General features: G+C 31.2%; 30 protein-coding genes across 47 annotated transcripts; 15 read left to right on the top strand and 15 right to left on the bottom strand.

Moving 5' to 3' along the window:
- Positions 1–27,015: 27,015 nt before the first annotated feature.
- Positions 27,016–55,159, bottom strand: LOC103580133 (DNA-binding protein D-ETS-4). The gene is made up of 6 exons (XM_008561784.2): positions 54,659–55,159; positions 34,948–35,345; positions 34,159–34,865; positions 32,797–32,951; positions 29,979–30,180; positions 27,016–29,875 (listed from the first exon to the last, which is right to left on the bottom strand). Exons 1-6 carry the CDS (start codon positions 54,689–54,691, stop codon positions 29,535–29,537), a joined length of 1,836 nt encoding a protein of 611 aa, XP_008560006.1. The 5' UTR covers positions 54,692–55,159; the 3' UTR covers positions 27,016–29,534.
- A 9,991-nt stretch (positions 55,160–65,150) lies between these two features.
- LOC103580132 (mucin-5AC) lies at positions 65,151–89,114 on the bottom strand. 5 transcript variants are annotated; one of them, XM_053737240.1, is made up of 18 exons: positions 89,013–89,114; positions 87,915–88,005; positions 80,845–82,132; positions 80,302–80,777; positions 79,974–80,027; positions 79,519–79,647; positions 76,410–77,858; positions 75,858–76,001; positions 71,259–72,308; positions 70,583–70,741; positions 70,381–70,464; positions 70,143–70,310; positions 69,313–69,906; positions 69,140–69,220; positions 66,351–67,200; positions 66,045–66,253; positions 65,703–65,975; positions 65,151–65,596 (listed from the first exon to the last, which is right to left on the bottom strand). In XM_053737240.1, the coding sequence occupies exons 2-18, from the start codon at positions 88,002–88,004 to the stop codon at positions 65,525–65,527; spliced, it is 7,170 nt and encodes a 2,389-aa protein (XP_053593215.1). In that variant the 5' UTR covers position 88,005; positions 89,013–89,114; the 3' UTR covers positions 65,151–65,524. The 5 variants fall into 5 exon arrangements, with proteins under 5 accessions (XP_053593215.1, XP_053593212.1, XP_053593209.1 ...); XM_053737237.1 differs by having other exon boundaries at positions 71,643–74,168; XM_053737234.1 differs by having other exon boundaries at positions 70,408–70,464; positions 71,259–74,168.
- A 3,726-nt stretch (positions 89,115–92,840) lies between these two features.
- LOC103580130 (phospholipase D1) lies at positions 92,841–97,661 on the top strand. Its single transcript, XM_008561781.2, has 4 exons — positions 92,841–93,475; positions 93,791–94,417; positions 94,504–95,048; positions 95,108–97,661. Exons 2-4 carry the CDS (start codon positions 93,828–93,830, stop codon positions 97,456–97,458), a joined length of 3,486 nt encoding a protein of 1,161 aa, XP_008560003.1. The 5' UTR covers positions 92,841–93,475; positions 93,791–93,827; the 3' UTR covers positions 97,459–97,661.
- Positions 97,662–99,203: 1,542 nt separating this feature from the next.
- LOC103580129 (ubiquitin-conjugating enzyme E2 L3) lies at positions 99,204–101,002 on the top strand. The gene is made up of 4 exons (XM_008561780.2): positions 99,204–99,683; positions 99,904–99,999; positions 100,074–100,260; positions 100,563–101,002. The coding sequence occupies exons 1-4, from the start codon at positions 99,657–99,659 to the stop codon at positions 100,727–100,729; spliced, it is 477 nt and encodes a 158-aa protein (XP_008560002.1). The 5' UTR covers positions 99,204–99,656; the 3' UTR covers positions 100,730–101,002.
- A 334-nt stretch (positions 101,003–101,336) lies between these two features.
- Positions 101,337–116,630, bottom strand: LOC103580128 (DNA replication ATP-dependent helicase/nuclease DNA2). 5 transcript variants are annotated; one of them, XM_053742729.1, is made up of 7 exons: positions 116,571–116,630; positions 105,079–106,014; positions 103,065–105,003; positions 102,800–102,993; positions 102,698–102,709; positions 102,441–102,627; positions 101,337–102,038 (listed from the first exon to the last, which is right to left on the bottom strand). In XM_053742729.1, the coding sequence occupies exons 2-7, from the start codon at positions 105,987–105,989 to the stop codon at positions 101,439–101,441; spliced, it is 3,843 nt and encodes a 1,280-aa protein (XP_053598704.1). In that variant the 5' UTR covers positions 105,990–106,014; positions 116,571–116,630; the 3' UTR covers positions 101,337–101,438. The 5 variants fall into 5 exon arrangements, with proteins under 5 accessions (XP_053598704.1, XP_008559999.1, XP_053598702.1 ...); XM_008561777.3 differs by lacking the exon at positions 116,571–116,630 and adding an exon at positions 106,622–106,738; XM_053742727.1 differs by lacking the exon at positions 116,571–116,630 and adding an exon at positions 106,517–106,738.
- LOC103580127 (integrator complex subunit 1) lies at positions 106,757–114,013 on the top strand. 2 transcript variants are annotated; one of them, XM_008561776.2, is made up of 4 exons: positions 106,757–106,873; positions 106,939–112,810; positions 112,886–113,158; positions 113,777–114,013. In XM_008561776.2, the coding sequence occupies exons 2-4, from the start codon at positions 106,972–106,974 to the stop codon at positions 113,890–113,892; spliced, it is 6,228 nt and encodes a 2,075-aa protein (XP_008559998.1). In that variant the 5' UTR covers positions 106,757–106,873; positions 106,939–106,971; the 3' UTR covers positions 113,893–114,013. The 2 variants fall into 2 exon arrangements, with proteins under 2 accessions (XP_008559998.1, XP_053598701.1); XM_053742726.1 differs by having other exon boundaries at positions 106,942–112,810.
- LOC103580126 (nuclear RNA export factor 2) lies at positions 113,935–115,744 on the bottom strand. Its single transcript, XM_008561773.3, has one exon. The coding sequence runs from the start codon at positions 115,742–115,744 to the stop codon at positions 114,035–114,037; it is 1,710 nt and encodes a 569-aa protein (XP_008559995.1). The 3' UTR covers positions 113,935–114,034.
- LOC103580125 (tRNA N6-adenosine threonylcarbamoyltransferase, mitochondrial) lies at positions 115,960–118,540 on the top strand. Its single transcript, XM_008561772.3, has 5 exons — positions 115,960–116,178; positions 116,903–117,161; positions 117,522–117,650; positions 117,729–118,085; positions 118,153–118,540. The coding sequence occupies exons 1-5, from the start codon at positions 115,985–115,987 to the stop codon at positions 118,450–118,452; spliced, it is 1,239 nt and encodes a 412-aa protein (XP_008559994.1). The 5' UTR covers positions 115,960–115,984; the 3' UTR covers positions 118,453–118,540.
- On the bottom strand, positions 118,492–120,802 carry LOC103580124 (GTP-binding protein 10 homolog). Its single transcript, XM_008561771.3, has 4 exons — positions 120,122–120,802; positions 119,719–120,025; positions 119,419–119,637; positions 118,492–119,191 (listed from the first exon to the last, which is right to left on the bottom strand). Exons 1-4 carry the CDS (start codon positions 120,155–120,157, stop codon positions 118,584–118,586), a joined length of 1,170 nt encoding a protein of 389 aa, XP_008559993.1. The 5' UTR covers positions 120,158–120,802; the 3' UTR covers positions 118,492–118,583.
- Positions 120,803–120,893: 91 nt separating this feature from the next.
- LOC103580122 (probable NADH dehydrogenase [ubiquinone] 1 alpha subcomplex subunit 12) lies at positions 120,894–122,333 on the top strand. Its single transcript, XM_008561770.3, has 3 exons — positions 120,894–121,089; positions 121,247–121,329; positions 121,954–122,333. The coding sequence occupies exons 1-3, from the start codon at positions 120,989–120,991 to the stop codon at positions 122,193–122,195; spliced, it is 426 nt and encodes a 141-aa protein (XP_008559992.1). The 5' UTR covers positions 120,894–120,988; the 3' UTR covers positions 122,196–122,333.
- A 62-nt stretch (positions 122,334–122,395) lies between these two features.
- LOC103580121 (protein bric-a-brac 1) lies at positions 122,396–124,763 on the bottom strand. Of its 2 annotated transcripts, XM_053742732.1 has the most exons (7): positions 124,675–124,763; positions 124,157–124,287; positions 123,822–124,039; positions 123,558–123,737; positions 123,262–123,475; positions 123,070–123,162; positions 122,396–122,808 (listed from the first exon to the last, which is right to left on the bottom strand). In XM_053742732.1, exons 3-7 carry the CDS (start codon positions 124,026–124,028, stop codon positions 122,549–122,551), a joined length of 954 nt encoding a protein of 317 aa, XP_053598707.1. In that variant the 5' UTR covers positions 124,029–124,039; positions 124,157–124,287; positions 124,675–124,763; the 3' UTR covers positions 122,396–122,548. The 2 variants fall into 2 exon arrangements, with proteins under 2 accessions (XP_053598707.1, XP_053598706.1); XM_053742731.1 differs by lacking the exon at positions 124,675–124,763 and having other exon boundaries at positions 124,157–124,604.
- A 56-nt stretch (positions 124,764–124,819) lies between these two features.
- LOC103580120 (uncharacterized) lies at positions 124,820–134,974 on the top strand. 2 transcript variants are annotated; one of them, XM_008561767.3, is made up of 6 exons: positions 124,820–125,039; positions 125,459–125,722; positions 126,322–126,525; positions 126,885–132,066; positions 132,138–132,371; positions 132,436–134,974. In XM_008561767.3, exons 2-6 carry the CDS (start codon positions 125,490–125,492, stop codon positions 133,504–133,506), a joined length of 6,924 nt encoding a protein of 2,307 aa, XP_008559989.1. In that variant the 5' UTR covers positions 124,820–125,039; positions 125,459–125,489; the 3' UTR covers positions 133,507–134,974. The 2 variants fall into 2 exon arrangements, with proteins under 2 accessions (XP_008559989.1, XP_008559990.1); XM_008561768.3 differs by lacking the exon at positions 126,322–126,525.
- On the bottom strand, positions 134,959–137,324 carry LOC103580119 (STING ER exit protein). The gene is made up of 4 exons (XM_008561766.3): positions 137,073–137,324; positions 135,955–136,111; positions 135,622–135,850; positions 134,959–135,294 (listed from the first exon to the last, which is right to left on the bottom strand). The coding sequence occupies exons 1-4, from the start codon at positions 137,191–137,193 to the stop codon at positions 135,145–135,147; spliced, it is 657 nt and encodes a 218-aa protein (XP_008559988.1). The 5' UTR covers positions 137,194–137,324; the 3' UTR covers positions 134,959–135,144.
- Positions 137,325–137,439: 115 nt separating this feature from the next.
- LOC103580118 (WASH complex subunit 2) lies at positions 137,440–144,772 on the top strand. 2 transcript variants are annotated; one of them, XM_008561764.3, is made up of 9 exons: positions 137,440–137,576; positions 137,714–137,848; positions 137,922–138,786; positions 138,859–139,050; positions 139,120–139,436; positions 139,737–140,107; positions 140,621–142,194; positions 142,287–142,399; positions 142,456–144,772. In XM_008561764.3, the coding sequence occupies exons 1-9, from the start codon at positions 137,574–137,576 to the stop codon at positions 143,899–143,901; spliced, it is 5,016 nt and encodes a 1,671-aa protein (XP_008559986.1). In that variant the 5' UTR covers positions 137,440–137,573; the 3' UTR covers positions 143,902–144,772. The 2 variants fall into 2 exon arrangements, with proteins under 2 accessions (XP_008559986.1, XP_008559987.1); XM_008561765.3 differs by having other exon boundaries at positions 140,624–142,194.
- A 1,222-nt stretch (positions 144,773–145,994) lies between these two features.
- LOC103580117 (fatty acyl-CoA reductase wat) lies at positions 145,995–149,985 on the top strand. The gene is made up of 8 exons (XM_008561763.2): positions 145,995–146,489; positions 146,971–147,061; positions 147,132–147,377; positions 147,787–147,932; positions 148,017–148,319; positions 148,492–148,812; positions 148,905–149,162; positions 149,765–149,985. Exons 1-8 carry the CDS (start codon positions 146,323–146,325, stop codon positions 149,862–149,864), a joined length of 1,632 nt encoding a protein of 543 aa, XP_008559985.1. The 5' UTR covers positions 145,995–146,322; the 3' UTR covers positions 149,865–149,985.
- A 627-nt stretch (positions 149,986–150,612) lies between these two features.
- Positions 150,613–344,152, top strand: LOC103580116 (Krueppel-like factor 3). Of its 3 annotated transcripts, XM_008561759.3 has the most exons (9): positions 150,613–150,696; positions 153,125–153,386; positions 167,775–168,396; positions 213,757–213,792; positions 224,794–224,883; positions 239,188–239,356; positions 327,031–327,289; positions 330,848–331,068; positions 339,753–344,152. In XM_008561759.3, the coding sequence occupies exons 3-9, from the start codon at positions 168,385–168,387 to the stop codon at positions 339,923–339,925; spliced, it is 960 nt and encodes a 319-aa protein (XP_008559981.1). In that variant the 5' UTR covers positions 150,613–150,696; positions 153,125–153,386; positions 167,775–168,384; the 3' UTR covers positions 339,926–344,152. The 3 variants fall into 3 exon arrangements, with proteins under 3 accessions (XP_008559981.1, XP_008559983.1, XP_008559982.1); XM_008561760.3 differs by lacking the exons at positions 150,613–150,696; positions 153,125–153,386 and adding an exon at positions 160,871–160,950; XM_008561761.3 differs by lacking the exons at positions 150,613–150,696; positions 213,757–213,792 and having other exon boundaries at positions 151,466–153,386.
- On the bottom strand, positions 258,531–260,088 carry LOC103580114 (protein eyes shut homolog). The gene is made up of 4 exons (XM_008561757.2): positions 259,635–260,088; positions 259,062–259,310; positions 258,740–258,988; positions 258,531–258,652 (listed from the first exon to the last, which is right to left on the bottom strand). Exons 1-4 carry the CDS (start codon positions 259,975–259,977, stop codon positions 258,621–258,623), a joined length of 873 nt encoding a protein of 290 aa, XP_008559979.1. The 5' UTR covers positions 259,978–260,088; the 3' UTR covers positions 258,531–258,620.
- A 10,020-nt stretch (positions 344,153–354,172) lies between the features above and the next one.
- LOC103580113 (uncharacterized) lies at positions 354,173–356,194 on the top strand. The gene is made up of 5 exons (XM_008561756.3): positions 354,173–354,274; positions 354,568–354,711; positions 355,658–355,764; positions 355,844–355,955; positions 356,026–356,194. The coding sequence occupies exons 1-5, from the start codon at positions 354,226–354,228 to the stop codon at positions 356,103–356,105; spliced, it is 492 nt and encodes a 163-aa protein (XP_008559978.1). The 5' UTR covers positions 354,173–354,225; the 3' UTR covers positions 356,106–356,194.
- An 858-nt stretch (positions 356,195–357,052) lies between these two features.
- LOC103580112 (kanadaptin) lies at positions 357,053–359,837 on the bottom strand. The gene is made up of 2 exons (XM_014440740.2): positions 359,662–359,837; positions 357,053–359,593 (listed from the first exon to the last, which is right to left on the bottom strand). Exons 1-2 carry the CDS (start codon positions 359,662–359,664, stop codon positions 357,335–357,337), a joined length of 2,262 nt encoding a protein of 753 aa, XP_014296226.1. The 5' UTR covers positions 359,665–359,837; the 3' UTR covers positions 357,053–357,334.
- A 1,677-nt stretch (positions 359,838–361,514) lies between these two features.
- Positions 361,515–364,050, top strand: LOC103580111 (uncharacterized). Its single transcript, XM_008561753.3, has 2 exons — positions 361,515–361,858; positions 363,050–364,050. Exons 1-2 carry the CDS (start codon positions 361,700–361,702, stop codon positions 363,845–363,847), a joined length of 957 nt encoding a protein of 318 aa, XP_008559975.1. The 5' UTR covers positions 361,515–361,699; the 3' UTR covers positions 363,848–364,050.
- A 90-nt stretch (positions 364,051–364,140) lies between these two features.
- On the bottom strand, positions 364,141–366,393 carry LOC103580110 (protein SGT1 homolog). The gene is made up of 5 exons (XM_008561752.2): positions 366,165–366,393; positions 365,909–366,019; positions 364,787–364,988; positions 364,515–364,711; positions 364,141–364,434 (listed from the first exon to the last, which is right to left on the bottom strand). The coding sequence occupies exons 1-5, from the start codon at positions 366,195–366,197 to the stop codon at positions 364,330–364,332; spliced, it is 648 nt and encodes a 215-aa protein (XP_008559974.1). The 5' UTR covers positions 366,198–366,393; the 3' UTR covers positions 364,141–364,329.
- A 6,278-nt stretch (positions 366,394–372,671) lies between these two features.
- Positions 372,672–380,654, bottom strand: LOC103580109 (uncharacterized). Of its 2 annotated transcripts, none has more exons than XM_008561751.3 (7): positions 380,301–380,654; positions 378,554–378,859; positions 377,038–377,313; positions 375,733–375,965; positions 375,321–375,587; positions 374,024–374,279; positions 372,672–372,911 (listed from the first exon to the last, which is right to left on the bottom strand). In XM_008561751.3, the coding sequence occupies exons 2-7, from the start codon at positions 378,810–378,812 to the stop codon at positions 372,739–372,741; spliced, it is 1,464 nt and encodes a 487-aa protein (XP_008559973.1). In that variant the 5' UTR covers positions 378,813–378,859; positions 380,301–380,654; the 3' UTR covers positions 372,672–372,738. The 2 variants fall into 2 exon arrangements, with proteins under 2 accessions (XP_008559973.1, XP_053595230.1); XM_053739255.1 differs by lacking the exon at positions 380,301–380,654 and adding an exon at positions 379,181–379,250.
- Positions 380,655–384,656: 4,002 nt separating this feature from the next.
- On the top strand, positions 384,657–454,606 carry LOC103580107 (adenylate cyclase type 6). The gene is made up of 20 exons (XM_053742699.1): positions 384,657–384,853; positions 396,198–396,420; positions 402,676–402,936; positions 403,043–403,207; positions 408,915–409,125; positions 410,102–410,514; positions 424,913–425,062; positions 436,348–436,469; positions 437,760–437,852; positions 446,011–446,157; positions 448,408–448,566; positions 448,645–448,893; positions 448,978–449,140; positions 450,098–450,195; positions 450,915–450,999; positions 451,362–451,478; positions 452,144–452,269; positions 452,434–452,814; positions 452,954–453,173; positions 454,042–454,606. Exons 2-20 carry the CDS (start codon positions 396,343–396,345, stop codon positions 454,536–454,538), a joined length of 3,735 nt encoding a protein of 1,244 aa, XP_053598674.1. The 5' UTR covers positions 384,657–384,853; positions 396,198–396,342; the 3' UTR covers positions 454,539–454,606.
- Positions 427,082–429,891, bottom strand: LOC103580103 (uncharacterized protein DDB_G0290685). The gene is made up of 3 exons (XM_008561746.3): positions 427,937–429,891; positions 427,669–427,836; positions 427,082–427,597 (listed from the first exon to the last, which is right to left on the bottom strand). The coding sequence occupies exons 1-3, from the start codon at positions 429,887–429,889 to the stop codon at positions 427,403–427,405; spliced, it is 2,316 nt and encodes a 771-aa protein (XP_008559968.3). The 5' UTR covers positions 429,890–429,891; the 3' UTR covers positions 427,082–427,402.
- LOC103580105 (uncharacterized) lies at positions 431,377–432,623 on the bottom strand. Its single transcript, XM_008561747.2, has 4 exons — positions 432,524–432,623; positions 431,987–432,241; positions 431,744–431,911; positions 431,377–431,642 (listed from the first exon to the last, which is right to left on the bottom strand). Exons 1-4 carry the CDS (start codon positions 432,575–432,577, stop codon positions 431,445–431,447), a joined length of 675 nt encoding a protein of 224 aa, XP_008559969.1. The 5' UTR covers positions 432,578–432,623; the 3' UTR covers positions 431,377–431,444.
- Positions 440,619–459,336, bottom strand: LOC103580106 (membrane-associated protein Hem). 2 transcript variants are annotated; one of them, XM_053742710.1, is made up of 2 exons: positions 459,247–459,336; positions 440,619–444,227 (listed from the first exon to the last, which is right to left on the bottom strand). In XM_053742710.1, the coding sequence occupies exon 2, from the start codon at positions 444,135–444,137 to the stop codon at positions 440,766–440,768; it is 3,372 nt and encodes a 1,123-aa protein (XP_053598685.1). In that variant the 5' UTR covers positions 444,138–444,227; positions 459,247–459,336; the 3' UTR covers positions 440,619–440,765. The 2 variants fall into 2 exon arrangements, with proteins under 2 accessions (XP_053598685.1, XP_008559970.1); XM_008561748.2 differs by lacking the exon at positions 459,247–459,336 and adding an exon at positions 444,306–444,579.
- Positions 458,562–462,896, top strand: LOC106693369 (proton-coupled folate transporter). The gene is made up of 9 exons (XM_014440706.2): positions 458,562–458,695; positions 459,077–459,251; positions 459,369–459,599; positions 460,639–460,990; positions 461,049–461,444; positions 461,508–461,645; positions 461,735–461,818; positions 462,521–462,677; positions 462,771–462,896. Exons 2-9 carry the CDS (start codon positions 459,228–459,230, stop codon positions 462,886–462,888), a joined length of 1,500 nt encoding a protein of 499 aa, XP_014296192.1. The 5' UTR covers positions 458,562–458,695; positions 459,077–459,227; the 3' UTR covers positions 462,889–462,896.
- A 5,331-nt stretch (positions 462,897–468,227) lies between these two features.
- Positions 468,228–473,799, top strand: LOC103580102 (uncharacterized). The gene is made up of 6 exons (XM_053737743.1): positions 468,228–468,670; positions 470,983–471,048; positions 471,147–471,212; positions 471,306–471,468; positions 472,999–473,350; positions 473,444–473,799. The coding sequence occupies exons 1-6, from the start codon at positions 468,511–468,513 to the stop codon at positions 473,624–473,626; spliced, it is 990 nt and encodes a 329-aa protein (XP_053593718.1). The 5' UTR covers positions 468,228–468,510; the 3' UTR covers positions 473,627–473,799.
- Positions 473,800–476,678: 2,879 nt separating this feature from the next.
- LOC103580101 (parathyroid hormone/parathyroid hormone-related peptide receptor) lies at positions 476,679–498,454 on the top strand. The gene is made up of 13 exons (XM_014440657.2): positions 476,679–477,499; positions 485,702–485,780; positions 488,899–488,986; positions 492,969–493,075; positions 493,155–493,313; positions 494,793–494,887; positions 495,351–495,682; positions 495,765–495,895; positions 496,418–496,503; positions 496,579–496,723; positions 497,090–497,357; positions 497,548–497,714; positions 497,787–498,454. The coding sequence occupies exons 2-13, from the start codon at positions 485,769–485,771 to the stop codon at positions 497,910–497,912; spliced, it is 1,716 nt and encodes a 571-aa protein (XP_014296143.1). The 5' UTR covers positions 476,679–477,499; positions 485,702–485,768; the 3' UTR covers positions 497,913–498,454.
- Positions 498,455–505,372: 6,918 nt separating this feature from the next.
- On the bottom strand, positions 505,373–513,755 carry LOC103580100 (dual specificity protein phosphatase Mpk3). Of its 2 annotated transcripts, XM_053737439.1 has the most exons (5): positions 513,148–513,754; positions 511,797–513,059; positions 510,343–510,528; positions 509,500–509,745; positions 505,374–507,622 (listed from the first exon to the last, which is right to left on the bottom strand). In XM_053737439.1, exons 2-5 carry the CDS (start codon positions 512,191–512,193, stop codon positions 507,252–507,254), a joined length of 1,200 nt encoding a protein of 399 aa, XP_053593414.1. In that variant the 5' UTR covers positions 512,194–513,059; positions 513,148–513,754; the 3' UTR covers positions 505,374–507,251. The 2 variants fall into 2 exon arrangements, with proteins under 2 accessions (XP_008559965.1, XP_053593414.1); XM_008561743.3 differs by having other exon boundaries at positions 505,373–507,622; positions 509,500–509,742; positions 511,797–513,755.
- Positions 513,756–516,576: the final 2,821 nt, after the last annotated feature.

Here is a 516,576-nt window from a genome sequence, read left to right on the forward strand (position 1 = left end):
CTTGAGCTTTTAAATTGGACTTTTTTTTTTTGTAAATTTAAATTCAAATTCAAATTTTCGAATTTCGGTTACGAGCACGACGAAAAAATAATTTCATGTCAGTTACCGAGGATACTATTAATTTTTTTTTTTTTTTTAAATCTCTATCGTTTTTGAATTTTTCATATTTATGTCAAATAATATGACAGAAAATATTTTTAAAAAAAAATTACTTTCTATTATTAATTAAAGTTAAGTAAAAAGTCAGTAGAAATATCCGCGCTTGGTCATACGTTACTAAATTATTTTAACTGTTAATTTAACGTTAAAAAAAAAGTAAAGTTAGAAATTGTTGTGATTAAACAATTATTTGGTGATGATTAAATATCAATAGTTAGATAACACGAGGATGATCAGAATATGTTGAAAAAAAAAATTGAAAATTAAAATGTTAAAATGTATGGATAATCATAACTATAATTAATTAATAATAACATATAACAAAACTAATAATAATAAATAATAGTCGAAAAAAAAAAATTTATCAATTTACTAATAAGACTTAACAATAAATATTAATCTGCATGTAATTTCTATAGTGTTTGTATATGTATTTTTTCATTGACTGCGTTTTGCTCATGTTGGAAAAATTTGACGGGGGTTACGCGTTGTTGAATTTAATACCGAGAGCATGCAAGACGAGTTATTATTATTATTTTTTTTTCTCTAAAGCCAAAATAAAATAATATCCGAGCGTAAAATAAAAAAACATATTTAAAATAATAATAATAATAATAACAGTCATGTTAACTACTGAGAGTATTTTATTTTTTTTATTTGGTAGATGTGAAAGCAATCGATTGCGTTTATTGTCGCGCTGATTTTATGACGGATATCGAAGGCCAAAATGTTGAAAAAAAAATAAATAAATATCAAATGTACAAGTACATTTGGTAAAAGTGATTTTAAAATTAAATTTTAAAAATAAAGTCGTACCGCATGCACTCATTGTTACGCAACGGACTGTGATCTTCGCAATCGCTTTCTATCATCCTCCTCTGGCTAAAAAAAAAAAAATAATTTATTAACTCATACTCAGTTGCACTAAACACCCGCTAATTTATGATCCTGAAGTTAACAGACGATTAACAATTTTTGAATTTTTTTTCAACAAATAAATGACAAAAAAAAAGAAACTAAAAATATACACATGTAGGAAATTAAAAAAACTGATGGTGCAATTTTTAAAAATATTTTTTTTTCTTCATAGTATGGGTTGAAAAAAAAACAAAAAATTTTTAAACGTTGGCTGACTTCAGTATCATGATAATTTAACGTCAGCAAAATCAATAATTATTTAAATTAAAGTTAATAAACTATTTGATTGCAGTAGAGTCCAAAAAAAAATAAAGACGTTTAGAGATGGTAATTGCTGAGTATATGAAAAGCTAAATAAATTAAAAGGGGAGGATTAATGAGGGAAAAAAAATGAATAAAAAATAAATTATGAAATATATAAAATGTTTATCGAGGTTCAATATTGTTAAACTCTAGTCTTCTGACGCCGTGATTTAATTTTATTTTTATTAAAATATCAATTGTAATTTTTCATAATCGCGTTATTTATCACAATTAAGAAAGCACACGTAAAATAAATAATAATAATAATGATAATTGATAAGTTAACGTGAGAAGTGTTTTAGAGCTCACAGTACGATTTTAGAATGGATAATGCTAAAAAATAATTTAAAATTGCCAATGGATGTGAATACAATGGAAGAAATTTAAAAAATAAAATAATTATAATTTTTAAAAAAATATATATATCTACAAAATATGTTACGGTGTAATTAATTGAGCAGTTACTCATAAATTACGATGATCAAAGCCCCAATTGAATTATATATATTTATTTTATCTATTAATTAATTAATTAGTACATTATGTAATTGCATACTTTAATTTGAGAATACAGAAAAAATTAGAAAAAAAAACGTATATAAGTGGTAGAATTATTATAATTTAATTTGGTAAATATTATTAGGATAGGCTGCGAGCACGAATAATGCGAGTGTCTTTATAACAATTCAAAATAATAAATATTTAAAATAAAACGAATGTGAACTGTAATTGAACACCAAAACTGTAACGATATAATTCTCAAAATTCTCATTTGACTCAATAAATTGATCACTGAGAGTCCATAATTTATAAAAAAATTGATTTTTAAAAATAGATAAAAATTTCATAAACATTATAATTAAATGCTAATTTTAAAAATAATAATTAAAAAATATTTAAGGTTAATGAAGGAACAATTCCGTTATTACCGAGAATCAAATTCCGTCTTTGTGCTTTTACAAAGCGTCGGTTCTTTCTCTCTGCTAACATCTAATCTCATGCTTAATAATCAATAATTAATTAATTATTAATAATTTATACGTCAAAATATTAAATTATAAAAAAAACATTTATGAAAATTTGTTTTTTTTTTTAAATAAAAAAATAAATTGCACCGACCAATTTTTCACTTACGTAAATTAAGCTAAATAAAGTATTTGTTTATTGACAACTTTAATGTATTTTTTAATTGCCGGAAAATTTTTAACTTTAATCAAAAATAATAGTACTAATAATTAATAATAATAATTATTAAAAAAATAAAACTGAACCAGACGAGTCAATTGTTTAAGCATACGCCTTCAATAGACATTTTTTTAAACAATATTTAATACAAAAAAAGAAAAAAATTAAAAAAAATATGTAAATTTATTAATCAACATACTCACACGCTTTTATGCATGATACACACTTATATACATGTATATAGCTATTATAAAATTAAAAAAAAAAAAATTAAAAAAAAAATAACATTCGTATAAAAATGTCCATGTAGTTGCTTTAGTGTTAATTATTAATTAATAAATTGTTTCATTTGTATAATTATATAAAGTTATACTTTAGTCATTAGCAAGTGTTAAAGTGTCGGTTAAATATTTCTGAGTGTTTTCACCAAAGTACTCAGTCAGGAGTAGTCATAAAAAATTTTAAGTGTCGGTTAGATTAAATTACGTACAATAAACTAACTCTTATACAACAATAGTAAAAATAAAAACAATATAACTTGTTTTTCAAAAATCGGATACGGAGTTTCATATTTTTTTTCCTAAGTCAACTTTGATATATTTTTTTGCTTACGTAACATTTGAATTTATCTGCACATGTCAATAGATCGATTTAAACTATCAAGCACAAGTGCTTGTTTGACGTTTGCGTGTAACTTTACTACGATAACGATAACGTCATATATATATGTGAATGTTTATACTCGGTAGATATTCTATATATTTTTTAGTTCAATATTTTTTAACTTTTTTTTTTATCGTCTTGTTTCCATGTCTCGAGTTTTCTACTGTAGTTTCAATCCACCCTATCAGTTGGCATTCGTGTCACTCCCTTTTATCTCACCAAACCACTCGGTCGTTTCGTCTTCGATCCGCCAATTATCCCTGCTTCAATGTTCACTTGACTTTTATGATGATAAAAAATAATGCCACCGTACAAAAAATAATAAAAATATCCTGAAAAATAAAATCACCGATAAAGAAAAGTAACATACGATAATTGGAAAATTGTAACGACTTTTTGACACTTGGATAAATGGCTAAAAATAATAATAATAATAATAACAATAATATTAATAATAATGATAATAATAAAGTAATAATAAAATTAAAATTAAGAGAGAGACAACAGTGAAAGATGTTTTTTGCTGATCTGTTATCGATAGGGTATTAAATAAAATCAACCCTTGGTATAATAATTTTATTTTTTCTATGAACGCTTCTGTGTACACTGTGCCAGTACTCTCTCGTTAATAAAACTAATTAACCCTTTAAATATATCATTAGAATATATAACTAGTCTTGTATGGTATCAAAAAATAAATGATACTTTTGTAGCAATTAATCAAAGTTATTGTCTACTTAAATTCAATTATTTTTAATTAATAAACTAGTGAGTAAATGAATTTTTAAAAAAAAGTTAAAAAAAATCGGCTAATTTATAAAATTTATTTCATCGTCGGTAGATCGAAAAACCGGTAGGCAATCCCGCGATGACGTGTGTAGCTTAGCAATAGTGGACGTAGGTTATAATTCGATCCCTAATCGAAGCCACCCCGAAACCCACATTCCCTTTCGTGCGCTTAATTAAGCGATAATCATTTTTTTTTTTTTTTTTTTTCGTTTCAATGCACAATTGTCTATTTTTTTTTAAACGCTACATACTCTAATTACTCCCCCACGCATCTGAATACACAAATACACATACACATTCATAAACATATATCTTTTAAATTACACTTAACATAAAAAATGCAAGTGTCTCTGCAATGTCTTGTATTAATAATCATTTGCACATACACATAAAAAATATATCGCACTCAATTATTTATTTTTAATAATAAATATAAATATGTACGCACATTTGCACGATAATTATTATTATATTTATTAATTAATAATATTTATAATAAAAGAAATTATACAAAATAATTAATCAATCATTAATTAATAATCATTAATATAAGTTGTTATTAATAATACACGTATTTTTGTGTCTTTTATTCATAAGAATTTCACGTATTTAAATTTTAATTGTTTACAATCCATAAAGTTATAATTGTTGCAGTTGGGGCGTCATTTGTACTTAAAGTAAAAAAAAAAACAAAAGTAATAAATAAGGTTAAAGTTACGTTGGATAATTAATTTATCCTCGGCTTGGCAGATTAACTTCCACTTCCGTGTCCTGCGATTCAATAATCGCGGAGTCTATTTATCTTTAAATCAAGCGAATTCAAAATTACATACCCGGGTAGAAAAATTTGATCTGATTTTAATCTAACTTGACTGTATTCCAACTAGATCTGTCTTTAGATTTTTAATTTAACTTTTGAACTGATTTTTGATCTAAAGACGATCAAAAACAGACTTATAATAATTGAAAACAAGTTTGAAAATATTCTGAATTGAATTTCACATGTTATTTGAAAAGGAATAACTTAAATTTTTTATTTGATTTAAAACAGATTAAATTTTTCAATCTGGGTAAGTAAACGTATTACATAAATTTATTGTGAGTAAATAATAAAGACTAGATGCCCTCTCTATAAATATATCAAAATTGACACCATGACTTGCGAGAAGCGCCGCTAGTGACGCCATCTAACAGAGTTGCTAAGTAGCCTTCAAAAAAATATATCCATATATTTTTAAATATTACGTTAATATGAAAATTAGTTAACAAAAACTTCTCCGTTAATAAGTTTTGGTAATTAACAACTAACGCTTTACCTAAAAAAAAAAAAAAGGAAAATTTGCGAAAGCTAAAGACTATACAATTTATGAAAACATGAAGGAGAATAGAAATAAGAGCATAATTAAAAATATGTAATGAGTAAAATAGAAAAAAAAGGATAAATAGAAGCAAAAGATTTTTAGAATGAGAGCGAGAAGTGGACTTTTTATTATAAAAATAAAAAAGTTAAAAAAAAAATTTCCTATCCCCTTCTCCACACCCTCTTAAGACTGACTGTTTTTTCTTGTACTAAACTTGTAACTAAAACTTCCAAATCACCCACACTATTCTGCCATACGTCTTAAATAAATAATAAAAATCACATGTAAGTGTTGAAATAAAATTTAGTCGATAAAATGTAATTAATAAATTTATTTATTGATATAAAAAAAAAAAAAAAAATTAAGTAAAACAATCACATTTACAAAAAAAAAAAATACAGTTAACACATTCACAAGACGCACATCGACGCACCGAGCAAGCAGGAACGATAATTAAGTAACGAATCGTAAAAAAAATAATCTGTTAAAGAAAAAGTTTTTTATCACGTTGAAGCATATAAACAAATAATCAAGTGTTGAAAAAATTCAAAATACAATATTCATATAAAAAAAAATAATAATAATAAATATTAAAATAGTAGAGTAAAATAGACGTAAAAAAAGACAATGGAGTTGATTTTTATATTTAATTAAAAAATCTAAGTACTTATAAGCGAATATAAGATCGATTAATAATGTGTGTATACGTATATACATATATAATATATATATATATACTGTAATGTCGCGTTAGTATGTGGGGATTATAACGGAATCGGTAAACGAGCTCGATAACAATCTGATTAGAGCGATAAAACTTTAGGGGAGGATTAAGGAGCAACATCATTTCGAGCTTAGAATCGAAAAAAATAATAATTATAATAATGGTTATTGAGAAAAAAAAATCTAATCGATGTAATTATAAGATAATTAATTATTAATGAATAATAATTACTAATTAATTAATTAATAAATAATAATAATAATAATAATAATAATAAAGTATGTACATTTCAAAATGAGACTTAGACATTCCAGTAATTATTAATAATTGTCGATTATAATATGACAAAAATGATTAAGTCTACACTATTCTATCTCTATTCTTCTACCGATTATATTTTTCTATTATATTTGTACGTTGAATTGTAAACTCTAATTGACCAAGCGACGTTCGTGCTTGTTCGTACTTGATAATTACGAACATAAATTTAAAGAAAAAAAAAATAAAAATAAAATAATAAAATAATAAAGTAAACAAAAAAGAAAAATATATAAAGTAAAAAATAATAGATGTGAATGAGTTTATTACGAAATAATAAAAGATGTAATGAATTTAAAATTGATTCAGTCACGGGCGTTTTGGGGCTTGGTTACATGTTTCGAAATTTACGCTTTTGTTGCCCGATTTTTCTACTAACTTATATTTAGCCATAGTCGTTATCATCTATTATTAATAAAGTAATAAAATAAAGTTAAATATAAAATAAAAATATATATGAAAAAAAAAAAAAAAAAAAAAAAGAAAAAAAGAAAAAAAAAGTTTTTTTTTAAATTATAAATCTCGATCTTAAATCCACTGGTGGTGCGAGCGCGTTATTTATAAACACAATTGTTAATTAAATGCACAAAAAATGTGAGAGTGAATTTACATTAAAAAAAAAAAAAAACGTTTAATTTATATTTTATTTATTTATTATATTATTAATTAGTATATAAATTATTATAATAATAATAATCGATTAACTATTAATTGCTATTTATATGAAAAATAATCTAAATTAATAAAAATATACAAACAATTTACTTTCATTATTTTTTTTTTACACTTTTTTTTCACATCCAGATTTTAGTTTTTACCGGACAAAAAAAATCCTTTATTATCACGTCCATTATATCCTCGCCATTATTTTTTAATCATACATACAGGCTAGGAGGAAGAAATTAAATAACAATAATGATAATAATAATAATAATAAAGAAAAAAAAAAAACAAAAGTAAATGAAATGTTCACGAGGGCATTCCATCGTCAATACGAATCGATCAGTCTCTTAATGGACGTACACTAAAATATCGCACGCCAAGCACGTCTTTCAACTACATTCCATACCGGTCACGTTCGATGATAAAAAACGATCGTGACGTCATTTAAACATCCACAAATACAGGTAATATCATTGACATTAAATATATGTATAAATAAATAAAACACAATAAATAAATAAAATAGTAGGTGACACTGAGACACTAACGTGACACTAAACATCAGAGTGACATTATAAGCGACCTATTTAACATCAAAATATAAATACACTGTAAAAATAGTGGTGTTAAAAATTAACTCTATTTCACACCGGTCTAGGCTGTGTTAAAATACCGGTGTTAAATCGGTGTAAAAAAAAAAATATAAAAATTTAATGAATTTTATCTGGAGAAAATTTCAATTTTGCTATGTAGGGGAAGGGGGGGGGCAAAATGGGCACCTAAAATGTTGGGGGCCTATTTTAACACCCCCCTTTCCCTATTTATTTAAATAATTATTTGTCATATGTAATTTATTCGAAAATTACACAATTTTACCCCCACTTTTTCAATTACCAATAATTCAATTAATAAATACATTAATTAACTGATCGAGTAAGTAAAAATATTTACAATGTTAAATATTTTAACACCAGGAATTTTTTTTAACACCGATAAAGAATATTTACACTGCTGGTGTTGAAATTTAACACCTACACCGCCTAGACTTACCCTTGTTATTTTTTTACAGTGTATATATTATAAATATAGTTACTAATTATAATTTATTTATTAATTATTAATTGCTATTACTATTATTAATTAAATTATCAGTAAGTTGAAAAAAAAAAATTGAGTGAAAATGGATGAATAAAAATAAAAAAAATTGTAAAAGAGAGTTAAAAATTTGAGTATTTAGATGATAAAAAAATATATATGTTAAGTGATAAGTCGTTAAGAATGCAAGTTAATAATAATTAAGCATATCGGGGGTTGTTGGAAAAATAACAATAATAATAATAATAATAATGATAATAATAAAAGTGGTTGTTTTGTTAATAATAATAATAAATAAAAATTTTGTTCAAGTTGACCAGTCGTTTGTGCACTTTTAAAATATATTTATTTTATAATATTGACTAATTTGTTTATTTATTTTTTGTAATATGTATATACAATGTATGTATGATAATTAATATTTAAAAGTAAATAAATGTATATTGATATTAAATTTTAAAAATACCAATTGAAATATCGTTAAATATTTCTGTAGGTGGTTTTGGTATAAAAAGTAAAAAAAAAAAAAAAAAAAATAAAATAAAGACATCACCATCAACCTCCGATCGTCAAATTAACGTTTGTTTGGTTTTAATTGTCAGAAGTTTCTATTTTTCCATAATTATTATAGAAATACGATAATATATTAACTACTTATTCATTATGACTAATAATTAATCGATAATTAATAATTAAAATAAATAAATGAGAGAATGAAGACAAGGTGACAAACAATTGAAAAACATTTTTTAAAATCGACTAATAACGTTTTTAAAAAAATAACGTTATAATTATATTTAAGTAATTTATATTATTAAGACTCTTAATTACATTACCTATTTATTTAGCGAGTAATGTTAACAACAAATATTATTATCTAAGGTAATTACAAAAAAAAAAAAAATCAATACGCAGACTCTTACATGCAGACACATTAAATTAAATGTAATTACACTCAAGGTGCGGCCGTAATTAAAAAGTCAACAATAAAAAATTATTACGTGAATATAAATTAATTTTTTTTTGTTTTCAACTGCGTGCCTAGTCAATAGATACTATCTGGTCAATTTAAAAGAATTGTATTGTTTTAAATCACTACTGTACTAGTCGATGGCAGTAAAAAAAAAACCATAGAATAAAGTTAACAATAAAATTATAATTATTATACAATAATTGTGCTGTGTACTACGAAATGTATGGCCTGTGACTATGTTAGCATACATATATATATATATATATATATATATATATATATATATGTATGTATACATACGTACATAGATATGTGTAATATTATGTAAGTAAATTATTTCGAGCTAAATATATCTCGATATAAAAAATATATCTAGTCACGAACAAGTGTCGAATAAGTGTCTAATTAGTGCTCGATTGATGATGGAATTCTCGTAATTTATCGACAACTATTTTTTTTTTATTAAAATAATTTTAAGTACAGAAAAAAATTAATTTGTTAATTTATTTTTTTTAAGTGGAGTAAAAATAATGAATAAGTATGTCGATTAATTGGAGAATACCTTCTTCCTCCCCCTTCCGAGAGAGAGCAAAAGAAAATATTTCTCCAAGTAAAATAAATAATAATAAAGTTTAAGTAAAAATCTGGAACGTGAAAATAAACGATCCGGGAAAATTGAAAATTATTTTTTCTATCGAAACTCACTAACCGCCCGACGTCCCCCATAACAAAAATATTATTAATGATAAATAAATAATAATAATAATAATATTAATGATAATTATACCACTTTTACCCCTGTTATACGTGAATAAATTGCATGTCGTTACTATTGGCTTGTTCAAATGAGAGAGCACGTGTGTGAGCGCAAATAAAATTTTAAAAAATAATTAAAATAAGAATGTGAGAATTAATGGATCGAGCGATTGTCATATCAAGGTTGGTTATATATTATTATATATATATAAATATTGGAGCGAGGCTATTTATTTAGAATATACTAAATATAGTCTGTTTTAATGTGTCACGGGCTACACGTACTGTACTATAATAATAATATTAATAATAATAATGATATCTAACAATAAAATATTTTGTTTGCTTCCGTAGTTGAGTTATTTTTTCAAATCTCACCTTTTTTTTTTTAGCTACTACCGCCAGGGGGTGAAATGCGTTATCTGATAACTTCTATTTTAAAATAATTTCCAATTCTTCTTTGTATCCTTTTTCATAATCGAATAATTTTTTAAAAATTTTTTTTCAACCCTTCATTTTGTCAAACAAGAGAAAAAAAATTTTTCCATGACAATTAGAAATTTGTCTTTTATTTAAATCCAAGAAAAAAGTACAAGATACAGAAAAAAGTGAATTTTCCTCTGCAATAAAAATTTAACTAGATTTGATCTAATAACCTTTTAAATAAATAAAATAAAAATAAATTTCTAGTTGCCATGGTCTCTCGGCTTATCGTCCGGCCGATTTGCTAGCAAATGATCAATATCAATCTTGCATCTCTCATCTACTGTTGGGTCACCCTCATATTAACACTGACATCCGTTTCTAAGCGACTACTCCCAGCTAAACATTATTATTATTATTACTATTATTGTTATTATTATTATGATAGAGATATATAGCTGTAACATAAAGACGATTGATTATAGCACGTCGAGGAAGGTCCACAGTGAGTTTAATGTTGGATTTACTAGTTGGAGGTCGTCAGCACCACTCAAGTCCAGAGAGCAGTGCCTTCAATCAGCCAGTTTCAATAGCCAGTTGGTGGTGCTTACAACCAGTAGCCCGGACGTCCGAGTAGACGATTCAACCCTCGGATTTTTATATCAAAAATGCCAACACCAACTACTGCCGTCGGGCAACTGAACCTGCTATTCACCGTCTATCACTCGCTTACTTCCTCACCCTCACATTTATTTTCTTTCTTTTTATCTCTTTTTCTCTCCCTCTATCTGACTCTCTCTTACTCCCTCTGTTTACTTTTTCATTTCTTTTTGCGTAGACTTGCGAAACGTTGGAACATAGAAACTAAACTTGAAACCATTTGATTTACTGTGACTGCTGCTGTAGAACGTTGCTTTTTATCACGCAATCATTTTTTTTCCCATTTTAGTTTTTTTTTTCACTTACCACCATTGCGGTTTTAAAATAAACCCGCCATAACTCTCAACTTATATGAAGAATAACATAAATTTCATTCTTATACATTTAACTTTTTTGTCATTTCTACCAACAATAAAATCACCAAACAAAATAAAAAAAAAAACTTATGAAATATAATTCATATTCATACAGGACTACCCTTAGGGGGAGGAGGTCAAGATGAGCCTGATAAAATTAAATTTTTAAAAATAAAATGGGCTCCCAATAATTTTTATTAAAAAATTTACACCAGTACAAATTTGGAAACTTCCAGTCAGCTCTCGAAAATTTCAACAATGAAATCATTTTTTAAATTTGAAAAAAAAAAATTTTATATTTTTTTGAGCAATGGCTGAATGAACATTGAGACTGACTACCAGTTTACCAGAGACTGACTTATTCACCAGTTTAAACAAAAGTAAAAATAGCAAAAAAAAAAAAAAAACAAAAACATCAATATTTCCTTTGGGGCTCATTTACTTCTCTTTATCTTATTTATTTATTTTACAACATAAATTTACGTAGTCAGAGCATGTGTTTAAAATTTAAAACAAATATTTACTCATTAATTCGAATACTCATTCAACTTTCATATTGACAAACGTCAATATCACACTGGAAAATACAAAAGTTGCTAAAAAAAGTATATGTGAATGAATAAATGAAAATAAATCTATATCTATGAATCCGCGGAAAGAAAAAAAAACATCAAAGCTTTTTCCCACGTATTTTTCACATCAAAGACCATCCGATATTACACTCTCAACAATATCACTGCACAACAACCGATATACGTATTACCGCGATTGTTCCTCTGTAATCGGCTTACCAAGTTTAGTTCTCCATCTATCTATAAATACATATATAGATATATACAACACACATCTATACTGCGTATTTGTACATTCGACAAAACCCACTACACTACGACCGAGTTCACTCTATTACATTTTGCTTTGCTTTTGCTTTACTTCCAATTCTACTCATTGCTCATCTATCTATAGGCCTATTGTACAACAATGTTAGGTGAATTATTCTCTTTTTCACTGTCAATAAGCTCCATGTAAACTTTTAGTTACCCATTTGTCAATAAAAAAAATTTTATATCTCTAAATAAATAACAAAACCAAGAAACGACTTAAGGCTGACCATAACGCCTCCACTACTACTTAAAAAAAAGCCATCTGGTCTTAACGGAATGAAAAGGTAAATTTCTCATATTTATATACAAAAATTTGTTGAACATAAAAAATGAACTACTCATTTAAAAATATGCTACAGTTGTGTAATTAATATAAGTGTGAATATAGGAGACATGAGACAATTTATAAATTTTAAAAAATGCGCGTACGGATTTTTCATTTTTCTAAATATGCATTTTTTAATTTTTGCTCTAATTACATTTTATTCATTTACTCTAACATTTAAAAAATTACCAATTGTCAGCTACATTTACACTCATTAATTAATACTTATTTTGTAAGTTACATTATATTATGTCTTATCATTCAGAAGTTATTAGAGGACTCAGCTACAAAAATAACTTTTTTTGAATTTTCTGTAAAATCTTCGAGATCATCAAATTGTTAGAAAAGATCTTTAAAAAAACAAGTAATATAGTGGAAATTGAAAATTATCTAACCTTTAAGATAAATTTTACAGAATTAAGTTATCACTTTTGGTTCGAAAATTATTTAAGGGTAAAGCGAGAAAATTCACTTTTATGGAAATCGAAAAAAAAATTTAAAACGACCACAACTTCTTAATTAATTGACCGATTAGGCTCATCTTTGATCTTGATCAAGGTAATTGTCCAATGAAAAAGTGCATGAAATTTCATGAAGATCTGTTAAAAATTACGGGCGCTATCGCGATGACAAGGCGTATTATATCACATATATATATGGTACTCTGACAGTACCTCTTTTCTATGCTTGTTTCAATATATAAATTTTCCAATATGTAACTTCTAACACGGCATCTTAGGTGAGGTATTCGATAGACACACCTAACTGATGAGTCTTAGCTATCGTATACTTATACGAAACGTCTTTCGACCCAATTCCTTTTTCCATTTCTCTTCTTCACATTCACTCACCTGTACAAAAATCCTATTCACTCATACCTAGAACGTTTTCACTCTTTGGTATGAAGACTTAGGCAGTGATTGTTTCAATCTAATCCTAAAGAATCGTTGCTAAATATGCATAAACTTTTAAGTGGATTATATTTTTTGACTACTAGGTAAAATAAGACATAAAGTGGCAAAATTCTCTGATAATTCCATCATGAGATCCATGAAAATATTCCGGTTTCTGAAGAAATCTACCTAAAAATCCTTTACAAGGGTTTGAGAAATAAAAAAGGGTTAATTATTTTCCAGCAGCTTGTAGACTGACGTCAGCTTACTCAGCGAGCCGTTAAGCTGATTAACGGCAATAAAACACCTGTCCCTGGAAAATAAATTAAAAATAATCCCAAAATCCTCAAGAAGATTGCAATAAAATGGGTGAAAAATCTTAAAAGCTGTGACAATTTTAACTAGAGTATGCAACAGGCTGTTTCATAACCCGGCCGACTGTCCCGACGTTACTTTCGTAGTACCTGGTCTCCACAAATATTTTATCGAGCTAAATTCCAATATTTCAGACACTCTGCCTGTTAGGTTGATGAAAAGTCAATGGCGCATGCGACGTTACTAGACTGATGATAACAACAGGTACATATATAATATACACACCCGCCCGTTCATTATCCACCCATCTATATATATTTTTAATTAGATCGATTATTCTACAGGTGGAATCTAAGACTACTCAATCACTTAAAAAAAAAAAAAACTGCTTGTTTATACTTCGTTAATGAAATCAATAAATTATAAACTAATTAACTTAAATTTAATTTTTATTAGATGATGCATGTCAATTAATAATCAATGTCACGCCTATGGCATTATAACATCTGCTAAGATGTTTATAAGTAAGACAAAAATGTATCAATGTCGGTATTAGTGTCAGTAGTAATATATGATATGAATACAGTACTAAGAGACTAACGTTAATATAAATTAAATGGACAAACAGAATGAGGAGATGGCGGCCGGACGACCGACGCGACTCGAACGGCGATCGATGAAGCGTCGCCCGTACCTATTATTGCGGTGTCGTGAGGGCGGTGAGTAACTCTCTGTCGTCGAGTAAGTTAAAGGGGTGAGGGCGAGGGTGGACGAGAATGAGGATAAGGGTAAGAGAGAGAGAGAGAGAGGGGATATAACGAGGGAGATTGTCATAGTACGTCAAGGAAGTCCGTTACGATCTCCTAAGCTTATAACGGTATCGCGTCTGATGACAATTAGACTATAATATTATTTGGTCTGCAGGTCTGTGGTCTTTGGCATGGATATTAATACAATAGGAAATAGCGATATATTGTATACATGTTAACATATATGTGTGTATATATATAATTGTTGGTGAATGTTGCTAGTACAGATGGTATTAGAGAGCAGTATGCCAACTAAACACGTCAGCGATAATTCTACGGCATAAGTCAAGCCAGAGCGAGCTGCTAGAGGCCTTCCCTTTGAGATATGTCGCGTGAGATTTACTAGGATATATAGAGTTGGATACGCGTTTAACGCTTAATCTGTTGATTAATTGCGTGGTATATTAAGGGTTAAAGTAGTCTTGCTAATAGTTAATGGTTAAGTTTTTAACCAACCGGTTATTAGTTTTAAAGTAACAATTAAGAGCTTGCTATTACAGTCGGCTGCCCGTTATAAGCCTAATCTAGAGGATGTGGGAAAATTTTTCTTGTAATTTCAGTCGTTTCATTACCGTACGTTTAGTTTTGTTCTCGACGACCCGTTATAAATTTAAATTGTTTAGGTTTAAATGAAAAATTATTTTTGGGAGAGATTTTTAGTGTTAGTTAATTTAGTATTTATTATATGTAAAGATAAAATGATTTTAAGTTGAATAGAGGGAAAGAAGTAAATTTTTAGCACGTCTATTATTCCGACGTAATTCTGTGCAAGGGGTATGGAGCATGAGTCACGGGTTTTACGCGCTGTTACCCTCAGCAAGATCGATTCATCAGACAAAGGTTCGCTACGACGTAGTTTTCCTGGCATTTATTTTTTTAGGGATGGTCAGATAACTTAATTAGTATACTTTTTTATCATGCCAATAAATTACATGATTAAATTTTACATAAATGATTTTTAGTGTTTACAATAACAGCCGATAATTATAAAACAAATATAATTGCTGGAAATAAAGTTTTTTCGAGTAAAAACTGAATATGTATGTTTTGGTTGGTATGAAATAGTGAATGATTGTAAGTGCTCTCATCGAGATTGAAGTTAACGTTGAGAAGAAGTTGCAAGTGTGCTTGTGAGAGTGTAAAAGTCTGGAGAAAGGAAAAGCTGGAAAAAAGTGAGCGAAGGTGGTGGAAACTGTTGGGGAGTCAAGAGTTAAAGTCTAGTGTGTTGAGGAACAAAGAGCTGTAGAGAGCAGTGACTGAGCATGAGTGAGAGGAGTGAGAGGATAGAAAAATAAATGATAAAAAGGGAGAGCATTGCCCGTTGGAGCGAACAATCCACGAATTTCCTCGCCCAGGGAAATCAAAACTACGATGGATTTTTTATTTTTCTTCCGATAACGTACATATGTTTTATCAACAATTTTTAGTTTGTTTTTTTTTCCTTTACCCCAAACAAAGACTAAACACCGGAAATCACTCACTACCTCGAATCATTCACTTCCGTTTTACTATGTGAATAACAAAATTCAAATTGTCGAGGGTTGTAATTCCTGGAAAAATAGAACCTTTGGATTTTATTTTATTATTATTATTTTTTTTTTTTTTTTTACGTATTTTTGTCTTTGCAAGTTAATTGCCGTTTTTTTAAAATTTCCTTTTATCAACAAAAATTTTCATCTACTACCCTGATAGCTACATTCTAAATACAATTGCTTAGCTAGTTCTGCAGTGAAAAATTTTCGCCTAATTTAACGACAAATTTCTGGTAAGCCTCGGCTAGATAATATTTGCGTGCAAGTTGATGCAAATCTACGGCTGTCATCTCTGAATGTAATTTAACAGAAGAATTTGCCGTCAATTTGAAGTGAAACTTTCAATCAACTTAACGTCATTGTCTGACAGTAAGACTTCTAGTCAAATTTAATTCAAGTTTACAGACAATTTACTATCAACTTAAAGGTAACTACTTGCTCTCCAATAATTTACTTTAAGTTGACTTCAGAATGACTGTAGCTTGAAGTTAACTTACGGTTAGGTTGGCTATCGGGATAAGTACTTAGAAATTTATATTACCAACTGTAAGTAAATTCCCAGTTAATATTTTCACATGTTGTTAATCTTCCGTGACCCCTACTTTATCGATAACAAAAATAAACAACACCCTGATGGCCAAGTTGGCCGCAACCTGTCGCCAAATTGCTAACAAGTTGGTTGCAACTCATGTGCACCAACTTTCTGATCAGAAACTCTGGCTATTAAGGACAGGTCATTGAATCTTGTCATTTACACCTTCATTGAATAGAAGAAATTTTGAAATCGCAAAGTCGATTGCATTTTACCAACCAGTGTGCCAGCCAATCGTGATAAAAATCAGTGACCTGCAATTCATTTTTATTATCAGTCAATAACATAGGGGTCACGAAAAATTAACAGTAAGCGAAAATATCCCAAGTAATCACGAGTTCCTGGAATTAAGTCGCAGAGAGAAACGGTTTCGGTCATATGTGCTGTCAAGTTGAAAGTAAAATTCGAATATTCAACCATTGGCGACAAGTTGCCTTCAATTTTCCCAAAAAATTAGTGACAGGTTTTGGCAGAAAAGAGTTGCCAAGATTCTTGGGAAATTGGCAGCAATTTGTAGTTAACAGTTACAAAGGCTGAAGTTGTCATTAACTTGATGGCAACTAATTGGCCCTGATTTTCTCACCAGAAAGTCTGGATATTGAGGGAATGTTGGCGTCAAGTTTTAGCAACAAGTTTACGTCAAGTTGTAAAAGAAATCTCGTAATTAAGTAGTCGATTGTTTGCGAAAACGGATGATATTCATCATAGCAATATTATCTTAGTTTACAGCAGGCAACTAATTCTGGAGATTTAGCCATAAGAAAAAAATAATAAAAATGAAACTATAGGGCGCGTTCGGGACGACCCCCTGCACAATAAAAATGATTACAGCAATTGAGGGAAGCCGTGAAGTCTGAGCAAGGGAGCTATTGGCCTTAAAAATGGACAAAAATGAGCCGAAATTCCGATTCCGGCCACATTATCCTTAGAAAAAATAGTAAAAATGAAGTTATATGGCTACTACTGCTCAGGTGCGTTTAATTCACTCCTCTGTTCTAGAACAATTATATTAGCAAGTAAGGAAAGCCGTTGAGTCTTAGCAGCAAAGCTGTTGCCGTCGACAATGAGGACATATGCTAATTTGCTACCGTAAGTAATTGTAGCTTATGAGTACAAAAATTTTGTCAGTGCTCCAAATTCTCTTATTAATTTAATAAAACAATTTTTTCACTGTAATACAACAGTTTTTTCGCAATTTCAAATTATGGCTAAGTGCAACAAACAATTTTTCTACACTGAAAAATTTCCAACAAATTTTACTATGGGCGCATTGCAACACCGGACCATAAGAAAACTGGTACAAAATTTCTAAGTGTCCCATAGTAAACGTATGCGCATAGGTCCCAATTGTGTCGTCTGCGCATACCGTTTACTATGGGACACTTGTAAATTTTGTACCAGTTTCCTTATGGTCCGGGGTTACAATGCACCCACAGTAAAATTTAATAGAAATTTTTCACAGTGTAGAGTTTTAAAATCATCGTTATCATAACGAATCGTTCATTATTCATATATTAAGACAGAAGTTTGTTACCGTGAGTTCTCTTATCTTCAGGTTACGATAAGTTTTTTTCCATGAAGGCTCTGATGAATAAATTTAATATACGTTAGAATAGTAAATTATAAGCAACAAAAAGGTGCAAAATTATTGAAAATTTCAATATACTAACTATGAAATATTGATGCGTTCCACAGGCACAGCTTTAGAGATCAAGTCCGAAGTTATCCATATAGAGCTGCAAATATTCGATCTATTCTCATTTCTGGGCATACTTACCCAGCATACAGCATTGTATTATATTTATATTTATAATAATATACAGGTGGATACGATTGTATTGACAGTCTCACATACGATTTAAAATCTCTTCTAAAGGTGTTACGGTGGAAAGTCATGAAAATACTCTCAGAGATACATCCGATCGATCTGTGCGGTTGTTCGCAAGCGATATGTTGCCGCTAATTTGGATTTATGTTCGCATTCGTATGTCGAGAATCCCTGGCAGCTGCACGATGATACCGATCCCACTCTGTTTAACATTATAGAAAACTATTTTTGTCGCCCTTTTATAGACAATTTAAACTCAACACTTATTATCTTCAACGCGTGCCAGATAAAAATAACAACAATAATAACAATTTATTTGTTGGTCGTGAATCATTGCTATTTCATGCATAGTACTATTTACATATCTAATATATATTTAGAACAGTAATTACATGATTTAATGTAAGTTTTCAACAATCTCTTGAAACCCTGGAGTGTTTCTTCTAATCTGATTGTATTAGACAATTCATTATACTATTGAAAGCCTCTGTACGTTTGTTCTTTTTTTAGTAAATGTGTTCGAGTGCGATTAATTTTTATCATTGATTCATTCCATGTATAATAACTATTGATCTCAACATTAAATTTTATATGATTTTATAGATACATTGGCGTGAGTTTATTTATTACCATAAATTAATACTAATCTAATATATTTTAGACTTTGTCTGATGGACATTCAGCGTAGTGTCTCTTCCTATGATTAAACAAAACGATTTACTCAATAATGAATATATATACATATATATATATATATATATATATGGTATTAAAATTAATTGGTTTTGTATTGTTTTGAATCATTTTTAGTCGTTTCAAATCGTTTCTTTTAATTAGTGCTTACATTAAATGAATCGTTTATTTGAGAAACCCCATAAGTCAAGAAAACAAAATGTCTCAGGAAACACAAAAAAAATTTTATTTGGAAAAACTTGCCATTGAAATAATAAATAAATAATTGGAGAGAATAATATTACCGTCTCTGAAAAATATTCAAACAAGAAAAATTCAATTTTTTTAATTGAAACTACTTAAAAAAATTATTTCAAGTTGTTTGATTTATAGGGTTTCTCAACCAAACGGAAGAAAAAGTTATAAAATCATTGTTTCTTTTATTTTTTCCACTTAATTAATTTATTAGACTGATAAAATGGAGTATATAATAAGTATTTAAACTCTGAAACTCAGAAATTACAAAAAACAAAAATTAATTTAAGTACTTTAATTAGTCATATTATTTTTTATTCTCCAAAAAAAGCGCGAATTTTAAATAAAAAAGAAAAAATTATTTCCATGGGGGACATCCAAAGAACCAAAAAATGCAAAAAACCCAATTTCGAAAAAACATGACTTATGGGGTTTCTCAATGAAATGAAATTCCTGTCACCCCATTAATTGTTTTTTAAACAATTATTTGATGGATACTTTTATTAATTTCTATGGGGGGACATTCAAAGAACCAAAAAATGCAAAAAACCCAATTTCGAAAAAACATGGCTTATGGGGTTTCTCAGATAAACGATTCAAATCGACTCTCGTATATTTGTTCAGCCGTGATGGCTGATTTTTTCATGAAAGAGATAATCTAGAGTTTGGTATTCGGCAGATAAACTTTTTTCGAGTTTAAAGTTTCAACGCTTGTTTTCAACAGAGCGAAGGATTACCTAGTATACTATATATAGGGCTCCTATAGACCAAAATTTAAGGTATGTACGTATGTTAATATTCCAATAGTATTCTTTATTGTATCTACGATAAACGAGTTAAATGGTCTGTTCTGAAATTAGTGTGAAGAAAAATAAATCTCCAGTTAACTTAAGTTAACCAAAGGATAACTTCAATCGTAAGATAACCACAAGTTAAAAAAATCGGGCAGAAGGCTACTCACATTTCACGGTTTTGTAATTTTTGAAATATGTCTATGTGATTTTGAGTATAATTTATCATCAATCATCACTGTTCTGCAATATTCATAACGCGGAGCTTGTTATTGTTTTGTATATTATAATAATAATAATAATAATAATAATAATAATAATAATAATAATAATAATAATAATAATAATAACAATAAATTTGAATAAAATAATCTCTGAATAAGAGCATATGGATAAAATAAGTATATAACTTAAACAAAATTAACGGTCATGAGTTATCCGGTTGAATCGGTGATTTAACAAGACGATAGATATTTTAATCTCGTTTTAACAATGTAAAGAAACAAGAGAAGGATATATATGAGTAGATATGAAATAGTAGTATATATTATCAGTGAAAAATGATAAAACTACCAGCAAATGAGGGATTTGATAGGTAAAGATATAAAAGAAAGAGCATCATTACTGGCCATTATCCACGGCGGTCGTGTCCCAACCACTGTAATTTCAATTTCATTTTCTCCACTATGCTATTTTTTTTTATAAATAATATTTTTATTAACTTTATTTATCTCCTTTCTTACCATTCGCGGAAAATACTTGCTGCACTGACTATAGTCTTGAGGACCGATAGATTACAACGTTTGTACCCAAGCGGCACCGCAGGCCGCGTCAATCGACCCCCGACTCTGTTTACTACGTTTTATAAAAATATTTTTAAAAACACTAAATTCTCAGATCCTTTGCACCTCAATATTTTATCCACTTTCATATTATATATACCGACAACGCCTTAAGCTACTTTTAATAATTTTTAATATCAAATTTCGCTCAACAAATATTATTTTCATTTTTAATTATATTTTTTAAATTATCATCCCGAAGTCAGTAGACAATTAATAATTTTCGGATTTATTTCAACAACTTAATTAAAAAAAAAAAAAAATGCAGATGTATAAAATTTAAAAAACTATCAGTGCAATTTTTTAAAATATTTTTTTTTGTAATTTATCCTTTTGAAAAAAATAAAAAAATTATTAGACGTCGACTAACTTCAGTATCATTTAAAATTTTACTTTTTTTTTAACTTTACTTAATTATTTACTCGCTGTAAATAAAGGGTTTCTGGCATTAATTTAATTGGGAATCTTTAACGAATTAGCCGCAATTGATAATGAAAGTTAATAAATAACACATTATATCCAGGACACCATTAAGGTTCATTCTGTTTTTAGCACAAAGACTTAGCAATAAATTCCATCTCTGTGTGTTCAATATATATATACATATATACTTATATGTATTTACAAATGTGTGTATACTATATATTTACTTGGCAATTAGTTTTGCAGAGAATGTTGTTGTCCTTGGTCCAACAGGCGAGCACGCGCGATCATTCTTGCGGGGGTGCCTTTACTTGTTTTCCGTAGTTGTACCGTAGACAATACCTACACCTATACCTGTACCAACCGAGTTAAGCCAAACGCAAGCAACGAGTAGACCACAGCCAGTAGACAGAAAAATTTCTCTCCAATCAACTGCGCACACAAAATGTGATAAAGTTCTCGCGTATTTATTTTTTATCATTTTTACTAAAACTTCACCCTTTCCCGTATCGTCCAATCGATTGTTTATAAGGTTGCTAATTAATTTAATCGCTTGTACCCCGTTCATTTTTATTTGCATCATTGTCTGAGATTAAAAGTTGAGTATCAACTTGGGTAACGTCGTCTTGGACGATTAGGCGACATCACTTAATTAGAGTAATCGGTTAAATAACGGCGGGTTGTATTGATGGGGGTAATAATGTCTGATAAAAATTCAAAGGATTTATCGTGTGTGCAAAGTGGGGAAGGTTCAGCATCGGTATAGTCCTGGTCGTTGCTTAAGCCCCCGGCGATTACCTTTTATCTTTGGTTTCCATAATTCGAGCGTACCCGTTAACCTTCGGATTTATATCGGCAACTTCAGGGCCGGCTTCGCGCGTATACCCGCCGACGACGGTATTCGCGCCTCGCCTCGCCCTTTATCCGTATCATTAATGACTCGACCTTTCGACTCTACCTTTCCATGTACTCATATATATATACACGATCTTTCTCTTCTCCTTACTTATATTACTCCTAGCTTTTATTACCACTATTATTCTCTTTTATATACATATATATGTATATAGAAATATATTCATACATTAATTTTTATTATTCTCATAATAGACTTATAGTAGTTTCTAATTTTAAAAATACTATTGCTAACAAATATATAAATATATATATATATATATATATATATATATATATATATATATATTCGTTTCATAACTTAATTGAAACATTTAAAAATTAAAATGTGATAACTATGAATTAATATATATTTTTTATATATTTATAAATAATGTACCTGAAGATCGGAACATTTTTCGCGGAACAAAAATAAAAAATGAAATGAATATTAAAAAATCTATTGGATCTAGATTTTTAAAATCTTTCATACAGCGGAAAATTGTAGGCCACCCCTGATTACCCTTAAAGTCGAGTTTTAAAGTCAAAATACATAAATTTTTTTCATTTTCGTTGCGATAAAAATTTTCCAACCTTTAGGTACATCATAAATAAATATTACAAAGAAAGTTTTATATCTATTTCCATGTTTAAAAAAAAGGCGCAATTTACCAGAGGTTTGTTGTGAAGAACGGCATAACAAAATATAATAACAAATGATCTATAATACGGCATCCATGAGTTATCCGATGAAATGAGCGAAATGAACTACTCGAGGTATAATATAATAATCGACAGAGGGTCTGTATATATATCTTCAGTCATCCATAACTTGAGACTTTACTACTCTTCATCACAATGTATATCCATCCATGCACATACATATACATATATAAAAGTATTTATCCCTTCGGATAAACCGTCTCCATTTTTATCCAGCTCATTATCATTTTTATATTTCATTTTATCATCTCCACTTGGTTTACTTCACGGTCGAGGTGTTGTTGCAACAAGGTGTTAGATTAATTGTACGATTAAAACCTCGTAAATCAGTGAAGAGCCGCCCACAACTCAAGTTATAGACTCTCGTGCAAATCAACCGGTCCCTTGCAATGATCTTTACTCTTTACTCCTTATAAACTCCGCCATATAAATATAAATATATATTAAATATTAAACTCATCCCTTGTTGCCCGACGAACCACAAACCTCACAGTCCATTCCGCATCCTCAAGTAGAAATCTGATTCAAAAGGGTTTATCCAATGTCCATAAGCGCATTGTATCTATAATAAAGCGCCCTCTATCCCAAGCGTCTCTCAATCACAATCAGTATCTCTATCTCTTGCACCAAACCCTTTTTGGCTATCGACTTGGCTCAGCTTAACCAACAAAAACAATAAAAGTTAATAAATATTTATCATATCGTCTCGCTCTATTCCTTCACCTCAAATTGCAATGCCGCCGAGAGCCTTCACTACGCGATTTTTCCTCCCGATCGCGACCCGCTACTTTTAATTTACGACCCGTCTACCCATGTACTCTTTCCCTTTATCTTTTCTCCTTTGTACATATCCACTCACAAACAAAACTTTATTGTTACCTAAAGTTAACTTGTGAGCGCATGAATAAGAACTTTTATTTTCTATGTATATACATATATATATGTTTACATCTGAGCATTTATACAGGCAACATTAAACCTATTGTTAAAAATATAAACTTGGATTACGCGATACCAAGAGACAATAAACGTACGCAAATCCTTCCATCTACTTTACGAAAGAGAGCATGACAACATTTTTAACGTAAAAGTCTAATCACACACGTGTTTTGTAAGTTTCTATTACTTGTGTGTAATGGCTTGGAGAATATAAATGTATGATTCATTTTAATTTATCTGGAATAATGTTGAAAAAAGGAGAAAGAGAGAGATTAAACCAACTTTCACTTACAGACTCTATTACCAACTATTTTATTCTTAAGTTAATTGTCATCCACTTGGTAAAAACGTTTAGGATTCAGGGAAGGGATTTATTATTTAAATTTTAATGTATATAAATAAAAAATAATAATAATTTATACAATTTTTATTTTTTACTTTACTTTTAAAAATACGCTCGTTTTTTTTTTCTTTTTTTTATAGTTGACAAAATAATTATTTTACATTCTTATGTTTACATATTTAACATTATTTTTATTATTACACATAATAAACTGTAATTGTAAATTGTATTAAATTGTAGTATTATATTTTACACTCTTACCAATTATTATAAATCTGTAAATTTACACTAGTTGATTAATATTTGTCATGACTGCGCAATTTATTTTATTAAGTAGACTTACTTTGGAATCTTATTATTTTTAATCTAAAAGATAAAATATATATTTTTTTTTTTGATCTCATTTCGAATAAAAAAAAATTTATTTTTTCTTTCAGAAACTTAAAGTAAAAAAAAATTAAAAAAAAAAAAATAAACTTTGAATTAATTTAAAAAAATTATTTTTTTGCTCAATTAATATTTATTATAATTTTTAGTGTTAATATAAATACATAGTTAATAATAATAAATACATAAATACAGGCAAGTATTTGCTGATTGTGACCTTGATATTGAGCAAGTAACCATACGTAATTAACTCTGTTATGTTTTAAGTACATGTACTAGTTATTTGTGTCTGCGCATTTTACATGACCACCATAAATGTTAATGGACACTTTGCCACGAATTTGTAGTACCTTTTAAATTATTAGCTCTCTTAGATCTCAAGCACCATAAAAAAAAAACAATAATAAATAAATAAATAAATAAAACAATATTTTATTAATTGACATAATTAATTTTTTTATTAATAAGATGATACCTCTATTAAAAATCAATTAAAATGATCTTATTTTATGCCTTTAATCGCTTCAATTCTTTGTATATAATTGTTAATTCAATAAGTTCTCAAAATACTTTTAAACAAATTCAAATTTCGCGCGGGAAGACAATTATTTTTCTTATTGATATTCAAAAATTACCTACAAAATTTTTTCAACAATAATTGATTAAATACTGATTTTTCTATTGTCAATTAGAGATAAGAAACTTTTAGTAAATCCTAAAAATTTTTTTCATAATTACATGTACAGTATATTTAATAATTTTAATCACACTCTGGAACATCATGTAGGAATAACTGGTGGTTGCTTGTTATTTATATACAGGCGAATCGCGTTATGTCCGGCTTGTATCTTTTTTTTTTTAACCAGACTCGCGTTAATATGAGAGAGACACTAAGCGGACTTATAACGCGACTCGATTGTATTTATTTGAGATTTTAATGAACGAGATAAAAGAAAAAAGGGATTTCTAGAAGTTTGAGACTGTATAAATTTGTTTCAGACCGCGCCCGTGATTAAACTATGAGTTGTAAAGATAGAAAATATATATATATATATATATATACGGATAATGGGATGGGTAAACATTACATTACCCATCTTCTACATACATATATATATATACATAATATAAGTACAATAAGTACTACATATTCTAGCTCGGTCAGTTTACGATGCCATTATGTGAACGCGTTGATTCAGTCGCAAATCGTTTTAGTTAAGAGAGTTTTAGTACTGAACAATATATACCTTTATGAAACTGTATGGCTCTCACTACTTAACTCACAATTCTAATTAATTATATGAACAAATTGTCAATTAATACGTTTATTTATTCATTTATTTATTTAAATTTATTAATTAATTACAATTTGGCATTTTAGTCGAAATTTTTATCGTTATTTTTATTTAACATTTAAAACTTATGTTTTTCGATGATTTTTTGTTACAATTCTTAAGATTTTTAAAATTATTTTTAGCAAAAAATACTCGCGACAAAATAGACATTGCTTTAGAAAAACAAATTTTTATTTTTTTATTGTTTGTTTATGGTAAAAAAAAAAATCTGGGCAATGGGGACTTAATTTTTAATAAAAAAAAAACATTCTGGACAAAACTGTGGGGTAAAATGAACTACTATAGAAAAAAAAAAAAACAATTTTTTTATTAAATTTTTTGCTGTCAAGCTCGAACTGGTCATATTACCCCAATGTTTTGCCGTTTCATTGTATTTAGAATAAAAAAAAATTTATAAATTTATTTTAGCCCGCGTTTTCTTAAACAAAAATTTCAAAATTTATTGCAACAAAAAATCATCAAATATTTATTTATTTAAAAATATATTTAAAAAAATAAATAGATTATTAGTAATGTAATTACTATACATTTATTTTAAATTCAGGCACTCGATTATTTTCAATTTTCCCTTGAGCGTTTTCAATTTTTATAATACATAATATAGCTTTATTATCATTATCATTATTATCATTTTTTTTCTTTTACTATCATAGAAAAAAAAAAAAGAACAAATAATAAATTATAGAAATATATAAATAATTGTAAATAATAATTTATCTTGCACTGTGAGAAATATTTAACGGTGTGAATTAATCAGCAGTAATTACAATATTTGTGTGGTTACATGCAAAAAAAAAAAAAAAATAAATAAATAAAAAAAGTTATTTAAGAATTTTAATTCATAAACTTTACATGATTAAACAAAGAATACGATTGCGACCTTTTAAAATTCTCATAAATCTACTGTCAAGCCGTATATATATCTACATGTATGTATATACACGGAATTCGACATTTTCATTGGGTTTAACATGGATATAGAGCCTGTTTTTCGTTGGTACATCGTGAATCACGCGCTTAAAACAGGTCACGTATTGCCAATGCAAAATGATACACACGTATATACATATATATATACATATATATATGCAAATTTTCTCACAGTGCATGAGATCTTTATCATGGTAATTATTAAACACGTAAAATATACGTATAAATGTTTATTTAAAGTAAACATAGATCCCAACTCTATATACAAACTAATAATTATTTTAAAATGTCAATTACGATAAAAGTAGGCATGAAAATTGAAACTGAAGAAATAGCTTATATCTATAACTTTTATTTAAAGCATATAAATAAATTAAATTGCAATTTTTAAAATCTAAATTCCATGTAAGGGAGACCGGGGCACAACGAAGCCTCTCAAAAATTTTCAAAAAAAAAATTTTTTTCTGCCACTGTCATATTTTCATGAGATTGATATATTTACCAAGTTTTCAAGCGATACGAAATACCTGGGGCACGACAGACCCCCCTAACAATTAAAAAAAAATTACATAATAACTGAGGATGCGGCGACTTGGCCTTTAAAGGCCAATTTTCTATAATAATTATTGCTTCGAAAATAATTGAGGAGTCATGTCTCAGAAAAAGGGCAAAATCGGGTACCTGACATTTTTGTGCATTGCTACGAAAATACCACGGGCCCGATTCCGGAGATATGACTGCCCAATTATTGATTAAAACACTTTAATTATTATAAAAAATATAATAATTTAAGAAATTCACTGACAGTCATCAGGAAGTAAAATTCCAATAATTTATTTATGCATCAGACATATGATTGCAGACTTAGATCTAGTCAGATTCTCTGAGTTTCTTTTACTGTTATTTCATCATTTTTTAAAGGGGACCCGTCGTTGCTCCTAAGAATTTTTTTTTTTTAATTATGATGAATTCTTCGAGGTAGATCACAAAAATTTGGACCCGATGTTCAAAAGCTACAGAAAATTATTAGCGGCTTAGGGCGACCGTCGTGCCCCGATCTCCCCTATTTATTGTTATATATATATTTATTTATTTATATTAATGGATGTACCAAAATCCCGAGTGTCGCTGGTTAAAGCGGCAAATGATTAATAATAAATAATAATATTTTATTTTTATAAGTAAATAACTCACCTGAGTTATTTGAGTTTATTTATTATCCCTAGGATTTTTTTACTTTATAAATAATAAATCCGTAAAAAATTATAGAAGTGAGACTAAAAATCGCTGTTTGACATATGTAGGGAAGCGGAGCATGGAGTACCTGGGTTTTAATTATTTTTGTAGACTTTAATTGCCGTACACATTTTGATTTTATTTATTTTGAAAAAATTTCCTATTATTTTTTAAAAATAATTTTTAATGAAAAAAAAATAAAACTCTGGCTAAAAAATTCTATCGTAATTACACAGAAAAAAAATAATTTCTTGGCGCGAAAATTCTTACTCGTCCTAAAAAATTTTTTTGCATCAAAAATTGAGAACGAAAGATTTCCGAAGCAAGAAAAATTTTATTGGAGCCAGAAAAAATTTTCGCGCCAAAAAATTTTTTCTAGTCTTAGGAAAATTTTTGTCTTTCAAAATATTTCCACGTGCTCACATACTCTATTCTTCCCTACATCATGGCAATGACAATCACTCCGCTCTTTTTAGTCATCTTGAGTATTTTGTTACCGTCTTTTTTAGTACACTGTACACAAAAAAAATTAGCATCGAGTTTAAAGTTGGCAAGGTCCAGCAAACAGATAAAATAATTTGCAAGTAAGTGCAAAAAAGTTTCTTAAGATAACGGAAAAATATTATAAAATAAAGACGAATAAAAGAAATAATTCTATCTTTTTTTTTTGTTCTTTTTTTTTATATAAATAAAATTATAAGTATATTTATATACAAACTTGCCTCGTTTTATACTAATAACTAATATTATTCAATCGCGAAAAATTAAGTAACACGTAATGATTTATAATATTTGAAATAATAATAAGGATATGGTTTAAAATTACTCATCTGTGATCACTCATATTTCAGTTAATTATTTAATAAATAAATATATTACGTAACCACAGCAGATTCATTATTAAATGTTAGTAATAAAAATAAAAAGGACGTAAAACTTTTAAAATTTATAAAATTAAAAATATTAGTAATATTAGTCGATAAAATTTATAAAAATCATTGATACAATTGACGTTATATTATTATTATTATATTACAATCACACAATTTTCTTACGAGGTCCTTTCTTATTTAAGAAAAAACCGGAAGCCCTTTTATATTTGCCGATTTCTCGATCACAGTTCCCCCGCTCGAATTAATTTATAAAAAAAAACCATTTAAAAATATTTAAATACGGAACAACAATCGAGCATTTAATTTAACAAGGAATTAAAAATAAATTTATAAACTGTAGGGATGACAGAACTGGTAAACTAACCTCTGGCTGCGTTCTGTTTTCTTCATTATACCTTTTTTGTAGTACTGCCGGATACTACGGCTGAGCTTGTCGTAGTTCATGGCCGGTCTATTTTTACGTTTACCCCACAATCGCGCCACACGCACCGAGTCCTCGATCTTGAAAACACCTTTCGTACGATCCAGCCAGCGTATACACGATCCATGTAAGCCAGGACTCTGGAGTAATTCTTTTAAAAACTGCCACAAATGAATGTGCGATCCTCCATTACGTATTTTTCCTCCTTCATTAACTGGCGTTACCGCGGCAACATCATCGTCTTCGTCTGTAATCAAACATAAAAAAAAACAACTCAAAATTAAAGATTTTTTTTACCAACAAACAGACAGAAATTATTATCTATCAGCAGTTAAATTCAAAATAATTACCATCTGTCAAATCCATGTTGCAAGAAGAGGCCGAAGAAGAGGAAGCATCGGGCGGACTTAGTGATGAATTAGAATCACTGGTACTCACTGGAGATGGCTGGACAGCACCAGCAGGACTCCAGGAAGCTGCAAGAGTATTTCTCGGTGACTCCTCGACAGCAGCCTTCCAAATTTCTAATTGCGCGTGCAACATACTTCCACACTTGAAATTAAAAAAAAAATGCACACCTTTTTATTTTAGATAAATACAATAAGGGAGGGAGGGTAAGACGGGGAAAATATTAAATTTTTGGGAACTCAAATACGTTAATTTTTTTTTTTTTTAAATATTCAAAGTCAATAAAAAAGAATTTTTCAGCTGCCGTTAAAACTAAAATTTTCATTTTTGGCGGGTAAAATGGAGTACTTTCTAAAAAAAGTGAAAAAATTTCTGAAAATTAAATAAAATTTTCTTATAAGTAATTTACATAAAGAAAAATTATATTTCACATAATTGAATGCAATCACTAACGTTTTTTGACTGAAACTTTCAATTTTTTAAAAAAGTTCAACAAAAAAAAAATTCAAAATAATCCTCAATCATCTTTACAAAATTAATTTTGAAATGTTCAAAAAACATTTAAAAAAAAAAACTTTTTTTATAGAACTTTGGGGATACCCCATTGTGTCCCTCTCTCCCCTATTTACAGTCTGATGCAATTACGGCTAGAATTAAAATTTTTTATCTTCTTCATTCTTTCTTCTTTCCTTTTTTTTTATTATTATTATTATTATTTAATTTTTTTATTTAATTCTCGGGCATCAAGTATGAGGCTCACACCGCAAAGTAAAGAGAAAGCGGCGACGCAACAGTCGATGGCTATGGTGTAGTGAGTGACCTACTTGGTTGGCATAGTCAACAACTAAACGGCTGGCATAAAATGTTCGAGACCTGGTCAGTACATACATACAATACCAGCAACAATAACAATAACAACAGTACAAGCGAATCGAACCTCACGTGCCGTCGACAATGATGACGCACGTCTTGCTCTTACTGTTTAACATTCAATGTATGGTCTTAGAGATCACCAGCAGCAGCAGTACCACATACTGATAGAGTTTTAACGCACCTCGATTCATCCCAGCAATGCATAATAACATTTATTTCAAATTCCCATCTGCAGGAACATTTCAGCATGTGACGCCATGGAGCTGAATTTTATTTAATACCACACGCTTTTACATTGACGTGATGATCATCATCATAGATTCTAAGCCACTCGACTAATATTAACAACCGAACATTACAAGTAACATCTTGTGTCTTGTATATTTCGAAATGCTATTAGTCCATAATAGTATATAAAAATATATATATAAATATATACTGCATAAGTTCGATCGTGATCGCGCAACTAGATCAATTGATCGCGCAACTCGCGGCTGTTGTTATTGTAAAACAACTTTAGTTTAGAGTATAAGTTTTAGTTCCAAGTCACTCGATCCTATCCGATGGATTGTACTACAGGGAGAATAAAATAATAATTTTTTAATGTACTAAACCGAGAAAGATATCTTCTGTAAGTTAAAGTTAATGTTACAGAGCATTGAAATTAGCCAGTCATGTGTTGTACATCCAGCATTTGCGAAATAATCCATCGTAGTGTGATGGATGACTCAAGATGAGGATTAAAGATAAATCACGTCTATCGCTTTAATTTATATTTATTAAATTTTTCATTATTTATATATCTATTTAGTTATTTTAAACCTCTATATATTTTAATTTATAAATATATATATATATATATATATATATACATTTAATAATATTTGTTGTTATTATTTACATTGGCGGTTTATTAAGTAAACGTTTAGTCGTGGAATCGTGGGCAATTAATTTTATTATTTATTTAAGAAAATAGATTTAAGTACTAAAAATAATTTATAATCCTAAATATATATACTTGTTTATTATTATTAAAACGCCCGAGGTTAAGAGTATGAAATGATAATAATTATAATTATTTTTATTACAGGCAGTGAGTAAAAAAAAATATAAAAATTAATAATTAAAAAAATAAATGATTGAAGTCTACTATATATATTGAGTTACAACTACTATTGATCAAGGTCAAAGTAACAATTCGCTTTCATTAAGTATATACCGCTATCGTGGGTTTAATCTGTAATCGACTAGTGATTGTACAACGCTACTATACTGCCAATTGTAAGTCTGTATGTTACTGTCTGATGTGATGGTAAATTCTCGGTTAAATTCCAACGCCTCCGCTCAGTATTTAAAACTCGAGATTTAAAACCCTGCTCTCTATTCGTACAATATACTGTATGCAACTTTTAACACGTATATCACTTTATATATATATATAAAAAATAATATGACGAAGTAAATGTTTTACGAGGAAAGATACCAAAGTAACGACGCACGTGGATTTCTCAGAAATTCACTTTCACCGCGGACTTTCCTTTCCACCCGAATCGCGCAATCGTCAGAGACCACGTACGCTTGTATTATACATACATACATTTATGTATGTATATATATAAATGAATGTATGTATTTGAATGTAGCTGATGCTGGCCCTGCCCGAGACCGCGGCGACCAAGAGGATCCGTTAGGTTCCGCAATAATCTCGTGGTATGGCGCCACGACAAGAATGAAAAAGAAAAAAAATAAAAAAAGCGGAAAAGGAATGAAATAAATACTGTGATTCAATTGAAACGTCATCAGATTTAAAAAGTATTTTTATAAGAGCAATAATAATGAAAAAAAATTAAAGTTTGTGGTTTACGAGTTAAATGGACGGATATTTACCTGAGGCGCACGATGGCAAAAATCTTCTTCCGTTAGAGATGCAAGTGTTTCGCCGTCGATGTTGAAGCTGTCCAACGGGACTGATGGCAGTTGTAATTGTCTTCGGGCCCATTGGACCCACGCAGCAACATCTGCTGCACTCCAGCGACGTGGTTCTGAAAAATATTATTTTATTTTTATTATCATCAGAGAGAAATTTAATCCCAGTTTTGATAATTATTCACGTTTATTGGAGACCGGAGAGAGTAAACTGATGACTAAACTAAAAAATTTCCAATGTGTAACAAGAAAATTAATTTTTATAGAAATTGAGAGAGAAAAATTCGATTGATCTTTTGAGCCTTAATATAAAAAAGTAAACAGGCGAAATTATGTTTATATATAGATGTGGTGGTACATTAGATACCGGAAAAAAATCTAGTATGCCGAATAGCAGGGCCACTTAACGACCTTGGGACGAGGCAACATCGAGGTTTCGTAACTGCCTGGCAAGACACATGCCTCTGATGCCTCCATAACTTATTCCTCGGCGTGACATCATGCAAGTTGTGTGTATAGTTGTTGTATATAATATAATAGTATAGACGAATAGTGAGAAACCGGTCGTGTCGGCAGCCGAGTACCAGCGACAACTGGCCTACGGCCGTACCGAGCCAGCTTACGTGTCGATTAAAATGGATCGAGTACGTCGTGTACAGATAGATTAAAGGTAAAAGAAGAAAATGACTAGGAAATATAATATATTATATTCTGTACTGTTTTATTGCATTGTCTGCATATATATTCATATATATATATATATATATATATATATATATATATATATATATATATATAAGAGACTCAACTGCTGATTAGATGGAATCCAAGAGAATAAGCTCTAAGACAACGGGACAAAATAATACTCGACAACAAATCGTGACTTGGTAAAATTTTTTTGATTTTTGAATCCATTATAAACTGAACTAGACTGACCACTTAATTCGTATCAACAAAATAATTAATTGACTGCCCATTAGGATTCTAGACGTAAAAAAAATTTTATAATTTTTCTAGATCTTAAACATTTTGACCTTTCTCTGCTCGACTGATCATTATAATGAGGTCAACGATTTGTCTTTTTTTTCCTTCGGTTTTTGCCTGCCAATTATCTACTTGACTATTTTTTACTTGACATCCGACAAATTATTATAAAATATCTTACACTGTAAAAAATTTTTGGAATGGATGCGGGTTAAATCCGGAGTGGATAACTGCTTATTTACTCAAAAGGAGAGTTTATTTTAATATTGAAACTCCGAATTGGGGTGAATCTTTAGTGTATAATTTAAATAACCGTGGTAATTAAATATTAAAACTTACCGGGATGAATTCCAAGTGCGACGCAGGTATTGTCGAAATCTTTCTGTAACTGTTGGATGGCGAGACTGAGTACTGGTTCAATCTGTTCGCGAGCGAGATCACCAACGCACTCGCCATTTTCCATGTCTTCAACAAAACCCGTACCCACGTTTCCCAAATCTACCGGTCTCAGATTATATTTCCTCTGGAAACTCGTGTCTCTTAAAACTTCGCGCAATAATTGATGGTCGCTTTTTTGATCCTTGAAAATTTCATCCTCGCGATTGAGCGGACTCGCGGTTATTTTTTGACTCGTGAAAGTCTCCTCGTCAGTAATTTCAGTAATTTCTATCTTGGGTATTATTAGACCGGTTTTATGCCGGTTGTCATTGCTGCTGCTGTTATCTCTGATAGCAGAGTCTTGTTTGTTATTCGACGGAAATAAAAGACTACGGAGAGATGAATTTTCATTTTCGACAGGCGATGGTCCCGGTGATAACTGTGAACTAATTGATGACTGATGACTAATTGAAGACTGAGGAGAATTTACTGACGTTGGTTCTTCTTTAAATAAAATTTCTTTCAACAATGGATTGCTCGTTTCCTCGCGTTTTGGAAAGAAATCGGTATCCAGAGAGTTGTAAATATCTTCTTCAGACCTTGGTGGTGTACAAGGTACCGTGCAGTCTGTGGAATCTTCTTTGTAACCAAGACTTTCCGCTAAAAGTCTGAAATAATTACTTGGCCATTAATTTAAAATCCTTCTATTTATTTTATTTTTTATTTAAATAATAAAATAAATTAAATTACCTGGATTCCTGTAGAATGGTAAGCAAATCGATGCTTTTTTCCCGTTTAACAGGTGGCTTGGTGGCTGTTGGTTCCGGACTTGTGGGGTACAAATGTGCGCTCTGCGGACTCTGAGGTACATAGTAGGGACTACTGGGATAACCGGGTGATGCTTCGCGTGAGTAATTTGGTGACAATGCACCAGTTAAACCGGGATAAGGAGGACTGGGATATGTCGTAGGTGATCCAGGTCTCGGTGACAAAACTTCCTGTTTTATTTGGATGGGTTTCAATGTCATTTGATTGTGAGTATTATTGGGGGAGTTGTAGTCATCTGGTAGCAATGACAAGTCAAATTGAAATGCTGTGTATTCAAATGAAGGTGAGAATCCAACGGCTGTTGGTACTGTCTGTGGCATCTGTAAAATTAAATAAATATATTTATTAAATCTTGAGAAATAATAATTATATTATTAATATTTTGTTGATGTGTAAAGCATTGGAAAGTAAAATGCGTTAACAATATCTGTCATCATTAAAATCAACCCTAGATTTCTCTGTAGCAAAGCATCCCCGTGGGCAATAGCTGATGCTCAGTACATTTTCACCAGGTTTCGAGATGAGTAAGCAGGAGAGAGAGAGAGAGCGAAAAAGAGATTATATAAAAGCAGTTTATCTTGGCGCGTGTGTTTATTGCCCGTCGTCTGCTTGACCTCGCATCAGTTTGTTACGCTTTGTAAGCCCATTACAACGTTCCCAAGTGCATCTTGGCTACGCTGAGGCGGGGTCGTGCTCTGACAACTTGACGTAGTGCATATCCCAGAGCTCGGCAAGCGAAATAAACGATTATGCCCTTCTTTATTTATCCCTCGTTCTTTTTCTTACGTCTCTCTTTTATTATTATTTTTTATTTTTCATAATTCTCTCGGTCGAACAACTTTAAAAGCTAACAAGCCTCGCCGCAAAACACCCTTCGATTATCATCAAATTGAGAGATCTAAATTCTTAAGTGACGTTCTATACAGATATAATAAAATAAAAATTTTAAATTATGCTGTGATAGTTTATGTATATAAATAAATAAATAAATAAATCTTATGTACATTTATTTATTTATTTATTGTATAATAAATAATATATATTACATTTTAAGCTTGTCTCCATTTTACGAGCGAAAGGCCAAGTCTGGTCAAAAGATCATGTGTCCAGTTGACTTTAGTGCCAACAAACGAAATCATAAAAAGTAAAAGGAAAATTTTAAAAGAAAGAAAGGGGGAATTGATTGACCAGGTGGTAAAAGTTTGCGGTTGCAGCTAAAATCAGTGCATGTGTCCGCATATAAAGAAATATATGTACATATGTGTATGTGAATTTGCAGATCGATAGATAGATAAATAGGGGCTCAACTTGTGAGGAGAATATATCACTCAAGTGTTACATAGAGGGTACGGTGTGCTGTTGGCTTGGCACAGAGGTTCGCGTACAGTACATTGATGGGAATTCACGGTGCTATAGAGCTATAATACTCTGATGTACACACTAAAGACACAGCACACCATGACATCCCGTGGGATTCGTTCACGGGGCGATATCGGCTGATAAAAATTAACGCTACAAATTTAACCGATCGGTCAATCATTCTGAGTCTAACACATTTTATTGCTGACATGACAATAGAAAAAGCTCAAGGATAAGAACGAGAAGACATTTTAAATGATATAATAAAAAATATTGTAGACGATATTGTGAAATCGATAAATTAAATAAAATAATAAAACGGCATTGTGTGGGTGTGAATAATCGTTAAATTGTTAAATCCCGAGGATCGAGACGATGTTGAGACAAATATATAAAGAGAGAAAACGGAATCTGGATATACGTATCGCAAGAAAGTGGATAAGAAACTAACGGCGGCGGATGTGATGTAGGCAATTGAGAGATAGGATCCAGTGCTAAACTTGTATAACTAGACCGATCCAAAATGGCCGTTTTATATGTGTGGTACGTTCAAGTATATGTGGAAACAGATATAGATACTGATACAGATAAATGTATGTACATATATATGTACACAGATTTGTGTATGTGTGCTCACACGTCATTTGCTCAAGAGTATATGGAGGACACTAATGTCCTGAGACAGGGTTCATTGAACTCGACGAGCATTCGAGTTCAAGGATCATGAGTTTGCTGATTTATATAAGCTCGCGGGGAAATACGTCCGCTAATACCATGTGTCACTTTTCCCAATTGTCCGTGACGTCACAATTATCGCAATAGTTAGACTTTCATTTGCAATTAATTATGCATAATTACTTTTTTATTCCAGCTTTAAATAAAACTCTTTGAAAATCTAATAAAAAAAAAATTTTTCAATTTCCAAAATTAAATTCTACCCTCTGTTAAACTTTATTCGCGCCATCAACAGTAACAGAAAAATGCAAGTACATATATATATATATATATATTTATATTTACACAATAAGAGAGTAAGAGTGTACATGTCACGAAAGCGTGAAGCGATGACTAAACTTATCGGCCGTTCTGCTGGAATGTTAAGCCGTGTTTCATGACGTGCCACGTCGTCTTCAAGGTCCTAAACGATTTCGCGAGTTAGCTCAGTGTTATTGTTTTCTCGCGGCTCTTTTTCCTCGGGTCACCGACAACACCAACAATAAAATTGAATTATTTTAAAAATAAAACTTGAATATACATTGTGACTTGAAACAAAAGATGAACAAAAACAAAGGTCAGAGATCAACAAAGTGTCATGCTTGATTTTCGATTAATATCAACCACCATAAACGTGAGAAAATATACAACTTAAATGCTACACACTTTTTTTTTTATCTTAAACAAACGGCTTTTTTTTTGCCTCCCAATCGCCAAGTAATGATCGACTTTTTGCGAGACATCTTATCAATATCAAAGTAACTACAGTTAATTTCATGACATTTCATATAATTTTTTATTTTTTTCTAATCAACTCTTACTTTTCTTGTACTTTATTACTTTTAAACGACCAGTACATCAAGTTCTTCCGGACTTGGCCGAAGCAAACTCGCACTTCTTCAGCACTGATTTTTTTTACAATCTTCACTAACGTACGCAAAGTTGTTACAACCGCGGAACACGATCACTCGCATATTATACGATCCGTTACATTGATCAACGCCGTAAAACGACTACTCCAGCGATTACTATCAACAAGATTTACACGACCAACGGATTGTCCTGTGCTATATTTTCTCGGTGCATACCTTGATCTCGATTACCAATATCGATATATTAAACTGACTATTAATTTTAAGTATTTAACAGCTGCGTAATTACATCCACATTTAACTACAAAATAACAATAGTAATTAAAATATATATTTAAATTAAACTTCCAAAGAAATTTATTATTTTTTTTTTTTCAGAGGTCAATTCATCTATAAAATTAAAATAAAATTTTTTATTATTTATAGGTCTCGACGTTTAATTTTATCTCGTTTTTTACGAGTGTAAATATAGCAGACAGACGAATTTAAAATTATAAATAAATAGAGTAAACAATTAAAAAATAATATTTATAAAAAATGCACTTATTAATTTTTAAATTTTTTAAATGCGCATTTTTTTAAAATTTATTTTATTAATTATTTACTCTATTTATTTATAATTTTAAATTTGTCTGATGTCTGTTAAATTCATACTCATCCGTTTTTGCATAAATATATTTTTCAGTTTATTTATAGATAAAGAAACTTTGGGACTACTTGACGACGGGTCCCCGTTTGTCACCACAAAAGACTTGATGGAAATTAATTTTTATTTTTTATGCAATTACTTTTTTAACCAGACGAAAATAAATAACTGGGATATTTAAATAAAATACTGTTAGCATTGTAATTAAATTTTTCTTCTTTTTAATTATTTATTAAGTATCTAAAAAAAATAAAAATAAAAGTAAAGTTTAATAATACATAGAAGATAATGTGCATTAAGAGTGCACCGTGTCCATGAAATGTCACGAAGAGTTTCGTCATTCACTAGATTAATAAGACGATAAATAATTTGATATATGAGTTGTATGAGTATTAAAGTAAAATAGCAACCAGGCTGAGTTTTATACTCTTCTAAAGTTATATACCGTATGTACATATGTATAGAAATATACACAGTACACTAGAGAATATAGATAATAGGTTGACATTGCAATAGCAATCGTAAGGATAACTTTACTGCCGTGCGTTTATTTTATAAATATATAGACCGAAGCATGCACATATGCTTTTATTATTTCCAAAGGTTCACTATACCATGTGTGGGCGATCGACGCTCCTGCGACACACCATTTGGCCTCTCCACCTATTCCTCGCTCTCTTATTTTATATTAACCAAATAAAATATAAAACCTCATTCTTTATTAAATATTCAGCTGCTCCTCCATCTACAACTATTTTTTCAATGCTTCTTAAAGTGCAAAAGTGCACTTACAACTCGGTGAAATTTAAAAAAAAATTTAAATACCCCATCTATTAGTCCAACGTTACTTTAGCCTGCATTGATATTGCATGACAATGTACCCGATTTTACAGTAACTACCGTAGTTACTGTGGATTCTTTGTTATTTTTATCAGCATATTTTATTATCGAGCATTAAAATATTATTTTTATCGAGTTTATGTGTAAAAATAATTATTTTAGTATAAAGGAATAAAATTGCATTGACATTTAACTTCCGCGTTTATTCTAATCGCGAATGGGTGAGGCAACTAGTACCTACGTTCCTTGTATATATTTATAATAATGCATACGTCTGTACGTTATCCAGTAGCTCACCCGTTGGTATCTTGTGTTGCGTGCGTGTATAATGTAGAACATGACGTTGAGGCTGAGAGACAATACAACATGGATTAGAGGAGTCGAAAGACGTGTCGTATCTTGCGCCACTTATCCTGGCTCTATAATAACCGACGCCGATCGTAAAGTCTCTCATTTTGTCTCTCCGTATATGTACTATTGTATTATATACTATATCTATATAGAATAGTCTTCAGTATATATATATATATATATATTTTTTTTATGTAGTCGATAGAACGCGGACTCAAACGCGTTTCATACTCTACGCGTGTGGGCGATCGCCGCTCCTCACTTTGCTGCTTGATACAACTTACATTATTATATACCATATATATATATATATAGATATATAGTACAGAACAACTTGCACAGTTCGATTGAAAGCAATTTGAAACGCGTATGGGTGCGCAAATGATTGTTGTATGCACTAGTAAAATTATTATTTTATGGATGAACTCGGCAATGTCGCATAATTGTATTTTACTCCAGTCATTAATAATAATTATATATTTATGAAAAAAAAAACTATATAAGATCTATATCTTATTTTTTAAATTAAAAAATAATTATAAATACATTTATTAAAAATAGAAAATTTTTTTTACCGTGAACTTGATTGATTTTTAATGTTAATGAACTCACGTGCAAGCATACATTTATTTATATAATATGTATTTAAAATATGTTTAAGTATAAAAAAAAAGTAATGGTAATTGACGACAGCTATTAATTTTCTAGACCATTAAAAATTGTTATTTAATAATTATTTCAGTAAGCGAGTAATTAAAATTAAAGTCTACAGAATGAAATATAGCACATGTGGTCTTTAAAAATTTTATAATTTAGATTACATGCGAATAAATTATGGTCTCTATAGTGCTTAAGAATTAGACTAGAACATTTGTTTGTTTTTTTTTCTTTATTTATTAAATAATTATAAAACGCGGAAAATAGAACACTGAAATTGTAAACTAGTAAACCGGGCTGACAATTACGTGACTGTATCTACTGCCAGCGAAATTACACGCGTTTGCTCAAGTAGATAAAATATCTCATTTGTCAGACTGACGTTATTTTACATATTTACATATATTATATATTTTTTTTTTAATTTAAAATTTTAATTATGATTTTTAAAAAAATTTAATTAATTTTTTTTATTTGTAAATCTTTAGCAATTAAAAAAAAATCACGCGAACATTCTCATACATTATTTATTAATTTTTATTGATTTTTAATGGATAGTTTAAGATAAGAAATATATGATAGCAATCGTAAATTAAGTATCACAATTTATGTTATATAAATAGATAAGTACGTTACAATAAATTATTATTGTTAATGTTATTATTATTTAATTAAAATAATTTGCTGAAAAGATAAAATGAGCAAGAAAAAGTAAATGATAAAAAAAAAATTGTAAATAAATAAATAAATAAATGTATGAGTAGGTAAGAGTAATGTCCCGCTGAGAGACGAGTGGAAGGCGAGCAAGACAAATAAATAGGCAGTTACGATAGCGCAAATAGTAACATAATACTACATAATGGGGGCATAACGTGCCACGGTAATGACCCACGTGCATCACCACGTCGAGTTACATTGAGCCTTTGTCCGGCAGACGAAAAATCTTTGGGCTCGGTTGTTTTATTTCCTCTACTGTTCTTTTCTGCTTGTGCTTTTTGCTGATGCTGTTATATGCCCACCGCGGACATTGTTAAATGCTTTATGGACTCGTGTACACACTACTGGGCGTTATCCTTCGTCTTTTCACGAGAACAATGAAGTCGGAAGTTCGAGAGGTCAGAATCGCAGGATTACATTTTGATTTGCTCCCATATATTTATTTATACATTTTTTTAAACTTAATATTCATGACATGAGAATTTATACTGCTGGAAAATATTTAATTATTTTTTTTTTATTTATTATTTTTAGAATTTTAATCAACTATTTATTTTTACTTCAATTCAGTTTTTTTAATACCTAATAAATAATTTACAATAGAAACCGTAATAAAATTTTTGTTTTTTCAAATCGTTGTCAAAAAGTAATTTGTGATCATACTCATTAAAAGTATTTTTTAGTCTCTATTCAGTTTTTATTTAATGATCAGTAATTTGGGACAAAATGGGCCTCATTTCTTAAATAACAAAATTTTTTAAATTTATTCTTAAAATAAAATTTCATTTTTTCCACTTGATAAAAATAATCCTCACATGAAATTTATATAAATCCCAAATCCTATTAAGTTCATTTTTATCTTTAATTTTACATTGTCAAAATTTGAATTAAATCACTCACCGAAATTTGTTAAAAATCTTTGAACGATTTTTGGATGGCTAAAATTACCTATTAGTGCCTACTTCACCCCTACATACATCCTAAAAAAATTCTTGCAACCCATTTTACCCCCTTTCCTCTAAAACTTCTTTACCGACAAAAAATTTTTCATAAATAAATTCCCATTAGAATTTAATAATCCCATAAAAGTTCATGTTACTTCCCCCGACTCTAATAATATTTAAAAATAAATTTAAAAATGTAAAATTAATTACTCGTAAATGAATCGTTTTGTCAACGAGGATTGTATTCTATACAAAGAGATATTATTTCCCAGCTATTAATAGTCATGGTAACGAGCACTCAACTTAACCATTGTCGTTGTTTACTTTACTCGGTTTTCTTCGCTTGTACGTAGAGTACAAGAAGAGAAGGCTCTATACCCCAAAACACAATTACGATATGCTATACATACATATATATATATATGTATATACTATATACATACATATATATATATATGTATATATACTATAGTGACCAGCAGAAATGTGGAGGCGTTAAGGCCGAGTAGCTTTGCATAATCGAACGATTCAATTCTCCCTACGATCTGTTAATTTCTCACCCACAAATTTGTCACTCGTCACTTTATTATTTTTTATCAATTACATATTTTAGTATTTATTATTTATCAATATATATATATATTAATACGAAGGCTATTTTTAAATTTATCACTTGTACCGAGTAATAAATGTTACAATTACTGTTAATGTTTATGTTTTCCAGTTATAAATTAGCATTACAAATACTGTTAATTTCAAAGAATTACAAGAGGAACTAATGATTTATTTATCAATTTGTAGACTTATTTTAATCGTCGTGTACACGATCGGCGATGATTTATTATTTAAATTAATTGTTTATAACTGTTAAACATTTATTAACCTGTGATTGTAGGTCGAGACACTCGTTGGAGTAATTATTCAATAATTGATTTATAATAACATAAATATATACTGTATTCATGAATAAAATATTTTAATAATTGATTGAGTATTTTATCTATCGATTTATTTATAGTTTTTTTTTTTTTTTTTCAATGAGAAAATACATCCGCAATAAAATTATTGAGGGAATAAAAATTTAAAAACAATTACTAATAAAATAAAATAATAATAGATCATTGTTAATTTGTAAATTGTCGGGTAGCTTTTACCGCGACAAAAAATAAATTCAAATAAATAAATCACTGTCTGTTGTATGACAAAAAAAAAATCGTTATTTCAATCAATCTGAATTTTTATATTTTTTTTTTATTATGTCAGTGATTTATTGATACAAGAATAAAGTTGATTATTATCTGGATAAAAAAAAAATTCTTTTCATTTGTTATTGTAATGAATTTTTTTTTTTCTTAGCAGAAAAAAAAATATTTTAAACGCTATTAAAAGTATTTATAAAACATTAATGCGAGTATCATAAGTATTGAAAGTAATATGGATAAAAAATGCAATAAATTTATTTGAGTAGACAGATGTCTTTAAACTTTTTTTATTTTTCATGAAATTTTATTTAATATATTTTTGTTTTTTGGTTTTATTAACGGCAGACAAGTGTTAGACAAAGATCGAGGTAGGAAATTGCCGACCGCGATTTGGAAAACCCGTCAGGTCGGCCTTGAAGGTTGTTAGTAACTCGTGGCCAATGCCCAGTTGTTGTAGTTAATATATATTTGTATATATATATATATATATATATATATATATATATATATATACGTATAGGTATATGATTAAGTGAGAAAAGGAGTGACGTTTAAAGAGAGAGTGACTGAAGAATTTCAATGTAACGAAAACATAATGGAAGGTGAGAAAGGTAATATGTATAAATTCTATTTCGGGCTTCGAATAAAAGTAAAAAAAGGTATAGAAAAAAAAATATTTAAAAAAAATTGAAAGGTAGAGAAAGGAGAAAAGACATGATAAAAATAAACCAGACTCCAGTTACTCGATGAGTCGACTGGACGACCAATATATATATAAATATATAAAGAATGATAAATAAAAAAATATTGAGATCTCTTTAAGTATATAGGTATTGACAGTTAGTTATACATGTACTTATTGAATAGTAAAAAAAAATTTTTTTTTTTATTCAATGCATAATATTTAATAATTCAATCCACTTTCGAATGTTTAATTTATTTTTTTCAACTTCATTTTTATGATTGAGCACTTTTATAACACTTGATCCATAATACAAGCTTATGATATTTTATCATTTTATTCTATCCGATTAAATATGTTGTATATCTATATATAAATACATATATAACTTGTTTTTTAAAATATTTTATTTAACTTTATTTTTTCATGTAGAGTAACATTAAAACGCCGTCGGCATATTTTATTCCTCGACTTATGTATAATTCAGCGGTACATCGTGGTACTGTATCTTGCATACGCGAGCGCAAGTATGTACAAGTGAGATTAAGTGCAGATTGTCAAAGAAAAAAAAAATATTTATGTATACAAATAAAATATATTTTAAACAATTGTTTGACTAAAAATTGAATCGTTTGGTTTCCAAAATATAAAACACCCGGCAATTTAAAAAAAAAATACAAGAATTTTTTAAATTTACAGGCACTGAATGTTAAAAACAAAATATTTAAAGTTATCGATTTGAATACTTGAGCTTTAAAAAGTATTCTAAGATATATCTGATGGGATCGGATATTATAATGGATTCAAACTAAGGGGTTTGTATTGAGATATCAGTATGGAGCCAGGTACCAGTAATGGCCTCTTGCTTCTGAGAAGACTCTTCCCCTCGTAACACTACATATATATATATATAGATATATATAACGAAACGTAAACATAGATATGCACATTGGTGTTGTCTCAGTATGTGGATCGGGGTGGTCATGGACTCTATTTACTCTCTTTTACCCTCGTACCCTGGTTCCTGTACGGGGTCTCCGGGTACAGGGTCTCAGTTTTATTTTCTACCAATCCCCGTACACTATTCTCGAATAAGACTGCTTACTTTACTTACATATATGTATATATATATATATATATATAGATGTATATATCGACTAGCCAATACCCACATACCTATATACCCAATACCCAAGACAAGGCATTTGAATTTATGTCCTGGCATGCGCGATTCTCTTGAATACAACCACAACAACAATAACAACAACAATAATAACAACAATAAAAATAATAATGATAATAAAAATAACAGCAACAGCAACAACACTAACTCGAGTGCATTCAGTGCAAAGAAAATAAAATATAAAATTCATAAGCCACCGGTTGGGGTCGATCGTATCCGGAATATTTGTATAGATCGAAATATCAATATTTAAATTTGTTTATACCGTATATGTATACTTTTAGTTTTATTTTGTTCATTGTCATTGTCATTGTCACATATAAATTTATTTGATATCTTTATTTCGTTGATGTTAAATTTTATTTATTTAAATTAAAATAAAAATAATAGAGGCTTCGAGGTGTCAAAGTTATTTAGATAACAATGTAAGGGAAGAATTTAAAAAAACAGAGATATAGAAATGCGAAAGAGAGGAAGTCACGCGCGACAAGTTTACCTCGGTGAATACTGTAAATCACAATCGCCCTATTCTATTCAAATGAAATTCACTCGCGATATCGTTTTATCCCTTTTTTAAATGCCCTTTTCCCGATTGTCTCCTTGACTCTTCAACTGGACGTCTTATAAATAAATTTTTTTTAAATTTCGTATTCTCGTACTTTACATCAAGGCTCTGCTCTATCGTGATGTAAAAAAAAAATTTAATAACTATTCTCCATGTAAATATATATTTTGTTTAAGTCTTTTTTTTTTTTATTTAAATTTATTTATTTATTTTCTCAGTACCTACAAGGCAGAAGGTTTTTTAGTAGCGGATAATGTTAGCTCAGACGTGGTTAAATGGCGATAATAAAGTCGCGGAGATTATCACGACGAGAGTGCAGACGACAGAGGCACGTCTGATAAGCAAGAGCAAGTAAAGAGCTGCCTCTCACCGGTATTATAGTCTGCTGGTAAGTGTACTTTAGCTTTGGATACTCATATACTATATACTCCATACTATATATGTTGAAGAGACAGAAGAGATATCAACATCGTCTTCTGACGAGAAGTATATATTCGACACGCAGAGACAATAACGACGCCGTGAAAACGGCTTCCGCGAACACTCCTCACATGATAAATACTTTTTTTTTATTATTATTCACTTATTTTATCTATAGGTATTTATAAAACCATAAAATAAATTTAGAATTTTACATGGAGAAAAATAATAGCTTGAAGACTACTAATTTTTATTATACTGTCGACGAAATTTGAAACAGGAAGTGAAGCATCCGAAAAATTATTATGCCGCATCACAATTATTATAATGTATGAAAGTAATCGTTACTGAAGCTTATGGATAAGTTTTTTGTGCGTAGTAAGTATTGTGATACAACACAATAATTTTTCTGTAAAAAATTTGCGGAGTGAATTCGGAGTAAATGCGGAGCGGATGTCTATTTATTTATTTACTTCTCTCAGAGTGAAGTTTACTCCAAAGAGGAGTTTATTTTAATATTAAAATCCGTAATCACTCCGAATTAACTCCTGATTTTTTACAGTGTACGAGGCTAAAAAATTTATAAATTTAATTAATGAAAAAAAATTTATATTTTTAAAAAATAATTACATTTACTGTTAACTTTAAAGTTTTAATACTTGAAATATTCTTGTTGACATTCTCAAAATATTTTTATCATAATTTATATCAATAAAAAAAAATTCTATTTTATTTTATTATGCAAGAATTTTTTTTTTTTATTGAATAATAAATAAAATTGAGGAGAAAAATAAAATCCACAAGATTGAAGAATTAAAAAAAAAAAAAGTTATCATGCTTAGATGCTGAGTTATATAATGGAAAAAAATAATAAATGGTAATAAAATAATAAATATATAAAAATAAATATAATGCAATTATTTACGGCAATTATGAAAATTACGTGGCAATAAATTTAGCCGACAACATCTCTCTTTTTTTTTTTTTCATTATTAGATTGCTTTACTACTCAATTTAAAATTTATTCGCATAGCAATGATCTGGGTAGTTTTGCCCGTGAAAACCTGTCCGTCAGTGTCTACCAACATATATATACTTTACGTAGGTATGTCTCGTGCAATGATCAAATAAATAAACCGAATAAAGAAATAAATAAAGACGGAAAAACACGTAAAAGAGGTAAAGGAGAAGTCATAAGTGTACTTATACATACATATATATTTATATATTTTATATATGTAGGCGAACAGACACGTTCATAGTTGGTAGACATGAGAAGAAGTCGGGGATAAAGAGCCTAGGTAAGAGGCGACGTAGACTAACGGTAAAAGCCGCGTTACAACCATAATATGTATAAAAAAAAAAAAACTAATATAAGAAATCCGAGTCGTTGAGTTGTTACTGCGTACACGCATTTAACTACTGAATAAAATTAATGCTCCAAGTACACCGTGAATTTATAAACGCAAATGAAATGTTTTATTTTTGACTCCTAATTTTACGATAAATAAAATTTATTTTATTTATTTTGTGTAATTTTACAATAGTGGAACAATAAGGCGTTTGTTTAACTGTAAATGCATTAAATATATAAAATAGTAATGTGATAAACACGATAGGAATGTGAATTTATGTATGTAAAGAGTGTAGAGTGTAATGTATATGTATGAATGAATGTATATGTATGTATGTATGTATATATAAGTAATGCCCACTCGAATAGATGCCACGAGAAGTAAAGGAGGTAAAGGAGCACACGCGCCTGCACGTGCCGACGCATAAACCGCCAGAAGGAAATTTCATGAAATAATTTAATGGACTCTCAAACTCGACCGTCAATTTTGCACGAAAATTTATTTGTACCACAATAAATATCGTCTTTGTAATATAAGAGACATTTAATATTGTATAAAAATAACTGACCTAAATAAGTTTTTTTTTTTTCATGCAATTACGTCAATTGTCAGCCAGCAAACAATAAAATAATTTAAGAAATCTTATTGTCAATTACAATAATGAATTAACAATTATCTAATTCAGGACTCGGTGTTTAATTAAAATAATTAATTAACAAAAGAAATAAATTGCAATGCGTGTAATAAAAGTAGTATAAGTAATACGGAGTGTTGCTCTTAATGGAACAGAAATTAGTAAAAAAAAATAAGAGAGTAGTGACGTAAATGTGACTTATTTGCCGGTTGAGATTTTCACTCGGCATGAATGGAAGACTCACATGTCTTGAGGATGCACTTCACCTCCTACTTTGTACATCGTGTGTTGTACTTAACTTATTTTTATACACACTCACATTTATGTGGATATATTTATATAGCTGTGGAGATTGTGCGTGTGCAGACTGCACGCTGGTTGCGTACCCGAGTCAACAAATAAAACGTCCATTGCCACGGACCTTCGCATAATTGGAACGTGCTTGATACATAACCCACCGTTTATATTTTATCATCAATCTTCGTTTTATCTAATCTACTTTTAAGTCATTAATTCATTATTAATCAATATTAATAACTTTAATAGTATGTAGATTAAAGTAAAGTATAATTTAATGGAGAAATAAAAAATGTATATAATTTTTGAAGGAATTTCTTTGAAGATGCCAAAGATATGTGAGTAAGTAAGTGCCCGTATGAAATGTGTAATATGTAGTTGGATGTAACAGTTATAATGTTAAGGATTAGAGTATACTCTTAGCAAGCAAGTAAAAAAAAAGTAAAGAGATAGACAACGTAAGAGGTTAATGCATCTGGTTGGTCGCGCGTCCTGCGATAAGTAATAGCAGCATGTCTGACAACGATATAGAGGAAAGAGCTAATGCTAGCACTTTCTGGCGGGTTTAAGTCTCAAGAACGTCCTTTCTCATTGGATTGCATATGTATCTGCACCATGTGCAGTTTAGTTTACCGAGGATAGGACAGGGACGAGCTGGAGAGGAGAAAAGAGTAGACGATCCAGTGGTTGTTGATCGAAAGGATCGGGAGCTTGAGAGGGCGAGAGGCATCTGTGAGATACCTAGTTGTTGTTGTTGTTATGGTTGTTTTAGTGCAGAGGTATAGTAGTATAGGTAATATAGGTACAAAGAAGTATAAAGAAGATTGAGAAGGAAGGTTCAGAAGATGGAGGAGTAAAAGAAGAGAGGTAAATCGTTTTGCAAGAGCGAATAGTCGACCTCGCGCTGAGGTGAACGTTGTTGTGTGTACTCTCTCTGTAGTGTTACTATATATATTTAAAGATCTATGTAAGTCAAACCATGGATATGATGTGCTGAGTTATTTTCCCTATAGGCTGTTGTACTAACCTCTACACTGACCCTACTTATATATATATATATACATATGTGTAACTATTTATTACTGTTATTATTGTTTTATTAAATTTAGTTGCCATTAATTTTTATTATATATAAATTAATAATTTACTTGAATGAATAAATAAAAAAAAAAAAAATTCTCTGGTCAATATTAGTTTGAAAAGTAAAATACGCATTGCAGATAAACGGCCAAGATTTGGGGCCGGTTAGATCTTGTAATGGCGTCACGGCGTCGTTACTCTGAGGGCAACCGGTCGAGCATTCGCTTAAGATAAAGTTGCATGTATGCATGTATGTGTATATAGATATATATTTATATAAAAAAAAAGTGAGTAGAAAATTCTAGGTTACATATGTAGTCTAAATGTCTATTGGATTAGATATAAGGCATTACAAAAGAGATTATAAAAAAGTTTATTAAAAAAGATTAATCACTGGGATAAAGTTAAGATAAGTAGAGTGCGTTCTGTTATAAATTTAATAGAGTTGGGGTGTTGCGTTTTTTCGATTGCGTGGTTAAGTAAAGTCTGAGTATTGAAGGGGGCGGTTGTTATTATATAGTAAATAGTTGTGCAACGAAAGTTGTAGCTGTGTGTTTATGCCCTGTGCGATCCACATCGGCGCCTTTTACCCAGCTCCGCAGAAGCAGTTGCGACACCGCCGAGACAAAGACGCGGACGGGGACCTCCCGCGAGGAACGCGCCGCCGGCCCTGACCGTTCGCCCCCGTCTTGTCGAGCCGTAGCTTTGCTTCGCGGAAAAAGACCCAACAAGCGTATAAGCTTCGAGATAAAAATAATATATATATTTTTTTTTAAATAATAAAACAATTGACAACTATAAAAACAAGTTCCTCCAAAGGATATGACTTCTGTTACAATTCATTTTTTTTTTTTTTTTTTTTCAAAGCTGACTCGGAGTTGGAAAAAAAAGCAATGAAATATAAATAAAAAAGATAATGTTGGTTGAATAGGTAAGTAAAGAAAAATAATTGGAATTTATGTTGATGCCTCAGGATGGTAAGAGGGGGTTGAAAATTCCAATGTATAGTCTGTTCAGTATGTAAAGTTGTTGACGGTCAGACTCTCGCTAATGCGTGAGTCACTACCCAGGGATAACGACCTTAATGAGCTTGAACGCGTAATTAAGCGGGTGACCATTTGCACTTTACGCGAATATCTCAAGCCAATCGTTATACGCTATGTATATATATGTGTATGTATGTATGTATATAGTGACTCGACGAAGTTTGAGATTTATCATTAACAGCGAAAAATAAGCGCCACTAAATCGTAACTAAAAGAAAGTATATAGACAGAAAAAAAGTTGTCTTGAGTTAAGAAGATATTTTGGAAGACAAAGGTTTTCGAAAACCAAGTCAAGATTTTCTTGAGCAGAAGAAGATTTGTCTTGATCAGAGAAAATTTCTACATCCAATAAAATTGAGGTTTTAAAAAAAAATTTCTTGAATCAGGAATATTTATCTTCAGTCGAGATTTTTTTTCTGTGTAAAAAAATTTGAATAAAAGTTCGTGTTAGTAATAAAAGTAATTTTTATTAGGTACTGTATCTGAAAATGTAAGCGTAAGTATAGATAAAACAATCGCACGTGTAGCAGCCGAACGCAAATAATAACCACGCCCTCGCTAATGCAAGAGCAACTACGGGAGGGACAGGATTCGAATTGACGTAGCAAGGACATCGACTAACTCAGACTCAGGCCACAAAAGAGATAGTGCAGTACGCAAATATATATTTTTATATTTTTTTTTAGAAACGTTTATTACACTACCCCGTTTTAAATAAGTCCTGAATAACTGATATGAGTAAGTTCCAATTACCTGAGTCATTTGTATAAATGTAACTGTGGGTTATGTTTATTGTATATGTTGTTGTCTGCACGCATACGCGGACTATCCACTTGTCGTTTTTAATATCCGATATAAAATCACCGAACGCCTATTAAACGATTTATTACTTTTTCGTTGATGTAAATTAATTTGAAAAGAAAAGTTTGTTTTTATTAAAAGTAAAAGAGTCATTATTTATAGATATATATTTATATAAACATGAATATGAATATAAATATTAATGAGAAAAATTATGAATATTTAAATGGATAGAAAAGTTAAACGGAAATGATAGTAAAAAATTTAAGGAATTTTGATGATCAAGTGGAAGAACAAGTTATTGATTGGATAAAATAATTATGCTAAATATAAAATATATAAGTAAAAATATATTTTATGAGAATCAAGTGACCCACAGAACTCAACAGACGATAAAGATATTATCGAATGTATATTTAATGATCACATTTAACATTCGACCTTGAATAATGATAAAAAAAAAGGAAGCAGTAGTTTGTAGCTAGTAGCTGGTGTGTAAATTTTTTTCCTTATTTTTTTTTTATTTCGTTTTGTATGTTTTATTGGATAAAAGAAGGATGGGATAAAGTTAGCGGAGCTACCGTGAGTCTATCCTTAAGGAGATTCCACGGCGTGACCGGCACTGCCCGGCTAATTGGGCAGTACTGCCGCCGATTCGCGGGCTCTTGAAGCCGCACGCACATGAAGATGTGGTAGAATTTATCCCTTTACTCAACCCCGGGCTAAAATCCATGCGAATCGTGTGAACACTGGCACGAAGACTTTCCGAGAAATTGTTGTTCTCTTTAATCTTATCTCCAGCTTACTCCTTTTACGTTAAAGCTCTTTAATTATACTCTTTTTCATTTTTAATCCATATTCAATTACAATTTTTTTTTTTTGCCTACACTGAAATTCAAACTCTTATAAAAATTTTTAAATATTTTCCCAACTTATTTTATTCAAAATTTGTGCTCTTAAAACTTCAGACTCCGTTTTTTTCCGACTCGTAAAATAAATTATTAACTTTCTCATATTGCGAAGGTCAGTAACATAACGGTGAACTACGTGATAATTTTTTTTCTATATTATTATATTTATTATCACTTTGAAAAAAAAATTAAGCGAATTATGATTATAAGTTTTATTTTAAAATATGAACAAAGTCCGAGATGATTTAATACAGTGAGATAATTATCGTAATTTATAAATATACATCTATATATGTATACATGTATATATTTATATATTTATATTAAAATTTTGAAAGTGTTTACTAACAAAGAATACGATAAAATTGCTATGAAAATACAAAGATCATTTTTTTTGTTATTTCTTTGTTGATGCTGTGATTTTTTTATTATTGTGGAAGACAAAAAATTTTCCATCACGTAAGTGTCGAGTGAATTTCTCGTCAACATAAGAAGAGGAGGAGGAGTAGAGTAGATTCGAAAGTTAGCCTTCCTCGCGGCCAAACAACTCGCGTATTCGATCGTTGTCATGTCTGTCGTACAGTAAATATACTCCGTTTTCCCCCTACCCCAAATGATAAAAGTGATAGAAAAATGTAATATATATATATTATAGCATACGACAATCAAAAGACACCAGCACGCTAGCTTATGACATGACATGCAAGGACGCCGCGAATAATTATAATTAATTCCCTATTTTATCGGTATTTATTTTCATTACGAATAATAATTAATTATTATTTTCATCATTTATATTCATTTAATTAGTGTAATTATTGTAATCACTGTGATATATGTATTTATCGATCAAGATCATTTGACAGCTAAAAAAGAATTTTTTTTTATTTCATTTATATTAAATTTGTTTTGCGAATCAGACTAATTAGCGGATCTTTTTTAAATTTTTAATTAATTGACAAATAAAAAATTATTTTTTTGGATTATGAGTCACGATGTCTGCCGACGGCTCATATCAACATCATTGTTGTTTGTTACTTTATAAAAAAAATATTAATTAAATAAAATATTAATTTTAGCATAATATTGTGATTAAATTAAAAATTTAAAAATGCCTACAAATTTTTACATTTAATTTTTTGCCTTAATTACTAAAAAATTAATTATTATTATTATTACTAGACTGTTAATTAAAATATACAATTATTCATTGTAGTAATTAAAAAAATAATTAATTTAAAATTGAAGGTTTGGTAATGAATAATTTTAATTGTTATTTTGTTAAATAACAGATAAAAATTATGATACTGAAGTTAGCAGACGTCTAATAATTTTTGAATTTTTTTTCAACAATGAATTTAAGAAAAAAAAAAATATTTAAAAAAATTGCACTTATAGTTTTTAAAATTTTCTACAAGTGCATATTTTTAGTTTTCATTTTTTTGTGATTGATAAGTTGAAAAAAAATATAAAAACTATTAATTGCTTATTAACTTCAGGACCATTAAAAATTATAAATAATTATTTGTGATAATAAACTAAAAAAAAAAAATTATAGCCTCCCTAAATTACACGGTTTAGCGATCGCTTTCACGAAGAAACTGTGATACGTCATTATGATCGTCTCTTCCTCACTCATTGCATTTTTAGTTCTCGCAAAAAGAAAAACAATTAAATATTATTCGCATGTCAGAATAAAAAAAATTCTTAAATTTTTTTTTTTCAATAATTATTATATTGTTAGTTAAATAAAAAATAATGATCTATAAAATAAAATATAAAACGTCACCTAAAGTAAACACTGAATTATAAAAATTGGTTCAATTCCTAGCTTTCGAGAGCGATTTCTCTAGTTGTCGCGTGCGCGCGCGCAGACGTTAAGTCGTCGCGACTTGTACATATCGCGACTGGGTCAACCGCGTGCGAAGAAACGCGCGCCAAATGGAATTACGCGACTGTTGACTGTCAATGCCAGACTATACTCACATACATATATACATACAAATACTTTGTACTCCACTATTCTCATTACACTACATACAATAATAATAATAATAATTTTTTCAATTATTTTACGATAATGATAACAATGATAATGTCCCGACCTACTATTTCTAATTTATTTATCCCACAAATCAATCTAACAATCCATTATTTTATTACCAAGCACATTTATATATTTATTTATTTTATTGACGTCCACTGTAGACATCCATAAATATATATATTTGATTTAATATTTAAACTTTCACCGGTTAAAAAATAAATCGAATAATATTTTAAAACTGTTAAAAGAAGTTAATAAATTTAAAATGCAAAATATTAAATGTGTGAGTAATAAAAAATAAAAAACTTACCGTCTCCATGTTGAAATTGCCACCGTACACCATTTTATCCTCGAAGAAAAATAAAACAGGATTTATTTATCCTGATAATGTCAAAATAATAATAAATATTCGCCACTTTTTATAATATTTTTAAACCACAATGTTTTATGACAGACACCGATGGTGTGCACAGGCGCGATAGTCGCGCGTAAATTTGAAAATTCAAATTTACTAAAAATATCTAGTGTTTTGCCATGCGCGTCAGTTTTAAAAATTCAAATTTAAAGTCCACTTGTAACACGTCCATTAATTTTTAAAAAAAATCATTAAGTTTTTGATTCACATTCACAGGTCACAGATAATTAATTATTTAAAAATGATTTGATTAAGTGCAAATTAATAGGGAAAGTAATTAGAGGCACACATGGGCCTCGTAAATAAATAAAAGCCCGGCTTATTGTTGCGAGCGACTACTCAGTCTGGCCGCGTCTTGTGGAAGCCTACGTACGACTGAGAGACAACGCAGTTCGAATGCCACCACGATGCCCTGGTCTGGCTTGACTCTGGCTAGAGCTCCTGCTGTTGCTGTTAGTGCTGGTGGTGCTGCTGCTGGCATCGCGAGTCAGTTCGCGCGAGTGCCGACCTACTAAACACCAACCGATCCGCGCATGCGCTCTTTCACCACCCACCGATACTCACTCGGAATAATCTTTTAAAAAGAGTCAAGTCCTATCCAGAGTCACCACTTCTTACTTTTCTTCTTGTACTTTTTATCAATTTTTTATTATTCATCTAATCTACACAAACCTCATAAGAGACATTGTCGACACTTTAATTTAATGTACTTCTTATCCGCCATATTTATTTAGTAATTATTTAACTATTACATTTATACTGAAAATTTTAAATTTATTATTTTTATAAATTATTTAAACTGGTTTAGTTTTATAATTTATTATCTTAAAGTTTATTTTTTTTTTTTATAAACATAAAATTAAATATTAATAAACATAAACTTTTTTTTAATTTTATAATCGATAGATTTTATCTTAAATTTATTTACCGTTGATATTTAAATTCCACGAATAAAATATATGAAATAGTAATTATATGTTTATGGATATTTAATATTTAATATAAAATAATTATAATGCTTTAAATAAATGAAGTTTTTTAAAAATTTAAATAATTGATATAATAAATAGACATATAAATAAAGGTAAAAAATTACAGGTAAACATCATTGCGAAGTGTACGTGCGTCATAGAAATTAGATCACGGCCTGCAAATCCGGGGTAAGTGACACGGGTATAATAAAGAACTCATAAGCATTCGCTTGTTGCTCTTGTCTGTTGGCATAAATAATTGTTACATTTTTTTAAATTAAACTAATTAACATTTAACGTTTTTTATTTTCATTCATATCAATTTAATAACGCGATAAAAAAAAACATTCTTGAAATGATTACATAATTAATTTATAATCTTATCATTTATCATTTGTCGGTGTAATTAATAGTGACGATTGAATTGTTATATATTTAATTGTTTATATTAATTAGTATGATTTTTTTTAGATGGATAAAAGAGTTGGCGCAATTGTGAGTATTGGAGAAAAGTATTTCCATTATAAAATGTGGGCGAGATATATACAGATCGAGTAATCGAATCCATGGTGTTATTGAACAAGAATAAAACAAGACAATGGTCCATTGTAGCTGACGAGGATACACTAAGTTCAGTCACACGTAACAGACTACGCACGTATATGCTCGAGAATTGATTGTGAAACAGATTCCAGGACACTTTACCGGACATTAAAACAACTTTTAATGTTTTATGATATATAATACAATAAGTGTTATCGAAGGCTATTTATAAATTAATATTTTATAATATACATATAGATATTTATCACTACATTGTTAAACATGTTTTTAAATTTATAAGATTGATAGACAATTGCATGAAAAAATTCATTATTTTTTATTTCGGTTCCTTTGAAAAATTCATTATCTAATTTTTAGATTTTCGTAATTAAACTATAAATAGAATTTGAGAAAAGTTAGCTGGCTTTCAAATAAATTTCATTTAAATTCAAATGTGTCCGCATCGAAAATTTATTTTATTTTATCTTTAATAATCAAAATCTGTAACTAAACAATACTAGAATTAATGTTGCGCACGTGTCACTTGTCATATATATTTATACTAATGTGTATTTTGTATGCTGTCTTTAGAGGATCAGGTGTTTGAAAAAGAGACATACATTCTATCGCCTTTTTATTACGGGATACTTGAGGAAAAAAATTTGTAATCCTAGATCCTTCTCAGAAGCTATTATGCATCTCCTTTGTGTCAATCGATTAATTTCTTGTCATTCTATCTACTGATTACCATTTCGTGTTAATTTGCAGCTTCTTCAATGTAAATAATAGAAAGACGGAAGGAAAAAAATTTTTGGAGTCCTAGGACATTTACAGAAAAAAGTGTCTGGACATATACTCTGTGTATCTATCAGCTAATTTTTTTTCATTCTGCCCGCTGATCATCATTCCACATTATTTTTGAGGCTCTTTCAATGCAAAATAATAAAAAACTAGCAACCATGTATCGGACGCAAGCCCGCGCGTGTTGCTTTTTATATATTTATTCATTGTATTATAAACTGTGTATATTTTTTATGTTGTTTTAGACCTGCACAGAAAAATTCATGATTTTCTAATATTTTGTAAATAAAACTGAAATATTCGAATCTGTAAAATTGCCATTAAAAACAAGGACAATATTAACCGGAAGTATCTACTAATTTTTCGAGCTGTAATTTCTAACAACATGGAAAAACTTTTCAAACTTATAAAGTTTTTTAATGTAATTTTTGTAAAAAATTTTTTTCTGTTTTATGACGGACACACCTACACCCATTATATCGAAAAATTCATCTGAAATAATTTTATTTAAATTATTATAGTCAATGTAACAGTAGAGATCATAAACAAGTAAGCGTGATTTAAAAAGTGATCTAATAAGGAAATATCAAAGTAAATATTTAGCGTGAGACAATAACAAGAGACGTGAGTTGTGGGTTGTCGCCTAGAGGCTATGGAAAATTCGTTCCGCGATGACAATCACACACCCGTTTATCCTTGTTTCAGGAGTTGAGGTTGTTCCTTTAAAATTAACATTTACGATCTAACGTCGCTATGTTTATTTTACTCGACCGAGGACTTTATTTAATGCCACAGGCGTTCATTGGATCCGCATGTGTAATTGTCAGAACTAACTTGTTTATCTATTTATTCAATGTTTCATTTTATCTACACCTTCAGCATCTATACAAACTATCATTTCCCATATTTTACATAAGACCTACACTATACCCAACAAACACAACTATCAAATAAAATAAATCCTCAATTATCCCAAGTACTTTTGCCAAGTAAACTCCGTTGACTTTGAAAAAATAAAATTATAAAAATTTTAGGCTCCCACATATTTGGATCCGCAGATAGATAATTTAGTAGAGTGAAAAAGAAAGGAAGTGAGGGAAAAAAAATAAGTTTGTACGTCAGAGAAACAGAAACTGAGAAACCAACAGGGTTTACTTACAGCAACATTTATATTATAGGGTATAAGTCTGTTTTGCACATATATATGTATATGTATATGTCTCCCGGGGCGACAAAATCGTGAGAGTCCGATGGAAAAATAAAGCTCGGGCCAGCGTGATGACGTTGGTAACGCGACTTGCAAGTGGAACTAAAATAAAAAAACGTTGAGACAAAAATTTAAGTTACGGAAAAAAATGATAAAATATAAGAGCAAAAAAAAAGAAATAAGACGATTTATCCCAGTTGTTAAACGGTTCAACGCTTTTTGGTTACATGTGCCAACAGATGCGTTTTTCGGCATACCAACTGTCAGATTTAATTTAAACGTATTTTTATTACGGCTCTAAATGTATAGTATTAATAATTTAAAATCAATTAAATTTATAATTAATGACCACGAAAAATAAAAAAGAAAATATTTTTTTATTTGACTGTTTATTCTATATTAAAATGATAATTTAAAAATTGAATAAAATTGAATATAATTAAATAAGTATTGAAAATATGCAATAACAAGGTTTATCGTGGGACATTAGCGATTGAAAAAATAATTGTTAATAAGGTATATAAGTTTAGTTTATGCAATATCTAAAGAAGTACTGTATTATTAAGCCCTTCCTCTATAGCCACTAATGCTTGGTTGATAAAGTGGAATCACTATCGTCGTTGAGAGATTGTTATTAACTCACTCTTATCTTCATCAACTAACAATAAACGGTTTATTTTTCCCTTACTCCCACTCTCTTTTTTGCTCTCAAGTACGTACGTACAAGTTACAAGTATACTTTCTGAAGCAACATTGAAACAATATTAAATCCTTATCCCTGTACTGGCGGATGAAAAAAACAAAAGGAAAGTAAAGTATAAAAAATAAAATGTAAAGTAGAATCAGGCTTGCCAGTAATTCGGTTTTAATAATTGCAAAGTCCCACAAGATATAATTCCCATTGTTTCGCGAGAGTGAGCGGGGATCAACTGATCAGATTTTTTATCTCAACACACATTGGGTCCAGTGGTTATGCTCGCGTATCGCGACCACCCCGTGATATTTCACATGATTTCTACTTTAAAAGTACGTACACATTTATTGTTAATTTTTTTAAAATTTAATTATTTATTTTTCTAACGAAAAGAATTTAAAAAATAATAATTATTATTTTAATCGAGTGTAAAATTACGGTAATAATCTATTGAAGTTGAAAAAAAAAATTACGATAGATATTATGCATTGAGAGGAATATAATGAGGAATGTTATGACGTTGGTTTTATATAAGTAGTATATATATGTTTGTATGTATGTATGTATGAAGGAGTATGGATGCGAAAAAGCAAAACTTATTGAGCAGCCCCCGCTCTCATTCCTCACTCATGCACACATTTAGCTCTTTTTACAGAGATCGTCTTCAGGGTGCTCTTACCGTGCGTAAATATAGGGCACCATGTAGCGATCCACCGTAGAGGGCTGACCCTGATGACCCGGGCAGTACCCGCGAGGCTCTGTAGTTCTTGAGAGTGTGTATATATAGTAGATATAGAGGAAGAAGGAACCCAGAGCAGCGAATAAAATTCAACGGGGATAAGACCAAAGAAAAAGAAGATGAAGAAGAACTGAAGAATAAGGAGTAGAAGATGATCAAGAAGAAGAAGAAGAAGTTTAAGAAGACAAAGAAGTCTGCGGAACAAGTCGCGAGCGAATGCCAGGCAGCCGACGAAGGCGAAAAATCAAGAAAAAGAGATGGGGAAACGGAGATGAAAAATAATAGCTGAGTAGAGAACATAAGAGAGATAGCTGGGTTTTAGCATCTCTGTGAGGGTGAAGCAGAAAGAGGGAGAGTTAAAGGAGTAAAGGAGAAGATAAAAGTACGCTAAAGAGACGTACGTTCCCACACGAACCTCCCAAGATGCGTCCCGGCGTTGGACTTGGGACCCCCGATGCCCAGAAGCTGATAAAAACAGCTACAAAACTGCCTACCGGTGTTTTGCTGCCTTTTGCTCCTGCGTTACTCTTTCTATATACATATATACGTCCAATCCCTCTACTCGAATCCTTTATTTATACTCTTTTATTCTTATACACTCTAGTATACTAAATAATACGCGTCGCCACATTATCCTTCTCATTCTTCCGTTCTCTCAACACACCAGAGGGCGTCCTCATGTCTTTCTTCTCGCCTCAAGTATTGCCCTGCGTGAGATGATATACTAGGATCGGACTTGCGCTCATCTTTTTGTCTTGACTCATCGACCTCAACCTCGACAAAATAAACCCCGTGCGGTGGACTTCTTTAGTAAATCATACATCGGACACGCGTTCCTCTACAGACGATTAAGATATCTCACTTTTCATCTCCACTATATATATATACATATATGTATATACAGACACAAACAACTCAAGGTATTGTTTATGCTCAAGCCATTCAATTATACCGCGTAAAATTGTGTTAATTTTAATAGCGACGTTAAATCCATAGCGAGATCAAGTTGTCGGTTGGTTCTTCAACACCAACACTGACTAAAAAAATAGTAGTAATAATAATAATTATTATTATTATTTATTGTAAATAAACGTAAAGTTATAAGAATCGAATGGTATAAATAATTCAGAGAGACGAGTTTTATGGACGGTGTGGTAATTAAATGGCGTGGCAAACGAGAGTGTTAATGTGAAGTTGAAGCTAAAATCGAGCTATAACCATTTGCCAGACTCATCTTTACTTTAATGGCTGAGGATTACACTGTTGTGTGTGAGACTGTGGATTAAGCAAATGATACAATGTGCGACCTTGAGTATCTCGTAAAATTCTGTAGAATCTCAGACACATTCTTTACTCGCTTTTCATTATTATTATTATTATAATTATTATTTTATTTTTTAATTCTAAATGTTAAGTATTCTTTGTCGCCCTTATCCGATGATTAACACACCTGCGGCAACTTTTCGACATTAATGACGCTATTTTATTTTTAAAAATCTTTTATTACTGTCGTACACGGCTAGTTTATTATTCAAAATATCCAAACAAGTCATAGATTTAAATAAAGACTTTGTTGATTTATTTTTAAGCTTTTACTGATTATTCGTTGCGATTACAGTTAAATTAACTACTTATAAAATTAATTAAAATAAATATTCATTGTGTTAAATTAATTTGTAATAATTTCCATTGTTTTTAAAAATGCATTTTTTTAACAAAGAGGATAAATTATTTAAATAGAGAGATATAAATTTTTTTATCATATAAATCTGGGTAGAAATTTAAAGAATAATTGCAACTCGATCAAAGTGCGCGTGTAGAATAATTTAAGTGGCATTGTTGCAATTGCGACATCGGTATACCGTGGGAATGTATCCTAGAGGGAACGAGAGCTCTCATGAAGATCTTCAATACAACATAACAACGTTACGGTGTGTACATGCAGTATAGATATCATATATATATTTATGTACTATGTATGTTCATATATATATACATATATACCTATAAAGTTGAGTTTGCTGCAGGCATCAACACAGGCTCTGATTCACGCGCTTACGCTACTCATCAAAACCGATACTATATGATACCTATGATATATATTTTTGATCCAGGTAATATCTATATAAATTCTTAATTATTTACCAATCGTACAGAGATGTAATGACGTTGATTCACTGTCAATTAAATTCCAGTATCACATTTATCATTTTTTTCAATAAACAGTCGAGTAAAAAAAAAAAAATAAAGTTGACATCAATTTGCTTTTTAAAAAAAAATGTAAGATAATTTTTTTTTTAACTGAAGTTGAAAATAAAAAAATGCAATTTGTTTTAACACATCTGATTTAAATGTATGTATAAAATAAATCAATGTGAAAAGATAGTTAGTGGTGAGATCACGAGTAAAGACGTATGTATATAATAAAACAGTATAAGACAGTTGAATTTATCACGATGCAAGATGATGAGCAAATATATTTTTTAGTATCTTGATTCATCTTTTTCGCAAGAACAATATCTATACTTGCAAGTTACAACTGTAAGACGCGGATTTTTAAAATCTGTAGAATAAATAAAATAGAGATAAAAAAAAATAATGAAAATTAAAAAAATAAAGTTTTATAAAATAAAAAGAATGAGTTTGTTCATACGTGTTTACTACCAGGATGATTATTATCACGTGATACCTCACGTGGACCCTGGATATCTTACCTAATTAATCTGATCGAGTACAACGAAGAAAGACTATTAAGGTCTTAGAGAGTGAGAAACCCAAATGAAATAAGAAAAAAAGTAAAATAGGGGGGCTAAGACATAAACAAAGACAAAGACTGGGGATGAAGATGAGGATGAAGAAGAAAGATTAACTTATTGGGGATTCGAATCGCCAGAGATCTATAATCTGAAGCCCCACGCACGCGATACACCAGATTTATATTTATACATATTGTATCTTTGGATGTTTTTACTCTATCTCTATCTTCACTCTTGTTAAAACATGCCCGAGATAACTCTAAAACAATCGATTATCTCGAGTTTCAGAGATTCTTTTATTATTTTACATAATACACTTGTCTGAGAATTCCATTTAACCCACATTTTTTCAGTTTACCGCGAGCCAATTCGATAATTAAATATTTCACTTTAAATAATAAATAAAAAATAAATAATAGCAATCGCGGTCTTTGGAAAAACCGCTTATTACTTAATAATTTTATACGTATAATTGGGCTCGTTATTCCGACGTGTTAACTGTCTGACTGGATTTTATAAGTGTATGCTTGTACAATAATAGACTTGAATTTATATTCATATTGACTCGGGGATTTCCGAAGCAAGTAACGTAATGTAATATACAGATATATATGTATAAATATATATTGTAAGAGAAGAAGAAAAGTATGCGAATTTACAATAAGTAACAAGTGACTCTTGAGTGTGAGGTAACGATAATAATAATAGGCATTACAATAAGTGATAAGTATAAACAGACTCTTAATATTTATACCCATAAATTTGATACCCAAGGGCTTATAATAATACTTATTTAAATCCACCGATTTTATAATACAGTAAAAAAAATAAATTAAATTATATTATATTTTAATAGTGTACAGTAAATTTTCCACGAGCAAATGAATATTCATCCTCGAAAGCGATGTACCCAACGCGATTCGCGCTCGGTTGAACGTCTCAATTCTCCCCGATACTGTTGCCAATTCTTGATGGTATCTTCAGTAAGTCCTCGTGGTTCTTCCTCATACAAGCTCACTGCAGCTTCACACACATACACTTTCTCTCTTTCGACAAAGAAAAAGAGAGTGAGAGAAAGAGAGAAAGAGAGAGATCAGGAGAGCGTTGTAGCTCGAATGCTGCCAACACAAGATAATGGTATCTGCTTAAGGATTCAACCGATAAATTAAATATCGACGGTAAAAAGTTGTATGTGTGTGTTGCTGCTGTTATATATATATATACATATATTTATCTCTCTTGTTAATATATCACTCTCTCTTTTATTCTTCTCTTAATACTAAAGAGTGTACAATGGATACATACACGAGTGCTCGCGCTTATTCACAGCAACTGCCATTAGCCGTAATTATCGTAAGAAAAAATAACCGCGAAACATGGCACGCTGCTGTGGCATCAGGGACGCGTGGGTGTTCCTCCCTCTAACCCTCTTGGCAAAGATGATACTCCAGCAGCTCTTCTCTCTAAATATCCTTAAAGACTATCCGCCACCCTTACCTCTCATCCTTATAATTCTTCTTCATCCTTTTCCTTTTACTTTACTCTTTATTCCTCTTTCTTTATTTATCCCAACCACCCGCTGATCAGCCTTTGTCTCTCAGTAGTCTCTACCGTTGAACTAAAGGTCCGCGTTAATTTATTTAAATTACCCCAAGCCAATGGCATCTCACCGATTCGCCATTGTCAGCGATTTAGTTATTTATTGTTTTGACTTTAAACGCCTTTCGGGCCACGGTTTTAACTATTTTTATTATCATTATCATTATTATTGTTATTTATTTCTTATACTTCTCTGCTTATATCCTCAGGTACATAAGCAAATACATATACTCATGTTACTTTTAAACTCTTAAAACATCTGGACATGCCAACGGAACGCGAAGGACTGGACCTTACCATTTTTTATCCATCACTTAAATTCTTTCATTTATATTTTCTTTGTCTTCAATATTTTTTCAACATCGATATTATTTATTTTAAATTTAATTCAATTAAATTATAATATATATTATTTATGTCGGGTATTTTACATACATATTCACAGTACAAGATCACCGGATGATTATTATTGTTGTTGTTGTTGTTGTATTGTCAATAGTAAGATTTAAAGGACATACTTTATTCTTATGACAGTTGCTGTAACTCAACTGACAGTACGACATCACTAGTGTCGATGTTGCTCTAATGAATACTTAATACATCATTATGGATGATTAATAACCATAGTAAAAAGCATTAGTTAAGAAAATAAAAATAAATTGTGACGGGAAAAAAAAATTTTTTTTTGACACATGAAAAAAAAATTTAAAAGGAGAGACCCGTGGAAAAATGTGTCTTAGTGTCTTATTACCATGTTAGTATAACAAAAAATATGTTCTCCCACACTTTGGTTGGACGATGACGTTTGTCGAGATGATGGAAGTGCATCATGGTCATGATCATGAGAAAGTAATAATATTTTAGACATTTTTTTGCAAAAAAAAATTTACAGGAGAGGTATTTTAATGGATTTGATTGAGGTGTCAGACGTATTAAAATGTCAAACTTTTTTATTATACAAAACACAACACACTACAATATCATAGATTACATATACACAAAAAAACTATACAATAATACAATAATAATAATTATTATTATTAATTTAACGGTTGTTAAAATTAAATAAAAATTTTTTAGAATTTTAGGTACAAAAAAATTTTTTTTTATCATATAAAATATTTTATTTATTAAGACGTTGCAAATGTTTCACGAGTACTTTTTCAAAAATGAAATGTTACCCTAGAAACGTTTGCAAATCGTCGAAAAATATTAAACTTAAAAAACAATAATAATTTTTCATCTGGTTAAATGTTAAAAATTAACTAACGAGAAACAAATAGTCATATTATTTAAATGTAAAATTAAAACGATCACGCCTCGGTAGAGTAGTCTCGGTAGTTACAAGTAATCGTCAGATCATATCTAATTGATTTGTTGATTTATTTTATTTAAAAAAAAAACTTTTTTTATTTCACAATTGGCGCCGGATTCCATGATCAGGATGCAGACTAACCGCCGACGGCTCCTGTGACGTACTTAGTACTGTTTCTCACGAAAGACTGCAACTGATGTGCAGCTCCCTGATAAAAGTATTAGTATATTTAAATATGCGTGTATGTGCACTTACCTCTTAAAAAATTTAAAAAGAAAAAAAGAATTTAAAAAATTTTTAAATTATCTTCATACCGTTATTGCGGCACCGAGAAATTGACTAAAAACTCTGGTAGCTCCAATGGCAGCATTCAATACTTGATTCCTAACTCCTCCCCCACCAGAACTATTATCATCATAATCACTTTCACCCCTTGGAAATCCAAAATTAAAATTGCTAAATAGAGGCGGCGGGTAAGTGGAACTCGGCTGCCAATCAGAAGGCCTTGGCCTGGTTACTGATTTTTTTGTCGTCGCGATAACTCTAGTCGTAGATTGTATTGTTGGCATTGGAGTTACTTTAATACCCTAAATATATTTTTAAATCCCAATTTATTATGCTGTTAATATTTAACTATTTTTAATTACAAAACCAACCTGAAGTTGTTCTTGCAGGCGATTTACGGGAGTTGATGGTTCAATACCCTGGACTTTCAAAAGTTCAGCAAGTAACGCAGCATTATTGGAACCTGAATTCCCGGAAACTGAGGAAGGCGTACGGACTTTAGCCTGACCACTGAGAATCGATCGAAGAAATGTTTCATCATCTTGCGAAAGAACACTCGGTCCCTTCACGCCTTTTTTAGCTTAACAGAATCATACAATACAAAAAATTTTAACATCTTAATTTCCTAGAAATATTTTGGAAATAAAAAGAAAATATATCAAGTCCTAATTGTTTACCATTTTTTTGAGTATCATCCAAAAGTTCGAGTAAAAATTTAGCGTCATCTTCTGGTGAAAAAGTCGACGAACTGACTTTGCCGTCTTTTAATAAAGAATTTAAAAATCTGACATCATCTACATGCTGAGAAGCCGCTTGAACTTGATTCCGAATAGCCGGTGTTGGAATAACTAATTCCGTGATTTGTACGGGTCTGGAGGTTGTTGTCACTATAGGTTTCTTGGTAGTCTGCGGGGGCCTTCTGATTATAGGTCGTTGCGTTGTTGCTGGGGCAAAAATATTTCGTCCAAATATCGCCTGCAGTAAACTAGCTCCCAGTCCCAATGGTGCTGGAGTCGTTGACTTGGGTCTATTTATTGAATTTCCCGTAGTTGTTTTTACATAAGTTTGTTTTTTAGTAACAGGAATACTTTCTACAGATTTTAAAGTAGGTGGATGCGTTGGAAATGGTTTCCACGTAACTTGGGTAGAAGGTGTTACAGTTGTTGATGATGTGCTGGTGGTACTTGTAGTTGTACTTAGAGGAGTTGTTGTACTGGTACTGGTACTGGTACTGGTACTGGTAGTTGAAGTTGATATGGTAGGTTTCGAACTGGTTGTTTTGCTCGTTGGTGTTGTTGAAGTGACGTCAGTCACCGGTTTCCAAGTGAATGGTTCTGAAGTCGTGATTCTCGCTACTGGTTTTTTTGATGTCGGCTGCAGTAAATCGATTATTATCGGCGGCGACGACGAGTGACCGAAACTTGCCCGAGGAAATGCCTCCAATGAATTCGGCGAAATATTTGATGGTTGAATGGCTTTGGGTGAACGTGTTGGTCCGGCTGCTTTACTAAGCGCTAATGATAAAATCTATACCAAAATATTTATTTATTTTGTATTTATCATCATTAGTATAAATTAATAAATCCATTCATAGTATTTATATAATTTATATTTAAATTTTAAATTCAATTTAATTGAATAATCTGATGTTAGCACAAAGGATTAAAGGAGCTGAAGAATTAGTAAGTAATATAAGGAAACGGAGAAGAGAAGGAAGACTGACGTCATTCTTGTTACCTCGTTCAGTGCCAATGGCGCGTAAAACGTTAATTATCGTAGCAATCTGCCACAGAACGATTCACATAATTGCCGCATGAAAGACCAAGACGTTTAAAAAATAACCAGATAAAATAAGTAAAATAAAATAAAAGGAAACGAGTAAATTCTTTGGTGGAGTACACGCACGCGACCACACGTCGCGATAGATCGATAGACACGAAAATATATAGGGAAGAAAAAATAATAAGTGAGAAAAACAAGTTAAGGATGCCTCAGGGGCACGATTTGCCACAGTACCGAGAGGTCGAATCAGTTGGCAGGTGACCTCGCAACGATCGTGCAATTTTCTAACAACTTATGTCCATGTACGTGTCAATATACATATATAAACATATGTATGTAAGTATTTACGTCTCGGTACATTACGTTTATTCACTTTAAAAGAATGATTAAGTGTAATAACAAATCACGGAAAAACAAACGTGTCATTTTTTATATTTTTATTCCACAAACTACTCATGATCATGAGGGATGCGATTGGTAATTGATCTTGTTGATTTCTATCTCCCGTTACTTGTCTTGTCGTCAACATTCTTTTGTATGATTACATCTACTTATTTATTTATTTATTTATTTTTAAATTTCTTATTACAACTAATGTTCAAGAATAATTAAATAAAAAAAATAATAAATAAACGATTGAATTTTAAACACTTAGTCATTGATGTGTTTTACGACTCAACAATTAAATGAAAATTTTTCCACTAAACATTTTCATTATTCAAACATTATTTTTATTTTTAAATACCAATAATGATTAGCATTTAATTAATTAATTAACAGTCAGTTAATTAATTGATTGATTGATTAATTAATTAAAAATATATAGTTTACGCAAGCGCAATATTTTAAACTATATGATTAATCGTTTGATTCGAGATTAATCTTTAGAGTTAAAAGCTATTGGCAATATCTTAGCTGATAATTTTTCTCTGGTTCAATAATGACAAACGACTATTAGCTGATTATTTATTAAGTAAAAATATAAATAATAAAAAAAGGTTATAATAATAAGAAATTATAAAATCAGTGAATGTCCGAGTTGCCCCAACGTCTCGACGTCATCGGATGAAGGCCGACGGCAAGGACGTAACCGTACGTTCACCGTGACTAGCCGCTAAAGACGATAATAGTATACCCGCTACCGCTGTATCTAACCACCAGTTTATAGCTTTTAATCATATATATATATATATATATATATATATATATATATATATATATGTAGATGGATTGCGTTGGCGTTTCGAAATAAGAATTGACTCCGAGTAGTGACCCACGACAGAAAGACCCCCGTCTATATAAGTAAAACATATAAACAGCATTTGCGTTACAAACTATCAATTGATCTCAGCCCACCACCTGGTTCTCTATAATAAAAAACTATACCAACTCACTATATTTGACTCATACGGACGATTATTTTTTTATTTTATTTTTAACTTCTCGCTCGAACGCTCTCGCTATTGAGTTTACACAGCCGCGTACTCTTGGACTGTAAATAGCCGATTAAATAATAATAATAATAGTAAGCAATAGCAACAGCAACGGTAACCCTAAATGACGGGATATAGATTATGGAGTTGAGAAATACACTTGGATTAGATAAAGTGAGAGTGCAGCGACCAATTCTATTTCTATTTGATTATCTCGATAACAAGAATCCTCGTATGTTTAAGTAACTTACCTTGTTTGCTAACTGCCGCTCGACCTCGGTCAACGTCTTTGGAGTAGATCCTATTGAATTTAAATTGTCATGGGACTGGAGCTGGAATAAAGATTATGTTTTTTTTTTATTAGTCATTGAGATATTTGGCATTTAGCTTTTAATGAATGATATGAGTGTAGGAAGATAATTACCAGCGAGTTAAGGAAAGCTAGATCATCAAAGGTAGTTCCGAATGCCGTTTGACGAGGGATGTCTATTGTCGTCACTGGTGGCAGTGTTGATTCACTGATTGTGTTGGTCGTCGGTGGTGATGATGAGGATGCCGGTGAAGAAGTAGTTGGTGCGAATGTGGTAGTTGTCGAGGTGGTCGTTGGTCTACTGGTTGTAGTAGACGTCGGGGGTATTGTCGACGTAGTGGTTGTCGTTGTGGTAGACGGTGTTGTCGACGATGTTGTTGTTGGAGCAGCAGTAGTAGTAGTAGTAGTTGAAGTAGTAGTTGTTGGTGTTGTAGTAGTAGTAGAAGTAGTAGTTGTTGGTGTTGTAGTAGTAGTAGAAGTAGTAGTTGTTGGTGTTGTTGTTGTAGTTGAAGTAGTAGTTGTTGGTATTGTTGTAGTAGTAGAAGTAGAAGTACTACTGCTGGTGGTGCTGCTAGTGATGGTATTGGTAGTTGCATCAGTGATCGTGATCGAAGTGTCTCGAGCCAACTGGTTGGCGTCCAACACGGGGGTGAAGACCTCCGAGAGTGGATTTATGGGACGCGCCGTGATCGCCGATCTCGACTCGTCCTGTGTAACATAATTATGTGAGCGACGTTGATAATATCTACTACATTGGAATAATCGAGACCTGGACCTTTCTAGGACCAAACTTCATTCGCTAATGTGTATAAGAATATATATATATATATATATATATATATATATATATATATATATATATATATATATATATATATATATATATATATATATATATATATATATATATATATATATAAATATACTGTACTTAAGGTACTTACTGGAGTGTTAGATGGAACGGATGGTCTAGTTGTTATACCAAAGATCTGATCCAAGGGATCTTTCCACCGATAATTTGCCTGATCAATACCTTGCCCTTGAATATTATTATTGGTAAGAATATCCAGTGATGGCAGTAAACTAGTACCTGGACCTTCATTTGATGCGCTCTAAAAAAAATGCAATATTATTTAAAAATTAGTCATCAATATCAAAATTAGTAAGGGATGGGATACATACAGAAATAGAGTTTATTTCAACACTCACGATACGTGAATTATTTGACGGGAGAGAATCGTTGGTCCAGTAGTTGATAAACTTCTCCTGAAACAGCAAAGCGCCACCGCAGTGGTCGATTCACCAATGCCAATAGATTCCCATCGAGCATAAATCACCCACTGTCTTTTATCTTTTATTTCTCTATCTCTGTCTCTCTACTTACCTGTCCAATGTACACGGTACTGCGTTGACCTCCGGCCTCTTTAGTCCTGCTGGCCTTGTCCCTCTCAATGTCCTGAATAATACGACCACCCTGCGAATTTACGCTCGAGGGTGTCAAGCCCAAAGGTGGTCCAGCTGTTCGCGACGACGCGTCTGTTATCTATACCACACAATTATTTCATTAACATATTTTTTTTTTTAACAACTGCCCATTTATTTATTTTATCCCAAAATATATATAAATTATAAAGTAATAAAAGCCTTATTGACGTGCATTCAAGTGGAAAATTTATAACATGTGCGCTTCGAGTGCATAAAATATTTACAATTATACAAAAAAAATTTTATGTATACATATTTTTTTTTTTAATGTATGTATGTACAAGAATGAAATAAAAATATATGAGAAATATATCGTATTTCAAAGTATTAAGTCCCTGAAAATTAAGGCAAGCTCATTTATGTAAACTAAAGTCAAATAAGTTAGAGTAATTTGATATTTTAATAATAAAATACCGAGTGAATAAATATTTAAAAGTAATAAATAAATGAAAGGAAAGCGTTAAAATGCATTGCCATGAAATAAAATAAGTAATTAATGAATTTAAAAAAAAAAGTAATAAAGTAGTAAATAAATAATGAGATGCCGGTAATATTAAAAAAAACGATAGAGGTACCATTGTCGTAGTGGTGGGCTGGGTATTGAAGTTACTGATGCTGGGTATCAAAGTAGGGTCGGCAAACTGATTAGGGTCTTCATCAGCTCCAGTGGGATTGATAGAATTATCGGATAGTCCGAGATTAATCTGGCTACGGTAACCATCATTCATCTGGTCTCCACTAATATTGGTGAGTAGAGTCATGTTTGCCGGGCGATTATTAGAGGTCGCGGTGGCGTTACCATTGTTATTATTCATTTGCTGATTAACGATATTAGCCTGGTTGTTATTTATATTATTTTCAAGTAGAACCTGGGTCTGGGGCGTGGGCCTGTTAGTGGTTGTGCTTGTGCTAAGCGAAAAGACAACTTCTACCGGGTTGCTCGGCGGGTCCGGTATTACCGTTCCATTCGGGAACTTGCGCACCAGCTTGCCGTCTGGATATATCCCAAAGATGACGTACGGGCTGTCGATGTTTCGGGCGTCTATTAAATTATCCTCCGGCCGTTTTCGGACGATCGTTTTGTTCGGATAAATTCCGTAGACGTGGTAGTCTCGCAGAGGAGTTTTTGTCGATGAACTTGAACTCCAACGAGGTGCTGGAGTCATTCTAGAACCTCCAAAACGACCGGCGTATGCAGTTGTTGGTAGTGTTGTTGATGTTGTTGTTGTTGTTGTTGTTGTTGATAACGGAGTTGTTACTGACAACGATTCTGATGAATTGGCATCCGTGCTCTGGATTTCTGATGATGATGCTGTCGTCATTGTCTCAGGTAAAGCTGTTGTTGTAGTCTGCATAGTTGATGATGATGGTAATGATGATGATGATGATGGTGATGTCAATGATTGGGTGGTGGTAGGAATAGTTGTAGATTCTTCAGTTGATGGAGAATCAGTTGTAGTAGGAATTGAAAGAGTAGAGTCTGTGGATGAGGGAAGATTTGTTGTAGAAGGAATGGATGTTGTTATTGATTCTGATGAAGGAGAACTAGGTGTTGATGGAGGGAGTTGAGTCGTAGTAGATTGTTGAAAACTTGCCGTCGTTTGGGCAGTTGATGTGATTTCGTCCTGTAAAGTCGTAACAGAATTAGGATCCTCCGTGCCGACGGTAGTGGTTTCAGGGGCACGGGTTGTGATGGTTGTTGATGGATTAGTCGTTACTTCACTATCCCCTGGACTAGTTGATACAATATCTAATGTTTCTATGTTAGGAGTTGGTTCTATTACTTCTGGCTCTAATGTTGTAGTTATTATTTCGTAATTTAAGTTAGTCGTTACATTAGTATCGTCAGCTAATTCTGAGTAAGCTACTGTTGTAGTTATTTCTGAGTTAAGATTAGTCATTAAATTGTTATTGTTATTGTTGTTATTATTATTATTATTAATATCATTATTAGTAGTAACGTCAGTTGATGAGTATGTCGTGCTAGTTAGTGTCATATCTACTTCATTAATTTCTTGCTGAGGGTTTGATGTTACTATTTCTAAATTTGACATTGTCGTAATTTTATTATTTACAGAATCTGTTTGAGTACTCGATTGAGTAGTTTGTGGTTCTACCGAAGAAAAAATTTCATTTAATAACTCGGGGCTTTGTACAGTGGGTGAACTATTTTCAATTAAATTATCTAACATTGTGGTCGAGCCTTCTAGCAAATTTTTGGTAACTCCTACATCATTATCAATGTCTGTTAAATTTCTATTGTCTATAAACCCGCCTAACATTCGCGGGTCAGTGTCATTACTTGTCTGAGATATGTCTTTCAAAAGTGTTGTTTTTTCGTCTAATGAGAAAATTTCCATCAGTCGTTTCATCATTAACGACAATAATTCGTCGTTTATTGAATCAGGAGCATCAGTCACCGTTGCTTCGGATGTTTCATTGAAATCATTTGAGGATAATGTAGTTTCAACTGGAGACGTTGTTTGGTCAATTTCAAACGATTCACTGGAACTAGAAGTTTCGGTGGTTGCCATCGAAGTTTGATTCATTGTTACCGCACTCTCGGTACTGAGTGCTTCGCCCAACTGCGATCTAACTTCCAGTGAATCAGGTAACACTTTAGTAGTATCTAAAGCATCAGTAATTATTTCAGTTGTTGAAGTGACTTCCGCAGATTCTGTAGTAGAAATTGACACATCGGTTGTTGAAAAAGTTGTTGATATTATATCTGATGTAGCTGTAACTGCAGTACTTTCTGTAACTAAAGCTGTAGTGCTTTCTGTAACTGAAGTTTTATTTTCCAAACTCGCCATGATAATTTCCATAGCCGCTTGCGTGCTAGTAGATACCGTTGAAGTTTCATCAGATGTTGAAATAATTTCTTGGATACTCGTAATTACATCTGCTTCGGAAGTCATACTAACTTCAGTACTCATTTCAGTGGTAATTAAATTATCGTTTGTTGAAGTTACGAGTATCGGTGTAGTATTAAAAGAGTCAGGAATTCCTTCAGTGCTAGAATTATTAACAAACTGAGGGTCAAAAGGGCTTGGGTTTATCTCAGTGGTCTCAGGAGGACTCGTGCTGATATCCATGGCCTGTGTGCTAATGGTAGAACTACTGGTAGTTGTATAAGTACTCGTGGTTATTTCTGGCTGAACTGTTGTATCTAAAGATGGGGAATCCATTACCACTGTTAAATTATCGTTATCATTATCACTATCATTGTTATTATTATCATCCTTAATAATAGTAACTACTGGCTCTACGGTCGTCACTATTGTTTCAGTAGTAAAGTTATAAGCGTTATTCGAATCGTTAGAGTATCTATCAATGACGATCGCGTTGGCATCTACCTTGCCAACTCCACCTAGATGCTGCTCTATTTCATTATTTATGTTGACTGTCTCCAGGGCTTGGTAATAAGTTAGTACTTTGGGCTCGCCCGGGCTCGAAATCGAGACCGGTATCGATGGCTTCTTGGCCTGTAAACAAAAACGCGGTGCCAGGGTGCTGTACATTTTTTTTTTTTGCTAAAGTGCTTTAAGTGGAATGTTTAATTTACATTTAAGTACAAACTTTACACTACTTTACGCAAAAATTTAAACTAACTTCTATTTATAATTTGTGTATTCATGATTAATGATTAATGATTAATAATTAGTGATTAATGATTAATAATTAATAATTTAATAATAATTGGTGAATAAAATGTCTGTTAAAAATTTAGCAAGATTTACACATTACACCTGCTCATGTTTAAACAACGTTTGAGCATAAGATCGTTATTGTAGTTGTCTAGCAATTTAAAGTTCTGAGAGCAGCTACTATCACGCTTGACTTGACTTCTTTATCGTCGATATATTTCATCCACCTACACTGCTCCAGATCTCACGGTCCCAGCTCTCAGCAAGCGGGTGTGTTATGTAGTTTGTATTATTAAATTTTTTTATTATACAACTATTTTTTTATTTAAATTTATTTATTTGTTTTTATGTTTTATGTACTTATATTTAGATTTATTTATACAAGCGCTCTGTTTGTATTATGAGGGCAATAAGAAAGTGACTGTGTAGTAATGTTAAATAAAGTAACGTCGCAAATCGATTTACTTTCTCTGCAGATAACTGTTATGTACAAAAAGACCTTTTTGATAATTTTCAAGTAATAAAAAAATAAATTATGAAAATTATCTGAGTGACGAATCAAATAGAAATATTAGGGGCGGCGAATAGTTCGAACTTACGAATTATTTGTATCAGATCGAATTGAACTATGAATCGAATAATTCAAACTTGAATAGTTCCAAAGCTTTCGAATATTCAAAATTTTTTTTTCAATGACTTGAAATTGTAATAGTTTTGTCCATTAATTTAATTTTTTGTCGAAGATAAGTAGGGATCAGACACGAATCTACGCAAAAATCATTTTTGGTTACTTTAAAAACCAAGCTCTCCATTAAATAAAAATTTTGTATTTGAAAGCTGACCAGATTTTTCTCGATTTGAATCGAGTAATTTAAAAAGTCACAAACAATTCAAAAACTTTCGGATGTTCCTAAAACTGACGAATTATTCGAAAAGTTTCGATTAATTCGGAAATTCGGATTTTAAATCAAATGGTTACATTCGATTCGATTCAAATCCGATTTACACAGCCCTAATAAAAATACTAAGCCATTGTGAAAGATGGAGTTGATATATACTGTCAGAATGTAAAAAAAAATATGATTAAAGTGTATGATGTTTAAATTGTAATTTTTTTTTTGTCAAAGATGTATAGGTATTGTAAAAAATTTATTTCCGAGAACTGTTTCAAAGCTACGAGCTATAGTTTGAAACATAAAATATCGCACCACGACGATCGTAACTTGAACAAACTGAACACTACTCTTCTATTTTGCAATATTTTACAGTGACAGTAAAAAGAGAGCTGTGCTTGTTGCTGCTTTCGCTTGACAATATCTATCGCACATTTATTATTACAATGGTGCAATAACACTTTACTAAATCGTGACGATAACTTTTAGTTTTAATAAAATTATCAAGAAAAATAAAAATATATTTTTGATATTTTTTCAATAATTAACTCAATAATTATCTGAAGTATACAAAACATGCATGTTCTATTGTTTGTTTAAATAATTGTCAATAATCGTAATAAATAAATCATACCTGATTATCTGAAAGTGGAGTAGTTGAAGTAACTCCCGTTGAATTAGTACCACTAGGTTTCCGAACAAAGAATTCAACTCCACGATATTTCGCGCTAAATCTCGGAGGAGAACCACTTGGTGTCACTCTGGGAACTGATAAACTCTGAAAATTATATTTAACAATTAAAAAAAAAATTTTTCTTTGTTACAACAGATCATTTACTGTAAAAAATTTTTCGACTTGGTGTAGTGTAAATTACTCGGTGTAAAAATCACGTGGTGTTAAATTGAGTCCATTTTTAACACTGTTATTTTCACAGTGTAATTATTGATTGAGTAGTTAAAAATTTTCAATGCTCATTTGTTGCTCACTAATCAAAATTATAACGATGAGTAACACGGAATGGTGTAAAAGAAGTAAATTACACCGTGTCAAAATTACACGTGTGGATAATTTACACCGAGGATTTTTTACACCGCTATTTCACACTACCCGGCCGTATAAAGTTCTCGGGAGCAATTTTTACACTAAAATTTTTTACAGTATTCGAATGATAGCAATATATCTTACCGCGTTGTTAACATTGCTGTAAGCAGCAGCAAACTCTGGAGTTTTAGCTCCCAAAACACTCAACAACGGTGCAACAGTACTTCTAAGCTGCTCTAACAAACTAATATTAGAGCTGATCAAATAAGTGCTCTTTGTCGGATTAAATATATTAGAATCAGAATTACCGCTGCTGCCTCGACTTATCGAGGATATACCAGTCGAGTTAAGTGATCCTTCAGAATCAATTTTACTCTCGGTTGTATTTGAAAGTTTTAAACTCAGCGCGGGTTCTTGTTTTACCGACCGCTGTGTCGTGTTTTCAGTTTTAATCGACGCGTGGTATCGCGGTGTTATGGCAACACTCGCGAACTCTTTCTTTTCTGCCGGCTCAGGTTTAACTATTTGAATTTTCTCGCGTTTATTAACTTCAGCTTTCCATTCTTCAGACGTCTTGATATCTCTAGTTATCTCTTGCGAATTTATTGACACAGGTGACACAAGATGACGACGGTATGTTGCTGTTCTCGATCGAAAATCACGTCTCCGTAATTTATCTTCGACTTTCAAAGACTTTTCCGTTGTCTGCTGAAATTTTTCAGTACTAGAACCCACCGAGTATTTGTTAGCTTTCTTTTCAAATTTATTTGACGAAATTCCGGCTGTGATTTCGGTATTATTGTCAAGTTTCCTGGACGGTTCTTGCCAATTTTTGTCAACGTGAGCGGCATTCCAGTGCCTGGGTCTTTTGGTTGCTTTCAATGAAGAACTAATAGAACTTTGTGTGGTTTTTTCTGCATTAGTTGACTTAGAAGTTGGTTCTTGCCAATTTTTATCAATATAAGCGGCATTCCAGTGTCTAGGTTTTTGAGTTGGTTTCGATGAAGAACTAATAGGATTTTCTGTGGTTATTTTATCAGCACTTGTTAATTTTGTTGTTGGTTCCTGCCAATTCTTATCAATGTGAACAGCATTCCATGCTCGTGATCGTTTGGTTGTAGTCGATGGTTTCTCTGTCGTTGCTATTGAATCGTTATTACGTACAGTAGAAGTTGATTTAATAAATGCTTTTATATTTTCAGTTACTCTCTCTACTTTATTGTAAATAACTGGTTTAGTTGTAGGCGTTACTTCTTTACGATACTGTCGAACTCGAGTAGTTTCTCCGACTCTAGTGTTTCCTCGTTCAACGCTTTTGCTGGTACGTGAAAAACTTCCGTCAACTTTAGTAGCTGTTACAGTAACAATTGATTCTGGAGTCGTTGATGTTGTTGATGATGCTGTTAATCTTGAGTTACTGTATCTTTTAGGAGCGCGCTGTTTTTTTGAATCGCTGACGTCAACTGAAGCTGCTGATGTTGATGAATTCTCCAGAGATTCTGACTCCGGGTTGACTTGTCGCCGTGCATTTGCCAATTTTTCCCTTGACCTCACAACGAAACTCGGGTTCCCTGCCTCTAGATTCTTTGGACCCTGAAAATTCTTGAGTTCGTCTCTAAAGTCAACTCAATAGGCCACTTAATAAAAGTCAACACTAAATAGGCCACTTAAGAGAAAGAAAAAAGTCCAAGCATTTATCACGTGCATTTTTTAATTAAAATATTTATTTTTTCTTGCATTATAACCCGCAAGCTAAAATAAATTTAAATCCGTTGCCGGTTTTTGCGCTACATGCATTTATCACAGTGTTATAAAAACTGTTTTTTTTTTTTTATTGTATTTTTAACACAGCTGCAATTAAAAACAAGCAAGCGACCATTGTCCTCGTTTTTTTTTTTTTATTATTTATTTTTTTTTAATAAAATCATTCACTCTAAAGCACTCGGGATTAATGATTGCAAAATAATAATTGCAGAGTAATTTTATTTGATAAATTAAAAACTAATAATTAATGTTTATAATTAATAAAAAAAAAAAAATAATAGTATTTTAGTTTATTGTCTTTTTTAGCTAAAAAAAAAAAAATTTGTTGCTCAATAAATTTGTTGCAGAGAGAAATTTAATTAGGGTAGACGAGGTCACGAAAGGGCTCACCACGAAAATATGAAGACATCCACGATAAAAACGGCTGCGCGAAGACAGACCACATTGTGATGAATGACGATACCAACTGTAAATAGTTTTAATCTATTTTTTATTTTATTTTTTAATTATTAATATTTTTATTTAGTAAACCACAAGTAATAACTATTTTAGCCATCAACTTAATTGGTTTAAAAGTTGAGAAAAAAAAAATATATAAATTTTAAAGGATTGTGTAATTAATAAATAGTTTTAAAAATTATAAATGAGCAACGACATTTTAAAATCGCGAGTAGAAAAAAATAATAAAATATTTAAGTGAAATAATTTAATTACGCAATATTTTTCTCTGAGATCGAGAGCGAGAGCTCTCGCGATCAGACCGAATCGCGTTCACCTCGTTGTCCACCTCCATTAACTACAATCTACTTCGTTACTTTCTCCATCAGCAATAGAAAGAGAGAAATATAAACATAATAAAGTAAATAATAATGATAATCATAACAAAACAAAAAAAAACAGATACGAGACTGGGGCGACTCCGGATATACCGCAAGGTTCAGACAGTTTTTGCTCTTGGCCGAATTTCACACACACACTTGTTCGTTCTCACTTTCAGGGTTTTTGTGGGTAATAAATAATAATAAAAGGAAATAACATAAATTGAATTCATACTACAACAAAGTTGTACAATTACACAAAACAAATTCCCTTCATTAACCAATTTTTTATTATCCTTTTGTTTTTATGTCACCTTGAAGCTTTTATCGCCACCTGTTTCTCTCAGTATCAAGAAAAGACCTCAATTAACTAATTCTAATTTATTAAATTTTTAATTAATCTGACCAAAATTTATAAAAATTCAAATATTTTTGACTGAATTTTCAAAATACCAACGAAGTCTTTTCTTGTAGAACAAAAAAAAATTATCTATTCTGTAGACACGCTTGTAGGCAAAAAAAAACAGCTGGATGTACCCAAGCAAAAAAAACAGTAATTGCCCATCTTCAATTGATGATAATTGATGCCTACAATAAAGCTCACAAAAAATCTGTCTATATAATCTACAAAACAAAAAATAAATCATCACTCTTGAGTAAGAACATCTTACTTCATTTGCCTCGTAATTTTCCAGGATCGCCGAGGAAATAGAACCTGCCGAAGACTCATTGACATCAGTATGTTTGCCCAGTGGGTCTGTGGGCTTGATCGAGCGCGTTTGACGAGAGATAGTCAGATCCTATCGATGAACGTATCAAGGATGATTTTAAAATTAATCATACTGTTATATTTTCTATTATCAAACCCTTTAAAAGCTTCACTCTACTATTCTATTGGTTTTCTTTTTTCATTTTCTTTTCCATTTCCTTTTCTTTTATTTAAAATATATTATTGCCACACCGAAGCATTAAACGTAATGCATTTGGGATTAAAAGACTCCAGTTAAATTTAAAATGAATTAATTTTATAATGATTAAACATTCATGCTGACGAATGCAATTAATTACATGCAATGAAGGAGGTATATAATTGGAGTGATAAAGTTCAAGAGAAAGTTTGCGTTACCTTGATGACCCTTGAAGAAGACTCGGACCCAGATTCTTTCACGCTATTATTTTTCTGAAACATAAATGAGTATACTATTAATTTACAATTGATTTAAAGTCATCTGGGATTTCATAAAGAGCAAATATATTATAAAATATCGTAATGTCAGTAGCGTAATTTAGCAAATACATATTTATGTTTATAAAACTTTTAAAGACATTAAAATAATAGCAGCTTGTCAATACGTCCAATTCTTTTAACTCGATTACAGATAAATATCTATCAATTATTACTCATAACATTAAAGACTAGACACGAAATCAAGTGCTTAGCATGTAAAGATTACCAATTGCGCAAGTTTAGCCTTGAATTCCGGGGGATAATTATCGCTCTCTTCAATCTCTCGGTTGACTTTTAGAATAACTGAAGCTTTATTAAAAACTTTGTTCCCTCGGTGCCGTGGATTTATTGTCGTTGATGGAGGATCAGATGAAATTTCGTTGCTGATAGTCGTAGCTGATGGTGTTGTTGGGTTGGTGGTTGTGGCTGATGGTTCTGTTTTATTATTTTTTAAATATGGACGTCGGTTAAAAGTCCATGCAGGTGTTACGCGAGCTGTAGGCGTTGAACTGGGACTAGCTAGGCTCGTTGAAGTCGTAGGTAAAGTTGGTGGTGAGGGTGCGACAAATTTTCTGCCGCGAAAACCCAGACCGCGGTTGAAAAAATCTTCCTTTGGCAAAGTTTTTATTGCTAACTTTGATGCCCGACGATTACTCGGAAATTCTGTTGACGGTTGCAATGTCGAAGGAAATAAAGTTGTTGCTGTAACACAGTAATTAAATTAAATAAAATGAAATAATTTGGTCAGAAATAATGAAACTTTAAGTACCTTCTTCGAGTAATGTTGTTGAAGTAGCAAACTCTGTGGAAGATTCTGTTGTTGATAAAACAGATTGTTTAGTTTGTGATCTAGAACGAGATCTCGGTGACCCAGTACCGAGATTATTTGATTTCACAAGTTTTATTTTATCGGGTACCCTTCCGCGTCGATCTAATTTATTTTTATCTGACGCAATATCTCGAGATCGAGCTTCGATTTTAAACTTTTCAGACGTTTCACTTCTCGGCTCTAAACTTCGCCCGCGACTTCGTCTGCTTGACGTAACATGTGCGGAAGTCGATTCTGAACTTTTAAAAGACTTTCGAGATTTAGTTTCTTCTGGGTTACGCTTCGTATTCGATTCCTCAGATTCATCAAGTGAATTACCGTCAATTCTGTCGACTGTCTTCGAAGAAATTCTTTTACTACCACGTGCAGAAGTTAAAGAACTATCACTTTTATCGGTCGCGACATTTCGTGATCTTCCTAGAGCTTTTCTACTTCTCGAAGGAACACTCGGAGCAGTTGAGCCATCAGTGGAAAAAGAAACTCCGACATTAACTTGATTCGAATTTGATAAATCACTATCATGTCTTCTTGAATTTCTTTCAGTGCTACGTCTTACGTCACTTTTAATTACTCTATCTGGTCGTTCAGATGACGTTGACGAACTTTCAGCAGTTCGTAAAGAAACTCTTGAAGAAAATCTACTAGACTCTTTAAAATTTGCCGTAGGCGTCGTCTGGATTTTTCTTCCGCTTCTGAATCTAGACTTTTCAGTAACGTCATCAACTAAATCAACTGGATCAACGGAATCACTTCGTCTCTGAAATTCAGTTCGCGAATTTCGAGACGGAAAATTTCGTTGACTTCTACTGTTTGTACGAGAAACATCAGGAGCTTTAAGATTTATTTCTTCATCTCTATTCTTATTATTATTATTATTCCTATTGTTATTAATATTTCTATTAGCAGTAGGCTCTGGCAAATATCGTCGATCCTCACTAGCAGCTCTAGTTAAATCGTCGCGATTAACTTCACTTCTCGGAGTCTGACGTCTCCCTAAATATTGCGTAACTGTTTTAGAAATTGGAGTATTTTTTTCAGTTGTTTCAATCTTCGGATCATTCGATCGTTGATAAATAGACGTGTTTGCACGATTTGTTATTTTGGTACCCCGACGTGTTGACCTAGATGTACTGGTGAAAGGCTCGGGGGTGGTCTCGAGTCCTTTTGCGGCCTTGGTACTGAATCGAGAAACTCCACGGCTTCGTACAGTCGTATCTCGAATTTCATCCTAAAAAATTATTTTAAAAAGTATATTAAATTTATTTATTCTGAATAAATCAGTCTTATATTGACAATTACAGTAATGGGATAACGAGTTTATGCTAATATTAAATTATTTTTTAAAATTAATAATGGGTTGGCTTGATGTCTGGAAAAATTATGTCCCAGAAACATATTTTACTGAATTGAAACAATGAAACCTGTCATTGGGACGATGATTGAACTATCTAATCAAACTATCTTCTTAGTGTCAAAGGCTTCAAGACCCTATGATCTATGCAAATTCGTAACAGAAGAAATATTGTTCCCATTAATTATATACGAATCGTAAAAAAAAATTTATGTTTCTTGAGACGCAATCGTGCACGACAAAAATTATTGAAGCATTAATTAACTTTCTGACCAATATAACAACGAAAAACAACACGAGGAAGAAGAAGAAAAACGATGAGAAGGAAGTTAACTCCAGTCTTGCTACACTAACCTGTAATTTCTTAATAACTAAACCAAACAAAGTAACCGATAAATTGACAACAGCTATTTAATTTTTTAAATAAGTGAGTAATGGAATCTTTTGTAACATTTTTCTTCAATTGTTGATCTACTGTTTTATTTCACACGATATTAATTCTCGATTTTCGATAAAATTCTTCTATCATAATATTTTTATTTTATCTGAAACGGATTTAACCAGTAAATTGTGTTTTAAATTCTTTGTAATTAAAGATAGTAATCAATAAAAATAAATATGAAAATTATCTTTTGCTAAAAAAATCATCAGCCATGAACTCATGAGAGATATTATTTTTTTCTTTTGTTTAAATAATAAAATTAATTTTAAATATTTCGTAATATGTTTCGTGATCATTAAATACTTATAAATTGCAATAGAATACTAAGACGAGTCATGTAATTATCACGAACAACTTGTATAGTTTTCCAAGGATCAAATGAAGATTCTAATTACCCCTTGTTTGAGAGCTTCGTGATAGATTTAATTAGATGCATATCAATACTCAAGGAGCGTGTGATGTATAGAGTAAATTATTTTAAACAAAGCGTGTGAAAAATATATATAATAAATAATTATTACACTCTAAAAAATCGGGAGTGATTACGGATCTTATTTCAATCCGGATTCACTCCATCACTAGGAGTTGGGGAATTTTTTTTAAAAAATCACTCTGCATACGGGGTAAATAGGGAGTTTGTTTTTTCATCGGAGTGATTTTGAATTTATTTAAATCCGCATTCAATATGATTTGAAATTTTAGTATTAAGATAAACTTCCCTTCGGAGTAAATTTCGAATCCAGGAAAAATGGCGCAAAAATTTTTTTCTCGCTCTAAAAAAATTTTCAATTTATAACGCAAAAAATTTCTTAGGTCAGGCAAAAATTTTTCGTGCCAAAAAATCATTTTTTTTTTTTATGTATACTTAAAATGTACAAAAAATTTTATATTTGTGTCAATTTATTATACAACTTTTTTTTTCTTTTTATTACAAATTGACTTATCAGTTAACTGTTAATATATATATTTTTCAGTTAAATACGGTATTTAATATGTGTTATTAACAGTCTTTTAATAAAATATTTAAAGAAACAGTAAATTGCAAAATATAAAAGAACACTAAAGAGTAAGTGTGACTTGAAAAGTTGTTCGAGGCCCCAATAACGAAGGCGTGGCCATGCTAAAATAAGAGAAAAGGTCCTTTCACGTATAAACACACATGACGATGGGTGATATACCATACCGTAATTTATACACGCAAATATACTTAATAAAAATGTTATACAATCTCATTTTGTTTAGTACGTAAGTTAATTATACTGCGAAAAAAAAATTTTAATGTAAACATATATAAAAAAAAAAGTTAATTTCATGATAACATTTCTTAACAGAATTAATGTCGCTTGAGTTTCACAACTCGATCTCCAACTGTCCATCAGTGTTATGAAAAAAAACAAATCCATAAAAAAATAATAATGTTCTTTGGACTCGAGATCATCGACCGTCCTCATATTGATCCTTTCGATTTCTAAAGAATCACCTTCATCACTCACTGTTCACTCTCATATCAACTCTACATAAATTAATTTACATGAGGTATCTCATGTTAATTTAATAATTTATATACTAAAATTTATCTTTACTTTCTAATCAAAATAATTTCATAAGTTTTTTATTTTAATTACAAAACACTTTTTTCAATAAAAAAATGATCATAATAATTATTAAATCTCGGATATTTATGTCATATATTCTATATATATTTTTTTAATGATTATGATAATTATTATTTGTTTTCTCAGTTAATGCAAATTTTTTTTCATTTTTTATCAAGTGAAATCTATGCCCGTTTCACTTTTAAACCAGTCCATCAATTTTCCATTCCGCCACCCTTGATCGATAATTATTAACGGAAGTTATCCGATGCTCGGCTAAACTTCCGTAGCTTAAATTATTGTCGTAATTGACAATCGAATATAATAATTAAATTAACACTTATCATTTATATTAATACCGAGTCAATTATGTGTATCAAGTCTACTACTATTATCTATAATAACAGTTTTCGCGATTAATAAGTAATAGAAATGCGAAAACGCAAGTAACTAAAAAAATAAAAAAAAAAAAACACGAACAAAATAACCGGTTAAAATAATCACGTGACGTTGAATTTATTCATCAAAAGAGGAATTGGCATACATGTAAGTATATTACTGTTGGGTTTATTTAACATGCTCTCGGCGCACTTAACCCGTTAAAAAAATAATATGCAAGCATTATCCTCATATATTAGCTATGCTTGTTTGCTATACTCAAGTGAGCACAGGTGAGCATACGTCAGAGCATACTGCACTTGCTACGCGTCTTTACAGACAAAGTGCCTGCGAAATAATTGCGTCTTACTGATTAATATCTACATAAGTTAATCCATATGTTTATCATAACATATATAAAATATTTAATACATATACATATGAATGTATGTGTAAAAATATATTGAGAAATTATAGAAGAGTAGGACAAAAGAGATTTCGCAAATAACAGTGGCATCTAGTGCAAAAACTGCAATAACCATCAATTATTATCAGTCTTGTTCTTTATTAAATGATGAAAAGTACTTTGTACTTTTTTATTCTCTACTTGTCGATTTTTTTACTCATGTCAATGTTTACGCATCGGTGATGTGCAATATAAACTATTTGAAAGTTGTGCCTCCGTTTTAATTTTTTATCATTATCGCATTTAATGTAAATTACAAATAAAAATAAGATTTAGCACTTTAATTAAATGTACTTGTAATAATAATTGCAATTAATGAATTTCAGAGATCAAACGAGCGCGTTATTATACAACTTAATTTCTCACGGAAGATAAACCATTTAATTAAATAATTAATAAATTAATGAAAATAAAAAAAAATCAAACGTGATCTGAAGTAAATTTTTTTACAACTTTTTATAAATATGTATGAAGTTTTAAAAAATTTTTTCAATGTTATGAAAGTACAGTTTTCTTTAATAACATTTAATTACTTCTGATTTATTATTCTTGTTACTTTGTAATTAGATTACTATGACTGTGAATTAAAAAAAAAGTTAATAATTTTCTAATAAATTCAAAGATTTAAATTAAATTAAAAAAAATATATAGATATATATATTTATTATAAATATATCGTCCTTGCACTGGTTAGACAGTAGTATTTACGAGGACAGCAAGTATCTGAACTCTATAATACATTACTTCGATCCTTCATCGTTTAGTTTACCACAACATGAGTTGTAAAAGAGAGAGGATTTATTTTTTATTATGCAAATTTTTTTTTTATTGTTATAAATTATAATACAACATAACATTTTGATTGTAGATATTTGAATTGTTGCACATTGCAATGCACTTAATAGTATTAATAAAAATACTAAAATTGAGTAAATGGTCATCATGTCATGCTCGCAATTTTATGTTTAAGTATTTCAATATAATATATATATATATATATATATATATATATATATATATATATATATATATATATATATATATATATACATCTGTCTCTATAGATGATAAAGTTAAAAAAAAAAAAAAATAATAATAATAATAATAATAATAATAATAATAATAATAATAATAAATCAAAAACGGAACGTAAGAAATAATCAATTATAATTACGCAAGATAATGAAGAAGAAATTTATAAATAAGGAAGTTATTTTTTTGAAAAAAAGTATTGCATATATTAATAATTATATTATATGAGTTGTGAGATGTACAAGAGATGGTAAATATTTAATAATATAATATATGATGGATATTTTAAATGAAATGTAAGAAATGTAATCCTGTATCAGGATATACGGTTAACACAAAAGTGATACGATAAACTCGCGGAAAACCTGCTCTGTAATGTTCTCGTTTGTGTGTAATGTATAACAAGCGGCACGCTGGATTGCTCGAATCGGTAGTATGTAGCATACGGCATAGTCTACTTAACTTTCCACACAGATTAATAAACTCAAATAGACAATTCCTTCAACAGTAATACGTCATTTATGTGAGTGAAACATTTTCACGCTTTATGAAAGTCATTTTTTTATTTTTATTTATTACTATATATTTTTATTATTTATTTATTTATTTTTACTAAGTAAAAGATACTAAAATACTTTATTAATAAACTAATGAATCTATTCATTCGCGTTTATAATCTATTATTTCCCGTTCCTTATTACACGAGTATAAGTAAATAAGAGGTATTATAGCGTGCACGTGCCGAAAGGTTGTGTCCTGATTATACAATAATATATATTGTCACGTGTTATGATTTCTGCAATATTCGCAGCTTTATATTTCATTAAATGATTTATCATTAATCTATTAAACCGATATTTTATCAAAAATTTTTTCCGTATTTATATTTTAAATTATTCAAATAAATATAATAAAATATTTTATTTATATTAATTCAGAACAAAAAAATTTACGACACAGATAAAAATTGCAGGGAAATTTTATTACACCATACAGAAATCGCGGTCAAGATGTTAGAGAGATAAATTGAAAGAACTTTAAAAAATAATAATGTGTAAATGTAAACAGTAATAAGATAAAAAAAAATAATTCATATGAATAAAAAATGAAATAGAGAAAGCTATTGACTTTTGACAATTTAAATCAAATAGTTGATAGCTCGATAATCAACCGGAAAATGACAGTTCAAAGATGGCACATAGAATGCACCCATACATATATATATATATATATATATATGGTTCAATAAATTGCATGGTGATTGGTGATTATGATGATGATGATGTACAGATAGGATATCTATCTGTCAAGAGAAAGCGACTACTTGACAATAACACACATACTGTATTTACAAATATATATAAATAATAAAAATATATTTATAATAATTTAAAATTATTTTTCTCAAATAATAATCATCTGTCTGCTTATCCAAGCATACTTATATTGCTTCCGTTCCTTTAATTAGACGCACGCATCTTATATTATGCAATTTCTAAAAATATATTAGTTTCCGGTATTCAATGTTTTTTACTATTAAGTAATAAAAAACAATAATAACGACAATTTTAACAACAAAAATATAATTACGAGTTATAAAAAAAGTATGTGCTATTGAAATGTTTTAAGATAAATTTAAATTTAATTACCGGGTTTTGCAATGCGCCTACGGAATTAATTTAAAATATCGTTTAATTAAATGTTATTAAATTTTAACATAAGATTTAAGTAAATATAAGTACTTACACGAGTGGCAGGTCCACGCAAGCAGTGACTCGTGACAAATAGCAGAGCCAACACGAGGGCTACCGCAAACCACGAAGACCTCCTCGCCATTCTATAAAATTATAAACATCAAACAAATGTCACTTTCGAAATAAATGAGGCCAAAATAATTATTAACGAGTTGTAATTATTTTTTTTTGTTAATTACACTCATAAATAAATATATTATTGAATATAAATATTTCTTAAATATTTTTTTTTAAATTGAAAGACCTTGGACTTGAGATTAAATTTATTAATAACAAGATATTCGTGACTTGTTTTGAAGTATAGATTGTTCAAGAGAAAGGATTAAGATGTGCGGATAATAGAATACACCAGAAACCGTTAGAGATTACAGTAATAGATTTTAATTCAATGATTCACTTCATTCAACATCAATCTGATACATTTTTTTTAATTTTCAATAATTATTATTATTATTTTATTTAAATTAAATATTTGTTTAGCTTTTGTTTAAATATTTAAATTAAATTTTTAATAATAAAATTAATTAAGCATAAAGGACTGATAGCTACAAGTGAAAATATACTTTCACACTATTCAAATTATTTTATAAATACACAATTGCAATAATTAAAAATAGTCATTTAAATTTAGTATTGTCATGTGTTGATATAATAAAAATGAAAATGAAATAAGAATTTTAAAAAATGAATTCTTTACGTAAGTTATTAAAAAGTACATCTGGTGGAATAAGTCATATAGTCGTGAAAGTGGACTAGTGAGACCAATGAACGAACATGCGGTCAGTTAATCCCATTTATTCGTTTAATATTCCACAAGCCTGTGCTCGGTCTTGCCAACTATCAACGTGGGACTTTTGAATTATTTAAATCAGGATTTTAAATTATTTTTATTTATACTTTTAACTGAAAAATTTCCTGCAGCCTGTGTAGCTTGAAAGTAATCATAAGAATTTATTATTTATGGACAATAACTTGAAATGCCCACTGGCGTTTCTTCTAATCAACATGTAAATTACTGATAAAATAATAATAATAATTTTTCATAACACTTTTAAAAAAAAACTGTAATTTAAATTTACAAATTTATTACCTTTTACCGAATAAATTTAATCCAACTTCAACATATCACAGCTCGCGGATTTTGACTTAAAGTAATAAATAAATACACAGCACTAATAAAAATAAAATATTAAGTAAAAATTTTTTTTAATCACATTGAATTGTTTAATTTAAAAAAAAAAAAAAAGTTAATTAAATTTTTTTTGTTTATTTAAATTGTGTGAATGACTTGTGAAATCCTTTGATGAGGACAAAATAAAAAAATGATGAGACACTTGTCTTAGATCATTTTAGCCGGTTCGGAGTACAAGAGTACGTAGAACAACAGTAAGTACGACAGTCTATGGTGTAGTGTCGAAGACAAATGGAACTCGATCGAATGGCCATGTCAAAAAACCGGGGCTGGGGCAGGAGCAACAGGCGAGGGAAAAGACAGAGACAAAGACAAAAACAAAAAGAGAGAGAGAGAGTGTAAGCAAGTAAGTAAGCGAGTGGATAGGAGAAAAAGTTAAAATAAAAAAAAAGTACGAGTGTGCCAAGAGACTGTGGCATTTTCCCTTTCGCTCGTATATATCGTACCGTATATTGGACTTTAGTTGCTGCCCTACTACTGGAGATTGCTGGAGTGGAGACCAACTGAGTGGCCCCTTCCATTGGCGATCCTTAAGAGCTTTGGAGGACTGGGGGTTTCGGGTGGGGTTTTTTCAAGCCCAACCAAAGACCCAATACTCCCCGTACTGGAGTTTAAGAGTATCTGAGTATCACTTTGCCTAGCTTTTAGCCGCTGGTCATTCTTGATATTAACACGTAGATTAGCCCACACACCGTCCAGCACTCAACTTACGCCAACAAAATAAAACGATTGACTCAAATAGTGAATAAAACGGAGAGTTCTTAACTGATGGATAACTCAATCACTCGAGCGTGTCGATCCTTGACGTTAGAATGATCATTTTTAAATTTGCTATTTCATATTTTACTAATAAATTTCTAATATTCTCTTGAAAATATTCTGTCGAAATTATGTTTTATTTTTTTAAGAATTATATTGGTTTGTTAACGGATGTTATTTAATTTTTTTTTTTTTTTTAAGGATAATATTCAGCTAAATTAATAAATATTTATTCATTGCCAATATAATGGCAATATTATTTTTTAATAATTATTGTAAATCTTTTAAATTTAAAAAGTGACAGGATGTATGCGACTGGACGTTACGCGTCGCTAACACATAGCTTTCCCTTGACATTCTCAGTTATAAGTAATAAGGTAAGAAATATACGTAATTGCAGACAAAAAAACTCGGTCAGATAATATAAAAATGTGGCGTTATTGTAATTAAGAATGAAAAATATATATTAAGAAGATATCAAGATGCTTTCATGTATATTAATCAGATGTATTGACGTGTCTGACTTGTGATGACTGTTTCCACTTGCGACACGGAGACATCTTCATTCTACTTATTATTGATGATAATAAAGGGGCGGTATTGGCATAAGCTTTGATAAGTAGTTTAGTACAAAATATTTAAATTGAAGGAAAATTAGTAAGTGTTTTTGTAATCCTGGAATTAAAAGTTACGTCTACTAGGTCGTTTATAATTTTGTCCTTTTACTTCTGAATTAATTTGAAACACAAAATTTTATTTTGCATCTAAACGGATTAATATAGATTTGAATTTTTAAAATTTAAGATCTATACATTAATCTCTCAAGATGTTTGTAGATCTAGTCAGATTAATAAATCTTGGATTTTTAATTGTTTCTGAATTTTTTTTTAATTTAATATTTTTTTAAATTGAAATTTTTAATTTTTTGTTTGATTTTGGCTCTTTTTGAATTTTAATTTACGTAAATTCAATTTTTTATATTACTTGATCTGTGAAGGTCTAAATAAATTACGGAATTTAGGTCTCTGTAAATCGAAGAATACATAAAAATAAAATCAATCGACTGACATTAACTTGAGATCGCTCCAAAATTACCATCAATTTTTTTTCAAAGCAGGGAATTATTTTTCCTGGATAGAAATCATTGAGATCTAATGGAATTTATATAAATCCAATTTTTAAAAATTTTTAAAGATCTACTAAGATATATAAAGTTTTTCTAAGATAGAAAAAAATTTTTTCTAGGTTCCGAAATTTGTTTTACAATCAAATTTTTTTATAAATTTTACATTTTGATAATTTGCCATTTTAAGATTCGGTTGCAAAACTTAGGCTTTAAAAATTTGAATTATTTTTTCCACTATAGTTAACGTCTATTTAAATCTCGTCATATAATATAATAACAAGTCTTTTAATAATTATTTTCATTTAATTACCATCTTAATTTCGCTATAAAAATTTGAAGTAGTAAACAAAATACAATAAAAATTAAAAATATTCTCATTACAACGTTCCGTAAATTTATGTCTATATTTTTATACTATAAGTATTTCAAGTATACACTTTCAGTATATTTTCCAGTCCATTATCGAAGAATAAAGTCAAAGTATGTACTTGTGATTTAGAACAAAATATGAATCCGTTAAAATAATTGTATTCACCAATTAGAATAAATTTTATCCATGTTGAAATTACTAACTATCGAAACAACTTTTTGCATGAACGATTGAGTAAAAAATAAAAAACAAAACTACAAATTATTAGAGCTCAAATATACATAATTTAGAGGATGCTTTCGATAGTGACCTCAAAAAATTGAACAGGTGTCTTTTAAAATGTCAGACTAAAAATAACACACGTCAACTAAATGACGTTGGTATATTATTTTTGCCGACGTCAATTATCCCACACGCAGAGAAAAATATTGAAGTTTCTAGTATATTCGACTCGTAATTATTGTATACAATCGCAAAATTTTTAACTGTAACTATCTTAATATATTAACAATTACAGTACGGATGGTGATTCCTATCATGTGAGATGGTAACCGTTACCATCTTGCGTTAGTAATATCAACAATCTGACGCAACTGCGACTCGCCGTTTTTAATATCAACTAAAATAGTAGAGGTTACGCTCTTAATAGTAAAACTTACTATATAGCATAGAAAAGCCTATTACATTCACATAATAATTTTTATAATACTAACAAATAGTAGATATTATGCTGCGATAGTGAATATTACAATTTTTTCCTCTCCGTACATCCAAATATAAATTTCTTTGTATATAAAGTAACTATACACAAAATATGTCACGTCACTAAATCCAAAAGGACTTATACATATTTTTATACGCCCTTTTTGTTTTAAATTTGGTGACCAAAGCCAAAAGGGTGTATAAAAATATAAGTCCTTTTAAAATTAATGACGCGATATAAAAATAACAGATAACTGAACTTAAGGAGTAAAGCTCTTTCGAATTGTATTTTTAAGTTAATATAAAAATTTTCATATCGATTTCCCCATCAGCAAATCTTCATACGAAGAAATATATATATACCCGGGTCGAAAAATTTGTTTTGATTTTAGTCTAACTAGATTGTATTTGGACTAATTGGTCTATCTTTAAATTTTTATAAAAATTTCAAGCTGCTTTTGATCTACAGAAGATCAAAAACAGACCCATAAAAATAATAGGCAATAAAAATCTGATTTTTATCGAAGTGAACAAAACCAAACTAAAAATTATTGTAAAAAAGTCTGAAAATAGCCTAAATAAAGAATAGCACAGGCAAAACTTGATTAAATTTCAAATGTTAATTGAATACAAATAAAAAGTAAGGTTCAATTTTTCGAGCCTGGTAATCATGTCAGAATTATTTGTAAGACTTTTTTCTCACTATTATTAGTATTTCTGTTTTTTTATTTAAATCCTATATAAAATTAGTGGGGATGATTAAAGTCAACCGAAACTCTGTTTTTAAATTTGGTGACAGTAGAGCACTACCTCTCCGCTTCGCGTTAGATCCAAAAAATTTCTAGTTGTTAATTAATTGATTGTTCAAAATACCCTTGATCATTTCTTATCGTTCCCTTCTACAATGTTCTTCATGTTCGTCACTCAGATATCCTAAGCAAAATACAAATTTGAACAATCTCTATCTTATCAACATCTGTCTTAAAAATCGTGATACTTCGTATTTCTTCGAGCAATGTCGTGATTAAATACCCGTGAGTAAACTCGTACATGTGTCTGTCAGTAACTCAGTACCTGTAGCCTGTAGTCTGTACCGTAGAATGTCAGAATGTCACAGACTAATGTCAGGTTATTAGTACAGTTAAAACTTAACCATTTAATTAAATTTATCACCAAAAGCACTTAAATTTCTCAGCCAGATAATTACACCTATAAACAACCTGATCAAGATAACAAGTTAATGACTTTAATAATATCATGCTGACTAATATTAACAATTGTCTTATTATTTTACTTTCCATTATTGCCTCCAATAGAGTAATACTTATTTATAACCTCATACAAATATAATTTTATACTATTTGGATATTTATTTATTTTGTTTATTACCACATCTGTGATTCTGTAAGTACTAATTATTTTAATTTTAATTTTAATTTTAACTAATTTATTTAATTTAAAATTTTAAAAAGAACAAGTAATTAATCATTATTATTATTAACATGATTTGTAAACATAAAGAGTACATATAATTATAAATATTAAATTGACCTAAATTTCAAGGCCAAAAAAAGAGAGTTTCTTTGTTCATGCTTTATAATTTTATCGATTATATTTTTTATTCATTAATTTTAATCTAAGTAAAAATAAAATTAACATTTTTTATATTATTATCATTATTATTATTGTTATTGTAATAATTATTTTTTGTTATTACAGATAATAATTATCAGTGTATATATTTTTCATAAAGAAAATGGTTAAAAATGGTCAGCATGAAACAGATAAATCAAGCGGAGATTACGACCATGAAGATCTCGGAATGTCTCATGATTCTGAATACGATGATGATCTCGGAGTACCAGACTCCCTGGAGATTACAGTCGCAGACAACGAACGTCAGCAAACTGATGATAATAAATTTGGAAATAAAGATAATGATGATGATGATGATGAAAGTAACGAGAGAAATAAAGAAGGAATAGGACAAATAAATGTACTGCCGTTCAATGCAATTCATGCACCGGCGGTTAAATTTAAATCGCAGAAACATAACATATTTATACCGGGGGAAGACATACACGTGAGGATAATCGATAATGAACGGAGCGTAACCACGCATTTATTAAATCCGAATTTGTATACTATTGAGTTTCGACATGGACCCTTTGTTTGGACTGTTAAAAAACGTTACAAGCATATACAAAATTTGCACAATCAATTGAAAATATTTCGCGCCAGTTTAACTATTCCGTTTCCTACGAAAAGCCACAGGAGCAGAAGAAATAGTTTGAAGAATATGGATGACAGTAAAATTAAAAATAAACCCAGAGGTGCATTACCGAGGTTTTTATTCGTTACTTTTTTTTTTATTTATTTTTATTTTATTTATTTATTTTATGTTTGATTTATTTAATTATTTAATGCGACAGATTCCCTAATAAACCGGACGGTCTAGTGCCTTACGAGTATCTTGAGCACCGAATGAAAGTACTGGAAGACTACCTGAGTAATTTGTTGAAAATAGAAATTTATAAACGTCATCCAGAGACGATAAGTTTTATGGAATTATCGCATCTTTCGTTTATTGGTGATCTGGGTGATAAGGGCAAAGAGTCAATAATATTAAAACGTACGGGTTCGAGTTCAAAAGCCGGTTGTAATTTTTGTGGTCTTTTAAAAAGTATAAGTTGTATTCACTGCAGTCATTTTTGTACATCACTCTGCGGTAAATGGCATTCACGTCATTTTGTTGTTAAAGATACATTTATCGCTTACATAAGACCTAAAGACGGTAGAATACACTCTGTAATTTTGATGGATAATTGTTTTGAAGTTAGTTCTGGATTGTATGCCACTGGCTCACGAAATGGTTTGCAAATTATTAACTCGAGTCGGCATATTGTTATTGAGTGTTGGACAAGGAGAAAAGCCAAAGAGTGGCTCGAGTTTATTCAAAATGTTGCTAATAATCAGGGTAAATATTTTTTTTATTTTGCAATAGATATTCAATTAATTAATTAATAATATTTTTAGGGAAATGTTTTATTCAACAAAATCCTCACCGATCTTTCGCGCCGTACCGTTCACCAACACCAGCCGCCTGGTTTATCGACGGTTCCAGTTACATGTCAGCGGTTGCGGACGCGTTAGAAAGTGCAAGTGAAGAAATTTTTATCGCTGACTGGTGGATATCACCGGAAATTTATATGAAGAGACCGATGATTGACGGTGATTATTGGCGATTAGATAAAATTTTACAACGTAAAGCCATGGCTGGTATTAAAATATTTGTGATGATTTACAAAGAAGTTGAACTAGCGTTAGGAATAAATAGTTATTACAGTAAGCAACGTTTAGTTTCTTTGTGTCCAGAAAATATTAAAGTATTTAGGCACCCAGACCATGCGAGAGTTGGAGTATTTTTGTGGGCTCATCATGAAAAAATAGTTGTAGTGGACCAAAAGCTGGCATTTATTGGTGGAATTGATCTTTGTTACGGACGATGGGATACTAACGAGCACAGATTAACAGACCTGGGTTCAGTTCATCAGTCAAGTATCTACATACCCACTAAAGGGAGAGTGACAACCACCAGCAGCAAACGCACCGTTGAAATCAAAGCTAATAAGCATGTTGTACTTCCTCTAGCAATAGCTACCAACACAATAGCAATGGCCATTACCGGATTTCTTCCGATAATTCCAAGGCCCAGTAAAACTCTTTCATCCCCACGAACTCCTCAGAGTACAGCAGCTATCAATCCGACATTTTTATCTCCGCCAGAGGATTCAAACACTGAGAGATTCAAATGCAATACACCCGACCTACAGAAAAAAAATATACTGGACATGGCCAAGACGACAGTGGATCGAGTCAAGCAAAATGTTAAAATAAAACGACAGGAATTAATTAATATGGTCTATAATCCACATGAATTAGATGGTAGCAGTGATGATGATGATGGAGATCAGGTCGACAATGCGGTAATTCCCGAACCCGTTGACTTGGAGGGAGTTTTGAAAAATAATGCGGACATACTATCGGGTCTTCCGGGCGCAGCTAAATTGTGGCTTGGCAAAGACTACACTAATTTTATTGTCAAAGACTTTGATAATCTCGAAAGCCCGTACCAAGATCTCGTTGACAGGAGCACGACTCCGCGTATGCCTTGGCATGATATAGGAGTTATGGTTCAAGGCGCGTCTGCACGTGATATCGCACGTCACTTTATTCAACGTTGGAATGCTATTAAATTAGAAAAAGCTAAATTTAATTCAACTTACCCATTTTTACTGCCAAAATCCTACAAAGACTGCTCCAGTAATGCTCCTTTTATTCCTGACGGCTTGATACACAATGTGAAGTGTCAAGTGTTGCGATCCGTGAGCTCTTGGTCCGCTGGATTCCTCGAGTCGGACACTGTGGAACAGAGCATTCATGAAGCTTACATCGAAGCAATAACAAATTCCGAAAAATTTATTTACATAGAAAATCAATTTTTTATAACTCTCGCGACTATGGATAAATACGTGGTAAGAAATAGGATAGGCGAGACATTACTAAAGAGAATTTTACGTGCACACAGAGAGGGTGCGGTTTTTAGAGTATTTGTAGTGATGCCTCTACTGCCGGGATTTGAAGGTGAAGTTGGTGGTCCAACTGGCACAGCATTGCATGCAATAACTCACTGGAATTATGCCTCAATATCACGAGGAAATGATGCCATAATTAATAGATTAATTGCAGCGGGTGTTGATAATCCCAGTGACTATATTACTTTTCATGGATTAAGAACACACTCATTACTCAATGGTACGATGGTAACAGAATTAATTTACGTACACAGTAAACTGATGATTGTTGATGATAAAACGGTAATTTGTGGATCAGCAAATATAAATGATCGTAGTATGATTGCGCGGAGAGACAGCGAAATAGCTGTCATCATTCATGATTTAGAATTCCAAGAGGGAAAAATGAATTCATCGCCTTATCCATGCGGGAAATTTTCAGGTTCACTGCGTAAACAACTTTTCCGTGAACATTTAGGGTTGCTCTGGTCATCTGAAAATATAAATGTCGATGACATTATCAAGAAATCTTTTTACTCAGAAATTTGGAAAAAAATAAGCTCAGAAAATACAGAAATATTCGAACAAGTATTTCGTTGTATTCCTTCTAATGAAGTTACTGATTTTAAAACATTGAATTTTTATCTACAACAAGTGCCTCTGAGTACTTCTGATCCTATGACAGCACAAGAAATGTTAATGAACGTACGCGGACAGTTAGTTGATTTACCATTAGATTTTTTGAAAGACGAAACATTAACTCCAGCTGCTAATACAGTTGAAGGAATAATGCCTACGTCTTTGTGGACTTGATTTATATTAATTATTATTTTTTTTTTTTACTACAGTATTATGTAAATTTTTTTAAAAAACTGAAACCAGTGGTTGCATTTTTTAAATATACGACTGGGATGCATATTTTGCATTGTTTTTTTTTTTTTAATATTCAATGTCCTGTTATTTTATATGAAACATATACAATTGTACAAAGATATACATATTTATATGAATTTGAAGCTACTGATGATTACTAAGTAGTTAAATTGTTAAATAAATGTATTTATTTTTGGAGAAATAATTTATTGAATAATATAATCTTGTTTTTGTAATTTGTTACTAAAAAATAAAACTCAACTGTTATATAATTTATACCAAATACCATTTTTTTCATTTGATTTATTCACTGATTTAATTATTTTAATACAAACTACTTTCGTAACAAAATTTATTGACCTAATAAAGTTTTAGCTGCTGTTATTAATTTCTGACATTATTTATTGTATATACATATAGCTTGGTTATCAAGAATTTACCATGATTTATCATGAACAAAAAATATTTTTAAGAAGTATTTAAATAAAAATATAAATACTTAACTTGTATTTCCGTATTAATGAGGCAGAGGAAGAAATTTTGTGAGGAAATTTTTTTAATTTATTAAAAATAAAAAATATCTATACTTAATTTGACTTCTTATTTATGAAAGTAAAGGAAAAATAGATTTTTCAAAACTAATTTTAAAAGTGATTGACATTTCAAATAAATTATGATACTGATAATAGCAGATATCTTTCAATTTTTGTTTATTTTCTAGAGAAATTACATTTTATTGCAAAAATATTTGAAAGTATGTGCAAAAAAATTTCAAAATCTCCATATGATTTTTATGAATTATTTTTTATTATGATTTAGTCTATATTTTATTTTAAAATATTAAAATTGTCAGTTGTCTGCTAATTTAAGTCATAATAAATTAGGGCAAACTACACAATTGTAAATAATGTTGACAGTGTCATTAAACAAATTTATTTATTAAAAATAAGTAAAGTAAATTGGCAGGCGATAATTTTAAAAAATGTATGTGAAAAATTTTCAGGTACTGAAGCTAGCCGACTAATAAATTTCGTTGTTTTCAGAAGCGATAAATTATTAAAAAAAAAAAAAAAAGTTATTTAAAGAAATAGCACTTATAGTTTTTAAAATTTTCTACAAATCTTTTCTTTCAGCGTCATCAATAGTAACACAAGCAATACGAACCATTGTCATCATACTGTTCGTCGAAACACATTTTGAATTATTTCTCTATTAAATTCTTACAATATCAGAATAAATTATTTAAAATAACTTCTCTACATTAATTGTTAAGTGAACTTCATTTTTTTATCAGTAAAAAATTTAGCCGACATCTCAAGACAGCTCCCAAGTAAAACTGATCCAATTTAAAAAGCTAATGCGCAGCGAAATTTAAATTTACTACGCACTCAAGATGGCGCAAAATTTAAATTAACGCTCCCTCGCGACACCAATTGTTGGCGACACTGAGAACTTCAGTAAATTTGTTAATAATTAATTATTCCAATACTACAATCAATAAAACGATAGTATCAATTATTGAACACCAGCTAAATAACTGAATAAATTAAAAATAAATATCAGTAATTAAATTACCAAAGTTTTAATTAATCAAAACTGAAGAAAAAAAAATTTATTTATCTAGTGTTAAAAATTCGTCATACCAAATTAACAACAAAAAAATAATTCAGTGGTTATTTATAAATACACACACGTCCATGATGGTGTCGTGATCGGGAAAACGCTAGATATTATTATAATTTGTTCCTCATTCATTTATGTAGCCTACATACTTACATTTTAGTGAATAATATAAATAGTGTGGCTGCATTACACTGAATTAAATCGTTATAAATAATAAAACCAGACAATTGTTGCCGTTATTCTATACTTTGAATTATAATATAAGTAATTATATTTGTCATAATATATATATACATATAAATATATAGATGATATTATTGAGGATTGAATTCTTAATCCTGTAATAATATAGTTGGTCATCGTACGGAAGATCCAAAAAGACAAGAGTCTATCGGAAGTTTAACTTAACGACAATTGCGGCTGTAGATTATATGCTTTATTTTTTTTATATCACTATTTATTGCGATACTTACTGTAATAATTAATAGTTATAAGAGTTACTTTTTTTATTCAAAATGGCAGCTACCAGAAGATTGCAAAAGGTAAATTCAAAAAATTATTATTTTGTAAATTTATAAATTATCATTATCACAGGCCTTCAATATATATTTATTCATGTCATTGTAATTTATGTGTGTCATTAACATTTAATTGTACAAAAAAAAAAGTATGAAGTCATTGAACTCAAGGATAAATCCTTTTGTATCAAATGAATGTTTTTTTTTTATTACCAGTTCAATTTATTATTTTAAAAATTTTTAGGAGCTGAATGATTTGAGAGCATCGGCAATGAAAAACTTTACGAACATTCAAGTTGATGAATCCAATATTCTTAATTGGCAAGGATTAATTTTACCGGTGAATATATAAATATATGAGGAACATAATTTAATTATTAATAAATGATTTTTCTGGGTTACATTTAATTCTAGGATAACCCGCCGTATAATAAAGGAGCGTTTCGTATTGAAATAAATTTCCCTGCAGAGTATCCATTTAAACCACCGAGGATAACATTTAAGACTAAAATATATCATCCAAATGTTGATGAGAAAGGTCAAGTATGTTTACCAATAATTACTGCTGAAAATTGGAAACCAGCGACAAAAACTGATCAAGGTAAATTTTATTTTAAACTTTTAAATCAATATAACATTTAATATGTAAGGTAAGAGACCTAGTACTCGATCAGGGAACTAGTACCCGATCACTTATATATTTATTACTATATTCTAATAAATATAGATATATAAATACTTGAAGTCATAGGGTACTAGGTCTCTTACCTTATCTCCACTATTTTATTTTAGTCTGTAAATGTATAAATGTCTAAAATTGTTATTTATATTCTAGAAAACTTCTAGATAATTTATGATTCAAAATATAATTTGTATGATAAAAAGTAAGTTATTAAATTACAGTGATTCAAGCGTTAATTGCATTAGTAAATGATCCGGAACCCGAGCACCCGCTGAGGGCGGATTTGGCCGAGGAGTTTCTTAAAGACAAAAAGAAATATTTAAAAAACGCTGAAGAATTTACAAAGAAGCATGCGGAGAAAAGACGAGAGCCATCATCTGCGGAATAACGTTGATTAGTCGTCGTATCTCACCTCGATGCCTAAAATATATAAATACCGCAAGGAGAAAATTTTGTTTTTTATTTTTTTCTATTTCTATTTTTATTTTTAAATTCAATCCAGTTCAGTTTTCTTTTCTTTAAATTTAATCGAATAGTTATCTATCCCTCCCTCTCCTCGCTTCCCGTGTACAGTATTGGTTAATCGACGATGAGCACATGCTAATTATAATATTTATAAGATGAAGAAATAAAAAAATAAACTCTTAAGAGTATCATTATATTTAAAGAATAAAACGCATACTTTATAAATAATAATTATTATAATAAATCAAATATCGATAACCATAAAAAATTTTCTGTATTCTGGCGCATGATTCAAAATTTAAACTATACTGCATTTAAATTATTATTTAATTCCATTATTTTATTTTTAAATTATCTCTATACTAAATATTTTTTTGTCACATCGAGTTTGATAACTCCTGTAGATGCCAAAAGGTCAATAAAAATAATCTATTATACTTTAATACTAAAATATATTAAATATTTAAATTAATAATTACTGTGATGCGATGACTGGAGTAGGATAATAATTAATTTAAAACTCATGGATATAAAAAGTTTTGAAAAAATTTTATTGCTGATAAATAAAGAAAAAAAAATGTAATTTTTGAATTTTATGTTTAAATATCGTACATTTAATCTCGAAATGCAATTTACGGTTTAGTAACCAACTTACTCAATTTATCCCAAGCAAAATTATCGCAACCAGGTTTTAAAACGATCACTTCGTCTTTAAGTATATCAAATAATTTTTTAAAAGGTGTAAATCTTACGAGACTCTGTCTATCACCAATAATAATAAGCTTGTGCTTAGCACGAGTAAGCGCAACATTTATTCTGGTATGATCATTTAAAATTTCATAATCTGTTACTTGTTTTTTCGACTCACGTCTATCACTTCTCGTACACGAGAGAATAATGACACGCTTATCACGCCCCTGATACTGATCCACGGTATTTATTTCTATTTTATTTTCAATTAAACGTTTAAGAAGAGAAACTTGAGCTGTGAATGGTGCAATCACACCTATTTCTGATGATTCAATACCCGCTTCTCCCAATACATTTAATAGTTTTATAATAACAGCGGCTTCACAGTAATTAACGCAACGAGATACTTCGTTATCAAGTACATGCGATGATTTTATTTCAACACGTAGATTGTAAGTATCTTCAGTATCTAGCATAATCACAGCATCTTTTAAATCGCAAGATAGACATTTTCTTACCCAACCTTCACTGGATTCCACGACCTGATAAATTAAAAAGTTATTAATTAATAATAAATAAACTACTCTAAGGCCATTCTCGGATAGTGTTCACTTTTTAAAAATTTTCAATAACTCAACTGTCTTAAAAAAAATGTACTTACAGTTGATATCAATTAGGAATTAAACAAAATTTGTTACATAAATTTCAGTAAAATTTTCATGTCGGTTTTACAATTTGAATTTTCAAATTTAACTCCTAATTGATAGCAACTGTAAGTAATTTTTAAAAAATTCTATATCTCGACGAAATTGTCGTTTTTTTAATTAATTAATAAAATTTAAATACGCTTATGACAGTTGAAAGTCATTGCATATTTTTAAAAAGTGGGAGAGGGGACACTATCTGAGAATGCCCTGAATCGAATTTAAAAAAAATTTTATTACTTTTTTATTAACGAACTGTAACGTAGCATTGGCTATTTTCTGATTGCCCGCCAAAAGTTCTCCATTGTAAGTCAATTTATTAGCAAGATCCATAATTGGTTTGTTCATTCGATATTGTTGCTTCAAAATACGTGTATTATTAACACTATCTAATCTAGTAAACATGTCTTCATTCATACCTAGTTTTCTAAAAAACATATATTTATTTAAATAATTGTAAAAATAAAGTTAAGTATTTTTTTGACAAGTCTACATACGACATCATTGTCCTTGGTGCATAAAAACAGATAACAAAATTGGTTCATGTAAAAGAAAAAAAAAATATTTATTCAATTAACGCTTATACAATTAATTCTCACCTAGCTTCATTGAATCTAATTACAGCTGGTAGCTGTTCTGGATCGCCAACTAGTACAAATTTAGTGGCATTGTATAATGGACGGAGTAATACTGGTTGCAATGCTTGCGTACACTCGTCCACTAAACAATAATCGAAAATACGTCGTGATAAAAGTGTGTGACTTGCACCTAGACATGTAACTGCAACAATACGCTAAAAAAACAATACCAAATTATTCAATTTTATTGATTACTTTAAAATAATAAATTAAAAAATAAAAATGCCTTTTTACGAAATGCTGCATCCAATTTTTCTACAGTATCACACTGACTGAGAAATACTTCATCAATCTTATGATGTAAACTCGGATGAACTCTGTTCTTCGTACCTAAACGTAAAAAGTCAACATTTTTCTCATGTAATTTCATCAAAATATTATCAACCGCCACATGAGTATGGGCTGTTATCAATACTGAGTTTCCTAGATGAACTAAAATTTGAATTAACGCAACAAGTGTTTGTGTTTTTCCAGTACCCGGCATTCCTTTTATTAAAACATAGTCATTTGTACATACAGCAGCTTTCAAAGCTTCCTGCTGATACTTATTAAGTGTATTAAGTATTCTAGCCGGCTCTCCGTAAGTCAGTCTTGTAAGCGATTCATCACCAAACGATGCCGGTTGTTTATCAATAATTATTTTTCGTAATTTCCTTGTAATGTCATTGTCAACAAGAAGAGTTGCAAGAGTTCCAAGTACTTTGTACGGAGTCATAGCCGAAGCAACGACATCAAGGTGATAAAATTTAGCAGTACTCCATTTAGTGATGTCTTTCTCCACAGAAACTGATACTGAATTTTTACTGACATCGACTACGTACCCAGTAATAATATTTATTCTCATACAAGTATTTACCATGACATATCCATCTTTGTCAAATACTTCATTAAAATTTTTAACTGGTAATTTAATACTGTCGTCTTTTAATTCCCCGCGCACGAATGTAAGAATAAAAGTATCTTCATCTTCTTTAACAACCGGTTTCACAATTGTTAAATAACTCAAACACATGCGTTGTGTTTCTCTTTCAGTGGGTGTCTGTGACCATATTGAACGATTACCAGCAGCACTACGATTATACGACTCCTCCATCTGTAGCATTGATACCCAAGCCATTATATATCGCATATGATCATCAGTCAAGTGCTGAAGCAGAGTTGAAGTGAGTTTCCTATGTGGGTGTGACTCAGAAAGCTCAGAATTAGGATCTTGTTTAACAAATAAACAACAGGCTGTATTATAAGTACACTTTTTACAAGCCGTAACAAAGTTTATAGGCTCTGGTAATTCAGGTAGCAGCCAATTTTTAATAATCTCTTGGTTTTCATCTTCAGTTTCTGTAACAACCGGTTGTCGTGATAAATAGTAAGCGATGCTGTTTCTCAATAAAATTAAATCACGTTGTTCGTGACGTGTGCTTGCTATTTCTTGCATTCTATTCTCTTTGATATAGAGCAGTAGTCCTGAATTAACATCATAACCCAATGACTTCAACATCATTGTATACAAATATAATTGTCCTTTATGTTCAGCAGAATAAGATGCGCGGCCTGTTTTTATTTCCAGCGGCATAATTTTACGCTTTTTATCGATACTTACCTCAACAGTGACGTCTATTTTACCTTTGACACCCAAGGAAGGCAACCAAACATTTTCCTCAACGTCTTTTACACAAGAAATCGTACCAGGAAAGTCATTGTCACCGTGCTCGGGTGTATTACCAATAATGTAACGATCCATAAATTGATTTATCATGTACACATACTCATCTAGGAGTTCTTTTATTTCCTTTGTCGTCAATTCAGACCCGTAAACCAACTGAACAATGTGCGGTTGCTTTAAAATATTATTCAGCAATGCCCGTATTCCTGGTAGATCATAAATCTCGCGCTTAAGTGCAGTCTGTAGTAACTCGTGTACAATAGTTCCGCAAGACATTGACGCATCATTTGCTGGAATATTTGGTAGACAATTGATACCATTAAATTTTTGAGCTAAAATTCCTTGACGCTCGCAAAATATTCCTTGGACTACTGATGTTCCGGATACAAGAGTATCTGCTTGTGTAACAAACATTCCACTCTCGTTATTGACAACCCATTCATCAAAATATTTAACAGCTTTCACCATCACCGGTTCGCCGATTACAAATTGTGTATTTTGCCTGGATAAAAAACAAGAAAAATTAAACAGATTATTCTGAATAGTTTATCAGCTTTCAAATTTTAAAAATAATTACCAATTTTCAGAACACAAAACTTCAGCACGTTTACCAGACTCCAAGTCTTCGACTAAGACACGTGTGCATCGCATTTGACGACTAACTTCAATAACTTCGCAACGTCTGAACTGTGTAAGATCCAACGCGGAATGTTCGCCATCATCATCCCACTCACCAAAGAAATCGCCAAGACCGTCTTCAATAATCAGTTCAGAATCCTGGCTGATTAAATTATTTTTTTTATCATTCAATGAATTTGTTGGGAGACTCAGGCTAGACACTGTCTGATCTGTCAGTGCAAGACTGGCACCACGTCCAGAATCAATAAAAGACGAATCATCATCATTGTCGGAAAACTGTGACAATAATTTATTCACCAGCGCACTGTCACCAACATCTATGTGATGATCTTTCTTACTAGATTTATTTTCTACATTCTTATCATCATTATTATCATCATCAGAACTGGACTCATCTAACAGAGCAGTAAATTTAGTATATTCATCTTTGGCTTTATTATTTTTTACTGAAGAAATTGTTTTGCTAGATGACACTGAGTTTTGATTATTTGATTTGCTCTCTACATCATTGTTATCATCAGAACTTGATTCATCCAACAAAGCAGTAAATTTATTAAATTCATTTTTATCATTACTGTCATTTGCTACTGAATTTTTACTAGACACTGGATGTTGATTGTCAGATTTATTTCCTACATTGTTACTATCCTCATCAGAACTGGAGGCATCCAACAATGCAGTAAAATTACTGTACTTATCTTTATCATTGTCATTTGAATTGTCATCTGTCAAATCAAAAAAACAACTGTCTTGTGTATCGCTATTTATTATTTTACGTTGCTTGCTAACTTTATTACGATCATCATCATAATCCTCCATTTCTCTTTGCCTTTTATTCATTCTTATCATTTATATTTTTTACACCAGCTCTCTTCTAAAAAAAAAAAATTTATTATTATTATTAATAACAAGTTCGCAGACGATCAACAATTTTTGGATTTTTTTTTCAACAATTTAATATGAAAAAAAAAAAATTTGTAAATTATGCACTTTTAGAAAATTAGAAAAACTATAGGTGCAATTTTCTGAAATATTTTTCTTTTTAAATTTGTCGTTTTTAAAAAAATCCAAAATTATTAGACGGCTTATGTCAGTATCATAAAAATAAGTGTGAATGTAACTGACAAGTAGGAATATTTTTAATTTTTGAATAAATAAATAAAATGTACGTCGGGTAAAAATTAAAAAATGTATCTTATTTATATTTAAATCAATGAAAAATCAGTGCGCGCATTTTTTTGAATTTAGTTATTTAAAATTTATAAATTGTCTCATGTCTGCTACATTCACACTCACAAAAAAATGTATCAAGCTATAATTAAATTAAAATTAAAAATAAAATAATGATTAATTATGAAAATAATATAACGAATTGCCTTTTTAAACTTTGAATCTGTAGTTTTTATTTAAAATAAAATATAAATTATTTATTTATTAAAAATAAAATAAATAAAACCAATAATAATATTAAAATAACCCACGTGAATTTATAACAACAAAGAGAATAAAGGAGGGAAAAATGGACGTTGAAGCAGCTAAATATTACAAAACAAAAATAATAATAAGTGATTGTAGAAATTTTACAGATGCAACGGACAGCTGTCAAAGTTGGCCATTTTTGTTAATCAGCAGCGCTTCCTGGTGGATGTACTAAATCGTAACATAAACAAACGAGATAAACAGAGCAGCCCATAACCATAACGTCTCTTGAAGTGTCAGCATGGTAATACTGGGTAAGAAATCCTAACCTAATATAGTAAATTAAGTTTATAAATAAATTAATGACATAAAAATTAAGCAGCAGGATCGTAAAGGAGATATAAAATAAAATATGGAGCGAAATAAACCAGCGATAATCAGCCGAGCCAAGAGCAAAATAGCTCAGCATCCACCAGATTTGTTTGCACTGGGTTCTAAAAGCGGAAGAGATGTGCTGGAATCTAAAAGACCTGGAGTTATACACAGCAAGCCGAGCACGTCATCAACTTCGTCAACGGCGTCGAGTTCAGAGCGAAAGAAAGAAGCACCTGCTGGCTCATTGCCGTCTTATATAGCACCGAAGAAAGCTAAACTAAGTCATGCTAGCAGTCATCCACGTCCGCCGATGTCCAGTGCTGAGGCCTGGGAAGTCGTGGCCATTGATTGCGAATCCCCGGACCTGGTACCCATGGTACTGGAAGCCAGTGACAATGACGAGGGTGATAAAGTTATTGGTTTAATTTGTGGTGCCATTAAAACACTTAAAAATCAGCGATGGAAACCTGATGCTCTGCTTTACATGGGTCTTATGTATTTAGCAAAAATAAGACCATCAATATTTTCAAATGATTGTATATTACATGCACTATCCTCGCTATTAAAACGCGATCAGGCTCATAATTTTAAGAGCAAAGGCAATCCCTTGGTACCTGTACTAGCTGCTAATCTACTGATGCGCGGATTTCATGACAAAAAAGCCTGGCCAGATATTTTTATAAAGTTGTACATTGAAGACGCGCTGGGTGAACGTGTCTGGGTTGATCATGACGAATGTAAAGGTTTTACAGACAATATTTTAACAGGTTTCTGTACGAGAATACCTCCCAAGAGTGCACTCCAGCATGAGCTATCGGTATTAGCACCTCGTGATTGTCACAGCCCGTCGACAATGGAAGATGAAGACTCGGTAACATCAACAATACAACTTGGTGACAAAGATAAGTCGGAATTTACTGTGAGTCTGAGATACGCACACTGTCCTGAGACTGTCGAAACAATAGTACTAGATGCTGTTAAGGAACAATTGAACCGTCGTCAACCAGAGTCAATAACAAAAAATGTTTTGAAATTACTTTCGTCAGCATGCGGTCTCGTTGAGATACGTAATCTAGTGTTACCACGTATTGAAGTGTGGCTACACAATCCCAAACTCATGAAACCAGCTCAGGAATTATTGATTTATATCTGCTACAACTGTACGACTCACACACAACGTGATGTCGAGGTAATAAGTCAGCTGGTGAAGCTGAGACTGAAAACAAAAGCAGTTGTTAATTTGTATTTAAATGGAATCAAAGAATTAATAGGATTACACCCGGAAAATTTGTCTACCATGTTGAAGCACACAATTTACAATGAATTATCTAACGCCAGGAATTCAAACAACATGCCAATGTTGGCAGTTATGTTTCAAGCAGCACCAGAAGCATCTGCAAAATTATTAGCAGAAATATTCCAAGATCTCTTAATGAATCGTGAAGACTTTTTACGTCCCCTAAGAGCACTTTTCCGTGAAATAATACGCGTTTGTCGTCATGATATAAATATGATGACACTCGCACGAGCACTGATGAAAGAGCGGCCGCAAATATTGCAGCAGCTTGCGGCATTTGAATTTAAAGAACGCATGTTTGCATCAATAATTGATCTACTCTGTCTTTGTATGTTTTTAGCAATAAGCCCTCAAGTAAAAGAAATTGTTCTGATGACACAACGGGGTGAGAAAAAAGATATTGCGCCTCTACAACAATTTCAAAAGTTGGTATCGACGATTCAGTATGACACGACAGCCTGGCTACAAACCTCAGCTCAGGCAGTTTATGGAGTTGGTAAAGTTGAATTATTGAAGGCTATTCAAAAAATTATGCTGTTGGATTCTCCTGAGCATTATTACAAGTTAGATAATTGGCCACCGGAAACAGACCGTGTACTATTTATGCGCATTGTCTGCGAGGTTCCTCTATTACAGACTACTGTACTGCGAATAATGATGATGGGAATGTCCAAAGAAATAGGAAACTCTCAGCTAGAAATATTGGACGTCGTTGACCAGTTGGTAAGACGAGCGGCTGGAAATTCAACAGAAACATTCCCGATGTTACAAGCAGATAAGCAAGATATCATTGATTTAATATTTCATTTATGTGTGTACCAACCTCCTGGATCAATAAACATACCGTCCGGTTACACTCCTCCGAATCTTGCGATATCTAATAATTACTGGAAAGGCTGGACTATATTATTGATACTAGCAGCGCACAATCCCACAACTATTGGTGCTACTGGCTGGAATCGTTATCCAATTCTGCGCACACTTATGGAGATGTGCATAACAAATCATTTTTCATATCCACCACCGACTCTAGCACTTCCAGAAATAATTGAACAAGAGCGTGCTAAAGAAATGCAAAGAGAGGCACGGGAAAAATTAGAAATACTTGAGTACGAGTCGCACTTGGCTGCTGCGTCGACAAAAGTCCAAATTTCTGAGTCAAACAGTCTATTATTGTCACAACTAATTACTATGGATCCAAGTGGAATAGCAAGAAGACCACCGCCAGCAGTACTAGAGCATATTCAATCGCTAAATGTTTCTCACAGACTTGGACATTTACTTTGCCGTTCACGTAAGCCTGATTTTTTGCTGGACATCATACAAAGACAGCAACAGAGCTCATCTCAAAGTATGCCGTGGTTGGCTGATCTTGTGCAAAACAGCGAAAGTTCTCTCAGTCAACTGCCAGTCCAGTGTCTCTGTGAATTTTTGCTATCAACAACCGCCCAAGCTGTGGACAAACAACCTCGCCAGCAACAACTACTTGGGCATCTTCAAAAACTTCTGACAGACCCTAGTGAAAATCAACAACACGCTTACGAAGTATTGGAGTACTTTTTACGAAGACTAAGCAGCCAACAGAGTAACAGTCGTATTCAAGCGATAACAGGACTAAAATTAGTTTTAGATTCAATTCCTCTTGAAGACGAGAGTATGGAAGTTGACGGTAGCAGCGACAGCGAAGTCTGGCTGCTGCGAAAGCTTCCCTCCATACCCCATTTTTCAGCAGTACGGACACTGGTCTCTGTTGCACTACGTGGCGCTTGTCAAGTTGAAAATAATCCAGAGTTAGTACGTGCTTATATTGCTTATCTAGCTGAACACACTGTGGATGACGACCTACCGGAATTTACAGATTTAGCGAACGAAATATCCCAGTTGGTTGTTGAGCGAAGCACAATAACAGCAGCAATACTACCAGAACCTGACAGCGACTGTCCTCAAACGAAACAAACTCTTCAAGCTTTCAAAACAATATTTTGTAATTATTTGAGAAAAGCACGCTCACCAAGTGGCGAAGGCTACACATGGTCCGAAAGCCAGGATCAGATACTCGTACAGTGGAGCAGCGGCGAAGAATGTACAATGCATATCCTCGTTGTCCATGCGATGATTATTCTTTTGACGTATGACGTTATTGACGAACGTGGACTGTCAAATGATTTATTGGAGACTTGGTTCCCTGAAGACAGTGATCCTCCAAAGGCTTATCTTGTTGATACTAGTGAAGAAGCGTTGCTGATTCCTGACTGGTTAAAATTACGAATGATACGGAGCAATGTGCCTAGACTAGTTGACGCTGCTCTAAAAGATCTTGAGCCTCAACAACTGGTTCTTTTTATCCAGAGTTTTGGAATACCAGTTTCCTCAATGAGTAAATTGCTGCATACACTAGATCTCGCTGTGCAAATTGACCCGGGCTCTGTTGGTGAAGCTGTACTTGACAAAGCTTACATGGCGCAATTGGTAAAGGTGCAACATCATCGTGGTGCAACTGGTGGTCTGGTATTTGTTCAAGTACTTCAATTAGTCGAGCCACAGTTACTCGAGGCAGCAGTAGTTAGTACAGAAAAATTACAAGAGCCATTGCCTCAAAGCGCGATGATTAAAAATCAATCGGTTATACAGTATCCGGTTAAAACGGAAGTACCTCATTTGATAAATAAATTGTTTATTGAAAATATTCCATTGGTGCAGAAAGCGGAAGCCTACAGACGATTACACAAAACACTGGCTAAAGATTTGCAAAAGTCAACAAAAGAAAGCGGTGCTATTATTTTAGCAATCCAACATATATGCAGTGTGTTGAGTTCAATGCAAGTTGAACAATTTCTCTCATCACTTGTCCACATGCCTCAGTACTCTTGCACACTAATGAGAATTATTTTATTGCCGTTAAAAAAACCTGGAACGCCAATGAACTTGATTGATCTGGGTAGAAGTATGTGTTTGAATTTAATTTCACTTATCGGTGATGTCAAAGCGCCAATTTTGTCTATTCTACGTAACTTTGCTGATGTCCAAAAAACTAAAACAGCCCGACGCAATGACCTGGTGGCATTGACTAAAACACGTGAACCTTCGGAAATTTTAGAAAACACGGACCCAGTTAATTTAGAGAGTGTGGGACGAACTCTACTAGATATTCTCTTGAAAAACGCTAATAATAATATTTTAGTTAACGCAATGGCGCAATCATTGGTGTCAGACAGTGATGAAGGTTTGATTAAGCCCAGAACAGGTCTTTTGATTGACTGGTTGGCGTCGATTGAACCTGAGCTCATTGGAGTCTGTCCTATTCTACAAATGAAACTTCTCTTTGGTAAATCAAAACTACATGTGAAGATTGATGAGAGTATCGTTAACTCTCATGCTTATCGTCCTTATTTGCTGACTCTGCTGACTCATCGCGCAAGCTGGGCGACTCTGTACAAGTGTGTTGGACACCTGCTAGCTAAGTGCGATGAAGAATACGATCCAACCGCCGTTCTGGATTTTCTATGGGCCCTAACGTGCAATCCAAAGTTATGGCAAGGTCGTGATAAATTTACTCCCAAGCATTACGTTCCAGAGGACATTTTACTGCTCACTCAACAGCAGCTTCTAACTCTGGTAGCTTACGTCGTGGCCGAAGCCATTGTCGTTCACGGTCGCCAGGGAAAAAATGCTGCGTTGACGCAAATGGAGTTACGGCTCGACTTACTCCAGCATTGCCTGTCTACTAAAGAAAAATTAACGTCTGAAGTCGTAAAGTATCTAGCAGATCGTATGATAAACAACACAAATATCATTGAATCAGAAATGGCTCATCAGTTTCTTCTGCACATGTACATGAAAATACCAAAAGTGATTTGCTTTTTAAATCAATTTCAAGCTAAAAAATTTGTCGCTGGTGCCAAGATTACCGAGTGGACTGGATCAGTATTGGACTGTATGAGTCATTCATTGCTGACCGCACTAGCAGCGACTCCAAGACAAAAATCATGGATCTCAAAGTCTCAAGAGTTTGAATTGTGTGCTAGGAAAATGGCAGCGGTACATCCAATTCTAGTTCTCCGGCAATTACCGATGCTCGCGTCATCACTTACGGGCAGATCGCACCTAGACATGATTGACTTCCGTACAGGAAATCACTTAAATTTATTTATTCAAGTTATGGGACTTTTGGAACTTCTCCAGCCGTATTTATTCAACGAAGAGCATCAAACTGCTTTGGAAAATACACTGGAAAATTATTTCCAGTGTTTCCAAAACTACGGAACTTACAAAGAACATCACACTTTGTTGACACTGTTAAATAGATTTGTCGCGTTATTACAATCTTACATTTCACATGACGCTCAACGTGCTCTCAAGTATCTTCACAATCATGTCCACGTGTTACGTGAACTCCAGTCATACTATTCCGGAGTAATCAGTTTGAGGTCATTAATTGCCACGATACCGGGACCCAGAGAAGGAACTAATGGAGAAGAAATATTTTTAGCTGGTCCACCACCAATCAATCATCAAGACACCGGGTTACCTCAGCACTGGCACCTTCTTGTTGGAGCTCTGGGAAAAATTCAAGGCGAAGGTAAACAGCTTTTCAGTATCAACTCTTCTAAAATAATTATGAAACCTTTTTATTTATGATTATAAATTTTACTAGATGTCTTGTCGGCTCTACAAGAAATTGATCACCTGTCATCCCGCAAGCCTTTGATATTTGAATATGTCACTGACAGTCTAACTGAGTTATTGGTATCACCCCAAGGAAATATTAGAAGTCTAGCTCATTCATTGCTCGCGAAGGCGCTGAAACATCGGCCGACACTTAATCTTACTATATTATCAGCATTCCAACGTTGCCTTGATAGTCCTAGGTCCGATGTTTTAATGTCTGCACTTGATAGACTTCCTGATGTTGTTCTCTGTATGCAAGGTAATTTTTAATTTTCTACAAGTATCCGTAATATTTTTGACTATCACTAAGGGCTTCGCAACTATGTTGTCTTTATTTTAATTAATTCTTTAATTTTTTTTTTTAATTAATTGATAAAATTTTGATCCACTTTTAACAGTTGAGTTATTGAAAATTTTTTTTAATTGGGAGGGGGGGGGGCATGTGTTTGGCTGCGTGATCTGGTCTACTCGGAGAGAGCCCAAAAAATTTTAAAAGTGAACGAAATTTTCCCAACACTACAGATTTATATAATGTAAAGTTGCAATTTGAATAATATACCAATTGACATATTTATCAAATTCATAAATTGTTTAGTTAAATATTGAATATTTTTTAGTGAATTAATTTAAAAAACAAAAAATTAGATAACAATGACTTGAAATGATATATTTTTTAACATTACATATAAATTAATGAAAAATTTCCTCATTCAAAAATTAATTTTCAGAGTAAAATAATTTTCAATTTATAAATTGACATCAGATTCTTTCGGTATCAATCGGTTCTGCTCCATGGACCCCAGAGCAAGCAGGCGAACATAAAACTTTATAAATTTTTAAATTTGATTAATTAAATCATTTAATATTTTATTTACAGAACATGCATTGCCGTTGTTACAAAAAGTATTTGAATTAGGAGTCAATTCAAATGTCAACACGATTCCTCACATAACTAAAAGTATAATGCTACTAAATATACAGCAAGGATGTTGATAACAATCAGTATAAAATGATTACAAATATAAAAAATAATTATTCATTTGTTTGTTTATTTAAATAAGAATTTATATTTACATGTATATTGTATTTAAAAAAAAACTATTATTATTATCAATTGATTACAATGATTTTTAGATTAGTACTTTGATTCAAAAGCTTGTGGCGGTATGTCATTTACTGAATAAGATTTCATGAATTTACTGATAGCGTCGCGCAAATTCCAGTCAGATTGTTCGAGAAACTCCCGACAAAAATTCATTTTCATCGTACTGACATTTGACAAGAATTTGACTAGATCATTTTTCTCGCCCTCGCCCAAGTAAGTGGGAGTGAAGTCGGGCACAACATCCAATGCAGCACTTGCATTACTATTCTCAATCATCGTGGCATTCCCACTCCGTATGTGATACTGGTCATTGACTATTCTAAATTCCCGGTCTTCTTTCTCGACGATAATAAATGTGCGACTAAAGAAGAGCGATATTGGAAACTCACGGTAGAAAAATGGTCCCTGGATGTTAATTGCCAGGTGTTTATTACCCTGATGAAGAATATCAATTGAAAAAGTCTTGTAATTATGAAACGTAGGCGGTAACTTTCTTAAAGAATCAATTATTTCACCAGCTCCATTCAACAAATACTTGTAACATCTCGAGTAATCAACAACTTTCAATAAATTTCTATTAATATTAAGTATTTTAGTCAATTGTCTGTGACGTGGATTAGCGATATCTCCAAATGTCGCTGAGAAAAATGCATTAGACTCGTAGAGTCCATTCAAATCGGTCCGATCTTTTTGATCGAATAGAGTAAAATAATGCTGGACAAATTGACGCACAAGATTCATTCGTGATCCGTCAGCCAAATAATACTTTTGGCTAAGAGGCACATGCTGGCGTTTAACGTCAATTATAACACCATCAAGTTTCTGTAGGTTTGGAAACACATATTTAACAGCTTCGATATAATCTTCCGGTTTATTGAACTGTTCGCAAAATGGATTACCATCAAGCCACAGTTCTGTCACTTTGAATTCAGAAAAATAACGCAAGTAGTCAATGTTTGAAATTTTATTATGCCTCAAATCCAGCTTAGTTAGATTGAATCCAAACAATTTTTCATACAACAGTATACCAAATAATCGATTATTACGTAAATTTAATTCACGTATCGGTAATTTATTGTCCCGCGTATTTCCCACACGCATTTTGCAACACTTTAATACCAGGATAAAAACTCCAGATGATGATAATGGACAGTAAAGTGGCCCAAGCTGTTTGTCATGATGAAAGTCCTCGAGATTGAGGATTTTTTTGGCGCCGTCCCACCGCGAATTTAAAACATCAGCAATAATACGGTGTAAGTTTATTTGTAAATCCTGCATGTTTATAAAACCTAAGACTATGTCCATCTTTAAAATATGATCCTCAGGCAGTCTTATCATCAGTCCTTGTTTCACAAACGTATCTATAGCAGCGATAGTACATTTAGCAAGAAAAGTCGCTTTGTTGGAATCATCAACTTGGTACTGGACTGGCAGAATAACCTCTGGTTGACATGCTGATAAAATAGAGTCCAGAATAGTTTCCATACTGAACCCGCCGACGTCAAATATTATAAATTTATGCCATAGATCTTGTCTAGCAGCTAAAGCTAATTCATGATTATTGAATGATGGTTTAATGTGAGTTATTCTCAATGGTTCGCAGGTTGTATTTACTGGAGCTGCTGACATGGTCTGAGATGTTGTCACTGCATTTGCGACTGCATTTGCTGTTGCCAGGGCTATGGTTGCTGACTTTATTTGAACTGATGCCGTTGGCATTCTATTTCTTCTTTTTCTCATTGATTATTTATTTTAATTATTTAAATAAACCGGAAATGGATATTTTTTAAGCACACTGATGAAATGTTTACACTGATAATGAAAGTAAGGATCGAAATCAACAGGAGTTGGCGCAGTAACCAATCAGTTGATAGACAAAGACCGTCAGTGTAACGAAGACAGAAAATTATCACGTGTTTACAGAAAAAACATATATGTTTAGTGTTTATTTAAATTTCTATGACGAATTTTTAGATAAAAATGAAATTTGTAAAATATAATAACTTGTATAATAAATTTATGATTAATTTTGATAGAAAATTATCAAATAATAATAGAGTTATTAAAATTTTGGGTATTGAAACAAGTTGTGATGATACGGGTGTTGCTATTGTTGATAGCAATGGGAATATTCTAGGTGATGCTTTACATTCGCAACTTGATGTTCATTTGAAGTAAATTGTTATTTTATTTATATTTATTTATTTATTTGTGATACTGAGGGTAGCAGGCATCAGACAATTTTATAATTTTTATATACAGGTTACTTATAAGTAAAGTATTTTTGAATTCATGGACAAACTGATTTTTTAAAGTTTTTTATATGCAATTTTCAAAAATTTTTTCTATAAGTATTTTATTTGTTTATTTAAAAATAAATAAATTTTAATGTCTGCGACTTTCAGTATAACGTTTATTTATAAGAGTGTAAATGTAGCAGACATCAGACAATTTTTAAATTTAAAATGAATAAATAAATAAATTAAAATAATGAAATTTAAAAAAAACGCGTGCACTAATTTTTCATTGATCTAAAAACGCATTTTAAAATTTTAATTCTACTTACATTTTATTTATTTATTCAAAAATTTAAAAAATTCCCACTTGTCAGTTACACTCACACTCATATATGATACTCAAGTAAGCTGACGTCTAATAATTTTTGAATTTTTTTAGAAACGAATTATAAAAAAAAAAAATATTTTCAAAAATTGTGCCTATAGTTTTCTTAAATTTTCTACTCATGCATATTGTTAGTTTTTTTTTTTTTTTTTTTTTTTTTATTGGTTTCTTAGAAAAACAAAATAAAACAATTATTAATTGTTGGCTAACTTCAGGATCATGATTTATTTATACATTTAAAATAATAAATTATTGTTTTATTTATTTATTTAAAAGATACGGAGGAATAATTCCACCGGTAGCTAGACAATTGCACAGAGAAAATATAACAGATGTATGTGAAAAAGCTTTGCGGTCAGCTGGGTTAAGATTACGAGATGTTGATGCAATAGCCACGACCCTTAAACCAGGTCTGGCTTTGTCACTGATGATTGGTAGGAATTTTGGTAAATATTTGTCGAGAGTAGGCAATAAACCATTTATTCCTATTCATCATATGGAAGCACATGCTTTGACCGCAAGAATGATTGAAAAGGTATTTTTTTTTATTCTTTGATTACAATTTAAATAAATGGGCTTTAATGTAGCAGATATGAGACAATTTTAGATAAATAAATTAATTAGATTGAAAAAAATGCGCGTACTGATTTTTCAATTATTTAAATACGAGTTTTTAAATTATTATTCTGCTTACATTTCATTTATTCACTCAAAAACTTAAGAAAAAAAATTGACAATTGTCAGCTACGTCACATTCATTTAAATAATTGATGAATGTAATGTTTTATATGTCACGGAAATTATCCAGCGATATGTACAATACTAGATGGTTACTTACTAAAACCAGTGAAACTCTACTTTTCTATGAATAAAAATTAATTAATTTTGAATTTAGGTTGATTTTCCGTTTCTGGTTCTATTAATATCAGGAGGTCACTGTTTACTGGCACTTGTAAAAAACATCAGTGAATTTTATATTCTTGGTAAATCAATTGATGATGCTCCTGGTGAAGCATTTGATAAGGTATCTATTTAAATAAATAAATAATTAAATAGTTGTCACCATTTAAAATTATCAATTAGAATTTTTTAAACTTTTCAGACAGCGCGTAGATTAAAAATGATTAATCTACCAGAATATTGGGGTAAAAATGGTGGGCAGGCAATAGAGTTAGCGGCAAGTAAAGCAACGAATCCAGAACAATTTGAATTCCCATTTTGCATGACGCATTATCGTGACTGCAACTTTAGTTTTGCTGGACTAAAAAACAGCGTAATGTCTCATATTAAACGCCAAGAATTGAAGTCAAAAGTAATAGGTGATGAAATTATTCCAGACATTGAAAATCTCTGTGCTGGATTCCAATTAGCTATTGCTAAACAAATATCTCTTAAAACAAAACGAGCTATGGCGTTTTTGGATATGAAAAATTTAATTCCTCATGATCAGCGTACTCTGGTATATTAATTTTATTTATTTTAAATTATCAAGTTAGAAGTTTAATGATATATAATTTTACTTGCAGATTGTATCAGGAGGAGTTGCGTGTAATAATTTTATTGCAAAAGCATTAGGAATAGTCTGCAATGAGACGGGTTATCGTTTAGTACGTCCTCCACCCCAACTGTGTATGGACAATGGTATAATGATTGCTTGGAATGGAATTGAACGATGGAATGCTGATGCTGGAGTACTTAGAGATCCAGTTGAAATTGAAAAAGTTAATTCAGAGGCTAGAGCGCCGCTTGGTGAAGACTGGACGCAATTAATTAAAGACGAAGATATTAAATCCAGCAACATAAAAACTAGAGATTTATACCCTTGATTAAATAATTAATTAATTTTAAATGTAAATAGTGTAAATAGTTTGTTTTTTTTAAATAGCAATTACTAAAAAATTATTTAATAAGAATAATTATTTACATATATAAAATAAAGTTTATACATATATAAAAATTAAACCATCGTCGGAGCATGTGTCCGTGATTCGGATTTAAGTTTTTCGTAGAGTTCTACTTCAACATTTTTATCTTCACGTTCTTTAACTTCTTCTATGGCTATTTTGTCTAGATGATGACGAATTCGGTCTTTAATCATCTGTATTTCGTCTTTATTTTTGCTAATCAATGATGTCTTTATAATTTCGTCAAACTCAATCAATCTCTCGGGTTGTATTTCATCAGGAATTTTACGCACTACTGTACTGAGATCACGTAACATTGACTCTATTTCTTTGAACTTAACATCAGCATCCGGAGTATCCATTTTATTCACCAAAAGAATTGCGTGCATGTCCAACAAGTCTGGGTTATAAAGTTCCAATTCTTTGTTCAGCAGAATAACTGTCTCGAGACAGTCGCGGTAACTGTGCTGTTGTGATAAACGGAAACCCTGAATGTCTACAATGAAAACAAGCAGTTTTGTTCTGTCTAAATGCTTAAGAAATTTGTGGCCCATGCCAATATTGACATGAGCTCCTTCAATAAGTCCTGGTAAATCGGCAACCGTAATTCTTCGGAGATCTGGGTAATTTATTATTCCTAAATTAGGACGAATTGTCGTAACTGAAAACAAATAAAAAATTTATTTAAATTAATTATTCATTCGTAGGAAAATAAATGAATTGAATGTTTCGTCATTTATTTATGACTTCCTCAGCAGCTAAAAATTAAAACGCCTAATTTATTTAAATTAATTCATTTATTCTCCTAGTCCTATTCTCTACGAATAAATTATTATGAAGTATAGACACTAAGTGATCAGTAAATGATAATTAATTAGTTAGACTTACAAGGATAATCAGCAACTCGTGGCTTGGCATTTGATATCGATCTTAACAGAGTACTTTTACCAGCATTAGGAAATCCTACTAAAGCAACGTCGGCAATTAATTTTAAATCGAGAGTTATAACATGATTTTGGCCTTTCTGTCCACTGAAACCGTTCTCAGGACAACCACCGATCCCACCACGAGCTACGACTAGCTTCGAATTTGGCTGATCTACTTCACCTGGAGCAAATAAATTTTTTTTATCAACTTCTAATACTTTGTGACAAATCTTATCATGCGAGATATATTTTATTTATTTACCAATGACAACTTTATTCGAATCATAGATGGTAACTCCTCGAGGTACTTGGATTTCGACATTTTCACCAGGTTGACCAATGATACCTCTTTTCTCGCTGTCGTTGCCGTGGCCGGCTATAATTTTTCGGTCACGATATTTTGCAGCTATATGATGTAATGACAATCCTTCAGTAGCTACAATAACTACATCTCCACCTCGACCACCAACTCCACCGTATCGTGCTAAACCCATGCCACCGGTACCTGCCTTAACTCGTAAATTTAGACTGTCAAGAAAACCGGCTCGTAAAAATTTTCTTGGAATTTTCTGAGGTACAATAATAAAAATTATATTAATTACAATTATTATTTTTAAAAATAATTATGTGTTTGTAAATAAATAAGAATTATTCACAAAAATTACCTTGGGGAGACACAAGAAACGTGTCAAGAAAACCATCTTTATATTTTTATGATTTAAAAGTCAAGAATGATTTTAAAATTTTTTATTTTATTAATTTTAATAATTGATAATAATACTAGCACTTTTTAAAAATTTTATATTCATTTGCTTATCATAATAAACAAAATTGCCGATTGTTAAAAAGTACGATTCAGAATCGATTATTAATGCAATCGATTTTCTACTGTATTTACATTTTTAATCGATTATTTTAACTCGAACGATTCGAGACTGATATTTTTTATGATACTGAAGTAAGCTGACGTCTAATAATATTTGGATTTTTTTTTTTCAATAATTTAAAAAACAAAAAATATTGGAAAAAATTGTACCTATAGTTTTTTGAATTTTCAACATGTGCATATTTTTAGTTTTTTTTTTTTCTTTTTTTATTTGTAATTGACTTGTTCAAAAAACAATACGAAACTTAATAACAAAAATTTGTTTAATTTTTTAAAAATAAACAATTATCGGACAAATAAAAAATTATATCGGACATTGACGGACATTGGACAGACAACTAATTTGTTTATAACAAAATTAAAAAAATTAATTTTGAGGTGCCAAGTTAAGGGAGCTCATTTTCGCCGACCCGGCTATTAATTCCACGATCATTGTTTGAATTTTTTTAAATTCCCGCCAGATGACGCGCGATTCGTTACTCGTCTGTCAGTAAGAATAAATTTGATATTTATTGATATTATTGACATTATCAATAGTCGCTCATATCAAGACTCTTTTATTGACCATAAAAATAATAATAACCTAAAATTTTTATCCATTGTCTACCTGATGTTTGTCGTATTTACATAATCGTGAAAAACAACAATGAGTTTTTTAAAAGGTCATATAGACCAATTAATTAGATTAGCAAAAATAATTCGTCAGAATGGACCTAATCCTTTAAAAGTATTAGGAACACTCTACAGGTATTTATTTTACAATTATCCATTGCAACCTTTTTACTACTTTTTGTCACTCATCTTCAGTATCAACTATAAACTTATTCGTTCAATTTACTCCCACCAGTAAATTTATCAATCAATTAAATCTACTAATTAATAATGATAATTATTATTATTACAGAACAGATAATTTGAAATTTGGTAAACACGTTGGTACTGATAAATACGGCAACCGTTACTTTCAAAATGATTTCTACTTTTATGGTAAATATTTATTTAATTTAAATTTCATGGAATAGTATATTGTATGACAAGGGATGAAACAAAACAATTGCAGACCAGGTCGAAGTTGGCTGATATCACCCGCAGTTTAAAATCGCGTTTTATCCTGAGTTACTCACATATAAAGTTTCATTGTCAGCAGCCCGTCAGAAAAAAATTAATTTAACACCAAGGTTGTCTCTGATTAAGAAAAATGATTTAATCCATGCTAAGTGTATATCAATCAGTCTATTCAAATTTTTTAAAATCATTTCAAATTCATTATTGCCAATAATTTTTATAAAACTTAATCACAAAGTCAGAACTGTAATTTACGTAAATAAAACTAATGCTCTGAAATTACTATTAAATAAATGACAAATATCAGAGTTTAAATTATGAGTCTTCAGTCAGTGGGCAGAAACATTATTTGTTTTTTTCCCAAGGGATGAAACAAGTTTATTTCTGCCCACTGACTGAAGACATTCATAATTTACGCGTTTGCTAACATTCATTTGCGGCATTGGACTGAAATTAGTTTGTTTCGACTGGCTGTAGAGGCACTGAAACTTCAAGTTCGATGCTGATATCATAAAAATAATATTAATTATTATTATTTAAAAATAGGTACAAATCGTTGGGTAATTTACGCTGATCACGTTAATATGGATTATGATGCATCCCAAGTACCACCCGAATGGTTTGGATGGTTGCATTACAAAACAGATTTGCTACCACATGAGGATCCATCAAGACCCAAGTACAAGTGGATGATCGATCACAGGGAAAATGTGTCGGGTACTAAAGAAGCTTACATGCCTTACAGTACAACACGACCCAAAATTGAAGCTTGGAAACCTCCGCAGTAATATTAATTATCTTACTTTAAACAAAAAAAAAAAAAAAAAGATAAATATGTAGACGTAATATCCAACATGCGATACTTGATAGCGCAGATTTAATTGAATAAAAATTAGTGTAAATAAAAAATTAATATAAGAAATTTATTTAATTATTCTTCATTTATTATTAATTAACAATTAAAAATTATTTACTCTTATCTTAGTCAATTAAAATTAAAGTACATTGGTAAAAATCTCTTGGTGTCTGTTATTAAATATTCAAGTAACATGTAAATTACTTAACTATGGAATGTTTGAGTTAAAAAAATTCTGATACAGATGTATCTGAGTACCCGTAATTTTTAAGTTTAAAGTATTTTTTAATCGTCGCATAACTTTTTCTTGCGATAATCCTCTTCAGAGAGATAACCGGGAGAATGATTGTGGTCTTTAACTCCTGTTGGCATAAATCTCTCAGCGATTACCGCACATTTGCCACGACAGCCACGATGCTGCTCGGCACAGCGGTAATGCGAGCGGTTCAATACTTCTGAACGCGATGTCAAGTTATAAACAAATCCTTCGTACACTAATTGGGGTCGTCCTCGGGCAGATAGTCTGTATGTCACTGGTCCGATATCTAATTTAAGTTAATCAGAAAATTAGTCATGCGCACATACTAAGAAAAAAAATTACTTAACTCCAACTAAATGTAAGATTATTATAAGTACTAAGTAATTAATTCATTACGTTGAATTAATTAATTCTATGAGAATAAATCAATGATTTATAATTGATTGCTAGCAAGAACTTTTAGAAATAATTTTGATTGCAAGTTTTAAGTTAAAATTTGAATTTATTGATTGTCTTAATTAAATTATAAAAAAATTAATTGATTTACTTGGTTCTACTGGGATGTTATCAGTCATATCATCAGTCAATAGATCATCATCATTTAAATCATCACACTCTTTGATCAAATCTACAGATTTACCTGGAAAAATATTTAATTAGCAATTTAAATAAAACTAACAACCAGCAGTTCTTACATAGCTTTTAATTTTCCTTAATCTCTTAATAAAAAATTAATTACCATTATTTGGTTCATCAGCTGAATCTATTAAATTTTCACCACAATCTTTATCGTCCTCAGAGTCAGTTTTTAAAGTTTTAAGTGAATCGCGAGATCTCTTAGGATTTTTACTCGATTGAATATCTTGTGCTCTTTTTTTATTTTTCTCTTGTTTAACTTTCAAATTTTTAACTTCGTACTCTTCTTGGCCATTTGTTGGAAGTTCGTCTGATTCCTACAAATAAAATAAAATGACTTATTGCTGAAAGTTAAAATAAATTAACTAATAAAAAAAAAAAAAATAATAAAATACAGACTATTCTATCGGTTTCTAAAGTAAGACCTTTAACTTTAAGTACTTCTGCGACTTTTAGAAAATTACCGAGCTCTTCTTGCTTGACATTAACTTCTCCTTGGTACATAAATTTAACCAGAGCTTCAACATGATTGTACTTCATGTCTTTAAGTATTACTACCGGGTGCTGACATGGATTCACCTAAACAATTAATTGACGATGATTTAAAATATGATTTAGTTATACTTCTAATTAAATATAATAAAAATATATACATATATATACCTTGAATATTTCTTGAAAGTATGTACTGCAAACCGATAAAATCAACTTATGCGCTTGTAATAATTTTCCTTCAATAGCTAAAGTAACATCAACTAGATCTTTATTATTTAAATGCGCCGAAAAACCATGCGATAAATTATTTGAAAAATCATTCCAACGTAACGCGAATTGCTCTGAAGTAAAATCATTATCGTCAGTCAATGCCATGGTCCTAAAATCTATTAATTAATTGATTAATAAACTAAAAACTAAATAAAATTGATTGATTATTAAAATAATATTCTTCACTTTATTGAACTAATTAAATATAATAATTAAATATGTAATGAGTGTACCTTAAAATAAAATGGAATACCGAAGACAATTATTAAAATATCTCGTAGGTAAACGTGATAAAAATTTGAACAAATTATTTAGTTAAGTTATGATAGACCATGACATAAATCCTGGAATCATCATCTACCATCTAAAAAATCCAGTATCTTCATATAAATGTATATACATATACTAGTACATATGTTTACATGTATTTCAACATGTGCCATGTGGAAAATAAAACGCAGTAAATAATGACATTTTTTTTTTTATTTTATTTCTTTGTTTTTGTTTTTTTACACATTTTTAGAGGTTAGAGTTTTTTTTTTATTGGCGTCGTTGTCGCTTGTCTTTTTTTTTAATTATTCCAGTAATTTTTTTTATTTTTACTCATAAAAATACAAAGTTATTGAAAACAACTCCAATTATAAATTTTTGAGATAAAAATCTTATTTAAATTTGAATTAAAAAAAAAAAAAATCAGGCGGCAATTCCAATTTAAAATTCAAACGCAGTTAAAAAATAACAATTTTATTACCAATTTATTAAAAATGATAACATAGTAATGAATGACAATAATTAAAAAAAATATGTATGTATGTAGATATAGATATTTTTAATAATAACAATTAAACTATCGACTACTCGTGGTTGATATTCAACGCCCTCTACAAAAGTTCAGTTGGTCTCGATTCCAGTGAGTGTGAAGATGGATTAAGTGATAAACTGGACAAAAAAAATTATTTAAAAAAAAAACAATATTCAAATGTATTTATAAATGATGATTAATTATTAATTATAGGATAATTAATTATCTGTATGATAAATAAGTAAAGTTTTGTACGTAGTGTGTAATTTAAGTTTTATTTGGTGCAAGTGTGCTAGGGCGGCGTGAAAACGCAGGTATTGCGATCAATAAATTATTGGAATTAAAATTACACATTTAAATTTATAAATAATAAATTACTAACGCCCACGCTTACTCGGTCGTCATAAATTTATTGGGTTAAAAGAAAAAAAAAATTAAAAAAAACTGTTTTGCATTTTTTAAATTTATAAATATATTTCGTAACCTAGTCCATTAATTCATGGTCACTCTATTCTATTATTATTTTTTTTTAAAGCCTAAAATTAAAGAAAGCTTTTAAAAAATATTTAATGGACTGTATGATTAATTAGATGTTAAAATGTTTAATGTGTCGTGCTAAGGCTTTTGTTATTTTATTCAGTATTTAAAATTAAAAATATAAATGAGTAATACTAAGATTAACATACTTAATTGTTGATAAATATAAAATGAAATGTTTACGTATATTTTCAAGGTGAATAAATATGGAAGAGTAGATCCAACTCATGGCTGAAAGGACTGGCATTGAAAGGAGGCAAGGAAGTTTGAATAAAGTACGAGTGTGGTCATGTTCACATCAACATCTGCTAAAATATCAATATCAACATCATCAGACAATTTGTAATTATTATCAAGCTGGTGTAATACAACCGAGTCAACTTTTCAAACGGAAGAAATATATTGAGTATAGAGACACCTGTGAAAAAGCTATAGCTACTTTGCAAAAAAATATATTTAGGTGAGCAATTTAGAGTTTTAAGATTCAAATATCTATGAGATAATTTTTAGGTAACTTAAAAAAATTATTTTTCAAGTATCAAGTCGTCGTGAACGTTGGGTTCAATTATATACGAAAGTTTCTTTACTCACATCTCCATATATTTCTATTGGTTTTTGTTTTTGTTGACATCTTTTATTTTAACCGGAAGTAGTGGAAGTACAGTATGCAAGTATGTGGAAAAAAAATGCATAAGAAGAAAAAAAAGTAGATATGTAGAACTTTTAACTTTAAAAAAGTACAAAACTTTTAATGGAACTTTTAAAAGTTTTTCTCAAATAATTTTTGATATTTATTTTGAGATTAAATATTTTGTTTGTTCAAATTAAAGACTGATATACCCTAAAAACGTTATCAGTTTTATTTTGTCTTGTTGAGATATAAAAAAAAAAATAAATTAATATTTACAAGTTTATTTTACGTTAATATCAAATAAATTTGATTTTGTTGATTTTTTCAAGTACTCCGTAATTATAAAAGTATAAAAATCAAAAAGTTTTATGAAAAATTTTGTTAATTTGAATGTAGTTAATGTTTTTGAACTCTTGGATATGTTGTAGAATATTCGACAAGTCTCTTCATACGGATCTTTATATAATACACGAGTCCAGTGTCCTAGAGATAAACAGTTGCATCTTCAATGCAAGATCACCGCACCTGTATAATCTATTGAAAGATAAATATTTCAAAAATGCTAACGCGAGTCCAATTAAATGCTATCTCTACTCTTCAGAAATATTTCATCAAATCAATGGCTTTGTGAGGTATTAGCTCTTATCACATTTATATAATTTTCATTATTTATCTAGGACACTAATTACTTTATCTACTAATAAGTGATATAAAAATTAATAATGAGAAATTGAATTTTTATTTATTTTTATTTTATGATTTTTTAAAAGTTTAAATCTATAAATTGTAACTGATTATTTAAAAGCCATTAATAGTTTGATGTTTCAATTATCGATAAATTAAATTAAAGCTTACAGCAGACGAAATTTAAAAAAATTATTTTTACTTTTATGATTTAAAGTTGAATTATTGATACTTTGATTTAAAAATATATTTACTATCAGTTAAAATTATAAAAAATAAATGATGTGATGTAATAAATTATTTCCAGACTTTTATACTGCAACTTGGATATAAAAGAACAGGAGCAACGTTTGGTAGAGTATATTTTATACATTGAAGATAAAATATTGCCGTTAAGTGGACCAGTAGATATCATAAATATATCTTTTGAAACTAGCGATGCGGTTGATTTAACTGTAAGCTCATCAGAAATGGCTGATTCCGGTCTAGAAACCGGATCCGCAAGCCCTCATGAGAACACTGAGTCTGAAAACTCATGCACAGACTTTGAAGAGTCACATGTTACTGATTACGTCTCGACAGACGAGGATTTTATTAGAGTGTCGCTCAGTGGGGATGTAGAAAAATCACACCCGAATAAAAATACAACATCGAGTCATCAGAGTTGCTGGTGCAGTAGTGGTAGTGACCGAGACCCCATAAACAACCAAGGAACTATTTCGAGCGACGTCTGTGCATGTGGCGCCAATAAACCATCGGCTAGACAGCAGAACCAACCGCCAGCTCCAAAAGCTAATTCTTATCACAAAAAGTCCAGTGACGAAGCAACAAGTCCAGAAGAAGCTAAAAGATACCGTGAGGACGATCCAGTTGATGATGTTACGCGTTACGAGAACGAGGTACTGAACGATCCCTTCTACGAATCCGATAATGATAATGATAATGAACAAAGTGGCTCTGGATCTTTTGTTCCTACCGGGTCATTTGAATTCATTGAACCGGGAAATTTATCTCCTACCGGCAACGCTATTCGACGAGAGTTATCAAATGACTCGCCGGAAGAAAAATCAATTGGTGATTCTAAGTCGCGTAGTATGACTGCTGAAGCATTTAATAACACGTCGTCTTCGTCTTCATTGTTACTACACGCAAAAGATGATTTAAGTTTAAAGAAAAGTTCTTCGAGTGTAAACAGTTATTACTTTATCGACGCGTCGAGTCTTAATGATGATAATGAAATAACTACGAGTAATTTAACCAGAGACAGAGTTTCCTCCGGAGCTTCCTCAGTTCCTATTTCCGGTGTTAGTTTGCCTACTTATTTAAAAGAAACTGTCAGCTACATTCCTTCAAAATCACACGACCAAGACCAACACTACGGCTTGGAGTTACGCAGCAATAATAATAATATTAATAATAATAATAACAACAGTAACATTAACAATAACGATGATGATGATGATGACAACAGACTGTCTGCGAGAAAATCTTCAACGACCGGGCAAGAAACAACCGCAGAGTTTGAACGCGAATTAAAACTTACAGAGTATTTAATTCCGGTGGCTAATGATGAATCGCAAACTCGTAAAGTGAGAAACGTTGATTTGATAAGCGAGGAAAAATTTCAGGTCAAGACTGTTGAGAAGGAGTTATTGGTTGTGGAGATTAAAGAAGCAGACAGTGGGGAAAGTAATCATCCATCGCCTTGTATTGATAATAATAAAAAAGCGCAGTGTAATAATAGTGTCGGTGGTGGTGGTGGTGATGAGGGTGATGGTGATGGTGGCAATGAAGACAAAGAAAGTATTATATTGATCAATGACAATGTATCTGATAATAATTCTTCATGTGATTCACAGCCATTATCGTTAGTACGCGGCAACACATTCGAGTTGGAGTCGGGGGATGAGAAATTATCGCACTTGAGACAAGAGTACGAACGTCGCCAGGGAAATCTTGTATTTAAAAATTCTATCCCGCAGTACTCTGGTCATCGTGTGGATGATGATTTAACGTCACTTAACAGCACAAACTACTCGTCATTGTCCTCGTACTTTTCCGAACCAGCGCGTGAGAATAAAAATGTTGACAATGTGACTAAAAAATATGTTACGCGGCAAAATAATAATTATTCGTTCCTAGACACATCGAGGTCTTTTAATAATATAAATATTAGCAGCAATAATAATGAGACTGTAAATTGTCAGTTTGATGGAACGAATGGACTCTATCCGCTGGCTAAAAGTGCGAGTGATAAATTTATCGGTACTGGTTCGGAAACAGACGACAGCTCAATAACAGATTGCAATAGTTTGCCGACGACTTTCGATCATCCGTTGGCATCTTCAAGTCAGTCGGGCACCATGAGAAGAACAAAGCGAGATGAAATGACGCCGATTGTTTCGGGCGGTGTCAGTAGTGCTGATTACTCTCGACCAACTGACAGCCCCTCTGTCCGCCGTAAAACCGAATCTACGCCGATAGTATCTGGCGGCTCGGTTATTACTAATTTTCCTAGTGAGCGCGTGCGTTCGGGGCGCATGTCTTCCTCGATGACTACATGGGTTGTTGACATGAGTAATTCTGGGAAAAATACTGCCAGCAATAACAACAATAATCATAGTACAAAGTCTACCAATGGCTCATCTTCAAGCAGCATGTCCCATAGTTACTCATACACGGAAACGAGTCCCAAAAGTTATAGCAGAGCTAAAGCTGCTGAGAAACAGAACAGCACGGGCTTCTTTGTTAATCTGAAAGACATCAACTGTACGAAAAATAATTCAACGACTGGCGTCAAGCAACCAGAGACTTCTAAAGATGGTGGTGGAACTTTTGGTGTAACTCCTGCTGGTGCAAGCGCTACCAAGTCTTGTGAATTTTTCATTGATATGTCAGCGCAGCCGGATAAAATAATAAAAAGTAGTTGCAAGAAAGATTTATCACCGAAAAATAAACCGGGCGTGGCTGATAATGTTGAGAAAAAAAATATATTTTCGATGTTTATCGATTTGAGCGAACCGAGCACGAAGAAAAGTGAAGATGAAGTTACTTGTAGAGATAAAAAGTCAAATAAATTGTTTAATCGCATGACAGACAGCGCCAAGAGTTCAAGTAACGAGTCGCCGAGTGAACTGTCACGATCGCGAGATAAAAAACCTAGTGTGTTTATGTTTATTGAGTCGGATTCCCCGGTTGTGAGACGACGTACGCTCTCAACATCGCGGTCCGCTTTTCAAAGGCACTCGTGGAATGTCGCTGATAAATCACAGAGTCCGGGCAACGGTATCATCGCCAAAGGTAGCGATGAAGCTACAGGTTTTTACCGTCAACATAAACGGGCACACAGTGTTTCCATTGAACCGGGTACCGATAAATTACTGCAAGTTAAGCCAAGTGGTTCTAGTGTCTCGTTGAATCAACTGGAACGCGGGTCTTCGCTTCCAGCTGCTCCGACGGCCCAAGAAAAACCTCCAAGTATTACCACGTCTTTCGAGGGTTTTGACAATGGGATTCGCGATACGCCGCCAAATTCTCACGTTGAGATTTTAAACGACGGTCTACGCGGATGTGTCAAACGTCAGGAGTACAAAGATCTGATGCGCAGTAGCATGTGTTCGAGTGCTGGAGCGTCAGTTGATCCCAAGATCTTTGATGACGATCAATCGGAGGTGTCGGTGTGGGAAAAAACAGGAACTGAGAGTACCACTGGGACTGAAGGCCACACGAGGAAGAGTGAGACCTTCGACATCAGCAGTGGAAGTGCCAGTGGACCATCACCGGGCAGCGACAACCATGAGTTTGAACTCGGTGAGTACAGAAATGGCTCGGCGGGTTTCAATGAAAGGCGGCAGGTTGAAGTCCCCAGCAAAATTGCTGAAACTCATAAATCTTTGACTGAAACAATTAAGAAAATTGAGTGCGAGTTTAACAAACCAGAGTACGGTCAGCCAGATGCAAAAAAATCGGAGAGTAAAGACACTAAGGAAGCAGTTGGTTCGGGTTTCGTTCGTTTATCAGATCTCGATAAAGTTGCACCGAAAACAGGAGCCGCTGATCAAGAGCTGACTACTGGAACTCGTAACATTCCTTATAGGATGAGTAGTAGCATTCCAGAGATGTCTTGGGTCGAGAGCAAATTAGCCATAAACCGCACGAATGGGCCGTGTCAAGTCCGGACTTTGTCTTCACGTAAATTTACCTCAATAATGAGCACCTCGCTGCCAGCGAAACACAATAAATCACCGATAGAAGAGTTTGCCAACGAGTATGAAGTCGAGGGAATTGTTTCCGAGTCTGATCTCAGTAGTATGCAAAGCAGCATGGGACGTTCTGGAGCAGATGTAAGTACTGAAGAAACAGAAACGTCTAGTTTTGCAAATACTAAACCCTATAATAGACTCGGTGAAGATCTTTTGCGGATGTTCTTGGAAGAAATAAATCCAGATGTGACAATAGACGTAAGCGGGAGACGTATACGAGCCCATAAGTGCATTTTAAGCTCACGTTGCCAGTATTTTGCGGCTATTCTCAGCGGTGGTTGGATTGAAAGCGCTGGTAATGTTATATCATTGCAAGGATACTCTTATAGCTCGGTACACTTTGCACTTTGTCATATCTATAGTGGGGAAAGTAATATACCGGATTCAATAAGTATCGTCGAGTTAGCAACACTAGCGGATATGCTTTGTCTTGAAGGTCTTAAAGAAGTTATCGGATATACTATTAAAGTTAAGTACTGTCATTTGTTTCACAAGCCATGTCAGCTTTGTGCTGTGGGAGTCTTAGAATGTTTACCTCTGGCGGCAGCCTATGGACTCGATGAAGTCTACAGAAAATCGCTGCGCTGGATAACCCGACACTTTGTAAGAATATGGCCCTGCAAAGCCTTTGCGGCACTACCGCGTGAGCTTATTGACAAGTGCTACCATCAACACATTGTCCACATGTCAGCTGATAATATTCTTCAGACAATTATGGACTGCGATAAACTGCTGGCTACTTTGCCAAATGTAAGATGGGCGGAACCGGTCTTCAGAATGGTCTCAAATCTTCTAGAGACGGCGCTTAAATTTTTGTCGGAAAATTTCTCAAGTGTTTTGAGCAATGACAGCTTCCAAGCCCTGGGTCGCGATCTTACGTGGAACATCAGTAGACTGGAGGACAGCGTTCTGGCCGCGGCGGACCGTTTGCCTCCTGATCAAGCCTGCAAGAGTTATGCCAAGTTGGCTAAAATGCTGGCAGCTGTCAAGCCAGAGGATTCGCCGACTAATAAACCGCAGTGGGGTGTATTGTTTGTTGACTTTCTGGGCAAAATCCAGGGCCGGGTTGAAAAGTGTTTGGTTAAAGAAGCTTCCCGCGCGTCTAGAACCACTACTTGGATGAAAATGGATCTTGAGTTACGACGCAGGATCCAAGAACTTGCTTGTCTTGTCATTCTTCCTCATGAAGCGCTCAAGAGACCTTCTAGACACTCTAATTTTCTTAAGGTTTGTGTCTATTTTATTTTTGTTCGACCTGTTGGTGAAAAATGAATTTGAAATTTTTTATTTTTTCTTAGGATACTAAGACACCACCGAGCAGAACTTCTGCCAGCAGAAGCTTAGACTTAAGACGAGTTAAGATGACAATTTCCGAAGCCAATAAAACGGCATCCAAGCCAACAGTCATCGCGCAGACGAAAAAAGTGTTACCGAAACCGAAGAGTGATCCTCTGGAGCGTAAAATGCAGGACAGTAAATTGCTAGCTGCTGAATCAACTATTCGACCTAAATCATGGCCGAATAAAATAGAGGTAAATATAAATTATTTGCTTTGATAAATAAGTAATTAATTAATTAATATTGTTATTATTTCAGGTGAAATCAAGATACTTGGAACCAAGGAATAAATCTGCATCAAAAGACACAGCTCAACAGTTACCAGAACGTGTAACTGTTCAACAAAGACGTAAAATAATGATCTCTTCATCAGACTCTTCAAGAACATCAAGTCCGGCAATGAAACGCGCCGTTGATAAAAAACCAATAGCTAAAATAAAAGCAGCAGTTAAAAAAGACATGAGAGCGCTTTCGTCGGACAGTTTGACGGACACAAGTACAAAGCCATCAGCAAAACGTGATAATTTAAGTAAAAGTTGTGGTATCACTAGACCCGAGTCACCGTCACTTGAACCTAAAGACGTAGAGATCGGACTGTCTGTTGATTCACTAGCGGAATCCAAAAAGAAACCTTTGACAGTTAAAAAAGTTGAGAAAATGGATACTTCCATGTCTGCGGACAGTCTGATGACTGAAGTCACAGCGACTCCAAAATCTGTAGTCTCCAACAAAGTGTCGCCTACTCTAGGAAGACCGACTGCTAAAAGTCTGGCGATGGAGCGCGCCAAAAAGTCGTCACCGCCTGTTCAGCACAAGAGTCCGCTCGGCGTGACAAGGCGCCCTGTTAGATCCGTCGAAAGCTCGACAGCCGCAAGTCGGAACCGCGTCGCGGCTATCAGTGCTTACCATGGATCACCAAACTTACGTAGAAACCTCTTGGATGCCGCCAAGACTCCTGATGTCCCCAACAAATTGGTTAATGGTAGCGCATCTAAAGTAACTACTCGGCAGAGCATGCCCTCGACTAGTACTCCCCCCGCCTTAAAGAGAGACAAAAAAGATTCAAATCCTTCTAGCAGTGACAGCCCCAGCAAGAGATCTCCTAAATCAAATGGTAGCGGTAGTGCCGGTATCAATAGAGTTAATCGCAATTTGCAAGCAGCTAAAAAAAATATTGTAAAAGGCACTGAAGAAAAAAATAAACTCAAGTGCCATAATGCCGATGCTTCAAAACAACTCACCGTTGGATCTAGATCTGGCACTTTTTTGAAAGACGAACCCACGATTCTAAAAAAATCTGACATGAAAACCACACAAGTAACATCTTAAATTATTTAAATAAAATATATATATAAATATTTTTTTTTCTTTTACACAAATTGCTTTACAATTATAAAAAAGTAGAAAAATAATTGAGTGAGATCCGCATTAATTCGTTTTGTTTAAATTTAATTATTAATACTTATTAAAATAATATATAAATCGCGAGATTGATCGTGTAAAGTGATATTACTTCCACCGGAGGAATAATAAATATTAAATAATTTATCTGTAAATCGTATATTGAGTACTGAGTTCGGATAAGAGTGATTTGCAGTCTTTTGAAACTTGAAAAAAAAAAAAAAGATAAAATAAATAATATGAAGCATTTATTGTATTGTATGTAATGTGTTATGATCATGAGAAAGTGTCCTATTGATTTGTTTATATTTATGATTATTAATATCCACTTAAGCTGCGTAGAATTTTGCAAGACTCAATAATTAATCTCGTAGAGTAAATATAATTTTCCATTAATTTAAAGTCTGAATTTTTAAAAATAATTAAAATTTTTCTCTGCACGGTTTAATTTTTCTGGATTTATTTTTAAACTTTCGCGCTTTTTTTTATTCTTAATAATTTACTTATTTGGGATAAGAAAGTATTAGAAATAGATTCAGAGAAAATTAAAAAACATTTATTGTTGTAATTTTTTTTTTTTTTAATTAATAAACTTAATTACCGCGAATAAAGTCAGTGATGCAATTAAATTTTCAAGAACCGTAATTATATATGACTAAATTTTTAAAAATGAAATATTATTATATAATAATTATTAATTACGGCCAGTTTGTTGATAATAGATGATAAGAATAAATTATTCTCACCACTCGTTAATGTAAACAAAGAGAGCCATATCATAAAATATTAATGCTCGGTTAAATATAATTTTCTTTCTCACAAATGTTGCCATCTAAAAAATTTAATTAACCATTAATATTATAAATAAAACATATATAGATATATATTTATATTTTTTTAGTGACATTTTGTTTACTGAGTTAATAATTAATTTCTATTTTGTATTGTATATTTTATATTTATTTTTTTGATATATTTGTTTGGTGGACATGAGGGCTCGAACAATAAATAACGTTGGTTTAATGTATATTTATATTTTGCCAATCGCAGTATTTAAATTAAAATAAATAATGATGATATATCATGCGGGCATGTTTCGAAGGATTGGCAGTTTTCCAGTTTATTTAAAATTATAAATAAAATTAAAATAGAATAAAATAAATAATTTAGTAATCAAGTAAGAGGGAATGAATGATTTGTCTTGTATCCTATTATATATGTATGTAGTTCTTATGTTTATTTAATTAATCATTAATGAATTTATATATTTTTTGCAATGTACATTTTTATGCAATATTTGTATCTAGTCATTTATATATTTTAAATATTTATGTTAATGTAACGTTAATAAAGGTATTTAAATACAATATTCAAATAAAGTATAATTCAAAAATAATTTATTTTTGTTTTATTATTTACACTTCATTTTTATTTTTTTTTAATTAATTACAAATACAATCTGATAATTATTAATTAATAATTTTACTTTTAAACAGAAAAAATTAAATAATTTTTTTTTATGTTACTGGTAATATTTAAAATAATTAAAAAAATATGAATAATTTATTAAACATCTAATAAAGTTCCTCGTGGTCTAGTTCTTTTGATACGATCCGTATCAGGTACTGGGACAGCTTTTCTTTTAGTCATTCCTTTTCTTTCTAATTGTTTCTCAATGATACGGGCATTATTTGCATAAGAATCAGCAACTTCGCGCTAAAAAATTTTAAATAAATAATTATCACATAAGTTATAAACGACTTGTTTATGCAAATGACTTTTGTAACACGGAAAAAATACAAATTTTCTATGATTCCAAGGGCTAACATTTGTACGTCTTATTTATGCAAAAAAAAAAAAAGTGAATTTGAGACAAAATAAAATTTGTCTAGTTCTTTTTAAGATCTTATAGTTGTCACTGTGTTACTTGGGTAGATATAAATTTTTTGAATAATTATTGAGAAAAAAAAAGTCACGTAACTGACTTTTAGCACAGACTGATTGTAAGAACATTTATTACAATAATTGAATGAAAATACTTACAGCTTCAATTTCATCTTCTTCTTCATCAATTGTTGAAACAGTAACAGAACTAAATTTACCCATATTTTTAGTGTGTTTGGTAACCATTATTTTTTTAGGTTTTTCAACTTCTACTTGATTATAAATATCAGTCATCGGACCTTCACCAGAACTCTTTATCACGGAGCCTTTTACGATAAAGACAATATTTGCTGTCGGGTCATGTTTGTAATACAGCAAGAGCCCGCATCTATAAAAAAATAAACAAATAAATAAATTAAGCTAATGATTGATAACATTCATTTACAAATAAATAATAAATTTGAGCATAAATATATAAATAAACTAACATACTTTTTACACTTTTGTCTGTGTTGTTTTTCAATACCTTCAGACCGTTTCAAAAATACAGTTTCATCAAGTTCACTTATCATTTTATGAGCATGTTTACTTCCATCAATAACACGAGCTCCGTCACGTTTGCGCAGCGGTAATTTTTCGATCGCACAATCTGAATTATAAAATTAATAAATTATTTTATTTTTTTATTTGATTATTTAAAGTCGCATCTACCTCGTGGGTTATTAGCTACTACGAAACTTTTGCTATTAAGTTTAAATCTTTTAACAATTATATATATTTTATTTTATAAGTGTGAAGGTAACTGACAAGTGAGAATTTTTTTAATTTTTGAATGAATAAATAAAACGTAGATAGAGTAAAAATTTTAAAATGTGTATTTAGATCAACGAAAAATTAATACGTGCGTTTTTTAAAATTTTATTATTTTAATTTATTATTCATGTAATTCAAATTTATAAACTGTCTCATATGTCTGTTACATTCACACTCATTTTTATTTTAACAGATCTTTATATTGTTTTGAATTTAATGAATATGAATGTAGCAGACAATTTTTTAAATTTTAGAATAAATGAATAAAATGTAAGTAGGGTAAAAATTAAAAAATGCATATATAGATGAATGAAAAATCCGTATGCGCATTTTTTTAAATTTCATTATTTTAATTAATTTATTTATTTAATTCAAATTTATAAATTGTCTCATATCTGCTACATTCACACTCATTGAATTTATATTATGAATTTATGATTCTGAAGTTAACAGACAATCAGCAATTTTTGAATTTAATTTTTAATGTCGATTACAAAAAAAAAAAAAAAAACTAAAATAAAAATACGCACAAGTAGAAAATTTAAAAAACTATGAGTGCAATTTTTTAAAATATTTTTTTTTTTTTTTATAATTTACCGATTTAAAAAAAATCTAAAAATTATCAGTCATCAGCTAGCTTCAGTATTATTATGAATTTAAAATTATTTATATCATTAATAATTTTATTGTTGTTTAAAATATTCCAGGGATTCTTTGGTCAACGTGCTTTTTTATGATATTTAATTTTGCGACAATTTAATTAACAATAAATAAATATTTAAAAAATAATATTTTACCTAAAATTAGTGTCATTTGTCCACATAAACAATAATAAGTCAACAATGGTTTTTCTTCCCCATACTCTTCTTGATCTTTAGTGTCCGAACATATTATACTTCTTGATACAACTTTCGGCATTTTAATTTAATATTTATATATAAATAAATATCACTATTATAATAAATAAACGTCTAGAAAACGTTCAATGTTTATAACCTACAAAATAGCAGCTGATTTTCTGATGAAATCCACCTCCACTTCACTGTCATGTTCATAAACATAAAATCAAATAAAATCCAAGATCAAGATCCAAGACTGAAAATCCAGTTCAAAAACATTGACCCATTGTGTAAAACTACTGCCACCTAAATTATTCCAGTGTTTAGATCTTGTCATTTGACTCACTAGGGTTTCGATTGATAGGCGTAACATTAATTATCAGTAATGATTAAAGTATATAAAAAATTATAATCATTCCAATGTGATGTTCCTGTGCCTTTGGATTAAAAATAATAAAAATGGTAATTTATTTATTATAGTTTTTAAGGAGATCAATGACAGCTGAACCTTAAAGTCTAGTTTTTTATTTATTAAATTAAATAATAATAGCAATAAAATTATTTAATAATAATAATTATAATTAATAATTAATATTTAGAATTTATCAACATCAGAAGAGCCCGAAAAATCATGGGATCATCCCTGGACAACCGATGAAATGAGATTGAAACAGGGAGAATGGAGTTTGGCTGGTGATGTTGGATTACTAAGACATCTTCAAGAATTTTCTGAAGTATTTATTAATTATTTAATATTTATTAATTATTATTGATTAACTTTAATGAGTTTATGTAATTTATCAACAGACATTGACATCTAGGGTCAAATGTACGGAAAAAAATCTCGATTTACTGTGCGGTGATTTAAATGAAACAACTGTGCTGATAGATAATGTCACAAATGCATCTCTTGCACTGGCCAATACTCAGTTTATAGAGAGTCGGGTCCACGATGATGATCCAGCTCTTGAACAGCAGGAGCGGAGCAAAAAGACTGAAGGTATTGATGCACAGAAGGAATTAAGTGAAGCTGAGATGATCGCTGCCGTGAGCGATAACATTCAAAGGGGCTTGCAGATAATGGACGACAAGTACGACAGGCTAGAAGTTGTCGCGAGCGATGATAGTGAGGATGACAATCAAGTGTCGGTACCGAGTTTTATATTGAGGCCAAAAGATCCTTACAGAGATCGACCGCTGCCTTACGTCATTGGCTCGGATAAATGGAAAGCTTCAAATAAAATAGGGTTGGAGTCAAGCAGCGAGTCTGAAGCACCTGATGACAATGAAGATGAAGATGATGAGGATGAGGATGAAAGCACTGAGGGTGATAAAATAACACATATCTTTAATTCAAACCAGCGTAATAATTTATTGGCAGCTAGATCTTCGTTGTCGTCAAGTGAATCCAGTGATTTTAATGATAAAAGTAATAATACAAATAAACTGGCCAGTGGTCCTAGTTCGACGACTGATAAAATGTACACGAGAAGTCAGGATACTCTCAATTCAACTTCGGAAATAGACACACCTATTGAAGTTAGAAGTAAGAGTTCTGGTCGAGATGCTCCTGGTTTTGCTGAAGAACTTGCCAAGAGATTAGGAAGTGTCTTGCCTGCTAGCAAACCTGATAACTCAAAAGCTGACCGCTCGTCTATCAATCGCTCTAGTGGTATTTTTAAATTAATTATTTATTTTATTTAAAATTAAAATATTTATCTGACAGTTTATTTTATAATTTAAGATGATTTGTTTGCTAATGAAGAGAAGAATGATGAAGATGTCTTCAATAATAAGAAAGACGACTTGTTTAGTGACGGTGGACTCTTTGATGACGATGTGCCGAACAGTTTATGGAACAACAAGCCCTTGAGACGTCAGCAATCGAATATCATTCCTGCTAGTATTGATTTACCACCTCCTATGAATTCTGTTGGTACGTATCAGCTCTTTTGTTAGTCCTCGTGACAGGAAATTTATTTTAAAATGTTAAATTTATTTGTAGAAGCTAAACCCAAGTCTTCAATTGACGACTTATTTGGCGACGTCGATTCTGATGATTCCGACGATATATTTGCGCCTAAAAGCTCCACCAAGAGTTCAGTTACTAAAGATGCTGATGGGACGAGTGATAAACCAAAGAATAAGTTTGCTGCTGGACACGCGACTGCTGAAAAAGTAGCGACGAGTACGCCGGAAATAAACAACAGCGTTCCTAATTTGTTTGATGACGACGAGGATGAGGACGACAGTTTATTCAGTTCTGCTAGAAATTCAGCGGTAGTCAAATCACCAGAGACTACAAAAAGTTCACCTAGAAACGTAAGTATTTTAATTTCTAGTATACCGACAACTTGATAAATTAATTGATCAATAAAATAAAATAACACTGAATTTAGCCGTCTAATAATTGTTGGATTTTTTTCAAAACGATAAATTATAAAAAAAAAATATTTGAAAAAATTACACCTACAGTTAATTAAATTTTCTACGTGTGCATATTTTTAGATTTTTTTTATTGTAATAAATCAGTTGAAAAAAAATTCAAAAATTGACAATTGTCTGCCATCTCCAGGATCATGATAAAATGAATTCTATAAAGTCTATTTTTTTTTTATTTAGCGTCCACGAGGAGTATTGATAAGTAAAGCAGATCTTCTGTCATCAAGTTTAGGTAGCAAAATATTCCAGCGTGCACGTCTGGATTCGTCTGAGTCATCTGAAAATGAGGAGAGTGTTAGATTTAAAGAAGAAGGAGATAAAATTGTATCAACAGTTAGTGCTAGCGGGAGTCGCAATAGTAGTAGTATAAATATAAGTAACAAAAGTAATGCTACTCAGTCGGGTGAAAATGATAAAAGTGCATCGACGTCCAGTGCGAGCACGACTATCGCAGGAAATCGGATTCATGTCAGAGAAAGTAGTGACAGCAGCGGAATTTCAGTCCCGCCACAAAGTATCAGCAGTAATCTGTCCACTAGTCTAGGTCTTGAGTAAGTTTTTTTTTTATTTAATTATAATCATAAATAATTTTTTAAATTACACACTTATTTATTTAACAATTAGTTTGTAAACGCTATCGCACAGTTATGGTTTAAAAAATTACATGCATTTTATTGTTAGAGTATTAATTTAACTCAGGAATTTATTTATAATTCTATATAATAACTACGATCCGTTATAATAAATATGACAAAGACAATCTCGTTAGCCATGAACAATCAACATCGATCCATTGCTTTGCTATGACGATCACGATATTATGCGGGACTATTCGAATACTTTTGTTTAGTTATATTAGTTGTGTATTTATGACTCACTCGGTTGCTCGCTCACTTACTTGCTTACTCAATTCAATACTTGTTAATAACTTTCAATAATACATTAAAACTCGCTGGACTGAAACCAACGATTCCATTAATTACAGTCAATCATAATTATTTATTTATTTAAATAATTTAGAGTTTACAGTTAATTGTAATTAAATTATTTAAAAATATTTCTAGAAGACCTCAGATGGAATCAACTCGTTTGACTTCCGAAGAATTATCCCGCGAAAGATTGACGAGCGATAGTCTTTTGAACCAACGAACGCGTCAGCGAGCTGATGCTGTTGCTGTTAATTCTGGACGTGATGTAATTATCAGTAATCCAGCGCCAGGAGTTAGTGTACAGGAAAATTTAAGTAGTAGAAGTAAAAATAATATTAATAGTAGCAGCAAAGAAGTGAATTTATTTGATGATGACGTATTTAGTCCACCGCCGTTATCTAAAAATGATATCAAGTCCAAGTCCAAAGTAATGTCACTTTTTGATGACTCTGATTCGGGAGAGGATCTATTTTCGAATACAAGCTCTGGCTCGCGTTCGCAAAAGAGTGCGGATATATTGGGTAATAGCAATAATTATTTAATAAACCAGAAACAAGAAGCCCAGGAAGTTAAATCGAAAGTGATAAAGCAAAAAAATAATTTGTTTGATGATCAGAAGACTGACGGTGACATCTTTGGTAGCGTAAACGTTCCGGACATTGACATTTTCGCGGGACAAAAATCTAAATCAAATTCACCAGCAGTGTCATCCGATCTACTGTCTAATAAGGCTGCAAGTGTAAATATCAGTGAGGAAATAGCACAGGTAAAATCACTGCCATCATTGCTGGGAAAAAAGTCTAGTAATGTCGGTAAAACTCTGAGTATTTTTGATGATAGTGATGAGGAAGACGACGACTTGTTTAGCACTAATACGAAAATAACGAAGAAACCTTCAAATATGTTTGATGGCGGTGGTGGAGGTGGTAAAGCTCATGGTGATGATGATGATCTTTTCCGAAAGTTAATTCAAAATAAAGACAGAGAGGAGGAGGCAGTTGAAGAGGCGGCGAGGCCGAAAAAAGATTCCGCGGCCGTGACGAGTGTGGAGGGAGAGAAGAAAAGTAAAGTGAAACTAGATGAGAAACAGAACAACAGTGACCAAGTACCGCCGTCAGTTGATGTTACTAAAGTAGATGGTAATTTACAGTCCCAGACCCGTAGACTTTTTGATGACTTTGCTGGCGAAGACAGCGACGACGAGGACAGTTTGTTTGGGAAAAAACCTGTTAAGTCTTCCGTTGTGTCAGGAGGTTTTGATATTTTGAAAGATAGTGTTGTAAATATTAAAGAAACTAAGATAACAAGTGTACAAAGTGCTGAGATAGATAAATATTGTGAAGATACTGATAGTGTTTCTACGACAGATGGTGGTATAATGTCGAGGATTAATCATAGCAAAGATACCGCGACCACGGGACCACCGAAAAGTTTGAAAATAAAATTGCCTATCCCTACTGGTATTGTTGATGATGACAATGACAATGACTCGGTGTCACCACCGCGTCGTGCGGTTTCGGGAAAAATAAAAGACCTTATGGGCAAAATGGGGGATTTAAAAATTTTATCCCCCACTGACACTCCTCTTGTGTGGAGGAAAGCTGCTGGTGATAAACAAGACTCGGAAAATGATAACACACCGGATCGTGATAGTGAAGATGGAAGTTCTATTAGTATACCGAGTACCAAATCACCAACAGTTGTGTCTGGTAAGAATTTAATTTTTTTTTTTTTTTTTTTTTTTTTTTTTTTAAATGAAAATAAAAAATAAAAATGTCTAAATTTTTATTTATTCTTTTAGATGAAAATATTTATAAAAAAGATGTGTCGCTGTCTCCGTCGATTGAGACAGAAACTGCAGTGAGTTTCGATGTTCCAGCGCAAGCGGAAACTCTTACAATTAAAGGTTCAAAGGTAAAAAAAATTTATTTAATTATTTAATTTAAATTTAAAATTGTTATAAATTACAGATTTTACAAAACCGTGCTCGAATTCCTGTGAAACGAAGACCTCAGAGTAGGCAAGCCCGTCAAACGGCACTCAGAACAAGTGGCCTAGATTTCGAAACAACTGATACGACTGATTCGTCCGGTGCATTTGATTCAAGCGATTTATCGAGTTCTAAGGCAGACACTAAAAACGATCGGGTGACAACGATACATACAAACGATGATAGTCGTGACGAAACTGTTGTAAAAAATAAGCACCAGTATCTCAATTTAACGGGAGACGATCGCTCAGAAATAAGTATCAGCAAAGACGGTTCGATAAGTACAACTAAAAATACATTACTGTCGCCATCAACTGACGAAGAGGATCTATTTGACGTACCACCTGATTTACCAGAAGATCCACCCAAAGAAGACAGTCTATTTGACGAGGCGCCCATTCTCTCGCCTGTTCAAGTACGCAGGTCGAAAAATCACTTTGAAAACCGTTATAAAGACGGCACTGCCACTTATGATAAATTAAAAGGTTCTATAAATAAATCTACGGAAAATCAACACCGGGATAGTGAAGAGTCTAGGAAGAGGGACAGAGAGACCGTTGATAAAGAAGATCGAGTACCGGTAGATCCACTGCATGATGATAATCACGATCCTCTGAAAGATCCGAGTCAACTGTTTGCATTCGTCACTAAAACTCCTTCACCGGAGAGAGGTCAGGGTTTGTTATTTGATGAAGATGACAGTTTATTTAGTACAACTGGTAAAAAAGAACCGTCAGTGACTAGTTCAACTACGACGACTTCTGGTGAGTCAACTAAAAAATCTGCATTGGATTTATTTGAAGATGACTCAGCGAGTGATTTATTTTCTGGTCCTTTTACAAAACCAGTTAAAAAACCGGTTAAAAGTGTTGGTGTTAAGAGCAGTTTGTTTAATGACTTAGACAGCGAGGATGACGAGACAGATGATTTATTTGCTTCTGCGTCTAGTAGGAAAAGTAATTTGAGTAAATCCGAGCTATCGGACACTGACATAAGCGCCGCGGGTACTGCATCAAAACACGACGGAATCGAGGATGATGATGAAGAAGAATTATTTTTTGATGCCAGTGAAAAACCTGACTCGAGCAAAGATCAGCCGTCAGCGGTGACGACACCAGCAGCAGCCACCGATGCTAAAAAAACAAAAAATAAATTAGGTGATATTTTTGGTGAGCAATCCAGCGGCGAAGATGATATTTTTTTTACCAAAAAGCCTATCGCTGTAAGTAAAGTCGGTTCCCTTTTTTCAAATGAAGGTGAAAGTGACGATGATTTGTTTTCAATAAAAAAACAACCGGCGCCAAGTGGAAGTGCGTCGCAGTCTGGAGAAAATTTAGCGCCGGTTAAAAAATCCGTTACGAGAGATTTAAAAAAAACAGCTGAAACTATTGTTGAAGATCCGCTCAGTATGCTTCACGATGATTGAATTGTTTGTGAACATGTTACAAACCCACACACTTAAATATATATATATATATAAAGTATCAGGTGTATTGTAAAAAAAATTACTTCTACCAGCATTGACATTGAATATTCATTTAAAATACTCTAACAATTGTTTTTTTTTTAAACATTATTTTTATTGTTATAATTATTTTGAAGCTTTAATTAAATTATATGCAAATACCTTTGAAATGAATTTAAATATAATATAAATAAATATAAGTATATACATATGTAAAAATAAATTTTATTTTTCAAGTTTAATCAATTCAGTCTCACTTGGTAAACTGTAATTACTTATACATTATGTATTTAAATAACAATTTTTATCATTGTTACCGTTAATTGGACGGTTACAAATAAATCATGTGCAAAATTGTTTTATTTGTAATTATAAGTAATTGTGCCATGTTATTGAGACCTGTTGTATGTATATAGACAATCTTTAATTGAAATAAAAATAACAACTTTAACAAACTTTTATATAAACTATTAATTCATTTTAAAATTGTCTGTCTTCATTTTTTAAAACTGTTTATTTTGTGTCATAGAAAAAAGTTCTAGAAGAGAACAGGTCACGGGCAATTCTTTCATAAGTTGCAATTTGAATGTACGGTTGTAATGAATATAAACATTCGAACTTAACATTGTAATGTTTTAGTTTTCAAGGCGGGAAATCTAAAATCAAAAATATGCTGGCTATTTTTCACTTCCCTTTTAATTTATTAACCTTTCGTTACTCACGTACCCTTTTTGCGAATGGCTAGTTGTTTACTGTAAATTATGATGATGGAATTAGTCGCGTAATGACAGATCGAGGGAATCGCTGCAGCTTTATGATTCATTCTAATTAATATTTATTTGTTTATGAAAATTAAAATAATTATGATTTTAAAGTGAAAGAGTTTATTGAAAACTTTTTTCTGTGATTATTTTTTTTTTAAGTTCTGAGTAAAAATTTCGGTCTAAGTTTTCAAATTTATACCGAGCCCTACCGATCAAGCTCAATTTTTTTCAGCTGCTAGATATTGACAAGCCGCGTCGAATGACACTTTGAGATCAAAATCGGTTCATCCGTTCAAAAGTTATAGTAATTCATTGTAATTCATAGTAATTCAAAAGTTATAGAAATTCGATTTTCGAAAATCGGACTGAAACCAATAACTTCCCGAATTTTTGAAAATTTTCAATTTTTTTAGCGGGAAGTTAAAAATATTTAGAAAAATATAATGAGTAACAATTAAAATTATTAAATTTTTTATTGGTAATAAAATAGTAATACATATTAAAAGTGAACTATTGGCCAGTGGTTTGTTTTGGTTTCCGGCAAGAATGAAAATTTTTAATTCTAATTCGATTCGACTTTAACTATCCAACAAGCTATTGTAACTTTTAATCGTTATAAATGCTTTAGTCATCGAAGGGTGATCGCGATATTGACCCCTGTATACTGTATACATAACAAAATTTATTCAATTCAAACTATATATATTTCTGTATACGTATATAATATGTATATATATATATTTAAACCGTTTATTGAACTTAGTAATAATATTCTATTATGGTTCACGTATTATAAACATTTTAAATAAATAAATTATTTAAATTTAAAAAAAAAATAGTAATATTCATAGACCGTAAAAATTGGAAGTGAATTCGGAGTGCAATTTCTCAATTGGAGAAGTCAATTAATTGATAATTGTCATGAATATATTTTTGTCATTTGATCTATTTGTATTCGTAAAAATAAATGTAAATTTTTTTTTATAATAAATTTTTCTTGTGTGAAATATCTAATTAATGAATTAAAAATAATTATCGGGTGAAGAAATTTTTTTGTAAGCAATAATTATTATTTTTATCATTGTATGAGTATGAGTATACGATGGAAAATTTACTCTAGTCTATTATTTGAATTGATTAATAATTAGTTCATAAGGTAGGTCTTGATGAAAGCGTTTCGTAGATATCGTGGAGTGGGGAATTAATTAAAAAATTAAGTGTTTAATATTTGAGTAATTGAATGGAAAATAGATCCTATAAATAATATTGGTTAATAAAAAGTTGTTAAATATATGATACAAATGTATTAATATGTATGGTTGATATTATGACCTTCAATATTTCGGATCATATCTACTGTTGAATGAGAATAATTAATAAGAACTATTAATACCGAGTCACAGTCTTCATTCGCACGTTGAACAAGACACTTCGGCCGCCTATAGTTCAGGCGAAACTGTTTTATTTTTTAAATAAATTATTGGATTTATTGGTCTTTAGTAATTAATAATATTACCTCAACAAAAATTAATTATTATTAGAGGTTTAATATAAGAAAGGGTACAAGTGGGGAGCTATTTGCTGATAAATTGTCATTTTTTTTATTTTTTAAATAACAATGTCAGCGGGTACTAGAGATAAATTAAATAATTTTGTTAGTGATACAACTAATGAAAAAAATTCAGATGATAAAAGTGAAATTACTGAATTTTTTGACGGTTGCAATGTACTTGTTACTGGAGGTTCGGGTTTCGTTGGTAAACTTCTTGTTGAAAAATTATTACGGTAAGTATTTAATTGTTAGTAAACATTTAAAATTTGATTAAGCTTTATTAATTTAAAAAAAAAATGATTAGAAATAAATAAATGATGATTTTTTTTATTGAAATTGGACAAAAAACGTGAGAATTAAAATTGTCAATCAAAGGGTAAAATAATAGTATAAGAATATTAAGGTGGCTTAAATAAATTAATATATTAGACGTAACTTATATAAGAATAGTTGTAATTAAAATTCGTTATTAGCTTTAGAACAATATATACAATCAAATGAGATGCATTATTCATAAAAATAGTTCATGCCTATGGATTTGTCTTGTTCGAGGCCTTGTTTTACGTCGCCGGAAATCACCCGTTGAATAGTGCAAAGACATATATTTACATGTCAAATATATATGTTTTCATATAATTGTATTGTTGTCATTAGCTAATAAGTGAAAAAATTTTGCGTTGTGGATTTGATTAAATAAATATTAATTTTTTTCAGATCCTGTAATGTCGCTAAAGTTTATCTTCTAATGAGAGCAAAAAAAGGAAAATCTTCGGAGCAACGTTACAAGGAACACTTTGAGGATGTTGTAAGTATTTTATTTTAAAATGGACTATAATAATAAAATAGATGAATTTATAATAATTATTTAAATTCAGGTGTACGATAGATTAAGAAAAGAAAAACCAGATTTTGCAAGCAAAGTTGTTATGGTTGAAGGTGGATTAGAAGATAGTGGACTAATATTATCGTCTGAAAGTCGTGATTTGCTGAGAGACTCACACGTTATTTTTCATGGGGCTGCAACTGTACGTTTTGATGATAAGTTAAGATTTGCTGTCAATATAAATGTTCGAGGAACTAAAGAAATTTTATTGTATGCCAGAGAAATGCCTAATCTCAAGGTAATTATTAAGTATTAAATAGGGGTGTGCAAGCAGTTCTAACTTACGAATTATTCGTATCAAATCGAATCGAATGATTCGAGAATTTACTAAGTATTTGTAAATTTACGTATCATTCAAAACTTTTTGAGTTATTCGTAATTTCTTTAAAATTTTCTTTTAAATGACTTAAAATTGTAATATTTTTCTTAATAATTCAAATTTTTGTCAGAGGTAAATAGAGCTCAGACACGAGCCTATGTAAATTTTCAAATTATTCGATTTGAATACTCACTGATTTGCAGCACTTTTCACTGATTTATTTTAAGAGAGTATATTTTATTCAATTTAATTTGTACACGATTCGCACATAGCTAGTATCTAATTATTTATTAATAATTAAATGAAATTAAATGAAAATCGTATGTAGGCAATTGTTCATATTGGAACGGCATTTTCGAATTGTGTGAAAAAATTTATCGATGAAGTATATTATGATTGTCCTATTGAAAGTGATAAATTATTGACATTGATCGACATACTCGACGACGAAGCGCTGGAATATGTAACTCCAAAGTATATGTTACTTATTACATTGTTTGTTTGTTTTATTTTAAATATTGATATTATTAACGTTAACTTTATTATTTGTTTATACAGGATCATAGGAAAATGGCCAAACACATACGCGTTTACAAAAACTTTGGCTGAAGATGTTGTGCTAAAATGCGGTAAAGGATTACCTATTTGTATTGTTCGTCCTTCGATAATGATTGGAACGTACAAAGAGCCTGTTGAGGGGTGGATTAATAATCTTTATGGTCCCACTGGAGTTGTTGTTGGTGCTGGTATGGGCTTATTACGTTCATTGCATTGTGAGCATTCGAATATAGCTGATATGATACCTGCTGATTATGTTATTAATAATATCATCGCTGCCGCATGGGATATTGGAACAACAAAGTAAATGTTTAATTATTTAAATATTCATTTTTAAACTCGAAAAATCCTAGTAAATATTCAAACATAATTTGTTTATTTTTTCTGTGCATGAGAGCGAAATTCATAAAATTTTTGCGTTTGAGCAAAGTCTGTATAATAATGCACTTAAATAATAAAATTAAATGATTATTAGAACGCGAAAATCGGTGAAAGCTTTGACACCTGGTAAAACTGATGGAAACGAGTCGGACTTAAATAAAAATAGTGATGAAGATGATGAGAACCCGCCGATATATAATTGTGTTTCTTCAGTACAAAACCCAACAACGTGGGGCGAGTTTATGAAGTATACTGAAACATATGGTACAAAAATTCCGTCTAAAAAAGTCCTCTGGTACTACGGCCTCACTCTCAACAGCAATCTTTGGATACACAATATTTATATATATCTATTTCATTTATTTCCCGCTGTGATTATTGACATCGTTGCAAGATTAGCTGGCCGTAAACCAATGTATTAAAAATTATCTTACTAAGTTTTATGAAAATAATTCATTAATATTTTTTCTTAATCATATCATTTTCTTTTTTTTTATATTCAACCAGATTATTGAATGCGTATAAAAAAATTCATAAATTCAGTGGAGTTATATCGTATTTCTGTACTCAGCAATGGAAATTCCGTAACGACAATGTGATTAAATTGTGGAATAAATTAAATCCAACCGACCGTAAGATTTTTTATTTCCATGTCGGTGAATTTAGCTGGGAAGATGTTTTGAGTAAAAATATTATGGGGGTAAGATTATTTTTACTCAACGATCCAATCGATACTATCGAAGACAGTAAAAAAAGATATGTCGCGTAAGTTCGATTATTTTATATATAAATTTAATCTGAGTAACTTTCGCCTGTCAGAGCACTATTCTGCTTTAACAAAATAATACTAAAGGCTATTCTCATACAGTGCCCCCACTTTTTAAAAATTTTCGAAGACTTTCAATTGTTAAAAGCGTATAAAAATTTTATCAATTGATTAAAAAAAAAGTTAAAGTATTAATTGAAAGAAAAGGAACTTAGTAGTAATTTTGCCGAAATTGGGAGAATTTAAAAATTTTGTAGGCTACAATTTACTTAACAAATTTTGTTTAACTCCTAATTGATGTTAACTGTAATTAATTTTTTAGAAAGGTGAATACAGTTATAACAGTTGAAAGTCATTGCATATCTTTAAAGGGAGGCAATCTAAGAATATCCTTAAATATAACAGATACTTTTTTTTTTCCAATACGCGTAATAAATAATTTTTTAATCCGAAGATTCATGATTTTATGATACAAAGTAAGTTTTAATATTTTTCTATAGGTTCAAAATTATTTTGATATGACCAAAGTTACTCAGGGTGACAGTGATAAAAATAGTAATTACATTAATATTTAAAATTTTTATATTGTTTTTTATTACAGGTTAAAAGTTGCTCATTATACTGTTGTAACGATGGTACTTTTATTATTGTTATGGCTAACGTGGACATTCCTTAGTATAATCTATTCAATGGTATTTTGATTTTTAAAATTCATACTAATTATTACAACAATTCATCAACAATTAATTAATTACATTTACATCTGTTTATTTTCATAATAATTGTTTTTATTCATATTGAATTTAATAAATTATTGTTTAAAATTTTACAAAATTAATTATTATCTATCACTACAAATTATAACTTTCAAATTTTTTGCTACTAAAAATGTCGGGCGTCTGATAATTTATAAATTAATAACAAACTATATCTTTTTAAAAAAAAACTATTATACAAAATGATACTAAAGTTAGCTGACGTTTGATAATTTTTGGATTTTTTTAAAAACGATACATTTAAAAAAATAATTTTTGGCACCTGTAGTTTTTTAAATTTTCTACAGGTGCATTTTTGCTTTTTTTTTTTTTTTTTTTTGGTAATTAATTTGTTGATAAAAAATAAAAAATGAAAATGTTTAATTGTCTGCTAACTTCAGGATCATCGACTTCAGAATCATTAATACAAATACGTACGTAAAAATATTTAAAAGTCCTTGGTATAAATTTATCATAAATATTTTAAATTTAATTCATTTATTTTAAAAATAAATAAAATAAAATTTCTTCTCAAGTCTCTACGCTGCTATTTATCATGAGAAATTACCGACCGCGCATTTTAAAAATAAAAGTTTCCACCGCTGCCGGGAGGTGGCGCCAAAAGTATGCGTAGAGATTTGAATATCCACTAGCGTCAGTGTTCAACGGACGCCTGAATGATGTAGACGAACCCGACAATTCACCCATTAATCTTTTCATTTATTATCAATATTAATTAATTTATTAAATCAGTCGATCAATCATAATAATACTACTGGTAAGAAATAAAATGTTTGTTGAATAATTAATTAATAAATATAATTTATCAAGTGACTTTAATTGAATTTAAAGTTTACACTTGCAAATTTTTCTACCGCAGCCATTTTTTTAAGCTTTTGTTCATGAGCTTTTGCTGATTACTTTTTAAATTTTAAAATGGCGGCTCAAAAAAAAATTAATATTGCGTTAATTTATTCATAAATAATTTTTAATACCTAGCAATTATTTATATAAATCAATAAAATAAAATTAATTATTATTATTTTTAAAGACAACACAATTTAAAATTTTTAATTAAAAATTTGTGCGTTGTCATTAAGTAAAAATCGCAGGAAAAATATTTGAATTTGAATTTATAGAAACCGGAGGTTCAGATTGACGAGGTTAAGGACAATTGATTAGTTGAGATGATAAAGGGAAGTAATAATGATATGAATTAATTTTTAAGGTAAATAGGGAGGGGGAAAGAGGGGGGGGGTTAATAGGAGGAAGTGGCGCTTAAATTTTTAAATAAAATAGACATGTATGTACTAGAGTAATTCAAGTTAGGAGATAGAACAGCTTGTGATTCGAAGTGAAGGACTGAGAGAGGCGGATAAGCTCGATCGTGTGGGCTGCGCTTGTATCACGAGCTCGATACGAGTAGTGTACGAGTGGAGTAGCTTGAGTGGTGGTTCTACTCGCATCGGCGCGAGGAGAGAACCCGCAACCCGCGGTTTCAACAACTCGGTGTCTCAGAGTCTCTGCGAGCCAGTGTACGCCCGGCTGCCGACACGAGCGGATGGTGCACATGTTCTTTCTATTTAAAAAACATTCCCAGTACGATTTTCCCAATACTATAAAACCTCCTGCTCGTCGTTATCATTTAAATTATTTACTTTTTAGTACACCGATAAACTACAGTAGTGTCAGCAAGAACAGTTTTTGAAAAAGGGTGGACAGAAATTTTTTTTTAGTTCAATTTATTTTAAATCACGCGGTGGCATTTTGAATACACAATATAATTTTTTAAATTTTTATATTATTTGTATATTAAAATTTAAATAGTATTTTTAAAAAATTTTTAGGATTTGAATGACGTGAGCCGGCTACTGAGACGCCTGTCTTGGTTGTGATTGTAAAGAGCGGGAGTGAGATTTAAATTTGAACGTCAGTGAGCTTTAAAAAAAATATATATACACATAGATATATAATAAAAGTAAAGAAGTAATTAGACATTGTGATCGTTGTACTGGCAAACTTACGTCATGGTCCTTTTAACGCGGCACCCTGGAGCGCGAAACGTCCACCGGTTGCCATAGTACCGCGTGGCTTCGATCAGCTGATCGTAACTTTGCCGCAGTTTATTCTTCTACTGCTCCAATTTGTCTGAGCACAACAGACAGTCAGTTTATCACGTGAGGTTATTTTAACTCAGTGTTTGTGTCTACAGTCATAGAGCATTTTTAAATTCTATTAATAGATAAATAGACGGAATAATTGATACAGACTATTAAGATAATTGAGAGAAATAAACTTTATGGGCAGATGACATTGTGAGTGCTTATGGGGATTTAAATATTTAAAAATAAACATTGCCTTGATTGGTTGTTTTACTTTTATTATCAGTGTAGAGTTTATTGTTTTATATTGATATTGATACTGATACTAATATTAATATTAATATTGTAATTCCAATTATGAAAATGATCTGTCGACACATATGACAATTAAGCGTAATCTATTCGCGTCGTCTGCGTCGCACGTGATCGCGAGTGAGTGACCTCTGAATTTATCAAGTGGAGAATTTCATCGGGCTGTTGAGAGTTCATCGATCGCTCTCAACTCACTCATACATTTGTCATATTATTATTTTCTATCTATTTATTATTAATTATTTAATTCCGCTCTTTTTATCTTTCGCTATTTTCCTCCCCCTCTCAGTCACAATTTGTCGCTTTATTTTTCGTACCGCGTTATCGAGCCCGCAGCTTCCAGTTAATCCCCGGAAATGTATTTTACTTTGGTGACAACCGCAGACAATAATACTATTCGCGGATTAAATATTTACTCACCAAACAAATCGATTTGATCGGTTATGTATTTAACGATAAAATGTTTCATTAAATTATTGATGATAAAATGCAAAAGAACTATGATCGATACTCGGACAATCGCAAAAGCTCTATGACAAAGCATTTTTTTTTCTGTTATTTTATATTTTTTAATTGCTGTTACTATTAGTATTATTATTGATATAATAACTCATTAAAATATTTTATAATCAATGACATTTATTTATCCAACATCGCGATAATTAACAACGTGACTAAAATCGCGGCGAACTATTTAACAAAACGCGAGTGAGTTAATAAATAAATACTATTTAAATTGTGTAATTAAATGTTACTTTAGTGTTACTATTAATTATTAATTTAAATTAACAGTAAAATAATAATAAATGAACATGTTGATATTAGTAGTGGAGGCTTACCGAATTAGTGGTTTTAAAATTTTCTTGGTAATATAAAGTGCCGCGTGGTTTTATTACTTTGTGCAGAATAAACCCGGGGTTTATTTACCGTACGTACTCATCCGCGAAATAATACTGTGATAGGAGTTTTATTGTACGTCAATGAGGATCTGAGTTGTCAAGCTGATGGATTAGTTTGACAGATCACGGAGCTTTTTATTTCAAGTCTACTTTGAGTAAGTTTTTTTTTATTCTATTATTTATTTATGTGTGTAAATGTAGCAGACATACGGTAATTTTTTAATGATATATAAAAAAATTAAATAATTAAAACAATAAAATTTTTAAAAAATGCATGTACTGAAATTTGAATTTTCTAAACATGCATTTTTTTATTTTTAGTTTCTAAACATTTTAATTCATCACTTCAAAGTTTTAAGAATTGTCAGATGTCCGCTAACTTTACTATCGTTATTTATTATATTTATAATATCGGCGAAAAGTGATAGTTGATGATAAATATTATCACGTATTTGATATCATTTGCATGATAAATTTATGTTTATTAATATTAATGATGCGTTTTAATTTTTTTGCTGATCGTACGTGTGTACAGAGTGTGTGGGGTACGTAAGTAGTAATGACGATAAAACGATAAACGTGCAATTGCTTGGACGTAAACACGTGCAGGGTATTGATGCATCAAGTGTCGCGCGCCACTAACCGCAATCGATAATAAACAAACGAGTTTTACATGTACTCATATATATTTCAATGTATGGGTTGTAGATTATGATTTATGTGTGATATCATTAAGCCTGCATGATAAAAATCGGACATGAGAAAATTTTGTCTAAGTTGTAAAACTAGTTTTGGTGTTACGCCTACATTTCATCGAATTAACATTTTCCGTGACATTTTAAGGCGTGGTTATTTTACATATATTTTTTATAAAATTAATGTGTCCTTAATGTAAAGTTTATATGATTGAATGGAGCAGAGATCAGACAAATTTAAAATTATAAATAAATAGAGTAAATAATTTTAAAAATAATATTTGAAAAAAATGCACTTATTTTATTTCAAAATTTTTTAAAAATTTGTTTCATTAATTATTTACGCTATTTATTAATTATTTTAAATTCATTTAATATCTGCTGTATTCACACTCATGAAATTTATGAGATTGCTAGAATGTCTCTTTTGAATTTTTTAGTAAAGTTTTAGTTCATTATATTGTTTAAAAAAGGGTCAAACGGAAGAAAATCGCGAGTCTACTGTAATAAAATTAAATGTCAAGTATCATATTAAAGTTTATAATAGATAGTCTTGTAATATTTTTTTATAACGCGGTTTTGTTGATTATTTTTTTTTTTTTTTTATAAAAATACATTTAAAAAAAACTAAGTACAGAATTAGTTATAAATAAATGTATTAAAAAATAGTTAGAAAAATTCTGAACATAAATTTTATTGGTAAAATTTTTTGTTAATGAAATTATTTTAAAAATAAAAAATTTATTTAAATTGGATTTGAATATACGGCTCTTAGTTAATCAATTACTCATACACGAAGTGAAAAATAATATTGTCGTATTGAATGTTAAAGCGAAGAGATAAATTACAAATGAATGACCGTAAATTTTTTTTAATCAATTGAATTTTTGCAAGTAATAATAATGTCTCAAGTCAAAATGAAAAAATGCCAGTCATTTGTTACCGTGACAGTAATAATTTAAATCCATCAGAGAAAATAAATTTTTTAATTGATTATAAAATACAGAGCGTGCGTATATATTTATCAACACCGTATAATATTGTACACCTTGAACACGAAGCGGAGAGGTTGAGCTTTATTATCAAATTTTTTAAATCACGCGCTTCATTCACATTGTCGTGTTTTTTTTTACATCGTACTAATACGTTATGGAAAGCACATTAATAGAAAGAGGAAACACTAATACGTATTATTACTATAAAAAAAAAGTCCAATAAAAAAATCATATTGTGGACGTCCTCTGTTCTATGGTTCATAAATTATCTATGAACAAGATATATAAAGAACTACTTAATGAAACGACCCAAGTTTTTTTTTATAACAGTCTCTTATTTGAATTAAAAAAAAATCACCTGCATTATTTAACACTTATGTCAGAAGACCGACTTCCACTTCCGTAGATCTTAATTTCGTAACCATAGATTCTACTCATTTTGATCGATTCATACATAGAAAAAAAATATTTCTTGGCGCAAGAAAAATTTTCCCTATGAAATGAAAATACACATTTTCTCAGATCTAGAAAAAATTTCTTGGCGAAAAAAATTTTTTCTCGTCTCAAGAAAATTTCCGTTCTCAATTCATAATGCGAAAAATTGCTTAAGGCAAGTAAAAATTTTCTTGGGGAGAATAAAATTTATTGCGCCAAGAAATCTTTTTTTTTTCTGTGTATATTTTGTATATGAGTAAATTATCTCTATGAGTGACATATCACAGTGCTGAGATCTATAGATTAAACTATTGTAACTAAATCTCAATTTAAAAATTTATTTCCCTTTAGTCTCTCCTCTGAAAACCAAAGCAATATAAAAATGACACATGGGTTCATATTGCGAGTGATAACCCGCTTGCGTTGCTGAAAGTTTATAGTCAGAGGAAAGAGTTATGACATTCAATACTCTAAAGAAGGCAGTATGTACCTTTTAAATAATTTTTTTCTCGTCACGTGTAGGCACGTTGTTGCCGAAACTCGTTTAGTTTACTATCGACGCAACTCGAGACTTAACTCAAGATTATAAACTTTATTACGTATACACATCAACACTTTTACGACAGCATTATATTTTTAAAATAATCAGAGTAAATATACACAGATTGTCCGTCTTGTTTTCATAAGATCTGATACTTAAACTCGTAAATATTTATTCTCGCTTATTGTAGCTTTAGACAGAGGGCAGAGTAAAAGTTTCACCTGAGGTGCATCAGTCACTTAGTCTTATGTGTGCTATGGTATGTGTGACTTAGTATTCTCTTTACATTTTAATTTAGCGACTTGTTAGCTGTCGGATTGACTCAGTGATACGTTTAATGGGATTATTTATCCCACCAAAGGAGCTTAAATGGGCACCTGCCATTGGCATATCATAATATCTACCCAACACCCGGTACATAATGATGTTGGCATGGATCGGAAGACAATATTTGTACTGTGACGATCCACATTTTTTTTCAACTTTTTAAAAATCGTTCGAGAAAAAATCGAGGGAGTAGAGCGTTCGATGTTTGTTGCAATAAGGGTCCACTGTATTTTTTTTTTAATCATGAAAAAGAAAAAGTGTGTTAATCCGCGCAATTTACTGTTAACGCGTGCGTAGGATTAATTTAATTTTATAATATAAATCAATTAAATGACTAAACACACAAATCATGATAATGTAGTTATTATTGTAACTTGTTTATCGTGATTTTATTACCAAAGTCATATGTTTTTGCGGGTAATTATTTATAATTTTGACATAAAAGTCCACGTGTTAAAATAAATTTTTTGCTGGTCAGTTGTTATCTAGTCTAGACTATTGAGGTAAAGTAAATTAGCGCTGGTTATTTCTTAAGGCTACATTTTATTCAATGGTTTGTAAATATGTTCTCCTTCGTATGTGTGAGTATCTGTGTTGAGTAGAATGCATTGCATATAAGATATTATATATGTAGTGTACAGTACTGGTATTAGATATTTAAAAAGACATGAATGTTGACAAGAGTAGTCACAGGAGTAGTCTCTGAGCGTACGTAATAACAACGACAACAAACTGTATAGTAGACGACGGTGGGCTCCGGGGCGTTTCCGTATCGATCACAATAATGTCGCATGGCAATCGACTCGCGCAAATGCGGTCGACCATGCGGGCAACGTCACGAATTGAGTTCTCATCCGGGAATATAATTTCATCGTTACGAAACACATTATAATCCACTGTCATTCGTATCATCTTTTTAAAATACTTTAACTATTTTTAAGTCCACTAGTTTTTTAATTTCCCGCTAGATGGCGAACTCACTCAAATCTTCTCGTAACAAATTTTACATCCAACTTTCATGATATTTCTATTCATACCACTCATTATTCTGCACTAATATAATGACATCTACTTTTTGTGCAATTAAAATATTTTATGTCGGTAATTAATCTACGCAAAAATTTTTTAATGAATATCCATGGATTGGGAAATATATATAAAAAATATAAAACTATTTCTTCTTAAAACTAACTCATTTTTATTGATCATTCCACTCCAATAGCTTAAAAAAATATACTTTCCTATATATATATATATATATATATATATATATACAAAATTACATGGCACTTTCAATAATGAAAAGGTCACACCTCATAACTCGCTGTATTCATAAATTATTTTTAATACTTTATTATATTTATTTATTATTATTATTATTTTTCTTAACAATATTTTGACATCAATATTTATAATTAACCCGACATGTCTGGCATTAATGATTTTTTATTGAGTTGAATACTATATTAAAGAAAGTTAAATAACTGTGCGTATTAATAAAATCATCTTCAGCATATATATATTTACATATATAAATGTACGTATGTATGTATGAGTATCAAAATTCCTGAATAACAAGTGGCGCTGTTGATAAATTTGTTATATTCCTCCGTATCAATATATTCATACGAACCCATCAATCGGACCGTAACATATGAATTTGCTCATCTTCCCTGAAAAATTTAATTGTTGACTTTTCGCTATCTCTACGATAGCCATAACGTGTAATTAGTAAAACTTATTATTGAAGAAATTACCGTCGATAGTTGAATCCTCTATTCGCGTATTATATGATTATAATGTATACTTAATGAATATGATGTTGACTATGACGACAATAACAATAGCAAGACCAAGACCAAGACTCAGACGTCTGCGATACGAAGAAGACCGAGAGTTAGACTAAGACCAAGACCAAGACGACGCCGCCTACGAAATACCGCTATTTCGTCTTTGGTTACGTGGCTGGTACGCCTCGACGACTCTTGATAAATATAATTATGCCTAGAGGCAAGAAGATGCTTTAGTAGGTGAAGACTTGAGGATATAATTTATTATTATAAAAGTCCTTGATGAAATTTTGATTCTAAATTTTTTTATTTCACAATTTTAAATTGTTCGAAAAATAATAAAATGAGGTCATCAAATAAATATACATTTTTTCCGTCACTATATCTATATATATAGTGGTAGTGGATAATAATGAGGTATATATCAAGGTGTCTAGGAGTGACTTATGCCTTTTATCAGATTAAAGATCTCACTATCGTCCATTAGAATCCATCAATAACATTTGGATGTGCGATTATCCGTGATAATCGTGACGCAATATCGATAGGACAGAGTTGTGTGTGACGGTTGAGTTATCGAGTTTGCGAATCGCTCGTGGGAGGCGTGAAGAAGAAGTTCCGCTTGGATAAGATAGCTGCACGAGCTAAGAAAACGTTAAATGATTAAGCTATTAATCAGCGCAGAAACTCTGGCTAGCACGCGACTACCGTTGCCTATTCGCGAAACAACTTCGGCCCACGTCCCTATATACATATATACACACCAGCTACTCCTGTGAGTGTGTAGATGAGTATTCTCTATTGTCTCTGTATATGTTATACAGCTACTGCATGGCGTATTGCTCCTGCTGTCTGATAATGTCACAAGTCTCGGCACTTTTAGTTTTATTTATCTGCTAAAAAGATAACTTGTGTTCATTTTATTGTATTTACCAGCATCCAGCTGTTGCATTTAGTTTATATATTGTTGTTATTATTATTATTATTATTATTATTATTATTTATATGAGAACCTTTGCACTCTAAAGCAATATACTTACGTGCTTTGTCGATCTACACGTGACAATCGATCATTAGCATACAATGCGAGCTAATGGGATCGCGGTTGACGGCTACCGGCTCTAAACTTTAGATCTGGAGTTTATAGTCAATAAAAAATATTTTTTAAATAATATTTAATTACCATTTACGTAAAAATTTTTTAAAAATACTTTTTAATATTTATGAAAAAAAAAAAAGAAAGAAAAGAGTAGACATTTAAATTTGAAAAATGTTTCGGATCATGAATAATAAAAAGGGTTATTTGTTAATAAAAAAATATAAATGTTGGTTGTCAATTTAAAAAGGCAAATTATCATTAGCCGTAATGTGCACTCGTTACTCATAATTTAGTATTGAATGTTTATTATTAATATTAATCCGTACCGAGTCGGATGTATATCAAAGGCGCTCGGTGTGTATTGACATTGACGAATCGAGCTAAGAGGATCACACTACACGTTGTCCTGATTTCGCAGTGTGTCGAAAATGCAAGAGGCGTTGCCTTTTTCATACCATATGTATATGTACATATATATACATCTATACATATACATGTACATATATACAGACGAAGAATGAAAAAAAAAAACAAAACAAAAAATAATAAAAGATATGAAAGACGAGTGGGCCATTCTCCATGACCAGTTCGGCATTCTCTCAACTCTGTTTTTAATGTATATGCATCATTCGCGACAGTGATAAAAGAAGGTTTGGGATGGCAACGGACGCGAGCGCGGCAATCTTTTTTTATCTCTTTTTCTCCTCTTAAAATTACAGTAATATACAGATGACACATGGGTTCGTGTTGCGAGTGATAACCCGCTTGCGTTGCTGAAAGTTAATAGTCGGAGGAAAGAGTCTTGACATTTAATACTTTAAAGAAGGCAGTATGTACCTTTTAAATCATTTTTTTCTTGTCACGTGTAGGCACGTCGTTGCCGAAACTCGTTTACTATCGACGCAACTCGAGACCCGAGATTCAAAATTTTATCATGCACACACACATACACATCATCTCGTACTACTACAGGATTCTATTTTATAAATAACCCTGTACATGCACAGTGTACACCAGATTGTATGTACATGAGTGAATCGTGATGTTCTGTTGCTCGTGTTACCAATGTCCTCCTTGTTTCCCCTCTTCCCTCAACTCATAAACGTTTACACTCGCTTATTGTATTAGGCAGAGGCTTATGATTGCTTCCTAGGTCACACCAAAGTGCAATCTCCGGTCTTCAACACGAGGATGGACGGATGGACACCCGAGAGCTTTATCGTACCGTGCGATAAGAGCCATCGTTGATGTTGTTTAACGACAATGTCGACAACGCCACTCTCTGATACATATAACCACTAACTTAACGATCTCATTTTATTTTTTTTTTTTATTTCTGCTGAATAGTATATCGCGTATACGAATATATATACATGCATAAATGGATTTGTACATGTGTATACCTTTTACATGTGCGTATGCAGTATACTATATATAGCATGACAACGACATAAAGCGTACGAGAAATGCAAGCGCGATAAGGAAAAAGCCTTGAGCCATAAGCAAGTTAAGCCGCGAGCGGCACTAAGCTATGAACAGAACGGACCGACGATGGAAAATATACGCGGCTCCATATTTAGTGTGAAGGATTCTTGGATTTCCACTCGGTGCTATATAGAAACCGAAGCAATACGATGGGAAATGTGGTGACTCCCGTTTATATTGCCAGACACTACGGAAATTGTCATATCGATTGATTAAGTGTAATTTTGTTTTAAAAATATCTCGTAGTTAGGTGAAAAAAAAAATTCTATAATGTTTAAATGCATCGTTTGTTATTATTGCATTTAAATATTTTATCAAGTACTATAATACCGAGAGCGGGCATGAAACTGCGGTGAGTGAAGAAATATTTTTCGTTGTAAAAAAAGACAATTCCCTGCGGTTGATGCTCTTGCGCGAAATTGACGAGTGTTTAACTACGCGGTTTCGTTCAAACAGGCTGCGATTACGGACCATTATTCTTTAGTTTGTGATACTAACGTATCCAAGAGCGTTCCCTGGCTAGTCAGTGGTTGTATTTCCAGATATTACAATTTAACAGCATATCAGGATGACTACTTCTCATATGGATACATACATAAATATATATATGTGTGTGCGTGTATGTGTTAAATAGCATACGAACGCTTGGGAAAACTTGAATGTCCCTGGGAGGCAAGGAAAAACGTTTCTGGGTGTGGTTTCCTTGCAAAACTTATCCATACTGCACAGAAAATACCAGCCGGTCGCTCTCTTACTGAGTCTGTATCTCTTTCCAGTACACAATCTCCAACCAATGTTTCTTTTACTTGACAAATTATTTTGCAAGATTAAAAATTACACTGTAAATTAAATTTAATACTAATTATTATCTTTATTCACATTGATATTAAATAAATAACATAATTTTTCATTGCATTCGCAGAGATTACCATTATTTAAATTATTATATTATATATATTTTCAATATATATATCTGTTAAAGATTTAACGACTTAACATCATTGTAATGATCATTATTATCATCATCATCATCATCGTGATTTCTAGTATTGGAATCAGCATAACACTGAACCGAACAACCGCCACTTAAAGAGCATTAAACTCGCGTTGAACTATAAATGTTTACGCCTACATTACTGCCTTGTGGTTCAGAGAATATTAATTTCATATGTTGGAATACCTCGAAAATTTATGACCAACACATTTGATTTGTTTTTAAAACTACCATTTAAAAATTACTCATCAAATTATTATTTATTCAATAGCTTATTGTGATGTCATGCAAATATATTTTTATTCATCACTTTCACATTTCATTTAAATCCGGTATCACTTCAAAGAAAGTCGAGCCAACCCAGAGTTAAAAATTAAAGTTGATAACATTGTATGCTGCTATTTTTTTTCGGCTCAACTGAGAATAGCAGCATATATTTTAAGAGTCCGGTGATAGTGAATGTGTTTTGCAATTTCTCGATCGACGACAGTATACAGAACGAGAATTCTCAACGTGTCACTAGGTTACTACATTTTCCAACAGCGACAAACTTAAAATGCGTATATATTTATTTTTTATTTATTTAGTTTACCAATAGCAGCTGACTTACGACCGTTGCTTATAGTATTAGTGCAGTGTGTGGACACAAATACTCTTCTAGATTTACTATAAACTTAGTAAGTACAATTTCATTGATCCAAATGCTGGTAAAAGTGTGTACAAATCGTTACTAAATCGTGCGACAAATTTCACACTAAACACTTACGGTGACATATTTTTTTTTTCACCTTTCCCTAAAGAGTTTTCATTAATCCCAGAGTAAATGAATTTGCCTAGTGATCGATTCTCGTGAAAGTTTATTCATTTAGATTTATTTATTTTTTTTCTTTCATTAGTATGAAGTAATTAGCTATATACCACTTGGATCAGATTCTTCCGTATATTCCAGTATATTTACTCCAGTTATTTGGACTCAACGTCTTCAACTTGTTTTTTTTTTTCGAAGAAGTTTGTATTTGAAGTATAGTTGATAAATATTTCTTAACCAAATATGGTAATTATAAAATTGAAAAGTTCTTGAAGAATTTACTTGGTTAGGATGAAAATTTTAATGACTGGTACATTACGAAATTATTCAATATAATTTAAATGGAGTTTTAATTAGCTAATTAATTCATCAATTATCGTTTATACCAAATAAAATATATTGTAGAAAACTGTTATATATGTAATGTCTCAATCATAAATAATGTTGTAGTTAAAACTTATTGAATCTGTTTGTCGTTACCGTAATTGTTGATTTTTATTTCGCAAGTATGATATTTATTTATGTCAGCTGAGACAAAACGCGAAAATATTAACATCTATAACTTAATATGATAGCTAAAGTTTTCAAGGTCAAGTATATTTATATTATACGGTAAGACAGTCGAGTGAGAAACCAACAGCAGATAAGGTAATACATATTTCCAGTAGTAAATGCGCTTGAGTTCTCACGTAGATCAACCCGCGATCTACCACTTACGATCATTATCTATCTAGCCTCTGTACAATCCACTTATTTACATCTAGATTGTGTCTAACAATACTATTCAAATATCCCAATTGTCTTTTTCAATATTATTTTATTTATTTATCTATTTTCATCAATAAATCTGCATATATTTTTATAGATTTTTACGTTTTAAATTATTTTCGACTTATTGAAAATTTAATATTTCAACATAGGCTGTGTTACACTCTACAGTACAAAATTTGGGTAATATGAGAAGTAAATTCAACACTTTTTAAATATCTGGCGACACAAAAAAAATGTTTACTTTTACACTTTATTTTTGTACCATATTCAGTAAAGGGGCCGTTCATAAAATACGTCACGCAAAATTTTACTTCTTTAGACTCTTCCCCCCCTTCGTCACGCTGTCACATTTTCTGCGATCCCCCTATCAACATTGCGACACAAATGAAAGATTCCCCCGCCCCCCATTAAGACGGAAATATATGCATGGAAATATTTATATATTAATAAATATGAAACGATCGACTTTCTATCGTAGCAAAAAAAAAAAACTGAGAAAAAAATTGCAAAATTGTTTGATGAGTTGCGAGCGTCACGTTTTCTTGACCCCTGACCCCCCTTGTCAGAGTAAGCGACACCCCTTCCTTCTCCATATGTGCAAACGTATTTTGTAAATGGCCTCAAACATAATTTATATACATCATTTTGACGCTATCAATAGTGACCACAATTATTATTTAACATTGAACTATTCTTTGATAGTAAACAATCTTTTTTTTAGAATCAAGATTAAAAAATAATCACGTAATGTTTAATACCTGTTGTAAATAGTAAATTAATTAATTTAAAAAAAAATACATGTTTATTAGTATAATAAACATTTCAACTATTAGTGAATGATAAATTTAATTTATTAATAATCAAAATTATTAAGTTAAATTGACATTTATAAAATGTCGACTTCACTTTCATTTTCCTAGTAGTTCTTCCGTGACTTTTTAACATAAATTTTGTATTAATTTTAAAGTAACACTTTTTAAATGTTAAACAGTAGACCGAGTTCAAATTTTCAAATAACAGTGAAGTGTATTAATTTAACACAGATACACAAAATTTTTTACTGTGTAGGAGTCGGTTAAAAGATTTGAAAATTTCTTAAATAATTTAATTTACTAAAAAAAAATTTAATAAGCATAAACATATATCCCGACTGAATATAACTGGTTATTTATGTCTAGTCGACAATATTTTTTTTTTTAGTTGAGTAGTTTATAGCCTTTGATGCAATAGGTCATAAAAATACAAATAAGTCAACATCATCTTTTAAAATTAATTAATTTTTTATTTAACGATTTATTTTTATGACAAATCAAGTTTTTAATTTTTGATAATTTTTTAAAATGATTTTTTTTAAATCCATAAAACTATATCAAAGTTGTATAAGAACTAGTCACCTGCAGTTCTCATATTTGTCCGAGTATCAAAAAAAAATTTTTTATTCTCTCAATGATATAATTTTTCTAAAGAATTAAACAATAATAATAATAATAATTACAATAATTAAAAATAATTTGTGATAGCACGTGTATAAAGTTTAATAGCAGACAGGTCACTTTTCCAAGACAGTTGTTGATTGTGGAGCTCGTGCTCTACTCCGTTCCAGTCGTCGCACACGCGTGCTACCTCATTCATAAAGATCCAAGTAAGCTCTCGGGTACACACGTCAGCAAGACGAGACACAAGTATTGACATATATAACTATATTTTGCTGCAAAGATTCATATTATGCATGCATATACATTACATATATATATATATAGATGTATATAAATACCACAACACCAGATATAAATAGGATCCGACAGTTGCAAATGTAAATATAACGTAAGACAGACTCGAGAAACCAAAAGTCTGAGCCATAATTTGGTCTGGTCGTTGTTTGTGTTAGGGATCGAGGAAAACCGCTGGTCACTCTGCATCCTGCTTGGTTGGGTTCCGTCCCAAGACCCATCCAACCATAGCAATATTGTATCGTCATGCTAATTTAGATGTAACTTATACTTGTTTTCCTTCATAATTAAATTATATTTGCCCCGACTCATAGAAAAAAATTTATCACTAATCACTTAAACGAAAGTAAACTCATCAATTTAATGCATTTCGTTTATTAACTTAAAAAATAATCTCTTACTATACGATAGTGCCAGAAAACTGCGGTGGTGGTTTTGTTGAAGCCATAACTTATTACAAGTTGCGCACACTTGTTACAGTTATGCTGGTACGGGTTGAGATAAAACATAAATGCAAGCAAAGACTTCGTCATGCTTGAGCTCACTACACCGAGTAAAGTCGTTTTGGAAAAAGACACGTGTGACACGAACAACCTCGAGTATAATGAACCTCGACACCCAAAGTCGACAACAAATAAAACACAAGTCACATTCTCCTGGATCTCTGAATGGCCGAGGTGTATGACCACTGGAATTTACTAACCTATACTTTGAGTAATCCATCAAAGAAAGTGATCAATAAAAAAAAAAGGATATTCACATATGCGATATCCGGAGTATGTTTATCAGCGTATAGCAGACTAATTGAATACTTTTAATTGATTTTAAATTAAGATACAGGTATATATTTAATATACATAAATGGAACAACGGTTTTTTTATGAACAGTGCATGCAAGTTTGAAAAAAAAAAATAAATGCGTAAATCAATTGAGCGTAACACAGACATTCTTAGCATGTGACTAATTAAAAAAACAGTATGTATTACAGTACCGGTGTAACTGTTGTAGTTGTAAGTATGTTTATATCTTCGATTCAATTGACCAAAGTCGCGATACAGTGAAGGGGCGCGAAACCATTTACGAGTTTCGATTAAAAAATTCTTCGACTTATAATTTCGTCACTGCAATAAAGTCGATTGCAAGTGCCTCGGGACATTTAAATCGATCATTTAATACTATTTTAATTACGACAGTTTCTCGTTACTCTTGATACTTTGTACGTTTGAGTATTTTATTATTGCTCATATAAATATATACTCATAAATAGAGAGGTTCCTCGGATAAATTGACGGCTGTAGTCAGTAGTTATTTTGTTTGCATTTTATTATTTATGGCCTTGCGTTATATTTATTATTAATTTGTTCCGGAAGAATAATAATTTTTTTTTTTTTTTTTTTTTTTTTTTTTTTTTTATTACAATTGAGTAACTAAATTCCAACTTAAACGTATTATTTAACATTTAAATTATACGGGGATTTATTAACGTTTATGCTTAACAATAATGTTAACTTTGAGGTTTTAAATTATATTACGATTCTTGTTGGTTATTTCACAATGAATTTATTTGGTAAGAAGGTCATTATAAATTCAAAACTCATTTATTATATGTATATATTTTTAGTACCCACTGATGTCAATTTAATATTCTGCATTAAATTATTTATCCATTTCATTAGTCGTATTCTCGATAATGTAATTTACATTTCATTAAGCTATTTTATTTTATTTTTAATTCATCGATTTGAGAGAATAATATTTAATTGGAAAAGCCAATTTTATTGGCGGGACTAGATATATTTAAAGTAATTTATTCAATCTCATTTAGTCTAAGAGCTAGTAAATTCAATTGTAGACACACTAAATCCTTCATTTCCTGGATATTAATCATTATTTTCCTCTCGAATCTCTAAATTTGTCAAATTAAAAAACAGATAATAAAATAATTTTATTATAAAAGGATAAAAAAATGATATGAATAAAAATAAAAGTAGAACATTGGGGATTGAATTCGATGATCGAAAGAGCAATGTTAATCGATTGTGACGTGCCGGATCGAATGATTTAAATAAAGAACAGGCTTGTCATGGGCCCGGCTAAACGACCGCGCCCTCTCAATCGTTTTTCAATTGTATTATAAATTGTCGTTCCATCCAATAATTTTATTTAGCTCAACTCTTACAATAGCAGCTTTCATAAAAAAAAAAATCCGTCTCCGTCTCCATCTCCATCTTCATTGCATCCATTATTTTTATTACTACTTTTTATTTCGCGCACAGCCTCCAGAACGTGACGAAATTTCCCCATCATGCTCTGCTACTGTATCTAATATTCCCATCTACAGGATCAGAGAGTCATTAGGCCTTCTCTTTTCTACCCGTAACATCAATTTATCTTACTGAAGTCAGAAGCCAGTGCTTCTGCTGTACGGCACGCCAACAGATACCAGATGTCGAGATCTCGAGCGACACTCTTCCTATCTATATCTTTTTTTTTATTATTATTATTTTTATCTTTTCTTTTCTTACTTATTTTTTTCCACACCCAGTGTGTGCCGTGTCCACAGCCGGCTTCTGGTTTATTTCATATCAGATACAGCCCGTATTATCTAGACCGATTTATCGATAAAGATGGGAATGGGCGTGTTTGGGAATTACTTGCCAACCCAATGTGACATTTTGCCTGAGGTTAACAAAAAAAATTATACTAAAAAGATATATCGATAAGATGGCTTAGGATTTTATCCAGTCTAACTTGTCAACACTTTTTATTTCCAATTACATTGTATACTATTACTATCATTATTATTATTATTATTATTATTATTATTTTATTTACACAGCCAATATTTATCGTTATTTTTTTATCATTGCAGATATCATAAGCCAAACGGGCCAGTATTTATGCCAGTATGCCAATATATCCAAGTTGCCAGTAGCCAGCAGCCCAGTAATAAACTTATCAGATTTAAGTTCCTGTAATAAACTTAAATCTAAATAATTAATCTCTAAGCAATGCATTTACATAAAATATCACTATAATAACGTTCATTAAACATATCTTAGTTATTTCAACTATTAGTACTCTATAAATAAATATAATTATTTATAAAACCGCTATTACAGTGAACTAACATCGGTTTTCTCTGCAATAATTTATTTGCTACACTACTTTTATTCTCAATCGCGAGGGTTAATATCTAAGTAGTGGACATCTAGCCTTCGTGAGTGTAACGAACCCGACGAATCCAAGTTTACTTACTTCAGTATATATGTATATATATATACAAGGAAAAAGCTATAGCTAAATAATAGAAACTCGGTTTACGAACAGTCGTATTAAAGGATTATAAATAAATAAAGAGTGATATATATAAAACGAAAAAAAAGTTGTGAAGGAAAAGGGTGAAAAAGTACTCAAGACACGCAAGCCGGTGGCTGGAAACGCTGACTTACATCGGGAACGCCAACCTGCAATCAAGGTTCATGGTTTTCATGGTGAGTCATACTCTTATCATTTATTCTTCTATTATTACCGCATGTTATATATTACAGAGACTGAGTATTTTATTTCTCCTCTGGCGTCTAGACTCTGTTGTACCACGACTTAATAACATGTATTCAAATAATCTCTTAATTATATACATATATGAATACTAAGTGGTAACAAGTGTCTGATTTAATAAAAAAATATTACGATTAAATTATATGATAACTTCAAACGTCTTAATACCAAATACTTGATACATTTAATATCTATACTGTATATACAGTTGAATGTTATTAAATTAGCATAATTAAAACAGTTAAATCTATAACATCCAGAAAATGGATCCCACCTGCGATTAATCCGCGAGTAGTTTCTTAGGATCTGAGAGTGCCAGGACTTTTACCACTACGTCCACGTGGGGAATTATCTTTATTTGCAAGCCCGGTTGTCTCCAGTGTGGTTGGTTGGTTAACTTGGTTACAGTATATATATTTATATATAAGAAGAAGGCTTGATGCATCTCGCTTCTTGCTTTTTATTTTTTACTTGTACTTCTTATTTCTTATATGTACTCACTTTTAAGACTTGTTTGTGTACACACTGGCTGCTTGTGCACGAGTTACGTACACACTCTCGCATTCAGTGTATCCAACTCGATTCGCTGTCTCGTAAGTCTTTGGGGAGTGTATCGAAGTACTATACGCGGGAGTTGTAACAAAATACTGGTCAACATAAATTGCCCGTAAAGTTCTCCAGGTCGAAGGTGGTGGGACTACTGCAGTGAAAATAAAGAGTCTGGTTTTTATTTTAACTTTTTTTTTTTTTTTTTTTCGAGTGGCTTGTATCTTGTGTGTAAGGTCTTTTGCGGTTTGTCGGACAGTTTATGTGGTAGCGGGTTACACAAATTAGCCGGGCCAATAATGTTTGTTACAATAACAATATGCTCAGTATCACGGTATTGGTCTTGGTCTCGATTTTGTTCTTGGTCTTACTCTTGGTAATGTTAAGTTTTAATTAACGTTAGTCATTTAGAGTTGTGTAGACAAAACTTGGTCATTAATGTTTTATTCTGGTCGTGTACTAATATTTGGTCTGCATTTGTGGTGGTGGCGGTTGGGAAAACACCCTCGAGTATGTTTTGCGATGTTACGAACTTCTGGATGTGGGTTTCTGTGAACTGTTAACTGTTAACGCCTAGTTCTCAAGTATCTCCAGTCATTTAGTTCAAAGGTCAACCACGCTGAGGCATTAATAATCCTTAGCAATCTTTTGGGACGGGGTGTGGCAAAGTCCATTAACCCTCCAAGGATTTTCTTATCCGTGAATAAGAGGAATCTTGTATCTTACCCGCACAGACGTCAAGTATAATACTATTGGTCTTCTTAGCTTTGATATAAGGTGTAGATGGTAGAGAAGAGTCAGTTATACTCTGTGACTGCTGGACACTTGAAAAGATCCTGTAAAAAAGAAGCGTATAAACCAGTCGTGTGCGGCTGAGCCTAAAAAAAATGATAAAAAGGCTTGAAAAAAAAAAAAATTACTGGGATAAACTGGTGGTTGAAGGATGAGCGGGATTTCATTTATTGCGTGAATTCTCTTATTTTCAAATGCAAATCGTGTCTTTCCGTTATTCCTTGTCCTTGATGTAATAAATAACTAATTTGTCTTACGAGCATTAAAGAAAATTAAAAATTACAAATAACTTTAATTTTTTTTTTCTTTTACAATTTATTTATATAAAACTTGAATTTATTACAAAATTAATGTCAAGAATTAATTGGCGATTCGCGCAGTAATAAAATCTGGGATATTAAATTAAAATATTATAAAATAATTGAAATAATACTTGAGTATTTTTAGTCGGATTATAAATTAAATTTATAATAAATTGATGTTAAAAAAAAGTTAAGGAATGCAAGCACGACAATATGAGGTCTTCATGTAATGTGCGTATATATATATATATATATATATATATATATATATATTTAAACTCTCTCTTGCATGCAATGTGACAACGCGACGTGTAAGGAGAGACATGTCGATTCGAGGGAGTGAAACATAATTTTCATGAAACGCCTACGCCCATTCGGTTACATATATGTATATGTATATGCATACTGCTGATACTGAGGATGAATAATAAAAATAAATGAAACGAAAAAACAAAAAAAGAAAAATTGATAGCTCATCGTGCGCGTTGAACAGTGTAAGTAAATAAGTAAGTGAGTAGAGGTGCCACGCACTACTGAGACCGGTTAATTGTTTTGGATAGATTTAATGTCCGTGGTAGTCGAAATAAATGAGTGTTGATTTCGCGAGGGTGCGGCTCTCCCATGCGTGCAGGACAATCCGCACGTACGTGATTTTGCGGTATCGTGCTGAGTAAAAAAATAACACACAGATACACAAATTACCTAAGTATTTATATTAATGACAATATCAGAGGACACAAATACTGTAAATGTATGCAACGCCCACTCATTTACTCATTTTATTTATTTATTTATTTATACATTTTTATTACACTGTCTCTTCAATTGGACAAGTAATAATGACAGCCGAACTTGTCACGAAACAGACGGCTTTCTCTTGTGTCCCTGCCGGTAAAAAACAAAAAAAAATTATCGGGAACCAAACGACGCAGTAGTACTGGGTACTGTGTCCAGTGTCGCATGACAAAGTGCGAGCAACGGTTCGAAAAAGATGAGATAGAGAATGGACCGACAACTTCTTTTTCTTCTTCGTCTCCTTTTCCTTAACTTATTTACTTCTTATTCTTCTTTTCATCTCCGGTGATGTCGTTGTCTTGTTGTTCTTCTTGGTCCTCAACCCACACTACACACTGGGACAGACTTTGAAAGCGCAAAATGGCGCCTTTTAATTTACGAATCGTTAATGTCACCTTACTGCCGGTATTATATTAAACCGCGGTGTGTAGTGGCTGAAAAATTTTAAAACCGTGTGTAAATTTAGTCTAGGTTAAAGAGGTGCCAAATTTAAAAATCGATTCGAACCAAAAGTTTGTGATATTATGTTGCATTCAAATAACTTTTTTTATTTGCTGTATGGTATAATATCTAAAGGAACCAAGAGATTGGATTGGATGATGGCGAAATTGGTTATTTTCGGATTGATGCTCGGAGCATTATTCACGCTCGGAGGTCTCCTACACAAAAGATATCGTATATCATTGGTATAGACCATAAGACCATTATCATATTTCTTTAATAAAAAAATATGTATCCACAAAAATATATACCATATAATAAAAGTTATCCTTTGTACACAATGTGTCTCGCGATATAAAATAATTTTTTTCACAATAAATAAAATTTTATTATATTAATCTCGACAATAAAAATTGATAAATGTTTTTCTCAGTAGTAGTAAAATAATTTTTCCTTAAATTTTAAATGGAGCGTTAAAAGCAGTTCTAAAGTGTCAAAAATCGGGTGTTTAACCGTCCAAATCGAATGTAGAATAATTGCAATTTTTAAAGCTTTACCGTGTTGTCAAACAGGACGTTCGAATTCCAGTGTAACGTATCCCAAGGATTTTATGACCCACTCAAAGTTGTTCTCTCTTAAATATATAAGCTCATTTCGAGTTCCAAGAGCTCGTTTCAAAACGTTAAAGCCGTGTCACCGCCGACACACTCAACACTAAATACAGCACGCTGCAAGTTTCACTAAGTGCCTATATTATCCTCAAATATCGCCAATAAATATTATTATCCTGTGGTAGCGGTTCACTTTTACTCGTAAACTCGGTATCACTATTATAAACACTAAAACTCCTATCCGGCAGCATCCCTCGGCTCGTCATTTACAAATTCATGTTATGATGTTATATGCACATATAAAACCTCGTCATCGCAGTTATGCTATCAGCTGACTGTACATTGTACGATAAACTGTTTTTTTTTTTTTTTTTAATAATATCGTGGGACTGAAATTGTTTGACATTGACATTAAATTCAACTTTCGAGTAATTTCCGAAATCTCTCGACACTACATTAATGATATCCACGTACATTAAATTCAAATTACTGTATCCTTGGTGATTTAACTAAAACTCCGATCCTCTGTATATACATTGAGAAAGTGGTTTTTCGTTTATTTTTAGGCGTTTGTTATTTTTTACTGCGGCATTAAAGATACAGGAAAAATAATAACTCAGATTTATGTAATGGGGAGTAAATATAAAACAATTGAATGGCGATATAAGTGTTTTTTGGTTATTACGCGACATTGAAAAGTTTATATCAATGGCTTTCAGCCGTGACCTCGTACGTGACTTTTTATAGATTTGAGTATATAATTAAATTTGTGATTCATTCGTACTTCGGATGTGCTGTCAGCAGTAAACAAATTTTAATTATTAATCATTCGTCGAAATTCAAACTCTTATGATGAAAATCCATATTTTTTTTATCAATAAGAAAACATAAACTTGAAATTTTTCAAAAAATCCAAAACGAATTGACTATTTTTATATTTTCCAAATAATTTTAATTTTCCAATCAATTAAAAAAAAAAAAAAACAATTTCGTACCGTAATTAGTCAATTTCTTACTATCTAATGTAACAAATGCCTGCAAACTCATATTTCGCAATAATTAAATTAATTACTACGTTATTTTCTTTTTTTTTTAAGTTGTAGTAAAAAAAACGAGGTCGCGATGAAAAGCTATCAGATATTTATGTACTCAGGTAAAAAAAAAAAAATTAAAAATAGAGACGGTTTGTTATGAAGTTTAATCTAGATGATAACTAAAGTGTCAGAATGTCTAGTGCTGGACGATGATTCTGGGTCCAGAGCGTGCTCTGGCGTCAGAATACGGGGTCAGAATCCGAGAGAATATTGTCGTGAGCGATCCCGCGGTGAGGACCATGTCCACCAAGGAAAAGCCACTGTTTTTTGCTCAACAACGCGTATATGTACCTCGATCGTTCACTGTGTCTTTGGCCTTTACCATCAGCTTTATAGTACCATATACCCGTTGTTAGATATCGTTGTTGTTAACTCCATACAGCTGTACTAGGATCACCAATATTTATTAGCGCTGCACTTCATGTACTCTGTTCTATGGAAATGTTTGCTCGTAAAGTTTTCAAGCCATGCACATAAACCAATCAAACTACTGTCCTATCCACTGCTTTATTGCATTTTTATTTTGTTAATAATTACTTATTATAAAGTTACTTACTAGAACTCGCGCCTTATTGCTATTGCTCAATATATAAATTTAATTAAAAAATTAACTCTATCGAGTTATTCACATTTGCATAATTATTTTATTAATTAACGTTACGACGCTGATTAAATTTCATAACAAAAACTATTAAATGATAAATAAATATCCCTAAAATTCCAATTGATAATTTTGAAAATGTCACCAATGTAATTGCTGATAAAAAGATAAAAAAACCCCCCGGTAGATCTTTTAAACTCAAAAAATATCTCTTGCGTGCGAGCTTGATTAATTTGAATTATATCTTATCTTTGAATCGGATCCATGTTAATCATCATAAGTCACTGGCTTCTTATTTTATTTCGTTTATTTTAAACTCACTGATTGATAGTTTTGAGTCGGATATCTTGTGTACATTTAATTAAACTTGCAGGTATTTAATTAAATTATGATACATATAAAATTAAGCCTGACAGATTTTTATAAAATAATTTTAGTAAACATATGATGACTAATGAAAATGAGAACAAGAATAACTTTTATTTTTACAGTAGCATTTATTTATAAATCAATTAAGTAGATAACGTGTGTCATCGACTAGTCGTAACACTTGACCAAGTGAAAGACCGTTAGAGACATTAGAAATAAAATTTGTTATGCGTGTTAAGTGTTTATGTCTGTGTCTAATTGAGAAACAATAAGCGAGAGATTGTAACGGAAAATTTTTGATTTGTTGCTGGTAATAGTATATACCAGTATTTCCATCATAAATGTTTTTTTTTTTTTTTACGGTTACTTTTAATAGTTGACGTAATAATTGGTTTTAGATATTAAAGTGCGTTGGTTTATGTTACTTGAGATTTTAATTGAACATAAATATATTTTAAATGTTAATGGTAGCTTTCATAAATGAATATATATTTATATTCATTAAAATAATATTTTCTAAATAGATTTATCACTATTGAATGCAGCGTCATGACACTCATGTACGTCAAGGAGTCTGGATTTATAAAGATATATGTTTGTCGATTTATTATAACTGTTTATTACCAGAAAACTGATGTTACAACTCAGTGTGATTGAGTGTAAGCATCATACATCGCAATGAAAATTTAACGTAAATAAAAAAAAAACGAAAAAAGAAAAAAAAAAATACAACAAACACTACAACAAAAATGAGAGTCTGTGAGAGAGCTCGTGTCGGTTTGTTGCAGTGACGGAAAAAATTCATGGAACCGGTTGCACCACCAAAACCGGAAAGATTTCTTCCGTGCATCGTTGCCCAAAACGGACAAATAGGACAAGGCAGTAGTTTGAGTGAGTGAGTTGGTCATAAAGACACATAGAAAACGAATGAAATGAACATAAATGAAAACTACATCACTAGCAAAAACTATATTATTTAAATCGTCATCAAAAGATGGATAAAAAAAAAGAAAGTTGGAATTTTTATTATCTGAAAAACAGTTTCTTTATATTATACATTAGCGATATATATATTTATATATCTATACATATATGTTTGTTTAATACAATAAATAATAAAATTAAACAATAATAGACAGCACGCAGACTTTTGACATTTACCGGGCATTGAAATAAGAGAAAAGTATTAAAAATTGTTTACCGAGAGCATCATTTATAACATCCTCGGCCTCACAAGAAGTCCTTTTTTTATTTCAATATTGTTATTACTCTGTTTTTATTCTCAGGGAAAAAAAAATAATAATAATAATAATTCTCTTAATGTTTCGGTAATTAAAAAAATATCATTAAGCAAGTACTTTTTTTATTTTTTATTCCTTTAAACAACAACAACAACGGTCGTCCAAACTATCCGTCAAAGTGTCTGTATTTTGATGTGAATAAATGATCTCTTATTGTCGTGGCACACGAGTGAAAGAATATTAACGTTCTTTCATTTGCTCTATTCGGATAGTTAAGACAGCTAAATTCAAAATTGAATGCAGCTACGGACGAATTATTAAATCCACCATTACGTATTGAGAGAGTGTAAACTTTTATCGGTCTAGTCGTAGTGCCCGTGACTAAGCATGTCTATCAACCCGTTAAAGAGACCTTCGAGTGTGTATGAACATCAACAAAGAAAATATATAGATATACACATACCTATACATATATATTTATATAAATAAATTAAATAAATAAAAAAAGACTGAAAATAATACAATGAAAGATATGAAACACAATAAGTACATGGGCCGTCTTCAATGTATTTTATATATAAATTATATGTATAATAGTTCACCACACTATATATGTGTTAACGTGCTTTCTCTCACATCAGACATTAGACTTCACCCAACCAACTCACTACTCAGACATTTCACCTGTGCTGATCTATTGGTTGCCCACAATCCCAGAACTCCATCATGTAGCTCGCGTCTTTAGGTCACAGGTCACTATGCTCTTTTACAAAGATTGTTTTTTTATTTTGTCTTACATCAGTATAACTTGCCATCATCATTATTACACACCCAATCAATCAGTCATATCGTATATCATATACATCATATTGAAAACAAGTTCCATCTGATCACTACATAACTTCCGAACGGTTTTTTCAGAGCATCAATTTTCGATGCTGGACCACGAGCTGCAGCAGACAGCTCGTAGGTCTTTTGTTCTCTACATGTATACATTTTTCAATATTCAGCAGAGTTTGCACTGAAAACTATAAGCAGGTCTGGGTTTACAGGAGCCATACAATCGTATTTACAATTATTTTTCTTGGACCGAATCCTTCGGGCTGTGAGTCTTCAATACATAAGGCTGCTCTAGTGTCTAAATAGAGTATTATAGCATTTGTTTGTAAAAAATGAGGATTACGCGTATGTAATTATTTAAGCTCACTAATTCTAGTTCGAATTGGAAGGAAGTTGTAATTGCAAAATAGGTAATGACAGTAACGGCAGCTAGAACTACCACCGGCATAACAGAAGCAGTAGGCGGTTATGCATATTTACTTAGCAGGGTATGTACGCGTGACTTTAAGATATATCGTGAGCAGTCACGATACACGACAAACAACAACCAAGTATCGCTTTTATTTACCTGGTGTATTTATCTGTACATATTTATTATAAGAATTCGTAATTTAATTCCACAATTGGTTGAAGCTTTGATCGATTTATTTATCAAGTGCATATCAAGCTTTTTATGTATGTTCAGTAATATCTTAATCGCTAAGGCGTCAGACAATTACAGTACTCATTAATTTATTTAATATGATAATTGATAAAGATTGCGGAAGCTGGAAGTTTATTAATGTCTAATAGACTGTACTGTACTCGTCAACGTTAAATATATCACTCTAACTAGCAGCTAAATAGTGTAATGTTGCTCGTTAATGCCTGGAAACATTAGCACCGATACATCTGTCAGTGATCGGATACGTGTCGGTCACTTTGTACTTATGACGCACTCAATTCACCCGTTATCTTTTATACTTTTGTCTCTTTATTGGGTTACACTTTTTTACTTGGTAAAAGAGACGATTAATGAGTGAAGGAAGACTGAAAACGACACCAATAACAACAGCAATTGCAACATCAACAACAACAACAACAAGTGGAAAAGGGTAATAACAATAACTTAAGTTTGCTGTAGAAGACTGTCTTCATAGCATGACCGAATGCTGTCGGGTGTAACAGCAAGACTTGCGAGGAAATGCTTACACATGAGACCAGAAGCAATCGCATGGACTACGGACCGGTCATCGACCTGTAGTTTGTTTTGCAGACATTAGTTGCTCAACGTCCTCATCGACAACCGTGACATTGTATCTACTCATATCCAATCACACGCTTGGAATTATCATACATATTTATTTATATGTATCATGTCATATCATATAATATGTGACTGACATGTCTCTCATATTTACATTCATAGTATTCAGGAACTGGGAATGGGCAGGCTACTGCTCGATAACTAAAGTGGATTAAGACTCAATATCTTTTTATCCATCGATGTAATGAAATATTATGTATGATTGATATTTATCTTTGATGTTTTATCTTGGAACCAATTCAACAGGTTTTGGATCCGTCAATATTATTGGATGTTTCTCGTCCTCATATCCTCATAACTCGACGATATAAATTTGGCCATACTTGTCTCGGCATTCTCGATCTTGACAATAATTTTTATGCGAATAAACAACTTAGCCAAAAAGAAGACTCTGAGGAAATTAATCCTCGACGTTCTGGCAGACCCGACAGATGCCAGAAGTTGAGACCGGCCAGTCGCGGCTAGTTTTTTATTTGTTTATGTTATACAAAGAACGCGACATGCGCCGGCATTTTGCCATTTCATAATATCTATAACGACGTTATGCACTTTTTGTTCGAGAGCCTCGTTACGGCGCCGTCTCTTCCAGAGTGTTGGTTTCCGGTTAATAAAGAAACTCGAGAAATGACTCTATTCAATGAGTTATATGTTTATATTACTTCTTATACATATATATTGTTTCACATCAATATATACGTATATGTTGATATATTTTTTTGAAATGACTTCTGACAAAGATGAGAATCCAGCTTAACTTCCTGTGTCTTCAGTCAAGGCCGCAGCAATCGCAAGTAACCTTGACAAGTAAATTCCGTCGTCCACAGATACTCATACATTTAAGTTGAGACAATAATAAAACCTGTCTAATAAGTATTATGTCGTCTGTGTACATATATCAACACATATATGTATAAAGAGTCTATAAATGTATTAACGGCACTACCAGACTTATTCTATTCTATTCTTTGCGACAAGCATATATAAATGAGTCCGCCCACGTATCTCGATGACAAACATCACAAGAGACGACATATCTTCACGTTATACAATGCGCTCTTGAACTTAATGTTGTATTTTTGTTATTATCATTATTGTTGTTGTTGTCATTAAAATGCCACTTTAACTTCATAAATGATTACACTCTGGTCGTAAATTAAAACCGGAAACTGTGTTACCGAGATTTGTTGGCATCTCTTATTCTCTTTACAATACAAAATAAAGGCGGTTTTGCTTCAGGTAATTATGCAGTGCGACGTCTTTGGCGAAAACAATTGCAACATTTGTTAAGGATTTTTTTTTTTTCAATGGCTTTGAGTTTTCAAGCAAGACCGAATTTTCAAAAATCTTAGCGGGCTGACACGCCTATCGCGATTGTACTCGGCTTGCTGGTGCTAGAGTTGATTGTAGAATAACATAACACACATTACAGGGGAGTCCACGCTCTGACGGTCCGAGATATAGGTAGGCGTACTGCCGGATATGCTTCGCCGGAAGTAGGGGGACCCCTGCCGTCGACACGCTCCATGCTCCTCGGCTCTCTCTGCCGCCACTGCTTGCCGCGGTGAAGCATCGGGAGATCCCCTCATGTGTATATACATTTATCCATCTATATATATATAGCAGTATGATAGGTATTTAGTGGGACTGTGGTAGTAGTAAACTACTTAAACTCTCTCACTAACATCGACTCAATCTCATTGAAATTGCATCTCGATCGGAAGTCCCGATGAATCTTCCTCGATTTTTATCCACGTCAATTATTTCGCTTGCTACAAACTCTGTCAATTGTTTTAAATAATTTATATAAACAATAATAATTATACAGCTAAAAATATAAACACCTAAATTGACTATAAATATTTTTTTTTTTTTTTTCTATAAAAAAAAATCTATCTCATCTTAACTGCAGTCGCTTTCGCCCACGGTTAAAATATATTTTAATCAGATTCTTAATCTAAAAAGTCCTAGCAAGTTTAGTTAATAAGCAGCAGCCCCGACAATCCCAATATATGTGAGTAAATTTTCTATGCACGAGAACGTTCTGAAATCACGCACGACTTTTATATTTTCTTATCTGTTTATTTATTTCAATTACTGCATATCAACCAAGCGATTATTGTAACAGATATAATAATAACCTCACTTCCCTAGTTTTAATAAAAAAAAAAAAAAATAATTAATACAAGTAAACAATAATTAAATGTTAAAATGCTTCCGTGTGAAACTTGATACAATGTGGGAACAAGTGTACTCTTTCACCTGTCTTTTAATTTAAAAAAAAAAAAAAAAAAAAAAAAAAATTTCATCCACCCAACTAGAAATTTTTTTTTCTTCCAGCATCTAGAGATCCCGACACTCTAGATAATTTTATGTCGGCAAAGTATTGAGCAAGCGAAAAAAAGCGACCTACTACTATACACATTGCAACTGCACACATCTCGTGCTCAAACATCCTTTTGTATTTATTGCTTGCGTCGTCAAATTTCACTCCAGGGGACTTTACTTGGGGGGCTCTTGGTATCTGCACACCACTCTAGTATTATATATATATATATATATATATATATATATATATATATATATATATATATATATATATATATATATATACATACATACATACATATATATGTATAAACATACACACATGGAGTGCAGAGTGCACATATACTGCAGTCTACCATTTAATACTGACTGAAACGAAACTTGCACGTTAACATTAACGTACAGCGAGTTTGTCAAGTATTTGCGTATGTCGTACGCGTAATGCCTCGTTGCTCTACTCGGTACACACACGATTATAGCGCGTGCAACAAACTGCGCAGTTGAACGACAGAGGCACGCCCTTCTCGTACACGTCGCACGATACGTCGCGTGGTTTAGTTACTACTCTACTACATACTACATGGCATTAAATATACCGGGTGTCTCTCCAAGTAAACCAAACATTTTTCACTTATCCCTTTATTAACACACATCACTCATATATTTATCCATTTATCCATTACACATTCCCTCATTTGCATTAATTATTCATCAATCAATCTGTTAACGTATTATTACGCTCATTATCCCTATCACCCATATTATTTATAACTCTTAATACCGATTTACGGCTTCTGTAAATCTATATCGATATAAACTTATCATTATCATTATCATTATTAATATAATCAATATTAGTTTTCACATATATTTATATTACTAATAAAAAAAAATGATAATAATAATAAATCACCCGAGCATAAGATAAATGTCGCTATTAGAGGGCAGTTATCTTAAAACTGAAAGCAACTCATAAATGAAATAAATTACGCGTAATTGATGTATAAATTTAAATACTCCAATTATTAATTTAGAACTATCTAGAGTATTTTTTTTTAATCATCAACGCAGTCGTCTAAATTTATTTAAAACGAAAGTAATAAAAGTAAATTTAATTTTTAAAATTTCGTATAAATAAATTGTCTTTATAAATTCAACTCAACGGTTGACGTTACGTGACATTTTGTTGTCCGATACGACCAGTAGACTCTCTCTGCATATATATATATATATATATATATATATATATATATATATATATATATATATATGTACATGCAAAATAAAAATGAAAAATAAAACTATGGTAATAAAACGGCGAGACCTTGTATTGTGTCGTGTCCACAATCGAAACTGTATTCCACGTGCACACCCACTGCGTTATGCAATAACGCAACCAGCAGTCGTTATCATCATTGTCGTCAGCGAGTACAGAGGTTTATTTTTAAAATAAATAATATTATTTAATCAGCAAATACAGGGAACATATATATATATATATATATATATATATATATATATATATATATACAATAGAGAAGTCGGCTGATACGAGCTTATTAGAGATACTCGTAACTCTAACACAACAAACAATAACCCGGCACAAGTAATTTGTGTTATAAAACATGAGCATCTTTTAGTATACACTAGCATGATCATGTTCATGAGTATACTATTATCATCATCAGCGAGTTAAATGTTGATAGTTAGTGGTGTATATACTACTCTGGCAGTATACCGAGCTGTATTGAGAGTTACACAGTTGTTTTATCGTCGATATCGTGGTGGTTATACATTATTACCAGATAGATTGTGACTTTGAATCCGCCACAGGCGTCACAATCTACATTTAACAGCCTTCACCTCGTTCTACACCGCACACCGGTGTACGGTCTACCGTCTACGGTACGGTCTATGGTATACATTGGTATACTATACAGTATACATACACTACATTTAATACTACACGGGCGTTTCCGTCGTGTGCTAACTAAACCAAACCGAATAGAGCGTTTAGAGGTGCTTTGCATTACGATAATTGTGTTTAATTCATCAACACCGCCTGTGAATCAATAAAGCACACCAATTCGCGTTAATGTTACCCTCAATCATATTATTGGTCTCTTTCTCTTGCTCTCTCTTATTTAACACTCACTCGATACTAGCAGAGTGTCGAGATGTTAAAAGTCAATTACTCTGAATAGAATAGAGGAGGAAAATTGGACGCCTGATGTGTGGATACCAAAGCATGTCATGGGACGTTGTGTGCACACTATGAAATATTATACCAACGGGTTAACATACTTGTGCATGTAATGTCTTGAAAGAAAGACTGAGAAAGATAAGAGAGAGAAACATGTGTGCCACGCCCGTATGTACTCAAACGATTCGCCTGCAATCGTTTCTGTTGGGTTACTACAAACGCTTTGGCTTTAAACTTTAATATGCTGAGTGTATAGTAAGTAGTGAGTAGTAGTTAGTTTATGTAAGTGAGGGGAGGGCTTTTTTACTCGTGTCTGCAAGACTGCCGATGCAGGAGACCAGACACCATGGATTGGAGAAAGACCCTGAGAACTTGGAGAGAACCACCAACGATACGATGTAATCGTTACCACGCCGCTTCGAATCTTCCAAGGAACAAAGACCTTGTGCACTTTACACAAGTACCGAGCACGGATGGCCCACCACTACTTCTAGCTGCGAATTGTCTTCAAGAGACTATTAGAGTTGCTGCTGACTAATTAATTTCGACTGTTGGAATTACTGATGATGATGAGGATTATTATTCATAATAGAGAGGGATTCATTTATTTTAGGGACGAGCATTATATTGCTAGATGGAGTCTACTGTTGTGTAGGATCAGCAAGGCAACGGATGTTTAAAAGCTTAAAAAAAATAAACCTAGTATACAAAATAAAATAAAAAATAAGTGGAGAGTCACAAACGACCTTAGCCGGCTTCTCTGGTTTCTCGCGATTATTCCGATACAATTTGTCCAAACTGGTTTAGGATTCTGGTATTCTTTCGTGGCGGTTTAGTTGGGACTTGTCTTGTCTTTCAAAGTCGTCTACACACTATTGCGGCGATTCTCTTTATAGCAGCAGCAGTCAGCAGCAACAACAGCGGCAGAGGATCGCAAACAAGGCGGGAGTAGTTGATACAGAGTAGAGGAAGAATGGAGTAGAGAACCGCCGGCGTTCGTGCGAATACTCAAGACTCTGTTCCCCGACTTAACTTCTATTCAGCTTCACTTGTATTGCTCTTTGGTATATTCAACACCACTGCTACAGACGTACGTTACGTCCGACGTCCTTCCTGTGCTCTGCTGTACTCTTCTGTGCTGAGCTGGAACCCAAGTTGAAGGTGAATGGCGGGCGTGGCACGCCACAAGAGTTAAGAGCGAGGGAACGAGCCGGAATAAGTGGTGTGAGGGACGAGAGGACACATCCTGCTGCACCGACGAGTTGATCACTGTCTTCCTTCCACCAACGCCTTTTAGTTATCATCATCATGTGTGATCTCCAGCTTTGTTCTTATTACTACTCTCTCAATACGACTCTGTGTAATTTCTCTAGACTCTTTTGTCTCTGGTTGATGTTGACCGCTTGTAATAATACGTAGACTCTCATTGCTCTCTATTTACTTTCATTTCACTTGCCTGGACTCATCCTCAGAGTACAAACACATAAATCCTCACTGGTCGTGTACTTTTTCTCAGAGACTCTTCACTGTCTGAGAAACTATTACCCGAGATAAGAGTAGGAGTGACCGACTAGCTCTCGGTAAACATTCAATTTTTAAACACGAGAGATCTGGCGCGCGTTCTGTCGGACTAAAAAGAGCCCCAAGGCGCGACATCATCTTCCACCACCTCCACAGCAGCCTCATTTGTCTCTCGGTCTGCACCTCTCTCCGCCTCCTCTTCCGTCACCTTTTCAACCCATCTTAGTACTTTTTTTACTTTTTTTAATCCCATCCCACTTTGCCTTTCTCCGCCGACACTAAACATGTCCGCGGCGATGAGTCTCACGCCGCGTCGTCTACAAACTTACTGTACCAACATATACACGTAAAAAAAATAATGGTATATTTATATACATGTATGCTAAAACCAAGTATACAAGTAATCAAGGTCAAGCTCGTTGTTGAACGTCTGAACAAAAGTCCTCAGTGTAAAGTACAGCAGAAGCGTGTATAAACCAATTCTCTTTTGTACTTTGTCCCTCGCTGGATCCGGTTATCAGCATCCACACGTCTAGCCTCTTGATTTCTTCAAGAAATAATCTTTTCACTTTAAAACTCATCCTCCTTTCCCCGCCGTCACTTTACTGACGTGTACTCATAACTGCGGATTTTTTTTTATCTCTGCCGCAAAAATAACTACCATTTCTAAAGCATAATCCCCACTATTTTTATCTATACATATATATATATATATATATATATATATATATATATATATGCATAAAAAATATAATTCGACCTCGATGTTAACGAGCACGAGCGAAAAGTCACACGCAATTTATTGTAAATCGCGTCAAGATGTCGTGAGACGCGCGATGTATAATCCAATCGTGATGACAAATCAGCTTCTTCACTCTCTTCTATAATAACAACAACAACAACAATAATAATAATAATAATAAATAATAAAAAAAGACTGAGTTATTTCAGCATAATTTAATAATTCGTCTTAACGCGAGAGAGCTAGTAGATTTACGATGAAAGGACGTGATCTCACAGAAAATATTATTCTGACATGAGCAAGAGCACGGCTCCTCTGGATATGCCTCATCGTCGTCTCAATAATATAACAAGGGAGGCGGAGAACATGCTGAAGGATATAAGATTTCTCTCGGGCGCTCCAGCATATATATGTATATATATATATATATATATATATATATATATATATATATATATTCAGCACGAGCTGAGTAGTCAAGAAGAATGTTTTATTTAATTTCTTCCTTGAATATAATCGTCAAACCGCGCTTACACAGTCGGGCCACTTGCCGTTGGATATTACACATATATAATACATATAATATATGAATTTTATTTGACTGTCTTAATATATAACCCAGAGTTAACTCATTACACCGTTTATTACATCAATGGTTATTTTAATTGTAGCAAACGCCGATCATTTAAATCAATCTCACATTTTAGTCATGATTAGTCTGGATTATTGTGATCTCTATCTCTCTCATACACCCATAAATATATTGTAAACACGTCATGAGGCATATTCATAAATTGGCTGCTCTAATTTCTCACGCCATCAATCTATATATTTTTCCGGGATCGATTGCGTAACGAGCTGGCTGCCGTCTATCAGTTCAGCATAGGAGCGACTTTCAATTTAATAATATCCGCTAATTGACGCAGATGAGAATGAGCCGCGTATTATTTATTATATCGTGTATTATATTACACAGCGCACTGATATATACGTCCAGGCAACAGCTTGCCAGAATTTAATTCGTAGAGTTTAGTTCAGTTGAGGTACCACTGATTGTAAGTTAAGGATAGACCTGACAAGAATATAAACCGTGCACGAATAACCCGTTAAATCTCTCAGCAGTAATTATAAATGTTGTTGCTGTTGCTGTGAGGTCACTACTAAATATATGTGTACATGTACACTTTGATCTTAGAGATATTAAATCTCGATTCAGGGCAATCCTCAGAATCTTTTATCCTCTGTTGTGAGTTTAGTTATTTTACCTACACGATTGCTGGGTCTCTGCGGGTTTTTATGTATAAAAAAGGGGCTCACGGTGAGAGGTACTAATTTAATAATCTTCATTAACGAAGGATCGGGACTTGTAAGATTGTCGATTCTATACTTCATCAGTCTCTGAGGCGGACTGCTGTTGGGTGGTAGTGCCCGTCGGTATTGTATTCTTACGAGTATAAAATAATATAAGAGAGACTGATGCCTCACAAATGCTGCTTTGCTGGGAGAATAAGAGAGAAAGGGTGGAACGTTACGGGTAGAGACGGAATGTTTGCTCATTAGACCGGATAATTGCCGGTGGGTTCGGACTCACCTCGTCTCGCTTATTCTCCTTCTCTGGTTCCCCTTTTAAAAACTCCTCAGCCCGTATTACAAACTACAATCTGCTTCATTTCCCACCTGCATTTTTTATTTAGATTTTTTTACCTCGAGTCCATGCGAAACCGTTTAAGAAAGCGAACAAATCTCCGATATTTTTTATTAACTTACCACATTTTTATCGTTCGATAAATTTTTACACTAATTTATAGCTTAAAATGCTGTATAAATTGACTTGTATACGGTAATTGATGATGACGATTGAAGTTTTTATTAAATTAGATAATCTGCCGGGAAAATAGATAAAATATAATTAATAAACCCGTTTAAGGATAAGCGTATAATTTATATAATAATATTATTGATGATATTATTTCATTCGACTTTTTATTTTATTTATATGAATGTCGATAGTAGAAATATCTATGCCAGCTGTCATACTGAGTCTTTGGAATCTTTTCCTACAGCGCTGTTTATTTATCTTCGGCTAAAACTCATATTTGTATCAAGTGAGACGCTACCAGCTTGTGTACTTTATTTTTCGCCTAATAGGATTTAAGGATCGATGATATCTGAAACATGAGCTGGGATTTGTATAATATAGTGTAGAGTTAACTCATACTGTACCGGCTTACAAGTAGACGAACAGCTTCAAGGCAAATCTTAATTTATTCATATAATTTAATTAATTAATTTTATATAAGTTCATGTTTACGTGTAGTTGAGTGTCAAATCTTAATTCTATTGACTCGTATAGGTGGGAGGAGGGGCAAAACGGGGTACCCCCAAAATTTAGTAAAAAAAAAAAATTATTTTTTAAATATTTTTTAAACATTTCAAAATACTTTTGTAAATATAACTGAGCATTGTTTTGAATTTTTTTTTTACTGAACTTTTTCAAAATTCGATTTCCGTTAAAAAATATTGATGACTTTAGTTTTATGATAAAAACTATTGATAAATTATTTTTATTCATGTAAATTACTTGCAAAAAAATTTAACTTAATCATATTCATTTAAAATCCAGGAATTTTTTTTTTACTTTTTTTAGGGGGTGCCCCGTTTTTGTCCGCAAAAATGAAAAATTTTTTTTTTTACTTTGAACATCATTAAAAAAAAAAAATTTAGCGTATTTGAGTCCTCGAAAACTTGATATTTCTTTGAGTACCCCGTTTTGCCCCTCCCTCCCTTAATTAAACAAAAAAAAAATGTCGCAGCCTAAACTCGATTTAAAAAAAATCAAATCATTACTTCGTGGTTAATATTTAAAAAAACTATTATCTATATATATATATATATATATATATATATATATATATTTTTTTTTTTTACTTATCTCATAATAATAATTATAATATCTCCTAAATAATTTTAAATGTTAGTTGGGCTGTCAGCTTAGCGCTCGCGGATATTCATATAAGATTTAAATAAACTATTTTGGTCTGTATTTAGACATTCTAAAGTGCTTTCACAAAGCTAATAAATCGTCGATTAATATTTTTAAAGTCAGATAAAAAAAATTCAATAAACAAGCAGATTAATAGTTAACTTAGTTGAGTGTTATGTAGCTTAGCTAAACCGCAGAATATCTGGCTCGCTCGTAGAGAAGTTAATTAATTTAAATATATAACTTACTAATAATATACGAGCCTTAGGGTTACTAAGTAACCTGCGTACACATATAAAAAAGTAGCATATGTATTTATAAAAGCCAGTCGTACACCCAAGTGGTTGAGTGTAAATAAATATACATATATATATATATACTGCTGAGTGAGACTAGGATCGATTGCAAGTATAACACCCCGATAAGGTTATATATCTCGATACTAGTAAACTTCAGTACTTGTGCGTACATATGGTATTCTACATATATATATTTTTGTATATACATAGAGTGTGTAAAACGAAGGTATAGTCGCAACAGCATCAACTGGAGATGTTTTTTGCATGTAATCGATTGGTGCTACGTGATTACGTCTGGTCATAAGAAAATTTAATTAAATCTCGTGGCATTAATTAACATTCGTCACGTGTTTGATGTGCACCATAGTAAAGTTAGCCTAGTTGAAGCACAAGCAAGAGCAAGAGATAAAGCTAAAGAATAAATACAAGAGTATGTCCCACATGGACCTAGAGATATCTAATGTAATAAATGTAAGGTGGGCGCTCATTGGCGTGCTGTGTGTTCGACGATCTATCGATCGATAGATCGGTAATCAAAAAGTAAATGGATATGGGTAGGGTACAACTCTTGGTATAATATATGTTTATATAGATATAAATGTTATGTTCAAGCCTTGGTTTTATTTCGTATATAAATGTGTACGTACATTTATAGAGAGGGAGAGAGGAAGAGAGGGAGATAAAGATTGAATTTAGAGAGACGCGACGCGTAAACGCAACTCAGCTATCGATTGAAACTCGATATACAGAGCAACCAATCGCCTGATCGAAAGGACATTTTAATTGCTATTTTATTCAATTTCCCAGTCGAGCTGTTACGACCTCAAACAACTTTTATTTAATATTTATTTGTGTTCGTATTTAAAAATATTTTTTATTTTTTGACGTATTGCGAAAATGATTATCCCGAATGTAAAATAAGTTCTCATGGGAATTCGCGGTCAAATAACTCGTCAGCGAGAATGAGAAGAAAAATTTTTTTTTTACATGAGCTGAGACTTAACAAACAACACGTGTTTGAGAGGTGAAACAGCCAGTCTAGTTACTAGTGTATTGTGTACACATACAAGTATATAGCAATCGATAATTATAATGATTGTTACTGGAGCCAGAGTCATGCTGTGGGCACGAAAGGGTGCAGGCCAATGCTAAACGTAATTGACATTGCGGAAGTCCGGGGTAATGAGAGAAAAAGGATTTTTAAAAATAGTTAACGAGGGTGTGAGTAAGAAAGAGAGAAAGAGGGAAAGAGAGGGAGAGAAAGGAGTGACTCAAAGGAAGAAGAAGATGAAGAATAATGAATAGAAGTGGAAGTGAGTGATTCGTTTCGGCTAGATAAGACGCCTTCCCACGATGGATAAACAATCTTTTGTTGTTATTATTCACATTAACTACATCACATTCAGCTCAATTAATATCCACGTGAAAATAAATTAAATGTAAACCAACATGCCGCACATGTCTTTTATATTGTTACTGAAAATTACTCAGCAAATAAAAGTGACAACTTAAATTGCAATTAGTCGAATTGTTAGTTAGCTATTTGTCAATCGGGAAATGGTGATTGATAAACTTTAATATGATTTTATATTTATATATATAAATATCATGTATGATTATAAATATATTATATATACTAAGGTGCCAGAGATGGGAGTGATGGAAATAACAAATGCGTGGGTATAAACAGGAGTGTATATATATAATATGAAGATGCGCACACCAAGTAAAGAGTAAAGAGTAAAGAAATATAAACAGAGAGGGAGCGGCTCTCTGACCCTACCCATGATTCTCCTGAATGCCGGAACGTTTTCAAATATCGCTTAAGTTAGAAAGAGAAAGAAATATTAAATACTAATATGTATAAGACGCCTGTACCCGGGATACTATCATATGGTTTCTAGGCATAGAGCAGCGTCATTTACTTGTTGAGTCTCTTCCGCGGAGGAGGTCTCGCATCAAACACGAATCCTGGTGCTCAGACTCATTATCTTGTGTGCATACATGTTCGTACCCTTGTTTCATGCTCAGCTATTTCCCAGTGACCTCTTGTACCTCACTTGATTTTTCCAACTTTTGAGATTTTAAAATAATCGACGAACCTCAAACTGCAGGCTAGACTCGGGTCATTACCTTACATGCGGCATTAAATATTCGTAGACTGACACGCACGCGACTTGGAGTTGTAATCGCGCGATCGTCTATTCATTACATCGAAAATGGTTAATTGCGCGGGAGTAGCTTTGCTTGTGATGCTGATGTTGATGGAATAAATAAATACGAATAGGAGGTATGGGTGTGGGAGCTTGAGCTCCAGCATTCGTGACTATCTGGGGATCATTACATTGAGATCACGTGTGCATCTTTACTCTAGTGTCTACAGGCTATAGTCTAAAGCTAGTCCACTGCAGAACTGCTCTGATGTCAAGTAGGTGTATCCTGCGTGGGCTGATCGATTCGATGGTCATTTATTTCCGCAAACGAGAAACGCGATGAGAAGAGAGATTTCATGATTATGTTCGTCTTCAAGCTTAAGCTGTTACCGCTTAATGTTGATTTCATCTTGTCTTCCGTAACACCTAACATCTATTATTATTATTATTATTATTATTATTATTTTTATGATTACTATTGTATTTATTATTATTGTGATGGTAATAAACAATAAATAATGAATAGTTATTGGAAATAGGGAAAAATATTAGACGAAACGTATCCGTGGTGAGGTTGGAGGAAAAAAAAATTTTATTGACTCATTGATGATCGTGACACGAAGGATTTTATAATTAAACGCAAGTAATGCCCGTGATGCGCCGAGATAAAGATTTCTTATATGAGCAATCGCGAAACCATACAAGGTATAATCGTATTTTCTACAATAATGTCGAGGTCCGTGTCTGAATCCGTGATTATTTTTTTTCACTATTTCATTTAATTTATTATGATGAGTGTACCGAGCACATGAATTGTCGTTATTAATGTTATTATGCAGTGAGATTTTTATCTGAGTATTAAATAATATAATGTATAGTATAATTTGATATTTATAGATTGGACATAACTCAGCGGTTGTCTGCGCGACAGCGATATGTGATTGATCGTGCCGCTGATTAGTTTAATTATGATTCTGTTCATTGTAGAGTCCGCGACACCGCGTCGACTGCTTTACTTATTTACAACTTTACTCTACACTACTGTCAACACCGTATTCACATACATACATACATACATACATAAATAACATATACATAACATACATATTTAATACAGCGCATGAGGTTTTCTTAGCGATATACGCAATGAAATGCTAAGAGCGTAAATCAGGCATTATTTTTTGCTTAATAATACCAAGCATGGTGTATTTCTACAATAGAACTTGAATCGACGGGGGAGAGGGCTAGGGGAAGTAAGAAAAGTCTTTTCAGTAGTAGCATGCGCGGTGTAACGGTACATGTACGTGTACTTTGTCTTTTTTATAAAACTCGCGCCTTTTCCTTCTTGTAACGAGAAGTATTTTACTGCACTATGACTACGCATGCCAAGCTATTTATTTATTTATTATTATTAGTATATTGTTTTTTTTAACATATATATTATATAGGCTAAGGACCACGCACGTAATGAAATTTTATATGTATGCAAATTGCGATAAAATCATATATATATATTTAATAACAATCAGCGTGTTGAGTCCTACTCGGAAGTGTTTTATTCGTAGCTGGATAATATTAAAAGTGAATAGAAAAGAAAAAGGCATCATAGAGTTGTTAATGATTTCTGTGTCACGTCTCGGGTGTGAGAGTTGCCGAGTGTTAAACTGAATATGAAACTGAAACCAAGAAGCTATTATAAATTTACTGGTGTGTGTTATAAAGTGTGAGTAATATCAGAATATAATGAAACTGAATGCAAGAGTTGAGTTAATAAATATTTAATAAAAAAAGTCAATAAATAATGTAAGGAAAGTTGAGGAGAGAATACCAGGCGTCGGTACGTAAATCATTTTTTGTTAGCTTTGAGGAGTTGAGAGCTTAACCAGAAGCACCGGTGGGAGTTTAATGAGTGGTGGTTGCAAAGAGGTCAGAAAAAGATGTAGTAAAATAATAATAGATAGAGTTGAGAGCAGCCGGCGATATATCGAAGATCAATTAGTTTAGCGCGATAATTAGCGGACGCTATACGCGAGCCAACAATGCGTTATATCCCCAGCGGAGAACTAATCGTACTCGGCTTGCATCCACAACTTTTTACAATTATTTACTTACACTACTACTTGGCTACTACGGCTAGTGATGCCGATACAACAATATATCTGTAATACTGCAGGATACGAGGGCAGCTTCCGGATGAGAGCGCCGGCAAGTCCACCGCGCCTTTTATCAACAAACAACCTACTGAAAGAGCGAGTGAGCAGCAGCATAAACAGTAGTAGTTTTCATTAATTTTATTGCCTCGTAAACTTGTCGTCCACGTATACGAGTGCTCAGAGAGCAGAGAGTCCGTTCTGTTCTATGCTGTGTCTTTCTTTAAATCTGTCTTTGTTTATTTACTCGGGCTCTTTCTCTTACTCTTTTGAGCCATTCGATACTTGGCTATCTACTTACACATACATACATTCATACATATATATATAAGTATTTATATGTATATACACAAGACAGCCCACTCTCATTGGAGATCTTTGGTCGTCGGTGATCGATAGCGCGCGGATGCCGACAGTGCACCACCACTCGGTTGGCTTCTTTTTCGCTATTCCCTCGGGGGTCATGGTGCTACTGGCACTACTGTGTCGGCCTTAAGAGAGACGGCACACCAGCTATGGAATTGAACCGAGGGATAATGTATACGCTATATTATACTCTTCAACACTGATAAATTATTGTCCGATCCATCTATTTACTCGTGATTCATGATAAACCTGCTTTAACGCACTATCTATTAGCATTAAAAATTACCTTTGTGTCATTAGTGCCTTTTTTTACCCGCATTACTTCCCTCTGTCAATACCCATGTATATTTAAATTTCAAGGACTCACTTGACTCGTTAAATTACCGCTGGTATTATATAGCTTTGAATAAAGTTTCATGTAAAAAATTCATTTATTATGATAAAAGGAAAAAAAAATATAAAACATTAGATTGCCTAATAAAGTGTACCAGTCTACCGTGCTCTCCAATCAACTCAGTGTTGATGCATTGACGTTTCACGTAATTAATTATCCTCAAGGGAGACGTTTACCAATCGGGTGTCCAGCTAAATTCTTTCTTATCCTTTCTCTTTCTCTTTTTTTTTTTTTTTTTTTTTTTTAATTTACTTACAACTTTTTTTTGCACTGCAAGTGAGCTGCTTTTAATCCGGACAGGTACTTTTGATTTCGCTTGCAATTTCATGCGCCCGAATAATCAATTTGTATGACCGCAAAAGATAAAACTACTACTCAGCTAATAATAAATGCCGCTGGACTGTACATAATACATTTACACGCAATTCCAACAGGGCCGAAACCAATTTTATTTTCACTCCCAATGTTTATTTCTTTTTATCATTAAATTTTACTCTACTTTTATTATCTTTCGGACAATTTTATCACCCGTAATGTTAATCTCGTTTATTTTACCATTTCACACGAAACTTCCGGGCGATTTTTTATTCCATTTACTATTTTTTATTTTTATAACAGCCAATGAATCTGCAGTGTAAGGATAATGATAAGCAAAAGTACATAGCCCGGCACCCGCATTTCCGGATCGCCAGACGACCCACGTGGCCTTGAAACTTTCGGTCACGAGAATACTGAAGGCGTAGGTGTGACCCGAGTTCTTTAACGACCGGGCTTTTTATTTTCTTCAAGCATATATTCTCTTATTCTCCATTTTCGCTCTACCCTTTTCATTCTTATTCGTGTTATCGCCGCAGTACACACACTTGAACCCTCGAATAAAAAAATCCCGTTGTGGTTATAAATAAACGCGTATATATATACACGTTTAACCTCAACTTCCGGGGTGAAGTCTCCGTGGCTCGACCTTGCCGGTTATTTTTCACCTTGAAGTGTCTTGGCTGTCTCACTCTGACGAGTACCGTCGCCATTATCATATACACAGTCTACACTACCTACTGTGCGTCAATAATATATTCTTAATAACAGTGCGTACATATTCCCGAGCTCCAAGCAAAACTCATCTATGTCCAGCATTAATTCCACTCGAGAGTATTCCAGGTGCAGCAGAGATCTCGAGTGTTTGACTGGTCAATATTACAACTTGTGTATCTCCAGCACTTGAGCACGCTTTCTACCTGTCCTGGCTGCATCAAACCACTCGGTGACAATCGGATCAGAAATTTTACCGTACTGGACATTAACCTCAAACCCACTATCTATTTTTTCCTCTAATACCATTAATTAAAATTAAAACTCAGCGTCTCTCGAATTCCACAAATAACTCGCGATTTCCGGCAAGATGCCGATTGTAAAAACATGTTTTACAAGAGTATCTTTGCCCCCGAATTAAAGGCCAACAATTTCCCCATTTTATTTAAATCTGTTGATAATAATTTATCTGGTTTTTTGGTAAGAAAGTCGTGAAATAAAACTCAACTTGGTAGTTTTCTTAACTTCTCAAGCGATCCTCGGTTTTGTTTACTGCTGTTGAATGGAATTTAAACGACAATCCACTTAAAACACTTAGCAATGTACGTGCATTTGTAGTCCGATGCAAATTATGGTACACGCACATACTCAATCCTCAGACTTTTTCTTTTAATTTCATTAGCACTTTCTCGAACTCGTTTGAATTAACATGACAGAAATCCTGTTAAAACATTTAAAACCAACGTAAAATCCTTTTTAAATTCATTATCACATGTAAACATTATCAGTTAATCAATATAACATCTGCTCACTTGGACTTGTATATACAATTAGAAAATAATCCGCCGAATAAAGTACAAGTATTATTGGTTTTTGATCATTTTTTTTTTTTTGCATTTTTTATTAAAAAAAAAAAACGAAAAGAGGTTAAAAGACAGAAGACTGGCCATGTTGAAGCGGTTATGTACAAGAAAATCCTCAGAAAGCTAATTATGCATGTCGATACGTAGCTAATGACTGTGCAATTTAATGCTTACCGGCGGCACACGGCGTTACATCGTGGATATTAATTTATCGGTGGACGACTCCGACGATGAGGACGGCACAGTTTCCATGCCGGTACGTGATTCCTCAGAGAGATATTATTTTATAGGATGTATAGTGCAGTAGTACAGTAACAGGAGCAGTTAAATATCACACACGTAGCACCAGAAGTGCGACCGGAGCGATCGATGATCATAACATGTCTCATCATCGCATGTGGCCACCGGCCAACTTCTCTTCTTTTTCGTGCCCCTTATTATTACCCCGAAAACCCAACTATACAACCATCAATTATATAGTAATTGAACCTTATTTAATATACTTATACTCATGCGATCCGAAAAAATTTATTCGTTAATTTTATTCACAGAAATAAAAATAATGTCTGGAGTATCATGAGTCATGATAATAAAATTACCAAATTAGAATTAAATTGATACGCTGAATTTTAATTTTTTCACACATTAAGTGTTTGATGTATATGGTTCTTCGCAGCATTTAATTCTACGGGGAATCGAAATTTTTTTTTATGTCTGTGCGTCCGTGTGCGCGTTATATTTATATTTGTACGCGGGTATCAGTCAGCGAATTGCGTAAAAAATAAACGTGTGCAATATTGAGTACGTAAGGAGCTGATGAAAATGGTCCGATAAGTGTTTGGTCGACGGGTTTCGGAAATTGATTGTAAGTTTGTCGATGCCGTAATTTGTATTCCAAAGACGAGTCGTTTCGCTCGTGGTAATCGCAGTTAATAGCAGCCAATAAAACCAGTCTTTATATTAATATACACTTTGAAGTCATGTTTAACGTTGTGAAGAAAAAGTTATCCGTGAAAAAGGTAAAAATGCCATCATCTGGCATCCGGTTCAGAAGCTCTTCTCTCTCGAGTGAGAGAATCCATCATGTTTAAATAATAATAAACATAAAAAAACCCTCTCTTAAGATGACGACAAAAAATTTTTTAATTCTTATTCATTAGAAGCATGTCGTGAAATCATTTTTATATCCCTTGCAAATGGTAAATAAATAATTTAAACATCTACTTCTATTGAAATCGAGACTTGTTTTTCTTGAAATTTTGCTATTATTATTATCAGTTGAATAAATTGTTTATCTATATGAGATACAGACGCAACATGATGTGCAAGTGTGTCATGTTATTGCTCAGATCTGGTACTCAGCCGAAAGCTACCCGCGAAGGCGAGACCACACGCTGTCTGCAATACGTGATCCGAATGATATCTCCCAGCCTTCGACGCCGTCCTGCGATCGATGACTAATTGCTTCCTGTACATCTCTCACATTCAAAAGAATCAATGAATTTAAAAAAGGAGCAAAAAATTTTAATAATTCCATCACCAATTCGGTTATTTAATTATTTGTCTCAAATACATTATTTTTTTATTCTTTCAACTCTTTCGTTGCTTCTTGGGCACGCAGAAAAAAAATTTATCTTGAGTCAAGAAAATATTTTGGAAGACAAATGTTTTCTTGAGCCAAGAAAATTTTTCTTGGTTACAGAAGATTTCTACTTTGTTTGAGAAAATTTAGATTTCCAAAAAGGTTTCTTGGATCAAGAATATTTACACGCTGAAAAAAAGTAGTAATATTTGCCATCTTAATGAAGTAACAATTCCGATCACTACCGAAAATAGTACGCATTCGTATCTAGATAGTAATCATTTCTATCCGTAATGATAACCATTACTATTTTAGAAGGTAAAATTAAAAATTTTTCAGACATAAGAAATATTACGATCTAGATGGTAACTATTGCTATCGGCAATAGTAATTGTTACTATACGAGAAATGAATAGTTAACATGAACGCATGATAATAATTATCACATACACGATGGTAATCATTCCCTATCGCAAGAAGGTAATAGTTAGCACTTTTTTTCAGCGTGTACCTTCAGTCGAGAATTTTTTTTTCTGTACATAAGCCACAGATCCGCTGGTTTTCGTTTCATAAATTTGATTGGATTGGATTTGTTAATAAATCGATTCCCGTATAGATTAAGTCCAATGATGATAAATTTACAACTTTGCGATTAAATACTTTGACTACTGATATATAGCGTCGAGTATAGTTTTCAAGCAAAATATTTAATTTCATTTGCATCCGAGTAATAGTGTGTAGGGCAAAGTTGGCTTAGTACCTTGGTGCTGGTGGTTAACAGCAACTGCACTAATACACTATCGCAAGTAAAGTATAATAGAATAGAATAGGTGGTAAGCAGAAAACTATCGCTCATTCGAGCCTCGCCCGCAGTAGCTGGCAGTTCTGGCAGTCAAGTATATAATTAAGTGTGAGTATTTACGTGTGTATAAGAGAAATGTGCTCTGGGTTCTAACACCACGTGGGTGTACTCGATTTATTTATTGTAAGTAAATACAATTATATCAATTTAAATGGTGTGATGTGTTTTTTTAAAATATATTATTTATTGGGTATTGGTTTAAGTGCCTACCTACATATATTTGTATGGATCTGTAATGTATTATATAATTTATATACATATACATATACATACATATTTATATAGTCGGATATTTTACCTCTTTACAGAGATGGTTGTATTATACAAATTATTTAATGAGGAATTAAGATATTTATAATGATACCACTGTGAGATTTAATCCACAGTAATTAATTATTGTGTTGAATTATATACGAATTTTATATTTTTTGTACATTTAAAATATTTCTAGTCACTCAACCGAAATTTAACGAGAACCCGTTATTTCGACAGTTCGGGCATCGAACCGAGAATCCGGTTAAAATAGCCAAGTTTTTCGGTTCGATTGAGTGCCTCAAATATTATATATATATATATGAGCTCGGGTACCTCAAAAAAATAAAAACAAAAAGATCAAGACAAAGATGAGGATGAAAAAGAAAAGAAAAATATATGAAGAGATACTTTTAGTGAAGCTGCGGCAGTAAGCACTATTACGTACACTTGAGAACGTAATTAGAGAGTCAATGCCACTGTGCTAACTGAAAGAGTTCATACACTTTCTTCATAATCTTTTTAAAATACGCTATAATTAGATTTATATTTGCGTAACATTAGTTTTAAAATTTTTATAAATAATTAATCAGCTTAATTTACCTCGGAAAATAATTTAAATAATAAAACCATTGATTAAAGTAGTATAACTTTAATATTTTAAACAGTTACATAAAATGTAAATAAGAGTTGATAATTAACATAAGCCTGATGCATTAAAACATTATTTTATGTTATGAAGAAAGTGAATCAGCGGGTTTAATTTATTTTCAATAAATGGCGGTCGTGGTTGATGTTAACATTAGTATTGACAATTTCATAGTCAAGGCAATGGTTGTAAACGATATTATTTATTTTTAAACAATTACTAAGAACGGGTAATAATAATCAAAGATAAAATAACCGCGGATAGATAAAACATGGTTGGTTTTATATTCCTCTGATTCCCAGAGCCGCTTGCGATTGTAACACAGGAGCGTCGAAAAATGGTAATTGGATCGAGTACGAGCGCGTTGTACGAGTAATTACGCGTAAGTGCCCTTACCTGCCGCCGCGATCTTGGTGTCCGTACATACGTACATACGTACATACGTACAACATACTAAGATATTGTATATAATACGAGAGTTGCGTAGAGTAGGTACCAATACGTCCATAATGCGGGAGCGCTTATTACGGCATGTGCGAGTGTAATGTAAGTGAACGCACCACAATTGTATCAAGTCCTCTGTTTATGTTATGTTATATTACATATATTTATATATTATAAAACCTGATATGAGTGTAGAGTAAAGTCTAGAGTGTGGGGAACAGCCAAAGCAGAGTCGTGTAGGCCTCAGGCACGCGCGTTCTTACCTACTCGGTAATGGGTTATTTCCTTGTTTGTCAATCCCTGGATAGTCTTACCGGCGCTCTGCTCGTATGTTTAGTCCTCCGCTGTATTGTCATTGTTTAACGACCGATATATTTCATAATGCTACCGACCCTTCCAAGGGCTTCCGATTTACTGGTTAAGTACTTGCCGATTTATTACTGATACAAGATCTATGTACTCATGTCTCAAGCACCAACACTTTTAAGCTTTACTTTTACTCTATATCTGTATTTTATTCTCTGTTTTATGTATAGTAAAAGGTATAATGCAATAAAACCAACATATAGGTTTATTATTGTTATTATATGCCGGTAGGTAGAGCTGTAATATGCTGCGTAACCTACGACAACACTAAAATATTTACTCAACGTTTTTCTTAACAAGATTTTGCCCTCTTTGTGGTATTCAAGATAATGAGCTCGGTTCGAGAGCGCACGAGTTTGTAAGGGTAATGAGACCTTGCCGGTCGCTCAGATACTGAAATGCTGGATATTTTTTCTAGCAGTTGATTCTGATGTCCCTGTGTGCACTGAGAATTCCGTTTTATTGCTATGTGTGTCGCGCGAATTCTTCCCCATATGTATGTATGCGTGTGTACATGTGTGGTAAAGGCGTGCCTTTAAAAGAGAAAACAAATTTAATCTTTCGCGTACTATGCGGTCAGCGCGAATTGTCATTTTTTTTTCTTATTGAGTTTAGCTAAATAAAATACGTGATGAAAAAAATTCTTGTGGATGTAATTCTCAAAAAATGCTAGGTTTTAATACTACTACTACTCTACTATATTTGTAGAAGCATGATAATTACTAGGCAATCTAAAGTAACACGTGCTTCAAGAATGACACAACTGCAAGACAGTCAATTATTATGTTCTCATGAGACAAATAAAGTTACTGAATAAAAAAAATAAAAAATGGGCATGAAAAAAAAAGACAACAGAAAAATCTCCCGGAAGTGCTCGGGATTTTATTACCGTCTGTTTGATGTCGGTTTATAAATAAAAAAAAAAAAAAGGGAAATAACCTCGAGGTGTTATCTAAAATTACAAGTGCCTTTGGGTCATGACGGTATGAAGCTGGGCAAGTAAACAGAAGGATTTGCCTCGAGCAACTGACAGACTATATAAATGTAAATTTTGAGTACTTCGTGCAATTGTTACTGCCGTAGTACTGAGCTTTAAATAAAATATTCAAGTGTCAGAGAAAATCAACTTGTGAAATAAAATTTAAATCGTTTTCTTGAATTATTGTGATTGTTATCAATATTTAAAAAAAAAAAGAAAAAAAAACAAGATTTATTTATCTAATATATATAAATCAAAGGCGTTTACCACTTACACGCCCACTAGTTTGCTAACCGAGTTCTGCTGGTTCTAGAAGTCTATTAGTTAGTCTAATTGTCCGTTTAAAATAAAAGTTTCATTTGGTTACAGTCGATTAGATCAGTAGATCGGCAATGAATTGCTGCCGACTTGTACCTTTATCTCCTCGATCAGTTTATTAAAACTTTCAAATGCGTTACGCACTTCCCGTTTAAAGAAACTTTTTTTTTTTTTTTTATCAGAACAAAAAAAAAGTTAAAAAAACATTAAAACTTATTCATGCAACGCGGATTTAATTCAATGCCGTTAATATTCAGTAATATAGCTAAAATGATAATATCTAGCTAATGTCCTTTTGTTTACTACCGTTTATGAAAAATCACTTAGACTAGACCTGTGAGAGCTTGAGAAAACACACCGGCGGCACCTTTAGGACTTGTCGCAGCCAATAGTCCCGCCATTGTCTATTCATCTCTACCTATTCAGATATTTATCTGCAGATAAAGCTCCATTGAATGATCGTTGGTCGGATGAATCGTTAATTACCATTTCCTCTATTCGGTTTCTTACTGTACGTTCCACTGCAAGTGTACGTCTCGATACAAGAAATAGAAAAAAAAATATCTCAAAAATTTCTAAACTTAAACCAGCAGGCGATTGCTTCAGCATTTAAAATGTCTCATCACAATATTCAATGTGTTACGTAAAGTAAAAATGTCAATGAGGATTTCCAGTGTGTAGAAAGAGTAAATTAGAGCCGGAACCGATTAAATGATCATGCAGGCACACGTCGTGGGCCTCGAGGCTCTCTCTTCTATCTAGCGTCGCTAACAAAGTTGTCAGCGTCTCGGTTCGGATAAAACTACTTACTAGCAGGTATACATATAAATATATATGTATATGAAGTGATTCAGATATGTGTACAGCCGGTGTTGACCGTCACGTCGAGAATATCTCTGTCACACACAGAGAAGTAGCAAAAGGGACTGTTCAGTATTATGTGCTGCTCGGGAGGTAACTTCGGATGGTTGGATGCACACCAACCAGCTCGTTAGTGACTGCTACTTTGCTAGATGTGTCATACTTCTACCGAGAAGAGAAGCCTTTTCTGCTTAACCATTTGCAATCTCAGTTTTAGTTAACTTGATTTACTTGTTTATCTATCATTTATGGACTGAATGTTATTAACTTTATTTAATATTCATTTGAAAATTTAAAAAACTATGGAAACTTGTATTTTATTCTCAACATTTTATTCAATATGGGAATTAAATATTTACATTATTGGAAATTTTAAAAAAAATTAGAGCTTGACAGCATTGCAATTGCAGCAATTTTTTACTCAACAGCGGAACAAAAAGTTTTGAATTGACGATTTAAGGTTAAATTAGTTTTACAACAATTTTTTTTAAAATTGGTACAATGATTTTTTGTCGAAGGTTCAACGTTTCCCGTAATAAATATAAAACTGCGGAACTTTCGAATCGGTCGAGCGCCCACGCCTGTAGAGTTTTATCGTGCGTTTATATACTCTACTCTACTCCAACTTTGCTCTACTCTGGACGTTATATTTTAGTTAGGACAGTACTCCTTTTTCCAGTCCACTCGGTCTACTCGTTAGTCACCTGGCTTGTCACCTGTGCTGTCCTTAGGTCTCGCGTTCCATGTCTCGCTCTCACTCCTGTCCAGCCAGCGCCGCAAGAAAACTATTGCTTGATTTTATAACATCCGGATTACATTTTTTTTTCTTAACTTTTTGCCCACTAGTCACCTTATATATACATATATATAATTATATATCTACATATTTACACGTATGAAACAGCGACCATTACTTGTCTAAGTATATTGAGCTGTAAGTCCACAGTAGCAGGGGGTTGTCTACTCGAGTGTCTATACTAGTCCAAGTAAAGCTCCAGCCGTCATTTCCGTCTGCTATTATTTTATGTCCATACACTTAAACTTTAATTAGGTGTCATAAATGAAACCTAAACATTTATATATTTTTTTATCAACTTATCTATACACAATCACGTACATTACTTAATAAAATTATTGGTTATTATTTTTTATTCGCCGCAACAAAAAATATAATAAATTACAGCCACTTTATAACGATCTCGAGGCCTATGAAGTTTCGAATTAAATGCTACGGCTACAAATGATGATATCCTTTCATTGATTTCATTTAGTAGATTCCCGACAGCAAAAAGTTTGAAACAATTTTTCTTCTTCTTCTTTTTTTTTTTTTTTATTATTGTTATTATTTTATTCAGAGTATGTAAGAGCTGATCTTCGGAACCGTCTGGAGCAGATTCACACGGAGGAAGGAACATAATTACGGAGGATATCCAGGCCAGACCAAATCGATCATGGGCGTCGAACGGTCGTGTTGTGGGTTCCCAGAGCTCTGTTGAGTAGAGTAGAGTACACTATATACTCACAGTATATAAAATATTGTATACTATATAGCATAGATACGATCATTAGTTATTCTCTGAAAGCCTCGGATTTTTAAAGTCCATATAATTAGCAATTATATATTTAAAATTATTTTAAACATCCGGTTCATGTTATCAGTTATTCAATTGACTAAAATTCAAACTTTAGTCGTATCAAAGTTTAGTCTGCGATAAATGAAACTTTGACACCACTTTGATGTCTCGAGTTATCGAGTTCAGCATTACGAGTAGAGGTTCATTTTATCAAATTGCGGAGTTGCGGCCGTAAATTGCGGTCCCGCGAGCATAAATAAGGTCATGGATTTATTCACAAGAATATTAAAATAATAAATCACAAAAATAGTTACAGAAACCGTTGATCAAAGGCAGCTCTCAAAAATGTCCTTTTAAAGATTTTATTACTTTTTTTTTTTTTTTTTTTTTTTTTTTTATATTTAACATTGGGAAAGTATTTTAAAATGTGAATTTAAAACTGTCAAGTCTATAAACCAAAGAGCAAGTTGTTTATAACTATGAAGATTCTCTCATGAGATCGGCATTCGCTTAATGCCAAATTGGGATCAACGTGAACTTAAATTCCTAATTGCTCTGAAGAGTGTAAGCATCTTGAAGTACATTACATATATTACCAAGTTCCGTAGGATTACACTCTTATTCGTATAGGCCATTATATTATACATGGATGCTAATTTTTCAGATAAAAATAAAATACAAAACCCGTACAATACAACAGTAGGGGGTCGTTTTGTTGTAATCCGTACCACAAGAGGATGCACGTTTGACTCTGGGGTATATATTTACAGTGTTAGTACTTGCTTAGTTGTAGCTGTAGCCGTTTCTGTGCAAACATTAACTGCTAAGTACAAAGTGTCGTTGGTAAAGTCTATACAGTATTATCATGACCATGACACGCCTGATGTTTTCGATTGTTTGTTTGTTTGTTTGTTTTGCTTTTCCAACCATACGGGGCAATGTAATTTGCGCGATACGAGTGAGCCTCGTTCGTTGCATGCTAGCACTCATGTGCGTCCATGTGTGCGGGTTTGTTACAGCATACAATCGTGATTCTGCTCCATTGTCCCAAAATTAGTGCGATAAATTGTTGCGTTCGTATGCTGGCTGCAAGTATGCGGTCTCTTCTATCGACAAAGTGGAACTATGAGTGAACAAAATTGCAATTTCAAACAAAAAATATACAGCTGATAAAAAAAAAACACTTTTAACACGACAAAGCTCAGTTCAAAAGAAACCAACTTGAGACTACACAAAGTGAAAAAATTATGACGTTGGATGCAAATTGTTTTAGTTTATTTTTAAGTGGACTGTAAAAGCAAATGAAACTAAACTGTTTAGCTGCCGTATCACGAGGACTAAACTCTCGGCAGCTTTTCTCCGCTGTATGTTACATCAAGTCGTTTATGAGTGCGTGACTAATCCACTGAGTTCTTCTCGACATAATATAAAAATTGTCTCTGTTGAATACCACAGTAATGGTCGTTAGAACAAAATAAATAACTGGGTAAAACTCATGCCATTATATTTAACGCTTATGTTATTTGTTTATAATAAGTATACTATACACATTTTTAAATACTGTCGAGTATTTTATCGCGTGCAATGTTCGTGTCGATTTACAGCAGGATAACTGTTGTATTAGAGTAAGTGAATAATTATTGACACATTTAATAATTTTTTATATCTAATAATACTAGTAATTGCGATGAAACTGGGAGCTAAGGACGTGTTTAGGAAAATAATTAATAAAATTATAATTTCATGTCTTGATGAGTTGATAATTATATAATTCAGTATTGCTCAGTGTATTTATTTTTCAATAATTATCCACATATTATTAGTTATTAATTACTAGTTGTTGCTACAGATGATTTCATAATGAACGTAAATTAACGTATGGATATAATTTTTACATGAAATTTATATTTAAATAAAATAAAGTAAGCAGACGTATAAAGAAAAAAAAATTTATATAAAAAGATAGAGAGCGAGGAATAAACTTGGTTGAAGTCGGAATGTAATCACTGGAGAACCGAGCGCAAATCGAGAAGAATACTCAAAGTAAATACGACAGGTGTGTCCTTGAAGTACATTACCCATCAGCATTAACTCTGTCGTTGTTCTGGTGTGCTTTTGAGTTCTTCTGTTCCTCGTCCGATGCCATGCAGTGTCACTGGCCCCTTATCCACATGATGATTTTAATGAGAAAAAAAAAATTAGTAAAAGAATAAAAATTATTATTACACCAACTGAAGCTATCTTCTTAACAGTGAATCCTGGTAGTCGTGTCTCTTGCATTCTCTCTTTTCTGGGCTGGTGCAATCGTTATTTTTAATTGGCCCGAAATACCGCGCCCTGATATACTAAAGGTACTCTGGTTGGACCACCGTTTCTTTCATCATTAAACGCCACATGATAAACTAGTCGAAAGATAAAATTGAATAATCATTATCATCATCATCATTTTTATTACATCACAAAAAAAAAATCATAAGTATGACAATCACGTACTTCCCCAATATCTAAAAAGTATTTGCCCGATCTCGAATTTTCCCATCCCACAAATTACATCACGATCGGTTGTAGAAAAAATCGGGTTACCCGCACTGGCATGGACGATTTGAAAAAGTTCCCACGCGAGTCGAACGTCTTTCACGGTGTCTCCCACCAACGTAATATAAATCTAATACTTTTAAGCGGACAATCGCGTCCCCGCGATATTTCGTCAACATTCTTGCTGCATTGTTTATATTTATATTATCGGTTTGCGGTCGGCTCTGTTCTATCTCATCTACTCAATGCAAACAAACAAATCTACTCTCGTAGCATAAACCAACTAAACCGCTTAAAGTATTTGTATATTAAGCATTAACAGACAGCTGTTTATGTAGACTCTAGCCTTGGAGTATTAGAACGTCTTTATCATTTCCCAATGTCCTCATCACTTGCGCGATGGCTTTCACGAGCCCTTATGTATACGTATTTCACTATTGTGCGCTCAGCTCGCTTATTGGTCCAGAGTATTGTGTTACGTTCATATAGCAACCGAACGGGTTGGTTTTTAAATCGAACCCGAGCAGTACAGAACTATGTGGCCATTACGACTATCGGCGATCCGAGCTTCACGACACACAGCCGTGTCGACTCAAATTACTATTCCGTGTCGATCGTTCGGCAACGCCCATGGCGATAAAACACCGCGGGGTAGACTGAGACCCAGCTAAACTATGGATCGGTTTGTTTTATATTCAATTTTCAGCTTTAGTCTTAACTCAACGGAATAGAAATATATATATACATATATGTATATGTATGTGTAATATATTAAGAACCATAGATCTATTATAGGTGTACAGTTTCATTATTTCGTGCTCGGATAATATTAAAAATAAATAACGTTTAGACGTCTTTGTCCAAGGACGTATGAATAAAATAAATAAACACGACATCGATACTAATGCGACTTCTGTTTCTATCAATACAATCTACGGATTAGAATATACAATACCCAGCTACAGAAGCATACAACGATACAGCCACACAACAAAAGACATTACACACAAGTAAAGTATAATAAGAACACACGTTAACGATCAACCGAGCTCGTTATGTACATATCTACCGAATGTCTCTCTTTGTCGTCGATATTCTGAATCGGGTCCCTTTAATAGTAGACTCAGCACTGCTAGACTACACGGAACACAGAACAGAAGAGACTATGGTCTGCTCTACTCGTATCCTATCGGGGTTTAGTTTACTTGTCGAGTAGTGTGTATCGGCTGCTGCATAGCACACGGCAAACGTGACTCTTGCCCACTTCTTGCCAATGAGCAACGACTCAATTAAATCAAACCCACCTTGCTACTTTTACTTTATCGGCATTTAATCCACCGAGCATTAAAACATTCAAATATATCCTTTAATACACTACGTGTTCACCTGGACGTTAATTTAACATTTACTACCAAAACCGACATAACTAATATTTCATTCACTTTTTTTGTTTTTCATTTCGACTTTTATTATTTCATTTTTTTTTTTTTTTTTTTTTTTTCGTAACCTCGCGGACTTACATTAGTCCGATCGACATTATTATTGTCTAGACGGTGTGCTAAGCATCGTGTTTCCCAGAAACCGATTAAAGTCATGGTTGGGCAAGTCAGGTATATATATACAGAAACAGATATAGTTTATTCAGGTAAGGTGGATAGTAGAAGATATACATATAAACGCGAGAAACAAACTCGCGGGAACTAGTTTTAGAGATCAAATCAGCAACGAACGGGTTGATATTTGCTAATCACTTTGGGATTTGATGTGCTCACGGGAAAACATGGCATTGATCTTATTATTCTTAAATTTACCGGTTTAAAAGTATCGCATACAATAATCACGCACGCAACACACTTAACTCTATTCAGCTTTACTTCTCGTGATATCGCTCCTGTGAGATCATCGATATACACACGATCATGTGGGAAGATTAACGTTCTACTTATAATGAGTATATCTCTGTATGTTGCATCCTGCGTCTACGTCTCCATGTGAGCATACGTATGTGTCTTCTTCAACTTTATTTTTTTTTTCTTTTTTTTTCTTAACTTCCGCTTTAATTTAACAAGTTTAGAACAATGGCTAATATTTGTAGGCGTAAACTTCTCAACGTTATTTGCGATAACTTTATGATTTCTCTTTCACACTCTCTTTTTATTTTTAGCCACAATTCACAATAATTACTTACGAAAATCCCGTTATTTTTTTTTTTTTTAAATCACCGATTTATTTTCTATCCATTTTTTTTTTTACGGGATGTTTATTTATTATCATTATTGTTTTTAAAATTTTAAAAATTTTATTGACGTTTAAATAGAATATAAATTTAGTAATATTCATGAACCAGACGTCAGTTGGAATGATGGATTGAAAGTTTTCACGAAAATAAGGTATTCTGCTTTCTCATGGTTAAATTTAATGGGCAAATAAAATAAATGCGTTTTAGAAATATTAACCATGGGTGGCATAATTATATTGGTGATTTGTGTGCAATGTAAGTCATCCAGTGGGTAATCTTTATGAGGTGAAAAGATTGTGGTGGTAATTTCTAACGGAATTTAACGAGCTCTCCACACCCCTTTACTCTCTCCATACCGTAATATAAATACATACAGCCATATATATTAAATAAATATATGTATACAACTTAAGTTTTTTTTTTCTGGCAACTTGCTGAGTCTCATCAGTTGTACGGCAATCGACGGGATTCGAAATTTCTCAAGTAGATAATATTTACACAAATTTACGTGCAAATGGACAGGATAATTAACTTTACACGCGGATTAGTATCTATATATTATGTTCATACTGACCATTTTAAAATAATTTAAAATTTTTTTATTACGTAAACGCCATATTTATTTATTCATTTATGATAATAATTAACGACATGTGAGAATAGATAAATAAATAAATAGCTGCAGTTTATTTGCCGAGAAAAATATCAACAACCCCGTCACATCATATTCCACATGTGCAACATGATCCTTAGAAACTCTCATGATATAAAGACTACTTGATCATCAATTTCGAGGAATCGAGATACAGAAGAAACAGGTATATAAAGGTGTGGTCAATTCCAAGAAAGTATCTCTCTTTATTAAAATGATAATTTATTCCCTACATATCAGGATTAATCAAGTGTGTTACTCAATAAATATTTAATGCCAAATGAGTACTTTTCGTTGAATAACATATATTGATAATTAATATGCAGGACAATAGATTAGAGGGATACTTAAACACTTGCGTTTAGGTTCAGAGCAGTCGGTTTTATTTCATTTTACTTTTTTTCCTTTTTGAAAAATAAATAAAAAGATTGTTGATCTAGACTTAACGACTGGTGTGATTGTCTTGGTGTTGGTGTAGCACCATCAGACTGTAACTTGTGAGTAGACCCTGACTTTCGCTTAGTTCCTCTTCAAGGTCAAATGAGGGCAGGACCGAAGAACCTGCACTGTTTAACCGCTCGCACGGACCCAACCAAACAACAACTCGTCGTCGTAATTTAGCTGGGTTGATTTCCGTATGTGTGTGTGCTGTAGTTCAGATGTATGTGCGCTCTGTGTACCACGGAAGGGAAGTGCACGCCCACGTGGAACACAGGATTTATCGTGTATTCCGTATCTGGACGGTTAAATCACGCCCGAACGTTTTTTCAAGACCGAATGCGTTGTTATTAAATTTATCATTTTTATTTTTGATATTTAAACACGATATTTAATATATTTAATGACAAAACAATTTATTTATAGAGTATAATTTTATATTTTTATTCAAGAATTTTTTTTTTTTTTTTTTTTTCGTTACCGGTGAAGATGACGGGAGTCATTAATTCGTTTCATTAACCAAAGTACCGTGTTTTAAGTTTAATATACACTTAAGTTTAGTGCCGCAAATATATACGCTTAGGAAAATTATCTGTCACATAATTTAAGGTAATTGAGCCAGTTTAGCTAATTGTTATTATCATCGGAGTATTCACCAGCTAGCCAGGAAAATAAGAAGAGAGAGCATCTTAGCAGACGGCTGGTCTAGCGTGTAATCGCCCGGTAGCACGTACACCCCACCCAGCTCCATTTATAAATGATTTATCTTTGGTTTATGACACCAGGAATTTTCGAACTATCATTAAATTATCTGTACAAACATTAAATTCTTAACGAACCCAAGTAATGCCACCACTTCACACGTTTATTGGCCTCAGCTGCTTCTGCTTCGCTATTTTTTTTATCGGATTTTCCTTACACTAAGAGATAGAAACTTCTCATGTACTACTTCTGGGTACACACTTGCTGGAATTTCTTCGGCATTTTAAATTCCACGGATACAAATTATCTGTACTATTGCACCGCTAATTTTAACCGGTGAATAACCATTTATTTATTTTAAATTCATATTTATTTATTTAATCTCAATAATAAAACCCACTCAGTGACTTAAAATCATTGGGTTTAAAATTTAAATAAATAAATATATAGAATAGAATAAAATAAAATAGTAATTTTAATGTATAGATAAAATAAAAAGTTGACGTCGGAAGGGATAAATATATACGAGTGTAAATAAATGTATAAAAAAAGTGATTTTATTTAGCTTGTTGTTTTTATATTGCTAATTTGTACAGGATTATAACAGAATACTGTAAACAACTCTTTGTTTTCTTGGGCGCGTTTGTCCCCAGTGTATAATACTTAGCACAAGTCCTTAAACGGTTTCCTCGAAGAAATATTTCTTCCTTACTCGACATCGGAATTTTTAAGTTTTATCGAATTAGCTATAGGCATTAAAGTCCTAATGAAGCGCAGAGGGTGGACAAGAGTGTCTGGCTCTTTGCGCGAATGCCGCCATAAACGGCACGACTTTACGGATCTGTCTTTTATTCTTTCGTTATCGTTTATTTCTCTTTGTCTTAGTCTCGATCTCAAACTCTCACTGGTTATCCTCGTCCTTGTTCCATATGAACATGTATGCGTAGAATCCCCCATAGGAATACCTGGCACCTTGTGTCGCTCACAAATTGCCAGGGCTGGTTTTTCCATCGTGTTAAGGATTCGTCCAAGTCGCGTTCCAACAGCACCTAAACACATACCAACTAACAACAGACTAAAGAGTTGAAGCTGAGGCTAAGGCGCCCCAAGAGAATATTTCTTGCGCGGGGGCGGATTCCCATACTTATGTGCTTCTATATTCTTCGCGATTTGCTCTCGATCTATAGATGCTAAAATACCTTAACCAGTTTTTTCATCGAACAAACAAACTCACATAATTTAATACCGGATTAATGCGGCTGTATATTTCATACAAATAAATTAAATTGTAAATTGTCTTACATTTATCGGTATCCAAATTATTTGTTAATGAAATTGTTCCTAACAAATTATTTGAGAGTGAAAACACATGAGAAATTTTATGCTGAATTTTTATCATCATGAAATATTTATTATATCTGTCGTGGATAGTAAGCATGACTTTTTCTTCTCTCTACAACTGGTAATTAAATACGTGGAGCAGTTAAAAATAAATTTTTTCCAGTTATATTTGATTTATGAGGACATTTGTAAGTATTGCTAAACAATTGTTGTTTTAAAAATCAAAGTCTGTTAGTTTGTTCCATCAACGGCATCAACAGTTCTGCCGGCACCATCAACGATAATATGCATGAAGGCAAACTTTTTCTCTGACTGTGTACAAGAGTATATAAACGTTGTCTACGTGCTGAGATCGTTTGATGAATTACCAGCAAAAAGTCACGCAGTTACATTTATCCTCATTGCAAAAGCGTGACGAGGCGCCGTCGTGTTTACTTCAGGCTTTCCACATGATTGTGTAAAAGCACACTATATACTGACAGCCACCCTACTCTCTTTACCTCTAACCTGTTGGTATTATTTATTCACTATTTTTATTTTTATATTTCGTCATTACCACATTCGTTCTTAGTGACAGTCAAGTGTCTATCATCGTATGTTAATGTCAATGTGTTCCCTCAATTTTTTTTAAAAACTGTGTCTATTACTAGCTACAAAGTAGACTTTTATCCATCATGTTTCTCTCTAAACAGACAAACTTTTTTTTTAATTGATTAATTTTTCAGAGTTTTCTTATTCAGAACCTCGATCATATTTTGGAAAATTTTTTCTAACAAAATTGTTTAAAAATTTTCAAATGTCATTATTGCTTTTTCGATCGATGAAAAAATATGACGTTTATATAGACTGCTGTTTTATTAAAAAAGATAAAGCAGAGACTGAGTGTAAAAGTTGTCGGTGGCATTAATATAAAATGTATGTAAATAAATAAGAACAGGAGGTATTTGTTCTGCCCCGCTTTAAAGAGTCAAGCAAACTTTTATTTCTTTATATAGTGACACAGTTATACAGACATGAAATAGAGTTTTAGAAAATAAACCAGTACACTGTAAAAAATTTTCGGATGACTGTTTATTTATTTCATCCCCTCGGAGTGAAATTTACTGCTACGGGCAATTTATTTTAATATATAAACTCGAAATCGGAGTGAATGCGGATCAAAATAAAATCCAGACCACTCCGAAATCACTCCCGATTTTTTACAGTGCATTTAAAGTATTGTACTTATGGTTAAGTTTAAAGTTGAGATAAATATTGTGAAGAAGCTTTTTAATCTCTTGGGAAAATTTCTATTGTAATTAACAGTATTAGCAAGAAATTTAAATGTAATCATAGTCCCAATACTTTTAATATGATGACTGTAGTATTTATGGTTCATATTTCACTTCTATGAGTTTGCTCTATAAATTTAATATCAAGATTACCATTGATTTTGATGATTAAAAAAAAAGGAATGATAATTTTAGAAAGCTAACAAAATTTTATCCGTAGAGTTTGTGAGATATAAAAATAAAATTCTTTGTGAAATGAATTTTTTCATTTGAATTTGGTATTGTCATTATGTTCTCTGATGTAGTCTTATGAAAGTGAAGCATTAAATATTCAGCAAAGAACATTGTGCTTTCCCTTCTGTGAATTTTAGATACGACAGTACCCTAATAAAAGACAACGCGCGTCAGAATAAAAAAAACGTAAAAAGGTAAATTGACAAACAACTTTTACGAAAAGAGAACAAAGAGCACGGGGAATTGTTTCCGAGGGTGGAACATGCTAATTTAACAAATTGAAATTTTTAACAAATTACTGAATTACTGAATATTTGAATACAATAACAAACTGAAATTTTCAGTTATTTTTTTATCGTCAGAAAATGTACATCAGTCTATATAAATGTATAATTTTCCTTTTTCATGCCTTGTATGTAATGTATAAGTATATATATATATATATATATATATGCATAAGTATATATACATTGAATAACCCTTCAGAATAAACTTCCCTTTGAAATAAATAATTTACTTCTACACCCTCTTTTGCTGGTGCTCTAGACTGCCATTTATCTTGAGACAATTTACTTTTTCCTCAACCACTGCAAGGAGAATAAAATTGATTGGCTAAAGTACAACAGTATACTCTTGTACACTCTTGTACAAGAAAAGCCTTAGAAAGAAAATCGAAAAAGAAAAAAAAAAGTAAACCAGTATTTTAGCATCAAAATGAGAAGCCAGCGTCGTAGCCATTGGTAGCTTTTAAGTGTCTTACATACATATATAACTATCTATAAAGTTAGCAGTGGTATATATTTCCACCGTGGCGTACATAGGGTGGATGAAATGTGAAGCACGTTCAAGTGCCGCCCGACGGGTGGCCAATCGTACTGGTGCACGTGCAGCAAGTTAAAAGAGTCACGAATAATATAGTTCACGGTGGTTTCATCTCGAGTTAGAGTAGGTCTCAATATGGTATCGGTTGGATCACATCAAAGGGACCTGGATGCAGCCAATGCTTGCATTCACACACTTGCCACCATCGTTGCTGATGATGCACTTCTGCTGTTGCCAGAGGAGATCTTCGCAATCATTCAAGTGCCATCATTTCGTTAACTGATGCCGTGGAATACTGTCCTGTACTGATGATTCCACTGCATACAGTGGATGCAAGCACAAGCACACGTCTGTATCTGGTGGGTTAACGAGTATCGACGTTGTTGGCGTGCACAAGCTGTCTCTCTACTTAACTCGTTGTCGGCCGGCATGTTTCTTTATTCCGCGCCCTTCTCGCGGCTTTACTTATATATATTCATACATACATATATATATATATATATATATATATATATATATATATATATATATATATATATATATATATATATATATATATATATATATATATATATATATATATATATATATATATGTAGTTTATAATACATAGTCTTAGCCTCAGCTCGAGTCTACTCTCGACTCAACTCATGTATTACAAGTACTGGTATAAATACCAGAGTTTGTGTGTTGGTACGATATTTATATTTGTGTACCAACAAGTTATACCAGGGGAACAAGACGGGGGTTGACGGATGCGGACGATTGCACGTGGGAATAGCCTGGGAAAAGCCACTTGCTCGTATATACCTCACACCCTCTCCTTTTACTTGACTTGTTATTCATCTCCATCTCCATCTTCTTCTCTTTCCTTTCTTTTTTCCTTATTCTACTCTATCTCGCTCGTATTTCTCGAGACTACCGATACGAGTAGCATAGAGGTGTTTGTTACAACCCGCGGTCGAGTGAGCTGGCTCTCTTCGTCCATCTTACACATATCTAACTCGGCAGCCGCGTGGGTTTAACGAGGGAATCCTCAGCATCTGTTTTCTTCTGTATTGTGATACTGTACCGTTCAATAGATATCGATATCACTGGCACTTATAAGGTTATTTATGTTATTATGGATATTTTTCCCACAAGTAAAACAACTTTAACAAATTAATTTGATCACTTAACTAATTATTTTTTTTATTTTTGTTACAGGTGAGTGCATTTAAAGAGTCCCGGGTTCGCAAATTGGTAATTATATATTGAATATATATTTTTTTATAATACAAATATATAAAATAAATCTAGTATATATTTGGCAAAGAATTTATGTTTAAACATCGATAAACTCAATTTCACGGGTCATTCGGTGTGTAACGCGTTCGTATGTTTCTTGGTCTATTGGATAGAGAGTATTCCAACCGAGAATATGTACAAAAGCAATGAGGTTCTCAGTGCCAAACGTGGGTGTTCCACGGGCAATAAACTCTCCGATTACCCGAAGATAATCCACGATCGAAGATACTCGCCCGTCTTCAGTCCCATCATCCAGCTCTTACCGTCCTCTAAATTTAATTTATATGAAGTCATTGCCAGCTGATGAGAAAATCGAATAATAAACAATAAAATGCCTCCGCATCCTTGTTATCGCACCTGGAGAATTTAACGGGACAACCAATCGATTGGCGACTAAAAAAAAAAAAAAAAATGAATGAATAGTCCATACATCTTAATCAAAAATTACAAATAAAATAAATACTTGGATTATTATCGCGCAAGATAGATAGTATTGCTTATAGTTTACATTTTTTATGTATACATAATATGCCAAGAATTTAAACTACGAACAATAGGCCATAGGCGACACTGAATATATCATCGGCATGCATAGTTATATACTACTGCAAAACTGTGTACTGTTCACTAGTCCAGCAGCAACATAACAGAATATATCCTACCGTAACTTATATACGCATGAATATAATATGGGCATTAATAAATCCAAGCCAAGTATTAATGCGACTAATGCATGTGCGCTGGGTATTTGTTGCCCGTCGTATTGATATTTTTTTTATTAAAAATTTATATCCCCACTTAAAATCCGAGGGGTTAAAAGATAAGTTGTTGCTTTTAACCACAATGGTCACTGCATATACATATATACTAGTCCCTGAAGGCTTTAGAGGCCTGAAGATGTAAGTCTGGTTTTATTTGTGAGCATAACAAAATGCCAGTGGCTTCCTCTTTCAATAATCGATTAGCGGCTATTTGTTATACGATGATTGCTATCTTAAAAGGGTATGAAGTTTCTTATTTAACCCCCAACTGTTAACAGATTATTTGAATTAAAATATTTAACAAATAATAATTATCAATAATAAATTATCTGTTGTGCAGATCCATTGTCGGTTTGGATGAGTCACGTCACATAAAGTGTGAACTTATATGTTAGTAGATCTAGAATCACAGTAGGCTATTAGTAAGCCGCGAAACGCGTGAGGTGATGAAATGAATTGGCGTGATTTATTGGCCAGTTGTGGACTATTACCATTACAATGGTTTACAACGGTGTATCATCAGAGACAAGATCTGGCGAGTGTAATTCTCCCCAAGACAACTGCCAGGAGAATGAGGAGGAGAGGTATAAATAGTTTAGCAGTTGGCACTACTCTATGTGCGGAACGCGTCTGTTATATTACACGGCACGATGTGTCGAGTCGGGCTAAGACTACCAGGACAACCATTGTCGCGCCAACACCTCTAGACTTTAGACGTAGGACAGGACCGGAGACCGGAGACCGGAGCATACATATAACACACATGCATTATGCATCTGATGTTAGTTACATGAGAATGACTGTGAGGCGCTAAAAGTCGATTTAGAATCTCCCCATGTCTACCTGTCACCTTTTAAGCTGATCCACTTGATATTTTCATATTTACATTTTATTTTATTTCTTTTCTCTTTTTTTTTTTTATTGTTGCCGACAATTTATTTCACTCGCGGATTAAATATATAGCAGTGCTCTAGTTTATACGGCAATAAAATAATTCAGTCGTTGAGATTTAGTTTGTCATATTTGCTTCACGTAAGATAACAACCGAGAAGTAGTACGAGCCACACCTTTATTTAAACGCTGAGATTATTGATAAGCCAAACATTTATTCTTCACTCTGGCATAATCTTTATTGCCATTGCATCAGTTACATCAACTTGTTGTTGCTCTTGTTGAAACACTGATTTTACTTTGCATCAACTTTATCATGACTTGCCTACGCTTCATATCCCATTCATAATTGTCATACTGACCGGTAATTTACGGGCCTACTGGCGTTAATAATAATAATAATAATCATTTTTTTTCTTGCTACTAGTATATTTAAGTAAAAAAAAAAAAATTTTATTAAATTATTGCACTGAAAAAAAAAACTGAGGTAAGTCCAGGAGGTGTAAGTGTTAAAATTTTCGGTGTTAAATTTTAACACCCAAAGCGGTGTTAAAATGATACTGCCGTCGATGTAAATATTCTTTACCGGTGTTGAAAAAATTTCCTGGTGTTAAAATATTTTTTTTTCTAATTTCTATATGTGGAATTTTTTTTTACAACGATTTAACACCGGAATTTTAACACTGCCAAATTTTCACCACCTATAGCGGTGTTATTTAATTTTAATACCACGCGATGTGAAATTGAATCCATTTTTAACACCGCGCTTCTTTACAGTGTATTATATTTAATTAAAAAAAAAAAAAAATCATTAAATTATTATAATTAAATTTTTGCTCTTATAATGAGTTAGCATTAACGGACCACCTGGTCTGTAGTCAATCAGATTACACACAGTTTAATGCTAAAATATCATTAAGTTGCATTTCAAGTGGATGGAAACGTAGTCGATAATAGAAGTAGTCGAGTGGATGAGTAAAATATGAATGTGAATGTAAATGTAAACATAAATATAAATATTAAAGATAAACAAGATGAAGATTAAGATGATAATCACGCGTGTGTTGTGCAATCAGCGGTTTTTATGAAGCATAGATGCCGTCGTCAGGTTGAGGCAACAGACTGGGAGCGTCCCGGCTCAACGAGAGAATAAAAAAAATTATTAAGATAGAGAGAGAGAAATGTGATTAGCTACGTTAGTTCAAGGCGCGGATGTCACGGATTTATTAAATTAATGACCGAGTTATAAATGTAGAGAAAATTCACCACTCAGTGATATTTATACTTTTAAATAATAACCATTTTTTTGACTGTTAAAAATACTCTGGGTAAAAATTTTATTTTGTATGCAATTATTGCCAGTAATAATTTCTATTTGAAGTAAACTCGCAAAATTATAGATTTTTGTTGAGTAATCAGCTATTAAATAACCACAATTTACAGTGGTTACTAAAATAGAAGTTTGCATACATCGTTCTCTTGATACTCATATATTTTTCATATAACACAGGTGCGTGTTATTTCACACACTTCCCTGCCACAAACAGCTGGCGTTCTTCACTTGCACATAAGTACTATCTATATTTTTAAAAGTACTTTAATAACTATCATATAGAATACAACTAATATGTATTTTTTTTTTTTTTTTTTTTTTTTTTCATAATCACGTCACAATAAATCTTTTCAGGCTGGTATTAAAAATGTCTAAGCCTTAAAATATTTTCTTGATTGAGAGCCTAGAATTTTTATCCTCGCTAAATACCTTGCAATTATTGTATTGACAAAAAAAAGTACAATAGTAAATTATCTGAGGCTTTTAGTGCCGAGTATGTTCGGTTCTTAGACAAAGCCGCGGAGGCAATTACGAGGAGTTGATGAACTCACTTCATTACGCGGGGACGCGTAAATCTTGGTGGGTCTTTGTAGAGTTTATCTCCCTCGGACGGCTATAGACCAATGGATATGCAATATATTATTCCATAGTTATAGTCGGACGCGGTGAGTTTAGTCCAGAGGCTTAATCGCATCAGCGACTCACTTGACTAGTGACCAGAGTCCAGATGAACGGAGTCTTTAGTAGAGTCAGTGAAGATAGTCTCTACAGACGATTGTACTTTGTGAGCTAGCTCGAGTGTGTTATACTGCATGAGAAGACTATATGCTAGAAGTTGAGGGTCAACAGCTCGCGCAAGAAATCGCCCATGGCGATTTCCAGTCCGGGAGATTCTCTATGCTGTCGAGCTGCGGTTCGATTGATGTACCGCCTTGCAGTTGAGACTCTTGCCGTGATGCTGCTCACCCAGCCTAGTATATACAAGTTGAGGTTCTCCAGTAAACGCGTTGAATTTTTATTTACCGCCACCGATCGAGTTTCCACTTGTAGACGAGGACGCTTACCGATCCTGCCGCACTTGTTTCTTGTCTTCATTCATATATTTTGTTTTACATCAATCTTATTATTATTATTATTATTATTTTTTGAAAACAGTATTTACATTATTTACTTAAGGCTGTATCTCGACGTATACTTAAACATAAATAAACGATCGTATACTCAACCGTGATACGTTTGTTCTCACGATTTTAATCTATACATTTATACGCGACGTTATTTAAATAAATACCCATTTAAGTATTCCACATAACATAATGCTCGTACCCAATACAACAGGAATATCAACGGAAACAGAAACAGAAACAGTGATAATGTAATGTAATGTGGTGTTAGTTCTCTGGTGGTATGTAACAAGTATAGAGTGGAGCCTGGAGTTTAGCTCGGAGTATTGATCGAGTGCTGGATGGGATACATTATAAGAGGAGTGAATTATTAAATCAAGACGTGTTCAACTTAAAGCAGCACCCGATTCCATTGACGAACGGGATAAGATTCTAAGAAGACGAATGGCCAGCCAACGGCGAGAGAATCGCATAATTTTATTGGCGCCTCGTTATTATAGACTCTTTGATCGTTGGTTTATAAACATAAATGGAGGAACAACTTTTTTTTATTGATTTTTATTGTCATTAAATACGCGATGCGAATCTTATTTTAACGGGCAGATCACTCTCAGTATAATAAAAGTACTAAATGATTGTAGTTCGTTAGCCGCTGAATCTTATTACGAGAGGTGCATAAATAAAATATGGATACAAAAAATATAAATATATAAATATATCAGCTTCATTAATTTACATTTTTCGTGTTAAACATTAAGCAGCGTAGTTGTTTGTCGCTGAATATATATTTATTTATTTCATTTAATTGTGTGTAAGTGTGTATGAGCAAAAGTGCAAGACGAGGAGAATAGTATTTGAATAATCCAGGCGTCTGGAACGGGCCGAGGCCAAGGTAATTGCATTGTACGCGCTTATCCTTTCAAACGCCAATCACCGGCGACAAAACGCTCGTCGCCGCGGCGAATCGTTCTCGTCTCTTCTTGTGTTTAGTTCAGTTCTCTGTACCACATCCTCAATCCTTTTATTTGCAATACAACTCACCACTATAAATACCTATAATATATACACACATTAGTTGATCCATCTACTTTGCTGGTATATTATACCAATCGATATTTAAAACCTATTTTTATTCTTATTCCTACTCTGTTCTCTCACTATATCAAGGATTCTTTTTTGTTCCGGCCATTTTGTTATTCCGCATGAGTAGGGTACCTCGTATATTTGAGTGGTCTGCGATATCTATTATATGGTTTGTATGATAAACTGTGTGATGTATATTTATATAAACTCATACACATGTGATCTCAGAGATTACATTTGGATCTCAAGTACTGCTACCACACGATAGCGGTTGGTCCCACTGTCCCAAGTCACTGCAGCATCTTCCAACTACACACACACACACATATATATGTACACTTGGATGCACAAAATGAAACATGTGTGCTCTTCTGTACTGTCTAACCGATAGGTGGAGAAGCAAAGAGTTTCTACCGCAAGAAAATTTTCCGCGTACATTATAATATAGGAGAGAAGGTAAGGCGAATGGCCCGTGCGCACACACTGAGGTCCATGCTATAAATCGAGGGGACGTTAGGTCAAAAGCGTGGAAGATATGCTGATGTGGAGATAGTCTCTGCTTACGATGCGAAACGTCGTTGTTGTCGTTGTTGTTGTTGCTGTTATATACACTATCACTAAGAGTAGATGGTTCTATGTGTCGTTATACTGCTAGTTGCTGTTTGAGCGGGAATTATAATTCCCTGTGTTCAGAAAATCATTTTATAGCCAGCTTTTAAAAAGGGATTATCTTTGACGGACATATGTATATAAATATAAATAAATAATCATTTTTTTTTACATACTAAAAAGTGACTCTTGCGGACAAGTGACGAAGTATGAGGAGAAAATACTTGGAAGAACATATAGTTCTTGTGGTCGCAAGGTATCAGCTTACACCTTGTCGCGGATAGCCAAGGCAACGATTTGCTAATAGCTCGCACCGTAGACCAACCTGCTGAGAGAACTGGTCTCCTATCCAGTAAACACCGTCAGTGCCACTGCTCATACATATATATATATATATATAAATATGTATACATAGATATATACCCCGACTTAAGACTTGAGACTAGAGAGTAAAGGCTTAGAGAGTTGAGATTAAATTTTTCTTAGCACATTATTATAATTTTTCAGACTTACATCTTTCTTTATTCATGCGTAAAATATAAAGGATTTATTACGTGTGAAAAATAAGCTCTGTCGATTAAGTAAAAGCGTTGATATTGAGATCCTTATGTACTTAGATTACCAATTGGGTAAATCACACGAATCATTTATCCTAGAAATTTCATTGGCTTTACTAATAATGATGATGACTATAATGATGATGGATATATACCTACTTACGTTCGTATATACATATATATGTACATATATACATAAGACTCTAACTGCTTACAATTTGAAACTGGAAAGTTGACGATGCTGTTACCACCGCTCATCAGTTCTAAAGTCACAGGTCATACGACAAGTCACGATCACGCATGTGTGCCAGCGCCTTGTCTTACTGATGATGATGATGATGATGATGATGACTACAACTACGACGACGACGACGACCAATTTTACTATACGCTCTCACCTAATCTTGTGGTATCCGAAAAAAATCGTGAGCGACGCACGTGCAAAATGTAAATTGCGAACGGGATAAAAATAATTTACCTATAGATTAAGATTACTTAAGTTATTACAGGTTTTAGTGGGAAAAAACATACGTGGCTATAAACATAAAAAGTATTGGACTTGAATAATAAAATAAAATATCACTTACGAGGATATAACTTTCAGTATGATGTGAGAAATTTCTAAATCAACTATTCGCCCCGTATTTTCTTATTCGTGTAATGCGCGAGCCAGCCACATAAAAGACCTGAGGAGACAAGAGACAAGAGACAAGAGACAGGTTTAGGGGTCTGCTCAAACGTGTAGTATGACTCCATCCGGTAATTTAATGCCTCTGAGTTGAACCCTAGACCGCCACACACGAGGGTTCATCGTGTACTTTGACAACGTCTGAACGATGTTACTCCTCCAGGTCTTAAGTAGTTGTTACATTCATTCATTTTCATGCACACTATGTACCAAAGACTCAGCGATTATCGTAAGTTACTTTTAATCTTTCCTACATACATTTTACCGCAGTTTTTTATTCACACACCTCGTAAACAACGAATCCTACTTTATGTACTCGGCAAAAAAATCCTACACAATTAAACCCTACATAAAAGTAGGTATTTATGTATCATAGCTACAATGTGTGGATTAAACATCGCTCTCTGTTCTCTAAACTGTTTAGTTGAGTGCATAAAGTCTGGTTGATCTTAATTAAACGAATTAAAAACGTTAATAACCAAAAAAATCAAATTTAAAACAAGACTGCTCGTGTAACGTTTTGGCATTTGAGATCACGATCCAGAAATAATTGCATGTTAAAACCCGGTGGAGATGAGATTCGAGCAGCTGTGAGAGATCCGTTAATTTAATTTTATCTATCTCTGCATTGCTCTCTTGCATCTCGACTCGTCCTTTTTAATACTCTATCTATGATGATTATGATTATGATGATGATGATGATGACGATGGTATATACCTGCTTTAGTTTTCTTCCATTACTTCCTTTAGGTATATAGACGCCCAATATGCACGATGTACCCGCGCCTCTCACGTGTAATCTAATATGTAACCAAGAACACGTGCCATGCTCGTTACATGATTTAGCCGATTGCTCAGCCGCGAACATGGGTTATAATTCATACGACGGTAACCGGCGTCTCGGCGCCGTTCTTTATCTTTCTCTCACACTTTGCATCAAACTAAAACAAGACCAGGCACAAGACATTTTGCGCTTTGAATAAGGAGCTAAACTACTTTCACCGTAACTTTTTTAAATCTATCCCATTACTTTTGTCTCAATTCTCAAGAATTATCATCTAGCAGTCACTTGATATGATATTTATTGTTTAATTATTCAAAACAACATGAATAATTGTTTGCGAATCTAATCACGAATCAGATAAAGTCATTGATGTTGATTATTAATAAATTAAATAATAAATACTAACATCAGACTCGTTATTGTATTTGTAAATAAATTATTGAGTGTATTTTATAAATGATAAATGGATCGAGAATGTAATGAGATAATTGAGTATTAACATTATTACCAAGGAAGAATTAACAAAGGGCGAGGCTCCGCGTACCACAGTAGCGTCTGACAACACAACTATATGCTCTACTCTTTTATTTATACACACTATACTGTTTACGCGCACACATAAATATATATTTATATATAAATGTGCATATACATAGGCTACCAGGTATATACTACGTAGGTCGATAATAATGCCCCTATAAATCAGGATTGCCATTGTGTTCTCGAATACGTCTCAACCAAGGTGGTCCCACTCCAGGCCAAATGTGTCGCGGCGATAATTACGCTGATAAATAATTCTAGTACTATCATTGCACCACAATTTAAAAAGATAAATAGAATAATGATTTTTATTATTACAAGATAATTTATAATCCAATGCTCTCACAATTGCCCTCTCCCGCCTGCCACTTTATTGTTTTTGTTTAAAATAATTTCATGTACTCAGAAAAACTCTGAATTTCTCATGATTTTCAAAGATATTTAGTATTATTATTTGATGTCCTCGTTCAATTGTACCGGAAATTTAATTTTTAAAAAATTTGACAAAGTTGATCTATTAAAATTTTTTAAAAATAATTTTATCAAGCATTTGCCTGAGTGTTTAGGCAGATATTTTTCATTGATGTTAAATTTTATAATTTAAAAATTTTTTAATTTTTTACTCCAGGGTTTTATTATAGAAAAAAAAAAAATCAAATTTACTATTTTTATTTGACGAATAATATTGTTGGTAAAAAATAAAAATGTTGAATACTTTTTAGAGCTCGGATTGCGGCTTATAAATTCCTAAAATATACATAAAAAGTATTCAAAAGTTGATTACAAGTTCCTTATTGCTGGTAAGAATGTTTTGTAGCTCACCAACACCAGGGAGTTGACTGTCTTGTATGTTAGCTGTGGGCATGCTCAGCTCGGTCAGTTAAATTTAACAAAACGTAAAACATTGCCGAGCTACAAATCATTTTCATAGTCATGTTTTTATGATTGCTGCTCTCAAGCTGTTTACGACAGACGCGAGTGGTACTTGCCTCAGCAAATTACGTTCACAAAAGCGTTGGGATATCGATTAGAACGCTTTAACTCTTTTATTTTAACTTTTAAACAGTCTAGCCGATTAGTTAATTTGAGGAGAGATAAAAAACAATAATAGTTTTTAAAATCATAAACTATTTTTCCTCATTACTCTAATGAAAATTAAAATTGTTGTTTTTTTCATTCCCGACTAGGAAAGTCCTGTAATAGAAATTTTTATTCACGCGTGAGAATCAAAGTGTTGATATAAATGTCTAATAAACCGACTTATAAGTTACAACTTTTTAAATGCACTCGGTAAATTGATCTGGCCGAGTTGCATATATTTACGTAGCAACTCATTGAGCAGTTTAATGACTTCCTCGTTTCCTTATCGCGGGCCACACTGGGACGTATTATGAGAGTATTTGCTATTCGCTAGTCTAATAATGTAATGTAATATTGTAATAGTGGTGCCGAGTTTAGAATGGAATTATTATTAATATTACAAGACAGGCGCTCCTCTTAACATTTTGACGCAAGACGTGATCGTATGTTTTATTTGGTGTTCTCGTCTACTTGCGTCTCGAAAATAAATTTAACAGTCCATATTTTCATATACATTGTATACCTGTGATGTCTGAGTACTGAAGTTGTTGCCCACGTTGTAAAATCACCTAAAGGCTTGCACACTCAATTCCAAATCTGGCCGATTCCATTTCAAATGCAATCTTAGTGTATTACGGAAAATAGGAGAAATCTAGCGAAAGTATAAGCGTAACATTGGTTGCTCGCATTGCACATGTTTATATCTAACTCTATATATATATCTATATATTCTACTTATTTATTTATTTATTTATTTTTATACTATATGTAATATAATACGATGATGTTGATAGCAAATCCGGTTTTGTTAGAGTAATATCCATATGACACAGTCGTGACACTAAAGTATTCCATGGGAATTTTATCAAAGAGTGGAGACCAAGCCTTGCTTTCTAATAAAAAAAAAATAATTATTTAAAATTCTTTTTGGTTTAACAAATAATTATAAATAAATTAAAAAGGATTTGTTAAATTATGTACAATTAGAGAAGATTGACGCGCGAGTAGGTTATCCTGGTGGTCCTTTTACGGCGAGTAACTTTAACGTTGTACTTAAAGCTGAACACAGCAAGAAGCTGGAGAAGAGTAATTATTATTATAATTTTGTCTTTCAACTGAGATCGTGTGTGTCGCTGGCATGTAATTGTTTTAACGTTTTAATAACTACGCTCGCGTGCTTACCGGTGTGCAATAAAGGAGAGAATTAACTGACTCAGGATTATTTTATAGCTCTGACTATCTTCTGGTTGCTTTTTTTTTTTAACTCCACATGTACGTCGCATGGCTGTCCCAGTAAAAGCTCAGCAATCCACCGCGCGACAATTTCCCGTTGACACCGTGCCAAGATGCGATCTTAATTATTCCGCATGACACCAACTCCGACGCCAGTTGCAAGTACACGCTCGCGGTCACGACACGTTCAAGACACTTATACTTTCTTTATTTATAAATTTATTATTTTGTTGGATTTAATAATGGTTAATTTTATTTATATTTTTGCTTCAGGAGGAGAACGAGCTCTCGAGCAAGCGGTGGGCCAGTGCGCCCCGCCGCCCAGACAGCCCCTGCATTCTGGGGGCTCCAACGTCTAGGGAGGTGAGTACTCTAACATCCGTAACATTACACTACATACATTGCTTGGTATTTTTTTGCTGAGTGTGTAGCACCGAGTTTTCACGCCCAAGAACGCGATACTTAGTAGTCTTGAATCCGTTTATGAACGGGTGGTAGTGTCGCCCGGGAAGGAAACTAGACGATGTCACGTCGTACGTGATGGCACCCGAATCATAACCGGTAGCTTGTATGGTCCTGAGCTACAATTACTAACACGAGAGGACTGAGCATGTATCAGGTATCGGCAGTCCCAGTGGATATAGAAGTATAGCAGTAAGAATAGCGAGAAAAAGGTTACCGGTATTGAGTGCGGCGTGTTGTCACGTTCCAAGTGCTACGGGGTAGAGAGGCGAGCTAGGAAGACCGATTAACTGACGACACTTAGATCTTGCGGTGAGGTGTCGATTTATAAAATGTTTAATAATATGGACGTGCTGAAGAATGCGGCTGTTACGAGTCCAACTTCTGATGTGTCCTCACCACGATTTATGGACTATACAAACTTCTACCTACTACAAGTAATCTATTATATATTTAGATATAGATGTATTATGAATAGACTGTGTGGCGGTGACGCTCAAGTCGGTTGTATCATAAAAAAGACAATCCCGAAGAAATCCAAAGAATTGTCTAAAGCAACTTCAAGATGATTTATCTGAGGTCAGCGGTACACTCGCGTGACTCCACCTACAGACAAAGGCGACGTTGGTATACGCGCCAGTATGATGGGTGTGACTCGGCATTCTTTATGGATATTACTCACTGAGGAGGAATACAAGAGCGCGGCGTTCTGCAAACTCGATTTACTAAACCGCGTCTTCCTTTCATATCCGTACCTGCCCATGATATATTCATCGTGTGTATTGAGTCAACGCGTTTTAATGGATTAAAACCACTGTCTTTGTCATAGTAGTCTTGATAGCCAGCATGCTCGTGGTCCAGCAGAGCAATACTCCAGCTCGACATTGACTGTGTCTGGATAGTATGATAAGATACCGTGTCTTTCAAGCTGGGGAGCTGCATCAGTAAGCAAAAGCATCAGGGGGAGCAGGGCAAAGCATCACCAATCGATGCATATACACAACTATAGCTCTCTGGTGGTACTACTCAGTGGTGAGGATATACAGTAGTGGGAATGCCGTTACACGTAGACGTATACCCGGTCTTCCCACGCCAATTAAACATGACTCATTAACGGCCAGAAGCCAGTCAGGGATCAATGCCTGACCGAGAACTAGCAGTAATACCCTTCTCGATGCCAGAAGCAATCGGAACTAATCTCGCTCTCCATTGCTCCTCTAGCAGCTCTTCATGTTGTCTATATCTATATACACATTATACGGCGTTTGCTCCTGTTCAACAGTCCAAGATATTATATCGCCACGTACCACCGACCCTGGCATTACGTATCGTACATATACATATATATATGTATATATATATATATATATATATATATATATATATATATATATATATATAGTCTCGGACAATCTTCTGCATAGGGTGTATCTCCTGGCTGATGCTGGTTTCCAAGAAGGAAATGAGGCCGCAAATGCCGGATGATAGAGTGACAGAGAACTGTTGAGGAGAAGGAAAGAAAGCGAATTACAGTGTAACGACCATGAGATTAAAAATAAAGAATAGCCAAAGAGTTGAGAAGCCTGGGAATACGATCAGCAGCGTCGCCGCCACCACTAGATGCTGCTGCTTCTACTTCGTCTTCTTCTTTGGACTCGTTCAAAAGAGTTATTTCCTTTCTTCTTATCGTACTGGGTAAGCTGAGGCGTCAAAGTTCGATTTATCCGGCAACAGATCGCTCATTCAGAGCTTCGGGTTTGCTGGTACGTGCAATGCTGCCGCGGGCAATCGTAAAAGTGTCTTTTATTCTAGTGCATGGTCATCAGCTGAAGAGAAGTGTTCATCGGCCACTGATAGCAACACGAGTAACGATCTACGTGGGCAGATGGACAATTTAACTTGCACTAGGTTTCTCAACGCAAGTTACAGCTCAAGATTGCATTTAAACTTTTATAGATCAGCTGTTAATGATATTTAATTACAATGACTATAAATTGTAAGCTACAAACGGCATATATACATATATATGTGTGAAAAATATGAAAATGTCGGTAGTACTCGGCAGCACGATACGAAAGCAATCGGAATCACACGAAGAGGTCATAGGGAACCGGAGTGTACCGTTCGTGGCCTGGGGTCAAGCGCCGCGTAGAGAAGGAGCAAAGGTCCTCGGGGTTGAAGGATCTTCAAGACGGACGTAGAAAGTTTACAACAGCATGTGCATCAGCACGCTCATCGTCGCGAACGCACCCACACAACCTAATACTCATGTATTATATACTAAACATACTCACACACTGATATACGTATGGATGATACAAGTATCTTTACTGTAATGTGCGCGAAAGATTTCCTAGCAGAGTTTGCTGGATGCTGGTTGCTGTTTCTCTCATCTCTTTCCTCAGATTAAACCTGTAGGACCTGGCTCAATAAATATCCGAGCCCATCTCCCTCTTACGCGATCGACATTTTTCCAACGTCGTGGTCGGGCCTATCGGCTTTACTACGTAACGGTACAGACGCAAGCGCAACCGGCAACAACAACAATACCAACGCGTCGTCCTCGTCCTCATGGGCTTTGTGTATTCTTTCTTCTTCACAAACTTGTGTATGCATCGAATCACAATCTTTTCTTCATGTGACACCAACACTTCTGTCGTGGCGTTTTCTACGACTTGCTCGTCGTGTGCAACCTGCTGCCGGCACACAATCCTACTTATATAAATATGTATATATATGTACTGGATTTGTATGTGTTTTTACCATGAGCAACACTCTCATGAGGAAGTACACACTTGGTCTGTTAAAAAAAAAGGGGAAACAGCGGAGTTAAATTATTGCACAGGGATATTCGCGATTGTTTCCGATAGTTGGAATTCCAAAGTCGTCGTCCGGAGGATTCTCTTCGGCAGCCGCGGAATCCCCGGGACTCATTCTTTGGCTTCTCTACTGATAAATACCTATATATATATATATATATATATATATATATGTATATATATATATGTATCTGGACTCGGCACACAAGACAACACGGCCGCTTGGTCACAACCTTCTATCTTGCTCTCTGCACTCAAGAAGACCATCGTCGTGTTCCTCAACGGGTGTCCGTTAAAGGCAAACCTTTCGACAGACTGTGGGATTGTGGGATCAGTGTATACATGCACGATGAGACTCCAGAAGCAGAACCAGCAGCTTTGCTCGTGCTCCAGCACTACTCGCCACTTACGGAGATTAGCGCGGGAGAGTTAAGCTCCCCAGAGAGAGAAAGACCGATTCTTCAGTACCAAGAATAATCATTGAAGTGTACCCACCAGTTCACCTGCAACAGGTTAAAGTCACTTGGGATGCGTATCACCAGCCAGTCGGAACTTTACTCCGCCTCTAATTAAGAGGGATTTCAATGGCGCGATCGCGTCACTATGACATCTATCCTCTCGACCGTTCAGTCGGAATTCCATCGCAAAATAGCCTCACCAACTTCTCTGTTCTGTTCTCTTTTATATTGTGTTTTTAAAATTCTTTCTATCTTTTTAGCCATTACCTCATCGCAAATGAATGCGCCGTCTCCGCACCTTGCTCATCGAGAATCCGCTCTAAATCGGCAATACCCATCTGTGTGTTATTGATCGCTCTCAGTTCTTTGTTTTATTATATTAACCGGGTGTTGTATATACATATATAAATATATATATGTTTCAACAGTGACCGTGCGTGGGCGATTGATGTTTTATATCTATTGTGTATCGAGCTCTCTAGCCGCCTCTTGCATTCAAACATTCATTTCTTTTGTACGTTTGTCTATAACCTATTCTTTTTTATTGCCATCGCCGGTATATAACAACCACCTTAACCACCTCAGGCCAAGTTCAGCCCATATGTATTACACACTTATATATCTATATATACACCCAAGTATAGACGACTATAGAAAAGTAGGTATCGATCGACGACATCGGCAGATGCGGCGGTCACTACCATCTTGGGAATATTCCCCCGTATATAAGAATAAGAAGGTGATGCCGCCACGAGCGTATCGCGATCAGCACCGTGCGATAACGGGAACGACAACGTGTCCGCGTTGGAGTAGGCGCACGCCCTATGACCAGCCTTCCTCTTTTTTTTACTCATTCCCTGTTTTTTTCATCTCCTCTTGTTTAGTTGTTAACTTTTTATCTTGCTCATCCTCTTTTATTTGCGCTTCCCCGGTGTCGAGGGACCTCCTGAGGAACAGCGGATAGAGGAACGTGCTCGTGAATATCCAGCCCGCGAGGTAGATCGCACTTGACATCCAGGGTCCATAGGTCATTTGCGTATCGTTAATCCCCGCATCTTACCTACGCATCGTAATTCTTGTGTGAAAATCCCTGATGATGATTATGATGAGAACAACATAGCTATGAATTACATCGTCACTTATCGTGAATTCCGCAAGCTGGTTAATACCAACCTGTACCATGTTTCAGCTACGGCACCAACAACAACACCAACTTCCGCAATGAAGAAAGACTTTTTGAAATATTACCAACAAATATGTTGTCTCGCTGTTGTTGCTGCTGTTGTTATTGGAATTCCTCGCTGAGAACGACGTTAATTTTAACGAATTCATTAGAATAAAAGTTATAAAAGACATATAAACAAGATGTTATTTTAAAGTGACATTTTAACTACGAATTGTCTTGATGTAGTTAGACTGCCATATTATTTTATTGTCTTTGTTCACACTCGAATGATGTATCTCAACGCCTCCAACAATATCGCGTGTGATTCCCACAATAGCTATCCTCATCCGTATTTTTTTTTCCTCACGGCGTTCGCAAATTTACATTTATTTCGCACGATCGTTACACTCGGCAAGGTGTGGCACGATGCGGTCTTTCTGCACACTCAGTGCCTACCAGCTCTTCTTATAACTATCTCGACGTCGACGACGAGTATCTCTTGGCCAAGTACTTCTGGATGCACAATACAAGTGTGAGGGTAGCTAAGAATAAAGGAAAGAAAAATAAAAATAGCAAACGAACAAACAAACAGACAGACAGACACTAAGTCTCGTCTTACCTCTTTTTCCCTCGGCACTCGGTTTCGATTGTTTCCTCAAGAATTACAGACGCGACATAACCAGACGAAGGCGTTGATCTCGTGTCTATTCACACGCAACCCACGACACATTTCTGATACATGTTACTTTGGGATTCCTTGTTCACTCATGTTTCTCATGCTTATTATAACCACAATAAAAATAATTTATATAATTATTTTTTTATCATTCCTACAAATATTTAACCGATTTGCTTACAAATAACTCCTGAGAGCTGCGCATGGCTTTAAATAGAACATGGAAAAAAAAAACGTTAAATAGAATAGAATAGATGGAAAATAAAAAGCATCGGCCATAAAAGCCAGGGAATTTTTCAATGCGAAAACGTGCCGAGTCAGGTGTTTGCTCGTAAGCAACCAGAAAGATGTAACATCTGCCATTTGTCTTGCTATATACCGTTCAAAGTATTAAGAGTGCAGATCTTGTACGTCTTTGAATCTCAACGTCTTGGATGTGTCTTTTATTGCATTTTACCTCACACACATACACACTCGTACTATATTGAATTATTACACTAGGTTAGTTACTGTTAGCTCGTGCTACTTGAATCGATTTTTCCAATATTACAATTCATTGTGAAAAAATGTCGAGTGAATTTAATAAAATTATATATTCCGTTACATAGCGAATTACATATTTTATTGCCGTCTCATGGGTTAAAATTGTTCAGAATGCTTGATGTTACAATAAGCTTTCTTAAAAAACCACTGAATAAAATGTATAAGAAATAAATTCATATACATGCACATTTTATCTTGAAGTATTTCTCCAGTTTTTTTATTCATTAAAGTTGTTAAAATTTTTTCGAAGATTTAGTAGCACTCTGAGAGCTATTAAGACGATAGCTGTCTTCAATAGGATCTAGAAGAACGATCTAGTTGGCTCTTGTGCTATTGAAGGAGAGCAAGTATCTTTACTAGCATTTTTCATAGCCAAAGAAAAGTCGTTGGAGTACATAGCAATTGACGGTGGCGCAGGCGTTGGGCGAGTCCATGTGATTTATCATCGGTCGTCTTGCTGAGCTAGTGGTTCAAAGTATGCAGCAACACCAACATCAATACCAATACTATTACCAATACTGATACTTGTTATGTTCATATATATGTATATGTATATACATATATGTATGAACGTAATGCGTTGAGAAAGATTCTCAAGTACTCAAGTATGGAGCAGTGCCCCCTGCCTCGTAAACACACGTTTGCCGTGCATTCGCGTACAGTTTGCCCGGTTAAAACATCTGGTAAACTAAGAACGAGCTTGTCACTTAACGCCGCCGCCGCCGTCGCGATCACCAGACTCTCTTCTTCGTAACTTGATCTCCGGGACATTGATGATGGTCATTACACCATGAGACAATTTATCAATTCGACACTTAAACAACCACTACAGTATCAATATTACTCTCATTTGAATACATATTCTCTATTTCAGTCCATTAGTAACACACGCATACACATATACACCTAGAAATTATTTTTTTTTCATGCCAACTAGAGATTATTAAATTGTGTAAGATATGAAAATGAGTTTCGATTTACGTCAATTATCTCCAGACTCTTCAAAACGATCACGCAATTTTGTTTCATTAAATTTAATTTGTTTAACACACAGGGAAATAAATTGTACAAGTGTATGTATTATAAAACGCGATAACAATTTGCGTTGTTGAATCACAACTTAAACCTGTCACCAGCTCGTTAAACTTGACGTAATTAGAACAGGAATATACATATATATTATTACTCGTTTTATTTATAAAACTGTCAGTAATTAATTTCAATGGTGAATTAAATTTTATAACATTTATATTGACCGATAATTACTTATAATTAGTAATAAAGACTCTCATTTGCATATTTTTACGGGTAAAAACTACAGACAATAAACCGAATCGACTCAATAACTTGAACAAAATAATATTTTTTATTAGTCAAGTCCGATACGATCAACTTTCTCGTCTCAACGATTATTTCTTATGATCAATTTAAAACTCTCATTGACTTGGCTCGAGTTTGACGTCCCTATTTCAACTTAATGATCATTATCGTTCCTATATACGACTGTCAAAATTAAATATCATTACTGTAATAACTTTATATATATTCCACATACATATATTACGTAGCATAATTATATTTATACCATAATATATGATACATAATATATGTAGTGTCGTATCAAAACTTCCAACAGCTCAATTAACGCATTACTTTTACTACTATTTATTGTCTGTCATCTAATTATGACTAATTATTTTTTATTGCCTCAAAATACCGTATATATAACCACATATATTACCAACCAATGTGTTAAATAATTATCTAGATTTCCGAGTTATTAGTCGTCTAGTTAATGCGCAAGATACTTGGCTTAATAATATCAGATAAATTTAAATAAATCCCAGGCAATGTGTCTAGTCAATTGAGACACGGAATTAATAAGCATGTATGGTAATAACTTAATAATAAAAAGTTATTTCGTAAAATTAATTTGTATACACTGTAAAAAATCGGAAGTGATTACAGATTTTATTCAAACTCGAATTTACTCCATCACTCAGAGTTTTGAAGTTTGAAAATAAATCACTGCGCATGCGAAGTAAAGGGAGAGTTTGTTTTCCAGCCGAGTGATTACGAGTAAACTGGATGTTATTGAAATCCACATTCACTCGGATTTGGAGTTTTAATATTAAAATAAATTCATGGATGAAAAATTTTAGTTGCTATCACAGCGGCTGTAGCTGAGGTTACTACAAGTTAGAATAAAGAAATGCGAGCTCTAACTTGAAATAACCTCAACCACACTTGTAGTAAAGTCAGTATTATTTATGTAGTATTTACTACATATCGGAGTACTCCCCTAGTCAAAAAATTGAACCTCAATTGATCGTTTATAGTGGAGAAACAGAAATAAGCGCAGCATACATGGAGAAAAAAATATTGTTCTGAGAAGTATACTGTATAGTTACAGTAACAATACGCAATAGTTATCTACTAGATTGTTACTGCAAAGATCTACTGTATCGTTATGACAACAATACGGTAGATAGCTGACCTATACCGTATCGTTTTGAGCCCTATTTGACACACGTTTGGAAATCTTTGTCATTAATAAATAAATGATTAATAATTAATTTTGATTAAATAAAATAATTTATAAAACTGATTTATCATTTGCAGTCTAAATAAATTTAAAATATAAATATAAATATATCATATTATTTTTGAGGTTATATATATATTAATATTTAAATATACTAAAAATTTAATTAATTAAATTAATATAAATTGATTTTTACATAATTTTCACAATTTAAAGATATAGCAGTTTTATTAGATTGATTATTAGATAAATAATCAGTAAGGTTATAGATAGTTAACAAATTTTTAAAAAAATGAACTCGAATTGTTGTTATATTTTGAAAATGGATGTTTAATTAGGTTAGACGGTGGTGTGTGAGATGACGATTACAGAAAGTCGTATAGGGCTCACAGTTATCTAATAGATAGTTACAGGAACGATACGATATTTTTACCATAAGTATATAACCTATCGTTGTGGTAACAATCTACGAGTTACTATACTTTAGATTGTTGGAAGCACAATATTTTTTTTCCGTATAGAGGTTAAAATGAGGTTCGGGAATCTGTTCACTTGCAGCCGCATTCGAAGTTGAAATTGAAGTTCATTTTTTCGACCAGGGTCGCAACTACAAATGTTTTACTACAATATTGTGGCTAGAAGAACTACAATTTTTTTTTCGTGCTCTGCTTACGAATGAATTTTACTCTGAGTGGATTAAATAAATACACAGTCATCCGCTCCGCATTCACTCTGGATTTAATCCACGTTCACTGCGTAAATTTTTTAGAGTGTAAGGTCAAAAATAAATAATAATAGTAATAATAATAATAATATCCATTAACTGAATGTGTAGAGAGTAGTGATTTAATGAGATCGAGCGGCGTATAATAGAGTTGTTAAATTATTTTTTTTCTCACTAATTTAATCTTTAAACATGCTGAAGATCATTAGTACTATCGGTCGTTCGATCGTGTATTTTCTCACTTTTTTTATTCATCGGTATCCAATTTATTTTTAATGCGATAATTCACATATATTTATTTTTATTTACTTACTATTATTACTGTTATTATTATTATTATTATTATTATTATTATTAGTTAGCGGTTTATTTTATTTTAAAGTTAAATTGCTGGTGTAAGAGCAGATCGGCTGATAAATAAAATTCTCGGGCAATTCCTATGATCAAGAATCACTTAATCAATCAGTACTTTTCAATCGTCTCTTGAGTAGAAATAAAAATAAGAAGAGTTCTTGCTTGCGATGATGGTGGTGGTGGTGGTGGGACTAATGCTGGAGCTGGACGTTTGAGTTGGTATGGATCCCAACGTAATAAACCCTCGGCTATTATACACATCGGTAGATATTGAACGTCCGGCGCTTCCTCATCTCCGATCATAAGATCTTACGGCGTGGAAAATTATCCTCTCTTTCTTGGCTAGTGCAGTATAAGATTTCCAAGGTTTGATTTATTGAGCCGATCAAACTGTAGAGCTGGTGCTGCGCTTTCTTGGCTCTCGCTGACTTGGATCTATCAATGATGAATATTGTAATTTCTCTCTGTGTATTTTCGTAATGGATTATTGATAACTTATATTTATATATACGTGCATTTATTTCTTCCTGCATATACTTAGCGTGTGCTGGACATAAAAAATAATGATTTAACATTTTTCACGTCATAGGCTACATCGATGATTGAATATAAATATGATGTATTGATTATAATTGCATTTAATGTACGCAAAATATATCACGATAATTTTCGTTGGGTTATTTTTTATCAATAGGTTTATTTAATTATACAACAATCGATATCAATCTTTTTAGACGGCTGAAATTATTTCTAGTTCAAGTATTTCGTGGCTGATAAAAAATTATTAACAGAATTTACGTCATATATTACAACTCATATTACTACAGTCCTGTCACTTGATAAATTAATTTCCCAACTTTCTTAAAGTTTTTAATTTCCTCTTTCATTTCTAAAATTTATAATTAGTCCATTGAAAAATTTCGTCTTATTAGACATTACAGTCATACGATACAAATTATTTAAATTTCAAAATATGGAAAATTTTTAAGTGAGGTAAAATGGACCACATGATATTTTTTAACAAAAATTTAAAAATCTTTTAGTTCTGATTTCTTTTTAATTTTTGCTCAAATAGTGATCTGATAATATTTTTTAAATATTTTTTTATAAGGGCCCATTTTACCCTATATAGATGTTTTTTTTTCTTTGATCGTTTGATGGCTTGAAAAAAGTAGAAAATACATTTTTTGAAGTTCTTCTTTTTTCTATCGAAAATAATTTTGAATCTCACTAATATTTTTTACTCATTCAATAAAAAATCTTAAAATTAAATAATTTACACGAGCGATTTTTGGACCTGAGGTCAGTCCTCGAACTCCCAAAGATCTCCTGTCCATAAAAGCCGGCGATAAAGTAAAGTAATTAAAAAACAATATTTAAAAAAATAATAATGTTATTAATGTCCGATGAGTATCAATTAAATTAATAATATCGATACATAATTAAGCGAAAAAAAATTTTCATTTAAAATGATTTATCGACGGATATTGTGAAATAAATGTGGTATTTTTCATACGGCGTGTTGACGAGAATAAATATAAAGTGTATACTTAAAAATATTGAATATTTTTTTGATTATGAATAATAACATCCTGGAAAGTAGAACAAGACCACAGTGATCGGACAATGGCGAAAAGAAGGCGGAGTTGATGCCAAAGATACGACAGGTGAAAGCAGTGGCTCTGCCTAATTTTATGAATATGCGAAATTAATAATTTTTATCTCGAGGCTTCTGATGTACTACCACAAACTTATTGATTATCTGACGCCGTTGAGTGTTGTACAACCAAGACTATGTAATTCAAAATAATCATTTTTATCTTGAGTTATAATAATATTATACCTCCGTTAAATGTCTGTGTATCAATAACACTCGTTAAAATAACAACATACTGATGCAATTTTAAAAAATATATACAGCCATATATACATATATACAAATATATAAGCAACAGATGAATGAGTAATAATTCTGTACAAATTATGACATGGTACTCTTATTTAAATCAATAAAGTAGTCTGTTGTACAGTTAATGAACTGATAATTAGTAGCTGCCGAATAAGTTTCATATTATATATTTATATTTTTATATATACATATATATATATATATATATATATTTATGAGATATGAGTACTTACGAGCTTACAGTGAACACGAAATTTGATTAATGTCCTGGTGTTGAATTTGTTGAAATTTATTGAGCACGCGGTGCTCCAAAGTCTCGACTCTCATCGTCTCACGCGGTTTATCAATTGAGAGAGAGCAAAACCAACGGTACGATTATAATGGAATAATATATTTTATTTTAAACTTGCGAAATATTGTTATAATGAAGAAAGTTGTTTTTTTTTTTTTTTTTTTTTTTTTTTATTAAATCGTCGAGCTGAAATAAATAATATTAATAAATAAGTTAAATAATGGAGATAATTTTTAAGCTTCAGCTCTGTTGGTATTGGGCATTAATTATTTAATGATTGAGTATACTTATTAGTTGCATTACGACAAAATTCTTGTTTTGTTGGTCATTAATCTCGTAGCCGTTGGCTCATTTATATACTTTAATTTTATTGTAAAAAAAAGTGTCTTGTGCACAAAGAATTGAAATAAAAATGCTGAGGAATGAAGATATAAATAAATAAAAAAATTTTTATCATCGGTGGTTGCACCTGAGTAATATTCAGAGACTCTGATCATGATCAATGACATCTTTACGAGGTGAGGTACGAGATAAGTCAGTTGAGCTGAGCTGTGACAGGACGAGGAAGTTTAAATGGTGGCGCTGCTGGAAGATGAAAGATGGAAGATGAAGGATGAGAGCTCGTAAGATGAAGATGAAGGCGAAGATGGAAATGAAGAACAAGAGACAGAAGTGTTGGGTGTACGATAAATCTGTCGTAGCTTAATTTAACCGAAGACTTGACTTGAAGAACGGTCGATGCACCTCGCACTCAACTCAAATGTCTCGTCTAAGATCAGGGGCTTGCCTTATATATATATATATATATATATATATATATATATATATATATTTATATAAATGAATTCTTGTGACGGGCGTGTCTTAGTAAACCAAGAAGTTAGACAAGGTGATATTACAGTAACAGTTTCTCGTACTCATCAATGTTTAATGCGCACACCAAAATGTAATTTCTATCTGGTTGTCTCGAGAGGAGTCAAGAGAGTCGAGTATCTTGTCTTCTGACAATGGATCATTAAAAATGAATTTTTATAAAACTTTTATTCGACATCAGTTCTGGTGAATTTAACCAGACAACCGAGTAGTAACTCGTTGTTCTAGACAAGTCTTTTTCGGATAAATAACGATAAAAAATAATTTGATTTTTTTTAGTTTTTTTTTTAAGAAGCTGTTACGCGGTTACAAAATTTTCGCTTAACAATTTTATGAGTCGAGATCGGCTTAACGAGGTTTGGTTGGTTTATAAGTATCACTTGCAATATAAGTGTATTGCTGGTCGAATTAACTGGATCTACATCCAGCTGTATAACGAGACAGAAGAACTAACCAAAGAAAGACGTCGGGATATTTGGGCGCCATAAACTTAAATCTTACGATTGGGCTGTAATTGTGAAACGATGATAATAAAAGAAGATGGACATACACATCAATTAGTTGCCTCTGTGTGTATCAGAGGACAAGTCTTTTGGTAATGAGAAATCAACCATACGGGTTTTATTTTCCGAATGCATCATTGGTTCGCTATATATATAAAATGTGATTCTCTGGAACAGAAACATAAATCGTGGACAAAAAAAGGATTAAGTGGTAAATAAATTTTGTTTTACTAACAGTATCATACAGAATTGGAGTATTATAAGATTGTATTTTTTTCTGATCTCGAAAAAAAAAAGAAAAAAACTTTCGAGGTTGGACGCTAATAGAGAAATAATGAAAAATAACATATGATAATAAAGTGTTATGGTTTTGTTGCGGGATCAACCGAGCGTATGCTTAGAATTATCGAGCGGGATTGATCACGGTTCGGGTAATTACTCGTTATTATGTGGATAGGCTCATTACCTGTTATGCGCAGTTCCTTTTTATTATTATTGAGGATCGCGATTGGCTCCCACTCAGGTGTTATGAATAAAACTACTCTATAATCTTTCAATTTTATAAACTATTATATTTATAAATGCAAATCGAAATTATAATTATCAGTTTATCACTTTAGGTGTGCTATTATTTTTTATTTTATTGCTATTTAATAACAGGACATTATTGCATGTCCGAGTTTTTTTTTATTTTTCAAGGACTTTATGACGATAAAAAATAAATAATGAATAGTGTTGATAAAATAATTTCTCAAGATATTTTAACGTTGACAGTTGAATATAAATAAGACAGATGAAAAGATCGGACATTATTAAGCATATCTCTGTCAGCGAGCAACATCGGGTTATGCTCAAGATGTATCATAATTGGTAGAAGAGTAACTGAGTGTCAGTGTAGATCTTGGACGGCATACACTAGTGGTATAGTATAAGAAAGCATCTATCGACAAGATCGATATTCTGTAAACACGACTTGTGATTGTCACACACTCGACAGTAGCCTCCGGCATCTACAAACGACTCACCAGCAGCATTGCATTATTAGCTGTTTATATCGTGTACCACGACTCGATCCATTTATTTAGTCGTATGACAGGTGGCTCGCCCTCCGCGCGCTCAAACATTCCCACGTTTCGTCAGAATCTTTGCGGGAACAATCATTTGCATTTGCTTACACTGGACCCTGTCCTGTAGCTATCACGTTTTTATTTTAATAACTGAGAAAATATTTCCGTCACTTGCCTAGAAGCTCTTATCAAACAATAGCAATAAAAATGATATTTTAAATGCCCATTTATTTTTTTTCCCAGCAATTTTTAACGGGTTGTGATTTTGCTTTTGCAGGCGGCGGGACCGCCAGTGCAGCTTGAACCCGTGGACCTGTCGGTGAAGACTCCGGTGGTTTTGCAGGTGCCTCGTTACAGTCCAGCGGCAGCATTAATTACTGTTTCAGCCAGAAGGATTCCATCGCCGTCGACAACACCCACACCGCTGCCGATCTGCCCGTCTACTGGTGAGTGCTTTTATACATATATGTGTGTTTATATTTATGTAGATGTATTTGTAGCTCGTACTAGGTATGGTAGGGTCGCTAGCTAGATATCTACCCAGAAAGATAGCTGTAGCTCAAACTCTCTGATGTGAAAATTCTCCGTAATTATTCAACAGTCGTGCGGTTTTCACAAAGGTCACAACATGGGTCACGGGTGTCCAGTTTTTGCATGCATGGAATATTGATTAAACACAGGTTAACGACTTCGTGACCGAAATATTTAATCATCAATTATTACTGCCATTATAATTGTTTTTTATAATTTTAAATTATTATTATTATTATTATTTTTATTTCCGTTGTTATTATTATTATGATCACTATCATTCTTCTAGCCAATTATAAAATCAATTTGTCAAATTTATTTTATAATTGGCAAACTAACAAATGGTCGGTACATAAAAAAATAAAAAACAGTAGACTTTGTGAAAGAAAAGGCACACACCCGTTATTAAATGCTGTTTTTAAAAATACCGCGTTAGAATGGAGTAGATTAGAGGCCCAATTTAAGCGTAAAGTAACTTTCACCTGGTTAACTGAACGTGGTAATTGTCTGCGTAATGTACCCCGTGTGTAAGTAACGATCGTTATTTGTTTGCCCGAGGTAAACCTCGCTCTGTGTTCCGCAGTTTAAAATTCCACAAAGGCGAATTATTCCCGTGTAGCTGAGGAGAGTAGACGTAAAAAAGAAATTAACTAAAAAACAACAACATTCAAAACTTAAGAATAAACAAAATAAAAATAAATAAATAACAACAGCAGCAAGAGAAAGAAGAAATAACAAGATTTAAAACATTATGGACTCTTACGGTATAATAAAATAGAATTGAATTAGCCAAAGAGAAACCAAAATCCACGCATATCTCCAATTCCGCGATTAATCTCGTCGATCTTTTTGTTTTTTTCGACATTCGCTCGGTGAATTTCTTCGTGTTCTACTGCAGTGATGTGGAGCCATTGAGTACAAAAGGAAAAGAAATAAAAAATAAAATTCCTCGTCACTGGTTGCTATTCAGGCAGTGTGTCTTTTTCAAACGCGTTTCCACCTGTTTCAAGAGTCTTCTTCACCTCTATACTATCCACCAACTCTTCTGCTTCTTCTTCTTCTTCTTCTTCTTATCCCTCTTCAACAGAACTTATTCTTCTTTTTATCCGCAGTATAGTTTCTTTCCATAGTACTTCTCACTTTAATTCTTTCTCCTCCGCTTGTTCCACGTCGAATATCTCAAACCAACTCGGCACACCATCCGAGAACAGGTGCACAGGTGGAACATGAGCCGGAACGGCTTCGAGGGGGCCGTTTCTCGGTAAGCTTGCAAAGGCACTGTTGACATTCCCCAGGAGAAAACCACGCAGATAGACCCGGATGACCGAGACGTATATCTCACGTCTCAAGCGAGAGAGAGAACACCTCGATCCGATATCCCTTCACCTCTCGCCGCCTCTCTAAGCTCCATCCCTCTCGACATTCTATTGTTTTCCCGCAAATAACCGATTCCCGTTGCGATAGCCAGATATTTAACTCCACTCGAGTCGCTCCAGCGACATCTGCTTGTTTACCTGTTCATATATTTAATAGAAATATGTCTTTGTGTATATATATATATATATATATATTTATCTATGGCTAGTCTCTGGGAACCTACTTGTCAATAAGGACAGGATGTAACGCTTCCAAAGGCTCCTATATATCTTGGAGCGGCAATAAATTTAAAACTTCCAGCCTCGATCGTCCTGGCTGTCGGAAAATTCCTATCGTAAGTCAATACCTTATACGTGGCCTCAGGTCTTTCGGAGATCGGCTGCAGTCTCCGTCGTGACGTAATCAAAAATAAAACCGCTAAGACGCCGCCTTAAACAGTGTGATTATTTTACTCAGCACGTCGGCTTATAATTTTCATCAAAATATACATTTTTAATTTTACATGAACGTTTACTTTTTTTTTTTAATTCCCAGTAAAATTTTATAATTTATGTTCAGTAAAAAAAAAAAAAAATTACTTAAAAATAGCTTTTTTTTCAAACAGTAATTATTCTTTGTAAGAAAGTTGAAGGATTAATTACTGTTCTCTTTTGTAAAGTCGACTACAACTGTATTTATTTATTTGTTATTTTTTTCATTTTCTAATGGTATTGAAATTTCACTGGCGAGGAACAATTATTTTTAGGACAAAGCTCGTCTAAATAAATGTGTATATAAATAGAGTTGACTGAAAAAAATGAAGAGGGAATTCATCACGAGAGCTCGTGGACTCTCGTAAAGTTGTTGGAGATTAATGCCGTGGAGGCGAGGCCCCTTTACAATGAGCCACCACGGTCCTTCCCACGAACAAACGGGAAATCCTCAGTCGGGTATACCCCTTTGTCGAGAGATGAATGTTACTTTTTTTTTTTAGTTTATAAATCCGCCGCCGCGTCTAGTCTTCTAGTGAAAGCGTATAGAGACGTTGCTAACAATTGTTAAAAATTAATACATACACACACGTGCACACACATAGACCATTTGTTAGTCTAAACCATCGCTGCTATTAATCATAGTGTAAAGTATCAATGAATTGTTAAATCGCACGGATAGAAAGGTACGATAAGAATAAGGACGGCAACCTCGTACGTCTATATTATATTTTTTAAACAAAACTCACATATATCCGTAACAAAAGTATATTTTACTTTTACAACAATATATAATATTATCTTTCCACATATATTTATTCATGTGGGCGTTCTTTATATTTTACACCTCATAACTATTATTATTATTGTATTTTTATTAAGTTCATTCTTATTAACTTTATCGCGAGAAGATAATATGACAGATAGCAGTAACATTGTTGGGAGTTGACTTGTGTTCACGCTCCCAGACTTTGATTGTCTTTGATTAATTACATGCGCTTTTAATTTTCTCGATGAGCAGCCTGGAAAGAGAGTGACTAACTTCAATTCAAACCTACATCTAGATAAATAATAATATAGATGCACATATTTTTTTCTTTTGTACTAAAATCACTAGAAAGTCACTCGGTTCCTACGACTGTTTACCTCGTGATTATAAATTATAAAACAACAAAACTATCCTACAAGGATATAAAGATACAATCGGGCGGATGTAGAATCGAGAGGACTTTGGCATTACGCCACCCAGCGACGAAACGGTATAACTATAGCCAACCACTGGGTAAGGAGTCTGGTGCATTACTGTTATTATTGTGAGTATCTCAGTGAAGTCGATCGAGATAAATCGTATGGGTATTCAGTATACAGTGGGTTTATGCCAAGGTGGGGCAAACTCAAGTGCCCGCTCGTAAGACGGGTAGCAATAGGCAACGTGGTCATATCACGCCTCGAGCACACCGCAAGAGATATCATCTCTTCGCTTAGCTATATACTCTCAGATCCCCTACTACACTCGTATCGGCTTCTTATTTTACATCTAAGCATTTACTTGTCCGTACACATATATGTATATACATTTCTAAATAACTCGATCGTAGCTCACTTGAGACCGTTCAAATCTATCGCCACTTTATCCACAAACAATGTATGATGTTTTTACATAATCTGATAAAAAAAAAAATGAACAATAATAATAAGCAATAAATTATAAAAATTACATAGTAATTGTAGAGGAAGAAAAAAACAAAGAGAACTTAATTACTCGATTCAAAGAATTAATGATTATTATAAATACGTACAACGTTCTCTGGTATGTCAATAATAATAATGAAATAATATGCATGGATCCCCGGAGCATCTTAATTATACATCTATCGATTGATAAGATACGCACATTAATAAATTAACGAGTAAAAGCAACAAGTTGGTATGACTAGTTGAGCTGTAAGAAAAATAATCGAGATAAAAAGGATTATTTTTTTAGTTTTAGTATTTATAATCATGAAAAGCTTTACTCATTTAATATGACACTGATTATCATCCTGTAGCACGAGGTATAGGATGGAATTAATAATTGCGCACGAGATAACATAAATCACGACTCGAGATGTAATGCCTTTATAATAATTATTAACAAAAAATATAATAAATGGCAATAATAGTGAGGCTTTTGAAACTGTTGGGTGAGGATAAGGATGAGGAAGAAGAAAAAGGAGAAGAGAAAGAGGTGAGGAGATCAACAAGACTGAGGAAAGCTTATTGAAGAAACTGTGACGAATTGCTGGCAAGTGGCGAGCCCACGTCAATATCTATAGAGTTTAGTTCGCTAGACTGGGTGTCATTAATTAGAGTAACAAGTTTCTTCACAGAAAAATAGTTGCATTGATCGTTTGAGAGTAAACGGGGGCGGGTGTCGCTAAGAGTGATCGGGCGATTTGTCAAGTGACGTATGCACACGCACACAGTTTGAGATTTGTCTGTCTAATAAACTATTGGGTTTCTCCCCAGGATATTTCTCGTTACAATTCAACTTAATTCAACTTCCCACACTGTACTTTGTGCAGCATTTATCCTTCCATGACATTAGTCATCAGGAAGTGCAGCAACAGCAACAGCAACATCAACAGCAGAAAAACATAAAAGTCTGCATTGAAAACGTACATTGCCGTAGGAAATGAGAGCGTTACTAAGTGTATCATGTATATAGATGGAGATCCAGATGTAGATGTAGATGTAGATGAGGATGTGTATGTATAATACTCTTATCCCTTTGTAGAGATATAGACTGCGAGGAGATGATCAATGCCCATGATCACGCACACATGTTAACAGCAATTAAGCTTATATACTAATCGCCCGTGTTAAGAAATACGTATGGGTAGATGTTGTGTACATGGGTATCCGAGAAAAGTGAGTGAGATGATCCCAAGAGGCTGCACGAGGGCGTGAGAAGTGCCTTAGCCCTGTGACCTTCGCTGCCCAGGTATATCTCTTCCACTCGTCTTTCTCTTCTCAACTTATCATCCTATACCTTCGTCTACTATGTACGCCTCTCGTCTATTTCTACAAGTCTCTCTTATTCATTCCATTCTTTTAGTTTATAATAATCATCGTGTGCAGTCTCTCACCGCTCTACTCACGGATCGAAGGTCACATCCAGTTTAATTTTGACAGGCCCGCTGTCAACTCAATCCTTCACCTAGATTACCTGATACCGTGAACTCAGACAACGACCCACTGGCTTGTGGGAATCTCTGCCTGTTCTTAGACGCCAGAATTATCGGATATTGATTGTTGAACCAAAAATCATCCATTTAAGTTGTCATAATCATCCCTATAAATATCCACGTTCACTTTAAGTATCATTGACTACCTCATGGTCACTTTGGGTTCAACGTTCTTTACAATTTGTTTTATTTCAGATTTTTTTCTTCTCTCTTCTTTTTAATTTCTAGTGTACAAAGTAATCCTAGGTTTCAAGCTCAATAGCTGAGATCCAACGCATTGAGGTTCAGCTGTGCTTGCATAATATTAGACCTTATGCAACCTGCCCTTCCCACACTTATCACTGCCTCGCCCCTCTCTGGCTCGTGCTCGAGCATGTTCACTCACAATCTCATTCTATTCCTTCAGTAACTTGTACTGGGGATAGCTGGGTAACTATACCGTTGCTCTTCTTTCGTGTTGGGTTTGGTTTTCTCTTCTCTGGCATTGAGTATTTTAATCCTCATCTTCAGACCGAGGCTGAGAGAGTAGAGCCCAGTGTATCAGGATAGAAAAGAATCGGTGCCCTTGGCGATGGGCCTACGGGTGGGGTGTTGTAGTAAACCTTGAAGGGGAAAAGAAATAAGTTGGAGTAGACGAAGAAGAGGAAGAGGCAGACGCGGAGGATCGAGACGAGGTAGATTGCCGGGTTCGGGGGGATCGGGAGGTTAGAGGGGAGTAAGGAAAGTCAGCGGGGGTCAGAACGAAGATGCTCTGCGGTCGTGTCGGGCGGGGCTGTCCGCTCACGACTTGAACTATCGCACGCCCCCACTAGCACCACCATCATCCACCTTCGGACCACGGTGAGTCTGCTTTCTTGCTTGTACTTTAAGCCTTTCATACTCGTCGCCACTACACTCGCTTCGTTTCTTGTCGCACTCTCCCGCGAGCAGACGCCGTCGTCTGCTTGTCTACTCACTTAGCGCCGGTTTAATTCGATAATAATAAATATATGCACTCTGCTCCAAACTATCTTCAGTCAATTGACCTCCAATCCTAGCCTCATTGTTTACTTTTTTTTTTTTTTCCATTATTTATTTGTTTTATTTTTCTATTGAAAAGCTGTGCAGCAGAATGGAACATTGAAACAGATTGTTATGTACTAGACTGTTATGTATATCGCACGTGGCCGTAGAAATTGCAGAAAGACCACGGCTGCTGCTGCTGCTGCTGTACCACCTATACCAGAGAGTGTGTTGTTTGTATCCAGTGCGTCGTAAATCGGGTGTCGTAATAAACGTATTATCGCGCACAATTGCCAGTCTCGCGGACGATTTTCAACGGCCTCGGCTGCTTGCTAAACGAGTTGTTTGTATGCGAAACACCTGCTGCTATCCGATAATAGACTGCTACAATATAATCGAGACAAAATAACCGTGAAAATTAGTCACACTTTGAAACTCTACTAATTTCAATTCACTATTTATATTTACGATCCCAGCGATAACTACATTTATAATTTCACTAATCAATTATAAGCAAAAATAATTTTCTTTTCTTGTCAGTTATCATTGGTCTGTAATTTATATAATTCAGTGTAAAAATTTTTAATGTAAATGTAAATATAAATGTTAGATCAAGGGAATGAATCGCGGAATGAGAAAAGATAAATACATGGAGGTGAAACGGGTGTGGATGAGTTTCTCGGACTGTAAGAGATCCATTAGGAGAGATGAAGCGGTCTAGAAGGATGTATTATCAGTGGAGGTAAAGTCAGTGGTTGGGTTCCCGTGCCCCGAGCGCTGGCGCTTGACCCAGTAGCATAGGCGGTCTGTGACTCGCAAGTGGATAACAACTGCCATGGGAGATCGCTCAGTCTCTCAAGCAAGAGCATATCAGGCAAGTCGATGGCCTGCTCGGGGCTCAGCTTCATTCTGTGTTGTGCCGGGTCCAGTTGATCTGCCACTCGGATCGACTCATCCACTTGTTCCTTTCGCCTCTTCCACTCTCAGTATCATTATCCAGCTCAACTCGTGTAGGAATGCCCTCTCTGGCATCTCTCTCTGCTTCATCTCCCATTACGTCTTCTTACTCTTGTTTTTCTTAATCCTCCTTTTCTTCATCTGCTTCTTCGTCTCCTCTGATTCCGGTCCGTTCTTTTTTAGCCGCAAGTGTGTTTGTGAGTGTGGAGTAGGCCCTCCAGCGACTCGACCGCACCTGAGCCGGTTTGCGCACCTGTGGGTGCTCGTGTCCTCTCCAGCATGAGATCAACCGAGTGATCGATTTCCGATCTTGCAATTATTCCGCTCCTCCTTGGCTTTTATCTCTCATTATAGCGCCGCAAGTTCAATAATCGCCCATCAGCGGTTATGTTTTTTTATTATTCCCTATTTTTTAGTCATTCAAGTATCCAACAATAAACCTGACAATTGTTTATTCTCAATTACTTTGTCTTCGTAGAGTAAAAAATATAAGTACTTATTACTGACAAAACAAATTTCTCAAGTTTACATAAATTGAATTATTTATTTTACTTTTTTTTATCTAGTTCGAAAAGTTGTTTGTAATTATTACGGTAAACATGTTTGTGGTTATTGATTTTTAATAACAGAGATTATACAATAAATAAAATGAATAATTGTAGAAAATTTAAAAAAAACGGTCGCAAGAAATTTACGGTTTTGTCACGTTCTAGCAATCAGGTTAATAGTTGGCTCGCAATTTATTAGTGTGCTCAGCACGTAGTTGAAGATAAAATTGCATAGTAACACACTGATTGATTTACGGAGCCAACACAAGTAAAAGCGACTGTTTATCATGCCCAAAAGAACTTCTTACGTCGATTACCCGCTTCTTCCAGACAGTGCGTAAAAACATAATAAAAAATTCGGATGCACGGGCTGCTCTTGCCCATTACATAAGTCGTAAGTTTGTCCGCGTTCGTAAATTTAGCGCTTGTCATCATCCTCTGCAATCAGTAGCCAGCATAAATAAAAGACGAAACTGTGACTTGTTTTTCCAAAGAGGATGAGAGGCTGAAAAAGCTGGAGGAATCAATAATGAAAGTGGGTACAGTGAATGATTTACGAGCAGTTGAGGGGAAACGGCTGCGGCGATGATGATGATGCGCTGGCGATGAGACGTGGTCCTGCTTCTGCAACACGATCAGCTTAAACATGACACACATGACCGGGTGATGACCTGAGGCTCACGGGTGCACTGCTAGTTTGCATATCCACCCGTGTCCCGGTGGCGGATATACATCATGCATCCGAGTTGAGATCGTGGTGCAAGTGCAATGGTACGAGTATTACCAACTTCTTATCCTTGTTTTCTTTGTCACCCTAGCAACACTGGTCCCTCGGTGTTTGTCCTCCCCTCGATGTCTCAACACCCGCAGCACCCTCGTGTCGTTTTATCGGCCGTCTCTCTTGCATTCTGCAGCAGCTGAGCTCACGATCCGGGCGATAGCTCGAGTAAAATTTGCATCTGAGGAATCCTCGCGTGGGCCGTCGAGCAACTTGCAGGAGGGTTTTGAACAAGGGTCTCTCTGTGACTTGAACTATGCCTATGTGTACATAAGATGCTATGCAAACTTAAAGAGGATCTTTTTATTCTCAATTTATTCGTTTTGTTTTTGTTGCTCTTTAGTGGAGCTTTTCCACGGTGTGTCGTCACGGCGTCGGCCTCGTGCCACGAAGCGCCATCGGCGTGCCCTCCCTTCCCGATCTATATATATATATATTTTATCGTTATCTTAGCAAGATCCTGGTGTACCGATCCTGCTAAAAAAAGCCGATCGATTCAGCCGTATTATTATTCGAAAACTTACTTGGAATTTTACTTTAAGAATATGATGATCAGGTATAAATAATGTCCATGATGGATGGCGATGTTTCAATCACAATCTATACTTGTATCATTCCTTATGCTTTTTTTACAATTCTTTCGACAACGACGACGACGACGATCATGATGATGATGATGATGATGATGACGATCTTGATTATGTAGTATTGGCTAAAAGTTGTTATAATACAAGCCAATAACGATGAGGACAACTACAACGTCTCATGAGAAATGCTTATACGGCAACTCTAAGAGCACCGATACCACTGGATCCACCTTATATGCCTCGCATTAACGTTAATTCATCTCGTGTTCTCATCTTATCTAGATCTCTCATCTGTCCGCCGTTTTGGATTGCGTTCGATAGTACAACTGAGCCGATACTGCGTTGTATCAACAAGCATCTGCTCCGGACGAGTATTCCTGCCGATCGGAACGATTCAACCTCCAGTAAAACCTACAAACTGTTATATATATTAAATAAACATAATCTTGGTGGTTTCTGATCAAAGATCCAGGGCTAGCTAAAACCAAATGCTTGTATCCTATGCAGACTTTAGTATTGACTTCCTGTATTGTTGCATCTTATCGGATAGATCTCAGATATGCCCACTTCTCAGCTCACTACATTCAGATAACCGCCTGCAAGTGTGTCCCTATAACTAATAGACCACCTTCGTGCGCGGGCACGGCGTGGTTTGAGACACCTCTCGCGCCATATCTACATACGGGCACGATCTTGCGAGGTCTCCATGCTTACGTACGTGCCTCGACACCACCAGAGATGCTGACGCTCGATCAAACTCTTTTCTAAGGCTAGTTACACTCAGCAGACTCGAATCTTTTCTAGGTATTACCAAGGATCCAGCTCTTATTCTGATATCTCCGGTTCCCTGGAATTTAATCTCCACCTAAGGATCAACTGAGTTGGATGATTCGCCACTTGGTCTACTTCACAGTCTTATTCAAATCAACCAAACTTGCACGATTTATCGTCATGACAATACTGAATTTGTTAGCACCAGGATTTACCAATGGTAAATATTTTAAGCCCTTAATATATAATTTTAAAAATATTCATCATGAGCTAGCATGATGATGATGATGATGACGAACTGGCTGATGGACTCGTGATGGTCTATCGAATTGTTAAATTTACCTAGCATATATCCTCATGATGTCTGTCTCATCTTACATATGACTTTAGCTCACATAGAGACAATATTGAAGGATTTAGTATCAGAGAGCGCTGTGGATATCGCGTTACCCGCTTGAGATTGCACTGGTTGGCGGATGGATAATGGGAAAATCGGAGTAATGACTCGCGAATAACTTTCTATCGAGGGCGTAACGAATTTACAATTACGTCGAATAGTTATCATTACCATAGGTCCCGAGTGATTACGGTGTGTTTCTGTTCCGTTGTGCTGTTAGGGCGCCAGGGCACTTCCCACGAGTTTATTCTATGCTTCTCTCCTTCTTTTATATTCACGTCTTCAGTTTATACATTCACATTTATACTATAGATATAAACATATATATATATATATATATATATATATATATATATATATATATATAAAACGTACATGTCCGATCTGAGATGTGAGATGTGCAACGCACACGTTTTGTCAGAGTGTTACAAACCAAGAATGAGAAAGTATCCAGCCAGCATGTATATATCGGTACGTGCTAGTTGAATTGTATAGAACATAGAGCATAGAGAAAATAAAATAACGTATATATATATACATAATATACATATAGCCTGCGGCAAAAGTCTTGCGAATTAGCACAAACGCCGACACACACAATCATTAGTTCTGGCGAAGCGAATTTATATGATTTATAACACTTGTCCGCGTAACTGAGGTGCTTCTCGTCATTATTATTGAGTGATCATTCTTAATTAATCTATAGTCTCATTGAACAAGATACAAGTACTCAAAGTTTTATTGCATTCGCAATTATAAGATGATATTTTTCTAATTAAGATGCGATAATGAAAAAAAGTGGTTAAATATAACTGAGCATTGCAATCTGATGAGATGTCTAATGTCTTCCAGTGAAAGTTTAGAAATTTTATTTAAAATAATTTGAAATCATCATTTGTCTACATGTGTGTTTGCAAGTTTATACATAATGTAAAGACGGAATTTACTATAAACTTTGAGAAATATTTATTTTTCTTTATTATGACAATCATGTGCTATACGGTCACTTAGCGAAATACGTAAATTGGAGTGTGATTGTAAAGAAAAATAGTCACGTGCTTCCACACCTGTCCTCGAGAAACAACATCTGAAGATTGATGATTGATACTGGTAAACCCGTGACATAAAAGTGATAAAAGCATGTGTTGGAGAGGCACGTTCAATGATAAATAATAATCATTAGTAATCGACAAGTTGTTGGTGTTGATGTTGGTGTTATTATTATTATCACGAATAAATGCCCGCGCCCAATGCAATAAAATAATGACATCGGACACATTATGACGCACACTATAATTTTAAAATGTGTTATGTTTCCTACAGCCGTAGCTTTTCATTTTTATTTTGATAATAATAATAGTGGTGAGGCATCAATTGTCAGGAATCTTTTATTGTTACTGCGGAAGAGTGTGTTGTTTATTTTTGACTGTGAACTCTATTTATTACAAAGAGAAGTATATTTAGTGGGATGCCGTTCGCAGCCAAGGTTTTGTGCGACATCTTTCGAATGCGTGCTTTGAATACGTTTCCTGGGTCAAAACGAGTATACAAAACGAGGATCGAGATTGAAGCTAAGAGCAAAACGAGAGACCCCCTGCGATTCAGAACAATTTTCTTGTGCTCCGGATGATGATAAAATCTCAAATGCGGCCGCACTAAACGGAACGACCTGGGTCGCGCCACAACACTGAATATTACTTTTATTTGAATTTCTCGACATTTACATCTTGAATAATCCAACCAGATAATTGTCATAAATGAATATGACACACTTTGTTTTACTCGAAATAACATTAAATATATATAATAACGTGATAAATTTACAGCACAATAAAAAATACTATTTTTCAGCTACAAATAATTTAGAAAGTTGTCTAAATTATTTGTGTTCAACTTGATCACCCGAAAATTTTTTATTGCCACAATAAATGAACACGTCGTGATGGAATTTTATTACTATCGATCAGCAAATTTTCCACGAGGTTTTTTTTCAATGAGCCATACAAATCGCATCGCATCGGAGGCAGATAAAAATAGAGAAGAAAATATTTAAAAAAATATATATATAATACTCGAATAGAGTCACGCGCAACGCGTTCTCGGCGGCACGGGGGAAAACACCATTGCACAGCTTCAGCCAGCCGGTAGATCAGTCATCCGAGCGATGTATAATTCATGAATCGTCCGTGCATTATGCACGCCCGATTCCAACTATTAATTTGCATCGACGATAACGGTGGATTATGCTGGCGCGTGTATTACGCACACCGTACACAACACACTGCGCATTATTATTGCTCCTCCACGGTAGACGTTTTAAAAGTTTACTTTATCTTCCTGCAGCATGACCTCTAGACACATACACAAACACATGCACACATATCTACATATCGATATACAAATTTTTCATATTCTCAATATTCACGGGCTGCATATAAAAAAGGCTGAATACGGTACCAAAGTGGTTTAATAAATTAAACGCTTACAATATAATTGATTGAGCATATATATTTATATATATGTATGTATTCATTAAAACGCTAAAATGGAGAAAAAAATTATTGAAACCTTTTTGAGTAATACGTATAGTCTGCAATAAAAAAATAATTGTGACTGATGGAAAAAAAGACACATGGAAAGTTTCGACATTTATTGAATATCATTATAGCAACATTAAATCCTCATTTGTCTCACGTCAAGTAATCTGATGTTTTGGCACGTAGCGCGATTATTACGGACCGACCAGCCAGCCAGCACAGCGCCGATTGAGGAATGAAAGGAATGATGTTATTAATGCATTCCTGGAAGCAGGTGGATTCTCATTTCCCATTGATTGCCCATAATTTGTACGTAATCGTCGTTCGAAAGGTTCGTTGGGCTTTCGATAATATCTATATACATATATTACTTATACTTTATCATTATTTTTATTTATTATTATTATGACTATCATCATTTTATTGCTATTATCAGTATGTGTATTGTTATTTAATTTAGTCAGTGAAAAATACTGATGCTTAAATTACGAAAACCGTTTCCTGGTACACGGTGCATTGATAATTCGGTGCTGGTTTTTTGTAAAACGCATCATTTCTTAGTGGTGAAAAAATACTGGCAAGTCTTGTGTAGACCTGATTGGCTGATCGATGGCGTGAAGTAGTGTCGCGTTGCGCGGGCACGTTTGAATCTGGTAAAAACTAAAAAGGAAATAAAATCGGAAAAAAAAAGTAATTCAAAGTCGTTGGCTGAGAGACCTTGTTGTTGTTGTTGTCTCGTCAAACTAAAAACTCGTATCCCGCAATGTTTATGATCCAAATGTCGACACTTGCGACAAGAAGTAATCCGCTATTTTTCTCTCACACGTTTCGTGGTACGATCATATTGTGTATGACTGAAATGGATTATCAAGGAGCGAGGTCTTGGTCTCTTGAGCTCTCAGAGCTTTGCTTATGGTCTCTGGATAAGCAAGAAGACTTTTCTTCGAGAATGGTAAACTCTAATTGCAAATGTCCTTTTTTATAATCGTTATAAATTTTATTTTTTTCCTGCGTATTTTAGAGCTTCTGCTTTCACAAATTTTTCATGTTATACATGCATGTATATAAGTGTGTGTCTAGAGATGATGAAAAGGCATTAAACCGATAAGTGAAGTTTTGCTGAAGTGAGCAAATAAAATAAAGTTATAATAGCGTAAGAAAATAAGTAAGACAACATATGAAAACAGCCACGCTGTTGATGATGATCTAGGATTTAGTAAAAATATATAATGTAAGCCTTTACTGTATAACTGAGGAGTAGTTTACTTGTTACTACTGGTAGTGGTTATGGTTTTCTCATGTCTGTTTGTTTAGGAATCTTAGCTGCTCGAATGCTTACCTGTTACAGCGGCCATTTATTCTTATACACACTTGTGTGTATGTTTAACTAGTAAAGTCGAGTAGTTTGCGTAAGGGCTGACTCCGAGTAGAGAGGAGTTTGCTGTCTATAGCTGGGTATAGGCATTTCTCGACGGCCTGCTCGCGTGTCTAGTCACAATCGTGCCCTGGACGTGTGATTTGCATCCGAAGATTCGCACTCATGTTGGTAGAGGCTGCAGCAGAACCAGAACTAGCACCAGTACCAGTACCAACATCATCACCAGTAGACCGATCTTTTCTCAGTGTTACTTTCCACACAACTCTTTATATATTCGTGTATGCTGGCGAGTATCAAACGACCAACCGGTTGATCAGCGAGGGTGGGAATCTTACTAGCTATCGAGGATATCGTTGAAAATCCCACGAGTCGTTGAATCTTGCAAACAAGATTAGCTCGTCCTTTCCAAGTTTAACCCTCGGGATATCTAACAGCCAGGTGCTCTCTATAAGGGAAATAATTCAATGCTTCGGGTTTATCTATTCTAACAAGTAGTTCGTGAAGGTGGTCATCGTTTTACTGATCGTTATCCGGCGGCGGGGTTCTCAACTTTGATAAAACTTATTCTTTAAATAAATCTTAATTATTTTTACTTAAACTCCAGACACTGATTTATCAGTCTACGTATTTCAAAAATACACTTTCGAGAGATTAAATTAATATTAATAATAATGATGGCGATAAAAATTTGAGCACGTAAGTTAGAAAAAATGATCTCGGTGTCTTCTCTCATTTAAATATTAATGAAACTAAAAATATATAAATATTTATAGAGGATGAAATGTTTGTGTATCTTGAAATAATGACGATTGGCGCCGAGTCGACAGGAGCAACCGGTTGTTTGCTTGGATCCTCTTGTGTGTTTAGACGTGACGGTGACCTTAATATCCATTTGATTAATCGGTCGCGTATGTATGTAAAAATATACCGGAGATATTATTTAATTTAATTATTTTTTTGCTTATAATGTTTGCCTCGACGTGTGAAAGACCCTGGCTCCTTGGTTCCCGTTAGACATTACTTAAACGATAAAAAAGGTTTCTCAACAAGCCAAAGAACTCGATTCTGGGTTTAACAACAGCAAACCGAGAGCGCCTAACATACATTTTGGATCTTACAAGTTAAGTAAACCCAAGGAAACTTAAGTTAAGTGAAAAAATGTATACATATATAAGCATCGTGAGTTGATCATAGAATGTTTTTTTATTTCAAGTGGTATTTATCTGGTGAGGATCTAGATATACTTGTGCTCGGGGCATGTACATCCGCCGCACGAGCCAAGAGCCAAGTAAGAGCCTCACGGCATGTATCCCGTCATAAATATTCCAGTGTGAATGCATGTTAATGAGCCGGGTGTATGCCGACGCGAAAGCCGCCAGTTCCACAAACACTATTATACTTACCACACCACACCACACCACACCACACCACACCACACACTGGGTTTTATGATTAGACGCGACGAGGAAGCAAGATTAACCGCGTAACCTTCCTCTATCCTTACATTACCTACTATACTCTATACTCTACACTCGTTTATTCCCACCATCCTCCATATTATATATGTACACATCTCCACATACCCAACTAGATCGACTCCCATCACTATTAAAAGTTCCTACTTCTGGCTCATGCTCCCGTCTTTGTCTTGTCTCCTCTCATTACCATTCGCTCTACAGTTATATCCAGGTCTCATCCGCGGCCGGCATAAACACGTACGACGTCTACCCACAGCAAGGATATAAATCCACTTTTTCGGCGAGCTCGTTACTCCATCCACTTAACTCGCGCTCCTAATTCCTCTTCTAATAACATTGTACTCATATCATACCTACATTTAACTTTTAACTTAAGTATATATTCCGAGTTACATTCCTATCCCAAGTTTAATGCCGCTCGAACTCGATCCCAGGGTCTCGTGTGCTATCACTCAGGTGCAATGTCTTGAAAACACCATCGACTATCATAAATCTCTGAAAAAAAAAAAAAAATTCATTTCATTCAATCAATCATTATCCTGCTGATAATTACATTGTACTATTCAAATAATTATTTACTAGACAAAAAAACATAAATTTTCTTTACAGTTAAAGGATGAAATGTTTTTTTATAATAGGGAATTGGTTGCGCGAAATCACAAAGCTACAGATAGTCCGTTTGTCCTCGCATTCGCTATGGTGATTCTCAAACGTATTATGCTTTTGCTTGGCTTCTGCTTCACGCTCAGTTACATGTACAGTAGATGCAGTACACATTACACACAATACTCACATTCACAAGCGTTAATTATCTCGCGGCAGAGCCCCTTCTGATCTGTGCTCATACTCAGTACTTTTATTTATCATGGATTTTATTCTGATGGCATTAGAATTACCGTATCGCGTATCGTTGCTAGTGTTATTATAGAGGTAAAAAGAAACCGCGCCTCGCCTAGTACAGCACAGCAACAGCAGCAGCAGTCAGCAAAACATGTGCGCCATAACATACAATCGATTTGTGTTGTGCATTAGCATACTCAATAATTAAGCGGTGTCATAAATCAAGCGGTAGCGACAATCCTCACTTTCTTAAGCAAATATATCCGATGCTTTATGATTTATTTCTCAGAAATAAATAATTAATCCCAAGTATAAACTTATATGGAAACAAAAGATTCACGTCATAAAACATTTGCTTTTTTTTTTTTTTTTATATCTATCACCTACTTTTTTAATTGCCATTATTTAATACCAGACAAAGAGTTTTGCATAAAGCGTGCGGTAGGATTATGAAGCATTAATGATAATTACTAAGACAAAGTCTTAATGTTGAAGTTGATTTCATGACAGCATCATCATCATCATCTGAAAATAGTCGTGCTATAACGCAGACTCTCACCGTCATATTAGATGGGAGCTTGCGATGAGTATTTACTTGCATGAAAGCGAACTAAATTGTCAGTAGACACAATTCAACCGTGTGGATGTATAATGACAGCTCTGTAGAGCTACTGCCTTGTAATTATAATTTTATTTCTATTACGCGTTCTGCTGGCGTTCGCTACAAGACACGCGATTTGTTTCTTTGACACCACACTTAACTCTGATAGTAAATTTCACTTTTATTTAACTTTACGTGTCATCAATAATATGCATTTAAATTTAATATATTTATTAATACTAAATATTGAATCATTAAGGAGTGTGACTTGCACAAGAAAGTGGCCTTTGCATGTCGATAATTTATCTATGAAATAGCAGGTATCGATGTTGTTAATTGCAACCACCGTAATTCGAGCACCGTCTATTTAATTGATCAAATTTTTATATTTAATATTTGTACCTGGTCATATATTTTATACCGCTTCACGCTTGACTGATTTCTTTTTTGATATCACTCGGGAATGATATTTAATTTTATATGAAACAAGTTTAACGAATTAATTGTCGAGTTATTAATACTATGCAAGAAATGATTTATTGAGTATTATTAAAAATAATTTATTCGCGCAGAGTATCAAGACGTTCTGTAATTTTACGAGAGGTAACATAACATATGGAGGATAGGTCGACGAACGCACGTGACTAGAGAGCGGGAGATCGCTCAGGGCGGTTTAAAATTGCCGGGCGAATAAGCGAATCAAGCGGGTGCAGCAGGAGCAGCAGCTATAAAATTCATAGTTTTTGTGTTACATATAAATATATATATAATAATATAACAGTATTGTATTGTATCACATGCTGCTCGGATTTGCTATACCATATTTTGTGTTGGCCTTCTGTTTGAGTTTCTCTAAACCGTGGCTATCTATCTGCGGCTTTAGCCAGCGATCGAGAATTGGGCCATCGCGGCGCGAGCGCACATATAAATACGAACCTCTGTATATATTCTAATGAGATGGAAAGTGAGCGCTAAATTTATCGAGCTTTACTCTTGAACGGGTACGCGGGAGACTATGCGGCTGCATAATGCATATATTGGCGTGTTACAGTTTACAATTGCAATAATATTGTGCGATAAATATAAAACGAAGGAGAGGATCAAGAGAGAAAGCTGATGGATTATTAGAGAGGGGTACTGTCGAGAGTTGAGGCTCAACTTGTATTGTCGATGTATGCGCTCTGTACATTGGGCCGCACCTGACATCCACGTGATCTTATCGTCTGCAACAAGAGGACGCCAGTGAAGTTACGAAATCATATATTAGCTGTATATATATATATATATATATATATATATATATATATATATATATATATATATATATATTTTCACCAATAAATCCTCTTCAAGTCGTGACTATTTTTCAAGACACTGTTTTACATTAAAATATATTTTTTTTTTTAATTCATTTTTCTGCGTTGCCGAAATTATTTTTAATCGGATAAAATATCGCGTGAAGATATTGAGCGTGCAGAGTAGATCTATGATGTGATGGTAATTCCATAGAGCGATTCTCTATCATTATCACAAGTATAGTCTACGCGCGGCGATGTGTAGATCGAGAGTCGTTAAATCAACAGTCTGCATAAACCACCACCCGAATGAGAGAGAAGTTATTAAGAAATAAAGTAAAACGGAATGAAGAAATTAAAAATCTCGGAGCTGCAATTAATTTCAAGAGCATACAAGCTGGCAAGAAATCACCGATTATTTATAAAGCACGAAAATCTCAGTAGACTTATATAATTACGTGTAATTAGAAAATTAATATGCAATCTAGTCGACATTCTTCCAGTCATTAATCATTTTGTCGTGGATTTAACTCCGCACTAGTTTTTCTCGCATACTTTTTTTTTTTTTTTTTTTTTTTTTTTTTTTTTTTTTATATACTAAATATTTAATATTTTACCTAAGGGAAATATACTATATCATAATTGCCACGGGGATAGGTGTGTTGTTCAATTTTCAAGCTTGTTAAATTTTAGCATTACAATGGCCGTAAATTAAAATGTCAGAAAATATCTCGGGCATTTAACAATTTGCTGAAAACATGAATTAAAATTTATTGTTTCATAATATCTATTTTGTTTTAAATGAAAAAAAAAGTAATTCAGTTACAATTTTTTTGTGTTCAATTATTTATTTATAACGAGGAACAATATATTTTTATTATGGGAGTAAAATAATTTATTTAAGATTTTATGGTTGGCTAAAAAAATAATTTGATTTTATAGTCCAGCATATAAATTGTATTTCCATTCTGCAAATTTAAGAAAAAAACTTGTTAAAAAGATCACTTTATTTTAGGCAACTAAAAATCAATATTTTCTTTTATAATTACACTTACGTTCAAGACATTCATAATCAGATATTGGTACGTAGTTTGGCGCACATCGACATTTACTATTAATACACAGAGCAGATCTAGATGCACAGTCTTTGTCTTCTAAACAATTTTCACCCAAGACTTGCAAACAGATTTTGTGACCATGTGATATCTTGTACGTTTCACAAATACATGTGTTATTTTCCGAGCAACGTGCAAGTCTTATTTCTAAACAATCTCTATCTCTCTTACAAGTTTTTCCCAAAAAACCTGAGGAAATGAAAAATAAAGTGATTATTTATTTTTTGTAATTCAAACTACTTCAATAAATATGTATACTTGCTTAGAACGCATTCGTGTTTTGCTACGGAAACGTAATTTTTTTTGCATTTGCATTCATTATTCATGCAAATGGAATTAGAAGCTGCGCAAGGTTCATTATTCCAACAAAATCCTCCTAACAGGGGCTGACACATTGCGTCGTTTACTACGATAGTATTTCTTCTACAAATACATGTTTTATTTTTAGAACATTCAGCATGAAATATAGAGTTACAATCATCATCGGTTTCACAGGATTTCCATAACGTTGCTGAAATATAATTGAAAATTTCAATAATTTTGAGAAGTTTGAATACTTCCACAAAACTTTTCACTGATGCAAACTTTAAAACCAAGTGTCTTACAAGTATATTATTTTAACACACATTATATGTGTTCCATGTTTGTGGCCATGGGCAAAACTATAGTTTTTCGTAGATAAAACACTTTAATATGGTGTGTTAAATATCTACATGTTGCTTATGGCGTTTCAATAATATTTGGCAAGTGTGTTAATTTTGACTACACACTTGGTTTTAGAGTGTGAAATGATATTCAGCATTATATATTAGGCTTGAGGAAAAAAAATACTTACTTGGAATGCATCGATTTGATTTTTCAAAAAATTTCGGTTTGCATTTACACGCCCGGTTAACACAAACAGAGTTATTAATCAAACAATTTTTATCTTCCGTACAATACCCCCCTATGAGTGGTAAACATTTGAATCTATCAGATGCTATAAAATTATTTATGCACTCACATTTTTTATTTTTGTTGCATTTTGCGAAGCTTAATTTCAAGCAATCGAAATCGTTTTCACAAGATTCGCTTAATTCTCGCAATACTATCCAGTCGTCGTGTATCAAATAACCGAAAGTTGTAATTGTACTGTTTAAAGTTACTATGGAAATCAATAATAGAATTTTGCTATCCATTTTTTTTTTTACGTCAATTAATTTCGTAGAAAGTAAAACTCACGTTAAAATTTTTTGGACTAAGAAAATTTTATAATATTTTTTATTATCGAGTTGGTGATATAAAGACTATCCGTTATGATACGTTTTGATTTATAATTTCAGTATTTCAGTAATTCAGTATTTATCTAAAAAAAATATTTTATAATTGCTGGGAATACCACTCAAGAGTCTCAAATTTTAATGATACAATTATAAGTGACATTGATAACACTTACACGAACATTATTACAAAGCAATTTCTGTTATCCATAAAAAATAAGTTATTTTTAACAAATTTTTCTAGAATGTAATTTTTCTACTAGAAAATATTTTTTAAAATCCGAAAACTAAATGACCTCATACACTCATATTTTAATCAAAAAGCCAAATAGAATTAACAAACAATAATAATTCAGGATATTAGAAAGTATTTTTGACTGATCTATTAATGTATTTATTTATATTCACTCATAATTAGCAACAGAAAATTTTTATTCTATCAGTAGTACACTTTGTTTGACACTTTATGATTAAATGAAAACGTAATTCAATTTTATAATCTAGCATGCGAACTATACCTTGATTCTGTTGAAAAAAGAGAAACAATTGTTGAAAATTTCACTTAATTCTCTCACTAAAAATGTGCGTTGGTAATAATATTATAGTATACTACACATCCCGAGAAAAAAGTAGAACATTCCGACCCGCGTAATTGCCTACTTGAGTTGAAAGCGATTTTGGCAAATACGCGGATTGGGGAGTCGAACCTTCTTTTGTGGTGTGCATACTGTTTTTCACCAGATCTGTTCCTGAAAGTTTCAATTTTTGCCTCTGTTTGAGGAAAGAATGGCGCATGTGTTAATTTTTATCATTTGTTTTCTCATAAAAGAAAAGAACGGTTTCTTTCTCTCTAAACGGGGCAGTAATTTAAACTTTCGGCGCAGGTATGGTGAAAATTTTTTTCATACGACTATATTTACATTCGCTGAGTACATTCATAATCAGATATTTGTACATAGTTTAGCGCACATTGACATTTATTATCAATACACAAGGCATATTTCGATGCACACTCATCGTCTTCTAAACAATATTCACCCAATACGTGTAAACAGATTCTTTCACCATGTGATACCTTTCGCGTTTTGCAAGTACACGTTTTATTTGCTGAGCAGCGAGCAAGTTTTACTTCTGTACAATCTTCATCACTGTCACAAGTTTGACCCAAAAAAGCTGAGAAGATAAAAAACAAGATAATTTTTTTTTTTTTTTTTTTTTTTATTGATATAGAATTACTTTAGAAAATCTTACTTTTTACGCATTCGTGATTTGATACAGAAACGTAGTTTTTCTTGCATTGACATGTATTATTAACACAAATAGAATTAGAAGCTGCGCAAAATTCATTATTCCAACAAAATCCTCCTAAAAGGGGCTGACACATTGCGTCGTTTACTACGATAGTATTTCTTCTACAAATACATGTTTTATTTTTAGAACATTCAGCATGATATATAGAGTTACAATCATCATCGATTTCACAGGATTTTCCTAATGTCGCTGAAATATAAAAGAACATTTTAATAGCGCATAGAAGTTTTAAAAATTCCGTAGACAAATAAATCATGATTAGTTTGAGAAAAATACTCACTTGGAACGCATCGATTTGATTGTGCTGCATATGTAGGTTTGCATTTACACGCATTTTTAACACAAACAGTGTTCTTAATCAAACAACTGTAGTTGTTCCAACAATATCCGCCTATGAGTGGTACACAATTGCTTCCGTTTAATGTAGTAAATTTATCTATACATTCACATTTTTTGTTTTCATTGCATATTGCAAAGTGAAATTTCAAACAATCTAAATCGTTTTCACAAGAATTGCCCAATTCACGTGATTCCGTGAACTCGCCGTGAATTATATGTCCGAAAATTACAACTGTACTACTTACAGTGATTAAGGAAAGAAATAAAAATATTTTGCTCTCCATTTTTTTATTCAAATTTACTTGTTATAATGTAGAACATAAAAATGATAGTTTAATATGAGAAACAATTTGAAATTAAAACAATTAAAAAAAGTCTAGAGTAAAGAGTCACTAATAATAGGCTTATGTATCTATATATATACCCTTGATTCTTTAGTATTTTATGTCTTAATTTCTATTTTAAAATTTATCATTATTTTATAATTGCTGGAAATACCATCCGTGGTTCTCAAATTTCAGTTACGCGTTAGATATGAAACCAATAAAACTTTCAGTAACATTGTAACAAATAATTCGTGTTATCTGCTGTAAAAGACTTTGATTTTGACAAATCTTTCTATTATTTCATTTTCAATTAAAAAATATTTTCAAAAAACCCAAGAGCAAATTAATGCTTTTCTTTCAATAGAAATACCAAATAAAATTTCAAAAGTAACGATGATTCTCAACATTTTATTTGGAAATTCTCATTCAGTCTTCACATATTTTTGACCCTAAAAAAGTCAGCAAACATTGAAGAAAAATTTCTTGCTTCAAATTACTCAAAAACGAGTTTCTATTTGATCAATATCACAAAAAAAAAGTACCGGGGTAAACCTCAACTATTTATTTAATCTCGATTTAATTGCATATGATGGAGTGTACGTTAGAGTCTGAAATAACACGAGATGATAGTCAAGTGTTGTGTACCGTTTTAAACTCAAGATGAGTCTCAACAACACGGAAGTATATTCCGATCTAGTTGTGAGTTGGGAGTGTTGTGTGTCTGATTGATTCTTCAATCAGCTCTTGAAACATTTACCTCCTCGACTAGATTAAACACTGGATGAGAAAATCAACTACCTCAATAAGATTATCTGTGATTTTTAATCGCTTGGTGTGGTACACAAAGAGTTGTTGCCGTGCACGAGCTTGCATTCAATTAAGACGGAAGAGTACACTTATAAATACCCACCGACACACACATTGCTGATAAATCACTTGACTAACCTTTTCCGCGTGCCAAGTCACCCGCAAGCAATTAGTCCTACTAATTAAGGATTATCCGGTGATAGAGGTACTTTGTCGGGTTAATTTGGCTCTCACGTATTTTTTTATATTTTGCAACGTAACGCAAATCTTCTCTCACGTGACTTGCCATTTCATATTTCTGATGCACATCATACACATATGAATAAATATATATATATATTATTTATATATTCATTACATTTATTTTTGTTGATTCACGTACCGTCTCAACGTTTGCTATCCTAACAATGTAAATAATATTAAATAGAAACGAGTGCACTCGAGCATTTGAACTAAAGTTTCACCTCAACGCATTGTTTTTTTTTGTTATACGTTTTTCAGTATCCCAAGAGTCTCAGTTTACTATTCAAAAAAATATATAAACCCATTTTTTCTCAAGAAAACATAAATTGCGAGAATATTTTCTATTTTAACTTCTCGGTCTTTTATAACTAATATTAATTTTTTTTTTTTTATCTTTAAAATTGCATTACGAGTAATTTGTTTTTAATGAGGAACATTAGACAGATTAAAAAGTTGTTTAACAACAATTATCATTAACTAAAAGCCCATGAAACGGTTAAAAATGTCGAAACAACTTAACTCTTATAATTATGATAAATAAAATATTAATATGGAAATAAAATATTTTTGAAAAATAAACTAGACTAGTTAATTGTGTAACCGATGGATAACTTAAAGTTTTTAATAGCTGCCATTTGTAAAAAAAAAAAAAAAAAAAAAAAAATATTATAAAATTAATTTTTTTTATTGATCATAATCGTTAAAAAAATTGCGCAATGAATAAATTCAATTCAGTAATAAATTTTGTTAAATTGCAAATTGAATTTTCAGCTATACCCAGTTATAAATAATAAGATTTATATATATTGAGATGACAAACTTTATTTACTCATTAACTTATAATTTATGTATCTTAAAAATAACGATACTGTCGTTAAAAATATAAGCGCCAGATAAAGAATATAATAAGCGAATTTTATTAGCTAATATAATCAATTATAATCGTCATATATTTTTATTGCGCACTTTATTTTGGCAAAAAAAAATTAAATTAAAATAAAGCAATCATTTATTTGATTTTATTGACTGGATATTTTATACACGTGTAAGTTAATTAAGCCTGTGGCCTGAAAACGTCGTAACAAACTGTGGTATAAAAATTTCGCGCGCAATTTCGAGCAATACCTTTGATATCAACTGACAGTGATGATTTCACACGGCGTTATTTTATAACTTTAGCGTGATAAATGTCTGAAAAGTGATTCATTTTATAATTAGCAATGTTGTACATCTATATAACCCGTGGCTAAACATCTCGTACAAGACTCTGGTGTAATCTGTCGCTGCATATTCATCATATCCACATCTAGATCCGTCTACACACTCCATTTCAGTGCAGATTACGCTTATATGTACTAATCATAATCACCTTATAGTACAAACATGTGCGCAAATAATGACTCGCTCCGTATACTCGAGACTAGAAACCATCAAAAGAAAGCAAAATAAAAATATCACGAGCAGTATGAAGGTACTTTAATAAATAAGTACTTTTAAATGATTGATGTAAGCATCTTAGTGACATAGCTATTTTAATTTGCACTTGAGCAATGAACGTTGTATAGACGTTCTTCTTGACATTATTAATGATGCTTAGAATAACGTATACCAAATAAGAGGAATCTTTACAACGATTGAGAAGGATCGTCGGAATAGTGAAGGAAATAGAATCATCTATAAGTAATCACAGTAACTTGAGGATAAATAAGTGATGTTAATAAATATCAAAGGTCTTATTCTTATTCAGAGAGTTGCCAAAGATAAGTTTGCTATTAAATGCAATATAAGAGAATTATATCTTGATCGGCATCAAAAAATTAACGACTTGGTTAATGTCGAGCATTAGTTAATAAACGTCGTTGCTGTTGCTGTTGTTGTCTCAGGTTGTTTAATCGTAAGCAAATATCGAACACGCCCCCCGGCATTGAAAAACCACTCGATAATCGCAGTGCTGTAATTTAACAGTACTGGTGAGAGTATTTAATCATGGTTACATTATCAATGACTCTTTAGTTGTGGAAGTTGTAAGTTTTTAACCGACCTAAGAGACCTATACCCCCATTCACATTTTTATGCTGACTATTATTATAATATTATACCGCCCCGACAATGCAGCACAACTCATCTCCTCTATTCTCTATCCACTTCCCATAACACACATCATCTTGCCTTTCATTTCCGTCCTCATTCTTAACCGATGAAAATCTATTTTTAGATTTTAAGATTTTATTGTTTATTAATTACTTTGAATTTTGTATTGATGGGTATGCTAATGTGATTAACTTAAAGTTTTATAATTGCTAAGCTTAATCTCGTTAATTAACAATTGTATGGAGACATTGACTTACAATTAACTAAACAGGTTTGATATTTGCAAACAATTTTATATAATTACTGAAAGGTGACGACCCTTATTTAAATACCACGAGGACCGCGATCACGCCTTCATTTGCTTGGTTAAGTATTGGAGTGTATGTAAGAGAGAATGCTGCACAACTTTTACGTTTCCGTGTTTTTGATGATGCTTGTATATATATACATATATATATATATCTATATGTACATCTACATGAAGACTTGCCGCGAATACGAGAGAGACAGATGAAAAATTACGATGCAATGTACCATTAAATATTACGTTTGCAACGACGTTAAAGAAGATCCGAGACCTTGGAATTCAGATATTTCTTCACAGCCATTAAATTCTTTATAAATGTTTTTAAAAATGTATAAATTAATTAGTATATTAATAATTTAAATTAAAAAATCTGTTGTTAGAGTTTATAAAGTCTTGTTTTTAGTGTCTTGAAGATAACTTACTTTTATAATTTACCGAGAATACTTGGCATGCAAACCGCATTGCGGGTGCAGAAAATTCTGCGCGGAGCGTAAGTACGGTCAGTCAAATTTTTTTTTTTATTAAGTACCCAAGTACTTCCGGGACTTGCCGGAGTTTCAGTTTTTAAAGTTGTTGGTAATTGTATTAAGCTGATGAGTTATGTCCGCATTGCAGACTGTGATTACTATTTAACAATAGCATTCGTTACTGAATTTGTTATTTAATGCAAAAAAGTAGTGTAATAATGAAAGACTGACGCACTTACCGCGAGCAATGTACATTTCACCGCTCGAGGGGCTATAATAGTATTTTATAAAAGTATAAGAAAGAGGAGGAGAAGAAGCCGGTTGGTATGAAGAAGTATATATAGATATATATAAGTAGAGGCACGTAGACGCCCCCGTCGGAGATTCCCCTCGCGTGACCTATAGACAAGTATACCTACATAAAGGCAGTATGGTAATTCGGGCGAGCGTCCTCATCGTGAACTTTGATAATAACGGTGTGTACGGGAGTAGTGAAAAGGCGGCATGTCGCTGAATAAGTGGTGGTATACTGCTCGCAGATCCAGTCGCAGATCGGGAGTGGCACACACGAGTGCCGGCGAGACTTGCCCGATACGTAGAGAGTCTGATGCAGGTGAACCAGGAACTCTAACAACTATTAAGTGCGCAATCGAGAGCTCGACTCGATTCGTGCGCTCATGGATCAGCATATCCTAAACTTAAAAATATCGAAATACATACACATGTATATATATATATATATATATATATATATATATATATTTCTTTCTTTGTCTATTTTTATTCTGATGATTTTGAATAGCACAGGTCTTATAGATTTAGCAGGTAAGGATCGAGTCATTCGATCTAGTCACTTTCGTTATCTCTGTTCAACTTTGTAAATTAAACCCATTGGAAATTTATTGCTCGATAGATGTTTAACGAGATTATACACTAGCTTCAGGTGCACATATATGAAGATATATGTGTACGTGTGTATATGGCTTCTGATGATGGTTGGCTGTTACTCTCTCTTGGTTGGTCTTTCTTTCTGTGCCAATTTATAAGTCGCCAGCCAGGGATCGTCGTCGTCTTGGTCGTCGTTGTCGTACAGTACTGGAGAAGCGTGACTTCCTCGATGTCAGAATCAGAGACGCTAAGTCACCATACAATCCTCTTCCCCTTATTTTATTTTTCTTCTTCTTCGTCACCATCTCCGTTCTCTATTATTGTCCTCTTTGTTTCTCTTCCTTGTTCTCCTCTTTCACTCTTTATTGTACAGATTTTTCCTCTTCATTTAATTCCAGTTCTCTAAACTCCACAACTGTCTTTCTACTGTCGACTGAGACGTGACGATCACGATCCAGCAGAACAGTACGAATGGGCCCATCAGCCAACATATAAGTGATTTACCTGAAAAGCTACTCGACAGTATTCAAGTGAATGTCGAGAATGCTGTATTGTATATATATGTATATACAATATATTTAAAAAGCCTTAAACTACCGGTATGCAGTATCTATTTGACAAGTGATCTCGTTGGGAGAAATTAAATGCTGTGAATTCTTGAGGATGTCTTTGGACTCTTTCACCAAGGGGCTCGCCTACTGTGGCACACTTCGTGCACACTCGAGGCACACGTACGAGCCGCACGAGCTCGAAATTTACGGCACGCGAGTCCCACTGCCAGTGGTGGCAGTGCCGGTGCTGGTGATGCTGGTGAACGCCGTAAGCGCTCACTCGCGGTAAGAAGAACCTTTGCGCAACAGATCTGAGCGAGAGAGATCTGCAGTATGCCAGGTATTGAGCTGCACCCATACCCATACCCATACCCATACCCATACCCATATTGCTCTACTCACTTATGAGTCTGCGGTCTCTAGTCTGTTCCTGGATTGTTAAACTCGTTGGAGAGTTAGAGCTCAAGAGCATCAGGAGTTGGGCTCTGCCGTGGTACCATAACGTCCTCAGTTCTTTCCTCTTCGTGTGTTGTATGTTTAACTGTATGGATCAAAGGGGTGAGGGAGGATGAACTGCTGGAACGACGTCCCGGCGCGTCGTGTTGTTGTACCGTTCTGATTAACGGCCGCCAAAGATTATCCCCGATGCTACACGGACTACTCGTGGTATTGTCGTAGCAATGTTCCCCGGGGAACATAAATCCAAATTCCGCTGGGAATCTTCCTCGTTTGATATTATACACCAACTGAGTTACCTGCAGCTGTACGTGTATCCAAAGCTACAACACAGTCCCCGTTGCTGCTGTTGCTGCTGATGCCGACGCTTTCAGTTGCTGTTGACCCACTACAAACGATCACATCTCTCCCAACTCCATACCAATGAAATATTTTTTACCTCGATAGACTTTGTCCCCAACAAATTCAAAAAGAATTCCTAAGATTTATAGTTAATTTAATTCACTACCTAACATAGACCGCAAACGTTTAAAATCCACTCGGGACATATTTTTTATAAAATTCATAAACGTAAGACCAAAGTCAGAGTTTTAGTGCGTGGTTTATCTGATTGTAAATCGCGATGAGTATCTAATTGATGTCCGTGTCCCATAATTGGCTTCACTTGTTCTTTTCTTGTAATCCAATCATTATCCATTCCTCTTCATTGCCGTTGTTGTTGTTGTTGTTGTTGTTGTTGTTGTTGTTGTTGTTGTCTATTGGCTCGGTTTATAATCCCTATGGATACACTATCCCATCAGCAGCAAGAGCACCAGCATCCCCACCGTTTAATATATGTAATGTCTTTTCCAACGAACGCGTAACGAATAAAGAACAAGGACAGCAAATGTCCGCACAGGGACCTGACCAGTAGCATCAGTAGCAGTACCACTGCCGAGATATCCAGAGATCTTTTCTACCTCATCTCAGGAATTTCGTATTCCGCCTGCGTCAAATGTTAACTTGTGCCACTAACTATATGCGGTTCGTCTCCCGCTTTCGCCGAGAAGTACCTGCATGCATCAGTATTATGGAAATCTTCCGGGAGCTAAGACACGGACTTTAAATTGTCATTGCCTCACTACTTACTACCGTCTTCACCAGACTTTATTCTACCTATCTACATCCTATATGTCTCTCCCTTTCCCTCTCTTTCTTTATCGTTCTCTTACTAAATATTATGCAGTTTTCGCCTAAGGACTAACTATATACTATTCTCTCGACGTCGTATTTGTAACATAGTAAATCCACAAATTGTATAACTAATAATTGATTGCAGCTACAAGACACACAAGTTGTTTGTATTTAGACGCTTCTATGCCTTGATAAACGATGATATTCTAAACCAATGGGAAATCGATTTGTTTTGAATGAATAATTTGTGATTGTGGAATGGCTTTGATGCTACCGCGAGAAAATTATATACTACCCTATTATACATACATCGATCTTTAGTTATACATATTTTATAATACAGCGACAAGACAGTGCAGTTTATTCTCGCGAACGGATGCAAATAAATCCCCTGAGAATAATGCCTCGGAAAATTATAAAACTGATGATATTAAATATTCATCTTTTAGTTTATTTTTAGCAATAGTCCCTAGATTCTATCTCCGACTTATCGTAATCGGCTCCTCCTTGTGTTCTCAGCCATAAATTTAACGTACTGTGTACATGTACACCAACAGTTACAGAAACGAAACAGCAGAAGCAAAAGCAAATGCGAAAAAGTATCAACGGCCGCCGACAAACGCTACCCTTTTGCAAGGAGCACGTACACTGGGCATTTGCATGTGCCTTCGTCAGCAGTAAGGACCAAGAAGCCGCTTTCTTTAAGAATAGCCCTGCAGTAACTCGCCTACTCTGTTTATAATATCAGAGAATATGAGAGACCGCGTAAGCGCTCACTGATGATGTATTTTCCTCTTCTGAGTCCTCCACACCGCCTTTATCCTTTTCTCAGTACGAGACCAAGAACAATACAATAGCTCGCGATTATAAAAATTATACAATTGTCGGTTATTTTACTATTTTTAAACCTCGATCATAAATCACGCGCTCCCAACTCCCAATGCGCTATTCAAGATCTATTCAATTATTTTCCTACAATGTTTAAATAATTAAATAATAATAATAATTTCATTTAACTGAATATTATCAAGAAAGAATTATCAATTACCTAAAAGTACTACTTTAAAGTTAACTATCTTCCAGAGTGACATGAAATTTAAACGAGCACGTTACTGCTATTATTACTACAATATATTTTGCCACAAACGCAGAACGTACTTATTCAAACGACGTATACATTAAACAAATTAGATTATTCAAATTTAAAAGATTCTTAAACGTCACATAAATCACCTGAGAAATACCAAAATACCTCAATACGATTATCCGCGTCTTGGAGTTAAATTAATTTTATTGTTATGTTACGAGTTACATTCGAATAAGAAAGTGAAAATTCAATCCACTAGCATAAATTATTATTTAAAATACTTAAAAGTTATACAGGCAATCGCTTAATTCATATCTTTTATCTCTATTTTATATAACTTAAGCCGTAGACGCGACGGGAGGCCAATTACACGTTCTTCAGTGCGTTTCGTAATGACGGCAATGAAATTGTAATGACACGGATGTCAACTGTACTTACCATGTTGTGTCGAGTATGGGGACTTCGGAGGATCGTAAATGAATGGAATGGGATGGCTTTAAATGAAATCAAATGGCATAGAGGGCTCTTCTTATTCTTATTATTATCCAATGCGTAGTGTTGTTGTGTGTAATCACCATCAAATGTATGATGTCGTTTATGGTTAAACCAAGTACTGTCTGTAGCATAACTGATGCCAGTACCCTCGAACCCACAAAACTTATTTTACTTACTGGTACTTGTACTTGTACTTGTACCTTCACCTCTAGCTCTACCTCTACCTCTACCTATGTCTGTACCTGTATTATGGTAACTTGTAGATGAGTAGAGACTAGACTTGAGACTTGTTGGGTAGTAAACAGCAAAGTTTGTATTTCTCATTGGTCATTGCAATACGCTGAATTATCCATTATTGATTAGATCAGCAAACAGTTGTCTAGTGTACATGTATGCTGGACATCACATGACTACTATACAACTACTATAATATTGTATTTAAGTATGTAGTATATAGATATATGAACATGTGTGTATATGTATCTATTTATGTACGTGGGTTTGGTTTGGAGCTCATGAATTTGTGGAAGAGTTGAGTACAGTAAAATAGCAGAAGCAGAATCACCAGCAGCAGCAGCAGCAGCATCGATGTGATTTTCTTCCTGGGTTATACGTCACGTTTATACTGCTGTCCGCTCGTGCGTAGCGCGTATCTCGCGATGCCATCTTTATTGGCTCCCGAGGAGCGTATACCTCCACCAATGTGAAAAGAATCTCTCAACGTCCATTACTACTGTCTTACGAGCTGAGTACTTGGAGAAAGACTCTAGTACTGTGTGGAAGGATAAATAGAAAATTTCGAGGGAACGAAAAAAGGAAGAACAAAAAAAATTTATGCTTGAAATAAAAATAATATCTTACGTGGATTGTCACCAGTGATCGCAGATAATTGTTCGAAGCAAAAGCAATTCATCAACACGACTGTATAACATTTAACTGTTTGCTTAACTCTTAAATCTTGGCTTGTACATTTATAATCACGAATTTTCATCGTAAATATATTTAACTACATAAGTCTGTATGATTTTTTTTTATGTGGATAATTATTTTTAATTCAATTTTTTTATTTTATTGAAAAATATTCAAACGTTTCAATTGGATTTAAATTTAAAATTGATGATTTAATAAAAATTTAAAGGTAGAAAATTTATAATTAAAAAAGTGAAAATTTATTTTAGGTGAATTGTAAATTATTTTGTTTGCATATGGGCACAATAAAAAGTGTCCATAAATGTTTTTATTAATCGTTAATTTAAATCTTAAATGACCGTAAGGCGTATTACTAAATTTAAAGAATCTTCAAAATTTAATCCGCGGACTTAAAATTTTTTTATTCCCATTTATTTTATTTTATTTTATTTATTTTTTTTTTTATTATTGTTATTTTTATCTGCAATATATAATTCAATAAGTTGATTGCAACGTCAACGCTTGTGAAATTTTTTATTGTATCAAGTCGAGTTGCGCACAAATTGGTTATTCGGATTCCTGCATCAAGAAAAGGCGAGTCATTAATAATTCTTAAAAGTGACAAAAACAAGATTTAGCCCCCATCAGACTGAGAGAACATCGCCAGTAAAAGCTGAGCATAGCGTCGATAAGTCGATCCGCGCCCGTGCCAGACTTGTTTGCACTAGCGTCCAGCGCTGGACAAGAACTCGGTGTACTCTGGTACCGAGCGGCTACCAGCTGACAGGTGTGGTCGTAAGAAAGCTTGATTAATAACCGAATAATAATATACTACTCGGTTCCGTCCTCGCTCACCGTATCGTCTCTGGGGCTTTGCCTCAGCGAATTGTTTGCCGCGTACTTTCTGTCTCGTACACTCTGCAGTACTCGATTCGGTATCGCTGAATTGTTATTTTTTATTCTTGGAATTTCACAAAACAAAAACAGTCCACTCGTGCACTCCAGCCACCACGAATAACTTCTTTGTCCAAGTAATTTTGCATAAACGTGACTTGATTTTATTTAGGAAACAAAAATAATTTATATTTCATTTTCAAAGACCAAAGGCATGGGTTAGTTAGATATTACTTGTCAAAATATCAAACGGAAATTGAACGTTTTGGGCATTGAAAACTACATTTTACTGTTTTTAACTTATTCAAAACGTAAATTGGACTATATCACGGATCCAAACCGTAATTAAAACCTATTTAGACTTACAATAAGGAAATATACTCTCTAAATTTGAAACAGAAGCAGTGAATAGTCAATGTTTCCGATTTAGAGAGTAAGCATTCAAAAAAATTTTTTCTTCAATTTTGTACTCCTATATTATAATCAAGTCGATCTAGATTTTTGAAATGTTTTGCATGCTCTCTAAACATAAATTAGTTAAAATCAGTGAATATTCACTAATTCCAAGCGCAAACCGAATCACTAATTTCAAAAAGTGGTTCGATTGGCACTCAGTCCGCCCTTATGGCTCTTGAGGCAAATACGGGAGCCTTAAAGGCCTAGCAGAAAAAATCGGATTTTGAAAAAATAATTTTTTCAGTTTCATGCTTCTATAGATTATGATTACGAAGTTACATTTTGGGTACAATAAAAACGTTGAACCTTCATTTTGAATATTCAATACGTTCAATTTACGTTTAATATTTCGACTTGGAATAACTATCACAAATGTCATATTTTCTTTACACATACTCACATATATGTATACACATATATCATATATCTCGTAGCTCTCATTAGTGTGTTGCAATTACTTGTTGAATGATCGTCATTAAGAATAAATAGCCGGGATTTCTTTGCAGCATACACAAGGATTAATTTATTCTCACATTAAAACAGCTAATTGTAGTAAATTGATTTATATATTTCATAAATATATAAACAAGTTATAAAAATAATATTGAACGACTCTATCGTTCTGGCAAGCCGAGAAATTCCTTCAATAATTTCTTGTGACATTAATACCTTGTCATATGCTTGCAATCTTTTTATTATCCTCATCTCAGTAATTATTATTATTATTATTATTATTGTTGTTATTATATTTATAATAGTTTTTTATATAGACTGTATCATCAATCACCCTAACCGGAAGTTGCGCGAAGCTGTTGATGTTTCTTGAATTTAATTTATCAAATTCCCGATGACGATATTTTTCTTTCACCCACCAAGTAATTGCCGAGCGATGACGAATGGAGTCGCAGAGAAGTAGCACTGCTATTTTTCAATTCGGCTATAAGTTACTGTACGAATAACAAAATAAAATAATAAAATTATCGCCTTAAGCAAGGAGATGTCTGAACAACGCATTTGGAGATTGTGAAGACGTATTAACAACACCCGCGTCTTCTTGTATATTTATTTATATATATATATATATATATATATATATATATATATTACGTTATGAAGAATTATACATCGCGTGAGCTCAAGAGTAAGCGAGACAGTAACCTCTAGAGGGATTTCTTGCTCAGCCCCCCCGGACTCGCCATAAGTCATGCTAGGTGTTCTCCCAGTAATCACCCGCGGCTTCTCGTTTTACTCTTTCCGATTATCTTTTTACTTATTTTTATTTTTTTATCCTCCCCTCCCTACTTCAGTCCTTCGGCTGCCCTCCACATGCATTCCCACGTTTCATCCCGAGCTTCCTTCTCCTACATATAATTAAATGACTTAGGCTTTTCTTGTATCGCGCGTTGCTACCACGAAAAAAAATGAACCCAACATGCTCTTCGCACATGCTCATACTGAGGCTCAAATATTATATTTCTCTGAGGAACTTAATCCGGCTATTTTCGCGTCGTAAAAAAATTTTTTCGTGTAAATAAAAAATTAAACATCTCGATATATATCCGCGATAGCACGTGCATTTGATTTCTTTCCGCGTGGATAATACATTATATACTGTACCGATCGACCCGGCGCAGCATTTGCTGATTTATTGCTAAACACTTTTATGGACATAGGTATGTACACACACATGCACACACGCACACGGTGCATACAAACTTTGCAAGTGCATTTTATAAAGAGTCTTCTTTCGTACGGACACAGTAATATCCCCTATTGAATTTTGTCCCTATATACGATATCTCTCAAGTCTCTACTTATACTTCTCCGATCGCACAGCACCAGAAATAAGAGAACTCTAACTCATTATCTGTACAGGCATCTTCGGTCACGGGGTTAACGCGAGATAACACGATTAGACGCACTCTCTCGCGACCGGTTCTCGTTGGTTATGTTCCAGTCCAACACAACCGAATTCGCCAGACTCTATCTCTTTCGATCAGCGTCTTCTTTTTCTATTCGGTCGGCAAAATTAAAGAGCCACGTCTGTATCAGTTTACCACGTGCGAGAGACCTGAGCAAACACACATTATATCTGATCGTCGGCTCTCTCCACCTTCAAGAATAGAGGTTTGTTTTACAGTTTGTATAAACTTATACGATACACACATCGCTTTGCTAATCTTCACACTTGTTCCGTCGTTAAACTCCTTCCCACTTAATTATCATTATCCAGTTCATTCATATATCGCCGACAGTTTAATTAACTCATTATTTTTATACATTAATTAAATTTTTCATTATATTTTTTAGTTACTATACAATTATTATTTTAATTATCTCATTTTATTTTGTCAGCATTTTTTTTCTATCCCCCTCTCCCTGGGTGTTTTTATTTTCTTAACCTCAGAGCGAAGTGACGATAGGCAAAAGCTGAGCCAGCACAGGATGACCTACTTCTTTACGAGACTCCTCCTAAGAGAGAGGGGAATCCGCGAGAACGTTGATTGCCGATCGGAAAAGTCGCGAACGGACGAGCCGACCCGCTGGCCAATCCCATTCGCCAATCTCTCTCCCGCTAGTCTTAACTACTAGACTCGATCGTTTTGCATCGCTGTTAATCCATGAAAAGTCTAGCCAATCAATACCCTCGACTTTTATTTTATATAAATACTACTACGACTTCTACACCCACACAATCCTGTTTACACTCTCAAAATTACATCTCAACACTTAAAATCTCTCACCTTCTACCCACCCATTTTTTATTGCCTACAATCACAGCCTTGTATTCATGAGTATATCTTGAGATACTGACTGAGATTTGATAAATGACCCGCGGGAAAAATATTTTGTCTAGACTGGAGATGACAAAATACTGCAGTGTAATAAAACAAAAAGGAGAGAAAAGAATTTGATGACTGGGCACGTTAGTAGTTGTGTTATATAGTCCATTCGTTAAATAAAAATCATTGTGGTATTTTTTGACCCGTTTTCTAGCAATGGCATAGCACGGACATCGAACTAACGATTAAGAGATCGTGGCCACGAACAACGAGTCTGGGCTCGTGGGAAACCATGGTCCAAGCCGCGTGGCACTCTAGTGATGCTGATGCTTGCTGCTATTCAACTTCTCTGCAACACCACTCGTCCACAATCCCAACTATATTTAATATATTGTGTGTAGGAACTGTAGCCGACAAGATGAAATACTAACGACAAGAAATGTATATAAATTCATACATATATATATATATATATATATATAGTTATAAGACTAAAGTCTTTGAGAGACAGAGAGCAGTGTGTATAAATATATGAACGCGTATACCTTTCTGCACGTCGTTAAAAACACGTCATTAAGGTTAAGCGCTCACCGACGGCTAGATGACGTGCTTCAATGCTTGATATCGACTAATTAAATGGACTCTCAATGAGTCTTAACTATCTCACATATTACTTACTTTATTACCGTGAGTTACTGAAAATAAATACTAATAATTACAATAAAAAAAATTTAATTAAATAATACCGATTATTAAGCGGTGTAATAATGCAACAGCAAATAATTAAAAAATATAAATAAAATAAAATTAACTTAGTCATTAAAGCAGCGATCGATCAATCCGACTCCGACTGAAAACTCACAATATTTATAAAACAGTTATACACTCACTTAATGTACATTACGGGAGATATTACATTAGTGACTTAATGAATGGGATTTTCACACGTACCGAGAAGCCTTGAAATTAATATATTATATTCTAGATAAGGTAAAAATGAAATCTATGATGTCTGAGATGTTGATCGATCAACTGGTGGTCTTGCTGCACATTACGTCACTAATACGGGCGATTATTGTTTTATAAATAAGCCAATTACTCTGGCGTCCTATTTTAAGTCTATTAGACATTTGAGAGTAGAATGCTATTGTTAGGTTTTAAAACAAATGGGATACGAGTGAACCCGAGTCAATTAATCATCGTCGTATTGGCTATCAATACCCAGGTGATATATATTCGATACATAAATAAACTGTTTGTTTGATACTTAAATATAAACGTTTATATATTTATGTTGCGATGTGGTGGTGCATTTGTGTGCAAGTGTTTCGGGTCTACCCTGGTCGTTACAACAGCGGATTCCCGTCTGCGTCAGCGGGCTGGGAATGAGCTTGCCGGGTTCCTCCCACAGCCACACTGCCAGGAGATACGAGCAGTCCGGCAATGTAATGTAATGTAAGGTACCTATAACCAGGATCAGCAGCCTCAACAGTCTTAGCTGAAGCAGCAGCGGCTAAGCGGCGCGTCGGAAGCTAGCCGCGAGCGTCGTTACACGGCTTCAGATCTTGTTGCGCCAACTTGGTCACGATTCTTTAAAGTAACTTTGTACACTGGTTGTTTGGTTGGTGTTGTATGCTAGTTTCGAAGCTTTAATATTCTCTTACTCTCTCTTTAGAACACTCATATACATAACACACATATTTATATATACATATACACATAAATATACAATTTGTTGCAATATTCTTGGATTATTACTGCCCTTGGTAATTTAATTTTGATATTTGTTATTATTTTTTCCTGTCGTGGAATAAATTTGACCTCCATTTTAAATTGATATTCCTGTTAAATGCCAAAAAAAATTGTTAAAATGACACTAATGTCTGGGTAAATTTACGAACAAAATAAATATTTATTAGTTTTTTTTTACTGAGACCTTTTGGCGCGAAAAAAAAAAATTTGAAGAAAGAATGAAGATGTTTGCAAATAAATAAGTATATTAGTTAATAATATGAGGAGAAAAGTTGCTAATGGGTGTCATGTTTGACGAGCGCGATATGATGTGATATAAGATACAACACAAAGTCGACAGGAACGCGCATCGAGTTAGACGCCGCGAGCTCACACGACCGCGAGGACGACGTGACGTGATCGTGTGAGCATCGGGTATCATCTCTCTATACTGAGCTGAATTATGAGGAGCAATCAGATATCATTAGTGTTTTTATTAAAATAATAAAAAGGAAAGAAACTTAAAAAATGGTAAGCCAAGTTCCTTAAGGACGGTTTACTATTCCCACGCTACATCTAGGTGTTCTCCATTTATAATTCCATTAGGCGGCTCGAATAAATAAAAAAAAAAATACTTTAATCTGTCATATCTTGCTAATTTTTTTTATATTTTTTTAAATGAAAATTATTACTCAAGTATTTTCACCGTATCATTAAACTCCTTAGCAGTATGTATACTTTACTCTTATTACATTTAATAACGATCTGTTTTTATATTGCATTTTATAATTTCATTAGACACCATTAAAATAACTCACCGTAGTTGTCAATGAGGCGTTTATAAGAATTATTATAAAACTTTTTAATCTCGATTTATTGACTATTTTATTCTTAATTACTCTATTAAATTATTTATTTTTATAATTATTAAATTCAGTAATTTCATTTTCAAATATTCTACATTTTTACCGTGAGAACGCATAATTTTAAATAAATTTTATTTTTCTTAAATTATTAAACAAATAATTTAATCACGCTGTCGTAATAGTTTACTAAAATAAAATAAAAAAAGAATTATAATAGTATATAATTTATGAATCCTCTGTAAAATAAATAAAATAATAATTGTCATTTATAAATTTATTATAAAATAATTGAACTTTCTAATCTGACATATCAAATGTCGAAAGATCATGAGCATGATTATGATAATGATAACATACTTGTAATGCTTATTATTTTATTGTCATTAAATTTTTCATTAATATTGTGTTTGTTAAAAGGGGTCTGAACTTTTTTCTCTATCACACTTATGTCAACAAACGGTACTGTCTTTGATGCACTTGCGCAGTAACTTTGTCCGGGTTTTTCTCTTAAGTTCACTCGCGAACCGACTTTTCATAAGAATTTCATGCAATTTAAATATAATATCAAAGTAGAAGGCATGCATGTAATTTTAAAAAATCAAAATTTTTTACTGTTGGTAAAGCGAAATGTTCTTAATCAGTGTACACAGTTAACATGTAGTAGCTCGGACTAACCTAAAAAAAAGTCATATATTTACACGTTTAGTTCGAGTTATTTTTCTGAAGAATCTTTTCAAAAACTAGTACAGTAGAATCTCCCTAATGTGACTCTCCGTAGTGTTACACTCTGTAAATTTAACAAGATTCTCTCCCTAATGTTAACAATCCTGTCTTCCACTATGTTTTTTCGTTCGACCAATCAAAAAAACGCTTAGTGGCGGGAAATTCAAATCCTTCCACCTGCACCTATACGATAAAATCCTAACCAAAAAATGTCTTTCTTTTGTACATTACGCATTTTTATTAAGCAGGCCTGCGCACATAAGATACGAGCATTGGTATGATGGGGACGACAGGATTTGTTAACATTACGGAGATTTTACTGTAGATTATAGAAAAATAAAGTTGGAATCCAAAAATATATGAAAATTATCATACTAACGATTAATAAAAAAGTTATGAATGTTCAAAGAAATCTGTCTTACAATTTAAAAACTAGAAAAAGCGACCAATGTCCGATTTCTTCATGAAAGAGATGAACTAGAATTCATTATTCGGCAGATAAACATTCCGGGATTCAAATTTTGATGGTTGTCTTCAACAGACTGATGGGCTAGCTATCCTATGGTCATGTATGTGTGTTGAGCTATAGTATACCTACTATAGGAGTCCTGACGATCCAAATTTTATGTATCTACCCAAAAAAATCTCTACTTCCTACCACTCCATTGATATTGAAAGAAAGAGGCAGCAATAACAGACTAAGTCGCGAGTGAACAAATGAATATTTTAAAAAAATCAAACCGTAGATTGCTTGATCACAGAGTAATACATCGAGTCTCGTTTTTAATTTTGCGTTTAGATGTTTTGCTTGAGAAAAAAACTCGGACAAAAATTACTGTAGACCCTACTTAATGCAACATAGAAAACAGTCATCAAGTATAACCAAACGTTCTTTTACGTATTCAGGACTTTATATGTACATATACATACTAACATATAAATATATGTATAAAAGAATAAGTAGTTGCAATTCTTGCGGTTAATCTCGCGGCAGGCGTGACGTTATTACTCATTATAATAGCCAAGTAGTAATTCCGCGGGTGCAAGACGGAACGATAATTTTCCTTCGGAAGGATATCATTCGCCAAGGTCAGTGCGACGACCTTCATGAATAGTCTTTACGTAAATACATTTATATATCTATTATCCACATACACATATATATGTATTTATAAATATACGTCTACACATAGACATTATAAATTCATTATTTATGCATGTGAACTCGTACATTTATCGTAAAGTGCAGTGACACTAGTCCATTACAGATGCCAGTGAGATTGCGCTCCAGAACTGGAGAAAGGAAACGTTGACGTTGGCTAAAAAATGTCGGCGGCAGAAAATAATAATGGAACTATAATGATTGTCGTTTATTTCCAGGTCGTACGGTTTCAGGGTCGCGTGCTCGTGTTTCACTTGTCACTCGGTACTTAACTTTTATTGTAATTATTAATTATAAATAATATAAAATACACATGAACAATAAAAATAATAAATCCAATCAATTTAAAATCAGCGGGGCCTTTTAAATGTCATGATTAAAATTAAAATTCTGTTACGAGCTTTCATTAGCTTACTGGTAGATCAATAGAACTGAGGTAAATTATGATTCATAATTTATATAAATAACAACAAGTGCCAAGATTGATATTTGAGATAATGTCTAATGTCTATTAGATTATTCATAATATAATAAAATTTTTATAATTACTTTAAATATTAAATTCACACTATGGTGAATATTGTTTTATAAATTCTTTTATTAATACTTCACCAGTCAATCGATTTTAGATTAACATCATTTTAGATTGATATTTAATTAATAATAAAATATTAAATTCCATTATGATTTCATCAATCTTTAGTTAATTACTTGGCTCACAGTGTCAGGTTCTATCTTTAGTCTATTAAATTATATACAATATAAAATAAAAGTCGAAAAAAAGTAAAAATAAAGTGAGATTTAATTTATTAACTGAAGAGAAAATTTATTATTTAAAATAATATCACGTGACATCGGAGTATCATAATCAATTTATGGCCTCGTAGTCTAGATGGTTGATAGTATGCAAGCATAACGCGTCGAGTAATTAACATCCCACCTGCATCAACGCGAGCTTGCATGGATGTGTACCTTGTAATTCTAGCGCGGGAATACAAGAGTTAAGTAAAGACTCCGAGCAGGTAAAGAGCGAAAGGGCTGTCCAGGAATCTCAAAGCGTGGGTGTATATATACATATAAAATATAAATATATAAGTATAAATATAAATATAAATGTATATATATAATGTGAATTCTGCGAAGCTCTCACGCAGGATCACGATCCCACTGGATACATTTCAAGTCCAACTGTTATGTATTACATGTATATAAACCTATGGGTATAAGAGCCATGCATATGGGCAGGTTTAAAGAGCCTAAGATAAGTCCCGACATCGCGCAATACCGTGGCATGTTTAGCCGTTCCATTCGATCACAGATATATCTCAAATAGACACGTTAAGTCGCACTATATGAGTCTAGCCTCAAGCGGAGCACTCAGGAGGCCTCTGAGTAGAGACGACCGATGTTACATACGCTTACTAACTCGTCCTCTAGCTAATGTATTATCTCTTCTCTCTTATTCATCCTCTCGTCCCCATTCCTCTTTCTTCCTTGTCTTCATTCTCTTCTTCTTCTCCATCTTCTTATTCTTCTATCACTGGGTTTACTTTGAATCTACACTACACTAGACTCCAACAACAACCAACAACTGTCTCACTCTGCACCGTGGCATGCTGCATCGCGACCTACCGTTATGCGGTTAACGAGCTACCCACCGCTATACACCGACGTCGCGCATTGCGCATGCACGAAATGTAAACGTGGGAACCGGAATTGGTCGGCCTAGGGCAACCCGACGAGCAGCCAGTGGATGAACCACTAGTGTGTAGCGGATAACTATTTATATATAAATATGTATATATATATATATATATATATATATATATATATATATATACATATATGAAAGAGAGAAACATCTTATGCCGGCTATCGCGCCCTCACTCAAAGAAACTTAAAACTTAACCGTGTAACTTGCCCCCATCGTGGCGTAACGATTTGTGTGCTCCCTCGTTTAGAGTTATCTGTTTATTTCTTCTTATTCCCATTCGTTCTTTACTTGCCTCCTGTCTTCCGAACCCAGCGATCGCGTTAGGGATACGCCGCTTTTAGACGAGAGAATCGATTGGTACCGAGAGAATCAGGACCAGCTATCTCTGTACTTTATATACTTCTATGGTAAACCAACAACATATATATCTAAATATATCTATAAAAATTTTATTTGAGCTCCTAATAGTAGAAAAAAAAATTAATTTAATTATTTAAAAAATTTATATTGACGTTTGAATATTTTTTGTTGCAGGTGAGTGACTATTTTCAATTGCATTACCGTTAAAGAATCTTGTACCTCTGGAGATGGGTAAGTGCGTATGATTCCTCGTAAAATAGTTGAGCTGAATTTTTCGCATGTCCCAGTAGCATCTGGCATGTAGTTAAAGACACCATACAGCATTCGTCTACTAGGTGGCTGTTCAAACTACGCGAGAGTGCGTATGCTGAAGAAAAATATACGGCTATCGTACATAGCAATCGTAAGATTTACCAGGTAGTTTGTTGATACGACGAACGAGGCAAAAATAACGTTTGAGAGAGGAGTCTCTGGTATTCGGAGACATTTTCATCATGTTTTGTGCTTTTGAGACATCTAGGACTAGAAAAAGGACTTAAAGTATTTCGCCAAGTAAAGAAAATCCAGTTGTTTGTGTAGAAAAAAAAAACAAATAAATAAATAAATAACAACAGCGTCCACGACGATAGGACAGGAATTTCTTGATATGAGACAAGCAGCGCAGGTGAATGCGATGAGTCGCAGATTCATGTAGTATAATAAAATGCTTTATAGTTTGTACTGCAACTTGCCAGTGAGCAAATTCTCTACATAATGTCGTGTAGATATATATACACATATATACCGTCGAATAACATAAGTCTGTCACTGGTTTTTCACCGGACAACCTGTTTACACCCAGGCACAAGACAGCCAATCATTTTCCTATTAACAATGCTCGGCGTTACCTCGGAGATTAGTATCTGTCGTGGTTTAATTTAATCACAGCCAACAGACTCATCCATACATTGAATCCGTCCGAGCATCCATCTATCTACCGATGGATCATCTATCTGTACTTTCCTACTCGCGGCTCTCCGATTCAGTCTCAGCCGAGACTAACACTGCCAACGCAACAGACTGTATTAACTAGACATCAATCGATGATCCATCGATCTTGAGATAACCCCTTGTCGACAGTCTTCACATTAAGCATCATCGGATCTCCTCTCGGACAGTAACGTTGAAAAAATTATGCTCGCTCTCAAAACATTGACTCAGACAAATATCCCAGCATTTCAATTACTTCCTGTAAAATATGTTGACATCATTTGAAGCCCGGTTCAAAAATCAAATTCATTAAAAAAATCCGCATTCTTAAGAATCTATTTGCTGATTGTTTTTTTTTTTTAACGAGACCGTCCTGGTTCCTAGAGCCGGCTGATGGTTGCGCTGGTACCGGAACCCGAGTAGCGCGTGGCGTGGGAGAACTACCAATGTCTTTTTATTTCTCTTTCTCTATGGGAACCTAATGTAATGTGTAATGTAATGTAACGTAAGTATATGTTATAAGATCCTCTTCTTTCCTCCACTCTACAACGAGCTCCACACTTAAATATATTGCCGTTTGTTCTGTTAAAGCTATAAGGCAATACGTTTGTCAGCATATATCGTAAGAAAATCAGCAGTTAGTTTTTTTAGGTTCTGCTAACAGTAGTAGGTATCAAGTGTGCGGCGAACTCTTTAAGAAGTATCTATTTCATCTGGGTGATCATTAATCTAATAGCTGATGGCAATTATCTAATTACAATTAGCCTTTAATTAAATTAAGCTCTATCCTCATCATTAACTATCATTAGTAACAATAATGACAATAATTATATTTATTAGCTGATAATGAGTCTTTAAATAATGTGAAGATAGTGTAGAAGCATAGATCGGACGATGATTTGAAGACGTGGATGCACTCGGTCGTTGGGCTAAACGACCGACACGCCCAGAAGTCCGTGTGAAACGGGCGTAATCTCGGTGATCGGAGATCACGCGCTTCACGATATAATGCGATGAGTTTTAGTTTAAGTAGTGTGTATTGTAGATAAGAGACCGGTGTCTGTCTACGCGGTGGTAGCACAGCATCATCGGGCACCAGGACGTCGAGAGCCAAGACGAGACGTGCGATCCCTGGGGGGACCATGCAGTAACCGTGAATCGGAGGTACTCATGCAAGACAGCAACAAGTCTTGAAGCTGGCATCGCGTTCTTACTTTATACCCGTCTCTAGTGATAGAATAGAAGGGTTGTAATGCATAGAATACAAGGATCGAGAAGGAAAGATTTAGATGGTATCTGATCAGTGGGCCGTAACGTGGAGTTGTATATGTCTGTGTCCTGGGGTGGTGCTCATGCGGCGGCGGTACAGTAGTTTATACTTACTCGCACTTACTTTACTAGCTGCTGGGTACGCGGTGATGATATTATCTGATGATCCTTACTGGAGATTCAAGGGTTAAGAATGGTTATAAAGACGTGAGGATCTTCAAGCTGCTTTTTAATTAGTCTTGTATTTTATTACTTATTATTTTATTTTTAATAAATATATAAGAAGTTAATAGCCAGCAGTGATTATATTGTTACCTAATCGGCAAAAGAAAACTACTGATGTTGGAATAAAAAAACATATATAGAGCAAATTACGCGGTAACAATGACACGCCCGTGCATTACATGAAAAAAAATGTACAACGACAATGAGCCGACAGAAGGCAAGTAGAAATGCCGAGCCCTTTCAAAGTATTCATAAATAAATTTTAATGAAACTTGCAAAGCTATGTATATATATATAAATATATATGTACATGTATATGAAAGAAAGAGAGAGAGAGAACGCGTGTATCTGTATATTCGAGAATAAATTTTGCAACTATGTCACAACAGTTAAAGGTGTGTCTCTTTATTTTTACATTCATTTTTTTATTTAACATTCTTTAATCTTACTTATATTTATATATTTATACGTGTACATATTTATATTTGAATTTGTTATTATAAATTCTATGCAATAGCCCACCCAAAAAGTAAAACAACACGGCAATGAGAGACAAAAAATAAACGTTCATCAGTAAGAACGATCTTCGGACATCTCTTAGCCAATGGTGATTGCTAACGAATAAAATTTTCAGTCCAATGACCATACAAATCAGCTCTGTCTCTTTCCTTTGGCACGAAGCTCATCGCCAAGTCCCGTTCCAGTACGAGACAACAAATATTAAGAAAGAAAGAGAGAGAGAGAGAGAGCAGTTGAGAGAATGCAGTGTATTGCGAGCCGGCTTGTTTTTTTTTTTTTACATTTTTTATCAAGCACGCGGCACATTCCGAACGAGTCGCAGGTAGATACGCCCGATCAATTTATTAATTTATTTACTCTACCTGGGATCCAGCGGACCGTTTACCGAACGCAGAACACTCGCCACTGAATACTGAGGTGAGCAACTTTTTTTTCACCTGCCAGCCTGATTGCGATCATAAGCACTAAAGATCTTTAAGAATTGAACTATTTTGTAGATCTTGATTATTAATAATTTAAATCAGTAACGAGCATCTGAGTTCAGTTGACAGGATTTAGAATTTAATACATTTCCGGGCAGACTTCTCATGCGAGAACTAATCGTGCCATGGCCCTCTATCGGGATTTCGGGTGACTGATTGGTAAATCACGACATGGGTTCAGTTTGATGCAGCCAAGAGTTGAATGCACAGGAATATTTTCATCGTGTCAACCGATTAACCCTCACAATATTTTAAAATTATTTTTTATTAAGAATATTACCGGCATATATACATATATTTATTACACTAATAACTTTATTATCTCGCGCAAAGGAACGCAGGGCTAAGCACCTTGACCTCAAGGCGCGAATCATACAACAGGTGTAGAAGAAAATCTCTTACTTGATGTAGCATAATGTGTTGATGTAAGGTCGTGCAAGCCTTTTTTTCCGTTCCTACAGAATTTCAAAAATTATCGTGTCAGTTATTACCGCGAATGGCTCTATAGAGGCTGTCATGCCGCTAAGAAGTATTATATTGTGAAAGGGTGAAACTCTGTCGTATTTCACGATTATTTTAAGCGCAGCATCTCCGCTGAAATCCAATCACCTGCACATGCCGAGACATAATTTAGACGTCAGTATTTTATATTTTTGAAGTTAAACCCATCGCTGAATAGACAAATTACAAAAATCATAAAATGGCGGTAACATGAATAGCCTGTCGACAAATCAATATAAATTTTTCACAATCATCACCGTGGTGTTTGAATAAATATAGTTGCTGAATATAAGTAGAAAAAAAAACCTTTCTAATGTGACAGTAAGTTGATAAATATAACCGTGTGTCGTTTAGTGTCGCTTTAACATCAAACGTACAAGTAGAAAGGTAGAACAACTACTCAATACAACGGTTATTTTATCTAGTGTGACTGTTTTCTTCCCAAGCAAAGTGAACCGAGCAGAGTCTATTGGGCAATATCGAATAGTGTCGAGTATATGGTATTTGTATATGGGTTTATTGCCGTAGACTTCAGCGGCAGGAGAGTTTACTCCGTATAGGGGCAAAACTCGGCACCTATCGACAGCTAAGCGTCGGTTAACTCGGATAAAAAGAACACCCGGGCTGAACAAGATAAACGGCGGCGAAGGAACATCCAAACGAGCTTTTGCATCTGTTTCGTTTCTTCCTTCTTCCTACCCGCCTCCTTGTGTTCGTGTCCGCGTCCATGTTCACGTTCATGTTCATGCTCTTGCTCATGCTTGTCCATGCTCAGGTCCACGTTGTTCTGTGTGTTGGTTTGTCTCGCATTGAGTTTATCCCCGGTTTCATTGGGCAGGAGATCCGGTAACCAAATCACCCGAGCGAGCAGCCAGCAAATGGATGGATCAAAGAGAAGGATAAAAAAAGATTTATAAAATTGAAGCAAATGTTTGAGTAAATAAAATAAAAATATATAAAATACTGTAGTTAACTTTAACGAGCTGGCTGAAATGCACGCTAGTCTTTGACACCGGGACTAAGATAGGATGATACGAAAGAGTGCGAAGGAGATCGGAGGTGCATTGATCGGTAGACAGGTGAATTCAAAGCAGAGGCTAATGCAACGTAATGTGAGAAGAAGAGAAAGAATTAAATGCTGCTGAAAGTTAAAAGTGCGTATGTAAGACAGAAAATGTTGTGTCGGTACTTAAGTTTCTTTGGTTTGTCTGATAAAACCCAATAGAATCCATTTACTGAGCGCCAAGCTGATCTATCCGTGTCTCAAATATTTAACGTCGATCGGGTACTACAAGTCACGGTTCTAATCACCGATCGGATTGTAAGCCGCCGACACAAGTCGGGATTTAAATTTATATTTACCTGTACTTAAACTTTAAATGCTCGTTGTCTCTCTTCCTTTGAATGGTTTTTAATATTTTTCCAACGTTTAAAAGTTTTGAATCCGGAGTTGGGTAATTGCACATTGTTTGCAATTTACACTGATAGATATTAAAGGACCAATATCGTGGCTTGTATCATAGCTCGGCTACACGTTTAAAGCCACAACAAGACTTGAGCGTGCGCTCCATACCTTCTTTTATCGTGAATCGCCAGCTAATCATCATCAATCACTATCGAGCATCGGTTGGTCTTTGCGTTATTCTGAGACTTTATATTTTAACAGAGATTAAAATAAATATACACACAAATATTTAACATTATTACACAGAGTAGATTGAAGAAGCTTGGATACTTTTATTAAATTTAAAAATTGAATACAAGTGTTTTTATTTGGTTGAATGATTTCCCAAACAATAAATCTGAATTGATTTATTCATAATAATGCCCATTAATTGAAAAGTAAGACAGACCTATAGACATTTATTAGATCTAGATTAAAATGAGAACATAAATAAATGCTGGACAATAATAAATAGTATCACAATTAAATCGTCGCGAATAGAAGGTCTGAGTGAGGTAATTTACGAGCAAGTCTAAATAGATTGACGAGGTAAATGGCATGATGACTCTCTGACGAATCTCCTCTTCTCAATCCTGAAAGCCTCAAGCTCACTCTCTACAGAACTTTGTGTACTGTACAGAGCAGTGAGTATTCGTAACGAACAAGACGAACGATGAGGAGAATCAACAGAAACGACATATTAGCTTCACTTGGCTCAAACCTATTACTCGGCAGGATAACTGTGCCGGTACCAAGGACACTGTTCATTGTTGCGAGCCAACAACAACTCCAGATGTCGTAAACAACCCGACACTTGACAATAATTGTGCGTTTGCATACTGCTGATTGTAGATTGATTTCCCTGCTCACTCACTTGCTCACAGACTCACTGCATTTACCTTTCATTATTATCATTCTCATTCTCAATCTCAATCTTGATTTACTTTTTTTCACATTAACTCACTTGCAATACGCAGATAAATTATATTCGATTAATTTCATTAAATTTATTTAACATTTAACATTTTTCGAAGGAAGTGAAAGCGGTTCTGTATGGACATTTAAATATTTAACATGAAAAATGTCACTGATGTAAGCTACTAACGAACCTTTATACACTTTCAGAGCCAACTTAAAATAATCCTTTCAAGTAACTGCTTGTAAGATTACTGGCCCATCATAAATTTATAATAAATATACTCGTATATAGATCAATGTTTTGAAATATATAATGAACAAGATTTGTTGTGACACTTGAGAAATTTAATCCTAACAAATTTTCATATGTTTTTTTTTTTTTATAAATATTTTCAAAAAAAACTTTCTACAATTTATTAGTTAACTTTTTATTAAATAAAATTAATTAATTTTGCAGTAAAAAAAATTTGAAAAAATTTTTCTTAATTACTAATTTTATGGAGGGAATCGAAATTAAATTTTTATTACCTATTTAAACTAAATTAAACTATTTGCTTTAGTAATTTATTGGACTATGATTTAAATAAAAAATAACGAAGCATAACGAAGAAGACGAGGAACAAAACTATAAAAATTAAAAAAAAAAAAGTAGTTATCTTTAGCCGCAGGTGCGACAGCTACAAGTGGTTGGATACTTGGCCGGGTATTCTCATCTTGGAGTCTACTTAGTTGTCTGCTCGTTTTCTATTCTCACTGAAGAAGTCTTGGGGCAGAATGGAATAGAAGCAGGAGCCCGTGCTCGGCGTGCGGAACGACTCAAGGGGATAAACGGGGGGCATCTAGTTACACGGTGCGCGGTGACTAATGAACCTTTACAGTCACCTTATGTCCGACTCGCGGGAGTACCGGAGTAAGTTTATTGCCGATGCTAATTCACGAGCTCGGGCAATTAGTGCCCGATCCTCTTTACTACTATTGTGAGAGTATAGACAACCGAACTACTCGATATATTTATTCAACGATTCCCAATTCGTCCAATGAAAAGTCGTCCCCTGTTATTAAGAGTTAAGAGTAAGAAAGTCGATCAGTGATTTTAAATTTCATCCCACCTACTCTATCATTTAACGAGAATTTTTAATCTTGATATACATACATATGTTTGTATATAATTACATGCATACACCGTTTCTTAAGTATTATTATTTTTTAATTCACGGAAATTGGTTGGATTTTTCGGGTACTCGGCAATTTATTGACTCACGTGAGGTCCTAAAGTTAATGACCAACCGGGCAAGTATTGGCTTTGATGAAATTTATTTTAAGCAACGTAAATTCATCTCAAAGCCGTTTTTTTTTTTTTTTTTACTTATAAAATTTTTTGGTGGCAAATAAAAACATTTAGTGTCCCTGCAGGCCAGCCATCGTGTGAGGTCAATTAAGATCTTTCAAGCATAACGTTTTCGATAAACAAAAAAAGTAATATTTATAATAGAGAAAAGGCTTCAATCATGATAAAGATGATAAACAAAATTTTGTGTAAAGGAAGTATAAAAATATTAAGTGTGCCATCGGGCATCAGCGATGCAATCTTCACTCTGACGTTATCGTGTCAATCAAAATTTATAACTTAACATTTTTCACGCAAAAAAATTTCACATTTATCTCACCATGTTTTTAAATAAAAAAAAAAAAAAAATTCACATTATTTTACCGTGACTAAAATATTTATTTTCATGCGTAAAAGAAGTAGAAATAAACTTGTAGATTAATTTTTTCAAAGTACTTTAAATAAAAATGTAAAAAAAAAATTTTAAAAAGTACTAACTAAAAATAACGGTCGGTTTTTAACGAGGTAATATCACTTGGCATGCAACCCGTAGGCTTTAAAAAATCAATTGACATAAAGAGATACACGTTAACGTAATAGTATGTAATGAAATATTTAGCCTCAACACTTTTCGATAATTCTCAACTTCACATACGTTTCCTGTGTTTATGTGTACTTTAACTCGCATAAATTTTAAACGTCGTACCAAAGAAATGTAACATTTAATTTAAAATCTAGTAAATTACCGATCGACAGTTTAACACGCGAGTCATAAAAGAGTCAAAAAAAATTTTTTAATTTATAATTCAATTGGCAACAATTTATATTCAATTAAACGAATAAAAAGTATAATGAATGTGAAGCGCAATCAAATTGAATGACTGAGCTGAAAAGCAAACTTACAATAATTGTGCTATTGGATAAAAAAAAGTATATACATCTATATATACATATATACAGATCGACAGTACAGTGTCAGACATATACGACAGACGTAACCACTACTGTGCACCCTCGTCTACGTCTATTTCGTGATGCGTCTTAGAACTACCATATGCTCGGAACAACCCAGTAACTAGTAACTACTGTCAGTGTATTCTTGAATATATATTTCTATATCTAGATAATTTTCTCGCTATTAACCAACTCAGTGTATGTATAAGTATATATATAAAGTTCGCTGGTAAAAATCAATAACAATTGTACGAATTATCAGCGATAAAAAAATAACCTGCAATTTAAGTTATCACTGGGTTATTTTCCACTGGTGTATTAAAGTTTATTTCAAGATGTATAAACTCTTAGCGAGGGTTCTTGATAACACAGTAGTCGGGTTTATTTATTTATGCATGTGCTGTAAATTACAGTCGTTTAGAAATTCGGCAGAAGAAACGGAATAAATTTTTTCACTACCGTTTATGCAATTTTTACATTAATCTGTACAAATTATTGTTATTATTTTTGTTAATATTAACTTGCATTACAACAGGGTATTGAAAATGGCACTAGCCAAAGAGAAAGATAAAGAGAAGCAAATGACTACTCGGGATTCCAAGCGGATAATAACCCTCCGGAATCGATCGTAACTCAGCCCGCAAATCGATACACTGTTTCATGATTATTGAATTTAATGCACAGTTAAAAAATAAATAAAAATAAGTAACATTCGTCAGTAGGTTTCACTCTTCTCTGTTGAATGGTATTGTACGTGGATAGTGTAATCAATACCACCGTTGTTTTCTAACCTGTGTTTACAGTACGTATGAAAAAACAATTCTACGAAATCACTCGTCCACGTAATCGTACTTGTATTTGTTTATTTATTATTTATTTTAAAAATATAAATCGTCTTGGTTTATCGGTTTTATCTGGCCTTTGGAGTAGTTATTTGTTATTTTTATTATTTACTACTAAATCCGTGACTACGCCTGCCACGCGGCGACGATTCCCACGGGAATATCTCAAGAGCAGTAATCCAAAGCCGATTTAAACAATGTAATTAGAGAAGATAGTCGCAACTCGGTTTACTTTTCTTATTTACTCCTTTATTTTATATACATTTTTTTATTCTCATTTATCCTCGTCTTTCTCTAACCCTTGTTTTTAGTCACAAGTATTAACTAAACCGTGTTTCCAATTAATTCGAGCTTGCCGAGGTCGTTAAATGACCGGCGTTCTGATAATTTAAAACCCACGCGCTTAAAGTTTCTCTGGCAAAGTTATTGTCACTAAAAATACCCAAAATAAATAAAACTGGACTGAAATATTTAAGGAACCTGTCCAATCGAGATAACGCTGACAGAAGACACCTTTTTAGTAGCCAACAAACATTTCTATCATAACCATAAATAAAATACCTTTTGCGACGCCAGATTCCGTCAGCTTCTCACATCGTAATTCAGCAAAATGTCTATAAAAAAAATATTACAACAGACAGCAACATAATTGACAATTATAAAACGTACTTTTTATTCATTAATTCAATTCCAAATCCGTCCGCGCGAGTACTATTCCCAGTACAGTTTACACGTAATCAGTAAATCTAATAAGGCTTAGAAACCATAATAAAATTGCTAATCGTTTTATAGTCGATTGTCAATCGTCAATTATCAATTGTCTATTGTATTTGTAACTGATTCAAAGTTCATAAAGCGAATCAATCATGACAGACCACAAAGTAAATCAAACTTTTATACATAAACTATTGTAATGGTTACAAGGTTACCTTACTCTTATTTTTTCTCTCTCTTTCTTGATCTTTTTAAAGTAACTATGGAATAAAAAATAATATAAAATACTTAGAGCCAGCAAACTCAATAACTTTGTCGATTGGCGCGTGACTTGGTTGTGGGTAAAAGTGCGAGTGCCTTTTACTCAGCATTCTAGACACGTTGTTCAACAATCCGTCTCATCTACAAACGTTAATCTACCAATCATCAGCTCAATTAACCTATTAAACTCTTGACTAAATTAAAAAAAAAAAATTAAAACGAAAATGATTTAATTAGCCCCAAGAATCATAAATAACCATAACGTAATAATACTGTTCACAACAAATTTATATATATACATATTATAATACTAGACTTTTTGTCGCTTGATTATCGATTAGATTTAACAACAGTGACTACCGTGTGCCTAGAGCATTGCTTCGTAAGATTTATCGCGACTAACTCAATTACTATCTAGCATACACACATAATCTAACTTTTATCGATCTACTCTCTTGCGAGTGGTATATCACCATTGCTGACCATCTCAGTGCGTGTTTTACCCTCATAGTACACATATACATATATATAGACATATATATCTACATACTACAGACACTAATAAATAAGTTGCGTAAATTCTTATGTACCCGTACTCAATATCTGCAGCTATCGAATGCTCGGTTTTATAGGACGTTGCTGTAACTCCTGTTAATTACGTTAATTGACGCATCGATTTTGTACATGTATATCTATAAGTACTTAAAACTTAAATGTAAATTAAAAAATAATGATAAATTAAAAGTATTAGTGTTATAGTCGAATTTTAAATGCCGTCCATCAATTTATGTTCTATGTACAAGAGAATCTGCTGCGCTCACTTTTAAGGCTGTGTGTAATCTATGTACATATATATAAATAAATATATGTATGTGTGTGTGTGTGTGTATGTTATGTTTTATAAATCCGGAGTACTTTCATTTTCAGAGTTAGCACTGATCGCCGAAGGGCGATTAGCTACCAGAGAAATAACCAAACTCGTGCACCTTTTCCTTCTTCAGGCTGCTAATGTCGCTCCCTTTCCAATACGGCATTATGTTTTTAGTTGTTACTTATTTTTAATCAGCGCACACTTACTTGTACACCTTTACTTGGATTATTGGAAATCTGTATGCTAATCCGACGCAATCGTTTAAAATAGATCTTATCAATTTTGAATCAAGAGCTAAAGAAGTACCGAGTACCTACGCTAGATTAGTATTTCATACGAACGCTACACGAAGATTATATATTTGTATACGATGTACTGAGATATTTTCTTATGATTACGGAAATTTAACAGGAATTTCTGTTGGTACGTAAACGATGCGATACTTGAGTTTTATATAATATGTAATATATGTTGAGACTATGGGTGTGCGTGTGTTTGTGTGTGTGCTGCATGGATGTTGATAGTAACGAAAGACTTGGCGGTTCATCGAGACTGAATTATTACACTAGTGGCAACACGAGAAGAGTCCAGCAAGTTGTACACACGAGTGAGACATAAATGGGCGGAGTAAACCTGCAAACATATATATGTATATATTGTGTGTAGCATGGGGTAAGATTGGATCAGACATACCACGGTCGCGCATTTAAATTGCAGGATGGATTTTACACTAGTCGCTACTCTATTTTATGTAACATTCGCCAAAGAAAATATTTTAGAACTTGAGGATTTTTACTTTAAAAGTTAAAAAGTTTGTTATCACACTCGGCTGAATCGAGAAAACTCAAACTGCATACCGATTGATACCAAGTGCACTTTTACGGGATTAAATACTTGGTGGCATAATAAAATGTTACTTATCGCTGCCAAGTGATGCAATAAATTTGAAATCTTGAAATGAAATTTAAATTTCAAATAATCTTTGACTGAAACAATTAAATTTTATTAAATCGTCTTTTGTCGGCACTAACGTCTTACTATGGGATATTTGAGCACTTGATTTAAAAAGTACGTGTTCAAGTGACACTAAAGAATTCACCCGAGTGTAAAGAGATGAGGATAAAAGACTCGCGAGAAGGCCTGGAAACAAGTTGATAGCTCGCGAATACGTTAATCTAATTAATGTTTACGACGGTAATTAGCAAACTCTTGAAGCAACTTGAGATTTCATTATCTTCACGAGTAGCCGAGTACACGAGTATCCCATTTCGCGGCAGTTTGGACATTGGAGGCAATACTTTTAACTCCGACACAAATACAAGACCATTTTACTGTTCTTACACAAACATACACTCGCTCTTTATTTATTAAGTTTTCATTAAAACATTCGAATCCATTATCTCCATCCCTATAAAAATATTTCTAAGACGTGTGCTAAAGACGTCAGCACATGACATTATCCCTTACAAACATCACATTATCCATATAATTATATCTTAATGGTAGTGAATTAAAAACCGGGAAAATTTTTAACATCACCTTAATACATATATATACATATATATCACAGCAGACAGTTAATTAGTTAAAATTCCGATGGCTCGTTATCATACCGAAATAAATAATTATTTTAACCTGTACACTTTTATATTTTATTGCACAATTTTTACTTAATTATTTTTTTCATACATAAATATTAATGCGATGCAAGTTATGAAAAAAATCACCACGGGTGTTCCTCTGCAATTTCAGTTATTCTAAATAACCGCACACAATCCGACGAATTTTATTCCATTTATGCATTTGCACATTTATTAATTTGCCCATTAATGAAAAAAAAAAAAAAAAAAAAAAAAAAAAAAAAAAAAACGTCAAATAAAAAATAATTATCAGATTAACAAGTAAACATTACAATATTTAAGCAGCAAGTAATGGAAAACGTAACGTTAAATCGTTACTCAATTTTTTATTGGATCAGAATCGTCAATTTTAAAAATAAAATATTTAAATAATAATAATATGGAGAAGTGTAATATCGATGTAAAAAATGTAAATGAACTTAACGAAATGGAGAAATAATTTACAGACACTTGAGATGAAATTCAGCGGATGGGACTCAGATAACTGGCATATAAATAAAAAATTTTCACTCCAGAGACAGTCGGCATTAAAAATTGTGACTAAGGTGACCCATGAGCGCATAAAGTACTTTTAAACTTATACTACATACAAGTTTTTTTTAACGAGCCAAAATCGATGACGTCAAGTCGTAAAAAACTTTTTGATACTCCGAAACCACACCTCCGAGTTTAAATTCCATGTACCAGTAATTTAAAAAATTCATGACTTGCGTATGCATAAAATAACAATTATTGTTGTTATCATTATTGTTATAATAATAATTATTATTATTATCATACACTTTTGGTGTGCATTAATAATTGATAATAAATAATAAGTTAAAATATAAATGGGTGAAAATAATTGTGGGTAATAATGAAGGAGATAAAGAACGAAAAAGAGGGACAGTGATGGCGAGTGAATTTTCTCACGGTTGAGAAGACAAGTGAGACGAACGAGGAAAGACGAGACGGTTGATTTCACGAGATGGATCGCCAGTAGACGCCTGGCAAACTGACGCTGCTGCAGCACCTCGACGTTGGTCCAAGAGCCAGAGTCCAGAGTGACTGATTTGTGTGACCGACTCCTCGTCGTAGTCGTCGCCTTGGCTCTACTTAAATGGGAATAAATGCGGCGTCTGATGCCCGCCGCGAGATCCGCGGACCCAAGTGCTGGAAAGAGAGACGCGGTCTTGGCAATCGATCCTCGAGCGAGAAAACAGGGGAAAAACTCAAGTCGATTCAAGGATCCGTGAAGTAAAGAAACTTCATAGACTTAAACTCTACTTTGTTGGCTATCGTTGCGACAAAAGACTGATTTTTAAAATTTATCTCATGTATTTATTGCCGGCAAATCGACGACTAAAACCTCAAAGACCAACAAGAAAACTGTAGATTTAAAAGAAAGTTTTCTATAGAAGCCACAATTGATGTCTTGGACAAGTTTGTGCTCGATTGTCTACTCATCCACTCCTGAAGAACAAGTTTGCTTTTTTTTTAACCAGTAAATGGAAGAACTGTGTTTGCTGCATAGAAATCGACTTACATGACACTAAAAATCTCTCGTCTTATAAATACGTCGAGTACTTAACGACAAATTATTATTTCAGTGTCGTCACAATCGATTTGTCCAGGGCAAACTTTAAACTTATGAATGCGACTACTTAATTTACATGGACGAGGACGTAAGTGTTAAGCTCTTAATTCAGCAGCCAAGTAACGAGCCAACTTGAGTTAGTCACCAGGAAACTAGTGATATAAATCCTCTCAAGTCTACAGAACTAGCAAAATAACTCACGATCCTTATCACTCTGGAAAATAATCATCTGTGAAACTTGATACCCGCGTCGGCCTCGGACAAAAATATCTAAGAAAAAATTTCCTTTTACTTTAAAATAGTAATTTAATGTCACTATTAATTACCTTCGTTACGGTTACCAGCTCTACCGTCATATCCGTTTTCATTTTTTTTCTCACGTTATTTAAATCTACACAAGAAAAATAGGGCTTAGAAATCAACGATAATCACAGGAGGCAATAGAAAAATTTATATCCGTATTTATAAATTTTAATTTGCCATTAAAAAAAATTTATATCTAACGGCTATCAATAATTGTGTTAATGTAATTTAAATTTATCGATAATACAACAACGTATCAATACTTTTTTTTTTTAACCGATGAAAAAACAAGGCTTCGTGTTTTTGGTTACTGTGTCATAAAATTTTTTTCAGGTAACTGTCCATTAATAATCATAATAAACATTCTGTCAAACTTAATTATGTTAAAAGTACTGATTAATTTTTTTAAAGATAGGCCAGGGGGGAAGGGTGGCAAAATGGGGTACTTCAAGAAATACTTTGTTTGTGAAGACTCAAATATACTAAATCTTTTTTTTTTTTTTAATGATATTCAAAATAGAAAAAATTTTCATTTCTTGTGAGCAAATGGGTTAGCCCCTAAAAAGTTGAAAACCTTTTAACCTTTTGACTGAGACTTGATTTTTTAAAAAATTTAATAAAAAAAGATTCAAAATGATGCTCAATTATATTTACAAAAATTTTTTTGGAATGTTTAAAAAATATTATTTTTTATAAAATTTTGACGGTAACCCATTTTGCCCTCTGTCCCCTACACATACACATACATATATATATATATATACATATAAAAAGATGATACGGTCTCAGCACGCGTGTAAGATAAATGCTTAGTTCACCTGAGCAGAAAACAGAATAGTAACTACTAGCTCGGGTAAATTAAAAAATCCGGAGTATAAACTGATGATGATTGGAGCATCCAATGGGTATACACGCGCGGTCACCTCGCCAGCATTTCCCGTCACTCCTCGGTAATCACTCCATTCATCACTTACTCCTATATATATATGTATATATATACATTAATGTAAATGTATATATACTGTTAACTTTTCTCTAAGGTTTTATACCTATGGCATTTAAATCTGACAGACGGATAGCCCACCCATCGGGAGTCTGAGTTTGCGGAAAAGGTAGTGTACAATATCCATGGACATTTAAAAAATTTATTATTTTCATTAATTTCCACAATCTATCTAAACAAAATAAAATTCAATATCCCGCGGCGCAAAATACGTGGGTCGGTGTCATAAGTGCCCAGAGTAGCTATCCAGTAATTACAATTCGCTACGCTAATTATTCTTACTGATGTGCAGGAGCTAAAGGTGGTTAAATTTCCTGGGCAGTTATTCTCGGCACAAGAAACACTTGCCATCAGATGCTCAGATGGTAAATTTTCTAGTTGTGAAACATATATTAATGCATGTTTTATTTATATCCATCGATTTGTACAGTACTGTAATGTTAATATTGTATTTAATATAAAAAAGAGTTTATTTTTGATGAGTAACAAGAATTTAATATTATAGTACACGAGTTTATTCCATTACAAGACACGTGAATTGTGTATTATAAATTGTAACGTTACTGAGAATGACGTTGTGATTTGTGTTGATGAAAAAACCAGTAGCGCGGTCTGCAGATGACGCTCTTGTACCGTTTGACGTGGATAATCAATGATGGTGATGATGATAATAATAATAATAACAATAATAGTAGTAGCAGTAGTAGTAGTAGTAGTAATAGTAGTAGTAGTAGTAGTAGTAATAGGCACTTGTATACAAGCTTTGAGTTAACAGACATTTCTCATCAATGGACAATCAATCGCGCTCGGATGAGTACTGATGTGCAGCTAAACAAGTGCTGGCTCCTGGTCTATAATACTTTCATCTATTTCCCGGGTAACATTCATCATCACCGAAGGCCTTTATCTCTTTTAAATATTACTTCATTATATTTATTACTTTTTCTTAAAACTAAATAGTTTCTTTCATGCCAGACTATTTTTACTTCATACTCCTTAATGACATACGACTCGCAGTATTTTATGGCCGCTGTTAAAAATAAAAGTCGCCGCTCGTGAGTCGTGTATTCATTTTCCGATTAAATTATCACGATGGAGTTCAGTTTTAAGAGTTGTCTCGGAAACTTTACTTGGTATATAAGAAGAAATATTCTAGCGATAGCGTATCCTTACGAAGCTGCTGAGGGAACGCCCTCCAATAACCATAAACTATACATAAACATAACAGCTAAAGTATAAGTGAGTCTGTGATATCCAAGTAGTATAAGTATAGATGAGTTTTGTAAAAATATATATTAAAGATATGCTTAGTTATTCATAACAGTTGTAGGCATTAATTATCTACTTGCCCATACCCATAATACACCCGGTTTAGGAATTAAATTTTCTTACTATTCATTTTAATGTCACGCAGTTACTCGCAGTCATTTATTCCGCGTATAGTTAAGCCTCTTCTCGATTATAGTAATTTACTATTTTTTAAAAATACTATACTTAATTTGCACAGTTAGAAATTTTGTGTACTTGTGTCAAAAAAATTTTTGCATTGATTTTCAACACAGAAATCTGTAAATTCAACACAAACTGTTTGTTACTTTACTTCAACTGATTTTTTAGACTAAATGTTTAGAAAATCTGTAATGTAACACTTTTCTTATGTTATTTTAAAATTAACAAAAAATTTGTGTTGTTCAACTAAACACTCCCACGCGTTTCTTCATTACTTTATAACCAAGCAAATCATTGTAGCAGCATTGTTTGCAGGAAACTTGAATTATAATTGATTTACAATTAAATATAACCATAGATCAAAATTTTTATGATCAGGTTCAATGATTTTTTTTTTTTTTTTTTTATTTTACGGGAGGATTCATAGCGTCGTTTTTTTAGAAAAATAACAGAAAATTGAACTGCTTGGTTGCTAAATTGACATAAGCTGTACGAAGGTTAGATCAGTATACTTGAGTTGATGAGGTTATATGTTTATATTTGTTGATTAATTTTAACACGAAAAATCTGTTAAATTTACACAAATTTTCTGTCACAATAACAGATTTTATGTGTCCAATTATTCAACATAAAATTTGTGTTAAAGATCAACAGAAAATTTCTAACTGTGGAAGTAAGTATTTAAATAAATAATGAATATAAAAACAATGAAAATGAAAAATAAAATCCGTTTGATTGTTCGCCACTCTTGTTTAATCTTTCTCGCTGCAAGGCGTCGAACTTGCTGCTGATGGTTCGCCGAAGGTAGTTGGGGTTGGGAGCTAGTCGGCACTTTTGTGTGCGAGCAGTTATATAAAAGAGGCGAGCACGAATTTACAAGCTCGATACGCGTATGCCGCCGCGTGTGTGCTATCAGATCAAGAGAAATAACAGCAGACTCTTCTCCATACCCAACTCTCTAATTCCCTCCATTTATTATTTGTATCTGTATATATATACATATGTATATGTACTTTTAATCCAATTCATGGTTACATTTTTATTTTAAACTTAAAAGTTGCCAGCAGTGGGACCCGAACCCGGTTCTTGCTGGCTGTTATCAGTGAGGCTACATCTTATTTTACGCGTTCTTCATCCCGCGGGACATTTCTATGCATCGTCTATGACACCGCGGATACTCGGCAGCACCGAGTTGACTCGTGCTAGACGCAAATTGACCGCGTGCCACAACTAATATCTTTAGGTACGAGCTAACCAGCCAATTCACCGATCTCCAGTCTGTGGGAACCCGAGAGCATTAATATAAACAAGTTAAACGATCACAACGAACAGGGAATAAAAGGGATTTAAAGGCCAGACCGCGTAAGAAAACTCTGTATTCTGTATAGTATACTACAGTACTGTAGAGTCTTAGGTCTGGAAGCAGCCCGGCAATTGGTAACTAAACAAACTGCTTAACTGCTGAAACAAGTATAAAGACCGGCTGTAGTATTTACACTGGCCGAGCGTATATGCCAGGATTCCCGTCTACAATCGTGGGTTTTAAAGAAAATACACCAGCAGTTAAGTCGGCGATTTATCCAGTATCAAAGCGTAATTGGAATTTAAAAGATAGCTCCAATAGCGCTAAGATAATCATTGCTTTTAAATTGTCCCTTATTAAATTCATTTATTTATCGGCGTCTAATAATAAATAATAAATGAATAAATAAATAGATTAAATATTCGCATGACTTGAGCTGTTTTAACACCGGCTCAACCACAAACAGACGTTACTGGAAGCGCTTAAGACTAGGAGTTAAGATGCTGGTTTATAATTCAGGCGACACTAAAAGCCCTGAAGGGGCTCGGGAATGAAGATGCGTTGCGACTAGTCGGGATTTATCCGTTGACAGCGATTACACGCGTCATTTACCTCAGATTACACGTGTGCCTTGTCTGGATCTCTGGTTGTATATTTAGTCGGTTATAAATATATATGTATATATGTAGATATAATGTATGTATGTATGAAGGTTGCAAGAGCAGAGCTACCTGGAATAGATTACCGACATTATCGATTATCTCAGCCGATAGATTAACACGATTACCCCGTCATGCCTCGTTCCACTTGAACCAATGTCAAACTGGATATCTCTCGCCGGCAAGCGCCAGCCTTATCTTTAATTCTTCAACTTGCCACTTGTTTATTATTTATTATTATATATTTACGTATTTATTTACACGTGTAAGATAAATCCGCTAAATAACAAACACGGTAAATCTCATAATACTGCATATTAAATATATATATATATGTAGATAAAAAAGAGCGAGAGAGAGAGAGAGACGATGTAGCTCCGATTTATTATTGCGATCGGTGTTTTTAAATGTAGAGTATAAATTTAGTGTAATAAATGAATTATCAGTGACGCTAAAATTAAAATTCGTGTTATTTTAATGTGAATAAATAAGTAGGTAGATTTATAATGTATAATTTGGACAAATGAATTATTTAAATGGCATGGTGTAACAGCGCGTGTAGCTTGTTGGTTTTGATTTTATTTTTCTGCGGTAAATGCTGATGCTGATTATTATTATTATTTTTTTTTTCAAGGATTTGTTGATACTGCAACTGCATAAAACGTCGTGTCGTTGACTTACAGACAAAATTAACGGAATGTTTGCGGTAAAACATGTCGTTATCACAAGGACCAATCGAAGGGAACCGGTTGCGTTTGTTGTCCGTGTCGCGTTTTAAATAAATACATGCATATACGCATTTATATTTATCTTAAATGTGAGCATACGCGTTACTAGGACATGAAATGGGACAGTAAAAAGATCCATATGCCGAGTGAGCCCGAAAACTTATAATTTCAGTGAATCCGGGGGGTTTTTACTGGCTCGTAAGCTTGTTTCAGAGAATATGTGAAAGTAACCGGGAAATTTATTCCTCCCACCTCTTGCGAAGATGCGTATTGAGGTGTACATCGGTTATGCAAACTGCATAATTTGTCTTTTACCCGTTATGGATCGATTATTGCTCGTCCCTTTTCATTTCACTGTCCCGATCGCCACAAATTGCCATGATTTTAACTCATCCTTTTTTATCATCGTTATTATTATTATTATTTTATTTTATATAATTTATGAATTAAATTCGAATGAAAAAAGATGGTTATCATTTCTCTGGGATTTTGATCGATGATATAGTTGGTATATATAGCAATTGGGGTTTAATGAAGACGGTAGAGCCCAAAAATGGTGTATGATTATACCTGCAGTTGACAGCGTGAAAAATTACTGTCAATATTTTTCCCTCTTCATTTCACTCTAATTGCATTTATGCTGGACTTTTAAATGGCTTTAAGCATATTCTTATTTTTTATTTTTTTACCACATATTAATGGCATACTCAGTGCGGTTATTAGATACTTTTTTCTTGTATTTTATGTTCCATAATTTTTTTAACTCACAACAAATTGCAATCCGACTCCTGGGGTGCAAGAAAGCGATGCCGATGCATCAGACACGCTTTTCTTATTGTTACGCATTAACGGTTTACGTATTAAAGACCCACTAGCTTACCAATTACTGTTTTACATCCACTACACATTTCTCTTTACAATAAATTTAAAACAAAATCCCACATACTTACCGATAATTTACTAATATTTAATTCTCAACAGTTTCTATCCACAGCAAACGTAAACAAATTATATCCCATATGTACGGCTAATAAATATATAATTAATATTCACATTCAAAAATTTAAGTTTCCCAACTAATTGTATTTTTTTTATAAATAGTACTCAGTACTATCCCAGAAAGTTGCCACTATTATATTTATTTTTTCCATGTACACAAGAATTTTATTCTCGTCTAACAAAATTTTTTCTCGCCCCGATAAAATTTTTTGCTTCAATTTATAATGTACACTGTGAAAAATTCCCATTAAATTTTACTATGAGTGCATTGTAACCCCGGACCATAAGAAAACTGATACAAAATTTACAAGTGTTCCATAGTAAACGTATGCGCATAGGTCCCAATCGTGTCGTCTGCGCATACGTTTACTATGGGACACTTGTAAATTTTGTACCAGTTTTTTTATGGTCCGGTGTTACAATACGCCCATAGTAAAATTTTTTGGAAATTTTTTACAGTGTAAAAATTTTCTTAGAGTGAGTAAAAATTTTCTGACCCAAAAAATCCTTTTTTTCTGTGTATCAAAAAAATGTTAGTTAGATGTTACCTAAACACTTGTTTTCATTTTTAAACAGAAAAAATAAGTCATGCAGTTCTGTAGGAGCAACAGGATTTTTTTATCGTAGCAACAGGACACATACAGAATTTGAATTTTTTCAGAATTTGAAAAATTACTATACTGACAAAAAAAAACTGGTACATGAAACTTTTTCTTTCTATTAATTCCACAAAAAAATTCTGTTGCTGCGCCTATTTTTTTCCGTGTATTCTTATGAGTAATACTTTAGCTCATAAAAAATAAATTACTAAATTTTTTGACCTTTTGAATTTTCTCATCAATACGAACAATATTATTTTTTGCTTAATTTTTTGCTGCATGGACCCAAAATACTTACACAAAAATATTAATGATAATAGCGGTATAATGTAATGTAAAAAAACCCGAGTAATTTATTAAGGCATAATAACGATTATTATAAAAAGGTCTTAACAAATGATAAGTAGCCACAAGGCATACTATCATCCACACAACAAGGGTCGTATCAAAACGACCATATCAAATTTCACTGGACTCATGAACTTAACTAAACTTCCTGCTGTTATAAAGCGTTATGCTGTCGTAATATACTGTTGCGTGTCATGAGACAGTTCCAACATAACAGCGCACACATATATATATATATATACATACATATTCGTATATATAAAATATATGCTAACTAAACATAAAGGAATAGGACTACACGTCAAGGCAATCATCTCCGAAGCTCGTCTCTCAGTGAATGATGCACGCCACATCAATATCCTTTTCCCGATAAAATACTTGCACATATATTGCCTGCACATCAGTTAGGCTTTAAACTATTTTACGTAAGAGAGAATGTGCGTGTGTCTAACTTATGTTATACTGTAAATCTTTTTATTATTCTTGGTATAAAAGAAACCTTGGGTCTTTTATTATTATTATTATTTTTATCTTTATTTCCTAGAGGTCGTTAATGTGCCGAGCGGCAATGGAGAGATTATACGGCATAGAATCGATATCCAGATATAGACACTTATGTATAATAGTGCCGATACATTAGAGTATAAAGCTTTTAACTTGACCCGCGTCCCGCGTTAAACGACAATACGTGAGCCCGCTAACGAGCTAACTGCGTCGAGTTTATTTCACCTTTCACCGGGGTACGCTGCGGTGAGCGTACTTTATATTAAGATTCTAGAGATTCTGGTGAATTGCCACCTCGCGCGTGCTCTCGAATCCTCGGTACAGAATAAGTGGGAAAATATATAGACTTATATCCTCAGACGATCTCGATCTCTCTTTCATCCACGAGCTTATTTATTTTTATTCCGACTGTATAATTTTATTAATTATATGCAGCTTATTATTTTAAAAGTAACTTATCCTGAGGAAAATGTTTATTAAAATTTTTAAATTTTAGCAAATACGGAAATCCTCATTGCGATAAATGAGCCAGAGATGATGACTGAATATAAACTCGTAGTGCGTCAAGCCGACCTATGACCCCCGCATTTATTTCTGTAGAGACGTTGGCTTTCTCATTTCATCCCTCATGCGGCTTCTTCAATTTCACGAGACTTGATTCATTTATATCCACTTTGCCGCCCTGCAACTATTATAATTGCGAAATAGTTGGTTTAAAATCTTCGAGTAATTGCTTTTCGTTTGTTAAAATAAATTTATTTTATTTATAAAAAAAAAAATCCAACGTTTGTTAAATTTACCAATTAAAATATTCAATTAGGATTTTTTTTTCCAGTGAAAGGATCGTTTAGTCAAAGTAATTTTAAAAATAAAAATAACAAACTGACTAGACGCTCAATATAATACTTTTATAACCAGTAAATAATTTTTTTAGTGCGCTAATAGACTATGAAATGTTAGAAGACTGCACCTTTTAGCTTCTTCGCTCACTCCCTCAATGTGTTTACGTAATACAACACACGGCTCAATGTTCAATGCAACGTACATGCTCGATATCTCGAGGCGCATTACGACTATACACTACATATATACCAGTGTTGCGAGCGTCCCTGTATACATCGAATCGCTATATACCTGGATACAGGATTTAAGTAACAGAGTCGAGTGGATCGCGAGCAAACTCTATGCTACTCTCTATGTACTATATAACATCTATGTGATATTATTATGCTGGTTATATTGTACGCGCGCCCGCGAAACGACTCGCACGTTCCACAACGATTAATATCCTCTGTCGTGTACATACATCCATACATATATTTATATTTATTTATATATATATGTATATAAAACTGTGGTATACCGTCTCTCCCTTCTTTTTTACCTCTCAATGTTCCCAGGTGCCGAACAAGTTTGCGCTTATAATTATATCGCAAATCAGTCCGAGTAACCATAGTTTCACTTCTTGCTCAAGAGTAAAAAAAATTTTAAATAATAATAATGATATTAAAAATTTACAAAAAAAAAACAAGATAAATATTTTCGTTAATATTTTTGTATTTATAATTTCAGTACCTTTTCATCCGATTGAATCGATCATACGAAGGATATATGTAGGCTACGGAATGGAGTGTATGCATTAAAACCGTTACAAAATCTGCCCGAATATATTGTTAATCAGCAGAAGATATCTCTCGGTGGTCGCGCATATCGGCCTCGCGGTGACTGAGCCAACTTTCGTGGCAGAGGCACATCTGTAAATCATCGTCGTACGCCCGCATAAATATCTCGGCTTAATTCAGCATTAACGGGTTAAATTATCGAGCTGCGTGAAAGATCCGGTGACGCCTACGGTGCAACGGGCGCCGAAAGTCTCGGTTTTTTAAAGAAGCTCCACGGTCGAGGTTCGCTTCTCTCACACCCGGACAAACGGATATATAATATGGATAATAATATATACACATAATAAATGTTATAATGGACGTATGCTCGAAAGGTGCGATTATACTTTCGGATAGAAAGTGGTGGCAGAAGCGAGAATTTACTCTTAACCATCAACACTCTTCATTATTGCCATTTTTTTATTTTTCAAATATTTATTTTCGGATTTTATTTTTTGAATTTCAATTAACAGGAAACTACGGCCACAATGGATCAAAAATTTTAAGAAAAATTTCTTTTCACTGTGTACCGTACAGTTGTGTGGCGAGTTTGTCATCTGGGGTAAAATGACCACCTACAAATTTTTAATTAAAAATCCATTAAATTTTTTTTTCTTTTACTAAAATTAGTGTCATATTTTGTCTGAAAAATTTTCAAATTTTATGGTGTCCCATTTCACCTCGGTCTTCCTTAATAAACAAGTAAATTTTTCTAATTAAATCTAAGTTTCAATAAATAAAGAAATTAAAATAAATAGAAATTTTTGACAAAAAAAAATATTTAACATCTCATTTATATAATTTATCAGAGCCGACGCAATATAATAGTACTCGAGAATAAAAACAATACAAGTGACCTACAGTAACATAATACTAAAAAATAAAAGAATTAAAAATAATAAAAGATGCAATTGTTGAGCGTTTATATCCACACCCTAAGATGGTTAACGGCAATCACTAACCCATGGACCCTTGAATGAAGAAGGCGATTCGCCCCGGAGAGATATTATAACAGTATAAAGAAAGACTCGCATCGAGCGTGAGATATCACTGGGCGGTATAGTAAAGTTTAGACCGTGGACTTGGTATGGGTTAGTACTCTCATCTCCCCCGCGCATTTCATTGTCCTGGTCGCGTGGGTGTCGACGCCCCCGTCAACGCACTCACTCTCTTTTTTCGTAAAACTCTTTCAAATATTTTTACACTCGTCCGCTCACACAGCCGGTACGTCCGGCACGCCCTGCCAAAGATAACCTCGATGCCAGGGCACCGGTTATAATTGCCATGGATCTTACCTTGGCTTGGCTGTTGCCTCGTAAATCTATTATCTTGCCTCCACAGTTTTAAACCACCGGTTTTAAAAATACCAGCCCAGACACGGTATTTCGATGTTGCGTTCCGCTCCTCCTAGTCCACCCAAGTCAGCCGAGGCCTATCCCCCGGCAGTTTTTTGTGAAAATCATGTATTCATAATGGGAAACTGCTTTGTAAATCCATTATACCATTTACCATTTTGTTCAGTTTGTTTAATATACTAAGTCCAATATTTATATCCTTGCTGCGGTAGTACAGACTATAAACTTAATTTATTAGACGTAATCAATATTTCGAAGGGGAGTGTTTTAATGTTTTGCTGAGAAAAGACTGGGAGTCGATTAATAAATGAGCTATTATTTATTGCAACTTATAAATATATTCTCTACTGCGCCTTCTATCCAGCAAACATATGTGTATATATATATATTTGTTGGGTGTACGTCAAGAGTATTCAAGTAACTACACACAGGTTGGTATAAGTTAGCAACCGCAGAGGCAGCGTGGGTGCACGAAACATCTGCATATGTAAATAACGACTTGGTGTTAAAGTCACGGGGCCATTTGTTTGTGTCGATGATGATCCTCGGCAATGGGCACGAACTAAACGCACATAAGCTATTTTATTATAATAATTATTACTACTTATAAATATACTTGGAAAATTAAAATCTTTCAGTTTAAATGTTTCCAGTAATTTTAAATTCTTCAGCAAGTTGATGATTTAATTTTATTTATTCGAATTTTTTAATGTCCACGTGGTAATAAATGTAACATGTGAAACATCAACTCTAATAGTCGTAAATTATGAGAAATTATTGATTATTTATAAAAAATAAACAAGATTACACACTAATGGGATTGATGTTATAACTTTAATATAAATTTATAACTGAACTAGTTTTATATTTAACGATATAAAGAGACTAGTAATGAAGTAGATTACAACACTAGTGCGTTAAAGATACCGACTAGATGAGGATTTGATAGAGACAGCGGATGATGGATGTTTGGCTGGATATTCTCGTATGATAACACGTGCGCAATGAGAATGTTATATCCTATCACCCTCGAAGCGTTAAAAACCCCGGGTAGGTCATTTGAGATCTCATAATTATGGCCCTGAGCATCCTCGCTCTACAGGATAAATAAAAATATTAACAATAAAAAAAAATAATGTTCTATGATTAGTTCCTACTTCGATAAAGGTAAAGTCAAATGCTACATATGTGTTATCACTAATGACTTGTTATATTAACACTTGAGGCACTGATCTTATTTAAAATGTTATTCATTTATTTATTTTACTCGACAACTAAAAATAACCACAAATCAATCTTGACATTAATTAGCAATTTATGGATTTTTAATAAAAACTTAATCCATTTTACTATTACTCATATTTTTTAGTAATTATTTATATATTTATTTTTTTTTTTTTCAACAATAAACTCATAATCTTACAGGTTTACTTGCTTGTATTATCGATTAAAATTATCATTTACAATATGTTATATACGTCGAGAGAGAACTAATAATTCATTATTCTTACAAACGTGTCTATTCTATAAAATCTTAAAAAGGAATCGACCATGAGAGTATTACACACACGTCTTGTTGGAATGTGTCTTTCCAGCTTTCCTATCCATCGTCATAGTCAACTACTATACTACTATACAACTACACTACTCAACTCTATCCAGTATCCGCGTGTAGATCAAATAGATATATAAATAAATAAATTTCCCGTACGCATGTTCTCGTGTATCACAAGAAATCTCTGTCGAGACATCTACCAACAAAAAGTTCACAACTATGAATATTGTAAAAAAAGGAAATAAATACAAATAATCATAAAATAAAATTACTGGCTCAGGGTTAGTCAATAGTATTTACAGTCCTCTGATGAATTTGTAATGTCTCGAGAAATATGTCTACTTTATTATATTGGTATTTATAATTACCTTTTTTATTAAATTTACTTTCAATAATAATAAATATAAATATATATAATAAAGAGTAATAATAAAAAATATGTGGGAAAAAAATCGTGATCATACACAGAAAAAAAGACTTTACTTGCCCTGAAAAAATTTTTTTGAGTGAGAAAAGATTTCTTGCTTCAAGAAATTTTTTTAAATTCTAAGAAATTTTTGACTTTTTCATTTCATGATGCGAAATTTTTATTACACCAAGAAATCCTTTTTTTTTGTGTAGTGATACAAATTATGTATCGGTTTTCGCACATTTTAATTAACCGTAGAAGATAAACAATAATGGTCACCCTATTTAAAAATATTGATTGAAAAGAATTGAAAAAAATGAAATTCGAATTTTTTTTTGATAATTTAAATTCTTTTTTTCGTATATATGTATATACAGTTGGCATGGAGTGACCGCTTTTCAATTCTTTTTAATTTACTATTATTTTTAATTTTTTTTATTTCAAAAACAATTTTTGAAATTTGATAAACAGCATTATTAAGGGCGTTTTGATTTTTTATACAATACAACAGCAAAACCAAAAAAAATTTCTAGGTTATGGCTATGTTAATGTACTCTAGGGCGTGTTCAGAAAAATACTCTGGAGATTGATAAACATCGAACCAGACGGTTAGTAAATAGAAAGTCACGTGGTTTAATTAAAACTAAAGGAACGAAAGAACACCCGATACTGCATTTACCTTCTCCGCAGTCTATGAACGCATTATGATAGTCAAATCGTTCCTCTGGTTAAACCAGATAATATTTGAGAACGTAGAAGTTGCATCATTCTCTTCTAGAGTAAATTTCCGAACATGCCCCTATTGACGTGTACTAAGCTTTATAATGTATAGTATGATAAACGTCATTTAAAATACATTAGATGAAAAATTTTTATCAGAAAATGTTATCAATTTGCTATAATTTTATGTGAAACCGCCGCTGATACAAAATTTGTATCAGTTGGTACAATGCTAGTATCCTTTTTTTGTGTCGCAACTAATCTATACCACGATTTTATTGGTTCTGAAGATAGAAAAAGATTGATTCCATATATCTGTATATGTATGAGAAGCTTCCTTTTACGCAAAACAATACGTTAGAGTTTCCTCGATCGCGTGTTGTGCAATACGTAATGCGTATCTACTACTTGGAAGAAACGAACAAATGAATAAATAACATGAACGTTAAAAATGTAATTTCCAGTTAGAGTTTCCACGGTTTATATTATTGTTGGTGCACAAATATATTAGTGATCGCTTCAACGATTTCGAGGTATATTGTAGAATAATATTTTCACCTAGATAACGTATGCATACCTTGTGAGTATTGCGTTCGTTGGTACCTTTCCCTCATCACCGATGACTGTGCTCATGCTCATGTCTCAGTATCCAGAGTAGACTGAGCAAGAGAATGAATTTAATCGAAATGGATAAATAACATAAAGTAGCTAAATGATATAAAGTATCCGATGAAGGACAGTTGAGGCAGATTTCAATCACCAGGGATTTATTTTAAATTACTTTATCTCTGGATGAAGTTCTAAGCTGCTTTGTTTAAGTCGTAATTTCTCAACAATCCATAAGCTAACGTCCAAATGCGATTAACGTTACATTTCTTATGCCTATTATCTTTTTCTCACATCAACTTTTTAGAATCAGAGTCAGGCTACTGCTTATATTCATATACATTTCTACTACTTCTCATGCTGGACTCAACACTCCACGATATTTATACATACGTGTGCCGTATTTGGTATCACTGCGGAGGCGTTATATTTGTGTTACGTAATTTTGTAACACGTGGTAAATACGAGGTGATTTTACACAGGATTAGAATTATAAATTATCATACTGAAACAAGTGTAAAGGATATTTACTTTTATTGGTATTTATTTACATCCTAATTTAACAGAAACTGCATTAAAATTGATACATTATGTAAAACATTATTTCCCCGATATAAGCAAGAGTCGGGTGAAATGGAGTATCTCCAACAGAAACGAATTTCCATACAAAAATTATCAACAGTTTCTTGATAATGACAATACAGATTTCAGCAAAAAAAGCGCTAATTCAAAAATATTTTTTCTTACTGGACTTTATGACCTTTTAAAGTCGGTCTTGGTCTTGGTCTTGATCTTGGTCTTTCAGCAGGATGATAAATAATCTACGTCATTCAAGTTTTCAGTGTAAATGCAAAATCGCGCGTAATTTATGCTGGCAACAAACATGCCCGGCACTAGGACCCCTGCGGCGAACGTACAACGGCTTCATAATGCTTGAGATCTCACCGGCACTGAGCGTATGCACCCAGCGAACCAACAAACTAACCAGCTAACAACTTGCCAAGGCTTTTGACATTACGATGCTAGTACTGCTGCTGATGTCTTCTCCTGGTACTTATGCCCGATAATGCTAACTCAACAACAGACTCTTTTAAGCAAGTCATCGTAAGTGCCACCAACAATTCAGAGAACAAGATCGCGCTGATACTCTACAAAACTACCGAGTAATATCCGATCCCTAGATCTGAATCTCCAGTTATCTTAATTATCAAAATGATCATCAGTATATTATCCATTAACATGCATCGATAGTTAGTTTATGATTAATACAAACTGACTGATGGATTTAACATCAAAAGGTATCCAGCAGCGAGTGAGGTATCCAGACACTTAGTAAATATATATTCTTCATGAAATCTCTTTCCCACATCTGATTTTATAGCTGCTGTTGCTGTTGCTGCTGCTGGAGATATTGCCAAGAAATCCACGTAATCGATGCTCGTGCATTAATTCGCGCTGACCGTTTCCCCGATGCCCGTCATGAAGAGAACTAGAGAAGCTTCTATACCACCTGGGAAGGGTTCACTGAGTTCACGCTCGTAAGGTTTAAAAATTAAAAGAGGAAGAAGTTGAAGAACAAAAAATCATAAACCCATACCTAAATCACGGAGTCAGCTGTGCGGTGTTAAAGAATATCCTTTCCAGTGTTTGATTTCTCTCATCGTCTACACACATAGACACCTATACCTTGTATATTAATATCCTCGCTAAATGCGTGTCTGCATACATATATTTATATACAAAGAAGAGCCACAAGTTCATATCATACAGGTTCATACATTCAGAAAGCAAGCAACCAAGCAAGATGAAATTAATAGCCCGGTATTAATTCTCGCTGATTCCCTCAGCAAATGACTGGTTACTTGATTCCATCAATCTACCTGGCTAATAATAGGCGTATCTGGTATGCTATTCTGGCAACAGATGATCTTTCTTGACTCTGCACTGCCGTAACAGCTTCTTTTGGCTTCATCCCCATCTAGTCCCTGTCTAGCAATGAAGCATAAAAAATCAGTTTCTTAAAAACCCTTCAACTTACATCAGCAATTCTGAGCTATCGAAACACTAGAACGATTAGCTGATGATGATTACTCCTAATGTTTTTTATTGAACGCTAGCATTAAAGACACGCAGGTAAACAGAAAAGCTTGAGTACTAATGGAATTATTATTTTCAGTCAAATGCATTTAACTTTGCTGTTTCCGTGTATGCTGAACCCCACCACAAAGGCTGGATCTTCGCGGATCAGCAGCCTCAAACGTACAGTATAAAGTACACTATAAAGTACTGATGGTGTAGCATAGACGGATCAGTGTATTAAAGAACAAGGGCGCGCCAGAAAGGATGCATCGTCGCAATCAAGCCTCTATATGCAAAAGGTGTGCTCCTCTGGCATAAAACCCAAGAGAATAACCGACTCGAGATGTAAAAAGAGCAATAGTCTTTGAGAGTAGACACTGAGTCAACCATCACCACTACAGCATATCTACCACAGTCACTGTGCTCTGTACCGATGCAGAAAGGTGAATAAGCGACTCGCGAGGTCGCGGCCGTGCACATCCAACCTATAACGACGTCCTCAAAGAGATCCAGAGCCTCATTGCCGCGTAAATTGTTCCGTTCGTTTTATAGTTGCTCTTCTGTGTAGACATAGTCGCTTTCATGTGCATACAGACACACTCAAGCTCATAAGAGCGACCCGCTTTCACAGCTACACACTACGATATCGCGTGCGCTCTACCACAAATCCTATATTTTTCACCCTATCCATCCGTACGGTCTATGCATACATACATACATTCATACATGTATATATGTATATATTCTATTATTTTATATATTGTATTAGTTTATTATTCTCTGTGCAGCGCACACGACAAATAAATGAGCAAATAGGACAGGGAGGAAATAAGAGAAAAAACGTAAACGAATAAAATAAAATAAGTAAGGATGAAGAGAGAAAGAGAGGGAAAGAGAAAGAGAAAATATTATCCAACAGGCACGTGCGGACTACGAGTTGAGCGTGATTCGTGTATCACGCGTCCTGGTGTATGTACATTTTATGTATGCAAGATCTTGTGCGATGATCTGAGTGTTATGTTATGTGCATCTGAAGAGACTAGTCCCCCACGTGCCAACAAACTTACCGAGAGAAATCTAACAGGAAAGATTTCACCGCGACACCGAAAATTCTTTCCCGGTGGTCCGAGGCTCAGGCGCGAATTTCCAGTTTTTAATTATTGATAAGCGTATCAATTGATAATAATTAATTAAAATTAATTAAATAAAATAAGTAGACTGAAAGTTGGTTTATTAAATAATTAAACACTCGGAAGCAAGTAGGACATAAAACGAACGCAAGTACAGATTGGATTGAAGCGGCCTTTAATCACGAGACTCCCCCGCCCATTGATGCGGACGCGTGTTTGATTTTAATTAACATTAATTAGCATAATAGGTGAGGTCGGGCCGGTTATTGATGCAGCCGGCTCACCGGCTCAACAGCTCAACGTCGGTTACGTCATGTAGGAGGTGCATTGCCGAGTGATCTTTCTTCTGAGGTAGTAACCGTTGGCAACGTGTGTTCGATATAAGCGATCCCGTGCAGTTGCGCCTTCTTTCGCTTATAGGTCTATCAGTTTATTTTATACAGACAGATAACTTATTTTATTTTATTTAACTTAACGTTATATTACACGAGTCTACTCGCGCACGAGCTAACGAAACCCTTTTATTCTTTCGCTAAAACTCATACTCGTGTACGTGGCTTTCTAATTCCAAATAAGTTATACCACACGTTCGAACGATATCCTTCGTCACGCGAGTAATGTATCATGTCTTATTTTTTAACTTAATCCTGGAACATTTTTCTTTTAACCCTCGTCTCTACAGATCTCAGATATTAGCACACAGTCTTATCATTTAATCATTTAATAATTATCTTGTGATTGAATAAGACTGCTAATAAATGGGCCCTCACATTTAATTTTATTTTTAGCTCACTGGATAGGAGATTCAGCGAGAAAATTCCGAGAGTAAGAAAAAGATGAATCACTCACACGAATGGTAATATCAATCTCAAGTTAACATTCCTCAATGAGCCGGTACTAATCTCCATACTCGAGATACCCAGTCATGCGTAAGTAAGATAGACAAGATGATTAAGCGACTTGTCTTGGTTACCACGTTCACGGAAATCCTCGTTCCTGGTTTAGTTGCTTGGGTCCTACTGCGTTTAAGGTGACTCAGGTCAGCTTGGCTTTTACCTCTTCGCATAAAACCAATCTCCATCTATATGTACACATATATAGTACCACTATTCCTACTATCTACATTATTCACATGGTGAACACGGTCGTAAAGTTTACCTGAGTTCTTAAAAATTATTTTAAATGCTGTACTAAACACGCGCATGTGCTACCCTGTCACCATGACGAATCTCCAGTCATTCTTATTTGCATCAGAAATGCGTATTTACAGAGTTTGATTCGAAAAACTTGCAATTGTTTCGCAAACTTTGTGAACGTTCTCGGTTTGAATAAGAAGTTTTGCTAAACACCAGCTTGGGCCTGGTATTTTTTTTTTTTTTTTTTTTTTTTTTTTAATTCAGGATGACGGAGCACGACAGGGTGTCTAAAAAAGAACAAGACTTAGTTTTTATTAAAAAATTTACACAGAAGTTTTAAAAATTAATAGGAAGGAACTTTGTCCGATGCACAAAAACCACAAGAATTAATTACTCACAGAGATCCAGCCGTGCCCTGGTCTCCCTATTTATTGAATATTAAACATCAGAATGATAAAATTATAATCCGAGTGCAAGATGTTGTAAAATTGACCGTCAAGAAACTCGTAAACTTTATCAGGCTTTGACGTTGCGATGATAAAGTGTCGTATCTTGACACTGGCAGGTTGTGTTAGTGTAGTAGTGAGGTATAGAAGATGCAAAAAGTCAAGGCGCGGCTTATAAATCCATCGGCGCCCGCGACTAACAAAGGCGGTTGTGGCAGTTGTGGTCGAGCATTACACCAGGATTATTTAGAGTCGACCCGCGCGTCTTCAAGGACTCAAGAGCGTTTTACCCGTCGCCACTCACCGGCTTACCTGGCTCTTATTATATCTTAGCTCTAAGAAGAGTCTTATGTTACGTTACATTATATTACATTAGCAAGTGACTCCCGAGAAAACAAACGGGTACATCTCTCTCCCTCGGTTTCTCCTCTATCCAGCAGCCCACATTACGAGCTGTAAGATGTCACTGTAATATAAACCGCGCCTCAAACATTTTAAACATCTGCTTCTACAACATCATCTTGCGCCATTAACTTTTAAATTAAAAATAATAAATAACACTACAGTGCGCAGGTTCTAAATACATAAATAACATGTTTTATATCATCACGTTTTTAAATTATTTTCATAAATACCGAGCACATAAACAAATTTCATGACCCAGAGCCTGTTATTTAGCTGGACTTAAATTTAAAGAGCTGATATAATATAATATAATATAATATAAAAATTAGCCGAGTCATCGATCGTGACTCGGGTTGTCGGAACAATTTAACAACCAATGGACATTAGTTATTGACTACATAACTCTTGATACAGACTGATGATACAGTCAAGTCGATTTTAAAAGAAGTAGGTGAGGTACCTCGTTTGGGCATATAAATGATGTGATATTAAATTACAGTATGATCGATTGAAATTTACACTGGGGTGTACCATCATTATTTTTAAGCCTTTATAAATGTATCTCCATCTACACATCTATATATTTAAATGTATGTAATATATAATGTATTGGTGGAGGTAGTGGTGTAGTTTATTGTGTGGCGGCTTCTGTGAATCGCGACGCGTCGCGTTGAAAGTTAATAAGCGATCGAAAATTTTATCCCGAAAATCGATCTCTATGTACTTGTACTGTACACCTTCTCCAATCCGAGTGTAATGAGAGTAAATCGCTGAGCATTATGGGCGGAGCTCGGTCAGTGTAAAAATAATTGTATTGATTTACGATTTAACTCACAAGCGCCCAATTACTTTGCATTATTTTCATTATTTTTATCATCGTCATTATCATTATTTATTGGTAATATTATTATTGTTGTTATTTCATTATTGATAAATGTGTAATTAACACGATAAAATAAAATCCAGAGACCTTCAAGTGATCAGTTGACTCTTCTTTTCTATGTATTCATTTTTTTTATATCGACATATGCTGTCTCATATTTCACCTCTTGTTTTATATCTGATAGAATCTCTGGGACCCTTGAAACGTGGGAAGTACGTTGAGACGAGGTCAGCATCAGCTAGCTCTGATATTACCTTTTACAGAAACTAATACTAAGCTCATTCCATCGTTAATAACTAACGTAGCCTTGGTTAATTTATAGACAAGAGACTATCATCATATTATTTGTATACACTGAGAAAAAAATCTTTTAAAATTGTTGTAAATTATTACCACGAGAAATTATGAGATTCAAAATTTTCAATCTGATATATTTTAGGGACAAAAATTTGAAAATTTCATTTAAAATAATTCATAATCGAAGAAACCCGAGTTTGCCCGGAGAGAAAAATACCTTATTTAAGAATACTCATATGTTCATTTAATTGTCTAATGTATCATTGAAACAATGTACTTGGTTTAGGATAAGTATTCGTTTATTAAATTTAAAAATAAGACAAAAACCTTCATAAACATATGTAGTTTCATTGATTTAAGTAACTATTTTGCAAGCTTGAGGATTTGTACATCTTCATCCAGCAAATAAATATAAAATATCATTGCAGCTAGCAAAATATATATCATTAAGTAACAATATATATAAATTATAGTAAACACAAATAAAAAGTAAGATTTAAAATCTCTTAATCTCGGCGAGCGGTCTATTGAAAGCATAAATGAGAGAAAGAACAATTGCAGTCCTCGAGGCGAATCTGTCTGTGGAAACACGCAAGAGTCTCAACACCACAATGATGTGTGTTGGCGAGGAGCCGGCTGGCTAGGCGTCAACGCGACGACGCCTGGAGCACCCTCAACGTTAAATAATTACCGGTTTTGCTATTTATCCGTTACCGCAATCGAAGATAATTAATTAATCGATTGACCGAGCAGTCGAAGGTGGACTGCGTGATAGCGTACCATATTTGGATTTTAACGACCGCTAACTTTTTCGCTTTAATTCAAAACTTGTCTCTACATCCATACATACTTGGAGGTAATTAAAATAGAAATATAATTAAGCGGAAATAAAATAAACATACTCAATTCTCAATACTCAATAATCAACAAGTTCCTCTGGTTACTAACTAGTACAACTCTAATACACTTTCCAATCGCCTGATCACATCAAAATTTTTCCACTTGTGCTCACTCATCCATCATCCAATTACTTGCTCTCTTGCAAACAACCCAACCCGACTATAAATTATTTACTGCCATATTCCCAAATTTAAAATCTTCAAATTCATCTTACTCCCGTTCTTTATACATTTCAAATTAATCATCAAACTAATTGTGACGTCTAATACTCAGTCTTGCAAACTCGTTACAAAAATAATCCATCAACAAATTGGCATCTCATTCCTTTTTATAAAAAAAAAAAAAAAAAAAAAAAAAAAGAAAAAAACAAGTCCTCACTTATCAACGTGTCACAATATTGAAGCCAAAATCTATAATCAGTTCACAAGCCACTAATTACGCGCTCAATTAATCATAAAAATAATTATTAATAATCAATAACAGAAAGTTGACAGTGTCTGATAAAAAATATTTAATGGACTAAACATGTCCATCCACATCCGGATTCCGAATTTAAAAACCCAAATGATGCCCTCCATGTCAAGTGAAGTAATCAGATTTTTCTTCGAGAAAGTTACTTTTATTAATTACCATAATAAATATCAAATTTATTTAACCGAATACGAAATTCGTATCAACTTTTTTATGCAACAGCCCACTGTCCAGCTACCGGATCCAATGCAGCTGGTTGTTGGGACATTTTAACATTTTATCAACAGAGGTGCGTTATTACAACAATTCTAAGACTGTAATTGTATATAAATATATATAAAAGTAAAAGACTAAGACTAAGACTAAGACTAAGAATTGGACCAAGCAATGATACAGAAACATATCGAAACCAACCCACGGAGTTTATTCTGTCTTTGGAGATAATGGGCAAGCATTCGCGGCCATTGCGGGACCGCGGCAGCTCGTTATACCAGCAACGATCGCTCACAGATGCGTAACCGCTGTTTTGGCGTTATTGCCACTGCAATCAAGATGGAACTTTGTTTCCTTTCCCTTTGTCGAGTGCGTAAGTGCCTCGCCGCAGTTATTGCACGATATATGTTGCTGTTCTCTCTAAATTTTTATTTATAAATCCCTCTGTACTACACTCTATACCTAATCGTGAGGCCGTTCTTACTCTTACTGTTGACTTAACGTACAGTATATATAACAGAAGCGAGGACATCAATTTGCTCGATAACTATACCTGGAGAGCAAACGTTATTTTAAATGCAAACTCACTAACATCAAGGACAGACTCTGTATTCTGACCAATTGCTTGGCTATTTTCCTAACTACTTTTTCCTTTACAGTAACCCAATAACTATAAATCTATATTTACAATACATATTTTTACCACTTAACAATTATTTATTTTCCCAATAATACCAACAAAGTGCCCGACTATTTATTTTAAAATCGTCAAACTAAAAACCGGCCTCGTGATCTTTCGCGTCTGCCTCCTTGCATAGTAAATTAATTATTGTTATTATTATTATTGCATTGTATTACCGTTCATGTATGTACGACAAAGTACCAAAGACTTTCTCGTATCTCGTCACGCATTTCGTCGTCATGCGTTTATTAATGCACTCATACCAGACAGCAGTCGAGGGCCCGCGAATTGCCGTTAGAGTTTTACGAGGTTACTGTAACCTAGAGAGAGCTGACAAAAGAGCGGAATGAAAAATTTAAATATATTATACACTAAAGAGTAGTAAAAAAATAAAAAAATAAAAAATTCATACATCCTCGTAACGGGTTGATGAATTATAAACCCCGATAAGGTCGTAAGCGTTAATTTATTATTCCCATAATCGCCACTTCTCTCCTTATAATACTTAGATCTTCGTGCAGACTTTCATCACAAAAAATTCAATATCACATTTATGTTTTTATATTCTCATTACAGCAACAATAAATTATTAATAAAATACGTTGTGTTTAAATACTTGGGACAATAACATTTATTTAAATAATTAATTTAATAAAAAAAATAATATGTCTCTTTGGATTTAATCGGACAAGCCAAGACATTTTATCGAAACTCCATTCATCTTCTCATATATTTTTAATACTCTGTACCTCGCTGCTAAAGAGTTTATGTGTGTATATATATATATGAGAATCCTTGGCACAATCTCGACATTTTAAATAACTACAACGAAAAATACTCAGTCTTATATACACGCATTTATATATATTTATTTATATTTTATATGTGCGTATAAACATATATGTGTGGTCGGGTACATAAGAGTAACTCATAGTTTCTTACAGGTGAATGTTTTAATGTGTAGACGTAAGCCAAGTCTACATCACACATGCCACTATTTATGTATATTTATAAAAAGGATATAAAAGTGTGTAGTGAATAGTCAGAGATAGGGTGATACTATTCACCTCTCGTCCGAGGCTAAGCCGCGACCTACAGCCACCTCGGCTCATCTATCACCTTTCGATAGATTTATCGTGTATCGGCACATTGCGATCCTTCGAATCCATCGTCTTCTTTCCTCTTTCCCCTTTCTTACCCCTCCTCTGTCGGGTACAAGCCATTTATTTCAACCCTCGATTCATTGAAATCAATCCAATCACAACAAACTTTCAATTATTAATCCATTATTCATCTACAATTTATACTACGCGTCATTTAAATGTTTCAATCCTACAATAAATCAGCTATTATTACTTTTTTTTACTAACAATTTTTCGTGTTCATTTTTTTTGTTGCTTTTAAAAATTTAGTAAATAAATTAAAAAATGATTAATGCTAACAATTTTACTTATGAAATAGAGATTTTAAAAATTTATGGTAATAATTATTGAATTAAATGGAGAAGAGACAAGTAATAAGAGAATAAAAAATATGTTGGAGGTGTAGGATAAAAAAAGGCTATTGATATTGAGTAATTGACGTTGAGTCGATAACCAGGATTCAGCACACTCGCGTTATTTTGCATTCCAGAACCTCTCCTCCGGCAATTCTTGGAGTAATACACCCACGCAGCACTCTGGCACTCATCGCCTGTCTTTTCGCTCCCTCTTGTATTGCTCGTGTTGTTTTGCTTATATATATATATATATATATATATATACATGTATAAATATATTTAAGAGTTGAGCGTATAAAGTAAGATTCGCTGTGGAAATTCAAACAGCGACGCCCAAAGAATAAAATATCTGTGTGCGTGTAAGTGTATAAAATATCAGATATGTATAATAAAAGAGTGAGGGCGGCCTGTAATATATAATTACAGAGCCAAAAACGCATTCGGCAATCCTGCTCCTGCTTTACGATCTGGTCCTTCCGGACTCTGGACCGATAACCCTCTGGGTTTAAGCGTCAGAAAAATAACAAAATAAAATACATAATAAATATACTTTTAAATTTAAATTCTCTTAATACTCGTGATTCGACACAATTAAAATTATCGGGCTTTTAATTTCCCAGTTTATTAAATAATTATCACTATAAATTTATTTATTAATTCTTAAAATAAATTCCTCCTCGCACGCAATACAAAACTGATAAATTGATAACTGCTTTTTAAATTCATTTTCGAAAAAATTTATTGTCTAATTAATTCAAATTTTATGATGCTGTAAATTTTTATATATATTCTTTGAATCAGCGGGAAGACTCAGAAGCTGCTGTATTAATTTTATTATTTATTTATTTATTTGTAAATAAGTAAATAAAATTATTGAGAGGCTATCGGGTTCGTGGTAAGTTTGTGAGTGAATATCGTAAATAATATGATTATAAATATATATAAAATGTTTTATATGGTGGAGGCACAAGTGTACAAGTAACAGCCAACAAGTACCTTATATTGCTCATCTTGCTTTCGGGAAATACGACTGACTGTAAGGGCTTCGCTCTCATGCGATAATCGATAACTCATCGTCGGTTCTCACGCTCGGTTGAAAACCGCCAGCACACAACTTATCGCTCAATCATTGCCCGGAAAAAATAATAATAATTCAAAATTTATCGAACTTAGCCGCTTTATTAAGTTCAATAAAAATTTTTGTTAATTTTAATGGGAGTAATATATATATATAAATATATATGAGCTCTTGAAACAAAAGTTAAAAAGATAAAACAAACGTCAGATATAGCGTAGGATTGTTTTAAACTCTTGGTAGATTGTGTATACTCCCGTTGGAGTAAAGAAGATTTACGGGAGTGGCTTTGGCTGAGCTTCCTGGTGTACTTGGATTTAAGAATTCTCTAGCATCGGCAGCCTCAACAGCACGTGCAGTAAAAGACACACCAACGCGCGTGTTTATTCTCAAATCGATTTTATAAGCTGGTATGGTTGGATCTGTACCAACATATATGAGCTTCTTTAAAGAAAGAAGGAAAGAAGGAAAGAAAGAATGAATATTACCCTCTCTACTCTAGTGCACTACTGGTACAACTGGTCCTTTTCTAAAGTTATGACATTATATCGCACTTAGCGAAGATGCTATCGGCAATACTGAAACACGACGAGCTGACCGTCGGCCATTAGTATCGATGTTCTCACGCCTTTGTAGCGCATACAACACCACAACAAGAGATGCGGGTTACATATTGTTGCGGTATCGCTCTCTGGGTTTTATCTTATCCACAAATCGATGACTGTAAATAATGATTGATCGGAAAAATGAAACCCTGGTTGTGTTTTCACGATTCTACTGGCATACTCACATACCTCCTTGAATATATGTATACATATATTTCTGGTGTTGTAAGGAAGTTGCTACTTGTATAAATACCGCGCGGGTTTAGCTCTCGTTTGTATGTATTATATCGAGGATTCGCGATATCGTCTCGAGAAGATACTGAGCCCACCATCGAGTACTAATAGCCCTGTTACCTTATCTTATAACACGAATAATATTTTTAAATTTTTCCTATAACGATTTCAGATTTTTACAATATTCGAGCCAATGAATTCATTTTTATTTTGCCATATTTATTTTATTTAGCATTCAAAAATTATTTTCATTTATTTTTAATATTACGCTATTGCGCATCTCAAGCTCTTTTACGTTCTATTAATTTTTAATTTTTGCGGCAAGATCATTTTTGAAATCAATATCCAAATCCTTTGTGTTTAATTGTAAGCAATAAAAAACTTAAAACCGGTAATTCATGTAAAATTTAGCTGCCATTACAAATTATTTGCAAATAGTCACGGATCTAGTAAAAAAAATTGACTGTGTAGGAGTAAACTATCGAGACAGCGATGGTTGTACTGCAATTCATAAGTCGATAAAAAAATAAAAATTTGGAGAACATTGTTACTGTACACTGTGAAAAATTCCCGTTAAATTTTACTATGGGTGCATTGTAACCCCGGACCATAAGAAAACTGATACAAAATTTACAAGTGTCCCATAGTAAACGTATGCGCATAGGTCCCAATTGTGTCGTCTGCGCATACCGTTTACTATGGGTTACTTGTAAATTTTGTACCAGTTTTTTTATGGTCCGGTGTTACAATACGCCCATAGTAAAATTTGTTGGAAATTTTTCACAGTATACTGATGAAATACAAATTTATAAGAGCAAAGAGTCAATTTTAAATGAACCGATGGAAATCCCTAAATGTCATTGAAAAACATGACTGCTACAGAAGATGCGTTCAAATACTGCAATGTCTATTGCCGGGGCTTATTTTCAATCCATCATCTCGGCCTATTAATTCTATCGATAATATCAATCACTTATTGTTGGAATTCCGTAATTGTTGAACATCAAAATCAACTCGTTGTATCCTTTAGACAACTGACTAATGAATCCGGTTAAAATCATATTCTCATTTGTAAAGACGTCATATCGATTTTCCTGTTGAGGAAAATGAGATAACTATAAATATATTTCACTCATGAATTTATAAAACCATCATTAAGTCATCAGTATTGTTCAATAGTTTTTTTATAAAACTAAAGAATCTATAGAGTAGAGACAATTTATGTTAGCCTATCTTTGAATTTAAATATACGACTAAATTTAAAAACAGTAAATTCCTTTTTATTGAACAGTCACGGCGAAAATACTGAAAGACGATTTGAAAAATGCAAGTCTATTGAAGTTAAATTTATCAGCTGTCTGTTAAAATTTAAAAATAAATCCAATTACCCAACTATTTTTTTTTTTGAATGCCTAAAAAACCAACATAAACTATTACTACTGTCGCAATAGTATAAACTTATTAAAGCGTATAAATTAGTAGCACAATCGTGACAGATTGGCACGCGTCACTTTCACCCGTCTCTGCAATTAACACTCAGCAGTAATCACTAAGAACCAAGTAAGCGAAAAAGACGTCTGTTGATGTTGATTAGCACAATACACATTCAAACAAATAAACAAACGAAACAATTACCTCAGTTTAATTCGCGGTGTTTGCTTTTGACAAAGTCTGCATACATTTACTTTCATAAAGGCATTGCATGCCTTCAGCACAACGGATTTCAAACATTTTGAGTTGCAAAAAAATACTGTTTTTAGTGACTTATGACGTCGATTTCATTCAGAGTTTATGGGTTTGAAATTACTATAACTATTGAAAAATACAATTTTTTAAATTAATTTTTGTTTAATTCCTTCATATAATTGGTGTGTAAAATCGCAGTTCAAGATCTATTAATAGTTTGATTATAATTACCATGAGAGTCACGCGACCGTTAAAATTTTCAGTGAGCGAATTGCTCGCATCACTAAAAATAATATGAAGATTTTCAATGACAAATTTTTGTCTGCAATACACTTTTGGATTTTCCAAATATTTTGTATATATTGAAAATCCAAGATTTTTGTGATACTCCGGGTGAAAATATTTGGCCGAAAATACAACGAAAAGGCTCAATTTGGCCTAAATTAGGCTGAAACTGTAGAATTTTATTGAAAGAGACCGAAAGTTGGTCAAAATCACGTCGAAAAATTTGTATTTTTATTAAATAAGCCGAAAATTATCCGATATTTGGCCGACAATTGAATCAGCCTTCAGCCATAGTTTTTTAAAAATAAAATTATGGCACTTAGAAAAATTAATGTAACTCAAAATAGAACTTAGAAAATTTTCAACTTGTGGGACTTTCTCAGTAATGATAAATAATGATAAAAATAATGCTAGTAATTGATAGTTATAGTGATAGCAGCATTACGCTGTCTAATAATTTAGTAATTTAGCTATGATGTAGTTAGCCGATGCATGTAGGTATACAGCGATGAATTGGATGTACGTGTCTATATTGCTGGAATGGATGCAGGCAATTGTTAAACGCATTAAATCAAACACGTTGCCCACGCAGCATAAGCTAGTTTGAATGTATTGCTAAACGTACACTTTAACCCCACTGGGCAGCTATCTCATCCGCTCGACAGCGAGGCATTAGCGTCTGCCGATTATCCCTCAATTTGGCTCATCTCAAAAAATGTTCGCTACACACTTGGGCCATAAATCGACGGATTAACCTCCGAGTTAAACATTATCAATTACCTACTCTCTCTCTCGTTCTATCTCCAGTATGGATATTACATCTACGGTTCACTTGTCGGTAAGCTCAATAAAATGAACAAGAGTAGCGAGACGGGATGAAACCAACAAACATGGAATATATGCATCAACTCACTAACTTTAAGTTAAGCTGGGTTGTTGCTGTGGCTATTACTGGTAAATGCTCGCGGGGTTAGCCGCAGCATTAAGAATAGTATAATACATATACGAGGAGTAGAGGGTCACGGATCCCAATGGGTCTGCTGAGCGACCTGTCAGTTGGTATCTTCATGATCACTCGACGTCATTACATGTCGAAGATCACAGACCTTAGCCTTCCGCTGACCAAGTCCCGGTCCTGGTTCCAGTCCCGAGAAAAGTTAACAAGCATAAAATATAAATGTATGGGGAACAAGTGCAAGAGAGAGAAAAAAAAGCCAGGGATAGTTTTTAATAAAAAAAAAAAACCAATAACAACAGAGTTCAGTGTGTAGTCAGTTAATTAAGCGGTTGATGGCTGATGGCCGGGTCTCGTGGGCTCTCGAGTACAAGGAAATTGCTTTAATATCGTTATCTCTTCATGTGTCTCTTACTCGTTAAAAGAAAGTATGGACTCGGCACTCGGTACGAAAGCTATTATTTGTTTACAACTAAAATGTCAAATAAATTCAAAACTTTATTAACATACATGCGTCTACAAAAGTTAATCTTTTATGTCAATTATCCTTTTTTCTCCAACTACAATAATTAATCTTAGCGGTTGTATATATTTATGGGCATTCATACATTTCACATTGAGACGTGTGTCAATAAATAGTAACTGTTGACCTCGGAGCCAAAATCATGACCCAGTTAGTAGTATAAAGAAAAAAAAGTAAGGCGTAGTCCTTGATTTGATGGATTAGAGACAAGAATGTGTGATTACTGAGAACAGTGTTATTGCAAATCGAGAAATCTAGAGCATCCGGAAAACCTTTATCATATTGCACAGAATATTATTTACTTACATGAACATGTCATGTACTTAGGACGAGTAAACACGACAAGGACGTTAATGCGTGCGTATCATCGGCATTAATCGATCGATCTATCGTCCGACCGATCCATCTTGCAAACGTATCGAGAGTAAATCAGTATTCCGCGTTTTTTACCAGAAACTAAAACATGATACACAGCCTTGTCTACTTAACATTATGTATGATAAAACATTTATGTATTTACTGCACATGCATTGGGCGCCAGTTTCAGACAAAAATGCAGCCAATTTTTTTTTCTTTCATTAAATTATTTATTTATTGTTTTAATTAATTTGTTACAGTGTCGCCGGCATTACCACTAGTGGACATAGTGAGAGAACGCGAACAGGAACGAGACCGGAAGAGGGAACCGAGAGACGCGAGCAGAAATAAAGAACGTGAGCGAGAACACCGGGAACGAGATCGAGAGCACCGTGAGAGGCAACGGGACCGCGTCAGGGAGAGAGAAGTATCAGTCTGTGGTATCGAACCACCTGATCCTGTTTTCGTATCCTCCTCAGCGGCCCTCCTTGCTCTACAAAGGATAAAAGAGGCCTCACTGTAAGTACACAATCCTGTTTTATTTCATGTCGATTCGTCTTATTTATTTTCATCGACTCTTTCGGTTCCCAAAAATCCTTGCGGCTCTTCTGAGAGCTCGCACAGGGTGTGTTCATGTCTACCTGAGACTCTATAAAGAACTTTGTATACAAGATAACTAAAAAACTAAAAAAAAAAAACAATTAAATATTTATTTAGCATTTCACTCGTGAAAGTTTTAGCTTGTGAATATATTTTTTGTTTCGAGAAGAGAAATTTCGATTGACCTCTTTCGAGCAGGAAGCTGATAAATTAGCGCGAAATTATTGCATTAGACGGGATAATACGATAAAAGTTTGAATTACTATCTTATAAATAATAAATATAAATATTTATTTAAGTTATTTATAATTGCGATGGGTTTAATTTATTAATGCATCACTTATGATATTTTGATTATTTCGTAGCTCGTAAATAAATAGCCAAGATAGATAGATAGATATATAATATGATAACTTGTGCGGACAGTCGCCCGCATATTCATAGCACAGACACCCTCCCGCGGTGAATTCCCGTATATCCGTACTCTTACTCGAGTGCATACTTTACGAGAAAATCTAAGCCCGTGTACAGCCTATAGAGTCTACAGTTTATTAAATCACAATTTAAACTATTTTTATTTTATTTTTAAATATTTATATAAATTACAAACATTTTATTAATATATTGGTAAATATCTTTCTTATAATCGTCCGCAACTCCCAGCAGATAAACTTCAAAGTACCGCTAGAAAATATATTTATTTTTTATACATATACTATTTCCATTACTGTATATTTATAACAAATTATCCATAACACAAATTTTTAATAATAAAATCTTATTTCCAATTAGCAATTATTTTAATTTTCATTTTACTGCACAAAACATTAAATCAGAAATCGATATTAATTAAAAAGATACTTTTATACCGGCTATTAAAACGTCAACGGATAATAAAATTGTTGTGATTATTGTAAAAAAATCTGATATTGCTGCTGTTGTTGATGTTGTTGTTGTTGTTGTTGTACGTAAATTATGGGAAAATAATTCGTGTTTTCGAAGGACGACTTATACTCATAGATTGACCAACGTATGCCTTTGAACGTAACCAACATACGAGTTGTTATTAAGAGTTGCCAACTATATATATATATATATATATATATATATATATATATATTTATGTACAGAGTACTCAATACGCTAAGGGATTTCATCACGACGTGCGTCCAATCGAGTCGCACGCGGCCGTCCAGTAGGATCGACGTGTAGTATAACCCGATCGATTCCGCTGGGAGTCATTTCACGGTGGGAAACGGCTCTCGATCTCGATATACCATATTCCTGACTCTTACTCTTGGGTTCCTTATTCCTTCGTTTCATATATTCGCACGCATATACGGATGAGTAATATTCGTACCGTAAAGAAATTTAAACACATGAGTACATACGTTTAAACTTATCCATGAATTTAAGTAAATGGGTTTATATTAAATACTTTATATACTACACGAAAAAAAAGAACTGTTGCTGCAACAAGAAAGTTCTGTAGCAGTTACAGATCCCGCCTTTTTACAGCTACAAAATCAGTCCTGTTGCAGTCACAAGTCTGTTCCTGTTGTAATCACAGATATAGTAAATATACACTTTACTATATATATATTTTAGACTAGGCTAAAAAAAACATTTTTTTTTTACGATACTGTGAAAACATTCATGATGACAAAAAAAAATTATCGCGCAAATTTGAGCCCTTGATATTAATATTAAGAGGTGTATCATCGCAATTTTTGATTTTCTTTTAATAGGCGGATTTTTGTCTCATAACTCTCAAACTATCGAGATAAACAAAATTTAGTTGGGTATATTTTTGTACGAAATCGAATGATCTACAAAAAAGATCGGATTGAAATTTTCCGTCAGATGAACCATTTCCTTATAATCATGCCTTGAACATTGGTATAATTTTACAATTTGATTGTTCAAGTTTGAAATTTTATAATTAATTTAAAAATCAGTTTCCCAACTAAAGTCAACAAAAATTCTCAAAGACAATTAAATGCTCTACAAAAACTGTCTCTAAACAATTTTTGCTAAATTCACTCCTTCGAAAGTTATTCAAGGTTGAAGTCAAGTAAAAACGACACCAATACCTTGAATAATTAAGGGCTCAAACTCTTAAAATTGTTTTTTTTTTGGCCCAGTCTGATATATACATAATAAAAAAATATTTTTCATCTGAGTTAATTCTCATCTCCAGTAATTGACACTGTTATACTTATTACGAATTCAAAACTATTTCCGTGACTGCAACAGGAATATATGAATACAACAGAACATGGCCCTGTAGCAGCAACAGTTTTTTTTCTGTGTAATTTAAATTTCTACTTAGATCTAGTTTACAACGTTTTCATCTCTGATAACTTCTGATAAAATATTGTTTTGAATTAAATAATTAAGGATATTAAATAAAATATTAACTTCCGCGAAGCGAAGAAAACCTGTAAGTCCTTATATCAATTACCGAGATCACCCACAGTTGCTTCGCTTAACAGAGTCTATATACATATATTTTTTTAAAATTATTACTTGTTCTTATTTTTCTAGTCAGTAAAAAGTAAAAAGAGCCGGAGCGAGTAATATAAGGCAATGTTGAGAGGTGTTGAAGCAAGACGAGTTCGCGGGAGGTCTTAAAAACTGATAAAACGAAACTGACCACGTGCTATTTTAAATGAAACTCATCGTGGTTCAGGTCGGGCATTGGAAAATGGAATTATGCATAATGCAAAGAGAGGAGGGTATATAAATATGAATATGGATATGGGTATAAATATAATAGAGATGGACGAAGAACGGGATTGTTGTAATACCGAGATATATCCCGGTGTATATGCGGTCACGAACGCAATTTCTATATTCGATTACTTTGAATAGTTGGTGTACGGTGAGAATAACGATCGATAGATATGTATTATTAAGAGTTTATTGATGTATGTCCGAATAGACAATCGGTAGGCTGCCGTCGTGCCGAGAAAGGATATTACCGGCAAGTTTTTCCATCAGCCATCATATACTAACTTTAAAGAAATGAAGATGTTGCGAATTAATATGTCTATATCTTAAATAAATCCCCAAGGTTATCGTTATATGATGCCGTCAAATTTCTTGCTATCTCTTATTCCTTCACTTGCTCCCTTTTTCTATCGTCGCTCTTAATCTCTCTTGATCTCTTACGCACTCGTCATAATTCTCAATATTATCCAAGACATGAAAATATATAAAAAATTATTACATTAGCTACTCTCGAGGCTCATCGCCAAAACAGGCACGACCGCGGATAAAAAACCTTAACAGCCAGCTTTATGTTTCCATCATCGATCTTGATCATTCATTGTCATCCACTTCTTGTTGCTTTATAACCTTGTACTGTTGTACTCGGCATTTATGTGTGTAAGGTTATTATGACCATACATTATTGTAAGCTCATATATATCTATATATCTATATATAAATAATATTATTTATTTAATTTCTTAGTGTATTCCACAAGCGACCAGCGCTCACGCCTGGGATCGGCCTCAGCGGCCGAGGAAACAGCGGACACGGAGTCGGTGGACACGGCGGTAGTCTCAATAACGTCGACAGTGATTGCGGGGATGCCCTCAAGCGACGTAAAGTCCATCGATGCGACGTCGCGGGATGCGACAAAGTCTACACCAAGAGTTCCCACCTCAAGGCACACAAGCGAACGCACACCGGTAGGTTTAAATAATTAAATTCATAAATTTTTTTTATAACTTCTGTTAACATTTCTGTTGATGTTGATGCTGATGTTGATGGACGTCGACTTTATGTTCAACATTGAAGCTACTTTATCCTAAAAAGGAATTAATTACGCGGACAATAGGCTCACGCTCACGGATGATTTCACGGCCTCGTGGCCTCGGTTTCCTCCTGTCCATTAAATGTCTACATATATAATATAACATACATACATAATATATATCTAGAGGAAATATGCTTTTTGTAACGCGAGACGTCGCCACTGTTGCCATACTTTTATGTTAATACAGCTTTTAAACAATTATACTTTAATTACATTATATTATTATTCCAGCTCCCAGGTTGTTTAACTTGTTATCTTTATGATTATGTTAATAAGCCGGATTGTTGTTTAATAACTAAAAAAAACGTTTAGACAGTGTGGCGCTTGACGATCCTCATAAATAACCGCGAGCTTTTTGCGCCCCTTTGTGCGGGATTATATTAATACAATCTAAGTGTTATTATTTTTCCCGACCTCGAGGAAAAAAAAAGAAAAAAAAGTATATTGTAAGCGGGTGAGCTCTATAAGGGAGAGCAGGCGCGTGGAAAATAGTTTAGTCTTTAAGCGCCGTGGAGAGAACCGCGTAATTGGATTAATCGTACCGACACACTCGTTAATCAACCGGCGTGTCAGCGAGTGAAGATGTCAGAGGTGCGAATAAAACTATTTCTAGTAATTAAAATCCTTAGGAATATAATTTATTATTTTACTTCCTGTATTATAATGTCACTGCAGTGGGGAAATATTTTACTTATTTTATTCAATTGTACTGTTACATTTATAATGTTTTTATGCTTTTCCAACTAAAACACATTATTCAATTACACGAAAAAAAAATTTAATTATTTAATTAATTCCTGAATAATTAAATGAATCATTTAATTGAGTGAATAAAAGTAGCGCACACGGAAAAATCAGGCTAAAAATTTTATAATAAGAAAAAAATTACACTAATTAAAATATATCATTAGAGTTTAAATAAATATTGCCGATATTAATGCCGTAAAATAAAACTACACTATAAAAAATCGGGAGTGAGTTCGAAGTTACTACGAATTTTGTTTGAGTTCAAATTCACGCGAAGTCCCGGAGTTTTAAAAAAAAAAGTCATTTCGCATACGGAGTAAATACACGGAAAAAACAGAATATTAAAAATTAATAAATAATAGTAAAAAATGGAATCCGTTATCAATAATTAGTACTATTATGTGCTTAACGCAAAGTAGTTTACTAATTTTTGTAGATTCCTAAAAACTACTATCAATTATTTCAAAAAGTAAGTAAATATTATTACTTTTAGGTATAATGTGACTTATTAGTGAAAGTTAATTAATTTAAGGCATAATCTATGAAAAAGTAATGATTGGTAAAATTAAGAATTGATATCTTAGATACTGATTTTTCCAGCCGAAAATTACAAAAGTTACTAACTTTTATTTTATAAATTCTATCCCATTGATTAATAATTAATATAAAATGTTATTCATTCGCTATTATAAATTAATTTATTATATACATATATTGAGTAAGTGGTAAATAATAAAATGAAAAATTCGTATACTATATTTTTATATATTAATATGTACGTTTACTAATTTTTAAAATTTTTCTATGTTTATTTGAATAGTAATAACTGTAGATAACAATTTATCAATTCTTTTTCATATTAATTTTAATATACGAAATTACAAATTTTGCTCTTCCATATGTATCAAATTTTAATATAAATAATAGCCATTTTGTAATATATATAATGATCCTGGTTTGATATTAGTATCGAATTTACTAATTTTAAGTCGAAAATATACTACAAAAATTTTGAGCATCATTTTCTTTGAGTAAGGAATTTTTTTTCAGATGAATAATTACAAAGTGATCTGAACTTTATTTAAATCAGTATTCACTCAGATTCGGAGTTTCGAAATTAAAATGAACTTCCCTTCAAAGTGATCTTTACTCTAAGGGGATTAAATAAGTACTTAGTCATCTGCTGCGCACTCCAGATTTAATCGACATTCACTCCGTAAACTTTTAACAGTACAATACCACAAAAATAATGTATTCCTTTTGGATTTAGTAATAAAAATTTAACGGGTAAACTTTCACTCAAAAGATTTTTTTTTCGTGCCAAGATAGTAAATAAAATATTTTTATTGATACGGAAGTAATTTAGCCAATAGGTAAAATAAAATAAAGGATTTATTGATTGTCCATAACTATAGTTGTTTCTTATTGCGAGGGAGGAAAACATGGATTACCTCTGGTCTCTTGGTCTCTGGACTCTGGGATAGGAAAGGATAGTTAGCCAGCCAGTAATATACTGTTAGAGGTCGGTTATACTCAGACAGTGTGTACACGTTCGACACACTGGACACTATATTGTATCGTAGTTTTAAAATGTAGAGAGTGCAACAGCAAAGTGGCTACAGTGTATTTGTGTTGCTATAGGGAGCTTAAGTTACGAGGATCCGCGAATCGATAAAACATCATTACCCACACTGGGAGCGTTTTAAGCGACACCCATGGGATCCATTAGTCGAGGAGATAGCACCTATTATCTTAAACTACGCAGCGTGTCTAACACTCTCACAGCTTAAATATCTATTTTAAATCGGTCTTAATTATTTTATACAACGTATACTTTAACACTTTTACTCTTACTTTATTACGTGTGTTAACACACGTTTTATATTCTCCGTATGTCCGTCTAGTATACACGACACCCATTTATTCGAGTCATTTTTTATCCCTCACCAGCTATTATTGATATTTTTACGGAAATATTTAATTTTCCAGCTGATAAATTTATAATAGGGAAATATAGCACAGCATATATGTATATATTTATTTATTTATTACACGTTAAAATATAATATAAATAGAAAATATGAAAGGTAGCGTGACGGTTGATAGACAGGAGGAAGGGATTTTACATATGAATTAACCTGAATTATCTTTCCAACTGCCGCCGTGGGACGCGACCAGACGGGATGTACTCTGACATGAACAATGCACCCCCGCGTAAACCCTCGGGCCACAGGCTATGCAACATAACGTACACATTCCTTGTGAGGTCAACGGTTTCCCGTGCGGCTGACCTCAGATGGTCTATCGTCTTCGAGATGAGATGATCTCACGCGTACGCTCTGGGACTCATCGAGAGACCTCATATCAGGATTTCATTTTATTTTATTTTATTTGTTACTCACTACTTACATGTTATGTCAAATGTTATTGAGGTAATAGGGGACAAAGTTTATCTAAAGAGGTTGGTCAACTGCAGTTGCAGATCTTGAAAATTTAAATGGATGTGTTTCATGATAGAGGAGACCGCGCATGAGTTGCCTGAGTGAATAATTAATTTATGTAATTTTTTAGCAATTCATAATTTTTTTATTTGTATCTAATTAATTTTTCGACATTTTTTAAAGACTTTTCATTAAAAAAAATTTAAAAAAATCCAGGGCAAGATAGAAATTATTTTTCACTTTTTTAGATGTCCCGTTTTACCCCGACTTTGTCTTGCTTCGAATTTGTATATATATAAATTCTATAAAATCTTGAGAATAAAAAAAAAAGGTGAAATTTTTATCACATTACTGAGGTATTGCGTCGTGTCCGGTCTCCCCTACATACAATGAAATACTTTAACAAATCCTGGGCGTGTCGCATCGTCATATTTATCTTGAACACCGAGCTGAGAAAGCTCTATAATAAAGTTCTACTTAAGACGTTAATTAAAGCCATTGAACGAGAGGCCACATCTCATCGCTGATGCACCAAGCAGTTAAATGACGACCGACTCATAAACGCCCCGGGATAAATATCTGCAAATGTATATGTAACTACGTCCTCGTAAACTTTATTCGAATATGTTATGCTCACTCGATTAACGTGATTCTCATTCTTCCAACCACCTGATTCACTTCTTCATATTGCTTTATTTTATTTTTCGTTTCTCCTACTCCCCAGGGTTTTTAAATATCTCAAACCTCTCATGTCATTTTTCTTTTTCGTTATTACAACCAAATTAATTTAACAAGCTCTCGAATAATTTTGCGATAATTGATAAATAAATCACAGATATTAATTTTTTATCCAATTATTATCTCAAAAATATAAAATCAAAAGTTAATTTATTTTTTAATATTCATATTCATATTAAATTAACACGAATTATTTATTGACCCGCTACAAAGTATTACCAGAATTTACGAGCATCTTTAATACTTCCCAAACATTAAATGCATCATCACTTTATTGAGTCCAATTACACAAAAGTATTCAACAGTCATACCAAGAAATATATTATGCTCCAATTTAATCAGGCATTCAACTTTTTTAATATATTTTCATTTGTTTCGCTCAAGATTTATTCAAGTGAACAGACTTTGAATCATTGCCCCTCTCAATTACACACTTAATGTACTCATACTTTAGATGTATACATATGCGCAGACCGGAGTTCAACAGAGCGAATCTATCATCATTTTATATTTTTTTTTTTCCGGGACACAATGGAATATATTAAAAAAAGAAATTTTTTAACTAAATTTTTTGGGTATTTATATGAACTGGTCGCAAAAATTGAAGAATATTAAAAAAATCCTATAATTTTAGGTGTTTTTCAAAAGGCTGCTACTTCATAAAAAATGGTTGTAGAACAAAATAACAGCTTTTTGAAGATCACCAAAAATTGAATTTTTGATTCAGTTAAATTTCATTGACTACACTGAAAGAAAATTATGGGGATGGTTACCATAATTTTGTAAAATTCTTTTCTATACCAGTATAGGAATAACGATCATAAATTATGGGAATCGTTCCTATACCATTATGGGAATCATTCTTATAATATTATGGAAATGGCTCCCATACTATCATGAAAATATTAATTTAAGGAAAAGTGTAAAAATCACTTCTACAATACACAGAAATATTATTAAACATAAAAACGAAAATTCAAACATTGAAAAAAAATGCGTATTTGGCCAAAAACATTAAAATTTTTAACAGAAATTTTTTTTCAACGTAGAATATTTAAGAAAATTTAAATTTTGGAAATAAAAATTTAAATTTCGATAATAAAATTTTTATGATATTATCGGGATGGTTCTCATAACAAATAGGAACCATTCCTATAATAGTATGGCTACAGTTCCTATACCATTATAGGAACTACACCCATAATGCATAGGAAAACTTCCCATGTTTTTCTCTCCGTGTAGAAAAAATTAATCGGTTGCATTAAAAAATCAAATTTTAAATTTTGATAAATATGCAAAAGACTAATAATTTTTCAAAATTTCTATTTGACGGTGAATTTGAAAATATAGTGAAACATATATGTGTTTATTAAATTGACTGTTAAATAAGTCAGAAAAAAATGAAATTTTTTGAGCCTTGGAAAAATTTACTTTATCATAAATCGAACTACTGCATAATTAAAAAAATTTTGGACACATTGATTCATGATATCAAGCTTTTCGTTGATAAAATTTTTCACCGTGCATCACCAAGTTCATATATATTTATATCCACTGGTCACAAAAATTCAAGAATATTAAAAAAATCTTAAACTTTTGGTGGTTTTCAAAAAGCTTACTTTTCACGTAAAAATGTAGGGTCTTTTTAATATCCTTTAATTTTTGTGACCAGTATATATAAATAAATATGAACTTGATGAAGCAGTGTGAATAATTTCCTCAGCTAAAAGTTTGATAAACGAATTCAATAGAAGAGCATTAAATATATAAATGTATAATAGACATAATAGTATAGACTAATGAGTGGATTGGAGCTGGAGCAATAGCGGCGTTAATATATGGCGCAATAAGCTTACGGTTGGTCGGTTCTTTTAAAATAAATATGAAAATGCATTAATAACGGCGATATTAATGCTCCGTTACCATGTGCCAGCAATAATATCTGACTATCCCATAGACTTAAGTCCATAAGCATGAGTGGGTATGGGTATGGGTATGGCTAGATGGCTAGATACATAGGAAAAGATATAAATATATATATATATATATATATATATATAAGTTGTTGGTATATATGCATCCCGAGTCTTAGCCCCGAGCTCGTAAATGGACTAATTACTCAGAATTACGCAACTCTTGGCTGTTGATTTCTTATGGTCGTCATTAGTTTGCGATTACCGGACGGACGTCTTGCGCAATACAGTGTCGAGCAATCGCTACTACAAACCCAATCCTCTGCGACCTATGATGATCGATTTCTATCAGTTTATATATATATGTATAAATGCACTAATAGTTGGGCAGTGATCTAGAATTTAATTTCCTGATATGTTTATATCTGGCTCATTTATATATTTTTTTTATTTTTTTTTACCCTCAACTTGCCTTTCAATAATTCTATTAGAAGGTTTTATAATTAAATATTGCGAGTTCTGATATAATTACCGGTGATTTGTATATTCAATATTTAAATACTCTAAAGGTCATACTGTGGGATAATAAGTAGTTACACCTGTTTTATTTATTGGATTGTAAATAAATGTAACTAGAATTTTTAAATCATTGTTATGAGTTTTGATCAATTACATATAAAAAAAAAATTTAATAATTTATTTGTATAAAGTTTTGAGCGTGAAATGTCAAGACTCAAGTTATAAATTTAAATTTCACAACACAGCCGTTCAAAAAAATTAATTACAATTATTTTTTGAATGCTAGCAGTTGTGAAAAAAAATATAAAATATTTATATAAGTAATGAAATTATCAAAAATCGAAAGAAAGTTTTTGGTTTTGTGAATAAATTGAGCCAGTAATAAAACTATGGGAGATCATGGGTAAAACCAGTCAAACACAATTAGCAATGAAGAATAAACTCCGGTGAAACTCGAGTATAATCAGTTTGAATAGGTTCGATGGGTAAATAGTAAAAGAGGAAGAATAGTGAGATGAAGAAAGAGGAAGAATGAATGAGGCTGAATTAATCTAAGCTCGATCCTCGGTGATCAAACACGGGAACTCTTCAATATAGATGAGGCACTTGTCCGCTCATACTCAGTACTCAGGTTTTATCCGTCTTGATCCAAAGATCCCATTATATCCTTCACCTCGTCAAGTCCCGAGCAGTCTTTTAGCTGGGTAATAGGATCAGGTAGACGACCCAACGATTGCCAACTTAAATACTTAGTCTTCTTACTTTTAAAACTTACAAGTTTGATTGCATCCGAGGATTCAACTGACCACTTTACTTGGTGAATCACGATTTTAAAAACAAACAAAAGTTTTCAGTGTATAGATATATCTATATATAAAGTAAAAAAAAAAGTATTGATGGGATGTGATCAGTAAAAATTACGACAGACTGTCAATGAGTTTTAGGATTGATATACTTCTGTTCACTCAGACTGAAGTCTCAGCTCTGAGGAATTGATACCAACGACATTGACGACCTTATGTCCGATCACACACACGGCAATCTCACAAATGCCGATCTCTGATCCAACTACTCTCTGACGAGCCAATAATTGGGTGTGAAAAGACTTTGAGACAACCAACTCCGTTTTCTTGGTCGATTGTATCGCTGGGGACCTCGTGACTTGTTTTATCCTCGGGCTTCTTCATGATCGTGAGATCGATCGAATTTATTTCATTTTTTATTTACTAAATTTATATTTATTGCACAAAAATACTTAACGAAGATTATCGTTTTTTTTTTTTTAAATACAATTAGAGTTATTACTCATTAATTTTTACGATTACTGTCTAATTGTATTACATCAGAAATGTAATTACAATGTTATGCAAATATTAATAAAAATTAAAAAAATTTAAGAATTGATAAAATACAAACATAAAATTTAATCGTCAATAAATTGACGTAATTGATACTAATCATAAATTAATGCTTTCTCTTGCAATAATAATTTATAATAATTATTTATTTTTAAAATTATAATCCACTTAGAAATTAATGGACAAGTAATTTGGAATAAAATTTATTATTCCAAACCCTAAGAAAATCTAAATTTAGAAGAAAACTCGTTTCTATATTTTACTGAGATTTATTAGAAGGTTTTTTAAAAATTAATATGTCGGGTATTTAATAAAAAGTCAGATCATATCTCTGAGATTGAAAACTACATTGTAAAAAAATCGAGGTGTCCTAGCGTTGTAGGTGTTAAAATTTTCGGTGTTAAATTCCAACATCGAAAGCGATGTTAAAATAGCACCGTAGCAGGAGTAAATATTCTGTACCGGTGTTAAAAAAATTCCCTGGTATTAACTACAGTTAACAGTGTTTTTATTAATTAATTAAATTATTGATGATTGAAATGTCGGGTGAAAAATTGTGTATTTTTTAAATAAATTACATATAACATAAATAATTATTTGAATAAATACATAGCAAAATTGAAATTACTTCCAAATAATATTCATAAAATTTTTTGTCTACTTTCTATACGTGGAATTTTTTTTTACACCGATTTAACACCACCAATATTTATATTTCATTTAAACACCGCGCAGTTTTAAATTGAGTCCATTTTCAACACCGCTCTTTTTACAGTGTAGAAGCTAAAAAATAAATGACAGTGTAATATTAATAATTATTTTTTGTTATGTTTTTTTCAGGAGAAAAACCATATCAATGTACGTGGGAAGGATGTACGTGGAAATTTGCCCGCTCGGACGAGCTGACGCGGCACTATCGCAAGCACACGGGACAAAAACCATTCAAGTGCCATCTTTGTCAGCGGTCGTTTTCACGGAGCGATCACCTGTCACTGCACATGAAGAGGCACTGACAAATATAAGAGCCTAAATATATGAAATCTTGAATAATAAATAAATAAAATCCTAGACCAAGTTGACGATTTAACTACACATACATTCGGGACCTGAGACAACCCTTTCCCTCGAGGTGCGCGCTATTTCGCGCGGGACTGCGGGCCAATAACGTAACACGTTTGTTTTTTCATTAGTTATTATTATAATTATTATTACAATTAATAAATAAAAAACAAATTATTAAATCAAGGAAAAACGTATTTGCTAAATAAATAGCAAAAATATATAATCAACGCGTAGACTCGAATGTTTTAAATTCGGGCGCGAATTAGTTTGAATTTAAAAAAATTTTTGTTAATTTTTTTTATTATCAATTCGGTTATTTTATTACAAATGAACGTTTTTTTTATTAAGGCCAGCTCAACTAGTCTAGAGCAATGTTGATTTACTATCATAATAATAAATGGAGCCAGTAAAAGTATAATAATAAGTTTATATAGTTAATTATAAATTTAATTAAATAAATAAAATAAAAATGTTATTAAAGAGAAAATGACAACTCCTTTAATGGAGCTTGGGACTTAGCATGCTCAGTTAAATAAATACAATCGTGATTGTGAATAATTATTAAAATAAAAAAAAAAATTATTTAACTATCGGTAGTAATTAATAAAAATTTTTAAAAAAAATTATAAAAGAAGAATTCCGCGTTTATATAAAACGGACAATCATAAATAATTTTTTTTTCTTTTATATTTAAATAGTCAAGTATTAATTCCGGTCTATTTAATAATATAATTATATAATCTAAAAAAAATAGATAAATGAAATAAAAAAAAAACTAGTAATAATTCTAATAGATAAATTGAAGCAATAATATTTAATTGAATATATAAATATATATAAAGTATAATATATAAATAAATATAAATAAATTAAACTTGTACCTATTTGTCGTGAATTTATGTTGTGTGAAAGGTGCCAAAGTGCAGGCTGGCAGTTAAGGCTGTACAAAAATATTTTTTAAAAAATTTAATTTATAGAAATGCTTTATAGTGTCACCCCGGATCGAAAACATATTTGGTTTTGGCTTGTTTTTGACTAAGTTGTCTTACTTAGTACCAATTTAGGCCAACTAAGTCAAATTACAGTCACGTTGTCCTGGATTTAACTTAGCTGATTTAAATTTAAATCATTTGAGTCAAATCCAAATCAACGTGACTTTAATTTGCATTAGTTGATTGAATTTCCAAATTAACCTTTAAACGGAAGCCTAAAAATTTGCACATTACGAGTAATGCCGGTCTGACAGGCCGCTATTAGAAGTATACTCGGTTTTTTTACTTTTGAGAAGGGGACTATCTATTACCCGAATAAAACTATATCTTCATGAAAAAGACATGATTTAATGATATTATAAATTTTATATATTTTGAAACTTCACATTAATTAATATTTTAACATAAACATATTCAAAGAGGTTTTTTTGGTTTTAAATTTGATTAGCGGTCTGTCAAACTGGAGTTACTGTTTAAAGGTAAAAGAATTCATAGTGAAATAAAAAAAAGTAGGTGTAGCCAAAATGAAGTTAATTAAGTTAAAAAAGTCAGAATCAAGTTATTTTTTTTACCAGGGACTATTTAATAATTACCGTCCTACTAGAAATCGCTTAAAAAAAAAGAAAAGTAATTTAAAAAAATTAAATCACTGCCGTAGATTATGATTATTATTTATGAAGCACTTTTAACACGAGCGGATTTTATTAAAATAAATTTCAATAGCAATAATAAATAAAAATTAAAAATTAATTGGAGGTAATTAGTAATTGAAGTAACCAGACTTGGTATTGTTGTTAAATAATTGTTTAGCACAATGGTTTCGGGAAATAGTTAAATATTTTATTTAATAAAAAGTGAAGAACCGAAAACTTTCGCCATCATAATGACAATGCACAGAGTAATTATGAAACAAATATGTAGAGAGAGAGTAATTTTAATGGTTTTATAAATAATTTAATATTAACATTGAGATGCACAACGAGATGCCAGTATATGCTAGAGCCAGTTTAATAAAATATTTAACAAATATTATTATTTATAAATAAATAAATTCATTAATTAATTATTACGCTGTTACACTTGATTAGATAATAGTGCCTTTAATCGTTACGACGTATGTATAACGTCTGTGCGTTATTATCATTATTATTATTATTTTTATTATTATCATTATTAATAATTATAATCATCTTGGTATACTAATTATATAAGTCGCCTATAGTGCCTTGAATAATTATCGTGGTTAATTTATTTAATGCTTGTTTACTTACTTCCGTTTCATTACTTGTACCAGATACTATCACATTATTGTGAAATTATATTTTGGATTATTAATATAAGGATTTAAAATTTTAGAATTTGAATCTGCTCAATTTTTTTCGGATTTTAATTGCTGGTTTTTTTGCGGCACTTTTTAATTTAATTGGCAGTTAAATTTAATTGACTTGAAAAAATCGGTTGCGTTAAAAAATCTGTTTTTTAAATTTTTCTGATTATGCGAGACTGCTAATTTTTTTAAGTTTTTATTTAATGGTAGCTTTTGAAGTATAGTAAAATATATATTTTATTGTTTAAGTTAACTGTCAAAAAAGCGAGAAAAAATTGGAATTTTTGAAACTGGAAAAAATTATTTCATCATAAGTCGAGTCACTGCATAATTTTAAAAATTTTGAACAAATTTTCTAGTTTTATGTATCTAGAGGTTATTCACTGAAAAAATGCTACAGAATTTCAATATGCTAGTATATTATTTTAAATGTATGAGATTAGAGACTTCGCAATGATATGGAAATTTTTTTTTCTTCTTCAAGTGAAACAAAATTCGAATCAATTATAGGAATAAAATTTAAAAAACCCTCGATTCCGTCCATTAGCATTCCATTTTAACTGAGGGAATTTTTTTAAAAAAATATTTCTTATTTATTTATTTTTTTTTTTTTTTTTTTGAATATGTTGTCATGTAAATGCTTGGATGCTATTATACATTTGTATAGAGCATTACAAATAAAAAAACGATTAAGAATCGTATAACATCGGAGACAAAATAAATTAAGACTAATTTCTCATGCAGTCCCATTGAATATTCCTTAGAAGGTGATTCATGAATGGATATAGGAAGCAGTTTAAGAAATAACTTTCAGACGGTTTTCTTTGCAACCTCACCCTCCTAGATTTTCGCATTTCAAGTGCCTTGATAATAAAATTGTCTTTTAATCCAAATTTCACGGTCATTCCAATTGTAATTTTGAATAATTAATTCTTAAAATTTTTTAAATTCAAGACTTTCGTTCCTTTAACGCTTCCTATTTGTTATCAGTCACCGTTTTGCAAGTAGCAAAGATAATTATTAGTAAAAATTAATTTTCAATAGCTAACAATTTAATATTTTTAAATTTGTATCTGTAGTCCAAGAAAAATAGCCAGTGAACAGTGCACTTTTTTTATAATTAAATATAAAAAAAAAACTAAATGAATAATAATTATTATTATAATAATAGTAAAGTTATCAGTGGGCATGGTTAGAAGAATTACTGTTAGTTACAGGTAAAATTTCGATAAAAAATAATAAAAAAATAAATATAGATCTTAAGCATTTAAATAAAAATACTATCACTGTACATAGTTTGTAAATTTATAAGATTTATATCAAGAACAAAAAAGTTATAAAATGTATCCTTACAAGTTTAAATGAGAATATTCTTAGTCGCAACTATCACGTAATGCGTAAGAAATTTCTCTTTGATAACCAATGGGGGCCAGTAATTATCTCTCGGATCTCGCACGGATTTATATATATATAATTTATATATATATGTTTGCTGTGCGGCGCGCGATTTTAATTTTAAAAACGAGAGGAAAATTTATGCTCATTAAAAGTTTTTCATATTTATTCGACTTATTATTAAGTATTTATGACACATTTGTGTCTACGGAATTGTGATAAAAAATTTTATATATATTTTCTTTGTCACATTGACAATTATTCGCTTTGTAAATTAATTAGACCTCTCAATTGATTTGTTTGTTGTTAAATATTGATTTAAATATTGTTAAACTGTTGTTTTTTATCATCGGCGCGCTGCAATTTTTATTATAAGATTTAATTAATACGCAATAATATATTAGCTGTAGTCTTTATTTATAAGAAATTAGTAAAATATAATTAAAAAAAAAAAAAAATAATAAAACGTTGTATAAAAAAGGCATTATATTAACTTTTTATACGAGACTAATAATTATAATTTTTTGCTTATATTTTTTACGCGCGCCACGAGTTTAAGGGAAGGTTTATAATTATTATTAATTTTTTTTTTATTAATAATATGTATAATATTATTAATAATTACTACTATTATATTTAAGTATATGTTTATTGTAAATTGTGGTTGTAACACATTTGTTATCGTGTAACGATTCGTTGTAATCATTCTGGTTAATTTATTTATTACAAATTATATTTAAAAAAAAAAAACCTACATATTAATGGCATAAAATAATTATATAATTAAGTAAAAAAAAATGACGTATCCGTAAGCGGAATAAAAATGACGAAATAGTGAATAAAATATAAATACACACTAATATATATTTATATGAAAATACAAAAATAATATACATACATATATATATATATATATATATATATATATATATATATATATATATATAAAGATATATATATATGTGTTGACAGTGTCGTATAATTGATTAATTGATAAAAAAAAAGTCTTGTATGAAAAATGTAAAATAAAAAATCTGACGACAGATTTTTTATTCAGTTATACAAGAAAAAGTAAAAATAAAATAAAAAGACGCGTATATCAGTGTGTACATACGTCACATATATCATGTTGCACAACGACGCACCGGTAGCTGTTAATAATTTTATCAAGATGCTTACATATTTTTTAGATATTACTTATTATTATTTTTATCATCATTATTATTATTATTATTATTATTATTATTATTATTATTATTATTATTATTATTATTATTAATTATAATACTTATGTTACTATTACTATTATAATTATTATTAAATAATATTTTTTTAATAATTATTATTATTATTATTACTATATTATTGCTATCATGATTACTATTATTACTGTATTTGGCAGGGTCATGAAATTAAAATTTAAAAAAAATCTAAAGTTGGTTTTATCTTGTTTATTACCCAGAAATTACTTCGCTTGCGAGTAGTTAGTGTACTCTTTTTAATGGACAGAGATAGAGCGAGTGAATGGAAAAGTTTAGTTTAATCTTCTAATACACTCTATTTATAACATCTATATATATATATATATATGTATGTTTGTATATGTCTATGCATCTATATACACCAGGACACCAGTCGCTGTAGACGTCTACGTTGTCACGAATCCCTTCGTACTCTCATCTGTATCTTGTGGGTTTACTTGAACTTACGTGAGGATTGAGGAAGTCGGGACAAGGTACTTTACAGTTTCATCGGGTCTAAGATGTCTTCACCGCAGTATAAAATCCAGCAGAAAAAAAATAACATAGATTTTTTCATTTCAGATTAGACATTTCTCCTTCACCTTCTGTACTTGTTTTTTTTTTCTTTTTTTTTATTACGTATTATTCTCATTACTTTTTACTTTGTAACAGTACACACTATAATATATTTAGTAATACGTATATATGTATACATAATGGCGAAGTAACGAGTAAAGTAAGAGGACTAGCAGATTCGTCTTTTACTCTCTTGTTCTTGATGACCTGCATGTAACTTTGTACAATATCGGCGCATTCGATCTTTACGATATGGTGGTCCTCGAATATATTTTTATCCCTGTGTCCTCTTTATATATATACATATACTTTGTTAAAACATCCACCGCGTTATCTTATGTAAATTAACGCGGCACGACCCGGCAATATTCGCTTCTAACGCATTATTTCCATGCAATCAACTCGGACACAAATATAAACTATTACTTTTATGAATGAGACACGGTCATACATATCAGTCATTTTTTTTTATATATATGTTCATTGTGTTACATGGAGAGAATTTTTTGAAAATTTATCCTACAATTTAGAATAAGCTTGGGCCAAAAACAAAATAAATACGCAAATAATAAAAATAGATTTCTTTGGTTTTACTTTTTACTCTTTTTTATTTAAAAATCCCGGGTCAAAAAAATCCAGCCCCAGTTTTACTCACAATTAACGAGGAAAATTTATTAAATTGTTCTCCCGTGTACTTATTGTTGTTGTAACTCGATTAAATTTTCTATTACAATAATTATTGTCCACATAAATTTTGTAATTTAAATGAAAAATAATTTTATAGTCTTATTAAAAAGTAATTTTTTTTAATGTAACATAAAAAACTTCGAAATAAAATAAAATAATTATTTTTCTCACGATTAGTATTTTTTTTATTTTTTTTTTTTTTATTTATAGTTATAGACTAATAAATTTTCTGTAATAACTGAAATGAAAGCATAAAAATATTTTTTTTTATTTTTATATTTAGCATGAAATTGATCAATAAATATATACGAGTGAGTAATTAAATAGCAATTAAATAATAAGTATCGTTATTTTCTGGTGGGAAAATAAAAGCTGACACAGTATATTTTAATAGTAGCATCACACATCAGCCCGTAATATATTTATGGAAGAGAAATTTAGCCATCAATAAATATCGCACGAGCACAAATTACGCCACTTAAAGAGTTTAGTTACCGATCATAACTCAATTCTATAACTTGCATTATATTTTACATTTAACAATTTGTATCAAACGTTTGTAAATCAACAAATCAATCCAAGATTTCCCTTCACAATTTAATATCTCTCATTACTCATTACCGTTGCATATTCTCTGCTCTTCTACTTTCTCACTCATTTATATATTTATATTAAAAAGTATTTATAAAACCTAAACTTTACACTGTAAAACAAAACCAGGGTAAGTCCAGGCGGTGTAGGTGTTAAAATTTTCGGTGTTAAAAAATTAATTATTGAGAAATTAATTAAATTATTGGTGATTGAAATGGTAACGTACATAACATAAATAATTATTTAAATAAGTACATAGCAAAATTTAAATTTCTTGCAGATAATCCCGAGTCAAAAAAAATTATATTTGAATCCTCAAAAATTTCAATTCCTTTGAAGTTTTATTTGCCGCTCAGAAAGTAACTCTACTTTAGTACTCAAAATCCTCAATGAGAACTATGAGATCTAAATACGAATAATTTATCGATTTTTAATTATAACTAAGATCTCATTATCTTCAACTAATGAAAAGTTATATTTTGGATTTTGAAAAATTTTAGATAGAAAAAGGGAAGGGAGAGAATACGTCGAATGAGACTTTTAATGTTCAAATATGGATAAAATTATTTTTAAGCGCTAATCCAGATTATGTTATTCCAGTTTAGTTCTAAACCAAACGAGGAAAATTATCTATACTGTTGTAAATTTTCAAATTCAAAATTGATTCTCGAAAACCTCATAAAGAACTTTAAGACTTAAATCTGAATTTGTTTTTTAACTCGGGAAAATTCATCAAATTTGTATATTTTTTTATATGTAATACATTTTTTTTTCTAACTTCTATACGTAGAATTATTTATTACACCGATTTAACACCAGTATTTTAACACCGTGCGGTGTTGAACTGAGTCAATTTTTAACACTACTCTTTTTACAGCGTATGAGTTTGTAATTAAAAATTATCAACACTTAATGTAGGTGAAAACATCTCTCTATTATAGTACCGTTAAGTAAACACGCAAAAATAACGAAATAATAAAAAAATCTTGAGTAAACTGGAGACTAGAGAATTACAAAGACATCCAATTAATATCGTTATTACTGAGTACACGGCATTGAATTCAAAGACAATAACCGTGTCATATTTCTCACAATACATTTAGCTAAATTTTTTATATTTTTTACGCCTCATGATAACAATTATGCCGACAATGTCAGCAGACAACTAAACAATGAGTTGGTCGTAAAAAAAATAAAGATGTGGAGATTAAGAGAAACTATTTAAAAACCTTGAATTATTTAGCCAATTAATGAGTTGAATACTATTGTACTTATATTATTAATTCAATAACTGGATTTTTATAATTATAGTCTGAGTGAATTTAATCTGTTGGATTGATTGAAAGAATAGAATTTATAAAAGTTATTATTCCCAAGGAGTAATTCGCTATCGATCTTTCATTTCATATTTTAATATAAGTTCATATATATGGATGTATATATGAACACAGAGGGGCGGAAAAGGCAATTAACGGTGAGGCGTTTACGAGTTTTATCGCGTCCAAGGTTGCACTGCAAATTAAATTGCACAATACGCCAGGAATCAGTTCACTGGCACGAGTACACACTTAGATAATTTCTATACTATAATAATAATAACAATAATAATGATAATAGCAATAGTAATAAGAATCTGGGAATACAGTGGTGGTAGAAAGGATACAAGTGACATTCGTTATAATATTGGGCGCGGCGCGTAACTGGATTATTTACTTTACTATGTGTAGTATTATTTGCCTGGATCAAGGTTACTAGAAAATACACGCGTAAGTATTTTACTCTCTTACTTAATCGAGATAATGGCAAAAATAATTTTATATAGTTGTTGTACTTAAATTATTCATGATTAATCTACTCTATAAAAACGAATTAGTGAACACGCGACAATCGCGATTTGGCAGTTAATAGTTACTTATTGCCAGTGAAAAGTATACCCCTATTTAAATTACTGACATACACGGAAAGATTAGAACCCGACTGCTGTTCTGCACCGTACTGAGTCGAGACTAGTATACTAGTCATCAATTTTATACAATTTCAAATTTAAAAGAGTAATAAGATTTCAAGTAATTTGTAGCTGAACACTCAAGATTGAAACCCTGAGTACACTGTGAATCGGCAGTGAATTCAAAGTGATCATGGGATTTTATTTAAATCCAAATTCACTCTGTCAATCAGAATTATGGAATTTTAGAAAAAAATCACTCCGTAAGAAGAGTAAATAGGGACTTTGTCTTTTCAGCGGAGTGTCGGGGATTTTATTTTAAGTCACATTTACTCTGATTCAGAGTTTTAATAAATCTCATAGTCGAAATTTTTCGCAGTGCAAAATTCAAATTTTCAATACCCGGATTTTTTACATTTTATCTCATTCCGTTTTTATTATTCAAGTAGGGTTGAAGTACCGTTTTTGACCACTTTAGGGCCAGTTTTGGGCATTTGAAACATTCAGATAAAATTTGTAAAAGACGGAATGACATAATTAGTTTTTGAAATGTGTTCAAAGATACTTTTTTCCTACTATTAAAATTGAAATTTTATTTTATACTTTTTCATTGATTAAAATAAAGTATCAAATGTCCAAAAATGGAGCAGTGGCTATAAATGCTACTTCTACCCTATCTTTTGTTGAAAATTAATTTTATTTTGTTTTTCAATCCAGTAAAGTTCATTCATTTTGTAATACGAATTTGAAAATTGGCTCCTACTGGGTTTAAAAATAACAGCTGGGCTTTGCGCAGCCGAAAAAATTTATGAAAAAGTACAAAACATTTACAGAAACCTTGCTAACCACAAAAAATAAAAAAAATAAAAGAAATACGCTACGAACTAGACCTCAGAGTATCGTCAGCTCAATCAAAGCGATACGCTAATGTAGATTGCTTAGGCCTAATCTACCCTCGGATATACCGGATTATCTCTGGATAAAAGTTAAACAACTCACAGCGTATGACTTTGAAGAGTATACTCACATAAATATACAATATACATACACTCACATCAGTACATTTATTAGTCAAAAAAATAAAGCTACGACTACAAGACCGCGATCTCTCCTCATATACCAATGGCTTTACGAGCCACAAGAATTTAAAAAAAAATAATAGTAAAAAAACATTGCGCATCGTCTAAAGTCTACATACTCGTGGCTCTCAGAATTGACGATACTCCAAAGTGCTTTTTAATCCTCTTTTAAATAAATTTTCACTTTGAGCTTGATTTTAAATCTTCCTTATCTACTTCCTAGTCTTTTTTTTTTTAAGTATAACGTGAGAATAAATATTATTATACAAGCACGCCCGTGAAACTTGGACTCGGACTACCCAAGAAGTTAAAAATAAATAAATAAATATAATAATGATAATAAAAAATATTTATGTGTTATATGTATATAGAGAATTAAAAGTTTATACGGGAATACATTGGACTTAATAGTTTGTAGTAAATATGTAATCACAGTAATCATTTATCTATTTGATGATTCTGTCTGGTGAAAGCATAAACTGTTCACTTAGCTCATGGAATTGTCTATATGTATACATATATGTGGATATTGATATGTATCTGTAGTATGATATTAGTAATATGGTACCACCGTGCGAAAGTATATCTCTCTTCCGTGCGAAACACACATCTGGAGGCTGAAGTAAAATGCCCGCGGATCAATCTCTGCTGCCCGATGGCTACCACTACTGCCAGTACTGCTGTATAATATAATCCGAACAGTACTCTTTACTACTTGATAGTTTATTACCATTTGCTATTTTATTATATATTACTAACTTGCAGTATTTTGCATTATAAAATTAATAACAAACATTTAATTATTTAATTATCCGTATCGTATTATTTTTAAATAAATATGACCCGAGAAAATTTATATTATTATTATTATTATTATTATTATTATTATTATTATTATTATTATTATTATTATTATTATTATTATTATTATTATTATTATTATTATTATTATTATTATTATTATTATTATTATTATTACACTATAAAAAAAAACAAGGTAAGTCCAGGTGGTGTAGGTGATAAAATTATCGGTGTTAAATCTCAAAACCAAAAGTGGTGTTAAAATAACACCACCGCCGGTGTAAATATTCTTTACCGATGTTAAAAAAAATGTCCGATATTAAAATATTTTATGATACTGAAGCTTGCTGACGTCTAATAATTTTCGTATTTTTTCTAAAAATGATAAATTATAAGAAAAAAAAATATTCAAAAAATTGCACCTCTAGCTTTTTTAATTTTCTATATGTGCATATTTTTAGTTTTTTTTTTTTCATAATTGATTTGTTGAAAAATAAACTAGAAAATTGTTAATTTGTGAATATTTTTACATACTTGATCAGTATAGTTAAATATAGTGTTTTTATTAATTAATTAAATTACATTTTTTTATTCCAATTTTTTTTTTTCAATTTCTAACGTGGAATTTTTTTTTTACACTGATTTAACACCAGTATTTTAACACCGCGAAATTATACCGGCGTTACTTCATTTTAACACCGCTCTTTTATTATTGTGATAAATTTATAGTTAAGTAACATATTTTCTTAGACGAATAAAATTTATCTCATAAGTTTAAGAATGAAAGATATAACATGTTTATGCTGATAAGAATTTTTTATGACCCTAATAATAAAATTATTTAAGTAGGTCAATGGGACTAAACTTACGGAAATGATTAAGCTTTACATTTATTAATTTAAAAACAATTTTTTTAAATATATATAGTTTGTAAATAATTTTGTCAGTCTAAGTGTGATAAATGTCAAGACTAAATTAATCATCAGGGTCGCCATGAATTCTCAGATGATATACGATGCAGTCACAATGAGGGACCGCCGCCCTAATGTTACATAAAATTTCTTTACCAAAAATTATGACATTAAATTAATAAGAAACACTATAAACGTAAACACTTATACTACTGTATATGTTAATGTATATCACAAGTCGTGCACACTAACGAGTAAAAAGAGGCGTGACGTTAAAGTTAAGCTGCTAAGCTACTGGATTGAACTTTCTGTGAGCTCTGAGCTCTGAACTCAACTCAACTCTTAGTAAAGACGACTAAGATGAAGACGAAGACGATGAAGACGAACAAGTAACTCGGTTGTATGTCACGACAGACTCATCTCACCTCAGCTAACTAATTAACTCCAAAAAAGATTAATTATCGACACTTAAACTCCTAAAACTCTCAATTAATTAAATCCAATACTTTGATAAAATTGAATATTTACGTGAAATATTTTATGCATGAAAGTTTTAATATATTTATTATAAATAATAATTAAGGAGCGATTGTTTGCGCAAGGTATCGGATAATGATATTATCCGAGTATTAACAAACAGTAATCAGGTTGTAAGTATGCTGGGATAATTAGCTCGGCTCTTAGGAATTGAGTAATAAAATTTGAGAGACTGAATAGAAATGTGCGTTGTAAGCTAAATAGACTCAGGTGAAATGGCTATTTGTTAAATGCAACGCCGGGTTTGCATAAGTACCGGGTAGCCCGCATTAAGTTAGTTACGCTTAAATGCAAATTGGTTTGTTAATCGATCTGTATAGACCTTGAAACCTACGGCATAATGGACCCCCTGTATACACCCCAGCTTATCTGCTCATGCATATCTTTAACAATCGGCTACCCTTTTTATTTTTACCCTTTTACTCCTTTAAGGCCTCAAACTACGACATTGTAATTCTTAATTAAACTGATGATTTAAATTTACTTATCACAGTATTGTAATTTTACAAAAATTGTCTTAATGCTTCATTAAAAATTACAATTAGATTTTTTTTAATTCATTATCCTTGAACACATTCGTTACTTTTTTTTTGCTGATTAAAAAAATACTTTAAAAAATTCAAAATTAATTTTTTTTTTACTTTTCAACTCAATCATAGGGTAAGTTGGCCAATAAATAACTTCTTCCTCCTGATTTATTGAAAGAAATATAAAAAAAAATATTGATAAATTTTTTTATACTATTTTACTTATTTACATTAATATTTATAAGGAATTCCAAAAAAAAAAAATATAATAATATTTTGAAAATTGGTAGTATTTGAAGGCGAGTTTATTTGAATATTGAAACTCCGAATCGGAGTGAATGCAGATTAAAATGAAATCCAGATGTCCGAAATCACTCCGCTAAAAAGACAAACTCTACATTCACGCCGTATGCGGAATTATTTTTTTTTAATCCGAAAGTCCGAGTGACGGAGTGAATTCTGATTTAAATAAAATCCTTAATCATTCCGAATTCACTCCCAATTTTTTATAGTGTAAGATAACTGAGTCAGTTAATGAATGGTCATATTCTTTAATATTCTAATATAGAAGGAGGCAAAAAAATTAGAATTGAAGATCTAAAAGTTGTGAATCGAACAACAATGAAGTATTTTGTTTATATAATTGTCATTAAAATCTATATGATGTGGGTAAAAATTAAATAATCTTCATTTACTAATCGGGTTTATTCCCCTGATTCAAGAATCTCATTTGGAATGATTCAATCTCTGCTAAAGTGTATATCTATAAAGTGTATATATAGTCAATTTTGCCAACTTTGAATTGTTTCGGATCGTGTTTGAATTATTTAAAATTAGATTTCTGAATGAGGGTCACTGGACCAATCACTTTATTTCCAATAAATGACAAAATATTTTAGTGGATGCTATGTTTAAACATTACATTAAATTCTTTTTAAAATATTTTTTTCGTCAGAATTAATAAAAATTTTGGTACTTTTTATCAGAACATAAAATATTCTTTGTAAAATTTATCAAAATATTTTCTATCCAATCATTGGTCAAGTTACCCTACATCTATTTAAAATTTTTCAATAAAAAATCAAGAAAAAAAATCAAATTTCGTAACTTTTAAAATTTTTTAAAACAGGGTCAATTTTCCCATGTTTTGGATATTTATTATTTTTCAATCGCTGGGATATATTTAAATTTTTATGGAAATATATAAAAATTATGAATAAATGATTCGATTAAAATAGTGAACGATGCTGGGATCTATAAATCGAAGCTTAAACTAAAATTCCATCAACATTGACTACAGATGATAATAAACATATTTTTATTAAAAATATATTAAGCGACGTATAAAATTAAATTTTTAAATAATTATTTAATTTTTATCAATTGTTAATTATAATTAAAAATGTAAATTTTTTTGAGTGAATAAAAAATAACGAAAAAAAGTGTTTTCTTTAAAGATTGAAGCCTTACTTGCCGCCAGTAAAACAGCCACAGAAAATTAGTCGTCATATAGTCATAGTCATATGTGATATATATATATATATATATATATATATATATATATATATATATATGTATACAGAGTGATAATAAACATAACGTTGTCAGTGATAGTTTTTTAATAATCATTTAAATTTTGAAAATGGAAAGCGAAACTATAATTTCAAATTCACCGTCATATCTATCAATGAGTAAGACATTTTCATATTAAATATTCATAAATATTAGTATATATATAATTCATGTACAAAATGTATTTTTATATACATTCATATGGCAGTTTAGGTTATCAGTTATCACAAAACTATTCTGTCATTTCCTTAGTTAATTATCAACATTATTGTTATTGTAAATAATTACTAGTCGTGTAATTTATGCCCTTCACTAAAACAATTCAATGAATTTTGTTTTATAATAATTAACTATTTTTTATTAATTTTTAAACAATAAAAAATTTTGTTTAAATTAATAAAATTAATTACAGTATGGGGAGCAATTGCATCAGTTGGTTGGTACATTATCGCTGCAATTGTAGTTTCATTTTGGGCATCACCGTACATTGAAGAGAAATATAAATCTTGGAAGCAAAAGAAAGATGATGAAGAATACTCTGCTAAATACCACAAAAGTATTAAATATTTTTTCATGATACCAGCATCGAAACTTGAAGTTTCAATGTCTCTACAGCCAGTCGAAAATATATAATTTCAGTACAACACCGCGAACAAATATTAGAATATGCGTAAATTTCTTATCCACTTACCTCCACTATTAGAAAACAAGTCTACACACTGTTACTAGAAAAATTTTTTTCCTTTACTTTTATGTCTTAGAAGACTTCTCTGAAAATTCTAGACAAATCCTAGACATATCCTAGAGAAGTCTTAGAGAAATTTTTTTCCTTTACTTTTATATCTGAGAAAACTTCTCTGAAAATCCTAGACAAATCCTAGAGAAAACTTAGAAAAATTTATTTCTTTAAAAATCCTATAGATATCCTAGACAAATCCTAGAGAAAACTTAGAAAAATTTATTTCTTTAAAAATCCTAGAGATATCCTAGACAAATCCTAGAGAAATCCTAGAGAAAACTTAGAAAAATTTCTCTCTTTAAAAATCCTAGAGATATCCTAGACAAATCCTAGAGAAAACTTAGAAAAATTTATTTCTTTAAAAATCCTATAGATATCCTAGACAAATTAAGTTTCATAAAAATTAGTGTGAATAATAAATATTATTTATAGTTTCTGCATAATTATAAATTACAAATGACAATTTACGCTTACGCTAATAGTTGATCACACCATTGCTCTTAAATTAACTTGTATCTGACTAGCTACTGGCTATGAAACTTTAAGTTCTATGCAGGAAATCATAAAAATTATAGTATGTAACTCAAGGTGAAACACGATTTCAAACTGCGGATGATATCAGCCTTCGCCTACAGCTTGGCCGTCAACTTCACCCTGGTCTGAAATCGTTTCGTTTCATCTCCTGTGAAACAATATACTATATAATTTATTTTACCATTTAACTTTAAAATAAAATATCAATTAATATTACTGATAACTCTAGATCCAGATTTATTTGAAGAGCGAACGAGAGCCATTGAAGCTGCACGACAACGAATGCAGCAACAATATCTTGAGCGAACTGAACTTGCCAAGCAGCAAGAAGAAGAGGTTACTTTTTGATTTACAAATATAAATATATAAATATTAATGAATATATTTAAATTAAATTATGATTATTATATTGTAGAAGAAAAGATTAAAACAAGAACAAGTGATGAAATTACTGAAAGATGCTGAAGGCGGAAATAGATTAGGAACTAGTGACCAATCTTCTTCATCCAAATCGAGTTTCCGTGACGGTACTGATTATTTTCTCAATACTCCAAAATTAATTTTTAATTAACTTCTAAGTCTACTATTTATTTACAGAATACAATCCACTGATGGGAGAATCCAGCCGTGGATATCGGGCTCCAAAACGCAGCTGCTGTGGCAAAAAATGTGGATAAAAAATTTCAAATTTAATTTCGGTGATTTTTTATACAAAGATAATTTTATTGAACATTTATTTCAATCGTTTCTATAGAAAAAAAAAAAATTAAACAATAAAGTTAATTTAAATCTCGAATAAAGCATCAATCTAATAAATCGCACTATCATAATATATGTTATATTAATTAATAAATAAACTTAAATTACAAATATAATATGAAAATAGTTATTTGATAAATTACATATTGTGTCAATGAGCAAGTCAACATGTATGTAATATATTTACATTACTGTACAGTTATCTTCAAAGGCATTCTCAGACAGTGCTCTCACTTTTTTTCAATAAATATTCAATGAATTTCAATCTAATGACCATATTAAAATTTTGATAATTAATTAAAAAAAAATTAAGTATAGTTTATATATCAATCAGGAGTTAGAGAAAATTTGGAAGATAAATTTCAGTAAAATCTTCATGTCAATTTTAAAATTTGAATATTTTAGACTACAAGTTATTTCACAAATTTCGTTTAACTCCGAATTGATAACGACTGTGAGTAGTTTGTTTTTAAATCTGTCTGCGGGATTGGAACTGCGTTGCCCTTTTTTCAATTAAGGTTTTATCTTTTTTTTTTTAATAATTATCAAAATTTTAATAATCCTTACTATTGAGTCATTAAATATTTTTAAAAATTGGTGGCGCTGAGAATGCCTTTAAACTATTATTTAAAAAACGATAATTATTATATATTTTTAAGGACATTTTCAGACAGTGTCCCCCATTTTTTAAAAATACGCAATGGCTTTTAATTGTCGCAACCGTATTTAAATTAATTAAATTAATTAAAAGAAATTAAAACCTCAGTTAAAAAAAGGACAACGTAATAGTAATTTCTCAAAGACATAAAATTAAAAAAAAAAATACTCATAGATATTATCTATTAGGAGTCGAACAAAATTTGTTGAATAAATGTTAGCCTACAAAATTTGAAAATTTTAGTTATATAATTGACATGAAGATTTTACTGATATTTATTTTACAAATTTCGTTTAACTCCCAATTGATATTAACTGAAAGTAATATTTTTAAAAATCTATATCAGCGAAATTGTCCTTTTCCTAATTAATACTTGACTTTTTTTTTAATTAATTGATAAAATTTTGAATCATGTATAACAATTGTCATTGAAAATTCTTAAAAAGTGGGAACCACTGTTTGAGAATGTCCTTAATTACCTATTGTAGCCTAGTAACCAAACTTGTCATTTAAACTAGTCCGTCCATCGCCAGATTGATTGGAAGGCGGCACCCAAGTGGAATAATCAACGCTATGAATATCTTCGTCATAAGATTTCTTACTTTCTTTAGCCGCCTTCTCAGCCCTCTTCTGCGCGCGCTTCATATTTTTCTTCTTTCTTCTCAGGAGCTCAGCTTCCGATAATTCCTCATCTTTTTTCTCCGTCTTCTTACTCTCTTCTTGCTCAATTTTTCCTTCAAATGCTTTATTCTCTTCAATCTTCTTTTCTTCGACACTCTCTTGCTCATCAGCCTCATCACCCTGCTTAAGCTCTTTCTGAATGACAGCAATCTCTTCGCTCTTGATCAGCCCGTACCGACTCTTGGACACTTTCCTCTCTTCATCTTCCACCAACTTACAAACCAAACTGTCATCATCGTCAGTTCTGCGTCGTTTTTCTATCTCTGGCTTCTCTACCTGGTCTTCCACTGCTGAACTAGAAACCAACGACGGCAAGTTTGCTGGTTTAGCAAAATCAACCAACTTCTTCAGGTTCTCTTCTTCTTTCTTCAATTGCTGCAACTGGGACTTCATTTTCAAAATGTCACTCTTATTTAAGACAGCAGAGCTCAAATTCGACATAAAAGCATCAAGAGCATCTTCATTTGAATCTGAATCAACCCCACGCTTGGTGTCCTGATGTTTCTTCAGCTTTACTTCAATCTCCTTTATTTCTTTCGTAACTCCAGACAATTTTTCCACCAACGTCGAGTAAGTTTCAGCCTTAGTCTCCAATTTACCAGCATTGCGCATCCTCTGTTCGCGTTTGCGTTCAACGGTACCAGTCCTATCTAGGAAATTGTCTTCATCAGAGTCATAAAAATCTTCCTCCTCCCAATTACGTGATTTGCGTTTGCGTCCTTCGTGCGTGGCCTGTCTCAGCAATCCGTATCTGTCTAAAACTCTACATGCCTCAGTAGCGCACTGGATAACTGACTCTTTCTTCTTGCCCTTTACCAAAGCTTCCGCACGTACGTTGCGACCTACCGCCGCTTCAATAGGCAAGTCGACCCAGCATAGAAACTGCCCGACTCCTCTCTCCTCAGTCTGGTACTGCAAGTCAAAACCTTCGCGCTCGAACCATCCTCTGAGCGTTTTCTTGGGGTCGTCAAGAAACAATTCTTCATTATTAGTCATAGCATAAGGATTCTCAGTCATGTCAGTCTCTTCGTCAGCATCTTCACCCATCCCCCAGTCTATTCCATCAGCTTCTTCTTTTTCTTTTCTCAGCCGCTCCATTTCTTCGAACATCTGCTGGCGTTCTCGTTCTTCTTTCTCCCGTTCCATTAACTCCTGTCGGCGCATCTCCTTCAATTGCGTCACCGTGTACTCGGACTCCTGCTCCTCTTCCTCAACGGGTGTCTGCACAATAAATTTACGCTGACTGCACCCGAATCTTAGCATGTGTCCACCTTGGAGCTTGACGTAGGTCTTGGGCCTTATGCGGCAGCCGTTCCAAAAAGTCCCGTGGGTGCTTTCGAGGTCGTACAGATAAAATCCCGGGCCGTTTTTTTCATCCCCGTTGACGCGGTACTGGAGAATCGCGTGGTACCGCGAGATTGTCGGGTGCGCAAGTGGGATATCGCAGACCGGAAGACGTCCAATCACGTGGAAACTTTTGTTCGTTAGATCTATAGTGTCCAATATCACTCCTGACTTTAATACTTCAACTTTGTAGTCACCGGAGGGACTTCCTCCCCATGCTGGTTCTTTGTAAGGCAACGGTAGTTGTTGCTTGTGATCCTGAGTTGATACTTTCGGTGGTTCTATTGACTCTGATATTATTTCTGGTTCATCAGAGCTGTCAGATGTTGATTGAACTGCTACTGAAGCTACTTGAGATGCTTTTCCATTCGATAGTATGCGTATCGATCCTGTCTTACCTCGACGAGGACCAATTAATAGCGCTGGCTTTTTAAATGCTCCTTGACCAGGTAATTCATCTGTTGACTTCAATGCTTCTGGGTCTACTTTAGACTCATCAAGCTTTAGATCTTGGTTTGATTTTAATTGATCTTCAGTTTCTAAACTATGATCTGGCTTTGATTCATCAACTGACATTGGAACTGTATTTGATTCTGACTCTACAGACTTGGAATCTTGTTTTAAATCTGACGGAATCATTTCGTCAGCCTTTTCATTACTGATTTTATCAGCAGAATCATCATTAAATTTTTTAATCTCTTCAGAATTAACCTCCATAATTGTCTGTTTTTAAGAATCAATTATTGATATTTTAAAAGAATAAATAAAAGCAATAGGTTATAATTCCTTACCATTAAATTTTTAAATTAAATGACACTAAATATATAAACTCAGTCTATATATTTGTTATTCATATATTTATAAATATTGAACTTTACAGAATTTAAAAGTATTTATTAAATAAATATCAACGCAATTATTAAACTAAACGATTATAAAGGGAGCGCGACGTAAATGTAAACTGTAAACACGAAAATAATATACCTATATATAATATATATAAATACATGTGTTCCTGGGTCGGTAAGCTTGGAATTTATATTACTGGGTGCATTCCGGAAATGCAATACGAGTAGCTGCAGCGTAGCGCATTTCAAAATGCACCACTATTAATTATTCTTGTTATTTGCGCGGTAAATTTAAATATTTAAAAAATAAATAATTAGAAATTGGAGGAAATTAAAAATCGTACGTTCAAATAAAATGGCGGCAGAATATAATAGAAAAATATTTAAAAAATTTAAAAAAAAACACACAAGTGTTTGAACAAACCTTGGTGGGGAAATAATGTGCAGAAGGGTGTCCTAATACACTTGGAGATTAAAATAAAATTGCTCCAAGTGTATTACAGCTAAAAAACGTCACTTAACTGCTATTTCCCACCAGACGATGCCAGATGAGTTTGCTCAGAAACTAGGAAGATATCAGCATCAGCAATTCACAACACTTTACACTAACACTGAACACTCAACACTTAACGACACCACAGATACTTTGCCCAATTTAAATTAATAAGCGATAAATTTTACAATCACTGCACAATTTTACACCACGCCACTGCAATACTGTATTTCGATTCAAACGTAAAGAACAAAGAAAGATCTAAACTATTACTGCCATTATCGAAGATACTGACTGCCGCTATCGAACCGTCAGTTGATACACAGCAATCGATTTTGCGATTCATCGATTGCCCCCACTTTAAAAAAAATTTGAACGTTGAATACAGACGCGCAGTAGCGCCATCTTGGCGCGAAATTTCGAAATTGAAATTAAATTATTTTATTAACATTTATTTGTGTCAATAATTATATTAATTTGACTAAAAAATATGCTCTAAATTTTTTATTTTTATTACCTGTGTGGTAAATTTAAATATGTAAAAAATAAATTATTAGATATTGGAGAAAAATTAAAAATCATAAAAAAAAATAAAATGGCGGCAGAATATAATAGAAAAAATTTGAAATATTAAAAAAAACACACAAGTGTTTAAACAAACCTTGGTGGGGAAATAATATGCAGAAGGGTATTCCTAATACACCTGGAGATTTGAATTAAATTGCTCCAAGTGTATAGCAGCTAAAAAAAACGTCACTTGACTGCTATTTCCCACCAGACGATGCCAGATGATTGGGCTCAGGAACTTGGAAGATATCAGCGTCAGCCATCAGCCATCAGCACCAATTTACACTAAGATTGAACACAACACTTTATACTAGCACTAAACACTTAACGACACCACAAATACTTTCCACAATTTATATTAATAAAAGATAAAATTTTACAACCACTGCACAATTTTACACGACGCCACTGCAATACTGTGTTTCAATTCAAACGTAAAGAGCAAAGAAAGATTTGAACTACTACTGCCGTTGTCTATGTACTGACTGCCGCTATTGGGCCGCCAGTTGATACACAGCAATCGACTTTTCGATTCTCTCGCCCCCCACTTCTGCGAAAGTTTGAACGTCGAATACAGCAACGCCCAGTAGCGCCAACTTGGCGCGAAATTTAAAAATTAAAATTTAATAATTTTATTAAAATTTATTTATATCAATAATTATATAAATTAGACTAAAAAGTATACTCGAAACTTTTTGTTTTCATCAATAATTTATCAATTATTCTTGTGACTTGCCCAGTAAATTTAAATATTCAAAAAATAACTTGTTAGAAATGGGAGAAAAATCTTAATAAATCGTAAATCAAAATAAAATGGTGGCTGAATATGATAGGTAGAAAATTCTAACCTTTAAATGCCGGGAATAAAGTAAATACTCATATTTATAAATATTTGAACAGTAGTTTTATAATATATAAATAATGTCAAGTCGTTCAAAAAAATTAATTGAAATAGTTACATCAAGGTTTAATAAATCACCGGTTTTAACAAACGCTATTGAATCAGCAACTGAAAGAGCTCATGTACAATTAACTCATTTTCAAAATATTGCTAGCAAAAAATATGACACTATTGTCAAGGTATTTATTTATTTACCTATCAGGATAATGAACTCGATTACGAGCTCTTGCCTTCCTCTATATATTTAATCAGTAAAATTATTTAAAAATAATTGAGATACTGAAAGTAGCAGACATCAGACAATTTTGTAATCTTTATAAACAAGTTACTTGTAAGTTAAATCCAATGATTACATGTCATTAAAATCGCAGGAAGAAGGACAAAAAATCTTCGAACCTTATTATTGATAAATTATAATAATTATTATTTAAAATTAATTGTTTCTATAACATTATATCGTTATCAAAATTAATAGTTTTTATCATATTATTTAAACGATAGAACTTGAGTTATTGAGCTATGGGTACAAAAACTTGTTAAAATATTAAAAATTTTAAAAGCTGTTCAATTGTTACATTATTGTTCATTAGTCCATTCTTTACTCATTAGTACGCATTTTAAAAATTAATTATATCATTGTATCTTTTACAAATTTTTCAAGTGCCCAAAACTGGTTTAAAGTGGCCAAAATCAGTAACTCTGTCCAATATGCTTTAGTTGCTGATGAAATAATAAAAGTGACGTAACGTCCAAAATTTATCAATAATCAGATTCCAATGTTTTTTTGTCCTCCCTATGACTTTAATGATACTTAAAATTATTATTCGGACACGATCAGATTTCTATATATAATTTTTAAAAGTTTTTTTCTATAAAGATTTTATTTGTTTATTTAAAAGAAAAAAAATTTTTTTAACTTCTACTACTTTCCGTATTATAAATAACTAATTATTTATTTTAAATAAATTATTTTTGTGGCCAAATAGTAGCGAAATTGCTACTGGTATTTTACTAAAAATTTATAAATTTTTATTGTTTCATTTTTTGATACATTTTACTAATAATTATAAGCATATTAATAAAATTAAATTATTTTTTAATCTAAAAAAAAAGTTTAATATTTGTGGAACCTATAAATTACTGTATAATTTTTTTTTTAACTTTTGATTTAATATTCGTAAAAATTAAAAAAAAAAACAATTTTACATATTCGAGTATTTTGATTATTCAAATTTAATTGTTTTTTTAAAAATAAAAATTTTCTCGTCATATTTATCATAAATTGATAATAAAATTAATTTAAAATCAATATTAATATTAAAATAAATATTAATGTACTTAAGAATTAAAATTGATTTGTTAATTAATAGCAAGTCAATGGGGCAACAATCATCCAGGATTTAAAATTAGCAGCATTAGAGCCAGCGCCGATGCCAAAGCAGCTGGTAATCTGGTGGAAATGGTACCAGCAGCTAACAGGTCTCGAAGATGTCGAAGTAGCAAGACAGCAGATGATAACCGTCCAAGACAAATTATTCGATTGTCAAAACCGCCGGCGAGATCTCAACAACCAGGCTTCTGTGATAGCCGAGAAATTGAAACAAGTCTACGGCGAGTTGATTCAAACCAGGCGGGAAGATCCAAAGTATGTGCAGTTAACAATCTTAGAAAATAAAGCTCTGCAAGATCAGAGCAGAATAATATCTCATTTAAGTCTACTGGAAAATGAGGAACGCGATCACTTTACCCAGTTGGCCACTGCCATAAAAGAGTATCATGACAGCCAGAATATTAACGCGCAAAAATATAAATATCTGTCTATTTTAGCTTCCGCTGTCATCGCGATACTTTCTCTAGGCGGGTCAATGATTTATAATAATAAAAGAATAGCCGACGTCCATAAAATAATTGCCGAGGGACAGAGTAAAAACGAAGTTATATTCAAAAATTATTTTTCTACCCTGGAGGAAAGCATTAGAGAGTTTAAAAATAAAAAAGTTTTTATTGATTGGAATAAAGCACCTGATATTAAATATCAAAGTAATCAGAGTCCTAGTGATATTTCATCTGTTGACCCACAAATTAAAAATGTTAATGTAGATAGAAAAATAATACTTGGCGGTGCGCTTGTCTTACTCTTAATTATTTTAAATCGGATATCGTCTTAGTATTTTTTTATTTTATAATTAAATGGTTTGTAAATAAAGAGTTTATATTTATACTCTTAGGACATTTAATAAATATGAGACTAAAAATTAATTAAGTAATTTGGCCATTAGTAAAATTTTAGGTAAATATATGAATTAGTTAATTGCATTTATAATTAAATATTAATATTTATAATTTAATAGTAAAATGAAATGAATTTCGAAGCTGGCGATTTAAATATTTATGAAAAATTACAAATATGTATATAATTAATAAACAAAAATAATTTATACTTATTAAATTTTTTTATTTACAACTCAAACTATTTTCCATTTAAAAAGTGATTAAAATAAAAAATTAAATATATGTTACAAAATAATAATGGACATGTAAATTTAGTTAGTTGGTAAAACATAAATCAATGATTTTAAAATTAATTACTGATTAATTTTGATATTAATGTTTGTATAGATAGAGTATTTAATTAATAAACAAATTAAGTTCATTCCCATGATTTCCATTCAAGGCCGTCAGGTGGACGTTTTTCGACGGTGCCTTTTCCGACCTCGGACCAATTCGTGCTCAAAACAGTACCGCCAGATTCGATCTATTGAAACAAATTTATTTATAAGTTACAAAAAAAAGACTGCAGTACATTATGTACTATTGAGTATCGAAAGTACTTACGAATGATTTATTCATGGCCTTGCGAACTTCATCGGATCCAGTGCCATAAATTTGTTGGAATAGAGAATTAAGCGCGGCATCGCCTTCAGGTTTTTCTTCAGCCTCCTGTTTTTCTATTTCTTTTTCAACTTTATCCCAATCTTTTGATTTTTTACTTGAGCTTGGATATTTTGGTGGCTGGTTTGAGACAAGTATTTCTGTAAAATAAAAAGATAAGTAATATTTTTTAAACCTTTTAGTAGTCAGATTAAAAATAGTGTTGAAATAATAACCTTGAGGTATAGGTTTAATATCTTCTTTAACTGCTGGATTGCCTTCTAATAAATTCCATCTAAGGCCTTCACGTTTCTTTAATTTTATTTCTATTTTAGACGGTATAACTTTATATGAACACTGATCTGGAACTATCTCATGGGCCAAATCTAATTCCAAACTATACTCATTCCCAGAAGGTAATTTAGCGCTCACACTTAACTGAAAAAATCATAATAATTCATTTTTACAATGAGGTAAGAGCGATTAGTAACACTAGTTGCTCACTTTAACTGATTAATACGCTGTTATAATTTTTATAGTAAAAAATTTCATGTATGATAATTATCATTGATAAATAATATACCTGAAGATCAGAACGTTTTTCGCGAAACGAAAATGTAATTCGACATAGGTGTGAATGTAGCAGACAGACAAATTTAAATAATTAATCAATAGAGTAGATAATTAATAAAATAAAATTTTTAAAAAATGGGCATTTGAAAAATTTAAAAATTAATAAGTACATTTTTTATAAATATTATTTTTTTAATTATTTACTCTATTTATTTATAATTTTACATTTGTCTGACGTCTGCTACATTCACACTTGTAATTCAACTGCTTAAGGGGTAGTTCCCGAGGTTGGGGTGACCTAAGATTTTCAGCTGACACACCAGCATTTATATGTGAACCATTTCAGAAATTTTGTCATCCAGTTGATTTTTTTACTGTTTAATTTTTTTGTTGCGCGAAAAACGTTCTGATCTTCAGGTACATGATGATTAATCATGGGTAAATCTAAATAAAGTAAAATATAACATATATATATACATAAATATATGATTATTTGTTTAATTTACCAATACATATCGATTCGTTTGATTTCACTCTACGATAGTGAAGTTAGCAGACATTTTAAATTAAAAAAATATATTTCTAAAGAAATGCACATGTCAAAAAATTCATAAACTATACGTGTAATTTTTCAAAATATTTTTTAATATTTATTTTTTGTTAAAAAAAAATCCAAAGATTTTTAAATGTCTACTAACTTTATTGTCATTTTCACTCTAATGAAAAGTGATCGAGTATGGGTCATCTACCTTACCTAATAAATATTTAAATATTTAAATACTTACAGTTCTTTCGCTATATTGAACTTTAACGTTACTCGTATTCTTAGCCAGCACTGTCACAATAACGAAAGCTTCTGTTTGATACCAGTCATGATTTATTTTCGGAGTTGGCATCTAGAATATTTATAATAAAAATGAGTTTAAAATATTGTTTGAGTAAAAATATTTAAATATGAAATTTAAGATGACGGATATCAACATAATTGTTATTTTTACTGTTTAAAATTACCTAAGTTACTTTATAATAAATTTTACTCACTTGATTGTTTATAGCTTCTGCTTCGCTCGCCATTTTAAATATCTATTCCTTATTTACAAATTGATTTTTTAAATTAACGAAAGCTTACTAAATAAAAATATGTAAAGTTTAAATTTATTTATAAACTGCAAGTCACTGAAATCTGGAGTAAATCCGAAAAGTTGAATTTATATTTCCTTGATTTGAGGTTCAGTTATTTTGTTCTAGAAAAATCATAACAAGTTTAGTTCAAAATTCTGACGTATACGCGCTTTAGTCGCTGGTTATTTATTTTGCGATAAAATAATTATTTATGTTAATTATTAATTAAAGATGAAATTTAAAACGTTTGAAAAACTTTTATTAAAATAATCTTTGTATGAAGTATAGAAAATTTTTAATCAAAATCATTTCTGTCTGTTGAACGATTATTAATATTAATTGTATCATGCAGAGAAAGAAAAAAAATACATAACGAAACATTTAAATGTGCAATTAATGTTTTATTTTACTTATTTATGAGTTAAAAAATAACAGGCGATAACATTAAAAGTCATTAAGAGAGAAATTAAATACAAAACGGTTGCTTAGTGACAGCGAAACAAAACTGAAGGTAAAAATTTTTAATATTTTTTAAAAATTTGACAATCGACTGGCGGATAAAAAATATATAGTCTACTCATACGACTACTTTAAAAATAAAAAAAAAAATAAATGAATTAATATTCTTTAATTAATTTAAAATAGATCGTACGAATAAAAAAGAAATATAATACGATTGTCAAATTAATAAAAAATAATTAATTATCCGATAATCGTATTAATAGACACTTCCTACAAAAAATGTTTGTTTGAGTGCATTCTGAGTGCAATTCTCCCATCTTAAATAATTTATTTTTCAAATATTTAAATTTACTGCGCAAATAATGAGAATCATTGATAAATTTATGAAAATATAAATTTTTGCGTATATTTTTTAGTCTAATTAATATAATTATTGATATAAATAAATTTTAATAAAATTATTAAATTTCAATTTTTAAATTTCGCGCCAAGTTGGCGCTACTGGGCGTTGCTGTATTCGACGTTCAAACTTTTGCGGAAGTGGGGGGGCGAGAGAATCGAAAAGTCGATTGCTGTGTATCAACTGGCGGCCCAATAGCGGCAGTCAGTACATAGACAACGGTAGTAGTAGTAGTCCAGATCTTTCTTTGCTCATTACGTTTGAATTGAAACACAGTATTGCAGTGGCGTCGTGTAAAATTGTGCAGTGGTTGTAAAATTTTATCTTTTATTAATATAAATTGTGGAAAGTATTTGTGGTGTCGTTAAGTATTTAGTGTTTAGTGCTAGTATAAAGTGTTGTGTTCAATCTTAGTGTAAGTTGTTGCTGATGGCTGATGGCTGCCGCTGATATCTTCCAAGTTCCTGAGCCCAATCATCTGGCATCGTCTGGTGGGAAATAGCAGTCAAGTGACGTTTTTTAGCTGAAATACACTTGGAGCAATTTAATTCAAATCTCCAGGTGTATTAGGAATACCCTTCTGCATATTATTTCCCCACCAAGGTTTGTTTAAACACTTGTGTGTTTTGTTTTAATATTTCAAATTTTTTTCTATTATATTCTGCCGCCATTTTATTTTTTTTATGATTTTTAATTTTTTTCCAATTTCTAATAATTTATTTTTAAAATATTTAAACCTATCACACAGGTAATAAAAATATAAAATTTAGAGCATATTTTTTATTCAAATTAATATAATTATTGACACAAATAAATTTCAATAAAATAATTCAATTTCAATTTTGAAATTTCGCGCCAAGACGGCGCTACTGCGCGTCTGTATTTAACGTTCAAATTTTTTTTAAAGTGGGGGCAATCGATGAATCGCAAAATCGATTGCTGTGTATCAACTGACGGTTCGATAGCGGCAGTCAGTATCTTCGATAATAGCAGTAGTAGTTCAAATCTTTCTTTGTTTTTTACGTTTGAATCGAAATACAGTATTGCTGTGGCGTCGTGTAAAATATCTAAAAAGTATCTGAGGTGTCGTTAAGTGTTGAGTGTTCAGTGCTAGTGTAAAGTGTTGCTGATGGCTGAAGTTGATATGTTCCTAGTTCCTGAGCAAACTCATCTGGCATCGTCTGGTGGGAAATAGCAGTTAAGTGACGTTTTTTAGCTGAAATACACTTGGAGAAATTTTATTCTAATCTCCAAGTGTATTAGGACACCCTTCTGCACATTATTTCCCCACCAAGGTTTGTTTAAACACTTGTGGGTTTTTTTTTTTAATATTTCCAATTTTTTTCTATTATATTCTGCCGTCATTTTATTTTTTTTATTATTTTTAATTTTACTCCAATTTCTAATAATTTATTTTTTACATATTTAAATTTACCACACAGGTAAAAAAATATAAAATTTAAAGCATACTCTTTAGTGAAATTAATATCATTATTGACACAAATAAATTTCAATAAAATAATTCGATTTCAATTTTAAAACTTCGTACCAACAATCGACAGCATTTTTTTTTTAATTGAATTTCTGTCGTATCCTTTCGAGAACTTTTTTTTCTATGTTAACTAATGTTATAAACAAATGGATTTTGTACCGATGAGAAAAGTCGACAAAAAGACAATACTACCACTATTCTAATTTATTACAGCAAACTACTCAAACACTATTTTTCTCGACTGCTAAAATTTAAGTTTTGATAACTTTATTATTACAGTTTTTACTACTAATTCATTTCCGCTAAATTGAAATAGTTACTAACACTACTTTAATTTATTGAAGCTATAGCTTTTTTTTCTAATTGATTTGTTAAAAAAAAAATTCAAAAATTGTTAATTGTCTGGTAATTTCAAGATCATTCAAAAATATTAAAAGACGATAGAAAAAAAATGAGGCAAAGTTGAAATCCCGTAGCAAAATAATTATTTCAAAACAAAAAACTATTTATTTTTAAAAATTATTATCTCATTTTATCACAGCCTTATTCCACATAAAATTTATTTTCATATATTCATATTTTAAAAAAATTTTTTCATGTTTCCGCATTCGTTTGGCTACAATATTTCAAATTTAAATTAGAAAATAATAAATAAGATAATTAAAATAAAAAAAACTAAAAAAATTTCTTGTATACATAAATTATATTAATTTCGAAATTATTGAAAAGAGGGTTAAATAATTACGAAATAAAATATATGTATAAGATTATTATATTTCTGTTGGCATTTAAATTTCATTTTCATAACAGTTTAACAATCACAATGTTATCTCTAAAAGTTTGATTTAAATATACATATACATATTACATTTTGTTTATTCTTATTCATTAATGTATGATAGTCTTATTTATTTATATTTTTAATTCATTTTTAACATTTTACTTCAATTTTTATGAGGAACAACAACAGAAGTTAAATAAACGTACCCCAAAATAATTTATTATCTATGACCCACATGTTAAGTATCAATAGTTATGATTCATAATAATTAACACATGTCCACTAAGTAATTTATATCAATTAATTAATTTTCTGTATATTGAATTTTCACAGTTTTGAATAATTCATCATGTAATTAGTTCCTTAGCGTACGTTTATTAATTTCAATTGCTTCTCCGAGTAATTTAATTAACGTTGTATAACGCTATATATATATATATTATAAATGTATAGCGTTATAATTTAAACATGAATGCATTATTTGAGGTAATACATTTAGCAATTAATCTTATTTGCAATGAATCAGTATATTTTATATGGACTACATCTGTAGTAGACCAAATTGAGCAGATTTGTTTTTAAAATTTTCCATTTGTATTTTTTATTTTATGATTCGTACTAAATTACATGATTCTATAGCAACACTTTTTTTTTTTCAAATAGCTTTTCTATATCAAAAAAATCCATATGAGAATCCAGCCTAGATTCCTATTGAGTTCTCATATGGCGTTTTCGAATGGATTCCCATATGTTTTCTTATAGGAATCCAGCATAGATTCACATACTCGTATCAATAGACAATAGATATAGAAACCCAGATTTATAGATAAACTTCCTTTAAAGAAATTCATATATCCAAGTTTCTGTATAGGAATCCAGGTACCCACAGTTTCCTATCTGAATTTCCCATATGGGAATCCAGACATCCATGGTATCTTACATGGATTTTTGTATAACCATACACTTCTATATTATTTCCTATGGATTCTTATATAAATGTGTACTTTCCTTTATGGATTCCTATGGGTTCCCATGCAATCCTACATGGATTTTTTTGACAGGGTTAACTTAATTACTAGTAAGTATATATTTAATATTTATATACTTTTATTACATGAAGCGTAGGGTCATTGTGATTATCAGATTGATTTTTATTCAAAATAAGTTATAAGTTTTAACATGTAAGCAAATAAATTGCAAAGATTCTTTCATAAAAAATACATTTTTCATTCATTTGGTTTAGAATATTTTTTTTTTATCATTACTTTTTATCTTAATTATTAATTTTTTGTAGGAAATGGAAGATCAAATTTAGTTTCATTTCAAATATTTAGTTTTAGTTTCAATTAAAATGCATCAATAATAATTTAATATTGAGAAATTATAAAATAATTATTGAGAAATTATTTTTAAAATTTCACAGGAATTTTTCAAAACCAAAATTCATTGGCTCAAATGAATTTGTATTCATTAAATGTCATTTTCTTTTTTTTTTTTTTTTTTTTAATAAACAATGAGCAAAAAAACAAAAATGCCAAACTATGACAGATTATTAATTTTTGGACGCAATTACTGTCGGTGCTGTTATACATTCCAATGAAAAATTTATACCTTCAAAAAAGTTTCAAAACTAACTATCAATCATTACAAACATCAAAGCTGCAAACATTTATATACTTTTTTATTTTCTACTAATCTCGCGCTAGCATTTACCGTTACTATAATTATAAAAATCATGGACGTATGGCTTTTTTGGTAAAATATAATTAACGCGTTATGATTATTTCTATTTTATATTGATTACATCATTAATTTTGTGATCGTACTCTTATACATTAATTTTTTTTGTGTCATTACAGCTTTCTATACAACAATATATATACTCAATCTCTCTGAGAAAATATAATTCAGTCTAAAAAAATTCAAAATACGTTTATTACACGGAAGTTTTGAATTGAAGACAGCGTAACTTTTTTTGAACTTCAGAAAATTCAAAAATAAATATATGTGGTTTATACTTTAATGTCAGTGTTTTTAAACTTTTTGTAAAGTTTTTTTTTAATTTCTTCTCAAATTATTTTTTTGAAAATTTTTATTTATTTATACTTCAAAATTAACAAATATTGAAATTCGTCAAGACAAAAAAAAATTCTCAAAATAAAATTATGAAAATAATAAAAAAAGAAAATATATTTAGATTAAATTATAAATGAATTATTATTTTTTAAAATTCCGATGAAAATTTTACGCCGACTTGAATTCAAAAATTTTACAGCGCGAACAATTTTCAAATTTTTTTAGAATGAATTTTATTACGAGGGATCATTTGTAAATAATCATTACATATTACATAAATTATTTAAATTCATTATTCAAAAAATTTTCATTATTTCCATAAATAATTTTTTTTTATTTTTAAAAGACAATTTAATTGACTACATTTTTTTGTTTTTATTAAAATTATGAAAAATACTTCGAAAAAAATTTAAGAGTTTTCGTTTAAAATTACTTTGCACTTTCTATTAAAAAAAAATCAGCGGATGTTAAAAGTCTTAAAATTATAAAATATTTAATGCATTTTTATCACATAATTATTTAAGTAAATAATTTAATGACTGTAATAAAAAATTTATTAATTAAAATTTTCGTTAAACCGAAGAAATTTTTAGTCAGTTAATTTGTTGAATTTAGCGCATGGAATGCTAATAAAAAAATAAAATTTTAATTAATTTTATCAATAATTGGCATGAATTATCTCATACTTAATAATACAATTACTAATTCTAAATAATAATTATAATACTGTGTTTGTTTTTTAAGTCGCAGCATCAAATACTGATTAATTTTTTTGGCAATCCGTGTATTTTACAATAAAGCAGTGAGCATTTTTATTAAAATTAAAAAAAATTAATAAATAAATAAAAATGTAAAATCTAAATTGATTTTTAAAAATTTTGTTTTTATATAAAACTACTTTCTGTAAATTTTTTTATTTAAAAAAGTACGTGATAATTAATATGGTTAACAAAAGATGTGTATATGAAAAACATTATTAATGTTTTTATATTTAATGGGGAAAGGGAATTAGTAAAAAGTCTAAAAGCTATAACAGGTTTAAAAATTAGTTGACATGGCTCGGCATATTTTTGGCATGACATGAAAATTTAACTTCTCTTCTTACGACTTATTGATTATTAATTATGAATATATATATATATATATATATATATATATATATATATTTTTTTTTTTTTTTTTTTCTTCAAATTCAATTGATCGATGATCGCACGCATACTTTCATGTTTCTAATTTCTATTAATAAATAAAAGTTAATTTAAATTTTTTTAAAGGATGAAATTCATCTATTGTAGATTTCGCGATGTAGATCTGGAGGTGGAATACTTTGGTAAGTAGGTTGAGTATCACGAAAGTGAGATCTTATAAGAAGACCAAGTCCAAGTAGTACTACAGGAAGACCAAGAAGAGCGCAGATAAGTTCACCAGTTACACCAGGTGACCATATAATTATTCCTTTATAAAAAAAAAAGTTACTTAATTAATTATGAAATGAATCAAATGATCAAAAATCACTTAATTCCAGAGACCGAGTATTACTCATTTACATTTTTTCATTAGGGATTTTAGATCTGAAGATTATTGATCAAGAATTCCAACCTAGACCCATTATTTATTTTTAAATAAAGTTACTAATCAATATCTTGTGTTATGCTAGAAGCGTATTAGGATAACTATTATTTCACTTAATTTAGAAGTTTATCTATAATATATTATATTACATGTGAGGGAAGAAAAGCGGTCAAAAAATCTAGTGATTCATCATTTTTAGTTAGTAAAAGATTACCCGTAAAATAAGATTCGTTATAATAAATCAAAAGAGAAAATAATTTATCTACACCGTGAAAAATCGCAAGTCAATTCTGAGTGAACATGGATTTTATTTCAATCTACATTTTCTATGATCCGGAGTTTTAGTGTTAAACTATATATTCACTAAAAAAAATTTTTGGTGTTAAAATAGTCCCGATGACTTTACACGGCTTGCTCGGTGTAGTTGCTTACAGACTATATCGGACAATACTAGAGGTAATAAAACCGAATGGTGTGAATGAAAACACTCATACTGTGTTAAAAGTACACCGTTTGATATTTCACACCGTCAATTTACACCAAGCGACTGGGAAAGTTATATGGGACCATTTTTACACCAAAAATTTTTTACAGTTTTTTTTTTTACGGGTGTAGTTAAAAATTATTATTATTAATGTAGATTAATTAAAAATAAAAATTAGATACTTAGTGTTGAAGTAATCGAGAATCTTAAATAAATAACTTATACATTTACATTAGTCGTGGTCTGAACGTTATAATTCACTCGATCCATAATTCAACATCCTGCGTCATGTAACTTTAACACCGGCAGCGTTGAAAATTTAAACACCAAATCATTCACACTAATCATGGACTCATAATTTTTTAGTATTCACTCAGAGTTTAATCGGCAATTTTTTTGACTTGACTAAATTAATGTACAGTTTCGTGAAACTCTAATAATTATTTTAATAAACATAATTCTTTTTACTAGATAAATAAGATATATATGTATTGGTAAAGGGTTTCCTTACCTCCATTAGAACCAACATCCATCTTATAAATACTCCACCAAATGCCGGATAGAGGTAGAGAAATAGTAGTTGCAGCAACGGTGAAGACAGCACTCTCACACATGGACAAAAAATTCAGGATTGATATGGAGAAGGTGATGTAGGAGAAAAGAAAAATCCATCCGTGGTTCGCTACTCCAGTGCAAGAGCTGCTGCTTTTAAAGTGACACTTGAAGCCGTGCTCAATTGTTGTGTACAGCTCTTTTGGAGTAAGACCCTAGTGCCATGTACAGAGAAAAAAATAATAAAATATGTATATATGTAAGTCTCTGTATATATATGTGGGTGTTTTTGTAGATAGGAATGAATGTGTGGGTACACTGGCATAGAAAAGTGAAAGAACAAATGTGTTTTCCATCGCCGTGATTGATGAAGTAAGAAAAATACTGGATAGAAAATAAAACTGCAAATATAAAGCATGGAATAAAAAATACGAGACTAAAGTATGTGAAAAAAGAGAGGGGTAGAGAAAAGGATAAATAAAAAATTGGCTGCGGAAAAAAAATATAAATAAATAATATTGGGACGGAATAAAAAATTTATTCGAGTCTAAAGTGTGAAATAAAGAATAAATAAAGCATGAAATAAAATACGAATCTATAAATCAAAACAATATTAAGGACAATAAATAAAATTTCCGACTGTAACTTAGGCTGGAGCTTTCGCGCTCATATTTGCGAGATTGACTTTTTTTTTCCATTTATTTAGCGGAAACAATGCGACACAACTACTAATTTATTAAATTTATTTTTGAGTAAAGTTATGAGAAAAAAATTACAGGGTCAAATCAGTTGCATTTGAAAAGTTTGTAATGAAAAGTTTAAGTTCGGCAGGATTTTTTCTAGTTATGATAACTTTTATTCAAGCCCGAGGTTTTTGCTACAGTATTCAATAAAACGAGGACAAATTGACCTAAAAAATTAAAAAAAAAAAAAAGGGGGAGGAGATTGAAGCGAAAATAAGCTTTTAGATGAAATTGTCAGAGTAAAAATTTTTTTTCTCAATATTCGAGTTTTAGAGAAATGGTCTTTTTATTTTCCTAAAATAAATAAAAAAAAAAATTCATATCAGTTAACTACAACAGATATGCAAATTCTGTATTTCAAATTTAAAAATTTTCTTTTTTATTTTCTTTACAAATTTTTTAACGAAATTGTCACTAACTAAATTTGTGATATTTTTTATGCATCACAAAATTCATGTCCAAAAATTATATGAATAAAAAAATGACATGAAAAAAAAAAAAAATAATACTTACTCGACCAATACCAGGCAGCGTATCAATCCAGATAAACGCGAGAATGACAATAAAAGAAATGGCATGAATATGAAACAAAGTTTTAAGTATCGGTGGTTTGGGTAAGTGCTTATGCTTGATCGTCGGGTCTGGATCAGTGACATGTAATAAACGGCCCCCTTCTTCTTCAGAACCACGTCGTCTTATATCACGAGATGATACCAGCCTCGATACAGTGTAGAGGAATGAATTGTGCTGAGTCGTCAACAAACGACAGGCACTTTGCTGCTGTAAATTAAATCTCTCCCTAGTCAATCAGCTCATAACAGCTGAATTTATGTGGGCAGTATAATATATTTGTCTGCCTAGGCCTTAGACAAATCTACTATGCTATATTGCATATGTATATATTTGTATATATGACCGTACTCACCCCAGTGGTGAAGTGGAGCTCCAGTAGAGTGAAGACCATAGCAAACACTGCCAGTGATGCCACATAAACTAGTGTCCAAACCGCTCGTATACCCCAAGAACCTCTCTCTGTTAATGTGTGTGCAGATACTTCGCGGCCGCGACACCGAAATTCATCACACAGTCCGTAGTCCACACTTATGAACAGACCGACTATTATCGTTGTACTGGAAAATATACGCTGAAGACTCATCACTGAAAGATTTCGTGTTTTAATTATTTATGAATAACGACAGTAACTTTTTTTAAAAATTTAAATTTATCAAGTGAGAGAAGGCAGAGACAGGGGATGGACATTTATTTTTCATAAATTAAAATTTCACGGGCGAAAATGTGTCCTCAGAAATTTTTCGAAAACTGCATATGGCCAATTTTGACTTCACGGGGCAATTTGGGCCACCACAAATTTTGTTCAAAAAATTTTTAAGTCTAAAATTAGCCCACAGATTTTTATTTGTATAATTTTTTAAAAAATTTCATGTTAAAATTATTTTTATTGTGAAAAAAAAAAAAGTAAATTTAATCTTGAGTTGTTAAATTTTTTTAGCAGTCCATTTTGCTCTGCATTTTTTATTTATTACTGGGTCGTAGTGACATCAAACACTTATTTGAGGACTGAAAAAAAAGAATTAGTGAAAAAAATAGACTATTGCTTTTTTTTGTCTTTGCAAGCCCAATTTGTCTCTCCCTTTGCTACTTGAGAAAAAATTTTTTGTTTCAACTGAAATAATTCAAATTGAAGTAACTCTTGGATACTGAACACTTTGGTATTCAATTTTACTTTAATATCGATCGCTTAATAATAGTTCAGTTTAGAAATTTATACCCGTCTCTTCACTTTAAATTATCGGATTAAAGCGCTCAATAATTTAAGATCAGAAGTGATGTAACAGGAGGAAAAAATATAAAAAACCTTGAAATAGAGTTTAATTGAGTCAGTGTGATTAATTTTTTATTTTATTTTATTTTCAACCTTTCAATCAAATTTATTGGCATAGTATTGAGTTTATGATCGACAATACTGATACAATTCCAGATTGTGAGTAAATAATTATTTAAATTTAAAAACTTTTATAAAAATAAATAAATATAAATTTTTATTTAAAACTTGTCCGTTTGAATTGTTTGCACGTTTTCATTGTTTGCCAGTTTCTCATATTTATTTTGATTTATTATTCGGATATTGGTATATCATCGTGCTTACAAAGCAGCAGTTATTGTTATTTTTATTGAATAAATATTTGAATAAAAAAAAACGATGACTTACTTTTGCGACAGAAGAAAAAATAGTAAACAAGGGAGAAAACAAGCGTTATGCCCTTGATAGGATCCTGAAGGTGACAAAGCACTCGATTTTGATCCAATGAAAGTGTCGCAAGTATTCCCGAGAGTGCGTAAAAACAACTTATCTTGATGAGACTACATCTTGGTATTTTTATTTTGAGACTATTGGGAACAAGTGTAGGTGGTGGCGATACTTTTTCCCCAATAACGCAAATCAATCCCAAAATACAAGTTGATAAAAATGCGATGAATAAAAGTCCTGCAAGATGAAAAAATAATTAATGTTAATTCACGTTGGAAAAAATGTGAAAACGTTTGATCCTGTGGGGCAGCCTCAAAATTTAACGCTGTTTTTGAGCTCAGAAAGCTCAAAAATGTTATTATTTGCAAACTTTTGAGCTCTTTGAAGACAAAAAATTATTATTTTATTGTTCAGCAAAAACATTCTTGGCGGCAATTGAAAGGACTCATCAAGACAGAACTCATTACATTTTGAGGCAAATCGGGCAGATCGTTTATGAGTTACATGAAAAAAAAATTTAATAACACGTAAACTTGATCGATTGACTTCAAAATTTAATCAGATCTAAGTCTTGATAAGTCCTTTCGATTGTCAAGAACGTCCAAATCGGTTGATTCGTTCCAAAAGTCGCATGACAAAAATTAGTTTACATACATAACTACATACACACACACGCGGACGTCCACCCGGAAATCGTCAGCAGAACTTTCTAGGTCTTCAAACCGTCGTGATCTGATGAAAACTCGATTTTCGAAAATCGGACCGAAACCAATAACTTGTATTTTTTTGAAAATTTTCATTTTTCATAGCGGGACCTTAGACATCAATGAAATAAACGCGGGATAAAGAGGGCGGATGAATGTTTATTTATTTAATCCCCTTAGAGTGAAATTCACTCCTAAAAGATGTTTATTTTAATATTAAAATTTCGAATTGGGACTGTAGATTGAAATAAAATCCAGATCATTTCGAAATCACTCAGCTGAAAAAGCAAACTCCCTATTGCTCCGTATGCATGTGATTTTTTAAAAAATAAAATCCATAATCACTCTGAATTCACTCCCAATTTTTTACACTACACCATAAATCATGACAATTATTATTGATTATAATTAATACTGATATCAATGATTATTTAAAAGTTAAAAATTCTCGTCAGTCAGTATGAATTGACAGCTTGTAATATCTATCATGGCAAGAGACAGCTATCAGCTTTGTCCCGACATCTCTTCTCCCGCTTCTGTCTCCGGTCGTCTACTGATTCCTGTATTGAGAGAACTAAAACCGTGATATGTATTTGCCGGTTATAGAAGTGGATGGTAAACGTCAATTGATCGAAGCTCACACAATACACAAATACCTGTCACCTATATAATGGTGTGTAAAATGGTTTCGCGTATACAGCAGACAGAGTGTTTGGTGTTCAGTGCAGAACGTAGAGTATAAAGTGCTACATAACAAGGGAGAAATTGGGTACCTGTGTAGGCATTCGCTGTACCGCTGACATTCTCGAGGTAGAGTGGCAAACTGATGATAGAGGTTGTAACCGATGCTGTGACAATGCCCAAGGTGGCTAGAAAACTAAACCTTTGCCAACACGGTTGCTCTGTATCAAAGAGCTTGTCAGTTGACTGATAAGTTGTGTATGCTGGTTCCTCCGTGTCCGTGTACTCTTCTATTTCCACATCACTACCGGTACAACGTACTTGTTCATCGTGATCGTCCTCGTCTATCATTTTTGTTATAAAATTTTTTAAAATCGCCAGTTTTTTTATTTTTTTCACTGAAACAATAATTTAATAATTTAATAATAAATTTTCAAACTTTTATATAATTAAAACTTAAAAATTGTCGTGTAAATTAAATTGATAGATCTATATTTTTAATTAACTTGAAAACTTTTTTTTTATTCCAATAATAAATGTTATACTGGAATATAATTAACGAACATAAATTATATATTATTATAAAAGTTTACAAGTAAACAAGCGGAAATTAAAATTTAAAAAAAATACGTCTCTTATATAATATTATAAGGATGTATTTATATATATACACACACACCACAAGCCACGAAAGGTTTATAAGTATGTTTAATATTTACTTTGCGTGTACATCACATGGCTGATCGGCAGAGTACACAGCCTTGTGTTCTAAAGTCTATTATAATTTTTTATCCTCTATCTACGGGTAGTTTATTGATTTTTTATAGTGTACACAGTCCCGCGGATTAATAAAAGAGCGCGACTTATTAGTTACTGTCAGCATCACTTTTGTCATTACTTTAATTTATTAATAAATTCCCTATAAGCAATTAATTTCTTTTGTCTCTATTCATTAGTTTAATTAACCAGTAATTATTTTTTATCCTCATCGCTGTAATATTAATTAAAATTTAAATTTAACGATAATATTTTATGAACAAAACTAACTTGTTAAGAACCCGGTCTTTAATTCATAGTTTAAAATTACAGTTCACGTACATGACATATATACTGTTGCTAACTCATACATACTAATGACAACTGTATATAATTCCTGTACATTTACAATATGTATACAGACACATATATATTTGTATATATATATACATACGTGTGTGTGTATATAGATGAAAGGAGTATGATAATAAATTACGTAATAAATATCACTTAACTTTTAAAATATAAGGTATAATCTAACTCAGTATATAACGACCGTCTTTAATAAATCATTCTACCACAATATTATTCCCTAGTCTATTATTTCACTGATAATTTGCGAATAGTCTTACATGATTTTATCATCTAGATATATATATACTCTTGTATATTTATCATTTTTACTTAAACAACTTAATTTAAATTTTATTACTAACTTAAAATTCCTAAATTTGTTTTCTAAGTAAATAAATTTTGTTAAAAAAAAATAAGTATAAAATTACCATGGCTAAATTTTGTAGACGATGCATTTTTTAAAAAATTATTTCTGCTCCTATCAAATTTCATATTTTGATATATAATTATCTTAATATTAATAATAAATATTGGTTTAATTTAATATAATTTTAGGCTGTTTTTATCATGTAATATAATGTCATATATTTTTTTATTATTCAAATTTTTTTTTATGTCTTGACATAAAAATTGTACTAAAAAATGAGTAATAGAATAAAGTATATATGATGTTAATTAAAGTTTGTTTTATGTATGCATGCATGTGAGTAATTATTTAATTGTTCTTACCTTTTTTATCAAAGTCCTAACCTGACACCGCCCAATGATAATCTTGGGAGTTTTCACAGGAATTGTTTATGTTTCAGTAAATTTCACAAACGTTCTCATGATACTTTATATATATTTGTGTACATGTATAGACATGTATGTATGTATGCGTAAATGTATATACATGTATATATATGTATATATATTTGTGTATGAATATATGTATAGATTTGTATCGGAGTATATGTATATTCAGATGGATAATTATCGGAGTTATTAATCACAATGCGGACTAGCACAAATGTTTATCATAAAATATTACGCGTAATCACGATTAAAGAGTTACTGTGGGTATATTAGATTGGTTGAAAAAGCTTCAGTGCTGAGCTGAACAGCTTGAGCTTTAGCTGTATCTACTTGTTCTCTTTCCGCAAGGTATCCTTGTGCGCACACTCCCGTTTCGCGCATGAACCTTAATGACACTTGAATGTTTATTTTTAAAAATTTATATACGTAATTTTGCTTAATTGCTCATTACTCATTACTTGAACTGATAAGTAGAAATTCTTAAATATTTTTATTAAAAAAAAAAAAAGATTTTTCTATTTAATAATTTTTAAATTTTAATTGAAATTTTATTTTTTTTTAGATTGTTTATGGTTTGATAAATAAAACTGTCTACTTGAATCTCACTTGATATTAATGGATTTTCAGGGCGGATTTTTTAATCTTCAGATTGTGTAATCACTGAATTGTAGGTTTTTTTTTTTTTTTTTTAAGTTATCTGTTGACGGAAAGAAAATGGATTATTATTTTTAATTTATATTTCAATCAAAAATTTTTATGTCCAACTTTTTTTACTTTGGAAATGAAAGTTAATTAGTTATTTACACAAATAAAATCGATTATCATTAAATAAATATAGAAAATTTATTGATATATATATATCTATATTTATTCATAATTTTAAGAAATTTGGGAATTATTTTTACAAATTTTATTTTTTTTTCATTTCTTTATCCTCGAATTTTATCAAAAATTACATTTCTAACTCAAGTAAATCTTCATACTTAGAAATTTGCTAGGAAATATGAAAAAAAAAACTTTATTTTTTTCAGACCTAAGTTTGCTCAAAAAAACATTTTTTTGTGTTAATTGATAATTAGTTTTACTTAGAGATGGAAAGCCGAAAAATTGTCTGACAATTGACGTCTATTGATCACTGAAAAATTAACCAATGGTAATTTTTTAAATTTAATTATAGCTTCTGCGCGAACTTGATTTTGTCCGGAAAATTATTTTATTGAAAATTGACGGAAAAATTTTTGATTGTCATTTCGCATCTAAAGTCCTCCCAGAAAGTCGTCGGTTTTACCTTCACTATTGGAAAACAAGTCTAATTTCACGCCGTTACTATTTTCGACAGCGATTTACTTTCTCGGAGGACTTTAAATACAATTGAAGAGAAATTTTTTCGAATTTTTTCGAAGTTAACAAATCGAGCATTACGTTGAATGATACGACGTGCAGTTTACTTACAATTATAAATGCTAGGACATTTAATATTGTCTAGGAATTTATTTTATGAAAATTTGACCAAATCATTTTTGACAACTGACAAGCAATTCTCAGTCAATTTCTCGCAATCCAGCTTATAAAAGTTTAAGAAAATGCATAATTTTCTTAGCGTTTCAATTTGCTCGTCTCTCCCTCAGAAAGGAGAATTCAAAGTTTTGATCTAAATCTTATGTCTCGTAATAAAAGGGTTACTCAGAATCCTGATGTAGTACCAGTAATAATAATGAATTAAAACGCTTAATGTCTTTTCTGGTATGAACAGTATTTAAGATTCAGGGAATATACTAATAGCTGTCTAAGTAAGGGTCCAACGAATTTATTTTATTTCGAAACTTATAACTGTGTTCGTATTTCAGATCCTCATTAATTATTCAGGATTATTTATTAATTTGAATTAACCAAATTACTAATTAGTAAATTATCGATAAGAGCGGGGTAAAATGATCGCTTCAAAATTTAAACCTTCGAAATAATTTTAATTTTTTTTTGTAAAAAATATTTTTGTTCTTTTCCTAATTTTTTTTAAGGAAAAAAAAAATTCGAATTATTTTATTTGAATTTGAGGTTCAATGAACTCATTCAGGTTAATAAAATTCTATACTAATAAAAAAAATAGATCATTAATTTTGTCAAAGGCTCATTCTACTGTTCATTCAATAATATTTTCTTACAATAATTCAAGTAATGAGTTGTCGAAAAAATAATAGAACACGGCGTTGAGATATAAGGGAAAAATAAAAATAGAGGAAAAAAATGAATATGAAGGCATAAACAATTTGAGTAATTAGATCAGCTAGTAAATTGATCGATCGAATTTATTTGACTGGTTACCAGAGAAAGTCAATTTACAGGCTGATAAAGAGTAACAATATTTTTTATCAAGTACTTTTGTTCATCTGAGGCAGTAACGAAACCCTGGAGGCAATCGATAAGAACTGGGTTAATACGATCAGGTAAAGCTCTAGACTTCTTTGCTCTATGTTAGAAAATACTATATTTAGATCGTTATACTTGAGTTACACGCATTACATGTCAGTACTCTTTTTATTTAGCTTCTACTAAATATCCGATACCACGTCGTTAAATAAACATTAAAAAAATAATTATTAAAAATTACAAGCCGTTAAATTATTTTTAACTGAGTTAACATATTTTTCTATTAATATTTGCCACAATTGTTAGGGTATAAATTTTTTTATATCAATATTCAATATTTTTTTTTTCTCAATCATTTTAGTTTTGTCAACTGAATAAAAAAAAAATAAGTTAATTAAAAAAAAAAAAATAGATTTAAAAAATTTTTGAATTGTTCGTCATAAACCGGAAATTTAATTCTTTTAACCAAATACATTCTATGAATATATTTTAAAATATCTTGTTTGTTTTTAGTTTTTTTTTTTTGATAAAAAAAAAAATTACTAAAAAAATTTTTGAGAGCTATTATTTTTTTTTTTTTTATTCTAACGAAATGTGATAAATGTAAATTTTATTTGACACTTTTGTACAGTTAAAAATGTGAATATGAAGGTAAAAAAAAATTTCTTAAGCGGATTTTTTTTTGCGAATAATAAAGGCGGGTACTCTGGATAATTCAAACTCATGGTAACTCGGAACAATGATAGATTCCACAAAAATATAATATTAATTTTTTTTTCTTTACTTCCCAATACTCGGTTTATATTTAATTGTACCTTTCATATTTACGGTTGCTTCGATATTCAGTTTTTTGCACCAACATATTTATTTATAAAATCGCATCACGTAGAGATTAAAAAAAATAACAATATCATTTTTGCAGCTTTACTGGTATCAAAATATAACGGCTTATTATTTTTTCCAATTATAACGATCGTAGAAAATAAAATAAAAATTTTTAAAATATTTTCGTTAACGATTTTTAAAAAAAATATTTTTTTTTACAATTAATTAGATGAGACAGCCAATATTAAATATATATGTATACGAAATATATGAAAAAAAACTAATAAAGGTAACATATGAGGGTGTTAGTAGAGATCGTAATCTTTTATTGTCATGTTCTTAGTTAAACCTGGCGCCACATTGCTCGTTTCGAACCAATGATCTGTTTTTAAATTACATCATCACGTACTTTTATTTTTCATATATATTTTCATAAATATAAGTTCTTAATATATTAATGGATTATAAAACATTTAAATTATCATTTTTATATAATAAAAGTACTTAGATAACAGACTTGTCAATTTTATGGAAATTTATTTGACATTTCTTTTTATTAAAAAATTTTTAATTTAATTTAATTTAATAATTACTACTGTTTGATTACTTTAATTGATCGAGTCAATAATACTGGCTAATTGATCAATGAATGTTAAAAAAAAAAGAACAAAAATAAATCAAAATTGTTTGGATGGTGGTGGCGTCGAAGCAGCCGCAATCGCTGAACCGTCAATCCCCGTTGGTTCAGTCAGCGCGCGGCATTCGAGTAAGACGGTTGCATTTGCTCTTATATATATTCATAACGACGATAATTTTCTTACTGCTACCATACGCGATCTTAAGTAACTATGAATTGTATATCAATAGTAATTTTAAATAAAATTTTTTTTTTAAATTTTAAATAATTTTTAAATTTTTCGCGCTCTAATGTGTGTTGTTTTAAAAATTTTAACAGTGTACTTGATTAATTTAATGTAAATGTAAATTATAAATTAAAAAATTTGTGTCAGTAATTTTTTGACTTATATCCAAAAACAGAAAAAGTTTGTGGACAAATGTGATGGTTTTTTTTTTTAGTTTGTTTATAAGAGATTGAAATAAATGTAGGGAGTGAATTTTAAAATAAAATTTAAAAAAAATAATAAAAATATTAAAATAATAGTTTAGACAATGTACCGACGGAAATGGACAGAAAATACTTTAAAAATAATTGCAGAGAGCTCCGTCCTTGACGTGAGCATTACGATGCCACGACGCGGTATGTTTGAAGTTATCGAATATACGAAAGAGATGCGGTAAGGATTTATTTTTTATGCAGATCATTTATTATTATTTATGATGCTAAATATTGTCTAATATATTCCATTCTTATATATTATTTTTTTTTTTTTTTAATAGAACAATAAAATTTATTTTATGGAGTAATGAAAAATTTATTACTGTCATTATTATTATTATTGGTGAATTAACTTTGAATTTATTTGTTTTCAGAGAGGATTTATTTGATACTCATTAATACAAAATGTCGATTTTTATTGAGTAGTAAAAAAATTAGCATAATGTAGTTTACAATGTCATTGCGATTGTCGTCAGTGATTCGGCTTGCACTTATTGTGTAAATTGCGATCGGTTGAACTGTGATGTACTTGTACGTTATTATATGTATCTATATATAAATGTAATTTATAAATCGATTGGATAGAAACGAGTAATCTCGACCTTGCGGCGCTTCGCGGTCAGAAAGTAGTATGAACTCTGCTTCAATCAGACATATGTCAATCCGACCGATTGTGTTGTTACTTTAATGAGGAGAAATATGTTTTTTTATTTTTTTATGTATGTCAATTTAATTAAATTTAATTATCGGGACGTGATAAACTTTAAGGTAGAATTTTTAAATTATTTACATTCTTTTTTAATTAACACAAAAATATAATTTAATAATTAGTGAAAGTGAAAGAAAATTATTTTTAATGTTTTTTTTTTTTGTTGAAAATTAATTAGACATGTTAAAATGAAAACCATTGTTGTATAACAGGAACAACATGCTATTGAATTAATTTTGGTAAAAATGTTCGTAGATATTTTCATTCAAGTGACTGTTATATAAATACATCGTCGATATACATTTTGTATATAGGAATACAAATTTCGATTGTTAAAGTTACAAAATATTTTTTTTTTAATATTTGGATTCGAACGATACACTGTAAAAAAATGGTGTAAGTCTTTACTGGCCGGGTGTTAAATTTAACCCCGAAAACGATGATAAAATAACGCCGGTAGAGAATTAAAAATTTTCTCGATGTTATGAGGGCGAATTAAAATCAGTTTGGTTTTTAAGTATCAGAAGTCAAATTGTAGTTCAGTTACAAAAAAAAAATTTTTGGTTAAAAAATTAATGATATTACATATTTACTAATTTGTGATGAAATTCATAGAATATTCGTCCATAATAACATTTTAAAGTTATTGTAAAAAATATGGAAGATAAATTTTCATGATTAAAGTCTCTGCAAACTAAATTAGGTAGAAAAATAAAATAAAATCATCAATGATTAATTTATCAACTTTAAATCAGTTATTACCTCATGAATATACTTCAGTTATAATAAAAATAATAATAATATTGTTCATAAATTTTTAAATTGATGTGATACAAAATTTATGCAATTTGTTCAGTTTAATAAAAGTTAAATTTTTTATTTTGTAGGAAATATAATTATTTTTATCTCAATTAACGACAGTTTCATTATTTTAATGAATTATTATTTTTTTGTCTTGAAGATCTTAAAACACTTATACTTACATTCTCATACTTCGATTACAATTAATTTACTTCTTATGTACATCGTTTTAACACCACTAAGTACTACCTTTACACCAATACAATTTGACTTCACTTTTTACCGCTTTTCTACAGTGTATAATTATTTTTTATAAATTCAATAATAAGAGCTGTATATATTGACATAAGTAATTAAATGTAAAGTCTTTTTCTTGACCTCGATTTAAAAAAAAATACTTTTTTTTTTAGATTTATATTACAGGCGAAATGGATAGTGATAATAAATTTTAAGTTAAAATTTATCGGAAGATAATAAAATAATGTTTTTCTAAAAAAAAAAAAAAAATTATAAGAAAACGGGGATAAAAAAGAAGAAGTACAATGAAGTACCACAAATAGAAAACGGGTAGTTCGAGGAACATAGTCATTTCTCAAGGGAGCGTTTGTTAGTACAAGTTCCGGTTTATATCCTTTATATATATTTATATATTGTGTGTCACCGCTCCTTACAATCGTTGAACTGGTTTCTTAGATCCAAAAGTCGTGTTAATAATCGAGTCTACGCCTACACAAAAATTATTTAAGTAAAAGCAAATAAATAAAAATACATGATAATTATATTTCATTTTCTCTTGACATGGGCTATATTTTAAAATTAAAATAATTTATTTTACTAATTGTCATTTGTATAAAATATTAGTTATTGTTATTAGGTACTTAAGCGTTACGAGCAAAGTCAGTTGTCCGTAGTCTAGCGTGACAAGTTTTGATTTATTACTCGGAGCTGTTTGTCGTTAACATTTTGAAATATTGTAACTAAAAATTGTCAACACTTATCATTACTCATAACAGAAATCAAAATTTATTAATTAATAATAAAAAAAAAAAAATTAATTAATAATAAAAAAAAATATTTTCAGATAATTTTTGAGTAAAAATTACTTAAAATTTTGATACTGTGAGTACATGTATTACAGTACCAAACTTTATGGGTAATTTTAACTCAAAAATTATCTGCGTGTGAAATGTAATTAATGAACAAAATTATTTATCCACTTTATAAGTTGAGTAATAAAAAAAAGTTAAACAGAATTTCAAATAAATTTAAATAAAAATGTCAGTACACACGAATATATAAGAGCGCACCGGGTAAAAAAGTATTTTAAAAGTGAAACCGAAAATCCCTGAGTCATAATTAATCAAAATAAATATGACGTATCCAAAATATAAATCTTGTTTTGAATATTATAAATTTAAATTGAATATCCATAAATTTCCCTCGGTTTTTATTTTATTTCAATGTTTCAAAAAAATAAATTTATGCATAAATATATAGTGAAATAGGTAGTATATTTATTAAAATCAATAAGCAAATGAAACCAAACACAGTCTAGATAGACTAGACCGGAATATCCGTTTAATTTGATTAGAACTAACTCGTAAAATAATCATTGACAAGGTATTTACTCTTGCACATTGCATGTATGTAACTATATATGTATATATATATATATATATATATATATATATATATAGAGTTCAAGTGTAATGAGAATCTTGAGCATCACTTTGAGTAGTGTGTCGGTTTAAATCTAAAATAATAAAATCTCCTTGGTATGTTGTCCTCGCAATTGTTGTGACCACGACATCGTTGTGTCGCTCTATTTAATCCAGACTAAGTCGAGGTCACTCTGGATACAATACGAGTTCACGTGACCTTAAATCTAGTCAGTTAGATTTTTAATTTTCGTCTCAAGTTGGTTGAATTTTGTAAATTTCTTTGCTTTCTTCACTTTATTTAGTTTCGTTTTCATTTACTGGCAGATGTTGGGTACACGCTGAAATTAAATATGTCAAATTTATAATAAATTCCATTTAAATAAGTTAAGAGCTTCCTTTACAATTAACTCCGACGTCTATTATTATTTTATAAATGCCACGAAAATTCTTTATCAACTTTCACTTTTTTTTTTCAGCAAAAAGGAAAAACCTCTTCTTAATTTTAAGCTTTACTGCGATCCCTAAACTTTTTAACTCAATTTAACGGTAAATACGTTGCATTAAAGTTCCCTCAAGTTTATGATAATACTGAGAAAATTTAAAAAAAAGATAAAATTTAAAAAATCTTTTCTTTATCTTCATAAATTTAATTAATGATATTCAAAAAAGTTTAATTTTTAAATGTCATTCATTTATTTTAATTATATTGTATAAGCAGACTTTTAGCTGATACTTTTTATACTCAAATCAGATTATGCTTTTTTTCTTTTAAACGACGATAAAAAATCTGTTTATGTATATTTGGAAACTTTCTTCCTCTGTAACACTTTTAAACAACCTTGTTATCAGTTTTATCATTATTCGAGTAGTTTGGGTTTTATTAACCTGATTTTAGTTCCCCTTCGACCTATCGCCACTTCCTCTTCCGCTCCAGGTTATATCCTGTTTTTATTCATTCGCTGCACTCTATTTTCTTTAATATTTAATGGCATATTAGTTTCTTATCGTTAATTACTCTAAGATCGCGATGATAAATTAAATTTTTAAATACTGCGATAAGTATTTCATGTAAAAAAATTCAAACTAACAAATTTTTTTTTTCGTTTTCGTAAAATGGAATCCTGAAATTTTCAATTAAAATTTTTTAATCAATGTTTCAGTGTATTTTTTTAATTTTTGTTCACTATTAAGAAAAAAAAAGATTTCTCGGTGCAAGAAAAATTTATCATTATGAAATGAAAATAGAAAATTTTCGTCAGAGGAAAAAAAATTTCTGGGCGCCAGAAGTTTTTTTTTTCGCCCCAAGAAAATTTTCGGTTTTAATTCACAATGCAAAAAATTTCTCAGGGCAAGTGAAAGTTTTTTTAGGGTAAATAAAAATTTTATGCGCCGTCTAATATCCGTTTTTTCTGTGTAATGCATTACATGTAACACTTTGCTCCATAATTATAAGAAAACTGAACATTTGAAAGCTTTGATGCCGTGATTTCAAAGCAGCCATCGCGAAATAACCTCTCAGTGTACTTAATTACATAATTGAACTATTCAAAAACCATAAGTATAAAGTACCAGTTACTTAGTTAAATTATGAGGTTCACTTTGTAACGTTGAGTATTTTTTTAAAATAAATAATGGACTATAACGTGGCTTGTAATTTTGAGTAACCAAATTAGTGGTCGTAAACCACTTAGAGTATACACGGTTTCAATAAATCAAACTGTGTTTTTTTTATGCTAATTTTGAAACTAATTTTGAAAATATTTCAGCTAAAAAATTTATTTTCTTATGTTAATGTTATAGATGTTTTTTTTTTTTTTCACCTAATAGTTAATATATGAATTTTTCTTTGTGATTTATATGTCATATTTTATGAGAAAAATCAGCATACTTTTAAAAGACAAAAGGCGAATTTCTTCTTTGTTGTTTGAATTTTAAAATTGCACATATTTTTATTATACTTTTGGTGAAATTGCTTCCCATACAAGTCATAACCACACACGCATTCATACATATAGAACATATTTATATGTATAAACGAGGGGTGGGCAAAATAGATTCGCTACAGAAAAAATGCACTTCTTTTATCATGATCACAGAAAACCTTATATTTTTCACTTATATTAAAAAAAAAGTTGATGAAATTTTCAATTTCTATAGAGGAACTTTTTTTTTTGTATCTCGAAAGTAAATGGAAATTTTTAAAAAAATAAAACAAAAAGATTTTTTTCATATTTTTTATAAAATTTATGAAATCTTGTTCGCGAATAAATTTTAGATAAAAATGATATCTTTCACACAATTCGAGAATGAAACGATTGAAAAAAATTTTTTTTGAAAAAGCAAAAGTCGATTCCCAGAAATTTCAAATTGATTGGAAATCGTTGTAAAAAAAAATTCAACTGTCAAAAAAATAATCCAACTCTACAAAAAAATTTTACCCACTCTACATATATATGTATATATGTATATATTTTTTGTTTTCAGACCAAAACTGTCTTTTACAAATATTTGTTTCGTTTTCATCATTATTACATACAAAAAAGATGTCATTTTTTTGTTCGTGGTCAAAAGTACGTTAAAATAATTCCGAGAAGTTGACTCTCTATGCTTTGAGCACAGCGTGAATGTTATTGTTTGAGAATAAAATAGAAAGCGAGAGAGGAAAATAGTAGTGCTCGACATAACGGCTAACATGTACGAGTACAAGATAGAAAAGTAAGTAAAGAGTACGAAAAAAAATAAAAAAATAGAGAAAAGTGAATAGGCACTCATGAATACATAGTCTTATGTACACTTTAAAGCCTTTTGTATATTTTAAAATTCAACAGCTTTTATTATATCGCTCAACCGCAAATTTTTTACAGCTTCTAGAGTTGCTCTTACATTTATACAAGTTATTTTCTGCTTAAACTTTTATTTTTCTTCTTGAAGAACGTCTGTTAATTTATTTTAATTTGTTTTATTACGCAACTTACTCGTAATTATCAAAATAAACCAACAAATATTTCATTAAATACCGATTTCTCTTCAATGAATTAACAAATGACGAAAAATAAATTTCCAAGCTTTTTTTCTAAGGTAAATCCTATAAAGACTCCATATCAAGGGGAAAATTTCCATGTAATTTGAATGGAATTTCCCTAGTGCAAATTAAGATAATAATTTCCCTTACCACAAGTGTCCTCTTTCCGTTCTCCAGCCACTTAAAAAAATTTTTTTCCTTTCTTAACTTTTCGTGATCCACTAAAGAGAGTACTTTTCAAACAATAATAAACTTTTCAGAGATATAATAAGTATCATATATAAAACTAATATATAAAACATTTACTTAAGTATTTTCTCTTTAACTTAATAATTTTCCTCGTATAAAATCGTCTTTAAGACGCTCGGTAAGATTTTAAATCCAGTGTACAAGCTGCTGAAAGCTCACAGTTATAAGTTACAAGATATAACTTATAACTAACAAACTTTTAATTCTATAATGGATTTAATCCTTCTATATTTGTGTGTTTTACGATATATTTCATTTTATTTACATTTGTTCAACAATTTTTACAGAAGTTAATAATTTCGCTGAGTCTATATATAGACCGGAGTTATGATTGATTGAGTATTTAACTCATCGAAAACTTTAATTCTATATAATCGGGAGCTTTCGACTTTATGATTAGAAATTACGATCACAAAAGTTTGTTTATAGTAAATATCGTGCAAAACGTACTTGAGATTGTTTTATTTTAGATACTCAATTATTAACTTTTTGATGAAAAGTTATTAACGAAACTGTAGAAAATCGGAAGTCAATTTCGAGTGAATTTCAATTTTGTTTCACTCCGAAATTATTTCATCACGCGGCGATTCAAATTTAAAAAAAAATTATCCTGCATACGGAGTGAATACACGGAAAGAAAATTATAGGAAGTGTTCCTATGCATTATGGGAAGAATTCCCATAATGGTATAGGAACTGTAGTCATACTATTATAGTGATGGTTCCTACATATAATATGGGAATTATCCCTATAATAGTATAGAAATGGGTCCTATAATTTATAGGAATAGTTTCTATATATTATGGGAATGATTCCCATAATATTATAGGAAGTCTTCCCAAAAGCTATAGGAACCATTTCTATAATTATAGGGACTTATAGGATATTAATTTCTATACTGGTATAGAAAAAAATTTCACAAAGTTATGGGAACCATCTCCATAATTTTCTTTCCTATAGGGAGTTTTTTTTTGAATAAGTGATTTTGAAGTAATGCATAGAAAAAAGCGATTTCTTGGCGAAAAAAATGTTTAGTCATCTACAAAAAAATTTACATTTGCCCCAAGAAATTTTTTGCATTATGAATTGAAAATAAAAATTTTCTTGCGGCGAAAAAAAAAATTTATCAGGTCGAGAAAAATTTATTGGGGCAAGAAGTTCTTTGTTTCTTTGTGCGTAATATTAAAAGAAAACTCTGATGTATAGTAAAATTCACTATGAAAGGGGTGAAATTAATATAATATCAACTGGTACGCGTTCATTCCGCAAATTTCTTGCAGAAAATAATCAAACAGAATTTTAAAAATTTCAAGTTGACGATAAATTTTTACATGCAATAAGTAAAGTTTTTATAGTTATATATATTTATTTTAATTTAAGTGAATTGTTGATATTTCTTGCTGTGATGTAAGAACAAAGTGAATGGTCTATGTATTCATTTCAAGCGACGGCTTTTGTTCATTTAAATTGTATAGCAAAAAAATTTAATAAGAACATTTTTATTACTTTCATATTTTTATTTTACTTTATTTTTACAGAACATTGAGAATTTTTTATACATTTCATAATTTCAATTAAAAAACTTTTTTTATGATATGTCAGGAGACCAAAAATATTTTTTTTATCAGCATTTTTTCAGGTGCCCATTTTACCCCTATTTTGTGTCACTAAAAATTATCATTTATTGATCTGAATTAATTCTTAAAAAAAATTTATTTTAAGTTAACAATTTAATTGAGAAGTCAGAAAATGGGGGGATAAAAGTTTTCAAACAGAAAATATTTTTGAAATTAAAAATAAAATAGTGAATGATTTAAAAAATTTATATTGTCAGCAAAAAAATTTCGACATTTAAAAAAAAAAGTCAAAGATATTTCAAACATCAAATTCAAAATAAACAAAGAAATCTTACAACCGTTAAAATATCCACCGTATAAAACTTTAAACACAAAACTTTAGCGACTCGTATAACTTTTTTTATACAACTGAATATTTAAATAAAATGATTTATTCCCGTCTTTCTTTATAAACTTTTACTGCAATTATTTATAGTTAAATTTCTTTTCTCTGTTTTTTATGCTAATGGAAGTTGGACTTAAAAAAATTATTTTTAAATACGAGCACTCCAATAATTCAAATTTAAATGTCTACAATATTGATGCTTCAATTATACATAAAATTGTTATCAATTTTGAGCATATCGTTATTATTATTTTTTTTTCAAGTCAATTTTATTGTAACATAAAAAATTTTTTTCTATTGTAATTAAATTCATTTGAACGATTGAAAATTGCATTCAATAAAATGTCCCTTTTTTATATATATATTTTAAAAAAATTTTAAATTTTTCTATAAAACACTTAAATTCATAATTTATCGAGTTTTAAATATTCACAAAAAAAACTGGGTATGCACTTGACATCAGTGTGACATTATTAAAGTACCTCAATTTATTTGTATATATATTTTTGGTTCGAAATAAATAAATTAATGACATATATTATTTAATTATCAGTTGGACAGGCAGATTGTAATAGAACGGAATATCAAATTATGTTTAGGATGTGGTTAATATAATTTGACAGGATGTAGGTTTGTACAATGCATCATGTATGCATAATTTATTCCCGATGTTCGTGGCTCTCAGTTGTGTGTTAAATGCACGAGGACACGTTGAATGTACTCAGTTACATACTTGGTATTTTAACTAGATTTATAAAGCATCACCGGTTTTAATTTCATTTTTTTTTATTATCTTTAGGCTACCAATTGAATTCGGCCTTGTGGTATTTCATATTCATTTTCACGTTCATGTTCGCAGTTGTGATACATAGTTTTCAATTTTTTTTTTTTTTAATAAAAGTGATACGATAAATATTATTGTCCAAGAGCTTTTACTTGGATGAATATTATTGACTTTTTTACAATCGTTGACCGTAAAAATGACTGTTGTGACAACTATTGTCCAGTATTCAATTGTCACAATATGAGAACATCATTGTCAAATTTATTGCTCGATAAATTTTACTATAAAAAAATCAAAGGACAGAATTATTTATTTCACTTTCATTTTTACTTTTTTTTAATTATCAATATTTTTATTGAAAGTCAATAATAAATCACACAGATGTATACACGAAAAAAATAGAATATTAAAAATTAATAAATAATAGTAAAAAGTGGAATCTGTTATCAATAATTAGTACTATTATGTGCTTAATGCAAAGTTGTTTACTAATTTTTGTAGATTCCTAAAAACTACTATCAATTATTTCAAAAAGTAAGTAAATATTATTACTTTTAGGTATAATACGTGACTTATTAGTGAAAGTCAATTAATTTAAGGCATAATCTATGAAAAAGTAATGATTGGTAAAATTAAGAATTGATATCTTAGATACTGATTTTTCCAGCCGAAAATTACAAAAGTTACTAACTTTTATTTTATAAATTCTATCCCATTGACTAATAATTAATATAAAATGTTATTCATTCGCTATTATAAATTAATTTATTATATACATATATTGAGTAAGTGGTAAATAATAAAATGAAAAATTCGTATACTATATTTTTATATATTAATATGTACGTTTACTAATTTTTTAAATTTTTCTATGTTTATTTGAATAGTAATAACTGTAGATAACAATTTATCGATTCTTTTTCATATTAATTTTAATATACGAAATTGAAAATTTTGTTCTTCCATATGTATCAAATTTTAATATAAATAATAGCCATTTTGTAATAGATAATGATCCTGGTTTGATATTAGTATTAAATATACTAATTTTAAGTCGAAAATATACTACAAACTATTAAAATTTTGAGCATCATTTTTTTCCAAATATTTATAGAGAGAGAATGAGAGAATTTATATTTGAATAAAAAAACTGTCTAATTCAAATTATCAAAAACTGAGTACGGGTTCGTGTAAAATTAATCAAAATAAATAATGCAGAGAAATTAAATTCAGTATGAATAAATTACTTCGTCAAGTAAGATTTGCGTACCCCATATGTATATGAATATTTATAAGTATCTATCAATGCATATATGTATGTATTTAAAGTAATTTTTTTAGTAACATGCATTGGAGTTTATGAAATATAATAAAAATAAATAAGTTTTAAATTTATTTTACGTTGAAATAAAAAATAAAAATTTTTTTTTTAATTTATGTTGATATGAAAGTCGAAAATGTTAAAAGCTCGTTTTATTATACATTAAATGCAAGTAATTCATTATAACTAAACTAATTCACAAGTAGGTATAATATACTAAGCAAAGTAACAGCCCGTAAAATTACATTTGCTGTGGGAATTCTCACGCATCGTTCCACAGCATAAAGAGCCAAGTATATGCTTTGAGAAATTTTTTAAATTCGCTATAAAGTTATGATAATTACTCTACTAACATATACTATATATATATTTATATATATACCCAGAGAAAAAGAATTTCTTGGAGCAAGAAATTTTTTATTTGGAATTTAGAATACAAAAAATATCTTGGGTCAAGTAAAAGTTTTTTGCACCAAGAAATTATTTTTTTTTTGTATATAATAACTAAATAGCGATTCTAAAAATTTATATGTGAAGTCAGAATTCACAATTTTGCCGTAAAATTATTTTAAAGTTTTTTTTTTTTTTTTTTTTAAAATTTATATAACTATTAGTTCAAAAGACTTGATTCTGCAATAAGATCATATTGAAGTTTGCTTCCCTACGGAAATAAAAGTTATTTTATCTTCTATATGTAATAAAATAAAAAAAATTACAAGTACAGAAAATGAGCTTCTATTTTTTTATTTTTAATAAATATTATATTTTATCATAGACATTATATTTATTTTATATTTTATTTCTTCAATTATTGGATAGTTGTCTTGACATTGCAAACCAATCATAAAATAAATATATAATTACTATGTTGGTCAACAGAATCAAAATGTGAAAAAAAAATTTATATAAATTTTTTATTTTTGTATTATTGTCATGAGAGTTGAAAAATGAAATATAAAGAATTAAAAACAAAGCTTTGATATTCTATAAAAATAAATCTTTTTTTTTTTCAGAGACAAGTAATAATGGAGTAACAAAACGTAGCACTCAGGTTGCCAGATAGTTTGGCTTCCGGGAGGCGAAAAAGTAACCAAGAATAAAAATAGAACTTTAAAAAAAGTAGTAGAAATAAAAAATCAGAAAGAAAAAGAAAAAAAAATGGAAAAGTTTGGAGATTTGCCGAATCGCGAGTGGACCCAACGGCTGAGTCTTCGTGGGAGTAGACGAAGTCATCAGGTACGTACTCGTTTGCTATTTCATTCAATACAATTTATATATTTTTAGCTTCCCACATACCAGCTACCAGCAAATTATCAGTTCCATTGAACACGTATATAAATTATTATTTTGTTTCAATTATTTTTTTAACAAGTTATTTTTAATCAAAGGGTTGAGCGCGTACTTTTAAATTGCTATCCAATTAAAAATTTGACAAATCCAGAGCTAAACTTTTTTGAAAATGCAATAAAAAAATTTTACACTCTTAGCAACTTGGTTTATACCAAGCCCATGCACTTTTTGTTTTTCATTATATGGCAAAAATAAATCATCGAAATTTAAAAAAAATTGAATTTATGTAGCAAGCGAATGTCATTGAACTTTGATACACTTTTTTTTCATTTTTTTTTTTTTTTTTTTTTTTTTTTTTTTTTTTTCTTTAAATCAAATTACATGCAAATGTCAAGCGAGTGTATTATATGAGACAGGATGAATCGATTTGGGATTGCTAACGAGCAACAATTGTTCACTGAGTTGAATTGGAAATGAGAGATTGCTGCGATAAGAGAACATCACTTACATCTTTAATATTTTATTTAATTATAAATACTTTTTATACACTGTAAGAAAAAGCGGTGTTAAAACTAAACTCAATTTAAGATCGAGTGGAAACAAAACTGGTGTAAGCGCTGTAATTTCGCGGTGTTCAATCGGTGTAAAAAAAAATTCCACGTAGAGAAATTACAAAAAAAAATGTATTACAGAAAATATGAAATGTCGCGGTTGAACTGTCTTCGGTTTAAATGTTACAAGAACCGAAAATTTTAACGCCTGGACTTACCCCGGTTTTTTTACAGTGTAGTAATTCAATTTATTTATTAATTAAATTTACCAAAACTAAATAAAAATTCAAATAAAATCGATTATTGCTTTGGTCGAATATTCAAACTTTATTTTTTTTTTTTTTTGTAAAAAAAAAGTAAAAAAATTTTGTAATAAATTTTTATTACAAAATCCTTGAAATTCCTAGACTTGAAGAGTTGTTATCGTGATCAGATGTAAAGATCGATTTGAGAGGCATTGTGTTGTAGTGTTGGTGCGGTAGCTAGATGTAGTGATGAGAATGACGCGGATAGGAAGCGTAGACGAACCGGAATGAAGCCGTGACGAAATCGATTTTGTGGGGGTACCCTGATATAATTGTGGAGCCCAGCCAGCTATTTGAGTTGATAACGAGATTATCATGACATCTGGCTTACCCGTATGCCGCTTACGAGTAGTTGACTCACTATATACTTGTCGTCAGTCTACTCCCTTACTCTCAACTGATGTTTATATACATAGACTGTAGAGCAGACGTGGAGGATGTTAAGTACTGTTCTCTGCTCTGTACAACGTAATCTTCGGTTTTCGGTTTGGTTCATAATCGGCGGGCTTTGAGCTATGGTATTTCGTGATTAACGTACTGACAATAGGTCAAGTCGATAATCAACCTTTATCATCAGTATTATATCCCCTAAATCGATTAAATCACAAATCACGCTATAAACATACTTGTAAAGTCTATTAATTTGATTGTTGATTTCTTACAATACAAAGTTTAATCTCAAATTATTTTTTTTCCATTGAAGTTATCCAAAGTCTAATGACTCAGATTTTTTCAAAAACGGCAAATTAAAAAAAAAAAAATATTTTGAAAAATTGCACTTGTAGTTTTTTAAATTTTCTACATGTGCATTTTTTTATTTATTTTTTTTTTCTAATAGACTTGTTAAAAAAAAGAGAAATCCGAAAATTGATAATTGTCTGTAGATCAGGATCATGAATTTAAAAAAAAAAAAATATCAGTCGTGCCCCACCTTCTTCTATTTGCATTACGTGCTCAACCTTCTTCCATACTGATTTTTTTTTATTTTTCAAACTATCAATCACTCCCTTTAATAAATTACAGTTCAACCAATAACTATTGAGACATATTTTAAGAACATAAAATAATTCTCAAAAACGAATATTCATTTTTAAAAACTGTTTCGTGTTTACCAACCACTTTAAGCAACCCGTCGAATATTCCTTCCAACTTTTAAAGTATATAGATACATACTACATAGTTTTCGTTACTTTAGGAATTCAGAGTTTACCCATTCCAATTTATAGAGTTGAAACTCGCCTTTAAAGCCCATTTTAATTTTCAATTCTATATCCTAACGTGATTCAGAACAGCGCACATGTGACTTTGAATCGTTAGGATCTAGTGCAGAGATCGAGAATCTATTCACAGGGTAGTTGCAGCCGAGAGCCTTGATAAAGTCCATTTATACTAATGCATTCCAACATGTGGACATTTGAATCATGCTACACATGATGAATTTGCCTTCGCTGAAACCCCAAAACGCTAGTTTACTGCTACTAGTAATCAGAAATAGTATCAAGAGTATATCCAATGTATATCTATACTTTACTTCTCTCAAATATATATATACATATATATATTTTGCGATATATTGATATATTTCGCAACTACGATGCGGTAAATTTCGCAGGGTCGTACAGTTCGCTAAAATGAAAACAGCAAAAAGTGAAAAGGACAAACCAGGACAGACTAAGTACCGCAGTCTGTTGGGACATACTAACCTTCACTTATTCACTCTCGTGTTTCATTCAACGACAGTCAAATCTATTGTCATTATTTTTCTTTTTTTTTACTTATTACTACTCCATTCTCGGTTTCTATGCATGAAACTACAAGATGCCAAGTTTCGGTTACTCTTCTCAACATTATTGACTCAATCCTTTTAAAGACCTTCGCCAAAATACGCAACTGTCTCACTTTTAATTACGTATTAATTGCATGCCTTATGCGCGAAGCGCTGATAATGGAAAATTCGATTTCGTCTTTATTTTTATCTGCACAATATTGGTATTGTCATTAATTTGCTTGGATTACTTGAATTTTTATTAGAAATTTATAAAAAAAAAAAATTAAAAACCACTTTTATTAAGTACAAACATTTCATAACAAAAAATTGATAATGTACTTATTTATCTTAAATTATTCAAATTACATGTGTTGTATAGTAGAGCCGTATGTTCTAAAATTATATTAAATATTCGAATAATTGAATGACTACTGCATTTACTCGATGTTCCTATTACAGGGTCACCTGTATTAGGTTTATTTCTGATTGAGGAAATTCTATAATCCCATAGAAAATCTAGGCCAAAGGCTCAGTACTTGAAGAACAAATTTTTTTCCTTCACTTTTATGTGCTAACGTTCTTCCAGAAGACTTTTCTGATATCCCCAAGGCCTTCAAGCATTTATCGGACGTCTCAATTTTGATCAGGATCGTCGGCTAAGAAATTCTATAGAAATTCTACAGATATTCTAGACTCAACCTGAGCTCGGAAATACCGGGAAGTTTTGGGGTTTTCTCGCAGGGTCAACCATTTTTTAATTTTTTTTTACCAGATCTGCATCTGAAAGTTTAGTTTTGTCTTTGTTTTCGTGAATAATCGCGCATGCACCAATTTTTATCAGTTGTTTTCTCATAATAAAAAAGAAGGACTTTTTCCATCTAAAACAGGGCAGGAATATAAACTTTCGGCGCAGGTGTGGTGAAAAAAAAAATTTAAGCCTTCTATTGTCCTCAGGTATGTTGAGTAATCAATGCTTTTGCTGCAATAGTAATTATAACCAGACATATGTATGGCTTAAATTAATTAATTGAATCAAAACAACAAATACCAATAATCAAAAGTTTCTTTGATTACTGAGGTATAAATAAAACTCGATTAGCTGAATTATCTCCATAATGCATAAAATATAATATAGAGGGAATATAACAAGTGACCTGTGTAATTTTCGTTGTGAACAATAAATTACGTGGAATTATTTACTGTCGATTACTCAATGAATTCATATTTCCTCGTTTATATAGAGTCTAGTCTTATTCACTGGCTTCATACTAGCAAACTGCATATGCTATAGATCACAGTCACGTGTGTTTAGGATCGTGTCGACAGTAGTCAAGTCACGTTTATTCGTAACACAAAATCTCATAGCACTGATACTGCATCTCTGAACATAACACAATATATTCATTTATACGTTCATCCGTACATGAAAAAATCATTTTTTTGTCCGCAAAAAAAAAAAAAATCTTTGTAACAAAATTGACTTGTTTACTTTATTTTGAGTTTTTTTTTTATAGTGGCTATAACAATATGTAACATGTACTCAAGTGTAATGTTATGTGCTATAAAAAATATATTTACCACGTACTTACAAGCTTTTTTATTAGTATTCTTTCGGGTCTGATGCTGTTAATCCTCAGAGGGTACAAAAAAAGTTGTTGAACTGAAAGCTCCATTAGTATCAACGGCCATACTCATTTAAGAAAATGTAATGAGGAAAAGAAGATTTGCCGGGTTACTTTTTTTTATTTTTAAAAATATTTTTGACACCAAAAAGCCTTATTAAAAAAATTTAGATTTTTTTTACCCCTTTAATTTTTATTTAAAAATTTGGGAACAAAAATATTTTGATAAATTTTAAAATAAAATATTTTTGACTAATTATTAATGGGTTCAGATACATTGTAAAATATATAAACAGGTTATATATATATATATATATATATATATATATATATATATATATATATTATATATTTGTGGATATAGAAAAATGAGATATTGTTGAACTGAAAATGTGGATAAAGAATTTGTGAAGGAAAATATTCTTTTGAAAAAACCAGTGTATCTATTAGAGTTAAAAACTATTTTAAGGAATCATACAAAAGGTTTAACTGACACTGAAAAATGTGCCGATATTTTTTTTTTTTATATTCTTTACTTACATTGAAAAAAAATTATCAGTAGTTCAAATATTGAGAAAATGGTTCAAGTGAAGTAAAATTTATTTGAAACTAAAATAAAAAAAAATTATCTGAGTAAAAAAAAAAACGGTAAAATATTCTGTAATAAATTTTTTCCTAAAAGTGACAGTGGTTACAGGGATAACGTTAAATTTATATATAAGACAAAGCAGAGTATTCTCGAAATAATTTACTGACCTGCCGTCTACAGACTTGATAAAGCAAATTCGTTAGCAATTTACAGTACGTTAAAACTTTTATAGCAAATTAAATTTAAAACTCGAGTTATTTTATCGAAACAAATAAGTTCATCAATTATTTAACATGATTTTAATTTATTTATAAACACAAATAATTAAAAATTTTAGCAAAAGTTTCATAAAAAATAAATACTAGCAAGTAAAATAAAATTATTTACCGTCACTTAAAAATTTTTCATCGACTTACTTGTATTTAATTCTATTTAAATCAAATATATTTGTGTATAAAAATCTATTATTTCTTTAGTGGTTCCATTTTTCCCGGCCTTTCCCTACAGAAAGAACACTCTGACTGACAAGATTGATGCTAATTAAATTGGACTAATTCTTCTTACTCCGTAATAAATCGGAAGTGAATGGCGGGCTGATCACGAATTTTAGTTAAATCCGAATTCACTTTGTCACTTGAAGTTCCAGAGTTTTCACAGACGGAGTAAATAGAGAGTTTGTTTTTCCAGTTAAGTGATTTCGGAATATCTAGATTTTTTAAAAATTCGCATTTACTCCGATTCAGAGTTAATATTAAAATAAATTCTCCTTCGGAAGAAATTTTACTCCAAAGAGATTAAATAAACACACAGTCATCTGCTCCGAAATTACATACTCCAGATTTAATCCCCGTTCACTTCGGAAATTTTTTACAGTTTAATATCAAAAGGTTGATTTTCCACATTAGTTCCAAGTCCTTGAAAGTTTTTTGGCAGCTACGGAAACATCTTAATAGCCTATTTAAATTTTAATATTGAGAAATAATTCTGTCAGTAAATGAAATTTAAAAAAATGCTAAATAATAAATTATCTTTTCAACTCAGATAAATTATTTTTAAAAAACAGCTTAATAATTATGTCAAAAAATATTTTTCAAACAAGTCAATCTATTAAGTCTGACAGAAGTTTAGCATTTAAAAATAGCATAATTATATAAATATACTGGTATAAATTTACTTTAAAATTAACGCGTTAAAATAAAAGAAACCAGACGAAGGAGAGTAAGAAGTAAAAGAAGAAGACTTTATCGATGATAAAATAAACTGATATATCCTATTATATCCGGGTTATAGATGATATGTTTAAACGATAAATTACGTCCCGGATAAAAAAGGAAAATAAAAAAGGCCATAATAATAAATTTTTCAGGGTGAGCTTGGCACCACGACAATGACTGGGTCCCGGAGCACAAGAAGATGGGCTAGTTTACGGCAACACGTGACTAGTGGCGATGGTATTAAGCCATCGGTTGAATTGTTGTTGAATCGTGAACAAAAATCTCAAGCACAAACACCCAGTTCACAGCCCCATTCGCCAAATACACCTAGGACACCCCATACACCGTTCAAGAAATCAAACTGGGAGGTCATTGAACACTTTACTGGCGCGCAAAGACCTTCTATTGTCACGGTATTATTTTTTCATAAATAAATATTGTATCAATTTCAATATAATTTTTATTTTTGTCAAAATTATTGCGAATTTGGTTTATAAATTTAGTTATTTTTGGTTTCAGATGGGAATGGGATCAGAAATAGGCGTTAGTTTAGCCACAGGAGGATTAAAAGAACCGATTTCGATGACTGGTTTTAGTTCTCATTCAACTGGAAATGAAAGAAAGTGTGCACTCAGTCGTTTTTTACGTGCACTTTGTAGATCTCATCGATTCAAAAATCTTCAGGTGAGTGTTTTTTTTTTTTTTTTTTTTAATTTAATTTATCACTCAATTATTTCATACTATTAGAAATTAAAATAAAAATCAGAGATGAGAAGTTAAAATGAGATCTTGGGAACTGGAGAAATTTTTTTTTAAACTATGAAAGGTCGAAATAGACACCATAGGTAAAATGGGCCAGCAAAAATTAAAATCTTAAGTCAATTAAAAAATTGATTATCGAAATTTTATCTAAATTCCCGTTCAAATTAGCTGATAACAATTCGGATCGGTAATTTACTTCTGAATTTTTATTAGAAAATTTATTTATTAATATTTTGAAATATGAAAAAACTATTTTGACATCAATTTACTTGGTCATAATAATTTTTCAATGAATAACAAATATTAGGGCATTTAAAAAAAATTATTTTTTAATTGATTGAAGAGTTTGCTTAATTGAATGACTTCGAGTAATTTAAATAAATTTTATTTCATTAAAATAAAATGCAAGTTTAATAAATTACTTGGAAAAAAAATTCAATTCTTTTCAATTGTCTAAAATTAAATAAAATTAATAAAATTAAATTTCCACAAATTGTTATTATCTCATTTAAATCACGAATAACTTTTCTTACTCTTTTAGTCGTAATATATAATATAATATATGTGTATAAATATTGAGATAAATAGACAGTATATCATTGTGTAGTGAAAACATAATTGGATTCTCTGTTCGACACCTGCGCGTGTTCTCATGCCAACTTATTTCGTATAAGCACGAAAAAACTCCGAAGAGCATAACAAATAAAAAAAAAAACTAGATAAAAGAGAAAAAAAAATCTAAAATCTTGAGATATTTCGCACACACAAGAAAAATAACAAAGTAAAAAATAAAATTGCGCTGTTCATTTTTCGACCCTTCTTATTCTTATACTTCCAGTAGCACGAAAAAAACTTTTGAGATGATAAGACACGTGTCAAGATTATTTTCCAACTGCCACAAGAGATACATGTGTGTCTCCGTATCACTGTGAAAATTATTTTATTCTTTTACTCCACAAGCTACGTACCTTCGCTCTATATATAACATTTATTTTATATCAAGACGTTCATCCAGAAGATTATCAACAAAAATAGTAGGATCACTTTCATTTAATTCATGACACGATAATTAATGAAAGTTATATCGTTTGTGTTCTTTAATTTGCATTTAAGAATCGTAATATCAAAAAAAAAAAAAAAAAAAAAAAAACGAAGACGTTCATACTTTACACTGTAAAAAAAGCGATGTTAAAATGGACTTATTTTAACACTGATACTGTGTCGAAATGAACTCACGTTGGTGTAGCGGTGTTATTTGATCAGTGTACATAAGGAGTAAATTAACTCCGATCGAAGTATAAAGGTATTAGTATAGGAGTTTTAAGATCTACAGAACCGAAAAAAATTCTAATAACAATATTCCGTTAAAATTACGAAATCTTCGTTAATTGAGATGAAAACAATTTTATTACCTATAAAGTAGGAAGTCTCTTTTATTGAACTGAATAATAGAATAATTAATTTTGTTACAACTTTGATATTTTTTTGATAATTGATAATTTTATTTTGCTCGCAGATTTAGTTTGCAGGGAGACTTGAATCATAAAATCTGTTTTCCAGATTTTATACAATAACATTAAAATGTCATTATGAAAATAGACAAGTATTCTTTGGATTTCTCTTTAAATTTCTAAATCTGTCGTATCACTAATTTTTTGAACAAAAAAAAATTTTTTTTTTGTATTTGAAATACACTTCGACTTTTGATGCTTCAAAAATAGAACTATTTTTTTTTAATACCGTTTAACATAGGAAAAAATTTTAACACCGCTTTTGGGTTTAAATTTAACACCGATAACCTTAACACCGGGATAACGTGGACTTACTTTTTTTTTACAGTGTATAAGTATAAATAAATTAATGTTGTTATTATTATTATTATTGGATGAAAACCATACCATCAAATTCAAGATCATTAGTATATATAGAGCGCGTTAATTAATTGCAAGTGATGACAATCAAGTGCCTTCGTATCGTATATTTAACTTGATACAATCAAGATATATAACAATATCAAAGACCCAATAATAATATATATCAGTGACAGTTTGTATTGAATTGCGTATGATCGACAGAATTACCAGCATCTACGCAATGATAGAATTAATTAACAAATCAACTCATGCGCTACTACAGACGTCCATTAGTAGATGCAGGTACATTATCTATATTTGTGATTTCTCTCAATCTGATATATAGCATCTCAATATCGATCAGGAGGTATTTGAAGCTTGCGAATGTGTAACAAGCATCGCAATTGAGATATGGGTGATGTCGATTGTCCTAATATTCCTCGAACTTGGCAAATAGACTCAAGCTAATTATCTTACGGGCTAATAGAGTCTAAGCTCAATCATAAAAGAGTTAAAAAATTATTTGACAGCTTGGGACTCCTTGGATTTAATGGTAATTTATGGCAATAGTGATAATGATAATAATATATTGTTATCGTGAACCGGAAATAAACGTCAGAGATTATCGTGGTTTATCTATCGATCGACCGGCGGTAAAACACGTTGGGATATATAACAACTCAGCTCTTATCATCTCTTCTGCAACATTGGGTTTAACAAAACATCACTCGCCCGTTTGCCCTTTTATATGTGGTTGAATACTCTTCATCCAGAGTGTTATATATCACTCACATTGTTTCATTTTGGATAATTAACAGACGTGTTCAATCAACACATCACTGCTTATATAGTTTATAAACACTTATCATCACGTTACGCTAAAGATTACAATAAATTATATTTCATGGCGTATTTGACAGATAAATTAATAGCTTTAGGTATCTAGCCAGCAGTATTTATTTTAATGCTCAGTATTATATAGTTGTCAGCTTTAATTGAAAAAAAATCTTCTAAGATTTACTCTTGATTATACTTTTCAAAAATTGATTTAAATTCTATCTGAAATTTCGCCACCATAAATTTGATTTTATGATTTTATATTTCATGATCTTCATGAAATTTTATACACTTATTCATTAGACGATTGCTTTGATCAAGTTCGAAGATGAACCCAATCGGTCGATTGGTTTGGAAGTTGTGGTTTGAAATTTTTTTTGATTTTAAAAAAAATGGATTTTTTGGCTTTACCCTTAAATAGCGTTCGAACCAAAAATGATTTTTTAATTCTGTAAAATGTAACTTAAAGTTCGATTAGCTTCAATTTTCACTATATCACTTTTTTTTTTAAAGATCTTTTCTAACAATTTGATGATCTCGAAAATTTTACAAAAAATTAAAAAAGCTTATTTTTGCTGCTTAGTCCTCTAATATCTTCTAAATGATAAACCATGACTCAATTACTGGAAATTCATGTTGTAGCTTATAAAATAAGTATTAATTACACTATTGTAGCCTTACTATATTTACCAGAATCAAAAATAAAACTTGATTTAGCCTTGGTTTACCAAGTCGAAATTTGGAGCCGTTTTTCGCAAGACAGACTCAACTTTTTTTTATGGAGATATGAAATACAATGAGTTTTCGCCTTGGTTTAGACTTAACTGGATTACTTAGTCACGATTTAAGACAAAAAAGTCTAAATCAAGTGGAAATTGACTTGGTTTAGACTTATTCGACTTAAAATATAAGGCGAAAAAGTCAAAATTAAGGTAAAATAATTTTTATATACTAAGGCGAAAGAAAAGCGAATAAATAACTTTTTTTTGACTTGGTTTAACAAGTCAAAAGTAAGGTGAATGACTATCGTGCTCGAAGTAAAGACAAATAAGTTCAAAGTAAGACCAAAAAATACAAATAAGTTAAAATAAATTGAAACTAAGATGAAAAAAGTTGAAAAAAATTTAATTTAAGTTGAAAAAGTCGAGATCTTATCGAAAAATCATGTGAAAGAAAAATATCTACGGGGGGTGAGAAAAATTTCAAATTATCATTAAAAAAAAAATTACTGTTGAGCCAAGTGGGATTTGACTAAAAAATCTTTTTTAATACTTCTAACAAAATTTAATAATAATTATTATTTTTATGCACGTATGAGTAAAATTATGTAACAAAACTCGAGAGCATGTGTTGAAGAAAAAAAAATTTCAAAAATAAGTCTTGCATATGTCAAAGTACTTTCTGATGGCTAGATTTCTACTTTCCGACTATATATATATATATATTTATTTTTTTTTTTCAAAAGTACTCTGAAAGATTTTGAACAGTGAGCATGAAAAATTTTTTAAAATTACACAGTCTAGTGTAAACTCAAGAGGAAAGCAAAATATAAATTCATGTATTTTAAAACATAAATAATAATAATAATGATAAAAGTAACATGAAGCAATATTAGATGTAGAGTGAACTGTATAAAGTCCTCAAAAACTTTATATACTCACGTATAGTACCACTTACCTCCAAAGATTGATGTTAGGGTAAGTATATTGAGTTCACTGGATTTGCATGTAGTTCCAGTTTATTCGCCATCTCAACAAGTGAAAAAAAAAAAAATTCAAATATTTAAATTGCTAAAAATAAATAAATCAATTGATTTGAAAAAATACATTATTTATGAAATAAATATGAAAAAAAAATATTTAAAATTAATTGTATAGCTGAGAGATGACGTATAATAAATAACTTGAGTGTCAAAGAAAAATTAGCAATTCTCAGCGAAACATAAAATAGGATAGAACTCTTTGTGGCTTAGGTTAAACGACACTCCTACGCAAATATAGTTGGGTTGTATATAACGCGGTCTCTTGAAACTCTAAACTCACTCTATAACACTAAATTTACTACTTCAATATATATATATATATATATATATATATATATATATATATATATATATGTTTATATATATAGTGGTGTAGAATTCTGTTCATCAGATCCACCAGCTGTACACGAAACGAAACAAAGGCTGATAAAGAAGAAAGAGGAAATACGAATTGTCCGCCAATAGTGTAATCGCTTCACTGTGCTCGAGAGAATTCTCGTGACGTTCTAATTAGATTTTGCGTTTTCGCGTTTAATATCCCAGCCTATATTACTGCAAAGAAACTTTACACCAAACAACTGGCTCTAACATGTATTTAGATATACGAGCCTGCAGCTCGGATTTAAAATGCTAAAACTTAATCTTTGTGTTCTATTTAAAATAATTATTATCTTTAATTAAGTAATTTAATATTTTATATCTAATCGTTATTATACTCACGTTTCTCAATTAAATCTTCAACACAAACTATCGTTAAAATATCTCAGTCATTATAAATTTTAATTATCGTAAAAAAACCTCAGTTATTTTTTTTAAATTATTTGAGCCATTTTTGGAAATGTTTTTTATCATTATTTAAGTAAGCACTTTTTTTATTGAAAAAAAAAATGAATAAATTTTGGCAATCTGGTATATTGGAATAATGAAATCTTCATTTCTTATACCCCACTCTCTTGCACAGAATATGAAATAAAAAAAAAATTTAATATTACAAATTGTGCAAAAACAATGAAAGACAACTTTACATCTTGATTATCTCCATTTTTTTTTCTTAGCATTAAATTTAATAATAGAATAATAAAATAAAATATGGATATTTTTTTTACAAAAAAAAAAAATGAAATGAGGTAATAAATAAAAAAACTAAACATCCTTTATCTTTTAATGTCAACCGTAGGTGGAGATGCTGTACCAACGTTATTTTCTACGTATGAATCAAAGTAATATGACTCATGTGCTAGGACTTCTGACTGGATTATCAATAGCACTGGGGTTGCTAGTTCTCAGATTGATATTTACCAGCGATCAGCCTTTTTTTACTCTCATTCAACGGCCTGAAAATTTATCCCTGACACTTGCCGTACTTACTTGTATCACTATTTATGCCGGTAAGTATACATATTTATAAATCAGCCTCTTAATGAGTTATTAAATAAATTATTAACATAATTTAATTTAATTACACCGTAAAAAATTTATCGTGTAAAAATGGTCCCCGAAAACTGTACACGGTGTCCGCGGTGTGAAAATTTTTCGGTGTGAGTGTTATCTTTTACGCCATTCGGTGTTATCAGCTTAATATTTAAACATTGTCTGATAATTGTTTTTAATATTAAAATTAAATAATTATATGATCAAAATATATGATAGATATCAGAAAATATATGTGGCCAATTCAACTACATTTTCTGATATTTTTTTTTTATATTAAAAAATATATAATTCTTCATATACGAGCCCGTATATGTTTAGAATATATAAAATATATATGTAAATCATATGCAGGAAATATATTTTAAATATAAATAATATAAAAGGAAATATATTAATACAATATATTAAAAGGTAAATGTAAATGTATATATAGCTTAATATAAAAAACATATAAGTTATATATATGGAATACATATATTTACTACTGTACATAATTTTATATTAAATCGGCCAAAATCGCTGTATGATTTTTTATAATATGCAATAAAATATAAATATATCATATATTTTTTTGTTGCAAACATATATGATTTAATATATTTTAGCCATATACTGTTATTTTTATACGGGAAATGAATCTATAAAAAACAATTCCAAGTATTTTAAATTTAAAGAATTACTCATTACATTAAAAAAATTTTTTGGACTCGATGTAGTCAACCGTACATCATGTAACTTTTACACCGGCGATATGAAAATTTTCACACCACATCGCGGACTTATATAAGTTCTATAGAATTTTTCACAGTACTATACATGAGCTTTCTCAAAGTCATTAATCACAATGATGAATCTCTTCGTCATTTTTTATTTCATTTGATAACTAATACTTTTATTTTTATTTTTAAAAATAATAATTTTTGAATGCAGGCTTAGTGGCAGCAATTTCAAGACCAGGAATGAATGAAGTCTGGTTAGCTGGAGTAAGTGGAGCAGTACTAGTAACATTACTAGGACTACAAATTACACTAAATATTCATCTGGCATATTTACCAAATTGGGACGATAAAATAGCCACGATGAATCCCGAGGATATGGTCATGAGAGACATGTTAAGTTCTGATTCAACAGCCAGCACAATGTCAATGACGAGAATCGACCATTTACGTACAGGTGGACCACTCGCGGCAGCTTGGTCTGTTTGTTTTTTTATCTACATGGCCTACGCTCTTTTGCCAATTCGACTACGTCATGCCTGCATTGCTGGTGTTATTTTCTCCGTCACCCATCTCATTGGTGCTTTTGTACTCTATTCCCAAGATTATCCCGCAATGCTAGCGCACGTGAGTTTTTTCCATATACAAATTTTTTAAACAAAATACTTTTTTTAAATATTTAATCAGTTTAATTTACCAATAAATATACAAATCGATTGATTAAATAATAATTATGAAGGCCTCTGATAATTATCTCGGTCTACTGGATACGGAACTGGACCTTTATCATCCATTTTTGATTCGTTCAAGACTAAAATAAATAATTTAATTAATAAATTTCCCATTCACATTAAAAATTTTTGACTTACCTAAAATAATAAATAAAAATACTGATAAATTTGAAATATAATTTAAAAAATAATAATTATAATTCATATTGTGGCAGTAAATTCAATAATTTACAACGTAATGTTCACTCATAACTGTTTACTATTCGTGTTTTCAACGTTACGTTTTTTAAATTTTCCTTTATCACAAGGTTACCAAACGATAAGAGCGACTAAATGCAAGTAAATTATGCACGTAATTCTTCGCGTTTTACGTCCGTACTTATTTACATGCAACTTTAAATAATTATTGTTATTTTTTTTTTATTTCCGTTATTATGAGCATTAACTTTTTGCTTGCTTTAATGTCGAGTGTGATCACAGAAAAATAAACACCTAGACTGTGATTAATGGTTATGATAATTAGAGAGTACTTAGATTCAAAATATTATAAAATATAGCCATTGGTAACATGACATAATTTAATGGATTACTATATTTATTATTCCATTTGAATTTGTCGTCAAGGTACTGAACAATCAATACGGCTTTTATTGCGGCATCAATATTTAATATTAGATGTCTTGGCGTAACAGATAATTAACTTTTTTTTTGGGAAAAATTATAAAATTTTCTGAAATATGTTCGAATCACTAAAAATTTGAAAAATCTGAAACTGTAAAAGTTAAAAAAGTATGAAACTTTTTATAGTCCTGCAATATTTCGAAGAAAAATTCCAGAACCTGATACCATATGAAAAATTATGTCGAAAACAGAACAGAAAATTTTGAAGCTGTTGGAAATATTTTAGGAACTTTTGAAAAAATAAAAAGAAATAGGGACTCGCAAGCGACAAATTAATAGAATAGTAATAAAAATAGTAATTGTAGTAGATATCAGTTTCGTTAATAATTTTAAAACACTTAAACATGAATTAAAAATAGTTTTTCAATGTCTTACAAAAGAAAAGTTAAAAAGCATAAAAAGAAAAAAAGAGAATGTAAAACTTGATCTTCTTGTTGCAGCAGCAAGTCTTACAACATGTCGTATTGGTTGTTGACGATCTTCTTCAACAACTCTCTTCGGCTTTTCACGACGTTAAGCTCTTGAATTTCTTGTGCTAGGCGATGCGAATAGAGCTTACACATACATCCATATATATATAAAATGTATAAGTATGTTATAAAAAATTTACGGAGTGAACACGAATAAAATCCGGAGTTCAGTTTAACATTAGAACTTCGGATCAGAGGAGATGTGGCTTGGAATAAAACCTTTATCATTTCAAAATTATTGTGCTGAAAAAAAAATCCCTATTTACTTCATGTGAGGAGAATTTTTTCTTTTTAACTCGGGAGTTTCAAATGATGAAATCAATCCATATTTACTCCACATTCACTCCCGATTTTTTACAGCGTAGATCCAACTGAATGATGTCAAAACTAGAGTTTTTTAAAATCAAATTCCAATGGATAAGAAATATATAAATAATAATATATATAAATTGATTAATATTTTTCTGACAGCATGAATCAGACGAATAAAAGTTTTTTTTTATTTAAACTTCAGCTTTGTCATGAGCTTAATCTAAAAATTAACATATTCTGCTTTCATAATCGATTCAGTACGTGATAAAGTGATTTTCACTTATTCAAGTTCTTTTTTTCCACTTAAGACTTTAATAAAATCTATTATAATCTGAAAATGACATTTAATCTGTTACAATTTATTAAAAAAGTTATTTCATTTTTACAGTTGTTTATTTTTTTTTGTAATTAATAAATCCACTGATAAAATAAATTGACTCAGTAGCATCGTTATCAATATAATTTATTATTAGACAATCAATAGATCTGAAAGTTTTTTTATTAGCCATAAAAATAAAAGAAAATAAGGGATCAATATCAAAGTAATATCCTGTTTCCTGACTCCCTATATCTTTGTTTCTATTTCTGTTAACAAGCTGTCCTACTAAAGATAAAGAAAATTGATCATAGATTTGAGTCATAGATAATCTGAGATTGAAAACTTTTTTCAAACAATATCGTTTATAATAGTCTGAAAGAACTCGCTTTTCAATTATTGTTTTTTTTTCATATTTGCTTGGTTTATTTTCAACAAAACATGACAAGGAAATATACCAATAAAATAATTTATATTTAAAATGGAAACCATTAAATTCATATATTTTTCGTCCTAAAAAAAATATTTAATCAAAATTTGAAAAATTAAATTTTAGTTTAAATAAAAACAAGAACTTTTTCAAAATTTCAATGTTTTCTATCTCAATGCTCATGATAGAGTTCAATTTATTTAATAGAATGATTTGTGTAAAAAAATTTAATTGACAGTAAAATGAAATATCGTGAAGGAAAACAGTAGAGTTTAAGGGAAACAATCGGATGTTTCAATCAATCATAAAATTTATAACAAACTATCCCTTTCTGTATTTAGATTTGTTAATATATTTTTTGATGTTTATGTTTATATTTATTTGAATCTTTTTAAAGTATAAAATGGTCAGCTTGATATTCTGTTGTATGTTAACTAAACACTGACAATGAAACTCGGAACAATGGGTTTAATTAAGTTGTTAGAATGACTGGACATTGTGAGTTTTCTCTGTTAAATTGTGGGAATGTCAATAGAAGAAAGTAGCTAATTGTTGTAATTTAAATTTATATGGTTTAGATAAAGATAAAGATGGAGACTCGTCAGAAATTAGTTAGTTTGAAAAGAAAAATAAATTTAAAAACAGTTTTTTAGTTTGCCGAATCTCAATAAAGCTAAATTGTTTGTTTGCTTGTTTGCTGACATGAGTAAAATTATATTTTTATGTGTGCGCTGTCTGAAGAGTTCAATTGACAGATGAGTAATCGATTTATATGACCACGCTCAAGCAATCTTATTGAGTGTAAAAAAAATAACGTCGTTAGCTCGGAAATAAAATCAGGCAGAGGGAACAAATATTTTTTTATAGTAAATAACTTTTTTATTTTTATCTTGATAAATGTGATATTACTTAAAATAATAAAGAAGAGTTCGGAAAAATGATCAAAATTTAAATTAACATCCAAATGTTTTTTTTCTATCTCGAGCAGTAGGGGTGGCCTTGAAATTTTTTTTTTTTTGCAAAAACATGTAAAGTAACCAGTTTTCAATTTACTCAGAAATTTGTCCTCTGAAATTCTAATCTATTTATGTATTATGAAAATGTGATTTTTTTTTTAAATATAGAGTCTAAAATAATAAAATTTTTTTTTTAATTCTTATAATTTGAAAAAAAATTTTGTATTAAAAATTAATAAAAAAAAAATTTTTTTTTAAAGAGATCCATCTAGTCAGTCAGAAAATAATTAATTACTTGTCTTCAAATGATTTTGTTAATAAAAATATATAGGGATAGAAAGTGGAAGAGAGGGGTGGGGGGTTAAATACTTTTAGAAGGCTAGCAATAAAGGTAAATTACTGAAAAATAATAAGAAAAGTAATAAATAACAATTAAAATATTAAAATTGCTTATTTTGTTCAGTTTTATTTTTTATCAATTATCAATTTGGACGTGATATATGATTTAAATTTTAATAATAAAATACAAATAATAAAGCAGTGAATTTCGAACGTAACCGGTTGAAAAAATTTAAGCAACATGAATCGCCAGTTTTACTCTCTCAGAAAAAGTTATTGATGCGAATAAGTTATACACTTTCTGGTAGCTTAAATTCCTTGCTCTCAAGACTAAAAGTAGGAATAAATTCTCAACCACCGAGGTACCGATACTGCCGAGTAGTATCATATAGTGTGAAAGTTGAAGAGCGAAGAGTAAAGAATATAGTAGTAAAGCTGCGATTTAGAACCGACGAACAGACGAGGGCTTTTCTCCTCGTGTTCATTCTTTACTTTGTTTTTCATCTTCCGCTGAGTCGGGACATTTAAGATTTTTTTTACCCAGACTTTTTAGTATCACTGAGAGCTTCTACTGTTGCTGCCTAAACAAACCAAATTTTCTGCAGCCTTATTACTATACAAGTATTTCGATACAAATCATCCGTGTGGGAAAAAATACTTTATGATTTAATAAAATTTCTCTCTAAGATCCCATTTATTAATTTTTACAAAAAATTAAATATTAAATTGGTGAAAAAAAAAAATATGAGAAAAAGTATAAGAAGAAAGGTGGTAAAAAATAGCAAAACCCTCTGGTTCTGAAGATCCTTAAAATGATATACAGAAATCCTTTTCATCTGGGAAATGTTTTCAATGGAGATAAATGATGTACGAGATAAATATGATCGTTAAAAACGTAAGATCTCCTTATGTGTAGTATTCAACACTTAACGGGAAGTCATTATTTTATTTCATATATTTTTTTCCGAGACATTTCTCACTTTTTACTCTGTACACATTTAACTTTGATACTTTGATCCCCTTGATTCTAATCCGAGAATTTATATGTCTTCCTTGCTGATGGGATAAAGTCTGATGATAGCGTTAAGAAAAATGAACAAAATGTATAGAATAGATCGATGAGATCACCCTTAAAGATTTTTTCAAATAAATATTAAAAAAAAAAAAAAAAAAAACATTTTTCCTTATCAATTGTGAGATTATTTTGATGCTTCAATTTCTATTATATTTCTTATCCATTTTATTTGTAATTAATAATAATAATAATAATAATAACAGTTCCCAGTCTACCCGAATACAAAAATTGAATTTTTCTATTTATTTGGAATTTGTTTTAATTTTACACAGCAGTACACGTTAAAAATTTCGGTGTAAAAATGGATCCGGAGGACTTAAAATGGCCGCGTAGTGTGAAATATCGGTGTAAAAGTTCTCTCGGTGTGAATTTTCCATCTATATAATTTTAACACGGTGTAATCTACTTTTTTTACACCGTTACTCAGTGTATTATATACATATATTATTATTATTAAGCAATAATTACATATTTACAATGACAATAGACTCAATATCTTCTAGATTAATTAAATAAGCATTAAAATAATCGTGAAATTTAATGCCGTAAGATGGATGGCGGAGTTGAATTTGATATTTGCCACTTGCTACTTGCTACTTGCAATTAGAAGTAGTCTCCAAAATCTTGACGTCGGAAAATAATCATGGAAATGGTCATGAATTCTTTGATTATTCTCTTCCGTCATAGCATTCGTAGCAATAGTATAAATATTATATTTATAGTTTTAAAATATTAATTTTTTTTTGTACATTTACACGTTTATTTATTATACATTTATATATTTACACGTTTGACGGTATAAAAAATAAAATTTGACACCGCCCAAATTTTACACGAGATTCGGTGTAATTTTCACACTGAGGCATTTACACTACACCGGGTCCATTGATTTTTTACAGTGGAGTGTCGCATCTTATTACATCTAATTTTATTTCTTAATTATTGTTAAGAAATTTATTTTTATCATAGCAAAAATTTTTGAACTTTTCCGGACTTGAAAACCCCTGCCTGTCATGACAATAATTTCGACATATTTTTGTGTAGGTATTTTTACACTTTCTATAAATTTCTTGAGATCTTTGAATGCTAAGTAGCAAAAAAATGATATAGAAATCATCTAAATGTAAATTTGAAATTTTTAAAAGCCCGCTAAAAGTATGAAAAGACTCAAAAATTAATTATTTCCTTAGTAATAATAATATATATATATATATATATTTATAAAATTTGTTTTTTTAAAAATTGATTTCATAACTATAAAATAAAATGATAAAATACTTGAGTCTTTAGTAACTTCATTGCTATTCACTTCTAGATTCCTTTTGTTATTATTTTAAAACCACTAAAGTTTTGAGTGATGAAAATAAATAGTTATAACGTTAAATGTATACACTATTAGCAAGAAAAATAAAATAACGAGCAACAAGCTCAAGAGATACAACAAACAATGTTAATAAGGAGTGCTGTTAAATTTTCTTGTCAAAAGTCATCTCCGACTTTCTATTTATTATCCAAAGTTTTCATTTAATTACTATTACTATTGCTGTTATTATTATTATTATGTTCAGCTGTTCCGCAGACTTTTGATTAAATGGATTACATTCATTCAGTCTACAGCAAAATTTTTAATTACTAATTTACATTATCATAATTAGTACAGTTTTAATGAATAACAAATATATTTTACTAATTAACTTTATCTTAATTATTATATTTGTTTAAGAACTTTTTTTTTTGAAAACGGTCGATGTTATCACTGGTAAAAATTTTAAGCCCAAGTACGCGTAAAATGCAATTTTTTTCGTCTTGTAAAATTTTTTAGTCTTTAATGGGGTAGTCATAAAAAAATAAATTTTCTTGAACGAACTAAAATTTCAAAAGTTTAAAAAAAACAATAAAATTTATTCAATCACTGTAAAATATTTTTAGAATTAATTAATGCGGACTTATAATCATTTTAATAGTTTTTTTTTTATTTTAAGGGAAAGAGCGGGCAAAATGGGACGGCTAAAAAAATAATGGATTTTTGAGCATTTGAATACGGCGAATTTTTTTTTTTTATTTTTTATTTCTATTTGAAGTAATTAATAGATTTCCAGTCGGCATATGAAATAAATTTTGACTATAGGCGGGCAAAACGAACCACCCAAAAAAAGTGAAAAAATTTTTTTTTCTTTTTTCAAAGAAAAATGACTGGAACAAAATTGTTCATATCTAAGTGAAAAACGAGATTTCTAATACTGTTAGTAAAGTCATGTGGGGCAAGTGTGCGCTGTGGGTACTCTCTAAATCTGAAACAGTGAAAACCACTGAAAAGTAGTGTACATACACCCATTAGTATACTTATAGCTATGAAACAGTGAATAGTCACTGTTTCAGATTTAGAGAGTAAGTATGCGCATACTTTCCCCATATGACTTTAAATAAAAATCCCGAAAAAACGAAATTATTGAAGATAAATATCTTTTATAAAATTTAAATGTAGTGAAGAAGGCATCTCATATATTTTTTCTGGCCAACAATATATTGAGTCTATTGAAAAGTTTTTGAAAAAAATTTTTGAACTCTTAAAATTATGCAAAAATTATGACAAGAGTCGTATTAAATCACTTAAAAAAACGATTTTGGAAAAAAAAATTTTTTATCTAATTTTTGAATAGTCCGTTTTTACCGCCCATTTCCTATGTTTAATAATTTATAATTAAATAATTAGTATTTGTTCAGAATGTTGATATACTTAAATATAATTTTGTAATAGCATTGATTGTGCTTTAGTTTCCTCACGCACTCGCCCCATTTTCCCACTCAACTTTTTGTGGTAACTTAATCTTCATGTTTAGGTGTGTACGTGTTACGTATGTCCAATGACCTAAAGATTAATTGGATTTCCTGTCTTTTGTGTCGCGCTCAAGTTGATCGCACATTCAACCTTTTTTTTTGTGACTAAAAATCATTATTTTACTAACTATTAAAATAATAATAATGATTACCATTATTATGCCTGTCAGCAGGTAAATCAAAGCTTTTACGTACCATGTCACTACACAATAGTTACTTTAGTTATCGAGATTTTTTTTTATCTTGATTATGCATTGAAAAAAAAAAATATTTTTACATGAAAAAGAAAAAAATCGAAAGTGAATTCGGTAAAAGATTGGAAATTTATTTTTAATTTAAAAACGAAAATATTTTGATATAAAAGTAATAATAATATATAATGGAAAACTGATTGAAATTTAATAAAATGCCAGTATATTAAATTTGTTACCAATTCATCTATAAAATTTAATTTCACCACTGCGTTATTATTTGTAATTTAAATTTAAAATTAATCAAAAGTCATGATAAAATAAATAGAAATAAAGCACAAGGTTACGAAAATCTCTTTGGAGAAAAATATTATTATTTTTTATATTTGCATATTATCAGAATACGCATAAAAGTGAAAAATTGGCTATAAAAAAATAATAATAAAATAAAAACCGAGAAAGTGACTTGTAATTTACACAACACTGCTTAGTTCTCTAATTGTGACATATCAGCTCTTTTAAATCTTCATCATGAAACATTGCGTTTTGTTTTTTTTTTTTTTTACTATAAATTTATTTTATTCAATTTTTCTGTTTCACTTAGCGTAGAAAAAAAAATTTATATAAATATAAATAAATAGTATACATTCCCATTAGACATGTACGTTATTTTTACATCAAAAAAATACTTCTGAGCGAAAAAATATACACAAATAAATTTCATAACATCTCTCTCTTTTTTTTTTTTTTTTTTTTTTTATGAATTATAATTTTTTATTGTAAAAAAAATGCATCAAAGCTTCTGTTAACTGGTCAGAAAATTGCAATTAATGACAATAGTTTGAAACTGGAAACTATTTTTGAAACGTTTGCTCGAGGATTTTAATTACCGGAAATATAAAACCATATATATATATATATATGACATTAAAATACCTATTTAACGGTAGACTATAGATATTTATTGTTCAAGTATTTTATTGGATACTTTTTACTTTATTTATTTATTTTATCGTTTTTCATTGAATTTATTCATTAATCGATATTTCATTTTCATGGTTGCAAGTTCAAAGAGATAGTGATATCACTGAAGAGATATGATCGTTGTGATATATTATAGAAGTTGGATGAAAAGCCACACTGCCCTCAAACTAACGTATATTTACGTGTACAGAAAATAGAGACCTTTATTTATTGCGCAGCATCAAAATCTGATTACTCTTGCTAACGAACTCCGTAGTCGGCGGTGAATTTTACGAAAATAAATTTATTCATGAACGATAAAGAAAATTATTCTGTGCTTCCAATCTCATTAAATCAACATTCGATAAATCAAAAACTTATTTTAGTTACGAGTATTTTAGATTTTTTAACACTGTTTGCATCATACATTTTATTAATTAGAAATTATTTATTAATAGATGTTAATCAAAACTCGATATTAATTATAACATTTTAGTTGGAAGCTTTGTTGATGTTAATAATAATTTTAATCGAAATTTAATGTTTAATATTTTGTGTTCTTTGTGCCCAACAAAATGGTAATTAATACCTTTTGTTTGCTTTTATCAGGTTTTATTTCCAGTAAATTGATCATGGCTTGTTGAAACGCCATTTTATAAATAAAAGACCAGCTTTATATTGAGTGAAATTTAAAATTTAGCTTTATTAACAGAGTGAAAAAATTACTATTGCTGATGAAAATTTCTTAAGACAAGAATATATTCTCTAATCTATCAATATGATATATATAATTTTTTTTTTTTATTTAAGTTTGATCATTTTTAGATATATCTGAAGATGTGGGAAAACTTTTTTCGGGGGCGGGCAAAACGGATCACCTCAAAAAAAGTAAAATATTTCAAAAAAGTAAAACAAAAATAAAAAAATTTATGCAATTTGAATGCTGAAAGGTGACGAGGAATAATTGGAGATGGCTGCAATTTTCGGCCAACATACTAGTGCTCATGCGAAACATTTCAGAAATCTAGATCCAGTAGATTTTTTACTTTTCCTTTTGTTTTTTTATTTTGGTTCTGCGAAAAACGTTCCTATTTTCAAGTACATGTATTTTTTGTGGTCAACAATATATTGAGTTCACTGAAAAATTCCTGAAACAAAATTCTTTTAAGAAACGCTTTGAAAAAAAATTTCGGGATAGTCTAAGTTGTACAAAAATGATGACAAGAGTCGTAGTAGACGGAAGAAATACATTTTTAATCAAATTTTGAAGTGGTCCGTTTTACCCACCCATTCCCGATGTATCTATAATTTATCAAAAAAATTTTTGAATAATGAAAATTTATTCTAAATAATAGTACTTTTTCTCAGTGTATTCAATAATTGTTAAATGATAAGTATCCACTTTAAAATAACACGTAATTTAATACTATTTCTCGTTATACTTCAAACACTCATGCTTTATTATTATTATTGTTGTTGATAATAACTATATTCATCAGCAATACCATCACCGTTCATCAGTGATCAAAATTAGCTGCACTTGAATCATACATGATTGAAAATTAAATTAATAATGCATATTGAATATACAATTCAATATTTCCAATATAGGGAGAAACGGAAAAATGGAGACGTTCGGAAAAAAATTATTTTTTAAAATCCTAAATTAGCTAAATCTTTGAACTTTAACTTTTATTCAAAAAGATGAAGACAAATTTTCATTTTTCTTTAAATATATTCCGATAATAATAAAAACGTTATCAGAAAAAAAATAACAAATTGTTATATTTTGTAACACATTTATATTTCATTGGGATCAATGGTCTATAAGCTCTTGTTGTATGTTAAAAAGCTTCGTAACCGGAAGCGGAACTAAAACGGGTAGGGGAGGTGAAGGGGGGTGATGAAAAGAAAATGAGAGAGATAGAAGTTACAAATCGATATTTCGTGCACGCTCAGTTATACGTAAACTGAGAAAAGTCGATATATTCAATGTACTTGCTTATGTGTATATACATCTATGTCTATATATTTAGTTCTCATACTTATCCAAAACTTCCTCTGGTGTACCATCCTCAGCTATTTTATTTAGGTTCTGGTTTAGTAACTTTCGTGTTCCAAAATTGAGAGAGGCCTCGACAACGATCGAGACTTTGATAGAAAGACAGAAAAATTGAATAAATTATCTAACACTTGAATTATAGCTTTCAAGATTTCGAGTGAGCAAACTGTCAGTTTTTTCATTTTTAATATTTGAATTTTTTACATAAATCCTACACCGTAAAAAATCGAAAGTGAATTCGGCGTGATAACGGATTTCATTTAGATCCGAATTTACTTCATCACTTGAAGTTCTGTAGGTTTCTATTTAAATCCGATTCGGAGTCTTATTATTAAAATAAATTCCCTGTAGAAGTAATTTTCACTCCGAACCGGAGTTTCAATGTTAAAATAAACTCCCATACGGAGTGAAATTTACTTCAAGGAGCTGAAAAAAATACACAATCGTGTGCTCCGTATTCACTTCGAATTTAATCTGCATTCACTCTGCAAATTTTTACAGTACATTTATTTTTCATTTTTTCCTTGTCGAATTTTTTAAATTCAATGTTAATGGAAAATGTGAATAATAGCAAAGGATTACTTGTTATTATTATTATCATCATCATCATTATTGCCATTATTATAAAATAACTGCCGTAGGAGTGTCAATCAATATATACGTGCTTTAAAATTGTTTAAAATATCCTCAAGCACATTATAAATGTAACTATTTTATCAACTTTTTACGATAGTTAACATTTCTTATTATTTTTATCTGAAGATAAAATTTTTCTGAATTTCAGAAATTTCTTGAATAGACAATTGAGTTGCTCGCCTCTAGATAAAACATTTTATTAATACAATGATTTTGAAATAGATTATGATTCATTTTCTTACCAACTACTTGAAATTATCATTGTATTGGTCATTTGATCGATTATTCCAAAAAATTTATGTCAATATGTTATAAATTTGATTTGTTCCAAACAAACTTAATCTTTACTTCGAAATTACGAGATCCAATGTCTGTTTAGTCAGTCAGAACAAGTAAACTTCCGATCAATGCGATTCAGCGTGTAATGATCGGCTTCTTCCCTCGGGCAGAAAATGTCTAGTTCTGTCCGCAAAATGAGTTTCTAACTTGAGTCCTGTCAACTTGATAATTGACAGCTGAATTTGTACATACGTTATTGTTCTGAAATTATCTTATTTCCACTGACTTCTGACATCTAAAATCTAAAATTAAATGCAGGTAATTATTAAAAATTATTTATCGATGAAACGCAATTTCAGACTTTGTGTGACGGCACCCCTCGCTTTCGGCTCTACCTCAAATCCTTCTGTTTCATTCCCCGCTGCTAATTGTACTATTTAAAGAGCAAATATTTTTTAATTAAAAAAATTGATATTTAAAGTTAATTATTTAGTGAAAATATTATTTATTTTCCTGCTCAGTATATGCCGTAAAAACTTTCAAACTATTTAGTCTTCTTAATTATTTTTCTTCCGTTTCCGTAATTTAATTTCTTCCCTCTTTCAGAGAAGAGTATTTTCCAGTATTTAAATTATAAACTTTAAAAACATGACATTAAAATTACGCCTAATAACTTTAGCATAAATTATTTAATTTAAATGACGTTATTTAATTACGGGATATTGATTTAGAGAGACAAAAGTACTTCTAAGAATTAAATGAATCGAACAATACAAAACTTGGGTAACGTAATTTATTATCCGAAACAAATAACTTTTCATCGATTGTGATTAAATTTTCATGAATTTCAATTACTATATAAAGTTTTAAATAATCAATGATATAAAATGGATGACAATATTTGAAATATTTTATTTACTTGCGTCTGAAGAAAATAATTTATTTAAAAGACTGCGAATAGAGTTGCCATTAATAACAATATACGCTCCAACAATTACAAATTGATGCATTTATCGCCGAATGTCCTCTACCCGAGAAACATTGTCATGCACATCGATACTAGTATTGAGGAAAAGACTAACAAGTTAGTTGCACACATTTGTCAGTTAATTTAAATTTTCCGTAACTAATAACGCACTTTACTCTCAATACCCCACTTTGGTTGCGCACTTGCACACCAGATGCGAACAGAGACGCGGACGCTATTAATTGATGTCCAATAACACTCTACACTTGCTGCTAAAAATTTTTTCGCCAATTAACGAAAACATTCTACAGTCACACATCACAATTAACAACGGAATATATTGTCAGCTTTTTTTTTTTTTTTTTTTACTTTAAAGATAAAAATAAAAACAAAGCTAAAGCTAAAGTTAAAAAATTCAAGCTCTTTCATGTCGCTCAAAGACTATAACCAAACATAATTTACTAACAGGAATATACATAGACGCATGGGTCAATGGCGATGGATTTAATTAGAGAGAGTAGACGTCAAACGGTCATTGGGCGTGAATATTCTTGGACCCTTGTGGAAGCTTGTCCAGAACCGATGTTACTAAATTGACTTGCTCTGTCGCTTTATCTTAAAGTTATATTATATTTAAAGGGAATGTCTGAAAAGATATTTGCTAGTACCTGGTACCATGGACCTAGAAAATAAAATTACATTCTAACAGCTTCTGGGGGTGATAACGAATTTCGGACAAACTTATCCCGTCTAATATCGCCAGAAATCTCAATTCTACAATCCAAAGATATTCCATTCAAACTGTCATCCAAATACTTCGCGGCTTAGTTGTTAGACTGTGAAAAAAATTGCGTTGGAGCTAAATTCACTCCGAAGAGGAGTTTATTTGAATATCACAACTACGAATCGGAGTGAAATAAAATTCAGATCTCTCTGAAGTTACTCTGCTGGAAAAATGAGCTCCCTAGTTACTCCGCATTCCGAGTAATTTTTTTTTTAACTCTGGAATTCCGGGTGACGGAGTGAACTCCCGATTTTTCACAGTGTATCTAACCTTGGAATTCAGTTCACTAGACTGCACTTGTTAGTAACAATGTGAGAATCCCTTCAACACTTTTACTTGCAGTTGATGGTTTGTATAGAAATAGTTTGTCAGCGTGTCACACTAAAACCGGAATTACAAACTGTCTTTGTTAGATAAGCTTTACCGACTATTACTCGGTGTTGGATGTTTGTGAATTTTCTGGGACATGTAAACAGCTGAAAATAGTTGTTTTAAGAAAGAATAAAGTAAAAACTCGACTCAAAAGAAAGTGTGTACAAAGTAGATTTAAACAGCGCTTATTTGTTTGAATGTTCTCACGGCAACGCTCGTCCTGAACAAGAAGAGAGTAAAGAAAAGGTCTTGTCATGCTAAAGCACGAATTTCGTGACCAGAATCACATGCCAACTTAACTTGAGATGACACAAAAATACATAAAGAAAAAAGTAATGTCGGAAAATAGATGAAAGTTAGCGAAACCCCTCGAGCAAACTTTTTGCTAAACTTTTACTTTTATTTAACATTTTACTTTTTTTTTATAGCAATTAAGAGCTTTTTTATTTGAGGAAAATTGTTGAGAGCACTTTTGTAAAGTCTTTATGTTCTGGCTTTTACTCATTAATAGTTTTAATGAAACGAAAATATTTAGACATTATAATTTTTTTTTTATTTGTAAATTAACGTTACATGAATTGTGGGCTAAACGAATAAATATGTGTTATTGATGTTATTTACAGTTACTAAGTTCAATTGTCGTTGTGGGAGGCACGAATGTCGCTGGAGCATTAACACATCACCCTAGAGAAATAGCACAGAGACAAGCTTTCTTAGAAACACGGCAGTGTGTAGAAGCGCGACTGACTACTCAAAGAGAAAATCAGCAACAGGTATTTTAACCATATTAACTATTTTAATTTTTTATTTGAAAATAGCATGTATTTGAAATCTATTAAAAGATAATAAACGTTATTTTATTTAAATATATTTAGATAGCTGATGAAAAAAATCTCACCACATTCTCCATAATTTATAGCTTTGAAAAAAGTTGTGAGATAAATTTAACATTCAAATACCGTAGGCGTAGAATTCTCATATTGAATTTTATTTCCTTCAGCAGTTACTTGTCACGCACGTGATTTAAATTGAATTTTATTGTATCGCATATTATTGGTACTGAAAAAACCCAAGTTCTTTGGAAGAATGATTTCGTTAGAGGAATTACATTTTTTCTAAGTTTTATTAAATTTTCGGCCCCCGTCGAATCTGAAGTTTTTATTAATGACTTCTTCGGTAAAAGATCGTTCAAAATTAAATTGATTTTTTTTTTGTTTTACTTAAAGTCTCCCAAACTGCCGGGGTCATTAGCGACTAATTAACTATTGGATGGGGACATATTCGCACTCACTGAGGTTCGAACCCAGCACCCGGACGTTTTAACTTGTCCAAACTATCCAGTCATACGCCTTATACCACTCGGCCTAAAGCCCGGTTATGTTGTTTTTATATTAAAGATTATTATTCATATTCCCAATTCTTATCTCTTCGGTATTTTTCTTGAGAATATTTTTGACGTAATTATTGAGAAAAACTAAAAGTTCATCAATAGAATTTATCAACCGCTTGAATGATAATGAAGACGAAGGTAAAAATGAAAATAATAATTTATATCTACTGGGTAATATAATTTATTATCTTATTGATAAAATAAAGATGACTGATTAATAGAAAATATAAATTTTGGTTACTTAATGGCATCACATTATTTTTTATTAATAATTATAAATAATGAGGCAGAAGTGCCGTTTCTCGCCACTTGAGGGCCAGTTTTGGACACTCGAAAAATTTAAATACAATCGAACTCCATTAACTCGGACAGTTAGTCTACAGAACGGAAATTTCTTGGAATTTCCTAGTTAACGGACGCTTCTTCTTCTTTAAAAAGTAAACTATGACGTATGCGCTCTTACATCTTCATGAATCCATATATAAATACACACAACATACAAACGTATAGCAACTAATAGGAAACAGCGTAACTCGTAGTGGGGGTCAAGATTGACGGAAAGTTCTGAGAAAATGGAATTCGCGTAAATGGAGTTCGACTATGAAATAATTTCTAAAATACGAAATGATATAATTAATTTTATTCAACCCAGGCCTAATTTACCCACTTTATGACGTCTGCGTTGCGAATCCTAAATGGGTGTTTATCGACCAGTGCAAAGAAGTTGAGTAAAGTTAAAGTAAATTTCCTCGTTTTCTACCGATACTGCCAGAAATGAGTGTTATAATAAAATTTTACCACGCATCTCGAGATTTTCAACTGAGCTCCATCTATTAAACATTATAGGGACTCGTTGAGCGACTTGAAGTTTTTTGTCAAAATGTATATTGAACGGCTAGTACACTAGAGATGGTTACTTCAATTCATCATATGTAAAATGCTGTACCGCATGGTTGTTGTATTTATTTTTCTCAATGAATACAGTCGAGTCACATTACAAGTCCGCTTAGTGTCTCTCTCATATTAACGCGAGTCCGGTTAAAACAAAAAGATACAAGCCGGACTTATAACTCGATTCGACTGTATTTAAATTAGTAATCAAAACATCCAAGTGAATTTCAAATCAATCAAATATAAATTCTGAATTTTGGAGTCAATGGTTTGTTGTAATTTCGTGGGTGCACCGTGGCGCTAAACAAGCACAGACTTTGCATCACAGATTGTCATTAATTGTGTACATCAGGCAATTGTTAAATAAAGTATAGTTCATAGTAGGACACTCAGAGTCTTCATTCGGTGAGAGCAATGATTTCAGCATACGTTTCCGGGCCACATGCACGGGGCGAAAGCCTTCAGCCCGTGCACGTGGCCCTTCGAATCGTGCTGAAAACATTGACCTCATCCTATAAAGACTATCTTAGTATCCTAACTATGCAATATATGATTTTAAATGTGTTTAAAGATACTTTTATCGCACTATTACAATGCAAGTTTTTCAAATATTTTTTCACTTATTAAAGAAAGTATTGAAATGTCCAAAAATGAAGCAGTGGCCATAAATGCTACTTCTACCCTATATAATTGTCATTTAAAATTACGTAAATAATAATTAGTCAATGAATAAAAATGAATTACTACCACCTATAAAAATGAACAGTGGATGTTTACGTTTGAATGGAACAATGTATCATTTGTCGTTCGATTAAAGAATAGCAATAACTTGTTATGATTTAAGCATCATGGGCTCTGTTAGACAGTTTGTACTAACGGGTATCATCCAACTGAAAGTTAAATCAAGGGCTCTAATTTTGTCAGGAGTATCTAGAGTTACATCCATCAAGTAATCGCCGCATGGTAATGGATTGTTGAATTCAAGAGTGAGAGGATCCAACTCGTATGGAACAGTACGATATGTGCTCTTAAAAAGAAATCATATTGATGGTATTAGTGTGGAAAAAAAGGGTATCAAAAGATTAAAATGGTTTGTACCTTTTGGATCGGACATTCAGCACCGCCCATGATGGCAGTAGAGAGAATTGTCCTGATGTTCGCTGCAACAGATCCGGCAGGATATGAAGTGTCACAAACATCAGTCAAGTCATTTTTAGTCGTAGAATCGTAGATTTCGATGTCATCTACACTGATGTTGGCTTTCATCTGAAGTTTTTGAAAGTAATCGTGTTAAAATAATAGTTACATATGAAGATATAGGTGATACAATTACGATGTATTCAGTGTATTTTTGATGTAAGCTTACAATTAACAACGGGTTGTCGTCAGTCATTGATTGGAGATAATTGATAAATGAATCTTTGTTTGGCACAGCCGTTGACTGGACCAAGCCATTTGGTCTAGGAAGTAACGAAACTCTTGTTATATTGAGAATGTAAGATTGAACACCACTTGGAACTGGCGTGTCGACCTGAGGTCCATTATCGTCGTCGTCATCATCATCATTTCCTCCGAATATACCACCATCAACATCTACACTATCGTCGTCGTCATCATCACCATTTCCTCCAAGTATACCACCATCAACATCTACACTATCGTCGTCGTCATCATCACCATTTCCTCCAAGTATACCACCATCATCGTCTCCACTATCGTCGTCGTCATCATCACCATTTCCTCCAAGTATACCACCATCATCGTCTCCACTATCGTCGTCGTCATCATCATTTCCTCCAAGTATACCACCATCATCGTCTTCATTATCATCGTCGCCATCATCGTCTCCACTATCGTCGTCGTCATCATCATTTCCTCCAAGTATACCACCATCATCGTCTCCACTATCGTCGTCGTCATCATCACCATTTCCTCCAAGTATACCACCATCATCGTCTCCACTATCGTCGTCGTCATCATCATTTCCTCCAAGTATACCACCATCATCGTCTCCACTATCGTCGTCGTCATCATCACCATTTCCTCCAAGTATACCACCATCATCGTCTCCACTATCGTCGTCGTCATCATCATTTCCTCCAAGTATACCACCATCATCGTCTCCACTATCGTCGTCGTCATCATCACCATTTCCTCCAAGTATACCACCATCATCGTCTCCACTATCGTCGTCGTCATCATCATTTCCTCCAAGTATACCACCATCATCGTCTTCATTATCATCGTCGCCATCATCGTCTCCACTATCGTCGTCGTCATCATCATTTCCTCCAAGTATACCACCATCATCGTCTTCATTATCATCGTCGCCATCATCGTCTCCACTATCGTCGTCGTCATCATCATTTCCTCCAAGTATACCACCATCATCGTCTTCATTATCATCGTTGCCATCATCGTCTCCACTATCGTCGTCGTCATCATCATCATTTTCTCCGAATATACCACCATCAACATCTACACTATCTTCGTCGTCATCATCACCATTTCCTCCAAGTATACCACCATCATCGTCTCCACTATCGTCGTCGTCATCATCACCATTTCCTCCAAGTATACCACCATCATCGTCTCCACTATCGTCGTCATCATCACCATTTCCTCCAAGTATACCACCATCATCGTCTTCATTATCATCGTCGCCATCATCGTCTCCACTATCGTCGTCGTCATCATCATTTCCTCCAAGTATACCACCATCATCGTCTTCATTATCATCGTTGCCATCATCGTCTCCACTATCGTCGTCGTCATCATCATCATTTTCTCCGAATATACCACCATCAACATCTACACTATCTTCGTCGTCATCATCACCATTTCCTCCAAGTATACCACCATCATCGTCTCCACTATCGTCGTCGTCATCATCACCATTTCCTCCAAGTATACCACCATCATCGTCTCCACTATCGTCGTCATCATCACCATTTCCTCCAAGTATACCACCATCATCGTCTTCATTATCATCGTCGCCATCGTCGTCTCCACTATCGTCGTCATCATCATCATTTCCTCCAAGTATACCACCATCATCGTCTCCATTATCACCATCGTCATCATTATCTCCACTATCGTCGTTGTCATCATCATCATTTCCTCCAAATATACCACCATCATCGCCTTCATTATTGTCATCGTCATCGCTCCCATTTCCTTCTAATATACTACCATCATTTTCACTGTCGATCAGTTCATCTTCAGGCCCTGAGCCCATCGGCCCATCTTCCGGCCCTGAACCCATAGGCCCATCTTCAGGTCCTGAGTCCATGGGGCCACCTTCAGGCCCTGAGCCCATGGGTCCACCTTCAGGCCCTGAACCCATGGGCCCATCTTCAGGTCCTGAACCCATGGGCCCATCTTCAGGCCCTGAATCCATGGGGCCACCTTCAGGCCCTGAGCCCATGGGGCCATCTTCAGGCCCTGAACCCATGGGCCCATCTTCAGGTCCTGAATCTATGGGGCCACCTTCAGGCCCTGAGCCCATGGGGCCATCTTCTGGCCCTGAGTTCATTGGCCCATCTTCAGGTCCTGAGTCCATGGGGCCACCTTCAGGTCCTGAGTCCATGGGGCCACCTTCAGGTCCTGAGCCCATGGGCCCATCTTCAGGTCCTGAGCCCATGGGGCCATCTTCCGGCCCTAAGCCCATAGGCCCATCTTCAGGTCCTGAGCCCATGGGGCCATCTTCCGGCCCTGAGCCCATCGGCCCATCTTCCGGCCCTAAGCCCATAGGCCCATCTTCAGGCCCTGAGCCCATTGGCCCATCTTCAGGTCCTGAGGCCATGGGCCCATCTGCAGGTTCTGAGCCCATGGACCCATCCAAAGGTGTCTCACTCATTGTCACATATCCATTGCTATCTGCATATCCTTCACCCACTGGCATGCCCTATCAATATGTTTGTTTGCCATTAAAAATTGTTTAATAAAAATATTTTTGAAAAAAAATTTCATACTCACATTGACATTTAAAATGCCAACTATTGCCAACAGTAACAAGGTAATCCGTTTCATTTTGTCTTAAAGTCAACAAATATCAATCATTTGAAAGCAATATAAAAATTCGAATATTCTCCGTTGGTTTCTCATCCATAAATAAAATAATATTCTCTTCACCTTTTTTTACGTGAATTCTTTGTTTATATATTTTTCATAATTAATATATACTGGCCAATTATATTTATCGATAATTTGAATCCTTGAGCATTGCTGACGCAGTTGCTTTCTTATCGATAATTATTACCGAGTACAAAGTTATACATGTAAGACTTATCGACAAATATATAATGTTTCCTGTCAAGCTAAAAGAAAACTTTTTTCGTATTTTACTGAAAATAATATCTTTTTTTAATAACAAAAAATTACAATAACAACTTATATTGCAAGAAATAATTTTTCCGCGGAATAAGAACTATTGAAGAGATCTTACAATAAAATTATTAAGATTTTGTAAATTTATAAAAATCGACAACAGTACTTACATATTTTCAAAAAACTGCCACCTGGCTATACTCGAAAGAGCATGATATATTTCATATTATAATCAATTTACTAATTTAATTTTTCGCAGAATGACCTACTAAAAAATATTAAGTTAAACAATTTGCTAATTAGAACGTCAATAATTAATTCAAATAAGATAATTAGGAAAGTAAGTGCACGAAAAAAACCATCTATTTTTTCTAGTGCGAGATAGAAATTTTTGGTAGATGTTAATACAATAAAGGGTCTTGGTCAGTGTATAAAAATAATAATTAAATCATTTTCAAAAATTTGATTAGCCTCGTTTATTTCATAGATTGAAAGTTGAACGAAATTTAAATATCATTACAATGCACAAATATGACATCAATTAATTATTTCTGAAGTTGGTTGACTTCATCTGAACATTCAGTTAAACCTTTTTCTATTTTCCAATCGAAGTAAACCCCGATTATCCACTCACCGTCAGACGTGTGAAAATCCATATGCAATACGTAATCACCACATGGTATTGGTTTATCGAACGTAAGAAACATTGGCGGTAATCGATAGGGAACAACAAATTTATATCCCTACAAGTTTATATAAATTATGAATCATCTATTGATTTTACTAGAGTTTTATCGTTTTTTAAAAGATATTATTCTTTAAATGTTTATAAATAGTTATATACTTTAAGTATTGGACATCTTTGGCCATTCATGAGAGCTAAATTCATAATTTTCCAAATGTTGGCTTCAACAGAGTTCTCGGGGTATGAACTATCGCATACGGTTGTCATTTTTCCATCACCCTCCGTTTCATAAACCCAAGTTTCACCTACTTTTATGTCGGCTCGATACTGTTAATTATAAGTAAATCATTGTAATAAAAAAAAAAAAAAATATAAATAATTATGGGACGAAAAAAAATTTACTATATCGAGCGAATTATTTGCACTCATCGTTTGATAGTATTCAGCGGGTTCATCGGTATTCCGGTCTTCGATGTGAAAAATATCATTAGGAGGGACCAGTAGAATATGTTTTCTTATATATACTTTATAAGCATATACGTCAAGCGCATCCGATTCAGTGGTTTTTGGTTCTGATTCTGGTTTTGGTTCCGGTTCTGGTTCTGGTTTTGGTTCTGGCTCAAAAGTATCACTTTTGACACAATCAACTCTTTGAATCTTATATTTTAAATATATAAAAAAAATATTAAATTTGAATACATAAGCGTGCATGAAATTTATCACAAGTGTAAATTAATTTTAATTAATCATAAAAATTGTAAATTTTTATTTAAAACAATAAATTTTAATCATTTTTCTATTAATACTTTATCACTACGTCAATATTCTATCTGCCCTAAATGGATAAATTTGAATTTGCTACGCAATTTCTACATTAAATACATTCAATTGACAAATAAATTTACATTTCTGTGTTATTTAGTTTTCAATTGTACTTACTATTAAATTGTATAACAAAGACGAGATTAAAATAGCAACTGCTAAAATTTTCATTGTTTCAGAAAAATTTTTAAAATATATTTTTTTATATTTTGCAATATTCAACAATTGTTGGACAACTCACTGAGCTTTGAGTAATAAAATACACTAAGTTAGACTTAATGTAAATAGTCGTTGGTCCTATCACATTGGGTTAACTCCAATTACATATTTTTATTATTACTTACTAGCATTTGAAAATAATTAGTTTTTATGATCAATAAAGATAACATTACCTGAGTCGAAAAGTTTCGACATTACTTCAAACTAAAGAAGCAATTAGTTAACAGTTGAAAAAACACAAAAAGTAAAAATTTAAATTTATAAAATGAGCCTGAACTCAGACTGAAAAGTCGTCATTTTCACTTTCCAGGACGATTAGGCCGAAATTAAACTTTAAAATAAAATTAATTGGGTAGGCAATTCAGTTTGACAGAAGCGTCAAATCAGGCTTTTCAGCTTGAAAATAGTTTGAAATTAAGGCTTTTGAGGTTGATGTTTGGTTCTTCAGATGAAAAAATAATTTTTTTTCTCAGCCGAAAGTTGGGCGATAAATACCCAACCAAGTCGAAAAGTTTCAGCTTCATTTCAAACTGAATAAGCCGAAAAAAAAGTGGTTATTCAAATTACAATATAAAATGAGCCTGAACTCAAACTGAAAGGTCATCATATTTCACTTTTCAAGACCATCGGGCTGAAACAAAGATTGAAAATAAAATCAATTAGTCAGGCTCTTCAGCTTGAAATTAATTTTAAATTAAGGCTTTTCAGGCCGATGTTAGGTTCCCCGGGTAAAAGAATAATAAGTTGGTTTCTTGGCCGAAATTAAGGTAAAGATGAGGATTTAGGTATGGTCCAAAATAAGCCGATTCAATTGTCAGCCAAATATCCGCCTATTTAATAATCAAAATTTTTTGGTCAAATTTCCATCTCTTTCAATAAAACTCTACAAATTCGGCATGATTTAGATAAAATTGAGCCTTTTTAGCTAAATGTTTTTACTCGTGAATCGCTAAATTAATGAAAAGCCATTCATTTTCTTGTTAAATTACCTAAACTAACATATTTAAAGTACAGCATTTTTTTTTGTTGCACTGTCGGTTAGAGGTTAGCTCATTTCGATTAGTTCCAGACATTGAAACTCTCAGTATTAATGCAGGTAATATAAAAAAAAAAATATTAAATTATAAAAAATTACGTATTCGTGCGTTGCCAGGAAAAAACTTCTCTGGCAATAAATTATATATTGTCTAGTTATCTACATAATTGTCGTTAATTGCCGTTTCGAAATTATCAGTTGAACGTGCGAACATTTTCTTACTCTATATTCAAATATCGAAAAAGAGACAAACGTTAACAATTTTATTAAAAATGTTTTTTATAATAACCCAATTGATCAACCATTTACACATCATCAAATATATTAGATGCATTCCAATAATATATTCAGCTACAACTTAGAAATAAGAATGTCGGAGGAAAAATAAATAATATATAGATGGGGAATATTCAAAAGAAATTTTTTATTTGAGTTTAACTTTCACTAAAACTTGTTGTTAAATGTTTGTCGTTCTAAAAATACGTTGGGTAAAAATAATATAATAGAGCCTTTATAGATTTCACAATAGTAGAAACAACGAAAAAACTAGTAACAACATGGTGACTGCAATTTATTTAACATGCTGATAAAGGAAACGTTACTTTTTCAATAAATAAACAAATTATTTAGCGGTTACGCAAACATTTTTTTTTTTATTACTATTTCATGGCTTAAAGGTTTAACGAAATTTATACATCATTATAAACCATAAATAATACTGTAATAAATTACTAATCAAGTTGCTCAAGTTCACCTTCGACTATAATTATTTTATGAAACCGATAAAAATAATCAACTGATAAAAAAAATTCTAGTCGCTCATAAATAAAAGTTAATATATAAAATTTATTTATTTATTTTTTTTTTTTTTTCATTCATTCAAATTCCAATGAGTCGTATTACTAAACCAATTAAATATCTACCTAATGATTATTGATTTATTATTTTCTTATTACGATAGCTTAAATAAATGATATTTTTTTATTCTTTAAAAATTTTTACCTGACTCATAAAATATAATCCTATTAATTTTTTATTTACTCACAATAAAAAACGATAATAAAATCATAAGTATTTAATAATAGAATTCAATGATCTTCCTTGCATTATAAATAATAATTATTAATTAATATATTTAATTTGTTGGTTGTCATATAAATGGGGTAAAATTTTGTAGTTGATTGAGTGACATCTATTTCTCACGAAACTAAAGGGTTTACTATCTTTAGATAAATCTTTGCTAGCCGACATTGAGTACGATCCTTTTGATTCCTGTATACACGTTTCAGTAATTTTATGTACATGTATATTCATATCTATACATGCATTTTATCAAAGATGAGTATACTGTGAAAACGTCAACTATGAGTAGTTTGATAAGAGAAGAGAGAATTCAAAATGAGGAATTTCAGCTCTGCATTTCAATGGGAGATCATCGCGTCGGAAACAACTAACTTGCACTTTGGTTTCCTCACGACTTTAGATAGACAGAATTCATGATTATGATGTGTTAATATTGCGTTAGATTGCTCAAAACTACTGTACTGAATATTAATATCTAACTTTGAAAAATTGGATGTGCAGATAATTTTTAAAATTAGCAAAATAATTTTGACCGTAAAGCACACAAAGCATTCCCTGCTTAAAAAATCCGATAGATTCTTATAGCTGTATGTATAAGGCCCTATACTTAACTATAGCACTTCTCATAGAACTCATTCATTCTTATAAAATTTCTATAGGAATTTATGAGGATCTATTGGATTCTATGAGATTTTCTAAACAGGGTTTGCACTTGACGCGTGCAATTAAAATTTTTTATTACACACTTCAAGCGCGAAAGTGCCGAGTCGGCTTTCCGATCACTTGAATTTGTGCACAGAAAAAAGAAATTCTCAATTCGAAGTGAATATATTCTTGATTCAAGAAATTTTTTTTTTAAACTTAAATTTTCTCAAATAAAGTAGAAATTTTCTCTGAGTAAAATAAATTCTGTTGGCTCAAAAAAAGCTTGACTCGGTTCCCGAAAACGTTTGTCTTAAAAAATATTTTCTTGATTCAAAGTAACTTTTTTTTCTGTGTGCGACTATTTTTCTACACTTTGTTTAACTGCACCAACATGAGTTAAATTGAATACCAGTATAAAGACAATTTATTAAGGAATAATTTTCAGCAAATATTGACACAACTTATTATTCTACTAAATTGAAATAAGATAATTTAGTCCAAAAAATCAATTTTGTCAGTTGTCTGGTAGAAAAGTTTGTAGTCATGATAAATTTCGATACACATAATTAGCCAAATTATTTTTTTATCGGCTTAATATTTTTAATTTAAGAATCCTTTGAAAACTCATTACTAAAATCCTGTTTGTTTATTTATCATTAATAAAAAAAATTCAAAACCGATAATTCACGAAAAATTTAAAGGCAATTTTTATTTTTATACTGTTAGTTTTTTTTTCTCTATCAACTACTGGTAGCAGCACTAGTGTGACAGTAGGATTGAAAAAAAATAGTGATGTTTAAGACAGAAAGGCAGAATATGTAAAAAAAAAAAACTGCAAATAGGAAATAGAAATATCAATTCATAATAAAAAAGAAATCAATTAAAAAATCGATTACAAATAAAATGAGCGATTGAGGTGTGAGCTTTTAGATTTTCCAACATTTTTTTTTCTTTTCAGGAAAGACTACTGTTAAGTGTTTTGCCACGACATGTCGCTGTTGAAATGAAAGCTGATATTGCTGGTAAACCGAAGGACAGTATGTTTCATAAAATTTACATTCAAAGACACGAAAATGTCAGGTAAATAAATTTTATTTATGTAATAAGAGTAAAAGCTATTATATTATAATATAAAACCAATTGAAATCGAGATAAAAGAAAAAAAAAATATTAAATTTAAAGTTGAAAAGTGAATTGTAAAACAACGTTTGTCTTCCGGTACTCACTGACGAATCGACTATTCAATTTATTGAGTAAATAAGTGACGCTAAGCTTTAAGTTCATATAGATTATTGATTTTGATCGATCGATAGAGATCAATATCGCTTTACTGAATATCTTCACCAGCTCTTAGGGAAAATTTTATTTTTATATATATATATAAAATTCTTTTCTTTGAGTAGTTTACCGTCTTCTGAAAGGTTTGCTAACGTAATTTCAAGACAAACAATCACAAGCGTATTTCGAATAATAGCGAATGTCAGATGCACTTTTATATAGTATACTTGACTTAGCTTCGCTTCAAATAAAATCTTTTTATCCTGGAGTCGACTCTTCGATACACTTCAAATAATGCATAATATTGAATTTATTTACATAGAGTGTATTATAAAATTTATAAGAAAAAATTTCAAAACTTTCCATTATTCAAATTTTAATTTATGATCTCGATACGGCTAAAAAAACCTTCAAAGAATTGATTTTTGTTTTGTCACTTTATTAACCGCAGATTCAAAATTTAGAAAAAAATTTATTCTGCTTGGCAGCCCGCTGAAATTTTCCGAGGTTCTTAATTTGCAATAAAAAAATTTAATCTAAAACTAGACAAATACAAATTTCGACTAAGCATAACAAATTTTTATTTCAATGGAAATTTTGGAAGCTCAAAAAAATGTTTAATAATTTTAGACCAAAAAAAATCTATAATAATCTGAATAACTCAATTTATTTTCATACCCGCATTTTTATTAGAAAATTGAGGTATGATTTTTTTTTATTATTTAATCCACGGAAGCAATGAAGCGGTTGATAATAAAATCCAATAAAAACCGCAAGAAAAATTTTTTTTGGGTAAAATAGGAGGACCACTTGTAGACTTTAACCAAATTTCAAGTATACATTAATTGGTTATTTAAATAAACATCACAAAATAATTAATTAAGTGTCAAAAAGTACTGCTACGGTCTACCCAGTAACGGGGAATACTAATAAATTATGTAAGCTAATTAATAATAAATAAATTAATTGTAAAAATCATTGCTTGTATAAATAATCAATTGCGTAGTTTAATTAATGATTATCCTCTAAAATGAGGTAATTTATTATCTAATAAATTAATAAATTCAATTAACGTAGAAAACCGTGTTCCAGTATTCTCTTTGCTGACATTTGTGGATTTACTTCATTATCTGACCAATGCACAGCCGAGGAACTTGTGCGACTACTCAATGAACTTTTTGCCAGGTAAGCTAGTTTATTTAAACTTAACTAAGTATTAATTATTCCCTTCAGGGGTAAGTATTTATGAATAATGAGAGCTGTAATATTTTCAATAAAGATCATTTATTAAAAATGAATAGCGTTGACGTTGGGATGACAACATATTATTAAATATTGAATGACCTCTTTAGTAATAAAAAATAAAATAAAAATAATGATAACAATAAAAGAGACCCACGCAATAACCTCAAGAAAAGTTTGTCTTTGTGTGACTAAATGTAATTGAAAGTTTTACCATACAAACGAGGATGTTTTTTGCTAAATAAAAGCAAACTAAAACTCAAACTCTGTTTTATTGACAGAATGAGAAAACTTGTGCCTGAAATAAAATTATTATAAAAGTTTAATAAGACGAAATAAAAACATTTATATAGGTTGAATTATTGTGGTCTTTTGTTGGGAAAATATAATATTTGAATACAAGTAGATGTAATTAAATTAATATGTTTCGAGAGAATGCATATGAATTCAGCGTTCATACGGCTGACGAGTGATGGATACAGAAAATTAAATCACATAATAAATCTATAAATAGATGAATACCATACTGTGGAAAATGTCATGTTTATCTTATTCGATTATACAGGCAAGCTATTTCAGTTAATATGTATATACTGAGTCGTTTAATAATCGAAACAAATATTCATTCTGCGGTTTCGAACATCAAATTTTACGTAATAAAATGCCGCAGTGCAATGTATTATAATGTATATATATGGATGTATTTATAGAAAGATTGATGAATAATTTTGATTTGATTAAATGTATCGAGAAGTCTACCGAGTTGGTGGAATAATAATTTATTAATTATAAATGAATGTTATGCTTTAATTAAATCCCAATGGACAAAGGGTATTGTTATTATTGTTATTATTATTATTATTTCTATTGACATTATTAATATCAGATGTACCGAATGTATATTATATTAATTATATTATTTAATCACAGTAAACCCTTTTTAAAAAAAACTTAGGTACTGTAGAAAATTTTGGTGTAAAAATGGCCCCCGAAAACTTTTCACGGCGATGTAGTGTAAAATGATGTAAAATTTTTAAATTAATACCGCCTAAATTTAAGACGATATTTGGTGTAATTTTCATAACAAAATTTTTACGCCGAGTCCAAAAATTTTTTACAGTATAATCAAAATTAAATTCAGTAAATAAATGAAATGTAAATTAAATAATTTTTTTGATCAAGTTATTATTGTTAATATTTTCATAATTCAAAATTAACAGAATAAATATAAAATATAAAAAAAGTTTCAATATTTTTTTCATAGTGTTGAGATGAAAAAAAAATGTATTGATTATGAAGGAAAGAGTAAGGAAGTATACACTACACTGTACTTACACACGGCAGTATATAATTTATGAGGTACTTTGTTGCTTTTGTAGCTGTTGTCTAAATGCGATGTCAAGAGTTGATAAAGTTAAAGAGGGATTTAAAAAAATTAGAGCCGGAAGGGATACGATTACTCTTGATGCAACAAGAGCTACGATTACCAACGAGAATAGAAATAAAAAAAAATTAAAATAAATAAAAAAAGGAGCGATGGAAAAAGAGGAAAAAAATAACTTGGAAAAGTATGCGGTACTTTTGGAGAATCGATGAAAATTTAATTGGTATTTTCCAGTTTCATATTCTGGTTGTAGGAGAGCACTCATTGAGACCGAAAGAAAGCGATAGGCTCTGGACAATTGACTCGATAAGTCGTTTTGAAAGGAAAATATATAATAAATTGGGGAATAAGTGCTTGAAAGTCTGCGAAAATTATAACAAAGAATTAAACTTTATTTAGATTTTTCTTTCAACGAGTTACAGCTCATTGATTATCAATTCAATCACGTAACGGGTTATAATGTAATTTATGTTATAAAGGGAAATTTATCTTTCTGGCTCTTGAATAATAATTATTTCGAGTCATGCAATATCGTACGTAAATGTAATACGTATTTTTTAATATTACTTATAACTGAAGATTTTTTATTCTTTATAATGCATTACGTTCTCTTTGAAATTTTACCTTTCAAGTACGAGCAGAAAATTATCATTCAGCTTAAAAATGTTTTACAAAAGAAATAAAGAAATAAAATAGTTAAATAAATATATGTCGGAATAAAAATACTCTATGGAAGACCATAGAAAAAATTTAATTATATTTCATGATATTTTATAGTATTAAAAAATAATAATAATAAAAGAAAGGAAATAACTAAAAGCTCAACTGAGATTTAATATTTCAGATTATTTCTATATTTAATCAGCGTTCAATGCTTGAAATATACTGATAATACATTGAGGACACGATTTTAATTTAACAATGATCATCAACATTCCCCCTTCTTTTTATCCCTTTTTATTGAAATATTTAAGCGTATATAAAATACTTTAAAAAATAGAAATTTAACACTATAAATTTTTCCAATAATATGACTGAGTTCTACTAAGTAGAAGGACTTTTTTTTTTTTTACTTATTATTAGACGATCTATTTTCAATACTTGATATTGTTTAATGAGAATTTCAAGTTATTTATTATAGCCACCATTTAAAGTTAGTTAGAGAGCTTTTTTTTCAAAGAAGATTAAACTATTTTTTAAGAAAATAAAAGTTAAAAATAAATTATTTTATTTTCTTCAGCATACTCCGATTATATATATATATATATATATATATATATATATATATATATATATAAATATATATATATATAATACAAGTGATGTACAAGCAGATAGATTTATAAAATAATATAGTAAATTACCTTAATGCTTAAAATGCTATCTATTGTGCAACAATACGTAATAATTTTGACATTTATGGAAAGTATTATCAGTCTTTAATCACTATTAACTTAACCATTGAGTTATCTTCAAATCTGGAGTTCCATCTTGCATACATCGTGATATGCATTTCGTATAAGCGCATAAGGGAAGCAACTTTCCAAAAGATCCATTGTTAAGAACGGCGACTCCTGAACAATCTCATTGAGCAGCAGATAAACAGACTCTCTGTTTTTGATAGTTTCCTTGTCATTTTCTTGACCAAGTCTCAACAAACTGGATGAGGCCAACGCCAAGAACTCCTTCATTCTATCTTCGATGTCATTCTGACCGCACAGCGTAAAAAGCGCACCAAATATATTATTTACAGCAGTTCCTATGCAGTGAATATTATTAGAATGCCCCTCTAGCGACGCGCGATAAAATGAATTTTCATTGCGAGCTAATTTTGGAATAGAAACGGCGACAAAGACCATCAGAAGACAAACAGACAAATGTTCTTCTTCTTCCATTCCAACTTCTGTTGATTGAGTTTTAAGCGCATTGATGAGAGTCGGGTCAACTTTGCACGTCAACCCGACGGCCGAAGTCATTTCGGAAACCAAATTCATCGGATCATCTGAAGGCAGCTGATGTCGCAAATCAGCGATCGAACTCAAGAGAAAGGGAATCCGGTCTTCCAGGACATCATTCAACGCATCCTGCGCGAGCTGCCTGAAGCTGAGAATCACGCCAATTATCGTGAACCTCTGCAAGACATTTTCAACGTGCTGTAGACGTTTAAACTGGTCAATCATTATTTCCGGCTTGTCGAAATTTGTTCTCAAAGCCATCAAAACTTCTCTATTATTAGCGACGAGCTTTTTTAGTTCTTGCACTTGACTAGAGATATGCCACATAAGAGTTTCGTTGAGCATTTTCATACCATAAGGACCCACAAGCTCAGCCAAAGCTCTAAGCTCATTGATGTCCGTAAACTCTTCAGCATTGAATGGCACTGCGCTCTCTATTGCTAAACTTACAAATGCTCGTTGGTTTGCAGAGTAACATATATTACCAGCACTAACTCTTCTCAATAAAACTTCGGAATACCATTGCGTGTATAGAGCAGCTATTGTTTTATCGCCGTGGCTATCAATTGGTTGAGTTTGTTGAAGCAAAGCATTGTTAAAAATTCTCGTAATATCTATGTGCACGTAATTTTCAACCGACTGTAGTACATTCATGTAGGCTCTAATACTTATCACAAGTTCTGATGGCTTAGCTATTTCGCTAGATTCTGGATTAAACATAACCATGCCAACAAGAGCTCGAGAAAATCTCGCCTCAAGATGCTGATTCAGGTACTCCCGGGGTGCGAATGTTATATTCCAAACATTTATTGCAGGGCAATAGTTTATGGCATGACAAAGTTCAGTCAATGCCATGTGTAATTTATCCATCGTAGTAAGATCTTCTCTCGTTCTCCTGTAACTTTCTACCCCAGGTTTTTGAATTTCGTAAATGTTCTTTTTATTTTTGTCTTTTTTCTTACGATTGAATGCCTGTGAAATCAATTGCGCACAGTGTTTTGGCAAAAGTCTGTCACTCATATTGCACTGCTCGTCGCAAATAGTCGTGATAATATTTTTAGCTTCTTTAGCCATTTCGTTGAGAAACATGTCAACGATAGAACGACTTCTGTCGTGAATATGATGACGTTCTTCAGGACAAAGCTGGTGTGTTGAAGTTTGAAAATGGCTGCATAGAAGTGGATAAGTTATTATGTATCTATTTTGAGCGGGAAATTCAAGGCACATGTGAAATTGTTCTTCGAAAACTTTGCTGTAGAAGCAGTAAATCGATAAATCTGAAGTATCGTTAAGCATTTCATCGAGATAATCTACCATTTTAGTGTGAAAAATTACGGTATCCATAAAAGATGCTAACTCACGATTATCTGCGAGGCTCATATTGCAGTTAGTCACTGACATGTAGGCTTGCAACCTGATCCAGTCGAGTCTCAACCCACGGAAATCAAACATTTCATGCTCTTCCACCTGCTTAACCGTCACACTCGCCATCATCGAACACAAGTCACTTAGAATGACACCTTCGTCTTCCGGAAGTCCTGAGAGATTTTGAATCATTTGATGAAGTACAGGAGCATCAAAACCCGACAGAAACTGGACGTAGTACCGTTGAAGGACTTGAGAATACTTTCTAACTAGAGCACGCAATTCTTCACAGTGAAATAAAAGTTCAGGAAGCTGTCTGTCAACTAAATCTTCATTTCCCCGACCTTTGCCTTTTCCTTGATTTGGCGGATTGTCACCATGTCTTAAAATCCACAATATTTCGTCTCTAGCATGAGACAATCCCATGAATACTAGCAAAGCTTTGGGACCCAAAAGACCTGGCTGATCACTCAAAATTAGCGCCAAGTCTTTCAAAGCAGTTCTAAGAAATTTCCGTTTTTCTCTGTGTCTTAAAGCAGACTTTTGAATCGCCTGGTTATAACAGTCTTTAACTTCTGAAACTCTTTTGCTGTATCCTTTTATTGACTCAAAGAAAGACTGTATATATTGATGGATATATATAACCTCATCACGGAAGAGCGTTAATACCCATCCGGATTCTAGGGCAGTAGTCCACAGTTTATTTGGCTGGTCTTGGCTTAAAATCGAGTGACACAACGTAAAGCCTAGGATTATCCACTTTTCTACTCTATCTATACTTAAGGTTTCGCAAGACATAGTGTCAGTTGATGCAGCCTTTAATAATTTACCCGGACTTCCTGTAATACTTAATTTTTGATCTGCGCGCCAATTATCTGCTGTCATGTTTCTGCTCGGATAAATTGCCCACAGCGAAGTCAAAGCTCCTCGCAATAGATTTAAATGAGGAATAAACTCTTCCGACAATTTTTTAAACGGAACATCATAATCCACAATCATTTGCCCTAATCTAGGAAAAGTGTTATCCGATTTTTTATTAACCATTTCATAGGCTATATTAAAAAGACCTAATACTGCTTTCCGGTCCTCCCACTTGGACAGTAAAATCATGAGAGTAACGTACGTGGTTATTAAGTCTAAATACGCTTTCGTTAAATCGAAATTCAGTGTGATGTCCATGTAGACTCCACAGGCGTCCATGGTTGTCAATAATTCACAAACATTGTCTTTGAAATCTAGTAAATCAACAATCGTATAGTAGTAGAGAGACAAAGATTTAACTATTTCGTTTCGCAGATTTGTTACGGTCTGAAATCCCTTGGCGTCGACGTTAGGAAATTTTCTGACAATCAATTTAATTGACGACTCAAGTAACTTGTCAGACAATACTGTCGGTGGCTTTGATTTAGTGTCACAGGCTTTTTTTATGTTGTATAGACGAGTTAGCATTCCGATACCCCGGTCATTTAGAATTATTAATTTTTCAGCCAACTTTTGTTGACTGGGAAGAACTGAACGGGCCATAATTTTCAAAATACTGTTAATTATTCAAAATACTAAAAAATACTTTCACTCACTGTTATTGCAGACACCGGTTTCGCATAAATCCCGTAACTGAAACATAAAAATAAAATTTGAAATAATAATGATAATTAAATAAATAATATATTTATATTTAAATTATATATTTACTTAGTAATTTTTAATAACGCAGCAGTCAATAACAATTTATAGATTGTAAAAGTTTGGTTAACAAATAAATACTAATATACATATATTTTAACTTATATATATTTTTATGTATTAAACTAATAAATGCACTTGGAATATGATATATGTGGGTTTATATTTATTTATGTAAAAAGAAATAAATAATATTAAAGTTTTCAAGTAACTGAGTTTAACAACAATCTCATTTTACATGAGATCACTTTGACAATATGACTATTCTCTGACAATGTGAGGCGAGAATTGGAGAATGCTAAATGAGACATGGGTAGAAGGTTAAGGTTGATTTCCGATTGGAACGACATCTAGCGGTAGAGAGTAAAAATAATCGAGAATGTAGATACTTTCGGTCGATAAGGCCCACTTTTTTCCACCAATCAGTGTCTAGATTTTAACCAGTAACGGCTAGCGGTTTTTTATTTGATATAAGCAGGTTTTTTGTAAAAATTTTTAAACTGATGGTTGACATGCTAGTACATGGAAAAAAAAATAGTGGAGAAATTACAGTACCAAATTTTAGCAAAGTCCCCCTACTTCAAAACTGTAAAAATTACATAATGTATAATGATAGTCACTTAATAAATTAATAGAAATCTAAGATTCGAAAAGTTTAAGATTACTTTAAAAAAGATGTGACGCTTGTGGAGGATCGATGAAAATTTAATTGGTATTTTCCAGTTTCATATTCTGGTTATAGGAGAGCACTCATTGAGACCGAAAGAAAGCGATAGGCTCCGGACAATTGACTCGATAAGTCGTTTTGAAAGGAAAATATATAATAAATTGGGGAATAAGTGCTTGAAAGTCTGCGAAAATTATAACAAAGAATTAAACTTTATTTAGATTTTTCTTTCAACGAGTTACAGCTCATTGATTATCAATTCAATCACGTAACGGGTTATAATGTAATTTAAGTTATAAAGGGAAATTTATCTTTCTGGCTCTTGAATAATAATTATTTCGAGTCATGCAATATCGTACGTAAATGTAATACGTATTTTTTAATATTACTTATAACTGAAGATTTTTTATTCTTTATAATGCATCACGTTCTCTTTGAAATTTTACCTTTCAAGTACGAGCAGAAAATTATCATTCAGCTTAAAAATGTTTTACAAAAGAAATAAAGAAATAAAATAGTTAAATAAATATATGTCGGAATAAAAATACTCTATGGAAGACCATAGAAAAAATTTAATTATATTTCATGATATTTTATAGTATTAAAAAATAATAATAATAAAAGAAAGGAAATAACTAAAAGCTCAACTGAGATTTAATATTTCAGATTATTTATGAATTTAATCAGCGTTCAATGCTTGAAATATACTGATAAAACATCGAGGACACGATTTCAATTCATTAATAATTATCTGCATTCCACCCTCTTTTTATCTCTTGTCATCGAAATATTGAAGTTCATACAAAACATTTAAACATACGAATAAAAATCTAACACAATAAACTTCTAATTAAATTCTATTTTATATTCCTTTTTTTTTCTTTAATAAATTATTGAGATTAAATTTTTTTTCTAATTTCACATCGAAGATTTATAATCAGCTATTAATGTTTGAATAAATTATATAGAGTTTTTTAAATCATTAATTTAAAAAAACATAAATAAACATTTTTCAAAAACTAAAACAAGTTTATGAATAATTTACAGATTTGATCGACTTGCAGCAGAGCATTACTGTCTAAGGATTAAACTCCTGGGGGATTGTTATTACTGCGTATCTGGATTACCTGAACCGAGACCGGATCATGCCCATTGCTGTGTGGAAATGGGATTGGATATGATCGATGCTATTGCGTAACTATTTCAAATACTTGTTCACGCAACTGAACCCTTCTAAATTTAAATTCATTTCCATTTAAAAATAAGCGCGTTAAAAAAAATTAAAAAGTAAAATTTTAAGAATTGCAATTTTTTAGTCCAACGACTCGTCTAATAAAATTTTTACCAGTCGTTAAACTCTTCAAGATTGACTTGATATCTAAAACTCCGGAACGGTTTTTAAATATTTTTTCTTTCTCTTCAAACACTTTTTACTTTTATTTTTCTTATCAATACTTCTCAAAATTTTTATCTATACAATATTTTCCAATGACTTTAAATTTTTAAATTTTATTTATTACTTTATAACCCACTTAAGATTTTCGAATTTTATCTAAAAAATTTTTATCCTCGTCTCAAACTAATGGAACTCGCCGAAATTAATCATCATAAAAAAAAAGTTAACTTACTAATGTACACCCCTATTGCTTATTCATTCAGTGATTAATAATTAAAACTGAATAAATTGAAAAAAAAAAAAAAAAAAAAAAAAAAAAAAAAAACTATGACTTCAGAAAAGTTTAATTATTTTTTAATTAAGAAACTAGTTATTATGGCTAGCCTTCAAGTTTGTTAATTACTAATTAATAACAAGTTCTTTTTAACTTCTCAAAAAAAAAAAAATTTTCCCTTTCTCGTAATTTTTTTCTTCCGTTCTATTATATATATTTTTTTTATTTTATTATTTCTTTTACAAGAATGACATCTAAATAAATGAACTGTTTAATTTTAAATATTGCCATTAGCAAACATTTAAAATGTATATCACAACTGACTTAAATTATAATATCGAAATTATTATTATTATTACTTTTATATTATTAAGAGAATAAGCGAAATTTTGTTCCAACCATATCTATCTAATAGAATAAATTATTATTATTAAATTTGGTATCTCTTAAAAGGTCTTGACTCGAATTTGCGCCTTTTCATGGTTTACACTCTTTTTTATTACCAAGTATCGAGATAAATCAATTTATCTATATTATTCGAATTACATTTAAATTACGCGGGAAAAAAGATTATCGTATTTGTATTCTTTAAATAAATTAATATTTTAATTATTTTGTCACAAAATATGACTGAATATATATATCTAATAATATAATTAAGAAAAAATAAAAACAAATTTAGTTTACGCCACGTCTTGTATGATAATAAAAATTAAAAAAAGTTAATTTGGTATCAGTGAAAAAAAAATATACTAGACGACGAATAAAAAAAAAATTTGACGGTGTGTAAATTTTTTTTCAAGAATCTCACGATTATACAATCATGGAAATCAATAAGTTTGCGAGCTACTGATGAGATTTGTCTTAATAAATTTCAATGATAATAAAAATAAACAAAAGATTCTAGAGTTGATTTTACAGAAGAGATTTTAATAAATAGTTGAATTGAAAATATGTTTAATAAATTTGGTAGTAATACTTGAGCAGTCGTAGGTTGCTCGTTATTATTATTATTATAATGTTTTTTTAAATTTTTCATCCATATATTTAAAGTATAAAAATTACAACGCATTCTTTAATGAATATACGATCCTCTTTAATATCTCCTCTCATTTCCACTGTTCTAATTACAATCCAGAATAAAAATAGGAAGCGAGAATAATAATAGTACTTAAAAAAAATTTTAAATAAATAGTCTTACGAAGAGAAAAAAATTAACCACGTACTTAAAACAATATTTCCAAGTTTAATAACAAAAAAAAAAGTCTCAGTAATTTTCAATTAAATTAACAATTCATGACCGACAAAAAATCTCATCCAATATTCTCTTTATTTTTTATCATCTTAAGCTTTTCTTCATAATACCGCGGCTTACAATCTCATCACTCATAAATTCAGTTAGCTCATAAATTAAAAAAAAAAAAAAAAAAAAAAAAATATATATATAAATAGCGAGCGCATATAATCAACCCGGTACTTATGATATTATTCAGCTTAAGGATTACCACAAAAATCAATTCAAAAAATATTTTCTTTCCCTTTATACCCTAGTTGATAATACTCTTTAACAATACGTACTATTATAATTATTTTGTTGGAATATAAAAAAAAACCTGAGAATTAAATTAATTTGAGTGATTATTTTTTTTTCTGTTATTATTGTAATTATTTTTTGCTCTTCTTTCGATCAATATAGAAGCCCTTGTACAAATAAAAGCAAAATATAGTTAGTTAGTACACAAGTTAATTAACTTGTGTGACGTTAATTTAACAGGCTCGTAAGAGAGGTCATGGCGGTGAATGTCAACATGAGGGTTGGTATTCATACAGGAAGAGTCCACTGTGGTGTACTGGGGCTTAGAAAGTGGCAATTCGATGTCTGGAGTAATGATGTAACTCTTGCTAACTATATGGAAAGTGGTGGAATACCTGGGTAACTTGAATATGAATAAATAAATTAATTTATTAAATTGTCAGCTGTCTATTTATTTTGTTTATACTATAATTTTAGACGAGTACATATTACTAAAGAAACATTAGATTGCTTGGGTGGTGACTATGAAGTAGAAGAGGGAAATGGCGGGGAGAGAAATTCATATTTAAAAGAGCACAATATCAAGACATATTTAATTGTCCCTGGAGATACGTTTAAAGATAATTTGACGAGCTCGCGATTAAGAAAAGGCTACTCCGTCAATGGAAATGTATCCAAGGAAATGCGAATGATGGGCCATGGTTCACAGCATGGAAAACATAACAAGTATATTCATTATTGATGTTGATTAATAAATTAAATAGATTATCCGAGATAAATTTCTAAAGATATTGTGAAAAATTAATGCAGATTGGGGTTCGGCTACGAGACAATTGAGTCGGAGAAAGATCCTGAGGATGAAGTGAATGAGTATCTCATGAGGGCTATTGATGCTAGAAGCATCGACAGACTTAGGTCCGAGCACTGTACTCCTTTTATTTTGACCTTTCGGAGACCGGACATTGAAGAAAAGGTTAATTAATTATTATTTTTGTTTTAATAAAGATTATTATGAAGATAAAGATAAATTTTCGTAAAATGAATCAGTGAAAAATGCTGCGAATCAGTAAATATTTACATGATCCTGAAGTTAACAGAATCGAAAATTTTCGGATTTTTATTTTCACTAGTTAATTAAAAAAAAAAAAAAAAAAAAACTAAAAATATGCACATGTAGGAAATTCAAAAAACTACACGCGCAATTTGTTCAAATATTTTTTTTTTGTACGATTTATTGTTTAAAAAAAAAATCCAAAATTATCAGATGTCGGCCAATTTCAGTATCACATATTCACTACGAGTCGGTCCCAACCCTATCAAAAAAATCCATGTGGGATTGCATGGGAATCCATATAAAAAAGTATGGATTTACATAAGAATACATAGAGGAAACCATGGGTATCGAGATCCCATGGGAGAATTCCATGTAAAAAACCTTGGGTATTAAAAATTTTTTGATTTTTTTTTTCAACAACTCAATTACAAAAAAAAATAAATTTTAATTATGCACATGTGAAAAATTAAAAAAACTATAAGTGCAATTTTTTAAAATATTTTTTTTTTTTTTTTTCATAATTTATCGCTTTGAATAAATTCCAAAAATTATTAGACGTCAGCTAACTTCAGTATTATATTTTTTTATGTAGGAAGTTTATATAGGAATCTGGATTTCTATATAAGTAATTTTTATAGAATCCGGGGTATCTGGATTTTTATGTCTACTGTCAATTCATACGCATATATAAATAAAAAAACAGATTAATATTCCTACAGAAATCTATCCGTAAACGCCATGTGGGAAACCACATAGGAATTAGGAATCTATACTGTAAATATGCGGCGACTCATTATGCAGTAAATATTCACTGATTCGTTTTAAGAGAGGTAAAGTTACACTTAATATTGATTTTTAATAAACAATTTATTTTAGTATTCTAGAGAACGAGATCGAATGTTATCAGCGTATTTCGTGTGCTCGGGATTCGTTTACGTGATTGTTGTGGTCGCAATTGCTATCAGTTTGTCTGGGTATGTTAATTTTATATAGATGTGATATATCACACGGAGGTACCATCTGTAAATTGAGTCACGTTTTTTAGTCTCGTTCTTACTATGTCACTCCGTACGTACAGAAAAAAAAAAAAAAAAAAAAAAAAAAAGTATCTTATTATTCAAATTAGATTCTCATGCTCAATTTAAATCAAAACTGTTTTAAATTTAAAATATATATTCAATTATATATGAATAAAAATATTACTTTTCATTATTTATAGTAAAAGTTTTTTATTTAATAATTTATTATCGATACTCAAATATATTGGAGGGTTGGATAACACGGTGTACTTAAAATTTTTTTTTTTTAAGTTTTAAATCATTATTCATGACTTTTATAATTATTTAAAAACAATTTAAAATGCGCGGGACTTATTTTAAAAAAAAAATTTGTTTCACGTGTTTACTTCTAGATTGATAATTTATTTTTCACATGTAAACCACTGACCTGATTGAATTTTTTTAGAAATATAAGAAATTTTTTTTTTTATTTTTTCGGAGTTACTCCATTTTGCCCGAAAATGAAAAAAAAAAATTTTAATGTCAGTAAAAAATTTGACTTGTTTTAGTTCCCATTTGGTCCAACCCCTAAATTTAGTCCGAAATTTCTTCAAACTTGATTTTCAAAATTAGACTCCATGTTATTATAAAATAAATTTTCAAAATTATAAAAATAAATGTAAAAATTTTTTTAGGAGTGTTTATTTTTACGTGTGCACTGGAATCAGCTCATTTATCATACTTTTGATAAATAGTATTCTTCTAGCTGAGAAAAATGAGGTACTATCAATTTTTCTACTTTACTATTACAATAAACTAAATAATTAAAATTAAATTTTTGTAAAATTTTTAAAACAATATCTATTAAAAATTTTTTTTTTTTTAAATTTATATAGAAAATAGAGAATAGTGATAATATCGACTCGCCATTTTCATCTTTCTTTTTAACTTATCATCTTTCAATTCACAATTCCATTTGTATTCAGATCCATTGAACTTTCAGATATATAGCAGCTTCATGAAACTTTTATACTTTATATTACTAGCTCGATATTAAAATTTGTTTTTTATTTTAAAAATTGATAAGAAAAAAAATTGTATCGTGAAAGCAAATATAATATGAGATAAATATTTATTTTCAGAAAATACCAGAGTGGATACGAAATATATCGATAGCCATTTTTGAAAATCGTATGATAGCTCAAAGTATCGCAACAATCGTAGTCTTCCTAACATTTTTAACAATTTTATCACCATTGGTAATTTTAATTTCAGGCCGTTCATAAAATACGTCACGCAAAATTTTACCTTCTTAACCCCTCCCTCTCCTCTTCCTCACACCGTCACGTTTTTTACGATCTCCCTATCAATATTGTGTCACAAGGTTCCATAACAACTAATCTCCGACAACTGATGCCCGAAAATTGATCCCAATGACAGTTTCAAAAAATAATTAATTACTATGAGATAATTATAAAAAGTTAATTTGTGTAAATTAGTTGTTGATAAAAATCAATGAACGATCAATCGTCGATGGGATCAGTTTGTAGGGATCACTTGTCGTGGTATAAAATTGTTGGGATCAGTTGACGGGACACCCATCACAAATAATAGACCCCCCCCCCCCATTATTACGGAAATATATGCCGAAATATTTATAAATTTATAAATATAAAACGTCTGACTTTTTATCATAAAAAGAAATTTTTTAAAAATCGAGAGAAAAATTTTAAAAATTGTTAGAAAAGCTGCAAATGTCACGTTTCCTTAGACTCCTTCCCTCAACCCCCCTTGTATATTCAATCATATTAAGCGACACCCTTTCCTCCCCCATAAGTTCTAACGTATTTTAAGAACGGCCCCTTTATATTAAAAATTTTTTTCCATAGTATAAAAATATAAAACATTTTTTTCACATAAATAGGTCACATTGGACAACAGTAATGTCTGTAGTAATAACACTTGGACAAGAAAATCTCATGACAATTCAACAGTAATGGTTCAAATCCCTTCAGCAACAGGACCGTGTTATTATACACTTTTTTCTGACGTAAGAATGAAAAAAAAATAAGTAAATAAAGACTTGAAGATACTACTACGTTGCTCTATTTATCGCAGCAGTAATAGAAGTAGTAGTAGTAATAGTAGCAGTAGCAGTATAAAATAAAAAACAATGATGTAATTTAAGAACCACCATTAACCATTTGATTGCAGCTATTTCCCGTGTTAGTGATGCTAGTGATGGTAACATGTGCAGTGTATCAAATACTGACATCAGTTTTCAAAGTAGCAGTGCTGAGCATAATCGTGGTCTGCTATTTGGCTGTAAGCATTTATCAGTCCTCAAACGAAGAGGACATTGATCAGTCAGGCAGGTGGTTAGCTGGAGTACTGGTGATCTTCTTCATGGCCTTCTTGGTGGCACACTCCCAGCACACTGAGGCAACGTATCGTCTTGACTTTCTGTGGAAGCTTCAGGCGACTGAAGAGAAAGAGGAAATGGAGCATTTGAAGGCTTACAACCAAAAGCTTCTTGCAAACATCCTGCCAGAGCATGTCGCCGCATACTTCTTGAGAACTGTAAACTCTGCTGATGTACGTAATTACACTTTCGACATATATGGATGCTGGTGTCTCATGTGTCTTGACAATAATTATAATATTTTGATACATATACATTATGTTTCTATAATAATATCATTTTCATCTTAACTCAGCTTCTCTGACTTTGCAGGAACTATATCATGAGCAGTGCGACTTTGTGTGTATTATGTTTGCGTCAATACCAAACTTCTCCGAGTTCTATGTTGAGTTGGAGGCTAATAATGAAGGTGTGGAATGTCTGAGACTTTTGAATGAAATAATTGCTGATTTTGATGAAATACTTGCTGAAGATAAGTTTAAGTATATTGAAAAAATTAAGAGTACAGGAGCTACTTATATGGCAGCTTCAGGTTTGTTTTGAATTTATCTTTTTTGAATACTGTAAAAAATTTTTAAATTATAAATTTTACAGTAGAGTAGGGTAAAATGGCCTACCAGAATTGCCAAGCCCCATAAAATAAATTTTGTCATAATTTAAATTTCAAATTATTTTCAAAATCCCCGGGCATTAAAAAATATTGACAGTGGTTCAAATCCAGTTTTGGGATTTTCTTTTTTTCAATAAAATGTTTTTTTTCACCATACCTGCACCGAAAGTTTAAATTCTTGCCCTGTTTAAAGGGAATAAAATCGTTCTTTTCTATTATGAGAAAATAAATGATAAAAATTAGCGCATGTGCCATTCTACCCACAAACAGAGGCAAGAATCTGAACTTTCAGATGAAGAGATAATGAAAAATTGTATAGACATCAAGACCCAATTCGCGTGTTTGTCACCCTCGCCTTCGGCTCAAGTAGGTGATTTCACACGTGGGTCGGAATGTCCTACACTGAAAAAAGAATTTCCTGGCGCAAGAAAAATTTTTCATCATAAAATGAAAACAAAAATTTTTTTCGGGCTAGAAAAAATTTTTTGGTCTAAGAAATTTTTTCTCGACCCAAGAAAATTCCCGGCTTCAATTCATAATGCAAAAAATTTCTCAAGTTAATTACAAATTTTCTTGGGGAAAGTAAAAATTTTTTACACCAAGAAATCCTTTTTTTTTTTTTTTGTACTTTCCGTCCTATGTGTGTAATATACTATTTTTAATTTCCAAATTCTATCATTGCTAAATAATAATTTAAAAATTCATAAATTTTTTTTATTTAAAATTTTTTACAGTATATTAATAATAGTAATAATAAAAATTGATTCTAACGATATAAATATCGGGTTAGGTCTAACAAAAAGTACCTGTGATATGAAAGACTACAAGCACATAACAGCGATGGCAGATTATGCCTTGAGAATACGCGAACAATTGGCCTACGTAAATGAACACAGCTTCAACAACTTCAAGATGAGAGTGGGTATAAACATCGGACCAGTCGTGGCAGGAGTGATAGGTGCACGTAAACCACAATACGATATCTGGGGAAATGCCGTTAATGTTGCCTCGAGAATGGACTCGACAGGCGTCCTGGATAGCATTCAAGTGACGAAGGAAGTACGCGATATTCTCAGTGCCAAAGGATACCCACTTACTTGCCGTGGCCCTATTCAGGTCAAGGGCAAAGGAAGTATGATAACTTACTTTTTAGACGGGCGCAACGATCCTAATAAAGCTATGGCTACTATACCTGAAAACGATTGTCACTTTAATTACAACAATATCAATAGTATCGATAAAAAAATTTCAGATCCTTCAGATATTATCAATAGTCAGGCTCTTTGAAATATCGATAGTTAATTTTTTTTACTGTCTATCTGTTTAAGTGAGAGTATTTGTAGCGCGCAATTGACTTTTTTTATATCAATAAGAGGAAAGTTATTTTTAATTTAATTTCATTTCAATTGCGTTCGATTAACGATGTTCGATATAGCTACTGTTTCTTATATTTTATTATTAGCTGCTACTATATAAATATATGACAAATTTTTGGATTTAAATAGATTAAATTATTAAAAAGACTTGAAGTGGAAAAAATATTTGTAATGAACGATAGCAAGAATCTCGTTAAATTATTTGGATCATTAGTTTGTGCAACAAATGAAAAATTTTAATTTTATGTTAATATGATTATTGTTGAATTAATTATTAATTAAGCACTCGTTTTAATTATTAATTATTAATCTTTAGTTAGCATTTTTTAAGATTTAATAATTCATTTTTGTATTTGCGCACAGACATTTATTTATTATTTATTTTATTTATTCGAGTGATAAATAGTATTATATATATATATATATATATATTGTTATTTTTCAAATTTTATTTTAAGAGTTTGAATTTATTTATGACGACTGTAGATAACAGACGATTTTACTGTCGGTAAAACAATTTTATGCGGCAGATAAGATATCAGTAGATTATTTGAATGGCAAGCGGGAAATTTAAATCTCAATAAAATGTATATTGTTAAAAAATAAGTAACAAATAATTATGAGAGGGTCAAGCAAAATGGGGTAATTAAAAAAAAGTTTTTAAAATGGTCCTTAATTGTAATTTATCAGGGCAATAGTAGCAAATATTGACCGAGCTCCAATTAATGACCAGATGCTTGAGTATCATTAAAAATTCAACAATTTCAAAATTTTTAAGGGTATTTAATTACCCAGGAAACCAGAGTTTCAGCTCAGAAATTGAAATGAAACTTTTGACATCTCGATGATGTACAGTATACATCAAAAATTTTAGTCCAAGTTTTTAACCTTCATATACATAAAATAACATGTAAATTTGATGTAAAATTAAAGCTGCTTTTTTACATCAAGTTTATATATAATTTTACGGGTGGGAGAGAGCAAAAAATTTCATGCAATTTTTTATGTGTACTAGACGTCATCGAGATGTCAAATGTGTCATTTTAATTTTCGAGTTAAAATGTTGATCATTTTGAGAGTTCTCATCAAAGTCCATTTTTATTACCTTAATTTTTTATCTCATGTATCCGTGAAATATCTGCTTCAATTTGACTGTTGTTGCCCTACCTCGATAGGAATTTGATGTTCAAATTTTAATTTTTAAAAATTTGATTTTTTTTTTTTTCACAATTAAAATAAAATTTTTTGCTCTTTTACTTTAAAAATGTGACAATTATATATTCTATTTCTTACTTAAATTTATATGCTATTACACTACTTTTAATTATTTATCAAAAATATTACACTGTAAAAAATCGGGAGTGAATTCGTAGTATTCTAGATTATTTTTAAATCCGCATTGACTCTGATTCGGAATTTTAATACTAAAATAAACCTCTTTTAGAAGTTAATTTCACTCCGAACCGGAGTTCCATATAAAAATAAATCCTTTTGAAGTTAATTTTACTCCGAAGACTAAATAGATAGTCATTTGCTCCGCATTCACTCCGGATTTGATCTGCGTTCACTTCGCAATTTTTTTAGTGTAATAGTCTTTTTTTATTTCGATTTTTTTAAGAGGCCTCAGTTTGTTTCAAAATAAAAAAAAAATTTCAAGGGAAAGTAAATACTTTTCTTATTTTTTTTATATAAATAAAAATTAAAAGATGTAACCTACTCAATATAAAAAAAAAAAAAATTTTCCATCATGTCTCCATTTTGCCTCCCCTCTCCCACTATCTACTTATGGTTATAAAAAGAAAAAATAAACAAATAAATAGTTGTAATTAGTTGTTGAATGGCTCTTCCACAAAAGCGATTTAGAATCGTAAATGTATTTAATTTTAAGATCAAACACTCACTTTAAATAATTTATATATTTATTTACATTCCTTGTAATATTTTGCCTAAATAATACGCAATTATATTTATAAATATATTGCAATTGTAAAAAAAAATTATACAATTTATTATTTGTTATAATTTATATTAATAACAATAATAAAAAAAAAACACACACACACACACAAAATAATTGTCAATAATTAAAAAAATGGAGTGTAAAATCAACGAGACCGCATACAGATAAACAACGAAATGAAAAAAAATAAAATGCTTTAACGTTGACGGACTTATAAAAAAGTTATCAAATAAAATTTAATAGCATATTTATGAATTTTATTTGTGGTCTTAATTGTTTAAATATTAAAAAATTAATGTGTGGTTAAGAGATAATAGGATTTGTAAAAGATAAAAATCCAATTACGGAATATTTGCGAAGATAAAAATAATATTTTATCCACATATACAGTGGATTTGATGCGAGATTAATGAATGAGTAATTAATCGAAATTAAATCATAGTAACATTTTATTTCCGATTAACTGGCAGGTCCAGAAGTACAGAAGTCAAGTATATTATTGAGTATATTTATTATTTTTGCATATATATTTTATTTATTATGCAAAAATATTAATTAAGTACTAAAATATGTGATAATTGATAACTAACAAAGTATAACTATATTTAATTAAATATGCGGATATGGTTATTCGTATTCAAATAATATATTAATATATATGTCAATAAATAATTTAAAAGTAGTGAGTATATATTTATTATTGTGACTTAAATGTGCTGAAAAAATGTATCGCGTGATTGATTATGCAACGTATTTATTATATTTATTTAATAATATTTAAGAAGAAATTTTTTATGTTTCAAAATATATGACGTTATATAATGAAGTTTTAAAAAAATAAAAATAATTATAAAATGTGGTTTAAATAAGCCGACACAGAAAAAAGTTATTTCTTGGGTGCAAAAAATTTTTACTCGCCCCAAGGAAATTTTCACCTGTTCCAGAAACTTTTTGCTTTAAAAATTGCAAGAAAAAATTTTTTAACTTCAAAAAAGTTATCTTGAGTCAAGAAAATATTTTGGAAGACAAAAGTTTTCTTGAGTCAAGAGAATTTTGCCTGGTCAGAGGAGATTTCTACTTTAACCGAGAAAATTTGGGTTTTAAAAAAATTTTTTTGAATTAAGAATATTTACTTTTAATCAAAAATTTTTTTTCTGTGTGAGTTAAAAGACCTAGCACCCGATTAGGGAACTAGTACTCGATTCTTCCATGTATTTGTATATTTATATTTAGTAAATATAAGTATAAAAATAGGTGATTGATCAGGTACTAGTTCCTTGATCGGGTACTAGGTCTCTTACCTTACTCTTAGTAAAATTTTTATTTTTAATTCAGCATAAAATTTTTCTTGCGCCAAGAAATAATTTTTTTTTCTGTGTAATTGTACCAAAGAATAATTATCTGAAATAAAAAATATCATAGAAACTTTTAAAATTTATTATGTATTTGAAAAATCTAAATTAGGAAAAAAAAGTGTCCGGATAAAAAATAGTCAATATAATTTGTTTCAAGATATAATTATATAGGTATATATATATATATATATATATATATATATATAAATTGTATCTATATTACATGTATATTATATGTATGTATAGTATTTAATAACTGTTTAAAGTCTATTACAAACTGACGTATCTTTGATGGCCTAAAGAAAAAATATTAAGTCTTAATTGACAAAATAAAATTTGCTTTATGTGCAATATTTAATTCTGATAAAAAATATAATCGTGATTGACGATAAATAAATTTTTGATTATAAAAATAAATAAAAATAATAAACATCTGGTTATTTATTTTTCCCGCATTTTATTTATTTATTTTTTAACAACCGCTGATACGGATCGACTTGGAACTGGTTAATCAAGTTTTTTAAAAAAACTGGACCATTTATACTCATACTAATAACGAGAAATGAGTGTGTGTAATTTAAATCGATAATACGGAAACGCGTTTCTGCGGCTCTTGCGCAGTGTAGAAATGTTTTCATTATATAAAAATATCTATGAAAGTTTCAACGTAGTGAGCGCATGCTGTATACAGTCGACTTGAATTTACTTGTAAACACGTGGTCAGATGGATTTTTAGTTACTCCAAAATGAAAGGTTAAAAATCATTTTTTAAATTTAATATTTTTTTTTAAAAATCACGAAAACTTATGTCATATTTTTAAATTATTTTTTACTGCTTCTATTTTACTTATGCAATAGATGCAAATAATTACTCTAATTTGAAATTTAATTTTACTTTAAAATCAAAAATAATATTTAATTAAAAATTCACTTACGGTAACGATAATTTTTAATTTTTTCACGAAAGTAAAAAAAAAAAATTTATTATAAATTTTTAATTTAAATAACACATTCTCGTTTGCGTCATATATTGTGATAAGTATATAACTGTTATCATAAATGAAACTTAAGCAAAAGATTTTTTTTTCTTTAAAGCATCCAGTTATTTAATGTTCTTTATTACTGTTCTTATAGAATTAACACTGACATCTGATCGTGATACATTAGATAGAGGGAATATTAAAGTATTTGGGATAGACAATTTAGTGACTTAGTGTCTCTTTATAATTATAACAGTACTGATAAATGTATTTAGTCTGTGAAAAAATATTATAAGTTTTTAAAAATGAACGAAGATATTTTACCTGAGGTATTTTATTTTTCATCACTTTTTAAATTTATTATTTGCAAGACAGATTTTAATTATTTAACTTTATGTGTAACTCCATAATTTAATTTAAGTAATTAATAAACTTTTAATTGCCAGGTAATTATAGTGCAAAACAGATCTTCATCCCATGTATTAAAAAAATACTTCGGATGGATTCGTTACATATCTGTAGAGCCGACAATGTGGCTCTATATCATGGCTTACATGATAACGTCAGTTGTCGAGCAAGCACTTTTTGTATACAAATCATGCAGAGTTAATCACGGGTTTTCTGAAGAAGTTTGCCAGAATATTAAACAAAATGACACAGTTAAAAATATTGTTCAGGTAAGAAAAAAAAATTTTTTTCATCTATTCTCCATATGGAAAAAAAAAAATTACAGTTTAATTAGATTGTTAAAAATTTTTGTAATAATTTTATGAACCAAAGAGAAGCAAAAATTTATTTTTTCTTTATCGTAAAATTATGAGTCAATTGTGTAATAAAAAAAAATTATTATTGTATTTTTAAATTACAATACTTGTGATAAAATTATCATACTTCAATGAAACTGATAAATTTTATGTTTAAAAAAAAAAGTTATAATGCAATATATGAATTAATGCTCACATATAATGCTTACAATAAGACTATTAATAATTTTTTGATTTGCCAATAGTCTTATATATTTTTCTATTTTATATTCGATTGACTTTTTACTATAAAGTAAATTAAAATATTATTTCAGTACCACTGAATTAAAAATTTATATAAATTGTAATTTTAGTATAAATTGATCGCAAATAAATTTTTAAGTATTTGTCATAAAATTTTATTATTTTCTATCATTGTTGTCATTATATATTTCCACGCGAAACTGTAATTTTATGAGTTTATTTTTTTTTTTACACGGAGAAATTATTCTCGTTTGAAATGCTGTGGTGTCTTAGTAAAGCCGGTTCATGTCGGCCACCTGCAAAAATTACCATAGCCATAGTAAAATTTACAGCGACCACATCACAAATTTTTGTGAACATTGTAAATTTTTGCATGGGTTTATTTCAATTACCGTCAGGTCGCCAGGATGGTCCAACTTTACTGACACCGTAGCGTTTCAAAAAAGAATAACTCCATGCACAAAAAAAAATTCATGAGTCAAAAAAATATTTTATAAGCCCTACGTTTTCAGGAACCAAGTCAAGATTTTTTTTAAGCCAAGAAAATTTGTCTTGGTCAAAAAATATTTTTACTGTATTTCAGAAAATTGAGTTTTTCAAAAAAAAATTTCTCGAATCAAGAATGTTTACTTTCAGTGGATAATTTTTTTGTGTATATTCATGCCTATAAAATAAATATTAAAATCTATATTGTATTGATATTTTTCAGGTGACGGTATCAGACTTTCATCAATGGAACAACATCGCCGGTCATGTTGTGCCAATAATTTTGTCTCTGTTCTTTGGCAACTGGAGTGACCGACGCGGTAGAAAGTTGCCGTTAATAATAGGCCTTCTGGGTAAAATTATTTACTCCGGAATGATTGTTGTAAACACATTGATGCCCAACTGGGATTTATTTATGATCATCTATACAGCAAGTATACCCATGGGTATGCTGGGTGGAGACGTTGCAATTTTCGGTAGCTGTTTCGCTTACATATCAGATGTTTCTTCTTTAAAACAACGGACACTTCGAGTTACTATTCTTGATATCGCTTATTTAAGTGCTATGCCAACAGGTAACACAACAAATAAATAAATAAAAATGTTTTTACTAATTAAATTTAAAATTTTCAGGTATTGCACTTGGGTCTTATCTATTTACCAGCGTATTTAATCATTCATACACAATAATGTTTACTATAAACACAACTCTACTTGTAATATCTGTTATTTACTCGCTTATTGTATTAAAGTGGCAAACAAACCCACGACAAATGTCTTTAGGTGGTGTCAATGTTTTCACAGACTTTTTTGACAAAGAGCACGTTATTGCGAGCATTAAAACTCTCACTAAGCCACGTAAGAACAATGCGAGACTTCATTTGTGGATATTATTTATTGCAATGGCTTTCTATACTTTTCAAAGAGATGAAAAACCCATGAGCTATTTGTACACCCAGAGAATTTTTCAATGGGACGTTGCGACTTTCAGTAAATTTAGGACATTTCAGTCATCATTCTTTGTCGCTGGTAAATTTATATACTTTTTCATTTATTTTTAAAATAATTTATGCATGATAATTAATCAATTAGCGATGTTAATTGGCGGACCAACACTGAGTAAATTATTGGGATTGAAAGATACTATTATTATTATGATTGGCGCGTTATCTCATGCCGCTGGTAGAATTTTTTTTGCCTCTGCTACTGTACCAAATATATTTTACGCTGGTATGTATTTGTAAATATACAATATGTATGATGAATTTTTAATCATTTAATTTAAATTGTGTATTAATAAAAATAAATTTTTATCACAGGGGCAGCAGTCGCGGCAATTGGACCAGTAGTCGCACCAGTTTTAAGATCAATGACTTCCAAGGTCGTACCAATTAATGAACGAGGTATATTACAATAATCATTTTTATTGATTACGTGTAAAAAAAAATTGTTCTAAAAACGTTCCGATAGTGAAATTCCAAAATTGAGACAATTCTGAACTTTGAGCTGAAAATTTTCAACTAGTGTGGGTTTTTCTTGCGGGGTTTTTTTTTGAAATTTTTTAAGCAAAATTGATTTGAATTGACAATTTTGTGAGTTTATAAAAAGTTCAGAATTAGTTCCCATCACTCATTTTTTGAACAATTCAAAAAGTAAAAAAAAAACTAATCTTTTCAAAAAGTACGAATTAAACTCAAAAAATGTTTATAAATATTTTCAAATCATATTAATTTTTTAGCCTCATTCCTAAATAATTCTAGTAAGAGTCGTAAATGTTCATAATTTTTAATTAATTCCTGTTTTTTTAATGTTCTTTAAACTTGAACAATTAAAAAAAAAACGCGCGGGAAAAGTACACCAGTTGCAAAAACTCTGAATCAAAATGAATTCAGATTGAAAGAAAATCAAAGCCACTCCGAAATCACTCCACTAAAAAGAAAAATTTCCTATCTACTCCTTAGGTAGAGTTATTTTTTAAAACTCCGGAATTCCGAATAATGGAGGGAATTCAGATTGAAATAAAATCTGTAATCACTTCAAATTAATTGCCGATTTCTTACAATATATTTATCTTTATTTGATATTTGAATTTTTAAAAATTTCAGGTAAAGTTTTTGCGATGTTATCAGTATGTGATAATGCAGTGCCTTTTTTTAGCGGGGTATTATATTCTCAACTTTATAATGCAACATATCATACAGTACCAAGTGCTATTTATTGGCTCACTTTTGCCACACAAATTGCAGTACTGCTTCTCATTCTGTAAGTCATTGTTGTGTTTTAATTATTAGCAAGCCATGTTCATTTTGTATTTATTTTTTTTTTCTTTTGAAAAAAATTAATTTACTTTTTTAGCGTCATACATTTATCATCAGGAGCTAATCAACAAGAAGAAGATAATTATGATCCTAGCGAAGTTTCGACTTTAGACGTAAATACAATTCCCCATAGTCGAGAACGTATAAATTCGTGAAAAAAGTATTTCATAACTTATGTACATTATTAATATTTTTTTTATTTTTAACATTAATATATGTTTTATATTACAGCTAAAAAATTATTAAAAAAAAAAAAAAAAAAGTTAATAAAAAAATAAAATAATTGTTTTTTTACTTTTGTAGAAAAATTTTTATACAAAAAGAATTTGATAATTCGTGACTTGATGCGAAATGATTTGTAAATATTTTTTGTAAATAAAATTTTAATTCTTTAATAAATAAAAATCAGCTGTAATTACACGTATTCAATGTTAATATTTATTATCCAGGTATTGACAATTATAGTAAATAATTTTATACTCAAATTGTTACGTCATTAAGACATTATTTTGGTTTAAGTATACGAGCAATAAAGACATTAAAAGTATATATACTAGTTTTTCATTATTTATTTAAGTAAAGTATTGCAATAGATTATTAAAATTTAATGCGCAAGTATTTAAATTTTTAATACCACGTCGCAGAATAATGATTTTGAAACTAAAATTATTACAACGAGGTAGTAATAAAAATTTAATTGTACAATAATTTAAAAAACAACGATGTAATGTTCTATGGACATGTGTCAGATTTAAATCACCTTAGCCTTGATTTTTTACAGTACTTTTCCGGTTAATCTTATTAATTATTCTTATCATGTTATTTTCCACACAATTACATATTGAATATAATCCATGCATGACTTCATATTTATAATTATTTCCTTTATCAAATTATTTCTTTTAACAAAAAAATCTGTAGATCAAATAATAATTTGAGAACTAGACTCTATTCAATTAATGTATAGTATTGCTGTGCGCATATAAAATAATGCAATTTAGCAACATTAATCCACATGTAATCACTTATACGTAGTATAAATTTGAAAAAATATTGTCAATTACACAGATCAGTAAAGCCGTAATTCCCTTAATAACAAATATAAAAAAATCTAATCGTTAAATAAATTCATAAAATAATAATAATAATAATAATAATAATAATAATAATAATAATAATAATAATAATAATAATAATAATAATAATAATAATAGGGATTATTATTAATATAATTGGAGTAAGATCATTGAACTATAAATTTAAATAGTTTATTAGGAACTTTCATAGAACAGGAATCATCTTACTCAAGTTCTGAGACCCTTCGATCTATGATATCCCGGGAATGCATTCATGCGTTATATATATATAAGCTATATCAATTGAAATTAATTAGATAGTATGGTATTCACAAGTATTAATTACTAGAATAATTAACAAGAACTGATAAACACATATATATCATTAATTTATTTATTAATCTTAGTGTTTATTAATGTGGCACAGACAAGAAATAATAATAATTCTCTTAAATAGAAGTAGGTAAAATAATATAATAATTTGAAAATGCGCTTGTGTAAATTTGAATAAAATTAATTGCTATACTATTGTAATTCAGGTCAAAAAATATGTTATTCAAATTTTTAAAAATTCGGAAAGTGAAAGTATGGCTACACTCCTTGTAATATTTGAAATTATATTAGTATATTTTTTCTTAGTCACTTATTTTTCGGTGATTAAAAAGAATGACATTTCAATTTTATAATGAAGATTATTTTTTTTTTTTTATAATAGGGCCACATATTTTTGATAATGATCTAAAATTATTAAAAAAAAATAAATTTTAAGTTTTAAATAACTGTTTCTATGATTACTGCGTGATAATACTGATACAGATTTTTAAAGTTAGGAATTTACTTTTCCTATTTAATGTCAAGAAGTCAAAACTCATTATTCTTCTAGTTACTCTCATTAAAACTTTTTTCTTCTCGTAATCAGCAAAAAAAATTTAATCGGGATTTGAACTAGTGATAAATGTTTTATACAAAAATGTTTTTTTTTACCATTAAAAAAATTAATCCTTGAATCAATATTCTGTAGAAACAAACCGGTATAAGCTCACACTATCTCGGTGTTAAATTCAACTCCGAAAACGGTGTTAATATTTATCCCGGTGTTACAAAAAAAGTAGTTTTATATTTGAAGTTTCAAAAGTCGAATCGTATATTGAATAAAAAAAAATTTTTTATTGTTTCAAAAATGAATAATACGACAAATTTATTAATTTATGGAAAAAACGTTGGATCACACCGCTAAGTAGCACCACCGCACCACTGTGAGTATTTTAACACGACAACATTGTTAAAGTGAGTACACTTTAACACCATTTTTTCACAATTTATGTAGGGAAACGGGGAGCCCTGGGGGCGAAATGGGCCCCCAAAATTTAAGGGGCCTATTTTGTCCCCAAATCATTCAAGGCACTCAAAATTTTAAGTGCCCCCCCCCCCCCCTATATATTCATTCGTAAAAATAATAATTTTTCTCACTTTACCAATTTTTTTTTTTTTTTTTTTTTTTTTTTTTTTTTTTTTTCAAATTACTAATTCACCGATGGTTCACATAAATTATTAAAATGACATTGAATATCTTATTTAAAAAATGATAACATATAAGATTTTTCATAATTGTTAATTTTAGTAGTGAAAGCGTTTCACCAACTCATGTACCAGAATTACGTGATATTGATATTCATTGTACGTTATCACAAGCGTGTCAAGGCTTATTGGCTAATTATTGTTTACAAATTTGTAATGATGATACTATCATTGATGTTATTATTTTTATATTTTCATAATACAATTAAAAATTTATTTTATTTATAAATAACCATAATTTCCTAAACTTTACTATATATCCATCAATAAAAGTATACATACACATATGAAATAATTTATTTATTGTTTTGTCAAATATAGAAAAATATATGAAAAATATACACGTTATTTCTCACAAATCAAATGAAACTCAATTTTCGTATTAATATAAAGAAAAAGTTTTAATAATTTCCTATTAATAACTTTCTTAGACTTCCATTCTACTCATTGTCATTTATCTATTGTTGAATAATTCAATTATTAATCGTCGGTGATATGAAATGAAATTAATAAACGATCGAGTGGTATGTTATTGACCCAAATATTTATTTTGTTCGTATATATGATTCAGTATTCAGGACGTGAGTGAAAAATGAAAGGCTACAAGATGGAGAAGAGAAGCTGACACTAAAGGATAAAATAAAATATTTTTTGTTAACTTTTGGCGGAGTAGTTTTTTAACTTTTTTTTTATACTGGAGTTATTTACAGGGCGATTGAATAATTCAAAGGTAAAACAAAGAATTGAAGACAAGTGAAGCAAAGTAAATATATTCAAGTAGCGAAATTAACAATTTAAATTTTGAATATTATTACAGTGTAAGAAAATGTTATTTGAATTTAATAATCAGTTAACAGTTTAATAAAAATCTATGGGTTCTAAGGGCAAGTAAACAGTTAGAGTTTGACTTACTTCGAGTGTTTTCATTGCTGGGAATTTAAGCTCCATATTAAAATTAATAATAATAATATTTTATGCACAATAGTAAATTATATAAAATATAGAAATGTTATAATTTTAGTAAATGTGTAGCAGTAACTGATAAACATCGGGTATAAATACGTGCAATTAAACTTTATCTAATTTATCATACACCAAAAAAAAAAAATATTTTTTGGCACAAAAAAAATTTTGCATTATGGAATAAAAACAAAAATTTTTTTTGGACTAGAAAAATTATTTTTATTTTAAGAAAATTTTTGCTTTGGGCAAATGAAAAATTTATTCGGGCAAGTAAAAATTTTTTGCACCAAGAAATACTTTTTTTCTGTGTAGTAGTTAAGAAATTCTGAAAAAATAAAATTCGATTCTTAAAAATTTTTTTTTTAATTGAAAAAAATTCCAATTATCAACATTTCTAAAATCTTAGCTGTACATTTTTAAAATTAATCAAAACTCATAATTTCAATGAAAAATTAACGACTTGAAAATTCGATTAATGAAAGGAAAAATAAATAAATTTTTTGAAACTCATGACCGAAAATTTTTATATAAAATTTAAAATTCATTATTCTGACAAAAAATTAAAATTAATTACGATCATAAATTTAAAAAAAAAATAGTGAATATTTATTTATTTTTTAAATATTTAAATAAATTTATTTTCATGAAAAAAAAAAATAAATAAATAAATATTCTGAATTATAAATATTTATATTATTACTAATTTTCAGTAATTCTTTATATATTAAAGTACCTGGAATACGATGAGGGATGAATACAAAAAAAAAATAATAATAATAAATAAAAGCTCATTAATATTTAACAACACAAATCACGTACTCTCGTTGCGCTTGAAATCACAGAAAATGTAAAAAAAATAGCTCGTTAATTCCAGCACTAATTATCGTTATCATATTTTATTGCTACTTAGAAAGATATCAAAACTGTATTAATCTATTATCTGTTTCGCGGTTAAAGTGCAAGGAATATTTTTGTTATGCCTTTTTAAAAAAGTTTAAATAAAAATTTTAATTTATTGTATTATTGTGAATGAATCTTAAATAAATCTAGAAGGCCGGAGATTTAATTCCGTCATACTCGTCACGTGCAACCTTTATTCAAGTCTATTTTATGCATATGGAAATGCGGAAAAACACGAGCAGGAAATAAAAAAAATATCTCCAACACCAACGTACTGAGAAAAATAGTTTTTTTTTTTTTTTATTCAAAAACACGCTAGTCTCAATATCAAGACTTTGCTCTATTCCTCATGAATAAATCATTTATTCTTATTCATATAAATCTTATAATTCGGCAAAAAAATTCATGAATAAATTAACAAGTATTACGCATCTTTTTGTCACTCTGTACTTTGAATCGCTCAAGTATTTTATACGCCAACGAATTAGTGACTAATTTCGTTAGGATAATATTGAAACAAATCTTAAATTATATGCCGAGTAAATTTAAAGTTCAACAAAACTTTAATACTCGAGACTTAATAATAAACTTCTCAACTTAGATGATCACAAATTAAAACTTTGTAAATTTGAATTGAGCCAAAAGTTTCATTAAAAACAATTCAATTTTAACAAACATTTAATTTGTTACTTAAATTAAACAGCAGTTTATATATCAGTTCTCTCTAATTAATTATTTTTTTATCAATGACTAATTTCTAATTAAAGTAATTAAACTCAATGTTACTTAAAATAAATAACAAATAGATGATATAAATAATTTTCTATTACGCCGCGATGTTCGTGAACCCTGCGGTCATAATATTCCATTTATTGCGTCACATTTATATACGAGAGCTCTTGAATACTATTAACTGTATTCCAACACTCGTCCACGCATTCCTCATACCAGTGGCAATATTAAAACATTGGATTGCACATTACACTCTCTACTCTATACACCGTGAGGCCTAACGCAGATGCACATTTTCATCCTGTCAGTCTCGCTTCCTGCTCGTTCGCGACCGGTTCGATTTGTAGCAAACTCTCTTGTGTGTCGATCGTTAAATTTCTTTTTTTTCAGTTTACTCTACTTTCTTTCACTCAACTATTTGCTGATTTGTTTTCGTTGTTAATTAATAATTATAATTATAATTATAATTATAATAATCAAATTATTTAAAAATTTTTCTACCCTGGTTGTGTGAACTAATCAGTCAACATGAAGTTTCCCGCCATAAGGCGGATAGTTTTCTTGGTTGTATCGGCATCGATTGGCTCGTGTCCTACTGCCAGTTCCAGTCCACGTAGTCCAGCATCACCTGGACCAAGTTTTCTGCTCGATGGGATCTCAAATGTTGCAAACAGCGCTTCAAACTTCTGTAGGTTTTATTTATTATTTATTTTATTAAAATAAATCCAAACAAGTTTTTATAATTTTAAATTGAAATTATTTGTAACATGCGCAATACTAAGTACGCAATTTTAAATATAAACTGTTATGTCACTAAAAAATTGAAAGTTTCATTGAAATAAGTATGTAATGCATGTTATTTTATTTATATATAATAATTTTTAAATTACTCATTAAATAGTAAGTCACTTATTTGAAGGTATTTTTTTTACTTCTTTCCAATTACTTGCATAGATTGCATTGATAAATTTTTTATTTTACGATACTATTGCTGTCGATTAATTATGACATTATTTTAGGGCATGATTATTATTTATATTTGTACATTGTATTGTGTACAATGAAAAATTTACGTGATGACGTGACTGTGGAGTGAAAAAAAATGATTGAATATAATCATACATCAGATAAAACAACGATTGATGATGGAAGTGATACTGCACGAATAGTATTTGTCACATCCTAGTATCGCGGTGCAATATAAATCGCCATGCATGTGGATCTTTTATTACAAAATTTTATCTTTCGTTAAATTCAAAAAGTTTATCATTATAAATCAAATTAATGTTTTATTTTTATTTTTACTGTGAGATATTAAATATTTGGGGAGAGATTGATTTGAATGTATGATGTTTGTAATTTACTTGGCAAATTTTTAAAATTTTTAAGTTTTTACCGAATGGGCTGACTTTACACAGATTTAAAAAAAAAATTTTCATTTTGTTTTTTATTTTTTTTTTTTTTAACTACGCTGTCAAAAATTTTCGGAGTGAACGCGAATCAAATCCAGAGTGATCGCGGATTAAGTATGGACTGAATGCGAAGCGGATGACTGTTGTTTTTATTTAACCCCCTTGGAGTGAAATTTACTCCGAAAAGGAGCTTATTTTAATATAGAAACTCCGGTTCAAAGTGAATCCGAATTTAAATAAAATTCAGATCATTCCGAAATCACTACGATGAAAAAAAAAACTTTTTATTCCGGACGCAAAGTTTTTTTTCCGAAACTCCGAGTGGATAACACATTTGTTTAATTATAAATAAAAAACAAAAATAACGATTTTATAAAGACCTGATACAAAAATTGAAAAATTATGATAATTAAATTTTGATGCTCATTAATTATTGTGTTGATAATCACTTGATTTGTTATTTTTTGTTTTTCATTTTTGTGACATGGTCCGTCTTAATAAAAAAAATAAAAATATTTTTTCTAATGTGAATATTTGGATTCAATTTATTTTTAATTTTTCAAATATAACCACCGAAATTTTAATTTAAGAAAAATACCGTACAGTAACTGTGAGCACGAATAATTTTAAAAAAATACGACTTGAAATTGACAGCGGAATGTATCCAATGCACGTGTTGATAAAATGAAAAAAAAATATTTATTTAATTTTCTCCACAATTCCTATCTCAATATTATAAAAAAAAAATTTTAACTTCAATCCTTATAACAACATTAAACAAATCAAAATTTAATATTTATATTTTTTACAAAAACAAACAAATAACGGAATTGAGTACTTTATAAAATAAAAAATTTCTTACAGCGTACGTAAGGTGGATAAAAACTTTATCAAAGTTGAAGAATTTTTTTCGCGTTAAGATTTTCGGACACTGAACTACTTTAGAAATTTTTTTGTGATTAATTACGATGTAGAAAAATTTTGGTGTAAAAATGGCCCCTAAAAACTTTACTCAGCCGTGTAGTGTAAAATAACGGTGTAAAAAAATCCTCCGTGGAATTTGAATACTGGGTAATCAACTTTTTTTACACCATTCCGTGTTACTCGTTATAATTTTGATTAATGAGCGACAAATGATCAGTGAAAATTTTTAACTACTTAATCAACAAGTCTATTAATTTTATTGAGATATTAAACAATATTTTGAAATTTAATTATTTTAATGATTATTTTTCTTAGTGAAAAATTATCATAAATTACACAGTTACACATTTGACAGTGTAAAAATTTTTAATTCACACCACCTAAATTTAACACGATATTTGGTGTAATTTTCACACCAAAATTTTTACACCGAGCCCACAAATTTTTTACAGTGCATTAATGCAAATAATTTGAATGAATTATTAATTAATTAATTTGTTAGAATGTCTTTCAATGAAAAGTTATCCCTTTGCTGAGAGCGTCGAGTAGTAGAGATTATTTTTATCCCACACAGTTGTTTGTATTTAATACCCCGACGCCTTGACAAAGGATTTAATAACAAATGTAATTAAATTAATATAATGTAAACTAAATTTTTTTTTAGTGACGGGTGTCGTTCAGCGACAAAAGGAGCTGCTTCATCATGTGACAGACTCAGCAACCGACTACGGTATTGTTTACCAGCAAAATAAAATCACGGTGTAATAAATAATTAATATTGAAGAAAAAGCTAAAGAATGTTTTTGCAAAGTATTTGAAATTTTTTAGTCGCCAATGCTGTGGAGAAGCCGCGGAACCTCCTGATGAACACGGCTATTATGACGACTAATTACAGTAAGTTTAAATAATTATAAATAATTATAAAATAAAATTAATTTAAAGAAATTTTTCTGTGTCCGTGACACCTACTAATTTAAAAAAGGATAGTCGACAGTGCTGCGTCAATTGGTTTGGACTTCAAACTCAGACGTCTGCTTGAAAAATTTCGTGCTCGAATGCCACATGGATTTCCCGAACTCGATGTTCCGGTACTTGAGCCCCTGGAACTGCGTGAAATTTATGTGGAAACTCATAACCCAGAAATTGGCGAGTAAGTAAACACCCGGATCATATATTGATAAATTTAAAAAAAATAAAAATAGTTATATTTTTTTTATCGACGACAAACATTTGCTTAATTTATTTAAATATCAGCAGACGTAGCCTCAAAAGTATTTTTACAGCTTTGGATAAATTAAATGTTCAAAAAAATATATGATACTGTTGAAGATTAAACAGAGGTGTGTATCATATATTTTCGGAGTAGATATATATAAATTAGTATTTATTAATAGTTATACGATATTTGCACAGATGCAACAACAAATTATCAATTAATGAATTCATTAGCAATTGAATAGAGGAGTGGTTGATATTTAAAGATAATTAAGTACACTGATATACAATGAAGCATGTACATACTTTTTTTTTAAAATAGCCAGAAAAATAAAGTTATTATCGAGATAAACTTATTTTTTGAATTCTATGTTCATTAATTATGTATTCTGTTGTACTGATAAGACATTATTAACATCAAAAAGAAGAAAAAAATGGATATTGTATAAATTATTTTTATAAATATATTTTATAGATATTCAGCTAAAATATATAGAGAAGGGGGAACAAGTTCAAATCTTTTAAGACAGTAAATAGGGGCAACACGGACACTATTGGGTGATTCGAATCACCGGAAATTGTAAATAAAAAATTTGAATCTGAAAATTGCCTGAAAATTTTGAATTCTGGTAATTTAATTAAAAATATTCACAATTCATAATTAAAAGCATAATTAAGATCTATAAAAGTTAATTAACCTTTAAGAAAAAATTTTGCATAACTACTTCCAAAAAGGACATAATTTTAAATGCCCTTTTGAATTTGAAAACCTACATAAGCCAAAAATTGAAGAAACAAATTCAAAAGTCGAAAGGGCGCTTAAATTAATTTATACGCTCTTTAAGATATAAAAACAATTTTTTTTTAATTTTTGGCATTAAAATGTCTCCAAAACGACTAATAATAAAAAAACTACAAGCCCTTTTAGCTTTAGAAAGCTCTCTAAAGCCGAAAAGGCGGTATCAAACACAACTCTCTTTACCGCAATTCAATGTATATAATTTTTTTAGAATAGTTCATTTTACCCCACGTTAAAAATTTCTTTTATGGCTGTCATACTGATTCAGGAAAAACTCAATTTTTTTTAAATACGCACAAGCTGAAAAACAGTAAAAAAAAATCATTTTTTCAACTAAATAAAAAAATATATAAATATGCAGATATTTCGTGTGCCTGATATAAATTTTATTCCCAATATGCACGGAAAGAATAACTTTTATCTTCATTTTTGAAAATATCGATACTCTCTTACATTTTCGTTGGATTTAGGCAGTTTGCGTGCAAAAACTTATAATTTAAAAATTTGAAAAAAAATATAATCAAGCATAAAAAAATGTGCGTTACGACAATTTCGACTACAAAAAATGCAAAAAAGTAATTTTCACAAAAATTTGAAATTAGAAAAAATTTCACTGAAAATGACGATATTTTTATCAGCACATAATTTTTGTAAATATTATTTCAGCCTAAATATATTTGTTGACAATGTGACAATTTCTGGACTATCAACATTCGTTGTGGACCGAGCAAGATTGTCACTTATTGGTCCAACGATTGCTGTAAATCTCACAATACCAACAGTTATTGTCGACGGTTATTACAACATATCTGGAATGCTTGGTAACACATTTGAGCTCCATGGTTCTGGACCATTTGCAGCAACGGCTCGTGACTTTCGTATTTTTTTTGAAACCGTTCTGGGTTACTCACGTGGGATGTACATGAAAAGTTTTGATCTCGACTTTTCAATTCGGGATGTTAAAATACGTCTAGATAATTTTATGGGTCACTCTAAATTTAGTTCAGTCATGAATGAAGTAAGAAATGTTTTTATTTGTTCATGAGTAAAAATGATTGTAGTAATTATCAGTAAAGATTATAAAAATTTTTATCTTTTGTTTTCTCTACAGGTCTTTGAAGAACTCACCCCGCGAGGTATTGAGATCATTAAGCCTGAAATATTGCCGGATATACAGGACTTTATAGCAGCGCGAGTTAATGACACAATTTATCATCTAACGATGAGAGATGTACTAACCTTTCTCATTGGAGAAAATGAAATACGAAACAACCCTCATTTATTACTTCCTTAAAATAACAGGAAAATATATTTTTAACTGTTTTATTTTATTTTACACTCGTAATACATAAATTATATTTTTATTTTTAAGCTTAATAGGTTAGTTAATAAAATTGATTTATTGTATTTTTTAAAAGGACTTTGTTAGAAAAAAGGTAATTAGTTTTTTATGTTTGCTAAAAATACAAGTGAAAATGTGAAAACTAATAAAGGAAAATAATAATGGTTAAATATATTTATTTATTCAGAGTTACCACGTTCTTTTTTATTTTTTAAAGTTGATTATTCGCAAAGATAGATTGCATATATCTAGAGACTCATACATTTAACTTGCACTCTCGAATTCGTTAACAAGAAAGTGCGCGCCGAGAAAAAGAGAATGTAGAAAGTTGCATTTAATTATCTTTCTTTAAGTTATTGAGTGATGATCGCTGGGAAAAATTCTTTTATCTTCCGTTTTTATAATTATTATTAAATGCAAATTATTTATAGGAAAAAATAAGTTCATTTATAGAGGGAGGGAAAACCGGGCACTTTAAGATATGCTAAGTTTTCGAAGACTCAAATATGCTAAATCTTTTTTTTTTTTTTTTTTTTTTTTTAATGACATTTAAAGTAAATAAAAGAAATTTTCAGTTGCTGTTAAAAAAAAAATTCTGGGTGTTAACACGGAGAAAAATTTGTAGTTACTACAACAGTAGCTGCAGTTGAGGTTACTACAAGTTGAAGTGAAGAAATGCCAACTCCAACTTGGAATAATTTCAATCACTCATGTAGCAACGTCAGTACTATTTATATATAGTATCCTATACTACATATTGGTGTACTCGCTAATACATTATTGTGGTTAGAAGAACCACAATTTCTTTCCGTGTAAAAAATTTGATTTATTTAAATTTTTTAATAAATAATTTACATAAAGAAAAATCAAATTTTACATAATTTTTGGATACAAACGAAGAAAAAAAATTTTTAATACTTTTTATTTTAAAAAAAAAGTCATCAATATTTTTTGACTGACACTCGATTTTCGAAAAAGCTTAATAAAAAAAAATTCAAAATAATGCTCAATTACATTTATAAAAGTTATTTTGGAATGTTTGAGAAATATTTTTAAGAAAAATTCTTTTTATAAAATTTTGGGGGTACCACGTTTTGCCTCCTCCCCCTCCACGTAAATTTAAATACTTAAAATGAATTTAATTTCCTCCTCAGATTATTCGTTAATTGAATTATTTGGGATCGATTACTGTGATTTGAAAAAAAAAAATTTCGATTTATTCGACAGCAAGTAGAATTTTTTTAATTTAATTATTTATTTTTTAAATGAATGTCATGATAGCAATTTACAAAAGCTCTAATTTTATTAATTAATAAGATTTTAATTTTAAGCTATTTTCGTAGAAAAGTAAAAAATTTGATTTGAGTTAAATTTATAAAAAAAAAAAAAAACATATTTACAGAACTATAAATAAAGAAAATCTATAAAAAAAGATTTGATAACAAATTAATGAGGTTTAAAATCATGTAAATTAATACCAAAATAAACAGTTGGCTGAAATTTTTATAAATCAAAAACAAAAAGATTTATCAATAATAAATCGAATATTTTTTTGTATTTAAATAAAGGAGAGTAAATATAATTTGACTATCTCATAAGAATAGTAAATATTAAAAATATATTGAGATAAAAAAAAATGTGGAGTTGACGAAAATACGTCGATGCCACTTAAAGTGTCATCTGTGTAATTAAAAAAAATTAAATAATAAGAATAAAGTTGAAAATAATATTAAAAATATGATAAAATAAAAAATTATATCAAAAATAATGTAAGTGGGCAAATACAGACACGATAAACAAACTTCATTGACATAAACGTGTTTTTTTTTTTTTTTATAATTTTTTTTTTTTTTTTCAAGTGCACGAGAAGCGACTTATCAATAATCATATGATGGTTTTTTTTTGGATCTCATCGATATAGATTATTTTAAAAATTTTATTATCTTGATATCTTCTTACGTCAAACGGTTTTGTATTTTTTTTTATCGCATACAAGTTCATTCGCCCGAATAATTTTGTCAATGAATACGAATAACAAAAAAATAAAAATAATAATAATACACAGAAAATAAAATCCTCAACTAAAAGCAAATATTTTTTTGACTCCAGGAAATTTTTGAAAACCCAAATTTTTTCGGATAAAGTATAGAAATCTCCTTAGACCAAGAAAAATTCTCTTGGTTCAAAAAAATCTTGACTTGGTTCCCGAAAACGTTTTTCTTCAAAAATTTTTTCTTAACTTAAGATAATTTTTTTTTCTGTGTAACAATACACTATAAAAAATCGGAAGTGATTACGGAAAAATCACTCCGTATACGGAGTAAATAGGGAGTTTATCTTTTCAGATCTGAATTTTATTTAAATCCGCATTCACTCCAGAACGGAGTCTTTATAGTAAAATAAACTCCCCTTTAAATTTCACTCCGAAGGGAATTAAATAAATAAACAGTCATTCACTCCACAAATTTCTCAGTGTAGTAAAAAAAAAAAAAAAAAAAAAAAAATAATTGTTAATTTACTAGGATGCACGAACTTCAATCTAACTAATGGAAAACAAACATTTTTCTTCTTTAACATTTTTAAAACTTTAGTAGAACGAAATTTAATTTAAAAAAAAACAATTTTTGTTAATTATTTCAACAAAGGCGATATCGTTAATAAGAAAATAATTAAATAATTATTTATTGATATGATGATAAAAAAAAATTCCAATGATACAAAAAATGAATTTTATCAATATTATTAGATAAATAAATCGTAATTACTGATAATATAAAAAAAAACTCTGTTATTGCATCTTGTACAATCTACTGTCAACACCTCTGAGGCTTTAAAAACTTTAAGAAAATAAGACCAGAACAAGACAAAGATGAAGAAGATGAAGAAGCAACAGTTGGCGGGGTAGGAATAGGTACATAGATATATATATTAATAAAACCTGCGCACGCGAAATATGTACAAGCAGTAAAGAGTAAATACGTCAGTCATGCGTAAAGCTCGACAATATATCCCGACGATTCAAGTGTAGTACCGTTAAAACGACGCTCCACGTCGGACACGCGAGAGTTTTAGCTGAAAATTTGAATTTTTTTATTTACCACCAACTCACAAATTCAAATGATAATAAAAAAAAACATAGATCCATTTTTTAATATTTTTTTCATTCAATAAATTTTATTATTATTAAAAAAAAATTATTTAATAGCACAAAATTATTAAAATAAAAAATGAATGGAAAATTAATATAATAATTTAAATAATCTATACTAATTATAAAAATAAATTTTTAAATTAAGCCTATGAAATTTTGAAAAATCAAAAATATTTAATTTATATTTTTTTTATCAGTATCTAATTTTTTTGTTTTTTTTTAATAATAAATAAAAGAATCAATGAAAGTCTTATACATATAAGTATATGAAAAATATATGTACATATACATTGATATATAAATGAACTGTTAATTCTGCATTATAATCGACAAAACAAATATGATTGAAAAATATGAAAGATCCATAATTTATAATTAACAAGTGTGTCTTTAAAATTCGCATTGAATAATCGGAGTGATGGTAAATTTATATAAACAGTGAGAAATCAAAAATGAATAATATGTAAAATAATACTTAGCGAGAGATCACTTGTTATCTCAGTCATTAATATTTAATTGATTGGATAAATTTCAAATCCAACATTTAAAATTGTAAATTTATGGTGACAAATTAAAATAGTTTTAAGACGTGGGCGTTTTAATGCTTCTAGTTTTCTTACGTGACTGATGATAGTTTTCCATGCAATATCGGAGAAATTAATTTTAACGACTTGGTAAGTAGAATATTATTTTAAGCATTTTTCTCAATAAATTTTCTGTTCACATTGTTTTCATTAAAAAAAATTCATATATTTTTTTATGATTTAATTGTGTGGTTAAAAAACAATTAAAATATTTTTTTTTCATATTATCTAAAAATACATAGGCTTTTATTTGTATTTTTAAAAATTCAAATTCAACGTTAATTAAAATAATGAAGCTAATGATAAAAATATTTCAATTATTATGAAAAATATTTAATGATCAAATTTAGTAATTAAAATTTTTTTTTTTATTTATTTCAATTTTTTATTAGATGAATTTAAAAAAAAAAAAATGAAATAACGTGCGATAATCTTTTGATTAAATTCGCAACTGATAAAATAAAAAGCTATTGAAAAATATAAAACTATTTGAAATCAATGATTTTATTACAAAAATTGAATAATGTATTGAATTGAATTTGAAAAAGCTTGAGAGTCCTATTGTGCTGACAGGTTTTATGGCATTTCGTCAATAAAAAAAAAATAATAAAATAAAAAAAGGAAGACCCTATTATAGATAAAAATAAAATAAAAAAAAAATCGCCCCGACATGAACTTGTAACAAATTCAAGCTATCAGAGGATCCTTAGGATATACGGTGGCCAAAATTCTTTGTAAGTTTGAATTGAAAGATGTGTTATTCTTCTATTCCACCTCGACAACTTTTCAGATAAAAAAATTAAAAAAAAACAAAATTTTGAAATGTAAATATTTATGACATTGAAATATTTACTATTTTAAATATTTGATAGTATCAATGAGAAAAATGTGTTGTGTTTAAAGATATATGTTGATAAAAAATAAAGATAATTGATAAGAAATTATATCATATATATGATACTTAATATTGATTGATCAAAGCCTTCAGTATGAAAAAGTTTTTTTTTTCCCAGCAAATAAAGTATAAGTTTGATTAAAAAATAATCCATGTCTTCACCATGAAATAAATATATATCACTTTTTCATTGATGATATATAAGTAATTTAATAAAGAAGTTAAATAATAATCTGACATTGCGAAATTCAGAAATTGGGAGATAAAATTCTTTTTTTCTGGCAGCTGTCGCAGTAATAACCATCAGGAATGGTCAGACACACATGATGTTCGAGTTATACGTTTCTTTTATTATCCTCCGGGTTTTGTAATTATTTCTTCACTAGTATTTTTTTTTTGTTCAGTTAAAATAAAAAAAAAAAAAGAAAAATATCCGTACATATAAATTATTCATAAAATTTGAATAGACAGATTTTTTTTAATCCTGAAGTACACATTTCAACCCAGTAAACTGGATAGGATTGTGAGTTTTTATTATCAGAGTAGTTTTTTGTTTGAGTTTATTATACTCGTATAAATATCGGAAAACAAATATATACTTGTAATCATATTTTTTGCTAATGAAAAATATTACAGTGAATGAGCAAATTTTTATTATCCTGAGAAACTTTTTAACGAAGTAAAAATTTTTCAGTATAAAATTTTAAAAGCGGAAGTCATTTACTTAAGAGTGTGCTCATCGCGACCAGGGTGAGTTACTAATTAGAGATACAGGAAAAGTTTGAATTGAGATACAGGAAAATAATCAATCTGTTGTAGTTTTTTTTTTTTTTTAATGAAGTTACGGTACCATTATTATTATTTTTAATTATGATTTCTTCATTAAAATTTTCTGTAAATATTTTAATCCGATATTGTACTGTCTGAAAATAATTACTAATTAATTCCCAGTATTACTCATAATTATTTATGTCATGTTTGTTGGTGAATGTTGACAAAAACAAGTATGAATTTATTTTTGTTGCATAATAATAATTTTATATTACTCATGCAGATTTTGACGAGATTAATTATTTATAGATTATTTGTGTATCTAATAAAATATTTAATGTTACCGGAAACATGGCAACATTTTAATAAATTCATAAAAATATAAATGTCCATTACGAAAATATATTCTGGTAATTCAAATAAATTATTGATGGAAATGGAGGTAAGATGAGTCACATAATAAAATTTTTAAAGGATTATAAAATTTTTAGAATAAATATATTTTCAAGATTTTAACAAAATTCAAAGGAAAATTATTTCACAAAGAAAAATCTCAAGTAAATATGCCGATGCAGCACAGTAATATTTACATTACTCTATAGTTTGTGCCCTGCCGTTCTTATACACAAACTATAGAGTAATGTAATTATTTTAATTTCTGCTCAACCGGTCAAGTTGATAGAGTACAAATAAAATTATTTTACCCGAAAACGGACTGATATTTTTTTTTATGGTACTTATACTAACGACATAAAAAAACCCATGCTATATGAAAGTTCCTAATGTATATTATTCTATCCAACGCCTTCAATAAACCAAATAATTATACTATTTCAATATAATTAAATATTTCATGGATTATAATCGAGTTAAAAACATTAAAATTTATTATTACAAAACTTTTAAATTTCATTGTGCGTATTTTAGATCGCATGTAAAAGAACGTCACTGAGGGGAAATTTACTTTTTCATCCCGACTGTGCTATTATCCTACTATTTGCTTATACTTGACATGAATGAGAAGAATTTTCAATTGTAACTGAAAAAAAAAATTTTTATTTTTGAAGCAATGAAATTTTGAAATTTTTTTTTTTTTTGTTTTTTTTTACGTTTCTATCAAATTTTATCAAGTATAATTATTCCTATGAAAATTTAACTAAGAAATATAATTTAAGAGTAAAAGCATTAGAATTTTTTTTCTTATATTTTGATAAAGAAATAAAAAAGTTCGCTCGTTCAAAAATCGTACAAGAACTAATAAATTTATTAAAATTCTCATTAATTTTGATGGAGCAACTTGTAGATAATAATATAAAGTCACGACATTGATGTATAGTTGATAAAAAATAATTTAATCAATACTAATTTGTGACTGTAGTCGATTTTAATAAATGATAATCCCTTTGAAAGCAAGACCTTTTTCGTAGATATATAACTTTCTTCGAAGTACTCAACTGAAATATCGTTGACGTGATTAGATTACTCTATAAAAAATACCATGGGTTTATAAGGCTTTCCCTCTTCTTTTTCACACGATAACAGTAAACTGGCTACTAAAAATAAATTAAATAAAAATGTTACTTTAAAACTCCTGAAAGAACAAATAATAAATAATAATGTGGGTATAAGTTAAGAAGCAAGTGGGTGTAAAAATTGCTTGTGAAATTTAATGTCCACGAAATTCAACACTCTAAAATGGTGAGGAATTGCGATACATATCCCCAAAGTACCAATTCAAACTCACAATAAACTTTTACGATTGAGCTATTATGTACGCGTGAAGCATTTTTACAAACTAAAAACTGTTGAAAAATTTTAACAGAACAGTTTATAAGATTACCGTTCACTACGTTTACATTTCATCTGAACTATTATCACTATAGTTATTTCAATAGTAAAATTTCACTAGAAAAAAAATAAATATACATAAAACCTCAAAACATACATAATACCAAAAATTTGAAGACAGAACGCAGATTAAATTCGGAGTTTATGATTTTTTATTAAGGTAATTTCTTCGGAGTTAAATTAATTCTAGAGAGGTGTTAATTTTCACATTTAAATTCCGGATTGGATGGATGCTGATTGGAATAAAATCCACATCACTCTGCTTAAAAAACTCTTTCTTCACTTCGGGCGCGAAGAAATTATTGTTATTTATTCGAATTTCCGCAGGTGGCCAGCATAGTCCGGATTCACTATGATATCATAGCATTTCAAACATGAATAATTTTCCCCTATATGTAGTGAAATTTTTTTAAAACTTCAAGTGACAGAGTTAATCCGGACCGAAATAAAATATCCGTATTCACTCAGAATCCACTCATGAGTTTGACAGAGTACAAAGGTTGAATCTAAAAATTTTAATATCTATTAAATTATATAATTCAAATGTCCATATAGAGCATAAACTCTACTTTTATTATTCATTCATAATTCAAAAAATTAAATATTTCTCATAGTTTCAAAAGCACATTATATTTCATTCAATATTTTTCAGCGGATATGATTTATCTCAAGATAAAAATCTTGCTTAAATAATTTATCTCTTTTACTTAAAGCGCAATGAGCATTGTATTCTAACCCATTGTACTTTAAGGTTTCACAATAATTCAAACTTTTAAGAACGAAAAAATAATGTCAATCAATAATGACATCACAGAAAGAAAAAAATTTTGATATTCACTATCGTCACGTAACATCTACTATTATGTTAATATCGCAGCACTAATTCCAAAAGGACTTATATTTTGTGAGCCTTTTTGGCTTTAGTCACTGAATTTAAAACCAAAAAGGCGTATTATTTTTTTTATTGCCAATCGTTTTGTATCCACAAAAATGAGAAAAAAAAAACGAAAAAAATTTTTAATATGTCGCCATTTTTTTTCAAATCAAAATTTTCAAAATCCCCTATGTGGAACGATAACCATATGCATACAGATTACAACGCGGTTTTGTTTTTTCGTTTCAGATAATCCGTTTTTGAGTTAGAGATGAAACCGTGGTGGGGGAAATTTTTTTGGTACTTCACAAAAATGCTTTTAATAAAGTTTATAACAACACGATATTTTTTAATAAAAATTTAAGAGAATTATCTTCAATGTATACTTTAGAAAACAAAAAAAAACCCGACCCCCGAATTCTTTTATTATCCCAGTCAAAAAAATTCCCGGAAATCGCCTATTTTTTGGATCCCCACAGTGGCTATCCCCTTTAAGATTAAGATTAAGTCTACAATATGATTAGGAATTTAAAAAAAATTATACGCCTTTTTGGTTTTAAACTTAGTGACTAAATTCAAAAAGACGTATAAAAATATAAGTCCTTTTGGAATTAGTGACTCGATACAATAAAAACTATTATGCGAATATAGTAAGCTTTTGTGTACTAAATAGTAATTTTTTTATATTAGGATTATAACACCTCTGTAGTATACTATCTTAGTTGGTATTGAAATCGACTAGTCGCAGCTGCGTCAGATCGTTAATAATATTACTAACGCAAGATGGTAATGGTTAATATGTCACCTAATATAAATAACATGTGTTGCAATTGTTAACATATTAAGACATTTTCAGCAAAAAACTGCGATTGTAATAATTACGATTAAGACTTTATTTTTCTCTCCGTAAAGAAAACTCAATTTTCAAAATATCAACTAATGTATTTAATAAAATAAATATAAAGTATTATTAAATAACCAGCAGTATTTCATTTATGTATACTTAAGTTCTGAGAATATCATAATACATATATTTTGCTGAAATATAGCGGAAATAGAATAGTATGCATACATAGTTTAATCTCTAAGTGAATAAATCAAAATGAACATTTATATTCTGAGGTTATTCATATTTTCTTTTTTTTCTCGACATTTTTTCGTAAAAATAAAACTAAAACTATCGTAAAAGTTTAACTATTTCTTCTTGTAAAAATAATTTATTTGATGACAGCTATTTTCTAGTAATTGGAAATAAAAATTCGTTATTAGTTATTATAATCGCAATCAAAATTTGAATTTTCAACTAAACTTCAAAGTCAAACTTACATAAAGTAACTTCTAGCTCAATTACAGATATCAATACTATCTAAAGAAGATTAGAGGGTTTCCATAATATATATTCCAGATAATAGCCATATGCATATCAATATGAAAACACAATTATGGATTATTGTTTGCTAACTAGTTAAAATATTCATCGCATGCACAAACTCATTATATACTTAAAATTTTATTTTTTTGGTCGCAAAATAAAACAAAAATCAGTAAAAGACAAAGTTTATAATCGAGTTTTTGCAAATGATATTATTAAAGCAATTTAAGTTAGATCAATGCTTTTGACATGAAACTTTTGAATACTAATCTCTTATATAACAGCGCTTTTGCAAGAAAAAGATAAAAATATACTTTGATATCATATTTTTAGAAAAAAATGTTTATGATAAAATTAATAAGATTTTCTCTTTTCTTGAGAGTTTATTTTCTCCTGTCACTGTCACTTTCATAAACAGAAAATGAAATAGAAAAAAAAAAATTGAATACAGAAGAAAAATATTTTACTGAAAATTTTTCTGTAAATTAATTTATGTCCATTTTTCATTAAATGAAGATATATAATTTATGAAAAAAGAAAATAAAAGTTGAAATTAAAATAAATGGAAATTTAATAAGGAATTTCAATAATAACTTATAAATTTCATAAAAAACTATTTTAATAAACTTGATAGTCAAAAGTAGTAGTATTTTCATTAAGTTCAAAACAATTTTTCAAGAAGCCCAACTATTTTTGCACATTATAAAGTTTAAGATTCAATGTCACCGTAGCCAACTAAAGACCAACAAAAATAAAAAACTGAAAAATTGCAGCCATTAAAACAAACGAAAAAATGCATTTCTAAAATTAAATGAATAAATAACGATAGAAAGTTTCAGCTGAAAAAAAAATTTCTCAGTTGAGACACTGAAGTGACTCATTCTGCTGATGAATTTGTCGAAAGACCATTATATTATCAATGAAATTTCTATATACACAGATCTAATAACATGGTATTGCCGGCAGAAGCGTCATTATATTTCCTATATTAATTGTTTGACTACCCGAGGGTGTGTCCAAAAGGTACGTGCGTATGTGTATGTCACTGTAATTTCACAAATTACTGTTACTTCTTCTTTATCAATTTATTTAATAAATTATTATCGATGTTATTATCTTTCATTCATTACTCAATAAAACCAAAATACAATTTATTAAATTATTAGCAAGAAATCGATTTTTATTCAAGTAATAAATCAAATTCTAAAGAGGATGCAGAAATTTTTTCAACTCTAGAATTAGATTTGTGTGGTATTATTTATGTGATTGAGAGAGAAAAATTCATAAGTAGTTTTTTTTCAGTACACAGTACGGATACATAAACGCGAAAACTCGAGATAAATCCAGTGAGTAGCATAAAATTTTATCATGATACTTGGTGCACAAAGCTCTCTGTTGAAATCGAAATATTTTATATCTAGAAAAGTTTATTATCGTATCACTTTGTAAATAAATATACACAACTGCGAACTTTCAAACTACAGACCTATATATTTCATGATTCTATATATAGACATATAATATAAGATAGTTTTCAAACTTAAAATTTTTCCATCTAATGTAATTACTTTATACTTCAATATTACTTTTTACTCAAAATTTTAATGATATAACTTTGAATTTCAAACTTTCAAAATAACTCAAAAAATATTTTAATGAAAAGTTAAATAAATGATAGGCTCGATACTCGAGTAACTGATTGATAATTTTCTGCATGAGAATATTGATGATATTATTTAGCTAAATTGTTATAGAAAATCGATTTCTGGGTTCAGTTAATTTTACGTGTGAGTGTACCTTTCTCATTATTAAATTATTTTGAAGAATTTACTGATGTAAATTTGAATCACGAACGAAAATTTATGCTTTTAGAACCTTTACTCAAATATTTATGAAAATAGGCACTGTAGGGCTCGGAATAAAATAAGACACTGCTTCAGAGGCAAAAAAAATATTTTCTGTTAAAAACTGCTTAGCTGCCATTTATTGAAAAGAATGAAATGCGGCCGATTTAAAATTTTGATTTTCAAAAATGGTGTCTCATTTTGCTCTGAGATTTTATGTTTTTTATTAGAATAAATTTAAAAATTAAATGAATTATCTTATTTGTACTCTCTTTTCAAAAGAAATTTGAATTAGCGGATTATTATTAATTTTCAATAGATGGGTATTTTTTTATTTTATTCATTTGATTATGATAATTATCGGCAACGCATTTACAGGCAAACAATGCAACCTTTTGTTCATGAGCTTATGATTATTGAATTCTCGAATTCGCTGTTATTAATATAAATTAATCGACTAAAAATAGTATTTCTAATTAAAATAATAAGGAGTAATAATTTCTGAAACAGCAGAATCAAAAATCCATACTCATGTGTTTAGATTTTTGTGATATGAAAAATAAATATTATTAAAATTATTTTTAATTAAAATATTTTTCTTCAATTAATAAATGTGATCTAAAGGTTTAATTAATTAATTAATTAATTATAATAATGAGATTGAAAGTTTAGAATTTTTTTTTTCCAGATCAAAAAAGTGAACTAGTTCTCAAAAATCATTTGGTTGGATAAACCGGAGAAAATAAAATAGCACCATGTCTGCGCACGTAAGTTAATTAATACTATTTTCCGAGTATAAAATGTCACTTACGCCTACAAAGAATAACTGTAATACTACCGCCAACCCTCTAATTAAATTTGCAATAATTTTATTTTAATTTTATAATCAGAACTAAACCAAGAATTATCTCGAAAATAATAACAATAATAATAATAATTAACGATGAAAATTAATTAATAATTCCGTCGTAAGATTTTACTCATCTACCCTCTATTTAAATTAGCAATAAATTTAATTTTAATATTAATACATTTCCACTCCAGGCTAAATTATAATTATTATTATTATAAACAATATATATATTCAAGTCGTAAACATCAGAGTAATCAAATTTCTGAAACAAAATAACTCTCGTTTTATAAATAAAAAAAGGTCAACAGTCAAACCATTACTAATGACAAAATAGTCTCTCTTAACTTTTTATTTATTTGATTTTATTATAAAAAACTAGAAAAAATCTAGTGTGTAGGAAGGTGGATAGAGAAAAATAATTAAATTACTGAAAATTTATGAGATTTTATTTTTCTGAAATGCTTCGGCTTCAAAAAAAATTAAAAAAAAAAAACGCGAATTCTAAAAATAAACGCACGATAATAATTTGAAAAGGTCAATCGTTACCGCGAAAAATGACAACGGGAATATGACTGTAAAAAAAATTATACAATTATAAAAAAAAAAAATCAGTAAACAATTCAATTAAATGAAGTATACGGAGAAAAATTTTGGCTCAAAATCTACCAATTTTTATTTATTATGCTGTCGACTAAACTTGAAACAGGAAGGGAAGGATCCAAAAAATTATTATGCTCTTATGAAAAAATATTATGCCGCATCACGACTATTATAATTTATGGAAGTAATTGTTATTAAATCTTATTGATGTGTCTCGCGCGTAGTAAATATATTATCTGATATTTCAAATATAAACAACTCTGAAATACGGAGTAATGCTTAGAGCACACTGAATAACTCCGCGTTTGAGATGTCTGTAATAGATCTTATTGAAACTCAGCACTTGTTTGTCCACTATAGCTTTTAATTATTATATCTGATAGTCTATTAGGTATATCGACCGATTTCCAACGATTATTAAATACTTGACCAAGTTTTCAGAATTCTAATTAAATAATACATCGCTGAGCTAATTACTATTTAAATAATTGATTACGATACCATTGTCTTCAATATCTTAGCAGTAAAAAATAACATTATTGTCTTTATTAACCAATAAAAATATATATTTCTATCTACTTTGGAAATATTGTAACAAAAAAAGTCACCAACATTTTCTTTCATTCGAAATCTAATAAAAATAAATTGATCCAATTAATTGATATGTGCAATTTTATCACTTGCCTCTCCATTTGATGGTCTTTTACTTTGACAAAAAAAAAGTCATTGATTAACCAGCGAAATATGTTTGGGAACAAAGGAAAATAATTCTCACCCGACCACTAAAATAAGTTAAAAAAGTTACGGGAAACTGAATACGGTTGATGAATTAAATTACAAGTAGAATTTTATTGAAACTAAAAACTAAAAGCATAGACGCTAGATTCCCTTTATTGGTTGCTGATAACCCGATACATAAAAAAATAATTTATTGGTGTTGGTGTTGGTATAATTTAAAAAATTTTTTGGGTCAAGTAAAAATTTTCTAGGGGTGAGTAAAAATTTTTAACGCCAGGAAATCTTTGTTTTCTGCATAGTAATAAAAAATATATTTTTTAAATTAAAAATGAACTTGAACTAATTAGTAATTTATAATCAAATTAAAATTATTTTACGTAAGAGTTGACATGAAACATAAGAATTGTCGTCACGTCGTGTTTACTTCATTAACAAATTGGATGTACTGAGAATGAATACTGACATTTATCCACACATGTGTGATGTTGTCTTTGCGATTTTTTTATGATAAAATACTTGTTCAATATTTAAAACTTATTTTTACTCTAGTTAATTAAATTTTTTTTTGTTATTAATACAGTTGATAAATTAAAAAATAATTTCAAAATATTTGACTCGAAATTGGGTAACTTAAAAATAAAAATAAAAAAACATTAACTTGAGAATTTGAACTCAAAGTAGGAAAGAAGTATTAAATCACTTTAAAAGCTATAAATTAGTGTCTAAGTAAAAAAGTGATGTGCTCGTTAGAACAGATATACAGAGACAAATATACAGGGTATCTGAACTACAAATGGCGATGATTTTTTATAAGATGATCTCTGTATAGTATAACGAACATTAGAGAAAAAGTAGTCACGCGATTATACGTAAATGCTTTTTTAACTTAATATATTCGTATTTAAATTTTTATACTTTTTAGATAAAAAGTTTGATTGCTGATAAAAGGATTTAAAAGTAAACATGAATGAATTTTTATTTTCATTTACTTTTATTATCATTTTTTTTTGTTGTCAAGATTTTGAGATTATCGATGAATAGTTGAGTGATAAAAAAAGTGCAATGGGGTCAAAGAATCGTTTTTGGCTGCTAAATATAATTCTTAAGATAGCAATCAATGACAAATAGAGAATTTCGGAGAAAAATATATATTTAAGAGCCGATTAATTAACTTAATAGTATAGATGTCAAATAACTAAAGCTATAAAAATTATAGTCGTATAATAATAATAAAAATTTATTTTCATATTACATATTTCTTTATCGAAAATAAATTTTTTATTATTGAAATAACCTAGACGATTTTTTTTTTGTTTTTTTCTTTTTGTAAAAGAAAAAATAGTGATATTAATAATTGTAATCTACTCAGAATATAAATATATTTTAAAGTATCTGGGAAACTCATATATTGCACCTGAAACCCTCAACACCATATATCATGTCGTAAAAGTATATCCCGCATAAATATATATATAAAAAACACTATAAAAAAAAATAGGACATATTTTGAGTACGTGGTCCATTTTCATCCCCTTGATATTATGGAAATCATCACAACAGATGTGAGCAACGTGAACGCAAAAAGACAATGTTTTTAACAAAACAATTTATCAACGTGTCATTTAATACCAATGATAAATTGATTAATAAGTAAGTGAACTATTTAATAATAAATATTAATGATATAATTTCAGGATATTGATTTCAACAGTCCGAGTATTCAACAAAGAATCCTTGAATCGCAGGCACAATTATGCAACAACGGTTCGACACCTGAAGCTGGTATTTTTTTTTTTATATTAAATATTTTTTTAAATTATTACCCGGGTCAAAAAATTAGATCTGATTTCAGTGTAACTGGACTGTATTTAAACTAATTGATCTATATTTGAACTAATTAATCTATTTTAAAATTTTTATGAAAATTCTAAGCTGTTTTTAATCTAAAGACAATCGAAAATAGACTAAAAAATAATTGATAGACAATAAAAGTCTAATTTTGATCTGAATAAAAGCAAAAAAAAGCAAAATATTTTGAGAAAAAATTTGATTTTCTTCTACAGACGATGAAAGTAGATTAAAAATTATTGAAAACAAGTCTGAAAATAATCTCAATAAGGAATAATACCGGCAAAACTCGATCAAATTTCCTATGTTAATTAAATACGAAGTAAAATTGAATAGAAATAACTTAAAATTCGTATTTTATTTAAAACAGATCAAATTTTCCGATCCGGGTACCCTATAAAAAAACAGACGTAAGTCTACGCTACTCCGGTGTTAAGGTTATCGGTGTTAAATTTGACTTCGAAAAACGGTGTTAAAATAAAAACGGTAGCTGGTGTTTATTTGAATTTCTGTAGATGGCCAACATGGTTCGGCTTAACTAAGACACCTCAGCATTTCAAACAAGAATATAATTTTTCCGTAAAGCTATTGAAATAATTTTTTTCTCAATTAAAGACAATTTTGTAGTTAACGAAACGTTATTATTATTAATTTTTTCCGTTTGTAGATATTGAAAAGCTTGGACTCACACCCTCATCAGAGCTAAATGTACTCTACCTGTACACCGTTTTATCATTGGTAAAAAAACACCACTACACTGGCGTGAGCGTATTTTAACACCTTTTTTTTTTAGGGTGTATTAACTCTTAGTGCTGTGAAATTAAAAAAATTACGTACTATCACAAAGATTAATTACTTTATATTATTATCGCATTACTACTATAAATGTGCGCATTATTATTATAATATGTAACGCATGTTATCTTAACTTGCCCTAAATCCATACGAATAGCTTTAAGAATGAATGAGAGAGAAAGAAAGCCCAATGAGCTATAACGAAGTATTATCTTACCGAACATTAGCAGAACAACACGAATTTAAATTAATGCATAATCGATATCACTGTTTGTCTTAACGGTTGAATTTTATCATTTTATTACCTAACAAATCAAAAATTCACTGAGTATAATTAACGCGATAAAATATTAAATAATCATTAATTAAACATTTTATTTTTTCTTCATTTACTTTTTAGTCGTTAATTTCCTATATATATACATATATAGCACCAAATTTAATTTTTTATAAAATTATACTGGTTATGAACGATAATTACTGCACTGTAAAAAATTTTTAGACTCGGTCTAAAAATTACACCAAATTTCATGTTAAATTTGGTAAATGTTTAATTAACGATACCCTAGTCAAAAATAAAACTTGATTTAGACTTGGTCGTCTTAAATCGTGACTAAGTAAGCTAGTTGTCGAAACTAAGGCAGATATTTTGAAATGTTGTAGAATATTTATTTTCTTTTATAATTGATCGTTTAGAAAAAATTTGGAAATTAGTAGACGTCGGCTAACATCAGTATCGAAAATATTTTTAAAGAGGTCATTCTTTAATGCATATATTTAAAATTATGAGGTAATATACAAATCTTGACTTATGATAATTAATTAATGACATAATTATCAATCAGAATATATAATAAATGCACTAATAAGTAATTCGAAATTTAACCAATCCAATTTTAGATACCACAGGATTACTCAGCAGCAGGAAATTTATATTTAATGCCTGTTACCAAACTTTATTGAGTAATATATATTGCTTAATGTATGTACATGCGATGTAAATATATAGATATATCAAATATTGTTCGACAAAAAAAAACCCGATGTTACCAGGTATTTCAAATTCCATTGTTACTTTGTACATAAAGTACAGTCTGGCTGACAATTTTATCACCTTGCGTTGCGGTTTGTGTATTGTGTAAATGTTTGTTTCATTATATTAAAAAGTATTTAACTGATAAAATCCGGCGGGGCTATTTATTTTATTTATACTGTTATTTTATACCCCGTCAAGGTGTTAAATTTATTAACAGTTGAAAAAAAACTATTAGCCTGTGAAAAATTTTTATGACAAAACGATTATTAAAAATTTTTTTTAAGCTTAAATATATTATTGTACTATAGGGTATGAACGAACAATCACCTTTTATTTTATTTTCTTTATAAATATGTATATAAAAATTTATCAAAACAATTTTTTTTTCATAAAATTTATGGTATTTTTAAATTTTTGTTTTTCGTCAAAAGCTTTTACATGCCAGAACAAAAAAATATATTGAATTTCTATCTAATTCGGTTCAAGCAGATTTTTTTATTTTTCGTTCAATTTTTCATTTTTTAACTTCCCGCTATAAAAATTAATAATTTTCAAAAAAAGAGAAGTTATTAATTTCGGTCCGATTTTCGAAAATTTAGTTTTCGTCAGATCTTGAAGATATAAAATCCTAGGAAACTTTTCTGTTTATTTCTGGACGGATGTCCGTCCATCGGTAAACGTATGTGTGAGTGTGGGTATAAACTTTTTATGTCCGACGGATATCTTTGGAACGAATCAACCGATTTGAGCGGCAATCGAAAGGGCTCACCAAGAATTAGCACTGATTAGATTTTAAAATCGATCGTCGAGTAATTCACAAGTTTTACAAAAAATAAAGTAAAAAAAAAAGTTTCTAAGTTTGACAAACTCTAAGTCTCATTGAGCTCTTTTGATTACCGCAAAACAGGTACAAATCAGTCGATTTGTTCTAAAGATATCGTCGGACAAAAATTACTTTTTTTCGACAATATATATATATATTTTTAATCTAGCCGTTTTTTGAGCTCGAAGAATTTAAAAGTTTTACCTTTAATAACACTTTCCAGCTCTTCGAGCTCGAAAATGGCGGGCCCACAGAATAAATAATTTAAAAAAATTTTTCAATAAAAAGAAAAATGATGGAAATTTTATCAAAAAACCCTCGATCTCCACTTTTACTTTTTTGTAAGTTTCGTTAAAAATTTTCTCACAGTAAGCTTTAAATAAATAACTTTTATTGATGTAATTAAAAAAATATAAAATGGTAAAATTTTTTTCTAATAATTGGACGATCCTTGAGTACTTTGTAGTATCTACCTTACATATATATATATATATATATATATATATATATATATATATATAGTATAGGAAAGTAAATTGATTTTTACATACTACATGTGGTTGCAAGGTTGCAACAGAGCATTAATTATTACCTATTCCGGATTCTCAATTGTTCAATTAACGTCAGTGTATGTCACTCGTGATATGGACTTTAAATTTCCATACGTCAATTGTACTATTGTTAAACATTATCCTCTATTGTCACTATCAACGCACAAATATTTACAATTTAACTACCAATTAATAAGTGATCCATGAAATTTAATTACAAATATAAATTAAAATATGTGCCTATTTAAAAATTCTCTCATGTAAATTTATAACTTTGTAAATAAATCCCGATAATTACATTTTCCCCCGAAAATAAAATTAATTAAATGAATATAAATTAAATTAAATTGAACTACAAAGTTAATTTAATATAAACTAAAATATCAGCAATTTTCCATCATAAATATATATGTCAAAAGTTATATATTTTACAATGTGAATAATATAGTATATATATATATATATATATATATATATTATCTGGGTTATGTCACATTTTATTTAAAATAAATATCAAAGAATTCAACTCAGAAAATATTATTATGAAAATAAATAAATAAAAGTAAAAAATTGAAAGGAAAAATTTTACATCCCACTATAAAAGTTTCTATATAAGTTTCTTTTTAACAAAAAAACTATTGAACTTATTGATGCGTATATTAAAGAAGCTTTTCCTTCAAAGGATTCAATAAAACTATATTGAACTTTCAGGTTGGTGTCCTGAAACTTGGGACAGCATTCTTTGTTGGCCACCCACTGCACCCAACGAGCTTGCGGTACTTTCATGTCCTCACTACATCGCCGGGTTCGATTTACAGGTAGATGTTGACAAATATTTATTTTATCAATAACTCTATTATACATGATCCATAATAAATATATATGTAAATATAATAGGCAAATGCCACAAGACAGTGTATGTCAAACGGACAGTGGTATTGGAGCGCAGAAACAAATAGTACCTGGAGTAACTACACGGAATGTTATAATGCTCAGCTTGTAACTGTACTAATGGATTTACCAGAGATGCAGTCGGATAATGCAACACTTGTCAAGGTAGTGTAATCGAATGTAGATGTACACAAAGGAAGATTAGACATATCAATAATAATCTAATGCAATGTATAGTCCTGCATATACATCTCCATGATATTATTTCATTTCGCAAGCTTTGATGGTTTCTGCGGCTTAAATCTCGATTGAAGGAAATACACACACAAATAGCGTCTAAGTACACTTCGATACAAAGCTGATATTCCTTTCAAAGAACTAATAATATTGAGAAGCAAAAAATATATAATTCCTACTAAGTCTCTTTCATGAGAAAATGTACTTAGTTTATTTTATGATTGCAGAAAATTTTATGAGTTATTAATGTCAAGGATTTTTTTTTAATCATTGATAATATGTAATGAATAATTATCGATAATAAACTGTGATTTGTTTATTTGTTAAGATAATTATTTTACATTAAGAAAAATTGTGAAATCTGAATTTATTGAATCTACACGAAAAAAAAAAGATTTCTTGACGCTAAATATTTTTACTCGTCCCAAGAAATTTTCCTATTGTCTTAAGCAAATTTTTTGAATTATGAATGGAAAAGTAAAATTTTTTTTAGCGCAAGAAAATTTTATCGAGTCCTAAAAAAATTTTTTTTTTTCATTTCATGATGAAAAAAATTTTTTTCTTCTCTGTAAATGTTGGATATTAACTATTAAATTTGTTATTAATTTTTACTTAAGCAATCGATGATGAATTTTATAATTTTTCTGTCTAAATTAAATTTTTTTTTAATGAAAATTCGAGTCCCCACATGAGTAAATAATTTTTATTAAAATTATTAGAGGCTCCTTTTTTTAAGATCAAAGCGAGGACATAATTTTAAAAATTCGTATGATTGATGTTGAATAAAAAATTATTATGAAAATCGATCAATTATAAACTTGCATTTATTACCCAGCAAAAAATTTTAATAATAAATATTTTTTTTTTACTTAAGAAAATTCTTGAAAAATTGAAAAAAAAATTTTTTTCGTAAAAATTTCATTTCCTTTTATTGAAAACAAGCGGATAGAAGAATCTTATAGGTATTCCACAATGAACATACTACAGATATTTAAATAACGAATTAAATAAAGTAGAAAAGTAAATAGTTTAGTTAGACGCAAAGAGATTAATTTAAAAAAAAAAAAAAAGTTTTAATAAAAATTGTAAAAGAGTTCAAATAGACATACGAGGTGGGAGAAAATAAAATTACAGCATAGATTAAATGAATTCCAAACGTGCAGTAAAACAAGCGTATATAATGAGAACCTGCTAGAATTGGATCAGATAAAATTAAATGAAAAAAAAAAAAAAAAAAAAAAAAAAAAAAAAAGAATTGCTGTACGTAAAAATAAAAATTTAATAAACCCCTTTTGATTACGTTAGTAAATAAAATGCAAATTAATGCTGAGAATTTATTTAGCAAAACAGAAATATTTGATTAAATAAAAATAGTGATTATTACTAAGATTAATTATTTATTTTTAGAAATATCTGCCAGTAGTTAAAATAATATCAACAGTTGGTTACGCCGTGTCATTGTCAGCTCTCATTGTTGCGTTCTGCATCTTAGCAATAATAAAGTAAGTAGCTTACATAAATTATTATTGTTTTCCTTTTCTTTTTCACGACAGTAAGATACACGGAAAAAAGTGAACTATATAAATTCAAAAACGACAAGATAATGATTAAGTGATCAATAAATAGTATCATTCTGAATAGTAATTCTTTAATTTATAATTAAACCGTAAATAATTATCCACTGTAAAAAATCAGGAGTGATTCCGGAGTGATCTAGATTTCACTTAAATTCTCATTTGGAGTTTAAATATTCGCAGAGAAATTTTTAGTAAAAATACCCAAAAAGTTTGATACCAAGAGGGTATGTGGTAAATATCTAAATATTGAAATTTAAAAATTATCTATATTGACACCCAGGTTCCGGGTTATAATTTAAAACACTAATTTTCAAAGCTTATTTTTTCCGTGTAATTTTTTTTGATATAATGAATAATAATAATAATAATGACGTATTATTTTATTAAGAAAACTACGATGCCCGCGAAATATGCTTCACATGCATCTATTTGCATCATTCATAATGCGAGCATTTATGGCATTGCTCAAAGAAATAATTTTCATCTCCGGTCTGGGTCTTTCTTCAGACGTTCTTATAAAAAATGGAGAGAGTTACTGGCTTGTTGATGATATTGAAAGTAATTGGCATTGCAAAGCATTCACTAGTTTCTGGCAGTACGCTATACTTGCAAATTACTCGTGGATATTGATGGAGGGTCTCTATCTCCATAATCTTGTTTTTTTTGCGTTATTTACCGACTCTAATTCCAGTATCGCTGGTTATGTTGCTCTAGGATGGGGTGAGCCAATTATTAAATACATAAATAACTCAATCAACAAACAAATAAACAAATAATTGTTTTTCTTTTTTTCTTTTTTAAGGTTTTCCAGTTATATTTGTAGTACCGTGGATATTTATGAGAGCGTCGATTGAAGATACGTTTTGCTGGACTACCAATGAAAATCCATATGTTTTTTCTGTTATTCGTATTCCGATAATACTTTCAGTATTAGTAAGTTTATTTTTAAAAAGAATGGGGTGTGATAGGGTATCTAAGTAATTAAAAAATTAAAAATAAAACGCATTGAAATTTTATTGAAATGCCAAAAAAGGTCTAAAAATTTATTTTCATTATTTTATATTGAGAAAAGTTCTTGCGACTCAATAAATATTTTTTAAATAAGTCATATATTTTTTTTCATATAATTATTTTTGTATTAGAAAAAAATTGAAGCTTTGAATTTTTAATTTTTTAAATGTAAAAGCTGTAAATTTTTTTTTTTTTTTCAAAAAGCATTCATATGCTAGAAATACAAAATTTTTATTAAAATTAGTTGAGTTGTAAAAAAAATTTCAATTTTAAAATTAATTTTGTTCATTTAAAAAACAGTTCGATCAAAATCTTCCGGGTTATTTAAAAATTCTACTCAACGATCAAAAATTTTTTAGACTGACCCATCATACCCAATCCTCTGTATACTTTTACTTAAATCAAAAAATTCGCTTTAAACATTATTATTATTGTTGTTATTAGATAAATTTCGTCCTCTTTGTCAATATTGTAAGAGTGCTTTATGTAAAATTAAAATCAGCTGTTTCTGAAGAAACACATCGTTACAGGTATGCTAATCATATATTTTTGAATATCATTCAACTAATTTGCAAACATTAATTAACCTATATAAATGAATTAAGGCGATGGGCTCAAAGTACTTTAGTACTTGTACCACTTTTTGGAGTTCATTACACCGTATTCCTTGGACTGTCTTACAGTATTGGAGTAGACGAAAGAGTTGAGCTTATTTGGCTTACTGGTGACCAACTTTTCGCTTCATTTCAAGTAAATATTTTATTTTTGTTTACTCTTCTCTATATTAATTACATTGTAAAAAATTGGAAGTGAATTCGAAGTCATTATGGATTTTATTTCAACCCGCATTCATTCCGAATCGGAGTTTTTATATTTAAATAAACGGATTTAATTCACATTCACTCCGCAAATTTTTTACAGAATTTTTGAATTTTTTTTCCAACAAATCAATTACGAAAAAAAAAAAATTAAAAATATGCACGTATAGAAAATTATACGAATTATAGGTGCAATTTTTCGAAATATTTTTCTTTATAATTTATCATTTTGAAAAAAATAAAAAATTATTAGATGTCGGCTAACTTTGGTATCATAAATTTATGTATTTTCTTTTAGGGTTTTTTTGTTGCTGTACTCTACTGTTTTCTGAATGCCGAAGTAAGAACAGAAGTATCACGAGCTCTGAGGACTACAAGATGGCCAAAATTTGGCAGCGGCCGATGGGGCCAAAAATCATCCACACGCTGTAATAGCACTTGCAGTTGCAATGCTACTAAAATCACCAAGGAAACAAGAAAAACAATTTGGTGGCAATTACCATGCCCTTGTTTTTTTAATGAAAAAAATATTCATCATTCCAATCACTCGATGGCGAGTACTCAAGGTGTTATTTCTATTGTATGAACAAAAAATTGTCGTACAGTTAATATATTATTTTTTTCTATTTAATTACCGATAAATCAATTTTGAATTTTCTATAAAAAACTGTATTGAATATTTTTTATTAATTAAAAAATGAAATTTGAATCGATAGAAGCTAAAATAAAATCTAAATGTAAAATATCTATCCACAGACGTTACAACGCGAGGATGTAGTTTAGCCAGCAGTAGAGGATACCTGGAGTCTGTTGATCAGGGACACGGCGTCAATTTGCCAGACAGTTATGGACAAACGACCAATCAAATATCACCATTACGTTCCAAATATACAGATCAGTCAATGTTATCATTTTATTCAAATGTATGTTAGCGCAATTACAAATATCCGGTCTAGTTTTAATATAAATAAATATAATAAACTATTTATTTAAAGATTTCAGAAGGCTACGGATTAACAGCAAACATGACTGATAAAATAGAACCGAGTGAAAATCATCACTGGAGTGATTCTGAATGCTGCAGTTTGTCCTTCGAACTACACAACTTCCAGCCTGTATGACCGATTAAAAAAATTTACCAAGTGATAATTAATTTTAAATCTTAGCATAGATTTTTTAATTTTAAAAATATGTTACTTATAAGATTATAAGTAAAGACAAATATCACATATGATTTCATCATATTTTGAAAAAAAAAATTTTTTATATTTCTGGTACGAATCTATTTATTATTTTGCGAGTACAAAACTTTTTATCAAATAACTTCTTTGTACTGGAAATTTAAAAATATTAATAAGACTCGAATGAAATCGTAAACTCACAATATATGTTTAAGGATAAATGTACCTCGGATTCTCAGGTAGAATTTTTAATAAATTAATTATCGCAGGCGAATTAATAATAATTATTATTAATAATATGATAATAACAATAAATTACTGATATTAATGCTTTTCATAAAAACAATTAGCCTTTCATAAACAAATAATTTATCAATTTAAAACATCGAGCTAGCAAGATATTGTTATATTTGATATAAAATGAAAGTTGTAACAAACAAAAAAAAATACCAAAGCTCTCTAAGTAATCTTACAGTGTCCGATAAAAATGTTATGTAAATAAAAGTATAAATAAAATAATATTTATAAAATTTTTTTGATTGTTGGTTACTGGATTTTTTAAATTTTTCCCAAATTTTATTTTTTTGTTATTACGAATTTTTGTAGGTTCTTATTAATTTTTCAAAAATTCCTCATATATTTTTTTTACACATACTAAATTTTTTTTTAAATTAAAACGAACAAATAATTATTTATAGCAAACATTGACGAACAATCAACGATCAAACAAATTGCTTGAAAAAATTTGCCAAACATTGAATTCCCTCCGCCAACTTAAGGGAGCTCGAACCGTCAGTTGATTACAAAGCAATCGATTTTGCGATTCATTCGACCCCCCCCCCCATTTTAGCAAAAATGTCAGTCGACTACAGCGACGCGTAGCGGCGAGGCACGGTAGTACCGATTTGGCGCGAAATTTAAAAATTGAAATTTAATAATTTTATTAAAATTAATTTGTGTGAATAATTTTATTAATTTGACTAAAAAATATGCCCTAAATTTTTTATTTTTCATCAATAATTTTTTAATATTACCTGCGCGGTAAATTGAAATTTTTGAAAAATAAATTATTAGAAATTGGAGATAAATTAAAAAATCGTCTATTAAAATAAAATGGTGGCAGAAATGTTTGAAAAAAATTTTAAATATTAAAAAAAAACACTTGAGTGTTTGAACAAACCTTGGCGGAGAAATAATGTGCAGAAGGGTGTCCTAATACACCTGGAGATTTGAGTTAAATTGCTCCAGGTGTATTGCAGCTAAAAAAACGTCACTTAACTGCTATTTCCCCACCAGACGATGCCAGATGATTTTGCTTAGGAAATTGGAAGTGATCAGCATCAGCCATCAGCATCACTTTACACTAGCACTGAACACTCAAGACTTAACTACACCACAGACACTTTTCACAATTTTAATTTTACAAACACTGCACTTTTTAATTTAACAATGTCTACGAGCAATAAATTTTATGAATAATTCCGCAAATCAACTGCAATACTATGTTTCAATTGAAACGTAAAGAAAGATCTGGACTACTACTGCCATTAGCTATGATACTGACTGCCGCTATCGAACCGCCAGTTGATACAAAGCAATTGATTTTGCGATTCATCGACTACCCCCACTCTAGCAAAAATTTGAACGTGAAATAGTGACGCGCAGCAACGCCATCAGCGCGAAATTTCAAAATTTTAATTAGTATATTTTAATAATTATTTATATTCAAATATACTAATTAAAATTATTTACACAAGCACTGATATTAATCACTCACGAACCACGATTTGTAATTTAAAAAAAAAAACTAAATTCTCATTAAACTTTTTTACAATGGCGGCATAAAAATTGTTTATAAAAAACACTCTCACTCTAATTGATACTTGATAAAAAAAAATCACATTATACACAAACACTCACTAGTACTTTTTAAACACTTTGATATATTCATAAAAGTTATTTAAATATTTTAATGACTATGAAGTTAACATGATCCTGAAGTTCCCAGACACTTAACAATTTTTGGATTTTTTTTCAACAAATAAAATTTAAAAAAAAAAAAAAAAAAAATTGCACATATAGAAAATCAACAAAACTAGAAGTGCATTTTATTAAAATATTTCTTTTTTTTAATGTATCGTTTTTAAAAAAAATTAAAAAATTATTAAACGCTAACTAACTTATGAGTGTGAATGTAGCAGACATAAGACAAATTTAAAATTATTAATAAATAGAGTGAATAATTAATCACATGAAATAAAGAAAAATGCACATTTGAAAAATTTTGAAATTAATAAGTGCATTTTTTCTAAATATTATTTTTTTAATTATTTCGTTTATTTATTTATAATTTTAAATTTGTCTGATGTCTGCTACATTCAAACTCGTACTAACTTCAGTATCATGGATTTTAAATTAATAAAACAAATGACGACGAACACCAGCAACCGAACGATAAAAAAGATAGAACGATTTAATCAGTTGTTATTTTTTATTATTTATATTTCAAGTACCGATAAAATTATTATCACGAAATGTTCATTAAGTAGTAGAGAATATTTAAAGACATGAGTTTTAATTTATTTTAACAAAAAAACACTGAATTTATTTATTTAATCACGACTTAAATAGTGCCCGAGTTAATACGATGGCGTCGAAGTGAAGTTTGTCTCAGAACACTTGCGCAGTTACAGGAACGGGTGGTACGACCTGCGCAGTAGAGACGAAATAGACATACGCGTGCGCAGAAACCAGTCAGTCTCCCGCTTGATAGCCGCTTTCGTTGTCTTTGTCATTTGAGCTCGGTAAAATAATTCGTTTAATAATTGTGTGGCATGATTATGAAGATATAAATCGTATTAAATGTTTGTTCGCTTAATGATAAATATTTAAATATATAAAATTAAGTGTGTCAGTGAACGTGACATCAATAATAAATTAAATTCAGTGCGGACGTAGTTCTCGCGTCGTTTTACGCCATATTGATTCTCGGAATTTGAATACACAAATAAATATTTGCAATGATCTAGTTTTATTAAAAATAATATTTTTATATTATTCTTGTTAATTAGTGATTAATTACTTGTATAAATTTAATTTTTTTTGTGAGTGGTTATATTTTTAATTCATTTAATTAGACACCGGTGATGTCCAAATACTCAGCTGAGAATAAAAATCGCGGGAAGAGTGAGTAAATTCAAAAAAACTTTTTTTTTTTTTTAGTTAGAACAGTATCAAGTAATTACGGAATTATTATAATGATTTATTTCATATTTATACAAACAAAATTTATTGCTCATAGTCATTGTTTAATAAAAATGTGCAGTGCTTGTTAAATTTAAATTGTGAAATTTGTCTGTGGTGTAGTTAAGTCTTGAGTGTTCAGTGCTAGTGTAAAGTAATGCTGATGGCTGATGCTGATCACTTCCAATTTCCTGAGCAAAATCATCTGGCATCGTCTGGTAAGGAAATAGCAGTTAAGTGACGTTTTTTTAGCTGCAATACACTTGGAGCAATTTAGTTCAAATCTCCAGGTGTATTAGGATACCCTTCTGCATATTATTTCTCTGCCAAGGTTTGTTCAAACACTTACGTGTTTTTATTTAATTTTTTTAATATTTTTCCATCATATTCTGCCACCATTTTATTTTGACGTACGATTTTGAATTTATCTCCAATTTCTAATAATTTATTTTTTAAAAATTTTAATTTACCGCGCAGGTAATGAGAATATTTAATAAGGCTCCAATTATTTGAAATATTTTGATTTTATTATTTATGATTTTGAAAGAAAACAAAATATTATTATTAAATGTCGCCTAAATTCACTATCATTCAAATTTTTGATGAGTCTGAATGTAGCGGAGGTACCAAATTTTAAATTACAAATAAACGAATTAAACAATTAAAAATATAAAATAAAAAAAATGTATACTGATTTTCAAATTCTATAAATACGCATTTTTTTTAATTTTATTTGATTTACATTTAATTCACTTATTTAAAAATTTTTAAAATTGACAATTGTCAGCTACATTCCTTCATAACTTTTACACCAAAAATATATTAGATTGAAAATTTTTAATAGCATAATTCGTTGCGGTAAATCTATGTAATGATTGCCGCAAGTCTTGACTCTTTGGCCAGATAAATAAATATTTAATAATAATAAAAATAAAAAATAATTAAAACTCCAATAAGTTTGAAACACAAATTTTGTATTAGCCTGTAATATTTTTTACACTTTTCTTATCAAGAACCAAATATATACATTAATAATATTTAAATTATAAATAATTACTTTATAAATTTAGTAATAATTGATAATTACAACAACAATGTGCTCAGTGAAGTAAGAAACAATTAAGTCAGGTAAGATACATTTGTATTACTAATTAAAGTCAGTTTCCAGTATTTACAACGATTAATACAAAATAATAATTTATATTTATATATGTATATATAATAATATAGATTTTCAAATATAATATCTGATTAATTTCATATCATCGGATAATTACACCCGTAAAACTTACAACAGACAACAGTGTAGTAGTAGAATATTGTTATTACATATTAACGTCAAATATATATGTATATATACATATATATTTTTTTAAATGTATTTATTCAATTATAATTATCTATATAATATTCATTATTATTTTTAATTTGAAATTACAAGGCTGGGTTAGTTTTAATTCGCGGATAGTTACATGACAAAATAACATTCAAGTTATTACACATTTATATTATTTAATATTATTATTATTATTATTATTATTATTTATTGTGAATGGCTATTCTATTTTTTTAAAAAAATAATACACACTGATTATTACGGTGTAATAAATGTAAGAAGATTAAATTCCACTTCCACGACCCATAGTCATTTAAATTCCAGAGTCTATTTATCTTCCATGATACCCGAAATAAAATTACATATATTTATAAGTAAACAATCGTTTACAACATTCAATTATAATGCGCGCCCGGTTTACTGATTAAGACATTTCACCTGGATACACTGTAAAAAATTTTCGGAGTATATCCGGAGTAGATAACTTTATTTATTTAATTTTTTCGGAGTGAATTTCACTCCGAAGGGGAGTTTCGGAAAATAATAATTATAAAAAAAATTCTAATACATAGTGAGCTTAGGTCTTTGATATTTAGACACTTATACTGAGTACGGAAATAATTACGAGCTTCCTTTCCATATATTAACGCGAAATGATTTTTAAAAATTATAAGCAGCTGATACTAAAATTTTTCCAAATATAATACCACTGAGTTACAAACTCTCGTAAGACTGACATCAACCATACCACGAGATAACATTTCATATTGTACCGAAATATAAAATATTCCCATAAAAATTATGTTACTATAGCTATTTATTAATTTAATATTTTCACTATATATTATACATATAAAATTATAATTTAGTGAGTTATTAAATCATTTTATAAGTTAAAAACATAATATTTCAAGTTTAATTATTAATATCTAAATGAATTATTTTTTAAAATCATTATGTTTATAATTAACAGCTGTTTTTATTAAGTATCAAAACTCCAGACCGGAGTAAATGCGGATTGAAATAAAATCTGCGTCACACCAAAATAACTCCTCCCATAAAAAAATCCCTTTTCACTCCATATGCAGAGTGATTTTTTTTAACTCCAGAACTCCGAGTGAAGGAATGGATTTACTCACGATTTTTCACAGTGTAAAGATATTTGGAAATGTTATAAATTTAAATAAAAGGCAGAGCACTTGTGAGAGACGGCTAACTAGTAGTGACACCTACCGTTGATTAGCCGAACCTACAAACATTCAAATACATAAATACTATGGTAGCTCTTATCAGATGACAGATTGGACGATTAATAAAAATTAATTACTTATAAATGTTCAGATAACTCAAGTTTCGGTCAAGTATTGAACTGATTACAATTATCAGCATGTAACTTTATTAACTGGAATGTTACTTTTATTTTACATTTAAATTTTCATTTCCTTCCATTTCATTTTGTTTTTTTTTTTTTTTTTCAACATTTTTTTCATCATTTTATTTATAAAAATAAACTTTCTATCTCTGAGATCTGTCAGATAATAAAAATTACAGGAATTTAAAAACATAATTGTCATTCATTTCCGTTTTGCAAATTCGCTTTTAATTTCTCATTTTCAAGGGAAAAAGACAAATATTTTTATATTAATTATTATTATCTTTCAGATTTCACGAGATACTTCCAAAATCTCTTAACTTGAACAATTAACAATCATTCTGTGCTTGTTACAAATATTTATATATATAATATATAGAAGAAATTACATGATTTAATATTTCTTATAAATCCTTTAAATTAATTTTATTTTTTAAAATCAAATTAATGAGGAATGCCCTGTTTTTAAAAATGCACCGGTCTAATATACATATATTTTTTTATTTTTTTTTTGTTATATATATTTTTTATATATTATTATTAAATATAATTATTATAATAATTAATATAAAGGGACTTGTATCAAGCTCGGTGAGCATATCTGTACTTTTGTTACAATCCGGAAGCCAGAAAGTGTAGAAGACACAATTTAATTACATTTATAATTTTATTTATTTATTTTTTATTAAACTATAGCTAAGTCACTTTAGTGTGTCCTTGTCAGTGTGTACATTTACACAGATAAAAAAAAAATTTTCTTAGCGTAAAAAAATTCATTCTTGGCCCAAGAAAATTTTCGTTTTCAATTCATGATGCAAAAATTTTCTTAAGACGAGGAAAATATTTTTTTTACGCCAAGAATTTTTTTTTTTTTCTGTTTAATAATTTTGTTTTTAAAAATTCTTAAGTTATTAAAATCACATTATAATCTACGGTTAATAATTTACTTGACAAGTCGAACATTGTGTGGATTCATATAAATTTTTATTTTATTTTCAAGAAATATATTTTTTATAGACTTTTTTTTTATTTTTACGAGGCGATTTCTATACGTGTTAAAATGTGTTTATTTAAATTTTAAATTTTATCATAATTGAATCGTATCCAGAAAAAAATTAAACACAGCCTCGATAATCGACGGTTTTCAAGGGAGGGAAGAAATATTAAAATATATAATATACTTTTTTTTTTTTTTCTAAATTTGACGATACTAATCAGGTAAAAAATTATAGTATAACAAAATTTGTATAAATATTGCAACAACAATGCAATTATTTAAATCCATATTTATTTTATTATTTTTAGTAATTGTACGTATCGAAGTTTTATTTAAAATTGAAAAGTCAATTTTTTACTTGAGATTTTTTTTTCTTTATTTTTATTATTATTTAAATTTAGTATAATTTTTTTTTTGCTTAAAACTATATATGACACTAATTTATTAGATCCAATTTTCTTTATATAAAAAAAAATAATATAAAATAAAAATAAATTATACATAAGTTCTTTCTCTTACAAAATACTTTCAAATGTACCGAGCTAATCGTGCAAGACAAATTTTAAAAATAATATTATATTATATGTATTTATACTATTATTATTATTATTATTATTATTATTATTATTATTATTATTATTATTATTATTATTATTATTACTATTATTAGTATTATAGTAAAGTGTCGGTAGATATCTATAACAACTTGAGATTTAAATGTTTTTTTTTTTAAATATTTTTTACGTAGAATGTCAACAGTCATATCTACTCTCTCCCTAAGTCATCGGGTGTTTGATATAAGAGCTATACAAAACCGCGAGTGACCGTAACCGCTTGTTACAATAAAAAAAAATATATGTACATAAATATTAGACTGTGTCAAATAAAATCGATATTTTTTTGTTTTATATGAAAATTACGTTGAATGTAACAAAAAAAAAAATGGATATCAAGTCGGACTCTCCTGCTCAATTACAAAACACGCGCTCGCTTAAATAAACTTTTATAGCTCGTTAACGGATTAATAAATTGAAAAGACCATAATATATTTTTGTAGAGAATTTAATGATCTACAAAAAAGGTCTCTTACAATTTTTTGATATATTTAACCGTTCAAAAGTTGTTTAAGTTTGAATTCAAATTTATGGTGACATTATCGTTTTTTTTTTTTTTTTTTTACTTTTCTATCAAAACTATCAGTCTTATAGCAAAACGTCTTAGGACCTTTCTTGTAGATCATTGTTTTTACAATTAAAATATGTTATTTAATAATTTTTTACTCTCATCGTTAAAAATTTACAGGTTTTACAAATTAATTATGTGAAAAAAGAACTGAAATTTTCGTAAAAAAAAAAAGTAACTTTTCAACGGTTAGATTTATCAAAAAATTATTAGAGACCTTTTTTGTAGAGCATTAGATTCTCTACAAAAATATGTAATGATCGTCTCAATTAATTAATCCATTTCCGAGGTATAAACCTTCAAAGTTAAAAAAATTTCCCATGTTATTTAAATGGGAACTCTGATTTAAGCGAGCGCGCGCTTTGTAATTTAATTGCAGGGTCCAACTCGCCCCCAATTTTTTTATGTTGCCTCCAACGTCATTTTCGTGTGGGACCGAAAAAAAATTTGATTTTATTTGACACAGTGTAATATATATATACATATACGTACATATATAATTTGACAATTAGTTTAAATGTTTACATACAATGTGGTAAGATGTACATAATATTAATAATAATTTACAATTTCCTAGCCTGCGGGATAAAATTGTAAAGTCCTACGTCGGAATAGTTGATGATTTAAAATATTAAGCGGGCTAAAGATCACCACAATAATAATAAGCAAAAATTTTAATGCTTTGATAGTATTTTTTATTAAACTGATAAGTATTTAGATTTATATTTTTATTCAAAAATTATTTCTCATAAATATTATATTGATATCTATCATAGTTTTTAATGTTTTAATCTGGCCCGTTCGACCAGCGAACAACATCATCATCAATATATCATCAACAGTCGTTAAATCTCCTCTCTCCCAGAAAGTCACAACCACTGACGTTAATTCGTTGTGACCATTATATTTTATTTATCAGTGTCGCGTCATACGACATTAAAAAACAAGAAAAAAAAAATCATAACGTAGATAAAACTATTTCACAGTAAATTTAAACAAAATAATTTAAATATCTACGTTATTATTATTATTTCTTCTTTTTTTTTAACTACTAGGTTTTTTAAAACTTTTCCTAGCTAATGAGTGAAAAAATAATTATAAAAAATAAGGAGGGACCTAAAAATTGTATTGGGTCCCCCCTGGCCCGTCTCATTCTGCTGGAGTGCTCGCGGCCCATTTGTCAAATTCAATACCCGAGTCGGGACTCGGCCCCAAGTCAACGGGACTGAGAAAACTCGGAGCAGGACAATTGCATGGTCCACCAGGTTGACAAGCGCCAATGCAACGGTTGTTGCGTTTACGATCACCTCGATCACGCAACTCGCTCTCAAACCTAAACAACTGTTCCATAAAATTGAAGTTCGGTGCCACGTTTGTCTTTTTATTTCTCACAAGGTTGAATGCGTCATTGAGACTCAGATGACACTTGTGCATCAGATAAGCAATCGTTATCGTAACGGATCTTGATACACCAGCTAAGCAATGAACTAGGACGCCTTTGTCCGAGCTACGCGCTTCCTCTGTAATTAAAATATTATCAATCAATTATTTATATTACTAATATTATTAGAATTATTATCAATATGCCTCACTGTTGCTCATGAGTCAGACAGTGATAAGACACCACCACTACTACAATATTGTTTGTTATAGCATACAGATAAGTGTAATAGGCATGACTGATGTCAAGGTAATGTACATATATAACAATTGTATGAGTACTCATATTGATAACGATGTAACGTCTAATAAGTAAAAATAATTTTTTTACAAAATAAATTATTTGTGTATTTTTGTATAATACTGAAATTAGCCGACGTCTAATCATTTTTTAAAAATGATAAATTATAAAAAAAAAAAAATTTAGAAAATTGCGCCTGTAGTTTTTTTTTTTTAATTTTCTATAGAAATTTTTATACAAGAGCATAGCTTTTAGTTTTTATTTTTTTGTAATTGATTTAAAAAAAAAAAAAATAAATAAAAAAAAAAAAAAAATAAACCGAAAATTGTTAATTCTCTGTTTACTTCAGGATCATATTTTTTGTGATACTGAATTTAGCCGACGTTTAACAATTTTTGGATTTTTTTAAAATCGATAAATTATAAAAAAAATATATTTAAAGTAATTGTACTTGTAATTTTACTAATTTTTTACCTGACGTTGAAAAAAAAATCCCAAAATTGTTAGTATCTTAACTTCAGGATATTTATTTATAATAAATTAGAAAACAATTTTCGGATTTTTTTAAGAAAAAAAAAATACATATATAAAAAATTCAAAAAGCTATAGGTGCAATTTTTTTTAATATTTTTTTTTTTTATAATTTATCATTTTTAAAAAAATTTCAAAATTATTAGACGCCGGCTAACTTCATTATCATAATTGAAAGACAATTCAAAAAGTTTCGGATTTTTTTTTTTCTACCATATAAATTAAAAAAAAAATGCATATATAGAAAATTGAAAACGCTATAGGTGCAATTTTTTCAAATATTTTTGTTTACAATTTATCATTTCTGAAGATTCAAAAATTATTAGACGTCAGCTAACTTCATTATCATTTTTTTTTTGTGTTTTATTTTTAGTATCTACGTAATAACAAACGGAATAATAAAATAATTGAGGGTCGTCAGTATTTCTTACAAGTGTAAGCCACGTACCCTGAGCGGACATCCGTTGTTTAATTATTTAGCATTTACCGCCCAGCACGTGGGAAATTTTTTCTATTTATAAAAAAAAAAAAAAATCCCTCACCCAAACACCACCCAGGCGTCCAAGTATTTAAACAGGAAATCCTGTTTAAGATGCCGCCGCCGCCGACACTACCACCGACGACGACGACGTGATCCAGGAATTTTCGTTCTGAGAGACCGACACTATAAATTAGACTTACGTCACTCAATGAATGAATGAAACAATAAATAAAAGGAATAAGAGGAAAATAATATCAAGAACAAGTTGATTCCGAAAATATTTTTAGTCCAATTAGTAATCATGAATTTAACAAGTGACGGTTTCAAAATATTTTTTAATCAATTGAGTAAGATTTAATGCTGGTACTAATGGTAATGTTGATGCTGACGCGATGCAGCCAAAGTGCATGCTAGTGAATTACCACTTAGTTAATTTTTTCTCTTTATATCATCTGGCGCAACGGACAAATTAAGTGTTACGATGATCAAGTCAAGTACATTGAACCCATTTGATCGTCATTACAAGTAGGGGAATTGTCAGTAGTTGGATATGAGTGTGCTATTCATTGTGTTAAGATTTTATTGGATTTAATGTGTAGCGTAAATCATCAATTAGATCAGCTTTATCTAATCACACAGACTTTTCTATTTATTTATTTATTCATTTATTTATGGATGTTTACTTAATTACTAATCAAACTTACCGATAAATTGAATGGCCTGAGGAAAAAAACTCGCTAAATTTTGACTATGGTGGTCATTGATGGGTATCTGCATGTATTTTATAAATCCCGCGTCCTCAAAGACATTTGGTAAATCTGCAGTTACGTTAAGTATATACTGTATTCTATGACGGGATAAAGCGTCGTGGTCTTCACTATTTGCCGCATTACCAAGATATAGATGAGGTAAAATTTCAACAGGAAAGTCTTTGTCTTCTTCTGGACCTACTTTACAAAATAAAAATAAACATATTAATTATTAATCATTTTTATAAAGTTCAGGGTATTTTCAGACATTGCCTCCACTTTTTTAAAATTTTTAATGACTGTCATAAGTCTATCAAAATTTTATCAATCAATTAAAAAAAAATAAAACCTTAGATATAGAATTTTAAAAAAACAACTAAAAGTTGATATCAAGTGGGAGTTGAGGAAATTTTCAAATATTGCCCCCGATTTTTTGAAAATATTCGATGACCTTGAACTGTCATAACAGCATTAAAATTTTTATAATTAGTAAAAAAAGTTAAAGCATTAATTGAAGACAAGGTAACGCAGTTTCAATTTCACCGAAATATTAAATTAAAAAAAAAATACTCACAGTTATCAATTAGGAGTTGAACTAAATTTGGTAAATAAGTTTTAGACTACAAAATTTAAAAATTCGAGTTTCAAAATTGACATGAAGATTTTACTGAAATTTATTTTCCAAATTTTGTTTAACTCCCAATTGATGTCAACTGTAAGTAATTTTTTTAAAATTCTATATCTCAGCGTTGTTTTTTTTTTTTTAAATTGATAATTAAAAAAATAATTTATTATTACCAACGGAATCGCAGGTGCTATCACTGTCAGAGTCCGAGTAAGCTCTTGTAGGCGGTGTAGAAATTCGTAAAGTCCTAAGACCCATTAGCTCGCCTACATTGTTCTCCTGGCCTGGTTGTCCTTCAGCATTTGCTTGGCTACCTTCGCACCACTCTGGATATCGATCTCTGAATGTTCCAAATCCGCCTACAACAAAATTAAAAATAATTTTAATTATTTAATTAAAACAATACATAAAACAAGTCTCATTTTTTTCAGTAGTCAAGTAGTCAATCAGACATTAAATAAAAATATATTATTTTAAAAGTAATCTCTCATATTTATTACCATACATGAAAGATGCTAATTTATGGTAATCAGGTACGGCAATGAATAAAGATCAAGATAAGTGTGAATGGACAACACACTTATGACAGTTGTATGAATGAGTGACCATAGGTATACTCTATACATACATATATATAGATTAAATAGAATCAGTTTAAACTAAAGCTACAAATTATATTACTCTCTCTCCCTCCCTCTACCGCTCTCGTGCTGTCTCTTCGTCCTCGAGTTGTACCAGAAAGCCTCCCACACAAATCAATACTTCATTCACAACTTCCCCTCCGGTTGTGTTTCAGCTGTCTGTAAATCTACTACTTACTGTTACCGAGATGTTTGATAGATAGTCAACGAGACACTAAACCACTATCGTTTAATGCAATTTATTATTTTTATTTATATTTTTTTTTTTACTTAGAAGACAGGGGGCAAAACGGGGTACTTTCAAAATTTTTTTAAAAATACTTTTTAAATATTTCAAAATTACTTTTGTACATATAACTGAGCATTATTTTGAAATTTTTCAAAAATCGAGTGATTTGAAAAATTTTAATGACTTGTTTTATGATAAAAACTGTTAAATTTTTTTTTCTTTATTTGTATCCTATAATTATATATGATTTAATTTTTCTTTGTGTTAATTACTTTCAAAAAAATTTATTTAATATCCAGAATTTGTTTGTTTTTTCATCTTTTTTAAGGGGTACCCCATTGGACCCGCAAAAGTGAACATTTTTTTTTAACGGCAACTGAAAATTTTTTCCATTTACTTTGAATATTATTAAAAAAAAAAGATTCAGAGTATTTGAGTCCTCAAAAACAGTATTTCCTTAAGTACCCCGTTTTGCCCCCATCCCTCCCCTACTTTTGATTAATTTTATGTTGCCACAATATGTAGACAGTGTACAGAAATACTAGCAATTCAAATCTATCCTACATATGAATTCTTACAGCTATTATTTTTTTTTTTTTAATGAATTTATCATCCTACGTACGCTGGGTTAATTGGAGCCCGTACTGATGTCTAATGTCGAGTTAAATCTATTGACCTCTCGGTCCTATACAATAATTGACAACTTGAGTATTAAAAAAAAAAAAAATAATAATAATAATAATAAATAAAGTCTCACCAATAAGAGTCGCAACATAACCACCCGAGTTTTTCAATCTCCGGCTCAAGACCTGTATTGTCTCTCCCTGGTGTCCAGCTGGGTCTGTCGAATCGCCAATCAGGACAAATGTACCTCTGCTGTCGTCGTCGCCATACAAAAAAACCTCGACTCGATTTCTCAGCTCAAGACACCTGATGGTAGCCAGTAGATCAACTTTACCCGCGGCTAACCTTCTCAGCATGATGCTGGGTATGGCCAATGGTACCGAGTTCCTGATGTGAGCTTCCAAGAAGTCTGAGTGTGCACGGCAGTCCAAAATAAGAAGCCTGTCGGGTCCACCTTGTGACCTGAGTTCTCTGAAAAGCCACTCAGGCCCAACGAATCCCTCCTCTTCAACCATTCCTTCGCCCGGCATTTTCAATTCCTCGATTACTATTGAGGTTTATAATCTCAAACTTTAATATCAATTTATTATTCTCACCAGCAGCACCAGCAAATATGGCACAAGATCTAGCTGTCAGTACTGACATACATTTAAAATAATAAATAATAAAGTTCCAGTCTCAATGGCACTTTGATATAAAAATCACGAGAGCAAACGTCGTTACATCCATTTGATCTCTTGACCCAGCGTAAATGTTTTATTATTACATAAACCAGCAGCGTTGTGTGCTAATTTGAACCGGGTAAAAAAAAAAGTCAACAGCAGTTGCCTTATGCAGTCTTTTGATGCTCGTCACCTCACGATTATCGATCCCACCGTTAATTTAAACAGCAATACCGATGTAAATTCATTTCCGGTCCACTGGAATGTTGTTTACTTAAACTTAAATGTACACATGCACACATGTCGCCACCATGACACCACTTTACATAAATCAGTACCTACACAAAAAAAAATATCTACTCACGTATATAAAATATACTTATAAATATATATTTATATATATACACATTAACCGGTCTCTTTGGTGTACCGAGTCATCCCTACGTCACTTTAAACCGTGACAAGACGTTTTATCTTAAGTTTATCTAACAAACCGTGACCGAGCATCGTCTCCATCCCTGCTGTACCTGGATACCTTTTTTCCGGTACAGTTCCAAGTACTCGTGCTCTGATCTCACGGGGATGCTGCGCGTACGCCGGAATCACTGCTCTCTTACTCCCTCTGTTTAATATTAATTTTTAAAATCCGTCTTCTCGATTATTCAACTTCCTGTCACTCAGTAATTTTTTTTTTTTTTTTTTGTTTTATAATAAATTATATCCACTTTGATCGGCTGTAAAATTCATAAAAATATTTTACACTATCTGTCAAAATTAATCACTCAAATAAACTTAAAGTCTGTAATCAAATAAAGTACTTACATAAATAAATAATTTAAATATTTAGTAAGAGTAGTTTTACACTTGATACAATAAATGTCGTCAACTCACTGTTAAATATTTCACTGTCTACCGCAACGTTATCACACAATTATCGTCGTAGTTATTATTATTATTATTATTATTATAATTATTATTATTATTATTACTTAAAAATAATAGTAACAGTAATGGCAACAATATATGTATATGTCATGTGTGTAGATCTTCATAAACATAACGAGCGGAGTGATCAACAGAGTAACAGTACAGTGGAGATCAACCGAGAAACTAAGGAACGACGAACAAAACTAACGAAAACGAACACAACCGATACGAGTTCTGACGATACAGAAGCGATGTGATGATAGTGGATGTGGATGATAATTAAATGTCTTTTAAAACGGCAATGTCTCTTTTTATGTAAAAAAAAAATTTATCGCACATAGACCGTTTGCTTGCTATCTATCGTTCTCGTTCTCGTTCTCGTTCTTCCTCGTCCGCTTACCCGCCGAGCACTCAAAGCAAAACCCCGTGGTACCCGCGATCGAGAGAACCTCAGCCTCAGCTTGAGCGCAGCCACACCTTACCGCGAGCGTCCTTCCGTCGAGAATGGGCAAATGGCGGCATGGACAAGCGCAAGGGGAACCAGAGATTCTGTCCAATTGGCCGAAAGTCACGAGGTACCACTTTCGGAGCCAATCGCTGAGCAGACTGACGTCAGTTCATTGACAAAAGATGTTTTCATTAACGAGGCGTAGGTTGCTGCGCAAGCGGGGAAATTATATTCTAGGATGCTCGAGTGTGTGTTCGTGATGACGATGGAGGGGAAATCGTTATGTTGCTTATTCACTTTTTCTCTTCCTCGGGGTATTTATTTGTCTTTTTTACTCATTGCGTGGGCAGCATCCCGGACTCTGTGTATGTACTTTGGCTTGTGTGTTGGCTCATGAAAACAAAATATATATTAACTATACAAAAGAGAAAGAGAATAAGTAAAATAATCTGACAAGAGCTAATGTAAATGTAAGCGATGATGCGCACGCAGGACTGCGTCCACCTGCATAAAAAAAACCGCGGATTTACGGATCACACATTGGTAGAATCAAATAAGAAAATTAAATAAAACAAACCAGTTTGTATGTACACATTTGGTATTTTTATTTGTGTTTGTATTTATGAAATACAGAGTACGGAATAAATAATAGAGAGAGAATAAGAAAAAGAGAGGGAGTAAAGAACTATCACACGGTCGTACTACACGAAAGGCCTTCAAGCTGGGCGAATACTCCCACTCGTCACGAACGTGGGCCAGCATTCCATTCATTTGGTGACCTGGTCTGGTAGGGTGGTGGCGATGGTGATGTCGGCGGAAGATCCTCCACGTTCGATCCTCGTTTACTCCCCCACATTGTCCCTACTCGCGGTGTCCTCGAAACAGCGGCGGAGAGGAGCAAAAGATGCAAGATAGAACGATAGAATTTATATATATATATATATATATATATATGTATATATACATAATATCAAGCTAGAAGAGGGATCAAGAGACAGAAGAAAGATTGGAGGAGAGACTGACTATAGTATATATAATACACTCGACCTTCTGCGAAGTGGAACCCTGGCACGTGAACTCGCGTGTATGGAATCCTGTTCTCTCCTCTCATCCCCTGCCCGCTGAATCCCGGTACTCGTTCTTCTTCTTCTTCCTTCTTTCTTTCTCTTTTACATTACCCGAGTAGTGTCGCCCCTTTCACTCGTGAAACTCTCTCACGCTACCCCAAAACTCACACTTTTCTTCTCACCTACACAATCCAACTTTCGACAGCGTATTTATTTGCCTTCGGCAACATGGTTACTTCTCAGTAACTTAACTTACACTCAACTCGATTCGCCTTTGGCTTTACCTTCGCCTTCGTCTTTTCATTCATTCTCGGACTTTTGTACCTGTGTTGTGTATATGTAGGCACCTAGCTAGCTATACTATACACACTACATTAACTTGCGCTTTAAAGAATTCAGCCATTGTCAGCTGCGAGCTGTGAGCTGTCTAACTTTAACTAAACCCCCAACTTTACCGTCTTGCATTCACCAATCCTATCCTATTTTCTCTTTACGCTTAGGTCATGCTTCTAATCATTTAAGTCTTACATACATACACACACATACATATAAATATATCTGAAAGTCTATTGAGCTATCGATTATCTGGGTCTTGGCATCAACATCAATGTAATCAACCAACAACAGGAAATACAATAGCCTTCAAGGACTTGTTTTCTCTCTTACTTTATTTTTTTTAACTGTCCAACATTTTATGAATTGAGCTGAAGAATATCAGGTAGGTCATGCACGTTATATCAAGTAGCCAGAGCACGCACTTGAATTACGTAATTTTATTTTTTTCTTTCTTTACAGTCACCAGATGTTTTTTATGACACATTATACAGCTCAACTACTTCTGGTAGTGCTACTGCTGCTGCTATTATTATAATTCATTGTATATTTCCTGGATACTGATGTTTAATACGTCATACATAGCATATACTTGCGGTCGTCAACGTATGGTAGTTATACTGTGTTATTATGAAATATAAAATAACACTGGTACATATATATTTGTATTATATATATATAATGTATTCTGGCACACTCGTGGTCAGCTAATATATTTAACACGTGGGCGGATGACTGCTGTGTGTGATCGATCAGCCCACGGAGTTTCCAGTTAATTTCCAGATGGACCGGAAACACCACCCACGGCAATTCTACATGCCCTGTCAAGTAGAGTAATCAATTAATATAATCTCAGCTACATATATAATTAATATAACAACAAATAATTTTATTTAAATACATGAGGTTTCATTTTTTTTTTAATGTGTGTGACTTTACTCAAAATTTTTTCCCATAATTAACGCACTTATGGCGATGCGACACGTAATGTCATATTAAAGTACACACACCCACACGCACACTAAAATTTGTGAGGTCTTAATGACTGTGTACAAACAAGTCTTTCAAGCATCAACGAAATTAAATAAATAGTACATATATACTGTGGGCGTAATTTGAATCGTGGGCAAAAGAGAGGAGCATGACCTTATAAGTAATGAGTGATAGATGTCACCGTAATAAATCAGTAAGCAGACTGCACGTTAAGAATATATTGTACGTGTCTATAGTAAATTTATCTATAAAATTTTGGAAATATTGAAGATTAAGTAGACTCCGTATTGTAAATAATCTCGAGTCACGGCTGGAAGTTAATATTCTGCTGAGCCAAGGGTTGAACGAGTTTAACTAAATAACATAAAGCCTTTTTTTTTGAAGGCTTAATATTTGAAGCATAGACAGAGGGAGACAGTGATGGAACAGGAACAGGGATAGGGACAGAAACGGACTCACATCCATGCTCAAGTATGAAGAGGA

Source organism: Microplitis demolitor, chromosome 1 (assembly GCF_026212275.2).
Source record: "Microplitis demolitor isolate Queensland-Clemson2020A chromosome 1, iyMicDemo2.1a, whole genome shotgun sequence".
NCBI lineage: Eukaryota > Metazoa > Arthropoda > Insecta > Hymenoptera > Braconidae > Microplitis > Microplitis demolitor.

What these genes read in the sequence shown, in the direction of transcription:
- LOC103580133 (XM_008561784.2), bottom strand. Translation starts at nt 54,691, where the DNA reads ATGGTGTACGGTGGCAATTTCAACATGGAGACG. An exon ending in ACCATTCTACAGGAATCCAG is followed by an intron (nt 34,866 to 34,947) that starts GTAATTTAATTT and finishes TAATTATTTCAG; the next exon opens with ACTTTTAGCGGAAAGTCTTG. An exon ending in CGCACTTGGAATTCATCCCG is followed by an intron (nt 32,952 to 34,158) that starts GTAAGTTTTAAT and finishes AATATTTTTCAG; the next exon opens with AACCACGTCGCTGGAGTGCA.
- LOC103580132 (XM_008561783.2), bottom strand. Translation starts at nt 88,004, where the DNA reads ATGGCGAGGAGGTCTTCGTGGTTTGCGGTAGCCCTCGTGTTGGCTCTG. An exon ending in CTCCACTTTCAGATAATCAG is followed by an intron (nt 74,169 to 75,857) that starts GTATGATTTATT and finishes TTTTGTTTACAG; the next exon opens with GCCAAGAAGCCATCGATACC. An exon ending in AGCCCACCACTACGACAATG is followed by an intron (nt 70,742 to 71,258) that starts GTACCTCTATCG and finishes TGTGTGGTATAG; the next exon opens with ATAACAGACGCGTCGTCGCG.
- LOC103580130 (XM_008561781.2), top strand. Translation starts at nt 93,828, where the DNA reads ATGGTTAAAAATGGTCAGCATGAAACAGATAAATCAAGCGGAGATTAC. An exon ending in CCCAGAGGTGCATTACCGAG is followed by an intron (nt 94,418 to 94,503) that starts GTTTTTATTCGT and finishes TTAATGCGACAG; the next exon opens with ATTCCCTAATAAACCGGACG. An exon ending in AAATGTTGCTAATAATCAGG is followed by an intron (nt 95,049 to 95,107) that starts GTAAATATTTTT and finishes TAATATTTTTAG; the next exon opens with GGAAATGTTTTATTCAACAA.
- LOC103580129 (XM_008561780.2), top strand. Translation starts at nt 99,657, where the DNA reads ATGGCAGCTACCAGAAGATTGCAAAAG. An exon ending in GGCAAGGATTAATTTTACCG is followed by an intron (nt 100,000 to 100,073) that starts GTGAATATATAA and finishes ATTTAATTCTAG; the next exon opens with GATAACCCGCCGTATAATAA. An exon ending in AGCGACAAAAACTGATCAAG is followed by an intron (nt 100,261 to 100,562) that starts GTAAATTTTATT and finishes ATTAAATTACAG; the next exon opens with TGATTCAAGCGTTAATTGCA.
- LOC103580128 (XM_053742729.1), bottom strand. Translation starts at nt 105,989, where the DNA reads ATGATAAGAATGAATAAAAGGCAAAGAGAAATGGAGGATTATGATGAT. An exon ending in GTTTTGTGTTCTGAAAATTG is followed by an intron (nt 105,004 to 105,078) that starts GTAATTATTTTT and finishes TTTTTTATCCAG; the next exon opens with GCAAAATACACAATTTGTAA. An exon ending in ATGCAGCATTTCGTAAAAAG is followed by an intron (nt 102,994 to 103,064) that starts GCATTTTTATTT and finishes TTGTTTTTTTAG; the next exon opens with CGTATTGTTGCAGTTACATG.
- LOC103580127 (XM_008561776.2), top strand. Translation starts at nt 106,972, where the DNA reads ATGGAGCGAAATAAACCAGCGATAATCAGCCGAGCCAAGAGCAAAATA. An exon ending in GGGAAAAATTCAAGGCGAAG is followed by an intron (nt 112,811 to 112,885) that starts GTAAACAGCTTT and finishes AAATTTTACTAG; the next exon opens with ATGTCTTGTCGGCTCTACAA. An exon ending in TGTTGTTCTCTGTATGCAAG is followed by an intron (nt 113,159 to 113,776) that starts GTAATTTTTAAT and finishes TTTTATTTACAG; the next exon opens with AACATGCATTGCCGTTGTTA.
- LOC103580126 (XM_008561773.3), bottom strand. Translation starts at nt 115,744, where the DNA reads ATGAGAAAAAGAAGAAATAGAATGCCAACGGCATCAGTTCAAATAAAG.
- LOC103580125 (XM_008561772.3), top strand. Translation starts at nt 115,985, where the DNA reads ATGAAATTTGTAAAATATAATAACTTGTATAATAAATTTATGATTAAT. An exon ending in CAACTTGATGTTCATTTGAA is followed by an intron (nt 116,179 to 116,902) that starts GTAAATTGTTAT and finishes TTTATTTAAAAG; the next exon opens with ATACGGAGGAATAATTCCAC. An exon ending in CCGCAAGAATGATTGAAAAG is followed by an intron (nt 117,162 to 117,521) that starts GTATTTTTTTTT and finishes TTTTGAATTTAG; the next exon opens with GTTGATTTTCCGTTTCTGGT.
- LOC103580124 (XM_008561771.3), bottom strand. Translation starts at nt 120,157, where the DNA reads ATGGTTTTCTTGACACGTTTCTTGTGTCTCCCCAAG. An exon ending in TTCGAATAAAGTTGTCATTG is followed by an intron (nt 119,638 to 119,718) that starts GTAAATAAATAA and finishes TATTTGCTCCAG; the next exon opens with GTGAAGTAGATCAGCCAAAT. An exon ending in ACGAGTTGCTGATTATCCTT is followed by an intron (nt 119,192 to 119,418) that starts GTAAGTCTAACT and finishes ATTTGTTTTCAG; the next exon opens with TTACGACAATTCGTCCTAAT.
- LOC103580122 (XM_008561770.3), top strand. Translation starts at nt 120,989, where the DNA reads ATGAGTTTTTTAAAAGGTCATATAGACCAATTAATTAGATTAGCAAAA. An exon ending in GTATTAGGAACACTCTACAG is followed by an intron (nt 121,090 to 121,246) that starts GTATTTATTTTA and finishes TTATTATTACAG; the next exon opens with AACAGATAATTTGAAATTTG. An exon ending in AAATGATTTCTACTTTTATG is followed by an intron (nt 121,330 to 121,953) that starts GTAAATATTTAT and finishes ATTTAAAAATAG; the next exon opens with GTACAAATCGTTGGGTAATT.
- LOC103580121 (XM_053742732.1), bottom strand. Translation starts at nt 124,028, where the DNA reads ATGGCATTGACTGACGATAATGATTTTACTTCAGAGCAATTCGCGTTA. An exon ending in ACTTTCAAGAAATATTCAAG is followed by an intron (nt 123,738 to 123,821) that starts GTATATATATGT and finishes TTAATTGTTTAG; the next exon opens with GTGAATCCATGTCAGCACCC. An exon ending in TAACATCCCAGTAGAACCAA is followed by an intron (nt 122,809 to 123,069) that starts GTAAATCAATTA and finishes AACTTAAATTAG; the next exon opens with ATATCGGACCAGTGACATAC.
- LOC103580120 (XM_008561767.3), top strand. Translation starts at nt 125,490, where the DNA reads ATGGCTGAAAGGACTGGCATTGAAAGGAGGCAAGGAAGTTTGAATAAA. An exon ending in TTGCAAAAAAATATATTTAG is followed by an intron (nt 125,723 to 126,321) that starts GTGAGCAATTTA and finishes GATATGTTGTAG; the next exon opens with AATATTCGACAAGTCTCTTC. An exon ending in CAAATCAATGGCTTTGTGAG is followed by an intron (nt 126,526 to 126,884) that starts GTATTAGCTCTT and finishes AATTATTTCCAG; the next exon opens with ACTTTTATACTGCAACTTGG.
- LOC103580119 (XM_008561766.3), bottom strand. Translation starts at nt 137,193, where the DNA reads ATGCCGAAAGTTGTATCAAGAAGTATAATATGTTCGGACACTAAAGAT. An exon ending in CACAGACAAAAGTGTAAAAA is followed by an intron (nt 135,851 to 135,954) that starts GTATGTTAGTTT and finishes ATTTTTTTATAG; the next exon opens with ATGCGGGCTCTTGCTGTATT. An exon ending in AAGAAGATGAAATTGAAGCT is followed by an intron (nt 135,295 to 135,621) that starts GTAAGTATTTTC and finishes AAAATTTTTTAG; the next exon opens with CGCGAAGTTGCTGATTCTTA.
- LOC103580118 (XM_008561764.3), top strand. An exon ending in ATCTTCAAGAATTTTCTGAA is followed by an intron (nt 137,849 to 137,921) that starts GTATTTATTAAT and finishes ATTTATCAACAG; the next exon opens with ACATTGACATCTAGGGTCAA. An exon ending in TTACAATTAAAGGTTCAAAG is followed by an intron (nt 142,400 to 142,455) that starts GTAAAAAAAATT and finishes TATAAATTACAG; the next exon opens with ATTTTACAAAACCGTGCTCG.
- LOC103580117 (XM_008561763.2), top strand. Translation starts at nt 146,323, where the DNA reads ATGTCAGCGGGTACTAGAGATAAATTAAATAATTTTGTTAGTGATACA. An exon ending in AGGAACACTTTGAGGATGTT is followed by an intron (nt 147,062 to 147,131) that starts GTAAGTATTTTA and finishes ATTTAAATTCAG; the next exon opens with GTGTACGATAGATTAAGAAA. An exon ending in TTAGCTGGCCGTAAACCAAT is followed by an intron (nt 148,813 to 148,904) that starts GTATTAAAAATT and finishes ATATTCAACCAG; the next exon opens with ATTATTGAATGCGTATAAAA.
- LOC103580116 (XM_008561759.3), top strand. An exon ending in GCCGATCTGCCCGTCTACTG is followed by an intron (nt 239,357 to 327,030) that starts GTGAGTGCTTTT and finishes AATTTGTTACAG; the next exon opens with TGTCGCCGGCATTACCACTA. An exon ending in ACACAAGCGAACGCACACCG is followed by an intron (nt 331,069 to 339,752) that starts GTAGGTTTAAAT and finishes TGTTTTTTTCAG; the next exon opens with GAGAAAAACCATATCAATGT.
- LOC103580114 (XM_008561757.2), bottom strand. Translation starts at nt 259,977, where the DNA reads ATGGATAGCAAAATTCTATTATTGATTTCCATAGTAACTTTAAACAGT. An exon ending in ATCAAATCGATGCATTCCAA is followed by an intron (nt 259,311 to 259,634) that starts GTAAGTATTTTT and finishes ATTATATTTCAG; the next exon opens with CAACGTTATGGAAATCCTGT. An exon ending in AAAACACGAATGCGTTCTAA is followed by an intron (nt 258,989 to 259,061) that starts GCAAGTATACAT and finishes TCATTTCCTCAG; the next exon opens with GTTTTTTGGGAAAAACTTGT.
- LOC103580113 (XM_008561756.3), top strand. Translation starts at nt 354,226, where the DNA reads ATGGAAAGCGAAACTATAATTTCAAATTCACCGTCATATCTATCAATG. An exon ending in ACCGTCATATCTATCAATGA is followed by an intron (nt 354,275 to 354,567) that starts GTAAGACATTTT and finishes AATTAATTACAG; the next exon opens with TATGGGGAGCAATTGCATCA. An exon ending in CAAATCGAGTTTCCGTGACG is followed by an intron (nt 355,956 to 356,025) that starts GTACTGATTATT and finishes ATTTATTTACAG; the next exon opens with AATACAATCCACTGATGGGA.
- LOC103580111 (XM_008561753.3), top strand. Translation starts at nt 361,700, where the DNA reads ATGTCAAGTCGTTCAAAAAAATTAATTGAAATAGTTACATCAAGGTTT. An exon ending in AATATGACACTATTGTCAAG is followed by an intron (nt 361,859 to 363,049) that starts GTATTTATTTAT and finishes GTTAATTAATAG; the next exon opens with CAAGTCAATGGGGCAACAAT.
- LOC103580110 (XM_008561752.2), bottom strand. Translation starts at nt 366,197, where the DNA reads ATGGCGAGCGAAGCAGAAGCTATAAACAATCAA. An exon ending in CAGAAGCTATAAACAATCAA is followed by an intron (nt 366,020 to 366,164) that starts GTGAGTAAAATT and finishes TAAATATTCTAG; the next exon opens with ATGCCAACTCCGAAAATAAA. An exon ending in TATTAAACCTATACCTCAAG is followed by an intron (nt 364,712 to 364,786) that starts GTTATTATTTCA and finishes TTTATTTTACAG; the next exon opens with AAATACTTGTCTCAAACCAG.
- LOC103580109 (XM_053739255.1), bottom strand. An exon ending in CGCTGCCTGGTATTGGTCGA is followed by an intron (nt 374,280 to 375,320) that starts GTAAGTATTATT and finishes ACATGGCACTAG; the next exon opens with GGTCTTACTCCAAAAGAGCT. An exon ending in GGATGTTGGTTCTAATGGAG is followed by an intron (nt 372,912 to 374,023) that starts GTAAGGAAACCC and finishes TTTTTTATAAAG; the next exon opens with GAATAATTATATGGTCACCT.
- LOC103580107 (XM_053742699.1), top strand. Translation starts at nt 396,343, where the DNA reads ATGGAAAAGTTTGGAGATTTGCCGAATCGCGAGTGGACCCAACGGCTG. An exon ending in AAAGAGAAAATCAGCAACAG is followed by an intron (nt 425,063 to 436,347) that starts GTATTTTAACCA and finishes TTTTCTTTTCAG; the next exon opens with GAAAGACTACTGTTAAGTGT. An exon ending in ATTGCTATCAGTTTGTCTGG is followed by an intron (nt 450,196 to 450,914) that starts GTATGTTAATTT and finishes AAATTTTTTTAG; the next exon opens with GAGTGTTTATTTTTACGTGT.
- LOC103580103 (XM_008561746.3), bottom strand. Translation starts at nt 429,889, where the DNA reads ATGGGCTCAGGGCCTGAAGGTGGCCCCATGGACTCAGGACCTGAAGAT. An exon ending in ACGACAACCCGTTGTTAATT is followed by an intron (nt 427,837 to 427,936) that starts GTAAGCTTACAT and finishes CAAAAACTTCAG; the next exon opens with ATGAAAGCCAACATCAGTGT. An exon ending in CTGAATGTCCGATCCAAAAG is followed by an intron (nt 427,598 to 427,668) that starts GTACAAACCATT and finishes TTTCTTTTTAAG; the next exon opens with AGCACATATCGTACTGTTCC.
- LOC103580105 (XM_008561747.2), bottom strand. Translation starts at nt 432,577, where the DNA reads ATGAAAATTTTAGCAGTTGCTATTTTAATCTCGTCTTTGTTATACAAT. An exon ending in CAAATAATTCGCTCGATATA is followed by an intron (nt 431,912 to 431,986) that starts GTAAATTTTTTT and finishes TATAATTAACAG; the next exon opens with TATCGAGCCGACATAAAAGT. An exon ending in AAAGATGTCCAATACTTAAA is followed by an intron (nt 431,643 to 431,743) that starts GTATATAACTAT and finishes ATAAACTTGTAG; the next exon opens with GGATATAAATTTGTTGTTCC.
- LOC103580106 (XM_053742710.1), bottom strand. Translation starts at nt 444,137, where the DNA reads ATGGCCCGTTCAGTTCTTCCCAGTCAACAAAAGTTGGCTGAAAAATTA.
- LOC106693369 (XM_014440706.2), top strand. Translation starts at nt 459,228, where the DNA reads ATGAACGAAGATATTTTACCTGAG. An exon ending in ACCAAATATATTTTACGCTG is followed by an intron (nt 461,646 to 461,734) that starts GTATGTATTTGT and finishes TTTTTATCACAG; the next exon opens with GGGCAGCAGTCGCGGCAATT. An exon ending in GCAGTACTGCTTCTCATTCT is followed by an intron (nt 462,678 to 462,770) that starts GTAAGTCATTGT and finishes TTACTTTTTTAG; the next exon opens with CGTCATACATTTATCATCAG.
- LOC103580102 (XM_053737743.1), top strand. Translation starts at nt 468,511, where the DNA reads ATGAAGTTTCCCGCCATAAGGCGGATAGTTTTCTTGGTTGTATCGGCA. An exon ending in AAACAGCGCTTCAAACTTCT is followed by an intron (nt 468,671 to 470,982) that starts GTAGGTTTTATT and finishes ATTTTTTTTTAG; the next exon opens with TGACGGGTGTCGTTCAGCGA. An exon ending in AGACTCAGCAACCGACTACG is followed by an intron (nt 471,049 to 471,146) that starts GTATTGTTTACC and finishes GAAATTTTTTAG; the next exon opens with TCGCCAATGCTGTGGAGAAG.
- LOC103580101 (XM_014440657.2), top strand. An exon ending in TGCATCTTAGCAATAATAAA is followed by an intron (nt 494,888 to 495,350) that starts GTAAGTAGCTTA and finishes TATTTTATTAAG; the next exon opens with AAAACTACGATGCCCGCGAA. An exon ending in TTATGTTGCTCTAGGATGGG is followed by an intron (nt 495,683 to 495,764) that starts GTGAGCCAATTA and finishes TTCTTTTTTAAG; the next exon opens with GTTTTCCAGTTATATTTGTA.
- LOC103580100 (XM_053737439.1), bottom strand. Translation starts at nt 512,193, where the DNA reads ATGCCGGGCGAAGGAATGGTTGAAGAGGAGGGATTCGTTGGGCCTGAG. An exon ending in TTATGTTGCGACTCTTATTG is followed by an intron (nt 510,529 to 511,796) that starts GTGAGACTTTAT and finishes ATTTTGTTGTAG; the next exon opens with GCGGATTTGGAACATTCAGA. An exon ending in TCAGGCCATTCAATTTATCG is followed by an intron (nt 507,623 to 509,499) that starts GTAAGTTTGATT and finishes TTTTAATTACAG; the next exon opens with AGGAAGCGCGTAGCTCGGAC.